The 532439-nt window shown below is 46.4% G+C and overlaps 4 protein-coding genes, 1 long non-coding RNA gene, 1 other non-coding gene and 1 pseudogene across 16 annotated transcripts; 3 read left to right on the forward strand and 4 right to left on the reverse strand.

The window, feature by feature from the left end:
- Window positions 1-23850: 23850 nt before the first annotated feature.
- Cep43 (centrosomal protein 43) lies at window positions 23851-61718 on the reverse strand. 5 transcript variants are annotated; one of them, XM_020187047.2, is made up of 13 exons: window positions 61512-61718; window positions 61189-61242; window positions 57179-57233; window positions 56630-56718; window positions 55630-55767; window positions 51690-51770; window positions 49101-49160; window positions 42143-42369; window positions 39825-39937; window positions 36714-36782; window positions 31974-32013; window positions 30802-30898; window positions 23851-25081 (listed from the first exon to the last, which is right to left on the reverse strand). In XM_020187047.2, the coding sequence occupies exons 1-13, from the start codon at window positions 61611-61613 to the stop codon at window positions 25007-25009; spliced, it is 1200 nt and encodes a 399-aa protein (XP_020042636.1). In that variant the 5' UTR covers window positions 61614-61718; the 3' UTR covers window positions 23851-25006. The 5 variants fall into 5 exon arrangements, 3 of the variants coding, with proteins under 3 accessions (XP_020042636.1, XP_073926570.1, XP_020042638.1); XM_074070469.1 differs by lacking the exon at window positions 61189-61242; XM_020187049.2 differs by lacking the exon at window positions 49101-49160.
- A 40173-nt stretch (window positions 61719-101891) lies between these two features.
- Window positions 101892-123330, forward strand: Rnaset2 (ribonuclease T2). The gene is made up of 9 exons (XM_020184291.2): window positions 101892-102146; window positions 104640-104700; window positions 107430-107482; window positions 108930-108987; window positions 111614-111684; window positions 115987-116100; window positions 118939-118984; window positions 121237-121311; window positions 122654-123330. The coding sequence occupies exons 1-9, from the start codon at window positions 102052-102054 to the stop codon at window positions 122834-122836; spliced, it is 756 nt and encodes a 251-aa protein (XP_020039880.1). The 5' UTR covers window positions 101892-102051; the 3' UTR covers window positions 122837-123330.
- Window positions 110634-110705, reverse strand: Trnad-auc (transfer RNA aspartic acid (anticodon AUC)). The gene has a single exon. It is a non-coding gene; the product is annotated as a tRNA-Asp (tRNA).
- A 24541-nt stretch (window positions 123331-147871) lies between the features above and the next one.
- LOC141416603 (small nucleolar RNA SNORA1) lies at window positions 147872-147993 on the reverse strand (annotated as a pseudogene).
- A 10162-nt stretch (window positions 147994-158155) lies between these two features.
- Window positions 158156-477314, forward strand: Rps6ka2 (ribosomal protein S6 kinase A2). 6 transcript variants are annotated; one of them, XM_074070500.1, is made up of 23 exons: window positions 158162-158712; window positions 162102-162164; window positions 227967-228017; window positions 394258-394374; window positions 401497-401578; window positions 413770-413850; window positions 415866-415945; window positions 417580-417686; window positions 420266-420303; window positions 420886-421028; window positions 427651-427721; window positions 428473-428561; window positions 439046-439110; window positions 446285-446387; window positions 451489-451619; window positions 453366-453491; window positions 461607-461696; window positions 462527-462685; window positions 464292-464453; window positions 469497-469573; window positions 469975-470092; window positions 473006-473143; window positions 473914-477314. In XM_074070500.1, exons 1-23 carry the CDS (start codon window positions 158650-158652, stop codon window positions 474037-474039), a joined length of 2280 nt encoding a protein of 759 aa, XP_073926601.1. In that variant the 5' UTR covers window positions 158162-158649; the 3' UTR covers window positions 474040-477314. The 6 variants fall into 6 exon arrangements, with proteins under 6 accessions (XP_073926633.1, XP_073926601.1, XP_073926616.1 ...); XM_074070532.1 differs by lacking the exon at window positions 453366-453491 and having other exon boundaries at window positions 158156-158712; XM_074070515.1 differs by lacking the exons at window positions 158162-158712; window positions 162102-162164 and adding an exon at window positions 227818-227874.
- LOC141422547 (uncharacterized) lies at window positions 364998-368841 on the reverse strand. The gene is made up of 3 exons (XR_012447173.1): window positions 368064-368841; window positions 367803-367916; window positions 364998-367680 (listed from the first exon to the last, which is right to left on the reverse strand). It is a non-coding gene; the product is annotated as an uncharacterized lncRNA (long non-coding RNA).
- Window positions 477315-505430: 28116 nt separating the features above from the next.
- Mpc1 (mitochondrial pyruvate carrier 1) lies at window positions 505431-518326 on the forward strand. Of its 2 annotated transcripts, XM_020158721.2 has the most exons (5): window positions 505431-505634; window positions 514600-514603; window positions 516734-516830; window positions 517412-517544; window positions 517815-518326. In XM_020158721.2, exons 1-5 carry the CDS (start codon window positions 505564-505566, stop codon window positions 517837-517839), a joined length of 330 nt encoding a protein of 109 aa, XP_020014310.1. In that variant the 5' UTR covers window positions 505431-505563; the 3' UTR covers window positions 517840-518326. The 2 variants fall into 2 exon arrangements, with proteins under 2 accessions (XP_020014310.1, XP_073926674.1); XM_074070573.1 differs by lacking the exon at window positions 514600-514603 and having other exon boundaries at window positions 505433-505634.
- The last annotated feature ends 14113 nt before the right edge of the window (window positions 518327-532439 follow it).

A 532439-nucleotide genomic window follows, 5' to 3' on the forward strand; every position in this document is an offset into this window, starting at 1 on the left:
TGAGGACCCCAGGGTTGCCATTTCTCAGAAGGATGAGTAGCCGTTGTCCAGGCACCGGCTTCTCCAGCTTCGGTGTGGGGACGGCCATCTGAAACCTTGTGGATTCACAGACTTTGACTAAAACAAGCTCAAGGAGGCCCCAGTGCTGCGGGCAGGCCCCGCCCTGGACACCAGGCCGGGGAATGGCAATCAGGAGCTGGGCCTTGCGTGCTTCCAGGGAACCCGGAGCTCCTGGTCTTCCCTCTCACCAGAAAGCCAGGCATGCTGTCAGAGCCACCAGGCATAAGAGACTCCACTACAGATGTCTTGCCTGGGGACCCAAAACTGAGCCTTTTGTAAGGAAGCAAGTGGGACTTCCCCAGGGCTGCCCGGCAACAAAGGCACAATGGGCAATTCCTTCAGAGTGCTGGGGACAACGGTGCAAAGCAAGCCCCACCCAGCCAGACCCTGCGCTGAGCATTGCAAGGTGTCACAGCCCTCACAGTCAGTATTTATTTGCTTTCCCACAAATTGCCACATGTGAGTGAATGTATTGCCACAAACATGGAGAAGGTGACCCACACTTCTGAGTGAAGTGCAGAATGGCAATGCAGAATTGCTGTCCACATTTTGCTTTGTTTCATATGCATTGTTAATCGCCCCCAGAGCCCCAGGGATTTACCCTGCCAACAACAGGACTGACAGCTGTCACTTCTGTTATGCCGGGTCCCCCACACCTGCTCCTCTAGCACAGGTAATGTTTCCACCGTGGGCGGGGGGCATCAAAGCACAGGAGACACCTGCCCCCTCCCAGGGAGCACTCAGTGAACACAGAGTTCACATGGTCTTTCTTAGAAGCAGGCACAAAAGCTGTCCCCAACAGATGTGAAGTTCTTGCTGACGCTCGTGTGATAGTCCACACAAACCTGCATCTTTAAATGGTCTTACCAGCAAAAAATGACTGATGGAACATTCAGCTGCTGCTGTTAGGAGCACACACACACATGTGCACATGCACACGCATACACGTGTGTGCACACACATGCACACACGCATACACATACATGTTGTAGGAGCACACACATACACACGTGCGCACATGCACACACACATGCACAGCTGTCCACTGTAGGTAAGACTGTGACTTTGGGCTGCAAATCTCCAGGTCCCAAATCCTTCTTTCTTTATTATTATTTCTACAAAAAGCTCTTCCTAACGTCACTTCAGACAATAAATGACAAGTCTTGTTTTGCTTTTCCTGGAAATCAAAGCGTGTCACCCATTGTGACAGCTCACAGAATCCAAGCACTTGCAGAACACCAGAGGCATTTTTGGTTGTACAGGATGAGAAATACATTTGGGATTTTACCCACAGTCCTAAGCTCCTATCTCAGGTCACAGACACTGTTCTCCCTGTCCCCCACCTCCAGCCTTCCAGAGGCCAAAAAGAGTCAAAAAGAAATCCTCTGCTCTTCCTCAGTCCATCACAGATCAGAGGACACTCACTCCAGGGGGCCCTGCCCCACATCCTCAGGGAGGAACAGTGCGCAAGTCTAGTGCTGCACATGGGCCTGGCTGGGCCTCCCCACCCAGTCCATCAGCACTGAGTGCCACCCGCTCTGTCGCACATCTCGGCACAGTCGTGCACGCTTCAATCACGCCTATGCAAAGAAGCCTCCATGGGCTCCAAAGGACGGGAACCGGGGCCTCTCCTAGCTGAACACACAGTGCTCCTGGAGGGTGTGCACCAGAAAGGATGTGGGGGCTCCCATGCTTTCCCCAGACCTTGCCCTGTGCAGCTCTCCAGGTACATCCTTTGCCATACTCGGTAGAAACAGTGAACGTGTTACCCTGAGTTCTGAGAACTACAGCAGGTTAATTGAACATGAAGAGTTTACAGCACAGGTCACAACCTGAGCTGTGACTGGCATCTGAAGACAAGTGGTCATGGGTGTGGAGACCCTCTGTCCTGTGAGGTCTGACACTGTCTCCAGGTGGACAGGGTCAGAACTGGACTGGATCAGAGAACACCTGGCTGGTTTCTGCTGCTGAATTGTTTGCTCACTGGCGGGGTGAGATCCCTGCATCTGCACAAGAGGTCTTCTGTGTCAGCTGTGATGTGACAGTGGAGGAAAACACAAGCGAGGGAGCTTCCTGGGGCCTCTTTCATGTGGGAGGAGGCCATTCACAATGGTAACGTGGAATTTGTGTGCCCAGGGGCCCTGTGTTGTGTCTGCATCCCGTGTCTGAGGATTTGCTCAGGTCTCTGCCTTCTGAGCACAGAGTGGACTTTACTCGCTGAAAGCTGGCACCGCCTCGTGACCTGTCAGTTAACACACAAGACTGGAGCGCAGTAGTATGGCAGGACCCCGCCTGTCCTTACTGAGAGGGATGCTTGCTCCTAAGTGACAGATTTGGAAAAAGCCAAAGGCAAATGGTGACTTCCCTAAAGGTGACCAATCTTAAAAACGTCCGAGTCCTGCAGACCACTTCCTTATGAGATGGTGCAGTGGACTCATGTCTGTCTGCCCGCAATTCAGATGACACATGAGCAGAATGTGTGCGTCCTCCCAAAACTCACACGTTCAAATCCTCACTGATGATGATGGGACCAGGGAGTAGCAGGGCCCTTTGTGAGATGATTGCATAGGAGGGTAGAGCCTTCCGGAATGGCCTCCTCCCACATGAAAGAGGCCCCAGGAAGCTCCCTCGCCCCTCCACCACGTGAAGACATGGCATAAAGTCGCCATCTGTTTTTTTTTCCAGTGGCACAGGGGATTGAACTCGGGGCCTCATGCTTTCTAGGCAGGTTCTCTTCCTACTTGAGCCACTCTGCCAGGCCCAAGTAACCATCTTTGAAGTGGAGTGCTCCCGCCAGACACCCAATCCACAGCAACTTGATCTTGGACTTCTAGCCTCCAGAATAGTGAGAGATAAATGCCTGTTGTTTATAAGCCAACCAGTCTAAGGTATTTTGCTAAGCAGCCTGAAGGGACTCAGACAGACACGTTTCAGTAGTTCTAAAGGCTGTGTACAGCCTGCTGGGGTCGTCTCAGTCTTTCCTTGCCTTTGCCAAGAGTATAGGACTTGACTTCTCAGACGGATGGGTACTGACTATGGCACTCTGTACCCAGCAGTGCACTAAGCGCTTTGCATGGGTTGTCTGCTGTTCCTCTCGGGAGAAATATTGCAGATGAACAAAGTGGAATTGAGACAGAGGGCAAACTTGGCCAAGGTTCCCTGGCTCATGAGCGATGAAAATGGGACCAAAACTCAGGTCCACCATGTGCACTTAATGAATACAGTGCTTATGGAACATCCATCTATTTCTAGCCTAGATCTGGAAATATATACCGCCCAGAAATGCTGGCTCGATGCATCCTGGGTAGTCATAGATACTGCTTAGGAATAACAGACCCTAGCAAGAATGAGCTAACCTTAATGTCCTAGACACCTTAGAAAACACAGAGACGACGAGGCAGATAACACTGAGAACCTACTATGGACGGGATATTGTTTTCTCATCAAGGAAAACCGTTATGCAGAGTAGGTGCTACCTCAATTCTACAGATGTAGAAATAGACACAGATGAAATAACTAGTCATGTCAGAAATAGTTCTCAATTCAAAATCCACCCGTTAGGTCATCTCTGCCCTTTCTCCCAAGATGTCACAGAAAAGACCAGTCCTTCTGGAGGTCCCTACAAAGATCAGATGCCTGCACAGCTGCCCCAAGGCACAAGGCTGTGGGCCTCCAGGGATGGGCAGTGTCTGAGGGCACTGGAGGGGGCTGGTCTGCTTCCCATCTCCTCTCACACCAGGCCTGGCACAAGGAAGCTGCGTTGTCTGCACCTCACCTCTGACTGAGTCACTGGAGTGTGCAGGTTCTTGTAAAGAGAGCTTGGAAATCTCCTGGCATTTTTTATAAACTAGTGAAGCTTTGTTATAGAGAGAAAAAGGCAGATCAACCAACAGCCAGCCATGCCCCCAAATTCATTCTCCCTTTCTTTCTGGACAGCTGAAGAATATATTTCCAAAAGTAGAAGAATCAACTTGATTCCATATTGGCGTGCCAGAAGCCAGTGCTCAACACCTATAATCCTAGCTACTCAGAAGACAGAGAACAGGAGGATCGTGGTTCAAAACCCTGGGCAAATAGTTCAAGACACTAGAAAAAACTCCTTACAAAAAAAAATAGGCTGTTGGAGTGGTTCAAACGGTAAGAGCACCTGCCTAGCAAGGGTGAGGCCCTGAGTTCAAACCCCAGTGCTGCAAAAAAAAGAAAAAAAAAAGACCAAGGAGTTATTTTAGACAAAAACTATCCAAACCTTTTAGGATTTATAAAGTGCATGCCTCAGTAGAAGAGTTTAGCAGATGAACACACTGTAGAGAAATCTGGAGGAGAGGGAAGAGAACACAGGCCCTAATTCTGAGTCATGAAGTTCCATTGTCCCATCAGCACTGCCTTAAAACCTTGACATTAGGGGCTGCTTCAGCCTCCCCGACAAGGTCTGACTTAGATTCAATCAACTGCAGTAAGGTGTGTTGTAGAACTGCGAGAGACAACTGACCCTGGGTCCCTCTGTCAGATTCACGTTCACCAGGGTTCCCACATCTGCTTTGCTTTCAGCCCCTGTTGCAAGTGGAAGCTTCTCACCGTTCGTACCTATGTCACCCCGCCATAAGGCTGTAGTAGGGGCAGACACTGGGAGGGCAGCTGACCCCAGCTGGACTCGGTAGCACTGTCCAGTGAACCCCTAAAAAGGGGGGATACTTTCATCCCCTCGGACAAGTCTTCCTGAGCAGGAAGGGTGAGCCGTGTTGCTACCCAAACAGTAGAGGCAGTAAATCGCCCCACTTCACCCAAAGAAAACTTAAGAAAAATAAGCAGAGTCTGCCCTTTCCTCTAATGGGAAATCAGCATATTTTTAGAAATGTGCACTGGCTAAACACGTGTAGATGTTTCCGTTGCCAGAGGAGGAAAGAAAGATTAAGCGGCTGTCTCAGACGGGGCCGCAGGAGAACGGCAGGCAGCGCGTTAGTTTTCCTCTCTGTCTGGTCCTGACACTCGGTCCCCAGGGCAGGGCAGGGAGAGAAGTGGACGTGAAGAGGGATCCTGTCCTTAGGCGTGAGCTGGACCCTGGGCTCAGCTCTCACTGCCTCTGGCTGGGTGATGGGCCCTTTGTCACAGTGCTGAACACACATGTGGGCAAAGAGAACCTGGAGGGGATGAGATAGGTTCCTGCTCATTATTTGTCTGGGCTGGCTTCAAACTGCAATCCTCCTGATGTCTGCCTCCTGAGTAGCTGGGATTACAGGCATGAGCGCTGGCGCCCAGCTCTGTTGCTTCTGTTCTTTCTTGCACTGGGCTTTACTCCAGGCCAACAGTGGACAGGGTCCCAGGAATGGACCTCCTGTCTTGCTCCTGGTCAGAGAAGGAAAGCATCCGGTCTTCATCATGTTAGCTTCGGGTTTTCTGGGGATGTCCTCTATCAGGGAAAGTTCTGTTCTATCCCTACTCTGTTGAGATTTTTTTAAAGTCACAATTGGATATTGAATTTTATAAAATAAATGCTTTTTCCAGTCAATTGACATGATCATGTGTTTTGGTGTTTTTTTTTTTTTTGAATGTCAATACATCAGAGTACATTGTTTTTCAAATATCAAAAACAACAGGTGAGAGTTGTGGCTGCACCTGAATGGGCAGCACATCCTGTCGTGGTGGCAGTACACGTGGGGACATGGAGATGAGGAGGAAGAAGGCACCACTGCTGCTGGCTCATTTAGCCACCTCAGGACATCCAACACCTCCACGGGGAGTCTGCTGCTGAATGGGACCCGAACCAGTTCCAGTTCCACCAGCCCCAGAACCTCCTGCCAGCCGTGGAGGGAAGTAGGAGAGCTGGCAGAAGCAGAGCCCGAAGCAGAGCCTGGCCCCGAGGGAACAGGCAGCCCTTCACGAGCTTAGTGAAGTCCTCATCTACCTGGTGGCATTGGAGCTCACTGCTTGGGGTAAATGGATCTGCCCCAAGCACTGCTCTCCAAAATGGACACCAACCAGCGGTACTACCCAGTCCATGTGTCCTGCAGTCCTTGCCTGTGAGTCTGTGAGCCAGGCCTCAACCTGGAGACACGGGACCAGGACCTGCAACTCAGCGTGGCATCTGAAGAGCAGAGGGGCCTGGTCATAGAACTTGGTCCCCTCCTTTCCTAACCAACCATGGGTTTGAGGCCCAGGAGCCTGCAGAAGATGACCTCCTGGTGTTCTCTCCCAATAAAACGGCTTGGGGTGGGGTGACTCCAACTTAGTCATCGTGTGTCACTAATTTTATCTGCTGCGGGACGGTGTGTAGATGTGTGTGGTGCAGTACTGTCTTTTCTTGCCTGCTCTTTGTCTGGCTTGGGTATGGCTGTGATGACCCCATCATAGGGGGTTCCCTCTTTGATTTCTGGGGGGCTCTGGGAAGGACTTGTGTCATTTCTTCACATGCTTGGAGGAGTTTACCTGTGAGACCAGGTGGGATCTGGAGCTTCCTTTTATTGAAAGATTTCTGGTGACAAGTCCAGTATCTCCAGTAGACGGCCATCGAGGTTAACTGTTTCTTGAGTCAGTTTGGGAGTCTGTGTCTGTCAAGAAACTTGTGTACTGGCTCTTGTAGAGCTCCTTTATGACGCTGGTAACACCTGTGGTAAGATCCTGTCTTTCATTCATCGTGTTAGCAATTTTTGTCTTCTTCCCTTTGACTGTAATGAATCTTCAAACAGAGTCAAAGAATGCGCTTTCGGTTTCATCGCCGCTACTGTTGTTTTCAATTTCACTCGCTTTGGCTCTATCAGCTCTGCATGTCCCTCTTTCTGTCCCCAAGTGGAAGATGAGGCTGAGCAGGCACAGATCTTATCATGTACCTCAAGCTCTGCTGCAGAAAAGCCTGCGTTTTGATGTATTTTTATTTTCATTCAGCTCAAAATGTTTTCTAACATCTCTTGAGACTTCCTTTTCTAGAAATGTACTGTTTGAAGTTTTTTCAAGATGTTAGCTAGTGTCTTTTTACATTCTCTCTCTCTCTCTCTCTGGTACTGGAGTTTGAACTTAGTGCCTACACCTTGAGGCACTCCTCCAGCCCTTTGCGTGTGTGTGTGCGTGTGATGGGTTTTTTCAAAATAGGGTCTCTCAAACTACTTGCCAGGGCTGGCTTCAAACCTTGATCCTCCTGATCTCTGCCTCCTGAGTAGCTAGGATTACAAGCGTGAACCACTGGTGCCCAGCTGCATTGATTACTTTTGAGATAGGGTCTCACTTTATCCCCAGCTAGCCTGGATCACTAACCTCCCTTTTGTGCTTTCCCACATAGCTGGGGTGACAGGTGTGCAGCACTCCACCCAGCCATTGGTTAAGATGGGGTCTTGTGAACTTTTTGCCCTGGCTGGGCTCCAACCACGATGCTCCTGATCTCTGCCTCCTGAGTTAAGTAGGATTACAGACTTGAGCCACCATGCCTGGCCATTTTTTTGCTTAACATTGTGGTATCACTTGTATACTATACAATTCACCCACAGGAACTGCAGGATTCAGTCAGTTTTTAGGATATTTGGGGTCATGCAACCATCACCAGTCAATTTTAGAGTTTCTTCATCCCCTTGCAAAGAAACTGGAGCACACCACTCTATGCCCCCGTCCCTACACAGTGACTACTGACCTTCTTCCTGTCTCTATGGATTTACCTGTTCTGGACTTTCATAAGAAGAATTAAATAATGAGCAGCCTTTGTGAATAACTTTTTCACTTGTAATGTTTTCAAGCATCTCCCAGGTTGTAGTGGTGTATCATTTGGATATACCACATTTTCTTTATCGTTCATTCACTTGTAGAGAATTGGGGTGTGTCCACCATTGGGCGATAAACTTCAGTCTACAAGTCGAATGTGACATATGCCTCCATTTGTCCTGAGTGTTTACTTGCAAGTGGAATAGTTTGCCAAGTTTCATCTTTGAGGAGCCAGTCATCGTTTTCCGGACAGTCGCACCGTTTTGCATTTCCCACCAGCAGTGTATGAGAGTCCTGGCGTTCTGCCTCCTCTCCGACATTCGCCATCCTCGCAGAAGGAAGCGTATCTGACCGTGGTCTTAACTTGCATCTCCCTGATAACTAGTGATCCCCACCCATCATTTCACACGCCTATTGATCGTTTGTGTATTTTCCTTGGATAAATCTATTCAGATCTTTGCTCATGTCTTATTAGGTATTGTTATTATCACTGCCGTTACTGAGTTGTAAGTTTCTTTAATAGATACTATGTACGTCCTAATTTGATTTGCAAATATTTCCTCCTCCTCCTCTGTGGGTCCTCTCCACTTTGTTGATGGGGTCCTTTAGTTAGCAAAGTTCATTTTAATGAATCAAAGTTACCTATTTTCTTTTATTCTTGATGTTTTTGGTAACTTATCTAAGAATGCTTTGCCAAATACAAAGTCATGAAGATTTACCACCCCCCCCACCCCCACCCCCACATGTTACTGGGGTTTGAACTCATGGCCTCTAGGCTAATGCTCTGCCACTTGAGTCCCTTGCCCTACCCCTAAGATTTCTCTTAAGAGTTTCAGTTTTGGTCTTATGTTAGGTTTTTATCCACTTTGAGTTAATTTTTGTATACAATCTGAGGTAAAAATTAAGACTTCATTCTTTTCCATATGTCTACCCATTTGACCCGGCCCTGCTTGCTAAAAAGACTATTCTTTCCCTAGTGAACAGTCCCGGCGCCCTTGCCCAATCAGCCGGATTTGCTTCTGGGTTTCCAATTCTACTCCCTGGATCTGTATTTCCATGTTGGGGTTCTTGGTTGCCATTGCAATCAATTTACAGCACATTTTTAAACAGGAAATACAAATCCCCCTAACTTTTCATTTTCAAATTTTTGTACTATGCCAAATCCCTTGTAATTCCAGGGATCCCTTGGATTTTAGAATCAAACTGTCAATTTCTAAAAAAAAATCCACAATTAGCTGGGATTCTGACAGGTATCCTGTTCGCCCTATAGGACAATTTAGGAATTTAGGGAGCATTGTCATTTTAACAATATAATTTAATATCATGTTTTCTAATCCAAGAACTTGGGATGAATTTCCTTTTATTCAGGTTTTTTTCATTGTGTTTTATATTTCAGTGTATAAGTTTGGGTGGAATTTAGTGGTAAAGCAATTTGGTATAGAGCTTTTCTTTGTGGGCAGTTTTTGGTTAATAATTTAATATCTTATTATAAGTCCATCTGGAGTTGGCAGTTAATATCTTTCTTGGAATTTTCCCATTTCATCTGAGTGACATGCAGTGGTCATGGTATTCTTTTACAGTTCTTTCCATTTCTATAAACTCAGAAGCAAAACTCCCTCCTGTATTTCAGACTCTGGTAATTCAAGTTTTCTCTTTTGTTGACTAGCTATAGGTTTACCAGTTTTGTTAGAATTTCTGCAAGAACCACATTTCCTGGCACAAAATTCCTAAAATCCTGTAGTTTCTTGGGTAACAGAGGTAAGAGGAGCATCTTTCATTATTCACGATAAGCTCCTTTCAAGCATTCTTGAGTCTATGCTAATGAGGTGACCGTGATGGGCCTCTAAACAGCTCCAAGGAGGCTGATTGTCAGTGGAACCAACCACCTGTAGACAGAACTTTCAGGGCCAGGCACGGTGGCTCATGCCTGTAATCCTGTTTATTCGGGGGCAGAGATCAGGAGGATCCTGGTTGAAGGCCAGCCTGGGCAAAAGAGTTAGCAAGACCCCATCTCAAGCAATTAAAAGCTGGGCTTGGTGATAGGTGCCTGTCATCCCAGCTGCATGGAAAGCCTAAGTAGGAGGATTGTGGTCCCAGGCCGTCAGAGCAAAAACTCAAGACTGTCCAAAAAGGAACTTACAGCACAAAGGGCTGGGAGCATGGCTCGAGTGCTGGCATACCTGCCTAGCAAGCACAACGTCCTGAGTTCGACACCCAGTACCACCAAAAAAATCTTAGCCCCACCTGAAGCCCCAACCTTTGAGACAGCATGGAGATTGAGTTACCCACAAGGGCCAAAGATGTAACAATCACACCCGTATGGGGTGCTTCCAGGTCAGCAAAGCAAGGAAGGAAGGCGGAGCACCCCAAGCGAGTGGGGACAGGTGCCCCATGTCTGGGCCCCGTGCAGCTCATCCTGTTCCCCTTCAGTTGATTGTTCACTTGTGTTCTTTATAATAAACAGACTGGTTTCTCTCAGCACTGTGAGCTGTCTTAGCAAATCACTAAACCAAGGAGGGGGGATTATGGAAATTATCAATTTATAACTAATCTGTCAGAAATACAGAGGCCGGTGGTTTGAACCTGCATTTGACGTGGGACTGATGCCAATCCTGGAAAGTGTCCACAATAAACCGTTGCCCGCCCAGCTGGCGTTAGAACATCTACGTGCACGTAAGTGGAAAAGCCCAACAGATCATATGGCGGTCCCCAACCATCAAATCATATTTTTTAAACCCAGAGGAGATTAGTGTCTGGTATATCTCCTTACAGTCCCCATCTCGATGTCTCCCTCTAGTACCGTCTCTCTTCCTTACCAAGTCCTTCAGAGCGGGTCACCTACCAATGGGCTTTGTCTTCCTTGTTTTGAGGCTCTGTCTCTGACCTGACCTCTGAAGGCCATTGTCACTGGACGTAGAATTCTGCTCTGGAGGTTTCTTAGGTCGCACTTCTTTCTTGCTTTGGTGATTTGTGGAAAGAACTCCACGCTCATTTGGATCTTTGTTCTCTGGTACACACAGCAGTGTTTCACTGTCTGTTCACAAGATTTTTTCCCCCTGGGTTTTCAGTAGTTTGCTCATGGCTTTCTTTTGATTTATCCTTTTGGGGAATTGCTGCAGTTCTGGAATCTGTAGGTTTATGTGTTTCACTAGACTTGAAAAAATTGGGAGGGTACACAGTTTCTCGTTTCTGGATATTCTAATAATACAAATATTAAAACTGTTGGTAGTGGGCCAATGTTTCCTGGCTCTACTTTTTTTGCAGTCTGTTGTGTAAGTTAGGTATTTGCCTGGTCTGCACTGCAGCTCACGGACTTTCCTCTGCCGTCTTGTTCGGGTAGTAAACCATGCACTGAAAGTTTGACCTCATTTACCCAACTGTGTCCAGCTGGACACAGCTCCTCTTCTTGCTGACAATTTCCAACCTTCCAATCACTTCAAAGGGTTACTATGCCCACACTTGGAAGTCCTAGTCCCCTAATCCTGTCGGCTGTGTCATCTCAGCCTGTGTGACTTTGTTCCCTGAGCAATCAGCGAGGTACCCCACCTCGACATTGGAATACCAGAAGCTTCTGGATCCTGCTTAACTCCTATGGAGGATGTGGCATTTTTGCTTTTGCGGGCGATCAACCAGTTGTGTTCTGAGTCCTCACCAGCCTCGCTTGGGTCCAATCTCCAGTACCAGGGAGTTTTGAAAGCTTCCCGATGCGCTGAGAGCGCCGGTCTCAGGCCTGTGAAGTGACTTGTTCATACTCAGTACTTGTAAATTTATTTGGGTTTTTCTTTTCTAAGTAGGTACTGAATCCCCAAGATCGCATGGCAGATCCATGCGAGCCACCAACAAGCTGGACACCCACCTTCCCCGCGCAGTGGGGTTTATTACCCAGGAGGCAGAAGGCAGGAAACCGACAATTCCAGATGCCGTGAGACTAGTTAAAGGAAACGAGCAGAGTGGCTGAGCGGGAGAGATCGCTTTTTGGTCCAGTCTTAAACCCTGTAAGGACGGAAAGCGATCACACATTAGTTAGCATTGATGAGTTCACACGGTTGAACCTTCTTATACAAGTCCCTGGTACCTTTATTACTCAGGCACTCTCATGCCCTTCCAGCATAAATATGCTATTTTGTGGTGTTTCCTAAGAATCTTGCAACTTCATTGAGTTTAATGATACTTTGTTTATCTTTGGCAAACAGGATTCTATTTTGGTAGAATGCTTCTAATGCTGTCTGTTGAGCATATGGTTTGCTAGGAATTTTTTTTCTTTTTTTTTGGCAGTACTAGGATTCAAACCCTAGTTTTGTGCTTAATAGCCAAGTACTCTATCACTTTAAATGGATCCTGAGGCAGTGTCTTAATCAGTCTTGAATTGTGATTATCCTACATCTGTCTCCTGCCACACCTGTCTTGTTCTCTGAGATAGGGTCTCATTAACTTTTTGCTCCAGACCAGCCTCAATGATCCTCCTATCTCTGCCTCCCAAGAAGCTGAGATTATAGGTATGAGCCACTGAGTCCAGACTTGTGATTACTTCCTCACAGATCTTTTTGATCTGGATCATGGAATAGAGTTTATTAGGGGTTTTTTGGGGGATGGGGAGGTTGAAGTTTGAAGCTGGGGGGTTGAACTCAGGGTTTCACACTTGCTAGGCAGGTGCTCTACCACTTCAGCCATGCCTCCAGCCCACTGGTTGTTTTTAAGTAACAAAATAAAACTTATGCCAGGTGTGTTGGCATGCACCTGTGAGCCCAGGTATGCGGAATGCAGTAGGTAAAAGGATCAAGATCCAAGGCCAGCCCCGGAGAGACCCTATCTGAAAAATAACTAAAGTAAAAAAGGGCAGGAGGTATGGCTCAAGAGGTAGGGCACCTGCTTAGCAAGCTTAAGGCCCTGAGTTCAACCCCAGTACCTTTAAAATAAACAAAAATTATACTCAGATTCCTCACAGGGTTATCATTTTTTGATAAAAGAACTATTCCCAGTGATATAGTTAAATCAGGAAGAAAACCTGCCTCGGCACACCCGTGTTCACTTTTATCATTTCCCCCAACATGGTGCTCGTTGAGTAACTCAGCAAACCTGAATCCAACCAGCAAGTAACACTCTACAGAAAGTTCTGTTCGTTGTGTTAGTTCTTCCTAACTGTGACAACATACTTGAGATAAACAACCTAAAGTAGGAAAGACTGATTTTGGCTCTCAGTTTCAAGGCCACTGGTCACTTGGCCCCACCATTTTGAGCCTGTGGTGAAGCTTGAACATCATGGTGGGGACATGAGAGGAAAAGGGGCTGGGTCCCAAACCCCTTCAAGGGCAGACTCTTGGGACTTAACTTCCTCCCTTGAGGCCCACCGCCTAAAATTCCACTTCCTCTCAAAACCGCCATCAATGAAGACCAAGTCCTCAACACCTCAGCACTGGGGACATTGAAGACCCAGACTATAGCATCATCTTGGTAATTAATTGTCCGGTTTACAGGCTGCTGTTTTCAGAACAAGCCACCAAGAGAAACTGCTGCCGTGAGAGTCCTGTGTGAACAATGAGTCACCACACACTTTCTCTTATCACTTCTATCGACTATTGACTTTTCTGGGTTTATTTGTTATTTGGAGTAAAACAAATAACAAGAAAATGACTTCATATAGATTTTGTTTTGTAAGATGCCTAACACAGAGCATCTTCATAGTGTTGAAGTGTCACAAAAGTGATTTTAAAAGAATGTCATGTGGGCTGGTGGAGTTGTTCAAGTGGTAGAGCGCCTGCCTGGCAAGTGTAAGACCTTGAGTTCAAACCCAGTACCTCCAAAAAAAAAAGTCATGGAACACATTCTCTTTTAATATGAGAAATTGGGCTGGCGGAGTTGGTCAAGTGGTAGACTGAGTGCCTGGCAAGCACAGGGCCCTTAGTTCAAACCCCAGTACTGCCAAAAAAGAGAAATTATGTTAGTTGGTATACAAATCAAAATCTCAATGGCTAAACACAGTGGAACTTTCTACTCATCAAAACCCAATCATCTAATCAGCTGTTGGTGGAGGAGCATCTACTCCACACAGTAATTCAAGACCCAGGCCCCTTCCATCTGTGGCTCCCCCATTCTCTACAGCCTTGGGGTAACTCCAAAGGTCACAAATGAGGTAATCACTGATAAACAGTGTCCTCTGGATGTTTAATGTGGTGCCTTTCCTTCTCATAGGAACGACTGGAGGTCTGAATGGAAATTGCAGGTTAGAATGATGGTCTTGACTTAGTGAAGGATCATAAGTCCTTAATGAAGTTAAGTCATTAAGGAATAATCTTCAAGGGTATTAATTAATGGAATCTCATTGTGAGTGCAAAATCTTCCAGTTAATGAAAGCAGCCACCTCTGAGTGGTCTAATCAGCCAGGCCTTTGTGGCTGGGTCCACAGAGGGACGAGGATGGCCACAGCACAGCTACTGTTATGCAACTGTCCCCAGGCTCAGCAGGCACTTTATGTCTGAAACCACAGACATCAAACCACAGTGGAAAATTCAGCTGATCTGGAGAAACAGCAAGATGGTATGCAAAGCCTCCTATCTGGGCATGCGCTCTAAGGCGGCCTACATTTCTGATGCTTCTTCAACCATGAGGTTAGGGAAAGTTATCTATGCAAAAGTTATGATATGCATAGATACACATCCACATGTTGCACGGCAGTCAACATGGGTAGTGTGTGGTATATTTAATAGTGCTTGCAGGGGTGTGCTTTGTAGAAAGGGATCGGGGATAAGAGTTTGGCTCTACATTCAGCCTCACAGGCAAGCTTTAAGTATTGGTGAGATATCTGAAACTTTTTTTCATGGGACTTAAGACTTTGCTCCTTTTCCAGTATACCAAAAAAATCTCAGCGAACTCTGAAGATCTTCACCCATTCACTTTTTGAGAATTCCGTAGGTTGGGGAATAAACATCACCTGTAAAAATAGCCCGTTCACACACACACACACACACACACACACACACACACATCTCATATGCATTCCAGGATTTTCAGATCAGGGCAAAGTCTGCTAATTTGATTCATTCCTAAAGTAACTGGCGTGAGATTATTTTTCCCACGTCACAGCCCGAGAGGCCTAGTGACTAATAAATCCAGAAAGCCAAGTATTGAGAGAAATGGTAAGAGAACGAGTGGGTGTGGGGGAACGACTCATTCTTAACCCCTAAGCTCCCAGCAGCCCACTCTAGTAACAGCAGCTCCACCAGACAACTGCTCCACTTGGTAGCCCTGCTCTACCCTCAGAACCGCCCATTCACAGGTGGACTCACTGCCATCACCCTGTCACCTGCTCTCCTGCCCTGGCTCCTCCTCTATCCCACCCCTCCCTTTCTGGATTCTGCCTCCTCCCAGGCCGGTGTCCATGCTCACTTTCCCTCTCTCCATCCTCACCCAACCAAATGAACCACATGAATATTTATTTCTTTGTTCTTATCAAAGTGTTCGGTGAAATACAATTTCCTCTGAAAATCTATTTCTTCCAAGTTTTCTGGGCCTGATTTCTTCTCTCAGCAGGAAAACAATTGTAAATTCTGTGTATATATAATTGGCAAATATTTTTATAAGCCCATGGCAATTGTCATTTGTTTTTTTTCAAAGTGGAAACGGCTGCACATAAACCACGGGGCTGTGGTATGGCATGAAGATGAGAAGTGGGTAAATGACCTATTTTTACTTGTGATTCCACTGGGCATATTACACAGATGATCTTATTTGAGCACCTACACACAATCTGAACAACATGAAGCCACTTGCACTGGAGGAGTGTTCTGAAGACACTGGAGACTTGCAGTACTTACTTTGTAACTTTGGGCAGAATGCCCTGGACCACAGCAGCAAGCTTGTGCTCTTGTGGGACTTGATGCCATCTGTCCTGAGCAGCAGGTTTCCATTCCTTGGTAACCTGGAAGTCCCATCTGCTTCTTACAAAGTCTCGCTCTCCTTCACCAGGTGACAGCTGTCTAGGCAGCCTGTTGACCTCAATCCCCACGGAGGCCAGAGGCCTGGCCTGCATGGCAGAATAGCTGTGCTGAGGCCCTGTGAAGCTGGGAGCGAGGCAGGTGGCCCAGGAGCTTCTCCCAGTCAGTTGTCTAAGGAGAAATTCTTTGTAAACCTGAGGAAGGAAAGTGACAGTCCCTTCTCCTGTCCACAGTCCTGGAAGCACCCTGAGGGCAGACCTGGGTCTGCAAAAGCCCAGTGAAAAGCACTGAGGCAGAGCCCAGCTCCCTCCTGAGGTACCAGGCGACAAAGGGCACAAGGGGCATTGCCAGACACAGAGGCCATGGCTCTGACTGAGACCAGGGCACTAATTTCCCATGAACACTCATTCATCCACTCTATTTATGTGTGCTTTCACCTAGGACATGCACTTTTTATGTGCATATTGGTAAATTGTTTTTCCTAAGGCTCATCTTAACACCTGTTTTGAGTTACCATTTACAGCTCACAAAGTTCCTGTCACTCATCTTCTAGGGAATGTCTACACTTCAAGAAAGTTTGTTTTGCTGTCACGTGTGAGTCAGTGAGGCCATTTGGACATTCTCTCACTGTAGCCTTGATTACGTAACAGACCTCCTCCTTGGATCAGAGTTACTGAAGCTGCAAGTTTTGAAAGAATTTTATCTCAAAAGTTCACTAGCCAGAGCTAGTGAATGTTCACTTTCCTCAGGAACGTGTGTGCTGAGAGACAGAGGACAGGGCCAACCTCCGGGAGCCATTCGTCTCTTGCCATAGCCCTCCAACTCTGCACCCTGCTCTGCACATCACGGGACACCCCTCCCTCAGAACCCCTCAGAGCACACTGTCCTCTGCACTAACACAACTCCTTCCAAGATCACACTCAGCTACAGAAGGGTTTGCCCCAGACTTACCTAAATCCAACCAAAGAGACCCAAACCATTTGTGAGAAAACACACACACACACATATTATAAAATGAAAATAAATGACTGAAGGAATTAAATTGTTAAATTAGAACATGTTCTCCTAATGCAAACGAAAGCAGTAAAAAATAAAGAAACAAAGACGCAACTGCAGACCTAAATCCGACTGTATCAGTAACATGGAAGTTAAATGGACTAAACAGTCCATTCAAAAGAAATTTTCAAATATCCAACTACATGCCACCTACAGGAGACAACCTGAAATTCAGAGTTAAGTAAGTTGAAAGAAGACATATGCAACTAGGCACCGTAAGAGCAAGACAATGACTTTAAAACAGAACTATTACTAGAGCTCAAGGGGATGTTTGCTAATGCTAAAAGGTCAATCCATCAGGAAGATACAATGTAGGATTATGATTATAATTATAAACACATATGCACCTAACACCAGAGTTCCAAAAATACAAGAAACAAAAAGTGACAGCATTAGAAGAAACAGAAATACTCCACTTCCGATGATGGATGAAGCAACTAGGAAGAAGGCAAGCAAGAAAACAGAAGACTGCAAACAGCTGAAGGGTTTCCAGCACAGCCCGACCAATAGCAGAATACGCTTTGTTCTTAAGTGCAGGTGACAATGCTCCACGTGTAAACCAAAGCCGCACATCGTAAGCACCAGAATCACTGTATGTAAAAAGCAGAGATAATAACGAATGTTGGTGAGGAGGTGAAGGAACTGCAATGGGAACCGGCACTGCTTCTGTGTGAACATCGAACCACCTGAAATTCCACTTCTGTGTATATGCCTAAGAGAAAGAAAACATGTCTACACAAAAAGCTGAATGTGAATGTTCTTGGAGGTGTTTCCATAATAGTAAAACGTGGCAACAACCCAATGTCCATCAGCTGGTGAATGGATAACATACAACATATAACAAAGAATTATTTGGCAACAGAAAATGAAATATTGGCAGGAGATGTGGCTAAAGCTGTAGAGTGTCTGCTTTGCAAGCGTGAAGCCCTGAGTTTCAACCCCAGTCCCCCCACCTCCAAAAAAAAGAAGTACTGACAGATGTCACAATACTGAGGTAAGTCTTGGTGCTAAGTGAAGGAAGTGGGTCACAAAAGACCACACATTGTGCAATCCCGTGTACACACTCCCCAGAAACTGGAAGTCCTCGCCTGGTGGGGAGGTGGGAGGGAGACAATGATAATGTTTCAGAGCTGTTGCAGTGACAGGGACATTCTGAATGTACTAGAAACTTCTGATTCACACACTTTCGGTGAATTGTACAACATACCAAGTCATCTGTTGTTGAAGCTGTCAGAGAAACTGCTGGAGAAGTGGTACGTGAAGCACACTAGAAAGCACAGCCTGGCATTGTTCTGGCCTGAAACTTGTGTCAGATGTTCTACCCACTACTTTCCTGGCTCTTTCTTTGGTGAGTTATGTCCAGTGGGATAGTGGGCTTCAGAGAAAATATCTTCATATTCCTGTATGGCTTGGGCTTTACGAACAAAGCATAAAGGTTACCAAGGGACAGGCCTTGGAAGTCTGGAGGGGACAGTAAGAGGTCACTCAGAGGGGCTGCAGAACCCATGCTTTCCAGCCGACAACCAAACATCACACACTGCACAGAAACAGGACATTTCACTGACTGCCTGACAGCCCATCATCACACATTTTCTGACAGTGGTTTACTGTCTGATAAAACCTCTTCACATGACAATTTGAAAAGCATTTTTATAAAGATAAAAATAATTTTACTCTAGAATGATCAAAATGTTTTCTAATTATTGAGGAATTTTTTTTCACATCCAACACTTTTCATCAATTTTAACAACTTATTTTTGGAAATATTAACAACTGTCAAATTCTGGAATCCTTTTCAAGTTCTCTTTCACACAAGTTTAGAATTTAGGACACCTCACGTTTTCGTTCAACAATGAGTAACGTATTAACGGTATACACGCTCCTTTAACCACATTCACCAGCCAGTTTTCCTTCCTTGCTTCTTGGCCTTTTGGCTAAGATCAAGTGTGGTTTTCCTTTCCGTCATCATCAGAACAGTCGATTACAGCTTTAGATCATCCCCATCAATACTGTGTGTTAAATATTTTCAAAATATACTCCTTTTCCTTAATTATCAAATCACAGAAGAGGCTACTCGTTACTTATACTCAAGCCCTAACTCATGAGTTAATATTGTTGGCAGTCGGACGCCAGTTTCTGACATCAGGATTCTTTCACATATGCCCCAGTCCATCCTCATCACGTAGACATGGAAGCAGGATGGGTCCAGCTTCTCCAGTATTGCTGGACAGCAACTTGCAGTGTAGTGCAGAGTTGTTACTTTTCCAATTCTGTGATCTCCGTAAGGGTCCTGGTGCTTTTCAGTTTAATATATGGAGGGCTCTCTGAGTGGTGGTGGAGTCCAGAAATTCACATTTGCTGACTTGCCTACCGCAGTATCACCAATGGGGAGATGAGGGAAAAGCTATCAGATTGTGAAAACATACCGCACTCGAGGTAGCTCAGGGAGTGAAGACCAAGAGGAAGTGACCTCTGAATTAGACCTTGAAAGAGGAACAGAAATTCACCAGACACCAAGTGCCCATCCAAGAAGCATCTCCTCAATACCCAGTAAAGACACTTAAGTCCTACAACCTCATCTTCTTTCTAAAGAGTACTTTCCAAGTCCTTAACCACTTACCCAGAACAATGCTAACTTCTCTACAAACATTACTTAACACAACAGCAGGCCTGGGAGGAAGGGAAGTTTTACAGATGAGGCAACTGAGAATCCTGATGTCAAATAACCTGCCCAAAACCACTCCACCAGAGTTCTCCATCCAGGATTTGAATCTCTGCAGTGACTTCCAACTTCATGCTCCAGCACTCTGTCCTTGTGGGGAACATGTCATTTCAGAGTGGCCCTTTGCTCATTCTGAGGCCCAAGGAGGGCTACCACTCCTGGGTCGATCCCATCAGCCCACCAGTTTTCCAGAGTCACAAAGTCCAGAGCATTTTTTTGATGGTATTTTGCCTATTCCCCTCAGTACCCATGCAGAACCACCTTCATCTCTCAGCCAAGTTTCTGTATACTGTGTGTATACTGTATACTTTCTGGTAAGAAAAACAGCATTGATAATTACCTCAGTTCGTGAGTCCCACAGAAAAATTCAACCAAGATGCAAAAGATGTAGTAAAGTTTATTAAGAAAGGAATACACTTTCAACAGACTGAAAGTGGGTTGACTCAAGGGAGTGAAAGATGGGCGTCAGGTTTTGAAAGTTGGGATATTAATTGAGGAACTCTTGGCTTTGAGTCCTTTTGGCCCCTGGTGTGATTTCCTGGGTTTAAATCGCTGTCTTGCTAAGGGAAACTTCGTGTAATCTACTAGTTCCTGCACTAAGTGATGTCTGAAATTCCTAACTTTCGCTCTATCTTGCTCTTAGGTATGGGTCTTTGTTAAATTCACTTGAGAAACCCTCCCTGCTCCAGACTTAGTTGATGTTTAGGATTACTCTTGGGTACGGTGAATTTAACTTCAGGGTCATGGCTGACTTCAAACCATTCTGTGATAGCCCCTGGGCTCTCGTACCTGATCTTACATTAGTGGAGTTGGGAAGGTGAGTTACAATGTTTTTTTTTTTTTTTCCCTTTCTTCCTCTGTGGCCACTGCTTATGTCTGCTACCTATCAGTGGGCAGCACCTGCTTGCGTCATGCTTCCTTGGTCTCCATCACTCAGGGGTTGCAGGGTAGGATCCCCAGGAGGCCCACTCTTGGAAACTTGAATTTCGTACACAAGGTATAGAGGAAGGCCTGTGGGAAGCTGGAGTAGGCAGAAGGGTGGATGGCAAATTCACAGACCTCTTCGGGGCACACAGCGTCAAGGCCAGGCCTCACACCTAGACACAGATGCCATCCCGGGAGCACCTGACCTTGGTGACATGGCTCTCTGCAGCACAGGCTATCCCTCAGGGTCACTAGGGCATGGAACACAGAACTGACTCTAACCTGAGCCTTGATAAGAGAGAAGAGGACTAGAAATGACAGGTGTGTATGAGATAAGGAAGGGCTGGGCTGAAGAGACCAGGGTGGTGGGGTGGGACAAGATGCCCAGCCAAGGAAACCAGTACAGGACCTGCAGCAGCACACACATCTCAAGACCACCACGGCTCCGTATGCAGAGGCTTAAATCTCAACACCTCAATCAGCAAGACCAAAGCCTCACACAACAGGGACCAAGAAAAACTAACAGAAACCAAGGAAGACATGCCAAGGGCCTGGAGTGAAAAGGGGACTTTCACCAAGGATCTTCATTTCCCAAGAACTTTTCTTTTAGAAAGCACGCGTGGTGAAGAACAAACACAACAGGAATGATCAAGATCTGTATTCAACAATCTGATTACGAGACATACCAAAATTGGCTTTTTGTTTTTTTAAAGTATAAGTGTTTGAAAAATAAACCTCCGTGGAGTAATTTCAACATCCTTCAGAAGAGGCCGTAAAATGCCAAAAATAAGACTCCAGTTGGGATACCCGAAACCACCCCACAGGACAGCCTCAACTGCCTCCACCCTGAGAGTCAGCCATCAAGCGGTACCACTCGCGGGTTCCTGGAATTAGGTCTCACTGCAGAGGGCAAACCTTACCCAACACAGCAGCCATACTGGCAGGTGGACATGGACAGCATAGTGCCTTCTAGAGGCCGCAACGGACACTGGGAGGTTTGTCTAATCCAACCTGAAGGAGCAGCAGAAGCCCTTGGCGGGATCACAGCATAACTTGTGATGACATGGGGACCAGCTCAGCCTGGCCTTGGTTGATTCCTCTGTATTGGCAACAAGGCCCCCACCCTCCACTTGTAAAAATCAAGGTATGAATTCCACATCCAGAAACCATTTTCTCCTAGCTGTGTGCTGCTCTGCAGTTGCTGCTGTCACCTCTAACACCCACCCAGGCCCTTCCAGTTTCTTCCCAGTGATGGTTTCACTAGTTGCTATCTCAGTGTTGACTTGCTGGCCACTGGAAGGCTCTGGTCAAATTTCCCAGCTGTTCTTGCCTCACCTTGGCCTTTTTGCTAAATCTATAGCGAATTCTTTGAATTTGTCTTTAAGGTTACTGAACTTGGTTATCCCACCATTCAGTCTTAGTCCAACAATTGTTTAATCAAAAGTCATTTTGAGAGCCAGGCATAGTGCACCTTCACACCTTTAGTCCCAGCTATTCGGGAGTCTGTGGCAGGATGATCCCTTGAGCTCAGGAGTTCAAAGCCAGCCTGGGCAACACAGTGAGACCCCACCTAAAATTAAAAACAAAAGCAAAACACATCTCACCATATCTCTTTCATAAGAGCCTTTCAGGTATCAAAAAAGTTATCTTTAACTAGAATTAGGTTTGTCTATTCGGGCTAAAATTGCCTCTGCACTTTTGCCTCCCAACAGATGCTCTTCCTAGAACAGGGGAGGGGGCCTGGCAGGGTGGGATCGGTATGCACAGGCAGAGACCCCAATGCTGAGGGCCTGGGGACACCTTTCTGCTGTTGCTTCTCCTCTCCCATCTTCCTCCCACATCTGTAGGGTGGTCCAGTGGACCCAGGACCGCTCTGCTTCTCTCTGGTGCCAACCTCAGCACGAAGGCCATGCAGAGGGCACCTTCCTTGAAAGGGCAACACTTCCCCTAGGCTTCAGCCAGAGGAGGAACTCTCCGACTGAATGTCTGCCAAATCAGACCCACTCCTGCCACCCTGTCTGCAGACCTGAAGCTGGGGGCCTCTATAGGTCCAGCATAGGGGCACAGCTGCCCCCCCACCAAAAACCCTGTGTAATACTGTCCTTGGAAGGCAGCTGCCCAGCATCTCTGCTCTCTGCCAGTGCTTAAAAAGCTCTGCTGCAATCCATATTTACTAAGCACACTATGGCCAAATGCTGTTTTATTTGTGATATTAAAAAAAAAAATTCCCTGCTCTCATGGAACTTATAGGCAGCAAACAAGGAAATAAATTAGCAAGACCACTCCAGCGTATAGTAAGAGATGAACAAAACACAAAGGTAAACTGAACAGAAAGGGGGAGGCTATCTCCCTCTGTCTGGAAGCTTCTCTGAAAATGAGAGCAAAACAAACCAGCCTTGTGCAGGGCTGGGGAGGCCACCTGGCCTGTGCCGCTCAGGTCCCAGGCAGAGAGCAGATGGTGACGATGGCAGAGAGCTGGCTGGAGTTTGGCAGAAACCTGGGCCACTGCTGCTGTTACACATCATAACAGGTAACAGGTTCAAGAGAAAATAAAGGAAGAATAAGTGCTTTTATTCATTTATAATTCTCATCAATAAAATTGAAAGTCTAGCATTTTTTAAAAGCTCTACTAGAACTGTCACAATAAATTCCCCCAGTACAACGAAAATATCCTAATAAAAATGGGGGGGGGTAACCCTACTATAAAACAGGCAATCATAAAATGTACTTCATGAGCTAAAATTTTTAACAAAAAGCAAACACTAATCATACAAAACCCGTCACTTTATACTTTAAGGTGTGAGAGGTTAACAGCATCTAGGGAGGGTCGCATGTGGAAACAGCATATTCACAGTCGAATTTTAAACTAAGTTATTTGATAACACACATGCAGTACTAATTATAAAGCTGTAAACTTGGCATTTCTCTCCCCACCCTCCCAAATATTACCAAAAGGTCAGAGTCCCTGGGTAACAAAAAATAACAAATTTTAGACCCTACTGTTGGAAAGTTTTCCACAAACACAAAAGCCACATCCTGCTATGCTCTCAAATCACTTCACTGAAATGCGCTTCTACCTAGTATTAAAATAAACCACACATTTGACCCAGACTCAAGAGGGCCCAGACAGGACTACAGTGCTTACAAAGTGCTTGCAGAGACAACAGCACAGATCGCGCTTCACAGTGAAAGCTGACTGCAACAGGGGCCACAATCCCAGGGCAGAAGCAGCACGTGCTTGTAGGCCACCCAGTCCACTTTCTGCCCTACCTCCTGTCTGAGTTTATAGTTCAGTTTCACTTAAATTTTAAAAAGCCAGGTTCTAATGTCAGAGAGCCTTAATCTTTACTACAGCTTCATTTCCTCCACATTTTAGAGCCTGATAAATACTCCGTAACACTTAAGCTAATGTGAAATGGAAAACTGGCATAAGTGAGAAGCAGCCTGTTCACTAACTGGTCTCAACAAAGTATGTCTATTTTGCTCTTTTATTAACAAAGATAACTTTTAACAGCCATAATTGAGATAAAAAAGTACAAAAACTCCATGCAATCCTAGCTTTACTCATACTTACGTGAATATGCACACGTCACTTTTGTTTTTCTATTTGTACATTCTTAAATACTTTTGCATTACTAATATTACAGCAGCACAAGGAACATGGTCTGAGTCTGGTGGAAATTCTATTACAGGCTCTAAGGAGCCTGTACAAAGAAATTACATACAGTAAAGCTTGTTAAACTGAATCTATGTGGTCTTAGGCCATTACTACTATTTTGTTCCAATTTGGATTAGAACATAATCAACTTACAGATCTGAAATAAAAGCAATGCTTAATGGTGTCAGATGCATTTTGGTTTTAATATATTTCAAGGCATCTTTACAAATAATAACTGTAATGAAGAGAACCTGGGACAAAAGCTGCTTATACAGACAACAGGAGGAATGGGGACCATAAGTGTTAACTGACATTGACAACTCTATGAGTTAAGTCATAACCACTTCTAGATTTCTTCAAAATAAGCAAAACTAAATAGCACACACAAGAATACTTTAATATAACCTTAATGGTCTAACAAACCTTCCAAAAGGAAGGAAATACAAAATCAAGCTGACACATCAAGCATAACTTACATTAATATACTTCAGCATCATGAGTTTACCAGGTCATTTCACCTAATATCTTAGAACACACTAAGGGCGTAAGTTAACCAGATGTAAACACATCTGGTTTCGGATGGCTAAAGGTCAGGTTTTCAAAGATCTCTGCACCAGCAGCCACACAGGAAGAGTCATGTGAACCTATGACTCTACTGACACCTCTCTTTATTCTCTTAACACAGAAGTTCCCTCCCTGTAATGAACTTGAGTGTTCTCAATTTTCATAGAGAAATGTCAAGCTAAACCAAATTAAGAATATTAAATCTTCCACACATGGGCTCATATAGGAAGTATTTTGTTTAGTAAAATGAAGTTAATTTTTAAAAATATGTGCAGTCTTTTTTGAAATGGAAGGCACCAACAGGGAGTAGACATTCCAGCAAAAAGTGATTGTCTGAAAAAAAAAAAAAAAAAAAAATGGAGCTGATCAGTCCTGTCTCTGTCAATCAGAATACTTCCTTCTTCGTGTCTACGCCACATCTTCCAGGTAGTCTGCAATGTCACTGAGCTGGGAGGCAGTCAGGTCTTGTGTGAGGTCATCGAGCTTTGTTGTTCAAAAGAAAGAAAAGATTTAATGTCAGAACACAAGCAGAGTCTGAATTAACTTAAAAAGTATAAAACTATCATTTAAATACTTTATACTCTACAACCGGCTTCACATTAAAACTCATAAAACAAGTGGGAAATCTCAGGTGCTTGGCAGTGGTTTGCTGGGAACCTCACAGCTAACAGACGGGTACAGCCTTGTGAACTCAGTGCTTTGTACTGACTAGATTCTCACACATTTCAAGTCAAAGTGTAAAACTACACAAAAAAACTTCTACACATTATTCCAATTTAATCTAAGAAACATACTCATAACAAACCATAAGACTTCCTCCTTGGGTACAGTCCAACGTGTGACCTTGTTATGCACGAAATGTGCAATATTGTCATTTAAAACCTTTTGTCTCCTATGGTTTAACTTTGTATGATGGCATGCAAGTTACGTTTGTAACATTACACTTAAGGCACAGCAGGACAGTCCCTAACCTCATGTCAGCTGAAGCCACAGGAGACTGCTGGAGAGCAGATGGGCACACAAGATGGCCCACAGAGCCTCAGCCTCAAGACCACTGGTGTTGCAGCCATGAGTCATCACGATTTCTGTTTAAACTACACATGAACTAGACAGTTAACCTCTACTAGCCAAAACATACACACTCATTTCCATGCTTAAGCTAAAGACAGAAAAGGAAATACATATATAAGCATAATGAAGGCCAAGAAAGTATCTCTGAAGAGGAAACCAAGGGTCAAGACAGGGTCCAGAACACAGAAAATACAGAATGCAGTCCCTCTGATGGCTGAGGAAGGACAGAGCCAACCTTCTCAACTTTATCTACACCCATCTTTATCAACCAGTTGCCAGTCAAATCTGGACAAAGGGACACAGCCACCCCCACTCACACGTGTCATCTGTGGCAGTTTTCTCAATACAACAGCAAAGTGGAGCAGCTACAACAAAACACCCAACGTATTTACTATGTGGCCTTTCAGGGAAGAAGTGTGTCAACCCTGGACTAAACACTACATAGGAACAGGGACACTTTGTGAGAATAACAAGACTCCTTCTGTCTAAATATTTTGTGAGCTTCGGTCTCTTACTCATCTGTCCCCTTGGTATCTCATTTTGTTATTCTTTGGGTAGAAAAATGTAAGGTTAGGAGTAAAATCCTTTTAAATAAATAAAGCCCCTTCCCTTCCCATTGGTCCAAAAGAAGTCTTGGTGTAAACCATCTGTCACAAAGAAACTGACTAGGAACCTTAAAGTTCTTATGTTTTTAATCCAAACTCCAGTTTACACAAAAACTGAAAGGCCAAAAAATTCTGTAGAGTCTAAAATAGATTCTGATAACTTGGAGCTGTATTTTCTCCTCCTATCACTCTTAAAGAAAGAAATCATTAAGGTGTTCTATTACATTTGCAAAACAGTAATTCTAAACAACAGACAAAGGTGAATATAGGAAAAACTGTGGACAGAAAGCCATCCTTCTTCATCTAGGTGATTCAGTTATCTGAGGTTTTACATTTAGCTTTGATCTGAGGCAAATGGGATTGCTTTCTTGGGTTCTACCTCACATGACTCACTACTGGCGTAAGGCAACATTACTGATTTTTGTGTGCTGACTTTGTATCCAGCAACTTTGCTCAGCTCAGTTATTAGTTCTAACAGCCTCTCTGCCAGTCCTGTTCTATGTTTGGTGTTTTCGAGATAAGGTCTCATGAACTTTTTGCCTAGGTTGGCTTTGAACTATGATCCTCCTGTTCCCTGTCTCTCGAGTAGCTAAGATAATAGGCATGAGCCACTGATGCCTGCCTTTTGCCGGAATTTTGGGGGTTTTATAACATGTAAGATCAAGTCATCTGAGAACAGTGACAATTCGGCTTCAAGCTTTCTAACTGGGAAGCCCTTTATTTCTTTCACTTGCCTGATTGCCCCGACTACGATTTCTAGCCCTGTGCTGAAGACAGAGGTGAGTGTGGCATCCTTGTCTTACTTCACATCACACAGAGAAGACTTTCAACTCCTCCTCAGTCGGTATGTTAGCTGCTGGCTTATTATACATGGCCTTTATTTTGTTTAAATAGACTCCTTCTATGTCTAATTTATTCAGTGTTTATTATGAAGGGTTAGTCAATTTTATCAAATGCCCTATCTGCATTTTTTTAATAAAGGTGCTGGAAAAATTGGGTATCCATATGCAGAAAAACAGACCTCCATCTTTCCCAACATTACAAAAAAAATCAGCACAAAATGGATCAAAGGCTTATATGTAAGAACTAAAGCTACTAGAAGAAAACACAGAGTACTCGGGGGCCAGTGGATTCAGCAAGGATTGTTTTGGACAAGCCTACAAAAGCTCAGTAAACAAAAGAAAAAAACAGACAAGTGGGATTACATCAAACTCCACGGCTTCTGCACAGCAAAGGAAATAATCAACTGAGTGAAGCCACAACCCACAGAATGCTTGCATCTGACAAAGATTGTTACGGAACTCAAAAAACTCAATAGCCCTCCACCAAAAAAAAACCCAAAAACCAAAAACCCCGGATTCAAAAAGAGGCAACAGTACTAAACAGACATTTCTTTAAAAATACAAATGGGCTGCAGGTGGATGAAAAAGTGTTCAATATCACTTATCATCAAGGAAACGAGAACCAAAACCACAGTGAGATATCACCTCACCCAGGAACAAGGGCGTTATCAAAAAGACAAGACAGCAGGTGCTGACAAGGGTGTGAAGAAAAGGGACCCTCAACAGTGCTGGCGGAAGTGTGAATTAGCATAGCCATCAGAAAAAACAGAACACCATTCCAGAGGAAATATCCAAAAGAAATGGAGTCAATATGGTGAAGAGACGTCTCCACTCCCATGTTCACTGTAGCACTACTCACCACAGCCAACAACTAAGCATCCGTCAACTGACGAAGGCATAAAAGAGTACAATGGAAAACTATGTGTCCATAAAAAAGAATGGAATCCTGTTATTTGTGACCGTATGGATGGAACTGGAGATCATATATGTGAAGTGAAATAAGTCAGGTACAGAAAGACAAACATTGCACGATCTCACTCATGTGTGAAATATAACAAAGCTGATCTAATGGAAATTGAGAGTAGAATGGTGGTGACCAGAGGCTAGGGAGAAGAGTGGAGAGGGAGATGTGGAGAGGGGGTGATCAGTGTGGACTAAGTTATAAGTTCTGGTGAGCTATTTGTACAGTACGGTCAATATAATGATAGTCTACTGTACATTTCAAAAGCTACAAGAAAGAATTCTGAATGTTTTCATCATAAAGAAAGAAAGAGATATGTTTAATCTGATTTAAATATTACGTAACGTATACAGGTCTCACATGGGCTGGTGGAGTGGCTCAAGTGGTAGAGAGCCTGCCTATCAAGCGTGAGTCCCTCAATTCAAACCCCAGTGATGGAAAAAAAAATAAAAAGGATTCTCAAGACATCACATGGGTTATTTTTTTTAAACTGTTTTTGTGTGCATAAAGGCAATTACATCCTTCATTAATTTTAGAATTAGAACTCAATGCAGCCATCTCAGTTCAAAGCCACAAAACAGATTTTTCATGTCACAAAATAAAAATAAACGTATTTTTAGCCCTGAAAAAAGTACTGGCTCTCCATGATAGCTTGCTATCTATCAACAGTGAAGAACAAGACTCTGAGAGCGTTCAGTGTCACTGTTGGCATGCTCACTCAATGAGGCTGCTGTGCACTCTGTGTGCGCTTCCGAGGACAGGGCCTGTTCCTTTTCTCTTGCTGGGCCCCTGCTCCTGCTCCTTTCCCTGTGACTTCTGCTCCAAAGCCATTGTCTAAGAGCCTGCCCCACCCATCCCTGTGTCTGCCTCGTCACAGGGAGCCTCCAGTGGAGCCCTGGAGTCACAGCACCCTCCCCGATCCTCCCAACACCCCCACCCAACACACTATCAGATCAGTCATCATCTTTCAAAGTCCAGCTCAAATAATAAGCATTCCATAGTCCACAAGTGACAGGCCTTTTAGGGGACACATCACTTTCTATTTAAATGTGCACTTGTATGTAAATGACCCAGCCTGTATAAAAACTTGAGGAAAGACCCTATACCTCACTTAAGACCGGAACAGAACTAACAGTCCTAGCTACCATTTTGTGAATGTCTGTTCTAAATACTAATCTATTTGCTCTATTCTCATCACTAATTTTTACAACAATCACCCCCTTGTGAAATAAATATGAGAAGCTAAGGCCACAATTTTCGAGTGGTAAATAGCAGCCCCAGGACTCAAACCCAGATCGGTTGGACTTATTTAGTACTATCTCCTTCCACAAGGCCCACATCCCAAGCGCCACACTTTCTAAATAGCACAACAAATATCAGTTTTGGTCACCTTGGGTAAAAGCTCTACTATGGCAAAGAATGCAAACACTTCTGCATTCTCTGTAGAGAAATCCTTAAAAATGTCAGCTGATGAAGTACAATGACCAACGCAAGTCCATTCCTGTGCAAAGCTGTTAACAGCATGACTATATAAAGCTAAGCCTGCACCAGAAAATTCCTAGAGTGCACTAGATGTACCACACCCCGGGTGGGGTGGGGCAGGGTGGGGATGACCCCATGAAGAACAGAAAGAAACCACCTGAGTAGCACATGGTCCCCAGTGGCAGCATGACGGCCACATCTCCTTTTCTACCTGCTAGAGTTCTCCAACCATGGCTCAACACTGGACTCGACATATGGCAGGCTCCTGGCCCTGCTTTGAACTCTGTGACAGTACCAAGTGGCTGAGTTAACAGCTGACCTCATCATTAACTCCAGCAAGGAAAATGACTGAAAATCCCCTTTCTTTCATTTAACTTTAAATCATGTTTAGGCCTCTTGTGGATGACAAAGGGTGAAAAAGGAAAGCACAGATAATTTAAGTTTATAATGTGTAAGGAATCAGAGGAGTTTTACATATTATCATTTAATCTCCAAAACAATCCTATTAGGCAGGTATTAATATTTCCACCTAACAAGTAAAGAACCTAGTGTGAAAGGTTAAAGCCTTCCTAAGAAAATGCAGTACATTAAAGAGGGAGGGCACACCAAATTTTGCTGCCTCCGACTGTGTTGTTTCTCTGTTCAGTGTGACCTCGCTCATAGGCCTTCTCCCCATGCAGCAGCCCAGCACTTGTGAAGTCCACCTCGTGTTCCTGGATCAGACCCCCATGACATGAAAGGCAGATCCACTTGAGCTGTGCACAGCTGCTCCATATGGACAAGTGTACTCTCTTCTCTGCTGCACGAAAAGCTCAGATGTGGACACCTCATATATGGACTCATGATGGCAAACCTCAATGAACACCAGTTCCCTTTGCCACCCTACCTCCTGCGGCTATAGACTGGTCCTGCCTTACCTATTCAGGTATTACAGCTGGACCTGAGATGACCATAACCTGCAACATGGATGTGGTGAACCACTATGGCCTTCCTTACCCCACAGTAAGCCTAGTGACCCAGAAGCAACTCAGTCAGTCAGAAACACACAGGTACCAACGAGAGTGACAACTAAAAACAGCTTACATATTCATTGAAAACTCTTCACAGACACAGAGTAGGTTAACTCTAGCATGACCCTTTCACAATTTTCAACTGTTTTCCTACTAAGTAATTTCTGAAACCTCAAGGTAAATCAACAAATAGGCAAAGACAGCCATGAATGGGAAACACATAACCCCATACTTTATCACTGGTGTTGATGTCATCTACTCCTGTGGAAAGGTCTTCTTCAATCTGTTCACCAATACTTAGCTCACTTTGTTCTGAGCGATGGCTGGCACTATTGCAAGAAGGGAAAAGAGAAAAGAAAAAAAAAAAAACTCTGAAAAGAGTAACTACTATTCTTCAAATTTTCAGATATTTGTTCTAATCTTTTAGGTGAAGTATAACATTAAATATCATCAAGTTTATACCCACCATCTCATGTGGCCCTTAAAATATCAAGGGCAGTAGCTCCAATCACGTCAAATGAGCAGATGCAAAACCTAAGGTTCAATGGTGACTTTGCACACAAGGGCAGGAAACAAACCCAGATTTCTAAAATTTCAACTACATCACATGATTTCAAAAAAAAAAAAAAAACTCTTATGAGGAAATTATTCTGCTAAAAATAAGTACAAATTTCTACATGGAAAAAAGTCAAATGAAATTCTAGATAGTTGATTTAAGATTTCTACTTAGATCCACAACAATATTATTTCCATATTATTAGGTAATCCATAAGTTATCTTCATGTATGTAACAAAACCACCTGACACAAAAATATGAAATGTTGTCTGGATCAGAAAAATAATTACAGGGGCAATTTTCTTATGCTGACTACAAATTCCCACAATGAAGAGAGAGGAAAGGAGGAGCAAAAGAGCCAGTCCACTGTGACAGCTGCCTCTCTCCTAACGACTTCTCAGTTGACTCCTCAATGCTATTTCTGCCTCCCCACTCCTTCTTTTTCCAGTACTGGGGATAACTGAATTCAGGGCCTTGTTATTCAGTCCACATTCCCAGCCCTTTGTCTGTCTTTTGTTTTAAGATCGGGCCTCACTAACTCTGCTCTCAACTCCTAATCCTCCTGCCCACATTTCCCAAATAGCTGGGACTATAACTGTGCACCACCTCGCCTGGCTCTCAGTGTTATTTCTTATTATTACCAATTCCCTCAACATATTATAGATGTATAAGTCTAATATAAAAGGAAGAACATGCTCCAAAATAAATAATTTTGGATCAACTATCTTTCATTCACCTTTAATCAACACAACAAAGAATAAGATACGCTAAAATAAGTCCTAATGTAATTCTGTCACACTCATCTGTATTCAGAAATTATTTACAAATATACATACTGTTTTTCTTACCTATTAAAATCATCAATATAGTCATCTTCTTCTCCATTTCCTGGTAAGTTTAAGAAAAGAAATGTTAACACGTTCACGTGAAAATGCTTCATAATTTATCTACAAACTAAACATATTCCCTGCCCAAATAGTATGTTACTGTGCTAAATGATATCTCCTCACTAAAGACAAGTTCTGAAGACTATTCAGAAGCAGTATTTTTACCATTTAACACGAAGGCAAATGGCAGCTGCTCTAAGTGACTGCACCACATCCTAGCGTGCTTAACCCCTTCTTTCATCCAGGCTCTCAAAGAAGGAGGCCCAGGCAGGCTCACCACCATGCTGCCCTTTGAGTTGATGGAGTGTAGCACCAGCAAGGCACCATCAACTCCCCTGGTTACCTTGTTGGGAACTGCTGAGATGTTCCCACTTAACAGTTAGAAAACTTAACAACGATCACAAGGCAAATCAGTGCAGCTGCAGTCAACAGAACTAGCTTCAGACTGGGCCCCACCCAACAGCCCAGAACTCAGAGGGCCTTTGGGGCCCTTTCATAGCCATGTTAAATACAGCCAAACCCACACCAATCACAGAGTTTACATAAGCTTTATCGCATATGCAAAGTGCTTAACCCAGAGCTCTGAACAAAAGCAGACCAACTGCCTGAAGGAGACACAACAGTGCTACATGTCAAGGCTCCTACAGGTGAGCACCCCAGGACTTACCTAAGGCTGTTAAGACAAAGTTACACTCCCCCCACATCGTCTAAGGACCAGGTGAGGAGACAGGTGGATGTGAATGAATGGTGATGGAGGGCAGAGGGAAGATGCAGAGCACAAAGAAACTCGTTGGAGAGCAAGCAGTTCACAGATGCTGCTGGCACCTTCCTGGGTCCTCCAAAGCCCGAGACCAGACTTTTGAGAGGATCTGAGTGCTGGACGGGCAGCCACACAGGATAACTAAAGGTTATTCAATTATCAAATATGCAAATGACTCCTCTGTCCCCTACAGATACAGAAGCCAATACTCTACAAGAAGAAAGAGAAAACAAACAGTGGAACAAACCCAATGCCTTCAGAGCAGGCCAGGCGGTAAGAACTCTGAGGTAGCAACTGACCTGAACCCTGAAGGCAGCAGAGGTGCAGGTACTGGGAGAGAATGAGTTCTAAGAGGAGGGAATAGGTGCAAAGGCTCTAGATGGGAAAGCTGTGGCATCTAAAACACCACAAGCAAGGAGCCAGGCTGCGGGGCAGACAGAACTGTGAGAGGCCAGAGTGTATAGGGTCTGGAGAGCCCTGGTCAGATTTCAGTCTAAAGCAAAGGGAAATTAACAGGAGTAGTGGGTGTGAAAGCACAGGGCAGTGATACCCAAGAGATGCTTTCCCATGGACACTGAGCACTGTGAGACGAAATGTGCTTAGGGGAATTATGAATGAAAGTAAGAGGCTGGCAGAGTGGCTCAAGTGGTAGAGCATCTACCTAGCAAGCATTAGGCGATGAGTTCAGACCCCAGTACCACCAAAAAAAAAAAAAAAAAAAAAAAAAAAAAAAGAATGAAAGTAAAGATTACAAAAGGTTGTTGTGGGGAGACCGGGTTGAAGACTCCAGTGAAGGCAGGAGTCCTACAGGTAAGACAGTCAGATGGCATGGAATGAGAAGGAACGATTTTCAGAAAACAAGAACCACGGCTAGTGCTGCATTCACACTGCGGAACAATGAATCAAGAGTCCCTGACCAGAAGCCATGGAGTACAGGGAGGGTGACAAGTTTCCAGATTGCGCCTCTAGAAAAAACAGCCCATCTCTACTTGGAGCCTCAAAAGCTTAGGAGCTGAAGTACTGAACAGCAAGTAATGAGCGAACCACATCGGTGGCTGGCTTACAAGTGCAATCAACAAACAGCAGTGGTAGCTAATAAGAGCCTGAGAGCCTCCAAGAACTAATCACTGAGTCGCTAGGTGTGAACAGGAAACTGAGCCAGGACAGCGGGGACAGTTGTGGTTGCAGTGTGGATATGGAGTGAGCTTCCTCAATTCCCTGCTTGCCACACTTGTAGCCAACTGAACACATGGGGTCAATAGCCCGTGCTGAATAATGTGCTACAAAGCACTGGATTCTGACTTCCTGCTTATGCACTTTACACATCCTGGGAACTTCACACGTCAGAATCAAAATGAGTGTCATGAACAGAATCTATATGATTACATTCCTTTAAAGTCTCCACCCATCCCATGCCATCTGTCTGCTCCATCTGTAAGATGCCGGCCTCAACCCACCTGGGCTGCTCCAATAGCCTTTGCTTCTTACCTCTGACCAATATCCTGCTTTTGCTCAGCCAATGAACAAAGAATGGCTCTGGTATTTTTAAAGGAATATTAAAAAAACAAGGAACATGTGACAGAGACCATACATGGCCCACAAAGTCTAAAATATCTACTTTTTAAAATAAAATGTCTATTGCTTTTCAGATAACTTTTGCTTTAACCATGCAACGTGCCTGACTTACATTTCATTTCCATACCTTTTGTACTTGACGATCAAACTAAATAGCTTGGACTGTAAAACTTAACTTGTAAACTATTTCTATGAAACTCAGAATTTTCTCACAAAATGGTATTTTAAGTACTGTCTAGGAGGTACTACACCGTGGTTAAGGTCTCTATGACATATCAAGATTCTTAAAGCCTATGACCCTCTGTAAGTCACTAATTTACAGAGTTCTTACTAGTTCTGCTTCTATAAAGACAGGCATGACCAACCTACCTCCTGGGGTAGAAAAGTAATTTCTTCATGCAGTGCCAGGCACATATCACTAACATCACTATCACCCTGGACAAAACTACTAGCATCTATGTATTGCTTAAAATATCTAGAATACTGCTACGTGTACTTACAATGGAAAGAAGCTCAAACACTAAACAACATTGCTGCAATGCCATTAAACAAAGTAAATAACAATGTTTACTTCTATTGAATCCGTATGTTAACTCAACAGCAAACATCTGGCTAGTGAACTAGTACGCGTGGCCTATGTAACTACCCAAATTCCAGCTCAAAGTGTGCCCAAGCTAAACAGAGGGTGAGGTGAAATGGGAAGCCTACCACCATTCTACTCTGCCAAGCAGCTCTGTAGTCAGAGGAACCCCTCCTCACCAAGGACGAGAATTCTCCACAGTCCCACCCTAACAGCAGAGGGGGTAACCATCACTTGGACAGAGAACAGCAGTCAGACAGCAAAGTCGAAAGACTGGCAACAGGAAGAAACATCACAAAGTAAAACACAAAGAACCAGAAGGAAGGGGACAGAGCAGCCGTCAAGGTGTCACAGTTCGGAAGGCTCTGGGTGGCAGACATCCAGAGATACAGCAGGAAAGAATGTCCCCTGCACATTCACTCGCACCTCAGAGGAGCAACCAGTGAAGAAGGGCAGTGGGCCCACCTAGCTGGCCAGCCAGCAACGGGATGCGCAGAGAGAGTAGCATGACCAGCAACTCAGCAGTTACCAGGACTCCAGGGCACTGTGTGGAACAAGAATCTGGGCAGCTCAGGGAACATCTATTCTTCAGCAAGTAGCTGCAAACGGGGAAGAAAGTAACACAAAAAGGAAGCTGGTCTGTGTGGTGCCTGCTGTGCCAGGCACTGCACTTTTACTCCTGTTTGTGTACATACTTAAAGCCTATGTCTCTAAAGTGAAGACGATGCTATTAGTTCTACTTAACAGCTGAGAAAGAGAAGTTTCGTTTAAACCCCCAACAACCCCCCAAATCAGGCCACACCTGGGATATGCATATAGCTCTGTCAACTCTAAACCCAAGTCCTTTGTACTACCTACCCAGGTTTTTTTTCAGAAGAGGAAGGGGCGTTCTCTAGCTTCCCCCTAATACATGCCCAGTTTTAACAGCCAACAGCACATGGGACATCCTTTCTCCCCAGCTTGCCTGGGGAGCTCAGCTCTTTAACAATCCCACATGTGAATACTCACAGCCCAGGGGAACCTAACACTGCATCACAACCAGACAGGACAGGAGATGGCCACAGAGGGCCTGGCTGTACCATTTTCTTTCAAGTCAGTGATGGAGAATAAGGGTCACTCAAAGATTCTCCTGTCATACCTGCCTGTGGTATGCACTGAGCGGAAACCTATGCAAACTATGTTCTCAACTAGTGGCCGAGAACTCAGTTACATTCACACTTACTTCCAGAGGAGATGCTCACTTACAGGGCCAGCTGCCAACATTTGCTCTGTACACCTACATGACATCGCACATCTCTCCTCTATTAGACCGAGCTCCTGAAGCCAGGACCGTGTACTCCCAGCACCCACAGAATGGCTCTGCTTCTGTACCAACTTTGCACAGTCTGAACTGAGACCTTTTCCCTTCTCCTTTACAATATCTCCTATTTGGCCACTAAGTCTTGGCCTAGCCTCTCCTTGAGGACTTCCCTGAATGCCTTGGCCAGAAGACACAGACCATGGTCCATCATCATACCAACACTGGCCCTCTAACCCACAAAATATTTGTAGGTTCCTGTTAACACCTTCTCCCCTACCACAGCCTGAACTCCACAAGACAGAGAACTGTCCTGGCTGTGGCTACAGCCATCCTTTCAAAGAGTGCAACCCTGAACACATGCCAACTCCCCAAACACCCATCAAATGAACAGTTCGATGTAGGCTCATGGTGTCATCTCATTTAAGATTTTATCCTAAAAGATAATCATTTTAAAGCAATCCACACTGAAAGTGGAAATCTGTTTACCTAATCCAAGTGATCCAATTTTATCACTGATCAATTTCAGATCTTTCAAAACCATACTTCCCCTTTTACCTGTAAAGAGGAAAAAAGTGTCAGCATCAAAGAAACTCCTACAGTAAAATGGTCTCTCAGTCACATTAAGTTATTTTCCAGTTTGGGGCTTCTTTGTAATAACCTAAAACTTAAAAACAATTACAAGCTTTATGAACACATGTTTCAGTCATGCACTACAACCCTTTTTAAATCATAGACAATACTTTATTAGAACACAACCATAGTAAGTGGCCAACAGGTAAGACTCATGGACTATACTTAATTATTTTCCTCAATTTCTCCTTTGCACTGTTAAATTCCCTTAGCCTAAACCAGTATTTCATTTACCCCACTGACCTTCTCACTGGTTTTGTTCTTCAGTCCTCAGTTCCCAGTGTCGCCCCTGAATCATCCTTCTCTCAGCAGTGCCAGTGACTTGATGGTCATGCTACAGCTCAGATAGGATGTGTCCCCGACAAAAGGTTCACATGTTGAAGGCCTGGACCGCAGCTGGCGGTGCTAGTGAGGTAACCACATCACGAGGTCCTAACTTCCTCAATGGGTTAATTTGTTCAGGAGTTCATACTGAATGTGTTATTCGGAGATACTGGCTGGTGGGAGGAAGCAGGTCACTAGCAGTGTGCCCTTTCAGGGTGCACCTTGTCCCTGACCCCTTCCTGTCACTCTCTGCTGTTTTGTTCTGCCACGCTCTCCTCTACCACGATGCTCTGCCTCACCATTGGTTCCTAGTAATGGAGCCAGATGACCAGACTGAAACCTTGAACTAAGTAAACCTTTCCTTCCTTAGTTGATTTTTCTCAGATATTGTGTTACAGTGACAATCGCGGTATCCTAGGTTCCTTCCTCAAGGATGGCCATAACTATGGAGAGGCAGGACATGACCATCCTAACAGATGCATGGCTGGCTCACTATACTTTTTAGTATAGTAGAGAAACAGACCATCTCCTGTGTGCTCTAGAAGTCCCAGTTATATCACACAAGATGAAAAGATTAGAAGTACCCCCAAAATTATGCAAATTCTTTACCAATCTACATCAGGAAACTCAGAAGAGGCACACTGGTGCTCTAGGCATGTCCAGTTAAATGCCATACTGACTGTGATATGACATAAAGAGTCCACTGTATAGCTACACATTTAAGGATATGCGTTTTAAATTCCTGGTACTGTCGTGTGAGGGGAGGGAAGGGAAGATAGATGACATAGTAAGCTATTTTATGTCTTGCTACCGATCTATCTCTTCTACACATAAAAAGGCATGCTACATCAAAGTTTTAGCTAACATTACTCTGGTATCAAAAAACAACTTTTTTGAGACAGGGTCTCACTATGTACCCCAGGCTGGCCTCAAACTCACAACTCAAACAAACTCAAGATCCTCCTACCTCTACTTCCCAAGCACCTGGGGTTATGGGTCACCCGTGTCACCACCCCAACTTCAAATCAATTTTTTCTTTCCTTTTACTTGATGGGACTGGGGTTTAAACCAGAACTTTGCACTTGCAAAGCAAACACTCTACTGCTTAAGCCACACCTCCAGTTCATTTTGCTCTGGTTATTTAAGAGATGGGGTTTTGAGACCTATTTGCCTGGCCTGGCCTCAAACCACAATCCTTCCAATCTCAGCCTCCCAAGTATCTTAGATACAGGTTAAGCCCCTGGTGCCCAGCAACTGAGAACAAATTTTTTAAAATTAAATTGAATTTAAATCCAACTCCAGTCGTTTTAAATGTTCAACAAGAGATGGTTTAAAAATTACAGATGTTCTTCAGTTTACATCAAAAAATGCATTTCATATGCCTAATCTACTGAACGCCAAGGCTCAGCAGCACAGAGCACTGTAGAGTATGGGTTGCTTTCCCTCAGGAGTAGGAGCTGCAGCTCCCACTGTGTCCAGCCTGACTGAAGACAGATACAGTGCGTCTTGCTCCCAGAGAGAACATCAAAGCTCCAAATTTAAAGTACGGTTTCTATTGATTATGTGTCACTTTTGCATAAAAATTCAAAACTCGTAAGTCAAACCATCACAAGCTAGGGATTATACACATAACACATCTATAGATAACAAAGACCAGACAAAGTCAGTTTTCTAGAAGTATTATGATAGCATAGCAAAGACAGTACAAAACAACAGAGAAAGCTGGGCATGGTGGTACATGCCTATAATACCAGCTACTAAGGATCCCAAGTTAGCTTGCTGCCTTATTCACAGGTTTATTATGTGTGGTTTTGACCAAGTGCAATCAAGAAAAAATAATTTTAAAAATCAAAAGAAACTTCATAAACAAAAATTTTAATTACTGCATGTGCATTACAGAGTTCAATTGATACACAGAAGCTGTGCTGTTGGTTGTGTTTATATTGTGTGATCTGCTGAGTGTTTCCCTGCCCTCAATTTTGTGAAAATAAGCCTCCCAAGAAGCAAAAAGTGCCCAAAAAAGCAAGGTGAAAGTCATGGCAATCTTCCCAAGACAAAAAGGGCACACTGCCAGGAGCAGGGGGCTCACACCAGTAAACCTACCTACTCAGGAGGCAGGGATCAGGAGGATCGTGGTTCGAAGCCAGACAGGTAAATAGTTCACGAGAACCTATCTCGAAAAAAACCTTTCATAAAAAAGGACTTGTGGAGTGGCTCAAGGTGCAGGCCCTGAGTTCAAGCCTCAGTATCACAAAAAAGAAAAAAGAAAAGAAAGGACACATAACATCCCTCATATAAGTGATCAAGCGAAAATTTTGGATTGTTGAAAGGCAGCATCAGCAGAAGCTGAGCAGTGTTATAAGAAAAATGAATCAAGAATCTGCAGGACAACACTGAACTCTCTGCATCCTGAGCATTTGTGATTTTTCCTCAATAGTGGGCTCCTTGGAACCACAGACCCAGGGGTACCCAAGGGTTTACTGTACTAACTACATTGAAAGAAATGAAAAAAATATATGCAACAAAATATTAATAGGAAATATCCAAGTGATAAAATTATGGCACACTCTTCAGATTATTTTCTGAAAAAAAAAATTAACAATTATTCACTAGTTAATCAGAAAAAATACCTGGAGCACTTACCCTCAGAGTCTTTTAATGAAGGGGCTCCTGCCAGGGAGCTGAGCCCACTCCTTAAGGGGGGTGCATCAGAGAGCGAGGCCAGGCTTCCCACCTGCTTCCTTGGTTCACTTCTCCTATCAGCAAGTAAGCAAGTTATTAAATGGTAATCTCAAATTCTGCTACTGAACATTTTTCTTCTGCCATTATGGTAAAAGCAACTTAAAAATATTTTATATTGCACATAGTAGCTAGAAATAAAGAACACAGGTTTCGAAGATTCAAAATCATAAAGTATACCTGCAGATCAGTCACAAATACATACGTCTGTCAGTTAACAACTCAGCTCACCTTTTCTTTTTTAGAACTGCTTGCTTTCTTGCAGGCTTCAACACCTTCAGTACACATAATTTCTTTCAGAAGCCCTTGTCCATCACCCAGAAACTCAGCCAAGGAACAGTACAGGAGTCAGCTAGCAAACAAGCACTACCCCTCAGATGTCAAGAGTCACAATCCTCTTCGAGGGTAAGCACTAACATGTTTACCACTTCCCTGAAACCCCACACTTCCACAGTTCATTCTCTCCTTACTTCATTGTACAGGTTTCACGTTCTTCTTCATCGCCTCCTCTGTCTGCACTTAGCTGGTAACTTAGGTGAATAAGAACATCAGATTACCCCTGTGTACATGGGGATTTATGCTCTCCACTCTTTGAGCAAGAACAACTCCCCTGGGCACTGGATCCCACTACTGGACAGCACTCCAGGAATCTCCCCTTGTTCCCTTACATCATTCATTCTCCCATCTTTAAAGGTATATCCTCTAGTCTTCATTCACACATGCTGCGATTTCTCCCACTTTACCAGGCTTCTTAAGCTATATCCTGCCCCTCTGGCCACCACCTCAATCCTGTGCACCCTTCTACAACTCATCAAAAATTATTTGTCATTCACAATCCTTTCCTGCCATTCCTTCTTGAGTCCAAGAGTCCTTTAATGGGCACGACTCCATTACAGCAAAACAGCCTGCCAAAGTCTTCACTGACCTCTGTGTGGCTAACTCCAGTGGCTGACTTTCAGCAGATGTAATGCAGCTGTCCCTCCTGCCTCCTCTACAAGGACACCCCCGTGTCCAGTTCTCTCTCCATCTCCTCTGTGCTTCCTGCTCACCCCCTGACCTCAAGGTGCTGCAGAGCCCACTTTCTTGGTGATCTCCTCCAGTCTCCTGGCTTTAACATTACCTACAAATTAATGACTCCCTCATGGATAGATCCAGTGAAGACCACTGCCTTCTCCCCCAGACTCACAGATCCAATAGTCTACTGCACAGCCCACCAATAATCTTCTCAATTGCAACACATCACTCCACCCATCTGTGCCATCTGACCCAGCTCTTTCCACTTTTCATCTCAGCCAATGGCTCTTCAATCTTTTGGTTATTTACAAGTAAATAACCAAAGTCCCCTAGATTTTACTTGGTTCTCTGCCACTTAACAAACCCTTTTGGATCTATCCTTAAAATATTTCCAAAACCCACGTATTTCTCATCATTTTCTCCATCATCTCTTCCCTGAATAATCCTAACAGTCTCCTACCTGGAAACCTTCGGTCTACCCTGCTCAACAAATAAGGAGCCTGTCATATCATACTGTATGCTGGACCAAGATTCCCAGGATATCTGGCATCACTCAGATGGAAGTCAGACTCTGATGGTCAGTTCAGTCTCTTGTCTTTGGTTCCAATTCATACAAGCCCTCTCACTCTCTCTGCCATGACCGCACTCTCTTCTTTGCAGTCTTCTGGCCTACTGGACATCTTTGCATTTACTCTTTCCTCTCCCAAGAGCTCTGTGAACCCAAATTCTGTGTGGTTTATTCCTCTGTATGGCTTACTCCTGCCTACTGTAGCTCTCCACACAGCCTGAAAGGCATCTCCGAGTGAGCACCTCAAGTAAGGCCTTCTCTGACAAGCTGCTGCTCCCCATCGTCTGACATACTGTGGTGGGACTCTTACTGACTGCCTGACTCCATCAGAAGGTGAACTTCCTGAGGGCAGGAGTTGCCTCTGCCATCAATGCTGCATCCTGTCCTTAAAATGGTTCCTGTCACATCCAGGCACTCAGTACAGACTTACCCAGTAAAGTAAGACATACCTGATTTCTCTTTTAAAAAAAAAAAAAAAACTGGAATGATTTTACAATGTAACAAGCTTTAATGACAAAATCGGACTATGGATTCAATAATTACAACACTATTAGATCATTATTTTTAAACAGAAATGCAAACATTTAGAAGTTCTATTTTTTAAATTTCTAGTGGGATAACTCAGAAGCAGGCTACTCACCAACCATAAGTTTTTTCTGGTTTAGGAATTGGATCATCAAAGAAAGAATCTCCTTCCATATCATCTTCATCTGGACAAAGGCCAGCTTTGTCTTTGACGTCTAAAGTGGCACTGCTTAAGAAAGATCCAACTTTTGTTTCATGGGTCAATGAGTGCAGACTGCTCTTGCTCTTCTGTTCTGATAAGGAGATACTTGTGTCACTCTGACTGGCCTCACTGCTGGCCTTCTACAAGAGGGAGAGAGAAAGAGTCTTGATGAGAAACCTAAGATATTTTAAATAATAAAGAAGTGAACACAGGCAAGTGTGTGCATGTGTGTGCACATGTGTGTACATGTGTGTGTCAGCATATGTGGCCTTGGAACAGCATGAATGCCACTGCAATCCATGATTTATCACTTCATCCCCAGACTTCCTAACATGGCCAAATGTTGAAGAGTAAATACTAAAGATGTTTACACCATTCCATTTAGACTGGAAGTATCTTTACTATGCCTATCCCATGTATAAACAACTTTCTCATTTATAAACAACTTTTCCATTTCCTCTTATATGCGTGTCACTGTTTCATAAAATATCTTAAATCCATAATTTTCAACTTGCAAAACGGAGAGGGCATTAAGGTTAAAAGGAAGATCGTGTCACATAAATGAACCAAGTTCAATTAAAAGTATTCATCAGAAAAGAGAGCAGTTCTTCACTCAAGTGCCAAACACGGAGACACCAAGGTGAAGGACACATCGAATAATCACATTTCCAACATGAAGATGGCTAGTTACAGCAATTATCTTAATTCAGACTCCAGAGAAATACACTAACCTGCATGTCAAGACAAGTATAAACAGTTCTCTACATATCTTACATCAGGATAAAAAAAAAAAACTCCCAACATTCCTACCTCTGCCCTACAAATACAGTGAGGTGAATAATACCATACTGTATCTTCCTGTTTATAGTTAGTCCTAACAACCACAGCTTAATTTTATTCTATCTGTGGTCAGATTTTTTTTTTTTTTGTCCATACACATGTCTGTATCACAACAAGCAAGGGCTGGGCACCAGTGGCTCATGCCTGTAATCCTAGCTACTCAGGAGGCAGAGATCAGGAGGATGGAGGCTCAAAGCCAGCCTGGGCAAATAGTTCTCAAGACCCTATCTCGAGAAAACCCATCACAAAAATGGGCTTGTGGAGTGACTCAAAGTGTAGGCCCTGATTTCAAGCCCCAGGACAACAACAACAAAAAAAAAAGAAGACAAAAAAAAAATATTGCTGTTGATATCATCAGCAACTAACAGTTATGGAGAGCATTCCCATGCTTCCCAAGTGATGGCTCAACTTTCAAAACAAGCCCACACTGTGGGCATAAAGCCTGCTATTTCTGCAGATATGAAAAAGAAACACAGAGGCCTTTATATCACTTGGCAAGGTCAGCAGGTAGTAAGTAGCGAACAACAGAGTCAAAGCCTGCCTCCACAGATTATCTTTTTAACACTTACACTATGTATTTAGGCTGGATTATATGAAATTGCATTAGATGAGTACACAGTGCAGTATTATGCAAGACCCTTGTAATCTTCCAGAAATGAGGACTCCAGAATGCAGCCTGCACTAGACTATTAACCATGGAATCTCAAACTAACTTCCCTAGTCATGAGTTCCCTCAAGAATTACACTGGGTTCGTATTTTTACAATGAAATTATAACAAGGCAACAGGATAGAAGGCAAGACTGAATGCAGTGACCAGTGAAACCCGGGGGTAAACATATGATTAGTGACAGTGAACAGAATGCTCAAGGGACTCCTTGAGCTTTTCTTCTGTGCAGACAGCACGCGTCAGGCCCACCCTAGCATGTGCAGCTACACTTTTACAGTAAGCGTTAGAGGCCTTGATTAGTTGCCAGAGGTAAGAGAAATGCTATACACATTTTAGGGGCCTGTATAAAGCTATCTATTTTATGAGTTATTAATAAGAATAAATTAATAATCATAAAAAAGCCTGGAAAAATAAATACCAAATTATCCTTTTATAAATGAAGAGGCAGAAACTTAAAAAAAAAAAAAAATCCCAGCAACTTTCTTTAAGTTTTTTTGGTATTATCAAATACAGAAAAGTCTCATGCACTTATGTATTCCGTATGTTCTGTAATTTCTGATTTACAGATGTTTGAATTTTGATTTATATCTTTTGAAAGGCATTACAAATAAATACACTGAAGTCTTTTGATATTTAAACACACTCACAACTAGTGACTGAGACACGATTCTCTCCCTTCAAACACTCCTGAGAAAGTTCAAAAGGGGAACTGGTAGAAGCAAACTGAAATGTAAAAGTACAGTGATGTCACAAGAAACCAGGTTCCAAGGAAGCCCTTCTCCCCTGAATTCACACCATCAGCAGGATGTATGTTCACAGAGTGAGTTCCCCAATATGCAAGCCTTGTAACTAATACAGACCAATGATGGCTTAGTAATGACCCTGCCATGGACAGAGGAGCAGCTTCACGAAGACAAGTCTCATGGAGAAGGACTATCATAGCAGCATGTACTTTTTTAAGGGATGATGAAACTTCTGCTCATCTCTGAGTAAACCAGTCTTCTCTGAAACGACCTCAAAATCAGTCTCTGAACTATGCTGGAACATGTCAGCACTTCTGTCACTATGGCTTTTTATTTATTTATTTATTTAATTTATTTACAGACAGGGTATTCAGGGTATTGCTATTTAGCATAGGCTAGTCTTGACCTAGAGATCCTCCTGCCTCAGCTTCTTAAGTGTTGGAATTATGAAGTATCTCACTGGCCCAACCGATGGGATGTTAGTGAGTTCACTAAACTTAATTCCAAGTAACTTTTGCTATTAGAAAAATTCACTTAGAGGAGAATGATTTGTCATCAAAACAAATACCCCAAAGATTAAAACAAAAGGACTGTAACATTTTTAAAGCAATTTCAATGGAGCAAATCTATACATATGTACAACCTAAAATCCACTTTTAAAACCTTTATCACATCTTACACAACCCTTTATGTTACATACATAAACTAACTGCTTGGGTTTTCTAGTACCTGGATTTGAATAAACTAAAGATTCAAGGTGAAGCTAAATAGCTAAGGTTAAGTATTTATGATTTAAGGTTAAGTATTTATGATTTAATGCCTTAGAAGCTATTATGGATTGAACCACACCGCACCCCACCAGCAGATACACTGAAGTTCTAATTCCTAGTATTTTAAACTACGACTGCTTGGAAACAGTGTAATTGCAGATTTGTGGATTTAAGATGAGGCCATGCGGGAGCAGGGTGTATGACAAGAGACACAGGACAATGTAATGATGGAGACAGAGATCAGAGATCCATCTACAGGCCAAACATCACCTCAGCTTGCCAGCCACCACAAGAAGCCAGGAGAGGAACAAGGCCCTACTGACAACTTGATTTCCAACTCTCAAGCTTCCAGACTGTGAAACAAGACACTTCTGTTGTTTTGGGCCTCCCACTGTACTCTGTGGCAGTGCTAGGAAATGAACAGCAATTTATAATAAAGAATTTCTTCATTTCCATGTTTTTATAAAAATAGGGACCTACCGCACAGCACTGAACAGTCATCAAACTCCCTTGGATGGAAGTCAAGATTAGTAAGCTTTAAGGTAAATTACAGTAAAAATGTAAAAAAAAGTTTTAGTATACACTTAATTTTCCAATAAAACACTTATGTAGTTGAGAGTTCAATCATTTTCAGATGAACAGAAAACAAGCATTAGAAAGCAGTTTCACAGTGAAAAACTACTCATTGTTCAGTAGCCAAAAATTGAACTATCACTAGGATGTCTTTAAGAACCTGGAAAATGGTGGCCTAGAAGAGTGGCTTAAATGGTAGAGCACTTGCCTACTAAGCACAAAGCCATGAGTTCAGACTCTAGTACTGCCTGAATGAATGAATGAAGGAATGAACGAACAAACAAATGAAAATGGGCTGGGGATTTGATTCCTAGCATGTACAAGGCCCCCAGTCCTTCGCACCACAAGAAAGGAAAGGGAAAGGGAGAGGAGGAAGGGAAAAGAGGAAGAAAAGAATTTTGTTTTCCCAAACTAAAAGCTTAATCTGCACTGCTCATAACAGGAGAAACGAGGTCAAGGAAACAAAGCAGAAACTGCAAAAATACTCAAAAACGCCATGCAGTATTAATTCTTTTCCCCATATATGCCTCCACTGCCCTCTCAAAGGCTGCCAAAGACAGATTCTGATCCATGACTGATTTACCAAAGTCCTGAATTTTACTACAGTTCTAACACACATACGTATTTTAAAAGTTTAATTTGCTCACCTAGAAAAACAAGTACTTTAAAATTCTACAACCCCAAAACATTTAAAAGTCTTTCAAAAGCTCAGCGTCTCTACAGAAACCCTCTCCCTACTACCAATAGACAACCTAAGTCCTGTGTATGCTCAACACAACTATGGTCTTCTGCTGGCTCTGCAACAAGCCTTGAGGATGGTGCTCTGCACAACTGTCCCACACGTGCATCCTTGATCTCCTGCCCCATCCACCAGCACCTCCTGGGTTTAGCTCACAAGCAGTGAGAAGAGGTCAAGTCCAGATCCCCAGAGGTGGGGATCATAGTAGTCCAGGCTGGCTTGGAACACAAGATCCTCCTCCTACCTCAGCCTCCTAGGTGCTGGGATATAAAAGCACTTGTTTTTGTTGTTGTTGTTTTGGTTTTTTTTGCTCCAGACAGTTAGGACAATGTTTGGTGAAATAAAATGGGATACAATGAAATACATTGCCACAAGTGACACTCTGGAAGCATTAATGCATATTTCCAAATCTAACTTATTAAACAAATGCCTCCCCTTTAATATTTACTCCCCCTGCATTCCAAAATCATCTTCTATTCTTCACTGTCTCTGAACAACAAAAGCAAGACCTTTTAATTTTACTCAAGTTAATTAGTTCAAACACCTTACAAATCAGCTTATATGGGCTGGTGACATGGCTCATGTGGTACAACACCTGAGTTCAAACCCCAGCACTGCCAAAAAAAAAAAAATAATAATAATCTTATATACATATATATGAATGAATATATGAATAGTATGAACACAGGTTCCCTGAAGAACTTCCCCAGTTCTCTGGATGAACCATCAACATGTGTCGTCCTTCCTATATTCAAAATAAACAGGAAGACAAGTCCACATACCTGGCTCAGGGCTCTAGAGCTCCAAGGCCAGAAGCTCCCTGGGCCACCCCGCTTCTGCTCAAGCCTCCTACACCGCACACCCCTGCGATGCACGTGCACTTCATGTCTGCAAGGACACATGGGCAGGAAGCCTACAACTGCACACAAGTTGGGAAATGCCACTCACCTTATGTGGGATTGGCTTTCCCTGGAGTCTTGGTGGGCACAATCTCAACCACCATATGCAAGTCGGTATCTGGATTAAGCTGTTAAGAATGTTAGGGACATGGGAACCTACTGCATGCACAGGGCAAAGCAGAAAGGCAGAGGGAAGAATAGCTAAGGGCTTATTTATTGAAGGCTGGACACAGGCAATGCTGGGTACAATACAGATTCTCACTAAGGAAGGGAATTCACAAACAAGATCGGGACGTAGAAAAATGGTATAGAATGGGGTTTCAACGTGACTGAAAGTCTCCTGGGCTCAGGAGTTTAGGCTTAGGACAGCCTAAACTCCAAGGTAAGGGCCAGTTCAGATTCCTCAATCCCCCCTCAAACCACAGGCCTGTAAGGCTCTGTCCAGTGTACAGTGAAGGCCAAAGTGTGGGCCCATCCCAGCTGTGTTCCATCACACACAATGGAAATCATGTCTTAACATGCTTTGGTTTACATATCAGTGTACTCAAAATGTTTTAACTTCTTTAAGACCTATGAACCGGTAAGATTATAAAACTTAATACTACAAAATATACTTCTAACTTTCAAAAAAACTTTTAAGATCTAAAAAACCACTGTTTTATCTTAGTTATCCTTCTTAAACACCTCACCTCTCCAGTTAACCTATGCACTCCTCCCGTGAGGACTGTGTTAAGTGTATCTTGATTACAACACTAGCATAATGACTCACACTATGCAAAGGTTCTGAAAACCCTTACTGGATAACATGACACTGTCTCTTCAAGTAATGCATAGAGAACAGTGGCCACAAGAGAGAGTACAATAATAGAATTTACCTTGGGAACCACTGAACTACAGTCAATTAACACAGCAAATAGAATTTTTTAAAAAGCTTTTATTTGGGAATTTTCAATTTCATGGACAAAAATCTATTCATAAATCAGGATTCAACGTGGGACTAAAGGATCTACAAGAACTAAAGACAATCATCTTATCTTATTTTAAACAGACGTAAAACTCTACAGATAATGTCTCTAAGACCTCTAATAGTAACAGTTAAGCTTCCTAAGCAGCGAGTCTATCAGCTTAGTCAGTTTTTGTGATCTTTAGGGGAGGAAAAAAAGCAGCCAAAGCCCTGACCACTGTGCAGGATTGGCCTGTGGTCTCCTGTGCAATGGTCTGGACAGCAGCAGGAAGCATATGAAAAGTCTAGAAGGAAACTAAGGGTAGCCTTTAATTTATGGGTCAGAACTTGTCCAGAAAGTAATGCAATATTCTATTTCTTCAGATAAAAATAGTGTTAATATGGACATGAGCATCCATTCAAAAGGAACATAAAATTTTTAACTTTTTTACAATTGCCAACAAAGCATGAATTTTCAAAGTAAAGCTGAGAGCGTGGTGTTAGAACGTAACAGTATGATTTTCAACTGACAAATGACTTTTTGCCTTAAGTCAGCATTGGTTTCTCAGATTCTGATCACAGATGGATGGCAGCTCTACGTCAAAGGAAAACTGAAAGCCCAGCACGAGGCCCCCAGGAATCTGAGGGTCTGTCTTGGCACAGGCTGCTTTTGTCCTGTGCCCTCATGCATGTTACCTTGTCACCAGACTTCTGCCCGCTTGTCTTCTTCTTACCTTGGCCTTTATACCTTGGTATCTGAGCATGAGAATAAAATGACATTTTACCACAAAGTATAAATCTTTAAAAATAAAGTAACTCATTACCAAACTAACAGATTCCATTAGAAAATTTCTCAAAAATGCAAAGAATGACTAGTGTGTTCCTCTCCAAAGCCTGCTTTTGGGGGGCCTTTCTTACCTCTAGCCCTAGAGTGTTTCAACTCACATTTAACTATTTCAACAGGTGCAGACACTGTGGTCAGCACCGTCAGCCTCTGTGTGAACACCCCTTGCAGACACTCCATCTGGCAGCATTCTAACAAGCCCTGCCTGAATGCCTTCGTGAAGTCTTGCCTGAACTTCCTCAGCAGCACACAAAGCCAGGTCCTGAGTTTAGGCTGGGTCTATCCTTCATGACAATTTCCCAGAGTCCTTCATGCATTCCAGGGGCTCTCAAAGCTGGGGAAGAACCATGAGGAAGCTGCTGGCTAGAAGAGGCAGAAGCAGTACTGAGATTCCAAATCCAAACCCTTTAGTACGACAGGAGAATTGCATCACAAGGGCCAAAATGAGGGGCCCCTGAAACCCCTGCTCATGGTGCCACCTCACACATTAAATCTGCACTGACAGCAAGTGTGTTTTCACACTTCTTGTGCCCCTGACAGATACTATACTTTAAACTGGCCTGAGAGATTATCACCACTTCTCTGAGAATGTAGTGTATTGTACCTGACTTAAACTATTTGGGTTAAGAAAAAAGGGGGGGGTAAAAAAAAGATAAAATATGTAGGTTTCTCATCTTAATTCTTAAGAGCTTTTAAAAAAATTCTTTGTGCAGAGAGAATAAAAATATGTAAAATAGACTTTAATACTTTTTCTTGAAGATCTTCCTTACTTGGAAGGTAAGTGTTGCAATGAAAACTTCCAACCAGCTCAAAGCTACAGGTACTGAAAAGTAGTTTGGAATATTCCTTAATTTGAATCTCTAATGTCAGGTATTTTCATAGAAAACAAGGCTTCCTTCCACAGGCTCTTTTTATCAGTGATAAATTTTAAAGAATTTGTAAAATCTATTCATAAGTTGTTCTGTCATCAGGTTGTAGCCTCCCACAAGCATCAAGGGAAAAAAAAAAAAACTTTAGAAAAAGACCTTCCCTATTAGAATAGGCTAACTGGACATTGCAGAGGGAAGCAACACTTCAACGATTAATAATCTCTTCCCTGGCTAGAAGGGTAAAATTTCTTTGGCTCTATAAACTTCAAAAGGAGAAAATCATCAAAGAACAAGCAATAAATAACAACCGCATCATTCAGCAGTGTTCTGCCTAGATGTTTAAATAGAAAGAAATATGGCAATATGATTACCAAGCTCTGGACAGTCACTTCATTTAACAAGATCTAACTTGCATCTAAAATCAATGCGCTGCCCTGAACCCACAGACTCACCTTTGGAATGTACTCCAATAGCACCACGCTACTGCTATGGAGTAGGAGCCAAAGGAGAACTCACAGAACACTGCCTGACCTGGACGCACTGCATGTGTGTCCCCCCCAGAATTCACTGTGTTGAAATCCCAACCCCTAAGTACTGGAATTAGGAAGTAGGACCTGTGGGAGGTGATTAGGTCGAGAGATGCACCCTTCATAAACAGGCTCCAGAGGCTCCTCTGCCCCTCCACAATGGAAGCACACAAAGGCAGCACCATCCATGCACCAGGAGGCTGGCCCTCACCAGACACAAAATATACCAGTACCCTGACCTTGGATGTCCAACCTCCAGAACTGTGAGAAACAAATGCCTGCTGTTTATCAGCCACCCAGTCCGTGGTATTTTATTACAGCAGCCTGAGCAGACTAAGACATGACCCAAAGCCCTTCTTTTACAAGACTAAGATCAACCAGAACTACCAGTTCACTCATGCTGTACTCTAGCCAGTCACTGAAGACCCTCTTTCTGATCATTCTTCAATTATGAAACAGATATCAAATTCAAGTATTCATCTCAACTGTTCTCTTCTTTATTCGATATTCCTGAAATCAGGTCTTATCATCAACTCATAAACACACACACAGACACAGACACACACACACACACAAATTAACCACAGTGCATACATTCTTCTATAAGTCCTACCAAAAGAGTTAGCTCAGATAAATAACCATCATTATTTACAATTCCGAAGTCTGTGTCATCCATCTAATAATTCATAATATTCAGCACAATTTATTCTGCAGCCTAATATTCTTGAGCTATGGGTTCTTGAGAACTAAGAAAACCTTCTTGTTAATGGAAGATAAAAATATTTAAATGAGTCTAAATGAGTCCAAATACTCTACAATTCTGATATTTAAGGGCATATTTTTCTCTAATATATAAAATTCAAAATTGTACCAATGAAACAAAGAACTTTCAAAAAAACCTACTTAATCAAAGGGAAAATGGACATTCAAGAAACTAAAGAGCACTTGTTACAAAAGAACAACAGAATATGTAAGAAAAGAGAGAAGAGCAGAGCCCTCTGGAGTCTCAGTCCAGACATTACTTCTGTATCAGCCGCTCACTCACCTTACTTGGGATTGTATTTGAACTTGTTTTTCCTTCTGGTGACTTTGGTGGAGAGTGTATATCAGACAGATCCAGTGCACCCTGAAATCACAGTTTAAAATGAAACACACTTAAAACTAAACATGAATACACCAATTATACCTCAATGGAATTTTAACATTTAAAAACTATACAATGTTAGCATTTTTATTTCTTCCTCAATAATATAAGTATCTTTTATTAGATGCTGCTCTAATTTTACAGAAACACACCCAGATTCTAATCACCTACAAAGCATTGCACTCTGTCACCTTCAACAGGCTTCCAAGGCTACACCGCCACACGCCCATCTACCTGTCCAAAAATGGCTGCCTCCTATCCTTCTCCCTTCCCTCCGGGTTAATACTATGTGTGATTCTCAAACATCTACTTTTCCTACCCTTCTTAGGCTTGCTTCCTTATTTCATTTTATGTCTACAAAAAATATCAAATAGCAACTCTCTCCTAAAAACAAGCTTGACCCCCTTCAAAGAACAGTTCTTTCTTCCTTTTATATTACCACATTGTTTCTGTTTTCCCTACCTCTTTGGGTTGTTTGCTTGTTTGTTTGATACAGAGATTCACCATTTAGTCCAGGCTGGTCTCAAACCTGTGATCCTCCTGCCTCAGTCTTCCCAGTCCTGGAATTATTACAGATATGTGCCACAACACCCGGTTTTAGGTTTTCAGTGTTTGCATCTTTCAAAGCACTTACACGCAAACTAGTTACTTGAGCACAGTACTCGGTCATCACAGAGTTCTAAGCATGGTAAATGCAAAGATTTTTTTTTTAATGTTTCTTAAATAGAAATCACTTCCTGGAATTCATCTACTACTTTCACCACAAGTTCTGTGACACTGTATGCATATTAAATATTGGCTATTTCATTACAGAAATTCTTTAACAACATAATGCTTTAAATAAGAAATTGAGCTGATCTTCTGACGCCTCTTCTCCCTGAGCCTCGCTGCATCTGAAGAGAGTACCATCTTCTCCCAGGCTGGACACCCACATCTCACCTCTGAGCTTTCTCTTCCCACACTGCCTTCTAACACTTGGCCCCTTGCCAGAGTACTAACACGCCAACTCTTGTGGATTCTTCTTGAAAGGGCAATCTTCCTCTGTCCCTTTATCTCTAGTCTTGTTGTTAACCGGTGTCTGGATTCGCCTCCTTACAGGTTTCACTTCTTTCTAGTTTTCTTTAACCTTCACAACTATGCCTTCTAGGTGGGTATAACTCTACAAAAGTCTTCAAAGACTTTCCAGTGAGTGCAAACAAGTATCTGTTAAGAATCACCATGTCTTAGGCCTTGCAAGGGACTTGAAGAGAAAGCCCTGTCTCAACAGACTTGTGATCTAGTAAGAAGGCGAAGACTTATAACTTGGCAAAGTAAGGGAATGAGTTACGTATCCACTGCCAGTAGTATCAGAGGAAGAAGAGGAAACACCACCAAGAGTTGCTAAGGAGAAACCTGAATGATAAAGTTCACTGCCGGGAAAGGGGACACTCAACCATTCCTGGTGGAGAACAGGATGAGAAAATAACAACAGGCAAGAAAGCACAGCCACTTTCAAGTAATAAGTTCAGTCTGAGTTGAGTACAGTTCTACACCTCACTGTGAAAACTCCCAACTCCAACAAAGTTTCAGATTTCTGATTTTCAGACTGGGGATGCTCAGCTGGTAAAATCTATGTGAATATTTCCAAATCCTCACTCTTTACAGTTTCCACACTTCAAAAGCCTAAGGTTAGACAAACTAGTGGAGGGAGTATCATGCAGGATCTTAAGTGAATGGTGCAGAGTCGAGACTCAAGCTGACAGTACATAATTGTCACTGCAATTTTAAAACAGGAAGCGCTGAGTTTTAAAGATAATCCAGCACCAGTAAAGAGACTGATGAGATGAAAATCCTGAGGAGGAAATGATGATGCTGAACACAAACGAGGACACAGATGATAAAGATGTTAATGGGGGCCTAGCATCTGTGGCCCATGCCTGTCATCCTCGCTATTTGGGAGGCAGAGATAAGGAGGATCAAGGTTCAAAGCCAGCCCAGGCAAATATTTCACAAGACTGTATCTCAAAAAAACCCATCACAAAAAACGGCTGGTAGAGTGGCTCAACTATAGACAGTCTGCCTAGCAAGTGTAAGGCCCTGAGTCTGAGTTCAAACTCCAGTAGCACCAAAAAAAAAAAAAAAGACGCTAATGGGATGAGAAAGGTTCACTGAGCTCAGAAAACAGAAAGTGCTTTTCTTTTTGAACTCAGAGCTTCAAACTTGCCAGGAAGTGCTTTTACTATTTAATAAAATTGACCAAAAGTCACATTAAAACCTGGTAGGCACAGTGAGTGATGTGCTTCTTAAGGTGGCTTTTGTTTTTTGTTTTGTTTTGGTTTTTTGGCAGTACTAGGGTTTGAACTCAGAGCCTCAGGCTTGCTAGGCAGTTGCTCTACCACTTGAGCCACTCTGACACCCCTTTTTTGTGTTGGGTATTTTCAAGACAGACAAAGAATCATCACAAAACTAAAAAGCAAAAATACTAACAATGACTGATATTTATACCTCAAAGCCTGCACGACAAGCACTGTCTGGAAAGCTTCCCTCAGATTGGTTCCTTTAACTTACTTTTTAGAGGCAGAACCTAAAGCATGGGGTCCAACAAAGCTGGGGGCTCAATCCAGCAGCCTGGCTCCAGAGTTCACAGGGAATCAGGAAGGGAGACAGAATCAACAAGAAAAATGTGTACAAATACCGCTGTAATCAGGACAACCAAAGAGCAACTGGAGAAGAAAACAAAAGGGCAGGTAACAAGAGAAAAGAGGCCAAGGCCATGGAAAGGGGGAAGAAAGAGTCAAAGCAGAGATGTTATCACAACTGCAGACTATTGGCTATGGGGAGTTTTTTGTGCCCTAGTACCTAGCACAGCAAATATTTGTCAAGTAACTGATGAACAGATGAACAAATGAAGTTACAGTGCTCAAGATGAGACTTGGCAGCTGACTCCCTCCCATCCTGGACCTGGCCAGGCTCTCCTGCAACCACTTTTTACCTTCCTGGAACCCCCTTCCCAAACCTCCTCTATCACCAACATCCTGCTCTCACATTAACAGTCAACTCTGCAAAACTTTAGCATCAAACAACTACTTTACCCTTTCAACTAAAACAATTATTCATAAATATTTGCAAATAACCGCATATTGTATGACCTTTCTCTCTAATCTTAAATCATTACTTAAATGACAGTTTCCTTATGGGAGCATGTCCTTCTTTTACAAACCTCAAGGACAGAATTCTCTACGTTTTATCTTGTATTACCTACAGAATAAATTTACCATGCCTTAAATACAATGAATACTCAGACAAGCGTCACTGATTTTCACAAATCCTAACAAAAAATACACTCTGAGATTCTCCAATTGGAAACAGTAGGTAGCCCCAATCCACCACCTTTTAACGGGTTCACTTCTGTGACTGAAGTCAGACTCTTAAGCAGATACTAGAACGGTGACAGACATATCCTCACACTCTACACATACACTAACTCATGCATATGGGCCTCACAACAGCCATGAGGTCCTTATCATTCTCATTTTACAAATGAGGCAACAGAGAGGTTAAATAAAACGTCCAAGGTCAACAACAACCAGTCAGTGAGAAGCTATGATTTGGCCCAGATAGTCTGATTCCTAAACCCAACACTCCATGGACCAGAAACAAAACAGGTACATGAAAGTGTCAGAATGAGCACACCATGAATTTCATTAAAATACATTTATATAATCAATGCATTTCACTTTTAAGGGAGAATCTTTTCCCAATGCAACCCGATTCACTATGTATGTTCTAATCTACACGGCTGACCTAAGTAACCAAAACTTGAATAGAAAATAGAAAAAAGGTAACATAGGATTATACTTACTTCCCCACCAGTGGGCCCTTTCTCTTTCTGCTGACAGCGTCTAATCACTTCTAATAATAACGGTCCACCCACTGTACCTTCTGCTTCAATGATACCTAAATCTCGGGCTAAATTATCTCGACCTTCAAGACCTTGAAACTAGAAAAGAAATAAGATTTAGGTGCACAAAAAAATCTAGTGAAAGTATATTCTGAGATTAAAAGAAATATTTTAGGAGCATAAAGAAATCTCTAAATTCAATAAAGCTATCTTTCTAATGAATGAACTATCTATTTATAAAATTTTACCCTTTTTTTTTTTTTTAACAGAACTAGGATGTTCAAAGCCCCTATGAAAAGTTGCAGCTTGCCAGGCACCCGTGGCTCACGCCTGTAATCCTGGCTACTCAGGAGGCAGAGATGAGGATCACAGTTCAAAGCCAGCCTGGGCAAATATTTCGCAAGACCCTATCTCAAAAAAACCCATCATAAAAATAGGGCACACAGGCCCTGAGTTCAAACCCCAGTACTGCAAAAAAGAAAAAGGTTGTAGCATAACATCTTAACAAAATTAACTCTACAGTAACACTCCTTTATTAGCAAGCTTCAAGTTATGTGAAGCGGCAATACCGGTGCCTGTTCTGTGACACCTCAGATGGCTTTTAAAAAAAAGATCAAATAAAAAAAAATCTACCTAAAAACAACTATAAGTTGTCAAATTCTATTAACTTTCAGCTTAATATTAACTCATTTGTATCAAAGGTTTCATGGGGCAGGGCGACAGTGGTTCGTGCCTATAATCTTAGCCACTGTGGAGTCTGAGATCCAGCGGCTAGCCCAGGCAAAAAGTTCATGAAATTCCATCTCCAAAATAACCAGGGTAAAATGGACTGGAGGTATGGCTCTAATGGTAGAGACCTGGCTTTGCAAGCATGAATGAATCCCTGAGTTCAAATTCCAGTCCCAACACACACACAAAAAAACATTTCATGGAATAGATTGTAAAAAATTATTATTCTTACTGTGCTAGTTTCAGGTTGAAAAACAGCCAAGGTAAAGTCAAGGTTAAAAAATTGAAGAAATTCTGCAACAAGACTAGCCACTAAACGACCTGTAAAGATCAAGAAAAAGCTGTGTCAGCAAATCTTTTAAGAACTTTGAATTGATTACCACTGTGAAATAAAACCCATTCAACAGAGGAAAAGAGGCTTCTAAACTCTTCCTATTACAAATTTCTTCTCTTTGAGTAACAAACCAATCTCCCTCATTTTTTGTTTCTTAGGATCATTGGTCTGGAACTAAGTGTAAGACATTGTAACATTTCATGAATAGATTTCAGTGTTTCACTTTTTATAGTAAAATTGGATTTTTATAGTAAAGTTGACTATAAATCAAGAACTTCCTAAGACCAAAAATATTTAATAGCAACTTGAATGTTCTACAGTAAAATATTATTTTAAAATGAGGATCTGTAAATAATCAGATTTTAAAAAACCTTGACATTCCTGATTTCTCCCAAATGGTGACTTGAAAATTCAGAGGCAGATAAATAAGAACAAGTAGATTCTTACCATCTTTCGTATTTAAAAACTTTTTCAGGCTCTCATTGACTAAAGGAGTTTTATTCTGTCAAAAAAAAAGAAACACATTAAGTATCATACTTATCCCAAAAACAACTATGAAAATATACGTTAAAGTTTAATTCTGAGGCAAAGATGTAGATAGTACATTGTCAATTTTAAAATTATGGTTTTATGAAATCCATTTCACAACTGTTGATTACTAAAAGACCTACTTTGATTTATACTATTTAATAATTTCTCAAAATTAATAAAACCATATAGGAAGATTTGTATTTATTTTCAATTTTTAAATTTTTTTACAGTGCTCAGGATGGAACTGAAGACCTTATACATTAGACAAGTACAAACTCTACCACTTGGGTATATCCCACCCCCACCCTTAAGCATTTTATAAATTACTTAGTAAGCTGCTTTTGAAGCCATACAACTCCAAATACGTGTGCAAGATGAAATTAAATTTAAACAACTCTTTATTATTTCAATAGATGAGATCTGACATTTATATTAGTTGCAGTTCCCAGTTCATCATGGTGCATGAGATTGTTTTATGTGGTCATAAGACAAACTTAGTTCTGTAATTACAGACATGCATAAATATAGGAAAACATACTGCACATCCAGAAGCGATTACTCTGCTCAGAGGGAGGCTAACAAAGATGGCATGTGAGACTCCTTAGGCCGACCACACCAGTTACTGGCCCAGTAGCCACCAGTGGAATGCAAAATGGCACAACCACTCTGGAAAGCAGTTTGGAAGCTTTTCAAAAAGTTAAAAAATATCCCTGGCATATGAGCCAGTCATTCTACCCTAGGTATTATCTCAAGAGAAATAATAAATCCAAGCAAAGTACTATACATGACCATTCATAGCAGCCTTATTTACAATAATAATTTAAAAAAACTAGAAACAACACAATTACTTACATCAACAGGTAACAGACTGAACAAACTGTCATATTCAATCACTTAATGGGCCGATCTATTACCCCTGAAATCAGGACTACGTGGAGTAACAATATACTCGGCAGTGTGGATGAATGTTAAATGCATCACACTGAATGAAAGAAGAGAAATCCAAAAAAATAAGCATACACATACAATCTATAGCTCCATTTACCTGGATCGTAATGTTGAGGACACTTGGGGTAGGGTGGGATGGGAAAGTATAGCAAAAGGACACAAGGGGACTTTTAAGGGTCATGGTTATGTTCACAGTCCTGACTATGGTGATCATTTCAGTTCCATGAGTGCTAAAGTTTATCAAATTTTATATCTTAAATATGCTGAGCTTAATGCAGATCAATTATACCTCAATTAACTTGTTAAAATACAAGGAAGGGAAAGATAATAAAGGTTCCTGTAGGCTAATCTAGGGAATTTTAAGATGCTGAGTCAACTGAACTATTCGAAGAAAATGGAGGGACAAGATCACAGATGTATTATAAATGTCAGTCTACAAACAATATAAAGAAAGGGCTTGAGAAGGAGAGGGGCACCAGAAAGAGAAGACTGGAGAGTAGGAAGGGTTTGACAAAGCACTCTAGAAAATACCTGAGCACAGGCAAAGCAGGCAGGACACCTTGCTCAGACACCATACAGAGATCTACCATGCACAGCCAGTCAAGGGCAGAGCAGGTGTAAAGGCAAGGTCTAGGAAATTCCTATTTCATGCCTGGCCCTCCCAGTAAGGTCAGTCTATTATGCAGCTTAATACACGATCTGAAGCTCAGGAAGAGATGTGCACTAAAGATCTACAGCTGAAATTACTGGTGTTGTTAGGCCACCAGGGAAGGAATGCACAAGAAAAACTACAGAGCTGGGTATGCATGCCTCTAACCCCAACACTCAGAAGGCTGAGGCAGGAGGATTCCAAGTTTGAGGCCAGCCTGGGCTACAGAGACCCTCTCTCAAAAAAAAAAACAGAACTACAGGACAGGGCATCAACAGTCTAAGGGCAGTGTACAGAAAAAAGATCATGCTAAATAAACCAAGGAGTAGACAAAAGAAAAAAAGAACAAAAACAGTCTCAAAAGTCAAGAAAGATTTTCAAAAAGGAAGAAGGAATTACAAGCGTCAAATGCCACAACAATCAACCGAAACAGTTAAGAACTAGCGTATGCTCAATTAGGAGTCTTCTTGACTGTAGCAAGAGAAACGTTTCAGGTGCATCAGTGGCAGACTTAAAATTTTATAGATTAAGAGATGCCTTGTACATATGAAGCTGGAGACAAAAACTTGGCTGTGAGGAAAAAAATAAAAGTGGGGAAAACAATTAGAATATGAGTACAAGAAAAGAATTTTCTCCTTAAGAGAGATTTAAACATGTTTTCATGCTCAAGAGAAAAGCCAACAGAAAGGGAGGGCTCAAAGGGAAAGCAGTTAACTGAAGAGATCAGGTATATATGTGGAAGACAAAACCCAAAGTAATTACAGACAAGACAGAGCCTTCTCTACTGAAGCAGAAAGAGGTATGCTTTTCCTGAGCTAAGCAACAGACTGGGAGCAAGAGGAATAGGACAGAAAGTTAGGACCTGACGGCTTCTGGCTTTTTTGGTGGTACTCGAATTTGAACTCAGGGCCTCATGCTTACTAGGCAGGCACTCTATCACTTAAGCCTCGCCAGCCCTTTTGTGTGTTGGGTATTTTTGAGACAGGGTCTTGTTTTTTTGCTTGCACTGGCTTCAAACAGTAATCCACCTGATCTCCATCTCTCCAGTACCTAAGATTACTGGTGCCCAGAAAAGACTATGTGTGTGTGTGTGTATGTGTGTGCAGTGAGAGACAGATGAGGGAGATGGCTAAAGTGCAGCTGAAGTGGGAGCTGCCAAGTAGAAGGTAGAACCGCAGGTCCTGCCCTGGGCCTTGAGGCTGTGGGTGTCCACCAACGTGTAGCATCACCAAATCACATGGTTAAGTGACTTTTTCTTTAGCAGTGCACATGCAGAAGCAGTGCACAGTTTTCTGAATCAAATAACCATTTGACTGCTTCCAAACCAAGTACGACTGGAAAGCAAGGTAACTGGGGTGTCTGAGGGACCACAGGATCTGGCCTAGTCCAGAACAAAAGGCCAAGAGACTGTTATCTGGACAAAGAAAGGGCAAAGAACTAAAGGATTTTTGTTTGTCTTTGTTCTACTATTTTTCTTTCTTTGGCAGTACCAGGGTTTGAACTCAGGGCTTCCTGCTTGAGCTAAGCCTCCACAGCCCCTTCTGCCTTGTTTTCCTGACAGGGTCTCACTTAACCTTTTTGCTGGAGTTGGCCTCAACCCAGGACCCTCCAAGCTCCTCCTCCTGAGCAGCACCACCACACCAGGCCTATTTTTGGCAGGATCTGACCGACTTTCTTGCCCAAGTTGGATTCAGTGATCCTCTAAGCTCCACCGCCCACGCTGAGGGCATGCCTGCCCGAACTGAAGAACCTGATGAGGCTGAAGAGCACTTGTGTAAGTCTTCAGAGCTGGAAGCGTGGGAGACTGGTCACAAAGGAGGACTCTGAGACCTTGATTTATGAAGTGCTTCTTGCGGACAAGATGTCCTGTACGCGGGACAGGTGGGGGGAACTTGGACACAGGGAGGAAAAAAAGAACTCAACTATCCACTTTTTAAACACCCGGGTGTCGCTGAGCTTTCGACAATAAGAAGAGTTTCCGGTGCGTTTAAAACACTTGCGATCTCACACTATCTGAGCGATCGGACAGTTCGGGGGAACTGAAGGAATGCACCATGCCCAGCAGTTTATAAAGGCTGCCGAGCGATCCTACGGCTGTAGGATCAGTGACTCCGTGACTACCAAACCATTTCTTCTGTGTTCCCTTTAGTGGCCTCTCCAAAAAAAATGCAGAAAGACGCGGGCAAGGAGTGACCTGGGCTCCCTCCCCAAAGGAACGTAACACAGCCCTTCGCGGGTCAATCTCCCCATCTGGGCTCAGTTCTTTCACTCGTGAGAACAGGCGTCCACGAACACAAGGTGGTCACAGTACAGACTGGAGATGCCATACCTCTACTTTTTCTTGCTCCTCTAGCGCTAAAAACACAGCGGCTCTGAGTTCGGCCTTAAAAAAAAAAAAGAAAAGAAAAGAAAAGCTGTTTCACGACAATTTCACGACACGCAGCGCTCGGCGGGCGCCGTTCACACGCCCCGAGCCGGCGGCGGGTGCGGAGCACGCGGAGCGGACGGAGGGACGCGCGCCCCGCCGGGGATGCGGCGCCCCGAGGCCCGCCCGGCCCCGCCGCGTCCCGCCCGCCGCGTGGCCCCTCCCCGCGCCGCCGCCGCCGCCGCCGCGACACGGCGCCCACGGGCCCGCGCGGCCGCCTGCCGCACCTTGATGCGGTTCAGGACGCCGCTGTTCTCTAGCGTCTGCACCAGCAGGTCCCGCAGCTCTGTGTCCTCCTCGGCCACCACCGCGGCCGTCGTTGCCGCCATCTTGCTTCTCCAAGACAACCGCCCAAGCCTCGCGAACGGCCAACGGCCGCCTTAGAAGCCGCAGGGCGCGCAGGCCGCGCAGGCGGAACCCCGCCCCTTACGTCGGGGGCGGGGCCTCTAAGGGGATGGACGTGAGGGGCGGGGCCTCTGGTGCGCAGGGGGCGGGGCCTCGAGATGAGGGGCGGGGCTTCGGGTGAGCCGTGAGCCTGGACCTCCAGCTTGGCGCGGGGGCGGGGTCTCACCCACGTGGCGGGCTCTTCGCGAATCCTTCTGTGGCATGTTGTTACCGGAATTACATTATGGACCGCGTTAAATTGCATTTAATTGTATGGTCAACCGAGGCCAAGCCTACGGCCCGCCTGGGAACTTCCGAAGGCGGCGGGGAAGAGGGGGCGGTCGGTGTCCAGCGATAGGTGCCCGGGCTTCCTGCGAGACCTGCTGAGCACTTGGGGACCGTCGGAGGCCCGCCGCCATGGGGCGCGGAGGAGGGTGTGTGTCTCTATGTGTGTACTCAGTGCTCTCATGGGACGGAGCCAGCGTGGCTGCCTACAGGGTACAAAGGTCCGGTGTGCCGTGATTGTGGTGGTTTGCTTCTTGGGGGTGTTTGGGTCCTCTTGCCAGAACAGTCCGGGAGAGAGAGGGAATTCCACACTGCAGCGTGGATAGGAAACTTGTCGGAGCACAGTGACTCTGGAGCCTCATCGCCAGTTCTCACACGTGGAGCTGAAATGGGGCTTAGTTGCCTAAAGCAGGTGGCCTGAAGATTACGATCCGAGATGCAAGTAGAATGCAGAATGTCATCACCTCCTCTCTGCTGCTTGTTGTGTGACAGAATAGGAGAACCTGAGTTTCAGTTTGTTCATTTCTGTCTTAGAAAAAGGATTCATTAGTTAGTGTTTGAGATTGGCCAGGAGGAGAATGGTTCAGTCCGGGTGTTGTGAGACAAGGGTCGAGTCAAAGAGGGCAAGGACCGGATGGAAAGTACTGCCATGCTGGCAGCCATAGGGTCTAATAGGATTAGAATTCAGGCACATGAGAGAAAATGAGGCCGGTAGGTCTGGAAAACCTAGGAGGAGGCCTGTGATGTTCAGGGAAAATGAAGGAGAGGAGTGCTTTAGGCAGGGCAGAAACAAGGCAGTTTGAACAAGGTTGAATCACTGGCAGGAGGATGCACCATGCGCTGGTCAGATGCAAATAACACCTTAGCTTGGGGAATATGGAGGGCTTGAAGCATCAGCTGAATATCTCGGTTTGGATGTCCAGAAGGCTCTGTGAAACCCATTTAGTCAAGACTTTAAATTGAAGCCCCACTGTGTTCTACGCCCTAAGTTAAGTAGTGAAGAGACAGACAAGACCGACTTCCTATAGCCAGGTGGCTGATAGTGCAAGGATCTCACAAGACAAGAAACTCTAGTAGCACTGTGAAGACTCAGAATGAGGGTCTAGGGAGGTAGGGAAAGGAGAAGCTAGATGGCCAAGAAGGGATAAGGGTGTTGTTATGGACTCAGTGTACCCCCAGTTCATGTGTTGAAGCTGCAACCTCCCGGGTGACTGCATTTGAAGATGGGGCCCAGTAGAGGGGTAATAAAGGATGAGTGAGGTCACAATCCAATAGGCCTGGTGTCCTAATAACAAGAGGAAGAGACCACAACTCTCTGTCCTCATAGGACACAGTGAGAGGCTGCTGTCTGTAAGTCACAAAAGGAATGGAAGTATCTGGCAAATAGTCTTAAACTCCTGTCTTTAAAAGTTTGAGGAAATAAGTGTCCGTTGTTTAAGCCAGCCAGCCTGAGCTACCTAGGCCAGATCACTTCCTAAAGGCTTCCTGGCGAATGAGGAAGAAAAGGCCTCCCAGACAGAGAGGACCAAGCACACACAGTCCAGGGTCAAGGCCTAAGGCAATCTGCTCTGCACAGGGAGTGGCAAGGAGTGTGGACTGGCTGAAGAGAGGCTCTGAGTAGATGTGGAAGGGCTTGATCCCATCCTGAAGGTGTGACATGGTATGGTAAATATAATTTAAAAAGCAGCGCGAGCTCGGTGTGTGTGGCGGTTCACAACTGTAATCCAGCTATATTGGGAGGCAGAGTGATTTGAAGCCAGCCCAGGCAAAGAAGTTAGGGAGGCTTAACAAAACAAGTCAGGCACCGGGCACCGGTGTTCACGCCTGTTATCGTAGCTACTCAGGAGGCAGAGATCAGGAGGATCAAGGTTCGAAGGCAGCCCAGGCAAATAGACAAGAACCTATCTCAAAAAAACCCAACACAAAAAAAAGTGCTGGCAAAGCAGCTCAAGGTGAAGGCCTGGAGTTCAAACCCCAGTACTGGGAAAAAAACAAGCCAGGCTTGGTGATGTAGAATCACAGTCTAAAACACAGACACTCTCTCCATCTGCAAAAATAGCTAAAGCAAAAAGGACTTGGAGCATGGCTTAAGTGACACAGTACCTGCCTAACAATCGAGAGGCCCTGAGATCAAACCCCAGGACCACAAAAACATAAAAACAACCAACCACTGCGGCAATAGCCACTTGGATTTTATGAGCATTCCAGAAGCAGAGGGGTGGGTGAATGGGGTGTGATGACACTGGAGGAAGGAGATGATTTCCAGTGTCCAGGGAAGGAATAAAGGCCTCAAGTAAGTTACAGAAGTGAGTCTGGAAGAGGAGGGTGGATTGGAGAAACAAGAGTGTTGTATAGAGTTCTCCAAAGAACTAATACAATGTGTGCATGAATACAAATGTACACATATACATCACACCACATAAATTTGTTATGAAGAACTGGTGTATGGAATTGTGGAGGGTGACAGGTACCCAGATCTGCTGACTGAGTTCACAGCTGGAGACCCAGTTCCTGTTCAAAGGCCAGCAGGCTCAAGTCCCAGGAAAAGTCAATGTTTCCATCTTGAGTCTGAAGGCAAGAAAAAAGCTGATGTCCAGTCTAAAGGCAGAAGGCAGAGAGGACACTCTTACTGGGAATAATTAGTATTTTTTGTTTTATTCAGGCCTTCTATTGATTGGATAAGGCCCATCCACTGTAGGAGACAATCCACTTAGTTTGCCAAAATTTATTAAACACCCTCACAGACACACCCAGAATAATGTTTGACCAAAGATCTGGGCGGCCATGGCCCAGTCAAATTGACACATAAAACTCACCACCATGAATACATTCTTAAAGCTGTTCAATAGATTCTGATACGAATAAACTCAGGAGTATGGAAGAAGGTAAGTGCCTTCCAAGTTTCTACTTGCATTTCCTTGGAACAGAATATCATTGATTCTTTAATGTTAAAAACTTATCTCAAATCCTGGAGATTGTTTTACAATCTATACTCAGAAATACTGCTTTCTCACTCCAAGTCAGCCATCCCCTTGTGGTAAAGATGAGGTCAGTAGTGACAGAATAGGAACACATAGCTTTTCAGTTTCCTTAAAGTTTTATAGATTATGCAAAAAAAATGTAGCATGCTGGGGCAAGGACGAACTCCACGTTATCTTCTGTTAGGTAGAATAGTCATCACAGCCTACGGAAACTTTTAGTTCATAGTTTCAACCAGGGATCCACCAACACCAGGTCACGTGCAGCAGTTAAAATAACAGACTTCAGAGCCACATTGCCTGAGCTGAGTCCACTGACTAGGTATGCTCACCATAGCAAGTTACTTACCCACTCTGCTTCAGTTTCCCTTTTGTAAATTGAGACAAAACCCAGCATAGATGTGTATTGCATTTGAAGGTGTAGTTGGGTTGGTAGCTAGTACTTAATGTGTGAAACAATGGCATGAGAAAAATAGTAACAATTACTAGTTTTGAAATTGTCATTTTGTTCATGATGTTCTAAGCAAGTTTGCTTTTGCTTTTTGTGTTTTTGAGCTTCATGGTGCACATGACAACTAAAGCTTGGAAAGATTAGGTAGCAGCCCACAATCACACAGCATTCTCTCTCTCTCTTTTTTTTTTTTTTTTTTTGGCATCACTGGGGTTTGAACTCAGGACCTCATGCTTGCTAGGCAGGTGCTGTACCACTTGAGGCATTCCCTCAGCCAGCAAGCACACAGCTAAGAGCAGCTGCACAGTGTGTTTGGTTCCAAGTCACACTCTGTGATATTTCCTTCCTCCCAATTCATTTAGGATGCAACAGACTTGGTTCATTTTCTGTTCCTACAACTGAATACCAGAGGCCAAGTAACTTATAAAGAACAGAGGCTTAGCCCATGGCTCTGACGCTGGCTAGTCCAGTACCATGGTGCTAGCATGTGGTGAGGACACCCTTGCTGTATCATAACCTGGCAGAGACTGTGACAGTAAGTCTGTGTGCTAGCTCAGACCTCTCTGCATCTAAGCCACTGATGTCACATGAGACCCATCCTCCTGGCCTCATCTGAATCCTGATCAACCTCCCAAAGGTCCCACCTCCAAATATTAGTAACATGAAATTGAGGATTAGGTTTTAACACGTGGACTTTTAAGGGACACATTCAAACCATAGCAGTAATTTAATTAAATCAAATAAACGTAAGTAAAATAGAAAAAAAAAAAAAAACATTGAATGAAGGAAAATGGAATTCAAGAGAAGGTTCTACCTTCTCAAGATAGGTGCAAAACCAGAGCCACCATGGGGCAGTGTTGAGCAGGAAGACAGCAGAGAGCCACTCTGTAAAAATTATCTTCCATTAGTGCCCAAAGATGTGATAGAGTGCTACCCCTCCCCCCAAAAAAACACACTTTGGCATAAGGATTATTTTAAGCTGAAGGCAACAGAGTAGAAGCAGAGAAGAACATATGTTTAAAAGGTGCTCTGCCTCAAAGCCGGGCATAAATTTACAAAGGTGTCAGCCTCCCCTGTCCACCACAAAGGACAGAGTTGGTCCCCTGAGAGAAGGTTGGGCCTCCTCAGGCTGGGGAGGCACCAGAAGAACCTCCATGGCAAACCGTGCTCACCAGCCCTCCTCTGTCACTCAACCCCAGTGTTTACCTGCCCCAGGAACTCGGAGTCCTTTTCCTCTGTGCTGTCTCTTCCCTAAGATTCACTGTTGGAAGCCCCAGCCCCTCCTGTGGTCTTTCACTGAGTGCTGGGTGGCACTGCCAGGCTCATGGCAATAACTTCTTAACCTGTCTGTTGCCATTCTAACTCACAGAGCCTCAGCCAGAAAATCTAACATGGGTAGAGGGAAAGCACTTCTTCCTCCCCTACAACAGAGAACTGCCATTTAGTTCATGCCTTTAAATTAGAAATTTTAAATTATTTAATTTTGTGGGGGTGGGGAGGGGGCACAGGGTATCCCACATACCAGGCAAGCTCTCTATACTGAGCTACACCCCAACCCCTGATGTTACTAAATCCTAAGAAAATGAAAGGAGTTTCCTTGGAGGATTTTGTTATTTCTTTATTTCACTTCATACTGCCTAGCCCTCTTTATAAATGTAATTATCTTGTTGCTAGGTGCACAATTACACAGAATTGATTGGTTCAAAAGCCACATAGCAACATAGCAGCCAGTATCTGGCATGGTCTCTGTGTCCCATGTCTGTGTACGACCCTACTACTTGAAGAATTTCAATTTTTAAAATTACTTTGCGTTAACCCACAATTCTAACCCGTTACTTAAATATTTTTGACATGTATGCTTTGAATATGGCCAATAAATTGAGAGAAAAGTATTAGATGTCAATGATAGTTTTTATTTATTTCTAATTTTTTTAATCATTCTTGCTGGGGACTAAACCCCAGGCCTTGCAAGCACCAACTCTAACACTGAGCTACAACCAGCCTCACCTGTCAGAACCATTTAAATTCAAAAGTTGATGTAAATCCATTCTCTAAAATGCTTGTGAGATAAAATATCAGACTGGCTTACCGATGGATCTAAATGATATACAAGGTTAAGATACACACCCATGGGATATGCCCATTGAAAAACCTGCTGTCTTAACATCGCTTTCATATGTTTGCGTATGTGAACGTTAACCTCTTCTTTCTGCCTTTCACTTTTCTACACCACTGACTCCAGGACCGTGCTTCCCAAATAGGCAGTTTTTCCCTCACAGGGGACATGTGGCAATGTCTGGAGACATTTTATTTTGGGGGGCCGGGGAAGACCCTCTGCTACTTGTGTCCAGTGGATAGAGGCCAGGGTTGTTGCTGAACATCTCACACTGCCTGCAACAGCCCTGTGACAAACATTTGCCAGGCCAAAGATGGCCACATAGGCGGATGTTGGGAGACCTTTATGAGGGCCTAATAATATTGCAACAGGATGGCAGACAGAACAAAGCACAAGAGAAGCCTCCCGCGTAACCCAACAACTTTGGTTTTGGTTTGGTTTTGTGGTGCTGGGGTTTGAACTCAGGGCCTCACACCTGCTAGGCAGGTGTTCTACCACCTGAGCCACTCCACCAGTCCTGTTTTGCGTTGGGATTTTTTTCAAGATATGGCCTCTCAAACTATTTCCCTGGGCTGGCTTTGAACCTCAGTCCTCCTGCGCTCCGGTTCCTGAGTTGTAGGCTTACAGGCCTGGGCACCAGCATCCAGCATAAGAACTTCACTTTTAATGTGAAATTACATGTAACCCACGCTTGGTTACAGGCCTGTAACCCCAGTTCTAGGGAGATGGAGGCAGAGAACCAATAGTATTTGTGATGCCAACAGGATAATAAACTGTACAGAAAGAAGTGATTACCATAAAAGTCAGGACAGTCATTACTATAGGTAAGAGGACAGGGAGGGTTGCACACAAGATGCTGTGCAGGTCACGTGGAGTAATTGGCAATGGTCTATCTCCTGACATTGAAGATGGCTAAAGTAATAACACAAAACTGGGCAAAACACATAAAGCAAATATTTTGCAGCATTCGACATATTGCAAGGTCACGGTCCTAAGAGAATGTAGACACCCAACATGAGCCTCCCATTCATACTAATTTTCTGTCTAGAGTCAAGTACCAAACAGCTACAGGGAAGTGAAACCCAAAAAGAAGAAACGGACCTGCTCAAGGGAGAAAAGAGGTCAAAACTCAGGGCTGCTGAGGTCACCAGATTTTACAGGACAGGGTTTGGGAGAAAATGGAGCCACACAGAGAAGGAGCTCCAAGAATCTTCAGGAGGGTCCTCTTTAGTTTGTGTGTGTGGAGGGGGATTGTTTCTTTTTTATTTTTGTTTTGTTTTGTTTTGTTTTTAGTTTTAAGTCAAATACCCAGCTGCACATGCCAAGTGGGAATCTCTGAGGCTCAGGAAAGGGAATAGAGGCACTGTGAGCCTGGTGGAGATTCCAGAGGGAGGGAGTTGAAGGGAGGAAGGGAGGGAGGGAGAAGAGAAGGGGGAGGGAGGGCAGGAGGAGGAAGGGAAGGGGGAGGGAGGGTGGGAGGGGAAAGGGAAGAGGGAGGGAGGAGGGAAGGGAGGAGGGGAGGGAGGAGGGGAGGGAGGAGGGGAAAGAGGAAGGGAGGCAGGAAGGGAGGGAGGGAGGAGGGAGGAGGGGAGGGAGGAGGGTAGGGGGGAGGGAGGGATTCTCCAAACCTGTATCTCACAAAGCCCCTGATATGTAACATTTAAAGAACTGTAACTTAATGATGAAAACACAAGACTCAAGACTTGAATTAGGCATGTCACTAAGACATCGAAGTGACACTGAGAGCCAGACAGGGTCCCCGCACCACTGATATGGATGGAAGTGCAAAATAGACCACACCGAGAATGAAACTGGGGTTCCACATGTCAGGTGCAGCCACTAGTCCCAACACGCCAAATAAAGAGGTGATTATTGGTGAAGGGCAGAGACAGAACGTTTATTATGTGCCCAGGACACGCTGTGGGAAGAGGCTGAGTAAACACTTGGCCCATCTCCAGCCATCTTCAAGGTCCAGACATGAGCTTTCAGGGGACAAAAGGTCTGCATTGTTAAACTGTCTGGTCACAGGCATGGCCTGGATGGTCATTATCTGGGTCCTGGTTTTGGGAGGAGTTCAGAGAAGTTGTCATTGCTGTCATCACCTGAGGGGAGCAGTCTGGTCAGGATAAGCAAGTCCTTGTGTCTGGTGGGTGGTCCATCCATGGAGACTCTTGGTCCTTTCTTTTCATCTCTTCTAGTCAACATGTTATCCATCAGTCCTGCCTGTCCTTGGATTCCACGGTGACTGCAAAGTGACCACAGGGAAAGCAGCTCAGAGGAAAGAACACAACTGCAAAATGGAGGGAGAGATGCCAACTTTTCCTTCTGCTTTAGTTAGTGTGTGGGCTGAGTGAGAAGTCAGCGCGGCAGTACGAGCTGTTACGGAGTCAGAGGTCATTTAACATTGTCAGGGCTAAAATCAGGAAGTCTGGCAATTTTGTTGAAGAAGATGTTGGGCTGTGGTTGGGTTTTCTAGAGAAACAGCCAACAGTGTGTGTGTGTGTGTGTGTGTGTGTGTGTGTGTGTGTAAAGAGAGAGAGAGAGAGAAACTGAGAGAGATTTTGAGGAACTGGGTCTTTGTAGGGCCTACAAATTCAGACCTTAGACAGCCCTGCAGGCTGGGGTCCCATGGAAGAGCCAAGGCTGAAGCTTGACTTTCAAGTCCAAAGTAAGTAGAGTTCCTTCTTGGAGGGAGGCCAGTTTTCTCCCAATGCCCTCAGCCACTGGGGAAACCCACACACATTATAAAGGTAAATTGCTTAACTCAAACGCTATTACTTTAAATGATAAGCACATCTAAAGAATTACCTTCTAGATAGGTGTTCAACCAAACACTGGGTACTGTAGCCTGGCCTAGGTGACCCAAACTTAATCATCACAGATGTGGAGCAACCTGGCCTCTCTGATTTGGTTATATAAGGGTGCGATCGCTTTGGAGAACAGCTTCAGTATCTTTACAAAGGTAAGCATATAAATGTCTTCCTCACAATTCAGCAATTCCACTCCTGAGTATTTACCAGGAGTAATAAATAACAAAATCATTTTCAACAGACTTCTGCATGGATGTGCATAGCAGCCCTATTCATAATAACCAACCCCAGAAACAATCCACTGTCCACACTAAGAGAACAGAGAAGCAACTGTGGTGTGCACACAGTAGAGCCGTTGAGAGGGGCTTGAGCAGCTGGTAGGACGTGGGTGAGTTTTGAAATCAGTACGCTGAGCAAAAGAAGCCAGACACAAAAGAGGGCGTTCACTTGATGTCATTTTGTGAATTTTAAGAATAACAAAACTGACCTGCGATGTGGGAAGGGGGCAGGTCAAAAGGAGCCTGGGCATTTTCTGGGTTGGATGGAAACTGTATCCATTTCCTGGATGTAAGCATGTAGCCAAACTCATTGAACTGTACAACCATGACACTGTGATATGTACACCAAAATGTATTCCTCGCTCGAATGTCTGTCTATATAACAATATAAAAATATTATATACAAATATATAGAAAACAACCAGAGCAAAGCAATCTGTCAGTATGTAGTAGGGAGGAGGAGGATCAAAAGAAAACCTACTAGGCCTGAGTCCTGGGAAAGCAGCAGGGAGGTAGGGACGGCATAGCAGAGAGAGAAAACCTGAGAATCTGAACATGGAGAGAGTCACATAGCACCAGGGGGGGGAAAGTCACGTAGCACTAGGGTAAAGTAGCCTAGAGAATTGAAAATAACCATATATGGATTAGACCTTGCTGTCCGCTTTTGTACCCTGCTTGCAAGGGTATATAAGGTGAGACCCCTTTGTTCTCGGGGCTCAGCCTTTGGACACGAGTCCACTGGGTCTGTGCCCGCACAGTAAAACATTGCTTCCTGCTAAACTGCCTCAGTGTCCCGTATCTCAGCTTGAGATTCCTGCAACAAGTAGACCAGTGAATTATAAAGTCAAATAAATTTAAAAGTTGTAAAAATAAGAGAGGAAGTCTGGCAGTGGTGGCTCAGGCCTGTACTCCTAGCTACTCGGGAGGCAGAGATCAGGAGGATCACAGTTCGAAGCCAGCCCTGGGCAAATACATCAAAAGACCCTATCTCGGAAAAAACCCATCACAGAAAAATCTGGTGGAGTGGCTCAAGTGGTAGAGTGCCTACCTAGCAAGCATGAGGCCCTGAGTTTAAACCCTAGTACCCCCTCCCCCCCAAAAAAAGTCTGCCAAAACTGAAATATTTGAGTTTGTAGACTGACTGGTGTACTGCATGCTCAGCAACGAATTTTAAATATACCACTCCAGAAGTTTTGGATTTCTATGGTAAGAGTATCTGAAAAGCTGTCAGAGAGAGAGAGAGAAACATTTGGATTCATGCAGAGATCAGGAATGGAGTCAAAAACCTTGGACCCTTGCGCAGCCGCACTGAGTGCTAAGAGACAACAGGACTGAACATCTGGAAGGCAGTTCATTCTCAGTCTAGATTTCTGTATCCAGAAGCAAAGTACAACATCGTAAGGGCAGAATAACACCGTGTTCAGTTATGTCAGGACTCAACATTTCTCTCTCCTATGTCTGCTTCTGAATTGCTACAGGAAGTGCCCTGCTTCTTGGCCATAAGCAAACAAAAGAAGCAGACTTGAACTTTACAAAAGAGAACAAAGGTGAGGGGTTCAGGGAGGACCTGAAAGCCCAGATGCAGAGCAGCCTGGGAGAACCATGCTTTGACTAGAACCAATGTCGGGAAGATCCCCCAAAAGCTGAAATAGTCACAGCTAGCTATCTGCCCATGCACTTGGCCAGGTAGAAGACAGTATGTTTGTGTCTCTTTCTTCTTCACAATTCTTTGGAGAGTCTGATAAATTATGGAAGTCTAATATTTAAAAATTACTGCCAGTAGCTCATGCCTGTATTCCTGATAACTGGGGAGGCTGAGCTCGGGAGGATCACAGCTCAAGGGCAGCTTGGGCAAATAGAGACCCTCCCCCATCTCCAAAAATAACTGAAGCAAAATGAACTGGAGGTGTGACTCAACGGGTAGAGTGCCTGCTTTGCAAGCCCAAAACCCTGAGTTCAAACCCCAGTCCCCACCGCCAAAAAAAATTACTAACTCTGGGGAGAGCATAAACTACACAAGAAAAGAAACACAATAATAGTACATAGCTTGCCTCACCAGGAAAATCTACTGGCATTTTCAGGTAGAGTGAATAATTTCCACTGTTCTTACCACAGCAAAGGAAAGAAGAGATCTTGAGGAACATGGATTTAAAGCCATTAAATCCTTATCTTCCATTATTGAAAAATCACAAGTACAATTTGAACATTTTAAATCTTTTGCATGGTGGGCAGTTCTGGGATTTGAACTCAGGGCCTTGGTGGGTGCTCTACTACTTGAGCCACTCCACCAGCCCCAGAACACATTTTAAAGGGGTAAAACATACAACTATAAATACTCTTAGAATTATGGAGGTAAATATCTGTAGAAACAGCCAAATTAATGGAAAAAGGCTGCTCTAGGACAGCCTAGTCATCACTGGTAAAAATAGGGATTAATAGGGCTGGCGGAGTGGCTCAAGTGGGTAGAGCACCTGCTTAGCAAGCATGAGGTCCTGAGTTCAAACCCCAGTGCTGCCAAATAAATACACAAAAACTCACTTTGAAAGGATAAAAATTTTTATTTTAATTACATACAAAATGTGCTCCACTTTTATCTACGTAAGATTTTGTTTTAAAATATTTCTGCATTACGTGAAAACACTAGTGAAATAAACATTATCCTTTCACTTTTAAATTTTTGCTGGCGTCTTGTTTTTAATATATGCTTTTATAACAATTTTCATGGCAAAGTCAGTGACTTCCCAAATGTCACAACAAAGATACTAACTTTCCAGCTCGAGTGCAATGGCCTTAAAAGCTGCTCTTGCTGAGGAGCCCACCAGTTCACAGTTACTGATTGCAACGCCTCTCCCACAGCAATGGAAGAAACACACTGGCAGTGGGGAAAACATAACTGGGCCTACAAAAGGGAACAACTTCTGGTGTGGCCACCTTGCCTGCTGGCCAGTTTACTCTGTTTGTTCCTCAAACTGACATTTCCCCCATTCTTGTCGACATGCTGGAGAGCCCAAGGTTAACACCCTTTACTGTTCATTTGAGCGAGGCAAGTCTTCTCCCCTCCTCTCTCTCTCCACCAGAGAAGTAAACTTGTATGTAAGACATTCAGCTTCTGAGACGTGGCTCCAGGGCACCTGGAGAACCAAGGCCAGCACCTATTCTGGGACATGCATTTTGTCACATACTCAAATTGAGCCCCTGAAGTTGCCTTTAAAAAGCAGGGGGACAGCAGAGCTTTGAGACGTTGACTATTCCTGTCCTCATCTTCACCTGATAAATAGTAAGTTTTATTTCCTGTTCCTTAAAAACCCTGCTCTCATTATTTGTGAATTGGTATTGAGGCCGGGGGACTGGCTTTCCAGTAACGAGCATTATTCTGATACATTTTCAGTCATTTCGTACAGCTCAAAAGACTTGAACTTTCAGATTTGATTTAGCAGTTGTCTACGTATCTTTTGCCCTAGTGTCGGTCAGCATTATACAGCTGGTTTTCAGCGAGTCACTGAGGGCTGATTCTTTTAATGAGCCTCGCCTCCCGGAGGAGCAAAGTGGTGTGAAATGAATGGTACTGGACGGAAAAGCCAGACGGCACGGGTTTGCGTTTTAGATTCTAACTTCAAATGATGTTCCAGCCTACAAACGTACATCCGTCCATTTCAGAACAAGTGAAATGAGTAAAAGGGAATTTACACACATACTTTGTATACTCATGCACGTTCACACAGTTGAGACAAAGCAAAGCTTCCTCACTCACGCACCTCTAACCTGTCACCCGCATGTAGTCCACTCCAGCACGACTCACAGAAGTCTGTATTCTCCCTGCATGACAGCCATCTCCTGCCTCTGCAAAACAAGAGAGGCTCGAATTTGGACAAGGAGAGAGAAAACTAACAGAAATTCAGTAATGTTGAAAATACTTCATGAGGTTTCACTCATATCCATAAAAGAACGGGAGACAAAGCAGGGTCTACTGAATTGACTTCATATATTGAACACTTCTGTGTGGAACAGAAATTAATTATGTAATAGTTAAATTCCCAAGGGTCTTAAAAATTGGTAATTGACCAAATTGGTCAACATGGAATAGAGGTAAAAGTCATTTCCTCAGAATAGCTCCCCATCCCTGACTCACGAATCAGTATGATCTTGCTGTAGAATATTTTAATTTCACTCAATGAAATTAACCATACTGGTTAATCAATTCAAAGGACATGTCCTTCCATTGTTGTCACATTTTTCTTGTAATATTTCAAGAAGCTCCAGTTATGTAATTCAGCTTGGAAGTTACATCAGTCTTCACAAGGGTCTCCATGCACACAAAATAATGCCTTTTAAAAGCCTCCAAATGCTTCTGTCTAATCTTTTCTTGTATCTAAGAAGCAATTCTCTTTGAAAAAAGCTTTGCATAAGCCTTTAAAACCTAATTATAAGCTGAGAAATTCAGCTTTGAGTCACTCAACTTATATAAAATTGTTGCAAATCAAAGACTCAGACAAGCTAATTTTCCTGTTCCATTTGTTGGTGGAGGGGAATCTCCTAAGAGCTACTGGAATGCCCAGGAAGCCAGAATAAGAGTAGAAAGGAATGCTATAGCCATGAGTGAGGACGGAAATTTCAGACGTGGGCTTTATTTGTCATCTAGTTTGTCTCGTAAAACTTTGCCCTGAGATACACATACACATATATGCCATTCAGCTGCCTGGGATCCTTTCACTGCTCTACCCAGATAGGAATTTTAAGTAGGCAGGCAGAAACTCTTCCAGTGCTGGCTTCCCAGGCCTTTGAGTGCCCAAGGCCTAGGGGCTGGACTGGTGGACTCACAGACCCCAAGCTCTATCCCTGAGAGCTAGGGGCTTATTGCTCCAGGCTCTGGGAGACAGACTTGTGGCTGGAGGCTCTCAGACTGGAGGTTTATTGCTCTGGTGTTTAGCCACCAGTGACAGTAGCCCAGTGCTACTGGAATCCTGGGCCTCCAGCTGCAGTGGGTGGCAGCAGAAACAAGTGGCGCCTTTGTAGTGTTACAGGCCTCAGGTGCTGGGAAGCTCAGCCATTCAGCAACAAGTGTTACAGCCCCGGGGCCCAAGATGTCAGAAACCCTTGGCCCTTACGGCTCAGCAGCTCTCTGGGACTCTTCCAGCCATCAGAGCCCTCGCTCATGGTCAACTCTTCACAACCTTGTTGTCTTTGTTGCCTCTGCTCCCTTTTCTTCTTCCCCATTTGCTCTCTGGAACTCTTCAGCTGCCCTCTTGCCGCTATCACTGCTGCTCCTTCCTTCCCTACTACTACTGCTATTGCTTTGCTGCCACCCCTCCACTTCCACTTCCACTTCCACTGTCCTGTCCTTGTGTTAGCAGCTCAGACAGCTCTACTAATGATGAAGAGCAAAAGTAGGCAAGATTGCAAAAGAGATGGGGAAGAAAAACCTTAAAAAGTAGGCAAGAAAGGACCACTCTTGAAAAGCCTCTTATGGGGTCTTACGTTGCAGCACTGGAGAGGGGGGTGTCACAGGAGGGTATCTCCTGGCTGACTCACAAAGTGAGGTCAACAGCCCGCCTTTTAAACTTAGGGCTTCCCACTTGCAAAGCAGGCACTCTATCGCTTGAGCCACATCTCCAGTCCATTTTGCTCTGGTTATTTTGTAGATGGGGTCTTGCAAACTATTTTCCCAGGCTGGCCTTGAACTACATACACTCCTCCTGATCTCAGCCTCCCAAGTAGCTAGGATACAGATGTGCCTGGCTGAACAGTCAGCTTATAAAGCCAGAAAAGGTGGTGTGGCAAGGGTGTTTGCACCAAACATGGTAGTCCTTCATGCAAATGAAGGACTGTGTTTGCACCAGTCATTAAATGAAGGACACACTTACACCAATCACAGCAGTCTCTCATGCAAACCAAGACCTGTGTTTGCAGCAGTCTCAACCCTTCTGCTCAGTCACCAGGGGGAATGCTCCCCTTCTGGCCTGGCTGGAAATGACTGCAGAGTCATTGAGATTTCACCAAGGTTTGTGATGGGAAAAAGTCTGGCATGAACTGTTTGAAACAGTCATGACTGGGATATTTCCTTGTGGACCAGTACCGTGCTTCTGCAGCAAGCAGCTCTGGTTGCCATGTAGCTTCCTCAAGGCATTTGTGTTCAAAGTAGCCACTACTGGTGAGAGCAGTCTGGCCAGCTGCCTGGCTGAGGTCCTTGGCTCAAGGCAGCCAGCCACTGTGGGAAAGGAGGGGAGTCTAACAGCTGTCAATTAAGGAATCAAATCACCCCAGTCCCCAACATCTTAGCTTATTTAAAGGGAAAATAACATTAAAATGGGTGCTTAAATGAAGGTATTCGTTCATATTAACAGTGATTTAACAGGATCTAACAGTACTCTAACAATGCTTAACTCCTGCCCCAGTGCCCAAGGGAGAGGTGTGTTCCTCTAATCTGTCTCATATGTACATATACATCCATATGCACACACTCATAGACATATGCATACATATACACACCACACACTACATATGTACATGCATATATACTTACCATATGCACACACAGACGTGTGTATATACATATGCCACAAACACACTCATGTATGTGTTGTGTGCATATGCTGATTGAAAAAAAAATCTTTTTTGCTGGGCCCTGGTGGTTCACACCTGTAATCCAGCTATGAAGAAGGCAGAGATCAGAAGGATCACAGCTCAAAGCCAGCCTGGGCAAATAGTTCACAAGACCCTATCTCAAAAAATACCCTACACAAAATGGGGCTGGTGGAGTGGCTCAAGTGGTAGGGGACCTGCCTAGCAAGTGTGAGGCCCTGAGTTCAAACCCAGTACTGACAAAAAAGGTCTTTTCTGAACATAACACTGCAGTCATTTCACTAATCTATGGCCTGAACAAATTTATTTCCTACTCTAAGCCAAGCATCCAAGATAACAACATAGTGTCTTCCCTAAAAGTACACATAGTGAACTAAGAGATAAAAACCTGTGAATTAGTATTATTTTTTGTGGTACTTAGGTTTATATTTATAAATTATAGAACAATGTGGTAAGTGTTGCAATGGCGGTACAGATCAAGTGCCATGGGAACCCCAAAAAAGAACCATTGTAGCTGTGCCTGAGACCCAGAAGGCTCCCAGGGCTCAGCACCTGAGCTGAGTCTCAGAGCAGTTGGGGTTTGTGGCTAAAGACACAAGGAAGCCAGCTCTGTGCAGAGGAAATGGAGATCAGCAGGTGTGCAGGTCCTGGGACGGTGACTTGAAAGACTGAGAGCAGAGTTCATACCAGGTAGGAGGAGCAATGAGGATGGATGGGGGAGTAGTCAGCTGGGAAGTCTGGAGTTCACCCCACAGTTGACAGGAACCTTTATCAGCTGTGGGAAGGAAAGTAGCTGTTTTATATTTAGAAATATCACTCTGGTGGGAGTTGTACTAAGGAATACAGAGGAGGGGCTGTCATTGATGCCGTACTGGGACTTGAACTCAGAGCCTCTCACTTGCTAGGTTCTACCTATCAAGCTCCATCACTTGAGTCATGCTTGCAGTTGAGGATTTGTCTTAATGGGTATGATAAGACATTCAGACATGGGAATGACTGTCCCCAGAATCAAGGTGGCTGGGCACACAGGGGCCCGAGCGGGAACGCCAGTGTGGTCATCTCAGAGGGCCTGGGGATGTGGGGCTGCCCCAGGTGTCTAGTACTTGGCCCAGGTGTGATTAGGGCTGGGGAGAGTGGTCCAGGGTGTGAGACCCTGATGGACAGAGGAAGGGGTGGGACAGGCTGGGCTCAGGATTGGTCAGTTTACAAAGGAAAGACGAGCTAGAAGGTGGACTCTCTCCTAGGAATTGGCTGTCAGGGGGGCCACCAAGAGGTGTGGTCAGCACTCCACTTGCATTCTTTGGCTCGTGGACCTCTCCCACCTTCTGCACAGCTGGCAGCGGTGGGCTGGGCTCTTCCTGTGCGGCCCCCCTCTGACTCTTTCTTAATGATCACAATTGCAAAAGCGCCGTTCACCAGGGAAGGAAAATATTCATGGGTTCTTTGCAGGGCATTATTCTGTGTGAAAGAGTCATTCTAAATTCCAGATAGAGCAATGGATTTTTAAAGTAGCAGGGGGATAAACAGTTTCAGATACTGTATGCTGGTAAGGTTCAAGAGTTTTTGTTTTATAGCTAAAAAGCTATTAAAATACTCCTCCCCTTTCCAACTACATATCTATTTAGAGCTGAATTTTCTGGATAAACTTTATCCAAACAACATATTGCAACAGATCAAACGCAGGAGCAAATACAAGATTCTGTCTTCTATTAAATCAGACATTGAAGAGATTTGCAAAATTATAAAGCAATGCTCTTCATCTTGTTATATTATTTTTGCCTTGGAAAAAATGTTTAAGCTTTTTGATAAAAATATGTTACCATGTAATGGGCTTATTAAATTATTTTTTTTAATAATTTGAATTAAAATTTTAATCTAATTAATGAATGTTTTAGAACGTTCTCATTTTTTAATAAATGATAAGCAAACATCATTAAGTACTATACATGTAAGCAGAAGTTCTTTGGGGTCCTCAATAATTTTTAAGAGTTTATATAAGGAATCCAGGCACTGGTGGTTTACGCCTGTAATCCCAACTACTTTGGAGGCTGAGATCGGGAGGATCACAGTTCAAGGCCAGTCTGGGCAAGTAGTTCTTGAGACCTCATCTTCAAATAACCAGACCAAAATGGACTGGAGGTGTAAGCATAAAGACTGAGTTCAAACCCCAGTCCCACAGAAACAAAGGATGTAAGGAATCTTGAAACCAAAAAGTTACAGGACACTGACCTTGTTAGATGATGTTCCAGGCTGACACAGGAAGGACATGGGCTACTTCCAAGTTTAGATGGCATTTCCTAACACAGGTTTTCTAGAACTACCATGCTGGGGAGGGAAGGACTGAGGGACAAACTGGGCAGGGTGAGAGGCAAGAGGGGCAGTGTCACAGCAGACACAATGGCACAGGTTGGCTGTCTACAGTGAGGAATGGATGGGAACCCAGGGTTTATGGTGTTTGGAGCCCAAGAGCACAGCTGACCATATCTTGGGTGTTTCTCAGCTGTAGTCCTGTGACCTGAAATCCTGTGACTTTGTCCAGGTGATACAGCCTTCATCCTCTTCCTCAGCACCCACCTTCGTGCTAATTTCCCTTCTCCCCTGGTGTCTTTATTAGCAGACAAGTAAGAGGGTTAATACTAATGATGACACCAGCGGCTTTTCCCCCGCCACCCCCACCTTCCCCACCCCACCCTCACCAGGCTTCTAAGACAGTGACGAAACCGCATTGTGGCGGATCCATGAATGCTGTAAACCAGTGACGAGGAGCTATGCATTGTCACCTCAGTCTGGTCAGGGTGTTGTTGTTTAACCAGCTTCCCAAACAAGAGTCCACCCCAAGGAACAGAGAAAATTACTTTAATGACTAGCTATGTTTTGAAGAAGAGGCAAGGTAGCATTTAGACCAAATAGGTTCCCCTTTTAAACCTATGGCAAATGCTTGTAAGAGATTAAAGGGAAATGAAAAGATACATAAAAACCAAAATCACAAAATAAGAAGGCTCTTTCATCCTAAGTTTGATTTATAAGTGTCATTGCAAACTCATGATGTGTTTTCTTTAGAAAAAAAAAAAAACAGTAAAGAAGCTGGTGGAGTGGCCCAAGTGGTGGAGCACCTGCTTAGCAAGCATGAGGCCCTGAGTTCAAACCCCAGTGCTGCCAAAACAACAGTTAAAGAAAATCTAAAATGAAAATCAACCTAATGAAGAAAACTTACCTCCTAGCTCTGTCCATGATCATGGGTAGAAACAACAATCCAGTGGTGGTAAACACCCCTCAGCCCAGGACTATGGTCTCTAAGTACAAATTCTACTACGAAGAACCAGAGCTCCTTTCAACAAAGATTGACAGAAGTAATATATTCACTGACGTGAAATTTGAGGCTAAAAGTATTATGGTGCAAGCAGGGACTTCCTAAAAAATGTTATTAGTGTATAATAGTTTATGGAGGAATTCACTGTGATATTTACACATGTGCTTACAATGTATCTTAGTCAGCTACACCCGTTCCTCATCCTTCTTTCCCCTCCTTTTAGAACAGCAGCAGTTCTCATTCTTCTATTTTCATATGTAGATACAAAATACATCCACCGTACTCATCCTCATCCCCACTTTCCTTAAGCCTCCACCCCCAACCTCCCACTGGCACACAGCCTTGGAAAAGACCCATCTTCCCCTCCTGCCCTTTATTTTTTAAGTGTTTTTTGACAGTAGAAGGGGGGTTTCTTTCATCTTGACACTTTAGGTCTATATATATGGTGCTTTTATCAAATTAACTCCTGCCTGTTACTTTCTTATTCTCTATCCCATGCTCCCCTAGTATTCAACAGCTTACTGGAGAGTGCGTGATCTTTATTCATACGACAAGGGGGTGTTTCGATGTTTTTCATTCTCTAACATTTTTTTCTCTCTCCCACCTCCCATAGTACCCTCAGACAGACTCACTAAACCAATTTTGTTCTCTCTCTCACTATACATATATATAATATGTATTTAAGTATACATTTAGCTTATAGGTCTAGCTTCTACATATGAGGGAAAACATGCAACCTTTGACTTTTTTGAGTCTGACTCACCTCACTTAACATGAAGTTCTCCAGTTCCAACCATTTACCTAAAAACAGCATAATTTCATTCTTCTTTGTGGCTGAATAAAACGTCATTGTGTATATATACCACATTTTCCACTCGTCAGTTGTGGGGCATCTGGTCTGCTTCCAAAGCTTTGCTGTTGTAAATACTGCTGCAATAAACATGGGTGTGCAAGTGGTTCAGTGGTGCTCTGGAGCACAGTCCTTTGGTATATGCCCAAGAGTGGTATGGCCAGATCACAGTGGTAGTTCTAGTTTTAATTTTTTGAGGGACCTCCATACTGCTTTCCGCAGCAGTTGCACTAATTTACATTCCCACCCACAGTGGATAAGGGTTCCTTTTCCCCACATCCAGCATTTCTTGTTTGTGTAATTGATGATGGCCATTCTGATTGGGTTGAAGTGGAATTTCAATGTAGTTCTGAATTGCATTTCAACAGGGACAATTTAATGACAAAAGATAAATATTATAAAGAAAACCTGAAGCACAATCCCAAACAATTCAAAAGCAAAATACACAGCAATACACATGGCAAGGGTGCCTCATAGGTGACGTTACATCTCCTGTGTGTCAAGTGAGGGACATTGTGCCTGGTTGTTTCTTTATGGGGTAACATTGATCAGTTACTTGATTGACTACCTGAGGTGTAGTGAATACAGAACAGGAGAACAAGTGGAGGACTTTTACTCTGCTTCATAACTATGTAAAACATTTATACTGTCCCAAGGTTAAAGCTACAAAACAATTGACTCAAAGAACTCTGGCTTTCGTCCTCGTCCCCGTCACTCCTCCACTGACGGCAATTTGTTCCAATCACCGTGGCTATGAAACGCGTTATCTCCAAAGAGCATGGCATGCACGGCATTTATTAAGGTCACAAATTTAGAGGGTCCTAAATTAAGACAGGGCACAAAAGGAATGACTTAACTGCCTCACAAAGTCTGGGGTCTCAGCCTGCCTTATCTGTTTTCTGCTGCTAATAACACAATTGGCTAATAACTACAGAGTGGCTAAGTTACAAGGATTGGGGGCTTATTTAGCTCACAGCTTTGGAGGCTGCAAGTTCAAGCAGTGTGGTGCTGTCCCTGGTGACGGCCATCCTGCTGGCCGAGTCCCAAGGTGGTAGCAGGCATTGCGTGCCATACAGGGAGCATGGGTGTGTATATATTAGCTGATGTATCCTGATTCTTTGAAAGCCCCCGTGTTCTACGAGGAGGGCTCGACTGATGACCGTATTCAATCCTAATCACTTCCAAAGTCCCAACCTCCAAACTCACTCAGTATCCCTTTCTCACTAGCTCACAATGGGGATTAAATTTCAGCATGAATTTCAGAGAGGACAAACATTCAAACCACAGCACCAAAGGCTGGGTGCTGTAGACATTTGAAGGTGGTGGTTGCCGACTTTGTTCTTTTCCAGGCCTTCTCATGCATCTCTTGGTTTGCACTTCCTCACAAGTTGGCTGCTTTCCTCAGTGTGGGCATCCTAAAAGAGAGGAAGACATGTGGAGGCTTGGCTCTGAAGCCACCAGCATCCCTGTGCTCTCCATCTAGGAGCCAAGAATCTGATCCCTGTTCATAGCAGGTCTCAGTGGAGGAGGGAGAAGGTTCTTAAAGAGCAAGTTGGGCTGGAAAAGAATGCCATGGAACTTTTGCAAACCAAAGTACCACACCATTTTGTTACAGGGAAACAGGACACCGAGGCTTTTCAGGAAGCAATGTTGGCAGCAGCTCAGTGAATTCACATCCAAAGGCTGAGCCCCGAGAACAAACGGGTCTCACCTTATATACCTTTGCAAGCAGGTTACAGAAGCAAAGTGCAAGGTTTAACCCATATATGGTTGCATGGAACTCTATTGGCTACTTCACCCCAGTGACTTGACTTTCTTCACGTTTAGATTCTTTAAGTTTTATCTCCCTGCTATGCCAACTCCTCCCCCCCCCCGATACATTATCAGAACACAGCCCGACTGTTTCTTTTCTGGCCCTCCTCCCGGCTACATCATTTGCCCCTTTGATGCTGGGCCCCACCTAGGGTCAAAGATCACCATCTTGATTTAGGGGGTTTGTGTTTTCATAGCATCATTACGTGGGTGGCTGTTTTTCTTTCTATAGTAGTCTCTATAACAGTCCTGATGGACCAAAGTACCAAGGGAGCCAGGCAGAGTAACATCAAACATGCTCCCAAGACAAAGCCCCATCGCCCCACTTTCCATGACAAATGTAGCCTGCATTGTTTCCCTTACTCTGGGATTTTCAGTATTGCTTACCGGCAACCTCACAAACCTGGGAGTATATGAGCTGATGTAACACCCGACCTATTGGTGGGTGCATGATACAAAGTATGGCTGTGTGGAGGTCCCAACAATGGCTCTCTTGTAACATTCAGTACATGGGGGAAACCTTGCAAGGGCCAACCCAATAGGTAAGAGTCCAGTGTGTAGAGGAAAGCAGGGTGTATCCCATGTTCAAGCTTCCTCCGTGTATAGAATAGTCAGCTTCCAGAGTGACTAGAGCAGGACTGTTGTCCTGTTGTTCATGGTCCCCTATTGTCTCCTGGGAAGTGGGGTCCTGTCAAGGAAGGGCACAGGCATTTTGGAGGGTGATCTTGCATGGTGAGGCTGGGTCAGAGATGCACTCCTGCTTGGGAGAGGCTGGCTTTCTCAGCTGTGGTGGATCCAGGGAGCAATGTCTGCTACTTTGACTGCAGTGGGAATAGACCAGATAACAAAAGGGCCCCTCCAATGGGGTTTTAATGGTTGGACATTTTATTCCTTTACCCAGAGAGTATCTCCTGTTTTTTTTTTTATACTGAGTAGAATTACCATGGCAGCAATATATTATCAGTATATATGTCCAAGAAAACGCATTTTGTTTTAAAAAAAGTTAAAACCACCATCTTTAAGTATTGAATCAATGTTTAGAGAGAGTAAAAATAGTTATTTTGTCTCTATTTAAGTAGAAGACCCTGTCCAAAAAATATGAGTTTGTATCTGGCTTTAATGCCAGATAGCCACACATGTATAAGAACCACTTTCTTAATCCTCTTGGCCTTGGTTATTTTTGAAAGATCTGGCATGAGTGACTCCATTTGAACTTCGATGGCATTCCCCCCCTTTGTCTTCAAACTGCTTGTCTCTGAGCAGTCTCTTCTGAAGATCTGTTTTCCATCCAAGTACTAACCAGGCCTGACCCTGCTTAGCTTCCGAGATCAAATAAGATTGGACACATTTACGGTGGTATGGCTTTAGACTGAAGATCTTTCTTGATTGGTCATCGTCAGCATTTGCTCTTTTCTGGCTTTTGTTTGTTTGGTTGGTCTTGATCCCATGTGTGTGTGGGAGAGCAGGGAATAACTAACAGATCAGGTGGGAGTCAGTGCCAAATAGACCCTTTTGGCCAAATTTAAGCAACAAAGAGGCTTAGAAGGAGTGGTTCTTAGGCAGTGGGCTTCTAGACAAGGACAATATAAAACAAAACTAACAAAAGCAGATGTCTAAAAAGCTAGCCTGGTTGGCATGTAAGTAGTTATTAGAGTCATCTTTTATGGACTTGATTGTAAATGCCCCAGAAGGATCAGAACTGTCATGACAAAAACTTAAGACTTATGGTTAAAACCCTGATGGACATTTTAGCAACTAACAGAACAGTGTATCAGTACTATTAACATTTTGTTACTGTGTTTATCTAAAGTTTGCATTTTAGAAGGCTTTATATACTTGAAAAACATAAATATATTTAATCTACAGGAACCAGCAACAGCTTCACAGCTCTATAGAGATTATATATACATATTAGTTAGTTGCTGCTCTTGAAGTAAAGCCTTAGATTTTCTCACCAGTTGGGGGAGGGGGAACAGTGTCAGTGACCCCAAATAGCCCAGTAGCAGACACATACAGGGCACTGACTGCATCAGAATCACCCAAGACAATAGTTGTTTAACCATAATTCTGAGGTCATCTAGAAAATTTTATATAAACGAACGCTTAAATGAACTCTTAGTTATGACTCAGTTACCTTAGTAGTCAAAACCCTGACAAAACTCACCAGAGAACACAGGTAAATATTTGTGAGGACTAAGTGTGGAGTTAGAAAACATAGTGGCCAAGAATCATGGCTCAGATGTTGATAAGGGATCACATCCCAGATTGTTGACATTTACACATGGCTCATGACATACAGCAGGATCCCCTCAACCTGTAGTCAATGGAGCCCCCCTGAAATAACAGGCCCAATCTGGCCAAAAATTCCCTCCACCTGACATATGGAAGGAGTAGGGCAACATCTCAACTCTGATGACTCCAGTAAAATCTGGAGGTGTTGACCTCCAGTGTAGTGTTCCTTTGTGAGGTTTTTTTTTTCCTTTATCCTATCTGGAGGGTGTACTTTGGTTTTGTTTTTGGGTATTTTTACTTTGCTTTGCATAAGTAAATCTGTCTCAACCCTTATATCAGCGCAGCACTCCCGGTGCTCAGCTGCCTCTTGTTTCTCTGTGTTTTTAAAAACTTGTATTGTCTTGATAAATTTTTGGATTACCCTGTAGCACCAAAAATTCCTGACAGTTATCTTGATAAAACAAAAACCATTTTTAAGACAGCTTTTGTAAATATGTTATTAAGAACAATACAATAGTTTTAAGATAGCCTTGTTGATTTGAACTTAGAGAATTGAGCTTTAGTTTAGCATCAGTACATTCAATTTTGACCTTACAAAACCTTTAATGTAATTTTTAGATTGTAGTCAACTTAATCACTTACATAAGCATTTATAAGCTCCATCTTTTATGACAACTTACTCTGTACCTTTATGACAACTTATTTTGTATCCATTGGAGGAGTTTGTCTTTATCCTTTTTTAAATTTTTGTAATCTTTTATTTGTAAAAACCATATCCTTAATAATATATATATGTTACTTGTTGAAAATAACTCATAAAACCTTTTAACCTAATTAGAGCCTTATATTTGCATGAAAAAACAGAAAGAAAGCAACCTTAAAATTATTTTTGTATAAAAACAATTTATAGAAAGCCCATTTGTTAATAGACCCATGTATGATGAGAGAATTAAATCCTAGATTTTATTTACAACAGAATGAAACAGGCTAACTCTTGCATCCTGCACGAGCTTGTCCTGGAAACCTAACTGAGGGAGATGGTAGATGTAGGAAAGACAACACACAGCAGACAAACATGCAAAAGGCTGGGCCAGGTAAGCTGGGCGCTCGAATGGGAACACAGCAGCCCCCTCCTCCTCCAGTGCATTTATTATGTACAGTAGCAACACAAGGCGGAGAGGCGATTCTCGGGGAGGGGGTGTGACACCGTGGTCCTCAGGAACAGGAGGAACCTGTGACAGCTTCTCTCCAAATGTAAACATTAAAGGAAAAAACAGCGCACGCATCTTGTCCACTTCTGCAGCTGAGGCTGTCCCAATGAAGCATGGGATTTTACTGGGTATAACTATACTTGTTCCCTTCTGCGGTTTGGGGCTGTGCCAAACTCAAACACGCAGTTTATTCAATACAACTGTCGGCTCCCCACAGCTAACGTCATTTTTTTAACTACCCAAATTTCAAGATTTCTGCTGCAGGCTGTGACCCCCTTTTCTTTCTTTTTCTTTTGCTCCTCTGGTCTGAACCAAAGTTTTAACTCCTGAATGCCTGCATCCTAGTGAGACCTGATTGAAATAAGTTTGAAAACTGGCTTTCTTAAAAGTAGCAATAGAACAAAGTAAAAGTAACAAAGTAACAACATTTACATTGACTCTATAATAAGTACCATCCTAAAGATGTCTACATATTCATATGTAAAAAGCTTAAACAATTAATAACAGAGATCTTTAACACAAACACCCTGGTTTTTTTGTTACCTTGAATATCACATTAACCTTATAAGAGCAATTTAAGAACCACTTTGAGGATGTTTACACACACACACTTAATAAATTAAGCATGCCAGAAAAAAATGTCAGCTTAAGCACATATACGATGAGCTGGAATTCCAGGAGCAAATTAAATTTTACCCAATGCTTTAAACAAATAGACACACACACAAACACACACACACAATTAGAGTGCACTCTCAAAAAAAAAAAAAACCTTTAAAATTATACCCAAAGGGCTGTCAGTGGAATGGTGGATGATGCATCTGTTCTCTTGTGAGTCTCCCTCTTTGGAACTGAATTTTTTTTACCCATCCCTTAATCTCAGTTGTGGCTCTTTCCTGGGAGTTGAGCTCTTTCCTGGGAAGCTCAACCCCTCCAGTACTGGTGGTTTCTTGCATTTTACCCAAAGTGCTTTCTTTTTCCTTGTGTTATTCCCCATCCTGGTCTATCTGCTGGTGAGAAAACCTGGTAAGTGTTCAACCTCCCTTTCCCAGAGGTGTCTCATACACTTTTGCCTGGCTCCCTAAACCCGAGAGACACTGTTTCACCCCAGATAGGGTTACTAGGGTGACTGCTGGGAGTTGATTAGGCTCCCCTTCTGCCTCCTAAAGGTAGGCCTATTATTTGAAACCAGGTCTTATCAGTCTGTCAGACGGGGCTCCTAATTGGTTCCAGAGCCTTCTCCAGGTTCCTTTGTGTAACTGACTTGCTCTCCAGCTTGCTGAGCTAGGTGAGTCCCCCTGTTTGATCAACAGGTCCACTGGCACCTGGCAGAATGCTCTGCCAACAGGCCAGAGATGCCAAGTCCCAGCAACAGGAGTTGAAAACACCATCTCTGAATCCCAGATGATCCCCCAGAAATGTTATGGGATGTTCAAGTGGGGAAACAGGACACCGAGGCTTTTCAGGAAGCAATATTTATTAGCGTGTGGGCTGTGGCTCAGCAGATTCATATCCAAAGGGTCTCACCTGATATACCCTTGCAAGTAGGTTACAAAAGCAAAAAGCAAGGCTTTATATATAGTTGCATGCAACTCTATTGGCTACTTCACCCCCCAGTGCTACGTGACCTTCTTCACATTTAGATTCCTTATCTCCCTGCTATGCCATCCCCTCCCCCCTATAGATTATCAGAACACAGACTTGGTTGCTTCTTTTCTGGCCCTCCTCCCTGCTTCACTTTGAGTTAGGTTTTGGTCTGTCCTTCCACTGTAAATGTTTCAAGATGAGAAGAAAATGGAAATGTTACAAAAGTTAGAAAGATGGGTGAGTAGTGGTGGCCATTGGGGTCAGAGCCCTAAGGAGAGAATCAGGAAGGAACCATGAGTTCAGAACAGGGGTGCAACACCAGCAGGAGATGGGGGGAGAAGAGGAAGATTATCCCTCTTTGATGGAGTTGATTCCTTTTTTTTTATTGACGTGTAAAGTTCTCTATATAGGGGACTGTTACTAGTGCACACACATTCAAAACAAGGGAAAGCTTTCCTTTGCAGTACAGCCTCCTGTAAGTCTGTGTGGGCTACACTCAGCCTGGCACTCAGGGAGCTCCTGCAACGTGGGGGTGGGGGGCAAAATGAAGGCAGTGTGCCAGGCTCTCTCACTGTGCACACAGACACACCCCAAAACCTGGTGTTTACTGATGAGGAGAGATGAAAGCCCAGAGGATAACACCTACCTAAGGATGTACGTAGGTGACTAGTGCAGCTTCTGGATTGCTCTAAGGGGACATTAGCTTGAGTGCTCCTTCCCATAGGGGATTAGTTGTTTTATTTATATTAGTTACTAAAAACTATTAACAAGAAATATTTATAGAGTATCTACTACATTAGCTATTAATGTGACTTTGTGATGCAGAAGTGCTCAAAGGAAGACAGCTTAGTTATATGCTAAAAAATCAGGAGTCTTATTTTTCTTAAGATAATTTTTTAAAAGCTCAAGTAAACAACCTTTTCTAGTACTCACGTAGGAGTGTGTGTGGGCATCTGCTCACATGTGCATGTGTGAGTAAGCTTATTTTTTTTTCCTTTTCCAGAATGAATATCCTCATATCAGGAGTTGGACATATTACCAATATTGTTGATGACTTCTTGGCCCTGTGACACAAAATTGGACACAAAAGAATTAAGGTGCTCCATTGTTTCATTTCACATTTCAGAATATCATACTGTTTGATCCAATTTATCCTTAGTGTCTGACCCAAAAGTTTCTTCTTTGTGGTTCCAGTTATTAAAGTGACATCTTCAAGAAATAATTATACTGACAGAAATTCTTGACTGGTGTTTTACATTTCTTTCCTGCCCTCATTTTTGTCATAGCCATATCTCAAAATAAAACAATTCCACAAAATTCAAAGAGTGCAGTGGCCAGCCTGGTCCTTCTGAGAAGGGAGCACTGTGTCTTTTGCCCTCTTGGTTGGGAGAGGCCTTGTGTTGCTGGCCTGAGCCTCTGCCTGTCCTAGGGCAGTGATATGCTGACAGGCTGACCACTGTGCTCTTTGAACTTGATCTCAACCCCCAGAGCCTGATCTGTGGGAGCAAAGATGCTGAGGAATGTGGTGCTTCACAGCTCTGCTCTCCAACACTTGGCACATCAATTGTGCCACAACGGAGGACGTGTGAGAGCCCCCCACCAGCACAACGTGTGGCTCCTCATGGCGACTGTCCAGCCAGGTCTGTGCTGTCTGTGCCTCCTGCCCTTCTATCCAGCTGGACTGTCTCGTCTGGGAAAGCACAGAGTCACTCTGGCGGCTGGGGCCCTTTCTACTTCTTACCCTCTGTTTTCTCCTCTCTATTTTTTTTCTTTTTTGATGGTACTGGGGTTTGAACTCAGGGCATCATGCTTGCTAGGCAGGAGCTCTACCACTTGAGCCACTCCACTAGTCCTTTTTTGTGATGGGTCTTTTCAAGATAGGGTCTTGAAAACTGTTTCCCCGGGCAGGCTTTGAACTGTGATTCTCCTGATCTCTGCCTTCCCAAGTAGGTAGGATTACAGGTGTGAGTCACCAGAGCCTGGCTCTCCTTGTTTTTTTACAATTCTTCTGTCTACCTCCTCAGTTCCTGCAGACTATATTACCACATGACTACTGTGCTCTATCTGTGGGAGGGACATATTTCCTACTCCACTAATGTCAGGCTTGATGATCTCACTCGTCTTGGCCAAAGGTATTTCAGTGAAATACCAAACATCAGAACCCATGTGTTCAGGGATACCATGTGGTTCTAACATTGCTCTGCCATTCAAATGGGCTGCCTGTTCCTTCAGTCTGGGTCCAGAGGAAATAAGACCATGGCCACAGCTGCACCTGAGACATGGTCAGCCAGGAAGATGAGCTAAGGATAAGCTTCCATTGTTGCCATAAGCCTCTGAGATTGGGACTGTTTGTTACTGCAGCACAACCTAACAAAAACAGACCCAGGAGCCATGTCATGAAAGTATTTTGGTCTGTGGGCTTTAAACACGGATTTAAAGATATCTCATGGTAGAGGTGGCTCTCTGCCCCCTCTAAGTGATGCACGGATGACAAGCACAGGAATTTCAGGTGCTGAGGGTTCTTGAGCTGGCTCTAAGGATGAAAGCACAGGTGGACTCCAGCAGCAGAGGTCAGAAAGATTTTATTTGTAGAAAATTTAGTTATAGAAAAGAGGAGAAAGACTGCATATTGGGGAATGCAGGGGGACCCGGAAACCTGTGATCCCGTGGGTCAGGGTGGGGAGTGGGGTTTTATAACCTTTTTTGTATTGCCTGGGGGCAGAGATGTCCCTAAGGTGCAGACAGAGGTTTCCTGGGAAGGAGAGGTGTCTCCTTGACCACTTATCACCTTTTGGGACCTCCTGCAGTCCGTCCTTCAGTCCTTCATTCCCCCATCTCAATGGTCGCCCTAACTACTGTTAGGGATAGGGATGACAAGGTCTACTCAGTAACTGCTTCCTGCTGACAGGGGGTGATGGAGGGGTCATCAAGGGGGCCACGGCAGTAGGTCATTTCCATCTCCATCAGAGGCATTTGTAGTTTGATGGATTCTAGGTGAGAAGAAACAAACTGGACAAGTAAGTTTAAAATGCAAGACAAATACAAGCAAGAGAATAATAATGGCAACTATAGGCCCCAGAAAGGGGAGGAACCATGCCTTGGAGGGGAGCCAGGATTTTATTTGGTCCCATACCTGTGTGGATATCTGAGTTTTGAGGGGCTGTTCTTAGAGCCACTTAGCCTGTTGGAGAACGTAGTCTGCACGTTCCTCTACAATGCCTGAAGTGTTTATATGTGTGCAACAAGAGGTATTGACGATGGCACATACCGCCCCCCCCTTGCTTGGCCAAAAGAAAATCTAGGCCCAGGCGGTGGTCCATGACCACACAGGCAAGGGACGACAAAGACCTTTGCATGTCCTTAATGGCAAGGCCTACCTGGTCTGAGATGTCTTCTACCACTTTGGTTAGTTTTTTTTTGTAGTTACATGACTGGCAATCACCCCATAGCTGATTTCAGCTAGGGCTGTAATTAATATAGTTATCCCTAAAACTATTAGAGTAATCGCCCTTTTATCTCTATGGGAAGCTGTTCCTGTTCTTTGGGAAAATTCAGTTTGTTGTATTATAGTATTATTCCAAAAAGAGATATGCTCAGGATTGGGTATAAGTTGGGCAGTGTCCATTAATTTAGTTCCCCCAAACATGTTGTTGATGAAAACCAAAGTATTGTCTAAGCCCAAATGGTAGAGTTGGTGGAGAGTCTTAAGAATTTTCCACTGGAGTGCCCCAGGGAGCCATAACTTTCCTCTGGGTGACACCCACCAGCCTCGGTGATCTAATTGGTACCCTTGGTCTGAGGCTTGTTTATTTTCCTCTGACGGATAGAGATCACACTCTCCTCTCCCAGAGGAGAGGGCCAGCTGTATATTCCTGTGTGGCTGCCCATTTAGCTGCCTCATCAGCTGCTTTGTTTCTCTTTGCTACCTTATCTTCTCCTTTTTGGTGACCTTTGCAGTGAATCACCGAGACCTCTTTAGGCAATAGAACAGCATCCAGGAAGGCTAATATGTCACAAGCATGTTTAATGGGAGAGCCTGTTGTGGTTAGCATTCCTCTTTCCTTCCAGATGGCTGCATGAGCCTGCAGGAGCAGGAAGGCATACCTAGAATCTGTGTAGATGTTGACTGTCTGTTCTTTTGACAGTCTTAGGGCTTCTGTCAGGGCCACTAATTCTGCCAATTGAGCACTTGTATTAGGAGGAAGAGGACCTGATGTGAGGGTGCCAAATTCTGTCACAACTGTAAACCCTGCATGTCTGACACCATTCTTGACAAAGGAACTGCCATCAGTGTATAATTCTAGATCTGGGTTTTTTAAGGGCCAGTCAGTTAAGTCAGGTCGGGCAGCATAATTTTCCATAAGTACCTCCTCCTCACACGAGTGCTCAGGATTTCCCTCTGCCTCTGGTAGAAGGGATGCAGGATTTAGGCTCTGACAGGTCCTTAAAGTTACTTCTGTCCCTCCCAGAAGCTGGATGGCTGTCAGGTAGCCAAAGTTCTCCTTTTGAGTTTAAAATTCCCCCTAGGTCATGTGGGGTATAAACCATTAGGGGGCGGTTTAGGATAAGTTTTTGAGCTTCAGGGACTAGAAGACTTACTGCGGCCACTGCCCTAAGACATCCTGGCCATCCCTTGGCTACCTGATCTAACTCTTTGCTTAAGTAGCCTACTGGCTTGGGAGTGATGCCCCAGAGCTGAGTCACCATGCCCAAGGCCAGTCCTCCCTTTTCATAGACATGTAATTGAAACTTGTCTTGTACTGGGAGACCCAGGGCGGGAGCTGTCATAAGAGCCTTTAACCTGTGGGATGCATTTTCTGACTTGTCATCCCATTCAATAAAGGGCTGGGGATCCTTCTGTGCTTCCTTAAGGATTTGATATAAGGGCCTGGCTAGGTCTGCGTATCCCAGAATCCAAATTCTATAGTGTCCTGTGACCCCCAAAAAGGCCCTCAATTGTTTTAGAGTTTTAGGTAGAGGAAATGTCAGGATTGGATGGATTCTATCTTCTCCTAGAGACCTCATTTCTTTCTCCAGGACAAGACCTAAATATGTAACCCTAGACTGACACAATTGGGCTTTTTCTTTAGAGATCTTATAACCTCTGTCTGCTAAGAAGTTTAGTAAGGACTCAGTGGCTCGTGAAATGACAGGCTCATTTGGTCCACAGAGCAGGAGGTCATCTACATATTGTAGCAGAGTAGCTTGTGGGTATTGCCACTCTGCCAAGTCTTGGGTTAGAGCTAACCCAAAGAGGTGGGGCCTGTCTCCGAATCCCTGGGGAAGGACAGTCCAAGTGACCTGTCCAGACTTCCTTGTGGGGTCCTCAAAGGCAAAGATAGGTTGACTTTTAGGGTGTAAGGGAATGTAAAAGAGGGCATCTTTTAAATCCAGGACAGAGTAGTAAGTGGTACCTGGAGGTATTTGGGGTAAAAGCTTATAGGGATTTGGAACTACAGGATGGAGAGGCACTACTGCTTCGTTGATCAGGCGGAGATCCTGGACTAGCCTCCATTTGTTAGGTCCCTTCCTGACACCGAGAATAGGAGTATGATATGGGCTGGAACATTCTATTAGCAGTCCCTGTCTCTTTAAGCCTTTGATTATGGAAATTAGCCCCTCCTTAACTTCTGGCTTTAAAGGATATTGTTTTTGATGGGGAAACTAGGAGGGGTCCTCGAGATGAATTAGGACTGGGGCAGCTGTTCGTGCCCATCCCACAGTGTGTCCATCTGTCCACACCGTGGGGTCTACTTGTTCCTCTATTAGGGGCAAGCAAAAGTACTCTCCTGGGGGTAAAAGTAGCTGTACCCCCAATTTGGATAGAAGGTCTCGCCCTAGCAAAGGAGTAGGGGTTTCTGGGACAATTAAAAAGGAGAGACAGAAATGGAAATCTCCCCAGGAGCAGGCTAACAGCTGAGTGCAATAACACTCTAGAGGCTGGCCTGATATGCCTCGAACAGGAATTTTCCTGGAGGACCTGGGTCCGGGAGAGAAAGGAATAGCTGAGATGCTGTCCTCAGCATTGATAAGGAGGCTGACCTTGTGCTTAATTTGGGGCTCTTCTGCTTTTATAGTGGTTACAGAAGCCTGTATGGGAGGCCCCGGGACCGTCATTGGTGGGAGGCTCTGATCTGGTTCCCCTGAGAACCAGGGACAATGTGCCTTCCAGTGTTTTCTCTGACAAATGGGGCAGGGTCCCAGAAGTAGCTTTCTCCGGGGGCACTCCCTCCTAAAATGGCCTGCCTGTCCACATTGAAAGCATGTCCTCGGGTTTGGACTTTGCCCTGGGGAAGCCTCTCTGAGCACTGCAATCAGAGCCTCCTGCCTCTTATCCTTTCTCTTTTCCCTTTCCAGGTCCTTCCTTTCTTTTTCTAAGTCCCTGTTAGAGTATACAGATGTGGCTACACGGACCAATTGGTCCAGATCTCTGCTCCCTTCAGAAACCAATTTCTGAAGCATTTTATGGATATCTGGTGCTGGCTGTGTTAGGAATTTATCTTTTAGGACGATTTCCTCTTCCTGTGACTCTGGTACAATGTTGGTATGCTTTTGTAAAGCATCCTTAACTCTCTGTAGGAAAGCTACTGGAGTTTTTAAGGGTCCTTGCTGTACAGCTGTGACTTGGGAGTAATTAAGAGGTTTTACCTTGGTTCTCCTTAGACCCTCAAGAATGCAGTGGATGAAATGGTTACGGCTCTATTCATCCTTGTCATTTTCAGGGTCCCACTTAGGGTCATACCTAGGCACTGCCTGTTCTCCTGTTGGAATTGGGAATTGAGGCTCCCTTCTAGGTATCCAGTGTCTTTGTCTTTCTTCTCCCTCCCCCTCCTCCTCCTGTGAGGGCCCAGTCTGAGACAGGCCTGTAGGGCCGCTTTTAGCTTTTATCTAAGTGATAATTGTCTCCAGCTGTGACTGCCTGCTCTAGAACCCGCTGTTTCTCCAGAGAAGTGAGGGTCTGAGATAGCAATAGCAGTACATTTTTCCCTCTCAGTTCAAAGTTTTGGCTGACTTCTCTAAATGCCTGGATGTACTGATCTGGGTTTTCTGTGTAATTTCCTAAATCCTTTTTTATTTCTTTACATTCACTCACTCCAAAAGGAACATGAGCTCTGTCCCCTCCAGGAATTAACTGGAGGGGGTAGTCCTGTGGGATGATGTCTGGTGTGTGAGGTAACTGGGTAAGGGGGGAGAGGGGGAGCTGATGGAGCATTAGATGGTTTTTTTGGTTCAAGAGAGTTTGGGGGCTTTTTGCAAAGGGTTACCGTGGCCTGGGTGTCTAGCCTGCATTTGTTTAGCCATTTTGGGTGGTCTCTTAGGACAAAGAACAATTGAACATATGGAACTTCGGTCCACTTCCCCTCCTCTTTACAGAACACATCTAATTGAAGAATGGTATTATAATTAATGCTCCCTCCTTCTGGCCATCTTTCCTCATCTCCCAGAGGATACTGTGGCCAAGCCTGGGTGCAGTAAAACTTGAGTCACTTTTGCTGAAGACTTTCTGGATCAAGACCTTTCCAATGTTTTAATAAGCAGGCAAGGGGGGATCCTTCCTGGATCCTTGAGGCTTGATTTCCCATCTAAAAAGGGAAACAAGGGAAAATTGGTCTCCTTAACAGAGGTTTCTCCTTTTATCTAGGCATTCCCAGTTGAGGAGAAACTCTAGTGGGAGAGGGCCTCTCTCTCTCCCTTGCTTCTTCCACTGCCACTTGTGAGTAAAGTCATGGAGGATTTATAGATCCTCAGTTGCACCCACCCCCCTGAGATGATCTTTGACCAATCTCTCATCTATTTTGACTTGTCTGTTTGCACTATGACAAAGGTAGGCCTGGTTCCCCTCTACCAGCTGAATGCTTGTAATTTAAAAAATAACTCTATCAAAGTAACCAAGAGGGCTTGCATGGCCAGAAGGAGGACCCCTGTAGAGGCATGGATGGGGACTCCTGATGAAGTAGACTTTTGTCCCCCTATATATCCTGTGAGGCATATATGCTTTTTATGAAGATAGAGAGGGAGAATCTGGAGGCTTTTGCTATGGTAAGGGGCAAAAAATGGAGAAGACCTGAGGTGTTTGTCTTTTCACCATTTTTTTTTCTTTCCCTGAGGGCAGGCTGTGGAACCTGTTTAACCAGTTAATCTGATGCTTGACAAAGACTGTTAAGCCTAAATTGGAGACTAGCACTTTCTGGGGCCTGTAAGGATTTTTCCCAAACTTTCTGAAGAAAGAAGCTCACTGCTGTTTACAGCAAAGGCGGGGGAGGGTGCACTCAGCCTGAACTGCCTGGGAAAGGGGAAGGAGAGACTGAAGGTCGGGGGAAAAGAGAGTTTCCAGGCTCAACGCATGAGGGATTATTGATCATCCCTGCTGTCCAGGTCGATCCTGCCCAAAGGCAGTACTGGAGCACTGGAAGCAAGAGGTGACCTCCACTCTCGGGCCACGGAAACCATGAAGGAAGCAGAAGAGATCTGATTGTCTGTTTGCCCCGGACATGGTTGGAGGGGTGTGAGACTTAGTTGCCTTTGGAGCCTCAGGGTGGATCACACCTTTGGGTGACACCGGGGAGTGCCCTGGCCAGAACACCTTTTTTGGCTTGGCTTGAAGACAAACTTTCCTTTCCACTGGCTGTTTTTGGACTTCCCTTTCCACTGGTTGTTTTCGGACTTCCCCTTAAAGCGGGTCAGCTCTCTTGAATGAGAGAGAGTTATAGAGTTTAAGGAGAGGAAAACAGAAAAAAGCCTCAGTGCATGGAAGTCAGGCTTCACCCATGTGGCATTGGCAGTATGGTATAACCCCCATCTGGCGTCCGAGTGTCCTCAGATTGCCTGCTGTACAGCTGTAGTGGGCTTGGAGCTTTTCCTCAGTTTCCCAAGGGAGAAACCCTCCTTAACCAGACAGAGAGAGAGAGAAAAAAGGTTGACCTGAGAGTTCTACCATAGCTAGGCCGTGGTGGGGGGGGTCTCCTGGAAAATAGACTCCACCGGAGTGCTGGATGCTCGTGGTCACATTCCTAGGCAGTCTTTCCCAGTTTGGCACAACCTATACCGACCTCAGGTGATGGCTGGTCCCTTTGTGCATCGCCAAATATGATGCACAGATGACACAGACAGGAATTTCAGGTGCTCAGGGTTCTTGAGCCCTCTCTGAGAATGAAAGCACAGATGGACTCCAACAGCAGAGGTCACAAAGATTTTATTTGTAGAGAATTTAGTTTTAGAAAAGAGAAGAGAAAGACCACATTTTGGGGAATGCAGGGGGACCCAGAAACTGGTGATCCTGTGGGTCAGGGTGGGGAGTGGGGTTTTATAGCCTTTTTTTGTATTGCCTGGGGGCAGAGATGTCTCTCAGGTGCAGACAGAGGTTTCCTGGGAGGGAGTGGTCAAGTGTCTCCTTGACCACTTATCACCTTTTGGGACCTCCTGCAGTCTGTCCTTTAGTCCTTCATAAGGACTGCCATTGAGCTACATCCCTAACTCATGTCATCTCTTAAACTTCATAATTTGTGTCCTCTTACACTGTGTTTGTGGGAACCACTAAAATTGCCACCCTGGTCCCTGATGCCTGGGCTCCTGGGGAAGCTGGTCAGCCTCCAGGTCCTTTATCCAGACTGCCTCAATGCCCCTCTTCTGTCCTCCTCCAACTTTATGACACAAATATTTTCTGAACACCCATTTTGCACAGGGATCTGTTGAGGATCTTGCTAGGTGGACACTATGGACAGAGTTTCCAGGTTCATACTGTTGGGTCTGGAGACCTAAAGGGCTCTCCCCCATAGACAGCACTATGATTTCTGCATCCTGAGAAGGAGGTGTGAATCTGCATCCCGAAGTGGAGATGCAGAGGCTCATAGATCTGCCACAGGGCTGATGAAAAAAAATGCTCTCAAGATTGTCCCTACCCCTAATAAGGGGCAAACATACCAGCTCCTCTAAGAGAGCCTGCAAATCTATGGCTGATGAGAAGGGCACACCCAACCCTTACCCAAACCCAGAGTTAAAACATCCATAAAAGCCTCAGCCTTCACCTGAGCATGAAGCCACGGCTCTGCTGCACTGCTCTAGCTGCAGCCTTTCCTTTTTCTCCAACACATCCGACTTCATAGACAGCTTTGGCTCACAAGTCAATCAGCCCCCTCATGGGCCAGTTCTTGCCAGGCCTATGAAGGCAAGGACCCTCAACACTGGCCCACAACATTTCACACTGGCATGTAACAATACCCAGGATATGGGGATTGAAAGTTTGTACAATTTGGAGGCTTCTCTTTAAAAACACAAATGTAAAATTTTGAATACAAAATGAGGCAGATTCTCGAAAGGGCCCATGCAAATGAAGAGCCTGAAGGTGACTTCTCATTTGCTTCAGTCAGTGAACTTGAAGGGGAGGGGAGAGCAGTACATGAGAAGATAGTATGAAGGGGAGAGACGGCTAGGCTGAGACCAGGCGAGGCCATGCAACAGGAAGTAATCGGGTGGCTCTAAAAAAATACTTAAAAATTGCTTTTGCTAAAAAGCACTGGTTCCTTATTTGGGCCCCAAGTTAACTGGAGTAGCATCAACCTCTCTACCACCATTCTACATGTCTTTGCTTTGAGTTCTTCTCTCTGCTGTCACCTTGGGATCCAGGAAGGACAGGACTGATGGATAACACCTTATGATAAGAGTCAAACTACCCCATGGGCAACAATGGCTTTCTTATCATGACCAATCCTGAGATAAAGATCAACCAACCACATATCTGACTACCAGACCACACCCTTGACTTGACTATTTAACAACTAGGTATACATACTTGTCATCTCCTGCCCCTGTTCTTCCTCCATTTAAACCCAAAGCTCGTGACTGTAACCAAAGATGGGCGAAAGAGATTACTTTGTGACTTCCTGCTGCATGCCCATGCTGCTTAATAAAGCTCCTTTCTATGCTTTCCACCACTACTCGTCTCTTTATCTGGTGTTTTGGGGTGAGTGGCTGGACCTGACATGTTGGGATCTCTGGAGTTGGGACTCTGGCATAAAACTCCCAGTTTCAGCTCCTTGATATTGTGGGGAGAAAATGCTGAATTTTATCTGAGTCTGAGACCCCTGACAACAGCAGAGGTTGAAAACACACACACACACACACACACACACACACACACACACACTCCCCTTAGTCTTTGGGTTCTGGAAAATGGCTCGTTGTAAGGGATGCCCCCCTCCCCATTTGACATAGATAAGAGGCATGGGTGTTCTCTTTCTTTCCCCCTTGTACCCTAAGACAAAGCCAGTCACCTATGCTGCAAATCACACTCTGTTACTGGAAGATCAGTGTAGCTATCATGATTTTGGAGTGGGGAAGAATTCAGGCAAGATATGGAAATGGAGTGAAAGTGATACAAAGTTTATTAGGAAGGGAATACACTTTCAACAGAGTGAAAGAGGGTCATCCATCTCTATGGTGAGGATGACAGTATTATAGTGAAATTTGTTAGAACAGGGACACTTTCAGAGGTGAGAGTGGGTCACTTCAGAAAGAGAGGTGAAGAACAACAATTATTTTAACTCCAGCCCAAGTTTTTATTGAAGTGGACAGGGCTTGGAGCCTTAAGTCCCTCCCCAGGAGCAGCCCAGGAGGCTGAAAGCACAGTTAGAGCCACAGGCAGGGTAGGTCTATAGATTTACAATGTGCACATTATTATTGGGTCCATCTGACTACTAGGGTATGGTTTACAGGTCTGGTTCTCTGTTCTGTTAAGTAAAAATCTATTGTTTCAGGAACTGTTTACTGGGAAGCCACCTTACGGTGGTGGGAGACGCAAAAACTTCATGTGATGTGCCATGATCTTGGTGGGCTATTTTGAGCCTAACAGAGGCTGTTAAGAATTGGGAAGTTTAATTACATTTTTTCTCTGGGACCTTGAAGAATCATGCATTTTAGGCAGTGCCCTCTGAGCAAGTCAACAGAATGCTAGTTAAACACTTGACTAAGCTTCTTTCCCCAGGTGGCTGAGTGCTGGCTCACCTTAGCTGGGGAGTGGCACCTCCTGAGAAGAGGCCAGCCTCAGGCACAGCTTCTCTGATCCACTGACTCACAAAATCACCCCAACCCAGCTTTTTCTGCTCCTCTCTATACAGAAACTCCTTTGTACCTAGCCCTGAAGTTTGTGTACAATATTGCTTTTGTTCCCTCCCCCGGCACAGTAGACCACCAACCTTCTGCAATAGCCCTTTCTCACAACTGCTCTTCCCATGACATTGAATTTGGCTTTTGTTTGGTAGTGGTCAAAACAGGTCTCTGAGAAGATATCTAAAGACGGGACTATGGTTTAAGGGAGAAATAGGATTTTCATGTTTAAAATAGATATTTTTAGTTTAAAAGAAAGAGAAGGAAGAGGACAGACCTGTGGGGTGTGTCTGTATTATTCAGAGGAAGTTGTTGAGTTAGAGGAAAGGGCAGGTAGAAAGTCAGGGAGGAGCAGAGGTCTGGTTAGCATCTACTGGTGCCAGCCCTGTGCCACATGGTGGGCTGCAGTGGTGAGCAAAATAGACTTGGGCCTCAATTTGCAGACTGGAGATAAAGACAGATACTGTGTGAACAAGCAGGTGATACTTTATTTCAAGCAGTGGTGCTAGTCCAGCGATGTCCAGGCCAGGAGGAGAATATCACTGGCCATCTGAGCTACACAGGAGGACACTGAGGAAGCCTACCTACCAATGGCCATAAGCCAGGTGCAGGTGTGACAAAGGTATGGGGGTGCAAGGAGCACCTCTACAGAGAAATGGCCCTGCAAAGTCCTGTGGGTGGGAAACAGGAAGGCAGAGCTTGTGGGGAGGCTCTAGTCGCCTGTGGGCCTGGCTGTGCCGAGGTCGGGTGGGGAAGGGGTTAGGCCGGGCCCCCTTCCCATGTGAGCGCACACTCACACACACTCACTCACACTCCTTCCTGTCGCTCCCCCGGAGGAGTCGCTTAGCTCCTTGTCCCCGAGGGCATTTTGCTGAGTGCACGGATGCTCCTTCCCAGTTCTTGGGGTCCTGGGGACACGGAGACAGGTCACAGAGCTGGGCGAGGAGGACCAGGGTATGCTAGGCTTGCTCATCCAAAGACCCACGAATTTCCAGGATGTGACTGATCAGACCCTGTCCGGTTTCCGGGCTGGAGATGTCCCGGGCTGCGGGGATCCCCCGGGACCGAACGCTGCTTTGCAACAAGGATGTGTCTGGAATCCGCCAGGTCAGCCCGGGCAGCAGAACCGACAAGGGGACGCTGCGGAGCTCAAGTCTGGAGGCTGGGCGCACGGCCACTTTGCCGGGGTGGAGGCGGGGCTGTCCCCCAGAAGGCAGGACTCCGGGCGCGGGCGGAGCCGCGGAGTTGCTCTACCAGGTGGTGTTGGGTGTGGGATGTCGTTTGGCATCCCTGGTGGCGTCCTTGCGGGACGACACCGCTCTTGCCCTCCGGGTCGGGGGCGTGGCGCCGGGGCGCCGGGGGGCGGATTGGGGGCGTGTCCTGTCGGAGCGTGGAGTCTGGCGTTGATTGGAGGGGCATGGACCGGGGGGCGTGTCCGTCGGGCACGTCAAGCGTGCACTGGGGGCGTGGCGCGGGGTGTCGGGGGCGTGTCCGCCGGGCAGCGAGGGGCGTGGATTAGGGGGCGTGTTTTTCCGGTAGGCCCGAGCGTGGATTGGGGGCGTGGGTTGGGGGCGTGTCCGGCGGCCCGGGTTACTGGCGGGGCTCGGCTGGCCGGGCGGAAGCGCACGGAGCGGTGGCCGCGGCAGGCGGCTCTCGGGCCCGGGGCGGGGGTTGCGGTGCGCAGCGGCGGCGCGGGTCGGCGGAGGCGGGTTGCGGGCCCGTGGCGGGGCGCGGGGCGGCCGTGGGAGCCCGCGGAGCGCCGGCTGCCGAGCCGCGCGCACCATGGCGTCACCGGGACGCGGCCCGGCGCGCTGGGGCCCCGCGCTGTGCTGGGCGCTGGCGCTGTGCTGCCTGTGCGGCGCGGGCCCGCTGTGGAGGTGAGCGGGGCGCCCGGCGGGCGGGGAGCCGCGCTAGGCTGCGGGAAGCCCTGCTTCCTCTTTGTAGGGCCGCCGGCCCCTCCTCTGCGGCGGCGTCCGGTGAGGCCACTAGGGGTCACGGGGTGTCGCGGATGGCCCCGACTTGAACTCTGCGGGCTGGACCACCACTGGGGTGCAGATTTTGGTCTTTGGCGGGCTGTGTGGGTTTGGTCGGGTAGTAGAAAGGGCTGAACGTGACACACGTTGAAGTCGTGGGGCCTTCAGAGGAACGGTGTGGTGCACCGTTGCTGAAGATCGTGGGTTTTAGGAGCCTGTCGCTGGGTGCAGGCGGGCGGTGCTGGCCGCGTGCGGACCCCCGTGGCCCATCCCCGACCGTGACCCTCAGCCCGCCCGGCAGAGCCGCTCAGGAGCAGCGAGGGGCCGGGAGCTGAGTGACCCAGGAATGCCGCGGAGGTCCTCAGGCTGCAGGCTGCGGGTCCAGTCGTCCCGGCTTGTTAGGCACAGAGTTGGAGGCTCCGGGCATTTCCCCGAGTACTAACTGGACTGGGAGGGTCCCCTCTGAGTGGGTCTCCCCTTAGCGGCTTTGCTTCATCGTCCAGCCCCAGTTTCCACGTGTTTGAGTAAGGTTTGTTTTGCACCAGAGGGGTGGGAGCGATGGGTCTCTAACACTTGTCCCGTTCAGTGCTCACAGTGCAGTTCATCTCTTTTTTTCCTTTTATGGGGAGGGCCTGCGTTATTAATTCAGATTTATAACGGAGTTTTCATAGTTTCTTAATCTTTTTCTGTTCTCTTTTTGGTGGTTCTGGGATTCAACTCAGGATCTCACGCTTTCTAGTCAGGAGCTTTACCACTTGAGCCACACCCTCGGCCCTTTTTGCTTTAGTTATTTTTCAGGTAGGGTCCCTTGGTGGTTTTTTTTTTCTTTTCCTTCCTGGCAGGCCTGGACCAAGATCCAGGCCTACTTATGTTGTCTCCCAAGTAGCTGGGATTACAAGTGCACTCAACTTGTTTGTTTTTTGTGGCACTGAGTGTGAACTGTGCTTCACATTTGCAAAGCAGGCACTCTAGCTTGAGCCACACCTCTAGTCCTTTGTTGAGATGGGGTCTTGATAAATTTTTGCCTCAAACTGAGAGCCACTATGTCCAGGTGTCATATCTTCTTAATTGCTAATTCTATTCTTATTCAACAATATTCAATTATTTCTAAAAGTTAATACATAACATGAGCTAGTTCACTTTGAAATACTGAAAAAGTTTAAATGAAAATCTCCTCTAAAATGTAATTTATGCTCAATTAATTGTCGGCTTGACTGCCAAGTATTCATTTATGGAGTTTTTGCCAGCTGCCCTTTCTACTTTGATGCCTTTGTATGTTACGCCTTGTAAATATGATTAGAGGCCTTATAGTAAACCTTTTTGTTGTTGTTACCTTAGTGAAGTACCTGAGGTAGACTACTTACCAAGAAAAGAGGCTTATTTAGCTCTCAGTTCTAGAGGACCTAAGACATGGAGCCAGCGTCAGCTCAGCTGTTGTGAGGACCCCATGGTATCATGGCAGGAGTGTGTGCAGGAGAGATCACATTGCTAGACAGGAATCCAGACAGACTGTGTTGGGCCAGGTCCAGGCTTCTATTACAGCCCTCCTCGGGAGAACTGGCCAGGGTCCAGCACAGTCCTTTCCAAGGATGTACTCCAGTTACCAAAGGATCCCCCACTTGGCCCTACCTCTTACAGGTCACTCCTTCCCAACACTGCTACCTTGGGACCAAGCCTCCATCACAGGAATCTTTGGGAGCCACATCCAAGCCATAGAGGCCTCCTCTGAAGAGCTGTGCGTGTAGATAAGCTCCAGCTCCTTTAGTCCACTGTGAGGTCTCAGAGTCAGATGAGTAGTTTTCAGATTGTGCCATAGGCAGTGTTTCACGTTCCACGTGTGGCCAGGCACTGTGCCCAGGCTGTGCTCTCTATAATAGCCCTTGTGGCCTCTGAAGTAGCAACCTAGACATGTCACTGATTCTGCACAGGTACTGAGTAAGTAAATCTAGACACACTGATAACGACAATAGTGGTAGGCTAGTTCAGGTCACGTTTTGATACCACATGAATTACAAAAGACATCAGTATTCAGGACATGTGGGTTCACAGATGCAGCACAGGGGTCACGACTCTGTATTCCTAAACTGCTCGAGCATCCAGTGCTTTTTGGATCACTGGCTTTCCTCAGCCGGGTCTTTCCTGGCTGCACCCGACCTGCCTGTCCTTTTCTGCTGGTATTTATATTTGCTACTTACCGTGCAGGCCACCTGTGTGCTCCACAGTTCAGTGTTCATTGCCTTCTTCTCTGGAACATGCACTTGGGAGGTAGGGACTTTGTTCCTGGCACATCCCTACTCCCATAGGAGCTCAGTGTTGAATGAATGGATAGATGAATTAATTTTTTTTTTGGATAACTTCTAAAAGTTTCTGAAAACTACATTTCTTATCTTTAAACAGTGGTAACCATGAGTGGAAAAAACTCATTTTGACCCAGCACTGGCCTCCAACAGTATGCAAGGTGAGTTCTGCCTCACTTGGCCTCTTCAATCCAGTGCAGTCCTATGAAGAGTTGGTTTATTTGCACTCATGCCCGCCTCCAGTGCTGCTGACTGACTGACTGACTGACCAACCGACCAAACTTTCAGCCTCCTTGCTCTGCCCCCTGGTGGAGGTTGGAGTGGTTGTGCCTCCTGAAAGGTGGCCATTGCCCAGCGGGGGCCTCTGGTTAGTTTCCTAGGGCACTGTAACAATGTCACAAGGGGGCAGTGTAGAGCATCAGAAATATTCTCTCCTCAGTTCTGGAAGCTGGGAGTCTGAAGTCAAGGCATGAGTTGGGTTGGTTCCTTCTGCAGGCTTCAGAGGAGGTTTTGTTCCAGCCTCTGACTTAGCTCCTAGTAGCAGTTGGCAGTCCTTGGCATCACCCCCGTGTCTGCCTCCTTCACATTGTATGGTTTCTGGGCCACCAGTGGTTAGACTCAGGGCCCACCCTAATCCAGCATGGCCTCATCTTATCTTGATCTCATGTACCTAGGCCCATTTCCAAACAAGGTCATGTTGTTAGGTAGGAGGGCTGGGACAGGGATATAGTTTTTCTGGGGACTTGTTAATTCCCTGTATGTTGTTGGGATGTCTTATTAAAATGTCTCCTGGGAGCAGAAGAGAGCAGATCTCCTTTGCTGTCTGTAGCATGACCGCTCTCTGTCCCTGGCTCTGTCTTGCTTTGTGCCACCTGTTCTATGGTGTCGGAAGAGCTGAGGCTTTATCATTAGGGCACCATCTGCTGGGGAGCCCCGCTCCCACAGTCCCTGCTCTGGCTCTTCCTTCTCATAGGCACCTTGCAAACCCCCTGGTGTTCACTCCTTGGTTATCTGCAGTGTTTCACCACATTGCTGAGCTGGCACTTGGTCTACTGATAGCGTTTCTGAAATTTTGGCTTGAGTTTAAATTTTGAGGCCTCTTAATTAAACAAGAGGGAGGTATCCACTAACTGCTGTGAATCTTGATGGCCTCCCTCTGGGTTAGGAGCACTCAGCCTTTGGTTTGACCTTCAACACAGAGCAGTGACTGAGGGCCTTCTTTCCCACTTCCTCACTGATTGGTGTTTCTGTTGACAATTGAAATCGAAGTTTCTCTAGTTATCCTCACCAAATCTCACTTTCCACGTGGAAGCTCACCTGCCCCAGCACCACCATGATTACACTGGGCTGCTGTGGTTTCCATTCTCCAAACATGTCTCTTCTAACGCACTTCTTCCCCCTGGCGTAGGGATGGACGAAGGTGCGGGCATGACCTTTAGTAGTCCCAGGAGCTGAGGGCTTGCTCAAGTCCTTGCTCCTACTGCAGGGCCAGTATGTGGAGGAAGAGTTGTGGCCCAGGCCACCATTAGGGGATCTGCCCCGGGACGTGGACCAGGCTGGACTGGCCTGTCTGAGGAAGTGTGGGGTGCCCCCTAGTTGAATGTGAACATGCACCCAACTGCCTTCTTGCTTCGAGACTTTAGAGATGAGATTTAAAAAAGAAAAGCCATCAAAGATTATGAAATGTCACTGTTAGGCCATTTATTTCAAACAGGCGGCCATGATGGGTAACTCAGTCTGTCATCCTCTGGCAGGCAGCAAAAGCTGTCTTTGGTTTTTCCCATTTTAAGATGTATATGACAGATGCTGGGACACACAAGTTGTGGTCTCCCCATGTCCTTAGTACTCCATGCAGCCCCTTAGTGGCAGAGGCACCATGAGAGATGGTGAGTGTTTGCTGACTGAATGAAAGGAAGCTGCCCATTGACTAGGTTACTTCCATCAGGGCAGGCACAGAGACCTACCTGGTCATGGAACTCAGCAAAGACTTATGTTGGATGTAGCCATTGCTTCTTATGAGCTGTGCACCTGAAGGACGTGGTTGGTTTCCTTAGGGACGGAGTTGGGGTGTTGGTCGAGGTGAAAGACATGGTTTCTGTCACTTCAGTCTTGCACTGTGGCACAGTCCTTGTGTAGCAGGCATCTCTCACCAGGTGTGCAGGTCTCCTGAGCCAGACCCTCCTCACCTCCAGAGCAGCAGTGAGGATGAAGCTGCTGCCTCCCCACAAGGGGCCTTATACAGCAGGAGTCAGCATGACACCTAGGCTGTTGTAACGGGCCCAGACTTGTGCTCTTTATTGTCTTAGTCACTGTGGGGGACTGAACCCGAGTTCTGCTTTATCCAGGCTGATAGCTCACATGTATTTGATTGTTCATTGTGCAAGCACTTTATCTTAACTAAACCATTTGAAGTTCCCTAAAAAGTTTTTGTTACACTGAAACTTTTATCTCTGGTTTTTATTTTCACCTTGCTATTTTTGTCAACTTCAAGTTTTCAGTACTTCTTCACTAACGTGTTTGGACCTGGTACTGGAAGAAGTTTGAGTGTAACAGTATTATCAATGCCTTAATTCTCAAACATTTATTTATGAATATATGACATGCAGATTTTTATTAGTGAATGTATTTCCATTGACATAATTTGTCAGCACTTAAAAACAAAAATAGCTGCTTATTTCTGCCAACTAAATTGTTCAAGGCTGGTCTGAATGCCTAGCTCCTGTGTACTTTCCTCATGAGCATGTGGCTGGATGAATTTATTGTAGATTAATACTGGATTTACCTTGTTTCAGTAATTACTTATATCTAGTTGACATTTGGAAAGAAAGTAGGAGTGCTAAATGTATTTGAATGATGAACCAATTACCTTCTTTATGTCTTTTCTCTTCAGGAAGTTAACAGCTGTCGTGACTCTCTGGATTACTGGACAATACATGGACTATGGTAAACCCCTGATGTTTTAAACCTAACAGAAGAGTCAGGAGAAGCTAGCTAACTTGAAGTTCTAGCTTGAGTCTAGTCCTAATTATACTTGTCATTTTTGTTAGGAATTTATGCAGTAGACCTGATCCTTATATAAAAATATTTTTAGTCTACCATAACTCTAATTTTGTTGTTTAGTTCTGTTTTGATAGACTAATCTAGTTTAAATTTGTGTTTAGTGATTCTGGGTACATTTTAGGATCACTAACTTTCAATTTTCATAGGTTCTCTCTTTGGGGCCCATTATAAGTAAATGCATAAAAATAAATTAATTACCTATATATTATATATCATGATATACATATATCATATATAACATGTTTTATAGAGAGAGAAAAGGGAAAGAGAGGGAGGGAGAAAGATTGATTTCTTGGTTTTAGCTGTATTTTCTTTAGGTAATTCTTACTTGTGTATGTACTTGTGGTATTGAATTGTGCACATTCCTTTTTCCCCTGGAAGGATCTGGTTTTTCCTGGCTGCTCCACTGGCTCTTGTTGGCATTTTCTTGTCCCTTGAGAATGGAGTTAGTAGGAAACACATGGGCCCAGGGCCACAGGATTCGAGTTCCCCTTTTTCCCCAGGTCCTTTGGGTGACCCACACATCAGCCTTTTCCTTTCTCATGTTCTCCTTGCTGCCTGCCGCTGTCTTCTCAAGCTCTGGCTGTGTCACACGTGGTGGCCTTCCTTTCCCAAGTTGGGATGAGAATCTCCGTGGCATTTCTCTCCTCCCTAGGGTGAAGCTGTGCTGTTTTCAGCTGCTGGATGGCCTCTTGATGCCAAAGCCATAGTGCAAACCTATGGCTTCCTGGCGTGTGTGGGGCTCTTAGAAAGTAGTGTGGTGAGCTCACCAACTGAGCATCCTGAAGAACAAGAGTCAGACATGGAGGGGCAGAATAAAATTCAAAAGCAGATAGTCTGAACGTGCTTGCTGGAAAACATAAAAGCAGGTCATGGTAGTTGGCGTTATCCTGGGCTGTGCCCCCTGAGCATGTCAGCTGTGCATGTTCTCTCACTGCACATTCATTGCCATGTGCACAGGCAAGCTCTGATCTATGTGCAGAGTGAGTGTGGTCCAGGTCAGACACCCGGATCCTCCTGGTAGAGAAAAGCTGAGGTTGGGCCGAGCTCCCCTACTGGGTTATTTATTATGCTTCTGCTGCAAAGCTAGCCTGATTGTATCATTCCTGAACATTTTAACACAATTTATTTCCTCTTCAAAAGAGACTCAGACCATGGCTGCTTGTATCCAAGCATCCTTTGTTAAGAATGCCTTTGTGTGGGGTGAGGAGTTCCCTGTTAGAGTTTCTCTTTTTATTCCCTACAGATTTTAATGAAAATGCATTCTACTGCCATGCAGAAGCCATCCTAACCAAGACTAATATTTATTTTTTTGAATTTGTATTTCAAGGCCTGATAAAGCAGAAGAATGTAATCGATCATGGCACTTCAATTTAGATGAGATAAAGGTATTAACTTTTAATTACTTCTGTTGCTATAGAGTGTTAAGCTACTTTAACTTTTCTTCAAAGTCATGCTTACAATTACAGGGTCATGAATGTATTCACTAGGATCGAGCCTCTGGGACTGTTTTAGAAACAAACAAACCCATAAGTTAAATAAAAACTGGACTTTCTCCTCCTCTGTCCTGGGTCCACACCACTGCATGTTGAGCTCAGAGAGACAAACCCTGCTCTGGGTGCAGACCCCAGTTCTCTCTTGCTAGCCTCCAGGCTCCTGGGTCAGTACTGAAAGTGGGTGACTGGTCCACATGGTGTATGGTGAGCCTTTTAGACAGTTATATCCATAGGGTAGGCAACTTGTATGCACCTAGGGTCGGCCTTTCTGGTCATGGGTGGTGCGTATTTCTAAGTAAGGATATATCAAGGAGGAAATGATGAGACTTCCAGTCCAAATGCTCCTGTTAAAAGAGTAAGTCACCCTGCTGAAATAGCTCAGTCGGGAGAGTGTTAGACTGAAGAAAAGAGTAAGTCATAGGGTTGGGGTGGGGCTCAGTGGTAAAGCACTTGCCTAGCATGCACAGTAACCTGGGTTGGATCTCCAGCACTGTAAGAAAAAAAAAAAATCACAAGATTCTTAAGTCATAGAAATAAAAAGGCATAAGCTTACAAGAAGTAGCAAAAATGCTCTTTTGAGATAACCTCAATTCATATGGAATATACAAGCTTCCACACACGCTTATCTTTCCTTAGGGTCAGCCATATGTCAGGTTGATGGGTAGGGAGAGAACCGGGCAGGCCTGACAGGTGTGGTGTAGGGGAGCAGGGGCAGGCCTGAGGAGCTGCTGTTTTAAAGCAAAATAGAAAAGGGACCTGTGAAAATGGAGTCATAACAAGAGAGGAAGATAAAGTATCCTGGACTAGGTCTCCTGGGGTCCATAAAAAGGCTGAAATGCTTCTGCCATGAGGGACTTGAGGGTTTTTGATAGCCAAGACGCTGCTCATTCAGATCAGTCCTGGTTTACTTGTATAATCTCATGTAAACTTTGCATTTGGTCCACACAAAAGTGGCCTAGTTTGGGCAGTAAGTTACATTGTCACTCTTGGTCATCCCCAGTCTGGGCTGAACCCAGATTGAGCATGTAGCATGTGACCAAGGCAAGGATGTGAGATAAGTCCTACAGGAAGGAGGCAGCAGGGCTGTGTCTACACAGGCAGGGAGGCCACACAGGTGCATTGACAGAAGGACAGTCACGGGAGTGGTGGGAAACAGGAAACAGGGAGGTTTATCCTAAGTTTGTAAACTTTCTCACTGAAAACAAGCTTTTCTTTTGTTCTGATGGTCATATGGAAGTAGGGAAGTGAAACTCAAGCCCTGTTGTATGTAGTGTGACCATGTGACCTTTTGGTCAGTGCAGGAGGGTGCTGGTACCCGGTCAAGCAAGCACTTCTGTTGAAAGTGAGGGCGTGTGTCCTTGTGTGTTATAAGCATTATTTTTAGAGCAGGTTTTGGTTTACAGAAAAATTGGATGGAAAGTACAGGGTACACACTCTTCCATCAGCATGTTTGTCACAACTGATGAACCAAGACTGAAGTTTATGGTTGGAATTAGAGGCCACTCCTTGTATGGTACAGTTTAATGAGATTTTGTTTTTGGTGGTACTGGGGTTTGAACTCAGGGCCTCCTGCTTGATAGGCAGGTGCTCTACCATTTGAGCCATGCCTCTAGCCCTCAGTTTAACAAATTTTTACAAGTCACAAGGACAAATGTCACATGGAGTGGTTTCACTTATCTAATAGTCCCGTGACCCCGTCTCTGCTTTTCCACCAGTAAGCCCTGGCAACTGTTGATTGCATTGTGTCTCGTAAGGTTTTGCCTTTTCACTTATCAATATGCATTTAAGTTTCCTTCATGTGTTTCTTTTTAGTGTTGAGTAGTATTCCATCATCTCTGTGTGCCACAGTTTGTTCAGACATTCATTCTGAGAGCTTGTATTTTCATGAGTTACATGATTACTCAGACTCCACTTCTACATGTATTTGAAGAATGGCATGCAGAATTAGCACAGAATCATTTTACTTACCTTAAAGTTAACTAGTAGAGGACTGGTGGAATGGTTCAAGTGGTAGAGCACCTGCCAAACAAGTGTGAGATCCTGAGTTCAAACCCCAGTATTGCCAAAAAAAAAAAAAGCTAATGAGTAGAGCTTGAATTTTGAAGTATGTTAGTGTATTGGGTTTTGAATGTGTTAGGTCTTACAAAGACTTTAAAAAATGTTTTTATTAGTATATAATAGTTGTACAGGGGGTTTCATTGTGACATTTCCATATATACATACAATGTATCCCAGTTTGGCTCATCCCTCCTTGATCTCCCTCTTTTCCTCCCTCTTCTTAAAATGACTTGGACAGGTTTCAGTGTTCCATATTCACACAATGTACTTTCTGCATTGACCACCTTCACCTCCTTTGCCCTCTTCATTTACCCTCCCCCTTCTGCTGTCACCCTCCTCTTAACGTGACCTGTTTTACCTTCCTGATCTTCATTGTTTAAGTGTCTGTTCATTGTTGATTGGGTTTTGCGTGTGAATATCTTGTACTTCTGCATAGACTTTTCTTTTTAATTATGCGTAGGATCTGTTGCAAGACATGAAGATTTACTGGCCTGATGTAATTCATCCCTCTTCTAATCGCAGCCAGTTCTGGTGAGTCTGAGTTTCTGACAGCCATCATGCGTCTTGAAATGGGTGTGCGGAGCGTCTGACTGTGCGCTCTAATGGAAGCGGGGTGCAGGCCCATAAAACAGACAGGAGAACCCAGTTCCTGACGCTGGGCCGTGTGAACAGCTTTATCCACAAACGACTCTGTTATGCCATGTCTCGTGCCTTTTTACAACAGGTAAAAATGACAGCAGGTCGAATTTATAAGCCTGTTTTTTAATCTTTGTGCTTTTTCATTATTTACTTTTAAATTTTTTCTTTACTGAAGTTTAACTAACTCAAATATTTGCATATCTAAAAATTAGTAAGAATTAGACTGGAAAGACTATTTCCTAAGGAAATTGTGCTGCTGTCCTTAAATGTGTTATTTTGTTTTATTTTGGTGGTGGCACTGGGGCTTGAACTGAGAGCCTCACGCTTGCCAGGCAGGCACTCTACTGCTTGAGCCACTCCCCCAGCCCTTTTCGCTTTGGTTGTGTTTTGAGATAGGGTCTTGCGTTCATGCTTGTGCTGGCCTGGACCATGTTCTTCCTATTTATAATTCTGAGTTGGGATGACAGGCACACACTGTCACTCCCAGCTTTGGTTGGTTTGAGATTGGGTCTCCCCAACTTTTTGCTCAAGCTAGTCTTGAACCATGATCTTCCCAATCTCTACCTCCCAAATAGTTAGGATTATTGAAGTGAGCCACCATGCTGGGTTGAAATATGTTTTTTCTTTTTAAGAAGACACGCTTCAAGATAATGATATCACTTGTGACTTGGGGAAAGGAGAAGATGAGGTTCTCACCCGAAACCATGTCCTCTGTCTCACAAAGCTAAACCCCTGTGAGGTTAGCCAGCACCACACCTAGGACAGAAGCACTCTGTTCAACTCACTTTTAAAAGCCTCGCTTTTCTAAGAAGATAAAAGTAGCATTGTATCACCTGAAGTAGGTCTCTTTTTTTCTTCATCTTCCTACAGTATGACCATGTATAGCTCAGATTACAGCTAATCAGATTTTCCCCAGAAAGATTAATTTAACCTAGACATGTTTTTACTAAGCTTAGGAGTTTAGGCCAGGTGCCCGTGGCTCATGCTTGTAATCCTGTCTATTCAGGAGGCTGGGATTGGGAGCATCTGTGGTTTGAGACCAGCTTGGGCAAATAGTTTGCAGGTTCAAACCCCAGTCCCATAAACAAAACAGTACTGTTTAGTAAAATGCTTTTTGAAACAATGGAATGAATAAAAATACTATCCCCCTTCCTGGTTCATAGTGTTCAGTTTGACATTTTACTGGAGGGTGTGTGGACCTGTATCTGTAGGTTGAAATCACCTGCTGAGCTGCTTTCGGTGAAAATAGCTCATGTTTCGAGCACTTGTTCTGGACAGCCTGTGTTCTAGAAAATGGCTTCAAAGTCCATAATGATTGAAGTGGGGAGAAAAGAAAAAGCCTGTATCATGTCACAGTGTACTTCAGTGATGAGTCTATGGTAACCGTCAGACTGCTTTCCAGAACTGTAATGCGTATCTAAGAAAATCAGAGTATCAGGAGGGAAGGTTTACTTTGGTTCACGGCTTCAGGGGTTTGCTCCATGGCTGCTTGGCTCTGTTGCTTTGGGGGTTTGGCAGCACAGCTCATCATGGGAGGAACATGTGGCAAAGGAGGCCAGGAATCAAAAAAGGGAAACAGGAAGGGGCTAGAGTCCTCAAATCCCCTTCAACGCCCCCAGTGACCTAAGATCCTCCAACTAGGCCCTACATCTGGTCCCACAGGCTGGGGACCAAGTCTTCAGCACTTTGGAAGGCATTTCAGATTCGCCCTGCAGCAGTAATTAAGTGTACAAAATGTAGTCTTCCAGCCACTCCATTGTTTTATGATGGAAGAAGTCAGATTATAGCTAAAGGTTTAAAATACATCATCAAGCATAGATAAAGGTACAATGAAGTTCTGTGTACTGGTGCAAAGTATGCATTTATTTTTGTGCCCTTAAGAAGGGTGAAATGTCACTGCATTTGTTTGGTTGGATGGTAAAACCATACTTACCCACGTTTGTTCTTAATACAAAGATACAGATGGCACACTAGTTAGCATGCATACTTTTGAGCGCCCAGGCCACAGGGTGGGTATGGAGCCGCTGGGGCCCTGTGGTCCGCACCAGACATGGCTCCACAGAGAGACGTCCTGGGGACTTCACCTCAGCTCCAGTTGACCAGGGCTTTCTAACATGTCAGGATAATCAGTTATGCATAGTAGTGTGTCTTCATTACTCAAGGTAATCCCTGAGACAAGCCATTTTGGAATATACATGGAGGCGGCCCTCTACAAAGTAGGAGGTTTTGAGTCTGTTTTCTGATTCTTATAAGAAAAGGAAGGACATTAGGGTCATATTCAGTTTGGCAATGCAGCTTCAGAGATAGCCTCTGGGCAGTGGAAGGGAGACCCCAGGACATCTATCCACGTGCCCCACTGTGCTCTCAGAGGCCAGCCAGGGCATCTGGTTACAGGGGGCAGCTGAGTCACCCTGGATGGTAACTGACACTTGGTAATAAAAATGTCCATTACAAAGTTGTGTGATGAAATATTTTGAACTATAGCAAAGCAATACTTTAATATATTGTTCATCTCCAGCATCTATTGGTTAATCTTTTGCTCCAAAAATAGTAACAGTTGACATTTATGGGTGTTAGTAGTTAATATTGCTGTGAGCTAGAACTGCTAAAAGCACGTTGCATGCTTCAACTAATTCTTGACTCTCCTACCACCCCCTTAGTACGCTATGGAATAGGTTCTAGGATTGTTCCTGTTTTGCAGATACTAAGTCACCCACAATTCAGGTGACACTGCTGTTAGTTTAGAAGTCTCTCCCCATTCTGGTTCATAGAACATGGAGAGTTAGGAAGTAGTTCACTATGGAAACCATTGTAGATAAAGCTAGTTGTTCATCTGTTTTTATCCTTGTTTTCAGATTCCGTTTACCTCGGTCTGGGACACATGACTTGTACTCATTGCAGTTATTTGAAATGGTCAAGTAGTTGGGTTTAGCCAGTGAATTAATGCATGTTCAGATTATATTTGTAAATTGTTGCATAAATGTTGTTTATTAAAATTTAATGGATTCTGTCATCCCAAGCTCAGAAGGCTGAGCTTGGGAGGATCATGGTTCTAGCCCATGATCTGGGCAACAATAAGAAGCTCATGAGACCCGTCTCAATGGGAAAAAGCTGGATGTGGTGTCCTGCACCCGTACTCCCAGCTACAGTGGGAGCGTAAAGTAGGATCATGGTCCCTGCCAGCCTGGGCAGAAAGCAAGACACAATCTCAAAAATAACCAAAGCAAAAAGGGCTCAAGTAGTAGAGCCCCTGCCTTGCAAATCGAAGCCCTGAGTTCAAATCCCAGCACTGCCAAAACAAAACAAAAAACCCCTTATGGATTAATCACTAATCAAAACTAAGGAAACCTGATGCTTGTTTGCTTCCCTTGCTAACAGTGGTGACATCTGAACTGATGAGTCTGTCATACTTTCTGAAAGCCTTCAGCAGGTGTTGACGTGATTGCACTGTGCGATGGGGAGGGGGTTGAAGTGCAGATCTGAGACAACCTGGTTGTGACTGTCAGCAAGTCACCTAGCCCCTCAGAGCTTCAGTTTCCCCACTTCCAAACTAGCAGTGAGATTTTCCCCTTGCAGAGTTGAGAATCAAGTGCAGAATATGAAACACTTGGAGACTTTGGAGTGTGAGTAGAGTTTATGAAGAAAACTAAACTTTAATTTGCAGTGACTGTAAAGGAACCACCACCATATTTTCTGGAATACAGATTGCAGCTCATTTGCAGGTATCTGGTCAGATTCCTTTGTTTGTTGCAGTCCTCCATGATGGGAGGGATGAGCTGGAGTAATTTAAAGGCCGAGATGGGGAGTGGTGAGTAGCCATCCTGCCCTCTCTTGGCTCCTCACATCGAAGTGACTGATGGATTGTGACACTGTCTGAAATTCCCTGGCACTGCTCTGCACGAGAGCACAGACTGCAGTGTGACTTGGTGCTGTCTGGACAATGGCATTTTCTTTTTCCTCATTATAATTTGTTGGTTGAGCAAGCTGTGATTGCAGAGGTGAGCTGGAAGTGATTTGAGATGAGGAGTGCTCTTTGGAGGGTGTTGCATGTTCCTGCAGCCCTATAGATCTGAGGAATTGCCTGTCGTGCAAATAGGAATTGTATCCATTCTATTCCATGAAGTCTGCGACATACCCACTGTACATGACTGTCATGTTAGGAAAACACGCCTGAGTGTTCTTGTGTCTCCACAGGAAGCATGAGTGGGAGAAGCATGGCACCTGTGCTGCCCAGGTGGATGCCCTCAACTCTGAGAAAAAGTACTTTGGGACGAGCTTGGATCTGTACAAGCAGGTCAACCTCAACAGGTGGGTACACCCCTCACTGCAGGTGCTTGAGGTTAGTCAGCAAACCTTGGGGCCCACAGCAGCCCCTGTGTTCTGGTGCTCTGACAGGGGTGTTGGGCTTATTCCCAGGAAAGGCTCCAGCCCCTATGGTGCCTTTCTGGTCATTGCAGATTACGACCACACAGGATAGGGCAGACTTTGGCTGCCTCTCAGTACTGAGAGGCCCTGGAGCTCTCCTGAGAGCTGGCTTACCCCTTCTTCATATGAGGACACAGTAAGAAGGCTGTCTGAGAAATGAGCTATCACCAGACACCAAACCTGCCACTGCCTTGATTTTAGACTTCTCAGCCTCCAGAAATGTGAGAAATAAATGCTGCTGATTATAAAAAAGAAAGAATAAAGCGTCAGCATTGCTGCTTGTGATTTGTACAGCTCCAGTTAGTCAGAGCAGCTCTCCTTCAGAATAGAATAATCCCAGGAGCCTTTGCTCATCAGCCACATTTAAGGGTCGTGAATCAAACCTGCCGGAAGGATGAGTAAACTCCATTGGTTCTCTAGACATGTGCCCTGCCTCCTCGGCACAAAAGCATCCGCCAGTAATGTGTCACCATCTCACACAGATGGTCTCCTGTGTCATTTTGATCAAAAACAACTGGGATTTGAATCAGTGGGTCCAGGACCAGAACAGGAGGGGCCAAATAACTTTGAGAGGCTGACATGCCTTGGAGCATTCTGCAAGTGAGTTCAAAACCTTCAGCTGCCAGAGCACATGCCCTGTGATCCCTTGGTTCTGACACTTGCTTATTGTACAGATCCTGTTTGTAGGATGTGAAATGAAGGGATGGGTCGTCCTCAGACGCTGAAGTTTCTTCTGGCTCTTAAAGTCTGCATTATTTAATATATACTGGAGCTCCATAACCAGTAGCACATGACAGCTGCTGGGCATCTGGATCTGTGGAAGAGGTGTCCATAACTTAATCTGTAGGCTTTTCTTAGGGGAAGTGCTGTTCTCTCGCAGTGAGAACCAGACCTGTGGATGATGAGACTTCCTCACCCAAAAAGTGTAGATCAGTAGCACTCCAAAAACCATCATGAGAATTCACTGAAAAAATGTTTAGAATACACTTCTGAAGCAGAGGAGAGCTGTGCTAAAAGACAGCTTTCTTTACTGAGAGACTGACAAAGCAGGGCCCACTGGGGAGCCTTCTGAAGAATGGTGCCTGTGTTCGAATATGGATCCCAGTTCTGGTGCACAACACTGCACTGTGGTGTGAGTTAAAGCTAGCCCTGCAGCCGGGGTTTGAACAGGAAAAGGAATGAGCCAAGAGTGCTGAGACTTCTTTCGGAAGTGATCTGCATAGCCAATTAGCTGCTGTTTGCAGTTTCTGAATTTCAGTAGCATGTGCCATTACATGCTCGCAGAGCCGCAACCCCAGACTCACTGGGGTGGCACAGTGCCTTCCGAGTGCATGCTCTGCTGCTGAAAAGGACAGAGAACAGTTGTAGAGAAGTTGTATTCTTTCCAAGTTTCTCTAAGCAAAATCTAAAATTCTTAGCATTCACTGAATTAAGAGATGTCACAATTTAAAATAAGACCTCTTGTTCTTCTTTTATAAGCCAGTATTAGAGTTCATCTATTTCTCATAGGATATAAACAAGTTATCAAACTTTGAACAATTTTGCATTCACTTTGTAATTAAGGTAGCAAACCTAAGAATCTGGTTCTCCCAGCACCAGCGGTGAGACCTGGGGTTAATGCCCAACTGTCTTAAGACATGGCCCACTGTGTTCTGGGTTTCCCCATCTTTCTCTCTGCCTTATTTCCCTTGTCACCTGCAAGAGGAGGGCATTGCCCAATAGAATAGAGCAAAACAGAAATGTTACACTACATTTCCTAGTAGTCACATGGAAAAGAGGAAAAAAATAGGTGAAGATAATTTTTATAACATTGTACTTAGCCCAGTTTTTCCAAGACATTATTTTTGTAACTTTTAATACTTTTAAAAGTTGATCTTGACTGGAGGTGCAGCTCAAAGGACAGAGTGCCTGCCTAGCAAGTGCAAAGCCCTGAGTTCAGACCCCAGTATTACCAAGAAAAAAAGTTGAAGATCTTTTACACTTGTTTGGAACACAGTCTTTAGAAACTGTCTGACAGCACAAGAGCCAGCAGTGGCATGCTTACCCAGATTTGAGACATTTCTGGGGTTTTGAGGACCCTTGCCTGCCACTTCTTTCCTGCTTGTCCCAGAAGTGCTGCTGTAGACTGATGCCAAGTCAGTACACAGAGAGACAAGTATGGCTTTGTCTCTGTCCTGCAATCACAATGATCTAGAAAGTCCTGATGGGCCATAGAGAATTCCTGTCAAACGGCCAGTGTGGGAGTTTTTATATTGTGCCTCCATAATTTATTAAGTTCATTAGGCAGCACTCCAGGTCTCCCCCTGGCAGTGCCTTAGGAAGAGGTTCAAAGATTTATGCCATTTAACATATAAGCATATTTGAGTGTTTTCTAGGATAAGCTCAGAATCCAGAACAGGTCCACAGCTCTCTTTTAGAACAGATGTGGCCAGTAGGTGGCGCTGGGCGACCCACTGCAAGTGGCAAGACTTGGGGTGGTGTCAGGGTTCAGGTTCTGGAAAGTGTGTGGGTGGCCTCCATGTGTGCTGAGGGCTAGGAAGGCCTGGGCTGGAGCTGCTTGTTTGGAACTCTTGTTGAAGAATTTATTGCTGGAAGTCAAAGGGAAAAAGTTCTCTCCATTAAGAGTGTCTTAGTTTTTTAATGTGAACTCTGATTTTTGGAAAGAACAAAAAAGGAAAATGAACCTTCATTATACAGCTAATTTTTTTTTTTTAATTTTAGTGTGCTCCTAAAATTTGGGATCAAGCCGTCCATTAATTACTACAACGTAAGTCTTTTTTTTTTTTATCCTCTTTGCTAATGTGCATCACTGAGGGCTCTGGCAGGGTTGTCTCATCCTATGAGCCACACTCAGGTTTTAAGGGGACCCAACACACGCCATCCCACCAGCCTGTGTGCGCTAATTGGTGTTACTTTGTTTCCATTTGCATAGTGAGCATAAACCAAGGGTGCTGGTGACTTGGAAGCACAGCTTCTTGGCCCCTGCTTCGTAGTGTGTGTTCCAGGGCTTTCGGGACTGGGTGGAATGAACTTGGAAAAGCACATTCAGTGTTATTACATGTGTGAGGAAAAAATAGATGTATTTTTTTGTGAAAAAGTAGATGCTATAGGAATTTAAGCATAATCAGATCTTGTTATCCAGGAAGGATCTATAAAATGCAGTTTTCATTTCTGGGTTGTCTGGTTTTTAGCAGAACTCTACTGGACTACAGACACATGCCTTCCATTACTTGTTACCTGTGGTTGCTTGTGTCACCATGGCGGAGCCGAGTGACTTTCAGCTCTGTTGTGGTTATGCAGAGATGGATGTGTCACCTGCAAAACCTGACATACCGTCTGGTCCCTTGCAGAGTGTGTCTGAGAAATGTACCAGATTCTTTGAGATGGCTTTTGTGTTTATTATAGGGTATGGACTTAAAAAACAGGTTGAACATCACCGAGTTCATCACATACATGGTGCTAGGTAAAAACTGGCCTGGATAGTTTGTGAAATGGCTTGCATCTCGTTCTTTGCTCTCAATGGTGTCTGGTGGATGGTGGTCATTTTCCTTGTTTATCTCTGCTCCTCCCTCTGTGGAGAGTAGGGGTGGGGGACTCACGGGCTTGAGAAAGAGCCCAGGCTGTCTTAATTCAGACCCATCCAGGCAGCCACAAGCCAAGCACTTGCTGGTCCCTCCTTGACTGGGCTCATGTTGAAGCCACAGAGGGGAGTAGATTTCCAGTGATGGAGGCAGCAAGGACAGCTGTTGGCTGAGCACAGCACTTTGCAAGGTGTTGGGGTACATAGCAGTGACTCCACTCTACTGTCTTGTGAGTCCGGCCTGTTGGCAGGTTTTCTGCTTTTCGCTCAGCTGCCAAGATGTGGTCCACATCTTTGCTCTTGCACACCTGGGAGAGCCGCCAACCAGACGTTTCCTGGGAAGTAACAACGTGGTTGAAATTCCACGGCATACCTGAGCACTGGGGAGGGGTGTCCAGTTAGAAGGGGCCTGGGCAGAGCTCCTCCTTAAAGACCCAGGAGTGAAGGCGGGGTGGTGTGGGAGCTGCATTACCTATGGTGTGAGGACTTCCTCCCACAGCTGCACCACTTTCAGTACTTCTGGGCAGACCTGTGTCTCCAGAATCTCTCTGGTTGCCTGATACTGGGGAGACTGCTCAGAGAGATGGGAGGACTGGACTCGACGGTGTGGAGTCAGGAAAGGCCTCCATGTGAGACCCAGCAAGGAGTGTAGTTGGATCCAGTCTGGGTGGTTTGAACTTGAGGTCTCTGCAAGGTCCAGGAGGAGAGACCTGGATGGGGATGGCAGCCTGGGTGGAGAAGGCAGCTTCCAGCATGAGGCAGTAGAGGGGACAGAGGTGGGAAGGGGAGTGAGTGCTGCCAAAGCCCACAGTGAGGGCTCGGTGGAGTGGAGTGTGCAGTGACAGGACAGGTGGCAAGGGTTGAGAAGCATCAGTTGTAGAAGTCAGAGCACAGAGGCTGAGGGGTATAGACATTTTGGGAGGGAGGAAGACGTACAGGGAGGAAGGGGGAGGTGGAAGGACTCGTGGTATGGAGTGGTGGGAGGTTCCTTGCCCTGTGATGGAGGAGCATGCAGGTCTGAGTCTGCAGTTCATAGATGGGAAACCCATGCTTCAGTGGGAGGAGGGGTGGAAGAACGGAGATTTGAGGAGCGAATAGGGACTTTGGGTACCACAGAAGACAAAGTAGAATTGGTTGGCAATGGTCTGGGTACTTTAGGTAAGACAGCTGGAGTAAGGAGGCTGAGAGGCAAGGAGCAGGAAAGAAAAGCTGTTGGTGACTTAGGGTGTCATGGGTGAGCCCCAGTTGACAGCGTCTCCTTCTGTGTGGCTGGGGGTGGGGGTTGTTCTTAAGCCTCATGGTGAGTCCTCTCTGCAAGCCAGGGAGCTCTCAGGGTGACACTCATTTGTGGATGTCAGAGCATCATGCTCTGCGTAAAGCAGAACTGTTAGGTTTTTCCTGTTGAAATACACATCTAATACACTTTTATTTAATATCAGATTTCAGATTTTAAAGATGCCCTTACCAGAGTCTATGGCGTGGTACCTAAAATCCAGTGTCTTGTGCCAGAAAAGGTCAGATGTGTCATGTTTTGTCATCCTTTCTGTCTTTCTAAGAAGACATATTTACTTTCGTGGCAGCTTTGTCTTCACTGTGGAGTTTCCACGATGGAGTTCCATTTGTGCGTGTGCATCTGTGTGTGTGCCCAGGTGTGTCTGTGTACACGTCTGAGTGTGTGCATGCATGTCTGTGCACACATGTGTGCCTATAGGGGTGTGTGTGTTGGGGGTTGTGCTGTGTGCCCACAGATGTGTTTTGAAATAACCCATTGTTCTTTTGTTTTATTTATATTTGGTGGTACTGGGGTTTGAACTTGGGGCCTCGTGCTTGGTAGGTAGAAGCTGTACCACTTGAGCTAGTCCCCACCCCCCTGAAATAAGCCATTGTTCTTTGATTCTCTTCTGGGATAAGGTTGTGGTGCCATTTAGCCCTAGTGCAAATGTGCTGTTGGAGAAGAGAGGGTGGAGAGGGAGGTGGGGGAGCATAATACTAAGTTAAACATTTCTTTTCTTTTCTTTTGTTTGCAAGTAAATTGGGAGAGTTTATTTAGATAGAAAAGTAGCCAAAAGTGCAACTCCCAGAGCTGGGAGGGGTCCCAAGAGAGTGCCCTAGGTTAAACATTTCTAAGTTAGAAGGCTTTGGGGGAGCAGAGGGCATGGCACTAGGGTTTGAGTTGAGGGCCTAATGCAGGCACTCTAGTACTTGAGCCGCTCCTTAGCCCTTTTTTATATTGGGTATTTTTGAGATTGTGTCTCATGAACTATAAGCCCAGGCTGGTTTCAAGCCTTGATCCTCCCGGTTTCTGCCTCTCAGGTAGCTAGGATACAGGTGTGAGCCACTGGCACTTAACTGAAGTTAAAGTTAAACTGAAACTTAGCTGTTTCTAAGCTTTTAGGTAACTAGTCTTAAATCATTTTCATTGCAGTTATCTGTCCAATTTATAAACAATTGTAGTTTCATTTTTCAGCTGATAAGGATTCTTTCGGCAGTCGTTACCATTTTCCTAAAGAAGTCATTTCCTCTCCCAGTATCCTGGTGTGTGTGTGTGTGCAGTGGGGTCTGCATACGTCCTTGTAGATGCTTTGCAGTTTGTTCCCAGGCTGAAAGCCCTTCACTCAGGGCTGCCATGCTGGCAGGGAGACTTGTGCTCGGGCTACACCACACTGGCCATGGCCAAGCAGCCTCAGTCGCCCACTCCCTGTGCTTGCCAGCTTTCTCTTTGTAGAGGGGTTTGCTCCCAGAGTCTGGAGTCTCAGATGTGAGCTTTTGGTACCCTCAAGTCAGTTTTGAAGCATCCTGATCTTAAAACTGTGACAGTCCAAGGTCTGAATCCTGAATGTCCCTTTTTGCTTTTAGGGAGAGCAGGTACAGACCATCGGTCAGATAGAGCTGTGCTTTACCAAGGAGGACCTGCATTTGCGAAACTGCACGGAGCCAGCAGAGCAGCAGAAGAGCAGCAGGGGAGCTGCCGTGCAGGGGATGATGGTGTGTGATGACGGCCCGATCTTCTACCCCCCGCCCTCAAAGGCCCGGCATTGATGCCCACGTTTTGGAAATACTCTGTTTGACACAGCAGGAGACAGTCACAATCCCTCCTTCCTAAAACCAACTCCAAAGCCCTTTCACAGTGTGTTTTGCTTTTTTTTCTTCAGTGTCTGAGTTGATTTTCACCTGCAACCAATCAGTAGGTGCCCCTCCGGGCTTCTTTCTGCCAGCTGCCTGGCCTGCAGGGGAGTTTATGTCAGGCCTCATTTCCTACCAGAAAGTGGCCTGATCCAAGCTGCTGCTAAGAGGGCTCCATCCTTAGGTAGCATATTCAGAAGGTGAAGCTCTTCCTTGTGGGCCTGAGTCTGGATTTCACCTGTGCAGTGAGGGTGGCAATGCAGTGGGTGGCTTCCTGTGCCTCTGTTACTAAAGCTGCCTCTCACCACACGTTCCACCTCATCTCTGTTCTTTTAAAATATTCTTCCTGTTTATGTTAATAAGGTTAATGTCCTATGTCTTATGTTTAATGAATAAAACATAAGAAAACAGTGTGCATTGGAATTCTGTTAAGCATTTAAAAATATTTAATCCTGGGAACACCCATGTTTTCAAATAATCATATTTTTTAAAAAAATCAATGACTTGGAAAGGGTGAAGCACACAGACTGGATACAGATTCCGCAGGCACGAGGGACGGCGTGGCAGCAGGACAGCGAGGTGGTGGAGACACAGGAGATCAGGCACTTCCCAGCTCAGGGAGGGAGTGAGTGCCATTCGGTGCAGTGTCTGGGATTTTCTGTGCTAGAGGAGGGGGGGCCCTGCCCTGTGTGCTGGGGGTCCATGTCCCCACATTGTCTCTGTCTCTGCACCTGGACTCGTCCCTTTGTTTCTGGTGTCCCCCCTTACCTTGCCAGCCCAGGGGTTTGATTGAGGTGTTGGAGGGGCCGTGTGGAAACATGGGTGAGGGGCTTCATCTCCTGTCACACTGGCACCATCTCCCCTAGTGTCCTTCACCAGAGAACCGTAGGCCTGGGGGTCATATAGAAGGTGGCTGCTGTTCCTTTCCACTTGTTTTGCAAGTACATGGCTTAAAGCTAGTGGTCTGGTTTCAGTGTTTGCAGAGGAGCCCATGAACTTGAACAGTCTCTGGATTGTGTTGACTTTGAAGCCTAAGGGTCAAGGAGGGAAGGACTTGCTCTAGACTCTGCCCTGTGACTTTAAAGAAGTTAAGTCTGAGCGATTCTTGTTTTGTAGCCTGCACCTCAGACAGGATGGCATGCTGGGAAGTTGGCCACGGAGCAAAGCTTGGGTCACGTGGGATGAGTCTGTCAGCCTCATGCCTTTCTTGAAGGCTATATGGCAGCTGTACTCCATGAAATGTGTGTTAGGGTACAGCCACTCACAGCCCCCCCACTCACTCAGTGCTCAAGATTTCCCATTGGCATTTCTGTCTTGACCTTGTGTGTAGCAGCAGGCAGCAAATAAGGTTTTGAAAGCCTGGGTCAAATCAGGTAGGTACACAGTGCTCGGATGAGCTGCAGACAGGGAAGCAGAAGCCAGTTCCAAGCATGCGTTTTTCACACTGAACAAGTGAGACCTGGGCATTTTTCAAATTCAGCAATTCTGACCACGTCCTGCTCACTGTGAACTTGACAGGGCAGGCTCCAGCTGGTTCTGCTCTGTTGCCCAGACCTGCCTTCCTGTGGGTGGCCTGCAACACTCCTGGGCCTGTAGGTGGGCAGGTCCCCACTGGGCTTGAACACCTGGCTTGTCTCCAACTATTCAGTTTTCTTAGGCCCCATATCCAGCTCGTGATGTTGAGACCTCCACTGACGAGGCTCTTGGTGTGGAGCAGGGGTTGATGGACAGAATTGTCCTTGTGGAGACCATGGTTTAGTGGGGAGGGTGACAGGCAATAATGAGACAAAATGGGCTGTCTGTCTGGTGGGGGAGGTCAGAGGGAGCACTCAGGGCAGCTTTGTAGAGAAGAGTGTTGTGAACAGGAACCCAGAGGCGGCAACACAGAGGGCTGGCATTTGTCCAGCTCATCTCTGGGCTCCTGAAGTCCCTCAGTGTCAGAGACACATGGGTGAGCATGAAACCAAACACAGCTCATTACTGAGGAAAGAGGGAGATGACCCATGGCTGCTCAGCACATCCAATACAGAGAGCTCATGTCTCTACAAACATTTGGTTTTTCTGTGAACTATGGGTCAGGAAGTAAAAGAATTTAAGGCCGAAGACAATTGAGCATTGAACTGTGAATATTTTTCCAACATTCAGCTGTACAGACTATAATTCATCCTGCACGAGGCTAAGAAACAGGTGGAGGTAAAAATATTGCCTTTTCTATCAAGACTTAGGTCATGAACCTGCCAGGACAGGATCCCAGATTTTAATCAGTTTTGTAAGAAGGTAAGTTGGTGAGCTACATTTCCCCTTGAACGGGCAGGAGCTGGGATGTTCTTGTTCTAAAATCTTTGACAGGCAAGGAGAAAGCCTGCAATTTTATGTAATTTTTGTGGTGGAAATTCTGGGTTTTTTTTTTTTTTGAGTGACTGTAATGAGTCTTCCATTTACTTTCGACAAAAAAGCACAGAATTAGCATTTCAGGCTCCAGTGATATTGAAAGTTTGAGAGCTATCAAATGCTGTATTGACTTTATGCTGACTCGCTTTTAACATTTCAGACCTGTGCAGATTTACCTGACTCACGATGTCTTTATTTCAGGGAGCAAGGTATCTCATACGTCTGTTTGGTTTTGGTGTTGGAAAGAGTGCAGAGTGGTATTGGACTGTTTTTATCAGCAAAGACATTGGACCAGCCTGGCCCACACTGCTGGTGGCTGGTGCCACCACCTGTGCCACTAATAACCCAGGAGCTGCCAGAGCACTCAGCACGGCCACACAGGCTGCAGGTGCTCAGTCAGTTTACTCTGAGTGGAGGGAAGACAGGCAGTGATGACCAAAGACGGACAGGGCACATTAAATTCACTGTGGTAGTTAAAAAGGGAAATTCAGCCAATGACACGATGTTCCAGTATTCAGGTGCTTGGCGCCGTGATGAACTTGAGTGTCACCTGAATGGGGTTTCTCAGACCCTCAGCAAATGATGACTGAGAAGGCAGCAAGACATGGACTCCTGAGTCCCCTGGGGACTTGCAGCTGTTACTGCATCATGGTTTTGGTTAGGGTGAATTGGGGCTGTGAGGACACCTTTTTCTCCACAGTTCTTCAGAGCAGGAAGTAAAGACACCACATCTCATCGGCTTGCAAAGCTGAGAGTCCCAGGTCCCCTCCTCAGAGCAGGGTCTGCAGACCTCTGGGCCTCCAGAACTGAGAATTGAATGGGGCAGACTTCTCATGAAAACTTGGTAATCAAGGAAATTTTGTATTCCGAGCACAAGAGCCTTGAAGACGATCTGAGACATTTTTGAAGCAAAATGGCTTCCTGATTGATAAGAACTGCCCCTTGCCACCGTTCTACAGCCTGAGCCTCAGCTGGTCTCATCCCTTGCAGAACAAAGCCCCACTGTCCCTTATCTCTTGCCACCTCTCTTTGCCTGTCCCTTGCCCTTGCTTTCTCCCAAATGCTACTTAAGGCCAGACCCGCTGAGAGAAGCTGCTGCACACTTTTTCTTCTCGGCCAGCCAGCCTGCTTATGAAACTCTGGACATGAGAAACCTCTCCTGAGCCTCCTTTGTGTGCGGTGTGCGGCGTTTTCCTAACACTGATGGTGCCCAGTGCGCTTTGTCACAGTTACAATTTTCTTAAGTCTGAGATAAACGAAATATGGTCAGGACTTTTAAAGAGGAAACCAACAAGCAGGCCATGGCAGTTAGGGTCTTAGTCAGGTGAGCCTGATTTGTTGAATATAAAATTAGGACTTCCTACCCGGACATGGTGGCTCACGCCTGTAATCATAGCTACTCAGTAGGCAGAGATTAGGAGGATCGTGGTTTGAAGACAGCCCCAGCAAAGGGTTTGAGAGACCCTATCTCAAAAATAACCCCCAAAAAGGGTTAGTGGGGTGAAATGGTAGAGCGCCTGCCTAGTAGGTGTGAGGCCCTGAGTTCAAACCCCAGTGCTGCTAAAATTTTTTTTTTAAATTAGGACTTATTTTTTTAAATAGTTTTGTTATATTTTGAATTAGTAGCATTGATAATACCAGGGGTTTATTGGGATAATTCTGTACGTGTGTACAGCGTGCTTTGAACAAGTTCAACCCCTCCATTGCATTGCTGGATCCCCCCCTCTCTCTTCCCTGCTTTTTCAAACAATGGCGGGTTCCATTTTGCTGTCGTCACACACACTTGTGTATTTTGATCGTCTTCCCTCCTCAGCATCAGTGTCCTTTCCTTTCCCCTCCCCTCCTGCAGATCTCCACCATCCTCCTTTCATAGTCACCTCCCGTCATCACCATCAGATAATTAGGAGCTCTTGCTTCCTCTTCGAAATGCTGTTGTTGGTGTTGGGACATGCCTTGCTCTTCAAATTTCAAAGCACTAGTCGCTACTTTTTTTTTTTTTTTTTTTTTTTGCAGTGCTGGGTATGGAACCCAGGCCTGATCGCTAATGCTCTGCCACTGGGCCACACTCCAGCCCGCTGGTCATTGAGTTTTAAGCCAAGGTTCAGTGGATTTGTGCTTTTGTGTCCCTCTACTGTGTCTAACAATGGTATTGCATGGGAGCTGCATCTGAGTGTTGGAATACATCATTGCACTTCTGAAGTTCAGGCAATTTGCCTCATTTGCATTGAAGTAATGAAATGTTAACATGAAAATTGGCCCCAATAAACATTGTTCTGCTTTTCCTTTGGTCTTTCTGTTCAGCAATGTCTTGACCTGCCAAGTAGTTAATCTTGTGTGTCAACTTGGCTGGACCATGGGGTTCCTAGATATTTGTTTCTGATATTTGTTTACATCAGTGGTCTGTGAGTGTAGCAAATGGCCCTCCCAGTGTGAGTGGGCCTCTCCTGGTCAGTGGAAGGCCTGGATAGAACCAAAGACTGAGCTCAAACAAGAGAATTCTCCAGCAGACACAGAGCTCCCTGGCTCCTCCGGGCTCACTGCCTCAGGTTCTCCTGCTGGCACAGGTGCAGAGCTAACTCCTGCTTCCTGCAAGCTTCCTGAATGGCTCCCATTTCTAAGACGGAGCAAACGCTGGTCACTTAGCATTGCTCCCAACACCAGGAATAGGTGGAAACTGGCAAAATTTGGAGTAAGGCATATGACGACAAGCTGTACCCCAGCCTGTGTCTTAGTACCACAAGGCCTTCCCCAGAGACACAGAGCCACCTGATCCTGTATTTATTTTTAAGGACTTAAGTTTACAGGAAGGTTTCAAGAATGGTGCAGAGAACTGTTTTTCCCTTGAGGCATTTGAAAGTAAACTGCACCCCCAAATACGTAGCTTGTGTTTTCTGCAAAGAAGGACATTATCTTACATACAACATGGTCACCCAGATCAGGAAATGGGCTTTGACCATCACTCCACCCAATCCATGAGCTCATTCTACTTGCAAATTACTCCAGTGATGCCCAGACAGCAGGGGCTCCCACCAGGAGCTGTGTGCTGCAGCTGTCTTGCCTTCAGTCTAGTGTAAGTGCCAAGGCTTTGCTTCCAGGGCCTCTGTGCTCCAGGTTGTTCTGCCTGAGCGCTGCCTGATGTGCCCTTTGGGCATGCTTTCTGCTGGGGAGGCTGCAGAGGCTGGGCTCTGCTGAGCAGGCGGTGTCCTGTCAGATGCTTGGGATCTCTGGGAGTCCCATAGGGCTGGTGAGTCAGCTTCTGCACGGTTGGTTTCTACCTCCTTCTTGGTAGCTAACAAGACTCTGAAGTTAGGTCAAGGCCCAGGTCCTCATCATACTGCCAATGTATTTGTTTAGTGGTATAAGTGTGTGGACACCAGCTGCCCATTTTATTCTGAGTTAGCCTCCATTGCTTTCATGATTGCTCCAGGGGGAGGCCCCAGCTGGCGTTGTCTGTGTCTGCTTCTGGCGTTCATGGGGTTGTATGAGTACATTCCCAGTGCATGCCTAGATTGCTAGGGAGACAGCGTCTCGCACACACATGGGCCAGCCAGTGCGTTTGTGTCTGCATTGGTCCGCATATGTGGCAAGCCATAAAGTTACACCAGTCCTTCCAAGTCTAATCTACACTGCAGAATTATTCTGGTTGCCTCCTTTTCCGTATCAGTAACTGTGGTAACTGCAACTGTCCCCTGCTATTGTTAACCACGTGCCTTCTCTGCACAGGTTGTCACACCTCCTTCGTCTACCTTCCATCCCCCACAGTCCTCAACCTACTGAGCCAGACACCCCAGAGGGAAAAGAGTGAAGCAAGAGGGAGGAGGAAAGCCTTGTAATAGTTTCATTTTCAGCCTATAAAGTCCATTTGTGTGCATGCACGTGGACCAAGATCCTTACAGAAGATGTAAAACGCAGGCAGTAGGACCAGCGAGAGCAGGACACGCGTCTAAAACACGTGTCGAGTGTATTAAGAGCTAACACCCAGCTAATCACACCCAGCCACGGGGGTGGGGGGGGGATTGCCTTGGGCATTTCCAGCCTCCCCCCACTGACCCTTGGCCTCTAGAATGCAGCCATCCTGAGAAACATCCTCTGCTGGGAGCTGAGGGGTCCCCTCCCCTGCAGAGTTGAAGTGGCATTTCTTGTTTCTTTTTTTTTTTTTTTTTGCAATGCTGCAATAACACCTTTTACAAATAGCTTATATCCTGCCTTCTGCTCTGACCATTCTGACTGCGTTTCCTGAACTCCCCCACCTCCCAAGGAAGATGGAAGCAAAGCAGACCTGACACCAGAAGAGGGAGGATGGGTTCAAGGGAGGCTGAGTGAGCAGGCAATGTTCCCTCTTCAGGAGGGAGATGTCCTTGAGCTGTGCACTGCAGAGAGCTCTGTGCGGCCGAGTGACGCTCCAGCAGTCACTGTCCCAGGCCCTGGACGACACCCTCTGTGCACGGATGAGGACCAAATCTGTCCAGCATCCTGGTTCCCCAGCTCGGTTTACTGGGGCACTTTCCTGTGCATTCGGACAGCAGCTGGGATGTAGTGGCCAGTGCTCGCCTTTGCAGTCCTTTGTCCTCTGACTCACCATGGAAATCCCCTTGAATAAAGGGCCAAGGAATGTGAGTTTTCACATGATGGGTGGTTGACCTGTCACTTCCGCTGTTCCTGTGCCATCCTATGCTGGCTTCACCCCAGATGAGAAGCCAGTGATGGAGACATGGTTCCTGTCACTGACGAGGCCACTTGCCAGAGTCCTGGAAAGCCACTTTCAAGTTGACCTCAGACCATACCCTTGACCTACCAGCACTTTCCTCTCTCCCTGCTTCCATGTCTTCCATCAGCAGCTGGTGGGCAAGGGTAGGCACAAAAGGCAGCCCCCAGCCACTGTGCACCTCCAATTGACTCTGGGGTCCTGCTACTGGCTTTATTGTTGCTAGGTGAGTTTTTCTTGTTCTTTTACAGGGGTTTGTTGAGCAATGGACAAAAATGAAAGCAGAAGGAAATCCCCAACAGCTGCATCCATGTTTCACAGAAAGCCCATACTAAACAATGGGAGTACTCTGAGCTGTCCTAAAATGAGTAATACTGAGTCCCCTGTTTATGAGAGTGGTGACTCCTACTGTCCCAAAGCTGGGAGGCAATGTGGACTTTAGGAGAAAGGACTACTCTCTTGCCCAGAGTGTGGCTGGGGACAGTAGGAAGGCCTCAGGAGAGAGGCACAGTCAGGAAATTAGTAAATAAAAGTCTCTTGTGTTGTGAGTAATGTTTTAGTTTAAGGAAAATGTCTGATTCTATGTTTGATGCTGAGGCTGACTACTAGGAATTGTGACCAGCACCCATAAAATGCAGGATGGATCACGGAGCTTTGCTCAGCAAGCCCATGTGCTGAGCTCCATTCACCAGGGTCAAAGAACAGCCTCAGGTGGATTTTCATCCACACAGGGCCAAGAGGGTAACCAAAGCGCCTACAGGACCCCACTCTGCATGTCAGCAGTGGGAGGGGCAGCCTCCATCCATGCTCCCCACATATGAAGGAAAGATGCACCTGGCAGGATTTGAGCTGGCCTTGGAGAATGCTGGAGGTGGGAGAATAAGGCTGGGCCCTGGGCAAGTGAAAGTGAGCAGCAGGAAATGAGTGAGGCCCTTCCCAGGAGCACAGAGACGCAGCTGCAGCAGAGTTTAGAACAATTGGTGAGTCCAGTTAGGCCCAGGAGGGGACAGAGGTTTGAGGCTTCCATGGATTGGGGAGTTAACTGGAAGCTGAGCAGGAAGTGGCATCGTCAAATCCCAGCTCCAAAAGGAAAATCAAGGGATCTAGGCCAAGACCTGTAGTGATGGCTTAAAGGTAGGGTGTTGAGGGGCAGAGGGGACCAGGGGTCTGAAAAGGAGGCTAGAGGACTCAGGCCTGAACATGTGGGAGGCACAGAAAAGGCAGAGATGGCTGGTGTGAGCAACACTCAGAACCTGTTCCAGGTTCCACCTGTGTGGAGGGAGAGGGCGTGGGATGTCTGTTGGAAATGACAGCAGAGACCTGAGAGCTGAGGACACTCTGGGATTCCTAGGTGAAGGTGACTTCACCACTGTCCCATCTGCCCCCATGCACTCCAGAGGGAAATGGGCCTAGTCCACAGGAACTATGCTATGCCCCTCTGGGGAGGCACATGGTGTGGATGTGCCCTTCACAGGGTAGACGTTCTCTTAGCAGAGAGGTCCCTACGGGACCAACTGGACCCCAGCTCATTTGGCCTCTTGGTGGCAGCACCCTCAATGCCCACTGCATGAAGTCAGTGAGCTAAAGGAAGGCTGTAGGTCAGCAAAATAGAATCCTAGTTACTGTGACAGAAAGCACAACGAGCCCCGTGCTACCCTTCTCAATTTCTGTGCTGGGCACTGAGAGACGAGTCAGAATCAAGCTGGGATTCCAAGGCTTCGCCCAGAGAAGGCTTTGCACACCTGTAATCATGGTCCTGTGCTCACCGCTGTTTGCCAGCTGCTCGGTTCACTCTGAGCTTCAGAACTGAGTAGACCAGAGGTCCCATGTGACTTGGCCTGGCTTTCTTAGTAGAGAGTCAGTCGGCAGCTGTTTGATAGCTCTAACATTCATTTAACATATAACCTCCAAGAGAAACTGCAAGTGACAGATATTTCTCACCCTTTACATTACATCTCAGCTGAGACTGGAGCCAGCATCCCTTGTCCTTCATGCTACAACTACGGACCTGTTCTCAGCCTCTTCCAGAGTCAGAGCCTTGAGGGAGCTGTCAGACCAGGTATCCTGTTGTTGCTTGTTTGCCCTGTGGGGTTCCTGCTGTCTTTGGCAGTGGGCCAGCCTTGCTGTCTGCTCTTCAGAGCCAGCTTCCACCTGACGCCAAGTTGCCAGCAGCAGGGATACAAGAGGTCCCAGGAACAAATCACTCAGGTGTGAGCCGTGCTTCCTGCTGGTTGCTTGCCTGACCCAACAGCATCCCTGGTGAGGTGGGTCAAATGGGTACTGGCTGAACAGGTATCCTGTTCCACCAGCTTTTCTGATGGAGCATGCAGTGGTTCACAGACAGTCTTGTCTACTTCTAGGATATGCAGCCAGGTACCTTCATAGGCCATGGAAGAGCTGCTGAAAAGGCCAAGTCAAAGCAGCAGGAGAACAGCAAGCAGTGGGCAGGAGGAGCAGCTGAGCTCACAGCTGGGACACAGCAGGGCCTAGGACAGACGCAGACTCCAGGGCCTGAGAGCTGATTCTGCTAACCTAGCCCTAACCCCAGAGACACTGCTTTCCTGGGTTGGAGCCTCACCTCCATGATATGTAAGGTAGGCCCAGGATCAGTCAATGCACAGAAGAGGTTGAGGGATGGATCTGGCACATACAGTCTCAAAGGTTTAGCAGTTATGCCTCTCCAAGGAGCCCCAGTGGAAGCAAGGTATTGCTGCGGTCTGAGAAGCAGCTCCCCTGGCCTGGGGCTGAGCCTCCATTCTTGCCTGATCCCTTGGTCATGCCCTCCCTCCCTGGTGTTCCTCTGGATTTCACATTGCTGGTGAGTAGCTGCATCCCAGTTTGGACCCTGCAGCCATCAGCTGTTGGGGGAAGAGGGCTGGTCAGCATCCTTAGGATCCCTTGCACAGGACTCCACAGCCCTCAGAAGGGACCAAGGACAGGAGGGTAGTGACATAATATCCTACCCAGAGCGGGGTTGGGGGCCCAGGTGTGCCAGGCCGAGCTTATGGGGCTGCTAGAGGAAGGGGCCCATTGCCTGGCTCAGGCTGCGACCCCACAACCCCTCTGGTCACCCCAGCACAGCCCTGCAAAGAGGAGAACAGGATTGAGGTGCACAGAATTGGCTAAACAGGTGCTGTGGTTTGGATCTAGAATATCTTCCCGAGGACTTCCCATGTGTTGAAAGCTTAGTCCCCAGCATGGGGCTGTTTGGAGGAGGTGGAACCTTTAGGTGCTGCAGCCTGTGCGGGTGTGCCTTGAAGGATTGTGGGAACACCCCCACCTCTTCCTCTTCCTTTACCCAGTCATGAGGTGAGTGGCCTTCCCAGGGCCGTTACAACAAATGTCTGTCATATGTGCTGCTCTGCCACAGGCCCAAAAGCCACAGGGCCAGCAGATCATGGACCGGAGCCTCCTTCAAAACTGTGAGCCAAAATAAACCTTTCCTCTTCCCAAGTTGGCTATCTCAGGTATATGTTGGGGAGGGGGGGAGAAGGAAGAAGCAGGCTTTCTCCATTTCTTCTCAGAGGACTCTAATCTCATCCACGAGGCAGTGCCCTCAAAGCCTAATCACCTCCCAAAGGCCTGACCTCCTCACGCCATCGCCCAGGGTTGTAATTTTAACATTTGAACTGGGAATGAGGAATGTAAATATTCAGCCCCAAATCAGGACACAACTGTGACTAGAGGGGCAGGTCATGATTGCTGTGGGACTCAAAGCCAAATTTGAACGGGTTTTATAAACTGCAAGGTCCAGCATGTAGCTTGAACTTGAAGCCAGGCTGGGTAAGGCAGTCATCACCTCTCTACTCAGCATTTGCAAGGACTTACTCTGAGTTCCCCTTCCCTGGACACTGGAACGCAGAAATGAAAAGTCATGCCGGGCAAGATGGTCCATGCCTGCAATCCCAGCACTCAGGAGGCTGAGGCAGAAAGATCACAAGTTTGAGGACAGCTGGGGCCACATAGTGAGAACTTGTCTCAAAACAAAAAAAAGTTATGGTCTTTTCCCCAGCAGGGAGGGAGGGGGAGGCAAACAAACAAGCCCCCCACTTCTCGATCAGAGCTGACTGAAACTGGCAGGTCTATTTTCAACTGTTTTGTTCCTTTTTCACTCTTTTACCCCAGATTTGTTACTGTGGCATTCTCATTGTTGAGTGCTGTTTCTCTCCTTTATGTCTGTGTTTTTCACCTCAGAGACCCCATGCAATCTTGCAGGTGAAAAACCGTTAAACGTTTCGTAACATCACGAGAAATGAGGTCATGGTGGCGGAGGACTTGCTGGGATGGCACCCAGCGATGAGCCCACGATTGGCCCTGGCTGAGATTTTGTTTTGTTTTTTTTTTTTAAGGAGCTCAAGTTTAATAGAATCAGACATAATTGAATAATTTTGTTATGTACAGATTAAAAATCTATCAGGTAAACAATAAAATTTACATTTTTCTCCTGTATTTAAATCTAATAGTAATGTAATGACCAAATCCTTTTTAATAATGAAATGAAGGTCACACAATGTTGATTTGGTAAACATGAGAGTAACTCTGCTGATGCATTGTGAAGCCCAGCCCCCTTTTTATTTTTTTGAGACAGGGTCTCACTAGTAGCCCAGTTATGCCTTGAACTCATGGTCCTCCTGCCTTAGCCTCCTGAGTGCTGGAACGACAGGTGTGCACTACCACACTGACTTTTTTTTTTTTTTTGAAAGTTCTTATTTTTATTTTTTTTATTGTTTTATTATTCATATGTGCATACAAGGCTTGGGTCATTTCTCCCCCCTGCCCCCACCCCCTCCCTTACCACCCACTCCACCCCCTCCTTCTCCCCCCTCAATACCCAGCAGAAACTATTTTGCCCTTATTTCTAATTTTGTTATAGAGAGAGTATAAGCAATAATAGGAAGGAACAAGGGTTTTTGCTGGTGGAGATAAGGATAGCTATACAGGGCATTGACTCACATTGATTTCCTATGCGTGTGTGTTACCTTCTAGGTTAATTCTTTTTGATCTAACCTTTTCTCTAGTTCTGGTCCCCTTCTCCTATTGACCTCAGTTGCTTTAAGGTATCTGCTTTAGTTTCTCTGCATTGAGGGCAACAAATACTAGCTAGTTTTTTAGGTGTCTTACCTATCCTCACCCCTCCCTTGTGTGCTCTCGCTTTTACCATGTGCTCAAAGTCCAATCCCCTTGTTGTGTTTGCCCTTGATCTAATGTCCACATATGAGGGAGAACATACGATTTTTGGTCTTTTGGGCCAGGCTAACCTCACTCAGAATGATGTTCTCCAATTCCATCCATTTACCGGCGAATGATAACATTTCGTTCTTCTTCATCTGGCCGAGATTTTGAAGATAGCTTTGTTTTGCCTCTTCAGAATACACGGTCACAGAAGAAAACTTGGGGAACACAAAAGGTATGAAGAAGATTTAGCCATGATCCCACAGTGCAAAGCGACCTCACCTCCACCCCACCATTCCCACTCCCTCCTGGTGGTTGTCAGTCCCAGGTATGGGGTTGGGGAAGGCAGAAAAGGAGCAAAAATACACTGAAAGGAGCCAGAGGACAGGCGCAGGAACATACCTGACTATACTTTGCCAAAAATTCTGCTCCACCATGGTCTTGGACTTATGGTTGACCGTCGTTGAGGCTACTTCTTGGCGTAGTGGCCAACGGTCTCGAGCGGGATCTTCCCCCATGCTAAAGGTTATTCAAAGGGCTCGTCTACATCTCCTGCAGTTTCAGCTTCATCCCTCACCTACCCTCAAACCACCACCCTGGTCCTGAGGGCACCTCGTTAAGTAAAACGAGTCCCCATCCCCTGGTTTGGGAAATGCCCTCCCGTTTCTTAGAACTTCTCACAGTTACGGAAAATCCTCGGCTCATTAAACCTTATCCGTAAAGGTGCCTGAGACCCAGGAGTTCTGGGCTCTCCACTGCTTGGTCAAGCTGTCCACACCAATTTCCTCTGAGTGTGTGCTTTTGCTTCTGCTTCAAATAAATCTGCTCTGTCAAGATGCCTCTGTGTGTCTGTCCCTGAAATCCTTCTTCAGCGAGGCCAAGAAGCTGCCTCTGTGTCCGCTGCTTCTCTTTGGCAACTCCAGAGCCAGGAGAGGTGATGGCCTTTCCAGGGAACTGCTGGGTCTGTCTTCACTTCACACACTGGCCCTGAAATGTCCTTTCATGTTCCCTTCCCCCAGCACCCTCCTCTCTGAGGTTGAAGGCAAACTGCTGCCCACGATGAGCACGAGTCTAGGGCTTCCATGCCACTTGCTGGTGCCTGAAGGATGAGTGGGCACAGCCCAGGACAGAAGGGCATTAGGCCTTCCTGCGAACTGCAGGACACACCCATGCAGCTGTCAGAACACTGTGACAATGTTCCATGCCCAGTCCCTGAGGCTTCCCCTTGATGGGCTGTGCCACCAGGGTTTGCTCTGTCCTGTTTGTTGACTTCCTCCAGTCCTCCCTGTGGGTCCCAGCCTGCCTCATCTGTCACAGATTCTGATCTTGTCCTGCTTCAGCCTGTTCCTCTCCTACTTACTTTGCTATTCAGCTTCTGTGGTGGTGGTGGAGGGAGCTGTGACCATTTCTCCTCTGCAGCGGTCACACGTTCCCTGCAGGGCAATGCCTGGACATTTGAGAACTCATGCCAACCATTGTATTCATTTAGATGTTTTTGGTGGCACTAAAATCTCGAATTGCACTTGCAAGGCGGGCGCTCTACCCCTTGAGCCACACTTCCAGCCTTTGTTTGCTTTAGTTATTTTTCAGATTGGTTGTTGGGTGTTGCCTGGGCTGGCTTCAAACCTTGATGCTCCTGGTCTCTACCTCCTGAATAGCTGGGATTATAGATGTGAGACACCAGGGCTGGCCTTCATTGTTGTTGAAAGATGCAGGTGATTTTCTGCCACGGGCTTGTCTGATACATCACCTGACCTCTTGCTGTCATGTCAGAGAATGTGGCACTACCCGAGTTCATTTGATTTGAACTTAGTGGAAACTCCAAGAGATCAAACATACTGAGAGGCCAGAAGCAAAACTCTGAAGAGTTAGATCTCCTCTCTAGTGACACCACTAGAGACAGGAGATGAATGACCTCTTGCCAGTTTTCAATAATGCTAACATACCCAACTCCCGGATTGGGTAGAGACTTCCTTCAGACGTGGGGACCATGGTTAACTCCAAACAGCCATGACACCCCCACTAGTGGACCTTCTTCTTCAAGCTGGTGAGACACTCCAGTGCCACATTTCCTGCATACCCAAGCCTGTGCCCTCTGACGGGAATGATTTGGCAGCCAGCTCCTCTTTCATTGGCAATTTCTCTTCCAACTCCATTATGGGGGAAAATTACTCTCAAAGCTTTGTTTAGTGTAAGTTTTGCTATCATTCCCAAGGCAAAAGTAAGGTCTACCTTCCAACCCAATGGTTGGGATCTGTTCCTTGCCATACTTGAAGCCTCTTCTTCCTCTGATTTCAGGAAATGCCTCCAGCTACCTTCCATTAACTTTCCTCTTTTCGGTGTCCTGACTTTGTACCAGAGCTGTCCATTTAATACCTTTCCTTGTTGCTTTGGGAATTGCAGCAGCAATTTCTGCAGGAGGGAATGGCAGGAAGTTTCAGCATCAATGATGTATACCAATCTCTCAAAGGAATTAAGCCTCAGCATCCAGGAAACTGCCCAGGCTCCACCTGCTTTACAAGACCAGGTTAGCTACTTGGCTTGAGTGGTCCTCTAGGATGTCTGAGCACCATGTGTGCTTACAGAACTTCAAGGAAGTGCTTGCTTCTTCCTCCAGGAAGCCTGTGGCCCAAGACAATAGAAAGGAGCTACTAGATCAAGTAGCTTGCCTAAAGGAACAGTCAGGGTGGTGGCCATTTCTGAGGCTGTCCTGAAATGGCCTTAGATGGCTTCTCCTGCTGTTGGGACCCCTAACCTCAATGTTTCTAGCATTTATTTTTTTTGGCTCTATCATTTTAAAGTGCCTAGCCTCATTCATGTCTTCCAGGTTGAAAGGACTCCACTTGCAGTTAATGGTCTTTCAACGATTTCAACTACCTTCTTCTGAGGATCAAGCATTAGGACACAGTCCCTTGGACCAGGTGGTCACCGCTTTTTACTCTACAGCTGGCTCCATCTCACACAATTAGTGATCAAGGAAGACAGGCCAAGGTAGGATCCATGCCCATTTTCAACATGGTGGAGCTACAGAAGGGATTGTCCTCTCTTCTCCCCTTATAAGCTATTCCTGAGGGCGGAATGAAATGGGGGGGAGGCAGGCAGAAAGGGAACAATATATCAAATGTTGCCACAGAATAGGTACAGCACCAAATCTGGGGACATTTTGCCACACATCCACTCCATCATTGTCCTGGAGTTATGCTTGACCATGTTTGAGGCTACTTTGATACAGACTTTTTGCCAAAAGTCTGTGCCAGGGACATCCTCCCCCCCGAAAGGTTATCCAGAGGCCTGATCACCATTTCATTATAGCTTTAGTTTCACACGTCTCCTCAAATTGCCACCTTTTTAGGTAAAACCACTCTCTGTCCCCTGGTTTTTGGAAATGCTCTCTCATTTCTTAGGAAGCTGTACAGCTGTGTACATACGCTTGGCATCGAGCCTCCCACTTTTGTAGTGAGATTGCTTACTTTTTTATGTGCACGCATAAATGCCTATTTTGCTAATTGTGCCTAATGGTTGTAATGGTAGATAGAACATTCTGGAAATATCGACCAGATGAGAAAATTGATAGTAGTGTCTTCTAAGTCATTACTGATTTTTTTTGCTATCAATTACTGAAAAAGTATTGAAGTGTCCAACTATAGTTATTGACTCGTTTACTCTCCTTTCTGTTCTGTTTTTATTTCATATATTTTAAAGCTTTGTATTTGGAGCATTGATATTTAGGAGTTTTATATACTTGTTGATTGGTTTCTCATTATGAAATAGTCCTCTTTGCACCTGGTCAGATTCCTGGTGCTCAGACCCATTTTTTGTGTCCATTTTGTTGATTTATCTCCTGGTCATGGTTCATATTTTCCTTGTTTTATGGATGGCTGATAATTTTTTAACATATTCTGGACATTTTAAATTTAGTATTGTTGGGAGGCTGTGGGGAGAGGGTGAAGGAGGGTGAATATGGTGCCAATACTGTGTACTCATGTATGTAAATGGAAAATGAGACCTGTTGAAGCCATTCCAGGAATGGGGGAGAGGGGATAGAGGAGAATGGTGGGGGGGAGGCTGAATTCAGCCATGATGCACTGTAAGGACTTTTGTAGATGTCACAGTGTACCCCTAGCACAGCAAGAATAAAAAAAGAAATTAATAAAAACTAAGTTTAATGTTGTAGCAGGGAGAAGGATCAGAAGAAAACAGTCTAGGCCTGAGTCCTGGGAAAGCAGCAGGGAGGTAGGGACGGCATAGCAGAGAGAGAAAACCTGAGAATCTGAACATGGAGAGGGTCACATAGCACCAGGGGGGGAAAGTCACGTAGCACTAGGGTAAAGTAGCCTAGAGAATTGAAAATAACCATATATGGATTAGACCCTGCTGTCCGCTTCTGTACCCTGCTTGCAAGGGTATATAAGGTGAGACCCCTTTGTTCTCGGGGCTCAGCCTTTGGACACGAGTCCACTGGGTCTGTGCCCGCACAGTAAAACATTGCTTCCTGCTAAACTGCCTCAGTGTCCCACATCTCAGCTAGCAACCTCCGGCAACTCTATTGTTGGGTGTTTGATTTTGTTGTGTTAATTTAAATCTCACTGAAGTTTGAGGTTATAAATAGAAGTCTCCAGTCTTGGTGTTTATTCAGAGTTTTACTGGCACCCAGGCTATAACAATGGCTGAAAATAACAAAACGAAAAACTCTTTTCTTCTCCAGGCTGTCTCCTTCTTCGGTCTACCTGCTTTAGTTTCTCTGAGAGCCTTTGGGTGATGGCTTTATGTTAAGCACAAAGCTGATGTGGTTGCTTTCGGGAGGTTTGGTCTCCAAAGAGATGACACTGAACTTTATTAGTAGTATTTTAAGGTAATTCTCAACCAATATAAAGATAACTTCTCATTCTTTTGGGTTGTTGTTTTTGGCGGTACTGGGGTTTGAACTCAGGGCCTTGTGCTTACTAGGCAGATGTTTTACCAGCTAAGCCTCAGCCTTTGTTACATTTTTAGTTCTTTTTCAAATAGGGTCATACTTTGTGCCCGGCTGGCCTGGACAAGATTCTCCTGTGTAGGTCTCCTGCCCATCTGCGATAACAGGTGTGTGCCACCATGCCCAGGGTCCCGTATGTATCCCAGGCTGGCCTCTAACTGGACAGCCTCCTGCATCGGCCTCCTCAGTGACAGGATTACAGGTGTGCACACCATACCCAGCTTGCCCTGCTTCTTTCTGGGCTACACTCGGTCTGGGTCACACCTGTGGCCGCTCCCAGTCACTTCTGATGTGTTCTTCCTGACATCCGGTCCAGACACCTGTTACCTGCTCTACCCAGCTCTGCGGTCACATGGCACAACTTAAAGGGTGGTTGCTCAGCCTGTGATAAAAACAGCTCTCAAGTTATCAGACAGTAATAATCTATATCATTAATCCCTGCAGCACTTTATGGTCACTGGAGATTCAAAATTGAAAAATCAGTGTTTCTATTCTCAGATCATTTGATTCTAGGTCAGAAAGAGTGGAGGTAAAGCCTCAGGGACCTGGTGTGACATAAAGTGTGACATACTGAGGTAACTGTTAGAACCCCCAGGAGTGCAGCAGGCCACCTGCACAACAGTCCACAGTGGCCTTGGAAGAATTCTGCGGAGTCTGGCGAAGAAGCGGTGGGTGTAGGGGTGAGAAATCGCCACTGACAAGATAGAATAAATTAATATTTGTATATGAGATACAGAAGCCCACACTTTTACAGACAACAGCTTAACGAAATTCACAGGTTAAAACTCTCTTTCCAAACTCAGCTGGCGTTCCTTCCACGAGGTGGCAGCAAGCACGTCCTTCCCGCCTCCTCCAGGCGTTCCCCAGTATTGGCTCCCTGACCTCTGACTCCTAAACCAGCTTTAGGGACGTTTGGGCTTCTTTAGTCTGGCACATCCTTCCAGCCTGGGCTCTGGATTTATGTCACTATGTGACTTCTGTGCTGATATAACCTAAGTGGAGGGCCTCCTTCCGCCGGCCCTGGAGCTAGAGGAATTCACTGAGTCTTGTTATGATTGGGATCTGCCATGTCCCCCGGGTGCCCAAGTGTTAAGGCTTAGTCCCCCGGCTGGTGCTTTGGGGAGGTGGGAGAAACTTGAGAGCGGGGGGGCCTGGTGGTAGGCCTTTGGGTTATGGGGCGTGCCCTTCAGGAGGACCTTGCCCCTTCCCCTTCCTCTTTCTTTTTGTGTCTCCTGCCTGTCAAGAGGTGACAATTTGGCTCTATCACACACTCTAGCCATGATCTGCTGCCTCACATAGGCCCAAATTAATGAGGTCAGTTGAGCATGGCCCAAACCTCCAAAACTGTGAGCCAAATAAACACTTTCCCTTTGTAAGCTGATGATTTCACACATTTCTTATGGTGATGGAAAGCTAACACCTGGGCTGTGGTTCTCAGCCTTTGTGCACATGGCTGCTGCTGCTGCCTGTAAGGGGAAGGTCCCCGCCCAGGCACCTGACAGTGAAGATGTGGAGCCAGGCTGGGAACCTTGCTCTTTTCCCCAAGCCCGGGTCTTTCTGCTGCTGGGTTTAACTCACGGTCTGGTCACAAGCTGCCTGCTAAGTCACCTGCTGGAATGGCTCCCCGTCTTCTGGATCCTCGATCTTATTATTGGGTACCCTGCTCACTCTGCTCTGGTCAGCCGGATCTAGTTGTTATGTTTCGTTTTTTTTCTTATCCTCTTGAGAATTTTCCCAAGCTTACACTGTGATGTGCACGTCTGTCTTCTGAAAGGCACCATGGATTTTGGGTCCAGTCTTGTTTAGCCTGCTTTGCTTGAGCTGCTTGTCAGGGACACTCTTGTCTGTCCTCTAGGACCCTAACTTCTCAGAATGTTTAGCTCAGGTGGCAACAGCTACACAAGCCTGTAAATTACCAAAGTCCTAATTTCCCAATTTTTCCAAATAATTTTTGGACAGATGGTTCATTAAAATGTAGTTTAAAAAAGCAAAGTGTTGCAGACACATAATGACATATATGGGTAATGCTTAGATTTCATGTTTAAAAAGACTCATTTGTTCTAAATCAGGAGAGAGATGTAAGTTTTTGATCCTAAGCAAAAAGGAGAGGGAAGATCCCACAGACATGTTCATGATGAGAAGGGCTTAGGCATCTTGAGATTCTTCAAAATGATGGTTTGGCTGGGTGCTGGACTCACGCCTGTAATCCCAGCTACTTGGGAGCAGAGATTGAAAGGATCATGGTTCAAGGGTGGTTGGGCAAAAAGCCCACAAGATCCCAACTCAACCAATGAAAGCTGGGTGTGGAGGTGCAGTCCTGCCATCCTCGCTTGGTGGGAAGCATAAATAGGAGGAGCGAGGTCCAGGCCGGCCTGCCCATAAATGACAAGACTTCTTGAAAAATAACCGGAGCAAAATGGGCTGGGGGCGTGGCTCATGTGGTGGAGCACCTGCTCGACAGGCGCAAGACCCTGAGTTCAAATCCCCCCAAGGCCTGCAGCATAAATAAATAGAAAGAAATAGATTGTCTGAAACCATCACCACTCCTTTAGGATATTATTGCAGCCATTTCACTTTATGGAGACACATCTTTCACTCCTGTGAAGGCTATTTCACTTCTTAGGCTTAAAATGCATTCCCCAACCAAATCATACACAATCACTACATTTTCGTCTTTCTTCTTATGTTTTTGTATTTTTTACAATAACGACTGTAATTATCCCTAACTACTTTTGTGTATTTGGGAAATGAGACTTTAAAGCAATTTTTTCCCAAATGGCCATTTCCCCTCTCTATGTCGTAAGTAATTTGTCACCTTGTAGTTTGCTTTTGGGGCTTTTTCTAAGGTATTTTAAGTCTGTTGAATAGCTGAACGAGTCTCTTCCATTGACCTGTGTGCACGCTTTTTCTACCATAACTCTTCTTTTGTAGTGTCTCTAAAGAGACACACCCCATCTGACAGAATGGGCACCGTTCTTCTGCTTTTACTCTTTTTGCTCTTTCTGTTTAATTTTAGTCTTGCTTATTTTCTTAAGCTCCCAATCAGAATTGGATATTGTCTGCAACCACAATGAAGCTAACATTAGTATTTTTTTGGTGGTGCTGGGGTTTGAACTCCAGCCCTCACGCTTGGTAAGCAGGAGCTGTACCACTTGAGCCATGCTCCCAGATCCCAAAATTAAGTTTTCAGAGTATGCATGTGTACAAGTGTTCAGTCGTCCTATTTGGGAAGTTGGGATATGACTGAGGCTAAGTCAGGAAGCCCATCCTGTAGGGACCTCATTCATAACAAGAGCCCTACTGCGTAATGCATTCCAGTTGGGACAAACTTACAGACCACTTTAAAATCATCCATAGGGGGCAGTAGAGCACTTGTCTAGCAAGAGCAAAGCCCTGAGTTCAAACTTCAGTACTGCCAATAAAGAAAAAAAAGAAGTAAAATCACCCACAGATACAAAGCCCATTTTTCTTATTTGTAAGATAAACCCTGCATAAAAGTATTTTTATTGTGTATAATAAGAGGTACAAAACACTTGTGCTCTCCACCTAGCAAGCTCACATTTGGGGGTTTGCCTGAGGCACAGAGTGAAAACGCTATCTATAGAGTGTTTATTGAAGGAAAAATGTTCACCTGTGGGGTAAATTAAGGCACATCAACATAAGGGAATGTTATACAGAAATCTAACGTAAATTTGAGGGCTGTGAAAGTGTTAGAAGATTTAAAAAATGGAAAAAATTTTAAGATGCTTTGCTTTAAAAGAAGAAAAAAATTTAAGGTGCTGTGTTTACGAGACACACCTTCCACTCAAGCATCTCTTCCCTGTGTTTCCTGATTTTCCCACTTCTGCTCACTGTACACCAGCTGGCATTGCCTCCTCGCTGTTCCCTGCACTGGTCAGGGGCATAGACAGTCCATGGTCAGGTTCACTTGCCAGTTCAAAGTCTTTATTTACATTTTATTCTCAGTGAGGGCTCTGCTGGCTGCAAGAACTAAAACTTGGCCCTCCCGCCTGGTTTAACCAGGCCACCCAACCTCTGACCACATGGCATGCCATCAAGTCTGTATTTTCTATTGCTAGTCTTCTACTAAAATGGAAACTGAACAAGAATTTTCATCTGTTTTGTTCAGATTGCTTCTTCTTCCAAAATGTCACAGGTGTCACCAGGCACTGGTGGCTCATGCCTATAATCCCAGCTACTCAGGAGGCAGGCATCAGGACAATTGTGGTTTGAAGCCAACCCCAGGTTAATAATTCACGAGACACTATCTTGAAAAACCCATCACACCTTGAGTGGCTCAAGGTGTAAACCCTGAGTTCAAACCCAGTACTGCAAAAAAATTATACAAAATTGCCAGGATCACAGAGGTCCTTGACCCGAAAGGACTCAGGAAAGGAATGAACAGATGAGACACATGAAAGGACTCACTCACTCAGGAAGGGAGTGACAAGACTCATGACCAGAAGGCTGGTGGTCTAACTGGCGAATTTTCATTGCATCAGGCTTATAAGCAGTACAACGTGGGAAGTTATACAATGCAGGGAGAGTTGCCACGCCTGGGAAACAATGCCTTCCACCTGAAAAACAACGTTCTTGCTCCAATCTCCTAGGTTTCGTAAATGAAACCTGGAGCCTCCTACTTTCACTAGCGAAACCCAGACCTCCCTGTTCTCACCTAGTTTCACCTAGTTTCACATACACAAAACCCGGGCCTGGTTGCCAAGGGCACATGCCCTGTTTCCTAACTTTTCACAAACAAATACCTTCAGGCTAATGTTTCTTTTCTCCAGACAAAGGGAGCCACTCCACGTTTCCTCAAAACCCCAGTGAGAGACGTGGTGCACCTGCAGTCCCTGACCTTGTCAGGATCCTGCTAAGCCGCAATGACCTTGTCAGATTTTGGCTCATGGCTCCCAATATCTCCCCCTTTCTTGTATTTTAAGTGGACATGGTGGAGTTCCACCCTGAGCTGGAAGATTTGGGACATTCCAAATCTGCAGAAGACTGGGAGCAAGCAGAACACGATGAGCAAAAGAGCAATAATCCCCATCAATATCCAGAAGGAGTGTCTTAAAATGTTAAAGGGATTAAAACCTTGTAATGCATGTAGCACACTACCCTGCTACTTCCCCTGGGTGGACAATAGGCAGTTTGCTATTTTGGATATCCAAGATTTCTTTATGCAAAGCCATCAAGTTTATTCTTAAATCTGTATGGGACTGAACTCCCTGTAGATGATGCTTGGTGCACTCCCAATCCCAATGACAGTCATTGTAAGGTTTGGAGGTAACGCATATCCATCGGAAAGATGCAAGACACCCTAATGATGCCCAGGCTTTTAGGGCCTGCACCTCATCGCCAATCATTGTGACTGCTGATTCCAGCACATCAAGTCGGGTTTCTATTTTACCGTTAATGTTTTCTTGTATATTCAAGGCCAAAGAGGTATTTTTGGCTAAATTGTTAACATAATGCATCGTCTGAGTGCCTTGCGTCAGTGCCACAGTGGAGGCCACAGCAGAGGCGATCAACATCACCAGTGCCAATCCCCCCAATAATGAGTCCAACTGCCCTCTTTTTTCTAGTCAATGCCTTCTCAATTGCCAACAGGGCTTGCATCCCAGGGTTGTCATACCAACTGTCATTTACATGTGCTGGCAACATCACAAAAGCAGTTGCTTTACTGTCAGTACTCTCCATAGATCTAAGGGTTGAGAATTACTAATACAGTTTGTCAGAATGCAGTGGTCACAGCAAATCTCGTAGTAAGGTGGTCACAGCGAATCTTGTAGTAAGGTGGTCACAGCGAATCTCGTAGTAAGGTTCCTTCCCACTTGTATGTTTTGTAACATCAACATCACCAATCAGCAGAAGATAAGGTGGGGAGATACAGGCACTAATGTTATGGGGAACTGAACTTCATGGTTACGAGTTAATGACACTGAGTCTGGGTCCATGGCAGCAGCAAGGCCCCAAATGTCCTGCTGCATAACACCCGCAGAAGTAACCAGAATGGGTGAAATCCATCTTGTAGGGGTCACTCAATCCCCCTTTTTAGAGGAGGTAGGGTGCCTATGTGACCCATCCCCAAAATAATTACTTGTCCCAAAACCATGTATGACTGGAGTTGGGTAGGCACAATCCAGCCAAGGAGGAATGGCTCCAAAAAATTTTTCCTCAAAGTCGGGACAAAGAGGAAGCACCCCAGGGGGTCCTCGCTGATCAATGGGATGGCAACCTCAAAAACCCACTCTCACATAGTATACAAATACTTTTGGCTGGGAGAATTATCCAGTGATCCTACAGCACCAGAGATTTGCGAGGTCAGTTGCACATTTAAGCAGGAAATGCCATCCCTCCTGGACAAGCACACTGATGGATGATGTGACTGGAGTCTGAGCCTCCCAAGGGGGCGGAGGCTACACACCTTCTTCTTCATTGGCTGCGCAGGAGAGTCCCGATCTATCCTCATCCTCTTGACTCCCCGCTTGATCTCGCCCACCACTCTGGGCTCGGTGTTCATGCTGCTGCACCAGCCTTTCTGGAATCCAATGAGGAGGGTCAGCGTCCCTGGGAGAAATGCAAAGAAAACCCCACATAAAAACAGGATCAGCATGATAAAGCGAGAGCACACAAGGGAGGGGTGAGGATAGGTAAGACACCTAAAAAATTAGCTAGCAGTTGTTGCCCTTAACGCAGAGAAACTAAAGCAGATACCTTAAAAGCAACTGAGGCCAATAGGAAAAGGGGACCAGGAACTAGAGAAAAGGTTAGATCAAAAAGAATTAACCTAGAAGGTAACACCCACGCACAGGAAATCAATGTGAGTCAATGCCCTGTATAGCTATCCTTATCTCAACCAGCAAAAACCCTTGTTCCTTCCTATTATTGCTTATACTCTCTCTACAACAAAATTAGAGATAAGGGCAAAATAGTTTCTGCCGGGTATCGAGGGGGTGGGGGGATAGAGAGGGGGTGGGGAGAAAGGGAGGGGGTGGGGGAAGGGGGGAGAAATGACCCAAACATTGTATTACATATGAATAAAAAAGAAACAACAACAGGATCAGGACCCATCTACTGCCTGCCCCGTCAACGGATCCTTCCACATCACCAAGGGATGCTGCTGCTCTGAGGGACCCCAAGACCGTTCTGCAGCAGACTTTCCCTGCTTATCAACATTCAAAAAATTTAGAACAAAAGGAGCCTGTTAGCAGGGGCAGTGTATTCTATTCCCCTTTTTTGTTTTGACAATTGAGCCTTCAACGTTTGGTGTGTCCGTTCAACAATTTCTTGATTGATCCCTTGATTACAAGGGATTCCTGTTTCAAGGCTAATGCCAAAGTGAACAAAATTGAAAGAAGGCTTTAGAGTTATAGGCCAGAGCGTATCCATCCTGATACATCGTGGAATTCCTATAACAGAAAAAGTATGGAAGCAGTGGGCGATGACATCTTTTATTGTTACCCCGGTATGAGCAATAGCTGAAATGAAATGAGAGAAGGTGTCAATAGTAACATGTACAAATCGAGATCTGCCAAACTCGGATATGTGTGTAACATCCATCTGCCACAAATGACCAGGTAAAAGACCTTGAGGGCTGATTCCAAAAGTTGGGAACTGAGAAGTGCTGTGGGCAGAAGTGCACGTCTGGACAATTTGGCGGGCCTGCTCCCTGGAAATGTGAAACTGTTTTCTTAGGGCGTCAGCGTTCTGATGATGAAGAGCATTGCCATGTGTTTACTGAGATGGAAGCATAACCTGTGTCTCAACTTAGCCACATTGACCAGTTTTGGACCCTGATCAAGAGAGCCCATTCTCATTTGGAATGAGGCTTTTCGTTTAGAGTTTTAAACGCAGACCATGAGTAAGGAAACGAAGCAGTGCACACAAGTTAGATAGAGACAGAGGACCTGTCGCCACTATTTTATCCATGGCTACATCAGCTTGACAACAATTCTGAAAGGGTCATCTTGGTTATTGTAGGATCAGCTCTGCCTCCTGTCTTTAGTAATGCTGAGGAACTCCAGCTGATAAAGAAAACACTGGGTGGAGATTCTGACAGCTTTGGGGACAGTCATAGAAAAGCCAGCATGAAGCAGCCTGTGTCAGATGTCAGGGGTGGGGACAGGTCTCAATGGTTCACTAGTGGGAACAGCCCTCTCCAAACTTCTTGAGATGACTTTACAAAGAAGGAACAAGCTTCAGTGAGTCAGGGTCCCCTTTAACATGACACTGATGTATCACAAGTTCATGTTCATGTGTCCTGACATCTGCAGACTCTGTGTTAATGATGGGAGGGAGAAAGGCTGAAACAGAAGATAGAAGGTCAGGGCGAGTCCCCTGAGTCCTGTCCACATGTGTCACATGGATCTGAGTGCAAGCAGTGATGGTCAGACCCCAGCTCCCTCCATCTGTGCACTCACACCAACCATTTCCCTCAGATCTAGTAGACCAGATGGTCCCCAGGTCAAAAAAGTCTGCATATGTATGTCTGTCACTTCCCTTTCCCCTGGCATTTTTTTTTGGACAGTACTGGAGTTTGGACTCAGGGTCTCATGCTTGCTAGGCAGGCGCTCTACCACTCAAGCCACTCCTCCAGCCCTCTTTTGTGTTCAATATTTTTGAGACAGGGTCTCCAGAACTATTTGCTCAGGCTGGCTTCGAACTGCGATCCTGCTGATCTTTGCCTCCTGAGTAGCTAGGATTACAGGCATGAGCCCCTGGTGCCCAGTTCCTCTGGTTTTTCAAAGTTCACCTAGAAAACATTACTTAGGAAAGAGCAAAGACTTATACGTATGAGGGCTCAGTTTCTGACAGTGCAGAGAAACTTCCACCAGCTCCAACCAGAAAACATTTATTTTTACTGAAGGAGAAAAGTCTTCTCAGCTGGCAGAGGGACTATCTAAAAGGCTGTGCTAATCAGCTGTGGGGAAGAAAAACATATTCAAAACACGAGACAAAAAGCTGGTTTTAAAGGAAATCAAACCAGCTTTTTAAAACAGGCTGGATGAAATAAGCAAATCAGAGGCGATTTGGCTTGTTCTAAATAGCCCAGGCTTCTGCATCCTTACATGAAAGGAATCCAGGTCTATGGAACACACAATGATGCCCAATCACTAGCAGTCTATGATATTCCTGCTCCAAGGTTCATGGCTCCAAGCTGAACAGGAGCAGGAGCAGTCCTGCAGAGATGTGAGGTGCTCATTTGAACAAAAGCGTCATTTTAACTACGTTCTGGACACTATGCTGGGGACAGAAGAGAATACCTGGGAAGATTTGCAGAAAGTACTTTTCTTTCATTGTCAAGGGTGTTCGAGCTTGTCCAGCTCCACATGTAATTTTGTACCCAAGAAGCCCACTGGTAGAAGAAAAACTGCAGACAAGCTGAAAGAATTTATTTGAGCAAAGAATGACTCTCACATGGGCGTCACTCAGAACCAGTAAGACATGGAGTTCTCCACTCAGCCAGGAGGGCAGGTGGTTTTCGTAGACCAGTGTACCCAGCCTGGTTAGTTATGGCAATAACCTTGTAGGGCTGGCCAGCTGGCGGCCTGTGATTGGCTGAGGCTCTGCTGCTGTGATTGGTGGAGACTCAGGGATTTGTTTTAAGGACTTTCTTTCAGTTCCACCCTGGTCTGTTCACGTGCAAGGTGAGGCTGAGGTTCTATGTATGGGACCAAGCTTTAGGCCAGGCGTAACTTTAATTCACATCAGGAAGCAAGGCTGACGTCCGTCCAGGAGGAAAACCCACCTCGCTTTACGTCCTTGTTGGTGGAAAACTCTGTCCATACATGCAGGTATGCAGGAACCACCAACTCTTGTTACCTTTAAGTCAAATTAGCTCAGAGAGGGGGACCCTTAGAAGGAGGTGACCCTGCCTGGCTAGGGATGACCAGAGAGCAGTGTGTCCACCTGCTTCCTCCGAGGCCAGCTGCTCAGGGCAGGAGAACCTGGCACAGAAGGCCTGGCTAGGGGCATGAGACTGGTGAGGAGAGAGCGGCACCCCGAGGGTAGCGCCCCCTCCACTCCAGACTTCTGCTCAGGGAAGTCCCCTGCAGGACAGCTGCCTGCTCCACAAACTTCTTCGGGGCCCCTCTACCCACCCTGTCTGGGTCCTCAGGCCACAGCCTGCCACCATGCAGCTGGAAGGGGTCCCTTGGAGACTTGGTGAGGACAGAAGTGACTTTTCCCCAGACTTTCTCAGCAACAGCCATGCAATCTGTCAATTATGTGAAAAGAGGAAAGGGTTCTTTTTAACAATATATTCCTTACTAGAAATATATTTCACATCATCCTCTGACTCATTTGAGTCAGAGAATTTAAGGTTAAACAAAATATTCTCGAGAAAAAACCTAGTAATATTACAGGGAATTTTTTAAATGCCCTGCGAAGATGGATCCTTTACCAGTGTTCTCGTTAAGAACACTGTATAAGTCAATATTCATTTTATAGAATTCTCACTTAAAACCATTCTTCTTCTACCCCATAACACTTTGTGAAAGTCAAGAATTAATGTGGTCATAGTGGGAGAGAGTCCACTAGCCCTGTCCCCAACTCCAAACCTCAGAAGCTTCAAATAGTGCCCTGCTTAACAGAAACTTGTTCAAATACTAAGTATGAAACAAGTCTTCTGTTTGGCCAGCACAAGAACCCTCAGCCCACCACGGGGGTGGGGGATACAATGCAGGCACCTTTTTTTTTTTTTTTTTTGGCTTTTTTTGGCTTGGGTGATTGATGAACTTAGTCAAAAGGGGTAGACAGTCTTGAAAATTTCCTCCCTCCCTTTCTCCCTCCCTTCCTTGCAGTGCTGGGGATTGAACTCAGATCCTGTCTGTGCTAGGCAAGCACTCTATGACTATGCTATGCTCCAAGGCCCTGGAATATTCTTGTAACCTTTATTTTTTTTCCAGTAAATCAGTAGTTACCCTACTGATATGCACATAGATATGCACATATTTTTTCCGATACCTTTAAAATAAAATAAGTCAATGAGGGGATTTATTTTCAGCTGTCGTTTTTTAATCACTTTGTGTGTTCAGCCTGCGTCAGGTGCCCCACTGAGTGCAGAATAGCTCGTCTTCTAGGTCTTTATCAATAAACATAGATCTCGGGGAGTGACAGAGCCACCACCTTGTGGCAGAAGTGCCACGCACACACACGGTCCTGTCTACTCTGACAGGTGAGGCCCATCGCTTGGTCCATGACTGATGCTACTGCAGCCAATCCCGTCTTTCCAGGTGGCTCTTTCCAACATGGCCTCACAAACCTCTTGGCACCCCAACCTGGAGGGATCTCTCTCCAGCTCTTCTGCTGCCTAGACACACCTGCTTCTTCAGTTCCCAGGCCTTCCACCCCTAAGCTTCCACAAAAGGAGTTCTGGCCCTCCTCTAGATGGGTAGGGCAAATGCAGATGAGGACTCTGCTCTTTTGTCGATAGTTTCACAGGTGTCTGGTTCTAAGGCTCCCTCTCCAGGGTTTTGTCTTATGTCGTTCTTTGTGTAGTTCACTTGATGCAGAAACACTTATTCCTGTCCTCTTTCTGTTCCAGCTCTTCCTGAAGCTAAACACTTGATAGAAAAACAAAACAAAACACAACCAGAACATGTTTTCCCGCAGGGCTGTGGGTTGAGGTCGGCAGTCCAGCTTGTTCTTACCGTTTCTTAACAAGGCAAGGCAGCCTTTTTCTTTTTAAAAGACCAGTTGTAGAAATTAAGTGAAGGACATGGGGAAAAGAACTCCCCAAATGATTCTATACTGCACATTTTAAAAAGCTACAAGAAAGGGTGCTGAAAGTTTTCACCACAAAGAAAGAATATGTGCTTTAGAAGATTAATATATTTAACCTGATTTTTTTCTACAATAAGACCTTATTTTTTATTATGGTTGTACTGGGGTACACTGTGAATTCACAAAAGTTCTTATACTGTACCTAGTTGAATTCACCACCCCCATCATTCTCCTTTACCCCCATATTTAACCTGCTTTAAACAGAATACAATGTATAGAAACAGAAACAGTGTTCATTAATACGCACAATTTTTGTGTTTTAACATGCTAGTTAAAAATAGCAATTTAAAAAATGACTAGCCCCAGCAAACAGAAGAACCAGGGCTGGGCTTCTGGGATCTGTTCGTTTTTTCTGTGGTATGTGGCTTTATGCCACTCAGGGCCTCATGCTTGCTAGGTAGGTGCTCTACCAGTTGGGCCACTCCACCAGCCCTTTTTTGGTTGGATTTATTTTTCAAGATAGGGTCTCACAAACTATTTCCCCAGGCTGACTTTGGAGCTCAATCCTCCTGATGTCTGCCTCCCAAGTAGCTGTAGGATTACAGGTGTGAGCCACTGCCATCCAGTCCCTTCCTCCTTCTCTCCCTCCCTCTCTATGGTACTGGGGTTTGAACTCACGGCTTCAGGCTTGCTAGGCAGGCACTCCATCACTTGAGCCATGCTTCCAACTCTGGATATGCTCTTGGAACTGGAAATTTGCATTTCCCATCAGAAATTGTCCCATCTTCAATTTCTTCTCCCCAAATCCTAACTCATGTGTGAGGTCACGTGCCGTGCTGCATGTCAGACACCTCATCTTCCACGAAGGGAGAATTGCGTGCACGGTGATTATTCTGTAATTTGTGCATATTTTAGTGTACTTCAGGCACTGTCACCAGGAACAGGAAACTGACTCTGCAGATTACTTCACAGATTCCTATAAATACCACACGGCTAGTGATGGCTTATCTCTGAGATCGCAAGTGCTAGGTTTGGAGGATTTACCAAGTCCTGTTGGTGCGTGGATGTGTTTCCTTTCCTTCTGTAAATACCACCGGCCACAGGAGTGGCCTTGAGTCACTGCTCTTGAGCACAGAGCAGTGTTAGTTGGTATATTCCTAAGTCACTCCGATGGATGGATTTCTTGCCCTCTTTCATTCTTTTGTAATAAAGACACTCAGCCATTATTAAAACTTAGCAAGCATTAATAGAAAAACTGTACTTCTTGGTCCTGACTGGCTCATGCCAGGGGCTCAGTCTCTGCAGCTTCCTGCTTTTTTTTTTTATTGAAGGCACTTCCACATTTGGGATATAGATATCAACATACATATTTTTATTTTCAAAAGAACTTGATAATGAGATTCCACCTCAAAAAACAAGCCAGGCGTGGTACATGCACTTGTAATTCTGCCTCCATGGTCAGAGGATCGTGGTGTGAGGCCAGCCCCGGCAAAAACGCGAGACTGTATCAAAAAAAACCAAAAAAACCCAAAACTAAAAATAACTTGAGTTTGTTCAATAGAGAACACATTAAAAAAAAACTCAAAATACATTTATTTCACTTTGAAAATCTTGTCACGGGTCACGTCTGCCCATGTGAACTCCCGTGGAACTGCCTGTGGCGAGCGTCTCCCTGCCTGGCTGAGGGCAGGAATTGCGTCATTGACAATCACTGCTCTGTGCGCTGCAACGAGAGGACAGGTTTGTCTCAGCCTCTCTGCAGGACCAGCAAGGTGGTAGTGTTCTCAACCAGAGGCTGCAAAACACTGTGGAGTGTTTCTTCTAGAACCTTGTGCTAATTTCTGGAAAATATATGCAGGCAAATAAGATGTGTAAATTAAAGAGTGAATGCATGGGTGTGTGCCTGTGCCGGTGTGCCGTGTGTGTGCCGTGTGTGTTCTGGCATGCCCCGTGTGTGCATGTGCTGTGTATGCATTTGTGTGTTCCATGTGTGTTGGGTGCTTCATGTGTGCATGCTCACATAAGCAGGGTATTCATAGCACTGGAACCAAGCAGCCCTTGTCCAGAGCAGGGTTGCTACCTAGAGTGGGTCTCTTTCCTGGCCTGTGGTGTCCCCAGGATCAGGCAAGGTGGGTCACCATGAGTCTGCTCAACAGTGAGACAAGAGGATTAGCTGGGAGGACAGCAAGTTCCTTCTTGCAGATTTTCTCCTAGCTTATAATTTGCTTCTCATAACACAGAGAGGCTGTTTACTCTGTGCTTAGCCCTTTTTCTTCCTTGTGAATAATTTCTTTAGGAAAAAGCTGCCGCTGTGTTTGGTGTGTCACAATGCCACTGTGTGGGAAAGGGCTTTGGCAGGACCTGTCCAGTCCTGCTTTGGGTCCCACGTGCCTTTCATGTCTTTCTGGACCTGACTGCAGTCTCTACCATGTGATGTGGTCCTGTCGGCCTCTGCAAGCTGCTTTGAGACATAGCAGTTGCCAGCTAAAATGATGTCCCTGTGTTTGGCTGGCCCCTGCAGAGGGATGACATCAGCTCAGGACTTCATGCACTAGTGTCACTCTAGAGTTCCGGTTCCTACCAGGGTAGACATGGAGCGCTATTCGGTTTATCATTACATTCTCTCCTCAGCCCTCACAGGATATGTCATTCTGCTGGGGGTGGGGGAGAGAACAAGGTACCACAAACAGAACGACCTAAACGATAGGACTGCTTGCTGCACAATCTGGAGGACAGGCGTCAAGAGCAGGGTTGCACAGCCTATCCCCTCTGAGGACATCAGGGCAGGGTCTTCTCTCCTGGGAGAGAGCCCAGTTCCTTGGCCCATGGCAGCAGGACTCCATCTTTACATGGCATCCTCCCTATGTGTGTGTGCCCAAATTTCCCTTATTTATTTTAATTTTTTTTTTTCTGGTGGGACTGGGGTTTGATCTCAGGGTTTTGGACTTGCAAAGCAGGGTCTCAAACACTTGAGCCACACCTCCAGTACATTCTGCTCTTGTTATTTTGGAGATGAGGTCTCATGAACTATTTGTAGGAGGTGTCCTTGAATCTCAAACCTCCCGATCTCAGCCTTCCAAATAGCTAGGACTCCGGGCATAATCCACCAGCACCCAGCCAATTCTCCCTCTTTAAAGGGCACCAGTCATATTTGATTAGTGCCCATCCCATTTCAGGGTCGCCTCATCTAGCTAATTCCACCTTCATGGACCCTAATTCCACATGAACTCACACCAGGAACTCTTTGGGGTTAGGACTTCACACATGACTTGGGGGCAGGGCACAGAATTCAGCCCATGGCAGGGAGAGCCTGCCTTTTTGCAAAACGAGTTCAGTTCTGATTTTTTTTTTTTTGGAGAATTTTGTGAAACATGAAAAAGAGGGAATCGCAAATGACCACTTGTGATTCTAAACTCCACTAGAAATTAGTAATCTATTTTACCAAATCCTTGGTATGTCTCAGTCAGCAAGATTTTTGACAACGTCTTTCAAGGTTGAAAATGGAAGTCGAGGACACCTCACCATCTGGAGCACCAGATGCTTGGGTTTAGCTGGGGCCTTTTCCCTCAGCTCAGGAAATGTCACTCCCATGATTGTAGTGGCGGTTGTGCCTTCCATTGTGCAGATGGAAAACCAAGCTATGAAGACAGCCGTTGGTGTCAGGTGTAGGCAGAGCCCTGAGCCCCCTCTGATACCCACTTCATCTTTGGGGAAGAGCCAGCTTTCCTTTGGTTGTTGGGAATCCATGGATGGACAGACTCCCTCTATTCTGCCTGACCTCCTTCTCTCTCTTTTTTCTTCTCTTCAGAGAGAAAACACCCTTTCCAAGACTTAAGGGGCAAGCACATGGTGCTCTGTCATTCTCATCCACACAGAGAGAGTGATTTCCACTTGAGGCTGGGTTGGTCTCTGTGTTTGAAGCCAACCCCTCCACCTCCATGATTCGGTGACTTGGGACTCCAGCAATACTTCCAGCTGCTTTTAGTCTTCAAAATTCAGTTCATTAAAGACCCATTTTCAACAAGGGTGATTCAACTGCTATTTTTTTTTTCTTGCAAATTGGTGCTTGCCAGGATGGCTTCTTGGAAATGGGCTTTTGAAGATGTTATTACCAATGAACCAGCCGTTCCAGTTTTCTTGGGATTTAGTTGAGCTGAACACTCTTATCCAAATGCACCTCATTTCTTGGTCCTTGGTTGGAATCTTGTATCCTGTCTGGTTTTGCAGGTAAACATTATTTCCTTGCAGTTTCTTCTTTTCTTTAATTATTCATCTTTTCTATCTAATGCAAGCTTTAGAAATGGGGCTGATATTTTCCTGGCTATTTCCTCTTGAATTTTCTTTTTAATGTAATTTTTTTGGTGTCCCCCCTTTCTTCCCCTTCCTGTCCCCCAGGCCCAACCTGAGCCTCTGCAGACAGCATCCAGGAGGTACCTGCGGTGTGTGGTGTTTGCTTTTGATCATCTGCCTCCAGGTTCTAAAAGCCAGCAGTGCAGAGTGAAGTAAGGTAGATGTGGCCACACAGAGTTTACCTTGCCTCTGGCCAGCGCTGTTTCTTCAACTTCTCTGCCTCACCTGTGAAATGGTGTATCAATTGAAGAGTTTAAAAAGAGACATTACGCTGAATTGTGAACTATATTTCCAGCATACCTCTTGCAAGAATATCTCCTTTGTGTTTGCTGATAGCTGATTCTGGCGAAGTTTTTAACCTAGCATCTCCCGGAAGCCTGGCTTGCTCAGGTCTGTCAGGAGGCATGGCCAGTCCAAAGTTCTTTCCTATCCTTCAGTCTGCGTATATTGGCGCACCTGTGAAAAGTTCTAGAAATGGGGGGCTTTGCAGGAGGAATCCTATTCCATCCCCTCCCCAGTTGCCTGCAGAGTTTCGGTTTTCCGTTCTCAGATTAAACATTCTTGACATCTTCACCACCGTCTTTCCTGGGTGATTTCCCTGGCTTTCTTACAGAAACCAGCACTTCATTTTGTCTGTCATTAGTCTGTGACCTTTTACACTGGACCCAAATTACCTTATTATGAGGAACACATGGAAACCTTCACTCTGCTCTGTCAATCAGTGGATGTCCAGTTGGAAAATGAAGAACATTGCTGTCCTTTTTATCCTGAGCAGAATTGATTTCCCAGGTCCCCAGGAGTGGCCTCATTTTGTAGAAAGATGAAGTGACTATCGTAGTAAATCACCACACAGTGAGCCCTCTGTTAACTTCAGACTCATTTTGCTGTGATATATGAAATATCTGGCATTTGGGCTTTTTTTCTTTCCCTTTTGCTAATAAATCGGATTTTTCTTTATAAAGATGAAAAACACAAATGGATTAACTTTTGGCACCAGTAAGCCATTTTCTTAGATATTTTTCTCAAAGTTAAAGGCATTTGCTACAGAAATGGATAACCTCCTCCCAAAGCAAAATGACATTGTGTTAGACGTTATCACTATTTCCCAAGAGAAGGAACCAAAATGCTCTGGAGTGGCACTCGGGGAGTGAGCGTGTGAAAACACGCATGTCTCATCCCAAGACAGAAACAGGGAGACAAAAGTGGCCACCCTTCCTCCCAGAAGGGAATTGGGAGCGGGAAATGTCCCCTAGGACACTGTCCTTATGACTGTCCTTTCCTCTGAGCAGGCAGCTGAGATCATCACTTGAGTCAGTGACCCAGGACTTCATCTGTCGGTGCCACATGGGAGTGTGATGTGTCTTCAGGCAGCTTCCTTCCCTCTGAGCCTCAGGATTTTCTCATCTCTGAAATGGGACTGCAGTGTCCATGGCAGGTGAGACATGGACGGAGAAATGGGATAATGTGTGGGAAGCACAGTGTTCGAATGACTACTTCTCCCCCAGGAAATTCCCATCCTGCCCTAGCAGATCCTGCAGCTTGGAGATTAAGCAGTCCTGTCCCCGTCTTCTCCCCCCAGTGAGGACAGGACTGCCACCCGCGGGGTCCCTACGACAGGGGTGGGAGAAGTGTAGCCAGAGGCAGGTGACAGGGTGCCTAGCCCAGCTCTCCATCCCTGGGACACCCCCGATCCTGGGTGCTGCCCCATGCCTGGGCTGAGTGTGTGTGTGTGTGTGTGTGTGTGTGTGTGTGGTGGGGGACAGCTGAGCGGCTGCTGGATCGGCAGCGTCAGTTCCACGATGCAGGAAGTCTGAAAGATCAATGCAGAGAGGCGGCTGTGCTGCTGGTGGCTCCTGCCTCTGCAGACTCCTGGCTGAGGTGGCAGTGTGGGTCTGGGGAGTGTCTCGTCGCAGAGGTGGGGAGGGGAGGGCAGAGCTGAACCTGCGCTCCAGTCCTTTCTTCCCCTTCCCCAGCCTCGGTTGCTATGCAGTTTCTATGGCAGCAGCATCCTCAGACTCAACTTTCACCCTCATCCAGAGCCAATTAAGGTAAAATAGTGAGGGGAGGGAGCAGAGCGGCTTGCCAGGGGAGGCAGGGACCCGCTCGCTCCCAGGCTTAAGTGTGGTGACTCTGCCAGACAGACGCAGGACAGACAGCACTTCCTTCTGCTGCAGCCCGCCGCCAGAGAAAGGATTGGCACAGGTGACAGGACCGGGAGGCCATCAGAACACCCCAGGGATCCTTCCCAGCACCCAAGGACCCTCGGGGCTCCCCGCCTGCTCTTTCCTGCTCCTGGCTCCAGCCTTGGCTGTGGCCCTCAATTTCTGACATTCCGTCTGCCGCCTTTCCCGGTCTGTTTATTTTCTTTCCTACTGTCAGTCTGTGAGCAGAGGAAAAGGAAAGTTTTTAAAAATGCCGATTGCACAGTTGCTGGAGCTATGGAAAAAGATAGAAGTGGAGCCCATGGAAATAGAGGTGAGTACGGAAGGAAGCACCCAGGAGATCCCAGCCCCGTGGCACAGGGGACTGTCCTTCAGACAGTGAATTCCCACTCTGACTGACTGCTATGTGGCCGGGACATGGGGCTTTAACATGTGGCGATGCATGTGTGATGTCATGCGTGTAGATGTGAGTGCTGTTCACGTGTGTTTACACACGTGTGTCAGTGACAGGCAGGGAGGAGAAGCATGTCACCCTTAGGCCGCTCCTCACACCTGTCCTAAAGTAGTGGAGCCTCAACTCACCTGCCTGGCTTCACTCTTCCCTCAACAAGTGGTCTCAGTTCTTGACCTCCATTTACTGGGGCTGCAGTGAGGGCTGAGACCAGAACAGCACAAGGCAGAGGTGGGGCCACCCTAAAAGGACATGTTTAGATCCAGGAGTGACTAAAGATGGGGCGTCACTAGTGCATCCCGCATCCCGGGCTGCTGGACTGTAGGACATGGCGCAGATGTTCCTCCCCAGCTCCTGGGGCCCCGCTGGTCCTAGGACTTTCTCTTGATCTGTTTGAATTATGCATCAACGTACTCTTTATTTTCTGAGAAGAGAGAGTTCCCCAAAGTTATTAACAGGTATTAAGTTTTTAGATATACCTGTATTGTGTTGATACCTACTCAAATTGCATTTAAAAATGGCTAATTTCAATAGTATACTAAATCTTCCCAAACCCAAGCTTCAATTTCTGTCTTATCCCCTACATCAAGCATCAGGTTTATTAATTCAATGCTATTTTAAACTTAACTTATTTTTATATACATTCAGTATACATTGAGGCAGTCACATAACGTAATTTTAAATGGAATGGTTAGAACAGAATTTACTTGATATTTTGTATTTAAGACTTTTCTGAGCAGCCAGAATCATTTGAAAATGCTTGAAAGAGGTGTTGGTGTTTTATAGGGGTGCAGAGCCAGTACAGGCAGCAAGCCACTTTGTAGATGGAGCAGTCTAGACTGTGTGAGGGAGGTGCCTGTGTGGGGAGGGTGACACAAGACTCTGCTGATTTTTCTGTTGGTCCCTCATGTTTTCTCAGCACTGAAGACAGAGCCTTAGAAAGAGCTGTTCACTTCAGGCTCCACAACTCAAGTTATTATTTTTTTCCTTTTTGAGAGACATTTGTATTTTCTAAAAATTGAATTGCTGAAGGAACAAATGACAAAGGCAGATGTTCTCTTCTTTCTTGGGGCTTTCTTGCACGGCCCTGACCCCCATTCCTGAACCCCGTTGTCTGTGCTGAGGTGCCCAGCTATGAGGCCTCCTGAAGGCAGCGCTCCATTGGGGATGGGAGGCTGGGCTGGGGCCATGTGGGAACAGGGTCTTGTAATTCCTGCTGGGACTTTGATTTGGTTTCTCTGGGGAGAGAAGCCCCCAGAACAGCGTGGAGTGAATCAGAAATGGACGGGCCATGAACAGATTCACATTACAGAAAAGTGAAAGCACTCACAAAGCCCACTTGAAGCAGAGGCAGGGAGACCCTCACTGCTTCCCGTCCAGCCCCAGTGAGGGGCAGAGTGTATAAGCTCCTGCAGCTGAGCTGCGTACCCCACTGTGTAGGGAATTTGGATGGATTAAATTGCCTCTGAAGCAAAAGAAAATTCCCACAGGCTTCCTGAGGGACTCTTCAGAACAGAAAGCCCTGTGGACTATGTTTGTTTGACGGAATGTTAATTTATTAGCTGTTTGGAACCAGAGAAACCAGAGTTCTTTCCACAGGAGGATGAAAGTGTAAATATTGACCCTCAGGTGTTTCAGGTTCTTAAGGAAACCCACAACTTCAAAAATGTGAAATCCCTGCATTGGAGAACCCAAGCATGATTTTACTGGCTTGTTTTGCCATGCCTTACGTTCTATGGTATTAAATTAATTAGGTCCCATATCAAGAAGGGCAAAGCTGGGTGGAGAACATGGGTCCCTGAACTCCCAACAAGGTGCCATAAAATCCATGCATGAAGACCACGCGTGCCTGTAAGAGCATCTGCTATGGGTTTTACTTCTGATGGCTATTCTCTTTTGCACAAATTTAACACAACTGGTTACTCCTGGGGCTCTTAGAAGTCAGCATGCCTGGATTCTCCTTTTATCCCAACTACCCCTCCACTTGCGTTCCTCTTCACTTGGCCTTTAGCCCATCTTCTGAGGAAACTGAGGGGTCCCAGGTCCACTGGACTAGAACACTATGCATTCTTTATAGAAATCACATCTTTGTTTCAGCACACAGAATAGGGGAAATCCATCTGATTGCCAGGGAAAGTGATCGTGGTATTATGAATTGTTTTGAGATGAGTATTTTATTCATAACTTGGGTGTATGGACCCAGAAATGTGCCAACTGAAAGCTGGGCCTCCAGAACCCCCTGAAGAATCTAGCACCAGAAACAAGCAGGTGGCATGTTGTGAGTTATGTCTTAGCTGCAGTCACATCTCCAAAGCAGACTTCACAGCTGCTCTTAGCAGGTTTCATGGCCACCGGCACACTCTGGGGAGATGGTGAGGAGAGGTGGGGAAGGCAGTGCACAAACAGCCCACAAGGTCTGGCCGACCCATTTTGCTGTGTTCCTCGGAGGCGCAAGCGTGGTTCTTTCAGGGATGTCACAGTGTGTTAGAGAAAGGAAAAAGCTCTGTTTTCACACAAGGCAGATCCCACATGATTCCTTGGTGACTCACAGTGGGTGAGTCTAGTCTATATCCTAGGCTGGCTGCTAGGCTACAAGTGGTGGCAAAGACAGCAGCTGACCCCAGCACACTAGAGTCTGTGTTAATCCTCCCCATACCTCAAGGTGGTAGGTGCTGCTGTCTTCCTGGTTTTATATCAGAGGCAGTTTGCCCACATCACCAAGTAGTAATCAGAGACCCCAGACCCCTCCCACCCCCCCATTTAGGCCCTGTGCTATACAGACACTTCCCTTTATCTCTTCGTGCCTGGGGCCTGTGCTCCCTGATGCAATTAATTCTATCAGTGACTTTGTTCCATTCAAGTAGCCATGGGAGACGCCTCTGCTGTCATTGTTTCCACCCTGCACCTATCTCTGAGCATCACGTAAACCCACGTCTCCTGCATCTTGTGAGCAAAAGGTTGCATCAACCACCTTGCTTTCTTTTTGGTTGTGCTGGAAGTTATATGCACTTTGTTGACTTAGCAATTTGTGACTTTGAATATGAACACTCACCGCCAGTCCTATAAAGCACCCACCCTTGGCAGGAAGCAGCCTGAGGAAATTTACAAGTCCACTCGGGAGCAAAGGAGCCATGTTTCACTGAGCTAAGGTGGGGGATTTAATGAGTCTTCTTTGTACTGATCACTTGTCTGAGGCTATTTACAAAAACCTTGCAACGCTAACCCGACTTAACATATGTCTTTGTTGTCAGGCCACTGAGGAGGATGCTAACCTGGACACAGAGCCCATCACGGAAGACACCTCGGCGGAAGAAGTAACTATATGTTTTTATTATAGCTTGATTGCTTGGGGAGATAGGGCCCAGAAGGTGAAGGTGAGGAGGAGGGGAAGATGGAAGCTTGAAGTTAATGGGCTGGAAGTGGTTATTTTAGTGAAATTTGTGTCTACATACGTGCACAAACACATATGCACTCACACACAGTGTGTGCGTACTATATTCGGTATTTCCCTCAAAAGGAGCAGGTTCAGTACGGGAAAGCCCAGCTGTTAGTCAGAATAACACTCCTGGCTTTCTGGTTTGTCCATTTTCAGGAGGGTAGTGGTGTGTGAGCACCAACTCAAGGCAGGCACGCGGAGCACCCAGCAGGGGCGTGGAAGTGACAAGTGATCCCATCTGCTGGGAGTTACACAGTGTAGCTCTAGGAAGGCCTCATGAGTGTTAGAGCGAGCTATGGGATCCCGGAAGGTGAATCCATTTATGGGGAGCTGCCTTTCCAGCGGCCTGGGAGGAGATGGAGGGCTGTGAGAGGAAAGTTGAGGAGGAGGTGCCAAGAGGCTGAGGAGAAGGGGGGACGGGGAGAGTCAGATTGGAAAAGAAGATGAGAGAGGGACTGCTGAGATCCAGTCCTCAGGTGGAAATGGCACGGGGAAGGACAGAGCACAGGCTGCCACCAGCTGGGCATCTTTCTGCTGCCTTCAAGGGGGCTGCTTCTGACCCGGACAGCAAAGACCTGGCTTAGACTTGAGTAACTGAAAGTGTCGCAGTAATTCGTGACATAGAGGCAATTTGTGACAGCAGCATATTTACGAGGGACACATTAGACATTAAAGAGCTAAATTCCAAAGCTTAGTTGAGCTTGGAATTCTGGGTAAGCAACTGTATTTCTGTCAGTTAGAAAGGAAATTCTCTTGACGACAACTGGAACCACAGAGTGATGACAAAGTCATCTGTCTGCTCAGCCAGGTGCCACTGGCAACCATAGAAGTTGTAAAATCTGCAACACTATTGACTTTAAAAATAGCAGTAAAATATCATGTCCTGGGTTGATGGACGTTGTCAGCTCTTCAAAGGGACCCACTCCAAGCTGAGACTGCATTTGCCACATCCAAACCTGTGCAGACCACTACAGAGTTAAGCCTAGCAGCACCCGATCTTATGATCAGATGATATAATAGATTGGCTACATTAGGAAAATGCCATCGAGCTTCCTCATTGTCAGCTGGCTGCCTGTCAGCTCCGTGCTTCTGGTGCCGATCAGCGCCTTGGAGCTCAGCTCTCCCTAGCTTTGTGATGATCTAGCTGCAAGCCTGAACGAAACATCACTTAGCTATGCCTTGGCCTTCCCTGGAGAGTAGGCATTGCTCTGCTTGCCAAGGCACAGAGGTCAAAAAGTAAAGAGACCTGTGAGCCATCCAAGAGAGGAAGGCTCAAATCGATCATTGCAAAGTCACAGGGTAAAGAAGGAAGGTGTGCCCTCCATGCAAAGCAGAAAGGCCCGGAGTTTCAGAGGCAGCCAGCCTCTTTGCTGGGGTGATTTCTGGTGAACCTTTAAGTGTATTCATTTAAGTGTATTCATCTGACCAACATGAGGGTGGTAATTTAGCAGTTGGCTTCAGAGAAAACTCTGGTACTGAGTCAACAAAGGTGTGGGAGACTGTTCATTTTGTAGGTTCAAAGTGAGCAACAAGACTGGAGAGATGCTATCTTTCCATTTGGGCATCTATCACAAAAGAGTGGACACTTGGTGACTTGTGAACCACAGATATTTATTCTCACAGTTCTGAGGCTGGAAGTCCAAAATGAAGGCACGATGGTTTCAGTGCTCAGGGAGGAACTGCTTCCTGGTTCATGGGCAGTCATCTCTGTGTCCTTACATGGTGGACAAAGCCAATGACCTTTCAGGGGCCTATTTATTTATTTATTCATTTTATTTTTTGAGACAAATCTCACTATTTAGCTCAGGCTGTCCTTGAATTTAAGATTCTCCTGCCTCAGTCTCCCAAGTGCTGGAATTACAGACATGTACCACCACACCCAGCTCTGGGGCTTCTTTTTATAAGGGCACTAATCCCTTTCACAGGAGCTCCACCCTTGTGATCTAATCCTCCCAAAGGCCCACTTCCTAATAACATCACCTGGGGAGCTGGAATTTCAGCAAATGGACTTTTAAGGGAGCACATGATACACTCACAAGTTCTTAAGCAACTATCAGAACTCGCTAAGAATATCCTGTGGCAAAGCCTCCTACTCCCAGGTTGTCTAGTCCTCAGCATTTTTATGGTAATCTAGATGTAAATCTATTACAGGATTGCAATAAAAACAATTGACCGCTTTAAAAGTTCTATCCGATAATGGAATAGGAGATAGTAGCAATCATTATTCTCTGTTGTTTACCTTGTCTGGGTGACAAAAAAAATCAATATATATTTTATTATTAATAAATAAAGGAAGAGAGCATTAAACAAATGTTAGGGGCATTTTGCAGGATAATACTGATATTAAATTTGTTTATTTTTTTGTTGGTGGAATTGGGATTTGAACTCAGCCTCATGCTTGCCAGGCAGGCTCTATACTTGAACCACTCCACCAGCCCTTTTTTGTGATGGGCATTTTCAAGATAGAGTCTCGAGAATTATTTGCCAGGACTGGCTTTGAACCGTGATCCTCCTGATCTCTGCCTCCAGAGTAGCTGGGATTACAGGCGTGAGCCATGGAGGCCTGGACAATATTGATATTTAAAGACAGTCACTGTGTTTGTGGAACTAATGAAAAAGTGCTGGAGAAAATCCCGTGTTACTGGATGTTTCTGATGGATGGTGTGAGGAACTGACTGACTCACAGTTTTTCAGCTGAGCCCAGACGACACCACCTGGTATCCCACACAGTGGTTATTGTTTGTTTCCGTCAAGTCATTCTCGATGCCACCTCCATGGCCTTCAGGGTGGTAATTTGCAAGGTCTTCTATAACTGACGGAGTTATGGCTCAGATAAAAGAGAGAAATTGGATGGTTACTGGCCTGATCGTAGTTTCTGTCTTTTGCCCGCCTGGGTGTGTGTGATAACTGCAGTTGCCTTGTTCAGGAAGAACAAGTGCCGCGCTCAGCACGGGAGGACAGAAGGGTGAGGAAGACTTGTAAAAAAAAAAAAAAAAAGGGAGGTCCAGTCTAAGGATTGAAGCTAGGACAAGACGTCTGGTTTTGAGTTTGAGAGTGAACACCAGCTGTTTCTTCACCACTGCTGAGAAGACTTCTTTTCTCTTGAGAGGCTGGATTTGATGCTGGGCAGTTTGTGACATAAATTCACAGGAGGGAAGACTCAGTCTAATTCCACTTTGCCACTCAGAGGTGGGCAGGCACCCTTTGCCTTCTAACTGGTAGCAGCAAAGCAGCTGGCTCCATTCAGAAGTGTTTCCTGAGGGACTGACGTTGGGCTCAGTACAGAGACGAGTCATGGGGACAGAGGAGACTCCAGAAGCAAGATTTACTCCTTAAGATGATGAGGCACCTGCTGTTTGGGGTTTTGGGATCCTCCTCTCTGCTGATCTCCTTTTGCAGAGTATGTGTACTAAAGCAGATTGGAATGCTGGGAAGTTACGATGTGTAGGAGGGTTTATAGTTTAATGCAGACAACAAATGCGTCCTTTGGCCCAGATACTGCTGTGCAGAGCAAGGGGCCTCCAAAGGTCCCCAGTGGCCGCCACGCGCCTCCCCCTCCAGGGTTAACGGAGTGAATTTATCACCAGTCCAGAGGCAAGTGCCGCCTTGTTGTCTGGGAAACCCATTTGGATACCGTGCCAGGGGTACTCAGGGCAGACTTCCCCCACTGAATTGAGACGCACATAGCGAGCGCCTATTCACCCATGCGGGAAGTGATGCACCCGGATGGAGCTGTGGATGCAGTACTGGCTCTGCCAGCCGGAGCCTCCTCTGAGCCACGGGGCAGGGAGGGGGCAGGGACACACATCGAGTGTGTGGCCAGTGTAGCATCTGGCCAGAGGCTCAACTTGCTCAGTTCCCCAATCGCCTAAGCACCAGGCTCCACCCAGCATCTGGGTTCCTGTGGTATTCATAGGCAGCACAGGTGAACTTTCCTTTCACAGGAAAACCCATGAGAAATACTAGCGTTTGCCATGTGTACTTTTAACGTGCTTAGATTTCTGGGTTCTGTTTAGTCACCATCACAGACACCAGCTTCCTGTCTGGGCAACTTGGGAAAACCAGATCCAGAGACGCTGTTAAGCTATTAACGTGCTTTCACTTTATTTCCGTGACTACTGGGCACTTTGCCTCCCTTTACTCCTGTTTAGCCGCAGATCAGGAGGCCTCTGGATTAGTGAGGGTTGCTGATAACGCTAGCCATCAATTAGCAGGAGAGACCAACGGGGGTCCCTGGGGTTGTAGTGGCACCAGCTCAGAGACTAGGGAGGGACCTGCAGCTGTGCACATGGCCCCTCTCAGGGAGTCATGAGAGGCCATGGCAGCTCTTAGATGACCTCCTGAACACCTGTCATTGTGGCCTCCACTATTGATCAATATTCTGACTTCACCTTGACTTCTCCACTTGGGAAGGAGGGGAATGGGAAGGCAAACATGCAGAACACCTGGGAAAGAGAACCATCCCAAGTGACACGAAGACCCTGGTTTGAAACTCATGGCACCAGCAGGATGTCACCCAGATCAGGCCAAGTCCCTGTGCAGCCACCTGTAAGCCAACATGTTGCCTTTCCTGTTTCTTGAATCTAGACAGAAATTCACTGCTCCCCTTACAAAAACATTAGGGAAAAACAGTCTCAACTGGCTTGAATAGAAATGAGACAAGATGAATAATGAAGCCAGGGAACTCATAGAGCAATTAAAGGCAATGCAATCATAGCTTAAAGAGATAGTTAATAGTTTTGAAAGAAGGTTAATAAAGCCATGTCCTAAGCCTGCTCACTATCATACGTGATCTGTCTTCCACAACTGTGGTATTTTCTGGAGCTGCTGCTGTGTAAGTCACAGCGACGGGGCCAGTCCCTCTGGATTTGTGCTGCTTACTGTTTTCTGTCCAGCAGACCAGACACCCTTTAATCCTTCCATAGATTCCGGGAAAAGGTAGCATAAGCATAAAGCCCTCTGGAAAAAGGGAATCGTGTCCACAGAGCAGCCCATGAGTGTTTAAGCTCACTGTGGGGAGGTAATGGTGCTGACTCCGTAGAAAACTGGCCTTTATTGTAGCAGAAACGAAGGGAAATGTGTGATGTCACAACAAAAACTGGCATAGCATCTTATTTGATGTGTAAGAGGCAATTATTTGCAGGAACCCATGAAAGACAGGGACTCTGGCTCCTTTCGTCTGTAGACATCTGTCCTTTGAGCTGTTCCTTTCTCACTCGAGTGACTGTGGAACCTGGAGATGGTTCGTAGCTCTGTTCAGTCCTGACATCCTCATTTTTCTACTTCTGCAACAAGTCAGCCATCACACAGCTCCCAGAATGCTTTGTCTGAACATAAAAGCATCACACAGTCAGTGTGGGCTCTAGCATTCTCTGACACTTCAGATACCAGCTGGAGATGGCTCTGTGACCCGAGAGCCCTGGATCAGGAGGCTGCAGTGTGCTCAGGCTGCCAGGAGAGCCCAGCGTGTGCACCGCCGAGGCTGTGGTGGCTTCACTGTAGTTCCCAGGGGCAGTACAGTAGTGACTACAGCCCGGCGATTTTATGGGCCATCTCACTGGAAGACAGGTTCACCAGTGGGACTCTGCATGCCCACTCACAGTCAAGATCATTCCTGTGGAAACCATAGCTGGGTCAGGAAGTGGAACCCCTCAGCAAAGCTACCCCCTCCTGGGCTGGCATGCAGAGCAGTGGGTTGGAGGGGGCCAGAGGTCGGCCTGCATGTCTTTGGGTTCTTGCATTTGAGCCCTTAAGGAATGACAATGTGACCATCCTGCCTGCAGAGGAAGCAGGATGGTTCCATGCAGTAAGGGCCTTTTCGTGTGCTTCTGATTTTCTTCACCTTGACTTTTCATAGCCCTGGGAGGCTGGGGGAGATTTGCTTTCCTTCTGTTTTCCAAGTGGTGAAATTTAGGCACAAAGATGGATTTGCTGAGTATGACAGCCATCCAACCAAAAGGGAGTTTCAAACAAAAGCTCTTCTAGACACATTGTCTCCTTCTAAAATAACTGATTCTCCTGATATACCTAATGTTAGTGGTGGATCTTGGTTAGCAGAATCTGGACACAGGTCCTTCCTTCTGTTCAAGCCTTACAATAACTTTGTGGACAGCACAGACCACATGGAGACCCTGCCCGGGTGGCCTGTGCCCATTCTCTTCATCTCCATCCCACACCACTTGAGGGAGAGCTCGCCTCCAGGAGGTGGTCATGGTGCCTGGGCCTCACACACAGCCTGATTCTAGGTGAGCAGTTCCGGGGATGGGCGCAGCAGCCTAGCCAGGGCCGTGTGTGGCTCAAACTCCATGTCGTCACCTGGCATCCTCTCTCCTTTTGTCTTTTAAAAATTCTCTCTCCTGTTTCTAAATCAGAAAAACACAAAAATTCCTTTTTAACGTATACATAACAGTCCAGGGCTGCTTTAGCTGAGAGATGATTTTGAAAATAACCGCCCCCCCTGCAGTTTTTGGATAACATCCGTCATAGGTAGACTGTACCATTGAATTACAAGAAGTACAAAGTTTCCTATATCTTCTTAGTCCCAGAGGGATAATTTGAATAATTATGGTAAGAGAGGGGACACACACACACACACACACACACACACACACACACAGTTAATTGAGTAGACTTTCTTCTAGCAATAATGTAGCATTTGGGTAAAATGTAAAGTACTTGTTAGAAGATTTTATTGCTTTCGGATCCTTTGCAATAACACCTACCCTCACAACACACATGCAGCTGGAGTTGGGTGTGGGGATGCAGACTTCGCAATCTGTGTGAATCATAAAAATCTCTAGGGAATGTGCAAAACATATTTTTTCCAGGATACAATAGCAAAACACCCCTCAGTGCCAAATCCACACAGAGCAACCAACCAGCACCATGGAGGGATCACCCTCTCCTTCCGTGCTCTCACAAAGGCTTCCAGGAACACCAAGGATGGACTTCAGCTACCTTAGTCCCTAGACTTCTGTTACCTCCTGCCTCTCATATGTAGGATGTAGCCAAACCAGGCATGACTTTCAGGCACAGAAAATGAGAAGTTAGAATCCAGGCTATTTGAGGAAGCAGCTGGACCAGTCTTCCCTGTGCACCTGTGGGAGGCAGACACCATTGTTAGCCCATGGCATCATCAGGTCACAGTCTGGGGACTCAGACACATAAGTGCAAGTACAACAGTAGGGTTTGACTCAGGGCCTTGCACTTGCTAGGCAGGTGCTCCACTTGACCACTTGAGCCATGCCCCAGCCCTTTTTGATTTAGTTATTTTTCTGGTAAGGTCTTGCATTTTTGCCCTGGTGGGCCTGGACTGCTATCATCCTACTTGACACTTCCTGTGCAGCTGGGGTAACAGGCATGCCTCACCATGCACAGTTTGATGATTGAGATTGGGGTCCATGCTAACTTTTTACCAGGGATGGCCTTGAAACTCTATCCTCCTGATTTCTGCCTCTTGAGTAGCTGGGATGACAGGTAGGAGCCACCACCCTGACCTCAGCTTTCTTTTCAACCAGGGTAAGTCACATGTTTCATGAGTAATGATTAGCCTGTCAGGCTCAGGAAACAACTGAGTAATGTATGCTGTGCGTATCACATATGGGACATATCACATATTATCGTGGGACAGGTAGCTTATTATAGGAAGGACCGCTCCCAACTGGAGCAGTTTTAGTATTATGTAAGCCCGCTGCATCAGGGTGGCTGCAAATGGAAATGGAAATGGTGAGGAGGTGAGCAAACCTTTCCTTCCCTTCACTGAGGGTTTTAATGGGACATTGGGAAACAGCTCCCCAAATTCCTGTTTGTTCAGCGTTGGAACAGTCATCAAGCCTTCTCTGGTTTTCAGGCCCAGAAGGGAATTGTACCCTTGGCAGTTCTACCTGTGAGAAGAAGAGAAGGCCGGGCTCCCTGTGTGAGCAGATTTCCTGGCCGTGCAGGAGAACCAGAGCTGCAGATTTTGGTTCAGGAGTGTCTGTGGGCCTGGGTGTCACAGGGTTCCTGGGATGCAGTGCTTCTGGTCTCCAGGGCCTGTGCAGAGTGCTTCAGAGCAAGGGTGTGAAACCTGGGCCACCAGAGGAGTCTATCCTGGAGCTAAAGAACCATTGTGGAAGAATTCAGACCATAAAAGAAATCATTCCTTTTCCCAAACCAATGGTACTGTGACATCTAGTTTTGAGTTAATGCTAAGTTTATTGCTGTGTGACACGTATTTTTGCTATACACATGGACAATACTCATTTCAGTTAGTAGCTGAACTCATTACATATTGGAGAGGTAGATCTTTGTCTCTTTTTGGTTTTAATTAATTAAAAAAACCGCAAAGGACATGGCTCAGGTGGTAGAGCACCTGCCTAGCAAGCGTGAGGCCTTGAGTTCAAACACCAACACTGCCAAAAAGAAAAAAAAGAAGAAACAAAATCCCATGGATTTTTAGTTTTATGGTTCCAAAGCACAGCCCACAGTCAAGCTCACAGGGCAGGAGTGGAGGCAAGGCGCCCGGTGCCCGGTGCCCTATGCCCAGTGTGGCTCCCGCAGGGCGCCCACTCTCCCCTTCTCCATCCAGATGATGCTGTGTCCCCTGCCTCAGAACCTCTTCCTCCACCTTGAGAGCTACGCTGTGCATCTTCTGACTTTCTGACCTTCACCGTTCCTCTCTGGCTAGTCCTCTGCCTCCCTCGGATAGGACCGTGTGATTACTCGGACAGCATCTGTCTCTGCATTGGTGAACCGCGCTACTCAGAAGTCCCCATTATAAGATGTAAGCCTTTTAATCTAATGTGTAAGGATAATAATTCATATAAAGTAAGTAAACACTCAGAACCTCACAGCTCCGTCCTCCCCCTGCGTCTTCCTTGCCTTTCCTTTCGAGTTGCCGTGTGAACAGTGCACACTCATCCGCTTGCGTGTCCAACCAGTGCCTCCTCGGGATCCATCCTACAACGGTGGGCTGGGGGCTGCTGTGTGAAGAACGTGCCCTTCGGAGTCGGGCTCTGTTACACAGCAGTGAGGACAACAGCCTGACGTGAGGCAGTGAACTCATCAAACACTCAGGAAGTGACTTTAACCAAGCCACCGAGGCACAGGAAACAACAGAATAAGGAAAGACATGGCAGAGTCACCTTGATGAGCCCAACTCCAAGACGGTTGTGGGAAATTCCTTGACTGCTAAAACACATTTCCACAAACAGTGGGTTAAACACCACAGGCCCGGGGGTGGAGAGTCCTAAAATCCAGTCTCTGTAGGGCGGTGTCCGTCTCCAGAACCCAGTGACCCTCCTTCTGCAGCCAGAAGAACTGGCATCCTTGGCTCTGGATCCTCCCAGCGGCAGCGTGAGCTGGCTTCACTGGCACCTGTTCTCTGAGGCTGACCCTGCTGCCCATCTCCTGCAGGACCCTCCAGTTAAAGCAGGGTGACCCAGGGTGATTTTCCCACCTCACCATCCTTAATCGCATTTATGGAGTCCTCTCTGCCTTGTCCAGAGCCCCTTCCTTATGTTCAGTTCTGCTCTTTGGGGTTTCACTTACACACATTCACTACAGTCTGAAAGTATTAAACGGAAGACTCCAGAAATAAGAATTCAGGAACATTTTCCTACATAAGCACAAGGCCATTCATGAGTCTTAACTCTCATGCATGCTGAGTAGCACAATGAACTCTAACCTTACCCCCTGCATCCTGCCCAGGATATATATCCACACTGTATATGCTGCCCACCTGTGAGTCACTTAGTAGACACCTTGATGAGCAGATCAACTGTCTTGTGTTCAACCGACTCTTATCTTACTTAACAACAGCACCAAAGTGTAGGAGTAGTAATGCTGGACACACCAAAGAGAATAGGTGCTTCTTTTAAAGAAAAGGTGATTTGCTGGGTGGATTTCCACCTGTGCCTTTGATTTCAGAAAGACCAGGCCTTGGAGCCACCAATTCATCGAGCTGCCAGAACCACTGGACTGAGGGCAGCTGCTCTCCACCCAAGAGCAAGCCCTCTCCAACCCTGCTCCTCCCCAGACAGGCCAGCTGGCACCCCGTGTCTTGGTGCCTTCAATGCCCTGTCCTTGCCTCCTGGATCGCAGAGGCCTAGCCTGGATCCCCAAGTGCCAGTCCCTTGCCACACACCGATGCCTGGTAGCTGTTGCAAACTGCTAGCCTTCTTTTGTCAAAGGGCCAAGGTGCGATTGGTTTCCTTTCCTTTTTTATGAGTTTATTTTAAAATTGAAATTAGTTATTTTCTTTTCTAGCCAGTACTAAATAGAGCAGTTTGTTGAATTAATCTGCTAGATTACAGAAAAAAAAAAAAAGAAAGAAAAGGTGAAAGGTTATCGCAGGTGTGTATGTATAGGAAAACAGTTCATATATATATAGGTTTTGGTACTCTACATGCTTCACGTATGCACTGGTGGCCCTGTCACTTGCAGACAGGGGGAGGCTGCTGTGACATACAGGTTCAGAAGCTCAGCACATGGACAGTTGAGTGCCCGTGGTTCTGACCATACAGGGTTGCTGTCTGTAGGACCACGTGGTCTGTCTAGAGGACAAGTGTGAAGCCTAAGGGCTTAGGTGTTAATCCTAAGGAACATGGTAACTCAATGTAGCATTCATGGTTGGATCCTGATTTGAAGAAATCAACTGGAAATGTATTTTTTGAGACAATGAGGGGTCTTGAACATGGAATAGGTAACATTTTTGTTGGTTTTTCTTTTTGGTTTTTGTTAATTTTTTTCTAAAGTAAAGCATATAAACCGTAACAGCTCACTTCTGAATACTTCAGTAGGCCCCATTCTCCTGCCATAATCACCGACAAGTTGACACTTCATTCCCATCTTCCCCCAACCCATGGGGCTAAGAAGGTCAATGCTACTTTACCTGTTAAACTCTACTGCCCTTCTCAGCATGGTGTGTACATCCTGGAAAAATCAGTCACAGCTCAATTGGTCGTTGCTCTGCTGGACAGGGCATTGATTTCCAACCGTTAATTTTAGCAGAAGGCACTAGCTTGCTGATCACCTCATAAGGCTCTCAGCCCATGGTTCAGGAGCTACCCCTGCAGGGATTTTAGGTTTGTGACCTAGGGCCTTTGCCAATGAGTGCTTGCTCCTGCAGAGTCAATGTTGTGTGTGTGTGTGTTTAATGCAAATAAAAACTAGCTGTGAAGGTAATTGTGAATTAGGAAAAATTCTGCCTTTTAGTTTACGTTTCTCATGTGAAACGTAAACTGTAGGGAAAGATGTTTGGGTGGGCCATTGGTAAAAAGTAATAGGTTGCTTAGGATGCAGAGGACCACAAGAGAACATTGTTGATATATGAAAGAGCCAAGTGATCTACAAAACCACAGCCTTGTTGAACCCATCAGAGAGCAAGGTGACCACGTGAACGTCACTACCAGTCCTTGTGAGGAGCTGGGGCATGCGTGATTTCACCTGTGGCAGTGAAGAGACAGAATTCACAGCCACCATCAAAGTGGGTTAGAAGAGCACAGCTGAGTGTGGGTTTGTTCCAGTTTGCAACCTCGGGAACCCAGGACACAGGGAGCTCACGCATCCCTCCTCAGCTCTTCTCACGGATCCTTGCTGGCTACATGTGACAGTGGGGACAGGACAGGACCCAACAGAGCCCCCTTCGTGATGAAAAACCCTAACCGGCTCCCAAATTTTCTCTCACACGATGCAAAACCTGAAGTAACTGGAGAGGGAAGAAGGCCCTGCCTGTGGGAGGCATGTAGACGCGAACGTCCGCCCTCCCGAGGGAGGGTCAGGAAGCCCTCCCTCCCTCTGCAGGACAAACCAGGGACTGAATAGCAGGCAGCAGCAATCAGGCCACCTCCGGTCCAGGCTACCTCTGCCGAGACTGAGGAGAGGTAGCGGGGATGCATCACACACTTGGGGGAGAGCCAGGAAGGAAAGAAGAGAATGGCTGCCACTGGGAGGTGGGGGAGCTCTTCTATCCCAAACGTCCACCTGTGGGAAGCTGACTTTGGCTGGCGGACAGGAACCCCAGGGCCTCCCATAAGTCCTACAGCGGGAACACCACCATCGGTCTTCCTTGGGATGGCAGAGAGCACAGCACCTGCAGAGAGCTCTGGATGCTCCAGAGCCAGCACAGCAGAGCCGTGGCGTCCACTACGGGAATCCTGGTGGTGTGGCACCCAGAAGGCAACTGTAACAATAAAACCTGAGCCCAGGTCAAGCACCCAGGAGACAAACTCAACCCCAACGCTCAAGAGCTGACGGGAGAAAAGATGAGGCCCACTTTGGGTATAAGAATATTTAGCTGTCCTTACAAGCCTTCCACATGACATGCAGCATGTGATGAAATATTAGGAAGCACACACCAAGACAAACAGACAAACACAAGGCAGAAGAGCCCCCACTGCAGAACAGATGCTGGAACCCACAGGCAGGACCTTTCAGATTATTGTACTATAAACGGTAGCTGTGAATGATGTGAACAGAGACTGGACTTGAGTGAAGATATGAAAACCGTGAAGATGAGTGCAGAAACTTGGAAAAGATACCAGAGGTGAAGCAGGTAATAAGCTCGTTAACAGATTGGATGCAGTGGAGGAAAAGAATCAGAGGACTCAAGGTAGATAAAAAGAAAATATTTTAACTATATAGTCTTAGGTCTGAGGTTGTAATTAAAATCCTCCCGACACAAGGCCTTCAAGACTAGAGGACCCACTGGGGGTGTGGTTCAAGTGTAGAGTGCCTGCTTGAGAAGCCCTGAGTTCAAACCCATACCACCAAAAAATAAATAAATAAAAAGACTAGAGGATTCAATAATGAATTCTATCAAACATTTAAAGAAGAAACAATACCACTTCTACACAAATGTCTGCAAAAAATAGAGGAGGGAACGCGTCCTAATTATTTATCAAGCCTGACTTACCTGATACCAAATCCAAACAGGCATTATGAGGGTAAAAAAACAAATTCCAGGACAATGTCTCTTATGGACACACAAGGAAAGTTGAATCTAGCAAAATATAGAGAATAATACATCACAACCAAGGAGAAATTATTCCAAGAAAAAAAATTTTTGTTAACATTTGAAGAGAAATTAATATTATATGCCATATTAACAGACTAAAAAGAAAAACTATATGAACATCTCACCAGATGCACAAAAATCATTTAACAGAGCTCAAAATCCATTCCTAATAAAAATTGTTAAAATTATGACTAAAAGGCACATCCTCAGTGTTATAAAGTGCTTCCACAAAAAATATAGCTGGGCTGGCGGAGTGGCTCAAGTGGTAGGGCACCTGCCTAGCAAGCATGAGGCCCTGAGTTCAAACCCTTATGCTGCCAAAAAAACAAAACAGAGCTTACAGCTTATATCAAACCTAATGGCAAAGAGAATGCTTTTGCCTTAAGCTTGTTGCAAGGGTATCCACTTGCACCATTTCCACCCAGCTTACACTGAAAATTATTGGTGAGACAACAAGGCCAAAAAAAAAAAAGAAAAAAAGAAAGGAAAGGGAAGAGTTGAGTTGTAAGTTACATAATTTAGAAAGGAAAAAACAAAACTGTGTTTATTTCCACACCACATGACTACTTATATAAATTATACAAAAATTTACTGAAACTTGAATTTAACAAGGTTGTAGGATATAATATAAACACCGAAAAGTCGGTTTTATTTATACAGGTGACAAAATTGGAAATGAGAAAGAAAATGGTGTAGAATAGCCTCTCAAAACATTCAGCACATCAAAATAAACCTTACAAAATAAGTGCACGCCTTGCATACAGAAGGCTAAAACAGTGCTGAGAGAGGAACTACTTAGTAAGAAAGACTACTCGGGTTGGAGGTCAGAGGTCCCAAGTTCGGTCTTTTCAAAAGGATTTTGAGATTCAGTGCGATGCCAGTCAAAACCTCAGCACTTCTCCTACACTTGACAAGCTGTCTTTTGGTGGTGGTGGTGTTGGCTGTTTGTTTTTCAATGCTGGGGTTTGAACTTAGGGTCTTGCATATGGTAGGCAGCAGCTCTACCCCTTGAGCTGCAAGAAGCTGATTCTTAAACGTCCATGGAAATATGAAGGATTCAGGATAGTCAAGACAACTTTGCAAAAGAAGAATAGAGTCAGAGAGCTCACGCTGCCCATTTTCAAGTCATACACAGAGATACAGTAATCAAAGCAGCGTATGCATCACACACTTGAGGGAGAGCCAGAAAGGAAAGAAGAGCCAAAAGTATGAATAGAAAGAGACTGCAGTGTACGGTCAATTGATTTTTGACATGGATTCCAGCATAATTGGGGGGGGTCTCCCTTTTAACAAATGGTATTTGAACAACTGGATATTTATAAACGAAAAGATAAATCTTGACACTTACTGATAAAATATGCAAATGTCATTGACCCAAATGTTTAAGAACTGAGGCACTATAGAAGAAATAACCTGGTTTAATCAAAGTCCTTTTTAGTCAGGTCACTAAAAGCCTGAGCCCTAAAAGAAATAATAAGTAAACAGGAATTCATAAAAATAAAGACTTCTGAACTGGGCACTGGTGACTCATGCTGTAATCCTAGCTACTCAGGAAACAGGAAGATCACAATTCAAAGTCAGCTATTGAAGAGACCCTATCTCAAAACTACCCAACACAAAATGGGGCTGGTAGAGCGGCTCAAGTGGTACAGTTTCTCCCTTTTAAGCATGAGGCCCTGAGTTCAAACCCCAGTACCACTAAATGAACAAATAAATAAATAATACTTCTTTCCTTGAAAAGACAATTGTCAGAAAAGTCGTTATCTGGCCAAACTGGGAAAAAATATTGGTGCAGTCCCTTATCTCTATCCCTGGGTTCTGCATCACGGATTCAGTCAACCACAGACAGAAAATATTTGAAAATACTGCATCTGTACTGAATGTGCACGGCCTTTTTCTTGCCATCTTTCTTGAAATAACCCTGTTTCATAACTTTTACATGGCATTTCCGTTGCATTAGGCACGATGAGTAACCTAGAGGTGTTTAAAGTGTGCAGTAGACGCTATGTACAAACACCACACCATTTTATATACAAGGAACTTGGGCATCCCTGGGTTTTGGCCTCCCCAGGGAGTCTTGGATCCAATCCTCTCGATGCCATGTCTGTTTCGTGGCTGTGAGAGAGATGAGGTGAGTCGTTCACATTGCTGTCTGAAAGCCTGCACGTACAGAACAAGCACTGGCAGTTTGTGTTGTGTTTATTTGTGTTATCATGGGAGAAAGGGTTGCTAAACATCTCAGTTAGGTAAATTAAATTGCCCTTCCATAACACAGCAAAATGTTTCCGAATACATTGGCAAGATCTGTTGGGACGTGAGACGTTTTAACATGGACGTGATAAACAAGATTCATTCCTTAAGGTATTGCAGACAAAGTCTTGGCTCAACAATTCTTTTCTGGCACTTGGTTCTTGTAACTATGAGTGCTTGAAAAGAGTAAACTACACTTAAATATTTCAGTGATTCATGACTTTCATTTGTTCATATTGTTTCCCTGGTTAGTTCAAATGAATGACATTGAACATCAAAACGAAAAATTTAGCAACAAAAATGAGCCTCGAGATGAGCTTCCTGCAATCACATCGAGCTCGTGTAAGCGTGACACATTCTCCCTCGAGCGCTGCTCGTCCTCCTCCTGCGTGCATCACCAGCAACCTGTCATCCCGGTTACTTGCCTTCTTTTAATCATGAAAAATATTCCCAAGTCTTTCTCAAGGTCAAAGCAGAAATCTGGTGTGTATGTTGTTTCTTCCTGGTCATAACACGCACTCAATCCATTACCATGCACACAGTCTCTCTCTCTCTCTCTCTCTCTCTCTCTCCCTACCTATCATGTAGTGTGGGTGTGTGCACATGTGGGTATGATATAATTTGGTTGTCATATTCCCTGCTACAGTTTCCATTCTCAGTTTTGGGATTTCTTCCTATAGCCTTTTGCTGGTAAGACTAAGCTGGTAAGGAGAGGGTGGTTATTGCCAGGAAAAGAGCAAAGAGCCCATTGACCCTCAGGGAACTCTGCAGACAGGCCTGTGAAGAGGTCAGAGGAGCTCACTCTTAGAGTCAGATCTTTTTGATTGGCAGGGGCGGGAGGTGTGATGGTTGTGTCGAAGCATGCAGAAGTTTAAGATTCAGTTGAGTAGGTGTGTGTAGCTCCTTCTGTCCAGACTGCAAGCCTGCCTGGCTCTTCAGAGAGAGACTGTGTCACCATTGCCAAATCCATCATGGCTCTGAGCAGGGGAGAAATGGCCACCCCAAAGGAAATGGCCCTGTGGTTCGGGCTGGCTGGGGCACAGACTCTGGGATGAGATTCACCTCCAGGGAGCCTTGAGTAGTGAACGCTGGGATCCACACTCCTCCTGCGAGGAAAGGAGGGAGAAGACTGGGCGGAAGGAGGAGACCACATGGAGGCCAGGACAAAGGCCAAGGCAATCATAATGTGGAGGGAAGGCAGAGACCCCACACTCCAGGTCATAAATGTGGGGTGCCACAGGAAGGACGTGGTCTGGACCCGGGTGTCTCTTAGTGGAGACTTAGTGGCAGTTCCCACAGAGTCCCTCATATCCCTGTAGTTGGAAGATGTGTGCTGTGGCCTGATGGCAGGGGTTAGGGAACGGGTTCTGGTCTAGAAGCAAAGAAAGAGAAAGAAAGTCCTGAGTCTTGTATGAAAGGTCTTGATCGGGATAAATGGCTCCACACCCTACCCCAGGCAGGGAGTCGGCAGCAACACAGTTTTATATTTTCATCAGTGATATCATGGTTGTTTTTATTTTTTTTTATTTGTAATGTGCTTTCTTTTTTTTTATTCATATTTGCATACAATGTTTGGGTCATTTCTCCCCCTTCCCCCACCTCCTCCCTCTCACCCCCACCCCCTCGCTACCCGGCGGAAACTATTTTGCCCTTATCTCTAATTTTGTTGTAGAGAGAGTATAAGCAATAATAGGAAGGAACAAGGGGTTTTGCTGGTGGAGATAAGGATAGCCATACAGGGCATTGACTCACATTGATTTCCTGTGCGTGGGTGTTACCTTCTAGGTTAATTCTTTTTGATCTAACCTTTTCTCTAGTTCCTGGTCCCCTTTTCCTATTGGCCTCAGTTGCTTTTAAGGTATCTGCTTTAGTTTCTCTGCATTGAGGGCAACAAATGCTAGCTAGTTTTTTAGGTGTCTTACCTATCCTCACCGCTCCCTTGTGTGCTCTCGCTTTATCATGTGCTCAAAGTCCAATCCCCTTGTTGTGTTTGCCCTTGATCTAATGTCCACATATGAGGGAGAACATACGATTTTTGGTCTTTTGGGCCAGGCTAACCTCACTCAGAATGATGTTCTCCAATTCCATCCATTTACCAGCAAATGATAACATTTCGTTCTTCTTCATGGCTGCATAAAATTCCACTGTGTAGAGATACCACATTTTCTTAATCCATTCGTCAGTGGTGGGGCATCTTGGCTGTTTCCATAACTTGGCTATTGTGAATAGTGCCGCAATAAACATGGGTGTGCAGGTGCCTCTGGAGTAACCTGGGTCACAGTCTTTTGGTTCATGGTGGCAAAATATATCACCTTCAATTCACCACCTTACTTAGTCATTTCTGGCATATGGTTCAGCAGCATTGGGAACACGCCATTGATGCAGCCATCGTCACCACCCATCTCCAGAGCACTGGTCGTGCAGCCCACATTCCACAGCGAGGACACATTTCACATTCCCACCAACCACAGTGCACAAGCCTCTAATTTCTCTGCACCCTTGCCAAGGTATTTTCTGGTTTTGGGTGCCCCCTCCCATTGCTGCTGTATTTCATTGTGACTTTTTTCCTTTCGGTAGTGCTGGGGATGGAACGCAGACCCCCAGCACTGTGACTTTGATTTGCATTTCTCTAACAATTTGTGGTGTGGTCTTGTTTCCATTGCTTCTTGGTCATTTTTTCTCTTCCTGGGAGAAATATCTATGCAAGTCCTTTGCTCTTTTTTTTTTTTTTTATCAGAGTGTTTGGTTTGTTTTTTTTTTACTATTGTTGTTACTGAATTGTAGGAGTTTGGGGTTTTTTTTATTTTTACACATTCTAGATATCAAACCCTTATCTGATATCTGTTGCAAAAATTTTCTTCTATTGTGTGAGTTGTCTTATCACTCTGTTGTCCTTTGAGGTCCAGAAGTTTTGAATTTTTATCTAGTCAGTTTATCTAATTTTTTCTTTGTTGTCTGTGCATTTGGTGTCTATTTAAAAAGAAAAAAAAGTGATTGTCTCCCTAAGGTCACAGAATTCACTCCCAATCTTCTTCTAAGAGTTTTGTAGTGGTAGCTCTTCTGTTTAGGCCTTTGTTCTATTTCATATATGGCGTGAAGTGAGGATGTAGCTTCATTCTTTTGCATGTGGCTATCCGGTGTTACAACATTTGATAAATCAATAATGCCATTTTATGACACTATGAATGCATTTCGATCTCCGGCCTTCTTACATTTTCATGTGATGAATTTATTCTCATAAGTGAAGTATGGCCATGTGCCATGTAACATGTTAACTGATGACTGCATAAATGATAGCGGTTTGTGAGATAATATGCCTTAGTGACTTAGTCTGTGCAAGTATACTCTGTGATGTCCACACCATGAGGAACAGCCAAGGGAGCATTTCTCAGCAATAGGTGACTGTACTTGCTCTATGTCTACCTACAAATAGGAGGAGCAAAAGGAATTCTAGAGAGAATGGTTATGGAAAGGGCAGAGAATGTGCTGAATCCAAAAGAGTTTGTCATTCTGCCCCACAGACTGTGGTATGGAAGAGTCTTGCAGAATTCTGTCCCAGTAAGTAGGTAGGACATGAGGAGTCTGGAAGGAGGAGGAGAGAGGAAGGTAGACTGGCAAAGTGAGGTACCTTTGCCTCTGGAACTCACCTCCTTGCCACTGGGACTGTCCACCAGGCTCTGGCTTTGCCCCCTCCCCTCTAACACCTTCCTCAGCACCTGTGGCATCAGAGTCCTCACTGCAGCCCAGCCCTGGTAGGAAGGAGGGTCAGGCTGGCTGTGTAGGTCCAAAATGCTTGCCATCTCCAGCTAAGGTTTTATTGGCAGGCTTTTGGGTTTTCCCCAGCGTGTCTCTGTGGTTTGTCCTACCAAATTCTGTTGGGTGAACTTGGCTGGTTGATACCTCTTGGGTGAGGATATCTGTGATTCTGTGTTTTACAAGTACTTATACTGGAGCTACATACCAAGAGGAATTTGAGGCACCTATTAAAAATGCCCCCAATATAATAGATTGAAACTTAAAACCACATCAAAGTCACAGAAAAAGGAAGGCAAGAGAGCAAAACAAAGAAAAATAGGTACCAGCCAATCCCCACAGCTTAAAGTGTTTCAAATGGACACCGTCTGTATCTCAGGCATACAGCCTGGTGTTGCCATATACACAGTGATCTGCTTAGTGTCCTCCAGCTCTCTAGCAAATCCCTCTTCTCAGGGTCCTTGTATTTATTTGCTCTTAACAAATCTCCAGCTTATGATCTGGTATTGTATACTCAGTCCTGAGCTGAGTGTAGGATCTCCAGAACTCACTTACCCTGTGTGATGGAACCTCTGCACCTCCCCTCCACCCCTCTCCGCCCTTGGCAACCACCATTACTCAACCTCTGTGTGGCAGGTAGATTTATAATTCCATTCTGAGCTCCTAGAGGTGAAAGTGAAAGGAGAAAAACAATCAGTTATCTAATTCTTAGCATCTATGTATTAAAACACAAGCGAGGCCCACAAATACAGCCTATCATAGTGTCTGAACCAAGTTTCATTTTTCCTGTACTTATACACCAAGGATCACCTGTACAACCCAGTACACAAGCCCATAATCAGCATAGCATTGGATTTCTTATACATCCTTCTCAGATGGCCTATAAGTTCACTGAGAATGTGGCAGGACAGAGGTCAGTGGAGAGTTTGACAGGACACTGGGCAATATGGCTCAAGTTGAGCCCTGGCGTGACACCAGCTTGATGCAGTATCAATTCCATAATTTGTAGAAAAGAACATGGGGGACCATTTTTCTCACAATCTTCAATGAAAGCAATTTACTCAGCTGAGCTTTGTAAGAAGCCAAATCGCAGTTGTGAAGCAGGCAGGGGTCAATCCCTGAACCCTGTGCAGGTCAGCTGGGGCCAGGCCCACGTGTCAGCGGTGCTCGGGACACAGTAGGAACTCACAAACACTCTTCAGTCAATCATCCACATGTTGAACGTAACATTTTAAGCTTAACTAAGATGTGGAAATTTGTTCCTATTTCCTCAGAACAAACAGAAAATTTCATATCAAGTTTTAGATTCAAAATTAAGCTACCTATCAGCTTAGAGTTTATTTGCCGGACAGAGAGGAAAATGTAAAAAAAAAATATCCTATGCTCCAATTATTCCAGCCACCTTAATAAAAATTACCTCTGTTTTTCTCAGTGAAACTTAAAAATATCCACCAACCTAGAAAATTTGCCAACGCAGTGCATCTATTTATGCCCAGAGTGCTTTCAGTGACTCATCACTGCACACTCGCCTCTGTGGATTCTTTCAGATGTCCCTAATCCAGAGTGTTTTCTACTCTCCATTGTTGATGTGAGTGGCAGGACAGCAGGGTGACGGGGAGCTGATCTTTCTTGCCTGGGTACTTCATTTGTGCCGTGCTCTGTATGTTTGTGTCCCCTCGAATGGGGGCCTTTGGGAGGGGATTAAGTCTTGAGAGAGGAGCCTGCAGGTGGGATTGGTTTGAAGTCGTTGCTCCCTGCACACATGGCTGTGGTGGACACCTTTGGCCTGTGCCATAGCAATCTGCCACCAGCCCAGGCTCCTTCATCGTGTGGAGACCCCCTCCCTGCTCCTGCTCTGAGATGGATTCTTGATGTGAAAGCAGCTCCAGGTTTTAGGATTTTTAAAGGCCCCTTTTTATCTGTGGGAACAGCACTCGGGATATTGCCTGTGGGTGGAGGTTGAGGGGTGTTCACTTCCCACTGGAGGCCACACAGAAGGGAGCGAAGCACTTTGGAGTGGCCTCCGCTCACAACCGAGGAAGGAGATGTGCTCCTCTGGGGAATGAGATGGTGGTGGTCTGCTCATGTCTGCAACCTCCACGGCAGCAGGTGAGGCCAGGGCCCAGTGCACTTTTGCCTATAACTGTTTTGATGTGGTTTCTCCTCTTTTCACACACACACACACACACAGATGCACACACACTTGGGGCCAGCTTAAGTATTCAAAATTTCTTTTAATGACCTCAGAGAAGTCAGGAAGTGCACCCCCTCACCTGCATCCTACAAAGCTAGAATCTCAAGTTCTCTGCTAATGCAGTGTGGACCCCAGGCAGAGTCGCCTACTGTGTGCAAAGTGGGCAGTTCTGTGCTTCTGTGGCCCTCAGGCAGCATCGCCTGGCCTAAGGCTGGTCTTGGCTCATACCACACTGTTGTCACTGGCCCTCACATGGCTCTCCTTTCCTTGCTTATTTGTTTGTTCTTTCTCATGACAGTGGAGTCCCTGTGCAAGTGTTTCTCCTGGATATGGACACGCGACATGTATGTGTATAAGTCTACACACATACATGGAAGATATGTACACACACTACTGGATGTGTAGCTGTTGGGGCTAGTATATTTGTTAGAAATAAAACCCCTAAAGACCACCGGAGTCACAACTGAAGACCCAGAAACAGAGAATTATCTCAGGCAAGGCAAAATTTACTTCTGCAGAAGAGTTTGCAGGTGCACTGGCACAGCAAGCACAACGAGCAGGCAATAGGTCTTCATTTTTTTTCCTGACGCAGTGGACCCTGCCCCTTTGCTCTGATTGGTCAAGTTTGGGTGCACAATCTGCTTGCAATTGGTCAATGTCACACTTGGAATTTGGGGGTGGGGTAGGTAGTAATTTTGGCATGAAAATGGAGCTCAGTGAGCAAGAACCCAGAACTGCAAGTAGCTAAGATGGAAACACACTTTGATAGAAAAGACTGTTTTCCTCACAGTTCCCCCCTCTTTTTATTTTTCGTTCTTTTCTTCAAACTCACTTAACATTATTTGACTCTCTATTCAGCTGTACTCAACAACAATTGGTATGATACAGAGTTTGTTTAGTTAGGGTTTCTATGAGTGTAGAACTAGTTCCCAGATACAGTGTATAACACAACACCCAATTAAAGCCATTGTCCCAAATACAACAATGAGAGAGGTTAAGATTGAAGTCATCACCCCCTTCCATTTCCCAAACCATTGTTCTAGCCAGCCAGTAAGGGAATCATTGATCCCTGAGTTCTTAGCCAGTTGTTTGACAGGGCTGTCAGGCCTTGGAGAGCCTTGGAGAGCCTTGGCTATGGCTCAGTCTGGAACTGTGTTATTGGAGATGAATGTGCAACACTTGCCCCCAGTCAGAACACATTCCCTGCCTTTTCTGACAGAATCACATCTAGAGCTATCCAGTTTTCCCATACCATCTTACTGGTGGGGCCTAATTGTTCTGCAATTCCTTTTACTGCATCCCTAGTATAGTTGACAAAGCTCTGTTGGTTATAATAGATATAGTTAATCCAATCCACATTTCTATTAATAGTGGACCACCAGAATACTGCTAGTTCAAATCCTGCTGCTATTTGTTTCCTTGCTTTGAATTCATCAGGGACTCCTTGTGGGACCCCAATGGCATCTATGTAGACATAGGAGTCTATGACCCTGCAGGGGAAACAAGATCTCCCTTCTGTCTTTCCTTGGTTAGGGAAGGTTTGGGTTTTTGGAAGGTGAAAGGGATAGCCAAATGGACTAAATTGCAAGTCCCACTCCATTTGACCAGAAGAGTCTCAAGTAAAGGTCCACTGCAATACCACCAGACATCTGCCCTGGTGACAGAGCAGACTTCTTGCTCATCTCTTTAAAGGATCAGCCTTCATTGCACCCAGATGCATTTCCCAGAAACTCTAGCCCTTGCCCCCAACAAGAGAGGCAAGAGGCAAAGTTAGAGCTTCAAGATGGGAGTCTGATTGACTCAGGTGGCTTTAGCCTCTCAAGGTCATTAATTACAGGTAGTGACAAGGTCCTGAAAGACCCATTGCCCCAGGCTGTCCTTTCCCGGAAGATGGCAATCGTACATGCCATACCAGCCAGGTCAGTGGTCCATCCCAGAGGGAAGGAGACAACTTCGGGTTCCTGTCGCAAATGTGTAGCAATCACTTTTGTTTAAAGTGATTGGATTGAATATTTAATCCATTCCAGCCAGGCTGGAATTCATTTCCCCGTAACTGCTTTAGTCTGTCTTGGGTCTTTGACCTCCACTACAGTTATCCTGGCCTGATTATTATGGAGCTGGGGGGATAGTGTTGGGGACAGGACATTAGAGGATGCTGTAGTAGCAGGTTCTTTGAGCAATTCTAAGATAAATGAACCTATAGGATCAGTGTTTCTATTAAGACTGGCTCCTAATCCATAGTGTGTTAAGACAGATTGTTCTATGGTCATAGAATAGGAATTGTTTATGATCAGCCTAAGGGGGTTGCATTGAAAGGGCTGACAACTGGGAGGGGGAGTAACTTTCTTAAGGTGGATTTTGTCCTTTAATTCCTTCCCCCATTTTTCCTTTCCCTGTGTCATCCCATAGTATGGTGAGATATATGCCGCAGGTGTAGTCATCCATCCTATCATTTGCCATGTATAAGATGGACTGTAACCACCTTTATAACTACCTTTTGAGTAAAAAAAAAAAAGAGACAGGGTCTGCACACACATGTATGGTCTCAGCCCTGGTCTGGATATAACACTGATTCTAAGATCCCCACAGGACCTTACAATGCATGCATCAAATTCGATAGCTATAGGAGAACAGGTCTGAGTGATACTGATGGTAGTCAGTCAGTTTCCCAAATGGAAAAGGGATAATAGCCCTATTACAGTCTCTTTAAGGTTCCTTTTGTATTGCCAGGACTTGAAGACATTCCCCATCATTCCTCCTTGGGAGGAACAGAATCAGCAATTTCTTTATATTAACTCTATAATAAGAATCATTTTAAAGTAGTTTAAACACACACAGATGCAAAAAAATTTTAAGTTAGGCATGCCATAAATGTCAATTTAAGCATGCATGTCATCATAGATGACCTGGAATTCCAGAACAATCATAAATGCAAGAGTAATAGACATACACACGAAGACACATAAGAACAACTGGAGTGCACTCACAGAAAAACCTTTTAAACCATATGCAAGTGAGAATTTTCCTTAGGGTAGCAACAAGATAAGCTCAGGGCCTTTAATTTTTATGCAAATCACAACAGAGCTCTTTAAACCTCCTATTTTAATATGTACCATCCCTTCTCTACTAAAGACCAAAATAGAATCCAAATTTCCCCGTTAGAAGAACTGCAGAAACTCAAAATCAGTTTAAAAGTAACACAAATGGCTCAAGATACCAAAGTTGCAATTGTAGTCTCTTAAGACCCAACTCAGATTCACCCCCAGAGGGTGCTTTTTAAGTAACATTTAATAATAGTTCACCTTGGCTACAGCAACTTTGTATTTTTCAAACCTTTTAAAGAAAATTTAGGGAGCCTAGTTTTGGGTGGAAAGCAGGCATCCTATTTCCTCCTCTGAAAAAAGGGTACAGGATGCACGAGTCCACCCTCTTAATTTATACCAAAACTTCATTTTTCAAATCAGAATCTGCATGTCAGGCAAGGGAGAAGGATTACATCTCCAACGAAACTGGTGATATCTGGCTATCTTAGTAAGCATGGAAAAGGTAGAATGAATTAGCCTGTCAAGAGTTAATTTCAGGGAAGGAGCCCCTTATAACAATAACAAAACCCCAATGTCTTGTTGAATCCATAATAGAACCCAAGAAGGGAGTGCCTTGTTGCCTTTTAGCTAATGTAACAACCTGGAATACTAAGATCCCCATTTTAAACACATGGGCATTTGTAGGAGATAAAGAAAAGCTTAGACAGGAAATTGAAATTGCCTCTCTGGATCCCCAGCCGAGCACACATGAGGCTGAGAGCATGGGTCCATAACCCCGACTGCGTGGTGTCTCGGCCAGGAGAGTGAATGAGCCAGTCCATGGTTGCTGTCTGGAACGACCTGGACATGACCTGTTCCCTCTCCTGGTCTTGACATGTCTGTGATGGGAAAAGTGTCCCATCTTGAAAGCAAGACTTGAAGGGGTTAACCGTTAGTAGAGTTTAGATTTAGAGATTTAGAATTAGACGGAAAACAATCCAGCAGAGAAGCAGCTCCAAACTTCAGCCACATGCCATTTCGATTAGTTTCGCCTTCCTCAGAGCTCTTTTTCCCTGTGGTGTCCCCATCCCAGTCTGCCTTGTCAGTGAGAATGCCTGGTAGATGCTCAACCTTCCTAACTTCCTGGAGGTGTCCCTCACATGCTTTGTCTGTCTCGGACTGATTCCCTCGTGGGATGATAGCCAGTTGGTGGTGCTACTTAGCAATAAGTAGGTCAGTATAAGCCCCCAACCAGGTCCATGTGGACTGTCATTGAGCCGTATGTAGTCACCTGGATATCTACAGACTGCAGATTGGGAGTCCACACTCACCCTGTGTTTCAGACATCCACTCTCACACAACTTCCAAGATCTCCCCAACCGCCAAGGAACACTTTGCCCATCAGCGGTGTTTCTTACCTTGGCCTGTGCATGGAATTGCTTGCTCACCACGGTGCTTGCTAAGGCCCTCTTCTCCCTGCGTGCTGAGATAATCCAGGCCCAGAATGAATTTCCAGTCCAAGAACACCAGTCACCCAGGACTCTGAGGCCACCACAATGAGGCAGAGGGATGCGTCTCCCTTAGGGGAAGGGGCTTCCGAGCACATCTTCTCGACGGAATCCACAGAGAGAATGTGAGGTTTAACGTCAGGGGAGAGTGTTGGCCGTGTTCCAGATCAGTGGTGTCCCCAACTGCCATCACGAGGCCCTAGGTCCCTCTAGCACTCGATATAGAAAGACTCTTTGTGAATTGAGTGGGGATAAATTGCACTTCTTGGTCAAATAAGACACACCTTTTAATATTTTTAATGGTTGTATTTGATTTCTTGGCTGTGAAATTTATTTTCTTTGGGCTGTATGGTTACTGCTTTATAAAAACAGAATGTTAATTGAAAAATTTTGAGCAATTTGAAAAGTCATCACGAACTTCTCTGTCCTGGTGTGCAACTTCAACAAGTACCATTTGCCGAAAGTCATGTCTTCCTTCCACCCTCGGCTCACTCTAGTATCCTGCCAGCAGTTTTACTTCCAGAAGTGTCTCTCTAAACACACACCCACACATCCACACACCCACACACTCACCAGACACTACAATGCATAGAAATTAATGATAATTTTTAATATTGTCAGGCATTAAGTTTTCAGCCTTCTCCAGTTGTCTAACTTTTAATCGTGAGCCTGAATTGGGATCTAAATGAGGTCACTCAACAGCTGCATGCAGCATGACAGCATCTCAGTCAACAACGGACTGCAAGGATGACAGTGTTCCCAGAGCTGAAGATTTCCCATTGCCCAGTGTTTTCCACCCCTCTTCTAGCTTGTCACAACTGCCTACCATGTCCAGTGCAGTAAAGCACTGTACAGGTTTGTAACCTCGGAGAACTAGGCAGTGCATAGCCAGGTGTGTGGTAGGCTGTACCATCCAGGGTGGTGTGAGCACATGGTGGGATGTTTGCCTGGTGAAATTGCCTAAGGACTCACTTTTCAGCACATACCCTGCTGTTAAGTGATGCATGTGCAAATTGTGGTTAAGTGATGCATCTCTTAAATCTCATTTAATTTGTGTTCCCTTTCCAATCTTTTGGATTTCTATTTTTGCAGTACTGGGGTTTGAACTCAGGGCCTACACCTTGAGCCACTCCACAAGCCCTTTTTTTGTGATGGATATTTTTGAGATAGGGTCATATGAACTATTTGCCTGGGCTGGCTTCGATTTCTGATCCTCCTGATCTCTGCCTTCTGAGTAGCTGGGATTGCAGTTGTGAGCCACAGGTGCCTGGCTTTGCATTTCTTTTGGATCATTTGTCTGAAGTGTTTCTAGCATTCTGGATTTTTACCACCTGCTTCCTTGTGTGGGTGAGCTTGTTCCCTGTATTTCCTGTAACCTGTACATTGCATCTAGCATCAGGTATATTCAGGTTTGGTTTTTGACATGATTTGATCAGGAATTCCTTGTGGGTGGGTTGCTCTCTCAATGTCTGCCTGCCTTTCTTTCTGCAGTGTTGTCAAGTGCTAATTGGTCTTTGCCGAGGTCTGGTAACTCATTAGGAGCTGTGGAATAGTGACACTACCCTAATTCTAGCACTCTTCTTCATTCATTAGCTGGAATACTTTCTTAAAAGAAGTTTAAATTCTACCAAGAGATTATTTGACTTAAGAACCACAGAATTTTGTATAGAAATCCAGTTTGATGGTTCCCTTTGGAAAATCATAAGATCCAGCAAAATGCAGCATGCATGCATGCACGCATCCATCTATCCATTTGTTTTTTCATTCACTAATTCATTCAAAAACACTTTCTGAGTCCCTGTGCAGGCTCTGCTTTAGGGGTGGACAAATGCATGTTATTATGCTGCTTTCTTAGTGGACTGGGACTAGCCCATAAGGAAACACAGGAAGGAGACAATTTTGGGGAGAGAGGCGGGGGACAGAAAGGCAGGACAGGGAGTGTGTGCACTCTGGGTAAGATTTCTTTGTGTTTGTCTAAGTGCTAAGGAGCTCCAGGCGGGTGGGTCCACAGAAGAATATTATTCTCTGACTGGAAGCCCAAGGTCAGGTTGATGGCAGGGTGGGTTCTCCAGAGGCCCCTCCCCTTGGCTTGTGGATGGCACGTCTGGCTGTGTCTTTCTTCTGTACACTAATCCAGGGTGTCTCTTTGTGTCCAGATCTCCTCTTCCTATAAGGACGCCATTCAGACTGGGTTAGGACCATTCCTCACTTGAACTTATATAATCTTGAAAGAGCCTGTCTCCACACAGTCATATTCTGAGGTACTGGTGGTCAGGGCTGCAGCATATGGATTTAGGAGAGCAGGAGGGCAGAATTCAGACACTAACACCATTGCCAGTGCCAGGCAGAGCATTGTTACGATCAGATTCACTTTGAAGTTGGCTCAGCTGTTCCGTGAGGATGAGGAGCTGGGAGGCAAGGCTGCAGGCATGGGTCTGTCCAGAGATGACTGCATTTCTAGGAAGGGGGGGGGGTATCTCCAGGGGAGGGGCACACATGGTGGAAGTGGCCTGGCCAGGTCTGGCTGGGGTTTGCAGTTCAGCCATCGAACTTGCTGATGAGAGAGGCAAGGAGGACGGTGCCCACATTTATAACTGGACATCCATTCTGGAGAAGGGTGAGGTTGGGAGACCCTGTTTGAGAGGGAGGTCCAAGGGCTGTTCACATGTCCGATTTAAGGGTCCCTTAACATGCAGATGGCTATTTTTCAGAAGTCCCTCAGAAGGAGGTGGAGTACCCAGTACATCCTGGGCACAGAGGGTACAGTATTGACCCTCTGATGATGAAGCCAAGTCAGTAATCGCACCAGGTTCTCATCCTCACCAAGGCTGACAGTTGGGGCAGGTAATTCTGCACCATCTGGTGTCCTGTGTGCTGTCAGATGTCACCATCAGATGTCGAATAGCATCCCTGGCCTTCCCCAGCAGTGACAACCAAAACTGTCTCCGGATGCTGAAGAGAAAATCCTTCAGGATTTTTTTTTTTCAGTACTGGGGATTGAACCCAGGGCCTTATGCATGCTAGGCAAGAGCTCTGCTACTGACCTACATCCGCAGTCCTTTTTAAATTTTATTTTGAGACAGGGTCTCACTATGTACACAGGCTAGCCTCCAGCTCATAGACCCCCTGCCTCAGCCTCCCAAGTGCTGGGATTACAGGTGTGTTCCACCTTACTGGCTACAGTGTGATATTTTCCAAGGTCCTTTACATTTGGAGTCTCAATGTTTTTCTGTTCTCCTCAGGGTGTAGTCAGGTGAACTTGAGGGTATTGCAGTCAGAGAGGAGAGCCACATGTCCTCATGCCACAGGGAGGGCCATGAGTTTGTCTCCTCACCTGGGCCTCCTCTCCTTCCTGCCTCTTGTCCCATCTACCCAGTCGCTCTACATGGTGAGGCAACAGCTTGAGCAGATAAGGGGTCCTGTCCAGTGCAGACAGCTAGAGGCCCCCAGAAAGAGCCATGCCCAATGGTGTGTGCACCTCAGCTGTCTCCAGAGCCCAGATTATAGGAAAACAGGAAGAAAGGTGGAAGGCAACAAAAATTGGGTCAGTCACATGCTGGCTTTTCTCAGTTTCTGCCCAGGTGTGTTTGTCCCAGGCTTAATGAGGAGTGATAGTCCACACCCATCCAATCCCTAATCAATACAACAAGCCCAGGCACTGGCTCCTGCCTGCAATCCCCTTCTGAGAAGGTGGAAATTTCACAGAGACCCACAACCCCTTCTCTGTTCTTAGGGGTTGGTATAGTATATTCTTTCTTTTGGAGACACATGGGGAGTCAGAGGGAGGAGCAGATCACACGAGGGAGCCGGAGTGTCTGCAGATCACAGCAAGGTCTTTGAAACTCCATGGCACCTGATCCTTTCCTGCTCGGGCTGGCCTGGGTACGCATGCTCCCAGCCTGAGATCAGTCCACCCTAATTGACAGCAGGATGCTCCCTTCTGGTCTAGGCTGTGTAGATTATTTCCTTTACTTCTAGAGTCAGGGCGCTGACTCTCACTCACTCTGCTCAGTAGGCTTTTCCTCTGCGTGCTCTGGTGAGGGCAGGGACAGGCACTGGCACCTGTCCTGGCTACTGAAACAGTTTGAGAAATGCCCATCTATTGTGTGGTCACATCTACAGTTTAAAAAAAAGCCACTAGACAATTTGAAATAGCTCTTCAAATTTGCCTACTTGATTTAATATTAATATTTACTGTTTTATTTTGATCAGTCTGTTTAACCCTCGTGCTCTACCCTTGCCAGCCTGTGAGCACAAATATGGCCACCCAGCGTCAGCATTCACATCTCTACAGCCTGGCCTGTCCTTTCAAACTGCCACCAACTCCCTCCCCCCACCAACTCCCATCCTCTTGAACTATTCCTTAGCTTCCTGGGATAAAGTGCTTTTTTGTGCTGTGTTTAAAATCCATCTGTGAGCAATTCTTCCTGACTTCACTTGTGTAGAACTTAGGTCAAATACTGTTCCTGAACTAGTGTGCAATGTGGGCAATTGGTTAATTATAAATAAGCAACATAATTGAAGTCATAAATTAATTACCTTTTGGTAAGAAGTCAATATACTCTATGACAGGTGTAGCTGAAAATTATTCAGGAAAACGTAGTCTCCTCTGACACGCACATACTGCGAGGTCGCCAGTCAGCTCTTCTTGGAATGGGTGGAGCACCCCTTTCCACCTCACGGGAAAGAAAGCCTTTCATCTGTGCGGTAACCTCGACTCGTGGTAAGGACGGGGAGCACTCACTCAGACTGCATGTGGCACAAATATAAGTCTTCTAATCCATCCTTTCATCCTTCCACCCGAAGCAAAGCCCTTCCCACCAGGCTTCTCATCGACCCCAGCGATGTAACTTACTCAGCCTGAGGTTGAGGCAGAGGAGGGAAATCAGGAAGTCCTCTCAGGAGTGACAGGCATCAGAGTGGGGATGGCAGGGTGGCAGGCATTGGCTGGGCACTGGGGGAAGCACAGGGGCACAGTGGGATTGGGTGAGGAAAGCACATGGAGAGATCTGGGAGCAGGAGGGTCAAAACCCAAGGGCATGAATATGTTTGCATATGTATATGTACATGCCCCTTGGAAGAAAGGACAAAAGCATGCAGACGACTTATAGGAGCACCTTAAGCATGGCCACAGAAGGAAAAGTGCTTGAGAACCACCTTGGTGTATCCTTTCCACACTAGATTGGCAAATGTTCAAAGGCTCGACTTTATACTCTGTGGTGAGACAGGCATGGTCACCCATGGTGATGGGGCGGGGATGGCAGAACACCCAACTGTGGCGGAGCTAGTGTCAGGTAGCAAAACTATACATGTGCCTCCCCATGGCCCAGAAGCCCCACCGTTAGGACACATTTGACACACCTCATCCAGTACAGCACTGTGGCATTGTCTGAGAAATAAGCTAACGCCACTCTAGGAGACTGCCTCACTAAACCAGGGCAGATCCACATCACGGAGCCAGAGCAACGCTAAGAGGGCCGAGGGAGAAGCTGCTGAATGTCATTAGGCTACTTCCAGGCTTTACTTCTAAGTTTTCACTGAAAGGCTCTGTATCAGTTATCATATGTCCATTGCATGTCATATCGCACATATATTTATATCGAATGCTACCTTTTGTGTAATGCATATTTATGTATTTGCTTATTTTGTAAAAAGAAAACAGAAAAGAACCCTAAAACACACACACACACACACACACACACACACACACACACACACACACACTATGCAGATAGGATTCTTTTAAAGTGAAAGAAAACTTTTTTGGGGGAATAAGGAGGAATCAGCAGAAATGATAAAGATTGGTTTGACTCCTGAGTATATTTTTAAAGCAGAATTTGGGGCTTTTGAACAGTGTGTTCATCTCCGAAGTCCCATAAAGAGCCAACCTCTGCCTACTGAAGGGTTCAGAAGGTGACAAACCATTGCCATAAGAACTTATCTTGGATCTTGGTTTCTGAGTCACCCTCCCCACTAAGTGAAAGCAAAGGGGCTCTGGATAAGCGGTGGACACCAGGTCTGGAACAGGCAAAGTACAGGATGAGCCTGGAGTCTTTTGTTGTTCCAGAAGTAAAATTGTGGGTTATAAATCCCTGAATTAAGAAATTGATGAAGTGTCTGTGATAAAGGAATGATAGAATGAGAAGACCGCCATTTTCAACCTTCCATCTAATAATGAGTATAGGAGGGATACACAGCAGATGCCAGGCTGTCGGGCGAGAGGTTCTGGGTTCAGGACAGCTCCAGTGACAGCATGGCATCAGTGGTTGCTTGTTAATGAGTAGTAAAAAGGAGACCTTTTCAATGGGAGGTGTGGCAGGCAGCACCATCAGCAGTAGATCAAATGGAGTCATCAGAAGTGTCCTTTCCAATGTTCCTCAGAGGAAAATGCACATATCACCACTCCAGCATTCCTGCCAGGCTGTTCTGATCTGATTCTAACTCAAGGGGACAGACAGAAAAATTCAGCTTGTGCATAGCTCACAATGCAGCTAGCCTGTGGAGGGGAAGCGGGAGGGAGGCTACATCAGAGACTAAAGAGACACAGCCAGAAAGCTCAGTGCACACAATCCATGACTGATCCTGGACTTTTCTTGGATTTGTTGTTGTTGTTGGTTTTGGGGTGTGAACTCAGGGCTTTGTGCTTACTAGGCAGATACTCTACAGCCAGCTATGTCACCAGCCCTTGATCCTGGATTTTTTTTGTTGGTGGTGGTGGGAATGGGGTTTGAAGTCAAGACTTCACACCTGCAAAGCAGGTGCTCTATGGCTTGAGCCACTTCTGCAGTCCATTTTGCTCTGGTTATTTTAGAGATGGGGTCTCACAAACTCTTTGTGTGGACTGGCCCTGAAGTGTGATCCTTCTGATCTCAGCCACCCAGGTAGAAAAGATTGCACACATGAGCCACTGGTGCCCAGCTCTAGGTTTTTTTAAGCTTTAAAGATGTTTTGGAGACAATTGGAGAAATTAGAATGTAGGTTATAAATTTTCTAATATTAGCATGTTGACTTACAATATCTTGGGCATTACAATATTATTGTAGTTATGGTGAATCTTCATGTTGAAATATTTAGAGGCAAAGAATCAAGACATTTGCAAGTTACTTTCAGGTTGTTTGGCCAGAAAACGTTGCATGAAAGTCTATACAGAAAATGCAAGAAAAATTGCAAAATTGGGCAACTGACAATTGGAAGGGAAACCTTTGGGGTTCATTGCTATCTCTGAGCCTTTCTGTAGGGTTCACCTGGTTAAAGTAAAACCATGGAGGAAAAGTGAGGCTTCGATGTTCTGACCCATGTTTAACTCAGATGTCCGTCAGTGGGTGCTACTCCACAGCCAGAACCTTGTTTTGTTGCTGTTTTCAACAATTCTGTCTTAGGAGGGGAGCATATGAATATGTAAAAATGTAAAAGTTTACCCATTTTTTCATACATGGCCACTAAGAGATAGTTTGACTAATTTTGAGTATCTCCCATAGAGTAGCACATGTACTATTTGAGATAAGACATCCTACATTTTTCTCAAAGAGCCAGCAACAGGGAGGGTGTTCCCGCCATCTTGTAGCTCAGTTCAATAGCATAGGTCAGTGCTATGGGGCTGCAGAGGAAATGTGCACCCTTCCCTGACCCAGTGATGTGGGTAGGATCTGTGGGAACAAGGGAGGGCTGTGCCCACATGAGGTTGTAGAAGAGCTCCAGCCACATTTTTAAGATCTCAGTGGAAGTGCCTCAAGCACCTGACATCTATATTCACATTTTAAAGGCCAAGATGCAGTTTTTTACTTCTTTATGTTTGTCATCTCAGAAGGGGCATCAGTATCAGCATCATTATTTTTGAAAAATCTGAATGCTTTTGTATAGGCGTGGCACCATGTGGACAGGACAGAACACTTAGTGCCCTTGTGAACTACACTTTGGCGAAGTAACCAAATGTGGGTCCTCTGTCCGTGGTCCTGAAGCTGTCCTCTCAGACTCAAACAAAGTGCAGTCATTCCCTGGTCTCCAGTCAGCAACCCTTTAGAAATTTCTGCTGTTACCATCTCTTGCTCGTCAGTGTCATTGGCACTCACCTATCTCAGATACAAGCTAATCCGCCATGGATGAATGTCACTGTGAGCTGGGGAGGAACCTGGGATGAGACGACCAGCCAATGCCAGCCCTCAGTGGGACTTTTCATTTTGCACAGCAGGTTGTGTCCTTAATTGGCTGATGTCTGTAGGTCTTAATTACAGGCCAAATGACATGACTCTGGTGTGGGGTGTCTTAGTGTGAATTTAGTTTCACTAGTATGTGAAATTTTGAAAGTGTTGCTGAACTCTAACTGCCATAGGTCTCTGCACACTGAAATGGAAACTGAGGATTCCTGTTTCTCAGAAGTTTGATGAAATAAATTTTTGTTCTCTCCTCACATTGGATCCAAAATAGTGTAGCAGGCAGCCTACAGTGCAGTGGTTTGTGGTCTGTAATGCTGCCATGCCTCAGTGAGCCTCACAGGCTCCCTCAGGTCCCTCATATCAGCCAGAGAGAAAATACAAGAGGTGATTTTTTCTTTTTTAAAGATTTCATGGAATGGTGGCAGCAGAGTAACTCTTAAATTCATGTTTCATGTCCATAAAATGATTTTTCATCATTGTTGCCTTAATAAGCCACACAAAGCACAGAACTTCCCTCAGACTTTGTCTTTCATTTTGTCAGGCCCCCGAATATCATTTTTCAAATGCTAAGGTAAAACTGACTTCCTTCCTTTCAAAGATTTGTAAGAAACCATTCACATAGATTGCAAAACATTTTACTCTAACTTCAGTGAGTAAGAATGAGCAATTTAAAAGAAAGATATGTGTCTTTGCTCTGCTGTATCTTAAAATCAAAGAGCTTGCCAGATGCCGTGGCTCACGCTTGTAATCCTAGTTACTTTGGAAGCTGAGATCAGGAGGATCTTGGTTTGAGGCCAGTCTGGGCAAATACTTTGTGAGATCCATCTCCAAAATTACTAGAGCAAAATGGACTGCAGGTGTGGCTCACAGAAAAAGTGCCTGCTTTCTAAGCATGAAGCCCTGAGTTCAAACCCCAGTCCTAACAAAACAACAAAAAAATCAAAAAGCTCATATAAATTTTAGATTCCACTTAAAAATATTTTATATTTCATCTTTACTGGTTAATATGGCTAACATTTGCAATTTGTCCTCAATTATAATTAGTTTTAACTGATAATGTTTTTTAAAGTGCTCTGGCAGAGTGTTTCAAGTGATAGAGTACCTGCTTAGCAAGCAAGAGGCCCTGAGATCAAACTACAATACTGCTAAAAAAAATCCCTAACCCCCCCCAAAACATAATGCCATCTATGTGTGTCCTGATATAATGATCTACAATGAAAATTTTAGGCATAAAACTACCCATATCTTTAGCAGACATTAAATATATCGTTTATAATTGCAAAATGTATATACATTGATAACATGGAGTTGATAAGTAATAATCAATGAATTGATAAATATTAATTCGTTATTTGCTGTGTGCCAGATAGAGTAATAGCCATTACTATATCTTGCGGTATAAAAAAGTCCTAATTAAATATCTCAGATAAACATCCTGGAGAAACATGACGTAGAAGTCTGGTCTGTCTCCAATGCCATCACTCCACAGGTGTTCTACATTCAAATGTAATTTTTTACAACTTCCTTTGGAAACAAAATATCAGAGTTTTGTCATGGAAGTAAATGTTCCTATATTACACATTGTGGGCTGGCTTGTATTTCTCAAAAAGATACATTGGGGTATCTATGAACGTGACCCTGTTTGGAAATAGGGTCTTTTCAGATGTCATCAAGCTCAAAGAGCTTACTGAGGGCACCTGACTGAGTGTGACAGGCATCCTTAGAAGGGACCCAGGCCATGCTCAAGGAGGTGGAGATGGAATGAAGCCCATGCAGGGCAAAGATCACCGGAGTGTGGGCACCTTAAGACAGCAGGTGGCAGGGAAACTCCCCACAGGCCTCAGAGGGAGCGTGGTCCTGCAGTCAGCTCGATTTCAGACCCGTGACTTCCAAAACCGTCAGCAGTATGTATCTATTGTTTTTAAACCACTTGGTTTTTGGTACTTTGTTATGACAGCACCGGGAAACTCATTATCAAGGAGCTGGGAAAACATATTGTCAAATGTTCTCTCGTTCCATTCCTTCCTGGGGTTAGCTGCTCTGTGTGCAGGCAGCAGTCAGGGTCACGACCAGGAGCAGGGCAGATGCTTGTCACGTGAGGTGAGTGAGGTTTATGTGTGGGACCGTCCTCTTCCGCAGGCACGTGCGTGGGTCCCCACATAAGCACGCAGCCCTGTGCACGTGCATGCCAGCCATGGCATGGAGAAGGTACAAATTTTATGGGAACGTCTGGGTTGGTCTGTCTCTAAGGCACAGTGATCTGGATCAGCGGATACCTCATGACCCCTCCAGCTACAAACTATGATGGGAAGCAGGGAGGCACAAGGACGTGTGGTCTAGTTTGAGCTGTCTGAATTATTTGAGAATAAAAGCCTTGACCTGTCGCACGGTTAGTTTCCGTTAGGAAGAGTGTTTTCTAACTTACAGGAAGTGTTCCTTCTTGGGGCTGTTAGTTTTCAGCAGGATGGCTGCAGTTCATAACCTACCAGAGTCCCTGGCAAACTTCTCCGTGATGCAGCTGCGAAGCTCAGAGGGAAAGTGTGTGAAGTTGAGGAATCCAGCTGCTTATGAGGTCACTTGAAAGCACACAAGTGTTCTCTGAACTATTTCAAGATTTTAGATTAAAATTATTCATGAAAGAAGTGTGAAGCTGCAAGGAGAGGCCCGGGGACAGCTGGAGAGTTGGGCTGGAAATAGATCACCCAGGCTTCTCCCCACTCACAGTCCAGGATGAGGGAGGAAGGGCAGATGTCACCCACAGACATTAGTTACCCTGGGGATTTTCACTGTGTCAATGTCACATGAGAAAAGTACAGGGTGCCGTTGGCTTTGGGAGTCGGGCAGACACCTCTCCACACTGAGAACTGGGGGGGTCTCCCTGAGGATGTGACTGTGGGGACGAGCATGGAGGGAAAGGCAAAGGGGACGGCAGTGGGAGGCAGAGGCCCACAGGATGAGATGGTTAGAGCGAGTTTCTAAGTTCCCGCCTTTCGTTCCACAGTCTACGGTGCACTTGGTAACCATTGTTCCTCTTCATAATTACCAACCCAATGAAGAACTGAAATATCCTCAGAGGACTCTGCAGTCACTGGAGAGAGAGCATTGTGTTCGAGACAATTTTCTTGTTAAGTGAATTTTAATTTTTGAGAGCTGTTATTCCAGGGATTTTATATATAATAACTCAATTAAAAAGACAGCAACTTTTTGTTCCTTTATTATAGAACTGTAGCAGAAATCAGAGTATGTTCAGATTTGCAAAAATGCTGCTTTGGACTTATTTTCAAACGTCAGGAGATGTCTTCCTGCAGTCAGAGGATTAAAAAGAATTTTTACACATTTAAAACGTTTTTTAAATCAGTGATCACTGATACCAGCATCCTAAGACTGCTGTGCTTTTCAGGGGTCGAGGTTCACTCACACCTTCCCAGTAGTGAGACCATGGAGTTGACTCTGCTTCTCAACACAGGCTTCTCTGGGGCCCATGCCCCTCACCCTCAGGGCCACCTGAATGCAGTGTGACCAGCATCTGGGGATGCCCGTGACTGTGCTGTCCACTTACAACACGTAGGTGGCTCTGTGAGTCCGTCTCCCAGGCAGCCCTCCTGCAGCATGAGCCCTACCTGGACAACGTGAGCAGGTGCCTTACAGGTGTGGAAAGGGAAGGGACTGGGGTCTAGTCTCACTGGCTGTAGTTTGTAGCAGACACACAAAGGACAGGGCCAGGAAACTGCTCTTCTCTTGTGTGTGACAAGGCCCATTATTGTTGGTGATCTTGTGATGATGAAAGCAGAGAGCGGTGCTTGCTCTGGGGTCTCCGTGCTGGGATCTCAGGTAGCCGCGTTGGGTCACGCGTTAGGCGTGGTGTGGTGGGGCTCGAGACACAAGCTTTCCATCCGAAGCTAAGGCTGCTCCCGCTCACACTCACACCTCGAGGTCTAGAAGAGACAGGTTTGCTTTGCATCCACCTTTAGGTGTATGTAGGAACCTACAGGGAGGCCCAAGGGACAAGTTCCCCATGTCACGCGGGCTGGACCACAGATGTGACTCCAGATGAGAGAGGCCCGTGGCTCCCTCATGTATAAAGAAGCCCTTTCTCCTTATGCACGATAGGGACTTCCCGTGAAGTTTCCACAAAATCCAAATTAGTGAATACGGAGCCGTGTTCCTGGGAACACAGGGGTTGGGTTCCTCTGAGCCCCTGCTCATCCCTGCTCACATTTTTGTCAGCCACTCAGCCACACATGACCTTGTTTTGTGTGTGTTTCTGTCTGAAGACATCTTACCCATTGTGCACTCTCACTCACGACCAGCGAAGCTTCTCTGACACGTGCACGTCCTGCCAGGCACATCACAGCCCGATGTGCTTAGGAACCTGGGCCAAACTTGGGGTCATTTTGAACAATGACATCACCAACATCAGGCATAAAAACTTCATGTGAAACACACGCTCTAAACAGGTGGCAGAGGGGACACTGCTTCCAGAATGGAAAGCAAGCAGTGGGTAGAGCACCTCCACACTCGCCCTGGGCAGGAATGAGCACATTGGGAGATTCACGTTTTTGTCCCCTGTGATGTCCTTGAATGACCTTGAGAGCTCCATGAGTATTGGGTCTAGGGTTACAAATAAATTCTAGCGAGTAGGTGTGGCTGGATGCACAGTAGGTTTCAAAGTGACACCAATTTAAAAATCGGCTTAAGTTTGTTCCAAACCGTAGCCACCTTCTCCTCTCCAACCGCTCATCCTCCGAGGGTGAAGATGGCAGGTGCCATTTCTGACTTGCAGCACCTGAGCTGGGGGGGTGGCCGCTGTCCTGAGCCAGGGAAACCAAATGTGTGACTCTCTTGATGATGACAGCAGAATCCGCTCCTCTGGAAAGAGAGAGACCTGCAGAACCTGGGAAGGAGGACAGACACAGCCATGTTTCTTAGGGAAACACCTGTGACTCAGGCACTGGTTGCTGGGGTGTGATGGTCTTCACTCTTGTCCCTGGGCTGTGACCTGTGCACGCACTGTCACCACTGAGTCCTGAGCAAACCAGCAGGTCTGAGGCTGCGTCACCCCTGGTGTGAGAGCTGGAGTAAGGAGCAGGACGGGAAGATCCAGAGAAGCCCCGATGTGTGGGGGGCCCAGCAGTTATTTTATTGTTTTTGTTTTTTTTGCAAATTCTGGGACATATTCTTATAAACTGATCACATTGTAAAGACACATTGGGTGAACATATTTTTCTTCCTTTTTCTATTGGGGTAAAATAAACACAACATAAGATTTACTAGGGCAGCCATTTAAAGTGGATGGTTTAGTGGATGAGTAACTGCTTCTTTTGTGCAGCCATGCCCACCATCCAGAAGAGAACTCTTCATCTCACAAAACTGAAACTCTGTGGACACTAAACACTCAGTCCCCACACCTCCAGAACTGAAAGCCCCAGTCAGCTTCCTTTTTTATGTTTGACTTCTCTACCTCACATAAATGAAATATACTGTATTTGTCTTTTTGTGACTGCCTTTCATTTAAAGTAATGTCCCCAAGGATCATGCATGTTGTAGCATATGTCATTATTTCTTCCTTTTTAAGGCTGAGTGATATTCCATTGTGTGTACACCAGGTTTTGGTTATCCATTTGTCTATCAGTGGTACTTGGGTTGCTTCCCCATTTTAACTATGTGAGTAATAGATACAAATATTTTTTAAGACCCTACGTTTAATTCTCTTGAATACATAAAAAGCAAGAGTGTTGGATCATACAGTAATTTTATTTTTTGAAGAGCTACCATACTGTCTCCATGGCAATTGCACCTGTTTACATTTTTACCAACAGCTCACAGGGTTCCTGTTCTCCACATCTTGTCAACGTTTGCTATTTCCGGGGTGGGTGAGGTGTTATTTCATTTTAGTGTTGACTTGCATTTCTGTAATGTTCAGTGATGGGCATATTTTCGTGTGTCTCTTGTATATCTTCTGCTCCAGTCCTTTGCTAATTTTGAATTGATTGATGTTTTTTGGGATTTTTTTTTTTTGCTGTACTGCAGTTTGACCTTAAGGCCTACACCTTGAGCCACTCCACCAGCCCTTTTTTGTGATGGGTATTTTTTTTTTTTTTTGAGATAGAATCTCACGAACTGTTTGTCCAGGCTGACTTTGAACTACAATCCTCCTGATATCTGGCTCCTGAGTAGCTAGGATTGCAAGCGTGAACCACCAGGCATCTTGCTTAATTGACTTTTTTGTTTGTCATTGATTTTTATAAGTTTGCTCAATAGATAGTCTGGTTATTAATCCTTTATGAGATATTTGCTCCCATTTTGTGAGAGCAAAAATCTCTTTTTACTCTGTTGACAGTGTCTTTTGATTCATAAAAAAATTTAAGGACTGGTGGAGTGGCCCAAGTGATAGAGCACCGGACCAGCAAGTATGAGGCCTAAGTTCAAGTCCCAGTACCTCCAAAAGCAAGCAAACAAACAACAAAACCCCAAATTTAAATTTACACAGTCAATAATACGTCACCATTTTTTGTTGGTGTCTTCTGTGCCCGTGGTGTTCCATTGAAGATTTCATTGCCTAACGCAACATCAGAAAGCTTCCCACCTACATTTTCTTCTAGGGTTTTACAGTTTGGGGGCTTACATCTGGGTCACAAATGTTTTCAAGTTAATTTTTGTACAAGGTGAGAGGAAGGGCTCAACTTCGTTGTTTTGCTTGTGAACATCTCGTCTCCCCTGCACCATGTGATGAAGAAACCGTCCCTTCTCCATTGGTGGTTTGGGACCCTGTTGAAATCATTTGACTCCTTGTGACACAATCAATTTCCAGGCTTGCTCTTCTATTTGATCTCTCCGTATGTCTGTATTTATGCCAGTACCACACGTCTTGATTTCCGCTGCCCCATGGTAAGCATGATTCATCCCACTTTGTTCTTTCTCAAGATCGTTTGGGTTATTTGGTGTGTCTTGAGATTCCATGTGAATTCTAGGGTGTATTTTTCTATTTCTGCAAAGTCAGTCTTTGAGATTTTGATAGAAATGACACTAAAGCTGTACACAGTGTTGGGTGGCATTAACATCTTAACGATATTAAGTGTCCTTAAAGTGAGATTTCTGTTCACTTACGCATTCCTTAATTTCTTTCAGAAATGGTCTGCAGTCGTCACTGTGCAAGCCTTTCACCTCTTAGCTAATTCCTATGTATTTTTATCATTTTCCATGCTATTAGAAATGGAATTGTTTTCTTAATTTCCCTTTTGGATTATTTATTGCTACTGTGCAGAAACCCGACTGATTTTTGTGCATTGACTTCATATGCTACTGCTTTGCTGAATTTATAGTTCTAATAGTTTTGGGAGGGAATAGAGTTTTCTACAATGAGATCACATAGTTCATGAACACAGAAGTTTACTTCTTCATTTCCAGTTTGGATAACTTTATTTCTTTTTCTTGCCTAATTGCTCTGGCTAATACTTCTAGTTCTATGCTAGATGGTGGTGGCACAGGCAGGCACCCTTGACTTGTTCCTGATCTCAGAAGAAATCTTTCAGTCTTTCATCAGAGTATGATCTGTGCTGTGAGATTTTCATACGTGGTTTTTTGCATGGTTTCCTTTTATTGCTGGTTTGAGTGTTTTTCATGGCAGAACAGTGTTGAATTTTGCTAAATGCTTTTTTCTTGAATCATACGGTGTTTTTCCCTCATTATGTTAGTGTGACCTGTAACATTGATCAATTTCTGTGTGTTGAATGGTTGCTGTGTTCCAGGAATAAATCTCACTCTTTTCATGGTGTATAAACCTTTTAATGCACCACTGAACTCAGTTTGATGATGTTTTGTTGAGGACTTTTCAGTTGATCTCCTGGGGAGATAGACTGAAATTTCACACCCCCATGTCTTTGTCTGATTTGGTATCAGAGTGGTGCCTCTTTGAATCCAAAGTGAGTCTTTTAAGAACAACATATAGTTAGTTGGATCCTGTTTTTTGAAATACCTTTTTTTTGGCAGTACTGAGATTTGAACTCAGGCCTACACACTTGCTTTGCAGGTACTCTGCTGCTTGAGTCATACCTCCAGGCTCTTTTGCTTTGGTTATTTTGGAGATATGGTCTCAATTTTTGCCCAGCCTGGCCTGGCCTAAAATCTTCCTATTTATACTTCCCACCATAGCTGGGATAATAGATGTGCACCACCACCCAGCCTTTTCTGTTGTGATGGAGTCTTGAAAACTTTTTTTGCCTGGACTAGCCTCAAACCATGTTCTTCCCAATCTCAGCCTCCCGCATAGCTGGGATGGCAGATGTGTACTACCACACCCAGCTATTGGTTAAGAGGGAGTCTTGCAAACAGTTTTCCTGGGCTGGCCTCGAACTGTGATCTTCCTCATGTCAGCCTCCAAAGCAGCTAGACTTCAAGCTTGGCTCCCAAATAAGAGAAAAGTGAAGCAGGAAAATTGTATCAACCCTTTAGATCTCTCAGAAGTCATTTCTGCCAGAGGGCAAGGGGCTTTAAACAATAGGGCAGGCATAAGAGTGGCTGCTATCTCTGTGTCCCTTAGTGACCACAAGTAGCCATCACTGATCACAGCACAGATCCCAGGTTTATGAAGACTTTGTGCCCTAAAAGCAGTGGGAACAAAGCACAGCTGCCCCAAAACACAAGCACAGCTGCCTGCTGTAGAGCCGAGGCTAAGATCGCCCAAAATTAACCACAGTCCAGTTCTCCCTCTGGACACGTGAGCCTCAGAGCCTGCCGAGTGCCCGAATCTCACCAGTGAGATTGCTACCTAGGTGGGAGACTGACTGCAGTGCTTCTGCCCTGCCTCTTCCTAGGAGCCTTCCTGTGTTTCTTTTAAATAAATATAATGTCCTGGTGGGGAGAGAAAAGTTTGAGCCTGCTGAATCGATTCCTGCTCATGTATTGGCATGTCATTATTGATTTTCTTTTCTGTAACTAAAATTGAAGGGGGTGCTTTCTTATTTCGTAGTCTGGACTGTGCTTTTTATTAGCATAGATACACAGATCTTTTCAGAGAGATGAGAAATGTTTCAAAGAGAGAAAAAATTTTAATCTCCTCACGGTGGTGGGGGGTCCAGAAAATGTGAGTGCATCAAATATTTAATATTTTTGTATCTTTAATAGATAATAAAAAATATAAGGGACAGAAACCATAAATACATGACACTTATCACATACAGACAGTTGTAAAGTCCTCTCAGTGTGTATGGATGCTTCATTAAGAAGCCTTATTCGCTAGTTTATTTTCATTAATATATTTATTATTCTAGTTATAGATATTATTTCTCATTGTACTGATTAACTTTTAAAAGCCAGTTGTGAAAATCAGCAAATGTAATCAAATGAACACCCAGATCACCAGGGGCTTTCAAAACCTGACAGGTTTCTTAACCCATGGGCCGGACGTTTTTATAGGTTCTTATTTTAAAAACATTATCAAGATACCACAGAACAGAATGAGAAAGACATTAGCACTTTCAGTCTCAATGTGACAAACCTCTAACATTCTAAAAGCAATTTTGTCATCCCTAAGGGAGTTTCCATCTTCAAATGAAAAGGAAATGGTTTAGAAATACAGTCACAGAAAATGGAAGGATGATTTTTCTAGATTTTATGCAAATCCAAACATCTTGTGCTTCCCAGTGCTCAGAGACTGTGTAAATGACACAGAGCCTGTCTCCCTGGGGTTTCCTGGTTGACAGACCCTGTGAGGTCCCACGCGAAGTGTGGAGTAGAGCGACTTAGCTGAAATCATAGAGTCGGCCACACATTAGGTGTTCTGGGTGGGGCTGGGGATTTGCACCCGTTTCCTGGGGTTTGCAGAACAGTGGTTGTCAGGACCCTAGTCATCAGAGCACCTCTCTGCTGTGGTTTATAACGCAGGCCTGTTGCTTTTGCTGGTCCACTCAGGGCCTCTTCCCCTTTTACCTGCCCTGTCCACCCTGGGGAGCCAGGACCTCATGGGCCCTCCTGCCCCCAGGGACCAGATCCAGCACCTCCTGTGGACCTTTTGCTTTCTCATTGCTCCAAAGATCCCCACAGCCTGGGCAGCTCCAGGCTGAGGAGGGCAGGAACTGAGGAGGGGGACACACCTGGCTGGCATCAGCCTCTCACTGGGTGTCCTTGTGAGGTGGGCAGAAGGACCAAGGCCTGTTGCAGCCGGTGTGAACTCTGGTCACAGCACAGGAAGGGCAGTTACTTAGCTCTTAGTCTATCAGCCAGGTAGGCTTGTGCAGGAGCTATGGAAAACAAAGAAACTGACTGTCCTCATGTACCTTTGCACCAGATAGAAATGTAGTTCACCTGTTCAGGTGATATATGCCAGACTTAGAAAATTGCTCCCTCTAATTTGACCAGTGGAAACCCCATTTCTCAAATACTTTTGGGTTTCCATTTGGAGGATATTTCATAAAAATGCAAATTAATTTCCGACTCTCTGTTTCCTAACAACCTTTTTTATCCTAGGTCCCAGTTTGCACAAAGTCTCAGTGCCAAAATTACCTCTAGAGAGAGACTTTTTACTCAATGTTGGAGACTAAACTGTTAAATATCATAAAAACCAGTGAATTTAAAAAACTTATTCTAATTGGCCTGCCTTCATCATTTTCTTATATCTATTGTTTATCACTTAATCACAGAGATTACTATTTTAAAAATAGCAACTATAATTTAATAGCAGTTAACATCATGGTACATTCAAGTTAATTATTTTGTCTTTATTTGGGAGATGTCTTGTCTGGGTTTCTCTATTTCTTAGTAAATGACAAACTGAACCATGGTCACTGGCCAGCTGGGTGCACTTGGGCAGACTGACCAGCCTTTGGCTGCTCTGATCACCCATCGAGGCCTCTTGGAAAGCCACCTGAGAACCTTGTAGCTAGCATCGTATAGCTTAAACACTGTCATCCTTGGGACGGCCTCTGTCTCTGAATTTTACCTAATTTTGAGAACACAGACCTCCCCAAATCCTACAGCTGGCCTTGTTTTAAAATCTTACGTTCCACAGAGTCTACTTTTCTAGGTTTTTCCTTTTCTTGCACAGGTAGGTTAAACTACACAATTAAAAGTACATTCCTTCTCTCTCCATTTTCTGATGTCCAGGGAAGGATGTAAAGAAAGGTTTTCTGAAAATTTCCTCCCCCTGTTTGAAACTGCAGTTTAGTAATTTTTATCTGAATTGTTCTTGTCTAATAAGTTATAAAGTATTCATAGAATTAAGAAGTAAAGACTTAACACATTTGATGCCTCAAAATATCTTTGCAATAAACATCCTTGTTAATTTAAAATAAAATTAATAAATTATAAACATTTTTTACATAAACAAAATATTGTTAGCTTTTAAAAGCTGACTATAGACTAGGCACCTGGCTCACACCTACTCAGGAGGTAGAGATCAGGAGGAGAATCGAGGTTGAAGGGGGGTGGGGAGGGGGAGTTGGGAGACTCCATTTCAGTCACTAAGCTCAGTGTAGTGATGTGCACCTGTCAGCCAGGTCCATGGCAGGTGTAGGTAGGGGGATGGTAGCCTGAGGCTGACCTCAGGCAAAAATTCAAGACCCTACCTGAAAAATAAAAACAAAAAAGGGCCAGATTTGTGGCTTAAGTGGTAGAGTACCTGCTTAGCAAGTGAAGGCCCTGAGTTCAAACTCCAGTATCACCAAAAAAAGAAGAATATATAATAAAATAAATTTAGAAAATCATATAAACATCTCCCCCTTTCCATCCTCTTTCTTTTCCTGCCCCCGCCTCTTCCACCTGGCAACGTCTCCCTCTTCCCTGTCTTCACAAATTTACCTTGTGGGATCCCTTTCAATGCCTTGGATTTCTTTAAAAGTAGATGCACAATTAAATGGTTACAAAATCCATCGCTCCACTCTCTGTGAAACCATCTACAAAAGTGTGAGCACTGCTGTTTCTCTTTAGCTCCTTAATTCTCCAGAGCCCTGGAGCCCAGGAAATTCTGGAGGTTTTCCCAAATCCAATCTCATTTCCGTTACAGATGAAACTCTGGCTTCGATCCCATCCTTCTGCAGAGTCATCCTATTTTAAAAGCCACGAAATCCTTTTTCAGTGATCTTACGCTATTGGTTTTCTCTGCAATTACAAGCAAACTGAAGACATGTTTCCAGTGCCCATCATGAAATTTAACTTTACCTTTGACAAGTTATTAAGTCAGGGGTAACGGAGTCTGAAATTATCTCAGATTAACAAAAAAAAGCCACCCGGGTCGGTCACTTGGGCTGCTGTAAAAAGCTACAATAGACTGCGTGGCCCAGAAACATCTGGAACTGAAGCCTTCTGGATTGGAGGCTGGAGGTTCAAAATGGAGGGGCCGGCAGATTGGTGTCTGGTGGGGCCCCCTTCCTGGGTGATGGATGGCACCTTCGCCCTGTGCGCTCAGCTGGGGAAAGGACAGGGCGAGGCAGCCATGTGGGACCTCTTTTAAAAGGGTGCTGATCACATGAAATGGAGCTCTACACCCATGACCTGATCACCAACGCTCCACCTCCCACGGCCATCGTATCTGGGGCTGGGTTTCCTCGGAACCATTTGGGGAAAGATGCAAACACTCACATCGTAGCATCTGTCACGACACCCTGAATATAATCTGGCTGATCCCTCACTCTTACAGCTTAGGCTGCTTCTGCTGCTGGACCGAAACACCAGGACGGGGTAATCTATAAACAACAGACATCTGTCTCTCACAGTTTGGAGGCTGGAAGTCCTGCACCAGCAGGTGCGGTGTCTGCTGAGGCATCTCTCCTTCCACATGGTGCAGTGCTGCTGAGTCCTGCAGAGGAGTCAAATGCTGTGTCAGGTGACACAGGGCAGAGAAGCCCCACGAGTTCCTGCAGCACGGTCACAAGCTGCAAACCCCATCATGGGGACATCACCTTCTGATTTAGTCCTCGACTAAAGACCCCACCTCCCTTTACTCTCACTGGGATCCAGGTGTCCATGAGTGAATATTGGAGAGACACTCACACTCAAGGAATGGAGCTCACCCCTGTCTTTCTAGTCATGTAATCTGCGTCCGGACCCCAGCATCCTGGGGACCAGACAGCAGAGGCTGGACAGTGCCACAGGACTTTCAAGGCTCGGTCAACCCCCCTCCTGTTCTGGTAGGTAAGGTCAGACATGAAAATGTGTCAGAGCCACTGGAGACCTTTCCTGGAGTCTGGTCCAGGGTTCCAGTGAGTCATGGGCTCTGACTGGCTTTTGAGAACTGCTGAGGATCTGGCCGGACTGAGTCAGATGGGTCTCTGTCTCTTTTCTTGAGTTCAGATGAGTCCATCACACCAGAAACAAATAAGTACCTGACTTTGCTTTTTCACCTTGTGGCAGTACTGGGGTTTGTGCTCAGGGCCCTGTGTTTGCTAGGCAGGTGCTGTACCACCAGAGTCATGCCCCAGACTATTTTTGCTCTTGTTATTTTGGGGATAGGGTCTCACTTTATGCACAGGCCAACCTGGACCTCAAACTTCCTATTAGTGTTTCCCTGTGTAGCTGGGATAACAGGTGTATTCTGCCATGCCCAGCCTTTGGTTGAGATGGGGTATCAGGAACTTTTTGCCTTGGCTAACCTCAAACTATGAGCCTCCCAATCTCTGCGTCCTAAGTGGCTAGGATTACAGGCTTGAGCATCATTCCTAGCCACAAGTACCTGACTTAAGAAAGGACCCGTAACCCAGGTCCAAAGCTAACCCCACCTGGCAGGTGAAGGGGTTAGACCTCAATGTGTCCATGTCATCAGGTCCAGAGGAGGAGCCGCCAGGCAGAGAATGGCCTCTGAAATGCTGCGTCCAGAAGCAGGCTTTACCAGTTAAAGAGGTGTGTCTCCTGACATTAAAAAATTTTTGATATTTCAAAGTAACACTCTCATGTCAGTCCTCCGTGTTTACAGTGAAATCTAGTTACCATGGCGACTTGACAACACGTCATTATCATCCTTCAAAAATCATGATTAGCCTTATTTGTGAGATTGCAAAATATTGTTTTGGGGGGGACCCTTTTTTCTTTCATCTCTGATTCCCATTCTGTCTACCCTTTTAGAATACTGCGCCAATGTGCTAGAAGCATTTTTTTTCTTAAAAGTATTATATTTATCACCTTTCTATCCTTACAGTAAAAACCTGCTTATAAATTGAAGCTAATTTTTAAGTGTAATTCTCTGTGAGCACAGGACTGTAGGCATAGTCTCTTTGAACTCTCATTATTATGAGTTCAATTGATCAGTTAAGACAAGCTATTTTTGGCCGATCAGAATTAAACATTAAGAGTCAAATGGCTGGAAGCTTCGTGATGGGACGGATGGGGTCGTGACGCACGGGGCACTGCACGGTGAGAAGGCTCACCTCGCTCTTTCTCTAGTTCCCCTTTGTGAGCGAAGCAAACTTGCTCACATCCATGGGAATGAAAGGTGGAATGGGGAGGTTCGCTGTAGTAATGGCACTCGGTGCTTTTTGAGTTCCTTCCAAGCTGTGCCAAGAATCGGCTGGGGACTGTTATGAAAGCTTTTTTTAAAGCTCTGTCAGCTGGCAGCGAGCACAGGCAGCGAGCACAGCCTTCAGTCTGCTGACAACAGGAAGTCGTCACGCCCGTGGGAGCAGTTCCTTAGTCTGGAGCTGTCACCGTGCGGGTTTCCACCATGGCTCTGTCTGGCCCCTCAGGGAGGTGGACACCAAGGAGGATGCACTGAGTTGGGTTTAGGGTGGGCACCTTTGTGTGGAACAGGGGACAGAGAGGTTGTGAGCAGGGAGGTGGCAGAGGCACTCTCTGGCAGATCAATTTTAGGGAAGAGTTGAGGGTCTGAAATGATGATCTTTCTCTCCTTCCCTCTCTCTCTCTCTCTCTTCTTTTTCTTCTTCCTCTCTCTCTCTCTCTCTCTTTCTCTTTCTCTCTCTATCCCCCCCTCTCTCTTTCCTGGTGTCTGGGGATTTGAACTCAGGGCCTCACACTTGCGAACCAAGTGCTCTGCCACTTGAACTTGCTCCAGTCCTTTTTGCTTTAGCAACTTTTTGGACAGGGTCTCCCAACCACCTGGACCATGATCCTCCTACTATGTCTCCTGTGTAGCTGGGATTACAGGGGTACACCACCACACCTGGCTCCTAATAATCTTTTTAAAAACATTTAAGTTTCGTCCCCCTTAGATTTTTGCATCCACACTTGGCTCCATCCGAGGACCACGGTAGTGGGAGAATGTCATATCCAATGCAGGGCCACCATTCAGCAGGGTCTGAGCATCCTCTCCTCCCCCGCCAGCCAGTCACAGTGTGTGCACAGGTGGACAGTGGTATCAGTGGGGCCTGTTTGGGGAAGTGCAGAAGGCCATCTTTTCACACCAGGATTCCATTTGCCAAACCTGCTTCTCTTGGGAACTAAGAGTTGTTCACCTTTAGTTTTTGTGGGGCTCCTGCAGACATCCCAGGATCTCCTGTCACACTTCATCAGTGGTGACACCCTGCACACCCGAGCCTCCTCTACCTCCTCTTGGTCCCTGGCTCTCCACGGTGAAGTGAATGTGAGCAGATGAAGGAGCTGGGCATCTCACAGTCACAAAGATGAGTGGCCAGGAATGTGCCCTGGGGGGACAGAGAAGATCCATCCTCAGTTGCTATAGTCACGTTGATTATGGAGATGAAGGCAGAGGACAACAGTTGGATGGAGATTTGTAAATCTCCCCCAACTCAGCTTTGCCCCCCTGTTTTTTTTCATACTGGAGCTTGAACTCAGGGCCTATAACTTGAGTCACTCCACAAGCCCTTTTTGTGATGGTTTTTTCGAGATAGGGTCTCATGAACTATTTTCTGGGCTGGCTTTGAACTGTGCTCTTTCTGATCTCTGTCTCCTGAGTAGCTGGGATTACAGGCGTCAGCCACCAGTGCCTGGCCTTGCTCCTGGTTTGATCTCTGCTCGGCTCTCAGCCTCTCTGAGTGGGATCTAGATGACCAGACTTCCTCCTGCTTCTTCCACCATCTGAAAAACCGAGGTTCTGTCTTCACTCTTGCCTGGCGTCTCCCCGGTGTCCATCTGTGTTCTGCTTCCTTGACCTCCCAAACCTCTCTTGTCCCTTCTCCACTGGCCCCTCAGTTCAGCACAGCTGGAACTTGGCACTCTCCATTTTACCCTCAGTCACTGCTGTGCTCAAAATCCTTCAAGGCCTTCTCCACTTGATTAATTGTGGTTTTTTTATTTATAATAAACTAATTATGCCATGATGCTGATGTAGAAAAAAGTATATGAGTATGATTTAATCTCCTTGAAGGCATTCATGTCTTCTGTTAGCACAGAACATCCCCTGTCCAGATATGGGTAACTCCCTTCTCTGGGACACAGGTGCAGCAGGACCTGTGACCAGAGTGGCTTTTCCCACCACAGGTGGTCTCTGTCTCCACACCAGCTGTGTCCAGATGGACAAACCTATGCTGTGACAGTTTTAGCTTGCGGGCAAGACCCACCCTTTATGAACCGCCTTCAAAAGTGCCCTTAAGAATGGGGTGCCATGTGAGGAGGAAAATTCTTCTTTGGTTCAGAACCTGGGGGCTGCAGATTAAAAGGACAAGAGCCAGCTGAGCCACAGAGAGACAGAGGCAGAGGCAGAGATAGACAGATAGACAGATATTATTCACTCATACATGTGAGTATGATTGAGTGTGTGGTGATGGGTCACTCTGGGGGGCCTCAGAGCTGGGTTTATGACCCTACTGTACAGGGAAAGAGCTGGGAGCAGAGGCCTCGGGGAGAACAAGCAGATTCCCTGAAGAAAGACACGTGAGGGTTTAAGCCAAATGGAAGGTGAGAGTTTGCAACAATGTGTGTTTATGTAGTGATGAGTGACTTTAGCCTCTTTCTCAGGGCCACGAATCTCCCTCCCCCAAATTTAAGGTAGGTTTGCTCTCGGTCTGTCCCCTGGGAAGAGAAGGTGACCGCAGAGGAAGTTTACATAGTCCTCATTTCTGGGAAGTGCCTGCCTTGGGTCAGAAGTGAAGTGCTGGGAGGGTTCCTTCCAGCATCTGTTGAACTTCAGATGTCCTCATGCCAAGCCTGGGATCTGAGTGGGCCTCTGCAGCAGCAGACCCTGCCCCTGATGCTCCCACCTCCTTACAAGACATTGCTCAGCCCCGTCCTCCATGTGTCGCCTCCTGTCTGCAGAGACCCCTTCCTGCTCCACCGTGCCGAGCCTCCCCAGTTCCCTGGTTTGCTCTGGTCCCCCTGGGGCTCCCACGCACCCGAGTCTGCTAGGGCTAAGCCATGTATTTCGGTGCCCAGAGATTGTTCGGGGGCTCTGTCCTGCTCACCTCACTGTCATCCATGCTGAGCTTGGGGCAGGGAGTCCAGACCTCCACCCGTGATCACTGGCCACAGACCAGCAAAGTGAAAGGCTGAAGACCTCGGGGAGCCAGGAGAACCAAGGGCCTGCAGAGCCTCGGCAGGAGACAGGGATTGGACAGAGGTGTCCTTATGGGCTGCGGCTCTGCACGGCCGCCCGGCCACACTCCATGCTCTCTGGGATGGTCTTGTAGTTGTAAGTTTTTGGAGTAAGATAATGGTGCATGTCTGTGTTGTGTTACTTTAATTTACAGACTCTAGTTTCCTTATTTTTCCCATAATAAAGCCAGAAAAGCTCTGATAGAGCAGCCTAATAAATGACAATGCGGGTGACATCTGCAGGTTCCTCCCCACCACACACCCCACGAACATGTCTACCCCTAATGGCATCAGCAGCCAGCGTTCAGGATTGACAGACCCAGGAGAGTTTAGTTCTGTTTTGTAAATACACGTGATGTATGTTTCTTCTCTCCGTGGAGTTCAGAGGAATACAGAACAATACAGAAAATGAGAAAAGTACAGAAAAGCAGAAATGCTTAAAATCACCTTAAGTCCCCCTCCCATCTCCCTTTAGATGCTAAGTTACAGGAACAGGGAGACTCAGAGGAGCTGCCTGTTCTGCTTTCCTCTTTGAGATGTTCAGAAGTGGCAGGCATCCTTGGGTGGTGGCGAATAATCAAAAGGAAATTCTGAGGCGCACCTCTCGTCCCTGTGATGGGGTGTAACTTGGTAGGATAACAGGTCTCAGCCACCCAGATCCATTGTCTTTGACCACGTGTGTTCCCCCAGCTCTCCAGTGTAAGACCACCATTTTTAGTTTCTGCTCCCATTTCCTGCATAGGGAACAGGAAATGTCTCCCTTCCCCCATCTCCCCTTTGCCTATACTTTATCCTGTTATACTAAAATAACTCCTTGCTAAAACTTAAAACAAATCACCTTAAATATAATCAAACATAAAACAATCCTTTTTAAGGTGGATGTATGATGGATGTATGTCATGGTCTCTCTTTCTGGGTCTTTCTGCCTCTACATCTGTTCACTCAACCCTACCCACATCTTCATCTGTTTCTGTTTTTACAACATTTTGTAACTTTCCCCAAAGTTCTTACACTTTTTTTAAAGCCTGATTTTTAGGTACAGAATTTTCTTTTTCTTTTTTTAGGTACAGAATTTTCTATGACATAACTATACCATAATTTATTTATACAATCCTCTATTGTTAAATATTTGGGTAAATTTTCTATTTTTTTACCATTTTAAAAAACAATATGGTGAACACCTGCATACCTTAGTCTTCATCTTGGGGCAAACTGTGAGAAGTTATCGGGTCAAAGATTTTGTGTATTTTTATACAAACACGCTTCTTTTACATTTTGTCCTATGTAGAATAATATTTTAGTCTAATTTAAGAACTTTTTGATTCTTGGTTTGACTTTTCTGTGAGGATATTGGGACGTGGACATGGGTGGTATCCATTGTTGGACCATTTGAACCAACACCACAAATGGCAGCCAGCACAGTTGACTTGTCTGGGGCTTCTTGCTCTCTTTCCTGCCCTCTAGTGGTAGTGCTCAGAAGTACAGAGATTGACAGCCATGGCCTTACTGCACTCAAAGGACCTGAACTAAGCCACTGATGAGTAGAACAGACGGGGAGCCATTTAGCAGGGTTGCCTCACTTCTGTTCTCTTCTCCTGATATGTGATTGATGCTTGTTACCATTTGTTCCTCAGTGATGTTCCTCTTTTCTTTGGGTTCTATTTCGTGGCACTGGGGTTCAAAATCAGGGCCTTGCACTTGCTAGGCAGGTGCTCACTCTATCACTTGAATCACACTTTAGTTTTTTTTTTTTTTTTTTTGCTTTTGGTTGTTTTTCAGAAGCTAGAGTCTCCTGCATTTTGGCTAGGGCTGGCAAAAAGAGAGAAAGAACTACCTGTAGCAAGTCCATATCTATAGATGTATATATCTGTATAGCAGACAGACATGGTTTCAGGAATTGGTCCTTGAGTTGGCAGGCTGGCAAGTCTGAGATTCGTGGGACAGCTCAGCAGGTTGGAAATTCCAGTGAGATTGGTGTTTTAGTTCAAAAGCCCTCCAGAGGCAGGATTTATTCCTTCCTGGGGAGCGGGGGGAGCAGTCTTTTAAGTACTTAGAGTGGTTTGATGAAGCCCACTGCACAAGGGAGGGCAGTCTGCTATACTCACATTTACTGACTTAAATATTAACCACATCCAAAAACTACCTCACAGCAACATCTAGACTGGTGTTTGACCGAAGAACTGGGCTCCATGGCCCAGTTGCAGAGTTGTATAATTACTATCTCAGGACCAAACGATCATAACTGATTAAGAGTGAGCAGACCTCAGTCTCATCCAGGACAGAGGGAGATGCAAATTCAAGTTCATGATTGCCTTTGGAGTGACCGTTCCTGGTGCTCCTGTCCTCACCTGCACTTCCTGGTTTATGCTGTAGGAGGCTGAATTAGACGTGGAAGACAATTCCGGTATCTGGGGTGCCCAGCTCTGCCCGGGCTCCCACCTCCCAGAGCACACGGAGGCCTCTGCCTCTGACCTGTCATGTCAGGCTGTGCCAAGGGAGTTCAAGGAGGCCCAGCCCAGCTGTCCAGGCCTTAGAATCCACCACACTTCCTTCCAGTGACTCTAACCTTGGCTACTGTTCTACGGTCAGGGCTTCTGCACTGCTCTGAGAGCATTGCCACTCCACTTGGCGATCTGGCATGTCAGGGTGGCTTCTGCGCTGAGCCCCCACCTTTTGCACCTCCCCACCTTCCAGACCCTGAGGACCTAGAGTCCTTCTCCTCCAAGCCTCCACTGGTTCTCCCTGGGGGTGGCCGTGCCATGTCTGAAGACACTGGGTTGTTACAATGGGCTGAGGTCAGGGGGATATTTACTGGAACCGAGTGCACCGCGGCTAGGCTGCCACTAAGCAGCCAGCAGAGCAGGGGACAGCCTTGTGACAGGAGTTTGCTGATCAGAGTAGTCACGATGCCCTGCCCCGGCCCCGGCTCCTAGGAGAAGCTCCCCTCCTGGATGTGGTCCCAAGCCCACTCCTCCATCTGCCCACTGTGGCTGTCCTTCCGAACCTCTCAGGGGCCTCTCCACCTCTATACTGCTCTGCCCTCTGTCCAAGAAAAGGACGTCATGTCATGAGGCCTTCACGACAGGTCATCAGCAGCTGGGCCTGTTTACCTGCTTACCTGGCAGGCAGACCTGGGTCAGCACCAGATGCCCCAACTGTGAGGAGCTAAGGCCCCAAGAGTGTTTGCCTCAGCATGGGACCCATTTCCTGGGAGTGTCCAGTGATGGAGAGCACAGTCAAGTGACAGGGAGGAGCTGCTGGCATCCCGAAGGTATCTGAATATTCACTAATGTGTAGTCCGTGATGAAAGTACCACAGACTGGCAGCTTCTGTGCCATACTGCTCCATCTCACCTCCTGAGGAAGTTCTAGACCAAGTGCCAGCAGGGCTGTTCCTTTGGAGGTCCTTCTGTCTTCTCTTCTCGTAAGGACTCAGTCATTGGATCAGAACCCACCATAGTGTGCTCACCTCACCCTGTCCCTAAGCAGTCACACTCCAAGGTACTGGAGGTTAGACATTGAAAGATGACTTTGGGAGGACACAATTCAGCCTGCAACAGTCTGCATCTGTAATTGCAGGTGCATTTAAATTGTCACTGGGTGAAATTTTAGTCTATATTTCCTTTTGACACAGACTTTTCTTTTGTGGGGTTGGGTCTTGGGCATACTGGGGAAATGCTCCACCACAGAGCTGCACCCCCAGCCCCAGAAAACTTTTAAAACAACTCCATGTGTTTTGGATTTATTCATGTTGGACTCATGGTTCCAGCTTGTTCATTTTAGGAGCTATGTGGTACTTCATGGCATGGACAATGCCAGCGTCCATTCTGCTACCAACAAACGATGGGATGATTTCCACTCTCTGATCTTTTAAGTAGTGCTTGGCAGCCCTTGGGCCTGTCCCCCGTGAAAACCTATGAGGGCTTTTCCATCTGGTCTAGTTGCTTCAAAGTGAAGTTGGCGGACTACAGCGATGTCCATTTCTAATTAATTTGCTATGGACACTGTTTTCCACACTGGTTGAACCTGGGTTATGTCAGAGAGTGACTGTGCCAGAGCCTGGCGTCTCCAATTCCTTCCCACCCCCTTACAGACGGTCTGGCACGCTTTCGGGTCTGCCAAAGGACCTGACAATCTAAGGATGGGAAATGCCTTACCCACACTTGTAGCACACCTCTGCTTCCCATCCTCCTTCAGGTACAGATCAACTACATTTTTCTGCTCTGTGGCTTACTCTGACTGTGGTGTCTTTGTTTTATTTTCGGTTGTGCTGGGCGTTGAACTCAGGGTCTTGCACTTGCTGGGCGGTGCTCTACCTCTTGAACCACATCTCCAGACCTTTGTGGTATCTTTTGACTAGCAAAATGTTGTTTTGTTCTTTTTAATTTAAATGTAGTGAAACCTAGTTTTTAAAAAATGATGCATGGCTTTTTGATGGGTTTGCACATCCTTTAAGCAGCACAAATGAAAAAAATGAAAAAATACCTATTCTCCTGAATGTCTTTTTAAGAGTTACATAGTTTGGCTTTTTACATCTTGGATTCACTGTTCTGTGTGGCATGATCTGGTGAGGCCCTCTCTCCTCGCTGTTCTCCAAGACCACCTCTGTCCTTTGCTGTCCTCCCATGGAGGGTGAAGTCTTCTAGGTCCTGTCTCGCTTGTGGCACAGATTTAATTCTTGAAACATGGAGTGAATGTGGACCTCTAATGGGAGGATGTTCCCTGCTCTGCTCTCAAATAGTGCTGAGTATGTTCTGACATTTAAAATTGCTTTGATTTGAAATCAGAAAAAAATGATGCCTTTTTGTTATACCATTTTATTAGTGATTTTGGGAAGATAAGCATTAGTTCCGCCTTAAGATTTTCATTCTTGAATATGACACTTGTTTCCATTTATTTTGTTCCATTCCAATAAAGCTTATTTTATGTTTTTTGGTAAAGACTTTACATACTTTTAGGGGGGAGGTGGTACTGGGACTTGAACTCAAAAACTTAGGGCTTCACACTTGCAAAGCAGCTGCTCTACCACTTAGCCACACCTCCAGTCCAGTTTTATTCTTTCATTTCTACCTTAAAGGTTTTTCTTCTCTCTCACACACAAGTCTAGCTTTGAAATTATTTGCTGTTGGTGTACAAAAGCACTATTAATTTTTTTTATTTTACTCTTGGAATAGAGTAATCTTTTCACATCTTATTAGGACTAATAGATTCCTGATATAATCTCCTGGATTTTGTAAAAACAAACAAACAAACTATATTACTTGTGAAACCACTTTTATTTTGCCTCTAAATTGTTTGCACTTATTTTGCCACGTCTGCTGTGATTTCATGATTTGAGAACATACTTAGCTTATGTTCCCTCTAGTTCTGCTCCTCTGTTATCTGAAATTCTTGGCGGGGCTTTGGGTCTGCTGCCTTCTGCTGGGGTGGATCGTCCCTGGGCCTTGGTTGGGTGCACACCTCAGGGGCCTGACCCTTTCTGTGCACTCCCTGGGCCTGGTTCAAGATGGTGACTCTGCAGAAGTTGTGTCTTTGTGTGCCAGGTAACCAACTGTCATGTTCAACTTCAACCTAAATCATGCTGTCATTATCAACCCACAAAAACAAACAGAAGGCACAGGCTTGACATCTTCAGTTATGAGGGAAATCGCAGGGACGTGTGTATTTTTAACTTCACCCAGGGCATATTAGACACATTTCCCTTAGCTGGCAGTTCGACTCCAGTCCTGCTGCCCAGCCCAGCTGACAGTCCCAGGCCAGCTTCTCTCCCCCTCCTTCCCGTGTCTCCATGGGAGTTAAAACCTGAGCTAGAACCGCAGACAGACAGCTCAACCAGTTCAGAAAGGGCAAGGGGTGTGGATAGACATTTCTCCACGGAAGACAGAAATGCAGGTGAGCACATGACCCAGCCATTCCACTCCTAAGATGCACCCGGGACACCCAAGCCAGTTCATCCATGCACACACACGGTCCCCGCAGCGCTGTTCACGGTAGCTGATGTCCACCGTGGATGAATGGAGGAAGAGGTTATGGGTTACGTGCACAGGGACACTATTCAGCCGGACAAAGGAAGGAAGTACTGATCCAAGCTGTGATGTGGGTGAACGTTGAACACATCACGTTCATGAAAAAAGCCAGTCCAGAGACCCACCATGTGTGTCTCCATTGACACGGAATGTCAAGAGTAAGAAAGTCCTCGGCTGAGGCGGATTGCTGGTTGAGAGGCTGGGGGACGAGGAACGGGGCGTGCCAGCTCAGTGGGGATGGGGTGAGGGTGCTCTGCAGTTAGTTGACAGCACATCTTCGGGGTTACAAATACTGCTTAATCGTTTTCTTGCATGTGCTTGGAACCAGAGCCTCGTGCGTGCTCGGTGAACACTGTACCACTGGGTGAACACTGACTGTTCCCTTTAAAACGATTGCCATTATGGAAAATTCACCTCACTTAAAAAAATTAAAACATAAAACCTAATCCTGAAGAAACTGAAAGTCTCGCTAGGACAGCCTCAGGTCAGCCCAAGGACATGAGGTCTCTCAGTCCCTCTCTGTTTCTGTGCCCTCTGGGTCCACCCTGCAGCTGGCCATTTGCCTTTCTTGGCTCTGTCTATAGTCCTGTCTGAGCACAGTGGTGAGATGGCCCCTGGTTGTTTCTGATGGCCGCCCTGCTGGACAGAGCAGTCTCTCAAGTGCTCTTTCTGCAGCTGGTTCATTGTGTACCAGAGCAGGGCAGGGGAGGGACCAGCACTGACCGTCATCCAGGACCCCCAGGCTGGTCTTTGCTTTCTCTGCTGCGGTCACTCACATACCCTCATCTGAGCCAGCAGGCCAAGCCACATGGTCCGGTCCCTGCCCTCACTCCAGTCTCAGCCTTCCATGTTTCCATGTTTCTGTCCCGGCTGACCAGTGGCCCCACCATCACCGCGGACATTGCTCCCCTCTAGTGAGTGACCTGCCTCTCCTCATTTACTCCCACTCCATCTCTGCTGCTTTCCAGCTCTGAGCTCAGCTATGCCTATGTCTCTTTCAATGTCACCTTTATGATGTGTCATCTTGCAAGATTTCCAGGTGGGCTCTGAAGCTGGCACCAGTCTGGAGAGAAATCATTTTGTGACTGAGGCTCCAGCGTCAAGGCCCAGTCCTTCAGAGCTGATAAAGCTCCAGATCCAGCTGGAGGCTCCTGGTGAGCTTGGGGGCCACGGGCACAGGGAGAGGAGGAAACCCAAAGGAGAATTGGGGGTCACAGGACACAGACTCAGCCTTCCTGCAATTACCATCTGCATTCCCCTAGCGGTGCACCAATAAGCCCTTAAAAGCAAGGCCTGTCTCTTTCTGATGTGCTGTAATTCATGGTTACAAATCCTGTAAGTCTTAACTTGAAATTTGGAGCTAAGACGAGAACATACCGCTGCTTCACCAGCGTTGTTCTGGGTATTCCATCTACCGTACGTAGAAGCAGAAAGAAATTAGAGGTGCAATTGTAAATACCACCATTATTTTCTGAATAATAATAATAATAATGATTATAATTACTTTTCTGAAAAGTAATAATAATTCTGTGACCATTTGCTTAGAAAACACTCATAAATAATGATTCACTAGGGTACTTAGGAATAACAGGAATTTGCTTACTCTACATTCAGCAAGTTATAAGAAGGATTTTACCATAAAGAAATTATAAACATGTTTAACCTGATTTAAACCTTACACAACACGTGTACCAAAATGCAATACGGTCCCCCATTGATATGTACAATTGTATGCATCAGTTTAAAATTAAATGCAACTATTATGACTTTAATATTCATGACAACACAATATGAAAACAGCTAGAAATATTCAGGGGGAATACACAAAGGCCTTTATTATATATTCAAAAATACTAGTAAGCCAAAATAAAGCACTGTGATACTGGTGCACTTACGGACGTGAGGCCAGGGGTCACAGAGCGGTGCACGTACCTGCCCCTGTCTTCCTGTGTATCTACCTGAGTGCTAAAGGTGAGGCTCACTCACCTGGGAGTTTCTGCCCAGGATAATTCAGACACCACTTAGAGACGAGGTCCCAGAATCATAAGACATAGATCTGATGGAGGAGCTTGTTCAAGTAAAATAGGGAAAGTGTTTTAATATTTATTTATTGTGTTTATTTTATGGTGCTAGGATGAAATCCAGGACCTCACACATGCCAGGCAAGGGCTCTATCCTGAAGCCACACTCCCGGCCCTATTTTTAATGTTGACTTTTTGAAATTAGTGAGTCAAGTCTCACTGAGAGCTGAGAGTTACATAGACTTAGAGAAATATTGTTTCCTCCGAGATCACCCACTTCCAGTGTGAGAGTGGCCAGCTCCTTCCTTCAGGGAGGAGGGAGACAGATATCAACTTCCTTAAGGCCACTACCTTACCTCCCGCCAAACACTCCTCACCCTGTTTCAGTGCAAGAGTCCTGAGGGACAACTCCACAGGAAAGGGTGAGCCACAGGTTCCCGGTCCCCTGCACTGGAGGGCAGGAAAGAGCAAAGCTTCCTTCCGGAAAGCCAGCGCCCCCTCCTCCCCAGCCCAGTTTATTCTGGGAGCCCTAATCACAGGGAATTGCTCTGGTGACACTGGGGATAAAGTGGGGTTTACTCTCTCTGAAGGATCTCTTCTCCCCAGCTTATGGACCTGACATAGAAAGTACTTCTCCACATTCCCTCCCGCCCAACCGCACCCCTTTGTACTGAGGGGATGATGGAGGGGAAAACAGGGGGAGGGAAGTGAAAGGGTACTGTGTGGAGAGCACCCTGCTTCTGCCAGGGACGCCTGGGCTCTTGCTGGATTTAGGATGTGAGCAAAACGTAAGTGGCATCCAAGTCTGAGAAGTTTAACCTCCGAGGAAGATGAGGCAGAGCCACTGCCCTGGGACAGTGGACACTTCCTCATTGGAGTCTGCAGAGCTGCTCCTCCATCCTCTTCCCTCCTTCCTCTGGCCCCCCGTGAGTGTTGACAGGCGACCCTAGTAGTCTCTGACACACCTGTCCCTGGAGCCTGCATCTCCCCTGCTATCTAAGCCCTCCTGCAGGACCTCGGCTGGTGAGGACCACACATCTGTTTGTCTGAACTTGGGGTTCATGGCTGTGTTCTTGGGTTTTGTAGAGATAATATGAATTTATTTAGGTCGCAGTACATAGGACTAACATGCAAGAATGTATAGCATGTCTAGGAATAAGGAACAATTTATTTTTTTATTATTAATGTCATGGAATCGTGGGTTTCGCTGTGACATTTTCATACCATACTTGCATATTATGCATTTCGATTTTACTCACCCTCCCACTCCCCTCTTGTCCACCCCTCTTCCCATTGCCTCCCACTGACTCCCTTCTGCTTTCATCTTTTTTTCTTTCAGTCTACACCCTCATTTAGAGAAAGCATACAATATTTGCCTTTCTGACTCTAGCTTACGTCACTTAACATGATGCTCTCCAGTTCTATACATTCCCCGCAAGTGACATAATTTTGTTCTTTCTGGCTGAGTAATTGTGTGTGTGTGTGTATATACCACATTTTCTTTATCCATTCATTGGACTTGGATATTGTGAATTATGCACAGCAAAGGAAGTGATCACCATGGCAAAGACATAACCCACGGAATGGGTTAACATATTTGCCAAATACTCATTTGAGTGGGGATTAAAGTCCAGAATATACAAAGAACTCAAAAAATTAAACACCAAATGAACAAACAACCCAGTCAATAAAGGGGGAAACACATTGAGCAGACACTCCTGAAAAGAAGAAGTACACATCTCAAATAAATACATGAAAAATGTTAGCCAGAAAGGAAATGCACACCTATCTTTTGTTTCTAATGACAAAATTGCAGGATTTCATTGGCTGCCTGGTGAAGTTTTTCTCTCTTCCTGTGTTCTCTGCTGACATCTAGTGGCACAGGATGAAATTTCACGAGGGAGACATGGCTACTCGGAGCTCTGCAGGGCTGGGAATCCTGAGTCCTGTCATGGGTGTGGACCGGTGAGGGGAGGATGAGCATTTTTCTGAGGAAGGGCCCCCCGGTGTGTCTCAAAGTCATCAAAGCCATTTAAGAATCAGTACTGACCCCCAAAGTCTCTTTAAGCCCAATGTTTTTAAGTTAACCATCTTGGTCATTTCCAAATGATTTCAAAATGACAGAATCTTAAAATTGATTGCATGGCCTTATTATTTATAGGAACCAGAGTTCAGATGCCGCTGAGTCCAGATCCAAGTCCTTCAGTCCTGTGCGAACTTCCAAACCATCTGCCGTGTCCCTCCTGGGCCCACACTCGAGGACTGGGAACTGGGCTGGACTCAGGATCAGATCCCTTAAACAGCCCCAAGGCAGACTCCTGGGAGACCACCGGCAAGACGCACGCTCCCAGAGTCCTCATAGGAGGGCTGGATGTCTGTGGGGTCCCTGAACTACTGCAATATAGGAAGCTCCCACATGCTTGTCATGGCTGATGATTGCTGGTGGTGCTGCCTGCCTGGCTTTTTCTCCTAACACCCTTGTGTGCAGCAGGTGTTCCGTCTTATCTCATTACACAAGTGAGGAAAGTGAAGCTGGGTGGTTAAGTTGTCACCAAAGATGAATGGCAGTTTTTGGTCTGGTCAAAGAAAGAATTCAGTGACAAACACATAGAGGGCAGCTCTGTTAAGCAGAAGTAGAAGTACACCCCCACCGGAGGCTGAGGGTGGGCAGCTTGACCAAGCAGTCAAGTGCACTGATCTCCAGTTCCAGGCACCTTCCTGGATGGGGTTCAATGATTAGGCAAAGGATGTGTACATATTTGTGGAGTTGGGAGGGGAACAGGGAGTGGTTTACATAATAAGGTGTCCTCAGAGCTAAGATGTCAATTTGAGGGGAAGTGTTTGCATAAAACTGCCGCCATGAGGCTCCTGGCTAACCTCTAGGGTTGAGAAAGTCCCTGTTGGGGTCATTGCTGGGGACTATTGGCCACTGTTCTAAGAAGTAGCCTCAACTGTGGTTAACTGTGACTCAGGACAATGGTGGAGGAGGATGTTTGGCCAATGTACCCGGATATGGTCTGCACCTGTCCTCTGACTCCTTTGAGTTAATGTTCCCTTTCCACCCCATCTCAAAGTGACCTGCTAAAAGGCAGCCAGGTACCTCACCACATGGCTGACAGATCTTGTGTAAGCTTGCCATTGTCACTGGGAGTGGTCCTCCAGGACCAGCAATGACCAGAGCTGTGCACACGTGTGACAACAGTGGCACTGCTCCCACAAGTCACCTCTGGAAAGTGCTGAGCTTTTCCTTTTCTCCAGTTCCTAGCAGTTGGACACCGGCCGGGATTTTGCTGGTATTTGCACACGTGGATAGAGTGTACTCTGACCGTATCACCCCCTTTATCACTCTCCTGGCCACTGAGTTCATTTAGAAATAGCATACAGATTGGGTCTACCAGCTGCTGGCCAATGACTGTGAGAGTGGAGTCTTCAAGGTTCTCTTCCTCAGGGAACCGGGCCCTGAGAAAGCCGAACTCCCCCGCACTGCAAGACTGATTGCCAGCCTCACTTCAAGGCCAATGTTATGAAAACCACGAGCCTCAAATGCAGCATAGTCATCTAGACTAGGAATTCCAAACACCACGGAGCCATGCTGCTTCTCTTCCACATCTGAGGCACAGCACTGGCTCACTTTCTAGTGATACAGTCCACACTTCCTTTATAAAGTGGTTATTAATCATTCATCCAGAAATTTCTGATATTTTATTTCAAACCAACAAAACACCAAAATATGTTTGACTGTTTTCATCTATTTTCCACCAGCCTGATGAGTTGACAAGTTTCCTCTTCACGGACTCTATACAGAGTTCTGTCACCTCAATGGCCACCATATTGAAATCATGCTAAATGCATTTGGCGAATATTGAGGCTGCAGGTGGGTAACAGATATGAGCAGGGAAGAGGAAAGGACCCAAGGAATTGGATCAGGGGTCAGGATTTCCTCCTGAGCTCTGACCCCTCTGGGTGGAAACCCCTGAGTATGTCATGGGGAAGTGAAGGTGAGCATCCATTTTGGGCCTCTCCTGCCTCTCTCCACTCCTGTTCTCAAGGCAGAAGCTCTGAGGCGAAGGAAGGATCCAGGGGTTTGGCCTCTCCACTCACCCTCTACATGGAAGGGAGCTGGGAGGAGCAGGAATTTCATTTGGAGTGGAGAGCTACCTACCCACCCAGGCCTGGAGTGGAAAGCACACTGGCTTCTCATGGGGTAGAGAAAATGGAAGTGGGGGCCAGTTAGAGAAAAGAGAAGGATTTGGAAGGGTAGAGAATGGTGTGGTAGCCAAAAGTTGGGAGAACTGCTTAATTTCTAGGTCACTCTTAATTTCCTGCTTAATTCACTCTTATCCTTAATGTTGACTAAAAAGTGGGGAGCCCAGAAAATGAAAAGGGGAAGGGAAACCATGATTCTAAATGAGAAAATAAGCCAAGTGTAGCAGCTTGACATTTTTGGGGGAGCCACCAAGCACAGCATGCCCTGTATGCATTCTGTCCAGGGAGTTTGCTCATGGATGGGGTCTTTGCTGGAAGGCCAGGTACTTGGTAGGTTGGTCATAGGGTTGAATAAAATTATTTGTGAGTGCACAATGTCACAACACATTTGGGATTTCATTTCACGTTATTGGGAATTTGTTTGTAAATGCATCATTTATGTTGCCTTAGGTCTCACCCAGTTTTCAAGTTACAGAAATCAAATCAAACTGACTTAAGCGAAATTCACAATTTATTGGCACATATCATTCACAAAAGGGAGTTTTGGCAGGTTTGAATACCAAGGATCAAAATCACCAGTTAGGGCCCTGGATTTCTGTCTATCTTTGTTCAACTTTATTCTCAGGCAGGCATTTTCCAGGCAAAACAAGACCATTGCACAGCTAGAATTTCAGGAGGGAGGGCTGGCGGCTCCATGGTGGGGATGGGGAGTGGGGGTGAACACACTGAACAGGCCCTGTGTGTTCTGCGTGTCATGTGTGTCTCTGGGCAGGCCTGTGGTCTCCAGTGGAGGGGAAGGTCATTCCCACCTTGGCTAGATGGAATTAGTGTCCTATAGGAAGAAGTGGCTGTTTCTCTAAGGAAGGAGAAGGATGCTTGCTGTGCACGCCAGCACCGTGCAAACTGCACAAAAGCTGCAGTGCCTCTAGGGAAACAAGTATTAGAAACTGTGCTCAGGTTATTTAATAATCACTGTCCAGATGGGAGACTGAGATGAGGACAAAGAAACACATGGAGCACGTACACACATCTGGAAGCATCCACTGATGGGCCAGGATCCTGTGCCCAGACGGTCCAGTGATCTGGGCTGGGAGTTTGTATATTTCCAGTTGTTTCCAGTGTACTTCCAATGGGAGAGTCACTGACCAAGGTCTGCCTAAGGAATGTAGAAGCATGAGTGTTGTGCTGATGACTGGCTGTATGTCAGTTGTGTGGGAAGACAGAAGAACAGAGGTTGGTGGTAACAACCAAGGTGCAGGTCTCTCTCCTGCTGGGAGTAGGGGAGCATATCCCAAAATTTGTAATGCTGGTGACTTGTGACAACCCAGGGCAGCCTGAAGCAGCAGAGACATGAAATCCCACTTTCATTTAGATGGAAACCCTACCCTGTCTTCTGACTTTTGAACCGTGGTTAATTGTAGAGGCAAAGGAGGTGAATTTGAATTTTGGCACTTTCCTTCACTTTTTAGAGTCAAGGAACAAGGGACAAATGTGGCAGGGGAAAGGCCCTGGATCAAATAGAAAATGAAGATTTAGCCCCCGACTGTTGGGTGTGCAGAGATTGGGGCAGCCATGATGTTCGTCTTCAAGCTCCTGATGTTGCATGGCTAAGTCAGTCCTCAGGCTATCTCTAATTCATTCTGGTCAAAACGTAGTTCAAAAGAACAGAGTCCTGGATGACGTGTTCTGGGTTTGGGCCTTGATGACTTAAGTCAGCTAGGTATATTTTTGAAGTTTACAGTTTGCAGATTAAGTAGCCTTGAAGGTCCTGTCTGGCTCTGCAGGTGGTGATAGCACAACCCGCAGAGTCGATGCTGAGCCCCCAGAGTTAAACAAGTGAGTTTTTCAGTTGAGTTTTGAGGTCAGTGATGGGCACATCACTTCCTCTGGCAGAATTTTAAGAGTTGTACCCAAGTTGCAAGTTCCCCTCTTTGGGCCTTCGCAGAGCTTCCTGCAAGCTAGAGAAAACTCCTCCTGTCCTGTGGAGTCATGTGGAGACTGATGTTCAGGAAGAAAAAGCTCGCAGTCTTGGTTAGTATCCCCTGCCCTGTCCTCCACCGAGAAATTGCACACTGTCACCACACCTGAGACTTACAGACTCTCTCCACTCTCTGCTTCTCTAGGGAAGAGGTGACGTGACCTCTGCAGAGACACAGCCAGCCGCATCTGCAGAGGTAAGAACCATCCGTGTGGGGCATTTTCTTCTGTGCTAGTGTGAGTTACCATCCTAAAAAACGCTGAGCGTGAATTTCTTGATTGTTTTAACTGCCCAGAGCCCAGCAAATCGCATAGCGATGTGGTTTTAGAAGAGTGGACATCTACACAGTAAAATGTAAAATTTCTGGCATTCTGGGGAAATATGAGTAGCTGAGTTGTGCGATGATGGCTTTGTACAGCAGGGGTCTGTCTTGCATGCTAAATGGGGAATGCCGCCATGTTTTACCAGGGTGAGTTTTATTTGGAATCTCTGGATTACAAATGGAAAAGAGACACAACAAATAGACCAGCGTGGTGTAGAGTAGGGCGCATAGGCGGGTAGATCCTGACTGGACTGTGTTAATTTATGTCAATATGTTAAACTACCGTAAACAAAAATGGCATGTTTGGAAGCTTTCTTGAAATTAAAAAGCAAAAAATAAATCAATAGGGAGGTCACTGAGAGAAGGGTGAGGTTTCCTGCAGGGGCGTGGACAAGGGTGGAGGGTCAGGGAGCCTGCACCCAATGGAGGTGGAGAGCTGCACACACAGGGCTTCTTCCCACACTCTACGGTGAAAAGGGGCAAAGGTGAGAGCCAAGTCCTGGCTGGTCTGATGCGGCCCAAGTCCTGGAGGAAAGGTCTTTGAGGTGCAGTTGCTGAAGGTCAATGATGACACAAGGGAGGCTCATCTCTAAATCCTGAGGTGTTACTCTTGTAGACCTGTGGTAATCCTGACTGGGTCTGAACATGTGTTTACCAACAGCCTAATGCTAAGAATTGGTTGGAGAAGGGGCCCTCAGTATCACCGTTCTTCACAGTTGGGTTTCCATACTGGACCTAAAAATCATGTCAGTAAAATGTTAGCTTAGTGATAACTGATTGGCTATATAAGATGTCAAGGTAGTTCCAAGCATTTTTGCCTAAGTGGCTAAATGAATGCTTGAGTACTGTTTTGAATCACATCCTAATATAAGTGAATCCAGAACAAGATGTGGGGAGGTGGGAGGGGGTGGCTGATTCCATCTTCCGCTCAGTCTCTTTTCAGTCTGGTGTATAACCTGCTCGGGATAGAGAAGCCAGGCTCCAGTTGGTGATTCCTACAAAACTTCACCTGGCTTTGTATATGTGTGCAAGCATCTCTGTTGCTTGGGAAATCAATGGTGTCATTTTGATGTCATTGCAATCTGTACTTAGCCTTGTCACACAAAGGGGAAGGTTGCAGTGTCCAATGTCTCCTTATTCTTGGTCATAGAAATGAGCACAAGGGAACATGGTGGGCCTCGTGGGCCGTGGTAGTTGAAGTCAGTGATGACGTCATGTGTAGGCTGACAATGATGGGTCATTCCTACAGAAATCGTACCAGGTGTTCAGGACCACTCTAGGATTTCACTGTGTCCACAGAGATGTCATAGGGTCAGACTTGATGATCCCTGTCTTTCCTCTAACCCTCAGGAAGCCTGGTATCTGGGCGTGTGTCTCTATCTGTTTTGATTCTTAATATTTATGAAACGATCTGTTTGTCAGATATTTTGATATGCAAATGAAATAGTGAGATGACACAGATTGAAAAGTGTCTTTGAGAGCTGCACACCCCACGGACACCAGTCCAGGCCTCATCCCTCCCAACTTCTTTGGGACGCTCAATGACCAGTGGAGGCCAAGGCTGCCAGGCTCTGGTGACAGCAGCAGCCCCACTGAGTCACAGATAGAGCTTTTAGGTAGCGTTCGGGCCCTGGAGGATGAATGGCTTCCTTCCTGTCTTGCCTTCTTCTCACCACACTCTCGTCCTCTCCCCGTGGACCCAGCCGACCCTGAGCCTTGCCTGTTTCCCTTTGTCTTTCTCATCGGACCGCAGCTTACCTTGGATGCTGATGTATGTGAAACAGTGTCACAGATGGATTTTGTTTTTCAATGGAGTTGATAACGTGGGGGTGACAGGAGATATTTAAAAATGGCTGAGGCAAATGGAATACAACATAAAAGCCTGAGTCATAATCTGTTTTCAGAAACAAAGATCCTTCTTTGGAGCTGGCTGTCCACACAGAACCCCCTTGCTTGGCAGCCACCAGCTAAGGGGTCGTTTGTCCCCCTGGGGTGCACATGTGTGTGAGGCCAGTTTGCAGGGAGACACATTCTTTGGCTGTGGACACAAAGGTGAGGGAGGGCGGCTGAATGGTGGGAGAAACACATCAGGACTGTGAGGCAGCAGGAGGGTATGGACGTCCATGGCAGATGGGGCGCTCAGGGAAGCTTCTGGAGCATGGTGACATCCAGCGGAGATACCTGCAACCAACAAGAACGCGGAAACTGATGCGGTTTCACAATTTCATGTCTGTATTTGATTGCTAGATGGTCTCTCAAAATCTGTGTACAGCCCTGTGTGTGCTCGGAAGTATATTTTGAGTTAGGAAATCCTTTGATCAAAGACATACTTTTTAATTTCCTTTTGGAATAGCTGGAGAAAAACCAAGCGTTAACGTTAGGAAAAATGGTTGACCCCAAATTTTACCATCGTTGGGTGGGCTCCAGCTCACTCCCAACAAACAATAGACAAGACGTGTAGAAAAACCTAGAAGAAAAAAAAAATCTCAAGGTTGTTCAGTAAGTTCTAGGATCACAGGACATTGTTATTTTCTTTTTCATACTTTTCTGTAATTCCCAAAGAAGTTTGTGTTACTGGTTTCATAATTATAGTTTTAAAGATTAGTTAAGACTCAACTGATCCTAAAGTATTTAAAACAACACCATGATTATTGAGTGACAACATAGGACAGACATTGACATGCATTAGTCAATGTATCCGTATTTAGTAGCACATGGATAACTTTGGTAGCTCAGGCAATGTCACCATTTTGAGGTCTCTCTATTCGGTGACACGAAAAGCAATATTGAATCCATTAGTGGAACGATTCATCACCACCTACCAATGTGGCCTGAAAGATAAGACCTTTCCACACCCCAGGTCACCTGAAGGCAAAGTCCTGACGGGAATATATGATTCACCTCACGAATTTCTGTCTTATGCCTACAGCCATGGTGACATTGACCTCCAGTGAAGTAGAAGTTGGAGTGTTGTTCGTTTTAATGGACATGGGACTGTCATGAAGGGAGCACAGCCATTTCCCTTCCCTGTGGGACGGAGAGCAGTAATGCTGGGTGCTGTGACGGCTCAGTCACACATCTCACTGCAACGCCAGCCTCACACCTTCCAAAAAAGTAGTTGCCCTTTAGATTTCCTTCCCGAAATGTCAGCCCGCCATCTCACACCTCTCCTCCAGCTTGGACCAGCTCTTTCTAAACTGCAGTCTCCGGGGGAGAAAGCACTGGAGGGAATTACAGTTACCCTTTGTAACTCACTAAAAGTTAGGGGATTACTTGCCATATGTCAGGCCCCATCCGAGCCCCAGTGCTGACATGTCCTATGCCTGTCTGAACTCTCCATGCAGTAAGGAGGGGACTTCAGCTAAACACAGCTGAGGTGGGAGCAGGTGGGGAGAGGCCATGGCCACCACAGCCTTGCTGAGCTCATGGCAGATGGTGCCTCTGGGGTCCTGGGTCCTGGGGGGGGGGGTCCTCCCCTGCTGGCCATGCTGGGCGCACCTGCTGAGCAGCACCTGGCCACCGTGGTGACTATTGCATACACTGGGCATTCTGGCTGAGGCATACTGTTGGTCCAAGGGAGATAGTTCATAGGCCATATAGGGTGACACTCACGACTGCTGCTGTACATGCTTCCCTTCAGCCACACAGTGTGCCCTTTATACCTTTGTTACAGTAAGGTGGGGTTAAGAAAGCCCAGCCTAGGATCCTGAGCCCTGGTGCTGTGTCCTCCCCCATATCCAGCTGTGTGGCCCATTTGGGTCCAGCACCAGGATGGGCATCTGTTGAAAGGACAGTCAATCAGAGATAAGTTTCAAGAGCTTCCTTGTAAGCTCATGTATGTGTCTTCACAGGTACAGATGTGTATTTTATGTAACACGTACATGCATGAACTACATACTGTGCTGACTGCACTGCGTAGCAAACAGGGGTTGGGGTTTACACGGTGTGTTTGTGCTGTTTTGAGGGCATTTTCCCATATTACCAGGAGCTGCTCATTTGTGACCAAAAGGTCCTCAGAATGTTGGCATTCCTCATAATCAGAGAAGCCACCATGATCACATTTAGGGAGAGATAGTCCCTAAGTCTTAGCCAGTCTCACTCTGCTCCCTGTCTCTGGAAGTATTTCCTCTCTCCTCCTCCCTGCCTTCAACTCCCTCTTTTCCTACTGCGTCCAACCCTGAGCCTTCAACACCACCTGGGCAGAAGAGGGGATTTCCCCAGTTATTGGACCCCGCACGTGAGTCTGGCACACTCTTGGCTGGTTTGGCTACTCTCAGAGTTTGCCTCTGGACCACTCTGCTTTGGAACATCTTATAGATTGGATCTGTAATGCCCCTGAAAGGCCCATGTGTTGAAAGCTTGGTCCCAGCCTGTCGGGCCGTTGAGCCACAGTGGAACCTTTAGGAGGTAGGGCCTAGTGGGAGTGTGCCCTTGAAGGGTTAGCGGGACCCCAGCCCCTTCTCTTCCTCTCTCTGGTCCTTTCTCTTCCTCTCTCTCTCTCTCTCCCTCTCCCTCCCCGACTTCCTGGCCACCATGAAGTGAGCATCTTCCTCCATCACAGGCTCCAGCCATGACACAACTTTGTCAGTGGGGCCCAGTGACCATGGACTGAAATCTCTGAGACAGTGAGCCAACATAAGCATTTCCTCTTTTTAAGTTGATTCTCTCAGGTGTGCTGTTAGTGGCAGAAAGCTGATCCATACAGAAGCCACCCCTTCCAGCTGTGGTGGGCCAGGTTCTCCCTCCTGCTCCCTCCCTGGCATCCTTTCTTTGCCGGCCACTGTCCAGGACTCTTCAGTGCCCTTGAGCAAGTGCTTGACTGAGGGGTTCCCCATGCTCCCTGTCTGCAAAAGCAGTGGTGCTCCCCACCCAGGCTAACTCAGAGGTCTCCAAAGTGGGGCAGCACTGTAACAGGCCTGTGTTAAGATGAAGTACAGGTGGCCTGGTGTTTAAAAGTGCACATAGGTAAACTTCACCTTTTAGAGTTCTCAGATACTGTCTGTCATTTCAGATGAACAATAAGAATCCTAACAGAAATCACCTTATAGCAGTTTGTGCAAAGCATTGTGATTGGGCAAAATTATACAGTTGGCCCTCTATGTTGTTGGTTTCCACAGCCATGGACTCAACGAGCCTTGGATCAAAAATATTTGGAAACCTAACCGTGTGTGTACTAAACCTATACAGTCTGTTTTCTTGTCATTATTCCCTAAACAATACAGAATAACAAAAGCTATTTGTATAACATTTCCATGATATTAAGATATCCTAAGTACTCTAAACATGAGTTAGAATCTAGAGGTGCGTGTGCATAGGTTATGCACAAAACTTCCTCGTTTTATATAAAGGACATGAGCAATCTCAAAGTTTGGTGTCTGTAAGGGGCCCTGAAGCCAATGCCTGGTACAGGGGGCTGCTGTAATTCAGGACTGTTGGCAGAGATGTAGACAAAACCCGACCATACAGTCATGAATCTGAAAAATGTCAGTCCAGGATTGCTTGGTATCTTGTCATGGTGAGGACCTGCGTCCCTCTTGTTGACACCATGGGTGTCAAGCTCAATTTGTACCACTGAACTGACACAAGTGATTGCTGGTTCACCTGCATAACACCTCATAATGTCTCCTCACCTTTCTTAGTGCCTTGGGTGCACCGAGGGGAATGGATGAGCCAGCTGCTCTGACCTTCTCAGCTGTACCCAGAGTTGTTTTCTTCATGCAAAGATTTCTTCCCATACTCCTGTTTTTATTTTCCTTTAATTGAACAAATTACCCCATTTCTTCTTTTTTTTTAAGACAGCTGGAGTCCCAGGTCATAGATGATCTAGGGGAGCTCTGTAGAAAGGGGTATGTCCTTTGGAGATCATAGCCAGCCACAGTTGCGTTTAAGGAGAAGTCATGGTCAGAGTTTAGTGGTGTTAGCCTTTGACATGTATTGTTCGTAGTTTTAAAGCCTCTTGCAGAAACAGACTTGCTGCATCCAACTCAAGACATATTAGTTCTGAGATCTGAGTCAAGGCGCATTAGATCTGAAATCAGAATCAGGGCACCAAAAATGTTACAGAAAGTTTAGCACTGGTGTAAACCTCAGTTCTTTTATTTACTTTTTGTTTTCTGTTTTGCTGTTTTAGCAGTACTGGGGCTTGAACTCAGGGCCTCACACGTGCTAAGCAGGTGCTGTTACCACTGAGCCACTCCACCAGCCCTATAATTTAGTTCCTACATCTGGTGAGAGAAGAATTCAGGCAAGACAAGAAAATGTAGTAAACGTAATAGTGAAGTTTTTTAGGAAAAGAATTTAGTACAACAGGATAAAAGTGGGGAGAAATGGGGAAAAGGGAGACACATTTCCTGGCAGGAAAAGGGAGTAGAGACTCTAGATTTATCTGTTCTCAGCCCCTCAGCCTCTCACAAATGTGAGCTCCTTTATCCCTCACAGCCACTCTCAGCAGTCACTGCTGCTTGTGTCCCCATTTTTCAGATGGGAACTTGGAGGGAGTGTCCTGTGTGGGGTCACAGAGCCGAGTGTGGGGTCAGATCTGAGCTGCGCAGTCCAGCCTCAGACTCTTCCCTCTGCACGTGAGCCTGTGACGTCCACAATTGCTGAAATCCAGGACAGCCTTCTCCTCCAGTCTATTTTGGGCAAATAACATTTTAGCTTTCTCTCTGTGTAATGGTTTGAAGACTCATGAGAAATTTTAAATTACTCTTAGCCTCACTTGCTCCATGCTAAGCAAATGCCATGTGGCAGCACCAAGCTGAGCCTGGAATCAGACACTGCAAGGCAAGACGGTCTCCCACGGTGCTGGTCAGCTCCCGCGATTGAGAGGGAGGGGGTCCTGGACACCTTCTGATCAGAGACCCCTGTTTAAAACAGCAGTTTCTGAAAACCACAGGCTCCATGCTGTAGCCGTGGTCACTTTGCTACCAAGCATGTAAGACAGCCCTGAGTCCACCAGTACCTCCTGTCACTCAGCCTCCCATCACCATAACAAACACCAGAGGCAATCCACTTACGAGGAGAAAAGGGTTATTCGGGCTCACAGTTTGGAGGGGTCCAGCCCATCACTGGGCAACCCATTGCTTTAGGCTTCTGGTGGAGGCCGCACATGGCGGTGGGAGACCGGGGCAGAGCAGAGCCGCTCACCTTGTGGCAGGAAAGCAAGATGAGAGACGAAGAGATGGGGCTCCAACAGTCCTCTTCCAGGGCACAGCCCCAGTGACCAAAGGACTGCATTAGGCTCCACCCCTTAAAGGTTCTTAAAGGTTCAAGAGCGAGGCAGGCTGGGGACCGAGCCTTGGACACCTGAGCCTTTGGTGGGCACTCAAGGTCAAAACTCTGGCCCTTCTAAACAACACTGGATTTGACTTGCCGTGGCATCAAGTGTCATCTCACATGGCTGGAGCAGCAGCTGTCCAGCTGTCGAAAGTGGTCTTGGCACCTGAGGTTGTTCCTCAGGACATGGTCATAGCCTCACACACCCCGCGATGCCTCCAAGGCATGGTCCCCACCTGCCACTGGCATCGACAGACATGAAGGCAGCTCCCAGGAGGGACAGGACGGGGAGCACTGCCCTTCCTCTGGGGAGCTGCAGACTTCCCTGCGGGTGGAACAAGCAGGATGTCTACTGCAGGCGGAGTGGCTGGAGAACCACAACTCCTGTGTTGGGCCTGGTGCTGGTCCTGAGCGGTTCCTGACCAGTGATGCTGTGGGAGGCAGGGACTGTTCCCAGCACACTTTCATGTGACAATGTGTCTGTACACTTGCCACGGGCCCGGGACCCTGCTAAGTGTGGGAACATCATATACCTCTCTCGCTGCAAGCCATGTGCAAATGCACACCTGTGGTCCCTCGAGGGTGCTAAGGATTAGACTAGCCTGTTAAAGTGACAAAGAATGATGGTGGTAAAATACCTTTGAGGGTAAATGGAGTGGAGTCTGGGGACGAGGGGAGGTTGGAGAAGGAAGTGTGGCAGACAGACCTCTACTACTACTTTGCTGCTGGCCTCTCTGGGCCCCGGTTTCTTTTCCATGCCAGGCCCTTGATCTCCAAGGTTCCTGCCATGTGTCGTAGCATAGGCAGGATAGGCTGCTGCGTGGTCTTGTGGTGACTGATGGACTCTGGACCTGGACCTCGGCACACAGATTCCCACTCCCTGGTGTCACCAGGGTCTCCCCTCTGCAGCTCCCCGGAGCCCTGGGCTGGGAGGTCAGGCCTGGCAATGGTGTGCTCCAGTCTTTTTTATTACATGCACCTTCTCTGCCTGGACAGAGGTGCTGCTTCACTTCCATCCCTGCTCAGTGAGGAAGATGTGGTCATGGAGCTCCTGCCCCTGGCCTAAGCAGTACATGGAGTTGTCCGTCACTGTCTGGCTCTAAGTGAGTCCCAGGTCTGGAAGCGCAGTGCCAGGTGTGGCAGAGGAGACACGGAAGACGCTTCGAGGCCGAGCGTGGGAGGGTTGACTGGCCCGTGAAGAAGGTGCTTTTTGTCATACAGTTGGTTGTTGATTCTCTGGGTGACAATTCTGGTTCTGTTGCAGGGTGGGGGTGGGTGTCCTTGTGACAATAGTGATTCCTTTAAAGCAGTGACCAACAAACAGTGAGAGCTATTTTTGAAAATAACTTCTTTCAAAGGTAGTTGGAGATGAATAAGCCAAGGTTGTTATGACGATCTCCCATGGAATAAAATAAAAGGCAATTCTTGCTATAGTCACCATGACAACGTCCAGTTCACAAACGTCCATCCACCTGCAATTACATTCCATTAAAAATGAAAAGTTTCTGCTGCAAAGCCCCTGATCTGACATGACCACCCTTTAGACAAGAGATCAGAGACCCCATCTGTGTTGCATTTCAAAGGCACCACATCAAGTCCTGGGTAAATTGCCTTTTAATTTGTGGAAGTTTGATTGGGATTGCGTTCAGGATAACTCAAAATGCAATTATAAAAAGCAAATGATTTTAGGTCAGGATTATTTAGACTTGCTCTCCATTCTCTCCCATCATGCTCTGCTCTTTTGCCAACTCAGTACTCAGACTTGTGTCCATCAGGCTGGAAGTGGGGACAGAACTGCCAGTGGGGGGGCCATTTTCAGTCATGTGACAGACGCGGTGTGAGAAAGATGAGCCACCTCTTCCAGGTGGACTGTTTTCAAGCTCCCCCTCACTTTGTGTTCACTGACCTACACTGGTTTCCTGTTCCCCGAAACAGCATAATAGCCTCCCGGGCCTCATTCTCCAGCCAGACAGGGAGGAGGCTCCGCCCTGATGGTCAGCAGGGCTTTGGTGAGTTTACCTTTGCTGTTGTCGGGCCACTTCCCATTCAACTCAGGATTCCGTCTTCAGGGCAGAAGGCCAGACATACAGCCTTAGAAGCAGACATTCAAACAGCCTTGTGAAGCCGTCAATCCTGTTCTGTGTGCAAGATAACCTGAGCCCATTTCTCCAAACAGCCATTCCCAGGTGGCACAGATGTGGGCCAAGGTGTGACCATTGGCCCCACATGGAATAAGCACCTTTCCTAAGGGACTGAGCATGTTACAGATAGTCAATGAGAACAAATTCTCCATTTTTATTACCCCAAATGGCAGGGCCTCCACACTATCCCCCAACAAAAATTCAGAAAAAGTCCTGTGAGTCTCACCCAAACCTGGATAGTGTACATTAAGCCAATTAACACAGAATGTTCAGGAAGAACTGCAAGAGTCTAGGTTTTAAAGGAAAAATTTTTTATATTGTCTTCCTCAGGACTCAGAAATACTTTGGAGTGGGAGGCAAAGAAGCTTCCATGTCTCTCTTTACAATGTCCCCAACAGCCAGCACACTGGGCCCTTCAAGGGGATGAGGACTGGGTGACAGACCTTGCCTACTGTGAGCTTTGCCTCCTGTTAGTGGTAGGGGGATGGGAAGATGGCCTCCAGTCTGTTCCCAAGAAAGAGTGCTCCTTCCTGGGAAAGACAGTGCATAGGATCCAAGACCCAGACTTGGGGAGAAGTGGGTCAATTTCAGGGAAAGAAAGAAAACTGGAATTGGTTTCAACCTTGTGAAGATTTAACAAGGGGAGGAGTCAAGATTCACCTGTACTGGGATTACCTAGAACGAGGTGAATAAAAGATAAGACATTTGCAAGAAAAGGAAGAATATTCATTTTGACTAATTTTCCTTTGTTGCTGTTTTGCACCAGCTGTCAGTAGCTAAAAGTCACTGAGAAAAATTTAAAAACAGAGATTTTCCTCTGTTGCCATAACTTGTCCCAGGGCGAGCGTGTGTGCACAAGTGTACAGTTGCCAGTATGTGCGTGTATCTGTGCTGGAGGTGCCACTTGCAGAAATAACACAATGACGATGTCATCCGGGCATTGAAGTTGACCCAACTAAAAATCTAAGCCACCATTTTTATTTACCATCCTCCTACTAACGCCTGTTCCCTTTAGTTTAAATGGTGCAGAAAGAGGAGAGAAAGGGGGTGGTTCCCCATGCAGCTAACGCCAATTGTCAGTCTGGCCCATGACAGGTGGACAAGTGTGCTGTGGGAGGTCACGGGGCCTGCCGCTCGGAATGTCTGACAGTTTTCGACATTTGTCTAGCTGCACATGAGACTCCAGCTCTGATGGATTGCCAGACATTGTATTAAAGCCTGCTTGGACTCAGAGCTGCGTGAGTAAGTTTGCACTTAGACAGAGGGGCTGGCCAGCCTGGAGGCTGATTTCTTGGCTTCCTCCTTCCTCTCTGGAGTTCACAGAGCTTGGTTTTGTCTGAGGTTGAGCATTCACCTCCCAGCTGATGCCTGCGAGGTTGGAGGCCTCCTTTGATGGTGTCTGAGTCTGTTGAAGAGGGGCGAGGGGGAGGGGGAGGGAAGGAAGATGTGCCGGGGGCCACTGCTGCCTGGTGACGCCGGGCGCACTGCTGAGGGAGGTGATAAATGAAGAAGCGGCCGGCCGGTGGGCAGAATGGCTGGAGCGGCACAGAGCCTGCACTGGACCGGGAAGGATGAGCAGGCTGCCACACAGGAGACTGCAGAAGCTGTTTCTCAGGAAGGTACGGGAGTGCGCGCAGCTGGGGTGGGGACCACCGGTAGTGTGAGGGTGTTACTCCCTGCCAGAATCACTCTGAGATTCAGCTGGTCAAGAAGGGCTAGGGAAGAAAAGAAAAGTTGCTTGCTGGGCCAGAGCGAAATCTCACATTGCATTAGGTGGGAGGATGCCCAGGTCACAGGCAGCAAGTGGATGCCAAGAGCAGGTCAGCACCTCTGATCAAGACTGGCTTCTTTTCTAGTTTCTCTTGTTTTTAAGGGCGTGTTGGAGCACAAGTAGGTTTGGCCTTGTTCCTAAGTGTATTTTCACAGTCAAGGGCACTGATGGCAGGGGTGCCACTCCCCAGTTCCCTGCAGTTTTAGATGCAAAAGAAAGAAAGATGTCAAGCGATGTTCACTTAGATCGCTACTAGAGGTCAAGTTGTGGGTGAAGAGCATCCCATTTGTCGAGGTCTAGCAGGTTTCCATTGTTTTCACTTTTTAAGAACATTTGTTATGGTGACAAAACATACGTAATGTGAAATGTGCCATTTTAACCCTTTCTCTGTCATTAAGCACATTCACAGTACTGTGTAGCCATCACCACCAGTCACCATATCACACCAAACTGAAAGTCTGTGCCCATTAAACACTGGCTCCCCATTCTGTATGCCCCCTATATCTGCCCATATTTAGGTTAAATACTCAAACACATAGTTACCTACAAAAAGTCTGTGTCAGACTACAGTCCAACCCAGGTCATGATGAACGGCTCCTAAAGCTGATTTGTTAGAGAAATTACTTTAAATTGTGTCTTGCATACCCCTTTTAAAAAGGAAAAATAGTAAAGACACCCTTAAAAGTTACTGAAGTACCTGTGGAGTATGATTTATGAGTCTTAGCATTTTTTTAAAGAAAATCTGTGACTTTCCAACTATGTGCACATAATTGTTTCCAGTGGGATGAAAACTGCTCAGACCCTGGCATTTGTACATTGCTCTAAGTGGTTGTGAGCAAATTCGTGGTTAATCTTCTTAGATTTGTAGATCCTTGTGCATGAAAATGAATTGTAAGATGAGTTTATGGCTCACTTTAAAGTCACTTCTAAAGTAACACTTTTAATGTGTAAGGTGAACGAAAGTTGTCTCCATCCACTTTAAAGAAGACCCATGTGTGGTAAGAACATTTGCACAGCCTGTTTTGGAAGCTTGGGCACATTCAGTCATGGAAGTCCCAGTCCTTGGATGCTGCCATCACCTAGCTCAGCCCTTGTCTACTCAGTCCTCAAGGTCAGCTTTGATTTAAACGAAAATCATGTCTAGGGGAGTCTTTTCTTGTTCGTGCCCCATCTCTTCTCCAAAGGCTTCAATGAAGTTAAACATATTCAAGACTAAAAAAGAAAGACAGTGCCTCTCTTGAGGTAAAGGAACTATCGTAGAATAATGAACTGGGCCTGAGGCTGGTACCCACACACGTGTCTGAGGCACAGCACACTTGCAAAAGCAGGGTGGATTAGATTTGGTGCTTGTAGCTTCCCAAGGAGTAGAAAATAGGCAGGGTAGACCAAAAGAAAAACAACAATAACACCCTCCTTCAAAGCAAGGACAAGCAAAAAAGCCCCTAGTTGTTGAGGTAAACACATCTATTTCTACTCTGGAGCCCTGAGAAGACATGTCCAGAGGCCTCATAAAGAGGACACTGTAGAAAGACAGGAACAACACCCTCAGCGAGAACCTTCCTTAGCACAATGCATTTCTAAATAATGCTTTGTGCCATGACCTGAATTGTAGGCTGAGGGAGTAAGGCCAGAACACAGCAGGAAAAGACGTCTGTTGGGAGTCAGCCCTGTGGGGTCCAGGCAGATGGCTCTGGGATGTCTGAGTTCGCTCAGGACCCACTGGAGACCACTAGAAACACTTGTGGTGTCTTTCCTCACACCTTGCACCACAGCATAGTGGAGGGAGTCTCCATTTTTGTTAGAATTGAGTGGTCCTGACTTTGGGCTTCCTGACAACTTCAGGAGTGCAAGATGTCACAAGAAGACCTCGTAAAACTTGGAACCTGGAGGAGGTCTTAGAAATCATACAACCCACCCACTTCCTTCGATAGACAAGGAGAGCAGACACTGAGGTGCTGCAGTGCATCTGTCTGTGGTGACAGAGAGGTGCTGCCACCGGGGCTCAGGATGCCATTTTAGTGGTGCCAAGGAAGGCCTGAGAAGGCTGGGGCTTGGGAATGGGTCCGCTTCCCCCGTACTGACCCCGGCTCTCTATTTTCTGACTCTGCAGCTCTGATATCTGGCTGTGCTGGCTGTAGGGGCTGTGTCCCCCGAGTTATCCAGTTCCTAGAGTACAAATGACTCTCCTGAGAACTCGCCTTTCAGATGTCAAAACAGCCAGAGCTGAGCCACACACACCAACCCTTTATAGATGCTCACACTCTGTGCCCCCGCTGCCCTTCCCTCAGTACCCCAAGGCCAGGTCCCACACATCTAGGGTAGCCCCCACTCAGCAAAGCCCACTGGAATTATTTACACCACCCAGGCCTAGCCCTCCTCGCCTTGGCTCACTTGCTGCTCCCCACGGGAACACAAGAAGCCTCTTGCCCATGCTGTCTCTGTGACCTGCCTCCTGACCTGAGAGGCAGCTGGGGCATGGCTGCCATCCTCTTGGAACCTGAGTAACAAACTGCTTTCTCAATGGCAGTTGTCTTGGTCTGCTGGGCTGCTATTCCTCAGTAATTATAAAACATATTTTCAAACACAGGAAGTTGTTTGCAAAACAAGCAATTTCTTATTTATTTATTTATTTATTTTTCCTATTCCTATTTTAAGTATTTTTACATTGTTTTATTCATATGTACATTCAATGTTTGGATCATTTCTCCCCCCTCACCCCCCTTTTCCTATACCCCCTTCCCCCCACCCCGCTCCCTCCCTTACCCCTCCTAACCGCCCCCCCCACTTCCAGGCAGAAACTATTTTGCCCTTATTTCTAATTTTGTTGTAGAGAGAGTATAAGCAATAATAGGAAGGAACAAGGGGTTTTGCTGGTTGAGATAAGGATAGCTATACAGGGCATTGACTCACATTGATTTCCTGTGCGTGGGTGTTACCTTCTAGGTTAATTCTTTTTGATCTCACCTTTTCTCTAGTTCCTGGTCCCCTTTTCCTATTGGCCTCAGTTGCTTTAAGGTATCTGCTTTAGTTTCTCTGCATTGAGGGCAACAAATGCTAGCTAGTTTTTTAGGTGTCTTACCTATCCTCACCCCTCCCTTGTGTGCTCTCGCTTTTATCATGTGCTCAAAGTCCAATCCCCTTGTTGTGTTTGCCCTTGATCTAATGTCCACATATGAGGGAGAACATACGATTTTTGGTCTGTTGGGCCAGGCTAACCTCACTCAGAATGATGTTCTCCAATTCCATCCATTTACCAGTGAATGATAACATTTCGTTCTTCTTCATGGCTGCATAAAATTCTATTTTGTATAAAAACCACATTTTCTTAATCCATTCATCACTGGTGGAGCATCTTGGTTGTTTCCATAACTTGGCTATTGTGAATAGTGCCGCAATAAACATGGATGTGCAGGTGCCTCTGGAGTAACAGTCTTTTGGGTATATCCCCAAGAGTGGTATTGCTGGATCAAATGGTAGATCAATGTTTAGCTTTTTAAGTAGCCTCCAAATTTTTTTCCAGAGTGGTTGTACTAGTCTACATTCCCACCAACAGTGTAAGAGGGTTCCTTTTTCCCCGCATCCTCGCCAACACCTGTTGTTGGTGGTGTTGCTGATGATGGCTATTCTAACAGGGGTGAGGTGGAATCTTAGTGTGGTTTTAATTTGCATTCCCTTTATTGCTAGAGATGGTGAGCATTTTTTCATGTGTTTTCTGGCCATTTGAATTTCTTCTTTTGAGAAAGTTCTGTTTAGTTCACTTGCCCATTTCTTTATTGGTTCATTAGTTTTGGGAGAATTTAGTTTTTTAAGTTCCCTATATATTCTGGTTATCAGTCCTTTGTCTGATGTGTAGCTGGCAAATATTTTCTCCTACTCTGTGGGTATTCTCTGCAGTTTAGAGACCATTTCTTTTTAAAACAAGCAATTTCTGTGACTTTATGATTGTTTTGACACATGTGCTGTAAGAAAAACAAAGATGCATGAGTCTGGGCCTGTGTGAGAAACTGCTCTCAGCATTTCCACTGACAGAGGGGCCATAGTGAAGGCCACAGGACTGCATGGCCTCTGAGGAGGTCAGGTCTCACATGGCTGGGCTCTGAGGCAGGTTGACAAGAGCAAGAGACAGGAAGGGACAGAATTACTGACAAAGTTCTAGCAGGAACAAAGGCATCTTCCAGAAGTTTGGTTCCTTGTCATTCTTTTTTTTTTTTGGATTTTTTTTTTGTAGTACTGGGATTTGTTCTCAGGGCATCACACTTGCTAGGCAGGCGCTCTACCACTTGAGCCATTCCTCCAGCCCTTTTTGTTTTGGGTGTTTTTGAGATAGGGTCTTGTGAACTATTTGCCCTTCAAACCATGATCTTCCTGATCTCAGCCTCCTGAGTAGCTAGAATTGTAGGCATGAGCCACTACCCGGCCTCCTTGTCAGTCTTGTTGGGATCTGTCCTGCAGTTTTGCATAAGTTGGTGTCTTCCTGTGGAGGTTCCCGAAGCTTCTGGTCCATTTTCATTAGTAACCCTGATGGCTCAGGGAGCCCGTTTCTATCATTACCCTCCATAGTGCAGTGTTATTTCGTGTTTCACAGACGTTAGTGACTGTCTTCCACCTGCAGTGTCAGGGCACTGTTGTAAGAACACACCACCACTGGCTCAGGGTCCCGAGGTAGAGGCTTGCCCAGCATGTGTGGGACCCTGGGTTCAGTCCCCAGCACGCTAAAGCAGAACAGAACAAAAAAGACCAATTAACCTAAATAACAGCCCATTTTGTTTCGGCTGAGGTCACCCACTTTCATCAGGACAACAGTTAAACCAGTCCCTCGATGGCTGGATTTTCACACAGCTCTGTAGCTTTATTTCTGAGTTCCAGGTTTGCTTTTACAATGTGGTGTCATATTAGAGGCAGCTTTGGAAGATTGGATAACTAGGTTGACACAGAGATGGAGATTTTTATCTAAACACAGGACACTGGTGTTCGTCAGAGGACAAGGAAAAATTCCAACAGCATTATACACATTTTGGGCCTTTACAAAAACCAGTTTTCTGAAGCTACAACTAAAATTTTATTTCTAAGAAGTTTAGCTCAAAATGATTAGTCAGTGGAGCACAGCACTGTAACCAGAGCAGGCGTCCCTCCGGCCTGCCTGGGAGGCTTGTCCATTTCAGACATGCTTCCTCCCAAGTCTTGACTGTGCCAGCTGGGTCCACGGGTGCAACCATGAACAGGAAAGATGGGGTCACCCTTGACAGCTGACGTGCAGCCAGAAAGCTGGTCCTTTGCCCTCTGCAAAAGACATGCTGCTCACTGATTTAGGGTAGGAAAAGAAGAGTTTGTCTTAGTGCCACCTACAGGGAGGTGGCACCTGCTCCTACCTTCTGAGTGTCTACTACAGAACAAATGGCTCACCGTGGGCAGCAAACACCTGGGTGCAGAAGTGGGAACAGAAACATCTGTCTATTTGCAGAATGCAAAAGGCTGGGGACAGGTCATCATCACCCCAACAGTGTCCTTCTCTCTGGCCAGGATTTTGTCAAGAAATGGACCAACAAACATAAAACTATTGGGAAATTTGTGTGTGGGAGGGGTGTGTGTGTGTGTGTGTGTGTGTGTGTGCACAGGACGGGGAGAGCTGGAGTCTGATTTCTTCTCCATCCTGAGGGAAATCAGTTAACTCTGTTCCTCTCAATCTTTCTGTCTTTAAAATTAGAAGAGTTTGGGTAAGTGATCTCCAACATCAAGATCTGTCTTTGTCTATCATTATTCTGGGCCTATCATCCTTGAATTAATTTAAATATTTAATAATCCATTAATATTCTCCCAACTAATGTCACCTTTTGAAGTAACTATCTCCTTACACTGTTACCATGAATGTATAAAATAAGATCTCTCCCTCCCTCCCCACCTCCCTCTCCCTCCCCGTTAAGATTCATCTTCCGATTTGTTTTATCTTGTCTCTTTAGATGTAAGCGTGCCCCTGGTTCTTGGCCCCAAAGCTGAGTCTTGAATCTCGGAGCCTCCCTGCTCTGCCTTCTCCTTCAGCGGTCCTGAGGGTGCTCCAGCGCCCAGTGCTAGTTTCTTCTCCATGAAGTTCCCATCACACTGACAGGTGACCTCGGATGTGGCTGTGGTGGCCATTTTGCCAAGCTGGCTCATGTCTGAAGCTCACGGGGTATTACTAACCCAAGTAGGGAGAAACAAAGCCTTATTTACAACATAAACATTGATTTTAATTTCCAGTAAGTGCACATGAGGCACTGAGATAGCCTTTACAGCAAGATTTTTTAAAATTACACTCCAGGTACAAATTACATATAGCCTGGACAGGAAAAAGTGACAAATGACCTTCACTGTCCCCACACTGTGCAGATCCTGCCATTCTTGCCCTGTATTCTGCTGGAGTCTCTCTCCCATGAGAAGTCTGGCTGCCTTTCACCATGATTTCTTCTCCATGGAGCTTGGCCATGGTTCTTGGTCTGTAGATTTCGGAATTTGTGTGTCTGAGTGGCTTTGTTTAACTCTCCCTGCCCCCAAATTGGCCAAAGTCAGCATTCACCAGGCATAAGTGATGGAAATCCCAGGCCAGCTGAAGAGGAAGGTTAAGTGATTGGTCGCCATGCCTGCGTGCTGAAGCCTCTACAGCCCCCCAAAAGGACAGAGTTCAGAGTGCCTCTGGTAGCTGCACACATGGCAGGGCTGGGGAAGTCTGGAAGGTGATACAGGGAGAGGTATGGAAGGCCTGCACCCCTCCCACACAGCTCGCCTGGGCAACTGCTCACTGCATCCTCACTAAGTAGCCTTTATAACAACCAGTAAGCGGGGCTCCCTGACTTCTGCAAGCTGCTTGAGTAGAGCAAATTAACTGAACCCAAGGAGAAGGGACTGTGGGAAGCTGATTAACCGGTTCTTTACTGTAGGAAAATTGTGCACAAGCCAAAGTTAAGCCAGGGTCAGAAGGATGTGCAGAGCCGAGGAGGGAGGCTGGTTCAGAGCAGGAAAGATGGGAAGGGGTGCCATCTGTGTGAGCCAAACGCCTCGCCTCGCCCGTGTCCTTCCCGGGCAACGGCGACAGCACCATTAATCCTCTGTGGGACGTGGTGGCTCTTCTGTCTCTAATTCATCGCTGTTGTTGGGGTGGGTTCTGTCCTCCACAAAGCCACGGGGGACAATCCTGGCAGGCTAAGGTGCCTTGAAGGTCTTGGCAGGCTGAGGGTAGAGCAGTGCTGCAGAGCCAGAGCGAGCATTCAGCGTCTTTGCAATAGCAGCCCAGCACCATCCTCTCCCTTGGGTTCTCTGATTGAATACTGGGCAGAACCCAGCATTGGAGACCATCATTGGTCTGGGCTGAGTTGTGCCTCTAATTCGTATGTTGGGGTCTTAACCTCAGAACCTCAGAATGCGACCATGTTTGGAGACAGGATCCTAAAGATTAAGGTTAAGTTACCCATAGCGGGTTGGGCCCTAGTCCTGTTTTGGTTTCCTTGTCAGCAGAGGGGATCAGCACACAGACACACAGAGGTCAACCCTGTGAGGACACCGGGGGGACACACTTTTTCTGCAAGCCGATGAAGGAAGTCAGATCTGCTGACCTTGAGCTTGGACTCCAGCCTCTAGCTCATGGGGAGCCATCTGGCCTGCAATGTTTGTCACCCCAGAACCAAATGACCATACCCTCAAGTGACCAGAGGGGAGAGAAGGCAGGGCAGACCCCTTTTGAGTGCTGGAGAGCTGGGCGCTGAAGTTCGAGGGAAGGTAGATGCACAGTGGGGGAGAGGCCGCCCCAGCTTCACCTGGAGCCAGGGCAGCTCCTGTCACTGACAGCGAGGCCTGTCCACTCTGCAGCTTTTGCCACAAGTGGGTACGGACGGAATTGAGGTCTGGCAGGAGCCCTGGCTGTGTGTATGTGTATGTGTGTTTGTGTGTGGTGTGTATGTGTGTGTGGTGTGTGTGTGTGTTGTGTGTGTTGTGTGTGTGTGTTGTGTGTGTGTTGTATGTGTATGTGTGTGTGGTGTGTGTGTTTGTGTGGTGTGTGTGGTGCGTATGTGTGTGGTGTGTGTTTGTGTGTGTGTTGTGTGTGTGTGTGTGGTGTGTGTGTGGTGTGTGTTTGTGTTGTGTGTGAGTGTTGTGTGTGTGGTGTGTGTGTTGTGTGTGTTTGTGTGGTGTGTGTGTGGTGTGTGTATGTTGTGTGTGGTATGTGTGTGTGTGTGTGTGTTTGTGTGGTGTGTGTGTGTGTGTGTGTGGTGTGGTGTGTGTGTGTGTGGTATGTGTGTGTGTGTGTTTGTGTGGTGTGTGTGTGTGTGTGTGGTGTGGTGTGTGTGTGTGTTGTGTGTGAGTGTTGTGTGTGTGTGTTTGTGTGTGTGTTGTGTGTTTGTGTGTGTGTGGTGTGGTGTGTGTGGTGTGTGTGTGGTGAGTGTGTGGTGAGTGTGTATGTTGTGTGTGGTATGTGTGTGTGTGTGGTATGTGTGTGTGTGTTTTTGTGTGTGTGTGTGTTTGTGTGTGTGTGTGTGTTGTGTGGTGTGTGTGTGGTATGTGTGTGTGTGTGTTGTGTGGTGTGTGTGTGTGGTGTGTGTGTGGTATGTGTGTGTGTGGTGTGGTGTGTGAGTGTTGTGTGTGTGGTGTGTGTGTATGTTGTGTGTGGTATGTGTGTTGTGTGTGTGGTGTGTGTGTATGTTGTGTGTGGTATGTGTGTTGTGTGTGTGGTGTGTGTGTATGTTGTGTGTGGTATGTGTGTGGTGTGGTGTGTGAGTGTTTTGTGTGTGTGTGTGTGTTGTGTGTGTGGGGTGTGTGTGTATGTTGTGTGTGGTATGTGTGTGTGTGTGTGTGTGTGGTGTGGTGTGTGAGTGTGTGTGTGTGTGTGTGTGTATGTGTGTGTGTTGTGTGTGTGGGGTGTGTGTATGTTGTGTGTGTATGTGTGTGTGTGTTGTGTGTGTGTGTGTGGTGTGGTGTGTGAGTGTTGTGTGTGTGGTGTGTGTGTATGTTGTGTGTGGTATGTGTGTTGTGTGTGTGGTGTGTGTGTATGTTGTGTGTGGTATGTGTGTGTGTGTGTGTGTGTGGTGTGGTGTGTGAGTGTGTGTGTGTGTGTGTGTGTTGTGTGTGTGTATGTGTGTGTGTGTTGTGTGTGTGGTGAGTGTGTATGTTGTGTGTGGTATGTGTGTGTGGTATGTGTGTGTTTGTGTGTGTGTGTGTGTGTTGGTGTGTGTTGTGTGTGTGTGTGTGCGTGTGTGGTGTGTGTGTATGTTGTGTGTGGTATGTGTGTGTTTGTGTGTGTGTGTGTGTGGTGTGGTGTGTGAGTGTGTGTGTGTGTGTGGTGTGTGTGTGTGTGTGTGTGTGTGTATGTTGTGTGTGGTATGTGTGTGGTGTGGTGTGTGAGTGTTTTGTGTGTGTGTGTGTGTGTGTTGTGTGTGTGGGGTGTGTGTGTATGTTGTGTGTGGTATGTGTGTGTGTGTGTGTGGTGTGGTGTGTGAGTGTGTGTGTGTTGTGTGGTGTGTGTGTGTGTGTGTGGTGTGGTGAGTGTGTGGTGAGTGTGTATGTTGTGTGTGGTATGTGTGTGTGGTATGTGTGTGTTTGTGTGTGTGTGTGTGTTGGTGTGTGTTGTGTGTGTGTGTGTGCGTGTGTGGTGTGTGTGTATGTTGTGTGTGGTATGTGTGTGTTTGTGTGTGTGTGTGTGGTGTGGTGTGTGAGTGTGTGTGTGTGTGTTGTGTGTGTGTGTATGTGTGTGTGTGTTGTGTGTGTGGTGAGTGTGTATGTTGTGTGTGGTATGTGTGTGTTTGTGTGTGTGTGTGTTGGTGTGTGTTGTGTGTGTGTGTGTGCGTGTGTGGTGTGTGTGTATGTTGTGTGTGGTATGTGTGTGTTTGTGTGTGTGTGTGTGGTGTGGTGTGTGAGTGTGTGTGTGTGTGTGGTGTGTGTGTGTGTGTATGTTGTGTGTGGTATGTGTGTGGTGTGGTGTGTGAGTGTTTTGTGTGTGTGTGTGTGTGTGTTGTGTGTGTGGGGTGTGTGTGTATGTTGTGTGTGGTATGTGTGTGTGTGTGTGGTGTGGTGTGTGAGTGTGTGTGTGTGTGTGTGTGTGTGTGTGTGTGTACATGACCACACGGAACTGACCACGGCCTTTGCCTCCTGAATTCACTCCCAGGCGTGGCTCTCACCCTCTGGCTGCCCCAGCAGGTCCTGGACACAGAGGCCTGACGCTGTTTTTCTTCAGCCTGTTGCCATAGAGCACATGTTTTGGAAGGAGGGGATGCTCCTGGGACCCTAATTACTGCCTCAAGTGCTCAACTCCTGCCCCATGGGCTCTGGCTCCTCTGTGTGCTGGTGACAGTGAGCTGGCACTGCGTTTCTGTGTGTCCACAATGAGGCCGCATGGCCCATGAGCGATGGGCTGGAGAGCGCCTGTGCTCAGAGGCTGATGCACTGGCCTCCCGGACAGAAGGCCAGAGACCCCGCCAACCCCAGGAGGCCTCTGCATCTTCAGGGCTGGCTGTCCTCAGAGACTGTTTGAAAAGGAGAATCCAGGTGGGTGGATGGAGTTTCAAGAAGGTGCAGTGCTGCATGAGGGAGGGTCGCCTGGGTGAGGGTCGCCTGGGTGCAAGTGGTTCAGTCCTGGATACGGAGCGCAGAACCTCTTGGTGGAAATCCAGGTGCTGGGGGGAGGATTTGAAACTCAGGACCCTGATTCTCTGTGAGATGCTTGGGGCTGATGGGAAAACAGGTCTAGGGAAAGTGCCAGAAACTGATTTGAAAAATAAATATTCAAACCACCAATCTCCTCACTCTGTATTTCTGCTACTAAGGGGAATGGGGCCATGCTCTGAGGAGAAGCCAAATCTGCCTGATGTAGCCTGGCTTGTTATTTAAGTCAGAGAAGTAAAACAGGGAAAGACGAGAAGGGTGAGAATTCCCTCTGCAGACCCACGGTGCACAGCATGGCATGACCCTGTGGTCGGAGATCCTCGTGTCTGCAGGTGCGTGTCTCAGTGGACCAGAGGGTTACCAGGGATGGCGGTGGCTGCCCGGTCCCAAGAGTACTAATGGGCGCTTTGTAGACCAAGCACACCGTCGTTATAGCAACTCGAGGACAGAACCTGCAGCCTTGTTCAGCTATGTGCCGCTCGAAGCACCTGTCACAATCTCCGTGTTACATGCTCACTAGAAGCTGTAATGTGGCTAAGTAGCTAACATTGGAGAGCAGCTGGGATGCAGGCTGGTTCTTCAGTCAGTGGGCCAAGAGGGTCCCTGTGTTTACCCAGGGCGATATTCTACATCGAGTCCTCCCCGCCTAGAGGCTGACATGGCTGTTGGTGAGGATGGTGCGAGGTCCAGCACCTGGAAGTACCCTGTGGGCTTGGGGTCTCCACAGGCAGCTTTGGTAGCTCAGTCCCATCATGGTGGTGGCTCCATCCTCAGGAAGACATGCGAGCTGTGAGGGTCCCTCTGTCCTCTTGTTCTGAGCTGACAGCTTTCAAGTCCAATGCCAGAGCTGGGCAGCTTGACTTACCTGGCTTCAGAGTCTTGAGTGAGTGTCTGGAAAATAAGCAGAAATATCAGAAATGCTGGTATGAAGCCAGGTGCAGTGGCTCATTCATGCCTATAACCCCAGCTACTTGGAGAGTGGAGTAGGGAGGATTGAGGTTCCAGGACAACCTGGGCAAAAAGTTAGTGAGATTCTGTCTCACCAAACAAGACAGGTATGGTGGTCCACACCTGTAATCTCAGGTACCTGGGAGTTAGGAGGATGAAGGGCTGAGGTCAACCCTGGGAAAAAATCTCAAGACCCTATCTGAAAAATAACTACAGAAAAAAAAAGTCTGGGGGTATGGCTCAAGTGGTAGGCCTGCCTCAGTATGGAAGGAAGGAAGAAAGAAAGGAAGGAAGGAAGGAGGGAGGGAGGGAGGAAGGAAGGAAGAAAGGAAGAAATGCTGATGTGGTGGCAGTTGACCCACTGGCTTTTGTCCCCTGTGTTATCAGAACAGTCCTTGAGAACAGTGATAGGCTTGTGTTCCACTTCTTTGGCTGGATGATATCTCTCTTGGAGAGCATTCTGGGTCCCTACCGGATGGGTGACCATGGCCTTACTCCAGCACCTGTCATCAGAGTGACTTGGGATTTCATCCCAGGAATGGTCCCTTTGTCTTGGGACCTGTCTGGTTGGCTAGCTCTTCAGTGTTCCAAAGGCCCAGGCAGGAAAGCAGTCTGCCCTATAACAATGAAGAATCTCTGTTGCTTGTGAACTTGCAGTTATTAAGTGATTAACTAAGTAGATGTTATAAGTAATGAAAATATGAAGGTCAGGGAGTTGATACATACAGCAGAGAAAAAGCCCAGAGTGGAGGTTATGGCTGGAGGGAGGAATGGTGTAGAGACACAAGCAGCTTCCTGCCCTGCCGTGTCTCCCTGCCCTGTGAGGGCTCTGTGGGGCTCCTGCTGGTGGGGCACAGAACTCATGTCAGACTTGGCTGAGTTCCAACCTCGATTTTTTCTGTGAGCTCCTTAGCTCTGCATTTCCCTTATCATGTGCCCTGGGACCACACTGGAGCGTTTTGCCCAAAAGGGTTTTCCTGGAAAAGAAGTGTTTTCATACAAAATCAGGATTCCATATTTCTTCTGGAAGCCCCTTCCTCCAGAGCTTTCTTTGCTGGGGACAGACAAACACTCGAGAACCTCGGACTGTGTCTGAGCAGGATTTTAACTATGGTACAATTTGTCCTGGTGTTTATGCTCTTAGCACAGGACCAGGGTCTTTTCTTAGGCAGCACTTAGGCTAGGGGCTGCCCCAGGACACTGGTCCTGGGAAAGCAAACTCCTTGGTCTCCATGCTTTCTGCACACCTCACTCACAGCCCAGAGGGGAGTCCTGGGTGAGGAGGAAGCTGCCAGCTGGGTGTGATAGTCCCTCAATTGCACAGTTAGGGTGTGGTGAAAGTAGGGTGTGTATACAAACACACTGACAATATTAACACACACAGTATTAAGTGATGCTGTGATTTAATTAGTTGGTGTGAAATTTGGGGCTAAGGCCCCATGTATGTGCCAGTTATCTTTATATTTTTGTGCTTTCCACTTCTTTCTATTTGGGAGGAAATAAACTACAGGGAACACAGAGCATGTTTGGTATTCAACCCCCAAAATTTAGACATGACCATCAAGTGCCTATGCAGCTAGAATGACATTGTACATTCATTTCAGATTGTGGCAACATAAAGCCAATGTCCTCTTGTCATCCCTCACTCCCATCAATAACCCTCCCTTCCCTCCCAGAGGCACCACCAGGTTGACTTAACCCTGTTTTCCATTTGCGATGTGGAGATAGGCACTGCACACATAAGCAATGTGTGCACACTGCATGAGAGGACTGGGCGTGGAAGCTCAGCACACGTGTACTGCATGACCCCCTTCTCCTCAACTTGCTGCTCTCTGTTCTGCCCTCTGCCTGACGGCTCACCTTAAGCCCAGACTTTGGCTATTAGAAGAGAGCCTCTTGAAGTTATGTGTAGGAGTGGAATTGTGTTGCAAATGCACACTTCTACATTGCCAAACTCCCAGTTCAGATTTCTACTAACGGGTGAGGTGTCGTCAATGTTTTCAGACATCTCAAACATTTTGCCTTCCTTGTCGGTGAAATGTCTTTGCATTTCACCATCACTGGTGAGGCTGGGCGTTTATTCACATATTTTGTTGACCATTTCAGTTTTCTTGTGTCTGAATTGCCCACTCACATCCTTTGTTTGGTTTTCTATGTGGTTATCTGTCCTGCAGTGGTACTTGGTTTCCTTATAAATTCTGGAAATCAATCCCTTGTGACAAGTGCTGCAAATACCTTCAAATAGTTTGTCTTTAACTTTGTCTATGTGTAGTGTCTTCTGTTATAAGAGAGTTTCTAAATATTCAAACCAATTAATTTTTGTAGTGGAAGTGATAAAAGAGTTTACTAGGAAAAGAAAACGTGTCCAGTAGATTGTCACCAAGGTGAGGATGACAGTATTATAGTGAAATTTGTTAGAACAGGGACACTTTCAGAGGTGAGAGTGGGTCACTTCAGAAAGAGAGGTGAAGAACAGTTATTTTAACTCCAGCCCAAGTTTTTATTGAAGTGGACAGGGCTTGGAGCCTTAAGTCCCTCCCCAGGAGCAGCCCAGGAGGCTGAAAGCACAGTTAGAGCCACAGGCAGGGTAGGTCTATAGATTTACAATGTGCACATTATTATTGGGTCCATCTGACTACTAGGGAATGTCTTACAGGCTTAGGTCTTTGTCAAAACAATCTTTTGTATTTTGTTTAAGAAGCTTTTCTTATATATCTACGTAAAGACTGGCTGTTTTTCTTCTAATATTAAATTGTCATGCTAAATGTGATTTTGTATGTAGTGTGGTACCAGGGCCTAATTTATTTTTCCTATAGAAAGACAATTATTCCATGTGGAGCAAGTGAACCGCCCATCTTTGAGTAGTCTGTGCTTCCTGCTGCTTCTTCTACATATTCTTACTGGTTTTTAACATTCATTTCAGGTCCTATGAACACCTCAGTCACTAGTACAGAGATCATCACTGGTCAGCATGCTCACTTTCAGCTATGATTTTCAGCAACATTGGCTGTGGTTTAGTGGTTTCTTGAGTGCAGTGGAGGAGGGAGGCCCTGAATCCAGACCACAGGCTTCTTGGTGTCAGACCACAGCCCATCGCTGTGTTCTGTGAGGACCAGACACAGCAAGAGTGTGTCCAGAGACAGTGATTAGGGACCCTGCCTCTACTCACAGGGATGGATGCCCCGGCAGGGATGTTTCTGTTTGAGTGGGGCCTGGCCTTGCAAGTCTATAAATACTTGAGGACTACATTTTCTTAAATCATCCCTTCAGGAAGTGATGAGGGATATCCTATGGTAACAGGAGAGGGACAGACAGCAGAAACACGGCAGGCTTTGAAATCCTTGGCCACCTTTATAAAGAGATTCTGCTTGTCCTCACTGTCCTCTGATACCATGGACCCAGTGGGTTGATGCTGTGAAGGACCAGGTCCCCTGCGTATACAGCTCTTTCAAATTCAGAACCTTTTGGAGACACAATGGCTTGCCTGAATGGTGGTGCTGTCCATCACTGAGGATTTGGGGTGGGGCTGCATCTACACAGGAGAAGGGACAGGTAGACATGCAACTGACCTTGAAGACCTCTGAGGTCCCTTAATCTAGGTTCCTGACTTGGAGACAACTCTTTTTCCATCCTTACAGAACACACGGTACCCAACTCAGACATGGAGCAACATCTTAGCAAGTGCAACAAATCCACTGCCAGCCAGGTCTCTGTGCTCACAGTATACATGCCAGCACTGGTATGGAGCGCCTGGCTCTGAGGATGTGCTTAACAGGAAGTGGTAGTGTTTTCACAAACATTCAGGGAGATGCTTCTGATCTACAGTTGGGTACAAGTCATCCATTCAGAGATTCTTAGAACTAGTGGCTTTCTGTATTTCATATTCCTGTTTGATTAATGTAGTTTGTGCATTGCAGCTTCAGATTTAGAACTACTTAAGTGTGGACTCACACCATGAAATATATCAAGGAAATGCTAGCATCATGGAGTCATAAGTTTAGATAAGTTAAATCTGAGTGACTCAGTGCAGACACTTAGCTTCTCATGAGTTTTATAAATAATCTGCTCTCTCTGGTAAATTTCATTTTTGATGTTAAAGTGTTTTTTTCCTCTCTCTCTCTTTAAAAATAACTGTTCCTTTCCCACATAGTCTCCAGTCAGGTCACATTGCTTGCAGGAGCATGACATTGAGTTTGAAACTCAAAGATGCATAGTTCAGTCCCTGGGTAGCGTTGCACAGGTGCCTTGTGAGACTCAGGAGCGTCCATTGAGAACCCTCGGCAGGAAGGTGACACATGGCCTCTGGGGTCTTGGTACATTTCCTTGACTGTGGACCCATTGCTGGAGTCAGCGTTTCCATGGACTGGCAGCTGGAAGTGATGGTTTTCTGTGAACGTTGGCTGTCTTCTTGGCACGGTCCAGTGCATTCGGTTATGTAGATTTTTTTTTGACCCCAGAGGGCCATGATCTTTTATCTGTAAAATGGGAAGGAGGGTGATAAGTACTTCTAGAGCTTTGGGACAGATAAATGAGTCCAACTCAGGGGTTGCTTGAACTCACTCTTGAGTGTTTGGGCCACTGCCACCCACGCTGCTCCCGGTTTTCTTGGAGGACCTCTATGTTTAACGTCCCCTCCCAAGGCTCTGGGCGGCCTTGGCTGCAGCCCCTTCCCCTCCCCCTGGCCACGTCCAGGCTCCCTTCAGAGCCTCGTCTCAGCACCACCAGGTGACAGACCCTGGGAATTTGCTGTTGGGGTTCTACGATGGTGAGAGACTCCCTCCAAAACAGGGCTTTCAGGACTGTGAGCTATAACTCTGTAACTGTATTTATAATAACGGTGAACTGGAGAACACCCACTGAATGTTAATGCAGGAATATTCAACAGCAACACATCCAAAATGTTTATTGTAAAGAAAATAATGTATGAATGCAAAAGGCATGACAGGAAATAGCGACATAGCAAAAATTCTGTTTTAGTTAAAAACGAGTAGACATGTATACATACAAATTCTAGAAGGATGTACAAGACAGTGTTCAGAGTGATTCTGACTGGTGGCTGACAGACTATTTTTATTTTACTTTGTATACTTTTTCTGTATTTTTCCTTTTGTTCCACAATAAGAAATAGAGTTTTCTTTCATAATCAGAAAAACAAGGTTACTGATGTAAAAGTAAGTCACAGAGGGGTTTTAGGTAAGGGTTTAGCTGAACAGGATGTTTGTCAAGTTCAGAGATGTCACCTGACTCCTTTATATGACAGGGGTTAGGCTGGGGACCCTGAATACAGGGAAAATCAAGGGACACTCACAAAGGAGGCTGGTTGGAGCTCTCACTGTCTGTCTGTCCTAGCAGTTTAAAGGAAGTGAGTAGAGGTTTCTTATGGGAGGAGGCGCAGTCTGTTTTCATTGACCTTGTGTGAAGCGGGAGACTGGGCTCCTCTTTCCTATCCCCAGAGGGTAATGCTTATCTCCAGCTTGGGGCATTTCACTGTCTGCTCTGTGCTGACGACCAAGGAGATAAGAAAGGCGGAGCTGGTCCTCAAGGCGCCTGGCTGCACACGTCCACTGAACCATGGGGGATAATTTAGTACTTTTTGGAGTAAAGGCAAAGTGATTTCATCCCAATTATCCCATTGGCTGCACAGGGGCCAAGTGTGCAGCAGAGTGAATTTACTAGGTACGGGACTTGCAGGCTCACAGATTAATTTGTTCTAAATCATGCCACAAGCACAGTCCCTTTCTCTGAAGCACAGAACAGTTGCAATTAGGCAACTGACAAGATACGCCTGAGAGACTTAGTATCTTGGGATTTCAGAGGAATTTAAAATCAAGAGCCTCCTTTGCAACCATGTGACAGAACATGTGTCTGTCTTTAAGGCTTCATTGAAAACTTAGGCTCTGCCAGACTTGCCACGTCTGCCTCCCTCTCCTACCTTTTTCCCCTCACCTCTCCTCCTATCCTGAGAGGTCACAGTTCGGGGGATACAGGTCGGTAGGGAGGTCCCAAGGTTGTCAGTCTGCATCTTTCATTTCCTCTCACCATTGTGACTGTCAGCTAGACTGGTTCACAAACTTCGTGACTAGGACCGGCCATATCTTGCCCTCTCTTGAGTTCCCAGCATGAATGAGTCCTTGCCCCTTAACGTTCTGTAAATAAGGCTTTCCAATAAACCTAGAGCTCACAGGAGAAGCGGGAGCCTGGGTGAGCCTCAGCAAACCCCGCTGTTTGGACAGCAAAACCATCTGTGGTAGTTTAGGGTTTCACACACTTTGGAGAGGAAGGCTGTGGCTAGGAAAAGTTTTGTAGAGGTCTTGGCTTTTCCCACCACATGCAATCTGGGTATTTTGCACCCTTGAGCTTGAATCCATCCTACTGGAGAAATCCAAAGAAATCAGAAGCAAATAACAGGAAAACCATCACAGGATCCAGTCGGCTAACACCATGGAAATGACAGTGGGTGTGACATGAGAATCCTCTGAGAAAAGATTTGAAGCAAAATACAGAGACGCTGAGCTCCTTACGTGCTGGGGCTGTGGAATAGTCTCTCCAGAGGTCGCTGCTCGAGAAACATCCGTAAAGGCCCAGAACCGAACAGAATGACCCAGGGCGTTGAATGAGTTTCCAAAGAACTTCACCTCTGTCCTGTAAGATGCAAAGAACAACACTCTTAGCTCTGTGAGCTTCAGTGATTTTCCAATGGTGAGACGGAAATAATACCACCCAATGCACTTACTTTCCAAATACTTGTGTGTGTGCCATCTCACTTCAGTGATGGACACTGGAAGCCAGCTGCTCTGCGCGGATGGACCAGCCTGGCCATTTCAGGCATTTTACCAGGATTGCTATCATTTTTAGCAAAACAATTAGGGCTTCACTGCACTGGGTTATGTTGTACCCCCAAATCATAAATTGCATAACCTTTTTCTTCCTAAGATTCCTGAACTCTCGTGGTGATGCTCCCCTAAGTGGAGAAGCCATCATCTTGAGGGATTCGTACCCACTTTTCTTATGTAGACAGTCAGGTTGTCTCTCTGTGTAGACAGTGACATTGTCTCTCTTTTTGTAAATAGTCAAGCTGTCTCTGTTTTTGTAGACAGACTCTGCGTAGAGAGTCAGGCTGTGTCTGTGAGGACAGGCTATTTCTGTTTTCTGCTTTTGTTCTGTGTTGTTTGCTTTTGTAAACAATTGCTATAAACACATTTCCTTGTGTATGCATCTCTACAGTGTATGCCTAAGACAGAATGACGGGGAGGGGGTGTTGGGGGGATCTGACTGATTTTAGCTTTCTCAGGCAGAGAAATGGTTCTCCAGTGTGGGTAAGCTTAGGGACCTCTCATGGCCTTTTACACTTGATGCAGCCGTGATGGTCTTACCGTAAATCACGTTAGGAACTGCGCCTAGGATAAGCAGTAACCTCGGGGCGTAGAAACGGAGCTCTAAACTGAGATTTCTATGATCCTGATTATGTTTACTGATTGTTGTAACAAGAGAACACAAGCTCAAAAGCTGCACTGTTTTATCACTTTGTGTATGAAAAGACTGTCACGGGAAAGGTGAGCTTGTTTAATATTCCATGAGACAAATTTATAAAATATTTAAATCCCCCGGAGGAGGAAATGCTTTATAAATAACACATGGTCATTGTTTAGCAGGGCTTGGCGTCACTGGGTCAGGCCTGCAGAGCCCCAGCGCTCACTGGCTCACGTTGAATGATGCACGGTCACAGGGAGGGCAGACGGCCATCAGCTTCTGTTGCAGTGCTGCCGCCCTCGTGTCCCTGTGTCTAAGCTCATTAGGCTCGCTAATGCTCTTAATGAACAATGGCTGAGTGCTTGAATTGGCACATAGAAGAACCCACTGCTAGAACCTCCTAATTACTGCGTGGAGATCAGCCAGTGCTCGTGAGCAGAGCTCTTGCCCATCACTGGAGGTGAGCCGCAGGCGGAATTGCTATGGTGGGCCTCTCCTAGATTCCCAGCGGAAGGGAGACCCGGTGTCTTCCATTTGAGTGGGTGGCCCTTGGGGAGATCTTGGGCTTGCAGACCCCTTTAGCTTAAACACTCCTTCCCTCCACTCTGCCAAAGCAGGAAGGTAGAGGGTGTGGAGGGATCTGATCTGCTTGCTAAGCACAGCTGGTGGCTGGGGTCCCACGCTCCTGCCAGGCACCACTTGCTCACTGCTAGTCCTCAGTCACCCCTAATTTGCCTCGCTCTGCAAGGCCCACCCCAACTCCTGTCTCCTGTCTGTAGAACTGAAGCCATCCATAGATGGCTCCTGCCTCCCTCTTAGAAATGAGCCTTTGCCTGGGCCCCACCTTTTCTTACTTCTGTCACTTCAGGGGCAGGGCTGCTGCTTCTCCTCCTGGACTCCACACCCTCAAGGATCTTGGTCCCAGCACATCCCCACATCCCTGCTGTTTCCCTGGAAACCTTACTTTGCTTACTTACCACCTCACATCCTATTGGCTCACTCTCAGCCAATGAACTGGCTTTAATCCTTTCTTACAAAGAGACCCAGAGAGTTTCCTCCTGCCCCAGTCCCCAGGATTCTGCTCCCTTCTCTTTTTTTGTTTTTTTTTAAATTTTTTTTCTTTTATTCATATGTGCATACAATGTTTGGGTCATTTTTACCGCCTTCCCCCACCCCCTCTCTTACCTACCCAGCCCCCTCCCTCTCCCCCCCACCCCCTCGCTACCAGGCAGAAACTATTTTGCCCTTATCTCTAATTTTGTTGAAGAGAGAGTATAAGCAATAATAGGAAGGAACAAGGGCTTTTGCTAGTTGCTGCTCCCTTCTCTTAAGCAAGCCCAGGACGGGTGTCTGCAGGCCATCTCTGCTTCCCCATGAAAGGAGCTCCAAGACCCAGTGAGAGCAGCCCTGGCCCTGGTCATGACCCTAAACTGCCCCACAAGGGCAGCTTCATGCCCTCAAACCCAAAGATATATTTTTACCTACATTGTTCCTGAAAAGATCAGTATTCCTCACTTTTGGAGCAAGTTTTCTTTTCTTTTCTTTTTTGACTGTTACAAAAGTTTATTTAACAAAACATTTAAAATGAAAATGTACATGACTCAATTTTTACTTTGTAGTAAAACAGGCCCTTTGGAGAGAGGGTGTGGATTTCTGTGCTGAATAGCCATTATTTAAACTTCTAACATGATGATGCTATTTCCTCGATTACCGCACTCCAGGGTTGTTCTGCCATCCACTAGTTGTCACCTCTACACATCTGTTCCTCACAAGATTCATAAAGGGATCAAAAGTCTACAGTATTCCTTAGACATGTCTGCCACCATTTAATTTCAATGACAACTTCTAGTCCATAATTTGTTTTTAGCTTGGAGGGTGTGCTTTACTCATGGTTCTACTTGTTGGGCTTGGAGCTGCTTTAAAATGGAATTTATGGCCTCCCTCACATACTTGGAGCAAGTTTGCAACAACAGTTATAAAAATGGTCTGTGTCGCCCCAGAAGACAACATACCCTTATTGGTGGCATTTTTTGGAGAGTTGGTAGCTGAGCAATCCCAGGGTGGGCCACAGATAAGAAATTTTATATCTAAAAAACATTCAGATAGGTCAGAAATAGTGGTTCACACCTGTAATCCCAGCTGCTTGGAAGGTGTTAATAGGAGGATCTTCATCCAGGCTGGTCTGGGCAAAAAGCTGAAGAGCCTTTCTCAAAAATAACTAATGCACAAGGGACTGAAGGAGGGGTTCCAATGGTTGACCACTTGCCTAGCAAGCATGAGGCCCTGACTACCAAAAAAAAAAAAAAAAAAAAACCAAAACCCAAGCATCCCGATGTCATTTAAGTCACTCCCAATCCTGAGGTTCCATGGTGCCATACTGATCAGAAGCAGGAATTGGTATCCTACTTCAAAATAACGAGTATTTCCTTTAAAAGGCCCTCACAGCCCAGTGGGTAATAAAAAGAACTTGTGTAGAAATAGCTTCTAGAACATACATTTCAACACATTTCTCTTCAGCTCCTAATGGGTCTCACACACCACTGCTTGGAACATTGGAAACACGCGTAGAGTAACTCTTGTAGCATCTGCTTTTGTATGCTAAATGCTTTTATTTGAAGGACCAATCTTGTCTGCAATCTTTTTCTTTTTAAAAATTGTAGTAGAGCCCGGCACCAGTGGTCACACCTGTCATGCTAGGTACCCGGGAGGTAGAGATCAAGAGGATTACAGTTGGAAGCCAGCCTAGGCAAAGAGTTCGAGAGACCCTATCTCAAAAATACCCAAAACAAAGAAGGGCTGGTGGAGTGGTTCAAGTGGTAGAGCACCTGCGTAGCAAGCGTGAGGCCCTGAGTTCAAACCTCAGTGATGCCAAAAAAATCATAGTAAAACACAGGCCAAAACATGTGCTGTGAGTCAGTCTGGGTCCTCACCAGCCACTGCCCTGCAGCCTAAAGGTGAAGTGGGTAGACGTCTCCCTCACAGGCAGGGGTGAGCTCAGCCGAGTAGAGTGACAGAAAGGCTGCTAGGAAGAGCTGGCTTGGCCAGGCTGGAATTTGGGTAAAACGAGACGAGGCGAGATTATCATCTTGAATTTCAGTCTCATTCATCATTCCCTTGCTGCACTGACAGAGCACTTGCCTTTCCCAGGCAGCTAAGGAGTCCCAACTCCTGCTCTGGTCCATGGGGGAGGGGGTCCACGAGAGACAAGGAGACATGGAGGAGGGGCAGTGGGCACTGGAAAAGGAGGTGAGCTTGAGAGACTCAGCAGGCAGGCTCGATAAAGATGACAAGGACAAGACAGAAGAGTTCATGTTCCACTGGAGTCTTTAGGTTCCATGAATGGAAACTGTGGTGTCCCAGGGTGTGAGGACTCAGGTGGACAGGTGGAGAGAAGCTAGGAAATCTCATTTTGGGGTATTCTCTGTAAAACAGAGAATGTATTAAAAGACAAAATGTCACATACAGAAGAATTCAATACTGAGCCAAGTTCATCTTCAAGGAGAAAAAAATTCAGACATTTTTAAATAAGAGAGAAATCAGATAATGCACCAATATCAAGTCTTTCTTTGAAAAGAAGAATTTTCTTCACAGAGTCCAACAAATGAAAGGCTACGTGGTGAAAGAATGAATGATGTCTTTTTACTGCCATATAAAGGAGTGTAATGTCCTCAACTTGCAAAATAAATAACAATAAAATCAGAGCAGAAGAAGGTGGTGGAGGGGCCGAGCCCTTTCCCATTTTCTCCACTGTCAGAGCAGAGTCAGTCAGGGAGATGAGGTCAGTAAAGCAAGTCAAAAGCATTGAACTGGCAGAAAAATCGTCCTTCAGTGAACACAGACAAGAAGTGGAGGAGGGAAGAGAGGTGAGCTAGAGTGCTCATCTTCCATACTAGGTTATTCTAGGAGGCGCTGTAAAGTCATGGAATCAAGAAGTAAATGTTCACATTCATTACGAGCCTTTTTAATTAAAATAAGCTAGCAGAGCAGAAGCACACACACAGTGGAAAGGAAGAAGCGATGGAAAACTGAAGCCACGTGAGACAAAACTCAGACCGGCCGCCAGCGTTTAAGACAGATACATGGGGTGAGAACATACTTTAAAATTCTCAGGTTGAGTTAAAAAAAAGCCCTAAACCTGCCTATTTGTCTGTATAAAAGAAATGCACCCTAAATAATGTACTTGTGTCTGGGTGCTGGTGACTCATGCCTGTGAGCTGAGAGCTGAGATCAGGAGGATCGCGGTTCGAGGCCAGTCCAGACAAATAGTTCCCAAGATCCATCTCCAAAATAACCACAGCAAAATGGACCGGAGGTGTGGCCTGACAAAGCCCTGATTCAAACTCCAGTGCCAACAAAATAATAATAATAATGATAATGATAACAACAAGCTTGTGAAATTTGACTTGAAGAGTGTAAATAAAAGAATTTCAAATAAAAAAGAAAGCGCAGTTTGTGATGTGAACAACAAGCAAGGCAGAATTCAGGGGGGATGGCATTGAAGGTCCCTTACAATGACAAGGGTGACTTCTAGAGTGATGCCACTGACTACCATGGGTATCCAAAAACCAAACAGTAGCACCAAAATTCGTGAAGCAAACCCACAGGCAATACAGGGAGAAAAGTTAGGAAATTTTAACTCCCTGCTGTTAGGATAGGACGCATCAGAGGTGGCGATCTGGTTACAGGTTTCCACACATATCAAACATAATTAATATGGCAAATTTGATTTACCCCTCACACATGGGTGTGGAGAGGAAAGGGGAGAAATCTATACCCTGAAAATGCATGGCACTGTCCTTTCAAGCATCCACGAAACACACTATGAAATGCACTTTTAGATCAGCCTCAGAGAAAAGCACCGTCCTTTCTTAAACACAGACAAACGCCATGCGTTATTTTCTAAGACAGTGCAACCTTCAGTTCTGTTTTCAGTGACTGCTGTCCGAATCTAGCGGCACCTTGGAACACCCGCAAAGCCTTCCTGCCATGGCTGAGGTCCCTGGGCGTCAGGTACAAGGGATGGACGCTTGCTGGCACGCTCTGTGGGTGAGGAGGGCTGTGCACACATGCTGGACATGTTTTAGGGTGGGGACAGAATACAGACCTGTCCTTTCAGGCAGAGGTCAAGTGCTCCAACATGGCATCTCATTTGGTCCTTAGAAGTCAGACTTTACGGTCCACGTGGGGGACTTGAACAAGAGACTTACCTCGTCTGAGTGCCTGGATGAGTAAATTTGGAAGGACGATTAACCCCAGGGCCGTGGCCTTGGCCAGGACCTCCCACCAGGCCAGGCTCCAATGGAAGGCCCAGATGCCCTGATTCAACCTGGGCTTTTGAAGGCTCTACCTGGTGCCCACTGGGAATCACTCCAGGCCTTGATTCTGCAATCGCTATGTCCTCAGTTCCCAGATCCAGGCCTGGTGTGGACAGTACCACAAAAGGAGCGGTGTCCCAGAGTGTGAGGACTCGAGTGGAGAGAAGAGAACTGGTGTTACCAGAAATGCAGAGAGGCACAGGAGTGAGGAATAGAAAACACAGGGTTGATGTGAAGGAAACTGAAGCACTGGGGTTAGGATCCAAACAGGCTGAAGGGCAGAGCTCACCGTGGGAGGCTCGGCCTTGCTCAGAGAAACACAGAGCAGGAGATGGCCCAGGGGACACCATCAAGGGACATGGAAACAGCTTCCATCTGCAGCAGTGCTCTGACTGCTCAGTCCATACAGTGAGCAGCTGTTAGTCCTGTGGGACTCCAGAGAAGTCAAAGAGTGAGTGAACCCAAAGTTGGACGAGCCTTTCATTCCCGTCCCAGGGTGGCAGGTGGCATGACTCAAGAGTGCAAGCCCAGTGGTCTGCAGCCCACGTAATGTGGGCGATGGCATTTTTAGAACCATGACCCATTTGTCCTCACAACAGGAAGAGGGAAGGTAAAACGAAGCACGCCCTGTGCCTCCCATCCCCACCGCTCCGCGTTTCTTCTCCAGTTTGATCTGGTTTGTCGACTGTCACTTTCAACATGCTTTTCAACTGTCTTTCCCTTTGGGATCGCCAGTTTCCAAGCTCAAAGTCACATGTGACTTTGTAAACGGGTAGATGGCTCCGGGGTGGGACAGCAGGCTTGAGTTCAGGATGTGCTCTTGACCGCTGAGCCATTCTCCGTGCCCTTCCTCACCAGGCCCTAAAATGCAGGTTGTCCTCAGCTATTGGTGGATTCTGCTTATGTTTCCTAGTTTTCCTGATTACATTACATTCGAAATATATTTTATCCTGATTGTATTTTCTACTGTGTTTATGTTCACTCGTCATGGTATTCCAAATAAAATCAGCTATTTGAATGACTCTGCGTGTAAAATGCTTACCTAAGTGTTCCCTGGCAAAGTGGTGTCCTGCAGGGAGACAGTGCATGGAAACTGTCTGAGCTGACCATGGGCCATGCCCCCTCCTCTGAGTTGGCGATGCCTGAAGACCACGGCTGGACCAACGTGCAGAGATGACACACAGGGACTCCCGCTGGCCTTGGTGCTGCCCTCTGCTGCCATGTGGTGAGGTGGTCTCAGCAGCTCGACGCCACCTGTCCAGGCGCTTCTGCCTTGGAGCAGAGGGCTTGCTGCGGTTCCCTGGGATCAGCCAGTGTAGCCGTGGAAAGTTTTATGGTGTTCTTAAAAATAGCTTTATTATATTTTTGAATTAGCATGCATTAGTAATATGGGGGGAAGTTCATTGTGATAACTCCACACATGTGTATAGTGCACTTTGAACAAGTTCACCCTTCCATTTTATTCTCATTCCCCCTCCCCCTCCCCCCCTTTCAAGCAGTGTTTGGTGGGTTTCATTATGCTCTTTATATGTATGCATATACACACATATATACACACATATATACACAAATATATACAAAATATATATGTATATATATATTGCACCCATATCCACATACACACACATATTGAGAGAGAGAGACAGAGAAGAGATACACAGAGGAAGAGAATATTTCAACTCTCCTCACCACTCAATTTCATTCTTCTTTACGGCTGAATAACATTCCATTGTATATAAATTTTCTTATTCCATTTATCAGTAGTGGCATCCTGACTGTTTCCATAGATGAGCTATTGTGAATAGTGCTGCAATACACATGGGTGTGCAGGTGACTTTGTTGTATCCTGATTTGACATTCCTTTGGGTGTATCCTTAAGAGTGGTTTTGCTGGATCAGATGGCAGATCTATTTTTAGTTTTTTGAGGAGCCTCCATACTATTTTCCAGAGTGGTTGCATTAGCTTGCATTCCCACCAGCAGTGTATGAAGATTCCTTTTTCCCCTTCCTTGCCAACATGTGTCATTGGTGGTGTTCTTGATGATGGCTATTCTAACAGGAGTGAGGTGGAATCTTAGTGTGGTTTTGATTTGCATTTCCCTTATGGCCAGGATGTGGTTTTTGGACATTTGGAGTAATTCCTTTGAAGAAGTTCTGTTCAGTTCATTTGCCCACTTCTTCAGTGGGTCATTGATTTTTTTCATCTACACACACAGAGAGACACACACATCAATAGGGAAAAAATCTAATTTCTAGATTCTCTGTTTGAGCTGTTGATATCACTTCTCTTGAACTGAAGGCCCGGTATTGAGAAAGAATTGATCTTAAAGTATTGCCAGATGTCCATCCCCTCTGAGCGAGGCCATGGTGCAGCTGTCTTGATGGGCGAGATCTTGAGATATGTCTGCACTGAAATGTCTTCTCATTTGTTGGAAACAGTCTCATTAATTCCTTTTAGGGGTCAAGTTATTTTTGACCGATTTAAAAGGAACGTGGGTCTCGTATTTCCAGATTCATTTGTTTTCTGATGAGTGGGTTAGAGTCCTCTTGTAAGGCTGGGCCAGCGTGAACTTCCAGTCAGGGCCGGCTTCCTAACTGCTGCCTGTCCTGAGGTGCCGCCTGTGACAGATACTCAGTCACCGTTCCCTGGGTGCCTGTAACTCAGAGAGCTCTTTAAGGGGAAGTGGAGGTAAACACACAAAGCTGTTTTGGTCTTTGTAGAAAAATGACAACTCAATAAACTGACCATTAGCCAAACAATCCATGACAAATAAACCTGTTCCAAAGGCAAGCTACTCACAGAAGGCCTCGCTGGGGACATGTCTGGGACATTCCAGCATGCTGACTCGTGCTATCACAACATTCTGGAACAGAGGCTGTGCCTCTGAGGTCTGAAATTCAGCATCCTCGTCTTGGAGCACAACGAGCTGTATTGGAGCCCTTCTGCCAACACCCACTCCTCACCCCACCCCGGCTCCTTCCGTCTACAGTGGTCCATTCTCGCCCCGATCTCCTTCCTACCCCAATTCCTCCATGGCTCCCTCCTGCCTGCAAACTCACATCGCTTCCTTCCCAGCTTCAGGGCAGCCACGCAGAGCTGGAGAGAACCTCCCCACCACCTGCGCTGTCCACACGTCCACACTCAGTTCTTGTGCTGGTCCTGGTCCTGTCTCCTGCAGCTCTGTGTCACGGAGTCCAGCAGAGGAGGCCACACTAAGGATTCCAGCTCTGCTCACCAGCCCCTGTCCAACACTGTGCTCTCCTGGGTGACATCCATTCCTCTAGCTCATTGTAAACCCTGTGCTCTGCCCTCAACTCCCTGCGGAGGAATGCAGCTCTCCTGAGCCTGCCCCTTCCAGTCTCTCCCCAGACGTGCTTCCCCACTCCCACTGAGGATCCTGCTACACCGCTTACAGATGGCCGCTGTTCTCTCCAAGGGTGTACAGGTGCTCTCTGGAGCGTTAAGAGTTCACGTTGGGCAGAACTTTTTTGCAGCTCATTTAAATTACAGTGTTTAGACATCCAAAAGTTTTAAATTAGTCGTGGTTTCATGCTTAGACTGTGTCCATCTAAAGACAGCTACATGCTCCCAGCTATTCCGCTAGAATACTTTGGTGTTAGTCTCTCACATGCTCCTCTTATCTCTTCTGGTGTTTTGGGTTGTGTGGTGCGTGATGAGGGATAGAACTATTTTTTCCAGTGTGGTCCCTTGTTATTATAATGCACTCTTTTGCGTTCTGACTTCAGAAACCACTTATGTCCTGAACTCTCTGATTCACCTGGATCTGCCTTTGCACCTTTCCACCCCATCAGTCTGCTTTCATACGATTTTCAACATTGCTTTTAAAAACTTGCTAGGATCAGCAGTCTCCTGCTGTGTGACATCTTCCAGTGAGTCCCACGGCTTTTCTTTTGACCCCTTACTGCTTCTCGAGAGGGCCAGTGGGCTCCCCAGGGCGCCTGTGCAGGGGAGCCTCCAATGTGCAGGGTTCATGGCTTCCCGTGTTCAGGAAGTAGATTTCTCCCGCATCACCCACCTGGCAGGGGGAGGGGGAGGACAGGGACCAGGCTCTCACCTCCTGCCTCTGCTCTTCCTGGTGAGTGTTCCCCCACTGTCAGGTTTCCATGGTCCTCCTTCCTCCGTGTCTCCTTGGTCCTTCCCCTCCCCACACACATTTTGCATGGCAGAGCAAGTGCTTTGGTGTGGACCTTGGAGTGCCTCTGTGTTTTGGTGACATTTGGTGTCTGTGCTGTTAAGTCCCCGAGGGCTTGAGGGAGGAGCATAGAACCGGCTAGGAAGGGAATGTGTGGCAGGGTAGGACAGCCACTGCAGCTGGTGCTGAGGTCAGCCTGTGACCTGGGCCTCCAGGAAAGAAACATCGACATGATGTTTCATCGGACATGAAGGCAGAGTCCACACTGTGCCTTGTGACAAAGATTTGTGTAGAATGTGCATCAGTTTCCCACGGCAACCATACGTGCTAGAAGTTGTGCGACGTTAGGCTACGGAACCTTAACTCACCCAGGGTCCTGGAGCCCTCCAGAGGTCTAAGACCAGTGTCGGCCGGGTTATTCTCTTCTGAGGCCGGGGACAGGGTGGATCTGGTCTCTGCCTTTCTCTGATCATCTGGTGATGATTACTGGTGGTCCTTGGCACTCCTTGGTTTGTAGGCCCAGCACTCCATCTCTGTCTGTCTCCATGTGGTCACCTTCCCTCAGGGTCTCAGATTCTGTTCTTAGCAGGACACCACCTATGCTGGACTCCCCACCAAAACGACCTCATTTTAATTGTAGTACATCTGCAAAAACTCTTCTTCCAACTAAGGCCACATTCACAGATTCTTTAGCTTAGAATTTCATCATATCTTGTGGGGGTAAGTATAAGTCAGCCATTATGGACCGTAAGTGAACCATTCTCTCTCCCTGCCTGCTTTCTGTGTCCCATGGCTGTCTCTTCAACCTGAAAGTAAAGTTCCAGGGCTCACCTGTGAGTCACATCACCTGTGTGGTTTGTCGTGAGAACCCGGACATGAGTCAAAGCATTGCTTCAGGTAGGAATGCAAGGCGTGTTTCAAACCAGCAGCACATGAACAAACCACGAGCAGGCTGCTCTCCCCACAGAGCAGCACACTGAGTGACCAACTGGTGACTGGTGTGGGCTGGAATTAGAGCGTGATGGCAGGAACAACCCAGCTGGACGTCCATCAGGTATGACCTGAGGGGGCAGGGTAGGAAGGCAGCAGCAGAGTTCCTGAGATCAACCTGAAGGGAGGGCAAGACAGAGAAGCCACTGTGGGAGTCCAGGCAGGAAGCTCTGAGGCTTTGAACTGGATAATGGAGACAACAATGGGAACAAAGTGGATGACAGCAGAGACTTTGCAGAAAAACAGATGGGATTGGTGACTAAGGTTCGTGCAGTAATGAGCTGGTCCATGTCCTCTGTTTCTGGAACATCACCCTGTGACACCAGTCACTCTGAAATAACATGGTGAAAATTGACCAGGATGTCACAGGCAGGATTTGGGTATTCTTTGCCAATGTCTCAAAAAAAAAAAAACCCTCAGTCTTATGTCCTTTACTTGGTAGAGAAATGAGCCTGCACTGAAGGCTGCCCTAGCAAGGAATGATTTTGCTTCTAGGCCTCAAGCCTCACTCACTGGCGGCTGTTCCTTTGTGTTTTCAGCCACTCCTAGACATTTCTGTTCTCTGTCTTCCCTCCCTGTCATGCATGAGTGTTTCTCTATTTCTGCCCAGGGCTGTGACCCAGATAGCCAGGCACTGGTCCTTTGAAAGGACAAAACAAAACCAGCAGCTGTTTCCTGTGTCTTTTCTCATGCAGCCCATCTGCTGATGTCCCACCAATCATTCATGAAAAGCCAGCCCTTCATGGCCTGCAGAACCTTTCAGATTTATTTCCCCTCATTTTATTCAACCAAGGCTGATTGTATTAAAGAAAACACAAATGTGCAAAGGACCTCACACCTTCGCAGGTGTGAAAACCCAGCTGTGGGTTTGGTTACTGTTCTGATTTACAGGAAACCACCTGGCTGCTAGGCACTTTAAAAGAGAAAAAGGTGACTGTTTTCCTGGCCGAAGGGTGGTGAGCATTGCTTGGGCAGAAGTGGGGACAAATGTCAGGTTCTGAGGCTCTGAGGGAGAATCTGGTCCATGCCTCTCTCTCTTCTAGTGCCTTCTTCCTTTCCAGTGTTGGGGACACAGGCTTGGAGAGGGTGGGGTCTCACATAAACCTATGTGGTTGGTGTTAACTCTGTCCCCAAACCCTCATCACCCTCTGCACCTGCAAGTGCTGTCTGTGCGGCCTGGACAAGACAGGTCCATGACTTGGGCCCTTCGAGCTTTGGCTGGCCTCCTCTGGCCTGCTCTGCCCTGCCCTGGGAGGGTTTGCGGGGATCCTGTGTCCATCCCCACTCTGTACATTTCTAGATTTGTTCCAGGAATCTGGGATCCCAGAGCTCCCTGCGCAGGGACCCCAAGCCTCGTTCTTGAGTCCATGTGGACCATCCTAGCACCATCCACCTGTTCGGACATCCATTCCACCAAGTTGTCAAGTTCATGTGTGCTGAGTGGCTCATAGAGTCCCTTACTGTCCCATCAGTGTCAGTAAGCATTTCATTGCTGTGACAAAACACCTGAGAAAATCAACTTTAAAGGAGGAAGGATTTGAACCCAAGTTCAGAGACTTGGGTGTAAGGTCACTTTAGCCCATGGCTTTCAGCCTGTGGGGGAGTGTGTCACAGTGGGACACAGTTGGTTCTCTGTGTGTTTGGTTTTTTTTCATTGTTTTCAAGACTGTTTGCGGTTGCTTGCTAAAGCATTTTATCCTGGCCACTTTGGGATCCCGTGAGATAATTGTCACTTCTCTGTCATCTTGATTTGCATTTGTGGGTTGTTTCCACTTTTCATGCTGCTTGAGATCTTGGTGTGTTGCGAGACAGATCTTCTATAATCCATCAGCTTATAGAAGACGTCAGGCAAACAGCAATGGGAGTGCCAGCTCTGTGCTGCAAGGGGGAAGCATGGGGCTTGAGACTGCGTGCGGGTGTGGGCCTTTGAACTCCCCATACGGCTTCACTGATCCCAAGAGGAGGACTGGCCTCAGGACCACTGGACAGTGGCTGAAGTTGGCTCTGTCCACCAGGCAGTGAACATTGTCCTATGGGGTGTGGGTGTCTCCTGATGGCCTGGTAGGGTAGAATTGTGTGCTTCCCACAGCCTCTGCTGTCTTGGGGACACAGGGTGACCATCTTCTCTGTGGTGTTTGACAGGAGTAGAAGGCTATTGTCTAAGTGCTTTCTGGCCCCTTCTAGGTCCTTTGGCTTGAGAGTGGGCTTTTTCTGGAACTTTCTTGAGAGGAGAAGATCTGTGCCTTGGTGTTTCTATATTGCCAGCATCTTCAGCTCTAAGTCTGGTATGTGAAGCAGAAAGAAAACCCAGAGAACTCAGGAATGTGTCTCTACTTGGTGCTGAGGTCCTCACTAGCCTACCTTCCTCTCGTCACCATCAGTTTCCTTACGTGAACATCCAGGCCCATAGCTGTACTCAGCAGGCAGAGTGAGACGTGTTGCCTGTCTCACTGTCCTGGCATAGAGGAAGAACGCATAACGCATGGCCTCCAGGCTACAACAGAAAGGGACAGCACTGCACACACACATGACAACAAAGCATACTGGGAAAATCACAGTGCTGAGGGCAAAGGATGTTCTGTTAGCTGTCACGGACTGAAATGCATGGCGTGCCACCAAGGTCATGGCTACTGTGTTACTTTGGTTACTCCATATGTGAAATAAAAAGCAAAATGGATCTGAATCTTTCAGATGTTGAGAGACGGCTGTGGGCTCTTGGAACTCAGTAAGCCAGGAAATTGGGAGGAAAGGAGAAACAGACCTTGCGCCATGACCTTGACGACCTTAAGCTGCACTGGCGTGACTCATATTGCATGGGATCGTGACCATCACTTCGTGTGGAAGAGCCTGGTTCACTAAGAAAACGTGACACGTGTGGAGATTGACACCGTCTCAAGTTTTCTCAAGAAAATCGTCATTTTCTCAAGACGTCATTCCATTTAGAAAATCATAGCTGTTCTGTACACAGTCTGAACCTTTTCAACCCCTAATTTGTTCTCAGCGGTGATGAGTCAGAGGAGAGACAGAATCTGAAGTGTTTATCTGAAAAACACTTTCCGACAGGATGAAGGCTGCCCTGGGGCTCATTGCACACCTGTAAAGCCAGGTGCTGGCTGGGACCAGCAAGATTAAATACGGCAGACTAAAGAATGTGCCGGATTTCATTTTATCCTCCCCTCTTTGTTCTTTGACATTCTCTAATCCTCTTAATACACCTGAACATCAGTTTCTTGACGCATTTCCTTTGATATTCTGACTTCAGCGACTAAAAAAATGAAATAAAGAACAATAATGCTTAGAGAGGAGTGTGGTTTGAGATTAAGGTAAAACACTAAGCGATCTTAAGTAGTGTCCTCTTTTCTGTTATCCATTTTACTTTAAATACATGTTCTGTCTTTATTTCTGACTTCTGGGGCTATTGTTATTACTCCTCCATTAATAAAGTAACAATGAACACATTGCGATGTGCAGCTTAAACAGCTCCCCATTACCCAGGCGTATGTCGTTACAACGACCCAGGGAGGTCAGTGGAGGCCAGACGAGTTACTGCTGCCTCTCAAGTAGGAGGAGACGGAGATAAACCAGAAGGAGCAGGCCTCCGGTCAGCAGACAGAGTGTAGGAACCACGGATGAGCCAGTGCTCACAGGGCATGTGTCACCCCGCTCCTTCAACAGTGGCCAGGGAGCAGCCAGCCCCCGACCACTGCTTCCCCCAGCCGCCTACATACTGATCGTGGCTTAGTCTACAGGACTTAGAAATTTCGGTTTTGTGGTGAAAAGTGCTAGAGGAGACTTCAATTCAGAAGTCACCTGTCCCACAAAAATATGACTATACTTGGACAATTTCCATTGCTCTGGAGAGCTAGTCACTGCGGTGAAAAGCTTAGAGTAAACTAAGAACTGGTCATTGTTCAGTTCGGAGTGAGGCCCTGCTTGTTTTGCCTGAGTGCATGGCCTGGTGACATGTACTCTGATTTGGTGAATTAGGTGCCTTGGGGGCGAGGTCTTTGCTTGTTTGTTCATCTTGAGACAGTCTCACTCTGTAGCCCAGGCTGGCCTCAAATTCAGATCCTCTTGCCTCTATCTCCCCAGCGCTGAGATTATAACTGTGCATCTCCAGCTTGGCTCATTAAATACCTTTTGTTCTGTCTAAAAGACATCCTTAGGTATCTTGTGGCAGCATGGCAAGGAGGAAAGGGAAGTTTAACATTTTTAAACACGTGATTCTTGTGTGGCTTCACTTTTTGAGGGATTTGCTCTGGTACTCCATGTGGAGCCCACCCCGTTCTGCTCCCGTCAGAATCGGAACACAGTGACAGAAATGCACTGAGAAAGCAGGCTTTCTCCAGATCCCACAAAGGACAGAGCCAGGACACAGCCACTTCAATGGACTAACTAGAAATGTAACAGAAATAAGTACATTTAATTACACTAGAGATTTTTCCTTTTCTCTGTGACTGTGCAGTCTAAGAAGAAAAATTCTTCTCTTCTTTAAAGATAAGTAATAATAATAATAATGATTTTATAGATTTTACATGATTTGTTTGTGGGTGGATGAGAGTTTTCAATTTATTTTAGTAAATACCAAGGAGTATAATTGACAAATTATAGGTTAAGACTACCCCCAAAAAGCCATGTTTTCGCTTATATGCAGAATCTGGACCCAAAGTGATAATAATTAATAATAATAATGGGACCTGAGTGTAAATGGGGGCTGACTGGGGAGGGGAAGTAGTGGGAGGGGTCAGGGAAAGGAGCAAGTACTGAGGTACGCGTGATCACAGGGTGTCATATAGAGTTAATTTTTTTAGTCAACTTCTTATTCTGACCCCTTTCTACTGTCTGGACTGGCTGTGCATTACTCTTATCTTTATATTTCTTCCATTACTTTCCTCCATAATTTTAAATGTTCCCAGATAGCCTTAAATTTAAATCATGATATTTTCATTCTTCTGTTACTTCCTACTGCCCTCCTCTTGTAATCTGGCCTTGTCCCTTACCACTCCAGATAAGTTGCTTCTTATCTGAAAGAAGGTTCTTATTTACCTTCTTCTTAATAAATCAACAATATTTTGTCATTGAGCATCACACCATATTTTGGAAACTGGCCCCCACTCACTCTTGAAGTCTGTCTACTATCACGTGGGAAACTCCTCAGCTGAAAGGAGATAGCCACACCCTGGCTCTGTGCTTGCTGGTTGTGTGACTTTGGGCTGACACCTCCATCTGTGAGAAGAGCTGACATTGCCTGCTTCCAGTACAAGTGAGACTCAAGCTGACACCTGCCACGCGTTGCTACAAAGAACACTGGGCTGCTGCTCTCTTCCCTTTCCACTGCCTCTCTTCTCTCATCAACCTCTGCCTGCAGCTTTCCTGGATGTTTTCTTCTTCCTGATCACTGACTGCACGAATCTCACACCTGGCCCTACACATTCCCTCCACTGAACCCGTCCACTTGAACAGCTGTCATCATCAATACACTGAAGATTGCCATTTAACCTTTCAGCATGCTTATAGGTCACATCACTACAAGCCAGGCCATATGCTGCAATTGTTCAAAACAAGCTCCTTCTAATTTAGTGTGACTCTCACCTCCTCCAGACTCCTCCTATCCCGTGGGAACACACTGCTGCATCCACCCAAGGATCTCAGATGTGGGTGTGCTGCACACATGCTTCCCACTACTCAATAATGGGGCAGCCATGTGACATGTTAATTGCCATAATGGTTGTCACTGGGTTTTACTTCACCCTGATATGGTTAACAATGTCTGCATGAGTGGCTGTCTCCAAGTGCAGGGACCCTGACAACATCGGGGTGGGAGGGTTCCTTTGGGTGAGACAGCTGGGATGGTGACCACAGGTGACACCCCACTTATCTTCATACTATTACAGCTCCCTGAGAACTCAAGAGTCCATGTCTCCCATGCTCATCTACCCTTGGATCTGCCATGTTTTTAAATTTCATATATGTGGCAGTTGAAAGTGTCATCTCCTTGTTTTAGTCTTTCTGGCCATTTTCTGAGTTGAGCAAATTTTCACATACTGAGCAGTCATTTATATTCCTCTTGCTCTGGACTGTTTTCATAATTTGCCTGGTTTTTTTCCAGTGGCATTGTCTTGCTTTTCTTGTTGAAGTCATTCTAGCCATGTAGTTCTCTCAACTGATACAGAGAAAGGATTTGAAAAAAATTCACAGCGCAAGTTTAATAAAGACTTTAATTATTGTAGGTGCCTTAATCCATTTGGGCTGCTGTAATAAAATACCACAGACTGAGTGACTTATAAACAGCATTTATTTCTCATGATTCTGGAGGCTGGTAGTCCAAGATGAAGGTCTCAGAGGTTTGGTGTCTGCTGAGGGCCAGTGACCTGGGTCATAGATGGTGTCTTTCCCTTGTGTACTCTTGTGGTGGAGGGTTGCAGTTCTGTGCGGCTTCTTTAACAGGACGCTGGTCAAATCTATGAAGTTCTACCTCATGACCCAATCACCATCCTAAGTCCCTACCTCTAAAAACCATCTTCTTGGGAGTCGGGTTTTAACATATTAATTCAAAGGAAATAAAATCATTCAACCTATAGCATCAGGCACAAGAGAAATTCTGTTCCTTTTTAAGCTGATTTTCAATCTATCAATGTCACCAGACTTTTATTAGCATTAATCTAATTCCATTGGGGGTGTCCATACATTGAGTTGTGTCTTAGGCCAATAAGGAAGGACTTTTTTCAATCTTTTAAACTTCATGTCATGCCACTAAGTTCTGTTTCCTTCCTTCCTTTCTTCCTTCCCGTCTTCCTTCTTCCCTCCCTCCCTCTTTCATGAAGCTGAAATGTATCTCCAGCATATAAATTATAATTCCGTTCATCAGCACCAAAACTGGAATCTAATTTCCTGAATCACTGAAAGCAAGTAAGGCATTTTACCTAACATGGGTATGTTAGGTGTTTTATCTAATACAGCTACAAAGTAATATCTATGTTCCCGAGAAAATCTGCGTTGTGCAGAGTCATCCCCTGAGAGCAGCAAGGGCTTGGGACAACATGGGACAGTATCCAAACCTAGAAATTGTGTAGCCAGAGAGAGTACTGACCAAACCAACAGCCAGCCTGGTGAACACTGCTAACGTAGGAAAAGCATCAAATTCCTATAGGTGAAATATGCCACGGTGTAACGAGAGGAAGGCTGAAGCAGCCTCTGGAGGGACAGCTGAGGTGCTGCTCCTTGGAGACCAGGGTGGATGTGAGGCAGTTGCAGGCTTTCATAGACTGCAGTGAGACCTCTAAGGAGTGCTTTGAACCTTGGTCTTGGGCACAAGTCATTCCTTTTGCACAAAGATCCAGGAGAGCCCTAGGGACAATTTTAAGGTTGAACATGTGGCCAGATGGGACCAGGAGGAAAACCCTGGGACCACTAGGTATCCTTAAGAAGCTTGTGCTTCTGTGTCACACTGCGTTCACCTGTGGCACAGTCCACGTGCAGCTGCTCCCACAGAAGCTCAAAACTGCTCAAAACGTTGAGAAATTTGCTCAGGAACAACACACCTCTTACATTACTGTCACACCTGCTCAGTCACCAACTCTGTCAGTTGCAAGTGCATTTTAAAAGCAGCAAACCAGGCTGCATCGCATCTGCAGCGTGCAAACCTCTGCGTGGCGTTCTGTAGTGGGCCAGGTATATGGTAAGAGACTACCTGCAGATGCTTCCAGAAGAAATCGGCTTTGGTTCCTGTCTGTTATCAACACCTACTTTCTTGTTGCCTTAAGGCTTCCTACGCCTGATGAGTGCGTAAAGCCACTGTCATTTAGGCCAGCTTCTGCACATGCACATGCCTCCTCCATACAGAGTCAAGTTCTAAGTCCTCGGTTTCTGTTTATAGGAAGCATGAGCCGTGTTCTTCCTATTAAATGACAATGACATCCAGAATAGTAAGTTCTTTTGAAGACAGCAGTAGAAGAATTGAAAGCTGTCTCAAAACAAATGTTATCCACACAAAACAAGCAAAGCGAGTCCGTTTCTGCGTAAGGTGTACTCATATCCCGTGGCCTCTTCTGTTCGCCTTTTTGTGGGTGGGGAAATGAGCACCGAAGGTAGAAAGTTAGTTAAGTTGAGTTGCAGAGGAAAAGTGGGAACTGCCGGCTTCCTGAGCTGGCAGGGCCGTAACAGCCAGTCTGCCTTCTCCCCAACTCTACCCACTGCTTCAGTTTCATGTGCTATGCATCACTTTTCTCCTCTGTGAAGAAATTTTGAGAAATCAAGAGGAGTCCTAAGAAAAGGAAAAGATGTGCTTCTCAGAATGCAAAATATGAAGGAAATGACACCATTTCTGTATGTCAGCCTTTTGCATGTGACACGCTGTTGAGCAGTGTTAGCTGTGATGGTAAACTAAACTGCATCTTTATTTGAGTAACATGGCAGCTTCGTAAAATCGCATTCAGGAGGGGGGATGGTGACCAGGAAGGGGTCTCTCTGGTCTTCCAAATGACATGGGAAACCTCCGGCAAATTCCTCTGAGGAAGGACAACTCAGGCTGCCTAGCTCCTGGTCCCTGTGTCCTCTGTGATGACTTCCACACTAAGTAAGGCCTGTGGTCTCCATGGAGGACGATGGTCTGCACGTGATGGTCCTCCACGAGACTCTGGGCACCACGTGACAAATGGGCTGCCATGTGGGAAGCTAAGAGCAATTAGACCAGTCACCCCTTTGTGGACCTGCGAGCCCCAGCTATCAGGATGCTACTTTCCTCCTGTTTAAAATGATGCAAGAGGTGGGTGTGGTGGTGCTACCTGCAAGCCCAGCACTTGGGAGGCAGAGGCAGGAAGATCTCGAGTTCAAGGCCAGCCTGAGCTACACAGCAAGACCCTGTCTCAAGAAAACAAAAATAAAACCAGGTGCTAGTGGTTCACCCCTATAATCCTAGCTGCTCGGGAGGTGGCAGTCAGGAGGATTGTGGTCCAAAGCCAGTTCATGAGATCCTATCTTGAAAAAATCCAACACAAAAAAAGGGCTGGCAAGAGTAACTCAAGTGGTAGAGCCCCTGCCTAGCAAGCATGAGGTCCTGAGTTCAAACCCCAGTACCACCAAAAAACAATAACAACAAAAATAGGCAATAAAGACTCTGAATTGCCTGACACTTAGCAATGTAACATCAGCCGTTTCAGAGACATGTATGAATTCTGTGATTCAGCAGAATAGCAAAATTGCTCCGCAGTGTGTCTGAGCATGGCCCACGGAACTTGTTTTTTAGAAATTGCTTTGGTTTTTTTTTGGCTTTCTCCCCCACATGACTGACACCACCACAGCGGCTATTTGAGAAGGCACCGAAGTAGGCATGGCTGACTTCAAATGAGCAAGTGTGCTAGGTCAACAGAGAACACAGCAATGCCAAATTGAACCAGTTGGCCATGTTTCCTCAAGGTGGCAGGGGGCTTGTTCACGGTACAGAACTGGCTTTTATCTTTTTAAAATTTTTTTCTGGTGCTGGGGATTGAACCCAGGGCCTGGGCTGCCACTTAAGCCATGCTTCCAGTCCTCTCACTTCTTAGTTTTTCAGATAGGATTGTGTGCTAACTCCAGCTGAGATCCTCCTGTCTCTGCTTTCTGAGTAGCTGAGATTCTAGGCATTCACCACCATGCCTGGCCTTAAAAAAAAAAATGCATCATTACAAAGGTTCTCAAGGCGTTTTGTAAACAGTCTGGATGCAACTCAGGTATTGGTGGCTGCAGTTTTCAGAGCGACCTTGAGTTCGTGGACCTGAGTAGGCAGCATGTGAATAAGGAGCAGTGAGTCCTCTTTGGCCTGTGACCTTGAGGACAGGACTTACATTCTCCTGGGCTCAGGTTTCTTCAGCATAGGGCCTGCCAGTGGTAACAGGAAATCAGAGTTTTAAAGTTACAAGAATAGAGTCCCTAGAACAAAACACGAAGTAGCAACATTGATATCGCTTTCTACTCACTTAGGGACCTGACTCACGGAGCTTGGAACATCTGGATTCCAGCAGTGTTGTGTGGTGACACCCAGCTCCTGTCACAGCCTCCGCCAGCTGTGAGAGTGACTGTCTCTGGTTTGGGCTTCTCTCAAGACAGGCAGACTTGTAGCCTAGCAGGTGGCCAACTTAGCTACACTGGTCACCCAGTAGAAAGAGCAAGCCTATATTAGGTAAATGACCCTAAGAGTTTGGCTAAGCCAGTTACTAAAAGTGGTGTGGCTGTGTCCTGGCTGCCAGCAGCTGCTTCTGGCCCTCTGCTGACTTTCCTGACTTTTGGGTGATCCCGAGTGGGAGCTGGCCTGAGGATTTATCAACACCGCTGGAAGCTTTGCTCTCCGACGTGGGGAGGAGGAAGATTCTCCGTGCTTGAAGAGGAAGGTGGTGTTGCTCCGTGGCCAAATCACCACCATTTCTACCTAAGCACGATGATGTCCGTGTTCTGCCAAGCCTTCTCCAGATTCCACGGGATTCTGTTAGTGAGTACCCTGCTACCGCGTTCGGAGCTGTGGAAGGTGTGGTATGTTTTGGTTTTGATTCTGGCTTTAAGATGGTTCTCGGTCCTCTTTGGACCCCCAGCAGGTGAATGGGTTAGGTAATCACTTAGTGATGGGTGACACTTGTAACATTTCCCCTTGCTTCTTCTTCTTCTTTTTTTTTTTGGCAAGACTGTGGTTTGAACTTGAGGCGTTGCACTTGCTAGGCAGGCACTCCACCACTGGAGCCACTGCTCCAGCCTCCCCTTGCTTCTTAATGTTTACTTTACATGCAACTGGAAGATGTGTTTTGTTTTGTTTTGTCTTTTACCTTCACTTTGCTCACTTTTTTCCCTATATTTATTTAGGTACAAACTTGTCCACAGAATTCCTGTTTTTCTTTAAGGTTTGGCTTGCAAGTTTCCCGTTCTGACAGCATCTGTTGTCTGGCCTTTTCTTTGAGTTTGCTGCAGTTTGGTGGCCACAGGCTCAGGGCATCCAGCGAGCCTGTCCTGCCTCTGTCAGGCATGTTTTCAGTAAGAGGTGACTTCAGGTTATGCTGAGCTTGGGACAGAAGGCCGGACACTGAGCTCGTTCACGTCTTTATTCTTTCCACCCAAGTCTCCCCTCACTTTGCTTCTCTCCTCCCTTGCTTCTCATTTTACTTGTTTCTTCTTCCGGTCCTCCTATGCTGTCCCTCCCCTGAGACATCAGGTGCTAGGAGGGGTCACAGTCAGCTGAAGGTGGGGACATTGTCCCAAGAGCCCTCGTGGCCCCTTCTCTACGTCTCCCTTTTGAACGCCATTCAACTGGATTGGGTCGTTGCTCATCCCCAGTTGGCTCTTTTCTCCCAGTGCTGGCAACTTTGCCCCGTGCCCAGTCCTGTCACAGCACCTCCCCACTGACCAGTATGGAAGCCTGTGGCTGTTCAGCTCCTTTCAGCTTCCACCCATTCTCCACCTTCTGTTCTGATCTTTGTTTTCTTTTGGTGGTGTTTCTATTTATTTATTTCCCTGTCTTATTGTATGCTAAGGGGAGAAATAGTACATAAATAAGTATTTTCACTCTTTCATTGTAGCATGTCTTTGTCTCAAACCCAAAGAGTTTCCAATCCATTCAAAACATATTGGCTGGAGTGTCTTAGAAAATGTTACGTACCTTGGGCAGGTAACAGGTATGTACTGAGAACAGTCAGAGTGCATGCAAGCATGGAGTGAGGTTGCAGTCGTAGTTAGGAACTGTCAAGGGGAGGGACGGACCTCACTAAGCCCTCGGGGCACGACTTCCAGTGGGACAGTGGTTAGTCCTGCTGAAGCACGGAGTCTCAGGAACCTGGCGGGGAGACCGGTGTGTATAAGAGAGAGAAGCCAGGCTGGGAAGGGGCAGCAGGGAGGTGCCTGAGCAGGGGGTGACATGTGAGAAGAGAGGAGAACAGGAGCCTGGCAGCCCGTATGTTGGTTTGGAGTAGGGAGAGATTGAAACCAGAAAGGCTTTCTGGAGGTTGCCAGAGAAGTGGGCCATGGGTGAAGAAGACCTTGCCTGGGGAGGGGACAATGAAAACAGAGGAAGGGGAGCCCACAGGGCTCCCATGCTCCAGGCCTCACCTCTGCAGGGAAGGCTGGAATCCATGGCTTCCACGTCAGGAGCTTCATGTAGCATGAGAAATGCAGGTCAGGCCCCAAATGATTTGGCAGTACCTGAATCTTCTAGAAAACAGACACTTCTCTTTCATATTATGTTTGAAAACCATCAAGATTACACAGATGTGGTTGAGATACTTTGTACACAAGTGTGAATATGGGATACTGAAACCTGTTGAAGTCATTTTAAGAAGGGGAATGGGTTGGGAGGGAGAATAATGGAAGGGATGAACCAAACTACTACATAATATATGTACATATGAAAAGGTCACAATAAAACCCTCTGTATAACATCATACACAAATAAAAGCTAAATTAAATTTGAAAATGTATGGTATAAACATTGTGCCGTTGACTATCATGGTGCTGTATTCTGTTTAGGACCAAACTAACCAATTATTTAACCCTTTCCCGTAATTAATGTTCTTTTAAAAATCTCACAGTCATGATGTGTGCCAAATAGTAAGCCCTATGAACACCTGTCCATGACAGGCACATCCCAAGTGTTCTGTCATCAGAGGCATCCCTGAGGAAATGGAGGGACCAGATCTCTGTCTCTTTTTTTTTGCAGTACTGGGATTTGCACCCAGGATCTCAAGCTCACTAGGCAGGCGTTCTACCCCTTCAGCCATTCCACCAGCCCTCAGATCGCTGTCTTCTACACAAGTCCGTGGTGCTTGCACTTATGTTATGCCTGTTCATATCTGAGGCAGGTTGCTTGCAGGAGTTGCCCTGCCAAAGGAGCTGTGTTTGCCAGATAGAAAGTTCATATCCATTTTATAATGAGGAAAGAGGTGCCAACCTATGACATTTCTTATTCAGTGACCCAGGCTGCTGAAGCCATGGGTGAGAGGACACCTGAGGCCACCGCGTGTGTCTCCCAGCCCTTAGAGAGACCCAAGACTGTGCAAAGCTGCCTGTGGACCATCGACGTGGTTCCTGCAGCGAGGGTGTGTGCAGAGTCTGACTCCAGCAGACATTTGGCGTGAATCCCTTTTGCTTTCTGTGCTGATGTGCCTGCACTTCTGCATTAGCTCTGGGACTATGATGCTCTGTGTGGAAGAATAGACCAATTTAGCCTTGTCCTGCAGAATGGAAAGTTTTGACTGGTTGCTCCTTCACTCTGGACAGAAGGACCACCTGACACACCTTCCCAGTGGCGGCATGTGTGTAAACAGCCACAGAAAAGGGACTCTGGCTTAGATGCTTGTACTTGGCTACCCATACCTGTCCCATGGGGTCCCTGCACCTGCCCTGTGCATATGACATCACTCAGAGGACCAGCAGAGCTGGAAATTTTAAGGCATGCAGCCAGAGGGATCTGGTTCTCTGAGCTGCTCTGGCAGTTTAAAGCCTGGCATTGGCCATGCTTGGCTTTAATTCTGGTCTCAGTGGTCTTATTTATTTACTCACCCAAGTAGACATTGCTGTGGGCATTCCCTAAACTCTTCCTGGTGTCAGATTGGGAGGCTACTTCCATACCCCCATGGCAGGCGCATCCCCAGGTCCACCCACAGAGATCTCCCGGAGGATGTTGGGGAGCACCTATTGGGGGCCATCTTCCACCCCAGGCACGTGGCTGAGCTGTCACATCAAGTCAGACAGGGTTCTGTTTTAGGGAAGCAAATGGGTCCTTTCTGCAGGCCAACGGGACAGTGTAAACTCATGTGGAGACATGAGTTGCAGGGAGTGGGGAAAGGGAGTGTTTCCATGGAATGAGGATTTTGGAGCCTCGTCCCTGTGTGTTCAGGAGTGGACCAGTCACACTGAGTGAAAAGGAGTGGTGCCTTTAGGTAGGAGGCCAAGCTGTGTTTAGACAACGTCAGGTGTTTTTATGATGTCATTTAGAGTTGTCACAGAAGAAGGAGTGAAACATGTTTTCTACAGCTGAAGCACTTAGCTCTGCATCCTAGCCAGGCCTGCAGAGAAGCAGGTCTCAGGAGACATTCTTTCTCAGGAAATGTAGGTCACTTGGAAGGAACTGCTAAGGTTAACAGCCAGCCAGTGACCCCTGCAGGCAGCTGTGTCATTCAGAAACAAATGTGGCTTGTGACCCACAGGCTTAGAAGACCCCTTTTCTTTCAAAAGGGACCTCAGCCTCTGGCAGAAACTGTGTGTGACCTGTGTCAAGTGGATTCAGCCACCACTAGGACATGGTAACATGACATTAGGAGCACTCATGTCATCATACATGGAGACCGTGCTCCTGTCCCGTGGGCACCTGGTACTGTGGAGACCCCTCTGTCTTTCTCCAGGATCTGCAGGCCAGAAGGCATTGCCCACGCTGTCTGGAGTGGGGTGAAGATAAAAGTTCAGGGCTCTGCACCCAGGACTGGTGGCCACACCAGGATCCAAGGTGTCTGGCATCCAAGGAGCCAGCTGGCTGCTGGGCTGCCTTCCTTGTCCATGTCCCAACCTGAAGCTGGAGTGAAGTGCACTGTGCAGAGCACCTGTCATCCTGGGTCTGTCCCCAGTAGGCGGGGGAGCACAGTGCATGAACTGTGTGTGACAGTCCTCCTCATTTCCCTCAAATAGTCACACTTGTCCCCTGCTGATCCTCATGGACTCCAGCTGTCTTCAGGCTTTACCCTGAGGACATTGCCTCTGAACACATCCTCTGGATCTTTCTCCAGGTTCTCTTCCTGTGGGCATGGCATGGTTGTCACATGTGTTTGCACAGGTATATGTGCACATCGTGTACACTCGAGTGCACCTGCAGCACAAGTGCTGACTCGGTCCTGAGCTTGCAGGATCCCCTGCTCCCTGGTCCTGGTCCATTTCCTCCTCCCTTCAGAGCTCTGACCCTGTTTCTCCCAAAGGTCTTCACCAACGAGCGTCACCTACTTCACTGTGTAAGTTCAGTGATATTTGTAAATTCCGTTGAACGCTCTGGACCTTAGGTTTCCATCTGGATGAGGAAGGAGTGGGATGAAATCCAGGGCCTTTAGGTCCCCATTTAGCAGACCACCCCCAACACAATAGACCTTGCCCTGTGCTAGGAACCACCCCCATCTTCACCTCAGTCAGGCTTTCCAGCCCATCCTCTGCCTTGACTTGGCCATCTGCTCTCTCCTGCTTTACATTACCAACTCTGTCTCTCTTCTGCCATTTTCCACTCCTGCTTCTGAGGCAGAGCCCTGTGGCTCTCCTGGGCTCTGGGTCCCATGCTGGGTGACCCAACCCCAAGGGCAGGTTGGCAGCCTTTGTCTCATGGAGCATAACTTCCAGGTCTCATTCCTCCCGCAAGTGGCTGAGAAGCTTTCTTTAAGGCACATAAACTGGGAGACTGAGTCTAAGGAGCAGCAAGCCTGTGTCTCTGTGCACAGGCATCAAGGCCAACCCCATGAACGTGCCACACAGAGCCGTGATCCCGAGCCAGAAAGTCTCAAAGAGGACTCTGTGCCTTACGTCAGCATTGCCAAGTGCATGGAGTTGAATGCTTTGTCTTTGCTCCTCAGCACGAAAAATCAAAGCTGAACAAGCCACAACTGAGTAAATAACAATGACTGTATTTGTGCAATCGAAATAATCCTATAAACTATCTTAATAGAAAAACAAACACGGTGAGATCAGATGGATTCCAATAAATGTTTGGTCTTAAAGTAAATTCTTTCCCTCCAAGTCACTCTTCCTTCTCTTTGGCCTCATGGGGAACAAGCCCTGTTGGCCTCTGCTTGACCTGCGGGGACGGCAGGTCAAGACAGTGCCTTTGTTCTGTGGCTCGTGCACTCACAAGCAGCCTGTCTACGAGCACACCAGTGTGTCTGCTCCCAGTCACTAGCACTATGCACATCCAGCACAGCTCACCACTTCATCTCTTCGTCTGAGGTTTGGGCACAATGACAGCCCCTGCACGTGACTTCAGAGTCAGGAGCGATGAGGTGAGATGGGAAAGAGCTGCCCTGGCTGTGGGCACCCAGCAGGAACTTGACCAGAGGTGGCCACAGCTGCCGTTGGACCAGGGTGGAGGAATTTCTGTCTCTGCACGGCCATGTCCTGCATGGACTCCGACATTCAGGAAGATCGTGGCATTGTTTTCCCTCTTCTGGGCAGGTTGAAGTGACAGTGCGGGGTTGGGCACAGACCCATCTCGGCACACATCCTCGCCGTCATCCAACCTTGGGCTCAGGCAGCCCTTCCTGCTCTCTGGAGCCAAGTCTTCCTGCCTCCCTGCCTCTCAAGCTCTGGGTGAAGAAGGTGACAGTGTCACTCCAGCATGTACCACATCGAGCCGTCCACAGTTGTTAGTCCAACTGTGTGCCAGCGGGATGTGAACCCGCCATGTGGCAGTGGGATGTGACTGGCTGAGTCCCAGGGGCATGCAAACTACTGCCTACTGGCAGAGTGCAGACCCACTATGTGCTGGCAGGATGTGGACCTGAAGGCAGCTACGTTGAAGGAGCGGTCAGCTGGAAGAGGAGATGCCACATCACCAGGTCATCACAGTGCAGTGTAGCACACTCAGATGTGGAGGAAGCCAGCGGGGAAGTGCAAGCAGGCTTCCTAGGGAAGGTGTGAGCCCCAGCGTGGCAGGGGTGAACCATGAGAGACAGAGCTGGGACGTGAGCTGCATAGCTAAGGCCGATAATGTCAGCAGAGGATGGCAGCATGGGTTTGTAGGGTGCCTTGGGTCTAATTTGTCCGGCGGGGGTTAGGGTTCTGGGAGGTCTCAGGAGGTCACACTGCTCATTCTGGCTCACCTTGCCCCGCCCTGCATCTGAAATGCAAAAGGAACTTGGAGTCCATGGAGTGGGCAGTGGGCTACAAACCTGCCCCACGTACTCCCAGGGCAGGTGCTTACCCTAGTAACAAGTCTCACCCTCAGTGACTGACACTGCTCTGACTTCTGTTCCTGGCAATAGGGCCAGGTGGTCTGACTTTACTTACATACAGGATGGGACACCACTGTTCTGTTTCTCTCTGTCTCTTTGGAGGAGGTCTGGTTTTTGCCTCTGTAGGGTCTTCAAGGTCCCAGTTTATTCCAGTAATTAACTCTCCTTAAAGCCTCCACCCGAGATTGTAAGTGAGCCTTCCAGTCCTTTCAGCTCCATCCTGGGCTTTGTCCACCACAGCACCCCCAGTACCCCAGATGCATCAGCAATGCTCCCTGGCTGGTGCCTACAAATGGCCCCAGCCCTCACACTCAGCCTCTCGTATGGACAGAATGTAGACACTGGCCTCTGGGCTGTGGAGTTGGGTCCCCAATGCACAACACTCCTGGAGGCATCTTCTTGCTGCAGTCCTCAATTCCAGGTGCACTGGTGGCACTCACAGCTCCATGGTGATCCATCCAGGACACCAGCGTTCCTAACAGGGGAATGGATGGAGGGAGAGCGTTTAATGGTAGATATTCTTCCAAATGGAATGTGACTTCTTAATAGCCACATAACTAACTAATAAGGTAATTTAAAAACAAATAGTTCAAATTAGTAAGGTAAATTTAAAGCTAATAATTTTAACTAACCAGATAATGTAAAAACAGATTTTCAGTTCTCTAGAACCCAGGACATACAGTGCATAGATTTTAATTGACCCTGGGAAGCAAATGTTTTGTTTCTTGCTTATTTGGTGCTTGCTTGGGGGCACACTGGCATCCCTCTGGCCTTTGCAATTTAGACTTATAAAGTGAAAACTAGCTCAGGCATGCAATGCTGTGTCCTACAGAGCCACCTACAGGTAGTCAGTGCCACTGAGCTGGGTCTCTATGGGTTGCCTCTGCCTCTGGGTGGCGCTGTGGCCATCAGGGAGTCACCTTGGGGTTATGAAAGCTGAGAAAGTGCAGAGCTCTGATGCCAGGGACCTCCGGTGGCTTTAGCCAAAGGCAAGCAGGGAGAGCCAGCATCCACAAGCTGGTGACCAGCACATCATTTCTCATTTCATTTTCTTGTTTATTTTTTTCACTTTTTAAACCTAGAGTAGTTTGACTCTGAAAAGCATGGTTATAAAACTTAGGATTTAAACAACTATACAGCCTGGTAGAGGCATCAGTAAGAGGAAGGGATTGAAGGCTTGGAATGTGACTGATCTCAGGCTTCTGAGTGTTCCGGAAGTGGCCCAGCACCCCTCCAAGACAGATGACCAGGGATGGCTGTGCTGGGGGAGGGAACTCAGTTGCACAGTTTCTGAGGGTGAGCTTGCTCTCGGTGGGGACAGTCCTTGTTACCTTTGACTCATGGTGTCTACCCAGAGTTCCTCCTTCCTCCCTTCTTAAGCCACCTTCCTCTGTTCTGGACTGTGGTCTGCCGCGAGCAGGATGACACTGACCTGCCTTCACAGAACACTACTCCCCCACCTTCCCCAGGCTGCGCTGCTTGCTACTTCTCAGCCTCTGTGCAATCAATGCTTCCTTCAGCCTGGGAGCTCTAGGCTGTGACAGAGCAGGGTGAGCACGTGCACACACAAACACTTGCACACACACCGTACTTATGACCCAAGCTCCGTGTGAGTCCTGGGTGAGGAGAAAAGGGCACTAGTCCTCAATTCTCAAACAGGGACAGTTCAATGCAGAGGTTTCATTAAATCAGAGGGAGTAAAGGTAACTAGGTACTGCATTGGTCTTTACTTTTAATTGGCCACATATATAACTCAATTCTTTCATGAAGAAGAAAGGAGAAAGCTGGTGTGCGTTTCTGCCTGTGATTTTCAAGTGCAAGTTTATTTTGGATTCCATTTGTTGAGTAAGTTGCCTATAGTTTCAGCAGAAAAGCAGCAACTGAAAACCCTAGAATTCTATGTAGGAACAAACAGAATTCTTCTATTCTATTCAATTAAACAAAGTCTTGGTTAGACTCCCCAGGAAGATGGCATGGGGTGTGTGGAGAGATTCAGGGAAGAAATTGAGTAGGCGGCCTCTAGTCAAAGGACAAGCATGCCAAGCCGGGGACAGGGCAGAGTTGGTGGCTTAGCATCCTAGAAGGCCTACAATGGGTGTCAAGTTCCATCCCTGGGTTCCGGCAGGGAGAGAAGCCACCATGAACAAATTCAGGGTAGGGACCCAGGAAAGGTCTGGTCCTATGGACAGGAAACCGTGGGAGGGAGAAGCTGAGACAATGGGTTCCCCCTGGGAGCAGCTCTGCCCTCAGGGTCAGAGATCCAGGTGAGCCCAGGTGTAGCCAGCAGAGTCTTCCTGGTGTCCACTGATCAGCACCAGGCAGCGGGCAAGAGGCAAATTAGTGACAGCTCTGCAGAGTAGCTCAGCAGCGAAGGGCTGTTGGTGAGAAGCCTGGCCCCTGTGTCCACGCAGAGCTTGGCATCAGGCATGGCTTCCAGTGGGGTGATGAGTCAGTTTATAATTTCCCATCGTTGGCTAGTGGCTATGCTTCGATTTTGCTTGGGAAATGAGGTTAGGAAACAGAAGTCAATTTTGCAACCCTCTGGGTCTTTCTGTCTTGGAAGAAGAATGCTTGGGCTCAAATGATTCTTGAATTTCAAGGAGCTCTTCCGAACTTCCTAGACATTCCTGGATTGGCGTGTCGTGGGTGAACAGTGTTCCTCTGCTCTGGCGACAACTCAGCCCTGTTCTCTTATTTTTTCATTCCTGTGGTCTCTGCTCTTTACTGCAGAACACAGACTGACATACAGCAGAAGTGGATCAGAGGAGACGGTGACACCAGGAACAGATACACAAGCAGAGTAGCTTGTTCAAGGCTCTAGAGCAAGCCCGGGGGACCAGCCTTCCAGACAGGCTGCAGGGAGCAGCAGCGCCAGGAGGGCGTCCAGCGTCACATCTGGCAGAAGCTCAGCCTGTGCTGCTTGTTTTACTTTTTACTTCCATGCACTGCGTGTTGTCCCTTGTCTCCTATTTGCTCGTTTTACATAGTCATTCTTCATTGGCTAATGTAAGAGAAAATATTTCTTCCTGTGTGTGTTGTGACCTAACAAGTGACATCTCCCACTAAATCTGTTTGCAGTGTCAGTCTCCAGATGTGCTATTTTCTTACCTCTCAGTGCTGGTAGCTGGCTAATCAAGTTTTGTAGTGCGAACTAAATCCTATAGAATTAAAACTTATTGCAGACAAATATGGTTTCATCTACTAATTGCCAAGATTTAAAACGTTCAATAAATAATATATCCACTTGAGGAATAGACAGCTACCTATGCACTGTTCCTAGTTTTTTACGCTTTTGCCAAACTTGAGAAATTTGTCCTCGGTCAACCAATGTCTGCCTGGGAAGCACCCAGGGCTGGGCACAGCAGAAGTTGCAGGCAATCACGAGGCAGAAGATCAGAGTTTGAGCCTCCACTCCTTGTTTGTTCCCTCTTGCAAATTATAGTCTGAGGACAGCCACCCTAAGGTCCTTCTCCCTCTGGCTCCTTCTCATCTCACCTGCTCCTTCCCCAGGCCTGAATCACGTCATTTCCACCTCGGGTTGTGCAGTGCATCCTTCCCTGCTGGGAAAGATGCACAGCAGTAAGGTTCATCCAGAAATACCACTTTCTTATGTGAAAAGTGAGAGAGGATTGAAGGTGGAAGCCTGACTTTTTATTTCTATTGCTTCTAAATAAACTGCTAGCTGAGATGCCATGGAAGACATGTGCAGCTGTGCACTGACTCTTTTATTTTTAAAATACTTTTATTAGTGTATAATAGTTGTACAGGGGCTTCACTGTGATATTTCCATATATGCAATGTACCATGTACCCATTTGGCTCATCCCCTCCATTTTCTCTCTCTTCCCCTCCCCCTTCTTAGAATGACTGACAGGTTTCAGTGCTCCATATTCACTCCTGTGTAGAAAGCACCTCAACCATATCCCCCTCCTGTACCCTCTTCCTTCCCCCTCCCCCTCTCCCTCCGGTAGCCTCCCCTTCCCCCTCCCCCTCTCCCTCCTGTACCCTCTTCCTTCCCCTCCCCCTCCCCCTTCTTCTCCCCTCCCCTTTCTGTACCCTCTTCCTTCCTCCTCCCCACCCCCTCCTGTACCTTATTCCTTCTCCCTCCCCCTCCCCTCATGCCCCCCCCTTGACATGACCTGTCCTGCAGTCCTGTCCTTCAGTGTGTAAGTCCTGCTCATTGTTCAGTGGGGCTTGGCCTTGGGATTTTACTGTAAATGCATTGCACTTTAACCCGTCAAACCCCCTCTATTACTCTGCCTTATCCCCTTCCCCTACCTGTGTTGCTCAGCAGTTTTCAGCGTGTTTCTTTGTGTCTCGTTCCTACACGGACGTGATGTGCTTCACTACCATTCTCTTCTCTTTCCTCCTCCCAGGACCTCTAACAGCCCCGCCATTGGAAGCAGACTCTGTGTATATATGTTATATCATGATGCTTGTATTTGAATTTGGATCTATATTTCACATATGAGAGAAAATATGTGACCTTTATCTTTCTGAACCTGACTTACTTACTTAACATGATGTTCTCTGATTCCATCCATTTACCTGTAAACAACAAAATTTCATTCTTCTTTATGGCTGAATATTCCATTGTTTGTGTGTGTGTAAATCACATTTTATTAATCCAAATATCAGTTGTAGGGCATCTGGTCTATTTCCATAACTTGGCTATTGTGAATAGTGCCACAATAAACATGGGTGTGCATCCTGATTTACATTCCTTCAGATATATCCCTAGATCGCTTCTCAGTCTTTTGGCTAAGATCAAGTGCTGATGTACCCCTAGCTGGATCATACGTGTGGAGAGTGGATTATGAGAAGCCTACGAGAACTGGACATAAGCAAGGCGAGATGCAACTCAGCTGCTTTTCCTAGGATGTTTATCTGTAGGCCAAGATAGGCACAGCTCCGGCCACAGAAGAGGAAGATGCAGAACAGCTGCTTCTCCTAAGTTGTTTATGTTCAGAGAAGCAGGAGCTCAGGTTTCTCCTGTTACAATGCCATGCTCCTCCCCGAGAACCGCTGCTCCACCCTGTTTACCACTGGGTATAAAGGACCTCCTGAAGGAGGATGCCAGGCTTTTGGCTTTTGGCTTTTTGATGTGGGAGGCTTTGGAAGGGAAAAGGATTGCTAAAGGGAAATTGTTAAAGGGGAATTGCTGAAGAGGAAAGTCTGCACTGAGAACTTTATACATAGGCTTTAGAAAAGCTAAGCTAAAGAAAAGCCACAGAGAACACGGGACAGTGCAAGTCTGAGCACCAAGGCTTTGAGAAAGCTAAAGAGAGAGCATGACAGTGCAAGTCTGGGGGCAAGGTCTTTAAGAGAGATTATGCTAAAGAAAAGCTAAGAGAAAACATGGGACAGTGCAAGTCTAAGGAAAGAGACTTTAAGGAACTGAAAAGAAGACTTTAGAAGCAAGGTTTTAAAGAACTGTAAAGGAGTGAGGCCTTAAAGAAAATGAGGGTTGTGTGTCTCCACCCAAGCACCCAACACACCTGGTCCCACTTTCTGTCTGTCTGTCTATGCTATGTCCTTTCTGAATATCCCATTGCTACCCAGTTAGCCCCAGTTAGGTTCAGTAACAACAAGGGAGCGAGAGAAAAAAGCTCACTCCACATACGGTAATTCTATTTTTAGTTTTAAAGGAGCCTCCATACTGTGTTCAACAGTGGTCGTACCTTTTTCCCCACATCCTCACCAACATTTATTGTTGGTGGTGTTCTTGATGGTAGCCATTCTAACAGGAGTGAGGTAGAATCTTAACAAATCTTAATCTGATTTGTGCTTCCTTTATGACCAGGAATATTGAGCATTTCTTCATGTGTCTTTTGGCCATTTGTACTTCTTCCACTGAAAAATTTCTCTTCTGTTAATTTGCCCATTTCTTCACTGGGTCATTGGTTCTTTGGGAGTTTAGTTTTTTAAGCTCCCTGTATATTCTGGTTATTAATCCCTTGTCAAGTGTACAGCTGGCAAAGATTTTCTCCTATTCTGTGGGCTGCTTCTTCAGTGTGGTGACCACTTCCTTTGCTGTGCAGAAGCTTTTTAATTTCATGTAGTCCCATTTGTCAATTCTTTCTGTTCGTTGCTGAGATATTGGCATTCTATTTAGGAAGTCATTGCCTATGCCCATATGTTCCAGTATATTCCCTGCTCTTTGTTGCAATACTTTCAAAGTTTCAGACCTAATATCGAGGTCTTTGATTCACTTTGAGTTGATATTGGTACAGGGTGAAAGACCTGGATCAAGTTTTCCTTCTTCTAAATGTGGATATCCAGTTTTCCCAGCAACATTTGTAGAGGAGGCTGTCTTTTCTCCATTATATATTTTGAGTGCTTTTGTTAAAATTCAGGTGGCTATAGCTGTGTGGATTTTCATCTGGGGCTTCTATTCTGTTTCATTGGTCTTTATGTCTGTTTTTGTGACAATATCATGCTGTTTTTTATTACAAAGGCCTGTCATATAGTTTGAAGTCAGGTATTGTGATCCCTCCCAGATAGTCACTTGTTTTTTGTGTTTCCAAATGAACTTTAGGGTTGAATTTTCAATCTCTCTGATGAATGTCTTTGGAATTTTGATGGGGATTGCATTGAACATGTAGACTGCTTTTGGTAGTGTGGCCATTTTCATGATATTAATTCTGCCATTTCATGAGCATGGTACATCATTCCATCTTCTGATGTCTTCTTCAATTTCTTTCTTTAGTGGTTTATAGTTTTTATTGTAGAGAGCTTTCACTTCCTTTTTACTAGGTCTTTTATTTTTTGAGGCTGTTGTAAATGGAATTTTTTTTTGCAAATTCTTTCTCAGTCTGTTCATTGTTGCACGTGGAAAGGCTACTGACTTTTGTATATTGATTTTGTACCTGCTGCTTTGCTGAAGGTGTTTATGATGGTTAGTAGTTTATGTTGTCTGTGAATAGGGACAATTTGACTTCTTCCTTTCCTACTTGAATTCCTTTTATTTCTTCTTCCTCTTATTGCTCTGGATAGAATCCAAAATTATGTTGAATAAGAGTAGAGAGAGTGGACACCCTTGTCTCTTTCCTGACTTTAGAGGAAATGGTTTCAGTTTTTCCCCATTTAGTCTGATGTTAACTATAGGTTTGCCATATATAGCCTTTATACTTTATAATGTTGAGGTACATTCCTTCCATTCCTTGTTTCATCAGAGCTTTTATCAAAAAGGATGCTGAATTTTGTCAAGGGCTTTTGCTGCATCTATAGAGATGATCAAGTGGGTTTTGTCCTTGCTTCTGTCTATATGCTGTATTACGTTCATTGATTTGCATATGTTGACCATCCTTGCTTCCCTAGAATGAAACCAATTTGATCATGTTGTATGATCTTTTTGATATGTTGTTGAATTTGGTTTGCCAGTATTTTATTGATAATTTTTACACTATATTCATTAAAGAAATTGGCCTATAATGCTATTTTTTATGCTGTGTCCTTGTCTAGTTTTGGGATGAGTGTAATGCTGGCTTCATAGAATGAGTTTGGTAGTGTTCCTTCTCTTTCTATTTCATGAGTAAGTTTGAGGAGTGCTGGTGTTAGTTCTTCTTTAAAGGTCTGGCAGAATCCAGCAATGAACCAATTGGGTCCCAGACTTCTTTTTTGGGAGATTCTTCATTGCTGCTTCATCTGTTTAGATGGTTTATATCCTCTCGGTTCAATTTTGGTTGGTCATATGCATCTAGAAATTCATCTATTTATTTTAGATTTTCCAATTCACTTGAGTATAGGTTTTCAAAATATTCCCTAATGATCCTCTGGATTTCATTGGTATTTGTTATGATATCCCCTTTTTCAGCTCTAATTTGTTAATTTGGGTCTTTTCCCTCCTTTTAGTCAGATTCACTAAGATTTCATTAATCATATTTGTTTGTTCATTCTTTGCATAGTTTTTTTGATCTCTATTTCACTGATTTCAGCCCTTATTTTTATTACTTTTCTCTCCTTCTGCTGGTTTCAGGTTTAGGTTGTTCTTGTTTTACTAGAAGTTTGAGATGTACCATTAGGTCATTTATTTGAACTCTCTCTGTTTTTAGTATAGGCACTCATAGCTATAAACTCTCCCCTTATCAGCCTTTGCTGTGTCCCATGGGTTCTGATAGGTTGGTTTTCATTTTCATTAGATTTCAGGAATTTTTGATTTCCTCCCTTATTTCTTCAATGACCCACTGGTATGTAGCAATGTGTTGTTCAGTCTCCAGGTGTTTGAATATTTTCGGCTGTTTCTTTTGTCATTGAGCTCTACTTTTATTCTATTGTGGTCAGATAGGGTGCAGAGAGTTATTTCAACTTTCTTATAGTTGTTAGGAATTGCTTTGTGCCCTAAAATATGATCTATTTTGAGAAAGTTTCATGGGCTACTGAGAAGAATGTGTGTGTGAAGCTGCAGGATGAAATACTCTGTTAATATCTGTAAAGTTCATTTTGTCTGTGGTATCATTTAATTATGAAATTTCTTTGTGATTTTTTGTCTGGATAACTGATCTATTGGTGACAGTGGAGTACTGAAGTCTCTCACTATGTTTGTGTCGGGATCTACCTGTGTTTGAAAGTCCAGTAGTGTTTGCTTAAGTGAGTTGGGTTTGTCAACATAGGACACATATTAGTTAACAATTGTTATTTCCTCTTCTGACTAATTTCTTCTTTCTCTTTTGACTAATTTGGGTTTGAAGTCTACTTTATCAGATATGAATATATCTATTCCTGCCTGCTTTTCAGGGCCATTTGCTTAGAAAATCTTTTTCCACCCTTTCACCCTAAGCCAGTGTTTGTTCTTGTTGGTGAGATGGGCTTCTTGTACACAGCAAATCACTGGGTCTTCCTTTTTAATACAGCTTGCCAACCTATGTCCTTGGATGCAGGAGTTGAGACCATTAACATCAGTGTTAATATTGAGAGGTATGGTGTAATTCCTGGCATTTTGCTGCTTTTGGTGTGTAAGAATGTCCTGCACCACCTCTTGAATACAGCTTTCGAAGGACCTGGTTCCAATGTAGGGAGTGGAGACACATTCCAGAGTCTAAGAGACGTTCTGAGTAAGGACAGGAATGGAGCAGATACTGTGAGAGCAGTGAGACTTCAACTTAAACCGTCTGGAGTAAAATCACGTGCTGAAGTGGAGGCAAGTAGGGGAGGAAGTGGGAACCTGGCTGGAAGAAGGGAGGACACGGCAGAACTCATCAGCTGGTGTTCTGCCCCCAGCTGTGTTGTGGGTGTGAACAGGACCACAGTCTGTTTTCATGTAGGAAACTAATTTTATGTTTGTCCCAGGTCGTAGCTACATCTTAGCACAGCATCATGAAAAGTGACTTATTCTATGCTCTGGGAGTGATCTGTATAGATAAATCTATAACCACAACCATTCACCTAAGAGGTCACCTGTGCACTGGGTTATTAAAGAAGCCTGTCATGGTTCCAGCTTCTACAATAATTAATTTGTCAAAACATGAAGAGGACAGAGAAATAATTTAATCCATATTATTAGCCTCTTTAATGTACAGTAAATTATGTTTGGTATTGCAAGATATATACAAAGGTGTGCACTGAAGCAAGTTGGACCCTGCTGAGTGCAAATGGTCATAATATGGCAAGTGCCATGCAAATGTGAAACAGATGGCTTTGCCATGTGGGGGTCCCAGGAAGGCTGTGATGCCCAGCCTACAGTGGGGCTTAGCACAGAGATGCCCCAGAAGGGGGCTTGATGGGGGTATAAGGTATGCACCCTGAACAGCGTGGTTGACAAGTTTCATACAGAACTTAGGTGAGATCTTCTTGCAGATGACTTTAGATGACAGAAAGAAGAAACTGAAAATGCAGCAGGTGATGAGGAGCCACTGAAGGGTCAAGGAGTGAAATGACAAGGAAGCAGCCACATACCAGACTAGTCCACTCTCTCTCTGTAGAGACCACAGCAGGGCCATTTCAAAACTGAGAGGAGATGGGAAGCTGAGCCACCCTGGGCTTTGCATTCATGAGCCTGTGAATTCCCTGATAGGGCCAAGCCAGTTTACACGGGGCTTTTTGTCATGATTGACAGCTCATTGCCTGTCATGATTGACAGTTGCCTTGGAAGGAGCAGAGACAATCAGGCAACAGGTGAGACCTTTAATAATCCTGAGGTTGAGAACTATGGCGCCATAGCTATAAGAGAAACATAAGGAAATGGATCCAGAATAATCAAAGAAGAGCCCCATAACTGTTGGAAAATGTTGAGCCGTTCTCACAATGCACAGGACTGGCAGGAAGACGTGAAGATAGGGTCAAAGAAGACGCCTCGTCAGGGCTTCATGTTCCTTGCCAGCAGGTCCGTCAGAAGGCAGGCACCACACACTGTCTGTACCATGGCGGGAGTGCAGAAAGACTGCAACAGGACTTGCAGAGTGGTGTGGTCTTTCTGCTTTGTTAAGTGGTTGCCTTTTGTCATGAACATTGTTAAGGGGGGCTTGTTAACAGACAGAGGAAGAAAATGGGGAGAGGGTGAAAGGAGGGGAGGGGGAGTAGATGTGAGAGGAAGGTTTGTCAGGGCAGGGACACTGTGGCCCTCCCCTGTGGGAAGCACAACTGTCTTCTTGGATGGAAGCCCGACCCTTCCATCCTAGGAAATTAAGCTGCAGCTGCTCCACACAGGACATATGCAGAGAGCCCAGGCTGGCCACCAGCCACAGGTGAGGCCAGCAGAGCCCAGTTCCTCTGCACCACACCACTGGATGTTCCCTGCGGGTCACTTTTCAGGCGCTTCTGTTAGTGTCAAGTATTCTGTGATTAAATTTTCCTTTGTGATCACCATGCCTGTTTCAGCTCATGTCCCACTTCCTTGAAGTAGGAGTCTTTCTTCCCACGAGTAACTCTAAACACGTTCCTGCATTTCCCCATTCCCAGTCCTCTCCTCCCCTTCTCCATACAAAGACGTCAATCCATCGCTCCACTCTGGCTGCTCTCGCTGCCTGCTGGGCCCCAGGTCTGATCTCTCTTTAGGTCACAGGTGGAGCTGGCCCTCCCCTTTCCCCTGGGCCAGCAGTCTTGCTGTTTATCTTTCTCTAGGACAAAGCAGAAGCCATCTGTCGCTGATATTTGTGACATTTGTAGCTCTGCCTTGCTCAGGGGCCCCCAGCTGGTGTAGGCACTGAAGAGCACCCGTATGGCATATTCAAAGTACTGCAATCCCTGAAGTCAGCGACACTTCGGACCAAAAGACTTCCTGTTCCCCATAGATTACCTCGTGAATGCATTGTGTGACTTTCTTTATTGAGTATAATCTAATTGCTGGCACAGGTGACTACAGCAGGTTGTGTTGGGGTGGAATCCCACACTTCCGTTTTCAGGCTCTGCAGGGGTGCAAGAGATTCCCATTTTCTTTATCAGGAAGAAATGACAACTCCATGGAGCTCCCTCCCCGAGAGCATGCTCTCTAGCGTCCCGTGGCACACCTGTGCCACACGGAGAGCCTGGCTCCGTGGAGCATTTGCTGAGGGGAACAGGAAGGCAGCTCTGGCACTGGTTACTTGATGGTAATGTCAGCACAGGCATACTAAGTTGGATGGCAAACCAAAGCTGCCCTTAGCAACAAGTGGCAAGGAGACTGGTGTTTGCAAACTCTTGGCCTGTTTGTACCTCCGGTGTCTCCCTGTCAGCCAGAGCCACTGGCACCATCAGCTTGGGCCAGATGCTCTGGGGCTGGGGAAGGGTGTTGCTGCCATCCTGTGCAGAGGTAAGGGATGGCCCGAGAGACCACCAGTGGCAGGATTTCAGCCACTTCTCCTTACGTGGTGCCCAGGCAGCAAGAGCTCTGCACAGCTGCCCTGTGGGTGGCTCCTCACTGTGGCTCAGTGGAGTGACTGACAGCTGTGGGTGACACAGCAGCAGCACAGGGAACCCAGCTCTGTGGTCTGCTCCCTCAGACTCTGAAAGGAAGCCTTCATGAGTCTGTGTGGGTGCAGAGGAGGGAGGCCGGGAGTGCAGGGTGTGGAGAAGGTGCCCTTTGTCCTCACGTGGGCACTGCACTCGATGGGGCTGCTGCTCAGCGTTCAGCTGTGTGGCAAGTGTGCAAAGAGTGTGGGCGGGGATGCGAGGAGGAGGCGACAGCTCTGGGAAGGGGGCCTAACAAACTACCCTCTGAGGTTCTTTGTCAGAAGGCTGGTTTGGCATCCTGACACTGGGTTTTGTCTTTTCTTAGTGTATATCTCAGCTGGGCTGGTGTGATTGACTTCACCAGGGTGTCTTTTGGAAGAGAGGAGAGTTGTGCTGGGGGTGGCTTTTCCTCCAAAACACATTACCAACTTCTCTAAGATTCTAGGGAGAAGTAGGCTCCATCTGCCCTGGAATCACTGATCCTTGCACTGAGCACGGATGGTTGTGTAAGGGTCATTGCCACCTGATGCACATGGGTTGCTGGGGAGAGCTGGCCACACACACCTTCAGGACACTAGGAGCAGCGTGGGGCCAGAGGGGTGAGCTGGAGGTTTTATTCCCTCTGCCTGTCTGTCACCATTTTTGTAAAAGTAATATTCTACTTGTCTGAGAAATGTCTGCTGCTTCCTTGGCACTGATCAACAGTGAACAGCCAGTACATTTCGATAGCACGATGGACATTTGGTGGAACTTCAGCTGACATCTGGAAGAGTCTCTAGAGAAATTTCTATCATCTACAGGAAATATAAGTTATCACATTTCAAACAGGCAAAGCAAAATGATGAGTAAAAATGTCCTCAGAAGTGAGGACCACCCTCAGAAATGCACCATGCTGGCCCACTTTCCTGGGCAGAATGGATGTCTGAGAGTTTTCATCAAGCTTCTGTTTTAGGAGGGGGCAACCTAGGACTGATCACGCGAAGTTTGAGGGCCACATGACCGTGGAATTGAATAATAATAGTGTGTTTCAATTGTCTGTTCCTGTACTAACTATCTTTGTGTACACACTAAATCACCCCCAAACTTAATGGCATAAAAAAAATAAGTACTTACAGTTGCCCATACTGCCTGTTGGTTTCAGAACCGTTTACGGATGCCAAGAGCTGACAGAGGGAGCTCTGGTCCACTATGCACTGTATGTGACCTGTGCACATTCTCCCTGCCCCCACGTACCTCAGATGGTTTCTAGACTGCTTGTATACCTCGCACCATGTATTGCTGTAAAAGCAGTTGCTGTAGTGTCTTATTCAGGAAATAATGACAAGGAAAATGTCTACATGCTCAGTACAGAAGATTGTTTTGGTTTTTAGTATTGCTGTCTGTTGAGTCTACAAAAGTAGAACTGACAGATCCCCAGAGCCACCAGCACTGTCACATGGCTCAGGGTCTTTCATGAGGCTGTAGTCAGCTGTGAGCCAGAACTCTGGTCTCCTCCAAAGGCCAAAAGGGAGAACTCTCTCCCAAACCCAATCCTGGGATGGGTCAGCAGGTCTCAGGGCCTCTTTGCAGGTCTGCTTCACAACACCACAGCTGACTTTCTCATCACCAGACACTTGGGGTCTTTGGACACAGAAGCATAAAATGAGATCAAGTGTGTGGGAAATGCAAGCGAGGCCTTAACAAGGCTCACCTCGTGAGGTGGAAGGGGAGTCAGCACTGGCAAAAATATTTAAGAAACCTTTTTCAAATTCTATTATTAAGATGTAACTGGCAATCAAATTCTGATCAGAATAAGTCAACCACTTTCTTTTATTTGAAGTAGGTAATTATAATGATTATAAGTGACAGAATTCTAGCCCAAAGCAAAGAAACACCTCTTTTGTCTGTTTTATCATGGGAAACAAATTCACAAGAAATGTTGAAGGTATCGTGAGACCCCTATCTCTCTGAGACCAGAGGACCCCCAAGCTCACATCTTCTTGTCAGCTCTCTAAACTTCTGAATTAGAAGTCTGTAATCCTGCACTCAGTGAAATTCTCCCTTTGTGAAGATAAACCTATTACTCTTACATGTGGGAGAATGGTTGGGGGAGAACTGAAATTGAACAGCAGGCTGTTGTGTAGACAGCACTGTCTCCAGTCCGGTGCTGTGCCGTGGGCAATGAAGCCCTTGCTTAGAAAGCACATGAAACCAACAAGGACGGTGGTGTGCCTCCCTGTAGCCCACACGCTCAGCTAGGGCACTGCCCACAGCACAGGCACACATGGGAGCTCATCCGAGCCGCAACGAGGCGTCCAGTCCTGCTGGAAAAGCAGGTCAATGTGCAGTCTCTAACGGAGATGCGTGCTAGGCAGGGGAAGGCATGATGAGCAACGCTAACAGGAGGACGGGGATCAGTGAGCATCGGTGCTTTTGAAGAACCGAGAGAATTCAGATAACCAGAGCATAAAGCAGGAAGACAGATGGGTCTGGAAGGAAAGACAGTTTTGGACAGTCTTCCCAAATGGAGAGCCAGTCAGCAGTCAAGTGTGGATGGTGTGGCAAATACTAATCCCCAAGCCCCTGAGATACCAGCAGTCCCCCGTATGCGATCTGTAATTGAAATTTTGTAGGTGAAAGTGGTCCACAGTTTTGCAGTTTGATGTGGTTCTGCCTAGTCATTTGCTTATTACGCCATTCAACATCTTTACCTGTAGCCTTGCAGTCCTTAGTAAAGGACACAAGTAGAGCCCACTGAGTCACAGTGCAAAAGCGAGTGTGTGCGAGTGTGTACGAGCGTGTGTGTGTTCATCAGGACCCGGGGCAGGCATCTTCCTAATTCAGCCTAACACACACACCTGTGCTTCACATTGGTAGCAAGTGCTTGCTGTGGTGAGTGGCTCCGAGCAAATGTCACTCAGGAGGGTATATGCCAACATTGACCACGGCCACTGCTGACCTGTCCTAAACTAAAACGGATTGACTTCTGTTTCTCTGAGCACTGCTCCAGTTGGGTGTTCCTTGGACTCAGTAGGAGGAGGATGGCACCCTTTTTGTGGCCAAGATTTGCTCAGAGCGACGACTGGACTGATGGAAATGAAAACAGAAGCACCACTCTAATTTTGTATCACAGTGTGGGATCCAGGGAAATTAAATCAAGTCCAAACACAGTGCTAAAAAGAGTAGCCGATACTGTTTCCAAGGTACAGATGGACACATAAGTTGCTAACGGTCTCACAATTTCCTCCACAACAATTAAAGTTCAAAGAATACTTCAACCATGAGTGAACTTTCCAGAAGACCTGTGAATCGAGAAGTGACAGAGATATCACAGGTCTGAGGTTAACACATTGTGAAGGACTTGACCATCAATCTGAACTGGAAATGTGACACAGTTTCTCAGATAGCATATTCCTCCCATCTCTTCCACAGGTGAGATTTGTCACCCTCCCCACTGTCCACAAGACCCCTCTGTCCACAGGCTCCTCCCCCAAGCCCTTCCAGGAGCAGGGAGACTCTGTACTTGTTTCTGCAAGACTTACCTGCTCTCAGTTCTCTAGAGGACCATGGGAGCCTGCTTCTAACCATCGTCAGCCACATGTTGGGGAAAATAAGGAAATTCTCTAGGACAAGTCATGACCAAGCAACCAAGGGGAAAAAAGCCCCGGTTCCCGCTTCTCATACACCATGCAGAGCTGATTCCTCCCTGAGGGGCCAGGTGGCCCGGGTAGAGAAACTGCTCTCGGCTGAGCCGTGTTGCTGGGTTCTGTACTTTTCCACAATGAGAAATCTGAGTCCGGGGATTTAGGAAGAGCTGTGAACTTGGGTTTTCCATTTTTTCCAGCTGTACTTACCAGTTCTTGATTAAAGTAAGGTTGCCCTGAGTGAAGGTTTCCATCGTGCACACTGAGAGGATGGAGCAGGAAGGTACCTGCTGCTGTTTGCTTCTTCACTGTCTTGTTATTCAGTTTGTGCTGGTGAAGAAGACAGTACAGACTGCTCGTTTTCTGATAACACACTCATCTGCTCTGGCCACCTTAACCAAGCGTGGCAGGCAGGGCAGCTTAAATCACAGAAATTCGTTTTCTCACAATGGTGAAGGCTGGGAGTCCAAGATCAAAGGTGTTTTCAGACCGGTTTCTTGTGAGGCCCCTCTCTTTTGCTTGCAAGTATGGCTCCTTCTCACTGTGTCCTCACATGGCTGTCCTGTGCACCCACATCCCTGGTACCTGGTATCTCTGTGTGTCCAAATTTCCTCCTCTTGTAAAGTCACATGAGGTAAGATCAGGGTCACCCCAAGACCTTACTTATCTTCATCACCTCTTTAAAGTCCTTGTCTCCAAGCACAGTCACATTCTGAGACACCAGGATCAGGACTTCAACTCATAAATTCAGAAAGGACACAATTCAGACCATAACAGTTTTCTGGGTTTAAGGGGAACTCCATACAAGTCAGGTTCACACCCCCCACCCACTCTCTGACTGATCATACGCGTGTGTTCTTTGGCGTCCTGACGTCAGGCTGGTTTTTTGGTTTGTTTCCCTGTCACAGTGTGAGCCGGGAGGGCATGTGTGGCTCTGCATTAGAACGGCTAGTTCCAGAGGAAAGGTCTGTTCACCTGTTCTCCTTAAATAACAACTCAATCTTCTTGTGTTTCATTGTAGATCTCTTTATTTTTTTCTCTCTCTGTACCCCTGGAGCTGGTGTTAATTTATTGGTGTAGACACATAAATGACCCTCATGATGCTAAGTGACCATTTCAGGTGTGAAAACTCACTGTGGTAACATGACATGCCATCTGCAGGCACAGCTGCTCTCGTGTCTCCCAAAGAGCAGGTACCTAATGCGCAGGTATTGGAGTCTGCTGAGCCTCCCCTCCCTTCACAGCTCTGCATCAAACGTGCCCTTTGCCTGTTTGTCGGAAGCTGAACCACCTCCCTGAAAGGCTGTCCTGGCAATCCCCTGGGGAGAGTACATGCAGGCAAGCACTGACATCTACCCTGTGATAATCATAAAAGATTTTTAGAACGAGGGATTTGATAAGCTTTCAGCCCATTTCTGATTTTAAAATGCTAAGTCAGTAGAAGTTAAAAAATACAGAGCATGATAAAGACCACCTGTCCCAACCCACTGGGGCCTCCCTGGAAGTCGGGAACATGGCAAGGATCCCATCCACCACCAGCAGCAAATATTTGTGAAGAGACCCTGCCCTGGAGCTAACCTTCCTAAAGAAGCACCAAAAGTGGGAGAGAGTTGTTCAACTCAATAAAACACATTGGAAATTGGGTGTGAGTAAGAAAGATCCTCACCTTATATTGTACCCCAAAACAAACTCCAGATGGAGCTAAGTAAAAATAACTAAGTCATGAAAAGAAGGAAAGAAAGGAAGGAAGCTGGATGTGCGGCAACACAAACCTGTAATCCCAGCTACTCAGGAGATGGAGGCAGGAGGGTTGAATTCAAGGCCAGCCTAGGAAAAGTTAGTAAGACCCTATCTCAAAAACAAAACAAAACCTCATAAAAATCCAAATGAGCTGGGGTGTAGCTCACATGATAGAGCACTGGCCTAGCATGTGTGAGGCCCTGGGTTCATTGTTAGTACCACAAAAAAAAGAGGAAGAAGTAGAAAAAAATAGAGAAGGGAGGAAGGAAGAAGGGAGAGAGGGAGGGAAGAGAAAGAGAAAGAAAGAGAAAAAAAGAAAGAAAGAAAGAAAGGAAAGAAAGAAAAAGAAAATATAGTCGAGCATTTACTTGATTTCAGAATGCAAAAGCTTTTTCTAAGAATACTCACAAAGGGCAAAAAATTTCTCAAAAGATATCAGATAGATGGAAAGCTAACTTCATAATATACAAAAAACTCTTAGAACACAATGAGAAAAATGCCAACTCTTCAACAGAAAAAATGGGAAAAAGACATAGACATAATTTACAAAATAGAAAAATAATACAAGCAACCAGAAAATATTTATAGACACTACTACTCATCAAATAAATGCAAATTAAAGTTTGGGCTCACACACGCACAGTTGTTAAGGGCGATGCTCAACCTTAGTGACCATTCCATGAGAGATACGCTTCAGCTCTGCAGATGAGAGTGCGAGCTGATTTACACTTCTAGGGAAAAAGCTAACATGAATCAGGAAACCTCAAAATTGTTCTGACTTTTTACTCAACACTCCAATGCTCGTGAATGCGTTCTAAAGAAACCCTAAGGCTTAGTGATTTATGTTCAAGAATACCCTGGGCTGCCTTGCCTTTCACTGAAAACTGCAGCGATGGGGGGATAGACAACTTTGTTACTCCATACAGAGAGGACCTCATGAAACCTTCAGAAAGTGCTTGGAAATGCTGCTCTGCCACATTTGGCGAGGAAATCAGGCTTAAAAATGGCATTGATTGTAAAGTCTGATGGGCGGATATTCTGCTACCCACTCTTATGTTCTTTATAATACTCACCCTTTTGTATTTAAACCATTAGTTGTATAAGTGATAATTAATGTTTCTTCAAATAAACTTTATGCTCAGGAGGCAGAGACTGTGTTTATCTCATTTCAACTGTATCCTGGTGAGGATGACTTGTATCTAATTCTCTAACACTCAAGACATCTGTTCAATAATCTCTGTCTCTCTCTCTCTCTCTCTCTCTCTCTCTCTCTCACATGCACATACACAAAGAAAGAGCAAGATGCAAGATACAGGGGGCAGACATACACAAAGGCACAGCAGTGCTGAGCACCTGTGGGCAGCAGGAAAATGGATTCTTTACCTTGGAAAAGCAGTGTCACATTTTCACTGATGCATGAGTTACCTGTCAAAAGTCAGATGTGGGCCAGGGGTGTGGCTCAGGTAGAGCAGTGCTGAGCTAACTCAAGGCCCCAGGTTCCATCCCCAGCACCACAAAAATAAATTAATTAATTAAAAGTAAGTAATGAAATCAAAACAGTGCTGAAAACTCCTCAGTTCTCCTTATGGCAATATCAATATCCTTTCCAGGGTACAGCATTAATTCTTGAGCAGTCTTAATTTCCTTTGATTCTTACAACTGCCCAAGAACCTAAGAGCAAATATGGCTTCACTCTTGCAAGGGGTGCAGGGTCTGGAAGGCTGAGTTGTCCCCATGATGCAGTGGGTGCTAGAGCCACAGATCTAGAGCTCCACACAGGCTGGCTCCAATCCCCCAGGTGGGGAGGAGCAGCAGGGCTGGAGAACAGAGCAGATCCACTCAGCAGGGGCTGTCTAGCTTCACCACCTCCTCCTCCTCAGGCCCAGGTCCCTGGAATTATCCATAACCTGCGGTGCCTTGCACAGAGCAGATGTTCAGTAAGGTGGATATTTATGCCTCCAGCCTCTGTACAGAACAGAAGAAAACAATTTGGAAGCAAAGCCAGTCTTGTGTTGCTTAACGACAGGGCTTGGTTCTAAGAAAGGCTTCATTCACAGAGTGTGCGTACATGCACCAAGACGGCCAGGTGTCTCCAGCCCATGTGATTTTAAGGACCACCGTTGTATATGCAGCCTGTCACTGTCACTATGTGACCTGGGACTGTATTTCTCTTACAGGGTAGCAAAGATTAAGCAACAAAACCCTTGATTGATTCCCTCTGCCCTCTGCAGACAGTGTCTCTCTGTGGACAGCACACAGCCCCTGGCTGTCCCCAAGCCTTCCAGTCCTGTGGACGCCAGCAGGGAACATCAGGTGTGGGGGCGGGGAGAGGTTTTGCCAGCCTGATTTAAATGAAAGACATAGTGAGTGACCCCACACAATTTTTTGTTTTTAATTAATAGGGCCACAATTGGAAAACAGCCCTTTTGTCTTCATATTTCTAGCATATTTGGCTTGTTTATCTTCCTGCATTATTCATGCTTCATCTTGGACATCTGTCTAGTTTGCCTTCTCAGCTGATGACTCTGGGGTCATAGAAGGCCTCTAACAAGGGACGTTCTTTACAAGGGATGTTCCTCACGGGGTGAGGAAGGGGTTAGGCCAGGAAAGCTTCTCCTGTAAGGTGCCGAAGAAGAGAGTTCACTGGAGAAGCAGGAGGCATTCTGGGGGAGGTCACTTTGACCCCGAGCTGTCTGCAGATGGCTTCGCTGTTGTCTTTCTAGTTTTACGCATGCAGCGCTGCCTGAGTGGCGAGTTGTTTCTGACATCGTGTCTGACGTTGATGCCGCTGAAACCTGTCCACGAGCTGCATCACACCTCTTCTCTGTCCATCACTGTGTTTGTGGGGCTCCTTGTGTCCTGTCACGCGGCCTGTCTCCCTGCTACAATTCTGCTGTGTGCATTCAGCGCACTGCGTCTATCTCTCCTGTCTCTCACCGTTGCTAGATGCTTTGGTTATTGATGTTGTGCGGCTCTTATGTAAGAGGCAGTGACAGGTTCTCTCTGCATGTCCCTGAGTGCACCTGTGTGTGGATCTGCCCTCTGTGGTCCCGAGTCACGCACTGCAGGTGTGTGCAGCTTCAGCCTGACCAGATGGAGTCTTAATGTTCTCCAAACCCGTCATACACCCTTACCAGCCATGCAGCCATGCAGAGGCGTCCTAATTGTTCCACACTTTGGCCATCCTTTCATAGGGACCAGGATTGTAATAGCTAGGGCATTTTGAATTATGACACCAAGGAATATGAATCTTAGCTCCTGCAGAGCTTCAGTTTTTTATATATCAGGAAAAATTAAAATTTCTCTTGCCTGTCTTCCAGTCACTCACGTACCAGCTTACCTCGTCTTAGTTCCCTCTGCAGGGTGAGCAGCCCCCAGCCCAAGACTGTACAGTGTGACACTGTGGACCCTGGTAAAGTCACATCGGTTTTGAGAGGTGCCTCATTTGCTTTCAGTTGTACTGTTCAGTACTCATGACATCACTCTCCCAGGCCACTGGCTCAAGATGCAAACATGGCTACAGTGTCATCACTGAGGTCAGTGTGTCCTCCAACAATACCTTGTCACCTTTCCCCAGCAAGGGTTTTCTTCCTAGTGGCCACCTTGTCAGTCATCTAATGTGCACCTGGTAGGTGGTCCTTCTTCAAGTCATTGAGAGGTGATGATATTGCTGTAACCTGATGACTTCTCCCACTCTCGTACCTTGCAAAGCCACACCTTGATCCTGGGCAGCTGAGCCCCACTGGTGACATAGCCAGAGTCCTCTCCTCCCTCTCTTCTCTGCCAGGAGGCCAGTGACTCTGGCCTTGCCCTCATCTCAGACCCAGATGTGAGGTTACACCCCTCAAACTCAGGGACAAGGGTGTGATTAATCAGCCCTGGACAGTCTTGTAGGGAGTTGCTGAGCTGGGGGTCCTGGGGAGTGGTAGGCCAGGACACCAGGTAAAATTTTTCAGGGAGTCAATTCTACCTAAAGTGGAATGCATCTGATAACAGAGGGCGCTTTAGCTGAGATGGAGCTCAGGATTCCATGGTGGGGACGAGTTCATTGAGAGGATTGTGGTTTGCGGCCAGCCCAGGCAAAAAAGGAAGACCCCATCTCAACCAACAAAAACTGGGCATGGTGGTGCACACCTCCAGCTATGTGGGAAGCATAAAGAGGAAGATTGAAGTCCAGGCCAGCCTTTACAGCAACATGAGACCATATTTGAAAAATACCTAAGCAGAAAGGGATGGGGAAGTGGCTGAAGTGGCAGAGCACCTGCCTAGTGAGCACAAGGCCCTCAGTTCAAATCCAAATACCACAAGAAAAAGAAAAGAAAAACAACAACAACAACTGTGGGGCCCAGCTTATTTGGACCCGAGAATCAAGAATGAGCTAAGTCTACAGGAATTATTTACCTCCTTAAAATAGACATTGGGAGAGAAAAGTGGAGTGATGGGCTGCACAGAGTGGCTGGTCTGAGGCTCGGGACACTTAGGTGTCACAGCCCATGCACCTGTCATTGAGCCCAGGAAAGTGGAAAGAGCAGTGAGCAGAGAAGCTAGGCAGGAAGCTGTACAAGTGAGTTGTTCTCTTGTACAGTATTGATGACCTGAGAGTTTAATTATAGAGCTTGCCTGTTTAATTAAAGAAAGGTTCCATTACTCTACACTGATCAGTGCTAAGCTTGAAAATCCCAGAACAATTCATAACTACTGACATCCCTTCCAAGCCCTGTGGGCTTTGCTGAGGCTCAAAGGGGGTCTGACTGCCCTTAAACCTGGAATCTGAGCAGGCCATGGGTAGGACCTCAGTAAGGCATCCATGGAGTAGGCTTGTCTCACCCTCTGACAAATTGTGCACATCGTAGTTCAGTGACCTAGAGAAGATTGCTCTGGGGCAGAAGTAGGAGATGACTCGATTAAGTTGAAAAATGGTGTCCAGTTAGTGACTGTATCCCAGGAAGGAGACCTCCTGGTGGTTTCTGCTAAATTTCTCAGAGAATGAAGTGAACGTGCTCAGATCCGGAAAGCATTTGAAGGAAAACAGCTGAGTTTTTCCTGTGCTGAAGACTACCTTTCTAGCCATCCTTTGGTAAAACTCCTCCAGGACAGTTCATTAAGAAGCTAGAGAGTTTTCAAAGTGGGCAAGAAAAGTGGACTGTAGAATGCATGTGGAAGTAAGTCCCCAGGGAGGTGTTTTAAAAGAGACAGTAACAGAGACAGAGGTTGCAATACCCCGAAGTGCTTTGCCGTGCATAAGTCAAAGGTGCTTCTCTCCAGTGAGACAATCACAGCTCTAAGCCTCTGGTTTTTCAGTTTCCTACAGTGAAGATGTTCTCACAATGGGTATTTTAACTTTCTTAAAGTCTTAGGCTGTCCTTGACGGGAGAGGCTGACAGCAGGAATAAATACAAGTCTGGTCCCAGCTAGAACTCCTGCCCTGGGTTCTAGCATTGCACGGTCAGCAGCCTGCACGGTGTGAGGGAGGGAGGGGCTGTCCACAATACACAGGCATCTTCAGGAACGAGGAGAAGCATCGGGTCCTTGGGTGCAATGTCACCTCTAGCACTTGCTGTGGACTGAACTGAGTACTTGATTGACAGCGTGCTGTTCTGTAACTCATAACCACCCAGCACTGCCTAAAGATGGCAGTCACGATATGATATCCAAGAATCCTGTGAAGGGCTGTTGTCCCCTTTGTGGAATCTGAGCTAGCTTATCTCTGAGTGGCACAGTCCATCACTGTTAAATGCTGTCACCAATATTTCAAAGTGATAGTTGAAGTGCTTTAAGGAAGTTTTTCTCTGATGAAAGCATTCATAGCTTTCCTTTGTCTTTCCCAGAAGAAATGTCTGCTACTGACAAAATGTTAAGCTAAGCAAGAAAACAGCCCAGGGTATTACAGACCCTTTGCAAAAGCACAGAAATCCATAAAAAGCAAGTCAACCACAAATCTATCATTTTATTCTTGTTATAACCTGTTTTTCAGATACACTAATTGCACACTTTGGTTAAAAAAAATCTTCGCTTCCCACACGATACACACTTTCTGCGCATGCTGAACTGAACAAGTGGTTGCAGAAGGTCATCTAGAAGCAGAGGATGCGTTCCACTTTTAACCGAAAGATGATGCGTATGAAGAAGTAACTTGAGCTAACGTAGAGAAAGGACTGCTTTGAAGCTGGGAAGTGAGGGTTCTTGTCTGAGCTGTGATGCGCACACAACTGAGGGGCATTCTTAGGGGACAGCCCCAGCTTCTGAAGGGAGGCAGGAGCTGGTGAGTGTGGTCACTCCATCTATTCCAGCAGGCAGGGAGACTTTGCACAGAACTGCCAGGGCCATAACTGTAGGTGCTGAAAAAAATCCCCCCCTCCACAATGGCCTGTTGAGATGTTTTATCCAAACCCCCTTATCCTTAAGGGCTCTGTGCCCCTTCTCAAACCCCACCTACTGCCCAGACAGATCAAGTCCTGCAGTCCTCTGCATGGTCTTTAAGAGAGGCTTTTGCTGTGGATGGATTCAAGATGAGAGAGAGAGAGAGAGAGAGACAGAGAGAGACAAAGTGGAGGTTGAAGCCAATTGTCTTTCCAGACCCCCAGGGATCCCACAGGATATGCAGATTCACACTTTCCCTCTGGGTCCCCCACGGGGCACAGCATGGCAGAAATGTCCAGGTCACTGCACCTCATGTGTGACACACACTGCAGGTCATGAAGGACACAAGCTTGAAAAGAAACCGAGTTTCTGATGATAGTGAAAAGGGGACAGTGACACAGGTCTTTCCCCCTCCCCAGTCCTCCCTGCCTCCAAACAGTCAGAGAATTCCCCTCTTCTTTGTGTCCTTGTCCCAATGCAAATTGAATGCTGGTGTTTGAGCATCCATGAGCAAGAATATGGTGACAAGGAAGGTCCCTCAGGGGACCCCAAAGTAGAACACTAGGGAAAACTTTCATCCTTCTGCCTTGGTGGAAAGGGATTCTTTCTCAGTAGCTTGTGGTGCGAGGTAATGGTGCATCTTTTGAAATTCCCAACAACACCAGCGTGCCACTAGAGAGCCTTCCTCCCCAGTCTGTGAGGATGGACAGTCTGAGTAAAGTGCTAAGGGTTTTGAAGAAGAAAGTCTGGTCCTACTGGAAATTGGGAATTCCTGACTAGAAGGTACTCTTTGAGACTGGACTTCAAAGCTGTATAGACGCCTGCAGGCAGCGGACAGGGTCAGGAAGCAGCAGGAAGGGAGAGCAGCAGCGTGGACAGGCCCATGTAGACATGTGTAGCGGGTCGAGAGCTGCTGCCTGTGCGGTTGGTGGCATGCACCCCAGAGCCCGTGGTGCACATGGTGAGACTCAAGGACACCTGGGGACGGATGATGGGGTGTTTGGATGGCAGCTTGGATTTAGCTGAGTTGGCATTGATGGCACATGAGATTCAAGGACTGAGCTGTGCAAGGGACTGATTGTTGGTGATGTGTTCCTAGGCTGGAGTGAAAGAACAGAGGAGCAGGGAAGAGCTTGGGCATGGTGCCAGTGGCCATAGAAGGAAAGGGGAAGCCAATGGGCGTGGGAGTGGGTGGGTGTCTGGGGTGGAGCTTTTGGGAAGAGGGAAGGGTCAAGATGCATCCTGAGCCAGGCCCATGTTTCAAGTCTGAAGACCAGAGATGTCCAGAGCTGCAGCAGAGCTTAGGAGCGCAGAAGAGATGCAGTGACACAGACGGGAGCCCTCCATGCATCTCCATGGATGGAGCCATCAGCAGCGTTGTCAAGAGGCACCAACTATGGAGAAATGTGAAGCTGTAAATAGAGATTGACAAGTTAGCTGTGCAGTGGTGATGGATGAAAAGTCTGAACTAGCAAGTCCCTGAATGAGAGTCATTGGTTCATGAATACATAGTCTCACTCATCTGTTCATCAAGAAGCATTTATTAAATAGCCTTTTCAAGCCAGGTATGGTGGTACACACCTGTAAACCCAGCACTTAGGAGGCTCAGGTAGAAGGATCATGAGTTCGAGGCCATCCTGGGCTAACGTTGTGAGTTCTAGACCTGTCTCAAACAGCAGCAACAACAAAATATAATACTAATAGGAAGTATCCGCTCCATGCCAGATGCCTGCTTGTCAGAGAGACATGGTTTCCACTCTACAGCAGCACTTTGGTCATGGGTACAAAGGCAAACTAAGTATTGAGGAGACGCGCGAAAGGTGCTCAGACAGCATGGAAGCAGGGGCGAGGTGACATAGGTATGTATGTGCTCATGTGCACTGTGTACGCTCACAGGTGTTCATGTGCGCTGTGTTTTCACGTGTGTGGAGGTGTGTGCATGTGCGCTGTGTACTCACACGTGGGGGTGTGCGTGTGTGCACCTGTGTGAGGTGTTTGTGTGTGAATGTAAGCATGTGTGCGTGTGTATAGGAAAACTTCCTGGAGAAACTTGCCCCCAAGTGAAGTTTGGGAGAACGAGAGGAAATTGGCTGATTTGTACAATTGAAAATAAGGGCACGGTAGTGCTAAGACCTTCTGCCGGGAGCTTCAGGAAAAGAGGTTCAGGGGCACACAGCCTTTGTGTCTTCCAAGGATTGAGCTTTGTCCTTCAAAGTACAGAGAGTCATAGAAGTCTGGTGGGCAGTGAGGATCCCGAGGCCTGGGAGGTTCACAGGGCTCCTGCTTTGGGTGAAACACTGGTGTGAAAAGCCACCTGGAGAGACAGACGGCAGGATGGCCCAGGAGCCTGGCATGAGCAGAGGGGCAGTGGGCATGCTGCCAACCCCAAGAAGGAACAAGGAAAGGGACAAGCCCTGCCTCTCAGACTCACTCTCCCTGGCAGAGATTCAGTGTCTTGACTTATATAGTCCCAGCCTTGACCTTGGGTTTTCTTCCTGCCTGCCCAGGATCTGATTGATCTTTAAAGGTTTGGTGTCTCTGACCACAGAGACTTCTTCAAGAAGAAGTGTTTTATTTTTCTTGTTTGTTTTTGCTTTTCCCTTTTTCTTTTAGGGCCCCTTAGCATATGTGGGCCTTGAGGTAGTGCAGCCCTGCTGTTTCCAAGCAGGACCCAGCTCTTGCACTCCACCTGCCTCTCAGCTGCCTTTTCCTGTACTCTGCATCCAGAGAATCAGACACTGTCAGCAGAGCTGACCCACAGAGTGCACACCCGGGCTGTGGGACTTGCAGCTGCTGCTGACTGTGTAAAATTGACTGCAGATGACCTGAGACATGCCACTCACAGGAGAGGTGAGAGAGCAACAGAGAGGATGCACATCTCCAGGATGCCAGGACAGGCACAGGTGCACCACAGGGCTCTGCAGGTGTTTGCAAAGACTTCACTGCATCTTCACACACCTCATACAGAGGAGTTGATGTCAAAAACATGCTTTGGGATTTTTCTAAAACACCTAAAATCTGTAGTCACATAGAAACATCTCCTTTGGATAATTGTGATTTTTTTTTGAGACCAAGGCTCCCTGTATAGTCCAGGCTGGCCTCAAACTCGTGTTCTTCCTGCCTTAGCCTCCTAAATGCTGAGATTACAGGTGTGCGCCACTATGCCTGACTTACCAGTGCAAAAATTTGCTCTTATAAGTTTTTAAAGTGAATAATCATTTCACAAGGATTTAGGTACTTAGTCCTGCTGGACCCCAGGAAGAGCAATGGTGCTCAGTCGGTTGTGGTGGAAACTTATTTCCTGATTTTAGCGAGACCTCGACCCCTTAGACCAGAGCGCTGTTCCCAGTTGGGGTGGATGAGTCTTCATGGGGGGTTGTCCTGTCATCTCACATTGGAATGTAAACACTTACGGAGGCTATTACGGGTTTTGTAACATTGTGTAGCTTACATCACATACAAAGTTCAACAGCCTTAAGGGATGCATAAGTAGTTGTGTTTCTTCCTAGTGTTGCAGTGACAATGTACCACAACCCAGCAGCTTAAACAATAGCAACTTACTCTCCCACAGTTCTGGGGACAAGCCTGAAAGCAGGCTGTGAGCAGGGCCTCGCTCCCTCCAACGGCTGTTGGAAGAAACTAATCCATTTTTCTGGTGTCACTGGCAGTCCTCAGCATTCCTAGACTGGGACATCATCACTCCAATCTCTTTCCATCTCTGAGTGGAGTTATTCTGTGTGTGTGTCTGTCCTTATAAAGACACCAGTGATATTGCCTGTAGGGAAAAACCCTACTCCAACTCTAACGTCTTCTTAACTTGGTTTCATCTGCTAAGACCCTATTTCCAAATAAGGTCTCGTTCACAGAAACCAGAGGTTAGTACTTCCACATGTTGTTGAGGGGGCACAAAAGCCAGCAATGCTAGCTATGCTAATATGACAAGGAAATGAAAATTCCCCAGGCTGTCATTTCCTTTTGGGTTTTCATATTTTCGGGCCTTTATTTGAAGTGTCTCTAGGCTGAAGCATGCCTGCAATGCACTTTGGTACACAGCTCCAGCCTCATCCTTCTCTGGGAACCTAAGCAGATGGTGATAGAATTAGTGTCAAACTTCCCTCGAGGTCTCCAGAATCCCCAGCCAGATGTTCCAGGCAGGAAGCACAATCACAAGAGTGTCTGTAAGAAGTGGTGTCAAGGACTGGGGAGCAGGCAGTTTAAATGGTGTGCACACCAGCTCAGAAGTGTGGACTTCCACAGCAGGAGCGCCAGGATGCACCATTGGGATGGTAACACCTATTCTCTTCCAAAGAATTTAAAAAGTACATTTTGGCCAGGCACCAGTGGCTCAAGCCTGTAACCCTAGCTACTCAGGAGGCAGAGATCAGGAGGATCTTGGTTTGAAGCCAGCCCAGGCAAATAGTTCCAAGAGACTCTATCTTGAAAAAACCCGTCACAAAAATAGAGCTGATGAAGTGGCTCAAGATAAAGGCCCTGAGTTCAAGTCCCAGTACTGCAAAAAAAAAAAAAAAAAAAGGATATATGCTTGTCCTTAGCAAACCTAAAAAATATTCCTTAGGGTTGCTGACATTGCCTCAGTTTCCCAAGATGATGTGCTAATTACTGCTTTAAAAAGAGGGAAAGGAGACAGAGCAGATGGTAGCAACTGCCACAAGGGGATTCTTTTACTTTTAAAATTAATTAAATTAAAACTTTCCTTGAGTATGGTAAGGAAAAATCACTAGTGACCTTCCTCACTAGTGCACTGTGTCAAAAAAGCAGAAGTGGCCCCAGGCTGCAGGGTGCTGACTACACTGTGGGTACTGGTGTGCACAACAGACAAAATCCACGCCTCTGTCAGGCCGTATTCCATGAAAGCATTAATCAGATGGTCACACTCCACAAGTGTGACCCAAGTGTCCCCATCTCAGTGATTCTGGACTCCCTGTGAGCATCTAGCTGCGTTTGACTGACTCCTGAGAAGCAGCCCTAAAGCACCCTGGTTGGAGATCAGATCTGGAGGATTCGGTGCCCATCCTGGTGAGTGAGAGTTGGGACTGGGTAGCCCAAAGGGGGCTAGCATGACGGCCGAAGAGGAGCTTAGCCAATCTGAAGAGAGGAAACAGGTCCATGTGACCAGAGTCCAGAGAGCAAGGGAAGGGCAGGGTGGAAAGCTTAGGATTGGCATCCTTGCTAGTTCACAGGGAGAGAGGGAAGGAGGAAGGGACGAAAGGAGAGAGAGAGAGTGCGCCAAGACTGTCACAGCATCTTGGCTGTTCACATGGGCCTGTGACGCACCTGTCCTTTGTCTGTGGGTGTACACCCTCTGTTCCTCCTACCACTGCCAGGCCACACTGTCTTAATTGCTGGATTAAGTGATTAGTCTCTAGATGAAGGCCTGGGGTGGGGGTGGCCCCCTCTCAAATTGCAGTTCTTCAGGCCCATGTTGGTTATCGTTGGCCTTTCATTCTCCCACAGCACTCTTACCAAATTGTGTTGTTAAATACACTTTTGAATTTATTATCTTTTTTATTGTTTTCTTATTTATTTATGGTTTTCTCTCTTAATAATCTTGATTCCTGTTTTTTTTGTTTTGTTTTGTTTTGTCATTTTCTTCCTTCTCCTTCCCTTGGGTTTATTCTGCTGGAGTTTTCAATTTTTTTTTTAAGTTATATGCTGACTTTATTTATTCTCTGACTTCTTTCTAACTGAAGCATTGAACACCCTATCCAGTTCCTAAATTCCAGCTTGACAGCATTCCACAAAAGTAATGAGCTTTTACTCTCGCAATTCCAAATAATTGCCAATCTTTATTTTAAGGTAATATTTGACTGCAGACTATTAAAATTTTATTTAAAAAATTTCCAATCATGTGAGGTTGTTAAAGAATGAAATTTAAATTTTCCTTAAAGTATGGTAAGGAAACTTAGTTTCTGTGAAGTAATTACATGTGTGATTATTTTCTAGATAACTTTCTGACCTGTGCTTTGACACCTGGATTATAGCACAGCATTTAAAATGCATCACGTGTGTTCTTACAAAAAATACATAATGTAACCAGGTTGGATACTATGTTATACATTTGTAAACTAAGTCAGCTTGCTCAAATGTATTGTTTAATTACTCAAATACTGGCTTTTGCTTTTCTGTTAGATTTATTACTTATTGAGAGATGTGTTTAAAATTTCCCCAAATGACAATAGAGTTGTCAGTTTCTTCTTTTGGTTTTGTTGATTTTTTGGTTGATACATTTGGAAGTGATATGTGTGCCTGCAACTATACAGCATTTCATCTTCTGCACGCGTTGAGACTTTCATCAATCCTGGTGATTCTGTTGTGTCTAGAAATGCTTTGGGGTGGTTTGTGTGACACTAACATTACTTCGTCACTCTTTCATTGCTATTTGCATGGTTCTTTTTTTTTCATTCTTTTATTTAAAACTTTCCGGGTGTCTGTTTTAGAAATGTCTCTATAACTAAATTCATCTGAAACCAGTTTGGTACTCTGTCTTTTAACTAGAAAATTTAGCTCATTAACGTTGATTGTAAGTTTTGGTATATTTCTATATATTTTTCTACCACTTTAGTTTGTGTAAGGTGTGGAATTTGATTTTACCTTACTTATAAACTAATAGTCAGCCTGGCACTGTTTTGTGGACCATGGAAGAAGACATGAAATGGCTGCTTTACTCAAAGCAATGTCACATTTGCTGCCTCTGTCCTGCAGGTCCTGAGTAGGCAACAGGGAGGGCCCAGAGAGATGCTAGGTCACAGTGCAGCTGTGCACAGGGGCGCTGAACTTAGGAACCTGGCGTCTTTAACAAGTGGTCTTGGTGGGAAGCATCGCCTCATCCCTCAAGGTGGCTCAGGGCGTATAACACCCCAGATAAGTCCTGAGCTGAGCGAGAGGACAGCCTGACATCCTCACCGCCTAGCAGGGTGCACAGCCGCCCTGGTTCCTGCTTATCCTGCTCTGAGTTTTCCTTTCTTTCTTTTGAGAGTTTTCTCTTGTTGTATACTTTTGCTTCTATTGGCTCAGTGATTTCACATCGGATTTTGAAATTAATCACTCTAGAAATTTTAACATGTATATTTCACTCCATCTGAAATTAATCAGTCTCTTATTTATCTCCAGCAAAATGGAAAGGTGAGGTTTAAACTCTGATCACTGACCTTCTGTACCTGCAATCTTTAAAAACCAAGACTTCATTCAAACTTGATTTAACTCCACAAATTATGTATCTTTATTTTTTTTATCATGTCCGTGTGTGTTTTACATAGATGTCATTTGTAGGGAACGTTCCCAGGTTGTTTATGAGGAAATGTCTGTGTTTGCCCTTATTCATGAAAAAGTTTTTTGCTGAGTAGAGAATTTGAGGTTGAAATTATTTCTCGATTTATTCTCTTAGCACTTTGCATAAATGATTCCACTCACTCTTGGTTTCCATCACTGTTGTAAAGATGTAACTGACATCCTAATTAGCATTCATTTGTACAAAAATCTGTCTTTTCTTCTGTTTGCTTTGGACAGATTGTTTTTCTGTTTTTGGTATTCTGCAGATTAAATATGATATATTTAGGTATGGATTGCTTTTTATTTAATCTGCCTTGTGATTTTGAGTTCTTTGTAAATATGAAGACTGGTGTGTTTTATCAACTCTGAAAAATTCTCCCCTATTGCCTCACCTCTTTGAGTAGCATTTCCATTCCAAGGTTCACAAGCATGTTGGGTTTTCCTCTCTCTTAAGCCTCTCTTTCATATTTCCTGTCTTTGTCTTTCTGGTCTGCGTTCTCTCACCTATCTTCAGATCTAACTGCTCTTTACCAACTCTTTCTTGGACTTCTCTAAACTGATATTTATTCTATCTATTGAGTATGTAACTTAAGTTCTTAGAGTTTTAGCCTTAAGGTTTTACTTATGTGTACAAATCTGGCCATTTTATAATCTCTAGCTCCCTTGTGATACTTTCAACCTCCTTTTTTCTTTCCATCAAATTTAATGAGCATTAAGTGAGCATATTTTATGTTATTTATACAAAAATGTTAGCCTCTGCAGGTCTTCACAGGTCTGATTCTTTCTGGACTTTGTTGTATCCACTGCCTGGTGCCCATAGCTCATTTTCCTGGGAATTGAGCAGATCATAATTGTGAACTCATATCCCTTAGGATTTTGTCTGTGTTTAACTTTCAGGGTGTGTTTAAAGTATGTTCCTCCAGAGAGCACCTATGTGTGCTTCTGTCTAGGCCTGGTGTGTTAACAATCTGGGGTTTTTCAGGCAGCCTTGGGAGCATGAATTTTGACTGAGAGGACAGTCTTGTTCCCTGGTTCTTTCCAGGGCTCCTGTCAGGAAAAGCAGGCTCCTTGGGGAGATCAGCCTGGTCCTCGTTCACTCTTGGAGTGTGCTCTGTGAGAATGCTGCCTTTCCACTGGGCAGCCTGGCCTGAGTGGCAGGGATTTTGTTCAGATCCCAGGACCAGTCTTGAGTCAGTAAAGGCCGGTCTCCTCCCTGGTTTGATCCAGAATTTGCACGCATCCCAGGAAGGCTGAGTCTGCAAAAGTGACCAGCTTGTAGCCCAGGATCCTCCCTCCCAGCTCCCAGCCTCCTCTGTGGTCCTCTGATAAAAGGAGGGTGGGGATGGCGCCCTACTGTGCACCTTGAGCTTGCATTTCCAGTCTTCCTGAGTGTGGCATCTATGTGTACACAGAACACCTATGCATTATCTGAAATGCTGTACATGTCTATGAGACATTTTTAAATGATGAAAATTTATTACAAAGTGATTCCAGCAAGGGTTTTACATTCTCCTTGGTACCAGCCCAGGTTTTTAGACTTTTCTATTATAAGGATCTCCACCCCCTTTAAGTTACAGAAATCCTTCCTGCTATAGTTTCAACCTGTTTCCTCTTTCCTGCTGGCTCTCCTTTCCAAGTTCCTCTATAATTTATGCATGGTCTGATGGGCAAAAGTCCCTTCTTTCTCAGTTAATAGCGTCTTTAATCCCCCGGGCCTCGGTCTCCTCACTGCATAAAGTGGGATTGTGTCTTCTTTGTAGATAAATGTATTACAAAAATGAAATGACCACATAGAGCACAGCCCTTCATAGCCAGCAAAGCTCTGAAAATAACGATAGCAGAATCCTTTCAAACATGAAGACTTTCCTGAAGTATTTCAGCACTGGCAGAAGAGGTGGACAGGGCAGCAGACAGCTGTATCTCTACACGGCAGGCAGAACAGAGGAGCTGCAAGTACCCTAACACAGCCCATAGGAGGCCAGGATCTTGTCTGGCTTCCCAGGTGACACTAAGACGTGGCCCGGGTGGAGGTGGGAAAATTAGGGAAGATGGCCAGGGCAGAGGCAGGTGACAGCTCATCTGCACACAGGCCAGCAGCCAACGGAGCAGTGACCAGGTCCACTGGGAGGGATGGCAGCCAAGGTCTGGAGTGTGTACTTTGTCTGGAAGGCACAGGAGCTGTGGGTACAGCAGGTGACCTGACCAGATTTGCTTCTAGAAGGATGGGCTTGGTGCAGGATCACAGGTGGAGTGAGGGGAAGCATTTAGTCAGTGATTACCGTGTTGTGGCAAAAACTGAAGGAAGCCCAAACTTACTGATAGCATGGCTAGGGAAAAAGGGGACACGAAAATATTTAGAAAACACAGCTGACAAGTCTAAGAATTGGTTAGACATGGGGAGCAAAGAAGTGACAGAAGTGATTTTTACTTCCAGTGTGGGAGAGAGGGCAAAGGGCCATTCTCACACAAGACAGCACAAGGAGCTTCCAGATCAAAATTCTAGAATTTGGAAGTTTTCTTCTTTCTCAGTCATTTAATTAATTTTCTGGTAAAACTGTGGAGTTTTGTTGTTGTTTTACAAATAGCAGCTCTGTTGCACACTTTATGAAGCATTCTACATGTTGGTTTAACAAATGGAGTTGCCATTTTTGTAGGCAACACCCTGTAAGAATCTTCCCAGGTTTCTCTTCCTCCTCCTCACTATGGAGAGTGGGTTTCTTAACCTCAGCATGGCCAACAGTTTTGGAAAACAGAATTCATTTTTTTTAGGAGCAGTTTTAGATTCACAGAAAAAATGGGCAGGAGAAACAGAGACTGTCAGTGTTCTTGATGGGCCAGTTTTGCACATTTAGGGTGTTCAACAGTCACCTTGGTCTCAATCTACCAGATCCCAGTAGCCCTCACCCAGATGTGACAACCAAAAATGTCTCCAGACATTGCCAGCTGTCCTCCATGGCAAAGTCACTCCAACCAGTATCCTCAGACTTAGGGAATTTCAGCAAAAGTCAGGTCACATGATCTGAGCAGCGAGCAGAAATCTAATTTAAGACACTTTACTGTGGAAGCTCATCTGTCATGCAGGTCTGCTTGCTGCAGTCGTCATGAGGTCCACTTGGGGCTGTGGGCTGTGACTAACGAGCTCTTAATAAATAGTGCACTGATGGTCAGCTGTATCTCGTTTCTGTCAAGTTCTATGTCTTGTCATTTCCAAAAGTACATCCTTCATTTATATCTACTTGTCACTTTTATAGTCTCTTGGTCTGCAATCATGTTTGTATTTCTTGCTTTTACTTCCTTAAACATATTAAGTTTGATCATTCTGTACTCTACATCTTGACCTCACTCGCTGAAGTCTTCACATGTCTGATTCTGGGCTCTGCTGTCCCCTGGCTTTGCCCTGACACTCAATGTCTTTGTGAGCTTGGTGGCTAGTGACCGTGAGTTCATGTTCCTTGGAACTGTTTCTGAGGGATGTCTCTGGTCCATTCTGACACTAGGCACAGAGCTGCTAGACTCTCCATGTAGGTGGGTGACTTCTGTCCTGGGGCCCAGGTCTAAAATAGAGTTACTCACCACACACCTGGACTCCGTTCTTAACTCTTTTGACCTCACTCCCCACATCCAGGTGCAGACGCAAAGGGCCCGAGGTGAGCTCAGCACGTCCAGGGACTAAGAAGGAGGCCAGGGCTGGAGCCTGCAGCAGGACAGCCACAGGGAAGGATGCATAAGGCCCAAGGGTCTTTGCAGAGCCGTGATCTGGGGCTCTCCTCTGCCAGCCGGAAAGTGGGGGCTGGGCAGAGTTTCAGAGGGAAGTATAGGACCTAATCTGAACTTACACAGAAATCACGGGCCTCTGGTGACCTTAGCCTCCACGGGACAGGGCTCCTGGCCACTTTGTCCCATGGGTCCCCAGACTTGGTAGGACCACAGCAGCTCCTAGGAGGTGCACAGTGGATACCATCCACACAGTGGCTCCTGTGCAGTTATCCCTGTCATTCATGTGCAAATGTAAGCAGAGGAGGATGACCAATGATGAGGAGCTCCCAGGGTGAGTTCCTAACAACTGAATTTTTGCATTGAAGCCAGTTGTGTAATTACACTAAGTGATTTATGTTGATAACGGGTCTCATTTCAATCATGATTTCATTTTCCTTGTGGTTTTTTTAAGTGTCTCAGTTCCCTGGATTGTTAGATATTATTTTCTGTATTTTTTTTAGGCCTTGAGATGTTTTAGGGTGTGAAAATATATCAAACGAGTAATCGAAAACTTTAACCAAGTGGCATTCCTGTGTTTGGAGTTGTGTGTTTTCTCATCTCATGTAATTTATAGGTGTGTCTTAGTTTCTCATGTTTGTGGTCACCTGGGAATTAATCACAGACAGTAATGAGACCACAGCTTTGCGGGTGTTCGGGCCATCCGAACACTGTGCACAGACTCGGTAATTGACTGAGAACTGACACGATGGATGGAGAAGCGGGTGAAGAAACATGGAGGTGGAGCCTGTGGACGAGGACGTCCCTCCGCTGAGGCTGTCACTCCTCTCCACCTCTGTGGCCACTGTGGCTTTGCTCTCCATCGGGACCTTGGCATGTCCCACACCATCGTCACTGAAAATGGTTCCACTGTCCATGCATTCTGTACTCGGGTCCCTGGCGCCAAAGAAAAGCGCCACAGCGCAGTGTGTTCTTCCACGCCCCTCACCTCATGTCTCCTTTGTCAGACTGGCACAAGTGTCCGGTCTCAGAGCCCACACCTTGAGTCCACAAGCTGGCCACACAGTAGGGGTGGGCTCATCGCCATCTGTCACCCCAGGGACTTTGCAGGTGGCTCGCTCTTTCTTCCCCCTTCTATGCTTTGCCTGCTCTGAAGGGCCATCCCTTCCGAGTGCCCTGGCTCCGGCCGCCTGCACGGACTCAGCACACGCTTATCTTGCTGAGAAGTTGGTGCGCTCCACTGAGACATGAGATATTTTGCAAATATCATGGCTACTAAAATAACCTTTAATAAGTGTCATAAAAATTTAAATTTAATAACTAGATTTAAATCTGTAGATAAGTTGAGTGAATAATGAGTGCTTTGTTTAATTTATCAGCTCTGATTCTTTTAGTTGAAAATAACAGAAAACCTGGCTAATAAAAGTGACTTGTTATTTTTCGTAGAAGTAACCCTCAGGCTGGACGTGTGGCTCGTGACTGTAATCCTAGCTACACAGGAGGCTGAGATCAGGAGGATCAAGATTCAAGGCCAGCTTGGACAAAAAGTTAGTGAGATCTCATCTCAGTCAATAAAAACTGGTCCTGGTGGTACGCCTGCCACACGAGCTACTCAGGGAGCACAAATAGGAGAATCATGGTTTAGACTGGCTCGGATATAAAGTGAGATTCTGTTAGAAAAATACTTCAAGCAAAAATGGCTCAGGTGAAGCATCTGCCTAGCAAGTGCAGGGTCCTGAGTTCAAACCCCAGTATTGCCAACAACAAAAAACCCAAAAAGGAAATAACCCTCAAAGCAGCTTGGCTTCAGAATTGGTTAATGCAGCAGCTCAACAAGGGTATTATAGACCCCAACTTTATGTCATGCTTTGTATGACAGCTGGATGCCTCACTGTTCAAAGATAGCTGCGCCAGTTCTGGACATCACATCCTCACATAGCAGCATCCAGATAGTACGAGAGTCCCTCCCTCTGCTCTGCCTCCCTTTCACTCTCTCACTCCATGAATGTCCGAATTTCTCCCCAGGTGTATTTCATACTTGTGTTGGGTTCATCGTTGTCTTCTCTGGCTATACTATGATCTTTCATGTGTGCTTGGTTCTGTCCAATTCTGTTCTTTAAGTCACACCATTCATTGCTGCTCTCTCTTCCTTCCTTAAGCTCCCCAGCCCCCCTTTTTCTTTTTTATGGATTTCCTCTTGGTTTCTTGTCTCTTATTCTCTCTCAATGTTGCCCCTGTCAGTTTCTGTATGTCCTTCTGTTTGTTACTGGTGCTTGGGATGTTCCAGATGTCCCTTGGTCCTTGGGTATAATGCCTGAGATTAGGGTATAGTAAAGGAACTCTGAAGAACAGGAAGACAGTAGAGTGGTTTATTAGCAAAGAAAAAGTGCATCTCAAGGGATGAGGCAAGAAGTCTGGGTAAGGGCTGACTGCATGTGTGGAAGCTGTCAGGGCTTAAGTTTTGGGGGTAGCAGAGGATGTCTGGCTTGGGAAGTCATACACCTGGGCATTTCATCCTCTTGTCCTTCCCCATTTAACCTTGATACAGGGAGTGGCTGTGTATCTTAATGGCTGGCCCAGGGTGTGGGCCTTCTGGGATCATATGACTTCACCTCCTTTTCAAATGGGTGCAAGCTACCAAATTCTTTGTTCCAGTGATACCATGTGCAGGGACATTTGAAACCAACGGCTATCAGAGCGGTTCCAGTTGGCTAGAGTGGTGAATGGAGCCCAAACCCTGATGGCTTCCACGACTTGAAACACAGCACAGTTTTCCTTCCTTGATTTGTCATTAGCCAATTAGTGGCCTTGTAGGTTCCTGCCCCCTGTCCACTCTCTCTCTTCCTGGAAACCGAGGTCCTCGGTTTGAGACAGGAATTGCATTGCCTGGCATTGAACCATTGCAGTTTTATCTCTCATGTTTTGGTCACCAAAACTTCTTCATTAAATTTCAAATATGTTCAGAGGAGGTGTTAAATTGTTGCATGCAGTGGTCTGTAGTCATGTGGACATGGCTCAGGCGGTCCCCAAGGTTGGAGAAAGGACTAGAAGTCAGTACCTTATGGGTGAGAGGCAGAAGCGAGCTGCGAGGCCAGACCTGGGAGGCCCTGCCCTGGGAGCTTCAAGCCTCTATGGCACATCATTGCTCTCAATGAGCCCAGGCTGATAGTCCATCACCATTTACCATGCTAGAATGTCTTCCTGAGCAAAGATGAGTTCCTACCTTCAGGAGGGTCAAAGTCATAAACATCTCAAGTACGCAGGAACCCAGCTGAGAGGAGGATTTTGGTTCAAGGGGCCTAATCTTGCCCCACTCTCCTCTGATCCCATGAGTTTTGGCAGGGGGCTCCTTGAATGTTCATGGAATACATAGAGGGATGCTTGGTTAAATCTATTCATACACAGCCATGTGTGGCTGCCTCTGTTGCAGCTGCCTCCCTTGATTTACTGAGCACCAATCTCTGGAGCATACGATAGCAGAACTGTCATCAGGGACACTGGGTGAAAAACTGACTCCTGGCCCACAAACCTGGTGAATTTAGCAACCGTGGGCTCTGTGAGATGCAAAACCTTGGTCCTAATGAAGACAGGAATTCTAAGACATAAAGTTTACTGAGATGCAATTTAGCATCTTATTAATATATTATAAGAATCAGTGAACTTTACATAGTAGAAGATCTCAATAGTATAGTGTAGCTAGACTATTTAGAAGTTCTCGGATCTCACTCCTGGGTCATCAGAAAATGATGTTTGCCTGTCATAAGATCAGATCATCTTTCCGAAACTCAGTGAGTACATTGAACTTGCCCACAAGCTGTATTGTTTGAGTGGAGAGATGACCTCCTCTCATCTTCCCAAGAAACGTCTAGACCCCGGACCACCATTCCAATTAGAACTGAGTTCTCATTTATCTCTGTTCATGAAGCATTTCTCTATACACGTCCTTCATTTTACATGAACTGCATCTGGTTTGTCTGTTTGCTATCTTCTCTTCCATGACAGTTTGCTTCTTGGGATGTTGCAATCAGTTTGCCTCCCTCATACTAACCACTGTAACGGGTGCATGGAGGTGTTCAATAATCCCCTGTTGAATTGTACTAGATGCATGCTAGCCAATCTGATACTCTAAAGTAATGGTATCATGGAATCCGGACCCAAGCCTACTGTGCGTGTCAGTGGAAAACTTAGGACACGCAGAGGTCTACTGAGCTCTATGTGTCCTCTCTAATCCTCCCCCCCCCATCATCTGCACATAACCCACCATTCAGTTGGCCTTTTCTTTTGTGGAGGATCACATGGACCCAGGTTAAAGTAGGCTCTGATTCCTCACCCCAAGTTTGAAGTCTGGAGGATTTCACTCTATATGTACATGAAGTAGTGTTAAAAGATTGCTACAGGTTTTTGGTATACTTGTATTTCACCGGGACATCAGCAAAAGCAGACAGACTCGTTTTTGGCAATTACTTCCACAGTTGAAATATGAAAGATTTTTTTTTCCTGTGAGATTTCCAGGTTCAGTAGGACGACTTTGTTCCACTTAAATGAGTGAGAATCATGAATGTCCAGTAAGATTTTTCATTTCCAATTCTGTTCGATTGGATCAAATACTCATGTTGCTAAAACCCAGCATTGACCTAGGCTGCCTGTCTGCTCTATTCTTAGCAGGATGCCCATGGCTGGGGTGGTTGGCAGACCATTCTCCTGTCTGAGCAGTTTTACCAGCTCCCCAGTAGTGGGAAGCTTGGCTGAGCGAGCCCCTCCCTTATCCCTGGAGACAATGACTAGCCTGAAGCTTGTCCACTTTTCTGTGTCAGGACAGCAATGTTGTGTGTTTGCGGGGAGCCAAGAGGCATGAGTGCCAGGACACAGGAGGTCAGAAGCGGGTTCTGAGGGTGAGATCATCACCCTGTCACCTGAACCTTGCAGGGAAGCAAGAAACAAAGTTCAATAGGCATCCTACTGGTGCACAGGGCTTGAGAAGCAGCCGAGGACACGCTTGGTTTCTCTCTGGGGCTCTGCAGTTCTGCTGTTTTTAGAGAAAGATGCTCATTTAACATCATTAAAAGGCTGGTCTTCAGCAAACCCAGAGTGACTCTGACCTCATGTCACTGCACGTGGATGCAGCATGAGCCCACAAATTCTTATCTGGGGATGTTCCAATCCGTTAATCCACTTTAGCAAAATGCAGCTTATGACAAGCATTAATGCAACATTTGATTCAGCTGAAGAAATAAAAGGACATATGGAATTTTTACTGTTTGCACTGCAAAAGGGCAATACTTTTCAACTCGACAGCAATAAATGCTTTGGGTTTTTTCCCCCCAGGTGGCGATGGCAGTGTGTCCGTGAGCTTTGTTTCCCCCTAGTTTTTAAAGATGAACTCAGTACATGGACACTGCACAGGGCGAATGCAGGCAAGTTGCCCGGAGTCACGAGCTCACCGATCCACCTGGAGAGCTCTGGTGATCTGCAGGCAAATCCCGTGCAGTCCCGCAGCCAGCACTGGGCCTCTGAGAGCCCTGGCCTTGCGATTCAGGTCCCCTTATCTCAGGACATCCCCTGTCCAGGCCCGTAAGTCACCTGCTTGGAGAATTTTCTATAAATGAAGCCGGAGGTCACCGAGAGCGGATGCGAGCCTTTGTTCTCCAGCCGCTGGCCTGTCCTGGCCACGTGCGGCGTCCGTCCTCACGGCCAGCAGGAGGAAGGCGGCTCCCAGACCGCGGCGACCCGGCTTCGGGGACCTGCTGGAGCAGGAGCGGAGATGGGGAATTTTTAGCCTGCTTGATCACTGACCACTGAAATTTTGCTCTGCAGAGAGAGCGTGATGCCAAAGCGCGATGGTCCCTGTGGGCATGCATGCTCTAAGGAAGGAAACACAATGACACTCTAAATCAGAAAAGGCCCAGCAAGGCCAGTAGCAGAAAGGCCGGCGACGGGAGCAGCTTCCGAGCATCAGCACGGGCTCCCAGGATCTGGGAGCGGTCCGGGTCCGGCTCTTTAGGCATGTGACCGGCGCGTGCGGTGATTGGCGGTGGCCGGAGGGGCGGGGCGATGTGTGGGCGGGGCTGCACGGAGCTGGTACTCGGAGGGAAGGAGTAGTAGGAGGAGGTGTTGCGAGCGCCTGGGTGGCGAGCGGCAGGCGCTGATTGGACACAGTCATAGGGGCGGGGAATTCGTGGGCCGGGCAGCGGGTGATGATTGGTGGGAGGGGTGGTGGTGGGTGGGGCGGAGGTGGGGCTGCCGGGAGCTAGTACTCACCGGTAAGGAGGAGGAGGAGGAAGAGTGAACGCCTGGGGCGGAGAGCGGCGGGCGCTGATTGGTGGACGTGACGGTGGGCGTGGCGCGGTAACGTGCGCTGGTTGGCGAGAGGAGAGGTGGGCGTGGGTGTGGGCGGGGCGGGCTGCCGGGAGCTGGTACTCCGAGCGGGAGGCAGAGGCGCGGCGGGAGTGAGCGCCTGGGGCCCGGCCCGGTGGCCGGCGCGGCCTGCCCTTTGTGCCCGCAGCCCGCGCCCGCGCCCAGGGCCGCCGCGCCGGGGCTTCCCGGCCGCGCGCGCCCGCCCGCGCATCCACCCTCGCGCCTGGGATGCGCCGGGGATGCGCCCCCGCCGGCCCTGCGGCTCCTTGCGGCTGGGCGCGGGGCGATGGACGTGGGCATGAAGAAGTTCACCGTGCGCAGGTTCTTCTCGGTGTACCTGCGCAAGAAGTCGCGCTCCAAGAGCTCCAGCCTGGGCCGGCTCGAGGTAAATGCGGGGCCCGGGCCCCCGCCGCGCCCGGACCCCTCCCCCGTTGTCCCGTGGCCGGTTACCCCGGACCCGCGCGTGGGGCGCGAAGTTGCTCGAAAGCTGGTCCAGTGTTCCTGAACCGAACGCAGACGGCTCAAGCGTTGTCGTGGGGACTCCATGCCAGTGGCACGGACTGCGCTCCAGCCGGGTGAATTCCTGTCCGGCGCCCGTCTGCACCGCGAGCCCCGGGAGGAGGGAGGGGGGCCGGCGCGCGGACTGGGCACCTCCAAAGTCCCACGGAGGACAGCCGCCCGCCCTGCCCGCGCTGCCGTAGATCCGCTTTGTTTGAGCCCTGCCCAGGGGCAGGCGAGTCTGCCTTGCAGCGCAGACACGGAAGCGCGTGGAATCGGGGTAGAAGTGACCACGGGGGACAGGCGGGCGCGACCGCTCCGGCGGCGGCTGTGACCGGGCGCGCAGAGCTGGAGAGCCTGATGCAATATCCCTGCGGCCTCGGCCTCCGTACCGATGCGTCCTGAAAACCCAGAGGACGCTGAAAAATCGCGTCCTTCCTGCCTGTCCCTCGTCTTGTCACCTCTGGGTCAAAGCCGGCTGTGCATGGCTTCTTAATGGTGGCTTTTATTTCAACAACCACATCGCGCTCTCTGCATCCCACTGTCCAGATCATACCGTTGAGTCCATAGGTGGCAAACCAGGGACACACGTTTAAGTAAAGAAAGGGTGTTGTGATGGGGAGGCCGACACTACAACCTGGACATTTCATCTGACCTTGTCCTCCCCTTTGCTTCAGGGCTGGCACAAGCAGAGTTTGGGTTTTTTGTTTCATTTAGAACAATGTCACAAATTTCATCCTAGATTTCTTTTGTCCCATCTGCCATGGTATTAGACTCAGGCAAAGGGTTCCTTAACAATGAAGAGCTCCTTCAACCAAGCTCAGAGTCATAAAAGCGACAGGGAATTACTTGTTGCAAAAGTTTCTGTTTCAGTATCAGAAAATCAGAACTGGAAGTGCTGGGCAGAATCTCAGATGGTAAAACAATGGTTCTGGACAAATACTATCAATTCAGCCATAGAGGAGGGCTTGCTAAACCCAACAACAGAGAGAAATTAACCAGAAGGTGTTTTTCTGGGACTCAGGCACTGTGAAAATCTAAAGTCGACAACAAAACTTAGAACAGCCTTTCCTGTCATACAAGTATGTTTTATTTCCTATTTCATTGCAGTGCCAAGTTTATTGTGCAGCTCCTTGTCTCCTTCCATTTATTGTCACTGCTGGGGGAGGGGAACTGTATGAGCAAACTCCAGGTGTCCTTCAGGGCATGCCTGAAGGACCCTGGAATTGGAGGAGCCTGTGTGCCAGTGCACCCACCCTGGTATTAGGGTTCAAAAAAGAAAACTGGGCTGTAGGAGGGTCCTCAAAAATATGGTGGATGACAAAGTGGGGGTGGGGAAAATAAAATGTGTACAAAGCATCCACAAACCATCATCATATATCCAGAAGTCAAAGGGACTGGAAAGGAATGTATCCTATCGGCAAGTAATCAAAGCTCTCTTGCTATGTGCTGGAACCTAGATGGGTGCTGAGGAGAAGGGCTAATTGAGATGGTAACATTAATGCAGTGTTCTATTTTTTCACAAATGTGTTCACCACTTTTCTATCATTTGATCCTTGTGAAATCCAGATAGCACGTTCAACTATCCTTATTCTATTGCACAGGGAAACGAGCCCTGAGAAATTAAATCTTGTTAAAAGCTTGTGAACACATTCATTTTGCAAGTGTTTATTGAGAACCTGCCGTGGCTCAGGGCTGTTTCTGGGCAGTACAGATTCAAAATGATGGCAGACATGGAAGTTCTGGCCTTAGGGCACTTCCACCTGCTGGGGAATCTATTAAGTGACTGACTCTGTACTTCTGTCCAGTGAGTTCCATATTCCTTCCCAGCCACCTTCCCACAGTTTTTCCAGAGAAATTGCCCATTCGTTGTATATTGGCAGCTGGTTATAGGCCAAGAAGCACTCATCCAAAAATGTAAACTGTAGCAAGGGGGCTCTGTCAGTAGCGTGAGGTTGAGAAATAGGACCTAACGTGCTGACCACAGATGTGTACTTCCTCTGTTGGGACAAATGAAAGAGAGAACTCACTGCACAAAAAGAAACATCTTTTAATTGCTTCTATGAAAATCGTATTTTAGGAATACACACAGGGACTTTGAAAAATTTTGTTTTTGCATCTCAGAATCTAATAACATAATCAGGAAATAAACAGTAGTTACTTTAGGCTTGGAGCAGTGTAATGTCTATTAGAAAGTTGAGCACCTCTGTCCTGATGATTCTATACGTGCTTCTAAAATTAATTTTACTTCTAGGACCCAAATTTGATAATCCTGGTGCCATGGACACCAGTTTACTTAATCATTTTTGGAAACAGTTTATGAGTTTTAGCATAAGTTAAATTCACTTAAACATTTTTGTCACATATCAGCATTGACCCAAGTGAGATGGCCAGGTTATTTAGTCTGGCAAGAATGATTTCAGAGATTTCTGAAGGGACGCTGGGTACCTTGCATAGACTTCATGTGCTACCCAGTAAGGGTGTCAGGTCTTAGTACCTGTGGGAACCTCCCTCCCCCAGAATGCTCTGATTGCAGGGCGTTGGTTGCCTGGCCTAAGAACCACAGCCCTGAGCTGTGACCACTGCCTCATTTGGTGGTCTAGTTTATAGATGAGGAAGAGGGGCCCCAGAGGCCATGCTCCCATTCCTAAAATGTCCTGAAGGGCGTTCCTCACGGGGGAGCAGGTGCTGTCTGTTACTGATTTTAACCATTTCTGGCTGTATGGTTATTGGAGTTTGCCATGCACTCAATGAGGCATGAAAGAAGTCAATGTTATAATTTTTAAAAGGAAATTTTTCCATCAGATATTTTGGAATGTGCTGTATAACCCAAAATTTTTTGAGCAAACCTTTTCTGGAAGTCAGAAAATTCTAGTGAATTTGATCAGATGTACTTCATTAAATTTTCACTCTCCCCTTCCCTAGCAAGGCAATTAACCTCTTTAAGCCTCCTGTTTCTCCACTGAGAGAGAGAAATGATAACGGCTCCTCCCTCATAGGGGACTAATTGTGCCCACACATAAAGACTTACCTCAAAGTCTGAATGATCAATGGTCAATATTATCTGTTGATATTGGTAAGTCATTTTCCTGGGTTTATTGGTGTTTTTCATACTGTTCCATGTCTGCTGAGTCTGCATGAACCTGAGCTTGCCATGGCTTGTGTTACCCCAGGGGTGAACTCCTTGCCCTTCCTGCATGTGAAAGGGAAGATCCCTTCTCCCAGAATGTGTTCCAAGCTGCTCACAGGATGGGATGGGCCCCATTTGCTCAGATGGAGTTACATCCTCTGGCTAGGATGGGCATATTCCCTTCCCTTATTGTGCATGTCTGTCTCCCAAGGTGGCTGCACTTATCCACAGATACATTACCCATGTGGGTCAACTTTCCCCAACCAGGGCAGCTTTTAGAGCAAGAAAATGCTCCAATGTCTATTTCTCAACTCAGAGAGCTTCGGTTCCCTGGGTAGGAAGGAACCCCCCACTCAGCTTTCTCATATAGAACCTCGGAAGCTGTGGCATGCAGGCTGCAGAGTCTGGTTTATTTCCTTCCAGAGGCAATGTAGGCTTTTCATTAATTAAAAAAATGCTGTTACTTTCTCAAGGCGAGATACTAGATAATTTGCTAAAGGTATTGATATGCAGTTTATTTAGAGTTATTTAGTTTGGGGTTATCAAAGCCAGAGGACTCTCTTTGATGATATATTATTTGGGCCGTTTCACTTGAAACTGACATGTCCACCAAAAGATAGCTGATGGTAGTTGGAGAGCACAAAATGGGATACTGGTGATGGTAAACTGTTGAGTGGGAGAATTGCACTTTGTTTATTTGCTTCATTGTTCATACAATCAACATTTTTAGCATAACCATGTGTACTGTGCTGAGCTAGTGTACTGTGCTAAGTGATTCCTGCCTCCAATGAGCTGAACGTCTAGCAGTAGAGGCAAGTGAGCCGGGAGAAGCGCGTTCTTGGGGTGAGTCCTGAGAAGTTCTTGACATCTCTGGACTTAAGTGGTCCAGTTAGATCAATCACCAGTTTGTTTCTTTTTCCATGGCTGTAGATAATCAAAACTGCATATGTTCACACGTGAAAATGTCTTAGTTGCTTATCCTTTTTTCCTAACAATGTAAGTGCTAAGTGAGGAACTGGAGCAATGTCGGAGCTCTGATGGCTCCAGCCATGCTCGTTCTTGGTGCTTGGTAGGTAGGTGAGTACTCCTTCTACAGCTTGGGTAGTTTCCAGAAGAACCACTTACAGTTAAAACAATTTTCAGGTACTCTCACTAAATGCACCCAAAGAAAGTCTGTTAGGCCTGGTTTATTGGAATTTTAATTAACCCTCCGCCCCTGAAAAAAAAGGGAAGACTACACATGATAGTCCATATTCGGGAATACCTAATTTGCTCTTTATCCATTAGTCTCCTGTATAGACACTAAAGTTAACTCCTTCTTGTGGTCTCTGTGTGTCCTATGCTTTATCTTTGCAGTTTCTCCCTTTATATTCAAGGAACTTCTCAAAGCGTTTTGCTTATTCAGAAATATGTGAATAGAACCAAAGTATTGAGATTTTACTCCTTTTTCTTTGGTCTCCATTACTTGTCCTTCCCATAAGACCACGTGCTGACCGGCTTCCAGCATTCACTCTACACAGCTGGCCATTGGGTCTGGGTTTTGTCTGTTTGTTTCGTTTTGTTGGCAGTACTGGAGTTTGAATTCAGTGTTTTTGCAGTTGTCAGGCAGGTGCCCTAACCCTGATCCATGCCTCTAACCCTTTTGGGCTCTGGCTGTTTTGGAGTTAGGGTCTTGCTTTTTGTCCAGGTGAGCCTGGCCATCATCCGTCTGTTTTATGCTTCCCACTGTAGCTGGGATGACAGGTGTGCACCACCACATTCAGCTTTTTTCAGTTGGGATGGAGTCTCATGAACTTTTTTGCCCAGGCTGGTCTCGAACTGCAATCTTCCTAATCTCAGCCTCCCAAGTAGCCAAGATTACAGGCATGAGCTGTTGGTTCCTGGCTTTATTGGGTCATTTTTTCATGCACTCAGAAGTAGAAGAATAAAATGAAAGAGCACTAAATAAAAAATTGGAACATCTGCCCTCATATTGGGTCAATTACCAAAGGATTTTGCACACAGGGTTGATGATTTCTCGGGAGTGGCAGATGAGTATGTGGGCAGGAGAGGACTGAGCTCCCTGAAGCAGTTTGGGGGCCTCTTGCTGCAGGGGGAAGTGGGGAGAGAGCAGGGGGCTGCAGCCTGAAGGTGAAGGGAATGTTCGTGTTGACTAGTGTGTGTATCATTCCTATGTTCAGAATGCTGCCAGGGAAAAGCACCTCTTTGATGTGTGGAAACTGAGGATCAGCTTTGATGATGTGGAGTGGGCAACTAGGAATCCAGCCAGAAATGCTCTGTATCTTCTGCTGTTAAATAAATCCACAAGTTCAGGTATACTCTAGAATGATTTGCGTTTACTTCTGGTTATGCAGGGCCATGTTTTATTGCATCCTTTCCCAGAATTCTGTTTGCTGCTATGTTTTCACTCATAAACGCTATTAAGTTGAACTCAAAGAAATAGAAATTATCAGCAAATAGTCTGCTAAGCTACAACATGATTTAGTCAAGCAAATGGGTCAGACACAAATCTAGCTGGTGTGAAATCTGTTAATCATGTCTGATTCATAACTGTATAAGAAGTCATTCCTGCTGACTACGAAGGCAATACAATAGTGCTGCAGCTATAATTAAACATGAGAAACAAACACACAGGACATGAAGAATAACTGCGTGGTAACTGCACACCTATGATTTATTACTGCACAGGCAAGAACCAAGGCTTCAGAGCAACTGGGACAGGTACCTGTTCTCAGGCTGTCATTTGCACAGTTCTTGAGTTCCATTAAAGGGCATCCCAAGAACAAGAGCACCTCCAATCAAAGCCCTGCTCCATTCCAGAAGCAGCCAGACTTTCTCTACGAGCTTTGGTTTGCACAGGTTCCCAGGCTCATTCAGCTGCTCCTTTGCAGTGGAGGGAGGCTTCTGCACCCATGGGACAAGGCTATGCCCCCCTCCCTCCTGCACTCCCTGCTGGGAGCCCCACCCTGCAGGATGGAAAGCACTTGCAGTGCCCTCACTGGCTGCTCCTCATACTTCCCTCTTTTCCTGCTGAAGCCGGACCACTGAATCTTTTCTAGCACCTTCCTCCCCAGCTGCAAAAGGATATGGGTACCTCAGTTACCAAATGCTTAGGAAGCTACATGGCCTGTCCTGGGAGAGATGCACTAGGTGCTCTATGAGGCTGCACCCAGTAGACTGGCCAGACCTTTTCCTAGAGGGATTTGCATGGCAAAGTTTCCCCTCTCCTGCCAGCCCTCTTTCTGGCCCCTTCTGAGTATACATCTGTCTCAGATTAGTACTGTCTCCACATTTACTACAGCGCCAGATTTCCTAGGTTGCAGCCGTGTTAGGGTGACTTAGAATGAAGGCTTAATCTTCACTGCTGTCATTTTAAACGTAATCCATGGAAGTAGCAGCTCTCAGAGCAGAGGCGCATTCACGCCGTGTGTCACAGTCTCGTGTGGGATGCCTGGCTGTGGGGTGGGAGGGGGCGAGGCGCTGGCAGAAATGATGTAGCTTCTTGGAGAGGAGACTCGCTTTTCCTTCTGGCCATTTATCTCCTCTGTGAAATTAGTAAGATCCAAACAGTGTTGGAGAATGAGTATGTAGCTACTGGCTGGAGCATTTCCTCCTGTGGCTGAGCCAAGAAGGGCCTGCACCAGTCAAGAGAAGTACGCTGCTGACCCATGGAGGTCCATAAGCCACACTGTCAGAGTTGTTGGGTTTTTAGGTAGACACCAGCTAAGTGTGAGTCTGGGACCTGCTTTGGAGTGATGTTCTCAGTAACAGTGAGCCTTCATGGTCTTCGCAGTGACATATACTGGCCACACCTCTTGCCATTGGACCGGTAGCCAAATTCTTAAGAGAAAGAGCAGAGGGACTTTATACTGTGAAAGATCTCATTTGGGCATGGCTGTGGTAGAAATGCTTCAGTGCCTCTGTAAGACCTTGCTCATCTGTGTCCAGTCTGAATGCTTTCAGCCAAGGTCAAGCACACCTTTCAGGACCTAAGGTCATACACAACTGCTCACTTCAATGTGTGTTTTTACTACCAAAGTATCCTGCAGACAATCTCTTTGTAAGCATGTAAAAGCAAGAAAGCTTCTTGTTTTGAAAGTGCGTAATGCACAGAGTCCAGAAGCTGCTGGAGAGGCCTTTGTGAGAGAAGATGGTAGTGGGCGGGTACACTGCTGGGGAGGGACAGAGACACCTGTAGGCTCTGCAGGCCCCTCGAGTCATCAGATTCCCTGTCTGTTGGCTGCCAGCTCCTGTAGACAGGGGTGCCATGTGCAAGCAGGTAACCGGGAGAAACCGATGTCCCCCCAGCCCACACACTTGCAAAGGTGCACACAGGACCCTTTTGTCTTGTGACTTCCTAAAGTGACTCTGGTTGGGTTGATTGACTTTAAAGCTAACATAAAGGAAAAACAAAAATGCAGAAAAGAGCACTTATTTTTAGAACACTTTTGGCTTCTTGAATTCTGTTTAGTCTGTCCTTAGATCACAGAACAGGTGGACTGCTGGACCCAAGGTAGCTGTTATAGCTAACTGCCCCAATCCCAGAGCCCCCAGAAACAGCACAAGGTTGTGTATGACTTATATTTATAGATCTTAGCAAAAAAGAGAGCACATGAACTTTGCAGTGTGACTCAATCAAGTCCTTGCAGAACCCGCCCCAGCAGAGAAGTGAATAAAAGTGTTCAGCCTGATGGAGTGGATTGGAGCTAATGTGCAAAGGGCATCTGGGCATAAGTGTCTAGTGTACCTTTAGTAACCCCAACATCTAAACGTCTGTCTTCAAATATTCATCAGCACATCTGTTTCATCCTGTGACAAACTGTGGTCTTGAGGTTTATGGCAGTAGAAGGCCAACAGTTAATGTAGGAACATGAAGGTGGTTTGTTAAAATGGGCTGTGGTCATTTTGGAGATGCATGGAGGAGGGGAAGAGAAGCAGATCTGAAACGCCATCCCTAGACTGATGGAGCTCACGCTTACTAAAGGCGGTGGACATTGAATGGAAGCATGGAGTTATGGAGTGGGAGCTGTGTTCCATGTTAACATCTCCTACCCAGTCAGGATGAGCTAACACAGAGCCTCTCACCTCTCATGAACTTCATCTTCTGTCACCTCTGCCCCCATCCAGCCCATTAATCTTCTCTCCTGAACACGCTGAAGCTGATGGCACTTTGTTCATCTTTGCCTCTCTGGCACCTGGCCTCACCAGCTTGTGCGCTGTGGGTCCTGCCAGGGAGTGATCTGAGCTGGGTATGAAGGCGGGAAGTGATTTGATCGGTGTGGCCCTGGTGAGGAGAGGTGACAGTGCGCTGCTTGCTGTGAATCAGTCAGGCCTTGCTGGTGCTACTTAACGATCTTCCTGGCCGTGGTGGCCAGTCGGGTCATCTGTGCCTGTGATGCCATGGTGGGAGTGGGGGAGGGGTTAGGTAGAGGAAATAGTCCTCGCATTTTAAGTCCTTGCTTAACCATTTGTTATTCTTGTGGCTTTGGCAAAGTCACCAGTACAACCTTACAGAGGCTCAGCTCTCTTCTCTGTAAAATTAGCATAATCCTGCCTTACAGGCACCAATGAAATGGCCTGTCCAGTGGGGCAGTGTGGCACATAGGATAGGCTGTGGTCAAATCCTGTCACTTTCTCCCGGTCCACTGAGTCCCCCCGCCTCCAATCCCATATGCAGTCACACAGTGCACATGGGAGAGGTGTAATAGAGACCTGGCACAGCAACCATTCTTGAGTGGGCACTCGGTGGGTGTGAGTGACCTGGAAGAGTTCTTTAGGTCTGAGTGGTACATGCACTGCAAGGTCTCCCAGAGGCAGCACATCCCCTCCATTCATCCATAAAAAAACGTCGAGGAGAAGGCAAGACTCTGGTGGTTTGGGTCAGAAGCCAGGAAGTGGGCATGTCTTGACGCTATCTCCACAGGGGGACTGTGCCTCTCCCTCTGCAAGAGTATTTGGTGGGTCTCAGGGATTGTCTAGGAAGGGATGCAGCAGGAGAAGGGCATTTGCTATCACATTCTAGCGCCTCCTCCCGCCTGGCTCCAAATCCAGTGTACACATCCTGACTTCACGTTTTAGACAGGATGGGCATAGCTTCCTGAAGTTCCAGGTGGTCACTACCTCATTCCAACACCATCTGAAAGCTTTCCCGACCTTCGTCCAGTTCTTCTCATAGTCAAGAAGAAACAGGCAGTGTATATGACATTTCCAAAAACCTTATAGTACTTTTCTTACTCCTCCCTTCTCCCTCAAATCTGCTTCCTCCTGCTTTCCTTTTTACTTTTGCAGTCTCTGGCCCACATGTTGTGCACGTGAAGTGGACAGCGCACGGAAGGAGGCTCATGTGGGGAGATGTTACGTTCTTCATGGAGTGTGTGGAAGGGTCGTCCAGTTCGGTCCCCCATGGAATACACGTGCTTGTTTCCTAGTCAGATGAGTCACCTGGGACGCAGTGTGAATTTATTAGAACTGAATTCTGTAAGGAGGTGCTAATGAATATGGCAGTGTTTCCTGCTGGTGTCTCAGTGGTGAGAAATAAGGTGGGAATAGTTGGGGTCCAGGCTGCCAGGAGTATTCTGGTTATGGGGCAGCTCACTGTCCCCACCTCCAACCCCACCCTCCCTGGAGCTTTAGAAGTCCCAGCCAGTGCCCATGGGCTGGACCAGGAAGGTGCCCTGCAGGGGCAGAAGGCTGGTAATGGCCCTAAAGATAGCTACAGCCTAATCCCTGGACCACATGGACATTACCACATATGGCAGAAGGGACTTTGCAGATATGATCATGAGGAACTAGAGATGGGGATAGTCCTGGGCCCTCAGTGTAATGACCCGTGTCCTTGTAATAGGAGGTGGAACAGTTGGAGCTCAGAAAAGGAGCAGGGCTGTGATATCAGACACAGAGATCATAGTGGTGGAGGAAGGGACCATGAGCCCAAGAAAGCCAACAGCTATCCAAGCTGGAGACAGAGGACAGCCTCCCAAAGGATCTGCCCTACTGACCCCAGTGGGGTGGGTATCAAATTCCAGCCTCCAGAACTGTAAGAGTAGAATCTATGCTGTGGACAGTGGTCATTTGTCACTGGGTAACAAATGCAGCAGTCACTCTGGTTTTTAAGGCAGACCTCAATAGTAGCCAGACAGAGGCAGGGCACGGCCTCTCAGGCTTGTCCAGAAGTAGCCGGTCAGTTCAGATGCCTCAGGGGCCTCCTTAACACAGGGCTCGAGTCTTTGGTGTCTACATGACTAACCTGGGGTCCTGCCTCATGTTCAGCCCCTAGAGGTGCAGAAGGCTCAGCTGTCGTCAGTGTGACATAAAGGTCTGAGCATCCACCCATCCTCAGGTGAACAGGCTGGAGGATTGGCTCTGTCCTTGTGTTGTGTTTGTCTTGTAGGGAAGAGAGATACCAAGTTTATATATAAAAATGTCATAATCTCAAAAAATGTTAGGGAGAAAAGTCCCACAACATGGGCCAGGAGTCAAGAGGGACAGAGAACAAGTTTGGTCCTGGGGCCTGGGGAAGCCCTCTGTGGGGACATTGCAGGAGGGCCCAGTGAAATGGAGGGCGGCCAGGAATGCGTGAGAAGCAGCAGGGTGGCCCTGAGGTGAGCTGGCTGGGCTGACCAGCACACCAGAAAGTCAGGTGAGGGTACAGGGCCAGGAGTCCTAGGTGGTGGTGTGTCGGGGTGGGGGGTCAACTTTACCCTAAAGGACATGGGAAGTGACAAGATCACATCTCAGTTTGAAGAGACCCTTTGAGGGGTGGGGTGTAGCTCAGCGGTAGAGTACTTGCTTAGTGCATGCAAGGCTCTGGGTTCCATCCCCAGGACTGCGATTTAAAAAATTAAACAAATAAACGAAAAGGTCCTTCTGGAAGTTCTGCGGGAATTAGATGGCAGAGAGCAGGAGAAGGGTGGGGAGAGCGGCTGGAGCTGCGGCTTAGCACTTGGGTGAATGGGTCTTGGATGGTTTGGGTGTGCATGTGAATGAAAGAGAAGAACCCAGGGCGAATCCTCCGTCCCTGTCCTGGTCTGAAGTGGGGAGGATGATGCAGGGATGTAAGTCAGCCACGCACATCCAGGCTCTTCTCTGTCTAGCACCATCCGAGACACCTCAGACCATGCCTGTCCCTGCAGATCAAAGCAGAAGACAAACTGTTTTTTAAAAAGCCTCACATTTCCTTGCTGTGCTGTCTTTGTCTGTTTACTTCACTGAAGTCTGGATAATTCTCAGCTATGCTGCTCCCAGCTCCCAAACGCCATGCACCCAGTCACATCCGCAGCAGCCCTGTGCACCACAGATCAATGGCTTTATTAAATGCAATGTCAGAAGCATTATTGGAAACTGCAAGTGCCACTGGGTGCAAAGGGGCCAGGAGAGGCAGCCGTGCTTCGGCTGGAATTCTTCCTGATCACTGATCATCCTTGCCCTCTGCCTTGGCCATCCAGGCATGAGCTTCCCTGTAAAGACTTGAGATCCTGGGAAGCGCCCTGGAAGTTTAGTGTGATTGGATGGCTCCGTTTCTTCTGGCTCAGCTCGCCCCGTGAGGCCTGCAAACTCTGTGCAAGTTCTTGTATCTTAAACAAGAATTGAGGAGTAGGAGTGGAGGAGAGAGAGGAGATGGGAAGGGAAGGGCGGAGGGTGAGTCCAGACAGAGGCAGAATGTACAAAGAAAGCAGAAGGAAGAAGACCAGTGGCCTAGGCGCAGAGAGAAAGATGCGTGACTGTGAATGGGAGGAACCACTGAGGCAAAGTACCCAAGTGTGGAAGGAAGCAAGCGTCCAGACCTTGAAGTGACGTGCGCCCAACTCAGCACACTTCCCATCTGAGCGTGGAGAGCAGCACTGGACAGGTGGTGGGACAGATGAGTGTGGCCTGCGAGCCTTCACCTAGTGAGGACCGGGATGTGGATATCACTGCCACCCCTTAACCTGGTGGGAGAGACTGGCTTGAGTCTGCTGCCCCAGGAGCTACCGTGAGCTGCACTGCAACTCTGAAGAGAGGCCCAGCCGCAGGCTTTCCCCTGGGAAGGGCCACGAATGTGAAATTTCACCAGTGTATTGAGGACAAGTAGACGAAAGCTGTCAGGAGGCTAGCGAGGTGCTAGAAAAGGTGGGGTCTTGTGTTCCTTTTTTTTCTGCTGCACCCAGGCACACCTGGAGGCCAGTGAGCACTGAGCTTCCCCAGGGACTCCTGTAGGCTCCTAGAGCTCCCAACACAGTTCATGTGATTCCCTTCCACTGCCCTGTCCTCTCACTGCGACTGGTGGGCAGAACCCTGCTTCCAGGTTAAACGACTAGTGAACAATGAGGAACAAAAACAAAGCAGGCTTGGACAGGGACTTTGGGCAGAGGATGTTCAGGTGATTGATTGGTGTGCAGTTGGAGGGTGGAGTGCATGGAGAAGGCCAAGGCCACCTGGGTTTCAGAGATGTTTTGTGTTTAACTCAGGGAGTCCACTGCCCTGGGTTGCTGTCTAATGGACAGTTCCCTGACCTGCACACCTCTGGTGAGATCACACGTCTCTGATAACTAAATAGAGCATCTTGGAAGAGTAACAAGAGCTTTTTCTCCATATGGTAGTGGAGAAAACTTTCTGAAGTTGATGTTGTGGCGCTCTTTCCCTGTTTCTGATGATAGATTCCAGAACAGCAGCTTCTAGACCTTGCACTTACCTGCATTCTGTGGTCTGGGCTGTCCCACAGGACAGGTCATCACCTACAGCCCACCTCAGCACTGGGAAGGTGTGGTGTACGCTTCTATGCACTTGGCTGTCACTGACACATGACAGGTAGGAAGCACTCCTGGAATACCTCCATCTGAGGAAACAGGAGAGACAAAACCACCATCAAAACAGGCACTGTTTTCTCCAACCACCAAGTCTTTCTCACACTTTATAGTTTTGGATGGGAAGCAGACCTGAGCCATTGAAAATGAAGTAACGTAAGTTTTCTTTCTCAACAAAGCTGAGTATGAAATAGTCTCTTTGACAGTCTGGAGATGAAGATAAAATGATTATATCCCTATAAATGTGTTTACGTGAATATGTATTTGTAAGTGTATGTGTTCACAGTTATGTCTGCATGCATCGTGAGTGTGCACGTTACTGTATGCACATCCATTTTCCTGCCATGGTGATGAGTTTAGAGGTGAGCGTGTGACCCAAACAGTCAGAACGTGATAGATCTTGAGACCTTTGTTCAGTGGCTGTAGAGAATGAGGAACTCTGAGGCCAGACCTGGATTTCTGCAGCTACCTGTGACCACAGAGTAACCCAATCTAAGTATAGAGCCAATATTCAGAGAGCAGATTCAGGAAATCCATAGAGAAATGAGATTGGAGCCCTGATCAGCCCTAGCCTGAAGCCCTCTGGAACGTTTGAGTTAAATGGTCCAAGCACTCCTTCTATTGTTTAAGCCTTTTTGATTTGGGCTTTCTCTTATGCAAATAAAACCTCTCTCTCTCTCTCTCTCTCTCTCTCTCTCTCTCTCTCTCTCTCTTTCTCACACACACACACACACACACACACACACACACAATCTCTAACACTTTACGAGAACCCTAAAAACATAGGTACTATTATGTCCATTTCATAGATGAGGGAACTGAGTATTAAAAGGTTAAGTAGCCTGACCATATCACATTGATGGTAAAGGGAGAAAGCAGGAACCAAATTTCCACTTATTTGTTTTTTTCCTCCAGATTTGTGCCAATAGGTTTACATTAAGCTGCTGTTTGGTGTGCCCACTTATGTGAAGAAGAGCCAGCCCAAAGATGGTTTCTGTCAAGAAAAATCACCAGGAGACATGCTATTGTGTATACATTGTGATGAAGCTTTAGCTGGCTCCTAGCAGGTAACACCTGCTCAGTTGGCATGCATGGAAGGGCTGTGTGGGCTTCCGGCTCTCTCCCAGGGGAACTTAGAGGTCAGTGGCACCAGCCCCTTCTTGGGTTTCATGTTTTATTAAACCTCAGTGCTTTATTGTCTTCATAATTTCAGAAGAGGAGTGTCTGCCACTACCCCATTTCCTGTTTTTGTTGGTGTTTCGTGATGTTTTGGGGAGGAGCAGGAGGGTGTTGGAGAGTCAGGAGATTGAAAGGTTCCTGGTGTCACCAGCCCATTGATATTGTCTGAGAGGAGGGGCTTGAGCCTAGCAAGGCATTCATGTGGCACTCATTACAGTTCCTGGGCTTGTATGGTATAATTAATAATTTTGAATGTGTTGATGGAATTCTGCCAACTAGCTACATGTGAAATGTATAGGATGTGTGTTTTTTAAATGTTTTTATTAGTGTATAAGAGTTGTACAGGGGGTTCCATTGTGACATTTCCATCTATGCATACAATGAACCTCAGTTTGGCTCATCCCTCCATTGTTCTCCCTCCTCCACCTCTCCCTTCTTAAAATGACCAACAGTTTCAATGTTCCATATTCACACATGTGCAGAAAGTACATCAATCATGTGTATTTGGAAAGTACAGTAATACTTTTAGGTTTATATTTGACACGATAGCACAAGCACTTTTTCAAGTTTGCCAATTTAACTGAGATGGTGCCCTGAGAAAATTAAGACGAATTTTTGTTCACGCATTGAAAAAAATCAAGTATGTTAGTTTGCAAACACTCTTTATTCTCTCAATATATTTAATGGGCCTGAATACTTTTGTTCCTTTTCTGCCTACTTTTCTCTCTCCCAGTCTAAACCCCAGAATATATAAACATTAATTTAAAGAAGTAAGGATTCAGAAAAGCGTGATAGAAGTGAGCACTGGTTTTAGAAATAGTACTTTGTTACACTAACTTCCAGTTCTTACAACTACTCAGTTAGGATGCTATGTAATAAAAGTGTGTCCATGTATTCTGTGGTAGAATAAGTGTCACTGAAGCAATGTAACATTGTTTTCTTGCCCATCACTGCATGTGCTTTCGTGGTCAATTGTCCACAGCACTGCCTTTTAACTGTAGCAGTGGTACTTTGAATTACTAGAGGCAACATCGTATAAAACAACATGACTTAGAAGATAAAGACTGCTGATAAACTCAGAGCACAAGTAGTATGCCTATGTGTCACTTCTGACCCCCAGGTGTCCACAGTCCTCTACAGAAACACATTTTATAATAAATGCATGCTTATGCCTGAAGTGCATAACCCAAGTACACAGGATTTTATCCTTGTTGCCACCACAAGTTCTTCCTGGGAGGTTGTACCCTTGCTTTTTGCTCTAGTTCCTGGGCAGCTAATTGCCTCAGAATCAGAAAATTCACATTAATTTCCTTCCCCCACTCCCTGCCAGAATTGCCTGTGTTGGTTGGATAATCTTTTCATCCATGGGAAGAGAAGAACCATTTGTGTCACCTCCTGAGATAGTGGCATGCCTCTCCTGAGGGAGAAGAATAATTTATGACTTGTTATTTTTACATTTATTAAATGGCATGCCACATGCTGTGGCTGGTGCCTCACGTGCTCATCAATAACCATTTCAGAACATCAGTTCTTTTTGCACACTATTTACCAACGAGCATTGCTGGTTCTTGCAAGATATTTGGTAGTAAATGATATTTTGTTGAAATAAATAGCAAGAGATCTCATAAGGAGATAGGAGTGGGAAAAAATTTAAATAATAAGAAAAAGTAATGATTTGAAAAATATAAAAAGAAATATAAGAAAAAATAAAAATAAGTTGTTCAAAGTTAATAAATTCTCATTATCATGAAATAAGTATGGGAGGATATTTTCTGACTACCTGAATATTGCAGTTTGTAATTCCCCATTTCCAATAATTACAGATTGATAAAATACACCAACACTAAAACTTTTCTCAACAATTAGACTTTAAGTAGTTTAGAGTACAGTTCCTGTGTTCCAGTGCTCCTAGGCCATTGATATGAGTGTCAGACATCATGGCACACATTTGCAGCTATGACAATATTATGGAGTAGATTTTTGAGGTGGGGCCTCTCTAGCTTGGAGGAATCTTGGCTTGAGCTCCCTGGCCTCCTTCATGGAACTGGCGGCCCTAGAGAACCCAAGTGTGAAAACCAGGCATCTAGAGTCTTTGCAAACATTTACCTGGGGAGGGGGGCACTAAAGGACAGCCTTCTTACTTGGGTCTCCTTGTTTCCACCCATTAGTCCTGGAGTGGGGAAAAGCACGGCCTGCTCTCTCTCCACCTGACAATGTCCACGGGGCAGTGGAGATGGTGTTGGATGGTGGAACTTTTTACACTCCAGAAGTTGCCTGTCAGAGTAAATCCCCAATCTGAAAATGTTTATTCTTTTTTTTCTTTCATAAAAATTCTATTTAAAAAATATCCTTAGCTTCCTGGATGTTTGGATTTGGGAATAAACATGACTTTGTGCCTAACAATACATCAGCGTTAGAAGAGACAGAATAAACATAGAGAACCGTTGCATGTCCGCCATGGGCTAGTGTTGAAATCTAATGAAGCCGAGAAGCTTCTCCTCTAGAACAGTCAGAGAAAAGTAATGGATCATTTGTACACTCCTAGGAAGAAGGCTGTAAGACCATTTCACTATCGTAAGTGTTGCCCACATCAGAATTTGTTTTAACATACCTTTAGATGTAAACGATGGTCCAAATGTTATGTTTCCCTGAGATTCCAGGGAATCTGATTTCTGTGTTTTTTACAGAGAGAGGTAATCCAAAATTAGTAAACCAGTGACTCTGAGATGGGATTTTTTTTTCTTGCATGTTCTAATGGATTGTTGAATTAAATTAGATGTGAGAATTTTGAGTCAAGCATTTATGATTTGTGTAGCACCAAATTAAATTTATGTGGATGGAGAGATACTTGTTACCACATACAAATAATTATTCAAGTTCTAAACTGTAGGTAGTTGTTTTATTTAATGGCTAATCATTGTTTATACCCTGTGTGACTCCATTCCAAAACATGTCTTGTTTGCATCCTAAACTCTCTTGTGTTGTAAGTGAGCAGACATCCTCAGGAGGTTGTGTGTCATACACTAAGCCAGGGCCGACTGGAGGCTTTTGGAAACTTCCAAAATGTTTACTGAGTATTTACTCAGTTACCACAAGACAGGAGCAGGCTCTACTCCATTTGTGCCACAGTACAGTGACAAAGGCCCAAGGAAGGCTCTTTCAGGGAACACCTCAGCCTTTGTTTCTTCTACATTGTCTGGAATGCCACACATTCAACACATGCAACTTATGGGCTGTGACTCATGCCACACCCTTCACTCCTGTAAAGCATACCAGCTCATGGTTTTAGTGTCTTCCCAGCTACTGTCACCACAATCTAGAACTTCCTCATCACCTCAAAACCAAACCTTATCCCCTTTCTGCACCCCACTTACAGTCTGCACCCTGATCCACTGTCTGCCCCTAGAAAGTAGCCTGTTAGGACACTTCATACAAATGGAATCCTAAAATCCGTGAGGGTGTGTGATAGGCTTTCTCCACTTCGCAGCACTGTGTTTGTAAGCTTCGTCCGTGTGAGTGATTATTGCCAAATAACACTGCACTGTGTGCGGGCATGCCTCATTTTACTTATCTATTAATAAGTTCAGAGACATTTGAATGGTTCCCACTTTTTGGCTGTTGCCTACTGCTGCTAGGAGCATTTTTGTGCACGTTTTCTTGTGGAGGTATGTTTTCATTTCGTCTGGGTAAATACCTAGGAGTGAAATTTCAGTGTCATATGGCAACTCTATAGACTTCCAGCCCATTTTCCAAAGTGATTACAATATTTTAGTGTCCTACTGTGATGGTGGAGTCATCCACTTACTCACTGGTGCTTGCTGTTGTTTTCCTTTTCAGATACCGCCGTCCTGGTGGATGTGGAGATGTATCTCCCTGTGGTTTTGACTTGCATTTCCCTAATTAGCATCTTTTCATGTTTTTAATGTCCATTTGAATGTCTTCCTTAGAGAAATATTTATTCAGGTTATTTTTTCCTTTTTAAAAATTGGATGATTTTCTTTTATTATTGAATTCTTAGAGTTATTTGCATGTTCTGGATAGAAGTCTCTTACCAGGTCTATTATTTGCAAACACTTTCCCCCTTCTCATGCGTTGTTTTTTCATCGTCTTGTTGGTATCACCTGCTGCATGAATGCTAGAACTCGTGTTAACTTTTAATCCTGCCACAGTTTATAAGCACATTGGAGCCCCGTGTAGAAGTGCAGATGCCCAGTAGGCTGTGATATTTGGAGATGTTTGTGGAAAACTATTTTCACAGTGGCCCTTGCTTCTCTTGCTTGCTTTCTCAGGTGACAGTGCAGGGAAGGTTCTTTTATAGGTTGGCCTACTGTAAAGGAAAGTGTCTTAAGTAGCAGGCACTTACGCATGCAGTGTCAAAAGAAATAGAGTTCAAATGGCTGGAGCCTGGTCTGTTTAGAGAGTCTTGTGCTGTGTGCACCATTTTATTTTCACAAGGGCAGAGATGGTTGGACTTGCAGCCCCAGGGGGAGACTATACTGAAAAGCCAAATATGTTGACTCCCTTGCTCCCATCCCCAGTGGCTTTGTGCTTTTGCTTCTTGTAGACAGTCATTGAGGTGCTGAGCCATTAGAGGGAAACGAGTGTCAAGGCCAGTGTTCTGGTAACAGGTGGTGGCCTGGTGCCCTCCGCTGAGTTCACATCCACCTGAAACATGAAGCCTTCTTTGTTGGTGCTTGTCTTAGACAGGATGCTGCCTGCATTTCTCAACCTGGAGTGTGTTTTCATTTCGGGTCTCATTAGCACAGGAAGCAAGCTTTGGGCTTGCTCTTTCCAATCAGATTTGAATGCTGTGTCTGTTTGACTGTCACCTTTGAGACCTCTCTGTTGAATGTACGAAGGGAGTATTTAAGTGCATGTGTGTGTTTCCACCCAAGCTCTTCCTCTAGTGCATAGCCCTTTCAGGGAGAATCTTCATCTTATGTCCACATTTTGCTCTAGTGTCATGTCATCATTCAAGACCCTGGAATGGAAGCTTAAGTAGGGATGTCCACTAGAGACCTACAGATGTAAATATTAATATTCCACTTAGCTTGCTCTGAACAAGCTGACCTTTTAGGACCTCAGATTTAATCTTGCCTATCTTTCAGGCTAAGCAGTGTTGCAACAGTTCCTTTTATGGAGATTGTCATTAATTAAGGGGAAAGATTGAGTCTTGAAGTGCATGTGAATTATGCAGGATTTTGTGTCCCATGCATGGCATGGATTAAACAGCAGGGCTTTAAGGGAAAGGAAAGTCTTGAATATGACAAACAAATACCACCAGTTATGCCAGCTTGAGGACTTGTGGCAGGTGCTGCTTCCAGAAAGAGGATTTTCATAGAACATCTGGCTGGAGCTGGTTCCAGGAGAGGCAGGAGGAAGCAAGCCCTGGAATGCAGGAATGGGAGGTTATTCCAAGGGAAGGGCACAGAGAAGGAGATGGAGCCTGGTTGAGACCTGAGGTGATGTTGTGGGGAGGGCCCAGGGTGAGCAGAGCCCCTGTCAGAGTGACATTAGACAGGGAGCTGCCTGTCTGATTCTTTACCTGGATTCCTGTGAAAATTGCTTTGCTGTGGGGTAAGTGTTTGATGGTAGTTTGCCCCCTAGACCTCAGGTGCCTATGTACTAAGCTCTCTGCATTACATTTCATCCTCATGTGCCCACAGTGTGGAATGTGTAAGGCCAGACCCCGAGGCAGATGGCAGAATGAAGGATCTTTCTGGGTCTAGCATGTTTGATTCTTGATATCCCATTTATGTAACTTTGATGTTTCCCTTTTCTCTGTCTCTTTTAATTGATTTGTGAGTTCTTTTGTATTCTGGGTATAGATTACATGTACTGCATAAATGCCATCAAGTTCACTGCCTTTTGTTTTTAGCCGTTTTTATGCATAAGTTTTAAATTTTTATGTAGTTAAATTTACCAGTCCTTTTCTTTGTGGTATGTTCTTTCTGGGTCAGAGATTAAAAATCTGCCTTACTAGGAAGCCACAAAATTAATCCGTTATTCTCCAAAAGTTTTTAAGTTTTACTTATTTATTTATTTTTGGTCAAACTGGGATTTAAACTCAGAATCTCCTACATGCTAAACAGGTAATCTACCACTTGAGCTACTCCCCTAGCCCTTTTCTGCTTTAGTTGTTTTTTGGATATGGTCTTGCATTTTTGCCTGGGGCCGGCCTTGAACTGCAATCCTTCAACCTATGCCTATCATGTAGCTGGGATTACAGGTGCATGCCACCACACCTAGCCCTTTATAGTTTTATTTTTAACATACTGGTCTTTAGCTGTTTGCATTATTTGTGTACACTATGGTATAGTACTAATTCTGTTTTGCTTTCTGTTTTTTAGATAAGATAGTTTGTTTTCTCACTACCACTTAACTGAACTGTCCATCCTTTCTGCAGTTGCCCACAAGGTCAGCTCTGGGATACTGCACATTTCCTGCAAGGAAGGGGTCTTCTCCTGACCTTTATTCCCTTTCATTGTTCTAACATGTACAAACCACACTGTGGAATTCACTAACGGTTTAAACTTAATCTTGATATAGAATACAGTGAATCCTTCCTTCATCTTTATTCTGTTTCAGTATTACTTTAGCTCTTCATGGTCTAGCTCTGAGACAGCTTGTCATTGGCACATTTTAACAGAACAAGATGAACTTACTTTCAGTTTCACTAATGGAGTGCCACACAGGTTTAAATTGTAGACATTTGCCTCATGAATGTGTTATACTTTTGTTTTTAAGAGTATTTCATGTACTCTGTGAATCTTCTAGGATAAAACTTGCTTGCACATAGAGAATCAAATCTTGATTTTTATTACTTTCTCTTTATGTCATGTAGCCTGTGGTACTCAGTAAATACTATCTGAAGGAATTCATCAGATGGGCTCCAAGGTAGGCCAGATGTCTAGTTGGGTTTTGTGTTTTCTTTTTCTTCTTCTTCTTTTTTTTTTTAATGTTTCTAACTGTTTCTTCATTCTAACTCTCCCCTTGTTTATCACCATCTTTTTGAGGTGAGAGTTTTTTTCTATTTTAATAAATGTCCTGTGTCTAGTAGGTGAAAGCAAGGTAGATTTCAATAGAAATAATGCCATGACTTTGAGCTTCACATTTAATTTCCTTCTGATTTTGATAAGACCAGTTTCAAACACACAAGATCCCACTTGCTGTGTCTATTCACTTTGTGGGATACATGAGGTTTTAGTTCAACAGGAGCAAATCTTTCCATTTGTTTCTGTTATTTTCTGTTATTTTTGTGGTTAAATTCAGCTCTTCAAATTGTTGGTATTTTTAGAGCTGTGTATCCTGTCATCCTGCAAAAGAACTGTCCCTCTCAGTGTCACAAAACTTCATGCGTCATCCAGGCACTGATAAAAATGTGGAATGGAGTGGGCCAGGCAGGAGCCAGTCAAAAACTCCTTCCTGGTTGACAAGGACTGACTACTCTCCTTTGTGGCAGATACTAATCCACCAGTCATCATTTCTTCATTTTATTCAGTATACATAGTGAGAGAGCCTTATTCAATGTCTTCCTGAAGACCAGAGAAATATGGTGTTTACCTTGTTCCCCACATGGAAACCTCACCACAGGTAAAGGAAGTCAGCTTACTTTTTGTGTCACTCTCCTGATGACTGCTGATCAGAGCTTCCCTTTGAAAATGTCCTCAAAGTCAGCTTTCTAAAGACCTTTGCCTGTTTGTGGTCACTGGTATAATTTCATGACCCTTGTTTCCTAAGTTCCCGCCAGGAGCGGTGTTATGTGCTCCCTAAGCCAGCTGGCTTCTTGCATTGGAGCCTTTAGTAAACTCTTGAGATGAAATTCACGCAAGAGGGCTGAGGCAGGAGGATCTCAAGTTTGAGGCTGTCCTGGGCCATGTAGTAAGATCTTGTCAAAAAGAAGGAGAGATTGAGAGCGAGAGACAGAGAGAAAAGAAGGAGAAGGAGAAGGAGGAGAAAAAAGAAAGAATGGAGGGAGGGAGGGAAGAAAGGAAGAAAGAAAGAAAAAGAAAGGGAAGGAGAAACTCATGGAGAGTGCCCAGAGTGTAAACCAGAATGAACAGCTGCACTACCTGTGTGTAGGCCACTCAGGTCTTCCCCACATCTCCCTGACTGGGCCAGGAGGACCCATACAATGTACTTGGGGTCTGCCATCTGACTTTCAGTAGGAGTTGTGTCTGACAGGGTCAGGATGAGTGGTGGGAGAGTACAGGATGGGGAAGGATGGAAGGGAGACAGGAAAGAGGGACACTGGGTGTTCACACAAAGAAAGACTCTTGTTGCTTCCTGGGCTGCTGCAAAATCCAGCAGAGCCGGGACATTGTTTCCTTTCCTGCCTCCATTCTCCCACAGAAAGCAGGCTTCCTGTCCCTGACGCTACAGGAAGGAATGTCGTATAAACAGCACACTTAGACACACAATGTTTAGAGCTTTTACCCACATAAACCACCGCGTTTAGTTCACAGCAAGCAGGCTCCAGGCTGTTCACCCAGATGCCCTAAAGTTTAAGGGTCATCTGATTCCAACTTCTCCACCAGAATTGGCCAGGAATTTTCTTAGCTCCAAAGAGAGCTGGATTTTTAAATTTCTTTTTTTTGGGGGGTGGGGGGTAGGACTGGGATTTGAACTCAGGACTTTGCACTTGCTGGACGGGCACTCTACCACTTAAGCCACACCTCCTATCCTTTTTGTTCCTTTATCATCTCCTGCCTATTCCCATAGTAGAGAATCCAGGCTTAATTTTGTAAAACAACCCATCCATCTGCCAGCCTTTGAGTCGTTCCTGGGAGCAGGTAAACCATGGTCAGCCTGCTCGATTGCCTTTTGTGGGGATTCCTTCTAACCAGGCTTCACAGGAGAATAACAGGAAGGGAGAACACTGAAGGAAATGTTCAACAAATGCTGTCAGCTCCACTCTCGCCCCACAGTGCCTTCCTTTGCCTCCCTCTTGAGAAGGACTTTATTTACCGTCTGCCTGAGAGGTGATCAGTAAGGGTAGATAGCGACAAGTTCAGTTGTCAGGGGCTCTGTGCCTCAATGCAATTGGAGACGTCCCTGGGATGGCTCCTGTACTCATGGAGGGTGGGGAGTACAGACAGAGTGGAGCATCGTAATAGAGAAGAAAACACCATGTGCACGATTGCAGTGATCTGTGAGGTGATCAGGTGCTCCAAACAAAGCAGCAGGGCCTGGACGATGAAGCCAACGACGGGGCGTGGCAGATGAAGCAGAGAACACAGCTGCAATAGCAGCATTTTCACCACCCTGTTGGCTCTCGGAATTTTTATCCTCCTTCTTTGATGCTGGCATGGGGTATTTCTTGTCTCTTGATGTTTAGTAATTTGAAGTAGTTATTTCAATGGTTAAATCCAAGAAAAATTCATTAAAATTTGTTTTGCTTACATTACCCATTAGAGCTATATCATCTTGTATATGAAGATCATTGCACTCATGAAAGACCCTTTGTGAAGTCACTTAAATTTTAACCCAACTTTCCTTTATGAAGTAGGTGTCTCTGTCTGTGTATCAATCTTTCCTGCTGTGGTTGGAGGAAGAACAGACAGTTTCTCCTTTGCCCTCCTGCTGACCCTTGCACTGTGCTGCAGTTCATTCACCCACCAAAAGCTTCCCCTTCCTACAAGACCAGGTGCCAGTACTCTTCAAGGACTCTACACCCAGGCTCTGGTCTGAACAACCATGCTGATCTTGGGTTAAGATTTAAGAGTTGGTCAGACACCGTGGCAGTAACATCTGAGACACAGTCCACTTCTGCAGGTCTTATGTGTGATTGCCATGGATTCATTCACCTCCTCATAGTGACTAGGAGGGGATTCCTGTTCTTTTAAGTGGTGATAAATTGGAGGGAGTTTCTGTCCCATTAGGTCTATATTCATCCACCCATATCCTTTTATTCCCCTCTGTCTTCCTCACCTTGTTCTTGCTTTAAGAACAAGGTGGCTCCCTGAGGATCATTTGTATTAGATTGGTTTCCCTCTTCAGAAGTGCGAGCTCAGTATCATAAGTCAAGCCAAACAGGCTTTGTGATGCTGAGATTTCCCAGCAACCAACCAGCTGGGACTGTGACACCTTCCTATGTTTCAAAAGGAAGAAGGGTTCAAAGTTAGGAGTTTACCTGGGATTGAAGTCCCAGTGAAGCCTTTATCTGTGAGAGGCTCGGACAAGCAGCTTTCCTGTCACTGAACTCAGGGTTTTGGAGTTATGGCACAGAATTGCAGAGTACAGAATTGCATTTGAAACTCTACATTTTAGCCTCTTCATTTCCCTGGGTGAGAAAACACAGATGAAGAATTTAGGGTGAGGTGACAGAATGAGTTGATTTTAAAATTAATACGAGAATCCCAGACCCAATGATTAGATTTCTCCCTATTGTATTATTTTTTCCTCTTTTAGCTTTAGACTTAATTTCTCTACATTGCATTTCTATACATGTTGAATAGAAATGACTTTGTAGTTTTTAGGACAGAAAAGTGATATGAAAGAGATATTTTAGGACAGATCTTTGAAAAATCCATGTGTTTGGAATGGCATGCTTTACTTTTAGAGTCAACACTTAATTTTAAAAGATGTGTTGTAAATACTGACATAACCTGCATTTGTTATAAAAATTATGAAGGAATAAAAGAAAAACTCAAATGACAATTCTACTTTTAACACTCGATCACAGTATTTCCAGACAACTGGATTCCCTGAGTTGCCACAGTTTTAAATGCTGCTTCTTCTGTCCTGTGTTCCTTTTTCTTATTGCCATGGATTTATTTTCTATTCTCGTCCCTTCGTCTTTCCTTTTCTTTAGCAGTGGTGTTACTTACAAGGAACTTTTCTTCCAAATGCTTAGAGTCTAAAACTATACTTTAGGATTTAATTGGAATTAAATTCACCCATGAGTTATTCAGAGAAATTAACTACTAAGGGCCTGAATTCTCTTCTGATTTCTCATCTACTTTTTGGTGGCACTCACATTGCATTCAGAAGCTGGTCTTTGGGGTCATTCCTCACCCTTACCCCAATGCCCTTTTGCTCCAGCATTTTCTGTAAAGGCTATGTGAGTGGTAAGCTTTGAGGTCTGGAACCACGAAAATGTCTGTCTTCCACTACTCTTGTGATTAATAGTTCAGCTAGATGGTGAGTTTGAGTTTCAAAAATAAAATTTTCCCTAAAAATTTCATGCTGATGTGTTTATTCTTAGCTATCTACTGATTCTTTGTAATTGCTTCACACTTATGCATAATCACATACAATTAGGACAGGTGGCTCTGTGGTCTTTGAAGATTTGTGGGTACATCCAGAGCACTTGTCCTGTGGAACTCAAGGGCACGCAGGAGGTGGCAGCTATGAAGCTTTCCCTGACAGGGCGGCGGGGCACCTGCTGCGCCTCTCGCTTGCTGTGCATCTGCGCACATTACTTGGGCTCTGATTTGCCTCCTCTTCACCTGTCAGGCAATATGGTAGCCTGCTTAGAGACACTGACAGGGCTTCTGGGCCCAAATACCAGCTCCTTGTTTGCTAGTTCCATGATGAATTAGAAAGTTCGGTAAAGTGAGGCTCACAAATTGTGGCTGGCTCCAAGGCTATGAGAGTAGTTAGTCTGTGAAGTCGATAACAGGTGGTTTGGAGGGTTGGCAGATGCTGCCAGAACACCCAGGCCAGGCAGCCCTGCCCTCCTGGGCTCATGTCTCCAGAAGCACAGGATGACACCCAGCAGATGCTCCCTATGGGCTGCTGTTCCAAACGCAATGCCAGCTGGTTATGCTGTTGACAGCCGTGACCCATGCATAATATTTATAATTTTGACTCTCCAGTTTCTTGAGAAGTAAACATCCCTCTGCTGATATTTTGTGATACCACTTTACTGACAAACATGTTCAACCATTCCATCTTTCAGGACTTCTAAATCTTTCTAGTCACTGCTACACCCTCAGTGCATCCATTCTTATTTTTCTTAATTCTTCTGTTTTTAACTGACACATAAAAATTATACATGCTTCTGGGGTTCCATGTGATGTTTTGACATACGTATACCTTGTGTAATGTTTAAATTAGGTTAGATACACCTATCTCCTCAGACATTTATCTTTTCTTTTTTTTAGTGGCACTGGCATTTGAACTCAGAGCTTTGTGCTTGCTAGGCAGGCACTCTACCTCTTGAGTCACGTTTCCAGCCCTATTTGTGGTTTCTTTGTGGTGACAACATTCAGGATCCTTTGTTTAGGCTTTTGAGCAACACCACATCTATTTACCTAGAGTCTGGCTACTGTGCAGTACCACACTGGAGCTTCTCACTCCTACCTGACTGTGACTGCATGTGACTTCCCACCCAGGGACCAGCCTCACCCAGTCCTGATACTTTCCCATTTCCATAACAGCCCTCGTTTGATCTTTTTCTAAGCTCTGGACTATTTCTCTTACACAGGTGCTTCCATTTGGGAAGGTATGAAAGGTTCTGTTCAGTTTGGATCTGGGAGTTGTTGTGTACAACTTTTCATTTTGTAGAACTGGATGTACATTATAGACACTGGAAAGTTGTCATGGTGGATGGGTGTGACTGTTGGCATATATGGTAGAAGTCACAGCATTTGCTGTACTGTGGAGTTGTTTCCTGGGACTCTAAGAAACCACAACAAACGATGTGGCTGGAATAGCAGAAACCTGTGCCCTTAAGGTTCTGGAGGCTGGATGTGGAGCTCAACCTGTGGGCAGGACCAGCTCCCTCCAAAGGCTCCCAGGGAGGACCCCCTCCTGCCTCTTCAGCTTCCTGTAGTGCCAAGCCTGTGGCTTGTAGAAAGCTCACTCTAGGCTCTGCACTCTTCAGTTCCTCCTCACCATGTAGCCCATCCTCCCTATGTGTGTCTGTCCCTATAAGGACACTGGCCACATTGCATTAAGGCCTACCCTCCTTTTCATTAATTTATTCATTAATGGCCTCATCTTCATTAATTAATCTACAGTGACCCTATTTCCAAATAAGTTCCCTTTCCAAAGCCTGGGACTTCCACCCTTTTTCTTGTGGGGAGGATGGCACAATTCATCCTTAACGTGCTGTTATGTCTGGCCCAGGCATTGTGCTAGTACCAGATAAACCTTTGCCCTGTGGAGCACACAGCCTGGTTCCTCATGTGACGCCTCTCAGCTGTGCCTCCAGGCCTCTGAGGGAGGGTATACAGAGGGACTGCTCTCGGAGTCCCTGCACCTTGTCCACGGCTCCATCCACCAAGGGTGACTTGGTGAGCTATGAAATTCCTGGCTGCAGCCTGCTGGTGTGCTGGTGCCCAATGCACGTTGTCCCTGCTGTCTCTGGCATTTAATGTGGAAGAGCGTTCTCAAGTCAAGTGCAGATACCCTGTTTATCTGCTTTGGTTCTGCTCATAATCGAATAACGCCCAGAGTTGACTCAGTGGCAGGCGTCTGTTCCTGTCAAAGCCTTGTTCTGTGTTGTTTTGTGCTTAAATCCAACAAGGTCATGCTCTGCCTTCTGTCTTTGATGGTTGCTTCTGATCCATTTTTCTGACCCTGGGCCACCTTTGCCCCAGGATTGCAGTTTTGCCCCTTGAGGTCTCATGGCTGACTTCCTTCTGCTCTTTCCCTGGGCTTCACAGTCACTGATCTTGCTTCAGAGTCCATTAAATTCACTTTGGCCCCCAGAAGGATTGTATTTTTGATTGCTGTTTTCATTAGTGCATATTAATTGTACAAGGGTTCTTCCGTGGTCTTCCCATACATGCATGTAATGTACTTTGATAGCATCACCCTCTCCATTACTCTTTCTTACTCCCCCTTCTTATGCCCTCTCCCCATTTTCTTTTAACAATTTTAATGAGTTTCATTATTCTGTTTGCATACATGTGTGTAATTATATGCACTGGACCATCAGCCTCTTCCTTTCACTCTCCGCCTCCCACCGGTCCCCCTCAACAGTCTCCCTTTTACATTTATGTTACCGGTTTTTGTTTTGGTCTAGATGGCACACATGAGAGAAAACATGTGATGTGTTTTCTGAGTCTGGCTTATTTCGTTTAACATGAACACCTCTATTTTCAAGAAGAAATGTAGTCGTGTATACTTATGTAGACAGCTTGACGTGCCATACGGGTAGCTTGCAAGGTGACTGCAAGCAGACTGACATGTCCTGCGTCCCACGCTCACTCATGTTGCCGCTGCTGTTGTGGTCGGAACAGCTGAGATCTGCTCATTTCACCAAACCACATACACGGCGCTCTTCTGTTACTTGTGGTCCTTACTGAGAGTCTGTCGCTGCACTTTTGGGCCCATCTAGGACAGGTAAATGATACAGTCCTTAGCCAAGTCATAGTCCCAACAGGGGCCCATCTTTGGCCACTGCGAATCCTGAAGTAGGGTCTTCTTTCCCTTTCAGGGTGATGTCTTATCTGCTAGGTCCTCTTACTTGTTCTTACCAGTGTTTTTTTTTTTTTCTCTCTCTCTCTCTCCCCCTCTCTCTTTTTCTCTCTCTCCCTTTCTCCCTCTCAGGAAGATGAAGAAGGGGAGAAGGGGAGGGATTAGCTGCAGAACTAAGGTATGCAGCTTTGTGAACACGTCCTAAATGACATATTCTCTCTCTTTTAATACAGGGTCTCTTTATGTTGTCCAGGCTAGTCTTGGACTTGTGGACTCCTTGAGTAGCTGGGGTGCCAGGCTTACTGGTCTTGATAGGTCCCTGCTCCTCCAAGCCTACTGATGTAGAAATTAGTAACTTACTATTCTCATTTATTGCCTACTACTTCCAAGTTATAAGCAGAAAGTAAAAATCAAAACACGAAACAAGAACTCTGCTCTAACCAGATAGATTTAGTCTTTATCATCCAGCCCCTGGGTCTTTGTCTCACCTCAATTCCCCTTTCCCTTGACCCCAAAGTTTTTAATTCCACAAATGGCCATGATTGCTCCTAGAAGCATATCCCTGCATCCCCTGCAAGCCAGCCTGGGCCTCCTTCCTTTGGCTTCTGCTGCTCTAACATTACTTGTGACCTTGGATGTCCTTAGTGTATAAGCTGACTAGCACAGGCTTCTCTCATAGCATTCATGTTTTGAGAGTTTATGTTTCATACCAAGTACTGAGTTAGAAGTTTCCAAAATATTTCTATCAAATATGATTTTTTTGTGAGCCTAAACATTCTGTGTAAGTCTGTATAAGAGTGATAGGCTATGCTGTGTATATTTTATGAAGAGCTGTTAGAGATACAGGTGACATGGGCTCCTTTCTACTAAAAGTTGGTGTGAGAATCAGTATGAAAGCTGACAATTCCAAATTTCCTGGTGTACCTGTAGGTTCATATCTTCTGTGACTTAAAAAGATGGGTACACAACAGAGACAGAATGACATGGTCAATGCAGCACTTCCATGAAGCCGGCCAGTTTCATCTGACTCTTGTCCAGAGTGCAGCCTCCCACACCCCACCAGGAAGAGAAGCCCTTCTGCTCCTGGAGGTTGGTCTGTCAGGCTGGTGAATCAGATGGCTTGTTTCTCCTATTGTGAATATGTCATGGCAGTAATTTAGGATGTGTGCTCACAAAGCTGCATACCTGAGTTCTGTGGCTAATACCTCCCATTCTTCATCTTTCTTTATGTGAAAGTGAGTCAAGGTTGTGCTCTGGCTTATTGTTGAGCTCTGACATTGACATTTTATCCACACTGGATGCTTAACATGAACTGACTTTGGCTTTTGCTGGTGGTAGGAGGAGACTGGCTCCATAGCCAATGTTTATATTTCATTCTCACCATCTGTTTCCAGAAAGCCTGAGGCCTTCTTTTAAAGCACTTGCACTGGAGAGAGTAATGACCAGCCCCATGTGACTAATTTGGGCTGTGACTCATCCAGACTGACAGTTTCCTCTCTTGCTCTACCAAGGACACTTGATATCCACCTCCTGCATGGCCTTGACCACCCCTCCTCCTCCCAGCTTGGAAGTCAACTCAAGGAAGCCATTGCACTCTTGCACTGGCAGCATGCACAGGTGGTCTCAAAGAATTTCTGTAAATGGATAAGTCTTTGCTGGTGATGTGGACTGTGAATGAGGGTGGGGATGGAGTTTGCAGCTTCCAGTTCGTGGTGGCGTAGTGCCTTCCTGACCCTCTTAGGGCCCTGATCCATGATCAAGGCAGCAATAGGAACCCTAGGTTACAATGTGTCCCCAAATGGCCACATAACAGTCTGAGGGCTGAGTTCTCAAGATCTAGTTCTGCCTTTCATAGTTCTGTGCAGTAGCAATTGTGGATGTGCACCACTCCGGGCCACCAGTGACAAACTCTTACTGAGCACTTATAAGTGGGGCAGGTAGAATCCCCAGACCACAGTATCTCATCTGTGTGGAGTGGTCCCTGTGCCAGGTCCCCTAGGGAAGGGGCCAGAAAAGGTCTTCTTGGTCTAACAGAGGAGTTCCCAGAGACCCTGAGTTCTAGCCAGATGCCCTGTGGGAGGGAGCCTGTGGAGTCTGTTCACCCACCTGTTTTCTCGGGGAGTCACACCAAAGTGACACTCTTTGGCATTCCCCGAAAATAGAAACTTGCTTTCTTGAGCAGTTGCCATGTAGCAAGCCTTAAGAATGGTCACCTGAGCTGTGTCTTAAATTTAGATTGTTAAAATCTAATCCTCAAAACTTCTGAAAGTAAATATTATGGTCCATTCCATCCTGGTGAGGAAGAAGGTGAGTCAAGGAGGTGAACCACTTTCCTCAGGTCTGTAGCTGGAAAACAGAGATGATGGAATTCCACTCAGGCTTGCTGACTCCCAGACTAGGTTTCTCCACAAAGTGAACATTGCTTCCTTGTGTTAGTCAGCATCCCGTTATATAACCAAGGTGACTAGGTGAGCAAGGTAAAGGATTTATTTAACTCAGAGTACTAGAGGTTTCATGATTGAGGGTCCCCATTGCTTTGGGCCTCTGGTGTGGGTTCCAAATGGCTGTGATAGGATCAAGCATTGGAACAGACAGCTCAGGAAATGGGACTGGTGTCCTACTGGGGATACACCCCCAGTGACTTAAGGACCTCCCATAGGCCTCTAGGCACATCTTAATAGTCCCACCCTGGGGACCAAGCCTTTTTCATATGGACCTTTAGGGAACACTCATCCTGTCATTAGGGCCCAGATGTGCTGTCAGGGCAGATCATGTGTGCACACATTCACACACACATGCACACTTATATGTGCACATGCATGTTGTATACATACACCAAACACACAGGAACATGAATGAACACGTATCCACTTGTGCACAGCTGTGTGTATACATATGCCCATGTACATACATGTACACATACACACATGACAAGTACATGCTATTTCTTTGAGAAGATTTTCTTCTTCCTCCTCTGAATATGGACAAAGTCTTTGGCAGTCTTTGTCTCTCTTTTCAGACCTCCTCCTCAACCAAAGGCAAGGAGTCCTAGACGGGCTGAGTTCTTGCCTCTCCGTGGGGAACAAGGCACCTGCTTTGCTTTAGATCTCAACTCGGTAAAATTGGGAAGCAAAGGGGAGCACCCTTCCATTTCACTGAAAGAAGTTCAGATTTAGTACATGGTGCCGAAATTCTCTATCAATTGCTGGGGTCTCAATCTTCAATCACTTTATGCTAGGAATTTTCCATTAGGAAATAGTAAGAAGCCAAACAAATATAACAAAATAATCCCACTGTTGTGGCTGGAAGCTCTCCAATAGAGGGTGTCCAGAGGGCCCAGCAGCAGCCGTCTGGGAAGCAGAGGTTTGGCTCAGGGAGAGCAGCACTTGTAAAGTTAAGCTGGAGATGACGACAGCTGGAGGAAGCCAGGCTGTGCTCCAATTCCAGGAAGACCCAACCTCTACTTTATCATCTCAAGTTGCGTTTCTCCAGAGATGTGGGCTTTTCATTCTACACTTCTGAATTTGCTCATATAGTGTATATTTTTGCTATGTTCATTTTCATGATTTGCTTTCTTGATTTTTTACTACAAAGTGCAAACTTTTTTGAGAATGATGTTACAGCACATCATAAGATATTCAGGAAAAATTAAAATGTTATGTTTGAGTGACTACTGTGTGACAGGACCTGGCCTGAGTGTTTTACGTGTGCTAGTGCATTTATTTCTCACAATGACCAGTTCCCATGGACTCTCCTCCCTCTGAAGAGGTGAGAACTGGAGCAGAGACAGAGCAAGGAGATGTCCTGATGCTTACGACAAGAGTGATGGGAAGAAAAATTGATTTAGAGTTTGCTATTCTCCTACATTTATCAGAAACAGATTTGAATCTCTGGTTTGTCAAACTTAATCCTCATTGCTGTACATTGCCCCATTCCTGTGTGAGACTTGAAAGACTTGTTGAGGTTACCAAAGCACTCTGTGGGCCTCTGGATCCACCCAGGGGCCCAGCCCTTCGACCTATTGGTATGTCAGAGTAATGCCATGGACATTTCAGTGAGTTCATAGAAGAAAAAAAAAATTGTACATCATCTAACCACATCCCATTGGCTAGAACTAGTCCCATGGCTAGGCCTTCTGCAAAGAGACCTGGGAAATGTAGTCCCTGCTGGGAAGCACCTTACAGTGCAACTCCACCTGTGGCAGGAAAGGAGGGATTCCTGATAGGCTGTTGACTTGCTCTTTCTCTGACTTTGTATAGCTGATTCATGTTAAATCTGTTATTTCTACAGAATAAACCTTGGTTCTCTTTCTCTCTTTCAAATGTGGGATAGTTTATTTAAAGGTATTTTTAAAAACACCTATGATATCTTTTGGTAGGTTCTATAATTAGGTTGATAGTCAACATATTGGGGATCCATACTAGTCAATGCATATATGTGAGTAATCTTAATTCCTCCTTCTCAAAAGAAAGAGAGACCATAATTAGGAAGCAAAGTTACTGATGATGTGAATGAAATGTCACCCCATGAGAAGTCTTGATGTTCCAGGTCCATGTAGCTCACTGCCTTTTTCATGTAGTCAGGGCTATTTAATCTACTTCGGTACATTCTGAATGGAAAGGAAAAATGTTAGTCACCATCTTTCTTTGGAACCCTAAATTTGGAGGCCCATGTCTTAGTAGCCATTTGGCCCCATGCTGGTACCAGCATTCAAAGACATCAAGATGTTTGAGGTTTTCCATATCAGTTGCTGTAGTATAAATCTACCAGGTGTTTCTAAGACATCTTGGTGTGACACTCTGATGTGCCAGGATCTTAAAACAGATCCAGATGGACTCTTTAGTCAATGTTGTTATTGGAAACCCCGAGTTCCACCAAATGCTTCTGAGTTTCTGGACAAATATTGCATTTCAAACAGATCATTCATGATCTGTCACTGAGAAATGAATCCTACTCTTACTGCATAATTTCTTCAAACAACCCATGAACCAAAAACTTGGCCTGGTGGCCGATTCCTTGATTTCATTTAAACTTTCATTTGAAACACTGTAAAATAAGGTAGAAAAGATCACAGTCATAGATAAAGTGAGCAAGTTGGAGTACACTACTTGAGATCCTTCAAACACTTTAGAGCTGTTTAGTGTCTGTAGAATACCTGGGCATGTTTTATTTAATAATGTTATTTCATGACATGACTGTTCTAATATGACCATAAAATGTAAAGTATAAATTTTCATTGACTCTCGTCCTCTTACCACTGAACGAGGTAACCAAAGTAATTGTGCTCCACCCTCCAGCCCATACACACAAGTTTGTATGTGCCCATACATATATTGAAGCCCTAAGCCCAGTGTCACTATGTTTGGGGATAGGGCCTCTGAGGAAGTATGAAGGTTAAATGAGATCATAAATGTGTGGCCCTGATTTAATGTGGCTAGTGTCCTTTTAAATAAGAGAAGAGAGACTAGAGCTTTGATTCTGGACTTTCAGCCTCCAGAGCCCTGGGGAATGATGCCTGTGCCCAGTCTGTGATGTTTTGTTATGGCACCTCGAACTCGCTAAGACAGTGTCAGAAATGCTAAGTGTTTTTCATTTCATGACATAACACTCTATTAGAGCTATAAAATATCTTTTAAGATACAAATTTTTATCGACTCTTAATTACAGTGTCTCTGTCACGACTGAGTAATGAAGTTACTATAAATAAACATGCTGACAGTGTTTTGCTCTAAACTATGTTACCACTAGACAGAAATGTTCATTGCTGGAAGAAGGATGCTGTAGAAAAATTTGGGAACCAGGGAATTTGCAGGTTTCTCTCCAACAGGTTCAGTCTTTATATTGTTGGTCCTCTTTGACTGTTCAGTACCTGCTACATCTAGTCAGAACCGTCTGCTGTCACCAGAGGAGGATGTCACAGAGTCTTGGGCACTCATCTCTTTGGGCTCTTGGAGCTTCATGGGCTTAGCTTCAGTTCTTTGTGGTGCTTTGACATGTGCAGACGTTTCTCCGAACATCTCTCCCTTGTAAGTCCTGGGCAGTAGAGATGCCTCATTGTGACTTAACTGTCATGGGTCCCAGCACTGCCTGCCCCAGACATCACTTTTTGTTAAAAGGCAATGCTCAGGACACATCAGCTCTTGAGGACCAGTTTCTTCTTCCACTGGTTCCCACCTCTGTACTCTTAAAGTTGTACAAGAATCTAGAATGAGATGCTTAGTCACTACGATTCACAGATGCAGAGTGGACTGAGTCATTTTCATAGGTCAAAAATGATGATGCCCGGGTTCATGCCCACAAGAATGCCCCCTCCAGCACAAATCTGCTGGGAGCAGCGCACATTGCCCTGGGGACAGGGACATCCTGCTTACAGATGAGGACTCTGTGTGCTCTGAGTAAGCATGGGTTTAGCACTTTATGCTCACAAATACAATTTGTTAGTTTCTAACAACTAATTATGTGTAATACGATACTTTGGAAAACATGCAAATGTAGAATAAAATTTACCAAATTGCTGCATCTTAATTAGAATTGATGTTGAAATAATTACTTTGTTTTTGCAAGTTCAGTTTGTGTTTATGCTTTAGTTCTGTTTTCCCTACGTGAATTTTTTATGAATAAAAATAGTCAACAACCTAGTGAAGGCAAATGAATTTTAAAGTAGGAGAAAGTCTGAAGGGTAAAAAATACAGTGAGTTATTCTTCTTAAATCTGCAAATAACTACCCACATCAAATTACCAAAAATGTTTAAGTTTTAAAACCAACTTTCTATACTGGTGTGTGGTGTAGCTTTTATTACTTGAAAAGGCTTCCTGTCCTTTGTTTTGCTAGTCTGTAAGTAGAATACATGATAGCAGTCCTTACATAAGATTGCAATGTGGGGACTGGTGGAGTACCTCAAGTGGTAGAGCACCTGTCTAGCAAGTGTGAGCTTAAAACCCCAGTACTGCCAAAAAAAAAATTACAGTTTGTATCTGAGTGTCCCCTGGCCCATATGTTGGAGGCTTGATCCCCAGCCAGTGGTGCTATTGGGAGTGGTAACGCCTTTAGGAGGTGGGCCTAGTGAGAGGAAGTGAGGTCACTGGGGACATGGCCTTGAAGCAGATTTTGGGGACCCCAGCCTCTTCCTCTCACTTTCTTTGCTTCTTGGCCATCATGAGGTGAACAGGCCTCCTCTGCCCTTTGCTTTTGTCATGATACACTTGCGGCCACAAACCAAAACAGTGGAGCTAAGTGACCATGGAAACGGTGAGCCCAAATAATCCTTGAAGTTGATTATCTTGGGTATTTTGTCACAGTCACAGAGAGTGACTAATGGATCCTCTAAAGGAAGTCCTTTCATAGTACTCTGGCATTTCAGTCACAGTGGAAATCACATGTAACATTTTGCATAATGGAGATTTTGTTACTGTGTAATTTTGGCACATTTTTCTGTAGAGGAAATAGGTGCCTATTTAATTTCCAAAATGAGATGTATGCATTTTTAGATTATAAAATTTGTCATTAAAAGAAAACTTTCAAAGATCTGTGCTACTTTCAAGTTTGAAATGTAATCTGCGTATAAAAGGACTGCCTGGTCATCTGCATGCAGCTGCTGGGGTCACTGGTGATGGGCAGTAGTTAACAGACAGTACAGTGGTTATTAGCAGGCAGTGCAGGGGGCTAGGATATACTCACAGAGAAACCCCCCATACTCTCCCAAGGAGTTTTGTTGGGTTGGACATGTCTCTATTCACATAAAAAAGTATTTCCAGAAGGTTTATGCACCTCAAAGCCACCTACCAGGTCAGAACACCCTGGATGGCACAGAGGCTTAAAGACAAGTACATCTGGCTTCCTACCTAGGCTACCTGCTCACCAGAGGATCCTGTTATACCGTGGTTTCTGAGCCTTTCCAGTGTAGACCAGTCCACCTCTAAGCACAGTTCTACACGACTCAAACAGAATGATGTAGGAAGAACATTTACCATACACTACCTGCCAGTCAAACACTGGAAATGGCCTGGACGTGCCTGAACCTGCTGCCATGGCTCCTCCTTGGCTTTGTGGAAAATACTGATTCCTAGCTTGGGTACAAAGCAGTTGGGCCTTGCATCCTGGAAGGCGTGGAGCTAGTCAGAGCCTCACAGGTGCCAGGATTGGGGAGACCAGGGGTGCTTAGCTGTGTCTGAACTCCTCCAGTCATGTCTCAGGAGAATTCTTTGTAATGAGAAAAACAGGTGACATCAAAAGCAGAAGTGATATTTGAGTGAATTTTCAGTGAAAGATTCCTAGGCAATATGTCTGTGCAGTAGCATTTTTTAAATATCTCAGGCCTTTTCTACTCATCAAAAATAATTGGTATTGCTTTTGTGCATTTAGCCATTTAAAAATTTAATGTCCCATTGGACATTTCTTCCCAGGGCCATACCCCATTCTAGACTCCTTTAATCTCTGACCTTGGCAGTTTTTCACTTGAGACCTGGAGTAGGGACAGGTGGAAGGAGAGATGAGAAACCAGAAAACTTTGTGCTGTTCAGTCACATCCAATGGCATGCACAGACCTGGTGAAGTCTCAGGTTTGTCCCAGAACTTTGGATATGAACAAGACATGGGATAAGTCAAAGTGAGTGGCAGGGTGACTCGAGGCTACACACTCAGGCTGAGTTTAGTGGACCTGTGTTTTACTTCGCCCTCTGGTTTCCTCTCATCTCCAGCTCTTCTCCATACAGCCTGTAGTTGGATCAGCCTTGAGCCACCTGTGACTCTACAGCCCAGTGGACAGGTAGTGACAATGCAGTTGGTCATCAGAATGGACAGGCAGGGACCCTGGTGCTTGGGACCTCTAATGGGGTGGCAACACTGGGATGCTGGAGTGAGTCACAGTGGAAAAGTAGCTCTATTGGAAAGGCCACAGAGGAATCCGTTGAAGTTGTGTTTCCCTGTTCTTGCTGACTGAGATAGTAAGGAACTCTCCTCAGACCATCTGGTATGTGCTTTATTTGCATAATCATAAAAATGGACTAATTAAAAGGTCCATTATTAATCTAGAAATGAGACTGTAACAGTGTAAGCTTTAGATCTTAGAAGAAAAGGCAGAGAATATTAAATCCCAAGATTTAGCCACAGGAAATTCTACAGAACTGGTCTGTCCCTGCTGGATGGGCTGTTCTCACATTTGGAAGGCCTGCTTCATTCTCCTGGCATGACTCAGTGCACCCTGATGGCCAAGTTCACGTGACATAGGAGGCTTCATCTTCCCCAACACAATTTTGTACTTGGCAACGTTTTTCTTTAAATTTTTCTTTAAATAGAGCTGTATTTTAACTGACCCACACAGTGATGGTGTAGTTTTCATAATTGCAGTAGAATTGCCATCACCAAGACCTCTGGATATGCGACAGCTTCACACACATTTTCCCCTCATCTTGGGGCCTGAGCGCCATGAGCAGTGTCACAGTGTGAAGAGCATGAGGGATTGCCTCCTGGGCGGCCAGCATCTGTACAGAAAGCAGTTCCATTTCCCAGACCACAACAACCTGGTTTTCACAGTAACTTTTAATTTTGTAATCATGTTACTCAAAAAAGACTGAACAGAGAAAATAGGAAACAGCCATAGACCATTACAGAGCAGCATAAACAAGCCTTGCATGATCACAAAACCCTTAGGCAGACGCTGCACCTGGGCTGCCAAGGGCTCTGGACCAGACGTTTGTTTCGTCCTGTTGTTATGGTGTTCCCTGCATCTGCTTCTGCATCCATGCTGCTCTACATAGGGATAGTTTTTGTCTTCTGACCTGGGCTTCTCACTAAACTCTGAGTGGAAAACACAGAGGGTTTTTGTCTCTCTGAATGCACTGGGTTTCAAATGCAGAATCTCATAAACTGTATTTCTAGGCTGTGCTCCTCTGCAGCTTGCCTGTCTTCTCAGATCCTGGCACTCCCAGGGTCAGTCCCCATCACTCTCTGCATTCTTACTGCACAAGCACACATGGCAAAAGTTTTGTGTAGTGGAGCTCAGTGGCACTGGCTTGGCATGGACACAGTGCCCCAATTTCAGAAAGCTCCCTCCAGGCTCAGGTGTAGGTGGTCCTCCGGGAACCAGCTTGGCAAAACCTTACTCTCTAAATTAGAGTATTGAGAGTGAGTCAGGAAGTCATCATTTTAAGATTCTTTGAATGCTAGCTTTCCTCTGTATAACTCACCACTGGTAAACTTCAAAATCCTAAGGCAAAAGGACTGGTTTCTGCTTCACAGAAATGAGAACAAAGGTGCAGAATGACTAAGGTATTTGCCCAAGGTCACACAGCTACTAAGAGTGGGAGCCAGATGTGAAAGCCACCTGCCCTCCATCAGCCTTCCATCCCTGCTGTTTCCTGGGGATGCTCAGGGTGAACTCTGTCCAACCACCGTGCATATGCACGTGGCCAGACTTGGTAGAGATGGAGCAGTTCACAGTCACACTCCTCTGACTGAGGGAGCACTAAGCCCAGTGTTTGGGGACCAGAAAGGCCCAATCCTGTCTTGTCCTGCTTGGGTGTGGAGAGCAGATTATGGAAAGCCTATGAGAACTGGACATAAGCCAGGTGAGATGCAGTTTAATTGCTTTCATCTGTAGGCCGAGATAGGCACAGCCCTGGCCACAAACAGGGAAAAGCAGAACAGCTGCATCTCCTAAGTTGTTTACTTCAGAGAAGCAGGAAGGCAGGTTTCTCCTGTTACAATGTCACCCCCTCCTGGAGAGCCACTGCTCCACCCTGTTTACCACTGGGTATGAGAGGCCTGCTGAAGGAGGGTTGGGAACTTTTTTGGGCTTTTTGCTTTTGGCTTTTACTTGGGGCTTTTGCCTTTGGCTTTGGCTTGGGTTTTTTGCTTTGGGCTTTGACTTTGGGGCTTTTTGGTGTGGGAAACTTTTGGAAGGGAAGAGGGAAATTGCTGAAGGGATAAGAATGGCTACAGAGGGGTTGATAGAAAGTCTGCACCGAGAACTTTAACATGGGCCTTAGAAAACTAAGCTAAAGAAAGAACGTTAACATAGGCTTTAGAAAAGCTAAGCCAAAGAACTTTATAATAGGCCTTAGAAAATCTAAGCTACAGAAAAGCCACAGAGAACATGGGACAGTGCAAGACAGAGGACCAAGACTTTAAGAGTTATGCGTATGCAGTGTTTAGGTGCAGCTGTTTGCAAGTCTGAGCACCAAGGCTTTAAAGAATGCTAAAGAGAGATGGGACAGTGCAAGCCTGGGGGAAAAGACTTTAAGAACGATTAAGCTAAGAGAAAACATGAAATAGAACAAGTCTAAGGAAAGAGGTTTTAAGCAAGGTTTTAAAGAACTGCAAGGAGCAAGACCTTAAAGAATAAAGATAGAGAAAAGAAGCAATGAGGGTTGGGTGTCTCCACCGAGGGCCCAACATACCTGATCCCACTTTTTCTCTGTCTGTCTATCCTATGTCTTTTCTGAATCTCCAGTCACCCCCAGTTAACCCCGGTTAGGCTCAGTAATAACCAGGAGCGAGAGAAAGCTTGCTCTAACAAAGGAGGGAGCACGAAAACAGTGCCCCCTCCCCTTGGGACTCTTGCGTCATGAATTGTCATTTTCCTATGAAATGAATTGTGGGCAACCTTACACTTGACAGTTGTACTTCTCCAAGCCAGGTGGTGAAGGGGATTCTATTTATGGATGATCCATCAGTTTGCCCTTCATCTCAGGGCGAGCATGTTCTGAGCTTTGAACTCTCCTTGGATAAACTGTTTAATAATGAAAGCATGCAAAAGAGAAAGAAAATCCTTTTACTTCCATGTAGCTAAAAAGGTGACATATTTTCAAATGTAGAGTAGATAAATACAAACTCATTTGCTAATCACTTTTCACAATAAACAAAATAAACTTGCCATTTCAAAGTGTTTTACATCTTGGCAATAAGATTCCCACTGTGACTGGATTTGGCACCTGTGGACCCCACACACGCTGAAAGTGGTCTCCATCCATTTCTACCCTGGTCAGACTCTTATCCTCATGTTCTGCGACTTGCTTTTCACTTAGAAGACAAAAGGAGGAAAATCCCATGAGTCATCATAGTCTCAGAGTTTAGCATCATTGTTGTCATAGTTTTAAAATCCTCCCTCCAGCATGTGCCCAGAAGTTGTCTGGCTTTCATACCCAGAAGCCGAGCTTGGAGGAGCCTGGCACATATGTGTGCTGTACCCTTCATGGTCAAACCCATCACCGGGCCAGCGTTGGTGAGCAGAGAAACAGAGGGGTAGACAGGGCCATCTGTGAAGTAAAACCACTCTTACCTTTTGGCAAAAGTAGGGCCCCTCCCCACTGTCCCAATCTCAGTGTCTTAGGCACTCCTGTATTTGAGGGCCATAGAAATTCTATTTTCCTAGAGGCCACTCAGATACTTTACCTATGCCTCACCGAGTCCTGCTTGCGAGCTGCCTGATGAGCCAGCGTGGCTTTCTGTCATGACCTCTGTGCTTCCTGCTTCCATTACACCTTTCCCGTGTGTGAGGATATACTAGAATCCCCACAGCCGGCACTGGCCAGAACGGGGACCTTGAGCAGCGAGGAGATGGCCCGTGGCATTGTCCACATGTCCTGGCCGGACTACATAGGGTCTTCGCTCTGAGCTTGAGCACCGAACATCTTTTAATGGCCGCAGTGTTGTGTTTGTGCAGGGTCAGCGCTGTCCCTGAAGTGACTTTCGGCATCTGGGGCAGCTTCAAAGGGACAAAGGACGTTGTCCTTCTCCTCTTTGAACGCTTCATTAATTACTTACAAATTAACTTTAACTTTGCTCCAAGTCGGCAAAGCCCCAGCCAGTCTCCTTACCCATCTCGTTTCTAGTTGGGTCTCATGCAGTCAGGCTCTCCAAGAGAATGGCTGTCACAACAACAGCCCAGGAGGCAGAAAAAGTAAATAACCAGCCATGTTCATCAGCCACCAGAGGAGGGTTGGAATAAAATCCATCAGCTATCAGCCAGCCAGCACAGCACTTTCCAGGCCACAGGCAGAGAGCTCACTGATGCCATCCTCAGCAGAAATTATGTCGCTGGATTCGGCCGTCCCCCCCGCCAGCGTGGAGCAGTGTATCTCTCAGTGCCGGTGCACGTGTACCTGCTGCACTGGCCTGACACAGAGACTCCTGAACGCCTGGCTGTTCTCTGCAGCAGTGGCCACTCTGTTTCCTTGCAAGAGTGGCATCTGCTGTCCTGATGTCATACATGATGTGTTCACAAGGTCTGCCCTGGACATGGAAACTTTCCACGATGGACTGTAACTCCCCAAGGTCACAAGTAACTGGATTTGTGTGGAGTCAGCACTGGCTTTCAAATGAACTTTCTCTGTCTGATGTGGCTTCATGGGGATCTCCCGTCCTCCTGCCAGGCAGCCCCACCTACACCCAAAAAAGGAGGGATCCTGGTCACCACTGTCCCCATGGTGAGAGCTGAGGGGCCATGCCTGCAAGGTAGCCTCTCCCCCTGCATGTCCTGCTTCTCTGACTATGCATGGGTTCCACAAAGCCAGGCCTCATGAGCTGCATTCCCAGATTTTCCCTCAGTGTCCCACACAGCAGGGCGGCAGTGAGACCCAGCCATGATGGCTTCTCGGGACATGGAGGGCATGGGAGCCGCTGCCCACCTTGTGCCCTGCAGGAAGGTAAAGAGTGCAGCGACCAGTGACGTGGGCTTTGTTCCTCCTCGTTAGCAAACCCTACTCCCCCTGGGACGGGGGAGCAACAGGAGGAATGGAAGGGCCTTCAGGTCCAGGTATGGACAGTTTGGCCTCCTGTCACCAGGACATGCCACCAAGTGGAGACAGCAGGGCCTGTGAGCAAGAAAGCATTGGCAACATGCGCTGAGAAAGGCAGTGTCTCTGCTTAGAGACACAGTGTTGGTTGATGAGCTGTGTGTCGCCTGCCACCTGTACTGCTTCTGGGAGAGGTGACATGCCCACAGGCCACTAGCTACCACATCTGCTGCTGAGGAAGATTGCCTAAACTAGTGATTTTTAGTTCATTTTTGTTTTGAATCATTTTTATTATTAATATAAAATTAGTAATTACATATGCTTATGTTGGAAATAGTTTTATTCTTTTCACCAATATTTATTGAGTAACTGATATGTTGGAGATACTGTATCAGCTCTTTGAATCAGAAAACTGTAAAGAAAATCAGACTCCCTCATAAATCTCTCAACACTCAAATATAAACCTTTAATATCTTGGAATATTTTTGTTCTTTCTTCAATTTGTACCTATTAAGGAACTTTGTAATAAAATTAACATAAATCTGAACAAAGAATTTTATGTTCTTTAAAAAAAATCTTATAAGTATATTCCTGTGTCATTAAATATTACCATAAGTGAGTTTTATTGCATGTCCTTAATTTATTTAAATGACACAGAAAACTTTACCCCCTAGTGTCCCTCATTATAAATAATGCTGAGGTGGCACTTTCATGGAATATTTGTGCCTAGCTGTAGTTTTTTTCCAGAAATCCAGAAAGTGCAATCAGTTGTTTCTGGACTGAGGTTTTGTGGAGGGTTTGCTTTCCAGGGTGGCCTAACCTGTGCTTACACCGGCACTCCCAGCAAGTTATCACTGCCCTGTAATTTGGCAAACATGGATATATTCTCATTCTCAACATCTTGGTTCAGTGGATAGCAGAAAACACTTTTTCATCTACTTCTTAATTTTATTTTTTGATTACTGGGGAAATTACTTTTACAATTTTTTTTAGATATTTAATTTTCTCACATGTAAAAATATCTGTTGGTTCCATTGGGCTCTCTTCCGTGAGCAGAGTGGGAACGCACACAGAGACACATATAGGAGCTCATGCACATGGAACACACACATTTTTTTGAGTTCCAGACATTTTCCCTGTTTTCATTGACCTTTCCATTTTGTTTATAAGCTCCTGAAGGTTAGAACTTTCTCAATAGTTAAGATCTTTCTGCCTGCATGCCACCCTTTGACTGAATTCTTTCCTATTCTGAAAGCAGTGACATCTTTGTTTACATTTTTCTAGTTTTCCATGTCATGTGTGTGAGGATTTATCACTAAACCAACTGGAAGATGTTTGATACCTGAGGTCACCTGGAGGTAGCCTTGATTTTCCATCAGACAAGGGCATCCACTGGTGTCCTGCTGCCTGGTCCCACCCTGCCCTGCTCACTGGCTCCTTTATGGTGGGCTAACCTCTTTTGCCCCTCAATCTGCTGAGGGCTTGGCCACCTCAGCCACCCAGCAGTCACTGCATCTGAGCACACTGCTGTCATTCCACATCCACTGTGTAGTTTAGGATCTGACAGTGTGGCTTCCCTTATATGATCTCTATTTTCCCCAAACGCCTATGCTGCTCTTCATTATTTCATGTTAAGTTTCAAAAAAAAATTTTTCATTTTAAAATTCCTGAGGAAGCACTTAGAATTTGAACATAACCTGGATTAAACTCTTGTTACCTTGTAAAGAACCAACAGTCTTCCAGCACAGCTTTCCAAGTATTCTTGTCCACCCGTGTAACTCTGACATTTCAGTCTGCTTTTCTGTATGCCCTTTTGTTGTCATTTTAATATTTTAATCTTCACTATTAAATATTTAGGAGTATATATTTAATATTTATCCCTATGTTTCTGTTTCCCTATTGAATTTGCTGTCTTGCTAATTTTGGTTTATGAGAATGGAACTGATTTGTGCATGTATTTTGTATCCTATCCTTTATTATTAGACCTAATGTATTTATTTTGGTTTATGCTCTTAGTATGCAAGCATGCCTCCTCCAAGCTGTATTTATAGTTCTTATTACCATTCTTTGCTCACTTCATTTTCCAGGGTTTGTAGGAGAATGTTAAGTGATGTTGGTAATTTTATGTATCTTTGTGAGTGCTGTAATTCGGAGGGCTCAGCTTGTTTTTGTTTTTGCACATGAAATTCACAAACATGAAGACCTTATTGTTGACGTTAATTTCCAGTGGTATCTCGATTTGTTGAGTGGTGAAGGGTCACTCTGTGCCCCTTGTTGGTGGGGCATATGGTGTGCTGAGTCCTGCTCTTTCCAGAGGGACTGAGGGCCTCCATGGAGAGCCCTGTGAAGCAGAGACTGTGGGCCTCACTGCCATAGTGCTCAGACGTGGCAGACACAGAGGCGTCCTTACACTCGCGTGCCCAGAGCTCTGGGGCCTCAGAGCGGGTACACTCGTTCCAGAGCAGCCGATGCTGTAGAGGCTCCTGCTCAGGTTTATGTGAGCAGCTTCCCGAATTTCCTTCAAGTGACAATTGTCAGTGCTTTAATTCAGAGCTTTAAGAACTACAAAGTAAGATGGGAGGTTGCATCTCTCTCCCATCATCCATGATAACTCAAATTTCCCACATACTGCTGGCCTGAGACACTGTGTGCTCATGGGAACACTGCAGACTTCCTCTGAGCAGGTTCCCAGTTCAGACTGGCTCAGTGTGGTTCATCTCAGGCCCAGCTCTATTTAACGCAGGCTCAAGTTCAGTGCCATTGTGACTGTACATCAGAGGGGGAGTAGATGAATCTGCTGCTGACTTATTAGTCTCTGATTCAAGCCAGTTTCCTGATCACAAGTTATGTTCTTAGAAACCCACTACCATGATGAGTCTACCCATGTCTCTGTTCTTATGCTAACCTGAGCCCTGGGAAATGGACTAGCCTGGCCACCTTGCTCTTATTTCCCTTGTGAGTGCTTGTACATCCCTTACTGTTGCTTCCTGCTACGTGACCCCAGGTTCCTCTGAGCTTTGGTCACAGGCCTGATCCTCAGGTCACAGTCTCCTTGATAATCACTCATCCCTGGGACCTGATAGAGGATGAGCACCAAGATGGTGTTAGGATGAGGCTTGTGAGAGAAGTGAGGCAGTGCTATGGACAATGTAGGAACACCCTGGGGTGCGACCTCCAGTCATGAATTCTTCTAGAATGTCAATGTGCACAAGGACATGGACCCACAGTCCACTTAGCAGTATATTGCATCTGTGGAAGACTATTAAGAGGCCCTGGCGTTCCCAACCTTCCTAACTTACCTCAAGAGCACACCATGGTGGGTTCTCAGTTGTCACTCCATCTAACCCATTGTAGGAGCTGTTCTCTGCTGTGCCACAGCTATTTGGGCCAAGTTCCTTCAGTTCACGTTTACTTCTGCCACATAAAATTGAATGGCTAGAAGTCCTTCAGATCTGAGGAACAGTCTGTCTACTGAATGTACTCCGGGATTTGGGCAGCCCACACAGCATCTGGCTCCATCTCCAAGGAGGACATCATTCTTGCCCAGAGGCTTCAGGGCTGCCATGGGGTGGACAGAACTCCTCTCCTTAAAAGGAGAGGGCTTGCAGGTGAAGGGTCAGAGCTGTCCAAAGCCTGGCAGATTGGACACAAGCAAGTGCAGGGAGTGCTCACTGAGGAAGGGCCAGCCTTAACTAGTCAGGCTTGGAGTCACCTAAACAGAGCCTTGGCCACACGGAGGTAGGCAGAGCTCTTGGCACCAATAGTAGTATGAGGAGTGGCCTCAGTTGGTCTTCTGTCAGTAGCCCTGGGCCATGGACCATGAACAGAGGAAGCCCTTGGTTGATGGTGCCTCACAGACAGTGCCCACAGTGTGAAAGGTTCCTTTGGCAATGCCAGGAAGTAGCTGGGGGCACTTTTCATGGTACAGTCTGGAAATGACATTGATGTAGGTCCCTCCCAGGACAGGCCAGTCATAAGGAGGTCAGTGTCCTCACTAGCACAAGTAAGTGGTAATGAGGCCTAGAACACTGGCTGCCAGGAGCCCAGGGTAAGTCCATACTCAACCTGCGCACACCCCTGAGACATTGTAAACTGTCACATGCCACAGAGCCACCTCTGCAGGTCAACACCATGATCTAGTCTAGATTTATGTGACACCCTTCTCATCCTTTGTCCCTAGCCTATCCCAAGTTCCATGTGTCTCTTGAGACAAGTTGTCAGAGCTGCCTGGTCATTTTACAGCCAACAGCAGGGCATTTTGTTTCTTTAGACTGTCCTCCTGGTGATGTCCCTATCTGGCATTGCCAGCTGCAGCTGGCTGCAAGCTTCATGTCTCTTGGAACAGACTGCAGTGACCCCTAGCTGCATGAGCCAGTGCCCAGTTCAGAGCACACACCTCAAGGCTCTCTGCCTGGAGTCAGAACTTTGGCCTAGTCATGCTGGGCTTCCTGCAGTCTGCCCACAACTGTCTGGGGTGGTCCTGAGGGATGGCCAGACAGCCCTGTGGCTCATGGTGGCAGTGGCTGATTAGAGTCTAACTCATCTGGGACCAGCTGCATCTGCTGCGAGACTTCAGCACAGTGAGGATGTTGGGCTGGCTGAGGGCATTGGGTGCTTGGTGATGGGCCAGGGTGCTTCTTGTGGAGCCATCGTTACCAGCATGACAGCTCGGCATCCAGGGACAGCAAGCCCGTGGCCACTCAGGAGGGCCTAGTGGACAGTCAGGGCCAAGGGCACCACCACATTATAGTGAAGGCCTTTGGATCCCAAGCAACAATGGGCCAAGGACATACATGAGCCACCTGCCTCCTGGGGAAAGCAGGGAGAGGACAAAAGTACAGCACAGAAGCACTTTTTCCTCACTGTCGTGGCCATCCTTCAGCTTTCGTGAGGAGCCTCTCTCCACTGTGGCTAAATGATCTGGAATTGACTGTGCATTACATGACTGGAGGACAAGGTGCTGGGGGGAGCCCCTAGCCCACGTTGCTCCACGCCTGCCCCTCCTACAGGCCTGCTGTGATGGTGGAATGTTGAATCTGTTATGAAGCCCATGTTAACTGTTAGCAGAGATTCACTGCTTAGATTAATTTTAACGTTGGAATAAAGTTGGGTTCTCTTTACCACGTCCCCGTTGTTTAAAACAGTTTCATACAGTAGACATAAAAGGTACCCTTAGTAAGGTTTTTGCAAAGTCTCATTTTAATGTTAGAGGTTATGTGAAGGATCCTTTGAGAGGCATTAAACTAGTCCCATGCTGCTGGCCTCACAGAGCTCCGGGTGGAACTCAACAGGCAAAGGGCGAGTGGCTGCGGACCCTGCCCCTCTCATTTGTCGAAGCCTGGTAGAACTGAGTGAAAGCCTCTAAGGTCATTAAAGTGACACCTCTGATGACAGTCTTATGCCCCCATAGGCGGCTCAAATGGGCAAAGGGACCCCTCCACCCTCTCCAGCAGACTAGGACCCATCACTACAGAACCATGTCAAAGGAGGTATCTCTGGCTAGGAGGAAAGGGTCTGGCTCTGTGAGAGACACTCCAGCATGTGGCCTTCTTCAGTGACCTCAGGTGGACATGCAGAAACCTTCTTCTGTGGACTTCCTATCTATCCAGACCCTGCCATTTGTGTAGCAGAAAAATGGCCAGTTTTCAGTGTCAGAATGAGAACGCCCACAACAGAAAGAAAATAATCAAAACACTTCAAATTAAAGAACAGATTCAAGAGAGGCCCAAAAGAAGGCCCTAAAAATGTATGTAGACGTTTGTCAGATCTTATTTTCATTTCCTTTGGAAGTCTTTAAAATTGGAGATGAGACAGAGACAAGAAGCCAGGGAAGGCGTGGGGCAGACAGCCAGTGTCTGCATGGGTGGTGAGATACATGGACCAAAGCTCCTGTGAGTATTGGTGCTATGTCAGTATGGGGTATTCAGGTGTATCCCGGGTCTCTTGCTGGTGACATATTCTGTGGGGAGCTGAGGAGGGAGAGGCAAGGCCCCCATCCTATCCAATGTCTCTCAGAGTTAGTCTGGGACTCGGAACCCTACTGGTGGGAGCTGTGACTGTCACTGACAATGAGGCAAAAGCATGGGGGCGATTAGATGTGTGGGATGTCACAGCCAACTTGTGGTCCTGTTATGGGAGAGGTTTGCATAATGAGACCTGAGAGGGAAGGGTGGTAAGGCAGGCCTGACGGCTTCCTAAATGGACTGTGCCTTTCCTGGGCAACGTCGCTAGGCCACTTCTCTAACTAGGTCAGCTTCCTCAGGATCAAAAAGAACCGCAGAGCCCTGAGCATGGTTCATTGTTCAGAGCAGGGACCAACCTGCAGGCAGCCCCAAACTTTGTCATCTGTCATGTTGAGAAACAGAAAAGGATGGTCTCTTCTTTGTCCCATCCCCACTTATATGTTGAAAACTCATAATTCACAAATAGGTGAGGTTCATGTGTCAATTGGTTGTTAAAACACTGCAAACACTTTGTGGAAACAATATTATAAGAAGTATTATAAATATTATTTTAAGAATTTCTAAAAGTACAGCCCATAAAACCAACTCATCACATTGCTAAAACATTTAAATTGGTTTGCATTTTTCATAATGGCATCACTTCCTTTTATCCAAATACCTGGTCCACGGTGCCTCTGCCTGAGCTTGGAGGTCTTTGTTTGTCTGGAGTCAGGACTTCTGTGTGGGGAGGGCTGGGGCCAGGGCCAGGTCCTGTCCACCAGGCAGCCAGGTAGCCTGGGCAGGAGAAGAGGGCAGAGCACTGGGCAGGGCTGGGCGTACAGTGAGTCTAGGGCCTGAAGGCCCAGAGGAGGGGCGTCTGGGATCTTGAGGAGGGGCGTCTGGGATCTTGAGGAGGGAAAAAGCAGCCATAGGGGAAAGGAATCCCACAGAAGACATTGGCCCAGGGGCTTGGGGGAGAAAAGCTGGGAAAAACTGAATCTCAAGGAAAGGCAGGTCAGAAAATTCAGGTCCCCTGTGGCCCACACCAAGTGCTTCTTGGCTGGCGTTCATGGAAGTTCCCCTGTAGTCCTGTTCTGCATCCCTGCTTTGGGGGAAAATTACAACCAAAATATGAAGGAAGTGTGTTTCCTGCACTCAGGGCCCTCAGGACCCTGGGTGTTGTTTAATTGCCACCTTTGTGCTGCTCCTTGCCCACCTCCATCTTCCTTCCCCAACGGGACCCTCTGCCTCCTCATCCCCACTGCACTCCAGGCCCAACTGGGCTCCCAGACTTAATGCTTGCAGTTCTACAGGCGCATCCCAGTGTCCTTGTGGCCCACCACAGTTTCTGGAGGTCTCCCTGGCAATCAGGTTCAATTATGAGCACACAAAGCCCTCCTAGACCCAGCCAGAAATATGAATCCCCTTTACAGCCCCCTCAGGGGATTTCCACAAGGCAGCCAGTGGATGAGTCCCTCCTGAGGCTACTTCCTGAAATACTGCACTATCATGTGTACCATGTCTCTGTTCTCTACATTGAGCCTGGAGGCAGGAACATGCCATCTGTGTGGACCCCAACCCCCCAACCCAGGGCAGACTCAGGAAGGATTCCAACAGTGTGGTGAATAGCACTGGAAATTGTCTTTGTGTACCTGTGTACCTCGCCAGAGTGTGAACACCTGAGGACGTTCTCTTGAGAGAGATTTGTTAGACCCGTTGCCATGGCTCTATCTGGGCATATCTGTGCACAAAGTACATATGTAGACATGGATGCATAATGGTAATATATCAGCACTGGGTGCCATCTCTGGGCCCGGGCTCAGTGATGCAGGGACTGTAATTATTCCACCCAGTCACTGGGAGATAGGTACAAGGAGATAAGTGATCTGGCCTGGGGTGTGCCTGTCAGATGTCAGCTGAGAGTGTCTTTTGCTTTGAAGCATGAAGACTTTGGCTCAAGCTGCCTATTCTGTGTGCTGTAAGAGTCTCAGTCCTTCTCTAAGGACTCAGGAAGCACACTGGGCACCCACACCCCACAGGCCTGCTGCATCAGCCTCTCAGCCCTCCCACCTTGGGCAAAAGCTAATAACTGGCCACATGAGGCCACCATGGGCCCTCCTGTCCAGATCTGCACATGTGGGCAGCAGCGGTATTCTCTTGGGTGCTCTAAAGATGCAGTACACGACATTTGCAGGACATCTTGACGGTGCCAGCCATCATGTGGAAGTTGCCGCACACACCGCTGTTATGACCGTAGCTTCTGCAGGCTGCCAAGAGTGCACCAGTCATCACATTCCTTTGGTTTCTCAGACCCACTCTCTCAAACACTTCATAGACAGACTGCTGAGGTTTTAGCTCAAGGTAGTGGTTACATCACAGCTGTGACAGCAACTTGAACTCAAGGATCAGTCTGCCTTTTTAGCCTTCCTAAAAGTCACATTTCCTTCCCATTGGGGCATATTGATGAGGTTAGGTGAAGGGTGACTCGCAGGTGTGGACAAGTGACTCTCACAAGGAGCTGGGAACGTGAAGGTCAGTTTCCAGCCTGAGGCAGACCGCAGCGTTAGACAGTGGCCACGGACAGCAGAGGACTGACTCGATCTTGGGGAAATGTAGCCGAGCCAGGAAAGAACAAGTGTGTACCAGGTTAATGGGAAGCAAGTTGGACAGATTATTTCTACCTGGAGGGACAGAGGCGAGGGAAAGCGTATGAGGGTGGGCCCCGTGGAGGGCTGATGCCAGGGATGGAATGAGTGAGACTCAGTTCGGGCTCGGATCTTGGGGGAACATGGGTCCTCGTCCTCTGAGGCTGCAGGGATGGTCTGCAGATGAAGGTGGAACACCTTTGCAGGTTGGGGGCGTCAGCTTTGTGCCTGGTGGTTTTTTAAGGTGGATAAGTCGAACCTTTTTCTCCTACTGACCGGTGTCTGCATTAGAGTGTGCTTTAAGTGCGGGGCACGAGTTGCTTACGTGCAGATTGGTGAAGGGGATGAGTCTCAGGAAGGACACCTCACTGGGCTAAGAAGTTTGCCCCAGTGACACTGCTAGATGCGTGTTATAGTTCTTTACAGCAGTGTCACTATCAGTTATTCATTAGTAGTAAAAACGCTTGTGGTTCTTCCCGGGGTCTTTGCTGTCTGTTCCAACAGTGTGATTTCCGCATTGAGGAAGTGATTGAAGGCTCTCGTGTTTGGCGGACACACAGTTGAAAAGTAAGACAAGTCAATGAACTTCACCTGCATGTCTCTCCAGCGTTACACACCTCCCACCCCACGTGTTGAAAAGGAAACAGCAAAGTCTTTTTCTCTCCTGGACTCCTCCCCCGGTAGTGCTTAGAACATCACTGCCAGTTCCAGAAGCTTCTCTCCTACCCAGACCTCACGGAGGACTGGAGCACAGTGAGGTTCTGAATAGCAGCAGCCCATAAGCCTTTGTTTTTAAATGGCAAAAATGATGTTCCCGGCTGGACCAATCAAGACACACCCTTTTCCTCACATACCCCAACACTGTGAGCTCGGTGTGCTGTGGGCCTCCTGCGGCCTGCCTCACAGAAAGCGCTTGACCAGCAAAGGCCTCCTCCTCCTGCTGCTGTGTGGCCTTCCCGGCTCCTCGGCTCACCTGCTGCCTCACAGGGCCTCCCAGCTCCTTGGACAGCCTTTTCCTTTAACGGTGCAGAGCAGCTCAGGCACGGTGTTCCCACACTGAAACCGCCCAGGCCCGGCTCTCTCAGTCTCTCTCAGTCCCTCTGTCAGTCTCCTTCTCCTTCCTATTGATTTTGTTTCTCTGAGCAACCCTGACTAACGTGCTGTGGAGCAGTCCTTCTGTGTGGATAGTGAATTTGGGGTACAGCGTTTTGCAGGTTGTTACTAAAAATAGGAGGCTCCACAGAGTGACCGATAGCTCAGAGACAAGGATTGGAAGTTTGCCTGCTGGGCGCCGGTGGCTCATGCCTGTAATCCTGGCTACTCAAAAGGCAGAGATCAGGAGAGTTGTGGCTCAAAGCCAGCCCGAGCAAATAGTTTGCGAGACTCTATCTTGAAAAAAACCCATCACCAAAAAATGGGCTAGTGGAGTGGGTTAATGTGAAGACCCCAGTACCACAAAAAAAAAAAAAAAAAAAGAACAATTGGAAGTTTTATTTTGACCTCTTTATATTTGGGAACAACTTCACTTTCTTGTAATACATCCCAATTATTTCTATGAGTCTAATACACAGTATAATACTTTCTTAAAACTTTTTGTTTCCTTTTTCAGAATGTAGAGATCCAGAAACATAAAAGCTGACTTCCCTCCTTTCAACTCAGGTGACCAAATTGCTCCACTAGGAGTCTGGAAGAGGAGACACTGGAATAATTTAATCCAGTCATTTTCCCTCCATCTCTATAAACAAAACTTCAGTAGTTAGGAACTGAGACATTGCTGAGTGTGGGGTGCTGCTCGGTGGGACAACAATCAGTTGCCCAGTGGTCTGAGCACCTGAGCAGGAGCACCTGCGGGGACGCAGCAGCAGGACTAGACCCATGTTGCTCTGTGTGTTTTGAGTCTCTGCAGCTGTGCCTGGAAAGAATGACCACCCCTGCCCACTCATGCTGGAGGAGTGTGCGCTGCAGTGAGATGGGAAGTGACCGCAGGCACTGGTGCTCCAGGGGCTCTGTGTGATGGCAGGTGCATGTTCTGATTTGCCTATTTGAGAATATGTGGAAGTGAGTGGACACTTAGCACACTAGCCCCTAGCACCCTTATAGATTTACCTTGGTGAGGAGTGTAGTTTTATACAGAGTGCCCTGAGAAGATTTTGTGGTGCTTTGGTATGGTTTTTGGTGAGACTCACTGGGAGACTACAGATACTCTCCCTAGAATAACACTGCTCAGTTCAGACACGTGAGAACAGTTACTTCGGATTCTCTTTTGAAGCTGTCGCTCTGATTGCAGAGGAAGGCTTGTGTTGTTTGGCACACTTGTGTGAGCATGCTGCGTGTCCCTCACCCCTGCCTGGGTGTGCTCTGGGCTGAACTTACTGGTCTTCATTCCTGTGGGATATGGGGGCTCCATCGTCTTCCCAGGGCTAGGTGGTCCTCAGCCACATGTCCCTCAGGGCCTTGGCCTCTTTGTGGGATGAAGGGTGAGTATGTGAAGACTGATTGACTCAAAGGTAGAGATCAGCATGTGTGCATGTTTTTGAGTTACTCCCATGATGTCAGGTGTGAGAGGAAAACAATCAGGGACACACAGGCCACAAAAATGAAAGCATAGCAGCTCTAACTGGGAGTTGGTGTGGATGAATTCAGCACCTGGTGGGTGAGGCTGGAGACCCCTGACACTTTCCAGACCCAGGCAAGGGGAGCCACGTGGCGACTTGGGAACTGAAAGGTCTCCTGCAGCAGAGAGGCTTCTCCTAGCTTCTTGTTGACCTGGAGCTTGGAAGAAGTGGAGACTGGTCCAGGAGCAGGCTGCCCTCTGCCTCCCCAACAGACCAGACAAGGAGCGCTCTGGTATCCATGGGAGAAAAAGGGTTGGAAATCACCTCTTTCCCCACTGAGATTTCCAGACTGAGTCCCAGCCCTCACTGAGTTTGCCTCCCAGAGCCCCCACTTAGCAGTGGCCATGTCCTAGGGAACCCCATCGCCTGTGATCTGGAGGCTGCATTCTCTGATCTCTTTCCTTTCTCCAGTGGTCTCTCCTACAAGCAAGGCTTCTGATGTTGTATGATGAGGGGACACAGCTGGGGGGGAGGAGAAGGAAGGTTGCTGTCACTCTGTGGTGAAGCAAGCCCTTGCTCTATGGTGACGCTTAGTCCTCTTTCAGAATAAATATCTCTCAGACACTAACAGTAGAGAGGATGAGTTCTCCCCAAAGGTATGACCCTGGAGGGGCCTCACCTTAGAATCTGCCACACACCTGGGAAAAAAGCAACATGTCTGCTTAAGTGCATGTTCTGATTCCACCTGTTCTGGTATATTTGAGCCCAAATCCATAGAGGAATCAGTAATGTTTCCATAGTATTTTGTGAATGGACAATTTCTGCTGTCACTTGCACAGCATTCTTATAGTTCCATAGGGAAAAAGTTTAAGCAATAATTCCCTGAGTCTTTTCCATAGCAGGTTTTGTCAATTACCAATTTATCTTTGTAAAGCTCATGACCTTCTTCAGTGGTGGGCTGGGCACACATGTGATCTGTGTATTTCTAAGGCTTTCACTGGAGTCACAGGCTGAACATTGAGTGCTAAGCTCTGTCAGAATCTCAGTCACAATCCCCAGAATGGAAGGCTGGGCAGTTTGCAGACCCTCAGGAGGTGTGTTGGCTGTGCTTACGCCCTGACGAACCTCTGGGGTGAGTCCACATCCTTTCAGGCTGAAGCGCAGTGGGAGAAAGACTGTGTTGGAATGGCATCCTTATCCCACGGGCATAGTATGTCCATTTTTCACATCACCTTAGGCCTGGTGACTTAGGTGGTTGTTGCTAAGGACATCCATCTCTGCCTCCCCCAGACAGGATGCACGTCCGTAGTTGGGAAGCGGAGTAGAAGTGGAACAGGAATTCCTGTGGGGTTGCCATTCAGTGGCAGGTCCTAGTTCACTTGTTAATTCTTTGCATTTGGTGTGCACAATGCAGGTTAAGCTGGATGGCACATCAGCTTCATAAAACCAGCCTGGCAGTCAGGGAACATCAGTCATAAGGGTTGAAACTGAAGTCAAAATTTGCACAATCTGATGAAAATTTGTCACTTTCTTAATTAAGGGAAAAGTTATTAGTAGTAATTTCCTGGGTAATAATTATTTTTAAAGTTCAAAATATATTGAGGAAAATATGTCACCCTGAGGGAATAAGAGACTGAAAGTTGAAATTATGAACTGTATCCATGCTTCAGTGATGGCAACTCCAAGGAATGCTCTAGAACATTCCATCTCTTCCCCAGATATACGCCCAACCTCCACCAACACAACCACCTCCACCACCTCTTCCTCCACCACCTCCACCTCCTCCTCCTCCTCCTCCTCCTCCTCCTCCTCCTCCACCTCCTCCTCCTCCTCCTCCTCCTCCTCCACCTCCACCTCCACCTCCTCCTCCTCTTCCTCCACCTCCTCCACCTCCTCCACCTCCACCTCCTCCTCCTCCTCCACCTCCTCCTCCTCCACCTCCTCCTCCTCCTCCACCTCCTCCTCCTCCTCCTCCACCTCCTCCACCTCCTCCACCTCCTCCACCTCCTCCTCCTCCTCCTCCACCTCCACCTCTTCCTCCTCCTCCTCACACCTCCTCCTCCTCCTCCTCCTCCTCCTCCTCCACCTCCACCTCCTCCTCCTCTTCCTCCACCTCCTCCACCTCCTCCACCTCCTCCACCTCCACCTCCTCCTCCTCCTCCACCTCCTCCTCCTCCACCTCCTCCTCCTCCACCTCCTCCTCCTCCACCTCCTCCACCTCCTCCTCCTCCACCTCCTCCTCCTCCTCCTCCAACCCCACCTCCACCTCCTCCACCTCCACCACCACCACCACTTTGGGCAGCCTGTGGTGAAAGCCATTCTAAGATATGATCTGAGTTTCCCAGGAGCAGACTTTGACCTAAGTACATTTTCAGCAGGGCTAAGTTCTGTGCAAGATGCAAGAATACGGATGCAAATCTCAGCAGGGATTCATGCTAAACATTCCAAGCTGTCATTCCAGGAAAGAAGAGCAATTTGGAAACATTAAAAAACAGATGATAGCGAACTGGTTTTCTTTTTTTAATGTCTTAGCCTGTAACTGACACAGAAATCTGTCAAGTCCATTTAAAGCAGTGCTCTGTGTTTGGCTCATTCATGGTGTCTTCTAACAATGGCATGAGTCAGACGTGTGAGGATATGACGATGAGTGAGGACTGATGACCTGAGTCTGGCTCAGCAGAGAACGTGTAGGGGAACAGCTGCGACCAGAAGCAGGACTCCTCAGTTAGCCATCTTAGCACTGAGGTTCCTTCCTGCTTGGGCCAGGATGTTGGCTACTCACCAGCAGCTCCAGTGACCGCCATTCTTTTTAAAAGAATCTTGTTTCTTCTAAGCAGTGTCTTGTATTCAGCGGTTTAAACCCAGAGCATGAATAGACATGAGTAAGTGGCCAAAGTATTTGATGCCTCTGGGGTATGAGTTCAGCCTACTTAGAGAATTTTTAATTTAGCAGTATTATACTAGTGCATGCTCCTGTGCTGTTAACAGTGAAGCCATTCAGATTTTACACTGTTACTGGAGCCTTGAGCACAAATGCCATAGCTTGATTGCAGAACTGATCATGTGATCGTGAGCTCCTGCAGCTATTGCCAGGATACCATCCTGCATCCACAGGTCAGGGGTCATGGGAAGTGATGGGTGGCCCATCACTCTCTGCCACCAAAAACAGATCTGATCTTTTTCCAGTGAAGGAAATGATAGAATTATCATCTAGCAAAATTTTTAACATGTCTTCATGTGACAGGTTTCCTAGCCAAGTTTCCAATCCACTTTTTTTGTAGCATAAATAGTTAACTTTTGGCACAGTATGACCACAGCTCCAGTGCTGTGGGGGTCTTCACCACCACCAAAGTCTCATCCAGCCAAGGTGTGTGATCTCCATGCAACCTGAATGTATTGCATGTGACCAAAGTATTTTGCCAAACCTCAAAGTAGGACAGGTTTTCAAAAACTTTTGTAATATGATTTCCTTGAACTAAAAAATGATGTATAATGTAAATAATGCCTCCGGGGTGTGGAAAGTCTGTGTCTTATGCCATAAATAGGTGTCATCTCAGGCAAGTCTTGCTTCACAGGAATTCTGCATGCTAAGGTTTTGAGAGGGGCCTCCTGTGTGGTGCACTCATCTTAAACCATTCTGCAGAGTTTGTGGTGCTCCCTGTGCAAATACTTACTGAGTAAGTAGTATGTGCCAGGCACTTCGCTAGGGAGAGGAGGCATTAGTACAAAATGCCTTTCCTATGGAGGGTTCTATGACTATGGAAGCCGATGCTGAGTTTCATCCATGCATATCCCTAATGTCTCCCAGGAGGGTTTGTCAGGCCAAGCAGCTTCTTCCTAACCATGTCACAGGTGACAGGACAGCAAGGAGAACAGGGAGATGGAATCCTCTGTCATATAGTAAAGCTTTCTTGGCTAGATTCTTTGTGGTCCCTACCTCAGATCTTAGATTTTCAGTGCTAGGTGCTTATAACTAGAAATGCTAGTCTTAGGAGTGACTTGTGTTGTGAGACAGTTTGGAGGGACACTGTGCAGTGTAAGTGAATTTGTCACTGGCTTGGAATTCTTCATCTGCACTCAATGACTGTGAATAAGGCTGTAATTTATGGTTCATGTTAACAAAGAATGATGTGTGTGTGGATTTCAGTTGAGTTTAATTTGAGTTATCTTTTTGTGCTCCCAGCTCTGACAGTTCTGCAGGCCACTAATAGAGGTCAGCAGATCGGGGGAGAGAGGGGGACAGGGGCCACTGCAGCCACTGGAAAACTTGCAGCTTGAATCCAGTTTTTTCTTTTTAGCAGAATGTTTCATAATCTTTTAAAATGTAAAACAACTTAGTTGAAAAACAGATAGGAAGAGGGAAGGAAGGAAAGAAGGGAGGGAGGGAAAAAAGGAAGGAGGGAAGAAAGGAAGGAAGGATGTGGTTAATTAGTTAACTCCTTTGCATGAGGTTTTTGTCCAAAAATTTTTCAACAATTTCATACATTACTGCTGAAATAATTTAAACTCCATTCTGAAGTCCATGCTTATTTTCTTAAGAACCACTGGGATAGGAAAACTTGTGTACACAGCAGGGACAGCTAATCCAATCGATGCTGCTAACCCAATTGGCCATCTCCTCTAGGGACCAGAGAGGTGTTCGACTTCCAGCAGAACCTGGAAACATAGCAGGAACCAGAGAGTCGGGAGAGAGCACTCTTCACTGCCCCAGTACCTCACCGTGCCTCAGCTTCCACACGGCAGCCCTTTCCCATGGAGCCCTCCTTCAGAGGCTCAGGGGTTATGAACCCAGCACACGCAGTGCAGGAGTGACCACCATTGATGGTGCTTGTGGTACTAAGAAAAATTTTCACCCTTCATTTTCATGCTTAGAACATTACTTAAGAGAAATAAACTTATTATACTTAATTCAGTTGTCTAGTTGGCAGTAGCAGACCGTAGTCCCTAATTCACTTTTAAAGTTTTGTTTTTCAGTTTCCAGTAAACTAATATCACCACTCCCGCCCTCCTTCCAAGGAGAAACCCTTGGGTTCCCTGGCTGCCTACCCTGGAGAAATTTTTTGCTGCTGTCCATATTGCACAGATTTGTATTGGCCATCTGAAGTCTGATTGGAAATGCTGTCAATTGATGCACAAGTGGAATCTTGCATGTTGAGTATTAAAATTTAATAGCTTTAAAAATATTGACTCTGTTGTTTTTTTGCCAGTTAGTAGTTTTATTTTTTGCATCCACAAATGCAATCCAGATTTTTTTCCATTGGCTCCTTTTTCTCCTTGCAGCATGTTATCCAATCTTGTTTATTTTTCAAAAGTCACAGTGGATTTTGTCTAAACTTTCCATATGTTTCAGTGCAGCTGGGTGTGACAGTAGCAGGTAAACCGTGGGGTCCCACGCAGCCAGTGGGCTGCAGGCTTTGTTTTATCTGTTCTTATGCAGAAAACAGCTCATCTTGGGAAGCTTTAAGTTTCTGGAAAAGAAATTTAGAAAACAACGGAAAAAAAATTAATCATTTATATTCCTCCCGATATCACATTTATTTTATTGTCTTGATGTATTTTCTGTATTGTCCTAGAAAATATTTTAAGTGTCACAGTACTAATAATAGACATAAAATTTATTTTATTGCCTTCTTTAAGTTCTGTAACAAAGCTCATCCTACATTGTCATGAACATGGTTATTTTAAAATAATTATAGGACCAAAAAATAATTATAGGACCAGTTCAGCGAGGTCCTCCCCAAGCTCCACTCGTCACCCTGTGGTAATGTCTTGCATCACTGTAGAAGAATGGTGAAACTAGGAACCTTACTTTAGAACAATCAACAGACCTTGTTCAGATTTCACCTGTCTGACACACACTCCTGTGTGTGTGTAGCCTGTGTGCAGTTCTCTGCAAGTGACCTCGTGTGGATTTGCAGCACCATGCTACCCTTTTAGAGATACACACCATCACTCAGATCTACAGCCACTAAAGTGTTGTTGTCTATAATTTTTGTATTTCAGGGATGTGATATAAATGGAAGCATACACTGTGGTCTCTGACAGTGACTCTTTTTACTCTTACTTCTCTGGAGACCCACACAACTAATGTGCCTACCAGCAACTCACTCCTGTTTTTTGTGCAGTGTCTGCTGTATGACGTACCACAGTTTAACTGTGCCCACTGGAGGACATCTGGGTTGTCCCAGTGTGTGTAGAATAGGCAAAGCTGTGAACACTTGTGTACGGGTTTTTGGGTGAACATAGTTCTTACTTCTCTGGGATTAACACCCAGGAATGCAGTTGCTGGGGTGTGTGGTTAAGAACATGTTTTGTAAGAAACTGACCAGCCTATGCCCAATGGCCCTTCTCTAAATAGGAGTTGTTTGCACAGATGCGACCCGCCTCATCCCTGGGGTGAGCTCTGTCCTCTGCCTGCTGGAGAGGAGAAGCAGTCAAGTATCTTCTGATACTTCGGCATAATTGTCAATGCAGAGCACTGAAAATAGAGAAATAACTCACTGTGAGTGAGGAGCCACCTGCCAAAGCTCCTGAAAACAGGTGTTCACCACACATGCTTTCCTTTCTATTCTTAGTCAGTGCAGCATTTCCTCACTTTTCTTTGTCAGAAATGTCACAGTTGTCAACACCTTATTCTGATAGAGGTTTTTGCCAAACATTACCAACATGTTGATTTTTTTGGCAGTACTGAGGCTTGAATTCGGGGTCCTGCACTTGGTAGGCAGGCATTCTACCACTTGGCCTATACCTCCAGCCCTTTGTGCTGTGGTTATTTTGGAGATAGAATATTGCTTTTTGCCCAGACCTGTCTGGATTTCCATTCTCCTATTTTACATTTCTTGCCATACCTGGGATGACAAGCATGTGCCACCACCCCAGCTATTGGTTGAGGGGGGCGATTCTCATGAACTTTTTGCGCAGGCTGGCCTCATGCAACAATCCTCCTGATCTTAGCCTCCCAAGTAGCTAGGATTACAGGCATGAGTCACCTGTACCTGGCTTGTAAGATGTAGATTTTGAAAAAGAACTAGGTTATTGCATCAGAAATCTGTAGGTAATGGAGCAGAGAAGAGGATGTTTGGAGAAATTGTATTTTCCCTTTTCTGGTGAGGGGATAGGAAGTGTATCTTGAATAGGGGTATAATGGTGATTTCCTTAATATTGATTACACAGTTTACCATGATGTAGGTTTTCATTTGTGACTAAAGCCTGTGTTCCTATGTTCCCTATCTCTTTACACAGTTTCTTTCTATACATCTCAAAGCCAATGAGAAGATGCTAAGGACATGTAAGGACAACAGACAAGCATAATTTTTTTCCAAGTTAGGGTGGCACGGTAACATAAATAATTCCTACTCTGTACATGCCAGGCCCATATTCTGGCACTGCCCTCATGGCTTTTTTCTTGGCACTTCTTTAACGTCACTCACAAGAATGCAGATTTATTTAGTCCCTTTGGCACACATCCCACTGCCCTGGAGCAGATATCATCCAATACGAACCCATTTACTCCATGGGAAACTTGTATGGGGCCTGACCGAGTGTGCTTATGTTTTCCATCACTCCTGGATTGAGACCTTTGGAAATTGTTCCATGCATCATAACAAATCCACATCAAGAGACAAAAATTTTCTCATCCTCTAAGGTAAAAAGAGGCCTTGAAAAGCACGTTGAAGGTAACTTGCTGAATGGGGTGGAAGACTTCAGGGAGCCATATTTGGAGTTAGGATTTCACGGCATGTTACTCTCTAGGCTGACTCAGGAGTGGAGGGACTTCCTAGACTCAGCCCTCCCCCTGCTCCCTGCCAAAGAATGACTGCCTCTGAGTCCTTGGGAACCTGCATGTTTGTAGAGTGCCCTAGCTCCCACTCTGCAGTACCTGTCTGTGGAAAGGAGGCTCCTGCAAACCTGGGCTCCCTCTGTTAGTCACTGCTCATAGTCACTTTTGCTTAAACCAGCAGATTGACACTTTCAGAAGGATGGAAGGGACAATAATTTGAGGGGAACAACAGACAATGAGGTGAAGAAGAAAGAAATGGTGGTGAGAGTGAAGCTTTAATTCAAAAGCAGAGAAAACATGTAAGGGGGAGACCCATCTCCTTAATAACAGAAATCAGCAGGGGCAGGGGAGAGGGGGAAGAAGAAGATTTGGACAGAAGAGTTTGGATGGAAAGAAACTAAATGTTGACACTTGTTTCTGTTGGTCCTCGTGTTCTCTTCCTCTGATAGCACTTTCCTCAGGGCTGCTGTGTTAGAAGAATCATGAATTTAGCCCACTTGCAATCCTGATGGCCTTCAGCAAGTGGCTAAATTGGGACTTCTTCCTAAAGATGCAGGAAAGCCCTCGGCCCCACCCAGACCTTGCTTACTGTCATTGTGTGTGACTGTTCCTGTGACCATGCTGTGGGCAGAATCACTCTCTTTAGTAGGAAAAGGAAAAGATGACATTCCAGAGTGGCTGGGAAAAGATGGCTCAGCGTGTTATCCAAACCAGCCCTGAGCATTACCAGGACTGAAAATGATCCATATCTCTGAGCAGGTCTCTTCCCTCTGCCCTGTGCTGTGTCACACTCCTGAAACGTCAGAGCTTCTATCTACTGTCTTCACATTTCACCCACCCTTTTCCTTTCTGGTTCCTGTCCTTCTTCCTCCTGGCTTCCCTTCCTTCTGTGACTCTCTGGCAGATTTATTCTCCAGTAAAGTTATCCTGGTTTTTCTGATACTCAGCCAGTGCCACATGCTGGCCTGATTCCCGTTGTCATTGCTACCGAATCAGTGGCTCTGCTCACATTTAGCCCTTCAGAAACAAGACTTTCTGTAAAGATGGTTTCCTGAGAAACCCATTGGGCACATGTGACTTTTTGGGGAGGTTCCTCTGGTTCTTAGAGTCAGTGCTTCAAATGTCTACTTGCTTCTACGGTGTATTAGTAACATGGACACACACAGCCTCCTGCAGGGTCTGTAGTGAGTACATGTGCTCACTGGCACAGTACACTTTCCAGGAAAGGAAGGCCCAGAACCAAGCCCTCAGACCATCAAGTGTTGGACGGTAGATGGAGCGTGAACTGCGCCCATCACTCATCTCTGTGCTTGAGCCAGTGGCTCTTTCCTTCTGGAGGAAGCTAAGAAGTCACATAGTGGGCCTTCTCTCCACTCTCAACTAACATTTCTGGCAATGCAGGAAACTAAATGTAGCCAGCTCGCTTGCTAAAAACAGGTGGACATGCTGGATAAAACAGCCTTTAAAAACTTTAAGTGCTTTAGTGAATCAAGAAGTTAGTAAGCTATGCTGAAGCCAAAACCTATGCTAGAGTAAGATGGCAGATGCTAACTTTGCCCTGAACAAACCTGGCAAACTTAGGGTTGAGTTTTGTGGCCTCACAGAGCAGAGGAACTGGCAACATACTCTGCATAGAGACAGACACCAGGGACTGAGCCCAGGGAGGGTGGCATTGGCAGACAGGGATAAAGAAAAAGCCCAAGAGGGAAACAGGGGTCTGGACAGGCAGTGGGCAGATGGGAGGCGAGGCTCTGTCTGCAGGAGTGGAGGAAGCCGGAGGTGCCCAGTGGCAGAGGGCTGCGTCAGACCACAGGATTCAGCAATGCAGTTCTGCAGCACAGTGAAAACCAGGTTGTAAGTGAACCATGGCCTGAGCAGAGCCAAGCCATGACCATGAGGGCCTCAGCTAGGCCTAGAATCTGTATTTCCAGCAAGTTCCTCTGGTCACAATGCTGGTAGGCACTGTGACTGTGGCAAGACCTCTGGAACAAGGTGTTCCCAAGTGAGCAGGTCACTTTTTTGTGTCACAGGAGTGGCTCATGGTGCGCCACCCTTGACCTCTCTGGGGTATTGGCCTCTTGCTGACCTGACCCACAGTTTGTCGTCAGAGCTCTCACCAAAACTAGGCTTGGGTCCACCTGTGGTGCCATGTCTGCCGACACATCAGAAACCAAGCAGAACTCACCTGGAGGGTCTCGTGGGTTAGTGCAGGGGATTGCCTTTATTTCTGCATTTTTCTGGGACTTAACATCCTACATCTTATGACTCTGATATCTAGAATTACCTCTCTAGAATGACCTTGGAAATAAAGCTAACACTTTCCTAATGCCTACTTCTTATGTCCTTGTCGATACTGTTTCACAACTTTCAATTTGCATTCACTTTTCATAAACTTACTTTTAAGAATAGGGAAGACAGAAGGTTCAGAACAGAGGAAATCACTGGGTGACAGGCCAGGGAAAGCAGAGGCAAGGCAGCTGCAGTTCAGCTCCCTATGGCCATTTTCCCAACTGTCTTTCAACTTAGCAGCCTCCCAGAACACCTGCTGAAGCACCTGCCAGGCAGTTCTGTGCTGATCAGAACTGGAGACACAGAGGAGCAGGGACTTTTTATCATATATGGACATCATGAAAATCATCCCTCTGGTTTCTGTCTCACTTCACACAATTTTTGGAATCTGCTCCTGCTCATGGTACTAGCTTCTTTCTCTAAGCCTCTTAAGTTATTTTTAAAAAATACTGTTCACACGCACTATGCTAGAAACCAGACATTTAGTGCCATGTATGAAGCCGATTTAGGAACAGATTTTATTTTGCTGAGGGAATGGTATTAAAATTCACATAGAGTTCTAGATAAAATGACCTGCCTCACCAAAGAGAAAAGGCACATGTTATTTCCAAATCACACAGGAATAATATTTTTATACTCACTAACTTTGGGAAAATACCTGGGAAATAATCCAGAAAATCGGGCTGTCTGGAGGTGGTGGGAAGCCTGGGCGGATGCCCTCCCACTTGCACATGCAGCTGTCTGCTCATGCAGGCCCTGGGGGCAGCACTGGGTTCCAGAGCTTCAGACCTGCTCTCGTTTGACTTCTTGGGCAAGTGAACAAAGTTTATGCTCTCAGACAAGTTTAATGCACTCCTGTCACCACGAATGCAAAACTCAAATCCAAAACCGGATGCTCCTGGTCCTTTTCTTATTGGCAGCTAAAATCCCTTACTGTTAAAGACCTTGTTGATTTTAAATGAGAAGATGACTCCATTGCCATCTTGTCGGGGAGAAGCTAGCGTGAAGTATGTATGTGTTTTGGGCGCATTTGCTTTAGATGTTTGGACAGCAAGAATCCGCACTAAATGCTCTGAGAGACTTGTGTCTAAGCCTTTGGTTTGAAATGCTGAGGCCATAACTCAAGAAGGTGACACTGAAATGGAGGCTGTGGGGAGCTGGGGGTCTGGGTGCTGGTCTGATGGAAAGATGTGAAGCCAGCTTGAGAGATCACCCTGCCAGGAGTGTGGGAGGCAGGGGAGCCATAAGGTCTGGAGTCCATGCCAGGTTCTCCAAGAGGTACTGCCTGGGTGCCTCAGGCTCCTGCTGAGCCAGCTCATGGGGTAGTGTGACCTGCAAAGGCTGTGAAGCACATGACCCACTGGTTGGGGTGAGCTCATTTACCATTTTCTGGGGGGCCTTTGGCCCTCCAGAAAGAGCTACTGAAGGGAAGGAATGATCTGGAAATCTCTCAGAAACTCAGTGTTGTGACATCTGCTGGGAAGGAGACCATGGTGGACACTGGGAATCGGAGCCTCTGTCACTGGCGTCCTTGGCCAGTTCCATTCTCTCCCACCCTGGGCCTCTGGACAATGTTGAGTTTTACATTCTGATCAGCAGTGTGACGGCTTGTGTTCACATCACCAGCACGAAGTCACAGGGTGATGTGCATTGGGAATGATTGCCTATTTGGTGATGTAGGCACTTTGCTAGCCCATCTGCCTGACTGAGGTTATTTTAGGAGAGAAGTTGGGATTCTGGATGACTCACAGGTCAGCACTGCACTCTCGGTTCTGGAGGAGAGAACGGTCATGACCCACAACTGAGAGTGTTTCATAACAGAAGAGGGGCGTTCTAGTCTTACTTAAATGACAGATGGTCCTCCATCCCTCCTCCACTGGTAGGTCAATGGCGGGAAAAGAGCATGGATAAGCAGAGGGTGTAGGGGAGTTGCTGAGCCTGGGCTCCTGGCTTGTTTTCCAAATAGATCAGTCACAACAGTCTTCCCTGTAGACACCACGACACTTGCATAGCCCTGAGGTCTCTGGTTGGCTTTTTTCTCATTGTAAGATGGAGGATTTGACTATATAACTGAGTATCCAGTGGCTGGTATGCCACTGTCATCCACGGAGCCTGAGCAGTAACGCTGGGTTGTCTCCAAAGGTGACCACTCTAATTGTGATCTCAACATGGTGCCCACTGGCAGGCCTCCAGCACCTTTACTTATTCATTCAAGATGTAACAGCAAAGCAACACAGTTACAACTCGGTCTTATAAGTGAGCTCATAAGAACCTCACAAACTGACCAGAGAAAAACTTTTTGTTGTACTTCTTTGCTTCTATAAATAAGGGCAACATTGTTTTACAAAACAGCAAATAATCACTGAAGATGTAAGATCAAAATTCTTTCTTTAGCTGTCAGAATGGAAAAGCCAGGGAGTGCACAGTCTGCTCACTTCCTTCCTCTACTTTTATAGGTTTCCAGGTAAGTTACAATAGAGGTGAAATAATACCACTTATAAGTAACCCAAGTTTTCAAATATTACAATTAAATGATTGCTACTATAGCTTCATTTGGAAGTATTTGCTCTAAGACTGAAATTAAAGGAGGAAGATTGTGGCTTTAATGTCAGCCTTTTGTTGGAAATCCAACTCTGACATCTCCAGCTGTGTAACCTGAGTTTCGGGAGGAAGTCTCCACCCCAGAGTTTTGGAAGGAACAGAAGGAATGACATGTGAACAGCGCTGGTGTGCAGAGCGCACAGCACATGCACTTCTCAGTGGGTATTTGGGATGACTTCCTAGCCAGTCCTTGATGGTATTGTTCAACCCCTCTCCTGTGCCACACTGTGGGAAGGGAGGACTGACCAGGTGATGGGTATTTTGGGAAGACATCTCAGAAAAGCATAGAGATGAATCTAGGGAATCGGGCTACAATGTCAAGAAAACACCTGCTTTTCCATTTTCCCACATTCAAGAGCTGGTGTTGGGGCACAGAGCCTGCCTTACCTGTACATGTGAAGTCATATGGCTTTGGAACAGGAAGCCCCACAATGGAAATTTGTAGTGATTTCTGTTGAGGTTTTATAAAGATGAAGGGCTCTTTTTCCTAAGGGGAAATCTTGCTTCTAGGCTGGCAGAAAATCTTGTTTGGCCTCTGAAATATAAGATGTAGGATGGCACAAGAGTGTTCTTCACATTATCTGTTTCAAATACATCAGGGAGCACGTGAACTAGACAGAGAAGGAGAACATGTGCATTGCACAGGTGATGTCATGTGTGGGAACCTGTCTGTGTGATCCTGAACACTGCAGTGTAGACACTGCAGCCAGGACACCCTCTGGGGACCATCTTGTTTAGCTGAGGTATTCATCCTGACCAAAACTTTCACCCACACTGCTTTTACCCAAGCTGAGTGGATGTCACTTAGAGTTCCTTGGGCATCTGTAAGACCAAATGACAGAAATCCCCAGAGAAAAGAAACATGCCAGCACACAGTAAATGGCAACATAACCGAAATGACTATATGAAGCTATGAGGTGTTATAGCTTTCAAACTCCAGTGCTGGAAGTCCATAGCACAGCAAGTCCCTGTCATTCAGTGGAGAGAGGTTGGGGGACACTCAAAGCTCCTCCCTCTGTGTTCTCACCCTGTGTTACTGCTGTCTTGTAGGAAGAAGCCATCGTGAAGGAGATCGACATCAGTCATCATGTGAAGGAAGGATTTGAGAAGGCAGACCCTTCCCAGTTTGAACTGCTAAAGGTGTTAGGACAAGGATCCTACGGGAAGGTGAGTTAAACTCTCTGATTGGTATGGAGTTGATCTCACTCCTGAACACAGGAAATGGGCTGAACCTGGAAGAATGAAATTACAGATGACCCTCACTTCACATGGCCTGTGTCAGCTGGAACCTGTGCTCAAGGAGGGAACTATGAACTGTGCCTTGCCCACCTGGAATCCTATCCTTTTGAGCTTGCAGAGCGAGGCCTCCCACACCTTGGAGCCATTCCACATGCACTCCAACTTCTAAGCCTCCTGAGCTTTTGGTTCATTACCTAAGGAGGGGTTATCGAACTTAAGCTGCTGAACCCTCCAAAGTGCATCCTAAATAGCTATTTTTCAAAAGAAAGGAAAAATAAGAGAATAAAAACATTATCTTGGCCTATATGAGTGTCGCTCAGGAATCAGGAGTGTCGCTCAGGAATTGCAGCCTCCTGCAAATTCATGTCATTTACATGGGTGTCTGCCTCTGGAAGCCTCAGTTTCCCTACCCATGAAATGAGGCTAAAGTAACTTGCTTTATGTAATTGTGCTATGGATTAAATAAGACATGAATCCATCTGGCAGTTGCCTAAGAAGTATTTGTGCACTAGAGCTGCTTGCTTCCTTTCTTGTTTTATCAAATTACAGTATAAAAGAACTGATTCCTTTCAGAAAATCAGAAACAGCTCTTCATTTAGTGCTCCATCCATATACAACAGGATGTCAACAAATGCTTTTCAATTTTGATATATGTAACTTATGCCAGTACAGTGCTAGTTTCTCTACATCCTTAGTGTTAACTGCTCGGTGGAAATAGATAGCTTTGACAACTTGATTCCTAGAACATAACGTCCTGAAATACACCATGAAGCCAACCACTCCCCGAGAGTAAGTGAACAGTGCTGGCTCTTTAAAATAACTCTTCCATGTTGCGTGCAGACATTCCCTCTCTCCACTGTTCACATGACTGTGGCAAGATGAAGTCCAGCCCCACCCAGTTTGATTCACCTGTAGGGTTAATAGTGTGTAACTGTTCTAGACAATCGCTTATAGGTCACATTGATTTGCTTGTTTTACAGAATTCAGCTTTTGTCATGTTTATAAGGTAAAATGTCTTTTTCCTTTTCGCATGATAGTGTGATGAGGAACATGTGTTTATACTGATACACATTACCAGTATTTGGTCATTTTTGTCCTACAAAAGTGGCTACTTAATATGACTCATCTGGTGCTTCTGAAGTAGTGAACTACAGATTTCGGTCTCACTATGTCAGCAGCCATTCCTAAAAACATAGAATATGAGCTTGTTTAAGGTGGCAGTGTGCTGTCTTGCATTAGTCAGAAGTGTAAGAAAAAACCAGGATGGATAATTCTTTAAGAACCAGGATTTGAAAATAACGACTAGGGCTTCCTCCCTGTTCTGCCTTCCAGAGTCATCATCCCTGTGTTGTCACTTGGGCGTTAAGTCACGTTATGTCAGCACATGTCACCTCAGGGCAGGAAGATCTGCCTGGAAGTGTGTGTATGGGCTGTGAATGACTGGCTGAGCTACTGAGTGACTCTTGTTACATAGAGTGTCTGATGGTGGGGAGACAGGAGCCCTTCCTGAGCTCCATGGAGGCAGACTGAAGCTCCAGGTGTCCCGTCAGCAATCTAACGGAACAGGGGCCACCCTTGAACACATCCTACCCAGGGAATTAAAAACAAAAGGAGGGGAAAGTTTCCTGATTCCCTTGTCCACGTTTTAAATTTCAAATTTTAATTTTACTTTTAAAAAAGCATTCCCTGGAAAGCAGTGAAGTAAATGTGTTTTGCAGAAACCCCTTGATACGGAAACATTGGTGACACATCACACAGTTCTTCCCAGCCTTCTCACAACTTCTAATCCCTTACTGACCCATGCCCTTGTAGGAGGAGTGAAGTTCAGAGGACAGTGGTCAGGAGGAGAAACAAAAGGAGGGGGCAAGGCAGCTGCCATGGGTGTAGGACCTCTGTGGGCTACTTAACCACCAATTCAACTCCTCCCCATTGAGAGCTGCTGTGGCAGCCAGGCCAAGCTGGGACTGCCCTGGGAAATGAAGCGACCTGACCAGGACCCTGGGAAGAAAAGGGGTCACTCTTGGAAGCTTCACTCAGAAAATCCCTGGGGAAAAGTTTGGAGCCAACATCAGCTACTAAGGAAGTAACAAGTACAAATTGTCTACACTGGTTGTTTATTACGAGTTTTTTATAAAAGCAAAAGCAGTGATGAAGAAAGCTGTCCCCCATATCATCTTAGTCCTGCTCTGTTAATACAGAGCATAAAACTCTATGTCCTCATGCAGGAGTGGCCCTTCCCTTGTCATCTCTTCCATCCCAGGAGGTCCTGTGGACCAGGTTTCCACTTGTCCCTGGGCTCCAGTCAGCAAAGACCTGGTGAGTTTGGACTTCAGCGTTCCCAGGAAGCCGAGTTCTCAGCACAGGGTCACAGTTGCCCACCACTGTGTCCCTCCTTTCCTTCTTTCTCCAATGAGTGACTGAAGACACTGGAGTCAAAGAGATGAATGAAACACCATCTCTGTCCTTTAGACCTTAGCAGAGAGCCTGCTGCACTGCATACTGTCCCCGTGAGCATCTAAGTGGCTGTCATCCAACAAAGTCCCTGTTGGGGTCCTTCACAAAGGTTCTCAGTCGGTGCCGTCTGCTTGTGCCACCAGAATTCAATGGTTCTTTGCAACACTGAGCACTGAGGATTGAGGCTGTGGCAGAGGGGTTCCTCCCATGCCAGAGTGCACCTGCACCAGGAGTGCCCTCAGCCTGGAGCCCAGGTGTGCAGCATACATGTGCTGCAAAAAGAAATGGTGTGTGCAAACTCTGACCACCAGTGACTGGTTCTACCACATAGGTTAGCAGGTGTTTGGGATGAGAGGGGATGGACGAGCCACCTTACCCTCCAAGACAAGAGCGATGTCTAAATCAAGCCTGGAAAGCAACGAGGTGTGATGAAGTTGTTGGAGTGTTGAAAGAAGGTGCGGGCCACCTGTTCCAGGGAACGGAGAGGCCAGGGAGGCAGAGCCCCTCATCCACAGGAGCAGTGCCCCCTGCCTCCTCGCCTGCACCTATGTGGAGAAGTTCCAGACACGTGTGGAAGTTTTTCTTTACTCTTCAAAAGTTCTGGGGAGTGGTTGTGATTGCCACATCTGAGAAGGAAGCAAACCAATATTTAAAATATCCTTGCTTTCCTACAGCTCAATGATAGCACAATACGAATGGGTCTCTAAACGTGTTCCTTTGGGGAAGAACATGTCCCCTGAAGTGGACAGGTCACTGAAGATACTGCAGACCAGTGGTCACCTTGCCACGCTGAGGGAGAGCTGTCAATTCTGCTAAGAGTGATCTTGGGGATCACAGGGATCTCTGACAAGTTGGGGCAGTTTTGAACGATGTTGTATCTGTCACTGGGTGGCGGGTCTCACACATGTTTTTGCACTGTGGTGTGCTGAGCTGCTGCAGAAGCTGTTCTAAAACTGAGACGAGGTGGCGCACACCACTGGATTAAGTGCTAGAGACTCGGTGACTACATTTGCTAAAATTGTCAGCTGTTTTAGTACTTGCTCCACCACATCAAAACTCATTCCTAAATTATGTCATCCCCACAGGAGAGGGACATGCACAGGGCAGTGGCGCCTGATTGATTCTGACGGCAGCATTGCTTACCTTACAGTGCTGTGGCCCCCTGGCAGGCCCTCTGCTCGCCACAGGAGCACCTGTGATGATAATTTGGCAAACAGTAGTGCTGAATAGGAGCCTAAAATAGTGAATGAATGGAATTTTCCTTTTCTTTCAAAAAAATTAAAGTAGAACTCCTATTTAAAAACAGATAAGTAGCTGGGTATGGTGGTGTGTGTCTGTAATCCCAGCACATGAGGGCTGAGGCAGGTGGATTTCAAGTTCACGGCAAGCCTGGGCTACATAGTGAGTTCCAGACCAGGCTAGACTATAGGGTAAGAATTCCTGTCTCAGAAAAGAAGGAAGGAAGGAAGAAAAGAAGGAAGGAAGGGAGGGAGGCAGGGAAGGAGGGAAGGAAATTAAAAAAACAGGTAAGTATAAATAAGCATTCACCATTGACGTCAATCATCTCCCTGTGAGAGTCTGAAATACAACCCGGAGAAAACTTTAATGTGCAAATGTCTGTACACAGCTTGGCACCATCTGCACCATTTACACTAAATCATAACTGGTGACTGTCCAGTGCCCACCTCAGTTTCTGCATAAGTGGACTTGACTCCACGATTCTCTGAACTCAGTCACACCTTCTGTTCAACCCATCTCGTGTTGCTGTAATGAATTTATAAAGAATGAAGACTGAGTAATGCACAAACAGAAGCAGCTTACTTGACTCACAGTCTTGGAGGCCGGAAAGAACAAGGGGTGTGGCAGAGTCTCCCGCATCTGGTGAAGGCCTTCGTGGAGGGTGTCATGGCAAGAGGGCAGGAGAGCACGTGGAGGAGTTTACCATTAGAACAAAGGCCCTCCCAAGAGGAGCAGCCAGTCCATTCAGTAGCACCCTGAGCCCCTCCCATCAGGCTCAGCTCCCAGCACTGCTACCCTGGGGATTAAGGTCCCAGCACATGAACTGTGGGGACCCAGTCACACCACGGCAGCCTGTTATGTAATAGAAGCTGAGTAAAGAAGAAAACAAGATCGAGTCTGGATGTGCCAAAGGCTGGACCAGCCAAACTCAACTCAACTTGTCCATGTGCCTTGCTTCTTTTTCCTGTAGCATTCTCCTGTTTGGACAGAAGAGTTTCTTACTACTCACGTGTCAGCTGTGCTGTGATAGGATGAAGGGACTCATCTGTCTCCCAACCAGAGTCCATCAAGAACTGGAGCGGTGACCCAGCATACCGTCCTCCATGTGGTGACTCGGTGCCCCGGGTCATAAATGCATGTGCTGTCACCATGACAGTAAGGTATAACTGGATTATCTGCACCAGTTCCTCTGGGCTCAGCCTGGAAAGACCACACCGGCTCCTCACTAGTGTCACCACCCCTTAACAGCTGGGTAGCAGAGAAGCAGTGGCCACGTGGCCAGCAGCACTGTCCCTGCCACAGATAAGCTTTCTCTTGTTCTATCACACTTCTCAGCCCTTTGGAACTGGCCAGAAGCTCAATGGCTACTCCTCAGCCTCTGTGGCTTCCCTAGGACCTAGGACCCAGGACCCAGTCACTCAGCCTTACTCACCACCTGGACTCCTGACTACACCTCCCACCTGCCCAGATTCTCCACTGACATCCAAGATACATTAAGCATCATGGATGGACTGAAGGATGAATGGAATTACATCAAATGGAGACTCAAACTGTGTCACAGATGACTGCCTGTGTGATGGAGCAGGGGACTCAGGAGTTAAGCACAAATGTTTTTCTCTCCACAAAATCCCTTCTTCTAACCATGACAGCCAATCCCTACCTGCCTGTTGAGAAGTTCATCCCCCATGCCAAGGGGGTGACCCAGCAGAATGTGCTCCGGGACTGCAGAGTTCCGCCATCTATAGGAAATGTGTGTGGGGCCATGGGTCCAGGTTCCATAGGACTCAGTGCCTTGTGACCTGCATGGCTGTCAGTACATGAGAGGGGGAGCCAGGCCGTTCCCCACATTCACACACAGGCTTTTCCAGCTGTGGGGACACATGCATACATAGACACTCAGCATGTCTCCAGATATCAACATGATTCTCTGTGATGGTGTTCCCAACCCTTAAAGAAAAGGGAGCCCTATTTCTGTTGGCCTGTGATCCCCAGAACCTGTTGCCTTCCTAGAGGTGGCATCTCTGTGCCCAGGACCTGGCTCCTCTCCCCTCCCATATACTCAAAGTCTGGGCATAGAATACGGTGTTTTCTGTGGACACCAGCTGTTCCTGTGCAGGAGGGCAGTGATTAGAGAAGTGGCAGTGGCCAGGAGGGACAGCAGGGGCAGTGCTAAGGTCAGGATATGGCTGAATTTTATTACCAGCACGTGGGGTGCAGACGTGGAACTCATGTTCAGGTCCTGCAAATCCCTGTAACTGTGCTGGGATCTTGTCTTCTGGCACAACCCATACTAGGTCTCTCAGAGAGACACCTGGGGTCTCCCAGGAGCAAATTACACACCTACCACTCTGAGACCCCGCCCTCCCTGAGCTCCTGAACTCTTTTTGCCTGGTGGGGAGCTAGGAGAGCAGGGACTTACACAGCCATCTCTCTGGGGCCAGGAGAGACCCAGCCCTCACTCCATGTGCTTGGCTCATGGTGCCTCTGCACTCATGGCAAACCCCAGGCCTCCTAGTAGAGTTTGCACGGAACCAGAATAGCTCCAGATGCATGTAAACGGGCTGGTGTGGCAAGTTGTGGTGTGGTGAGCTGTACTGTGGTGAGGGAGGCCTTTAGGAAAGGAGAGACGCACTTGGCCTCTCAGCTTACCAAAGGGCAAGTTCTGCCTTCTCCTCCCTAGAACTTGGTTTGCCAGCCTGGCCTACCTCAGGCAAGCAGGTCTTTGCATCTAGTGGAAATCCTTTTGGGAAACTGAGTTTTCTTCATTTGTGCAGATTTTTTTCATAAGGGATACTCTGGATCATTTTTTCTTTACTGATTTTATTTAAAAAATCGTTAAATTCAGCCTATCTCGCTGACCTTTTCTTTTTGGTTTTCCTCTGTAATACACATCAAAACCTATTTCAGAAAATGTTAAATATCCAACATGAGCACATTTAAGGGCCAGTCAGAAACTGTCTGTACACTTAAGCTTCCTATGGCTAAAATTTGAGTGAAAAAAGTTCATCTTGAAAACCGGGTAGTGCCCACTGTGTGTATCAGACCAGAACTCCCCATGGTATCCACAGGGAACTTACAGAGGGGTATTAAAAATATCATCTGCCTTAAGTCTTTTGAACATTGGTGGCATCAAAACCAGATGGTTCTTCTGGCAAATTGGTGACTGATAACCATGCAGGGTTGTACCAAGTTAGGTGACAGTTTTCCAGGCAGTCTGGGTGCTGGACAAAGTTTAAATTTCCCCCAGTGTTTTGTTAGTGGGGTTTTTCTAAACCTCTGTGAAAGCCCTTGTCAAATCAGCCAGAACAATGAGTTTGAAATCTTGTCAGTTTCTGATGCTGTTTTTCTGCTTATCAGGTGTTCCTTGTGAGGAAGGTCACAGGATCTGATGCTGGCCAGCTCTACGCAATGAAGGTCCTTAAGAAAGCCACTTTGAAAGGTAACTGAGGTGTCACCACAGGTTTTGCTTTGCTGTGGCAAACATTCATTCCCCTCGTGTTCACTTAATGCCTCCAAAGGAGCGCACAGGCACAGGCACGTTTCTCTGATTGATAATAGGCAGTACAAACATTTCCTTGGGTATTTAAAGTAACCCTGCAAAATTTCCACAATTTTCGTAGAAGAGCCATGTTGCATAAATACCAGTCTTCCACATATGTTCTGCCTCTAGAGCCATTTGGGGAAAGGAGCAGCAAGGAAGCAGCTTGTTCCGGCTCTGTGTGGCATGACAATCGGCCCAACACTGCAAGCTAGACTGCACTGCTCAGTTTCATAAAATGTGACTCACAATTATGTTGTTTTCCCAGTGACTAGAAATTCAGTCCAACAATTGGTTTCCAGCCTCTTGGCTCCCATCCTCCAAGTAAGGTGTAAGCACTAAATATAGGGTCAAAATAAAGATGTGTCCTATAGCCTGTATCCCAGGCACAGCCATTCAGCCTATCCATAGGTATTACTGAGCAGCTTTTCTACCAGTCACCCCACACCCTCCCAACCCCGTCCCTGCCGTGAGGGACAGACCTCCACCCTGAACAGCACACGATGGCAGAACACACCCCAGGCATGACAGCTAAAATGACAGGGGCTCACCAGTTACAAACCCTTACCCCAGGGAGGCAGCCCTATGGGCTCAATGGGTCCACAGAGGGCACTTGAGAGCAGGGACTGTGGGAGGAGCTGGTCCCTGGCTACTGCAGGTGTGATCAGCTTGTTTGATGCAGGGACACCAGGGGAGGGAAGCCTGTCATGTCAGACTGGGTTTGGTTCAGCAGGTATAGTTTACATGGGGACCTGCATGGCGGGGAGCCTCCCCTTGGGTGGGCAGGAGCAGGGATGCTTGTGGCTAGGCCTTTTGGGGCCTGTGAGACTCAAAAGATGCCAGGGCAGCACTTGGATACATATATACATATGTATACATGTATTCTGAGTCACATATATCCAACAATATAGGACAATAAATGCATGAACCAAATACATACAGACTGTAAAGGTCTTAGGTACACAAGGGGGAAGAAGAGCTCTTCCAAGGATGGTGGCTCCAGAAGGACTCAGAAGGTAAGTGAGACACAGGTGTAAATGCTGGATGATTTCTTCCCAGAAAAGAGAGAGCAGGTTGATGTCATCAGAAAACTGATGATCAGAAAATGCAAATGTTGACTTTGGCCAGCTTGGCGCTGGCACATTTACCTGAGTGCATTTGGGGATAGGTCGTTGTAGACACAGACCTAGTGGATCATAGTCTTATGGGCGCAGAGCCTGGAATTGGACTTTTTATCAGTTGTTTCAAATAATTCTTATGTACACAAAAGTCTTAGGGGGGCATTGTATTCACTGAGACGCTTGAGTTTTTAGTCAAGTGTTTTCAATAACAGCACAATTGAAGCCATGCTTTTTAGAGTTGACATGGAATCATACAAATGATATTTCTACAGCTGCTTGTCCATTGAACGTGATCACATGATTCTTCCTGTGAAGATGTATAGGCAACAAAGCAGGTTTTGACTTCTTTTCCCCAACTTTTAATAAAATCATCTCTTTACCTCACAGCTGTTAGATGGAAGTAGAAACTCGTATTAGCCATTCTGTAATTCAGGATCATCTGAGTATTCCAAAAGTGAACTGCTCTTACAGTTTCTTGAAAGGCTGAACACACGTTGCCATATAACCCAGCAACTCCACTCATAGTGGACAACCAGGAGAAGGGAAGCCAGTCTTCACAGAACCTGCCCAGCAATGCTGATAGCTGCGCCAGCTAGCTCTCAACAGCCCCAAGGTAGAAAAGCCAATGTCCTCCACTGGTAAGTGGGAGAATAGTGCACGGACACACGGTGGGCGTCTCCTGACAGTGAGTAGAAAGCACTGATAGATGGCACAGCATGGGTGAACCTTGAAGGCAGGATGCTGAGTGGGAGAAGCAGACTATGGAATCCATACTATGTGTGATTCCATCCGTATGAAGTCCTCAAAAGCCAAATCCACAGACACGAGAGGTAGATCCATGACAGGCAGGGCCAGAAGATAGACGCAGGCACTGCTCGTGGGTCTGTGGCGTCTTTGAGAGAATGAAATGTGTTAAATTGCCTCTGTTAATGGTGATTTCTGCTCTCAGACCTCGATGAGGTAGCTCCTCATCCTGTAGTTGAAGACAAAGGAAGGCACAGCAGGCAGCTGGGATGTCCATCCCACTGCTCCTGGTGAACACCACCTATCTCACTTTCTATCCCTGATTCCACGTTAACTCCTCCAGGGTGTAAGGAGTGTCCCTGAACAGTTCCTTCTCTCTGACTCATGGCTCGTCCTTCTTGCCCTTCAAGCCTGCTCCTGCCCTCCCACACTGGAAGGAAAGAGGGCAGGCAGAGTGAGGTGGGAGCCTCTCCAGAGGCTCTGTGTGCCCTTGCCTACACTGGGGGGGGAGGTGCCATGACACAAAGAGGTGGGAAGCTGTCCTGTGTTTATCTGTCGCTAGGCCCTGGATTCCGTCAGGGTTGATTGATGCTGACCTCTTACCTAATGTAAAACACCGTGTCTCATGACTCCAGTGTCATGGCTGTGTGAGCTTGCACATTTGTTTATAAACCAAGCTGAAGTGCCCTTGAGGACTGGCTACTGCTCCAGCCTTGTGCAGAAAAACAGGACATGAATGCATCTGCAGGACGGTCTCAGTGGTGTTGAATACCTCGTGCCTGGATCTGTCAGGTAGATCCAGCTGGCAGATTCACACTAGCAGGAAATGTGCTACAGTGAAAATAGAGGCTCTGTCCAAATTACAGAGTTACAGGTAGAATTTGTTTTCTTTTCTATGGTCTGCATTTCAAGATTTCAACAAAAAATAAAACATATTTGGCCTTTTGTAATACATTAAAATAGAAATAGGACAATAAACTTGACATTTTTCTATTGTGAAAATGAGTCATATAGGCAGAGAAGAATGGAAAACTTCATCTTCTTGTGTTCCTTTCAAAGTGAGCTGGTAAAGCAAACATGGTTTTACATCCTTACAGTTCTAGCTTTCTATAATGGTTCATCACTAAGGAATAGATCATTTTCCCATAAATCCAACTTTTGCCCATTTTCTGAAGAGAAAAGCAAAGAGTTTCACAGAGCAGTGCTTCGTGCATGGTGGTCACAGCCTCCAGTGTGGTGCAGTGGCCACATAGTGAGGAAACCTGGTCTCCGCATGCACCTCTCCCTGGGCCTTGCAGGAAAGGGTCTCCACCTGAGCTCCCCACCGCAGGTGGGAGAGTCAATTCAAAGGAGCGTTTGAGTTTGTTTTAGTTCCAATCCCTCTGCATTCTGTTAGCCTGAGTTACTCAAATGCCCCATAATCCACTCTCCACCTTCCTGAGACCCAATTAACAATTCTAAAGCATAAAATGGAGAGCAAAGAGACCCCTGTACCAACCACAGCGATGCCCCCACTCACCGATCTCATAACCCTGAGAGCACAATCACCCAAGGGAAAATGAGACGCGTTGTTCAAATAGAAAAGTCATTTTGAAAATGAAAAATTAAAAGGGGGTGGAGGTTTGTGGAACTAATCACAAAGCTGCAGAGTGTTTCTCAGAAACACAGTGACTGTCATGTGCACAGAAGGCGGGTTGCTGCCAGTGGCGTCCACACACCTCGACAAGGGAGATAATAGTTTCTGACAGCTCTATTTTACCTTTAAGTTTGGAGTGTCAGGCACAGCCCCCTCCTTTCTTTAAAGAGTGACAAATCATTTCCAACGGAATGTCAACTGCACCACAGAAGAAAGAGGAAGGAGCTGATGGGTGTATCTGCTTCCCACCACCCCTGCAGTTCCTGCCCCATCCTCCCTGCTCTGCTGCCACCTCACAATGGGGTCATGCTACTGAAGAACCTTTGAGATCTTCAGGTTCGTGAAACTGACTCAAGGAGGGGTGGTTGCAGTCATGCATTCCACGTACAGGGAGTCCCAGTGCGAGGTGCCCACCTTGTTTTGGGGCATTTGGTTGGAAAAGTGCTCAGCTGAGCCTTGTGTTCCCAAGCAGGAGCCCAGCCATGAACAGGCCTGGTCTCACCCTCGAGTTAATGAGCTAGCAAGATGGAACTGTCACCCACCATAAAAGATGCCTCGTTTGTGTGGTGCACCAGATCTCAACCTGGCTACAGGCTGGAATTGCCTGGGGGAGCTGGCAAACTGCTGGTGCCCAGGGCCACGCTTGGAGAGCCTAAGTTAGTTGGTCTGAGTATGAGAATCAAAAACCTCCCTCCCAGTGTCCCTCCTTCCCCGTGACTCTCATGTGTACCAGCACAGAGACTTCCTGATTTGTAGCCGAGAGCATATCAGGACTGGAGCCATGTCCAGGTCCAACTGGCCTGGCTATGTCATCTGGGGAGCCTCTCCTGTCCCTGTTCCCTCCAGCCTAAGGCAGTGGGAACAGGTGCCTCCCTCATAGCATGGTTGTGTGAGGGGATAGTGTGTGTGGTTGTTCCCTGGCACACACGCGTTCAAGAAGCGTTAGCTCTGCACATCTCTGCATGGGAATCTGCAGGATCTGGAGACGTGTTAGGCCTTCTCTGGTCCACCTTTTATGTAGATTCGATAGAGCTGAGCAAGAGGGCTGAACCTTAATCGCCGTCTGTTAGAAAGAGTTCTCCCTTGGTAAAGCTGTGGCCTCTGTGAAGGGGCTGTGTGTAGTTGATGACCACACTAATTATGTATAAGGACTTGCACCTGAGCAGAGACCCTCAGAAGGGCTCATGGTGCAAAATTCTGCTTTCCACGAGCCATCTCCTCCATGTGGAAGGAGCTTCCTTTTGTTGTTGTTTGGGGGTGGGGGATGTTTTTTTTGAGACAGGCTCTCAATATGTAGCCCAGGCTGGGCTCCAACTCAAGATTCTCCCGCCTCAGCCTCCCGAGTGTTGGGACTATACGTGTGCATCACCATGCCCAGCTCTGGAAAGAGGTTCTATGAAGTATTTCTTTGCAGTAGTAATTTTCTAATAGGACTTCACCTGTGTTTTCCAACAATTTTCCCTGGAAGTCAGCATTCCCTTCTTCAAAGGCAGAAAGCTGTGTCCTGTCGATTATGAAGGAAAATAGCATAACTCTGACTGGATCTCTTTGTTTAAGAGAGTGAAGTAGCTAATAGGCAGTTACAGCCACCTGTGGCTCTTGATGGCCTAGTGGGGTCACTGGAGCAGCATGGATGGTGAGAGAGAGGAGGGAAAGGGATGTGAGCAGGACACCGTCCGCGAGACCTGCCTCAGGTGACACGATGTGGGACTGTGGATATTAATGACACTGCTGTTGATCACGACATCTTGACATCATCCCAATTAGAGTTGGCCCCCTTGGTTCAACCCCCAGAATGGTATTTTCAGCACCAACGTATTTGTTTCTCTTTTAGCTGCGATGCTTCCTTCAAAAACATTGAGTCACTCAGAGTTTGCGCAGATTGTGTTTCTGTGTTGACTCGTTGCTGTCACTTGCTTACCATTTGAGCAGTTTCCGATTCCTAGGGGGAGAATGAAAGGCAAATTCCAAGCATGAGTTTTAAGTGCCCTTTCTTAGTAGTGGGAGGACTGGCAGGTATTATTTTACCAGTGAGGAAACTGAGGCCCAAGACAGCAGAGTTACTCAAAACCATATTATGGACAGGAGGTGAAGACCAGGACCCTGTTCTTATCCTGTAACTATTACCCCAGGCCTTGTGTCCACACCCAGGGTGTCAGCCTCCTGCCATCGCCACATCTGGAAACCACATCCTGGCTGATGCTACAAAGAAATTTCATCATTCAGTGGATTTATGTTCCCAGTGACTTGTCTAAGAGGAAAAATAAGATGAAAATGATTGCTTGTAGGCCATCTTCTGCCTGAGCCTCTGCAAAGCATGTGTGCACCCTCTTAAATGCACCCTAGCAGGCACCTTCCTGTGTCGGGTCCAGTTCATTTGTGACCCACCTTGCCTATGTACCTGGGGGTCCTTCACATGTTTGTTTCGATCAGAATTGCATTTCTTGACTTATAGGAATTTAAAAGTAGGAAGTACATTCTGTTTTTGCATGTCATCTTTAATATCTATTCAATGTAAATACTGAAGAATGAGGGGCTTAGGATTTTCCTTAAGAGATTCTGTGGTAAAGAAGTTAATTAAATAACCACGTTGATCTTCTTTGAAATAAGCACAAGATTTTTAGTTCATCCCCAATTACCTACACTTTATTATTCATCTCAAAATAGCCTGGAACGCTTTTTCTTTTTACATCTAGAGTAGCAACCCCCAGTCAACTCCAGGCTTAGTTGTTGAATAACAGGGAATAAATATCACAAAAGGTATGACAGGCTCAAACGGTCCACTCCAGAGACGGCACCAGTCTAGAATTACCCTTTGGAGACTGGCTGATGTTCCCCTGAAGGCTGGGTGAGTAAGCAGTCTGTCAACTCTCAGCTTTCTACAATGTTCACAATTTCTGGAACTCACTGACACACTAACAGTGGAAGGATGAAGGAACCATCTCTCTAGGTTTTCTTTTTTATTCTCAGGAATCATAGCACCTGCAGTTCTTAGTTCTCAAAGAGACAGCTCAAGTGAAGTCAGCATCAGAAGAAGAGACACTTGCTTCAACATCTGTTGTTAGTGAGAACTGCTCCCTGGCTGTCACAGGGTCCTAGCCCCTTCCATGCCTGGATACAAAACACCAATGATGAACACCACTACAAGTGAGCACTGGGAGGTCAGGGTGTTTCTGCTCTGCCCCACAGAGCCAGAATGTGGACAGACCTGAGCATCCTCCCCAGTCACCCTTGGGAAGCCAGTTGCAAGGCTGGTATTCCATGTACCAGAGCCATTGTCCTTCCACGTCTCATTCAGCTTGTCCCTGCATAGAAGTGTGAAAGAGGCACGCTCTGTCATGTCATAAGCAGTAAGTAAATCCCAAACTAGAGTAGACACAGTCCTTCCCTGTCTCCCACCATCAAGACTCACTCTCAGCCCGAGTCTGCCCTGGTCATGCCCAGTGCTTGTGACAGTGGCTTCCACTGTCAGGGCTGGATTCTTCCTCTATATTTTAGATGCAGTGTGAGCACTTTTTGTTTGTTTAAGATAACCTTCATCTTTTTGTTTGCCTTTCAGTTGTGTGATCCTGTTCGATGGTCAGTTTTGTAACTCAATCCTTCCTGTGTTATTTCTTCCACTGCTTTGTTTAAAAACAGAATCCCATCCTGACATGGGATAAGCAAGAATTCACATTTGTTATCACTTTCATGGCTTGATTTCTTTAAACATTTAACTCTTTAATAGGCCTGGAAGGTATTGCAGTGTAAGATATAGGAAGGGAGTCTATTTTTCCTCTGGAACTAGATAGTCCTTGGTAGTTTGAATCTAAGACATCTTTTTCTAATTTCTTACCAGGATCCCTATGGCCTTTGGATTCCATTACAAATTCAGTATTCTTCATTCCAAGGTGATCTAAGTTTAAGAACATCAATCCTGTTGAGAGGATTTTTAGATTACCTTAACCAGAGACAGAGGCTAGCTTTGCAAGGCGATGGCAAGGTGAGGGTGGGAACATGATGTTCCCTTTTCTCTGCCACCCTACTTCACCGTATTTCATCCTCTGGGAACGTGGTGGGCAAGTGGTAGCACAGAGACTTCTCTGCAAAGAGAAGTGCTGGAGGGAGAGCAGCCCTGTGTCCCAGAGGCTCTTCCCAGCCTGGGTCTGGTGGCATAGTGGGAGAAGCCTGGCCAGATAGCAGAGGAAGTGTCACCAGAGGGAGCAGCTCTGGTCCAGTGTGTGGCAAGGCCCACAGGTCCATAGTAGCTGCCCCATAGTCCCTGTAATGTGGGACTCAGAGGCTCCTTACTGAGTTTAGCTTGATTGGTGCCAGCAGGGTGCTCAGAGTCAGAGAGACTCCCTGTCCAATGATTTGGATGGGAGAACCCCCGCCTCGCCTTGCACCACAACTCCATCCTTGGCCTCCCTGCCGAGCCTGCTGCATTTGCGCTCCATAGCTCCTTCTCTGGCTTTGCTATCTGGCATCTTCTGTGTCTTGCATGAATGGGTAGGTTTCACTTTACCTCTTCTAAACTCCCCTGAAACTCTTGGAGGTTCCCACCCTCTGTGGCCTTCAGACCCCGCAACTGAAAGCTGGGGAGGTAGAGCGGCTCTGCCACATCTCTTGTCCTGCTCCCTGTGTCCCTCTGGTTGGAGCAGAGACCCACCAGAAGCCTCCAGGCTTCTGGTCAAGGGAGTCTGCAGTGGACAGCGCTCTCAGGAGGCCATGAAGTGTTCTGCCACCGCTACAGCCCTGTCCATCAAGATCGGTTATCAAGATGCTATGTTTTCATAAAAAAGTGAATCAAAACTGTAAAAGTCACACCAAAGGCATCAGAGAGGCATGGACTTCTCTGGTTTTAATCATCCCAGCCCATCACACACCCAGGGCTGACGATGTCTTCATGGTTCCCTGGTGAACCTCCCTTGCCCTCACACTGCACAGCCCCCTGCAGCCTGCACCCTGGCGGATGTTCTGTGGCCATCCGCTGCTGTGCAGCACTTCTCTTACACTTGTCTTCCCTCCATCTGCTCCTGTGCTTCCTAGCTGAGCACAGTGGGATCCTTCCTCTCCCCTCTGGCCCAGGACAGCAGTGCCCTCCCAGGTCCCCATCAAGGTCCTCTTCTGGTTCTGTACATCCCAGCTTGGCCCTTGTGTACCCTCGGTTCCCAGTGTAGGGTGCGGGCTTCACACTTGCCTTTCCAGCAAAGCCACAGACCTGTGGCTGAGGGGTCCTCTCTCCTTCCCCAACAGCTTCCCTGGCCAGAGGCCAGGATGAGGCAATTCCTCTTTATTCCCAGAATTTCTGGGTCCCTGGACTCAGTTCCCCTCCCCTACGCCACATGGCCCCTGCTCGCCACGTGCCTGCCCACTGGCCTTGCCTTCCACAGCGCCTCAGCTCCACACCCCACTCAGGCACCATGTGGACAGTGTCCTCTCTGCAGCTCCTGAGTGGAGTTGTCTGTGAGGTGTCGCTCCTCCCTGAGAGGCCCTCCACTTCCCTGGCCTGTCCCCGCTCCTCCAGCACCACAGGCTCCCTTCAGTGTGTCAGTTCCTAACTCCCCTCACTTCCCAAAGGAACATCTGAGTGCCAAATGCCAGCACAGAGCAGTCTGAGAACTGGTAATGGAGCATGAATGGGCAGGGAGGAGGCAGGATGAAGAAGGAATTTGAGGCCAGGTGGCAAGAATCAGGCATCACCACTAAGCTGTCTAATTTACAAAGGGCCAGGAAGACCCCACCTGCACTCTGCTCTCCACTTCCCTCCCAGATTCACCAGCCCATGGCTCATTTTCCACTTGTCTACAGAGAAAAGAAAAACAAACTTCACATCACTCCAGTATGAACTCACGGTGATGAAGAGGAAGGGGCGAGGCTGGTCCTTGAGCTCAACCTCTGAACATGCTCACAGGCTACCAGATGCAGAAAAAGTGTCTGAACTCAGCAGCATCAATCAGGATGTAAGACTGGGTTAAAACGCTCATCCTGAACGCAGTGCTTCAGATTCAGATTACTTGTGTAACGGTCTCCATTCCTGGCTCCAGCTCCTGAAACCCTTTCCTCCCAGATTTCCCACGTCCCTTCCTCCTTCTGAGCATTGCTGCTTCTGTGCTATCTCCAGCAGTGACAGTGCCTGACCCCAGCAAGGTGCACATTATGTCTGCACCCAGCACAGGGTAGCAGGAGTGTCTGTGCACTCCCAGTCACCAGACACTGTCTAACTGGAAGCAACTGTGTTTTCTACAGTGAGCCTGTTTCCACTTCTGGGAAACAGTGGACAGAACTGCTACTCTCCACAGTCTCCAGGAATGACATTCTGACTCCATCAGTTTGAGCAGACAGGACCTGCTCTGTGTGCCCTGGGCCCCCTCACCCTCTGCCTCAGGTTGGGTCTCAGGAGTTGATGCTGTGAGGGACATCAGGAGTCAGGTGCTGAGCTCTGAGGGCTCTGACACTGCAGTGCCTCCTGGTGCCCACTCATTGGACTCCTAGCTCTCTGGCATGTCACAGACTGTGACAGTGATGGGCTGGCACAAGAGTAAATAGAGTAGTGGGTGGGAGAGGAGGAGAGAAGCCTGTGGAATCCTAATGTACAGTGATGGGGTCACCATACAGGACAGCTCTTGCAGCAGGGCCAGCCTTGTGGTCAGTGTTTCACATGTGTTATATGTGACCTTGTTTGTCTTTTGCCTAACCCCATGGGGTAGGCGCCATATATCCTGTTTCATGAGGAAACAGAGAGCAGCCCACAATGACCATGACAGAGCCAGGATGGAAATCAGACAGTCAACTCAATGGTCACTGCTGACTACCACAGCACCCGCAGACCAGGGCAGGTAAGGCAGGTAACTGTCATGGCATTAAAGACAAGGGTGGACAACATTGAGCTTGAAATGTAGAACTAAACGTTGGGAGAGCAAAATGTAGGGGACTCTCCTTGGGACTCAAGGACAAGGAAGGACTTCTCTGTGTTTTAACTTGTGGTAAAACATACATAAAATGTGTATCATTTTAACCACTTGTAGGTGATTCACAGCCCTGTGCTACCATCCCTTTTCATCATTCCAAATAGAAACTCTGAACCAGTCAGACAGTGACTCCCTGTTCCCTTTTCTCCAGCTCCAGTAACCACCATTCCGCCTCTTTTTCTGAATCTGCCCATTCTAAGTTCCTCTAACAAGTAGAATCAGACAACAGTTGTCTTTTTGTGTCTGGCTTATTTCACTTAGCATAATGTCTCCAAGATTGATCTATGTTTTGTATAGTCACAGTTTTCCCATTTAAGACTGAATAATATTCCTTTGTGTGACTACATTGTATGTGTGTGTGATGTTTTGTTCATTCATTCATCTGTTTATGGACACTGGGTAACTTTCACCTTTGGCTTTCGTGAATAGTGCTTTGGTGAACATGGGTGTACAAATATCTGCTGGAGTTGCTAGGGACCTAGGAGCAGAATTGCTGGGCCACATGGTTATGCTATGTTAGCTTTTGAGAAACCACCAAACTATTTTCCACAGTGACTGCTCCATTTCACCTTCACTACAGTGCACAAGAGTTCCAGTTTCCCTTCATCCTCAACACTGGTTATATTCCATTTTATTACTGTTATTTTGTTGTTATTGCATAATCCTTGGGTAAGAATTTCTTAAATAAAACTTTAGGAGCATATATCACAAATCCAAAATTAGAATGAATATAAATACCTGGTCCAGTCCTATGATACTTACTGTATTTGTCAAATAGGGCTGTCTGCAGAATTTTCCACCTCACTCACATGGGTCTTGTGAGGTCACTTGGATTCTGCCCTGAGTATATCTATTAACTTACAGAGTTTCAGAGCTGTTCTTATTCTCAAATAGTTATCTTTCTCTGTTTGTTGATTCGTTTTTGCCTCAAGACGAATTACATCTGTATTCCCAAGTAGCTAAACTTGAGACAGAATGAGCATCAAAAGGAATAATGTAATTGGTTAAAACACACAATTGAAAATCTGTATGCCTGCGGTCCTTAGTTACCCTCATGCAGAGAGAAGAAATTATCCTCTTGGTTTACACTTCCATAAAAATGAAAACTTTGCTGTCTTGTAACCCCAAATGTTCAGGGAAGGACCATATGTCCTTTACTTCTTCTAGAAGTAAAACAAATCAACTTAGCAATCAATATAATGTGTGACACTTGACTAGACCCTAGGTTGCTAAAAATCAGAGCTGTAAATGACATGGGGAGGGGATGTTACACATGGACTGGCTGCTGGTGATGTCATGGGATGACTGCTGTCTGGATAAGACACTAGAATAGTCACACGAGTTGCTGTCCTTATTCGAAGGAGACGTATGCAGATGCTCTAGGGGTAAAATGTCATGATGTCTACAATTTATTTTCAATGTTTTTGGTGAAAGAGAGAGACAGACAAACAGAAATACACACACACAGAAGAAGCAAATGTGTGAAAATGTAATTTGATCATTATACCACTGCAACTTCTGCGTACGTTTAAAAAATTGTAGTAAAGTGCTGGGGACCATTAGTCCGTCTGCTATTTCATAGTCACAGTCCGCAGAGCTCTTAATCCCCATCTCTTGAAAGACTTTTGTTTCTGTCTGCAGTTCGGGACCGAGTCAGATCCAAGATGGAGAGAGACATCCTGGCAGAAGTGAATCACCCTTTCATCGTCAGGCTGCACTACGGTCAGTGGGCTAACAGCGTCATGATTTGATTGAATTTAGGACAACCTTTCACAGATTGAGGAAAAGGGAAACATTGAAAATCCTCCCTGTGCCAGAGAGTCCCAAACTGTATGGGGCAAGATATTCCAAACCCCGATCCTTCATCTCCTTCCTGTGTTTTCCCCACAGAGTAGGATGCCCGGTTTTCATTCCCAATGACTAACAAGATGGGGATATCCATTATCACTAAATTAGCACCATTGATAATCTGGTTCAATCTCCTGACCTAGCTTAGGGTGAACCCATGACATAGTTCTGCACTGTTACAAAAAAAAGTGCTTTGTGTCCCAATAATTTAAGGGTGATGTTAACATCACCCTTTTAAGTAAATGCTATTTCAAGCATTTTAAAGATGGTGTCTCAGCATACCCTCCAAATCACCATTCAGGGTGGGTTATTGTCTATCCATTTTTTGAGGGTCAGAGCAAGTGATCACTGAAGGCCACACAATGTCTCTTCATTTGCTCTCTGCCTCTATCTCATCAGAGAAGCAGTAGGTAAAATCCTTGATTCAAAATTTTGAACATGGTGTTGACATGGATGGCAAACCACACTAAAGTTCACTTCTTGAGTAATTAATGTGAGTAGAGCTCCTCCCTCACTGTCAGTTTAGGGCTCAGGGGTTGTGACATTCGCACAATCTGAAGCGAAGACTTGCACGTGCCAGGGTGCAGTGAAGGAGACTTTCTCACACTTCACTGGCTAATTTTCTGAAGAAATTAAGAAGTGGGCACCTTTTAAGCAGACCATCTGCAATACCTCTGTGGTCACAGATCACCGGTACCCATCAAGCTGGGGCATGGACACGCATCCAACACTTCAGATCACACGTCCTAACCAAGGGTTTCCAGTTCCCTAGCCTTTATAGTAGTTCTCGCATTTACTTTTAGGAAATTTAAAGTTTTTAAGTACGCAGAGTTGTTAAGACCCCTTCCAACTGTGTTTCCTATGTATAAAAAGCGCATACTAAGTGAGAGACCCTCACAAACCTTGGCCTGGCCATCACAGCTGACAGACTTTTAATAACATTGACTTTGGCCATCATGGTTAATGACCCTCAATAGCACTGACCTGGCCATGATGGCCAAGTTACCCTCACTGGCCTTGGCTTCACCATCCTGGCTGACAGACCCTCACTGGCCTTGGCCTGGCTATCACAGCCTACAGACCCTTGCTGACCTGGCCTGGCCATCATGGCTGATGGCTAACAGACCCTCACTAGTCTGACCATCAAAGCAATAGAGACTGGTTTCCCCTGGTACTTGTGTGCTCACTTTGTCCCTGTGCTGAGGCATGTTCTTGGTAAGCAGTGACAAGAGCTGTGTAGACTGTTGCCCAAAGCATTAACAGTAAATCCTAAATTGTCACACAGAGTGACTACACCGAGAGCATGAGTCCCATTGTTGTGACATACAAATAGCCAGGCTGACCAGTCACCATATTGCTATATAGGAAGAGGGCATACATGGTCAGTGTGTCCCCTCGGCTATAGGAATACAGCTCCACAGGAAGAAATGGAGGCCTGGTTCCCACTTCATCAGCACTTTCCTCCTTACTCACCAGATACCCTGCAGCAAGAATTAGCCAGAAAAAACCTGACAGTAACCAAAGTGGCGCTAATGAAAGAAGTCTGAGTATACAGCTCCTGTTTCTGTGACTCTTTCAGTCCCTTTGTGATTAAGAGGGAAGGAAAGAAGGGGAGGGAAGAAAGAAAAGAAGGAAGGAAAGAGGAAGAAAACATCTCAGGACTCTTAACAAACGTGAGACACAGAACTTAGTGTTCATCTCCTTTCCCTGGGCCCTGCCCCTGGCCAGCTGGGCTCTGGGGAGGCTTCCATGTTTTTCTGAAAGGACAGTTTTGCAGACTAGCAATCTTGTTTGAGCCAAAAAGAGATTGAGCTTGGGGAACCACAAAGAGACTGCATCAGAGAGAACAATGTGCTCTGCTCAGTGCTCAAAAATGTCTCCTTCCACAGCCTTCCAGACCGAAGGGAAACTCTACCTGATCCTGGACTTCCTGCGGGGAGGCGACCTCTTTACCAGGCTGTCCAAAGAGGTGACCTTGCCCCTGGTGAACAGTAAATCTCTGAAAGAGTGATGGGATAATGCTGACCAGAGGGGTGTGTGTGGTGTGTGTGATGGGTGGTGTGTGGTGTATGTGATGTTTGGTGTGTGTGTATACTGTGTGTGCTATGTGGTGTGTGATGTGTATAGTGTGTATGATATGTGGTGTGTGATTTGTTTTGTGTAGTTTATGATGTATGGTGTGTGTGATGCATGTTGTGTATCTGTGTTAGTCTTTAAGAACTCCCACAATTGTAGGACAAGCAGTCCGGCCTCCTTGGAAGATCTTCAGCACGGGACTTGTCCAGTGTATCCCATGGAGCTCCCCAATCCCTTCACTACTCACTGCCCAGATAGAGCAGGTGAAGCCAGTGGTCAGCTTATGTAAGGTTGGGAAACGCTGGGTTTCATGACCTTTTGCTTTCCATCCTAGAAAGGTATAACTAGCACATGTGGACCAGGCCTCTGGGAATCCTCACCTAAAGTTTGTATTTAGGAGCACCTGTCAGGTCTGTGCACCTGCATTGTCTCCTTCACAACCCCAGTTAACTTTGACCTCTGGCACCTCAAGTAGGAACTTTCCAGTCTTACTTAGAGGACCAGGAAGGTGCTGTGGCCCTCTCGATGTGAGGAGCACACAGCTCGGTGGGATGAAGAAAGCCAGAATTCTACCCGTGACAATGCTGCACTGGGCTTCCATTGGAATGTTTCTGCGTGATAAAGTTTATTATTGTTGGGTTTGTTTTTTTGTTTTATTTTGTTGGATTTTTGAGACAGGGTCTCACCATGTAGTTTAGGCTTGCCTCAAATTCATGATCCTCCTGCCTCTACCTCCCAAGTGTTGGGATTACAGGCATATACCATCATGCCAGGCAATGATACAGTTTTATACAAAGGAAGCAACATGCTAATGCAATGCACACAACAGATGTCTGATACTTTAAGTGTTGTCTTCCCCAGCATGGTGGTCTTTATTTCCATATTAGCGGTGGGTTTCAAACTGCACTCTCTGTTTTCTTCTGCCTTACCAGTTTTTCATCGGCGCTTCCTGTCTTACATAAAACAAACAATAAATTAAGGTGGAACAGCTCACCAAAGAAGGAGTGAGGGTTCCAGAGACCTTGGACCATTCTCCCTCCATTTTCTGGGGATCCCCAGGGTAGTGGCACAAAGTACACATAAGGCTCTTTGTGATGTGGGGAAAACACTGGGCTGGAGAAATCTGGCCCAGAATCTGGCCCAGGTTCTACACACAGCCCTGGGTGCAGGTAAGAAGCCACCTGCCTGTGTGTAGACATCTGACATCTACCAACTTTTTGCACAATAGCTCCCGGTTTGTTCTCTACCCTTCTTGCTACAGGAAACCATCCAGGGGCTGCTTTTGTCCAGCATCTAGTGTGAAGCCCTGTGCCTGGGCTTCTTAACCAAAAGGCAACAGTGGTTAGCGAACTGTACAGTTCTCACGCTGACTCCCAAACCTCTCCATTAGAAGAGCTGGCAAGTCATTGAGGAGAAGTCCAGGATGTCTACGTGTGCATTTTTTGGGATTGAGTCCTCATCCTCTGCAGGTTTGTTAAAGCAAGCAGCCTCAGAGCAAGCTGGACTGTGGCTCTCTCCCTCCTCCAGGTCATGTTCACGGAGGAGGACGTCAAGTTCTACTTGGCTGAGCTCGCGTTGGCTCTAGACCACCTTCATGGCCTGGGGATCATCTACAGAGACCTGAAGCCCGAAAAGTAAGTGAGAAGAAAGGTGCGCACCCGCGGGTGTTGAGTCCTGGCCCAGCTCTTGCACAGCATTTATTTACCAGATGCATTTCAGACAGTGGGCTGGGGACAGTCTCATGCCAGCATTTCCAAGCAGGGTGAGCAGATGCCCCCTTCCCACCTTGTGCTGGTGCCCAGTTGCACGTTGGACTCTTGCTGGTTTTTGTAGGAAGTGCCCAGGCCTATTCTTACCTGATCCTTGTAAGCACTGAGGGAGGCCAGGCCCAGGTTCACATCTCTGGTGTGCAGGTACAACTGGCCACGTCAGAGCAGGATCAGGTCTCTTTTCTGAATTCTCCACCCTTCTCCATTCTCTTCTCTACTGTCTTTCTCCATATTCAGGGAGCCACTTCAGCAAACCTGAGAAAGGAGTCCTTAGCCTCCCCTTGGTCAATGACCTGGCCTGTTTCTATGTGACCAATCAGATCAGCTTTCCCACAAATTCAGTTAAGAGACAGTGGCTTCAGAATGCCCAGGCCCAGCTCTCATTAAGAGGGTGTATCACTGTAGATATGGTCATTATGGTTTTAGTTCTAGAGTAGTTTACTAATCTACTAATCTAGGATACATAAAATCATTAGCATCCTCCAAAATAATTGCATTCCCATTGCAGGCTTTCTTCATCAGCATAGGTAGCTGATACATAGGCTTGGAGTGATCCTTGGTGATGTTTTAGATTCCACAGGCAATGTGTGCAGTGTCCCTATGGTGGGATCACTGACTGGCTCACTTACTATTCCCCCTTTGAAGCTGAGCAGTACCCCAGAAACACAAGCACACCTGCCCCAGGCAGGCGATCACACCACCAGGGAAGCCCCAGCCCTCACCCTAAGGCTGAGAGGCCAAGGATGGACTCCAGGCCCTGCTCCTCACCTCTCCTCCCACACGCATTGCCCTGAGAGAAAGACAAACGCCTCCCTGAGGCCAGCTTGTTAGATGAGGTTGTCATCTATGTGAAAAATCTGGTTTTCCAGAAGCCAGGCCACATGGTGTAGATCACATCGGCCTGTGTGCGCCATGGCTATGACTTAACTACCAGTTAAGTCACCGTTGCACCTGCAAATACATTTTCCAAAGGACCTTTCCTGGCAACTCCCAGGGAGAGAAGTAGCTTGTGAACTACACCTGTCCCCTTCAGATGGCCAAGCAAGAGGCCACACTGCTGTCCGTGGACAAGGCTGTGGACAGGCTTCTGTGAGCTGGACGCTCTGCACACTGTGCATCCACTAAGGCTGGGAGTGCTGGTTTGTGAAGGGTAAAGTGATCCTTGTGGCTAAAAATAGTAACATTTAATTGCAGGGTGAAGAAAGGGGTTTGTTGTTCAATTATAATTATTAGGGAATGAATCTCGAAAGTTGTTTAATTCAGGGCAAAGATTGAGTATAACCACAGGGCAAGGACAAAAACATTTGCCTCTTTAATTATGACTTGTCATCTTAATTAATATGCGTAACCTTTTCCCTCACATCGCCATAACTCAGTACATGCAGCAGATATTTGCTAATTGTGTTAATCTACAGATAACATGCAATTTACCGTTTTGCCTGTGGCCCAGTGCACAGGCTAGTGGTGTTGGTTTGTTCACAGCGTTGTGCAACCACCACCATCTCCAGAGGTCTTTTCATCTTGCAGAACTGAAATTCTGTCCCCATCAGACATTAACCTCCCTTCCCCAACCCCACTTTCCCAGCAGCTGGTAGCCCACATTCTGCTTTCTGTCTTTATGAATTTCACACTCCAGGGACTTCCTGTGAGTGGAAACCAGCATTTTCTCTTTCTGTGGCCTGTTCACTTCCCTCAGCTCCATCCCTGCTGGGGCGTGTGGGAGGCTTTCCCTCCTGTTAGACCCGATATATGTCCTATCCAAATGTTACTCATCAGAGTTTTGCCTTGTTTCCCTCCAGTCCACTTCCTTGTGTGTTTAGGGCTGGGTTGATGCCTCCCAAGACCTCATGGGACAGGATTTAATGACAGCCAAAAAGTAGATGGGGAAAATGGGAACCCAGGCTCACAGGGCATGACAGCCCCTGGCTCCAGCCTATGGTCTGAAGGAGCCTGTGGTCTCATCACAAAATAAGATCTGGGCTGTCCCCAGAGCTCCTCAATGCTGGGCCCAAGCTGTGCACAGGCCCCGCTAGAGGCTCAGGAGGTTCTGAGGGAGAAGAAGAGGGTTTCTAGGCATCTAGGGCCTTCAGCCACAGAACTTTTCCTCTTCAGATGCTTCCGGGTTCCAAAGGCCAGGACAATCCTGGGACCTGCTGTTCTGTAAGCAGAACAGGCTGGAGGGGTCCAACCTACCCTGGAAACTCAAGGTCTAAAACCTGCAGCCCTAAGCTCAAGAACAAGCCTGTCTGATCAGTCTCCTGAGCTGGCAGAGGAGTGAATATGGAGCAGCTGTCTGAACCACCTTCCCATACAGGAGGCAGCTACCAGCTCAGCTCTGCAGTGCTGGGTGAAGCCGCCCCAGCTGCCTGGAGTGTCAACCTGAGCTCTGCCAGCAAGGTTGAGCTGGTCTCCTGAAGCCTCAGTTTTCTTTCCCTTTCTTTCAGCATCCTCCTGGATGAAGAGGGACACATTAAGATCACAGGTTGGTAAAAAGCGACAGTCTCCCTCTGTGATGTCATCAGCCCTGGTAAATTTGGGGACATCACATAGCTACAACCCTTGTCACACACACATTTGCCAAATGCTCATCTCTGACCTGGCTGAATTTCTTGTGTCATGGACCGACTTTCTGCAAGTGTCCTCACAACATAGGAAACACTCAGACATCTCAGTCCCCTTCCCCTCCCCCAGCCCTGCCCTGCCCAAGACTCCTCCCAGGCCTTGCTGATCTTCACTGGATGTTTTTTTCAAGATCCCAATCAGCTACTAAGAAATAAAATTTCTTGAAATCATTATGAGGCCCTTGGGAGTTTATTAATTCACAAAAAAAAAATCTCCCACACTTTGTGGATTTTGACCTCGGGAGCTTGCTTGGCTCTTAAAGTACGCTCAGGGTTAGTGATGCTTTCTAAGTGGGGCTCTGAGGCTCCTGCTTGAGAGGGAGGGAGGGAGGGAGCATATGATGTCAAATCAGCTGAACTGATGTGAGTGGCCTTCTGCATAGACACGATCCTGACCTCAGCTGGGACACTGATGAAGTGCCATGTGCTGTGCTTACATTTAGATTTTGGCCTGAGCAAGGAGGCCATCGACCATGACAAGAGAGCCTATTCGTTTTGTGGAACAATAGAATACATGGCCCCTGAGGTGGTGAACCGACGAGGACACACGCAGAGCGCTGACTGGTGGTCCTTTGGCGTGCTCATGGTAATGGTTTGTCCTTCCCTGGGATGGTAGTTGTTCCCCAAGTGGACTTTCCCATCCCAGCTTGGTCCAGGGATCCTGGAACAGAAGGAGGGAAACAGGGCTTGAAATGCACACAACCCTATGCTGTGACTTGGCACAAAGAGACAATGAGTTTCTCAGTATTTCCTGGCAGCTTCCTCCTTCCCATCCCCAGTTCCCACCATCGGAAAATGGAACTGGGATCCAGGAAGAATGCAAATTAATTAAAGGCCAAATCTTTATACTTGTACACTCGGGCAGATTGAGTGAGGATCTTAAGGTAAGCGGGGATTCCCATATTTAAGATGCTTTCTTACTTGACAAGATCCTTTCCTTAGTGGTAAGAACTAGCTTGAACCAGAATGTCCATAGAGTGAAGCACTGTTACATCAGTATCCAGAAACACTGACTTCTCAGACAGAGCATGCAACCAGATGCAGTTGGGACTAGGTCTCGCAGGGTGATAAGTCATATGAGTTCTCCCCCCTTCCCCCCCAGCTAGGCAGCGTGCTCACAGCCCCTCATGCCCTCAGTGTGAGCCAGATCCGGCTCTGTAATCTGACATGGATGGTAGTCGGATAGCATTGTTTCAGGGTTGTCTAGTGCCCCTCCAGCCCATGCATTTAAATAAAGGAGGAAAATAAGGCCCCAGAGCTTTAGTTAAATGTGATGACGGTCACTCAGCATGCAGCATGGTCATGTGCATCCAACCCCACCCCCACAGACACACAGCCTTCTGTCTTTCCATCAGCCCCACAGGACCCCAGGACTGAGTCATACAGCCTGGCTGGTGCCAAGACCTCAGGAAGGCACTCACTGTAGTCACTGACTCTCTGGGTCCTGGACCTGGGCTGGCTTCAGGCTGTGGGTCCCTCCACATAGCGGGACATCCATCAAGCCTGCTGGGGAGAGGGTTCAAGTCACAGTAAATGTTAGCTAGCAGAGGGGTGTGATGTTTTGTTGTTTATCATGATTCGGGCCTAAAGTGGCAGTAGCTTAAATGCAGTTCACCCTCCTGAAGAACACCAGCCAGGTCTCATTTTCTCCAAGGCTTACCCCCAACCTTCTTCTGATTGAAAAAGTCTTTCTTTAGATGTGGCTATTTATTGTTGTTTGGTTTTGGTTTTTGACAGTACTGGGATTTGAACCTAGGGCCTCATGCTTACTTACAGGCACTCTACCATTTGAGCCACATCCCCAACCCTTTCTGCGCTAGTTATGTTTTCAGCAGGGTCTTGTGTTTATGCCTGGGCTGCCCTGGACCATAATTCTCCTATTTACCCTTCCTATATAGATGGGGTGACAAGCACCACCACACCCAGCTTTTATTGGTTGAGATGGGGTCTCACAAACTTTTTGTCCCAGGTGGCCTCTAACCAGATACTCTCACTCTCTGCCTCCCCTGCACCTAGGATTACAGGCTTGAACCACTGTCCCTGGCTTTCTTTAAGTATGTTAACGAGACAATTAGTTATCTTTGTTCTCTTCAAGGTGATTTTTCATAGATAACTCTGCTTGCAATCAGACATTTAGGCTTCCTTTGAGACCTTGGATAGCGGTGTCTGGTGGGGTTGGGGGTGACCTGCCTCCCTCCCTGCTGTGGACTTCACTGGGAAGTCTGTTGTCACTTTTGCTGGTCCCAGATTACAACTGCTGCCACAGGAGTGGCCCTGCCCTTGTACCCCCACCTTCCTGAGAACCCATATTCCCCTGGGGAGCAGGGCCAGCCAGACTGCAGGCCCAGGCTGCAGGAGAGGACTCCAGGCTTCCTTCTGTGTCTGGACCCTGCCCAGCATGCTTCTTTCTGTCCTTCCCTGGGTGACCGCAGGGGCTGACAGCAATTCATCAGGCTTGAGGATGGTCTGCACAGTCGTGCTGCAGCTAAACCTTTGTCTAATGATGGAGGCCCTGAGGCACCTGCCCTGGTCATGGCATTCATGATAGATAGCAGAGCAAGAGGCCAGCTGAGCTAGCTCCTGTCATCAAGTCCTCTCAGGTCATCTTGTTGTGTGACCCTGAGAGAGAACGCCACTTCTCACCATTCCTGACCCTGGGCAGTTCATGGCTCCATCTGTCTTCTTGACACTGTGTGGCTGCCGTACATCTCCACCTTCCACCGTGAACATTTGTGTCTGTGAACCTCCCTGTATCACAATGTCGTAAAAACTGTGTTACCCCCTCTAGGACTTCCTAGCACAGTAGCCTTGTGCCCCAGGTCAGATACCAGAGGGACGGCATGAATTCACATGTGCCTCACACCATGTGCCTCTGATCTTTGCCTGCTTCCTACCCCCAGAGTTTGAGAAGCTAGTGTTAGGAGTGAGTTCCTCCTTCCAAAAGCATCCAGGCCTCATGTCAGGTTGGCATCACACAACCACCAGGAGCCACTGTACGTTTTAATTGCAGAGGCCAAGAGCTCACTCATAAGTATAAAGCAAGTGTGGGTATCATAGACACAGCCAGTACTTGAGAGTTTATAAGTTGTCCTCACATTTGTTCTCAACCAAAACTCTAGATGGAGCAGAAAAGGAGGTGTTCTTCCTGGGCAAGAAAATGAAAGCCAAGGCTCGAAGAGCATGGCTATGGTTCTGAATGTTGTAATTGCTTTGTTGTCCACATCTGCAGTGAGTCCTTCCTGCCCTGTCATGGCATGCACAGTCGTGCTGCAGCTAAACCTTTGTCTAATGATGGAGGCCCTGAGGCACCTGCCCTGGTCATGGCATTCATGATAGATAGCAGAGCTATCATGTGATGACCAGCTTTGGCAGATTTCTTGACTACAGCGCTTCTCAGACCACATCAAACATTGCTTCCAAATTCTCTTCATTTGCAATGAAGAAATAGACCTAAGTGACACACCTCCAGTATTACATGTCACCTAAGCCCCATGAAGGGATCATTTAGAGCTTCTTGTGTTCGTAAGGTGCCTCCACTGGCTTTGCTAAGGAAAGCTGAGCCTATAGAGGCCTTATCTAGGGGAGCATGCCCTGCTCTGGGGCTTAGGAAGCCTGAGCTGGTCTGGACCCCAACATGTCCCTGGGAGGCAGGTGCTGCTCTCATAACCCCTCAGACCAAGGACTGGTCCCACAGGTGACAGCAGAGCCTGGGGCCACAGCTGTGCCATCAGTGTTTGCTCTGGTTGCATAGGACAGTTTACATGGCACTTGAGATGCCACAATCCAGAACATTCCATGCTAATGATTAAAAAACAGAGAAAGATCTAAGACACCCTCATGAAGCAGAGCTGCTGAAAGATCTGCAGAACACAGCCCCAGTGCCTTTCTAAAAGGTGACCCCAGGCAGATCGGGCCAGAAACTGACCCTGCTGTAGGAATGACCACCTTTTATCAAATTTCTTTTCTGGTTCCTAACTTCTAACAGAAGTCAGTTTTGCTCAAAGACAGTGGTTTTTCTCAGCATAGGCATTTGTCCTCTGAGCTCTCTGGAGGGCAACCATGGGTATCAGAGAAGAGATTCAAGTGTCTCCATCCTGGGACAGCCAGGTCAATCATCTTGTCTGTCTGCATACAGCCCCTCTCCCCACACACACTCAAATACCCGTGGTGGGAGACCCTGCCCACCCCACCACACAGTGCCACTTCTGCCACTTCCTCAAGCCACCAGTGGCACTGTAAGTTTGTCCTTGTCCATTTTCAGATTAAACGACTAAGTTACTTTTGATTTCCATTTAAGAATGTTGATCCACCAAATGAACCTGGATTCTAGGCTCTCTCTGACCGAGTATCTCCACTTTCAGAGAATCTCGTGTGGCTATCCCCAACACCAGGGAGCTTCTTGGGTGCGGCATGACCCTGGGCTGACCGTGGTCTTGGGGTTCATTTGATGTCCCTTGCCTTAGCCCTGTTGAGGTCTAGGATAGACACTCTCTGTGGTGGGGTGTCCTGTATATTGCAGGACGTCCCCAAGGCCCCTGGCCTCCCTAGACTAGATGTGGGTAACATGATTACTCACAGCCACAACCATCACAATGTCTCCAGACTTTGAGGAATGTCCCCTGGATGGCTGAGAACCACTGCTTGAGATTACTGATTATTTCTCGTCTTAGAAGTGTCATAGGTACTCAAGGGAAGCTAGGTCTGTGTCTGCCTGGCTGCTCCTTTGTGAATGAATCCATAGGAGTTTCCCCCATGCACCTGAACTCCACTGTGGGACCTCAAGTTGAACTAGGGCTGCTGTCATTGTTCCAACACCAGAGCAAGAGTCTTACCACATGTAATGTCCCAGGGAAGCCCCTCAGTAACCCCTGAGGTCCCGAGACACCCAGACTGGAAACTTCCAGAACCACTTCATTCAGAACAGCAGGCCAGAAGCCAGCCCTTTCAGCGGGGACTCAAGGAACTAAAAAGGAAACCAAAGTACACGACACATAGTCCCCTCGTCATCACCTGCTTCTCATGTCTTCACCAGGGATAAGCACTTCCTGAGCACATGTGTGTCCCTATGCCAGGTGTTCTAGGAATGAACAGATGACTGGCTCATCTTTCCCACATGGACCTAAGAACCGTGTGGTGGGAGGAAGAGGATGAAAGAGACAGGCAAAGAACATGGACCCTGGGTGTTAGCATCACAGTCAATAGCCAGAAAGAAATGGCTAAACCAACGTGTGTGTCACACTGGCCCGTCAGTAACTACCAGCTCGTGGACATCACAACAGGCACCATTTATGCGTGGAGAATTGAATGGCATGTGTGGAATAGTAGTTTTCTCATGCCGCACAGCCAGAGAGAGACTGTCTCTTTTTTTGGCAGGGGGTCTGAACTCAGGGCCTCACACTTGCTGGGCAGGAGCTCTCCCACTTGAGCTACTCCACCAGTCCTGTTTTGTGTTGGGTATTTTTGAGATAGGGTCTCAAAAACTGTTTGCCCTGGGCTGCCTTTGAACCACAATCCTCCTGATCTCTGCCTCCTAAGTAGCTAGGATTACAGGCGTGAGCCACCAGTGCCCAGCAGAAGACTCTTTCTTGAAGATGAGATTTCATGGGTGCTATTGACAGGCTCAAGGAAGCAAGGAAGAAGGGAGAAGGAAAGAACCAAAATAAGAAGAGTTCCCCTTGCTAATGCGATCCTGTTTTAGGAGAGGTTGTAATTCATATAATCAGTTTATAAATGTTCATCTTACATTATCAGATGAATAGCTCATCTGCTTGTCAGCGCATCCAAGCCTTTCAATTTAATTACGCTTGACTATTTTTAAATCCTCATCTGGGCTCCCTCGCCTTGCTCCTTATTACTTATGTTTGTGTGTGGCCCACAGTCTGCGGCTCCATGTGCGTGGCACAGGATGAGCAGCAAGTCCAGTGTGATGGGCAGGCTTCAGACGGCTCAACCAGCAGGAACTTATTTTTTTTTTTAATGTTGCTTATAAAAAGACCAGTAATATTAATAAAGTCCTAACTGTGTTTATATCCATAAGCTTGTTATTTCACTCCTAGTAGCTAGCCTGTTATACCTCCAAATTTTAGGAAAACTTGTAGGTAAACTTCAGGCTTATTTATAGTAACAGGACACTGGGAAGTCCTTGGTGTCCAGCAGTAGATAGGGTATTATGTGTAGGCATTCTTACATATAAGACGATATCACAAAGATTTTATAATCAGTGTGGAAACTTCCATGCTATCTTGTGAAAAGTTAACATATAAAGCCTTATATAAAATAAACATGAAAATAAAAGAAGTTGAAGAGCATACTTGAAACAGGTAAGTAGCAGTGGTGAATGTCTTTGAATAATGGGATTGAGGTGATTATTTTGGTCTCTCTATGTTGATGCGTTTCCAGGATGTTCACAATTCAAAGGAAAAGGCTGGAGGACACACCGTTAGGAGCAGAGATATGCGCTGTGGGAACACGCAGGCGGTGGATTAGATAAGATCATGTGCGCTCCTCACTGAGAGAGCTTTGTCATCACTTAAACCAGTGACGCAAAGGACACAGCTGGTGGCTTCCTTAGTGCATCCCCATTACACTGGGATCCTCATGTGTTCCTGCCCTAGTTTCTTGCACCAGGAGTGGTCAGATGTGCACATTCTGATTACCGTGAGGTCCAGGCCACGGCCTCCAGAGCCCACTCAATCAACACTGTTTGTGCTCCAGGGGACAGGGAGTACCCACATTCAGCAAGGGCTGCTTTCATTCTCACCTTCCTGGCCAGTGTCCATTTACTACTTTTGGTGCGTGGCAGCCCATATCTGACAGATTGCTGGTGCCATGTTGTCTTTATCAGATGTTATTAATGGGCTGTAACCAGGGTCTATTTCATCTTGGAGGCATTGTGTCCTCCAAGACTGTCTTGGAACATGGAGTATTGAATATGAGGTCATGATATTCCTCCTCCCCATCTCCTCTTCTGCCTCTTCTACCCCTCCTCCTCCTACTACAGCTCCTGCACAGACAGCACTACGGGGAGTGCTAGGCCCTGAGCCATACCTAGTTTAATTATTCACTGTTTGTCCTTCCTGCAACTCACCCACTGGATGGGAGCACAAGGCTGATGTTCCCAGATGTACCTGCCTGTGGCCAGTGCTGCTCTGTGCTGATGGGGGCTGGGGCCGAATGAGTGAACTCACCTGTTCTGTGTTGCTTTGCAGTTTGAGATGCTTACGGGGTCCCTGCCATTCCAAGGGAAGGACAGGAAGGAGACGATGGCCCTCATCCTCAAGTGAGTGGGGGAACCATTCCAAAGCCCCTCAACCCCATCTGGTAGCAGGGCCTCAGCCTCCATATCTGGAGTTGTGGGGTGGGTGGTGTTTTGATCACAGCAGTACAGTGAATGTCACCTACGAACGGGATCACTGGCTGATGGGTCCTCAGAGTGATTCTGCCCCTCCGGCAAGCCCAGGGCAGACCCCAGCCTGCCACTCAGGAGTGACAGTCATGAATGATCAGACTACCTCTGTGCCCAGGGTCCCTGAGATGCTCTCGGTCTTGCAGGGTCCTCCTTTCCCAGAAGCTCCTCACAGTGTTGAGCAGCCTGATGCAGAGGCAGTAAGAGGGCAGTTGTCCCCAGGAGCCAAGAAGGGACTGGCCAAAACTTAACCATGCCACCCTTTGTGCTAAAGGCTTTTTTTTTTGTCTTGGTTTTGGAAAACAGTTGATTTCTGTTAAAAATGTCATTGATGCAAACAGGATTGTTCTTGCTGTCTGATGCTTTTATTATACTGTAAATGAGGAGTACTTGTAAAAATTGTGCACTTTCAATTTCCAATTTGGTGAGTGTCACGGCTACAGGCTACATGAATAAAAGCTCTTTGGTGGCCTAAAACATCTCTAAGTGTAAAAGGGTCCTGAGACCAAACTGTGGGCGCTGCTGCTCTGGGTGACTTGGGGTCTGTCAGTACAGAATGAGCAGGTCAGCTGAGGAATGAAGAAAGCCCACCTGCACTCACCCTACTTACCCGATTCCCTTTCAGAGCCAAGCTGGGGATGCCTCAGTTCCTCAGCGCTGAGGCTCAGAGTCTGCTGAGAGCACTTTTCAAACGGAACCCCTGCAACCGCCTGGGTAAGAAATGGGACGCCCTCCTGCAGGCTCAGGGAGGGCGCCTTCTGTGTCCTCCAGTGGGAACATGGATGGACACCACTCCTGCTGGGTCGGGAAGGGCCACCCACCCCTCTGTACCCACCATGGGGACATGGATGGACACACCCTCTTGCTGAGATGTGGCTAGGCAGCCCCTCTGTGCCTCCACCCCGTGATACCCTCCTGTAGACAGAGGGTGAGCCACCCTTCTGTCCCTCTGTGGGCATGTTGAATGGACGCCCCCCTCCTGTGAGGACGTGGTCCTATCCCAACCCAACTCTGCCAGAGCTGGCACTTCTCTTTGCTGGGGTCACTGAGAACAAGAGGTCCCTAAGCCAGGCTGGGACATTTTCACACACTGAGCCCTGAGGTCACAGGATTCATTGCAATTTCTAAAACACAATCACAGTCAAACCAATGTGAGCTATTTTCTAAAAGTCACTGGTGTTGTAATAAATTGTGGCACTGTCTTCCCCTGGTTTTACTTCCCTTACTTCAGGGGTTCTGTAACATGAACTGGACCCTTAAAAGCCACATCTGCTCTGCTGCCTCTCAATCAGGAAAGTCAGCATCTGTGGGGTCCAGATTTCCTTGAACACCAGCTGAGCACTGCCTATTTCCTTTTTCTTAAAGCTGGTCATTTATTCAGGGCCTGCGAGGTCTCAGGAGCCATACTAGGTGAGCGGGTCCACTGACTGTCCACATGGTGTGAGCACAGGGTGCTTGCGGATTGTTTTATTACTCAAGTAAATGGAAGGAACAAATTAATTACTCTCTTAATGCCAATCTCAGAGATACAAGATACGAAATTAAGAGAGGAAGACAAAGTTAAGTCAGGAAATATTTCATTTTGTAAAAAAAAAAAAAAATCATTGTATTTTCCTCTCAGCTTGGCTCAATCCCACTTAATTTCTGTCTCATGTCAGTTTTGATGTCAGGGCCTTTGGCAGTGATTTGTGACCCCTCATTTACTACAAATAGAGCTGCTATGTAAGTCCTGTCCAGCTCCCCTGGAATACCTGCAAAACATAGAGACAGTTTCTATGAATGGTTGCTAATATATTCCACTAAGTAACATTACCACTCTACCGCTAATCCAGGCTCTTCTTCATATGCAACTATTCCTTCCTACTGGTTTATTTTCAAAGTAGCCTTTACTTCCCACAGTTGCCTTTCTGTGCAATTCTCCTACATGTAACCAGATATTTAAAACTGCCCCTTAGGGCTGGCAGAGTGGCTCAAATGGTAGATCTCCTACCTAGCAAGCATGAGGCCCTGAGTTCAAAGCCCAGTACACCAAAACTGCCCCTTTACCAGCTTGCCAGTGACAAGTCTACTCTGGTCATGCTGGTTTCTTCACCAGATGCCAGGGGCATGCCTCTCCACTTACTTGTGACAATTGAATGACTCTAGGCCAGAATTCCCAGGTGAGAATGGCCACTCTGCAGACCAACCTGGAAGTGCCCAGAGTTTGCACCCAGTTGCTAAAGAGAGGAAATTCATTCTCTGTGGCGCTTGTGCCCAGGGTGAGGACAGCCATGTTGAGTGTGACCCTGAGAGGCAGCCAGGGAAGGCGGGGGGTAATAGCCTCTTGTGTCCACTGCCTGAGTGGCTTCTTCACAAACCAGGTCACCAGGTCTCAGCACTTAGCTGAGCCTCAGGCTCCCCCTTGTAACAGCAATGCCAGTACTAATTGGTCAAGCTGACACCATCACTGTCCAGTTCAATTCCCATAGCAAAATGGCAAAGTCAGGAACAGGAGAAATTGGACTCACTTAGGAAAAAAGGCAAATCCATAAGAATGGCTTTTAACTGCGAAGAACAGGATTCCTAAATAATTTTACACTTTTTAATTCAGCTAATTTATTTTTCAAATTTCACCTTATTTTTTCTCATATTAACAAGCCATGTGGCAGTGGATGAGTTTTAGGCATTGGTTTGGCAGTTGGACTACTGTTGTCAAAAGCCCAGATCTTTCTTTTTACTTTACCGTCCTCAGTCATTTCCTTTTTATCTTCGTGCTTGGGCTCATTGTGTTCTCAAAATAACTTGAACAGCTTTAGGTGTCACATCCATATTGAAGGAAGAGGAAGACAAATGCATCTGTCCCTTTTATCAGGAAAGCAGATCTTTTCTGGACACCTTTAGGACTTCCCTGAGTGCTAAAGCTATCACTGAGTAGAAGGGCAGCAGAAAAACAAGTGTCCGTGGTTAGAGTGACAGGAAAAGAGGGCTGGGAATGGTGGTTTCATTAGCCAGCCACCAGGACCAGCCAGAGGTGTCCAGCAAGCTGGGAGCTCCATGAACACAGCTGTGTCTGGTTCATCTCTGACCCTGGTTTCTGGACCATACAGAGCACAGCCCTGTGAGCATTCGCTGAACCACCATGACTGGGAAGAAAGTTGTTCGTTGCCGCTCTGGAGCGCTCCTAGCTGTGAAGTGCTGCTGTGCCTGCTTGGAGCCCAGCCGGCTGTATTTTTTCAGTCCACATTTTCCTTATCAAGAGGCTCCTCTGGGGTGCCCAGGCCTCCAGACACCCTCAGCATCAGAAGCAGCTTCCCCAGTGAGAGAGAAGTATGGGGAGCTGGAGAGGCGTCCTCTCACCCATATAATTCGGGAATGTGTGTCCCTAACCCTGCACTTCAGAGGAGATGACATCCCTGCTTCTCTGATTTAGTAAGGACACTTTTCCCTTAATCTTAAAAGTTGAAACAGACCCTGCCCATCTAATTTTCTGTCAACATCACATTTTGGCTCCTGAGTTTAAAATCCAGTGTTTTTGCCCCTCTCAGATTCTGCAGCAGAAGTGGCCCATTCCTCCATCCATCCCCAGCATGTGAGAGCCTCCTGTGGCAGCACAGGGTCTGCATTGTTGGGTGGACATGGGAAAACAAGACCAGGGACAGCAGGGCTCCTATAGTCTAAGCCTCTGTCCCCACACACAGGTAGTGCAGGTCATCTGCATTCTGGGTCCTGGACCCCTCCTCCAAAGCAGCTGACTGGCCTTGGATGGTCTGCCCTTCTCCCAGGAGGATGAAGTCAGGTGGATGGTCCCTGAGACCCTTCCTAGCTTTGCTGGTTAGGTGCTCTTGTGCACCTTCCCTACCCTGCTTGAGCATCTCTGGCCCTGGTCCCCAGTGTGGCACCTATGCATCCCACAAAACTGGCCCCTCAGATCGAGCCTGGCCCTGTGGTCTTGACTGTGAGCTGTTGGGTGCCTTGTTACATCCTGCCTTTGGGAATGCTGCTTTTCAGGCCATGGAGGAAAATCGAGGATTCCATGTCTGAACCCTCAAGACTGGCAGCCACCTTTATTTAGAATACCCTCTTTGGGACCATAGTAACTAATTTAAATGCTACCCCAAATTTGACCATGCTCTGGTACCTGCAGGATAGCCATGAGTCTACTTCTTGGCCTTGAGGGATTGCACTTACTGAAAGTGGACTTCATGGAAAGCTTTCCAGTTTGTAATCTTTTTTCTTCTCTAATGATTAACTCTGTGGAGCCAGCCTGAGATGTGCATCTACCACTCCTTCCTGTGTTCTTGTGGATACCTGAAACTTTATGACCAAGTCATAGCACACCACGGCTGCCATACAGCAAACCTACTGGCTATGCCATTTCTACTGGCCCTGGTATAAAAAAAGACAAAAAAGAAAATAATAAACTATCATAAGATGATCTACTTCCTCCAGATCTGAGAAGACAGGTGCCCTACCCACCCCCAGCACGGCGCTGCACACAGCACCCATGGGACAGGTCCTCCCCACCAATGTGGTGATGTTGGAAGGGAAGCATCTCTGGAAAATCCCAAGGCTCCAGATCAGATGGTGAGATCTGCCCTTTTAAGTAGCGGAGTGACTGTGGCGCTGGGACCCAAAGTAATTGATGCAGAATTTCCTGCTAGGACCTGAGTCAGCATGAGCGAAACAAGAAAGAGCTTGGACTTCCAGCATCTCTGTGCACTCCCTGACAACAAAGAGGTGGTGGGGAAGGGAGAGTCAGTCTAGGTTGACGGCCTCATCGGAGAAACTTGGGCAGAGCCTTGCTTTCTGAAGCAAATGTCCTCAGGATTGGCAGTTCACTGCGAGGGGCTTCGGCTCCATTCGAGTTCCAGGCCGATGCAGGGCGTCAGTATCCTATTCACAGGCCCTACGTTACAGCCAAGCATTTGTGACGTATTTCTAAGTCTTGTAAGTCTAAGTTAGAAGTGGGAAGCCTTTCCAAGACCGGTCGCAGGGCTCTGCTTGTATTTCCAGCAGGAGCGCTTGAACTCGGCCTGTCAAACTTGGCAAACGGGCTATCTTTAACACACAAGTTGCTTCCATCGTACCTTTACTTTGACTTACGCTGGGGACATAGTTTTTAATCTCTCCCCTGCAGAGAATTCCAGGAAATCTCACTGTGATTCATTCAGTGAATTGTAGGAGAATCTCAATTTATTTGTTTTCATTGAATTCATGCAGAATTGTCATTCTGCAGAACATTTGGGTGAAAAAGGTGTTGAGGTTTAGGAAAACACAAGATGAAAGATAGTTTCATAAAATCCCAGTCTTACAGATATAAGATTCTATTTATCAGATCCAAAATACCCAGTATGAATTCAGGTTTTTAAGACTCTCTGTATCATGATGGCCATTGAGGGCACATGTCCTTACCTCCTGTGAATGTTTAGGGGAGAAGGGGATCGGTTTGTTTCATTGTTGTTTTTCAGAGCTGGAGATGAAACCCAGAACTTTTGCATTCTAAACAAGTGGTCTGCCACTGAGCTATACTCCCAGCCATGTACTTTTTAATCAGCCAACACCTGTCTAATTCTTTGTCCTATTTTATTCATATATGTATATATACACACATATATATTTATTCGTATATATACATATATATGGGATTTATTTATTTTTCCAGTACTAGGGTTTGAACTTAGGGCTTTGTGCTTCCTAGGCAGGTGCTGTACTACTTGAGCCATACCTCCAGCCCTTTTTGCTTTCAGTATTTTTCAAATATAGTCTCACACATGTCATTACTTTTCTGATGCAGCCTTGCATTTATGCCCGGGCTGGCCGTCACCAACATCCTCCTACTTACGCTTCCTGCATGGCTGGGATGACAGGTGTGGACTACCACATCCAGCTATTGCTTGAGATGGGATCCTGTGAACTTTTGTTTGGTCTGACCTTGAGCCTTAATTCTTTTGATCTTCACCTCCTGAATAGCTGGGATTACAGGCACACAGCACTATATCCAGCCACCATTTCCTATATTTTTAAGAAGAGATCTGGCTATTTGCCAGAGGCAGGAGCTGGGGAGGCCATGATGGGGAGGCAACATTTCCAGACACAGGTGTGTGTTTATCCCTTCATTACTCAGCTTGAAAAATCTCCATGAAGATATTTAAAGCACACCTGCTTTATCACTAGCTCCATTTCAGGGAATGTGTCCTTTGCATATGATCACCACGGGGCACAGACACTGGAGAAGACTAAATCCCCATTGCACCAGGGGGATGGGTTGGGTCACAGCCATGTGCAGTGGACACACAGCACCAGTACAGAGCACACTGTTCTGCTCAGAGCATGTCTTTAGGGCCAGCCCTGCTCAGAAAGGTGGGGAGGAGTTGGGCTAAAACTCAGTTCTCATGGCAGGCTTGGAGAAGAGGGATCAAAGCTTCCCTGCCCCTCCCTGGGGAGGACCAACTAGTTTCTAGACCTTGCTTGAGGAGACAAGGAGGCAGGAGCACAATGGAATGTGAGAGAGGTCATTGAGCTTTGAGACCCTCACGTTGAGGTGTCGTTTCTGACATCAACACGCAGCCCACTTGTGGGTGGTCTCTGTCCCTGCCTTCCTCCTCACACTCAGGCAGACACCCAGGACCCTTAGTCAGGAGGGGAGGGACAGTGAGCATATAGCACATGACCTGGAAGTGCGAGCTGATTATGGTTCCTCACCCTCCACTTGTGTGCTGGACTCCTGGGTCATGGTGGACATAACGGGTGGTCCTCATTGTCAAGAGGATTCTCATTCTAGGATGCTAAACAGAAAGGCCAGCGTGAATCAGGGCAGCACAAGAGTGCCCCACTGCTCAGTGCACAAGTGGAGGGAGGAGCCTTGCTCACAGCCTGCTTTGTGACCTTGAGCTGGTGGGCTACACCAGCTGCTTAATCTTCAAACCAAAAATAACAGTGCCTAACACCTCATAGAGATGTTAGGGGATTCAGGGAGAGAGAACAGTGCCTGGACAAGGAAACACTGATGCATTGGATAAATGGCTGCGTAAATCCACCAAGGTGTGGCCATTAAAGTCCTGTGCACAGAGGATGGTGCCCCCAAAAGCCCACAGTTGAGGCCTGGTCCCCAGTGGACTGTTGGGGTGTGGGGACCTGTAGAAGGAGCCCTCCAAGAGGGAGTGCTCCAGGTCCCTCTTGGTATAAAGACACTGTCAAATTATGTTAGGACCATCCTGTGATGTAACCTCGTCTTAGCTAATTACATCCTCAGTGATTGTGCTGTTGAATTCCGAGAAGCCAAGGCTTAGAACTTCCATATAAAAATCTAGGGAGAGAAAATGTGACCCATAATACTCTCAAGAGTGTGTCCGTAGAAATTTACAGTTGGAAAAGTGGCATAAAGCTCACTGCGTGTGCATGTTAGCAGAACTAGACACTTGCTTAGTTTATCCCTTTTACCTCTCAGATGAGACACTGAGCCCACCCTCCCCCGTGTGGCCTTCGGAGGCTCCATGGCCTTTGAGACTAAGGCTAGTGTCCCCTGAGGACCAGATTTCCTCATTCTAGAGTTCCGAATGCATCTGCATCCCCCACTTCCTCCAGCATGGGATAATAATGTGCTAAGCACCTACAGCAGGAGCCGAGTGTACAAATGTCAGTGGCACTGTCCCCAGCCTCAGGCTCTCGGCCTGACGGGGAGACAGTCATGTAAACACAGGGAACAAGAATCCGAATGGATTCTGTTCAATGGGCAGGTGAACCACAGCACCAAAAAAAGCTAAAGGATGATTCATTCATTGACACAGAAAGAAATGAGAACAGGGGGTGCTCTGCCCCCAGAGTGAAGGCCAGAATTTTCTGGAGGAAGAAACCAAAGAAGAAAGAAACAAATGGTGACCTTCGCACACAAAGCCCTAGGGATAGTCAACAGACAGGCAGGGAACCAGCTTTTCTGTCCATTGATGAACCTTTACACTTGTCAGACTTGAAGAGTCTTGGGATTTGTGTTTGCTTTGTCTGTGACACCATATGAAGGCATAGCAGCTGGAAGAGTCTGGATGGTTTGGGCTGCACATTTGTTTATTACACATTATAATTCACTCAGTAATAGAAATGTGTGCAAAATAAGGAGATGATCCCAAAAGAGCAACTGTGGTCATGAGTGGTGGGTCTCAGAGCACCTACCTGACTGACCCCTCAACCAGGGAGCAGAACTCAGGGTGTGGGTCCCTAGAAACACAACCCGTCATCTGTGTGGGACTAGCCCAAAGTGTCAGGAGCACATGTAATACGTGTTACTACTGCCCAGAGTAAGTCTGAGTTCTCAGGTCTTCTGTTCCACTGAGCTTTGTAAGTTATGTCTGCACAGCTCTGGCAACTTAATGGAAGACGTACCGGGCTCCCGTCCTACAGGCCTCTGTCCTGGGGCCCCGGCCTTGTAGTGTTTGCTTTGGAGCTGAGTCACAGGCCCCCCCTAGAGCAGAGTGGGGTGCCTGGGAGCCCTTAGTCAGGAGCGTACAGTACAAACATCCACCCCTCCCTGCCCCGACCTTACTCTCTGCTCTTAGTCAAATGTGTTCAGTCTAGATAAAAGAGGACCCAAGTTCCAAATAACCTATCTTAAGGTGTTTCCGGAGAGGAAAAGTGAGTCTGGAGTCCAGAATAATAAACATGCTCGCTCCTGGAAGGTTGCCACAGGCTCTAAAGAGCTGGTACACAGGATTTCCCTCTTCCCGTCTCCTCCATTGGAATGCCTATAATTTTTGAGGAATGATTGAAGCGTTGATTTTCCATTGACTCTGTTTGCTAAGGCCTCAAAAACCAAACGTGGTGCCAAATCCTACCTGCAGCAGAAAGTGGGCTGGTCACATGTTAGGTACCACCAACAACCGCTCCTCCAGCACCTGTGTCTCCTTCACATCTCCCTACAGACCACACTGCAAGTGACAAAGGAAAGGGGTGTGTGCTGTGTACAAAGTGAAGTAGATTCCTAAAGAAACGCAAGCATGAAGCCACTGGACAGTACGTGCTGAGGACCTGGGAAGGGGCTCAGGTTCCACCCAAGAGCTCCTGCAGCATGGCCAGGCTCACCAGGACCTACAAGAGACATAAGTCTGAGGCTCTTCCTCTTACCCAGTCATCAGGAACAGGTGGCCACTTCCATCTGGGCTTCAGATCTTTGTTAAAGAAGCTTAGGGGCCATCCCAGGAGGACGGCCTTGGGAGTTGGGCCATTTGTTCTGGAAGTTACTTTAGCAGCCATCAGGACACCCAGCAAGGGCATGCTAGGTGCTAGGAACTCAAAGGCCTGAGGTCAGATCTCTGGGCTGAAAGATCTAGATTAAAATTGAGGGTCAGGCAGCCCCGGGGGATCAGAGAGGACACTTCAGCTAAGCTTGGCCATCTGCCTTCAAATCCTATTTCCAAAACTCAGCCACGGGGCTAAGCTGCCCTGCCTACTTCAGCCTGGGCTCCTCGTGGGTCAGGCTGCTGAGTAGGGGGTGGACAACAGGCACACTTGCTGCGTCTGCTGCATGGTGAGGAGTACAGGTGCCTGTGGACCAGAAATCCTGAGCCTGACTCCGCATTAAAGCATGACAGTTACCCAAAAACAGGCTATGTGCCATGAGAATCCATGCAGAGCATTTGGTCAGATTGGGTCTTTGCAAACAGAAGGGTTGGCCAAGCTGCCAGGGAGAGTTTGGAGGGGACCCTGGGCTGTAGTCCACACAGACCAGTTCCTAAGGCTCTGTTCACATCACTGCCACAAGCATGGAGTGGAAGGGCTGAAGGGTCAGGCCACAAGCCATCAAGTGTATGTCCCACTGTCTCCTGTGGGGAGAGGGCATCCCCTGACTCTGGACAGTGAGACTGCAGGGATAGGTTGCCACAGCATCTCAGGGTGACCTTGTGCTGCCCTTCAGCTCACTCTGCTCTTCTGCAGGCGGAGCCGTTGTCCGGGATGAGACATAAGCCCATCCCAATGAGGACGGACTCAGGGAGGAGGGTGTGACTGTCAGCAGAGCTCACAGGAGGAGTTAGTGCCAGAGAGGCGCTCAGGTGCAGAACACGGGCACACCTCTCTGAGACCTGACACAGGAGCTGGCAGGAGTCCTGGGTCCACATCCCTTACCTCCCCTTCCCTACCCTCTGCTCACCGGCTCCTGGCTCAGGCCAGCAATTCCAACTCACAACAAGGAATCAATCAGGCTCCTCGCCAGTCCTGTCACCCAGGAGAAAACACAGAGCTCCAAGGGCCTTCAGGGTTTGTTTGGAATTAATAGACTTTATTCTTAGAACAGTTTTAAATTCACAGAGGAATTGGACAGAAAAGTACAGCACGTTCCTTTGTCACCCCTCCCACAATTCCCTGATGTTAACATCTCTCAGAATGGTTTGTGCCCACGTTGACACATTGGGACTAATCTGTCTGTCACTGGGTCACTTTGCTTCCGTGTGCAGCCAGGGTGGAGGGCATAGCTGTCATCACAGCATCATACGGAATGACTTCACAGCCCCAAAGTTCCCCGTGTCCCACCTACTCTCCCCACCCCCTTCCAACCTTAGGATTTTGATATAAGTTACAAAGTGAGGAGAGGGGTTAGGCAGAAATAATGGACAAAGCAGAGTGCTTTAAGCGGCTCCAGGTGAAAGAGTTGTCATCTTTTGTAGGCCAGGTGAGGGTGTAGAGAACAGGAGGAGGTCAGGCTGTGCGTCCCCAGGCATAGGCCTCCCAAATCCCTCCTCCTTCCCAGTGTGCCTCTCTCCCCATAAAACTCTGCAACAGCCTTCCAGGTGCAGCACAGCTGTCCCCTTCTATCCTGCTGCGTTTTGTGGGATCCTGGGGGTCCTGACCAATGCTGCAGCCTGAGTATTGCAAGTGTTGGCCTGTGGCCATGCCAGCCACCCACCCCTCTTCCTGTGTATCCAGGCGTTCCCACACCTGGAAGCAGGAAGCTCTGAATCACCTGTCTCACCTCCTCTTTCCCACCTCTCACCTAGCCCTGCCTCAAGCTACCTCCTTTTCTCAAGCCCTCAGGGTTGAATGGGGACTTCCCGGGCCGTGAGGCCAAGGGCAGGTGAGCAGGTGCCCTGGGGCAGAATCTCCTTCCCACAGGAAGACCATGACAGGCTCTGCCCTGCATGTTCCCCTTCCTCCACCCTTCTGTATTAGGAGCTGTGAGAGATAACACCTGACTTTGGATTTATGATGAGTAATCTGCTTTGTTGTTGTGACAGGTGCTGGCATTGACGGAGTGGAGGAGATTAAGCGTCATCCTTTCTTTGTCACCATAGACTGGAATGTAAGTTGCATGCCATGGTCTCTACTGCACACACAGGACAGGGGCAGGGTGGAGGGAGGATGGCAGCTGCTGTGCGCACAGCCACCTGCAGGTAAGAGTGCTCAAGACTCTCTGAATGGCTTGCTCTCCAGAGGCACAGCCTGGCAACCACCACCTGCCCACTTGGCCCTGAAACCCCTATAACTCTCCCTTGCTCATTTGGAGACAGAGCGTGCACTGCCCTGCTCTGCCAAGACGTCATCTCTGTTTGGAAGGTGACATCAATGACAGGCTGCAGGAATACACTGGAAGCAGGGACTGGTCTCCTATCCAAGCTGAACCTCCCTGATATCCGTGCCTTGGTCCTTTCCTTTAGGTTAACACAGCCCACTTACATTTGGGATTTTCTTTCTTGAGCTTACAAATTAATCTCAGAGGATTTTTAATAGAAAAAATATTGGGCTGAGGCTGTAGCTCGGTGGTAGAGTTTTTGCCTACCAAGTAGAAGGCCCTCAGTTCCATCCCAAGCACTGGGGGAAAAAAAGCTCTTTCTACAGCAAAGGGCAGAGTTTATTATCTATTCCGTCCTCCCTCCGTCTTTACTGTGTCTTCACCAGTCTCAAGGAATCTCAGCCCAGGTCTTCCCTTGGAGAACCCATTAACACAAAACTGGATAAAACCAGCTCTCACAAGCCTCCCAGCCTCTCACAACCAGCTTTCCTCCTCTTTTGACCTGAGTCCCACTCACACTGGCTAAGACTGGGGAATATCTGAGCCCGGGTTCCATACTTCTGATTATAGAACTTGTTAAAATGAGCCTCCTTTCAAAGGTAAGGTTTGGGGAAAGGCTGTGAACTTGCAGTATGCCCATGGCTCCCAGCAGGTGGAAACCACTGTTCAAAGAGCAAAGAAAAATCAGACTGGTTCCCTCCACCCAAAAAAAACAAAAGAGTACAGGGCCTTCCAGAAGCAAAACCATATCTCCCTGTGCTTATCTGTGCTGGAAAGTTAGCCTGGTGAGAGGCTCTGACCTCCTGCGTCACAGATCATCTTCAGTTGATGGTCTTCAGTTGTTGTGTTTTCTAGGGGGACTTCTGCACATGGAAACTGGCTGGCAGACAAGCCTGTCTCACTGACAGTGCTCCTCTTGTCACTCCAAGGGACAGCCCTGGGGAGGGAATATGCGTGGGTGATTCAGGGCTCCCATCAGGCATCAGGGTAGAGCTGCACAACTCCATTCGGTTCTCGTTCACTTGCTCGTCATTCAACCACGCGTGTTGGCATTCCCAATTCTTGAACTGGGGATCAAGCACAGCACACAGAAAAGCCTGACTGAGGGAGAGGGGGATGGGTTGATAATCCCATGGTAAAGAGAAGCGATTAACAGATGGATCTGCACCGTATTGCAGGAGAGCAGAGCACTGTGCTGCAAAGGAGAAGAAGCAAGTTGAGAAAAGCAGGCAGTGTGCCCTTGACCCCACCTGCTCCGTCCTTCCAGTCTGTTCCTCAGCAGCACTTATGAAACCTGACCTCCAGCCCTCCCACTTTATCCCCTCCTGGTGACCCTGGCCCTGTGTGTCTGTTCCCAAACCCCCGTCAGCTTGGAGGACCCCATGATGTCAATGGCTTCTGGTGTTTGGTGTTTCTCTCTCCTGCCTCTGGAATGTAGGCTGCAAGAGGTCAGGACTCCCCAGCTTAGAGATGTGCCCCAGACCTTCCCGGGGACGACATGATGAGCACCTCTCAAAGACAGAGTGAGCAGTGAAAAGGAGCGAGCAGCGAAAAGGAGCGAGCAGTCTGGGAGGCTCTCCAGTGGCCCCTCCATTTCCTTTCTCTGTCACCCAGCCCTCTCTTCAAAGGCCACACCTGGGGAAATTTAGATGGGACTGCTGAGGGGGACAGGAAGCTGCAGGTGGAAATCCTGAGGGCTGCAGCAGGGAGTTGAGAGAAGTCCCCAGCTATGACCCAGATGATGCCCCCCCTCCACCACCACAGGGACCAGGCTGCGAGTGCACATCTCAGCCAGAGTGGGCAGTGTACAGATGGGCCTGAGTAGGACAAGGTGCTTGGAACGGCTTCCCTGGGACAGTGATGGATTTCGAGGCTCAGTGAGGTTGGAATAAGGTGCTGTGCAGAGAGCCGAGTCTTTGTGTCTTGGGCTGGAGATGCTTTCCTTCTAAAGCAGTCAGCACCTTTCTTAACCCATGCAGTACCCGGGCTTACTCTGGTCTCATCGTAGCTGGGGAGCAAAGTTCCTTTTAGGCAAACAAGGCCATCAGATTCCTGCACCAAGAAGGTGACATTTTTCTACACCATTTGAAAGCAATCAAGCTAGAATAAGGTTGGGGAATTCCTTTCACTTCTCTGGGTTTTGGTTCTGTTTTGTTTGGGTTCTGAGGGAGGCTCTTCACTTCATGAGGATGAGGCACGTTTGCTCTAGCTTGTGTTCTCATCAGAGGATGCCAGGCAGCAGGATCTCATTCAGTCCAGCTCTCTGAATTAACAGAGCCTGAAAATGGCAGAGGAGCGCTGAACTACCACCCTGTATTAATTCATTGTTCAACAAGTGATGCTTGCTACCTGCCTGGATTGATCAGGAGCACAGTGTCCAGGAAGGCTCCACCGGAAACCAGTGCTGTCCTCAAGTTGCTGGTGCCTGAGGAGTCTGCTGCACCATAGGCTTTGTCTAGTGACAGGAGCATTGTGCAGTGTGGCCATCCAGTGAGACGGGAAGAAGGTGGAGGAAGGCACGTGGGAATTAAGTACGAGAGGGTGCGCTTGCCTCAAGATCCAGCCAGGAAAGCCTAAGTGTATTTATTTACTTTTTGCTGCTTTCTATAACCCCAAACTGCCAGCAAAAACCGTGAGTGTGAAAAATGGGTCTTCGAAGGAATTATCTGTGTGCCTTGATGATCTTGGATGCCCTGGAGCCCATGCTGAGTTGACATGAGCCACATCTCTATTTCAGCTGTCCCCTCCCCACACAAGTGACCTGAGGACTGTCCTTGTGTCTGTGGCCACAGCAGTGGCTCTGAACGGCCAGCACACACCGGACTTTAGAAAGTTGATGGACACATGTTTAACAGACTGTCCTATTCAGTGACACGTTTGTGCAGATGTGCCTGTGCCATGTCCCCAGCTCAGAGACCTGGAAACCACAGAAAAACCCCACTTGCAAGGTGTGGTCACACCAGAGTCTTCCCTCTGCAATGTGATGGATGAGAAGACACTCCCTGGCCAGGGGATTTTAGCCTGGGGACTATACCAAGCGCTTGCCTCAGGATCCAGCCAGGAAAGCCTAAGTTTATTTGTTTACTTTTTGCTGCTTTCTATAACCCCAAACTGCCAGCAGATCCTTTTATACCTGTCATCTACCAGCTGTCCCCTGAGGGCTTGAGTGGCCCACATAGAAGTGTGGGGTGCTGCCTTCTCACTTGCCTTCAGTACATAGCAAATTAGGGTCTGCCTCCTGAAAGTTTACACCGCTCAACTAGCTCAGTGAAAAATGGCAAGTTAGTTGTAGCCGAGGAGCCAGTTAGAGCGTGTGGTGGAACCCAGCAAACAGAAGCTCTGTTTACTTTTTCCTGTGACAAAGGCAATGCTGAGAACACAGGATTAGCACTAACCCAAAATAAGCTTCATAAAAGAGAAATCACACAGGCCACCCCGGCCAGTCCCGGGTGGCTTCCAGGCTAGCCTGGCTCCCTGGCAAGGAGACCTGGGGCAAAATAGCAGATGGATAGGCAGAAAATGATGGTGGATCAGACACAAAGATAAGCCTGTCTGCTTCTTTGATTCCAAAGCACTGTCAAAGCCAGAACTCTCAAAATAACTACTTAGCACGCATGATTGCAGTTACTGTTATTAGTATTACCGCTATTTATTGTTGATACGAGTGACTTGTGCTTCTGTTGGTCTTTTTACATTTCAAAACCCATCTAAGCACATCATCAGCTGCTTCTCTGGAAGGCAAGAGGGACCCCTGGAGAAACTGAGGCACAGAGCAGTGAGAAGAGTGGCCCAGATGGCTCGGTGGTCTGGCAGCATGTTGCTTGGTGCTCTTGGCTATTGTGGGCATTGGCTAGAGCAGGTGGAGGGTAGCAGGTCCCTGTGGTCTTGCTGCCTGCAGGTGGAGTGCCCAGCACTTCACAGGGGTGGATTTCAGGCCTGGGAGCTGACACTGCAGTCAGGTCAGTCATATGCCTCCACCCAGCTGCTGCTCCCACTGCCACAGCACGAGAGCTTGCCCTTCAGGGCCTTCAAGGACACTGTGCATTGAGATTGCCCTTTGGTTTAGCAGTTCTGTAAATCCAGACATTTGCACAAAATCAGTTACCATTGGATGAACTGTGGGCAAGCTCCACCCAGGGACTGCCACCCACCGGCCTCCACCATGCCCGGGGACCATTTTGATTCTCCTGTTGTTCCTTCCATCCTGCATTTGTCTGCATTGCTATTTCAGGAACAGTCTGCCCTGGTGCCCTTTCCCCTATTGGAACAGGTTACTTTTGAAATGCTCAGAAAGCAGATGTGAGGGTCTGCAACCCCAAACTAGCCAGGTGCCATTTTTATTTTACCCTCTCAGTCCTTTTCTTACATATGTGAAGGGTTTTGGATATACGTAGACCCCTCACATACACTGGTGTGACATGAAATCCTCAGTGTTGCTGCCAGACACATGCCATCCCAACAGCCTGGAACAAGTGAGATGATTTATAACTGTGAATTGGACCAGGAGACCTATTTTCCTTCCATTGAGAAGGATTATTCCAAGTCTTGCAGAGGGGGATCTGGATCAGAGTTCTAACGTAGATCTCAGCAATCTGTACATCATGCTTGCATTCAAAAGCAGAGGCAAGGTCACCCTTCCCCAAAGCCTTCCATGTGCTCAGGTTTGAATGCAGGGAAAGAAAGAACACACACAGTAACTGCGCATATCAGTGCTTTCCACAACCTTTATGCAGCAAGAAGTGAGCCACCTTCTCAATTGCAGCACAGATCAAGAAAACCACACAAGGGCAGAGCAACTGACCCCAGAGAGCCCCAGGGGAGCTGCACAGAGCTTGCTGCTGCCAAGACCAAACAGAGTGGGCAACCCCAGGGGAAGGAGTGTGTGCTGGCCCCAGTGAACAGCTGTGTTCACAGACGTAATCAGCACATGGACCGTGAAGGGTCCTGCTGCACAGAAGGGTGCTCTATCCTTCAGCAAGGGCTCTGTCACTCTTCACCTTCCTCCTGCTTGCCACGCCAGGATCTCCTTAGCTGGAACAGGGGCTCATGGTAGAGGATTAGAAAAAGTACAGGACAGTAGAAGTGTTCTGCCCAAGCTGCTTTAGAAAGCCCGTGTTGTGCACACCAGACAAATGCATCACCTGGCTCTGTACACACCGTACAAACACACTGTGTGAACAATTGGCTCTGTGACTCTCTCTCTCTCTCTCTCTCTCTCTCTTTCTCTTTCTCTCTCTCCCCCTGTGATTTTTGCTTCAGCAGGACAGATGTTCACTTAATAACCCAGCTGAAATATGACAGCAGATAGCAGAATCTGGACAAGGGCAGGGCAGCGGGTCCTGGTGGTGTCTGGTTTTAATCAGGGCACAGTGCCTGCTCATGAGCTTTCTTCCCCAAGCACCTGCACCAGGGAGGTTTTTTCCTCTCTGCACATGCGTCACCACAGAAAGCAGCCTCTTTCTATTTCTGGAAAGGGTTAAGGAACAACTGTTCAAAAGGGCTGGGAATGACCGAGTAAATCAGCCTGAGTTCAGTCGTGGTTTCTGCACCTCCAGGAAGCACCAGCGGCAGGATTGGCCTCCCTGGCCCTCCTGAAAACAGCCCAGGTTCCAATGCCACACTGTAGGTCCTGCAGCTGCCCTGGTTACTGACCCGGCACCAGCACAAGAGGGCGGTGGGTGTGCCCAGAGCCAGTGTCAGGCATCAGTACCCTTGCTGTACCTTCTCCTTAAGTTCTGCAGCCCCTCCCCAGACCCAGCCCAAGCACTCGGTGTTTCGAGAAGGGTCAGGAGACCAGGTTACCCCTTCCTGCCTGCCACCTACTCACCCTTGACTTAGAGAAGTGACTCTTCAGCTCCTAGCCTCAGTTTCCCTGCCTTTTAGAGCAGATTTGTCTGTCACCAAACCTGCCACACAGAGCTGCCCAACCAGTGGAGTCCCCAAATACAGAGCTGAGCCCCAGACCCATCAGGCAGAAGCACCCAAAAAAGGAGCTGGGAATCAGTGGGTTTGCCCAATGCCCTGGGAGCCCCTGGCCAGTGAGAGTAGGACAACTCCATGCTAAATGAGTAGGGGCAGGAAGACCATCTCCTGATGTCCTGCCCAAGATGCTGTGATCTAGTCCTGCCCCTCCCCCAGGCAGCCTGAATGCCTGGTTCTCCCACCACCACCTTGTCTCCTCCTTCACACCATTTCTGTCCTTCCTCCTCGCCATGCTTGGGTCCTCACTGTCTGCAGTGCACTCCATGCCTGGGACCACGCCAGATCCAAATACCTGTGCTGTTTCCTTGCATTAAATCATCCCAACCTTGTTGCCACACTGCTGTGTGCAAAGCAGTTCCTGAAGTAGTTCTGCTAATGCAGCGAGGGCTGTGCCCTCCTATGCAGTCTATCCAAGGTCAGGGTGGTGGGAGGGCTGTGTGAGTGTGGGCTGCACAACTCCACAGGGGCTCTGGGCACATCTTGACATGGTTCCCAGCAGATGTGCCAAGGACCCAGTGCACACTCCTGGGACAAATGGGCAAAAAAAAAGCCCCAGAGCAGTCCTGGGTCTCTGTTTCACAGTGTCCTCACAGGGCGGAAGGTATGGTCCGAGGTGGCAGCCCCAAAGTCACCAGGGCAGGGAGGTACTCATGGCCAGCCTATAGGGTTTTATTTGGATACAAAAATCCTACTGCCAAAAAGAAGTTGGAAAACTGTTGGCCTAACACGTCCCAAATCCTTTACCTCAAACTATGTCTTTTGTGTATTTCGATATACGTGCAACTGTTGCCCTCTGTGTACTATGATGTACATAGTGGGATACAGTAGCAAAGTCTGTACTTTACACATATTCACACATATCTGAGGTGCTGGCAAGGTCAAGGTTGGAACACCTGTAAGAACACCTTTCCCTCCGCAGCAAGTGTCTGGCGCCAGAGCTCTCACAGCCTGTGAGTCAGCCCCTGTCTTGCTCTCCTTGCAGAAGCTGTACCGGAAGGAGATCAAGCCGCCCTTTAAGCCAGCAGTGGGCAGGCCCGAGGACACCTTCCACTTCGACCCTGAGTTCACTGCACGGACGCCCACAGGTGCGTGCCAGTGGCCGTTCTGCCTAACAAGAGCCTCTCCCACCTGACCCCTTAGGACAGATGCAAGGAGGCAGAGCTCCTGTGTTCGAGATGCTCCTGCTGGGACACAGTTGCCACTCCTGCTTGAGTTTTGGGCTTTCTGTGCTCAGCAGTAAGGTTTCAGTGACAGAACCAATTCCCTGCTGTTCCCCAGGTGATACCCACTTCAGAAGCCATTAAGGAGTTGCATGCTTCCCCCTGTTCTGAGTTGCTAGGCCATGGCTGTCTCTCCCAGGCACACACAGGCAAGAATCAGGAAGGAAATCTGAGACAATGCATTCTTCTCATTTAAGGATAGTCTCCGTGGACCAGGGCAGCTTTTATTAGGTCTGGATTTGTGAACTATATTTATTATTCATGTAACAACCAGAAACCTGTTTGAAAAGTCAGAGCATAGCAAGTGGGCACCTGACCTTAGTTTCATGTTATGTCTAAGATTACCCTTGGGGTCTATTAAGATCAGTCAGAACTGGCCAGCCCTCTTTGGAAGTTTCCATTTTGTGATATTAATGAATTAGGGTTTACTTTTTACATATGGTAGCTATCTCAGTTTACTCGCACTGCCATTACAAAACACAGGGAGGCAGCTGAAGGAGGCTAGAAATACACAGTCAATGTGCTGTCAGGGTTGGTTCCTGTTGAGGCCTCACCTCGTGGCTTTGCAGATGGCTAACTCCCTGTGCCCCATGACTTTTCCTCCATGTGTGAGAAGAGCCGGAAAGCTCTGGAGTCTTCCTTTTCTCATAAGGACACAGGTCCTGTGGGATTGGGACCCATCCTCCTGACCTCATTTAACCTCAGCCCCAAAGGCCCTGTTGCCTAAAGCAGTCATGTTGAGGTTGGAGTATCTCCAGCCACAGTAGTGGTGGTTGGTGGCTGTGTGCAGAGCAGGTCACAATTCTCTCAGCAGACTTGAGTGGAGGATCAAGTTCAGGGGTTGTGGAGGCAGGTGTGCCTTTGCTTCTCTTGCTGCCTTTGAATCTGACATTTTCGGTGATTTTTGAAAGATAATCATGAGACAGATAGTCAACTGCAAGTAATAAGTGGCCAGAGTTGGAGCAGAGAATCCACTTTGTCCCCTCCGGGTCCAGCTACTGGTGAAATGCCTGTCTGTGACAGACAGACGTGGGCCATGTGCAGGCACAGAGGGCTGCAGGGCTCAGTTGGACTTGGCATGGGCCTGAGCGCAGCTCCTGCCCAAAGCAGCCTAGCTGGAAGGGCAGGAGGTGCTGGTTCAGTGCGCTAGGCACCAGATGTCATGACACAGATGGCTCACTCTGTCTTCTGGGCCACCTCATCCTCAGGAGAAGCCAAAACTGTCATCAGCAACAAGGCTTGAGTGACATGACAATTGCCCTTGAAGTTCAAGTTCAAGGTCATCAGTACTGCATCCTAATGAGGCTGGCAAGGAGAAGAAAACCTGCGCAGGCTGGGGTCAGTCCTTCTCATTGACAGAATTAACCCCTTCACCAAAGAGAGATACTGTTAGCCACAGAGGTCGCAAGGATCAGAAACGCCTTGGAGATTTCACCCTGGCTCTGCCATGGTCACCTGAGGCAGGCAAGCATTTCTTCTCCTGTGCCTGACCTGAAGGTAAAAGACACAAAAGTAATGGCTCCAAGTAGGAGAAGCTGCTGTGAGTCTGTGTTGATTGTCCATACAGGCTCTCCACACAGACTGTCCCACAGGCTCTCTATGCAGACTGTCCCACAGGCTGTCCACACAGGCTGTCCATATAGACTGTCCATGCCGACTGTCCATACAGGCCATCCACACAGACTGTCCATTCAGGCTGTCCATGCAGGCTGTCCACACAGACTGTCCACACAGCAGAGTCCTTTATAGGGTGAGCTGCACTTACCCTCATGTGAAGCGGGTGTTTAAAATACTCAGAGAAGACACAGTTGTGCTGCATGTGAGAAGATGCTTTGCCTTCAGCTCTCAATTCCTCACATGCATGTGTGGGTTATATTACTCGTGAGAATTTAAATTCCAGCTGAGGTGACAATGTGACCATAAGCGTCATAAGCACTTTGTGCACAGAAAGAATTCAATTTCATTTGAATTATTACCTTAAGGAAAACTCATTAGACACACAGCACTCCAGTACTGTGCCAGAATTAACTTTCTATTCCTTACTGTTGTGAATTCTCCAATCAGTTTTAAAGTTAACTCATCATACTGTGCAGTTTGCCTTTGGGGTAGGCAGTAATTGAAGTACTAAAGATGCATAAACGTCACCCTGATTGATCTGGAAGGGTGGGATTTTCTAAGCAGATGAGCCCAATGCACAGCTGGGTTACAGGGCAGCCATAGCAATGTGTCCTGAAACAGCCTCTGTCCCACGAGCTCCTTACATTAGGCTCTGGACACATGGAGGGCATTCTTGTAGTTCACTTTCAGCATCAATTAAACCAAGGTTCAGCTAATATATGTTTCCTGATCGCACATCAGCCACCCGTTGGAACGTGCTGACTGGCGAGATGCCAGGCTGAGGTTTGAAAACCCAGCAGATCCCACAGTTCAGAAAATCCTCTTGGGATCACTGATGGTTGTTTGTCCTTAGTTTTATGTTTCCTTTTCCCTGAGTTTTTGCTCTTACTTAAGTACTGTGCTGACAGTCAGCAGCCCACAGATGAGTATGAAGCACCCTAATTTCTCTTTCCCACCTGTCATTACTTCCTATCTCACCTCACCAATCAAATGTCTTCTCCTCAGACTTTGCTGAACTTCGGCTCTCACACCTTCACCTCTCTCTTTACTTTCCGCAGGGAGAGGCAAAGTCACCTGGTCGTGGGAGGCACGACTTCTGGCCTCTGTTGATTAAAAGTCCTGCGTATTTGATTACAGATTTCCCATTCACTAATGAAAGTGCATCATTTCAAGTTAGCATGGCTCGTTCGTTCCTCTCTCTCTCTCTCTCTCTCTCTCTCTCTCTCTCTCTCTCTCTCTCTCTCTCACTCTTCCTCCCTCCAGTGTGTGTGTGGTCTATGCTCAGCCTTCACCATTGTGTGGCTCAGGCAAGAATTCCTAGAACAGCTCAAGTTCTAAAATGTGAAGACCTCAGGGAGGACATCGAAGCACTTGGGTTTGAGGCTTGCTTAAGCTGTGACAAATCCCTTCACCAAGCTGCTTGATTCAGCAGAATCTCAGTGCAGCACAGGTAGCTTAGGGGGTTTTAAGAGAAGGCAGACCTCAGAGACAGAATTCGGCACAGGCACCCAAACAGAGCAGGAGCCCTCGTCAGGAGGGTTCCATGCCTCTGGGAAACAGCTGTTTGTCAAAAAGTGTGTGCTGTCTCTGCCATCTCACGGTGCACACGCTCAGATTCTAAAAACTGCTCAGCCGCGCCTTGTCTTTAATTAATCTTCCTAGACTAGCACATTAGGAGTTTGTTTACAAACAGTCAGCCCATGTTACATTGATTCGGGGGTCACATGAGCATCTGGCTACCTGAGGGGACTGGGAAGGCCTTTTGTAAGGTGAGGGGTCCTGGGTCTGGTTCCCTCTCTGTCCAGGAGGCTGAAGGCAGGGAGCTTTCTGCTGCACGTGATGGGCCTGCCTCTCCCCCAGAACACACTGCATGGTGCATACTGTCTGCCTGTTTGCAGCCAGGCCATGTCTGGTGCTGAAGAACCTCCCAGCTCATGACCTGCTGCTGGGTTTTGAAGCAGCTGCCCTCACAACCCTGTCCCCAAAGCAGAATACCAAATAACAAAGTCCACATTCCCTCTGCAGATGCCTCACACCCGGCCCACAGAGAGCTGTAGTCAGGTTGTTCCATTCCAAAGTAAAGCGTACAGAGTAGAAAGGCAAAGACTTTCCAGGCCTCTCAGGTACATAAATGATTCTAGAATATATAAATACACACATAAACATTTATATAATTTTAAAAGACATTTTACATATAATATGTATCTTCAAATTTTTACCTGTACTTGTAAGAAAAAAATTGGATACATACTACATTTTATATACTATTGATTTATATTATGATATTACAGGATTTTTTATGTCTTACATATTTTATGCACTTTTAATGTATCAGAATAAATTTAAAATGTATTTTGAACTTTCTCTTGCAATGTGCATGTTCTCCATATTGATCCCAGCTTGGGTTTTTTGGGGGTTTTTTTGTTGTTTTTTTTCTCTTTTTGCTTGACAAGCTCTTAGGGACATGATTCTATGTCAGCCCACACAGCATGTCTCACCTGATTATGACAGTCTTCTTAGAATTATTTACACAGCATCACGAAGCGTTCCAATGTGGATGGACCATGTTGATTAGGACCATAGTTGGGTTGTCCCCAGTATTTTTGTTACGACAAGTATTGCTAAAGCAAATATTTTCTACATTAATCTTCAGTACTTTCTATAGTAACTCTGCAGGGTAAATTCCTAGACCCAGAGCTGGCTCTTCAGAGGACAGGTGACTTTCAAAGTTTAGCAGGCATTGCCCATCCTGCTCTCTCTACTGTAAGGTTGATGACTTTCCTGTCTGCTAACTCCTAAGCTGAGGTGTTCTCCTTTAAATATGTATGAGATCACTCATTTCTCGTGGCAGCCATGGGTGTTTCTTCGTTGATCTCCGGGAGCTCTTTGCATAATAGCTTAGCTTTGTCTGTCAGACATAATGCAAATATTTAAATATATTGCTGCCCACTGCTCCATCATTTTTGTTTACTTGATGATGAACTTGAAACTTGAAATCTTACAGAGCTTAGAAAACTCACAAGGCAGGATATTGTTCCTTTCACACTCCTGCCTTGCCGTGGGCAGTTGCTCCTGCCCACATGACCTGGAAGAGCACAATGCAGGGATGGAAGAAGAGAGAGAGAAAGAGAGAGAGAGATGGGATCATTGATGATCCTGAAGTTTTTGTTCGGGGTATGTTTGCCATTGAAAAATCAGACTATTGGCACCACCCCAAATAAAGTGGTTTCATATGGTTGAGCCTTTCTACATGTCTGTTTTTCCTTCTCCAACACACACACACAGAACACCTGCACACACGTGCTTCTAGAACATGAGCTCACCCAGCTCTGCTGATGCTCACCTACAGACTCTCCTGGCGTCCCCCCGAGTGCCAACGCTCATCACCTGTTCAGAGGATTCAGTTTTGTGGCCTCAAGCCTGGTCCAGGAGCCCTTGCAGCCAGAACTGCACAAAGCCTCAGTTCACCCGATTGTGCAGGTAACTCCAACTTCCCCGTGGGTTGGGCGTGGGTGTGCTCGGCTGATGCTGGGCTCTGCTGACCCTTGTGGGCTCCACACCCTGAGGTGCTGGGCGCCAAGGGTGGGCAGATGGCAGAAGCCTATCTCCCCCCACACTTCCTCTGTACCTTGGTGCTCCTCCCTAGTGATTGAGCCGTCACTCCTGCCCCTCCTTCTCATCCATCTTTGAGGAGGAAGAAAGGGGCCTGAAAAGAATGTCACCACAGATGTCTGTGTCAAGGACCCTGGGGTTAAAACTGGAGTTTTGGACCTAATGCCCAAATGCCTGAAATTCTATATGCCAGGTGTGGCCACTTGCCCTTAAATGCCAAATAAAGAGACATGGTGAAGGCAGAGAAAGGAAGATTTATTACACAGCTCAGGATATGCCATGGGAAGAGGCAGAGAAGCACTCACCCATCTTCAGCCTTCTTTGAGGTATAGAAATGAGTTACAGGTTTAAATAGGCAAAGAACTGGGGACAGAGGACAAAAGGTACACATAGTTAAACAGTCCCAATCACAGGTGAGGTCTGGTTGGTCATTCTCTCAGTCCTTGTTCTGGGAGAGGTTCTGGAGTTGTTATCTGGATTCATTGTCAACTGGCAGGTGGTCCATCCTGAGGAAGGTCTACTGTTGGGGTAGTTTCTGTCCCTTGTCATGAAGATGATAGCCGTCATTCCTGTCTTTCCTTGATTCCAAGGTGGATGCAAGGTGACTTCAAAGAGAATGGATCAGAGCATAGACAGACATAAAATGGAGAACAAATACCATGCTTTTCTCCTGCCATTAGTTAATTCACGGACCCAAGAAAGAGTCAGTGCTTTTCAGCAAAAGCAGTTTGAGCGTCTCTTGTGGGGTCAGACTTTGGCATCATCAAGCCAGTTCCCCACACGGCAGAGTGATTTGTGGGAGCCATGTCTGTGGGAGCCTAGTGGAAGATGACATTTTTTTGAAGAGTTCTCCACCATTCAAATATAACTAGAAAAGGAGAATGATGAAGGGGGTGAATTCAACTATGATATATTGTAAGAACTTTTACAAATCTCACAATGTACCTCCAGTATAATAATAATATGATAATTTTAAAAATGAGAATTCTGAGAAGGAGTGAGGATCAAACTTAGTTAAGAAGTTACTATGTGTGTTTAGGGTAAATTGGATGGCACTGAGTTTCTACAGTATTTCTCTCCCATGGCCTTGTGGGAAACTGTGGCGTGTGTAATGTGGATGCTTGATGTGACCAATACTGGGGCTTTTGTCTCAGTTTCAGAGTGGGTGGTGGAGACTGTGAGCAAGTCATAAGCAGGCTGTGACTCAGACATCCTGAGGTCAGACTTCTAGGCCCATATTTCTGTGCTGAGTCTCACTCTGGAAGCAGGCATCAGAGCCACATGTCCCATGTCCACAAATCCTTCTGTGTGTTTTGTTCTGTGCTTTCAGCTGTTCAGATCTTTGGGGAAAATGTGGCTGTGAGTGGACACAGGATGTCCTGGTGTCTAAACGCTAAGGGTCAGAGCCCAGGGAATCAGGGAAGCTGGGATTTAGATCTAGAACATTCACTAAGTAACTCTGTGACCCTGAGCACAGGAATCCTGTAATTCCTGAGCCTCAGTCTCTTCAAGTTCACAAGTGCTCAGTCTGTGCCCGAGTCCTGTGTGCATGTGGTTGCGTGTGCCCCTGCGTGAGAGAGTACTGAGAGCTGTCCTGTCTGCACCTCTCTGCAGCAGTTACACGGGAACAACATCCACTTCACCGATGGCTATGAGATCAAGGAGGACATCGGGGTGGGCTCTTACTCCGTGTGCAAGCGGTGTGTGCACAAAGCCACGGATGCAGAGTATGCTGTGAAGGTAAGGCGAGTGCACCTCGTGAGCAGGGGTGTGTGTGAGCACTGTGTGTCCAGCAGGCATGTGGGCCCACGTGACATCCCTCCATCCACCTGGAGGTAACTGTACCAGTCCAAGCTCTCCTGGGATGGAGTTCAGTTTGCCTTGATAAATTTTCAGTTGTACGCAACATGTGGGAACTGACCACGCGTAGTAGGCTTATGTTTAACACGTGCCAAGAATAACAGCTCTGAGCACCTAGAGTTGGGGAACAGGCATAGCATTTAGCAAAGGAAGGAAGAAAAGAGGAGATGGAAAAGGAAGAAGGTAGAACTAAAGGAAAATATCAGCTGGTATTATTTACAGAAACTTGGGCAGCACGCTAGTAATTTGCTCTCAACCATAATCCAATTTGGCAAGCTCTACATAGTAACTTTAGCCTCTGTAATTGTTGCTGGGTTAAATATTTGATCTGGGATCCAAAATGCCAGTTTCTAGAGTTTTCTGGTTGGTACAATGTGGATTAAAGCCAAGGCTCCCAGCTAAAATCCAAATCTAATATGGAGTCTCTGCAAGACTCCACCACTTTCCCTCAAGGCTCTAGAGGGACAGGGTCCAAGCCTGTGCCACCATGGCCCAGCTGTTCCAACTTGTTCCCAAATACATCTGAAGCATGTGGTGCTGCCTGAGCTCTGCAGACAACATCTGGGGAGAGACGGACCTGCCAGGGAGGCAGGGGTAGCAATAATTTCCACCAACTGTGACTTTCCTAAGCTCCGGAAAGATCGCTCAACACAGTGACCACATGGGATGACCCTGGCCAGCTACGCTCACCTACAGCTCCACTGCTGTTTTGTGAAAGCAGAAGTTTCTCAAAAGGTGTGTATCAACTGAGGGCGATTACCCATGTAGCACCTCGGACTACAGAAATTCTCAGCCTGGTTAAAAAAAAAAAAAAGACCACAGCCAGAACAGCTCAGGATCCATGGTTTTTGACAGATTATCTTTAATTTCTCAAAGAACAAGGAATGTTAGAATGTAGAGGAATGATTAACTTTTGAGTCCAGCCGATGCATTCCCTGTCCAGCCTGCCCAGGCCCTCAGAACACCAAGGAGAGTCAGGCGACATATCAAGGGTAAACTTCCTGGGGGCGTTGTGACGAGCCTGCAGAAGGACACTACCTTCACAGAACAGCCAGGGCCGGGCAGCATGGCCCAGCCTGGGATGTTCCCAGGGCCTGAAATGTAGGGACTTTCCTCTTTCTTGCTTTGTTACCTCACCCTGGGGGAGTCCAGGGGGACTTGGGACGTCCAGGTGCTGGGCCCGTGTCCACTGTGGTGACGGTGGAGAGCAGGCCTGCGTTCTGCCTTAGGGAGTCTCGTTTATTTTTTGAAATGTGTTTCCCATTTGCTTTGTAATGCACGTGCTTCTCAGAATTTTCTCTGTGTGGTCCATTACTCATAGGAATTCTTCAGCTTGTCTATCGGGTGACCACAGCAATCCTAGAAACAAATACGTCTGCCAGAGAGCACAGAGAAACAAGTTCCTTGTGTGGCCAGCTGGGCAGCCTCTGCGCCTTCCAGCAGTGGCGCTACTGTGGGCTGCTCAGCCAGCCATCCTGTGACCCAATGACATCCCATACCCCGCTCTCACGCAGAGGCGCCATCTGAGGTGGGCTTTGTTACAGGGCTGTGACTGTGTCCCCAAAGATCTTGCTGAGACCACACCCTGTGGAAGCTCAAGAATAGCACCCCAGCTCCGGAAGAGAAGCCAGATCCTGCAGCTCCCGCTGGCGGTGGAGGAGAGAGGCAGGCCTTCCTGTGTCTTTTTACAAGCCTTGGCATGCTTGGGCAAATGTAGCTGATGGACATGGAGGGAATCCCCTCACCCTTTTGGAGATGACATTGGTCATAATTTATCGTCTGGAAGATGCTTACATCACCCAGCACTGGACAGAGACAGACAGTGGAAAACTCTGAGCTTCCTGGGCAGATGTAGCTGAGGGCCCACAAATGCCCAGAACCCCACCACTGTTTCAGAAGCAGTCTGAGCTGCTGTGGACCTGTCATTGTGTTTCCTTCAGAGACAGAAGAGCCGGCAGTTTAGTGACAAATCGCTCATGGCCCATTTATCAACAGAGTTCTGGTCACTGTTGCATCTTGTTTCAGCCTTTTCCAGGAAGAACATAATGGGAACATCACTGGCCTTTTCTCTGTTGGATGATGACTAGCCCCTGAGGAGCAAATCCCCCTCCTCTGAATGGAGGGACTAAAAAATAGCACATTGCAGTGCGCTTTCTGATGTGACAGAAATCAGGAATGTGGCAGGTCATTGTGTATGACCTGGATATCAGCTCAGTGAATGTCCTCTGGGGCTCAGTGGCTCAAATCCATGTACCACTCAGCTGCCACGTGAATGGTTATGGACTGAGCCATCAAGAGTCCCCCGCAGCTCAGGTATAGAAGGGGACCTGCTTCATCGTGAGAGACACCTGGGTGGAACAAGACAGGGACTCCTCATCCAGAGAAGTGTCCCCATGCTCAAAAACGTCCCCATGGTGTAACAAGTGGAGACAGGATGCGGTTGTTGCTAGTGACCAGTGATGACTGGGACTGGGACACTGGCTTCTGCCCAGGGTCGTCATCAGGACACAATGGGGGAAGCACTGTGGTTTTCATAGCTGAGGCAGGGGATGCTGTTGCATTGGTGTGTGCCATTGGGGATGCTGAGTACCACCCCTCACACCCAGTCCCCTCCACCCACCCATAGTGTCGGGGTGCAGGGTTGAGAATGCAGACAAAACTTGGGGGATTCTTTTGGAGCTGGAATTGTCCTTCATTGTTTTTGGTGACTCTTGGCAGTGGGATGACAGTCTGACAGGAGCTCAGTGCCCAGGACAACCCCTCACTGATGACCTCGAGCTGTGACTTGGAATGCAGGTCCTTGTGAGAGGAGGTGAGCAGCTCCCTGCCTCTGCAAAGGTCAGGCGCAGGCTGAGGGCACAGTTGGAATATTGTTATGTTTTGCATTATTTCCAAATTTTACAGGTTTTTAATCTTCCCACTGTAATTGCTCTGTCATCCTATAAACTACATTTAAATTAGATTTAAGCCAGCTTTCCAAAGTACATTATTAGTCAGCAAGATTGCTGGATTTGCATTTATTCTCAGCTTCTTTTTAAATTGAGTCTGCTGTCTGCTAGGTGCTGTACCAAGAGTTTTGGTGATGGCTGAAGTGAATCATCAGTAGCTGCCCTCCTCCCCTGTCTCCCCAGCCCTCTCCTCTGCCTGGAGTATGTTCTCAGCTGCTCAAAGGTCTCATGAAGCCTCCTTTATTCTTGTGCCTGAAAGGCTATTCCTTAGCTCCTGCAGGCAGCTGCCTGGCTTTCAGAGTCTGTGCAGGGATCAAGGGTCTCCTTACTGGGGAGATCTCTAGACTGTGCCCTCGTAGTGCTTGTCACCCAACCTGCTTTGTGGCTTGGATACTGCCTGTGTCCACACCCCTGCTGGACGTTAGCTCCAGGGAGCAGGAGCCTCGCTGGGTTTCGCTGTCAGTCCAACAGTTGAAGAAAGCTGTAAGGAGCATGAGGAAGGAGCAAACTGAATTTTAGAAGACTGAGGAAGATGCTTCTTATCATTGTTCGTAACAAATAACCAGCTTTACTTCCCATATGGATATTTTAAGTCAGCACTTACAGAAAAAATTGTTCAACGGAGAAGGTGTCTTATTGGTTCTGCAGCTCCCTGTGTTCAGGGAATCAGTCCCTTTCCTTCGTTGACACATTGACGTCTTTTTCTTGCACACCTTTATTTATGGCAGACCTACATCCCAGGTGAGGTCACAGGCCTGCTCTCAGGACACATCTAGGGATGTCATCGATCACAGAAGCAGAAGCTGTAGCAAAAGTGGAATTAGTTAATAGTCTGACATTAATGCGGCTTACTGTCATTTGTCTTCAAACATGCACGTGGGCACAGGCACACAGATCCTCTTCACTGAGTGTCCAGAGGGTTGGCGTGAGAGCTACATGTGATCAGTGGCAGCCATGTTTTCCTGTGAGTAGCAGCTCCACCAGCTCTCAGCAGCACACTTTTCCGTTATTACAGGTCTTAGTTTGCTTGAGCAACAGAAAATAAAGATCCTCCAAATTGTTCCAGAGCATGTGTCACCAGTTCTTAATTATAGGGCAGATGTGGCCGCCACACACAGGACAGGCTAGCGCTTGCTCTCCCCGAGGAGCTGTGATTTGAATTCACACCAGGCTGTCCGTGTAGAACAGCATTTGCACGTCTGCGCTCATTTCCGTACTGTGTGTGTAATTTGTCAACCAGAAAGGAAGCGAAATCAAGACAGATGCTTGGCCTCAATAAAACTTATTTTTAGAAGGACTGATTGGCATGGAAATTTTAATTTTTTCCACCAGGAACACACTGTGGTTCTTTCTCTCTGTCATTTGTTTAAATTAATTTTACAGGAGAAAGTTTCTGTTAGGTGTTTTCAAGTAATTACACGCTCTACTTACTGCCTTGCTTCCGAAAAGAAATGGTTCCTTCCAGCAAGTCAGAGGAAGCACCCTGCCCAGGGAGCATCGTGAGCACACACGCTCTCCCAGTCCTCAGGGCCACCTCCTTCAGTGACTCCCTGGGAGCACTTCTGATGGTGGAGAGAGGCAAGACGAGGAAGATGGAGAAATACAGACAACAAAAAGGAACAGGGGAAACTGTGTCAGCAGTGGCACAAGTGCATCTGTATCAGCTTCAGCAACCAGGCGTGACTTTGTCCTTAATATGTGCCTGTGTACCTCATCTGCCAAGACAGACCGATGTCCTGTGCCATCCAGTGTTAAATCACAGTCCCTACGTGGATGTGCACACACCTTGGCTTGGCATTTCTAAGGACAGTAGAGGTACACATTGTGCTACCTGGTGACGCCTAGGGGCTACCTACCTGCTGCAGTGACCACCACCTTGGGTTGTGTCCTTTCCCACAGGAGATGAGAATAAGAATGAGACAGAGAGGACCGGCCCCACCCCTCCCTTCCTCAGGGTCATCAGTGTTGACCAGGATGCCCTGGGAGAAAACCCCCCACCCCCACCACCATTTTGTCACCTGATAAAGGTTATAAAACAATGTAACAATTCACTTCTGCTCTAATCGGGAGAAGCCTACTCTACAATGAAGAAATTCACTGACATTTCCAAACCTACTCCAGCCATCCCCAGGGCCGTGCCACGCCTCCCACACTGCAGACAAAATAAAAACCAAGCAGAAAACTTTTCAGAAAATTTGTAGAAAACAGCAGCCAGCACTTCTGCCACCATCAGGATCAAGCCTGGATCTGAAAGATACAGTCTCTGTGTATGGGATCCACGAGGCCCAGGCAAGCTTGGAAATAACCCAGGTTAGGGGAGGGCAGAAAGCCAGCGTGTGAGCAGAGTGCCTGTTCCAACCACAGCTCTTCAGTGGGACTTCTCTACCCACAGTGGTCTCATTTCCCCTGCACACCCCTTCTTACTCCCCTGTGGCTGAAAAGTCACATCCTCCAGGCCCTGGCCTTGCCTCTGGGCTTCCAGGAAATCCTTCAGGCGTGGAGGGAACACAGGGCCTTTCTAGTGCCCACAGTGACTGGATCAGGAAGGACGGGCCCCCTGCAGCCCTTCTGGTCCTTCGGCCCTCCAAGGCAAGGACTGCCCATGGTAGCTCCAAGGGTCTGCATGTCCCTTGTCAGTTCCCTAAACTCCTGGTACACTTCAGCCACCCCTGAGTTAAGCCCTCCTCAGACAACTTTGTGTGTGACATCTAGTTTGTTTTCTGGAGACTTTAACGGAAACACCTTCTACCCAATGTTACTTTGGACATCACCCTGCTCCGTGTCGTCAACTTAACAAAAATATGCAAGTGGTGTTTCAGTGCATCAGTGTGGAGGCACAGCCACTTGGTCCCCTACCTGGGGTTATCAGAGTGATTGCATTTTGTCAGTGTCATAAGAATAGCTCACTTGTATTAAGGGCTGTCTGTGAACCAGAGCACAAAGAGATGGACACTTGTCCACTTAATCTTAACAAAGGACCCTGGAGATGCACACTGTTATCCCATGTTTTAGAGACGAAGAGCCTGAGGCAAGGAGAGGCTGAGGTATCTGCCAAGACCTGGGAGTATATACAGTGATGCCAGGGCTCAGCCCAGGGTTGGTGGGGCCCCAACACAGCCTCACACATGCAGCCCTCTACGGGAGCTGAGCCTCCAAACACTCAAGTTCAGGTGCTGGCAAGAGAGGTGGCCCCAGACTGAGCTGCCACACACTGTGGTGTTCTCACCCCTCGTGAGCCGCTTCCACTCCTGAAAGGGAGTAGCAGAGCTGTTTGAGCACTGGTCTCCTCCACGTGGTGCTCATGCCCCTGTGGACCCGGACCCAGGGCCATCTCTTCATTTCCTTCACCTAGAGAACAGGCGGTGGATGGTGTTCGAGGTGCTTTGAAGTTCAGCCAAACAATTACATGATTTAAAAAGGTTTACGTATTACGTTTAAGATATAAACATCAAAGATCCATGTGTGCTCAAGAGTGTGTCAGATTAACAGATCAACAAGACAGCAGCTCCGATGTGTTGAGGGTGAATGTGCTTCATTCACGTCTGGACATTCACATCAACTGTTACTAGAACCTTAAAATGCTTTTCAAATGTCAGTGGGATCTTCAGGTGAACTGTCTTTAAAAACGATCGTTTCTAAATAAGAGCTTTTCTTATGACTTACAGCAAAGGAGCATATAGGAATAAAACAGATGCAGGTGAATAGACAAGGCAGTCATTTCTAATCCCAGGTGCTCTCCAGAATAGTCACATTTTTGAATGGATAAAACATATTCTCATAGCTCACTATTCAAAAATTACACAGGAGACCTCAAAGTCTCCCCAGGTGCCTGTCTCCCCTCCCCACAGAAGCCATGGTTATTGACATTTTTCTCTCCCTTCCAGGGTTATTTGTGATGCTCCAGGAAATGACTGTGTCTGTTTCCATTCCTTTCCTGTTTTTAAGACAAGTGGCAAGTGGCAGCTTAGCCTGCACTGGAGGAGCACCCGTGCTCTCTGTATCTTGACAAGCAGGTGTTCCTAGTGGAGCAAAGGCTTCCTCGCACTAGTCTGCATCCTGCTCCCTTGTGAGGGGACCAGACAGACTTATGCTAACAGCCTACCACTTTATCATGAAATCGTCTCTGGAAAAATGAATCTACTACTAAATTTCAAAGTCCATGCATGCATTGTAACCTTCTCAGATTGCAAAGCTCCAGGCACGGAATGTCCCCGGGGAGTCGAGCCAAGGTGCTTTACAATCTATGGGACTAGAATGCAGGGGTCTCACAATTGTTGTTAAGAAGGTGTTTCTAATGACCTCGTTTCCCTCCTGAGTGGTGTGTGCAGTGTGTGTGCTGTCAGCTCCTCACAAATGCATTTGCTCTCTGCACCAGCTCCCTCTCCATCAAAGTGGAGCCAAGAGCATAAGAAGGGTGTCTCCAGAGGTGACAGCCACCCCCACCACCAGTAACTCCATTTCTGACACCTGTCATAGGAAGCCATCCATCCTGGGGCTAAATCATTTCACCTGCTGTCCTAAGACATTGGGTACAAATGCTGGGCAGTAGAAGGAACTGTGTCCCAGCCCAAGGGCAATCCAGTCCGTGCTCCTTTCCCAGCATCTCCTGGTGAGCTGTCCCTCATTGTGTGGCTGGTGTGCAGCTCACACAAGGAGGCAGAGGCACTTGGTAGTTGGAGGCTTATTTGAAGAAGCAAGTTGAGAGCTCAGGCTGTGCAGGCAAGTTGAAACAGGTTCTGTCACTCATTTGGTGTCTGTGTGAGCCCTCCACACTCACCATCTGCATCCAGCCTTATGCTATCTTAAAATTGGTGTCTGAAGGCTGGACCCCTCTTTTTAAGATGTAATTCTCGTGCCAGCTGGGACAGAGGGGACTGCCCCTGAGTTTCCAGGCAGTTTTAGGAGACCCAGGTGGAGTATGAGGCTGGAGGGGAAGGAAAGGCAAGTGGCAAGGCCTGTTGGGGCCAAATGCACATCTGAAAGGGTCAGAGACACATCTGAAGAACAGTGCCAAATGTCTCCCCGTCAAATCCTGTGTCTGTTCCAGATCATCGACAAGAGTAAGAGAGACCCTTCTGAGGAGATCGAGATCCTCCTGCGGTATGGCCAGCACCCAAATATCATCACCCTCAAAGACGTAAGCAGTCCCACAGCCGCCGCCCCACCTGTACCTCTTGTGTATTAGGCACACGTACACACGCACACCTACCATTTATTTAGCACATGTTCTCTGCATGTCACTGGTGTTCATAGAGCCCAGCAGTGCATGCTGGAGCCAGTTCCACCCAGCATCTCTGGTCACTAGTGACTGGTCACCCCACCTTGCTGGACCTGTACCGTGTCTCCCAAATCACATGACGTACAAGTATAAAAAAGGAAGTGCCTGCGTACATCACAGGCAGGCATGTCATCCATTGTCATCATTCCTAACTGTGACAGAGATGGGGGGCAATCAGAGTGAGGGGAGGACTCGGTGAGTCTTAACTCAGTTTCACAGCTTCTCCTGTGTGCTCTCTCTCTCTCTCTCTTGCTCTCACTCTAGCTCTGTGGAGCAGTTTCTGGTCCTTGTCCCTAGTGAGGGGGAGGGAGCAGGAATCAGTCATATGGAAGCGGCTGGCTGAGAAGTTCACTGAGCCCCTAACGCTCCTGGGGTGCAGTCTGGGTCAGGGAAAGAAAGCAGTTTTCCCCTCTTCCCTTCCAGCTAAGCCCCGTCACCCCACTGTGAGCCACCCTTCCCTGCCCCCAGCAGCAGGATGTCAGAGCTGTTTTCTTCCTAAGCAGAGTCACTCCAGTGTGCTGGAGTGGCCGTTCGCCACCAGACAACTTGCTCTTACTCCACACCTAGGTCCTGGCCTCTCCCCTGCCCTGTCAGAGTCCTTGCTCTTTCACAGAGCCAGCGGCCTGGGAAGGGCAGCTGTGGTGCCAGGCGGCTCTCTGAGCTCGTGTGCACCTCCTCTTGGCACCCAGGTCTATGACGATGGTAAATATGTGTACCTGGTGACAGAGCTGATGCGTGGCGGGGAACTTCTGGACCGCATCCTCCGACAGCGGTGCTTCTCGGAGCGCGAGGCCAGCGATGTGCTGTGCACCATCACCAGGACCATGGACTACCTGCACTCCCAGGGGGTAAGGCCAAGGCCACAGTGGCTGTGGACAACAGGAGGCTGGGGGGGAGGGGCAGGCAGAGACCATGGAGGGGTCATGAGCTCCTCCAGACCACAGTCTGTCTGCCTCAGAGGCTCCTTGGCTGAGGCTCCGTAAGTCAGACTAAAGACAGATAGATGGACAGAGCAGCAAATGCTGGGGCAGACACATGGTTGCTGGTGGACGACAAGGGCATGTGGAAAGGCTTGCTCCATCAGGGCTGCTCAAGGCCTAGACAGTCTCAGCGATGACTTCCTCTGTAGTAGACTGGGGAGAAAGACAGCTTTATGCATTCATGCCTGCTTTTGGGAAAATGCGGGGAGGGCAGAGAGCCTGCCTTGTCTCTGCTTCCCTAGCTGACCCCACTGGGGTGACATGTCCTACTACCCTTCAAGGGAAATCCAGGAGCTAAGCTAATAAATTGTATTTGTGTGGACCAATTTTAACGAAAAATGCTCTGACTTAATACACAGCTGGATTTATTAACCAGTGCAAAGCAATGCTGTTGTGAGAGTGTCAGTTAGGTTCACCCAGCCCTCAGGTGTGCCGGCTGTGACTGCGCCCCTTGGGCAGTGGAGCCACCCAAAGCCCAGGAAGGTCGAGCAACTGCCCAAGGCCACACTCGGCCTCAAGGGGGCAGCCACACTGCATGACACCTTTTCTCCATCCTTCATCTCCATCCTCAGGGTTTCTCAGGAAGCAGGCAATTCTGTCTGGCTGGATGTTTGAGGTCAGATCTCTTCTAACAGGAGAGTATTCTTACAGGACCGACAGTGGAGGGCAGGGAGCCTTACACAGGGCTCTGCAGCAGTTGGACTCGAGTGGCAGCGCTTTGCATGAGGGCTTCGCAGATGCTCTGCTAAATGGCGGAGGTGTCGAACCTGAGGCCAAAGTCACCTGTTTCCTCTCCTTAGGAGGCCACAGCTGAGCCTGACTGCCCGTTGTGTCCCTTTATTTTCCCTTGTGGCTGCTCTCACTGCAATACAACAGGACAATTGGGACATTCGGGTTCCAAGCTGTGCAAAGGCACACGCCACATGTCTGCACAATGGTCCTCTGTCCCCTTAGAAGACATTGCTTTGTGCCCTAAAGAGGCTTTGCTGGCCCCGCACTCTCACAGCTGTCACTGTCCCTGCGGGATGTGTGCAGAGTGCCTTTGCCCCCACAGCACAAGTGCAGTTTCTGAGTTGGTGTCGCCTTGCGTTCCGGCCTGTTGCCACCACGAGTCAGCGTGGCTGTGACAGCGGGCTGGCCACTGGTGCAGCCTGGCACCTGACAGGGCTTGGCATACAGGTACACAGTGAGTTTCAACTCCAAGAACCTCTTTATTTGTGACTGTTGCCTGACTCACTGTGCAGTAGCTCCAAAAGCTGCTCCCTCTTCGTGGCTAGGAGCAGAGTCATTCAGAATCTCACGCATGTTGATCACGGTGAAAGCGGGTTATATGAGGAAGGCAGCTTCCCTCTCATGTGGCTGGTTTGCCTCCTGCTGCAGGCCCTGCCCCGAATAAACAATTCCAGAATGAGCCAGACTTCCTGCAGGTGCCCTCATCCCCTGCTCAGCCTTGTGTACGCCTCCTGCCCTCCAGGTCGTTCATCGGGACCTGAAGCCAAGTAACATCCTGTACATGGATGAGTCTGGAAACCCTGAATCCATCCGAATCTGTGATTTTGGGTTTGCCAAGCAGCTGCGAGCTGAGAACGGGCTGCTCATGACCCCCTGCTACACGGCGAATTTTGTGGCCCCTGAGGTAAGCTCCCCAGAGCCCATCTGTGTGCTCTCCTCTCCCGGTGTGGAGCATCTGGGGGAGTGGCGGAGTGCTAGGCATCTTAAGGGGTTTCTGCAGTGATATCAGGAAACCAACAAGGCCTGCTGCAGAGGAAGCGGAAAGTGGGCTGTGGCATAGCTCAATTGATAGAGCGCCTGCCTAGCAAGCTGAGGCCCTGAGTTCAAACCCCAGTGCTGGAAAAGAACAGAAGAGTTCAAAGAGCAGGTCTCTGGGATCAGCCATTCCTGCTCAGTTACATTTACCATTTCATTCCCCTAACTGAGAAACCTTTGAAATGGTGACGTTTCCACGTAAAATTGTCCTGCCGTGTGCTGTGCACAGTGTGGGTCAACTGCATATTTGCTTGAGTGTGAGGGTGAGAAATGACTGCCCTGCAGGGAGAGGCTGTGGTCTGCAGGTCTTTCACCACAGTTCTTGCTACAGTGCTCCCTGCCTGGCAGAAGCAAGTTCACTGCCACCGGGTTAACCTGGGGCTCCGCTGTGATTTGCAGCTGAGAGCTCGCGGACATGGCCAGGGTCTGTCTGCTCCCTGCCCCTCGCCTCAAACTCCTCTCCTCCAGCAACCAGCTTCACGGGGTTTGGTGTCATTGCCGTGATTGTGAAGATGAATCTGGGAGGTAGGGACAGGTGTGCAGATGGATCAGGACCGAAACAGGCTTTACACTCAGGGTGGGTCCTTCTGATGGAGCCATCAGAGCTGCTGTGCCGTGAGTGAAACATGGACAGTGGGTCCTGAGAGCGAGGCAGGGTTGGCACCTCGTGGTGTCCAGCAGCTGTTTGAGAGGAAAACCAGGGCCCTGGTCTGCAGTGAAGCTGCTATGCTCCACGCTGAGACTCGATGGACATGCAGAGGGGAGGCTGAGGCTGTTGTGATGTCACTCATGGCTACCCAGATGCTAGAGCAACCTTGGCCCCTTTGGAAGTGGTCTGGTCATGATCCTCCACTAGCGCCGATGTTAGCATTGACAGGACCGGAGGGAGGAATGCAGTGCTTCCCAGGCCCTCGGTTGGAGGCCACTGTAGCAAAACACAGAGTAGCAAGAGCAAAACAAACCCAGGCCTGTGAACGCGGCAGTTTCTCTGTTCTCACTCTCTCTCTCTCTCTCTCTCTCTCTCTCTCTCTCTCTCTCTCACACACACACACACACACGTGCCTACCCTGAGCAGCTCTCAGAGAGGTGGCTGAGAACTCTGCTTCTGTCACATCTTCAACACAGAACAGGAGATTCTTAGAGAGGGGACAGGACAAAGGACAAAGTCTCTGGGTGGCGACTGGAATCATGGAGGCAAACAGCTGTAGATGAGGCTGTCAGGGAAGCTGGTCTGGAGCCTCTGCAGTATTTCAGGGCAGTGAACGTCCCAAGCTGTCCCCAGAGGTTAACCCTGACCCCAATGGCTGACTTCCATCCTGGGTAGCACAGAGGCCTCTGCCTCTGTAAATGTCTGCCCGGCTTTCAGGTGAGTGGAGGAGGCGCCAGCTCTCCCACACCTGCTTCTCATCAGCCGACAGCTCAGCAGTCCTCAGGCCAGGGAGGCACTCGGGAGAGCACTCTGATGTCCCACAGTATTGGGTTAAGAATGCCTTGTGTTGTTAGGTCACATTGGCCATTTACAAAGCACCGTCGATTTTGTAAGTGTGTTCTCATATGCCATTTGGACAGGGTGCATGTAATTTGTCATGTTTCATGGATTCAGATAAAGACAAACTTGACACGTTCAAGTGACTTGTGGAGGTCACTTAGCCAATTGATTATAAAGCTAGAGCTTGAACGGTGAGCATTCGATCATTGGCATGTGACACCCACCATGCTGCAGGCTCAGCACACAGTGGCAGGGTACAAAGACCAAAGGGCTCCTTGCTGTCATCTCAGGAAGCTGACATGGCTGTCCTGACCCTAGATTTAAGGCTAACGTGGTAATCCACAGTAACCCATGAGCATCTGTGCTGCTTCTTCACTGATATTCAACATTTTGTGTCAGGGGATCGCCCTCTGCTGACATATGTGGTCCTCGGATGCATTATAGTTCTTCTGCCTTATAATTCCTCAGAAAATTGAAGAGACAAGCTAGGTGCTGGGACCACCTGTAGTCCCAGCTACTTGGGATGCTGAGGCAACAGAATCAGTTGAGCACAGGGGCTGAAGACTACCTGGTCAACATGACAAGACCTCATCTTAAAAAAAAACAAAACATTAGCTGGGTTAGAGAGAGAACCAGTCAAGGCAAAGCTCCCCTGTCCCAAAAGGCAGTCACTAGGTCTGCTTTCAGCACACCTACAGGGAGCACAGGATCAGTGCTAGGATTTCTCACGCAGCCGGCTTAGTTACTAGCCTCTGTCATGTGGGATCTGCTGTTACTCAAACTTCGCACCCATTTGAAACACCCGAATAAAGGTGTTCCGTAAGGCTAGGAGAACGCTCGCCAGGTTAGTACAGTTTGGTTTTCAATGGCTGCAGTAATTGAGTGAGGCAGCTGGGACATTTGCTAGGAAAAATTCTATTTCTTACTGAAGAACAAATTATTAATATTGGATGAGTATTTCACCAACGTGACTAATGTTTAAAAGTATTTTTTCTAAGAATTTTTCTATAACCTTACAAGAGTAGTGAAGTTTGTAGTTACCATAAATCAAGCTTTGGACATCCAAATAAATAAATAAGTAAAAGACTGCCTTTTCCAAAAAAAAAAATGCAGTTTTCTGGTCACACGGGCATAGTGCAGTTCACGTAAGTGTTGATGGAGTTTACAGTCAGTCTCCTTTTCTCTTCTGTAAAAGGGACTGTTAAGTAAACCAGGTTTTCTAAATAGTCATTCTTAAAGAAATTTCAGACTTACAAAGTTAGAAGTAGTATTTTATTTCAAGGCCCTTGCTAATTATTTTTTAATGAGTGCTTCAACTTTAAACTTGCGTTTGGAATAGCTGCTGCAGTTGTAGTCGTGTGTGTGACTTTTTTTAAATTGACATGTGCAGTCTAAGCGTTGTTTGGCTAACGTTGGATCTTTTCTGTGCCCCGGATGAAACCATGGCGAGAATGAGACCAGACGATGCCTGGATAAGTCAGGAAAGAGCAACCACGGTGGCTGCTGAGTTGAGATTATTGTTAAACTATAATGAGTGATTTGGGTGGCAGTGATTCAGCTCTCATAGCTGAATTGCTTGAGTATAATTTATAGCACTTCAGTGCTGTTAATTCTTAATGAAAAATCTGAAACCTAAATTGCAGAGTTCAAAGGTACTGCACAACCACTGTATCTGTAAATAACTTTACTTAGCACCTTTTTGTTACTTAGAATTATTTGTAATACAACTCGAGTGAGCACTTTGAGAAGTATTATCCTGGTGTTGCTTCTTAGTATTGAACTGAATTTTCAGTTCTGTCCTAAACGTTTGCACTACGGTACCAGCTCCATTCTCCTGTCTTTGTTAGTGCGCTCTGTACTGCTGGTGAATGCTCCTCAGTTTCCATATTAGCTGCCACAGGTTATTTTACATCCCTATGACTATGGCCAAGGCTACAAAAAAGAAAAGCTGTATTTGTATGCAACACTAATAACCCTTTTACTACTAATGTGTATTTCTGCTTGCTGTGCCTTGTTATGGCTGCTTTTTTGTGCTAATAAAGTATATTTGGTGGTGTTGTAAAAAAAAAAATTAGCTGGGCTCCAGTGGCTTGTAACCCTAACTATTTGGGAGGCATAGATTAAGAAAATCACAGTTTGAGGCCAGGCAAGAGCTCTCATGACCCCATCTCAACCAACTGGGCACAGTGTCCTGTGCTTGCCATCCCAGCCAAGTCAGAGGCTGAGATCAGAAGGATCACAATTCATGTTTGTGAGACCCCATCTCAACAGAAAAAGCTAGACGTAGTGGTACCACCTGTCATCCCAGCCACCGTGGGAAGATAAGAGGATTGTGGTCCAACTAGACCCTACTCAAAAATTAACAGAGCATGAAGGGCTGGAGGTGTGGCTCAAGTGTTAGGGTATTTGCCTCACAAGTTCAAAGCCCTAATTTCAAACCCCAGTACTGCCAAAAAAAAAATTTAAACATGGAAGTATCACACAATCCGCCAAGTCCACTTCTAACTACAAACCCTGAAGAATTAAAAATGTGTTCATAGCAACGTTCACAGTAGCCAAAAGTGGAAGCACCTACGTGTGCCTCCGCGGGTGGATTTATAAACAAATGTGCGGATGCACACAGTGTAGTATTATTCAACCTTCAAAAGTAAGGACATTGTGACGCTGCCACAAATGGACGAAGCTCGAGGACATGCCACCAAGTAAAATAAGCCTGGCAGAGAGACAAATACTGTGTGGCTGCACTTTCTGAGGTCCCTCGAGTGATCAAATTCATGGAGACAGAAAAGAGAATGGGGTGGTCGGAGACTGGGGGAGGAGGTAGTGTTTGACAGGGACAGCTTCAGTTTGGGGAGATGAGAAAACTCCAAAGGTGGACGGTGTGGTGACTGCACAGCACTGGGAATGTGCTTAACGCCACTGAGCTGCTCCCTGGGAAGTGGTAAGATGGGGCCAGGTGTGGTGGTACACTTCTGTCATCTCAGCTACCTGGGAGGCAGAGAGCTGGGAGATCGAGGTTCAAACCAGATTAGGCAAAAAGTTAGCAAGACCCCATCTCCACAAACAAGTTGGACACGGTGGCTTGTCCTTCAGCCCAGCTCCTCAGACAGCGTAGACAGGAGAACCAAAGTCCAAGGCTAGCCCTAGGCAACAACACCTGAGGCCCTATCCATAAAACCTGCCTGGTAAGCACGAGGCTCCAAGTTCAAACCCAATGCTGACAGAGAGGGAGTGGTAAAATGCTAAATGTTTTTTAAATTTTGTCATAAAACTGTGCCTCTGCAAGGGCCCAGCTATGCCCTGGGGAGGCACAGCCCTGCCCTGCTCTTCCCCTCCCTGCCCACTTGCTGTCTCCATGGGACAACCTGCTTGAGTGGCTTTAGTGCGGCTTCCAGTGTTCACCTGGTCGTGGTCCCCTCCTAGGTCCTGAAGCGGCAAGGCTATGACGCAGCGTGTGACGTCTGGAGCCTGGGCGTCCTCTTGTACACCATGCTGGCCGGGTAACGATGGCTCCCAGGGGTCAGTAGGATGCAGTGACCGCCTCCCTGGGGCCCATGTGAGCACCGGAGCTGGAGCACGATAGCCCCTGGGCTGGGGTGACCTCTCCCAGTCGCCCTTGTCCTGCAGGACAGCAGAAGGTCAAGGATAAGAGTCAGCACGTTCTTAAACAGCCGTGACAGAGCATCCAGGCTTTGCCCCCGATCCTGGTGCCCTGGGCTGCCCGCCCCCCGCCCCTGACCCCTGACCCCTGACTTTGACTGAGTGAGGACCGGCCACACAGCCTCGCCATGAGCCTGGGTTTAGAAACTGACGGGAGGGAACAGCCGGTGGCACACCGAGTGTAGACCTGCCGTGGAGCCCATGATGGAGGCTCACTGCCCTCAACCCTCTCGCTGCGCAGGTTCACCCCGTTTGCAAACGGACCAGACGACACTCCCGAGGAGATCCTGGCCAGGATCGGCTGCGGGAAGTACGCCCTTTCCGGGGGAAACTGGGACTCCATATCCGATGCGGCCAAGGTGAGCCATCCCCAGTGCTGGCTTCCTGAGCGGGCTGCTGCCACGACCGCGTCCCTAAGGACGCGCCAGAGGCCTTCCCTGCACGACGTCTCACTCTCACCACTGCAAAAAATGTGCGAGGTGAACATTTCCATTGGCTTAGCGCATTAGGCTCTGTGGAACAGATCCAGAGGGAGATAACAGACAGACGCGGTCACCAATGTCTAGACAGAACGCGCTGGCTGTGGAGGATGTGCCTCCTGCCGCTCTGGGGGGACCCGGAAGAGCTGATGCTGGGGTCTGGCTCCAGAGCCACTGCTGCCAAGTCACCTGTGCCTCAGGGCTCCGTCTTCCTCTGTCAAGGCCTTCAGCTGATCAGATGGAGGGGCATGGCTACTCAGGGTCCCCTGATTTAGTGTGGTCACCTGTAAAAATCACTTTCACAGCCACAGCTGTGCTCCTGTTTGAACAAGCACTGACCCAGTCAAGGTGACACCTGATTTAGCTCTACACTTGCGATGATGTCGCCAGGTGACTGCCCTGGATGTCCCCAGGCGGATCTGCTCGAGGTCTGGCACAGGGATGTACTGGAGTGACTTTAAAATAATTAAACTGGGGCTTGTCTCCAGTGCTCCCAGCTGTGACCAGGCTCACTTCTTTTTATTTTTTATTTTATTAGCATATAACAGATGTACAGGCGATATGTTGTGATATTTACGTATGTGCTTACAAGCTATCTTAGATTTACCCCAAGCTCACTTCTCTGGACCATCAGCCTCTTCTTAGTCTCTTTACTTGACGTCATCAAATGCTGTCTAATCAAATAGTCAACTGTCAGACTGGGATGGAATAGTGGTAAAGTGTTGGCCTAGCATGTGGAAGGCCCTGGTTCAATCCCCAGCACCACAAAATAATAATGAGATTAAAAATAAATTATAATCCAACCACTAGTAAGCTGTACAACAGCTTCCTCCTGTTATTATAAACATGCTGCAGGAGGGGAGAAGGAGGGGCTCTACCCCAAATCTGCCATTGTAACAGGCTGGGTAGTGGAGGTGATGGTGGAGGAGATGGTAGAGGTGATGGTGTAAAAGGTGGTGGTGAAGGTGATGGTGGAGGAGATTGGTGGAGGAAGTGGTGATGGAGGTGATAGAGGAGGAGGTGGTGGAGGAGATGATGGAAGAGGTGTTACAGGAGGTGATAGTGGAGGAGGGGATGGAGATGATGGGGGAGGAGGTGATGGTGGAGGAGATGGGAGAGGTGATGGTGTAAGACGTGGTGGTGAAGGTGATGGAGGTGATGGAGGAGGAGGTGGTGGAGGAGATGATGGAAGAGGTGGTGGTGAAGGTGATGGCAGAGGAGATGGTGGTAGAGGAGGTGATAGAGGAGGGGATGGTGGAGGTGACAGTAGCAGAGATGGTGGTGAATGTGGTGGAGGGTGCGGTGGAGGTGATGTGCAGGTGGGGGTGCAGGGCAAGGCAGCTGGCACTCAGTGAGCACTCTGCAAGTGTTCCATTCACCCACTCTGTCCAGGAGTTAGGAGTTGTCTTAGTTCTGGTTTCTAAAGGTTCCCACCTGGACCAGGACATAGGTGGTGGCAGCTTGGCCCTTGCCTCTTCTTCCTGCTCTCACCAGTCCCTGCGGTTGCCACGTGGTCCCCTCCCTCATCTTCCCCCGTGCCTGTCCTCTTGCTCAGTCTCCCTTCTGCAGTCTCAGGCAAAACTGTAGAGAGCATGTCTTTAGGTTGTTTGTGTTTTTGTTTGTTTGTTTTGTGATCTGGGGATTGAACCCAGGGCCTCACGAGTGCCAGGCAAGGGCGCGCTGCCCGCTGAGCCACACCCCCACCCCTGACAGCATGCCCTTGCACATCCTGCATGTTCTGAGTGAAACGCCATGTTCTACCTGAGATCTGAAGCCCATCAGTAATGTTCTCTTTGCTTCCCTCTCTACACCTGGAACTGGGAAGAGTCGTACTTCCTGGAGACACCTGTTTCAGGGGCTCCTGACATCTTTATCAGATATTAAAAAGTGTACTGTTATGCTGAGTTGTGTTTCTTGTGGTTCATGGCCAGAAATGCCACTGAGCAATCCAACTTCACACTATATAAGCATTCTAATTCTTTTTATTTCACATTTAAATATGGTGGGAATCCTAAAGGAAAGATAGTAGACTGGTGGAAGGAGAGTGGATTTTCTGCTAAGTCTTCCTTGAGCAGTTAATCACTATAACTTCAGCATCTTTGTCTACAAAACAGGGGAGGTGATGTTTGTCCCCAGAGATGATGATAGTGACTAGTTAGAGAGCAGAGGGTACTGAGAACGCCTCCTCTTGTGAACAGTGGGCAAGCGTCGCTCCCGTGCAACTGAACGTGTATCATGCGGCAGAGACGGGCTGTTAGCGTGTACCTGAAAGTGAGCTCTGCATTTAAGCCAGTTTTAGGAATTCTATTGCTGTCACCTTACAATCAAGTAAGAATTACCTTTACTGGACATTGACGGCCACATATTGTGGACTCCCTGACTGATGATTGTTTGTAGCAAATGCTTGTAGATGGTCCTGATAAAAATGTAATTGCACACCTCGGTATGAATTGATTTCTACCGTGGAGTCTTTGTCATTTCAGCTTCTCCCTTTGGAAGGCTGTCATCTTTATTAAAGTACAATTCCAGCACCTTACATTTCACATCTGCACACTTCAATTCCCTTTGCATGTCAAATCCTTAATGAAAGCTAAGCCTTCTGTGAACTGCTAAGTTATCAACGGTTACAATTTCAAAACTGTTCTCCCGCCTACAAACTTGAAAGTAATCATTTGACCCCAAAACACAGAGTCCCCCTGAGGACAGTGGTTGGGGTTTGCCATCGGGGGAAGGCATTCTGCTGTTCTTCCTCAGCACAGCCCCATGCCCTCCGTCTCCTCTGACTCCTGACAGGATGTCGTGGTTAAGATGCTCCACGTGGACCCACAGCAGCGCCTGACTGCGGTTCAAGTACTGAAGCACCCGTGGATTGTCAACAGAGAGTACCTGTCCCAAAGTCAGCTGAGCAGACAAGATGTCCACCTGGTGAAGGTACTGAGCAGCAGGTGGTGGCCAAATGGCGGGCACAGGAAACCCGGACTGGGTCCAGTGCTTCACACTGATTTGAGGAAACATGTCAAAAAGTCACAGTTACAGGCACAATCGGGGACCAGCTCTTACACACTTTTGTCGCACAGAACTCGTATTTGAGCAACAATATCTGCGCAGGGAGGGTGGCAGGTGTCATGCTATAAAGCCCTAGGTTCCAGAGTTCTGCAAACGTCCCTGCTGTGCTAGTGACTGACATTCGTTTGGATCCTTTGTCTCTCAGGCAGCCCTGTGTTCCAGGCAGGATGCTCTTCTAGAAGTGTGCAGGGCTTTCCAGGCAGGATTGGTCCACTCTGGATCCATCCTAGGGGTTTGGATCTGTGCCAGGATAAGCCCAGTTGCCCAAGTTAGTCCAAACTGCCCCAAAGTGGTAGACACTGCAGTTGAAGAGCCCTGAACTGACCATGAGTGTTCTGGGGACCCAGCTGTCCCCCAAACAGACCTGGGCTATGACCTCATCCAGGGCTTCACTGGAGTCTTAAATACTTTCTCCCAAGGCACAGCATCACCCAGGCTGGTGTGGGATGGTAGCTGGATGTGCTGAGAAAAATAAGGTTGCTGTCCTTTGTGGGTCACCACCAGCCAGACACCACAGTGTCTGCATTGCCTCCAGTAAGCCTGGAGGGGGAGAATGAGGCATCACAGGCCTGAGGCTCCAGCTTCCCACTCAGGAGTGGGAACACCATGCTCACACACTCCTCTTTGTCTTGCAGGGTGCGATGGCGGCCACTTATTTTGCTCTGAACAGGACACCGCAGGCACCACGGCTGGAACCCGTGCTGTCATCCAGCCTGGCTCAGCGCAGGGGCATGAAGAGACTGACATCCACACGGTTATAGCAACTGAGAGGTTGCATGCCAGCCCCTGCCCGCCATGCCTAGTGTCCTGGAAAGTTCACAGACACCAGACGGTCTGCTCATGGGCTCTGAGTGACCACAAGTCCAGCACGAAGGCAGATCAGCCTTCACTGTCTCTGTGTTTCCCTTTCTGCCCTGGAGAGGGTCCTGCCGCCTGGGCACATCTCCGAGCCTCGCCATGCCGACCTCGCCACCCGGCCTCCTCCTTTCCTCCTGAGCGAAACCAAATGATCACAGTCACCTCACCGCGCCTCCTGGAGCCCCAGGTTCTCTCTGAGGCTTTGGTGTTTTCATATCACTGCTTAGATGAATAGCAAGAAATTCTGCCCAGGTCTGAAGCCAGTGAAGTGGTCAGACTCCCAACATAGGTGTTCCTGTTACGATGGTGAGAAGAACGCTAGTGTCGGGGCCCTGTCAGTGACTGCAGATCCCTTTAGAAGGGCCAGGTGTGCCTGGACATTCCGGTGTCTCTAGCAGCCACATGGCAGGGCTGGCATTGGGGGGTCCTGCCATAGATCATTCAAAGAGTGTCCCTCCCCACCCTCTGGTTTGCAAGTGGGGTGCTGGATAGACGACTCCTGTCCCTGGCACTAACGTGATAGGAGGTAAAAGCCCACCCATGAGTCAGAACAGCTGTGTTTCTGCCGTGAGAGTCCCTTTCACAGGGGTGGAGAAAGAAGCCCAGAGCAGGGGCCACCAAGGCTGCAAGACTGGGCTGAGCTGCTCTGTCCTCTGGCCCTCTGGCCACAGAGACACTAGAGCCTCTCCAGAGAGCCTGGACCCTGCTGCTGGCCAGGTGCCTATCATCTCTCAGCCCAACAGGGGCCTGGAGGGAGGCGCAAGCCACTCTGGCCCTTCCACAGGTGGGAGGGTGTGGGATGCCATGTCAAAAGTACTGATGCACTGTGTACAAGCTGTGGTTTTGTGTTCCTGTCACATAGATCTGTTTTGAAAGTGACATTTTAGGGATACCCTGGGCATGGCACGCACAGGAGGGTCGTGGCTCACAGCGGAGGGTCGTGGCTCACAGCAGACTGTGCACTCCTTGTGTGGCAGAACTGAGCAAAAACCTTCCATAGCGACAGGCTTGGTCCTGGCTGTCACTGTGACTTGTATGCTTCAGCCCCCTTAAAGACCAAGGATGCACTCCCAGCCTGTCCCTCAGGCCAGGGTACGCACCTACAACTCACTACCCGTCCACTGAGGAGCAGCCCTCTCTGTTCCCAGTGGGGCTTGGGAGGCTCCTGTGAGTGACACCAGACTTTCGATAGGGAGACCACAGATAATTAATTTATTATTTCTTTTTCCCCCATCTTGAGTCACTCTAGGGTCCAAACCCCTTCGCCCCCCAAGAAAAGTGTCACATTTTGGAAAATAAGTCCTTAGCCTTGTCTAATTGTTCTGATCTTAAAATATAACTTATTTCACAAGCTTCAATTGTTTTATGAGGCTTTTTCTTTTTTTTAGAGAACCACAAAAAATAAAAGGTGGGGATATATTCCCTACTGTTCCCTGTGCTCGTTGACATTTTTCATATTTTCTCAATGGAAAATGCTTTTTCCCAAGGCTGAAGTCAAATGCCCCGACATTTTTGTGTTGAGGTCTGAATTCTTTCATTTCTTATTGAAACTTGAAAGAAAGTAAATAGTCCCTTAGGCCACAGATCCTGTCCTCCTACAAATGTGCAGAAGTCTGCTGGGGATGGTGGTTCATGCCTGTAATCCAGCACTGCTCAGGGGGAGGCAGGAGGAGGAGTAGAGAGTTCTAGGCCAACCTGAGCTGCTTAGCAAGACCTTGCCTCAAAAACCAAAGGGCTGTGGATGTAGCTCAGTGCAGAGTGCTTGCCCAGCATGGACTAGGTCCTGGGTTTGGTCCTCAGCAATGCAAGGAAAGAAATGAGCACAATGCCCTGGGTTCAAAACCAAGTACCACCAGGAAAAAAATAAATGACAGATGTCATTAAGTCCTTTGTGGGCCTCATGCCATCGATCTGCCAGCCTGTGGCCTGGGTTGGGCTGTGTGTTGGCTGCTGGCTCCAAGCCTGACAGAAGCAAAGGTGGCGGCCAGGCGTGGACGTGGGCAGAGGGGCGCTGTGTGCTCACAGAGCCCACTCACCACCTTCGTAACGCCATTACACGCCTTATGTCTGAGCCCTAGCTCGCCAAAGGGACCGACGGCACATCACTGCAAGCTGTCATTGATGTGTCTGATGTGTGTCTGCAGAGGATGCGAATCTGTAAATCCCTCGGCTTTCCCACCTTCCCTAAACAGCCTGACACTTGAAATCCTTCCGTAGAAAGCCTGGAGGGGCGCTGATGGAGTTCTGTTAAAGCCTACTTTTAAAACCCTCAAGTGAAATGCAGGTGACTGGTGGTTAAAGAGCGGTCGGTGTGTAACTGAAGGTGGCACTACAAGGCTTGTGTCACCAGTCCTATGTACCTCTCCTCATAATGAAAGGCTCCTTGTGCTTTGCACAAATGACATAGACTTCCCTGAAGTTCCCTGGCTCTCCCTGCTCCCAGAGCCCCAGAGCCCCTGCATCACGGAACCCACAGAATGTGTCATGGAAGACCCAGCCTGCCTCCCAGGCTTCCTAACCCAGCGCCCAGTGGCCCCACTGGGGCCACCATGTAGGCCATCCCTATTTGGAAAAATACCTGAGTCTCCCCACCAGTGGAAAAGCCCTGCCCATCCCACCCCCAAAGTCACACGTGGGCCAGACGCAAGGGTTTCACTTTTATCCTAAGGTCAGATTTGTATGTGATTTTAAACTGTGTGTAGATGTTTGGAAGATTGTGTGTCTTTTAAGTGGCAATAGTACTTACTGTTAGCCAGTGTTGTCATTAAATGGTGTTACTCCTGAGGACGCCATGGGGTTTTTACCTTAGGCTTTACTGACTCTCTCAAGCACGTAACACCTGCTCCGCACTTTGTTCTCTTTCTGACACGTTTTCTTGTCCCTCACCTTTCCAAGAGTTGTAAAAATCCCAGCGTGGAAAAGAATGCAGGGCCCTGAGGGCATGGAAAGGCAGCAGGTGCAGCTCAGCGTGGCCTGGCCGGGCTCCCAAGGGGACTCCTGGCATCCTGCTGTCTGCATGGGGCTCGCTCCTCCCCGCTCCTCTGCTCCATTAGTTGTGTTTACAACCCTCACGTCACGCTCCACCCTCGTGTTTGAGGCGGGCACTCACTGTACAGACGTTTATTATGCTTTCCACACTTTCCCAAGAGATTTTTTGAATAAACATGGATTTTATGAAGTGTAATTATTTTTCTAGCATAACCAGAACCTCTGCACTTTCTATGTTGTTTGGTAAAAGTCCACGGATCGGCGGCTCACTCCTCCCTTCCTGCTGTCTTCAGGCTCCTGCCACCCTCTGTCACCACCGCACAGCCCTCTGGGGAGGTGGAGCACGTGTGCGTGTCCGTGTGTGTGGAGGGTATGAGTTACAGAGGCGTTTGCACATTGCAGGTGCGTGCGTGCGTGTGTGCATATGGTGTGCTGACAGCATGCGTGAGTGCATGCCCTGGACTGTGTGACACATGCACTCTTGGGACAGGGCACTGGCAGGAAACAATGCACAGTCGTGTTGTGCAGCAAAGCAGGTCACCAAGGGTTGGCTTCTGGAGACAGTTGTTGCTGTGCCTTCTGCACTTTGCCACCCGGCCTTGAGGGCCCACACTTTCTTGACAGAAATAAGACAAATCTCTCTCCAACCTAACTTCTTCCCATTTGGTAAATTCCTAGTCAGCTGTGCCAATATGCCACACACCCACCACACACCACACCACACCACACACCATGCAAACCCTTTTGTGGCTGGCATAAAACACCCATGGGCTGGGTTCTTCCTGACACTGTTGGGTCTCTGTGCAGGCAGGAACATTGGAGCGGAAGACATTCAAGCACCACAACGAACGCAGCAGACCTCTGCGCCTGCCCCTCTCCGGGGCGGGGACAGAGGCGTGAAAGCTAGCAGCTGAAAGAAATGAGAATGGAAAAAGTATCTTTTAGGTTGGGCTCAGTGGCTCGAACCTGTAATTCTAGCTACTTAGGAGACAGAGATTGGGAGTATCATGGTTGGAGTCCAGCTGGGCATAGTTAGCAAAACCCCATCTCAATAAACAAGCTAGGTGAGGTGGTGCACAGCTGGAGCCACAGCCACTCCGGAGGCATAGGTAGAGGCTCTTGGTCCAAGTGCTTAAGACCCTATCTGAAAAATAACTAAGGCAGAAAGACCTGGGGCATCGCTTAAGTGGTAAAGCAAGACAAAGGCCCTGAGTTCATACCAGCAAAAAATAAAAAAGAGGCAAAAAACCAAGGTATCTCTCATGTCCTCTGTGTGACCTTCCGTTGTGGCCACAGGATCCCCACCCCCACCCCCGCACATTCATCAGGGCGGGTCAGACCCTGCGTCACCGTCCCTCAGGTCCTCTCCCGTCCCTGCACGGCTGCCAGGAGCTCCCAGGGCACCCTCCCTAGTTATTTTGGGGGGGTGTTTGGTTTTGAGGGTGCACGTAAGAACCTTGCTTATTGCAAACAGAGAGGGGAAAAGCACGCCCACGAGGTAAAGAATTGAAAACGCGCGTCACCAACAGCATCTTCCTCCCTGTGTAGCCGGGAGGCCCTTTCTTCAGATGTGCTGAGGTCACACAAGCCACCACGTACATGGGTCCAGGGATTAGACTTCGACACGGGGCGGCCCTGGCCTGTCCCCCTCATCACGTGCAGCAGAGCAGGGTCTGCTCACAGCGTTCAAGCCCCGCGTGTCATGGGGACCAGAGGAAGAGGAGGGGCTTTGCCCTGTCACAGCAAACTCCGCACAGCAAACAGCAGGAGCCCTGTGTGTTCAGCAGCCCCATGGCCCCCAGCCTTGTGGGGTGATGGGGAGTGGCCAGGTGGCTGTTAGACATGTTTGTGTCACAGCTGGGGACTGACTTAGGAAACCCCAACCATCTGGAAGGGTTACCAACCCAGCTGCTATTTGTCTAGGCAGGAGGGAGACGCTCCCCGCTTGCCACACTGGCCTTGGAAAGGGATCCAGAACCAAAGCTACCGTGACAAAAGCTTACAAGAGGCCATGGAGATTTCCTTCCCAGAGTAAGTGGCTCCCGTCTGTCACTGTTGTCCCCAAATGCTGAAGTGATGTCACCCAGGCATCCATTGAGCCTGGTGAAGAGGGGGCTGGGCTGTGCCTGTATCTTCTGGAGGTTCGAGCTCCTCGTCCTCCATTCACCCTCCATCCTGAGGATTACCGTGACTCAGTGCTCAGCCGATGGCCTGTCATGAAGGCACCCAGCTCTGAAGCACCCAGGGGCATTGAGCTCCTTCGTGGCTGCACGAAGTCCCAGAATTCCTGGGGCAGTCTCCCGACCTCAGGGCTCTGCATACCCTTGACATTTCATCTGCTCCATGACCTTCTGGGTAAAATGAGTAAACTTCATTTGCAAAACTGGACCCAGCTCACAACCATCAGGTCCAGAGGCTGAGGCTGGCGCTGGTCCTGACTCTCCACGCCGCGTGTACACTTCAACTTCTGTCTCCATTGCTGGGCCTGCTCAGCCATAAGTGCTGCCCTGACTCTGGGCAAGCATCGCTCCCTTCTTCTAGAAGGGAGAGAGAGAAACACAAACTCATGGTGTGCCCGAGGTGGCAGCCAGCAGAGGAGGAGGAGGGTGCAGAGCAGAGGACAGTGGCTGGCTCTCAGGACGGCTGAGGAGCAGTGTGTAGCCCACGCCTTTTCATTGCACTCGCTTCATTCCTCACTCATGGCTGTAATTCGTGATCTAAAATCAAAATACAAGCCTGGCACACTGGCACCCACTGTAGTCCCAGCAGCTCACGAGGCTGAGGCAAGAGGACCACTTAAATCCTGGAGTTCACGGCCAGCTTGGCAACATAGCAAGACCCATTACAAAAAAAAATAATAAAAATAAAAGACTGGGCTCCGTGGCTCACATCTGTAATCCTAACTACTTGGGAGGTGGAGATCAGGAGGATCTCAATTTGAGGCCAGTCCAGGCAAAAAGTTAGCGAGATTGTATCTCACACAATAAGCTGACTGTGGTGGTGTGTGACTGTCATCCCAGCCACTCAAGAGACACAAGCAGAAGGATTGCAATCCAGGCTGACCCAGGCAAAAATGAAAAATATAATTCAAAAAGTAACTAAAGCAGAAAGGGGCGGCTCAAGTGGCAGAATGCCTGCCTAGCAAGCATGAGTCCCCGTGTTCAAGTGTCAGGACCTCCATAGTCCCACGTGACATCTGTCCTCTTTGGACAGGTAAACAGATGGCACAGGAACAATCGCTAATGTGCTGTTTTCATCACACCTGAACTTAGGCAAGAAAGCCACATTTTCTAAATTATAGCTGTGCTATCAACTTAGTGACCAGGACATTGTGGCCACAAGTGTGATTTATCTAAGTCTTTCCTCCATTTCATGCACACCTGAGGGGTGGATACCGATCGCCACCCCGACCCAGGTTCTCCAGGGTTCTGCCCCAGCATGCAAGATAGGTCATAGTACGAGGAACCTTAGACCGACAGAGCCAGTACAAAGCCACAGGCTCCCAAGTGCCACTCCATCATTACGCAGGAGTTGAACAGGTGAGGACGCCTTCAGAAGGAGAGATGAGCACAAGTTATGTTTTCACATAAACTGGAAACACCATTTTAGAGTCCTAACCCTAGTTACAAAATTCTCCCACAGAACCTAGAAGCCTCTGAAGACTCCAAAATGACAAAAGACCTCAGTCTAAAGAATCTGATTGAATGTCACCAGAGTTTGACTTCTACACTTCCCAGCCTAAAGAGCCAGGCCTGGTGGTGCGCAGCTGTGATCCCAGCACTCAGAAGGCTAAGGCAGGAGGATGGCAAGTTCAAGACCAGCCTGGGCTGCATGGGCTACATAGTGAGACCCTGACTCAAAAATAAATGATCCAAAGTGAATTTTGTCCTCACCGTGACCCTACCGGATGTCTTACACAAAAGGCAGCCAGCGCTCACAACAGGTCCTCAGGATGCCTCTGTGATGGAGCCAGGGCTCAAGTGGGGTCCTGACTCAAGCCCCAGTGCCCCCCAAAACATAAGGGGGTCCAAACAAGACCTCCCTGGGCACCAGCCACACAGATAACTGAGTGGGTGTGGGAGTCTCCCAGGCCTTGGGGGCAAATTCACATGCTGCCCCACCAGCCTGGGGTTGTGGAGGGCAGAACACACTCCCCAGAGACAGCCCTGCAGCCTTTGAGAGGACAGCAGAGGCAGGAGAGTGCCTCTGACCTTCTCCCTCCCCCACAGCAGGTCCTAGAGCCTCGTTCCAGAGGCTCCTCCTCCCTCCAGCTGGGGGTCAACAATGTCCTCCTCTCTGAAGACACAGGACACAGAGCAGAGGCTGAATAGCAGGCCCTGCTGTGTCCTCCAGTTGTCACCAGTGGGTCACACCTTCCTGCCTCCAAGCATACTTCTGCATGACCGTCCACTCTGCATCAAGCCTAAAGATATTTGTGCTCAGACTCAGCGGGTGTGGTGGCACATACCTGTAGTGTCACTACTTGGCAGGCTGGGGTGGGAGGACCCAGCCCAGGAGTTCAAAACCAGAGCGGGCAACAGAGTGAAACCTGTCTCAAAAAAAAGAAAAAATTTCTTCTTGGCTGGGGGTGCAGCTTAGTGGAAAAGCACTTGCCCAACATGCGTGAAGCCCTGGGTTCAATCCCCAGAACTGCACAATTAATTAATTGATCAATTAAGCACAGGCTTCCATTTCTTCAGCCTTCACTTCCAAAGGCCCCCGAGTCATACAGAATTTATATTAAATAATTGCCTTTTGTCAGAGGGACCTCAACAATGAACTGCAGATGACGGAGGAATCTTTCCTGTGACCCAGGGTGTGATTTAGAAGAAGGCCCTGCTGGGTGTGGCTGTCCTCTCCCTGCAGGACAGCTCAGGGACCGCACTGCCCCCACAGCACTGCCCAGCGATTCCCAGGCGCCTTGTACCCTTAATCATCCTAGTGCACAAATATTTGGGTTTTCTGGAAATATTTGTTCCCGGGTTTGTAAGACACAGCCCCAGGCAACACTGAGGTCATGTAATGTCTGTGCTTTATGCTGTTAACATTTCTAAACCCCAGAACACCCCGGATTGGAAAGGGACTGTCGCTTGCACACCTACTGACTTCACCACATGCTCAACCTCGTTTCTATTTTCACTCGGCTCTTTGCAAACTATTTCCATAGCAGGAAATGACAACTGGAAAATGGCAGAAACCACACTTTGGAGACTCTGGGAACAGGAACTGGACATCAGTCTGAGCCAGCCGCTTGCAGGAGGGGCCTCAGCTGTGGAGGGGAAGCCTCCCCTCTTCCCACCACCTCACTGCTCCCTAACTCCCCACACCAGGAGCCTACAGAGCTGTACTGAGCAGGTGGGACCCTAAATGGGGGATTGTGAGCTCCACGTTCCACTACGCTGACATGTGACACATGGACTTTTCAGTGGGGCGCTGATGTCTTCAGGAGGGTGAAGGGGCCTTTGGACCCCCTGACACACACACACGTTAATTGCTTTTTCTACCCTAGGCCATGGTTCCCACGCTGCAGGTCCTGTGTGCTTGCAGTTGCTCCAGGATGTCACCAGAGGGCGAGAAGCCCACGTCCCCTGAAGCAGCGCTTAGGAGGCTGCAGCCATTAAAGGTGGAGCTCTCTCAAAACAAAGGACAGTAGAGGACCCTGCCAGCTAGGCATCCTGCCTCTGGCTCCGCCCACAGCCCATTGCCAGCCTAGAGTTCTGGGCAAAATAAGGAGTCATGATGCTCAGTATTGGGAAAACTGGTGAGAACCATAAGTCCATCATAAACCCAAAAAGCCTCAGGTGAGGAGTGGCCAGGTTGTTTGAGTTTGGTGGTTTTTTGTGTACCCAGCATATTAACGAGCTAGTCACAGAGAGAACGGCGGTCACAGTGGCCACTGGTGGCTCATCGGAGGCCATCAGTGGCTCGGGCAACCTCTGAGAGGAGATGCTCAGGCATGAAGCCCAGTGTGTGCGTTGTTAAGTCATTCTGTGTGACTCTGGAGAAGTCGTGCCACAGGCAGCCCTGCACACTGAGACTTAAAACAAGAAAACTCTGTCCCTTCTGGGCCTTTCCCAAGTGTCCTCCCAGCATGGACTGTTCATTGCCACCTGGATGTGCCTGACTCAGCCCCAGACCTACCATCTTTTCCCAGCCCTGCCCCAAACACACTTCTAATTCCCGAGCTCACTGTCGCGCACGCCACTTCCAATGATAAACTCAGATCCTGCGGCCTCACCCCTGGCATGGCATCAGCTTTCAAAACCTGAGGTGTCCTTCCAGCCACACCTCCGCCCTCCCCTGCTGTCATCAACCACACTTCCAGGCCTTCCCGCTGCCTCTCTCCAACTCATCCACGCCATAGCGCGACGCTTTCAAAAACCCACCTCGCCCACCTCACCACGCTGTGTTGAAAAGATCCACAGCAGCTCTTGCTCTGGAAGCAGAACTCCAGGCCCCTGGCCGGGCATGCGAGGCCCCATGACCTTGGCCAGCTGCCCGCTGGAAAGCGTCCACGGTAAACCCATGCTTAGTGCTCCACTGTGCGTGCAGAGCCGCGAGCCACCTTTGGGCACCGCCATTTAAATTACTTAAACTTAATAAAATTCAGGTTTTAGTTTCACGGCCACCTACCACGTGCCAACCCCGAGGCTGGTGGCCACTGCAGCGGACGGCCTGGCTCGCAGACTCCTGCCACTGGAGGCCGTGCCCCTGGTACAGTGGTCTACCAACAAGGGCAAGACGCTCACAAGTTCAAACAGAAGGGATTATGGGAGAACACAGTTACCCCGCCAAACTTGCAGAGAGCAGAACATCAGGCCTGGAAGCCACAAGACCACAAACGCCGCCAGAGGCACAACCCACAAGGGTCTGCTCGGAGGACGGTGCCTGGACACTGCTCACACTTGTCTGCAGGGCACTGGTGGCCCACATCCTGCCCAGCAACCTGTAGAGACCCAGGGTTCCTGTCCCATGCTGGCAGACAGATGGCTTCCCCTGCCTTGTCTCGCGTGGGTTGCCGCTCTGAGAAACTGGAGCAGCATCTCCACACTGCCCTCCTTCTGCACTTGACCTCCGAAAGCTCCGATGGCGGCAGCAGCGCCATCCCCCCACCCCGTGTGACACAGCCGCTCTTCCTAAACGTGGAAGTGCACGCCTGCCTAGGAGAATCCCCGCCCAGCTCTGGTGACCTCCTCTCCCCGTTCACTTCAGACCGATCACCTAAAAACCACGGGCAATGTGGACAGCTGATGACTGTCAGCACAGACATGGGGACAATTCCCAGGTAACAGGGAAATTCATTTTGATAAGACTTGGAAAGAAAGCCAGGCTTGGTTGATCTCATCCCCGCCTCCTGTCAAACAAGTTTGCCTGTTGCAGTCCCAACCTGCAGGACTTCAGAATGCCACCGTATTTGGAGATAGCGTCTCTACTGAGGTCAATGAAGAGGTCTTTCGGGCGGGTTTTTGGACCCTAATCCAGCATGAGCTGTGTCCTTATTAAAAGAAGGGTGGGGGAGGACTTAGCTGAAGAGCTATCTGCAAGCTGAGGAGAGAGGCCTCAGGAGAAACCAGCCCTGCCCACACCTTGACCTTGGACCTCCAGCCTTCAGAGCTGTGAGAGAATACGCGTCTGTTGTTTAAGACTTTGTTTTGGGGGTCCTAGGAAGCTAAAGCAGCCACTCTGTCCTCATCCCCCAAGCAGGTCCCAGAGGCCACTGGTGTTCCTAACAGATCCCATGCTGTGCCCGTGTGCCTTTCCCCATCCAGCACTTGAGCTGGTTGGGAACTGTGTTAGTCAGCTTTTCATTGCTGTAACAAAATGCCCGAGATCATGAACTTAAAACAGAAGAGGTTTATTTTGGCTCACAGTTGTGGAGGGTTCAGTCCATGACCAATTGGCCCCATTGCTGTGGGGCCTTTGAGGAACATTTCAGAGCTGAAATGGCTGAACTGGAGCAGGAACTTCTCTCGATTCTCACAGTCTATGCCCTGGGCAGCTGCACATGTATGGCAGTGCTGCTACCTTCGCTAATACTTCGTTACTGAGCATGGCGGCTCAGGGGCTCCCCGCCCTGGGCAGAGCAGCCTGGGTGCCCACTAGGCAGACTGTCTACAGACCAGGCTTGAAGGTTCACTCACTCCCCATCATGGAGCCCCCTACCTCATTACTGCAGGCGGGTGTGGGGCGGGCGCTGAGCCGCCTGCTCACACAGCACACCTGGGCTTGGGGACCTGCCCAGCCGGATCCACTTCCACTTCATGAGGGGTCCCTGCAGGGCGCGTCCAGCTGCTTGGCTGTGAACCATCAGGTCGTCTGGGGCCCCATGCCAAGGCTCTCAGAGAAAATTGTTGTTTGCCGAAGCCTTGATGTTTTGCAAAACCTTGGGGGGCCGCCCCGTGGTTCCCATTTGGGGGCTGGCTGTGGCCTCCAGGGTCTCAATCCATGTGGACACTGTGAGCACCATTGTCTTCTGGGTGCCAGGGCTGCCGCAGGGGCCTTTTGCACTTTCTGCTGCCTCTCTGACTGGATCCCTCACACCACTCTTTCCGCCGCCGCTGCTGGCCGGACACATGGCCCGTCTGCTCTGCCATCTCGGCCTCACACAGCCCTCCCAGTCTCAGAGGATGGGTTCCCTCCCTCGGCATCCAGGTCTCTTGGCTCCTCAGGGAAGCTCCCCAGCTGTCCAGTGTGCTGATCCACTACTCCCACCCCTGGTCCACTCCCACTTCACAGTGCCCCCTCTCCCAGGCACGCAGTGTAACCTTCAGTCACCATATTCCTCCTGCCTCTCTTTCTTCGCCTGCTGCTCCTGCCTGAATGTGACCACAGCAGAAGCCTTATCTGTTGGGTTTACCTGCCCCCCACCGCCACCCCCGTGCACCACCTGGAACCTGGGGAGCATTCAGTGAAGCTGTGGGGCCAATGATGAATGTCAAGCCACACAGAAGGTCTTAATTGGGTTGACTAGGAGAAAACTCCTTCTCCTGCTCCCACCTCACACCTCTCCCCCCAAAAAAAATCACAGAAAAGTTAATTCAGAGATATAGTATCAGCAGTGTATGAAAGAAAAATGTGTACACTTTAGCAGGTGAAAGTCATGGGTTAAAAGTCCCGCTCTGAAGCTGGTGTGGTGACACATGCCTGTAATCCCAGCTAAGTGGAAGGCAGAGGTAGGACTGAGGTCCGAGGTCAGCCCCAGGCAGAATCACTGGATGCTACCTAGAAAATAACTAAAGCAAAATAGGGCTGGGTGTGGCTCATGTGGTAATAGTGCCCGCCCGGCAAGCACAAAGCTCTGAGTTCAAATCCCAGTACCACACACACACAAATTCCAGGTCTGCAATTCTGAGTCATGTGATGATGAAGCAGTCTTAGGAGCTTTGGGGATGAGGTGAGCTGGCCTTCTCAGAGCTGTGGGGCTCAGGGGACACAGCGAACACATGAAGCAGCACAGGTGCACACTGGACTCAGCTCCTTCCTCCCGCTGTGGGAAGTTGTGGAAGCCCAGACTGCTGCCCAGTGACCTCCCCTTAGGACAAAGGACCCAGGGACACCGGGCTTGTGTGCTCCGCACGGCATCTGTACATCAGCGTGTTGTCTGCGTCGGAGCAGAGCAGAGGAGTGCACATCAAATATTAGCTTTCAGATAAGAACTCAGGACAGCACCGGGGCTGGACACAGCTGTCCACGTGGAAGTGCCTCTGAGGTCACGCAGCAAAGCTGACCCCATAAACTCTGACCTGCTTTCCGGATGAAGGATTTCTGCAGACACAGATTGAGCCCTTTCCGGGAGGCCCTGTGACAGACAGCAAGGTACTTACTGTGTCCTCACTGCACTGGGCCACACAGCTCAGGGCAAACTGAACCTTTCTCCTGTCATACTTATTTCAGCCGTCGAGTTTAACTTGCTTGTCTTATGTCACAGTTAGAAAATGGGCTGACAGAGGCCTAGACACTTCTCAGAGCTCCCTGTCCCACTGGCCTCCTGCTGAAGGGAGCATGGAGGCCAAGAGCAGAGCTTTTTGTGCTTATTTACATAAAACTGAGCAAGAGGAAGGTGACACAGACGTCCTGACTGAAAAGACACTAAATGGAGTGTCAGAGGAATGCAGTGTGTGGCAAGGTGAAACCCATCCCTGACCTGCTGGAGCAGATTAGGGCCTGGCTGCAGTTACAACAAAGGGTCAGGAGCTCGAGGCCAGCCTGGGCTACATAGTGAGACCCTATCTCAAAAAAATTAAATCCTTTCTCCAGGGAGACCAAGGCTTTCTTTTCTTCAGACCCCAGAATCCTGTGACACACTTACTGTCTATGTTTGAGCTTGTCCTCATAGCTTGCTTTAACTGATGTCTCTTACTCCTGCTCATTTCCTGTAAGTTGGAAGGCTTGATTGGATTCAGGCTGAAGATTTGGGGTGGAGACAGTATGTCCTGTGGCTTGGTACAGTACTGCCCTGGGAGGCACCCAGAGTGTGTCCTGCTCCAGAAGTGATGCTAAGTGGATTCAGCTGGACCTTCCCTGACCGTCTGCATCTGTGTCGTCCATCCCTAGTCACTGTTGACCCCATGACCTTAGTATCCTTGGTGATTGTTGTCTGAATCAATAACTTTATTCAGGATTGCACACTGCTGTTCTTTTCATTCTGTCATTTCTTTTTCTCTCAACCCTAGTACTACAGACTATTTCCCTGGGCTGGCTTTGAACCGAGATCCTCCTGATCTCTGCCTCCTGAGTAGCTAGGATTCCAGGTGTAAGGCACAGTGCCCGGCTCCATTCTGCCAGTCTTTCATGCTCATTAGCCAAGTTATGCTAAGAAGAGCTTTACCCACCACCAGGGCTACCAGAAGTACCTCCTGCAGGTGACCCTTCTTTCCTGTCCTTACCAAAAATGTTCAGAGTTCAGTGTGCTTGTTAAGCTCACCTTCTGTGTGTCTTTAAAAAAGTTGTTGTTGTTTCCTGTTAAGTTGTAAAAGATAACTTTATTGGGATGTAATTGGAATACCATATAATTCACCCACTTAAGGTGCACAGTGGATTGGTTTTAGCACACTCAGAGTTGTGCAACCATTAATTAGTGTTCAACCATTTTAACCACCCCAAAAGGAAAGCAGGTCCCCATTCACAGTCATGCCCTACTCCCCACCCCCCACACACACCACTGCAGCCCTAGCAACCGTCCGTCCATCCCCTGTCTCTGGATATCAGAGGATAAGGAGATCCTGCCATGTGTGGTCTTTTGTCTGACTTCTTGCATTGAGCAGTGTTCTCAGATGTTTGCATTTCCTGCTGAGTAAGATCCCATTGACTCCACAGTGTGTATTCACCTGTCCCTTGGTTGAACCTTTGGATTGCTGCCACCTTTTGGCTCTTATTTATGACGCTGCTATGAACAGCCACACGAGCTTTTGCGTGGCTGAGAGCACAACTGCCTAGTCACAGGAGGCTGACACCCTTTTCCAAAAGAGCCCAGCACTTCTTCCCGCTGGCTTCTCCTCGAGCTCACCAGCACCTTCGTCCTGCGCCCCTTGTTACTGTAGCCACTCCGACGGTGTGAAGTAGCATCTCATTGTAGTTTGGGCTGTCATTTCCCTGGTGACAGAAGATGTCATCTGTTCTTACGCTTATTGGCTATTTGTGTATCTTCTTTGGAGAAATGTCTGTTCAGATTCTTTGCTCCTTATTTTATCGGGTTGCCATTTTATTGCTGAATTTTACAGTTCCTTATCTATTTTAGATACCAGTCCCTTATCAGATATGTGATTTGCAAAAATTTTTGTCCATTTTGTGGTCTTTTGCTGTAACTTTTGTTTTCCCTTGAAAATCATGAATTCACATAGTTTTAGAAATCAGTGTTTCAATCATTTGCAGTAATTATCCTTTTTGACTCGCATTCTCCCATGAAAGATGACTTCCTTTTTATTTATTTATTTTTAATTTTTTATTATTCATATGTGCATGCAATGCTTGGGTCATTTCTCCCCCCTGCCCCCACCTCCTCCCTTACCCCCCACCCCACCCCCACCCACTAAATACCCGGCAGAAACTATTTTGCCCTTATTTCTAATTTTGTTGTAGAGAGAGTATAAGCAATAATAGGAAGGAACAAGGGTTTTTGCTGGTTGAGATAAGGATAGCTATACAGGGCATTGACTCACATTGATTTCCTGTGCGTGGGTGTTACCTTCTAGGTTAATTCTTTTTGATCTAACCTTTTCTCTAGTTCCTGGTCCCCTTCTCCTATTGGCCTCAGTTGCTTTTAAGGTATCTGCTTTAGTTTCTGTGCATTGAGGGCAACAAATGTTAACTAATTTTTTGGGTGTCTTACCTATCCTCACCCCTCCCTTGTGTGCTCTCGCTTTTATCACGTGATCAAAGTCCAATCCCCTTGTTGTGTTTGCCCTTGATCTAATGTCTGCATATGAGGGAGAACATACGATTTTTGGTCTTTTGGGCCAGGCTAACCTCACTCAGAATGATGTTCTCCAATTCCATCCATTTACCAGCGAATGATAACATTTCGTTCTTCTTCATGGCTGCATAAAATTCCATTGTGTATAAAAACCACATTTTCTTAATCCATTAGTCAATAGTGGGGCATCTTGGCTGTTTCCATAACTTGGCTATTGTGAATAGTGCCGCAATAAACATGGGTGTGCAGGTGCCTCTGGAGTAACCTGTGTCACAGTCTTTTGGGTATATCCCCAAGAGTGGTATTGCTGGATCAAATGGTAGATCAATGTCTAGCTTTTTAAGTAGCCTCCAAATTTTTTTCCAGAGTGGTTGTACTAGTCTACATTCCCACCAACAGTGTAAGAGGGTTCCTTTTTCCCCGCATCCTTGCCAACACCTGTTGTTGGTGGTGTTGCTGATGATGGCTATTCTAACAGGGGTGAGGTGGAATCTTAGTGTGGTTTTAATTTGCATTTCCTTTATTGCTAGAGATGGTGAGCATTTTTTCATGTGTTTTTTTAGACATTTGAATTTCTTCTTTTGAGAAAGTTCTGTTTAGTTCACTTGCCCATTTCTTTATTGGTTCATTAGTTTTGGGAGAATTTAGTTTTTTGAGTTCCCTATATATTCTGGTTATCAGTCCTTTGTCTGATGTGTAGCTGGCAAATACTTTCTCCCACTCTGTGGGTGTTCTCTTCAGTTTAGAGACCATTTCTTTTGATGAACAGAAGCTTTTTAGCCTTATGAGGTCCCATTTATCTATGCTATCTCTTAGTTGCTGTGCTGCTGGGGTTCCATTGAGAAAGTTCTTGCCTATACCTACTAACTCCAGAGTATTTCCTACTCTTTCCTGTATCAACTTTAGAGTTTGGGGTCTGATATTAAGATCCTCGATCCATTTTGAGTTAATCTTGGAATAGGGTGATATACATGGATCTAGTTTCAGTTTTTTGCAGACTGCTAACCAGTTTTCCCAGCAGTTTTTGTTGAAGAGGCTGCTTTTTCTCCATTGTATATTTTTAGCGCCTTTGTCAAAGACAAGTTGGTTATAGTTGTGTGGCTTCATATCTGGGTCCTCTATTCTGTTCCACTGGTCTTCATGTCTGTTTTTGTGCCAGTACCATGCTGTTTTTATTGTTATTGCTTTGTAATATAGTTTGAAGTCAGGTATCGTGGTACCTCCTGCATTGTTCTTTTGACTGAGTATTGCCTTGGCTATTCGTGGTCTCTTGTGTTTCCACATGAATTTAACGGTAGATTTTTCAATCTCTTTAATGAATGTCATTGGAATTTTGATGGGAATTGCATTAAACATGTAGATTACTTTTGGGAGGATAGACATTTTTACTATGTTGATCCTCCCAATCCACAAGCATGGGAGATCTCTCCACTTTCTATAGTCTTCCTCAATCTCTTTATTCAGAAGTGTATAGTTTTCCTTATAGAGGTCTTTCACATCTTTTGTTAGGTTTACACCTAGGTATTTGATTCTTTTTTGAGGCTATTGTAAATGGAATTGTTTTCATACATTCTTTTTCACTTTGTTCATTATTAGTGTATAGAAATGCTAATGATTTTTCTATGTTGATTTTATATCCTGCTACCTTGCTATAGCTATTGATGGTGTCTAGAAGCTTCTGAGTAGAGTTTTTTGGGTCTTTAAGATATAGGATCATGTCATCTGCAAATAGGGATATTTTGACAGTTTCTTTACCTATTTGTATTCCTTTTATTCCTTCTTCTTGCCTAATTGCTCTGGCTAGGAATTCCAGTACTATGTTGAATAGGAGTGGAGATAGTGGGCATCCTTGTCTGGTTCCTGATTTTAGAGGGAATGGTTTCAGTTTTTCTCCGTTAAGTATAATGCTGGCTGTAGGTTTGTCATATATAGCTTTTATAATGTTGAGGTACTTTCCTTCTATTCCTAGTTTTCTTAGAGCTTTTATCATGAAATGGTGTTGGATCTTATCAAAGACTTTTTCTGCATCTATTGAGATGATCAAGTGGTTTTTGTCTTTGCTTCTGTTAATGTGGTTTATTACATTTATTGATTTTCATATGTTGAACCACCCCTGCATTCCTGGGATGAAGTCTACTTGGTTGTGGTGAATGATCTTTTTGATGTGTTGTTGAATTCGGTTTGCCATTATTTTGTTGAGGATTTTTGCATCAATGTTTATTAAGGAGATTGGCCTATAGTTCTCCTTTTTGGCAGTGTCTTTGCCTGGTTTTGGGATAAGTGTAATACTGACTTCATAAAATGTGTTTGGCAGTTTTCCTTCCCTTTCTATTTTGTGGAACAGTTTAAGGAGGGTTGGTAATAGTTCTTTAAAGGTGTGATAGAATTCAGCAGAGAATCCATCAGGTCCTGGACTTTTCTTTTTGAGGAGACTCTTGATTGCTTCTTTAATTTCATTTTATGTTATAGATCTGTTCAGGTGATTAAGTTCCTCTTGGTTCAGTTTTGGATGATTATATGTATCTAGAAATCTGTCCATTTTTTTAAGATTTTCAAATTTATTTGAATATAGGTTCTCAAAGTAGTCTCTGATGATTTCCTAGACTTCCATGGTGTTTGTTGTTATCTCCCCTTTTGCATTCCTGATTCTACTAATTTGGGTTTTTTCTCTCCTCATTTTAGTCAGGTTTGCCAGGGGTCTGTTGATCTTGTTTATTTTTTCAAAGAACCAACTTTTTGTTTCATTAATTCTTTGTATGGTTTTTTTGGTTTCTATTTCATTGATTTCAGCTCTTATTTTTATTGTTTCTCTCTTTCTACTTGTTTTGGGATTTGCTTGTTCTTGTTTTTCTAGGAGTTTGAGATGTATCATTAGGTCATTGATTTGGGATCTTTCAGTCTTTTTAATATATGCACTCATGGCTATAAACTTTCCTCTCAGGACTGCCTTTGCTGTGTCCCATAGGTTCCACTAGGTTGGGTTTTCATTTTCATTGACTTCCAGGAACTTTTTAATTTCCTCTTTTATTTCATAAATGATTCATTCTTCATTAAGTAATGACTTATTCAGTTTCCAGTTGTTTGCATGTTTTTTGTCTTTACTTTGTTGTTGAGTTCTAGTTTTATTGCATTGTGATCACATAGAATGCATGGTATAACTTCTATTTTGTTGTATTTGCTGAGGCTTACTTTGTGCCCTAGGATATGATCTATTTTGGAGAAGATTCCATGGGCAGCTGAGAAGAATGTATATTGTGTAGAAGTTGGATGAAATGTTCTGTAAACATCAAGTAGGTCCATTTGATCTATTGTATATTTTAGATCCTGAATTTCTTTATTGATTTTTTGTTTGGATGACCTATCTATTGATGATAATGGGGTGTTAAAGTCTCCCACAATCACTGTGTTGGAGTTAATATATGCTTTTAGGTCCTTCAGGGTATGTTTGATGAAATTGGGTGCGTTGACATTGGGTGAATATAGGTTGATGATTATTATTTCCTTTGGGTCTATTTCCCCTTTTATTAGTATGGAATGTCCTTCTTTATCTCATTTGATCAATGTAGGTTTGAAGTCTACTTTGTCAGAGATAAGTATTGCTACTCCTGCCTGTTTTTGGGGGCCATTGGCTTGGTAAATCTTCTTCCAGCCTTTCATCCTAAGCCTATGCTTATTTCTGTCGGTAAGGTGGGTCTCCTGTAAGCAACAAATTGTTGGATCTTCCTTTTTAATCCATTTCATCAAGTGGTGCCTTTTGATGGGTGAATTAAGTCCGTTAACATTAAGCGTTAGTACTGATAGGTATGTGGTGATTCCTGTCATTTAACTGTCTTAGTTGTTTGAAGGTTTGATTGTGTGTACCTAAGTTGAGGTTACTCTCTACTGTCTTGCTTTTTCTTTTCCTGTGGTTTGGTGCTTGCCTGTCTTTTCATGGTTATGTTGGGTTTCACTTTCTGTGTGCAGGATCCCTTGAAGAATCTTTTGTAGTGGTGGCTTTGTGGTCACATACTGTTTTAGTTTCTGCTTATCATGGAAGACTTTTATTGCTCCATCTATTTTGAATGATAGTTTTGCTGGGTAGAGTATCCTGGGGTGGAAGTGATTTTCATTCAGTGCCTGGAAGATCTCACCCCACGCTCTTCTTGCTTTTAATGTTTCTGTTGAGAAGTCTGCTGTGATTTTGATGGATTTGCCTTTGTATGTTATTTGTTTTTTCTCTCTTACACTCTTCGGTATTCTTTCCCTAGTTTCTGAACTTGTCGTTTTAATGATGATATGCTGTGGGGTAGTTCTATTTTGGTCTGGTCTGTTTGGTGTTCTGTAGGCCTCTTGCATCTGTATGGGAATAGATTTCTCTAGATTTGGGAATTTTTCTGTTATTATTTTGTTGAATATATTATGCATTCCCTTTGCTTGCACCTCTTCTCCTTCTTCGATGCCCATGATTCTCAGGTTTGGTCTTTTGATGGAGTCGGTGAGTTCTTGCATTTTCTTTTCACAGGTTTTGAGTTGTTTAATTGATAGTTCCTCGGTTTTTCCTTTAATTACCATTTCATCTTCGAGTTCTGAGATTCTGTCTTTTCTTTGTTCTATTCTGCTGGATTGGCTTTCCATTTTGTTTTGGAATTCTGTGTCATTTTTTTTTTCCTGAGGTTATCCATACCCTGGGTGGTTTCCTCTTTAATGTTGTCTATTTTTGTCCTGAGTTCATTTATCTCTTTATTAATCGTGTTCTCTGTTTCACTTTGGTGTTTATACAGTGCTTCTATGGTTTCCTTTATTTCTTCTTTTGTTTTTTCAAATTCTCTATTTTTGTTATCTTGGAATTTCTTGAGTGTCTCCTGTACATTTTGGTTGACCCTATCCAGTATCATCTCTATAGAATTCTCATTGAGTACCTGTAGGATTTCTTCTTTTAGATTGTTCTTGTGGGCTTCATTGTGTTCTTTGGCATAGCTTATCTTCATTTTGTTGGAGTCTGGATCTGAGTATCTATTTTCTTCATTTCCCTCTGGTTCCTGTACTAATTTTTTTGCTGTGGGGAAACTGGTTTCCCTGTTTTTTCTGTCTTCCTGTCATTGCCCTTGGTGTTGTTATTGTCCCTGTACTGTGTGCAATTAAGTATTTTCTAGCTTGTAATAATAACAATGGTGATATTTAGAATGGAAGGGTGAGAGGAGATGGAAAGCAAAGAAGTTAAAGGAAAATGGAAAAAGAAATAAACAAGTAGAAAAAAAGCAAAACAAAGAAACAAAAAAGTTTCAAAGATATAAACAGGGAGAGACAGTATACTAATTAACCATAAGCTGAAAAGGCATTAGAGAGACACAGAGAGGATTAAAAATAAAAAAAAATAAATGAAAAAAAAATATAAAAAAATCTCCAAGTTCAAATGCAATAAAGTTTTAGTCTTAATAATTTTGGCATTCATCCCTCTGCCTCCAATCCTGGAGATGGTCCCTCAGTTGTTGTTCTGTAGTTGTCTCATCAAAGGGGAAAAATAAAATAAAACAGAACCGCCGAAAACAAAACAAAACAAAACAAAAAACCCCACAAAGTGTACGAAGTTCAAATGCAATACAGTTTCAGTAAGTTTTTCAGCATGCAGGTGTAGTTCGGTTGTTGTCTCATCAAAGGTAGGGAGAGAGAAAAAAAAGAGTCTGGAGAAAGGTCTTTGAATGTCTATCTGTGGCTGGGGCTCGCCTGCCCGCTGCTGTCAGCCTGCTGTTGTTGGCAGTGTTGTTTATGCAGATCTCAGGGGTGAGCTTAGCACTCACCTGGCCCTGCAGGCTTTGCTTACTCAGAGTTCTCCTGGGCGGGACCCTCTGCTGCAGGCTTTCCCCTCTCCAAGCACTGGGGGAGGTGACACTGCACCCACTTTCTCAGGCTGGTGTGTTTAGTTACAGTTCATGTGGGAAGTGGGTCTTTCCCCCTCTCCTGTGGAGTTTTCCTCCCACTGCCGCTTTTACAAGCTTTCCTGCTCCTGGTTACTGGGCGGGTGCCACTGCTTCTGCCTTTTCCAGCTGGCTTGTTTATTTACGGTTCCAGGAGGGATTTCCCTCCCCCCACTTCAGCGCTGAGGGTGCCCCACCCTCTTTGCTATGTGTCTTTATTGTTGTTATTTCTTATTACTCAGTTTCTCTTTTTTCCCTGGGTGGGGGTCGGTCTGTCCAGGGGGCTATGCTGATCCAGCCCAGGGTTGTCTGTGGGAGTACTGCACACAGCTTAGCTCACCTTGTGGTCCACGTCTTCCCAAGCCATCTGGGCACTGGCATCTGGTGGCGGCCTGGGTGCCCACTTGGTTTTTCCATTTAACGTGAAGTGGAGATGCTCTGTGCAGGCTGGAGGTGTGGAGGGGTCAAAGTTTTGCCTCTTCTTGGTGGTTTTACCTGTAAGGTGAATCTCCAGTGTCTCTCCAAGATTTTACTTTAGGAGGCAAGCTTTGTGCTTCCTCCCTCTAGCTGCCATCTTCGAATCCTCTGACTTCCTGTTCTGTTGACATGCTTGCTATTGTCCTTCATAGAATACCAGCCAGCATGGGGAGCAGAGGAGGGGGATTCCTCACTCTATCAATCACAGGCCAAGGCTGTGACCTGCAGAGCCATTAACAGTGAAGTCAGCTCCCCTTCGGACCAAAGTCTGCAAGCAGAGATGTAAGGCACATTGCTATTGATCTAGATGCCCCAAGCCTGGTTTCACCCCAACAGAACTAAAAGTTTGTGCAAGAGAAGTAGATATGAGGACCCACAGATAGATAGAGGTAACAGCCCTGGTCTTCTCCAAGGTCACAAATCAACAAGGATAACATCAGGGCTGTGGAGTGACTCAAGTGGTAGAGCACCTGCTTAGCAAGTGTGAGGCCCTGAGTTCAAACTGTAGTACTGCCAAAAAAAAAATCTTAAAAATCTCAGTCCTTTGCACTGTAGGAGAGCTAGTAATTGGAGGGCTACTGGGCAGGCTCACTGTTTAGACCTCTTCCTGATTATGGAACTGTGCCTCACAGTCAAAGGGGAGGATGGCACGTGGGGGACTCTGAGGCTTCCTGACGTAGAGCAGAGGAACAGAGTGCATCAAGGATATGTTCTTGACAGTCCTAGCACAGCTCCTCCTCTGTTGTTTGGTTTTGGTGCTGGGGACTAAACGCAGGGCCTCCTATACACTATGAACTCTTACTTCTCATAAAAACTCAACAACTTTGAGGGCGTGATCTTTGCTTTCATTTTATACGTTAGGAAAGCGAGGCCCAGCATGTTTTAGTAACTGCCAACGGTGGGCAGCTCTGAGCACTGCCAGGCGCCCCTCTTGGAAGTCATGGAGTTGTCTGCACACAACTGTAACCATAGTCCTAAACAAGAAGCCTGATTCTGGGAGTTCAGCATGTCAGGTCTGGCCCCTCATCCTAAAGAAAGCAAATGGAGTAATGGTGAAAAGGTAGGGAAGGATTTGAATCGGTGTAGCTTTGCTGGGAAGATGGACAGTCAGCATGTCAGCCTGTCTTTGGGTACTGACATGGGCTTTAGGTTTCAATAGAAGAACTGGGGCAGGGGTAAGCTGTGTCATAATTAAGCAGATCTGGTTGATCATTATCTCATTATGGTCCTGCAAGGTGTTCTGAGGAAATCCTTATGGCTTCAGGGGACAGTCCTGTTCCCACGAGAAGCTCGCTCCTGATTAGTAGGCAGTCTGGGGTGCTTTGTTTGCAAGGCTCTGCTGTTCCTGGAATCCGAGGTGACTGCAGGTTCAGGACAGTGACTGGAGACTTTGAGGCCCGCATGGGAAATTGTAAAGCCTGGCAGTAAGATATCTCAGTTATTCTCTTTGTGCCTTTAGCCTTGAAGGCAGATGAGATAGGTTAGGTTTCTAGGCAGATACTCCTTGAGTGATTAACACGCACAGTTAACTGAGAGTCAGACCCAAAGTTTTTTTTTCTGTTTGTTTTTTGGCATTGAGACCTGCTAGATGACTCAAAATTTTAAGACAAAAGAGACAGATGCAAAATGAAGACAGAAACACCAGGCTGTAATCCTGCTTTTAATTACCTCATGGGCCCAAGAGTCATGTTCTTTAGAAAAAGAAGCTTCTAAGTATTTGCTATAAACCACCAACCTGGCTGAGGGAGTCTGTGATGTGCACAGGATGACAGCTTATCTTACAGAATCCCAGCTCATGCAAGCTCGTGAAGACCCTCAGAGAACAGCAGGAAAAGAACACTTAACTGTCTGATTCAAAGAAGCTTCCTAATTACATCTGACCAAGAAACTCCTGCTCCACCCCCACCCCCAACTCCTGCAGACCCTGGGATGGGAAACTGCCTGCATTTGCCAAAGTACTCTAACCGGGTCCCTGTTACCAGCTGATGAGGCCTTCCTCAGTTCTTTAGGCAACAAAGAAGATACTGCTCCAGGTGCAGCAAAAGAACCACAAAAATGAAGGAAGACAGCAAGGAATGATTTATTAGCAAAGCCGAAATGCACCTCAGGACATGAGGGAGGCAGTTCAGAGGTGGGTGTTGGGCTCAAAGAGCATGGGGCAGCAGGACAAAACCAGCGTCTGTGTCCTTATCTTCATTTTCACCATCTACATGCACTGCGTGGGAACTTCCTGTCATCACAGTCCCAAGCCCCTGGCCAGGATAAGAGCACTAGCTGGCATAAAGATAAAGTTACCTAACATACATAAAAATGGAGAAATGAGCTTAAAGTTTTGGCTGGCCTGGGATGAGAGCAATTCTCAATTTGTCTCTACCTTCACGTAGCAGTATTACAATTAGAAAAGATAAAGCAAATGCCAGGATTTATGCATACGGAACTCTAGTGTGGGTCCCGGTTACCAGAACCGGGACATAAGCTTTTTCTTGGGAAATAAGGCTTTGTCCCAGTGCCAGAGTTCTTGGGGCAGGCCATTTTTGAAACAGATCAGAGGGACCTTCCACCCACTGCTGCTAGAAACTGAGGACTACAGTAGCTGCCGGGTGCCAGGGCCAGTGGTGGCTAAAGCCCAGAGCAATGAGCCTCCAACCTGACAGCCTGAAGGCCTAAGTCTCAGCAGTAAAGCCTGGCGCAGCAGGCCTTAGAGCTGTGATCTCGGGGTGTGGTCCCCCAGCCCCTAGGCCTTGGGCACTCAAGAGCCTGGTATGTCACAACTAGAAAAGCTTTTTCTGACCTACTCACAATTCCTATCCAGGTAGAGCAAAAGGACCCCAGCCAGCTGACTGGTAACATTTTCACTTAGAACTTCTCAGTTCTCTTATGTTTTTCTATTTTGATAGAAGAGAAAATGAACAGGGCATGGTGGTACATGCCTGAAATCCCAACACTCATGAAGCTGAAGCAGGAGGACCCCGAGTTCCAGGCCAGCCTGGACTACATGGCAGGACCTTGTCTGGGGGTGGGAGAGAGAACACAGCTACTTTACTGCAAGAGGGGGCTTTTCTTCTACATGTGAAGTTCTTGGGAATCATAAGATCAAGGAGAGAGTCAGGCAGAGGGGTGCACGCCTGTGACTCCAACACTTGGGTGACACACCCTGAGCCTGAGGCAGGAGGATTGTGAATTTGACCAGGCTGAGCTACATAGTAAAACTGTATGTCAAGGCCAAACTGGGTCAAAAAGTTAGCAAGATCCTACCTCAAAAAGCAAGCCAGGTATGGTGGCACACACTTGAAAGTCCAGCTATTCAGGAGGTACAGATAGGATTTCACTCAGAGGCTGGCCTGAACAAAATGTATGAGACACTACCTGAAAAATAACTAAAAGCAAATAGGCCTAGGAGCATAAGACCCTGAGTTCAACTCCCAGCACCAAAAAAATTTAATTATATAAAACATTGTTTCAGTTCCCAACATGAAGAAATGACAACTATTTGAGTGATGGATATGCCAACTAACTTGCTCTGATATCAAATGCCATGTGCACAAATTGAAGTCTGGATCTGGGGTGTAGCTCAGTGATCTGCTTAGCATGCTGGAGGCCCTGGGTTCAATCCCCATAAATGCATACAATTACTGTGTGTCAACTGAAAATAAAAAGTACACTTAAAGTGATATTTCAGTTATACAGTCAAATTAGTGACCCATACATTCTTTTCTTTAAAAAAATACTAGAATCCTAGGCAGTGGATGAACACAAAGGTAACTATTATTCCCTAAGATCATTGTGAAATAAATGGAAATCCTTCAAAGACAACCGTTTCCCTTAATTCCTGAAAGTAATGAAAGCTCTTAAGAGAACAGGAAGTGTGTCAGCCTGGAGGGCAAAGATGGATGAGACAGCTGCCATCGCCCACGGGAAAGGCTCTGGAACTCAGGTGGAGTCTCCCTTTGTGACAGGCTGTGTCTCTCACCAGGTCTGCTGAAATGTGGTGCGTGCCGAGGCGCTGGCAGGGGATCCGACACCTTCTACAGCACAAGCCTGTCACCACACACAGTGCGTGCTCACTGCCCACAGACAACAGCCCATGACGGTGCTGTGTGGCAGAAGGCCAGCATTCTTCCAGCCTCTGACGTTAGAAGCCTGTCCCAGCTCATAGGTTCTGAGCCTGACAGAGGCAGAGGAAGCCCTGACGCCGCCCATTCTGGGACCATCCTGTCAGTGTCCATGGCTCACTGCTGGGCCTTTACACTCCTGCACACAGATTTGAAGTAGCAAGTAACCTGACGCTTGCCTTTGTACCTTCCACACACTGTCCAAACGTGTGTGAACCGCATGGGGCTGACCTTCCTAAACTCATGAACTCATAGCCCGATCTGTCTGCTCCGTGTTCTGTTAGGAGTTAGGCCACACTGCCCACGTCACGTTTTAAGCAGACGCCTGTTGACACGAGTGAAGTCCTTCTCTCTGTGTTTCATGCCGCAGTTAGGAGAGTATGGCTTTCCGAGCCAAAGGGGTCTGGGTTAAATCCCATGTTAACTCCTTAATAGCAAGAGTTTCCTGCACTGATTTCTTCACTTCAACACTAGTTCACAGTCCTCCATGGACAGGTGCTGATGGACAGCGCCAAGGTCCAACCTAGGCCCAGATGTAGCAGGCAAAGCCTCCTAGTGGTGGCAATGGTGACAAATGGCGCTTCTCCAGGTGCTCTAGAAGACAGCAGCTCTCATGAACCATACAGCTTTCGGCCCACTCCACACACCAGAGTCTGAGGCTGCCTTCTAGCTCTCTGCTCAGGCTTCTTCCCATAGGCAAGTCTCTGGACCCCTGCTCCGAGGGAAAGAAAAATATATGGGCAGGTCTAGATCTTGCAGCCGAGTTCACTTTCATTCAAGGAGCCACTCAGTTTGCCTCCACCTGCCTGCTTGGTTGATATGAGGAGAAATAACCTATATGCATAGTGTTCAGCAATCAACGATGTCGTAATAATCAAGCCCCCCTTGCTTCTCTTAGGTTGTACGTTCCTTGCCCTGAAATGAAGCACCTGTGGGGTACAGCGATCTTCCTGGTGATGTTAAGCAATTGTAATATTGTGCATCCAGACACATTTACATAGATTAAGGTCAGGTGTGACCCGCAGAGACCACTGATCCTACAGATCAATCAAAGGCTTGCTGTTTTCATTCTCAGAGGAATTTTTCTTGCTTATCTTTATTTATTCATTGTGGTGGTACTGGGGTTTGAACTCAGGGCCTTATGTTTACTGGGCAGGTGCTCTACCACTTGAGTCATGCCTCTAGCCCTTTTTTGCATTAGGTAATTTTCATACAAGGTCTCAAGGTTTTGGCCAGGGCTAGCTTCAGACCAAGATCCTCCTGCTTCCAGCAACCCAGTAGCTGGGATCACTGGCCTGTGCCACCACGCCTGGCAATACTGGGGTTTGAACTCAGGGCCTGGTGCTTGCTGTGTGGACACTCCACCACTCATGCCACATCATGAAGCCCATGCCAGGCTTACTGCATGACATGGAGTCTTACTAATTTTTTCCCCAGGCTGACCTGGAATCATGGTCCTTCAATCTCCGCCCTCCGAAGTAGCTGGGGTGACAGGTGTGAGCTACCAGCGCCCACTTTCTTATGCTTCTTTTATGCTGTTTATAATGGCGCTATAGTTTGGATCTGGAATGTCCCCGAAGTGTTAAAGGCCTGGTCCAGCTTGATGTGGTTGGGAGGTGGTAGAAACTTTAAGAGGTGGAGCCTAGTCAGAAGTAAGTTATGTCACTGAGGGTGTGCCCTTGAAGGGGATATGGGTGAAGTAGAAATAGGGACCACCTGTTACTGGTGGATGCAGTGTATCATGGTTCTTGGGGTGCAAGGTGTAAGATGAGGCCCAGGCAAGCCAATAGCAAGGAGTGATTTACTAGTAAATGAAGAGTACAACTCAGAGTGCTGAGGAGGGCAGTGGGATAAGGACTGACTGCCTCAAAGTTGTCAGGTTTGGGGTCTTTATTATCCAATAGGGTGGGTTACCAGGTGGTGAAATGCTCAGTGGCTACCCAGGTGTGGGAAGTCATACACCTGTGCTGTTGAGAAGGCGAGGGAAGGCACCTGCACGTTTGATCCTTTGTGCCTTTCTGAGTTTAGTGCCGACCCCCAGTGGAAGGTCATATAGAGGTCAGTACACCCCTCAAGGCCCATGTATGACCTTCCTATGAGTAGGGTGCTAGATAAGGAGGATATAGGGACATTATCTTAATTATTGGTTCAGCTGTGCACCATGTGGGGTTTTCCCACTCTGCCTCTAAGAAAGGAGACTGAAACCTGTAGCCATGGGCATATCCTCATTCCTGCTCAGGTCTCCCTAGCTGCATGCCTTAACAGACCTGCACGGGATAAGAGATGGACAGGTTCCCACGCCCTTAATCCATAACCTGCTACCCACCAAGATTCTCTCTCCTCCCTTGTTGACAACGTATGGAACGTGCCCTCTGGTCTTTCTACTCTTCTCACGAGGACAAACCTACTTTGCAGGGGCAGAATGACACCACAATGTCCCCAAAAATGAACTGACCATCAATACGTATTTTCAATGTGAAAATATCCTTAAGTCATGAGAAGAGATTTGTTTTGGCAGTATTGGGGTTTGAGCTCAGGACTTTGTGCTTGCTGGCAGGCACTCCACCACTTGAGCCCCACCCCCAGCTATTTTTGCTTTAGGCATTTTTCATATAGGTCCTCAAGTTTTTGCCCAGGGATGGCCTCAGACAATGATCCTCCTACCTATGGCCTCCCCAGTAACTGGGATCACAGGTGTGTCCACACCTGGACTAGGAAGCGATCTCTTTAAAAATGATATCCTCATAACTAGTGGCAAGTTACCAGACCCTGGACCACTCTAACAACCCAATTAAAAGGCCTGTCCCTTCCTCTGATTTGGGGTAAACTGATCTCTGTCAGTTTGGTTCCTCCCCAAACCTTCCCCACACCCTCTCCCTGCATCTCTCCTTTGCTGAGAAAAAGCCTCCTTAAAACATTTGCTCTATGTCTCAGTTTTTACTTCTGTCATCACTCAGAGAGCGCTCTCTCATCCCACATCATGGGACCCAGCCCTCTCCGCCTCCTCTCTTGTGCTTCCCCACCACGAGGCCAAGTGGCATTGCTCTGCCATGAGTTCCCATCACAAAAATGTGAACGGGCCCAAAAGCAATGGGGCCAACCACTCATGGACTGGAGGCTGCAAGACTGAGCCGGAATAAATGCTTTCTGTCTAAAGTTGATTGTCTCAGGCAAAGCTAGCAGAGACAGCATGTGGTCATGGAACAGACTTCAAAGGGAACAGAGAACACAAGGAAAATTAGTTCCCCCCCATCTCATGTCCCTTTAGCCATCCTTGGAAGCAGCCACTGTCTCCAGCATCTCTGAAAACGGTACTTTATACAATGTCCTTGTCCTCTGTCCAAATGAGCAGCGTGCCAGATGCTGTGTTCTGCACCTTGGTAATATTACGGATATTTCACATCAGCACATGAAGAATTCTGTTTGAATGCTGTGATTGTCGAATGGGTACACCCTAATGTATTTTATCCTCTCCCTATGGATGGCTATGTGAGCTGCTTCTAATCTTTTCATATTAAAAATAATCCTGTACATATGAAATTGAACAATCCTGTTCATCTATCTTAGGTGGGCATGAGCAGAAGCAAGGAAATGCACTGGGCTACAAAATTCCATTCCCTAAAACTCTTAGATGGCCCCTACCCCAGACCAACGATTATGATAATTATCCTGTATCCTCCTTATGGAGCCCACTCCCACATCAAGGTCATGCATTCACCTGGAGGGTTGTAATGACCACTATATGACCTCCCACTGGCAGAAAGGCAGCGAGAATCAAATGTCCAGGTGCCTGCTCTTCCTCAAAAGTGCAGGCATGTGATTCCCCCCAACCCCAGGCAGCCACTGTGAAGTCTTCAAACCATTTAGGAAGGAAGCACAGGAGGAAGGCTTTACTTTCCCACTGCCAGTAAGCCCACCCTATTGGACAGTAAAACCCCAAGCCCCAACAACTTGGATTCAATCAGCCCTCACCACAACTGTCCACCTCATGTAAGGTGCACCTCCACCTTCTATAAATCATCATTGCTATCTTCCTGCTCTTGGTAGTTCTTCCTAATCTCAGACATGTGTCCAAAGCACTAAAGGACAATCTGGAACACCCCAGTCACTATTAACTGAGTGTCTCTAGACATAACTGGGTCATGGGGGCATGTCTATTATCAATTCATTCAGCTGAATATACATTCAGCTGGAATTTATATTCCAATTTATATTTCTGCCAGCAACATTCCAGAGTCCCTGTTCATCAGGGGCATTTTAAATGACCAAATTGTCTACATTAAAAAAAAAAAAAAGAAAAACAGAAGCTTTCAATATTTTCCTTTGGTGCATAATCTGAGTTTACTTTTGTCGGGACGAAGAGAAAGTTCCCCTCCACCTTCTCAAGGTTTGCTGGAATAAACTGACAAAGTTAAACAGGAGGAAAGGCATATACGAATTTACTCGCGTGCAAAAGGGAAAAATCAGGAGTGTGCGGGGCGGGCTGCTTAGCCTCGTTCATCAACTTCTGTACCCCTTTCTACAGAGGGATTGGGAATAAACGGTCCTTCGGATGGTGCAGCTGGTAAAAAGATCCCTTTGTGAGTTGACTGCACCCCGCAGACAGGTCCTATTACTTGAAGGAAGGACCCCTCAGCCCCCTCCGAGGCAGTGACCTCCGGGACGGGAATGAGGCAGTCGCGTGCCCTGTGCTTTACAGGGGGATCAGCGCACCTTCGCCCGCGCTTGGGCTGAGGAGCAACAATGCTTTTAGGCCTTTTATTTTCTCTAGTTCAAATTACTCTGCTTGCTGAAATTGCGCCGTTTGGGGGTTTGCTTCTGAGCCCCATCACTTTCAAGGTCCTAGGGCGCGTCCCGTGCTGGTGCTCCTCCTGCCATGTGCGCACCGGCGGGCCTTAAGTAACCTTTCTTTTCAACTCTTTTTAAACACGACCCTCCCCTGCGCCGCGATGACTCTCCCAAGCCTGTCACCGTCTTGCCCAACGGATCCCACCTCGACTCCGGTGGGTTCGGTCCGGCTGGGGTCGCTGCGACCAGAAGGCACCCCAGGCCCCGGGCGGCGGGGCACGCGGGCGCGGGAAGTGCATACCCGTCTACCAAGGTGCCCTTGTGGGGGAGGGGCAAAGGCATTGGCCCTCGGCGACATTGGCGGCGCAGGATCCAAGCCAACGGGCTGCGCGCCCCTTGCCTCACAACCCAGGGCAGTCCGTCCCACTCAGGTAAACCTACGCCCGGCAGCAAAGCAATGTCACCTCTGCGCCCCGAGCCAGCGGAGGGCCTAGCAACCGCCAGCCAATCGTCGCCGGGCTCCGGCCGTTTTACGACAGTAAGCCCCGCGCGGTAGCCAATCCGTGCCACCACCTCAAGTCCTGCGCTCTCTGATAGGCCGAGAGTTGAGAGGCCGTAAGGCGTGCCTGAGTGTCGTGAGGCGGGCCCGCGGGGCGAGAGCGCTGTGGGCCGTGGCCGGGTCCGCGGGAGTGTTGTTGTGTTCCGAGGCACTGTGGAAGCGGCAGGACCGCGAGCAGCCTAGTGTCCGGCACCGCCATGGCTGGAGCGCTGGTGCGGAAAGCGGCGGACTATGTTCGGAGCAAGGAATTCCGGGAATACCTCATGAGGTGAGACGTTCCGCCCGCGGGACGCGGGATGCGGGATGCGGGACGCGGGATGCGGGACGCGGGATGCGGGACGCGGGACCCCGGACGCTGGAGGGGCGCCAGTGAGGTTGGGGACCAAAGCCGCCCGCGACGAGGACAGCCCTGGGGCACCGTGGGCGCGGATAGCGGGTCCTGTCCCTCGGCCGGGGTGACACAGGGACACTCCTCCCGCCCGAGACGCCGCGCGCCGGGGCTCGGAGCCCGGCGGCAGGTGCGCGAGCGCCCGTCACGCGGCCGTGGAGTGAGCTGCCGCCGGGCCGCCCCGGGGGCCCCGCGGGTTCGGGCCTCCGGCGCGGGGGACGAGCTTCCCACGCGCCCGTCACGCGGCGTGGAAGTGCGCTTGCCGTAATTCTCCACCCCGCGTGCTGCAGACGGCCTGACGTGGCACTCGGGTTTGCATTGTTTCGGGGCATACCTTTCATTTCTCTCCGGGTGTGATTTTAAAGCCTAGAACAGTTTTAAATTTTTCAGTAGTTGATAGTGTGATAAACTGATAAGGACTGAGGAGAAGTAAGTCCTGCTGTGACTGTCCAAAGGGGTATTGCGTGAAGGCAACTTAATTTTAAATTTACTTCCTAAACTCTGACTGTTTATTGCAAATGCTTTTTGCTCCTAATTTTACAAAGCAGCAGGGTAAGAAAACTAGTTCAGTCTGCTGTATGGGAAACTTAAAAACGAAAGCGTCACTCATGACTTTCCGGAAAAGTTCCCGTGCTTGCCTAGGACTATGATTAACTGAGATGTTTAGTGCTCACCGTGGGGCACAGCTATTTGTCGGATTCATGGATGAGAAAGTTTTGAACAAAGTAGTAATCTGAGGACTTGTTTTGCAGTTAGGTTTCTTTACGCCTTTGAATGTGACCTTAGCTCTTTCCTCTCTTCTGTGTGTATAGGGAGCCTTCCTAATAGGTGTGGCTACGGGTGACAGTATGTAATAAAATTGTCCTGATGATTACCTAACAGTTCTGTGTCATAAGAAGAGTTTGTTCAATGTATTTTCAAAGGAGATTTAGCCCTGCTTTTCTTAGTTTATGTTTTCTTTCACTAGATTGGTTTCTGAGAGCCAAGTTTTTCGCTGGAATTCTTTAATAGATTGTTTAACCTTTTTCTTTTAAAATTAACCTCATGTAGCTGTAATGTTATACTTTCTCTAGTGTTTCTTTAACAGAATTACACTTAGGCTAAACAAAGAAAGGAGAGAATTGTGGTGCCCAGAAAGCCAGTAGGGCACCAGACTAGGATTCAGGACGACTTCCTACTCAAGGGAGCCCAAGCAAGTTTTTTGGTTTTTTTTTTTCTTTTTTTCTTTTTCTGGTACTGGTGTTTGAACTCAAGGCTTCACACTTGCTAGGCAGGCACTCTACCACATGAGCCAGTCGCTAAGCCCTTTTTCTGTTGGGTATTTTCAAGATAGAGTCTTGGCACCTGTTTGCCAGGGCTGGCTTCAAGCTGCCATCATTCTGATCTCTGCCTCCTGAGTACCTAGGACTCAGGTTTTATGGGCTTTAAAAATACTTGTAAACTCCAAATCATGACATGTTTTTAATATGCCCTTCTGTTTTTGTGAGTGGAAACATTTTTACAGTTTATTGTTATGGAGAAAGTTAAAATGTGTGAGATGTAAAGCACTATGATTTTGGCCTTGTTTTCTCAGTCGTTCTGGTAACAGCAGGATTTCACAACTGAGCTGCCAAAGAGTGGTTGAGTGCCACTGAGAGGGCAGGTATCAGAACTGATCAGAAGCTCTTAATTTTAGCATTTTTCTCCCCTAAATACAGAAACTTTCTTCCTAGGAGTTACCACAGGAACATACTTCCTTTTGTTCTTCCAAGCTACTGCTGACAGCCCTGCTTTCTTTTATAGCAAAGGAGAATTAAGCATAAAAAAGAAATGTCATTTTGACTGTCTCCCGATCGGAAATAAGGCTCTAGTTCTTTTCCTTTTCACCTCGTTAATAACTTGCACATGCATTGTGTCCACTATCCACAGAAGATCTGAATTGCTTTCACAGCCCTCTAAAGGAGTTTGGAGATTTCTAAAATAAAGTGCTTTTTGGAACTAGAAATATTACTTTAATCGCAAATCATAGTTGACTAGCAACTATTCTGAAAAGTATATTGCCCATATTCTAAACTCTTTCATTCACAGTTTATGAATAAGACTGGAATATGTCTTTTCTTACCAAAGTAGATTCCCAAGTGTTTTTTTAAATATTGGGTGGTTTTTTTCTCACTGAGAGAGTAAGAGAACAGGCTCTGCTTAAACCTGTGAACCACAGGCAATGTGTGGACTTTGACTGCATCTGGTATGAACAAACAACTGCAGGAGGCATTACTGGAACGGCAGATTGTTTAAAGGCGCTCTCATGGTTAATTAGCACTTACAGTTTGTCGATGTGATGATGGAATTGTTAAGCCCAGGTGAGGAGTTTGAGTGATCACCTAACCCTGTTGCTTCCTAGCTTTGTGAGCTTGGGCAAGTTATTTCGCTTTTGTGCTGTAAGTAGCTGTTTAGTGACGGTGCTTGACAAAAATAAGCAGCTGATTTTTACTATAATTAGTTTTCCATATTTAATCCCCTGAATTTCTGGAACTTTCCTCAGTCTCTTACTTCCGCCCTCACTTGGAGAGGAAGTCTTACTATGTTACCCTAGGTGGTCTGGAATTCCTGGGCTCAAGTGATCTTCCCACCTCAGCCTCTAGAGTTGCTGAGATTACAGGCGTTATACCACCTTACCTGGCTATTGATAAGGATCTTGAATCAGAGCTTTGTGAATTTCTACTTCAGTATCTTTTTTTTCTTCACAGTTCTACTCTTTTTTGTGGTACTGAGGATCAAACCCAGGGCCTCACTCATGCTAGGCAAGCACTTTACTCTTAGCTACATCACCAACCTTCAGTATCCTTTTCTCAAGAGACTGTTCCCTCATGTACTTTACTGATAGAATAAAATAGCTTGTTCTTCTCTTCCTCTCACTCTCCCTCTTGGTTTTTAGGTAGACCGTATAGTTTAAGGGCCGAACCAATCAATATACAGGTTTATTCTCCTCATTTTCAAGTTTGTATGCTAGAGTAGAGGTAAATGTACAAACATACACACACACACAAGTACTTGGTACATGTGCAACAGATGTTTTCTTAAGTAGAATCCAGGTCATACAGTGTTTTAAAATCAGTTAATCACTTAACATGCTCACAAATCTGAGGTCCGTTGGATACTGGCAGTGAAGATTCTCAAGTTAATAAGGTATTTCAAGTTAGTTTTAACTTCTGGGTTTCCAGGAAAGCTTTGAGAATTTATACTTATTTCCCAGGCAAGAATATGCCCCAGACTTTTACAGAATATTACATTTGGAAAAGACCTTAGAAATCAGATGGTCCAGCACCTCACTTGTCACATAAGGAAACTTACACCTAGACCACGCAGAAAACTTGAGAACTTCTGAACAGCAAACTTAGAAAGCTAAGACAGAAATGTCAATGTAGGACTTAAAGGGGATATTAATGCTCAGATAGTTTTGAAAGGAGGTGCAGTTTTAGATACTTTTTGTTCTCTCTGCCATGTTGTTTCCCACACTCTTCCTTTGGACTCTTCCTTTGGACTCTTCCTTGCTATATAATTGACTTTCAGAAAGTGCTGAAGCAGAAGTGGCCATAGAGTCTCTTCATATCTGGATTGTCTTGTTCACAAAGGTCTTTATTGTCGTTTAATGTACTTTTGGCCAGCTAAATACCACTGAATGTTATATACTCTAATGGTTAAACTACAACTAGAAAATTAGATAAACTTTGTTAAGGTGAAATATAGGTGAACATTTTTAGCAAACTATAGAATTGCAATCTAGACTATCTCAAAATCTTATCCCATTCCACTTTATATAGTAGTACAAAATTAGTTGGGCGCCAGTGGCTCATGCCTGTAATCTTAGCTATTCAGGAGGCAGAGATCAGGAGGATTGCGGTTCAGAGGCCACCAAGGGCAAATAGTTTTTGAGATCCTATCTCAAAAATCACAAAAAAGGGCTGGTAGAGTGGCTCAAGGTGAAGGTCCTGAGTTCAAGCCCCAGTACTGCAAAAAACAAACTATTCTAGGCTGTCAGTTACATCCTTTTACTACTATAAAAATATTAAAGTTACTTATAAATGAGTTTGAAGTTACCTAAATTACTCTGTTTTCAAAGAAAACTAACAATTCCTGTCATACTTTTAGGAAAATAAGAAGCTGAGATTGACAGAACTCATCAGACACGAAAATAAAAGTGAGCTTAGAAAAAAACTTGAGCCAGCTAATCACTGTTCCAAATTAAGGAGAAGCACTTGATAAAAGTGGTGGTGCTTACAATATTTTTCAGTGCACACTGAGCAGGAATAGACAAGTTAACTCTCTAAAAATATACATAAATAAATACATGCTAAGGAAGGATGGTGGCGAGAAGCAGCTTTCTGAGTAAGATCAGGAACAAGGCAAATATCCCTTCTCACCACTGCTTTTGCACGCCATACTTGAAGTTGTGGCTAATGCAGTAAGATAAGGAAAAGAAATTGGTGTATAGATTGGGAAGAAAAGAGAAAAACTGTCTTTGTTTGAAGATGGTATGTTTATATAGAAAGTCCAAAAGAATTGACCAAAAACTTCTGGAACTAAAAATGATTATAGCAATGATTAGGATGTAATGTTAATATTTAAAAAGGCAATCACTTTCCTGTATACTTACAACTAATAAATGGAATTTGAAAGTTTAAACACAATACCATTTACCTTAGCACACCCCAAAATGCTGGGTGGAGGGCTGTAATTGTTTTATGTGGGTACAGGGGATTGAATCCAGACCTTGTACATGCCAAACATGCATTCTACCACTGAGTTACATCCCCGACCCTAATTGAAGTAGATTTAGGCATAAATCTAGCAAAATCTAGTAAGAGCTTATGAGAAAAACAACTCTGATGAAAATATGAAAGAAGAATAAAGTAATGAAAAAGATATTTCATGTCCATGTATAGGAATGCTCAATACTGTCAAGATGTCAGTTCTTCACAGCTTGCCCTAGAGATTCAGTGCAATCCCAGTCAAAATCCCAGCAAAGGTCTTTTGTGGGTTTCAACAAATGGATTCCAAAGTTTATATGGAGTTCAATCCCTATCACTATAGGTAAATAGGTAGGTAGGGAGGTAGATAAATAGATAGATAAATAGACTGACAGACAGACAGATAAGTTTATATGGAAAGACAGAAGACCTGAGATAGCCAATACAGTATTGAAGAAGAAAGAGAACTGATGGTACTGAATGTTAAGTCTTACTGTGAAGCTATAGTAATCAAGCTTGCGCTGTTTGCAGAAGAATAGACAAAAAGATCAGTGGAATAGAGTGGAGAACCCATAAATAGACCCACATAAATATAGTGTACTGAACTTTGGCCAGGGAACAAAGGCAAAACAATGTAACACAGATAGCCTTTTCCAGCAGTGCTGCTGGAATAATTGGACATCCACCTGAAAGGAGGAGGAGGAGGACCATCTGTACATAGACTTTATATTCTTAACAAAAATTTGCTCAAAATTTACATTTATAGGTCTAAATACAAAACTATAAAAATCCTGAAAGATAATAGAAAATCTTTTTAGATTTTTAGATACAACACCCAAGGCACCATCCATGAAAGAAAGAGTGGATTAGTTGAGCTTCATTAAAATTAAGTTTTCAGCTGGATGTGGTGGCACATGCTGGTTATCGCAGTGCTCGAGAGGTGAAGACAGAAGGATTGAGAGGTTAAGTAAGCCAGCCTGGGTTACATGACAAGTCCATGTCTTAAAACCAACAACAACAGAAAAATTTAATATTCTGCAAAATACAGTATGAAGACTGAAAGGACTGTAATCCAAAGTATACAAAGAACTCAAACTCAACAATAAGGATGTAACATAATTAAAATAGGGTCCAAAGACCTTAATGCTCACCACACAGATAGCAAGTAAGCCTATGCAAAGACACTACATATCACATGTCATCAGGAAAATCCAAATTAAAATAATGAAGTAGCAACAAACACTGAAATGCAGAACACTGAGAACACCAAATTCTGCAGGGATGTGGAGCCACAGCAAGTCTCCTTACTGCTACTGGGAATGCAAAATGGTGCAGCCACTTTGGAAGATAGCATGGTGGTCTCTTACAGAACTAAATACTTGCTTACCATATAGTCCCGTAGTCACACTCCTTGGTATTTACCCAAAGAAGTTGAAAACTTATCTCCACAAAAGGGTCTGCACATGAATATTTATAGCAACTTTATGCATAATTGCCAAACTTTACTTTGAACAAGATGTTTTTCATGGGTGAATAGATGAGTCGTACATCCAGACAATGGAATATTATTTAGCGCTAGAAGGAAATGAACTGTAAAACCATGAAAAGACAAAGAGGACTTTACGACGTTACTAAGTGAAATAAGGCAGAACACAGGATTTTTAGAACAGCGAAACTATGTGTGACATTGTAATGATGGAGACTGGCATCGTATGTTCATACAAACCCACGGGATGTCTTGTTTCTCTAAGTGAGAGTTCAAGTTCACCATGAATGACTTGATCCAAGAGATCCCTTTGAATTTTTGTATTTACTGAAATAAAAGCAGCATATCAAAGAGAAAAATCAAAGATTTTCTACAGGGTTCCACATTACTGCCCCCACATTGCAGTTTGTATGTTGCTTATATATCTGTCTTTGTTGGGAAGAGATGCTTAATACATAACAGGAGAAGGTTTTAAGTTAGCCCTGCATGAATATGCTTTTCAGATTTTTTAAAGCAGGAAAAGAGCACACAGAACTTAACTTAGCACAAGCCTAAGGCGAGAGAGTTAGATGCGTCTTGTTAGATTTTTGACTGAGGAGCTGATTCATGTGTTTCCGACAGTGCTAACAGAATTGAGGGATGTTGAGTTGTATAAACTAAACCACCATTAAAGTGATAAATATTGTTCTTGTGATGGTATTCATGTAAGATTTTTTGATTGATGAGAGTATAAAAGTAGAAATTAATTCTAATACCTATAGTCTATACTGAGACCACTGTTGTAAAATAGAGAAGAACAAAACTGTTGTATGATCGATGAGGAGTACTACATTTGAAAATTAAATTATTTCTGTATTAGTCCGTTTTCTTTTGCCATGAAGGAGCAGACATTTATTTAACTTTATAGTTTTGGAGACTGAGAGTCCAAGGTTGGTGGTCCCATCTGTTTGGCCTTTCCTGAAAATCCTCTTAGTTTGGTCACAGCATGGCAGAGAAACAGAAGGGGAACTGGCAGCTCATGGACTGTCATGGCTTTATAATAGTCCCCCTCTCTCAAGAACTCAGTCTGCAATACCAGCATTAATTCCCTCTAAGGAAGGTACCCACAATGACCTCAAACTTGACCCTACCTCTTCACAGTTCCACTACTTCACCATTGCCACACTGAGCACCAAACCTCCAGCACACAAATTTTTGAGAGACAAACCACATCCAAACCATAGCAATCTCCACGTTGAAACTATATTTTAGTACTACAACTTTTAAATACTTTTATAGGAGAAAATGTGCCCTTGTAAGGCCTGTACTCTCATCCCCAAAATAAGGCTGTCTTAAGGAGAGGAGAGCTGTAGGAGACTGTAGCTGAACTATGTTTGGTCTGGTAAGGTGAATTCCTCTCTGCTGTAAAATGCTGAGCTTGATCTGAAATAGAGTTTTGGTGATGTAATTTGTTAGGCAGTCTCTGTGGCTTTTAGGTTTTGTAACGGAGCCTGCTTGCAGTACTTTGCCACCCTCACGGTTAGTTTCAAGTTACAAATAACATTTTCTACTCCCTCTCACTCAGAATGCCCAGGAGAGTGTTCAGACATGCATGCTTTGAGAACGGGTTTTGTGATTTTACTTCAGTAACTCTCAATAGCTAAGCTTTGGGGGTTGGCTTATGGGACAAGTTATGACAGATCTGGCCAAGTTGTCATTTCTGAAATCAAAGTAACTCATTATAAAAGTTTTGGAGTATTTTTAAACAATAGCAAGATTAATATTCAGGAAAACAGTATTGAAAACTTCCGCTATTCCTTCATTTGACAATCAGGCCAGATGCCAGGCCTAATACCTAATACTTGAGGTATTCAGAAGGAACAAAATGCAACAGAAGTAGATGCAGCTCACTGTACGAGAATTCAGCAGCAGGGTGCTTCTCTGCAACTTGTCATCTGCAAAGAAATACCCTTCCAAGGCTGTGCAGTCAGCGGAAAAGCCGCAGGCCAGAGGCTGCTCCTGAGTGTGAAATGTGGCTGGTCCATCTCTGAGGTGTGCAAAGGGTGTAAAATGCACACCACTTTTCTGAGAATGATGACAAAGAATGCAAAATGTCTAATTGATAACTTTATTTATGATGTGTTCAAATGAAAACACTATTGATACACTAGAATAAACTTAATAAAACACATTTATTATTTTTACTTGTCTTAGTGTGACTTGTAGAAATTAAAAAATTATATGTGAAGCTTGTGACACGGTCTCTCCAGGTAACCCAGGCTGGGCCGGGAGCTCTGTCCTTCTGTTTCAACCTCCCAAGTGCTGGAATTATAGCATGTATTACCATGCCCAGCTGCATCTTGTATTTTTGACTTGCATTATATGTCTAGTGGACAGCTCTGCTCTAAAGATGAAGCTTATTTTTCATAGAATTAAGGTTTAATTCTTTAGGTCAAAGTTGTTATTAGTTATTATATATGTACTTGATATCCTCTGGCACCCACAAAAAATCTGTGTTGCTTAACCCTGCAGTCCTGCTTCTAAAACTTGAATCCACATGAAATTGAAGTAACTGTGAAACATTTGATCTCTCTCTCTTTTTTTTTCCCCTACGTCTCCCCGTTCTGAACCTTGGTGATTCCTCACAACATAGCACGGTAAGAAAATCATTTCTGTCCATCCTAAGCTCTTGCAGACTTTCTGCATTAACAGTACAGACAACAGAGACAGGGTCCATTGCTTTGGGCAGCTGTCTAGCCGCTCTGTTACACTGAGCTGTAGGTAAGGTGCTGCTGGCACCTGCCTCTGTGGAGGACCTGCCCAGGATTGCCACTCTCCTGGGTTCAGAAAGGCGTGTGTGATGGCTTCACTGACAGCAGTCACGTCAGAGCCTGGCAGCTGGTGCAGGGGAGAGAGAAACTATTGTCCTATTTAATCCATGGTAGTCTGTGTTAATTTTGTCTTCTCAAATATTAATCATGGAATCCCTTATTTTTCTAGAAATTTACTGATGTATTTCTGGCAGCATAGATCAAACATACATTCTACAAAAAGGGAAGAGAGAATTTGAAATTTGTACTGGATACAAAGTATGCATATGAACTTTCTGAGGTTAGGTATTTTAGTGAACTAGTGTGGAAGTGATTTTCTACTTTTTGTGTTTTTAAGGAATCTATTTAAATGTAGTGCAATGCTGCAGTCATACAGCTATGTAAACATGGCAGGACTTTGTCTCATATCACTAACACTCATTACACTTAACTTTTAGTACCTTCATTTAACCACAAGATTTCCAGGGCTCTTGAAGGTATCAAATCTATGCCATTGTCTGTCACTACTGCAAGAAGGCACATTTATCCTGGTGGTAGATAAACAGGTTGATGAGCCCTCCTTATACCACCTCTGCAGGCTTTGGTATAGCCCTCAGAGTCTGTGTGTGATAAAGTAGACATCAAGACCATCATATAGTACAAAGAAGTGGAAAGAGATTAAACAGAAAAGGATGAAAATGCCACACCATGTGGAGAAAGGAGGAAAAGGAAGAGCACTATGGAACAGTAGAGAGTTGAAAAATTGAGTGACATCCACTGGAAAGACAGGCCGGAAAAGAAGGAAGAAGGTAACCAAGGTCTGTGGAGTAAGAGAAAAAGAAAAGGATCTGGATCTCACTGAAATAAAAGTAGACTATCGTGCTCAGATAATATCCAGTTTGAATACAAGAAGACTAATTAGCCAACCCAGAATGTCAGAGTCCTTAGACCAATCATGCCTGACTCAGAGACATAACTCCTCCTGTGTTACCCCAGAGCTGTGATATAGTTGTTTGAAGCTGGGGCCTCGTGCCTTATTTGAGCATGTTAAGTGAACATTTCAAAGCTTTCTTCCATGCCAGTTGTAGTTCTCATTGACTTCTCTTGCATTTCCCTTGGTTTCCCTCCTCTTAGAAGATCTGTAGGCCTTCATGACCCTTGGTCATGATAGAATTGCAAGGCCTCTGTATCCCACAGCCTGAGCTCATCTAAAGCACAGCGACAAGTCCACGATGGCCATTTCCACTGCTTAGTGTTCTGATAACAAAGGGCAGTTGGCTAACCATACTGGGTTTCCTTCAGATTTTAAAGTATTACTTGCAAACTGTATAAAGAAACGATTTCACTTTAGCCTCAGAAATTAAATTGAACATGGCTTCTATTAAACACAGCTTACTTTTGATAGCCTTGGGTAGGGATAGTTACAGAATGAAAAACTGTTGATCCATTTCTTTAATACAAGTTTTTGCTCTTAATTTAAAAATATTTTCCAATCTTAACTTTTTAGCATCTGGGATCCTGAGTGTAGATTATCAAGTTATCTGGTCTTAGTAAAGTTCATATGAACTCTACTAAATTCCTTCAGAAAAAGTAACCAATTTCACTCTGCATTTTAAGAGTTATTAATAAATTTCTTGAAAAGGTAATGTTGATAGATTTAAATATATTGTGGAGAATAGTTCGGATAAGGTTTAAATTAAGCAAGACTGAATTGTGTAAGAAATTGATCTCATTTTTAAACTCTCTAAGTAGCACAATCAGAGATAACTGAGTAATAATCTGGAAATTGGCAGGAACCATTGTAAATGGCCAGATCCCTGCTTGTGCTGAGCCACCCTGAGAACTGCTGACTCATAAAACCCATTAGCTGTCTGTGACCCACAGCCTGCAAGATGGAACGTGGAGACTCATATTGCTTAAAGCTAGTCATCCTTCCACCCTAATTTTCCCTGTCTTCCTTCTTCTTATTTTTTGTAGCATTTCTGGGGCCCAGTAGCCAACTGGGGTCTCCCCATTGCTGCCATCAATGACATGAAGAAGTCTCCAGAGATTATCAGTGGGCGAATGACGTTCGGTAAGCATGCACACCTGTCAGGTTTGCAGCACCAGATGTCATTGCTGCTTTTAGAAGGTCACATAAAGAATGTGATGGTACTGAGCTGTAGATGTGTCTCAAGTGATAGAGACCTGCCTAGCAAGCAAACCCCAGTATCACAAAAAATAAAATAATTAATTTGAAGTATTTGAAAAATATTAACATACCATTTACCTTTCAGATTTAGTACACTCAGCTAAAGAATATGTCACCTTAATCATTCTAATAGCTAGCCAACTGCTTTGTATTGTAAACTTGATTTGGAAAAGTGTCAAGTTTATTTAAAGACCCCACATTTGGACATAAAACTGATGTTGAAGGATTAAATAGCACTTCTTTTGGATAATGAATTATAAGCAACTCTGGGAGACAAGAACTACTTTCAGCTTATTCTTGCAAACAAAAATGTTTCATTAATAACAACCATGTCCACAGTACAGTAAAATATTCCATTTGTTTGTCATTCTTAGAGGCATAAGCAGAAATGGTTCTTTTTGACTATAGTCCCATTACCCTGAAGTTCTCTAATGTTCATGTTCTTTGCTTTAACATCTCTGCAGCCCTCTGTTGCTATTCTTTGACATTCATGAGATTCGCCTACAAGGTTCAGCCTCGAAACTGGCTTCTGTTTGCTTGCCACGCAACAAATGAAGTAGCCCAGCTCATTCAGGGAGGACGGCTTATCAACTACAAGTGAGCAGATTCTAATTGTTTTGTTATGATGAAGTGGTAAGAATGAAGCTGAAACTTGAGAGCCGGTGGGGAACTGGAGAGTGTGTGAGTGCCAGTGTGAAACCTGACTTATTAAATATGGCAGTGAGCACAAAGCAGGATATTACTGTTTTTATAGTCACAAGTTGAAGTGAATGCTATGCAAAGATGTCTTCTAAAGCAATGCAGAGCCTCTGAGGCTGCCAGTGGAGTTTTGTTTCTCACTGATTTTATGTCTCTTATTTTTTCCAGGATGGCTAAGCAGGCCTCTGCGTAGCTCTTGCAGGGACAGCGCTCAAGTCACTGCTGCAAGTCACAGATCCCCCAGTGTAAATGGTCTCACAAAAGAGAAAGCACAGAATGCTGTTTTTCTTACCGCACGATTTTTACAAAGCTAGCTGGTTGAGTCCCTCAACCAGCTTTCTGCTGCCTTTCCAGTGCTGAATGTGTTACTTCTCTTCAGAGAGTAGCTCAAAGTATGCAACTGATTTAATAACTTCCATTGAGGGTTTTATCTGCAGTAATATGTAGACTGTCCACTGGGATTTGCCTAATATGAACCGAAGAGAGCAAAATTGTGTAACTACTCACATTTCAGTACTTAGAATCCTTGACTTTAATGGCCATAAGATATCCAAAAGCTGACCACGCACCTAAAATTTGACTTCCAGTGTTGAAAAAGGATCTGTTTTTCCATGCAGTGTGTACATTGAGGTGCTGTAACTTCATGGCAATAAATGATTTAAATATTTGTTATATGAGAATGATTAAGTATCTTGCTGTATTTGTTAGGAAATTGGAGAATTGTTTATCTGAAAAGACAATTATAGGTGTAATATAATAGAACTCCTTGGAAACTGTTAAGATGGCTCAAGGAAGTGATAAGCTGGAGGGTGAGTTCTTCTGGAAAGCTCATGGCCCCTCTGTTGAGATGCATGTGCCCTGAGTCACCACCTGTCTTCTCTCTTTGGGCCTCACAGTCATGTGAAACAGGTAAACCTTCTATGGCGGGGGATTGGGGGAGATGACACTTTATGGGGTGCAGAAGCTGCAAGACACCTGGTGCTTGGAGGGCCAGGGTTGCCAAGCTGTATCTTGAGGCCATGGCCAGACAGACTGAGAATAGTGCCAACCCATGGCTCCCTCAGGCTCATCTTCCATATTTACTTAAGGTAGGCCCACACCTGGTAGATATTAACGGAGCCAGCACTAGGAGACATGATTGTTTCATTAAGTTTATCAAATTCCCTCTGCTTTATTTGTTATACAAAGTACACAGACACAAGCAAGTATAACACATGCAACCCGTAGGCTGCCTCTGCCTGGCCAGTCCCTTCAGTTAGCCACTGTGAGGTTTTGTGGCTGTGAATCTTCCTCTTCCTTTCAAAATATTGGGAAAGTTCCCATCCTGCCAGTCTTACGTACTGAGTAAGGAGCACAGAGATTTTGCACACCTCCATCCAGAAGATTCGCCAGGTCCCGAAGGGTGGCCAAGGAAGTGAGCCCAGCTGGGAGCATAGAGCAGCAGACACTGCAGCAAGTGATGTTAGGAAAGGTCCCTGAGAAAACTGAGTCAATAGTTCAGTCCAGTGAAGGTTTCTTCAAAACCAGAAGAGAAAATAAGAGACAAAGGCCAGTCAGGTGACTGCCACAGGCAGAGACTTCTTCCAGTAAGAGCATTCAGTGTGGGAATGTAGGAGGCAGCTGCTCAAGGGCCAGAGGGAGCCACAGCAGGCCTGTGCAGCTTGAAGAAAGTGACAGCCTGGGCTCACAGAGGGTGTCAGGAAGCTCTCCACTGTCATACTTACTGTATAGCTGAGTGCTTCAAAAACACCTGCAAGGATGTAAGATGAGCGGCTGAGGTGGTGGGAAGGGTGGACTTCCTGTTGGGATCTGATTCCTGATTTCCCATAGCACAGACCAGTCATGAGGAGCTGTGTTCCACAGATTTTATAAGAGCCTGGTTAAATTCACCATTATCTACTGTTAGCAACATTGACTCTTAGAACCACTGGGAATTCAGGTTTCAAGCAGTGACTTTACAAGAGCAAGCTGGCCAGTTATTTAGTGCCCTGGATGTTGAGACCAAAGTCTTCCTGGGCAATGCTGACTCCCCAGCCCTGGGAAGTGCCTGCCACTCCTTTATTCCAGGAACTCCTCCAGCTTTGCCGTCTAAACCTGTCCCCAAGGGAGCAGTGTGCATGGCAGTGTTCAGTCTTAAGGACAGGAATCCAGATCCAGATCTGCCTCTTCAGTGTGGCCCATCCACCTTAGCATCTTGGCCTATGTTGTTAGAAAATACCAGGAGCAATGTCAGCACGTTCCTGTAAGAAAGTCGGCCTTAAAGTAATGATGGCTGCAGAACAAAATTGTGTAAACCAACGTCTAGGTGATACAAGACCAGCTTACTTTCAAATTCAAAGCCCAATGACATATATTCCAAATTTTAAATCACCACGTATAATGTTCTCTCAAAATGATTCTAAAAATGTTTTTTGTTTCAAGTAACAACATACAGAGCTTGAAGACTCAGATGAGTTCCAAGATGACTTTGGTACGAGTTGTCAGTACTCAAGTGCCAAGCTAGTCTCTGCTTTAGTGGTATTGCATTTCCTTGTTAAACAAACTTGGAGGTGACAATTGGGAAGCCCTTCCTGCAAAACTAAGAATCTCCAACCTACTCCATGTGAGTCCTGGCCCCCATGGGTGGCTCCACTTAGCCAAGTGCACAGCTCGAGCTGCCAGTGGGAGGAAATGGTGACTCAGTGGGCTTTTGTTTTGTAATTCTCTGACAGCAGCTGGCTTAATGTCACATCCCTCAGTTTTCTCAGTCCTCTTCCCACACTCTGTGTAGTCATAACTCTGTTCTGCCACTCTGAACCTCAAGTTGGGCACAATTACTTTTTTTTGTCTTTTTACATTTTTGTCTTGGATTTCTTACTTAGTATGAAGACTTTACAGACAGTAATGATAAACACAGGTTGGTGAAATACCTGAGGACACTGACATTGTGTCCGAGCACTGAGAAGATGTCTGATAGCCTCCAAATAACCACTTGAGTTAAGGTCTAGAAGAAAAGGGAGCACCCAGACCACAGCCTCACAAGCAAACAGCAAACAGCTCTGACAACGGCCCTGGCAGGCTCCTGTCCTTGGGGACTGAGATTGCTGAGGCACGGAGGTCCAGGATGCTGTAGATGTCTATGGAAAGGAGCCCTCAAGGTTAGAGCGGCACAATCTTCCTGGTTTCCCTCTGAGGTACGTTGAGGACTGACCTAAGCCAGTTTGGTACATAGGACACTGGATTTTGCTTTGACTTGTGAAGGTAACAGTGACCACAGAGGGTTGGTGGCTCCTTGCCCACTTCATTGTGAAAGCCAGCTGCAGGTCAAAAGCCACCTTTCTATAGACATGCGTCAGCCAGTGTGTGCAGGCACAAAACCTTACTCTTCTCTGTTTCAGGTGAACTGCAGCTCTTCCAGTCAGGGGCTCCGGGACAACAATCCAGCAGAGGCACAAGTGACAAGGTTCCAGCCACCCCTAGTAATCCCCAGCTGACATAAGAGTTCCGCCAGGTGGGGTGTGGGGGTGGTTATCAGGTGTCCTCTGTCCATTCGAGGTCTATCCATTAACTATATCCATCCACTTACAATCACGGGTCCCTCTCAACAGTGGATGCAGGCACGGTATGACCGAAGGATCTGGTGCCATGGCTGTACTAGCTATAATAATTATTTTGAATATTTTTTTCTGTTTTAGGCATGGTAATCGAACTGTGAATATTCATAGATTTAATGTGCTGCTACCAACTATGATTATTATGATTATTTTAGGGAGTGTTCAAATGTCATGCTTTTGGCCCCTGGGAGCCCCTTTAGAGATAACCTTTGACACCATCTCATTAAGCGTGAGAGCTTCTGTGTTTTCAGGCACAAGAAGCCTCCTGTTCCCCTGCTCCTTCCTTGCTCCTGGCTTGGAAGAGACCTTCCACCAAGGAGTTCCAGTTAAGAGGAGTGGGGTTCATAGCCACTCATACTGCCAAGGGACACTGCTTCTTCGCCATTTCAGTAGACACCAAATTTAGTTTTTCTTTAAAAAAAGAACTAAGTTCCTGTTGATATTTCCACTTCAATTCTAGTATGGCATTTCTGCTTCATCTCTGGTTTTATAACTGAATCTCTTTCCTCAGACTGAATGAAATAATTTCTGATAAAACAGACATTTCCTGCTTGTTTTACCCTAGAAAAATAGCATCACAATAACAACACCATTTCCCCAGACAGCGAAACTACTGTTTTTTCTTAGTTTTATGCTTAGAACACATCTCCTAAGCATGTGGGTTCCAAGCAAACACTGAATCCACGAAAAGTCGCCCTTTACTCTGTTATGCAGCATCCCCCAGTGCAGAGAGCAGCATGATGGTTTCTTTTCATTTTCACTGTTCTTTTTAGAAAGTAGCACTTTGAGTCCCAGGGTTTGGAGGCCACCGTGCCAGTGATCTTGGTGGTGACTTTAGGTCTGTAAGTGTTTCAAATCTCTATCCTGGTCATTCTACCCCGGTGAGTTCTACTGCTCAGTCGATTCTGCCTTTTACTATTGAATTTCTAGTGCTATGAAACCTAGATATTTTAACTTTTTAAACTTGTCTTGAAAGATTGTCTTGTGAATTTTACCTTGTGCTCTTTTTGAGTTACAGCTTACATCCAACCTTTCTAAACGCCAAATTATGTAATTTCACACCAACGTGTACAGTGTATAAATTCAAATAATTCTCTTTGTTAACTTTCTCTTGACCTTGCATGAGTTTGTGTTTAATTTTCCTATAGGGGATTTTAATTAGGTATAAAGTATTTTAAATGCCATATGAAAAGCAAAGGTGACACATGTAAACCCAAGCCCTTTAGGGTTTTGTCTATAATCCTCTCTTCACTAAGAAGTCAAATTGTTTTGTTTATGTACTTTCTTTTTGTTTCCACTTTTTTTTATTGTTGTGCTGAGGGAACATTCTGACATTTACAGAAGTTCTTACAATATATATTATAATTGAATTCACCACCTTGTTTATGTACTCTTGAACACAACTAAATACCCTTCAAATGACAATTCTGGAAAAAACTTCCCTGGTCGGTGTGTCCTGGAGTAAGGTTCCATCCCAAGACATAGGAGCAGCTACTGACTCCCCTGGTGACCCTGTGGAGGAGCCTTCCGAAAGTAGCACACACCACACATCAAAACAGTTGCCTTAGGATCAGTCAACACAAGGAACGTGTCTAAACCACAGTGGGCAGCTCACTGTGAAGCACTGTTGTTGGTCAGAGCCTTCTGGAACCCTGCTGGTTGTGTGCCTAACACCATGGATCCTTCTCATGTGCATTTATTGGTACCCAGGCCTATACAACCCAGGAAGGTTTAAGATTGCTTTGGCCCAAATGGGGACATTTCAAAATTCCCAAATTAGTTTATTTGCACACATAATTGGAAAAGGCAGGTTTTAGAACCATGTAAATGAGAGACTTATTTTCAACTGTACTGAGAAGCTTCTAAATACAACTCAGATTAAGACTGCCTCTGTCCAAGCAGTAAGTCAGAAACCAAAGCCTGCCTCTGAGCTGAAATCAGCTATTGCCTCCCTGTGCCCTCAGCAACTCTATGCCTGGTGTAAAGAAGGGATATGCTGAGGGGAAAGAAGGTAGGACAGAGAGGGAGAGGACAAGTGTCAAAGACTTGAGGAAGTTATAAATAAAAGGCTTCTTGTTCATGCAGTGCTGGCGTTCAAAGCCCGGGCCTCAAGTACTCTGTCATGGAAGATTTATCTGTGATTGAGTTGTTGCAATTAGAAGGGCTGGGATGTAGCTCAGTGGTAGAGTGCTTGCCTAGCAAGCAACTAGCTCGCGCCTAGCATGCGCAAGGCCCAGGTTCAATCCCAGCACCAAAAAAAAGAAAAGACGAAGTTTTTCTAGTGTTTAAGTGTTGACATCAAATGCACACCATTTCAAAACTAAAGTTTGATCCCTTGTATTCAAATGTCAGAATTTTCTTGGAGCTTTGATCTGCCCTTTTTTTTTTTGGCAAAACGGGTTTGAACTTAGGGCCTCATACTTGCTAGGCAGGCGCTTTACCACATGAGTCATACCATCAGCCCTTTTTTGTGTTAGGTGTTTCCAGATAGGGTCTCCAGAACCATTTGATTGGGCTGGCCTGGAACTGTGATCCTCCTGATCCCTGCCTCCTCTCTGTAGCTAGGATTACAGCGTGAGCCCCTGGCGCCCAGCCCTTGATCTGCCCTCAATAGGAAACTGTCAGAGGTTTTTCTTTAAAATATTTTGTCAGTTCATCTTGTCTCCCGGTGATCCCATTTGCCATTTTAAGCCTTTGGTATGCTTGACAAACTCCCCAAAATCAAGTTCCAAAATTAAGGTTTTTAGTGTACAACCTTGGGATATCCAGAGGCCACCCAAAGTCCAAATGACACATAATGACTTACATTTGTGTCATTTATATATTACATATTTATATATTATATATATACTAATATATATGTTCCAAAATGATGTGAGATTTCTAGAAATCTGATGTGGTATTAGTCATAATTCTAATGATAACTTATTGTATTCTACAGAAATGACCAAACTCCTTTGTCCACATCTTTAACTATGGCTATTTTAACTTTCATCCACAATTAAGTGGCTGAGTTTCTTTTTGGAAGCTTTTTGCAAGCAATCCTAAAATGTTTCCCTAGGGAGACTCATGGAAAGGGTGAAAATAACTGACAACTGTAGGGCTCCAGTAAGTAAGTGTGGGCTGGGCACAAAGGTGCAGAACTGTAATGAAGAATCACCTAGAAAGCCACTACCCAACAGAAAAAGCAAGAATTAGCATGAGGCCAAACAAACTTGTGAAAAAGAGTTACCTTTTTGGTTTTTTTCTTTTTTTCTGCCTTTTGTTTCTACCTAAACCCATCCCAAAGATGAAATTTGGCAGGACTTTTGCCTCTGGGGAACAAAAAGACTGCATTCCCTCATCCTTCAGACATTCATTCCAGTTGGACCTGACTTTTACCAGGTTATGACTGATCCTGATGCCTCCTTTCCCCTTACATCCTGCACAGAATCTCGTGTGAACCCTCCTTTTATCTTCCATTCATTCTTGGTGTGAGAAACATGACCCAAACACTCTAGATACTCTGCACTCAGATAAGGGATTAACCCTTCTCAGAAGATACCTGTGAAGAGAGCTGGCATCTGATCAATTCTACCTAATTGTGCTAGTCAGTGTGCTGTTGCTGGGACTATATGCCTGAGGTAATCAACTTAAAAGTAGGACTCACAGTTTCTGAGGTTCCAGCCCATAGTTATTTGGCTGTTGTTTCTGGACCTGTGGCAAGACAGAACATCCACCCATGTGAGGGGTGGAAAAAAGCCTCTAACTTTGTAGTGGCCAGGAGGCATAGGAAAAAAGAGACTGGGGTCCTAATACCCACTAACAGGGCACTCCTCTATGACCTAACTCCCTCCAGCTAGACCCCACCCCATAAAGTTCCTACCACTTTCCCAATAGTGCCACCAGCTGGGGGCCAAGCCTCCCAACACATGAGCTTTTGGTAGGGGGCATTTAAGATCCAAATCATAATGCTCCCTTAAAGCCTTAAAAATTACTCCTGTATTTTTTATTCTTGCTCTCTCATTCTGTCTTTCAAGGACTTTAAGTTCATCTCAGGTAGTCAGAGCATTGACCTCACTTTCTGGTACCAGTTTTCTCTTCACTGTGACAGAATACCTGACAGAAACAACTTAAGGGAGGAAGGGTTTATTTTGGCTCATGGTTGCAGAGCCATTAGCTTATGGTCACTTGGCTCCAAATTTCTAAGCCAGTTGTGAGGCAGAACACTATGGCAGGAGGAGTTTGTGTAGGAGGCTGTTCAACTCATGGTAGACAGGAAGCAGAGAGAGGGGAAGGAACTGGGGACCTTCAAAGGCACTTCCCCACTGACCTACTTCCTCCAAACAGCCTACCTGGCCACCTCCTAAAGTTCCCAGAACCTCACAAGGTAGTGGCACAGCTGGGGTCCAACTATTCAACATACAAGTCTGTGAGAGATATTTCACATTTAAACCATAGCAGTTGGCTACCTTTAGGACTGGTCAGAATTTCAAATGTCTTTTTGCTGGTTATTTTTGCCTGTTCTGTTTTTGCGTTATTTAAATTGCTTATCTCTTCTGTATCTTAATATCTCACAACTAAAACCAAATCATGGTAACCTACTGCATAGGAACTATACTCACTAAGCCAGGACTCCACTGGATTTCTTGTTGACCTGAGAGACTACAAATCATTCCTGACCTGCCTGTGGCCCTGGTTTTTCAATTGTTTTTCCTTATCCCCAAATTTGCTCCATCATCACAGCTGCCAAGTACACCCCCCACTGAGTGCTGGGGGACCTATCCCAGCACCAGGACATTTCTGGAATGGCAGAAGTTGTCACAGAGTGTGTCCACATAGTGCTTCATTTGTGTGGGTTTAGCCCAAGGCTCAGTGCATGGCACATTTGCATTTTGCCTTTTGGAAATTTTTTAAATATATTTTTGACTGGCAATTGGTGAATCCATGCACAGAGAGCTCATTCTATGTATTTTGTTTTTCATTGGTCAAATTGGCAAAAATTGAAAAGCCCAACAATGCTTCCCATTGATAAAGCTATGGGCAAACACACACACACATTCCTGGTGAGAATGCAAAGTTATGTAACCCTCCTAAAGGAGAATTTAGCAATACTTTGCAAAATTATATATGCATACACTTTTGACTTGGCAATCCTACCTCTGGAAATTTAACCTGAAGATGCACCTCCGAGCCAGGCAATCCCTGAAATTCCCCCACCAGCATTCATACTCTTGTGTAGTCCCCTCCCCTTGAGTGGCTGCTGGACCATGGCACACCTCCAGTGAGTGATATGGTGAGGGTGATGGGATGTTATTTCTGAGATTAGGTTGCAGAAACAGTGGCTTGTATCTTACTCAACTTCCCTTGCTTTATCTTGCTTGCTCATTCTTATGGAAGCCAGCTGCCAAGCTATCAGCCACCCTGTGGACAACCAAGGACCTGCATCCTGCTAACAACCATGTGAATGAGCTTAGAAGCAGATCCTCTTTCAGCTGAACATCGGCTGACACTGTGACTGCAATGGGAGACACTGAGCCAGACAGCCAACTCAGCTATGTGTGAACTCCTGACCTACAGAGCTCTGACAGTGTAGATCCCTGTTGCTTAAACTTAAGGTTGGAGGTAATTTGTTACACGGTAACATGGGCACATGTGTGTTCACACACACACACATTAGATTATTCACGCACCATTGTCATTGAACAGTACTAGAAGCAACCTAAGTAGTCATTGAGAAAACTGTGAAGCACAATGTTGTATTATGCAACTGTAAAAAAGTATGGGGTTGGTGATGTAGCTCAGTGACAAGGGATTGCCTAGCACATGTAAGGCCTTGGGTTCATTCCCTAGAAAGATCTCTAGGAATGACATATTCAAGACTGATTTCCAGAATATATTACTAGGTGAAAAGACCAAGTACTACGTACCTACAGTATACTATCCTTCATGCAAGATAGTACGGAGATGGAGGAAAGTATACATGTATATGCTTTTTCATGAAAAGAAATGCAGGAGTATAAATCAGAAATTACTTAGTTCCTATAGGAGATGAGCTGGGAGTGGGGTTGAAAGAATAAGAGGGAGGGATGAGGAAGAGACGAGAAAAGTGCTCCTCCGAGTATATCTTCTGGTAGTGTTCTAATCCTTAGAATAATGCTTTGCTATACTCTCCTGAAAAGAAATACTTAAAGTCAGCTGAGGTATGGGGGGGATTCCACAACGGAATGCAAGCACTGAGTTATGAGTCAAGAGAAGGGGAAGAAAATAGCCAAGCTGTGTAAGTTTGGGAAAGAGAATTTTGACTGCACACTGCAAGGTGAGGAGAGGTCTGTGCAGAGACTTTACTCTCACTGGGAGTTGTGTTCCCACACGAGTATGCATAAGAAATTCCAAAACTTGTGGCAATTAATTTAGGATTCAGCAAGTGAATAAATATGCTATGGGTGTGAGAATCAAGTTTCTAATTGCCAGAAGAAGGCATTACAAATAAGGGGAGGAGTGGATGGCAGGGATCAGTGTGAACTCATGAACAACATATATTCATTACTAATATATGGACCTTCCTATGTGTCTTGATGTGTTTCTATATCATTATGAGTTATATGCCACGTAGAACAGTATAAACCATGAGTTATATGTAAGATAGATGAAGGACACATAGAGATGACTATATGCAAGCCCATGTACACACATGCATGCATATCCCCCCAGCTCTATCTGCTTGGGAGCCTAGAAGTAAGAATGCCATCCCAGAAGCAATGAGCACCTAGCACCCAGCCTGTGGTTTCAAAACATGAGTTTGCAACAAAGGGTGACCAGAGCACCCTGGAGAATGAATGGCCCCATGCTGGGATAGAACATGAGCTTGGAGTATCTTTTGGTGCCAGAAATTCAGGGGGTGCTCAGAAGATGAGTTGGCCATGGCAAGAGAACAGTAGAGTCAGCTTGAAGAGGCTCTGGTGTGGCTTGGCTCTGAAATGTCCCCCAAAGATCACGTGTTAAAGGCTTGGCTACCAGCCACTGGCACTGGTGGGAGGTGGTGTAACCTTTAGGAGTTGGGGCCTAGTGAAATGAAGTGAGGTCATAGGGTGCATGCCTTGAAGGAGATACGTGCACCCGCCCTCCTTTCTTTCTCTCTCTCTCTTTTTTCTCTCTGTCTTTCAATAAGTAGCCATGACTCCCCTACCATGATGTTCTGCCTCACCACAGGGGCTGAGGAGAGAATTTTGGTTGCACACTGCAAGGCTGAAGAAACATGAAAAATAAATCTTTCTTTTAAGTTATTTTAAAAGTTATTTACCTCAGGCATTTTGTCATAGTGACTGGAAGCTGACTAACAACCTCCAGTGGTCCAGTTTGGACAATCTGAGTTAAAAATAATATTAGGGAAATTGGGATTGTAGTTATTAATTCATGGGATAAAATAAATGCCCATGAGTTCACAGTCATATGAAAAAAACTGAATAAATGAATTAGCAACATACAGAGTAGAAGGGATGGCTATTCCTCATAGTAGAATTTCAAGGAATAAATATGTAATGAATAATAGAAATAAAAAATTACCATTAGAGAAACACTACAGTAAAATTAAGTATAGGCAAGAATCACTTATCAATGCTAAGAACTGGTAGGCAGAAGTAAGCTGAGAGACAATATTTGCCATCTCACAGTGTTGCCCCAGAAGCCATGATGTATAAACCACAGAGGAGGAAACAGTGACACAGTGAAGAAACCTGGCTGATGTCATCCCCCACCACGTAAAATTTATGGACACCATGCCCTCCCAGATAAAATGCACCAAGAAGGTGGTAGCAGCACTTCTGTATTGTCCTTACCCAAAATGTATCAACTCAATGAGACTGTGAGGAAGTGTGGGATTAACCCAAATTAAGGTACATTCTACAAAAGACCTAGCCAGGACCCTTCATGCATGCTCATGTTACAAAAGATGAAGGTAATGACCACCACATGTGAAGGGGACTGAGTAGAAGACAGTATTAAAGGCAAGGTGGGATTGGATGCTGGGCTAAAAAGACGCTCCTCGGTGGCACACCTTGGGAGATAAGACTAAGGTCTGTAGATCAATTAGTAATGTTGTATTCTGGTTTTGACCTCTCTAGTTTGCTTAGGTAAGATGTTTAGCATCAGGGGAAATTTATGAGGAATCTAAGTAAGTGCTACTATTTTTACAAGTCTAAAGTGATTTTGAAAGGGATCGTCATAAGATACAAAGATGAACACTAGAAATTATGACATTCTGATGACTAACATGTATTGAGCACTCCAGGTGTTCTAGTAACTTATGTACCTCCATGCTCTGTTTTCCCAGATAAAGAGCCCAAGGTGCGGGGAGATCAAATACCTGGTAAAGTGCACTCAAAACCAGAATCTACTCTCCTGACCACTACATGATGCTCTAAATTAGTTTCCAGTAATGGTTTTGTTGGACTTCAGCAGTGGAATGTTCACCTGAGGCCAAAAATTCTGATTGCTTACATCGTATTCATGTCAGCTAAAATGTTTGTACTATTTTACCTGGTTCTTGGCTCAAGTACCTTATGGGTAGTAGCTGCATTTCCTGCCCAACTGGCATTTTAACAAGACCCAGTCCTTCAAGAAACCCTGGGACACAGGGTCACTGCCTGACCAGACATGGCACTGGACCCTCTGTTCTGTTTACATGGGCTCTTGTACATTAGGCTGTGAGCAAACCTACAAAAGTAGCAATGGAGATGGAAAGGAAGGGAAGAGGCAGGAAGGAACTGTCTTGTTTTAGCAATAGTGTGTGTGTGTTGTGTGCTGGGGATCAAACCTAAGCCCTTGTACAAACAAGGGCTATACCACTGAGCTACATCTCCAACCCCACAATCCATTAACTATTTTGAGTTTTCCATAAAATATACATATAGCAATAAAATGTGCTGCTATTGAAGTATGTGCAAGGGTGACATTGCTTTCCCCCTGCCTAAATGGAGGTGACCTAGGGCCTGGTCATAGGTTGTGGTCCCTAAAATTCCACTCTTGCTCCTCAGGAGCATGCATCCCTGCAGATACTGGGTTCCTGCCAGCTTCACCTTCCTCCAGGAGTACCCCCCACCTCCATATATTTTGTTCTCTAGTGCCCTCCCTCCCCCTACTGTATTTGTGGCAAAAATCGCACCACCTAGTGGTGTTGCACGATTTGAACTCTGGGTTGGGAACAATGTATTGTTATTCCTGTTTATCTGCTATTTGTGGATGGGAATATAAAATCACTTTTTAAGACACATAGTCTCCTTATTAGAATGTCCCTTGTATAGGACAAAAACCTCATCATCGTAAGTCTAAATTTCTTGGATTTAGCTAGGCTAAGTAAGGCAGGGGCAAAGACTCTTTGGGACAGGTATACTGAACTTTCTTTTTTTTTGTTTGTAACCAATTCTTTGGCAAGAGTCATTAACAAATGGCCCTGTTTTTTAATAGAATCCCATTCCCTCTTACTTGTCTTTGCCTCCACGACTGTACGTGGATGAGATCCGTGGTTGGTTGGGGGGAGACTCCACATCACAAATGATGCTTGAGAATCTGTCCTCAGCCACTTTCCACCCAAGCCTAAGTCCACAGAGACCAGTGAGGCTCTGTGACCAGTAAGGCTCTGGTCACAAAGGGTTGGTTAACTTGAGGTTCTTTTGCTGGGCTCCTAACCAGCTGTAAGACTGCAAGACACTTGCAAAGGTCCTTGAATGAGACAAGATAATTCTAGTGAACTTTCAGCATTACAGTGCCTCTGCTTATACACTCATGCAAAAAATACATGTGAAGCATCTGCCATTTTATGTGACTGTGCTACACAAGAAAAGAAAAACAGGAGAAAGCTCTGTGCCTGAAGTCAAGGGGTGTCTCCTAGAGGGGGCAGTCACCCTGGAGGAAAGCCTGGGCAGGGACCCGCAGCCTTACTTCATCATCAAGCAAACTCATCATCAAGCAAACACTACAGCCCAAATTTTGGTGCTAGGAAGCTCACACGCAGGGCTGAAGGATCACATTGTCCACAGTTGAAATACTTCATAGAACTTAGAAAGATGGCTCCCGTATAGCTGCCCACCATCCTGGGGCAAAGCTAGGCAGTTCAGAAAGCTGGGTAGGTTCGTCCTAAGGACTCTAGAGGATCACTGGCAGGTGAGCTTTAAAGCTGGCACACAGCGCTGGGATCACCCCATTCATGCTAGGAGAAACATGAGACGCATGCGCCTAGGACTGACAGCGTTCCTTTTAACTTCTTAGCAAAGTTACGCGTCAATTGTATTTCTTGCATTTCGCTAGGATACATCATATGAAAAGCCCCTGCCGATGTATTTACTGTTTTGATGATGGGGAAAACAAAGAAGACTTGATAATTGTGTGTAGAACAATACATTTTCTGCCGTTCAAGTGTAAATCATCCTGGAGTAGAGACAATGTGTCACTTGCAGCACTGAGAACAAAGATGCTGTACGGAAAGGTGGGCCACAGTCACGCATCTGAACGCTGATATTCTCAGCAGCAGTACAAGACAGTTGGAAATTTGTCTGTTGTTGGTCTTCTAAATCAACAAAAACGTAGATGGGCCAGGCATCGGTGGCTCATGCCTGTAATCCTAGCTACTCAGGAGGCAGAAATCAACAGGATCCAGGTTCGAAGCCAGCTCCAGCCAAATAGTTTGCAAAACCCTATCTCGAAAAACCCTTACAAAGAAAAGGGCTGGTGGAGTGGCTCAAGGTAAAGGCCTTGAATTCAAGCCCCAGTACAAAAAAATATATTAAATAACAAAAAATCATCGATGGAATGATGTTATTTCTAAGCAGAGACAAGAAGTCAACAAACGAAATCAGACAAGGTCACAGAACAAGTAGGTATTCTGTGACCATGCTGGCTCATCCTTGGTTCATCCAAACAGTGATGCCACATTGCCTCCATCATTCTTTTGAGTACATGCTTGAAGTGTCCAGGTGTGTGTGGTCCAAAGACTTCTGCTTAAAAAATCTCCCTTCATTCTCACAACAACCCTGTGACGCAGGGCCTCACATTCTTCTTAGTTTACAGCTAAGAAAGAAGCTAGAGAGGCAGGGCAAACCCATCATACAATGGCACTCTGGACAGACAGCTCCCCACCCTTGACAGAGACTGTGGCAAAGGTGTCCTGAAAGACCCCTGCAGATCTTCAGCTACATGGGCTCTAAGGACTCAAGGTTGTGAGTAT

The sequence above is a fragment of the Castor canadensis genome, chromosome 1, assembly GCF_047511655.1.
Source record: "Castor canadensis chromosome 1, mCasCan1.hap1v2, whole genome shotgun sequence".
Taxonomy (NCBI): Eukaryota; Metazoa; Chordata; class Mammalia; order Rodentia; family Castoridae; genus Castor; species Castor canadensis.

Excerpts from the sequence above, each read along its gene's own strand:
- Rps6ka2 (XM_074070500.1), top strand. The coding sequence starts at position 158,650 with ATGCCGATTGCACAGTTGCTGGAGCTATGGAAAAAGATAGAAGTGGAG. Across the intron at positions 228,018-394,257 it reads AGCCAGCCGCATCTGCAGAG|GAAGAAGCCATCGTGAAGGA; the intron begins GTAAGAACCATC and ends GCTGTCTTGTAG. Across the intron at positions 451,620-453,365 it reads CAGTTCACCCGATTGTGCAG|CAGTTACACGGGAACAACAT; the intron begins GTAACTCCAACT and ends ACCTCTCTGCAG.
- Cep43 (XM_020187047.2), bottom strand. The coding sequence starts at position 61,613 with ATGGCGGCAACGACGGCCGCGGTGGTGGCCGAGGAGGACACAGAGCTG. Across the intron at positions 36,783-39,824 it reads TTCATTAAAAGACTCTGAGG|GTAAAAGGGGAAGTATGGTT; the intron begins GTAAGTGCTCCA and ends TCCTCTTTACAG. Across the intron at positions 32,014-36,713 it reads AATTGGATCACTTGGATTAG|GAAATGGAGAAGAAGATGAC; the intron begins GTAAACAGATTT and ends TAAACTTACCAG.
- Mpc1 (XM_020158721.2), top strand. The coding sequence starts at position 505,564 with ATGGCTGGAGCGCTGGTGCGGAAAGCGGCGGACTATGTTCGGAGCAAG. Across the intron at positions 516,831-517,411 it reads CAGTGGGCGAATGACGTTCG|CCCTCTGTTGCTATTCTTTG; the intron begins GTAAGCATGCAC and ends ACATCTCTGCAG. Across the intron at positions 517,545-517,814 it reads GGACGGCTTATCAACTACAA|GATGGCTAAGCAGGCCTCTG; the intron begins GTGAGCAGATTC and ends TATTTTTTCCAG.
- Rnaset2 (XM_020184291.2), top strand. The coding sequence starts at position 102,052 with ATGGCGTCACCGGGACGCGGCCCGGCGCGCTGGGGCCCCGCGCTGTGC. Across the intron at positions 107,483-108,929 it reads TGGACAATACATGGACTATG|GCCTGATAAAGCAGAAGAAT; the intron begins GTAAACCCCTGA and ends TTGTATTTCAAG. Across the intron at positions 121,312-122,653 it reads AGTGTCTTGTGCCAGAAAAG|GGAGAGCAGGTACAGACCAT; the intron begins GTCAGATGTGTC and ends TTTTGCTTTTAG.